This window comes from Dasypus novemcinctus, chromosome 6 (genome assembly GCF_030445035.2).
Source record: "Dasypus novemcinctus isolate mDasNov1 chromosome 6, mDasNov1.1.hap2, whole genome shotgun sequence".
NCBI classification, from domain to species: Eukaryota; Metazoa; Chordata; class Mammalia; order Cingulata; family Dasypodidae; genus Dasypus; species Dasypus novemcinctus.
The window spans coordinates 29238108-29814823 of NC_080678.1; the positions used below are offsets into that span (position 1 = coordinate 29238108).

General features: G+C 37.9%; 1 long non-coding RNA gene and 1 pseudogene across 2 annotated transcripts; both read left to right on the top strand.

Annotated features, from left to right (window-relative positions):
- The first annotated feature begins 32748 nt into the window (after positions 1-32748).
- LOC101410708 (olfactory receptor 9K2-like) lies at positions 32749-49447 on the top strand (annotated as a pseudogene).
- Positions 49448-62090: 12643 nt separating this feature from the next.
- LOC139439216 (uncharacterized) lies at positions 62091-360834 on the top strand. Of its 2 annotated transcripts, XR_011648997.1 has the most exons (6): positions 62091-62299; positions 112874-112926; positions 242601-242674; positions 247318-247380; positions 355348-355436; positions 356727-360834. It is a non-coding gene; the product is annotated as an uncharacterized lncRNA (long non-coding RNA). The 2 variants fall into 2 exon arrangements; XR_011648998.1 differs by lacking the exons at positions 62091-62299; positions 112874-112926; positions 242601-242674 and having other exon boundaries at positions 247271-247380.
- Positions 360835-576716: the final 215882 nt, after the last annotated feature.

Here is a 576716-nt window from a genome sequence, read left to right on the forward strand (position 1 = left end):
TTTATTTAAATAATGCTGATTTTCATTCTTGCAGAAAGCACATTTTCTGATGAATATGCTTAATCCTCTCAGGATTTGTTTTCAAACCTTGTTAATAAGGTTAAGTCTAGAATATCCCTTGTTCTGGTGCTAGAGCATTCTACCCTGTAGAAGTGGCATTTCTATTGTGTTCAGCTGAATGTTTGAGAAGTTAATCAAGATCATTCCTCTCTGTAGTCAGAAATCCTGTTTTCCACTATTCTGTAACCTCCAGTACCTCTGTTCAACTCACATCTCCCCAGCAGCTGCTCTTTGCCAGTACTCAGAACCTCACAGCTTAGCATATGGTCAAAGACCTAATAAGGCATCTCTCAATTTCTGGAGTTCCTTACTTCTGCAATTTGATTTTCTTTAGTGCATTATCCACAAATTCCAACCACCCCTGTAGCTCTGATCTCCACTTTTATCTTCTTTTCTCAACGAGACTGCCATGTTTTGCTTCAACTCTAATTCTTCTTGTCAGTCTTGAAAGTACCTCTAGGAAGTTCCTTCTCTCTCAGGGTAGTTCTGAGCAATCTTTAGTCAAGTATCTAAAATAGTTGCCTCATGTATTTTGCTTAGTTTTATGTTTATTTTTGTGATGAGAAGGCTAGTCCAGTACTAATTTCTCTATCATGGGCACAAGCAGAAGTCATTACAATTATACTTAATTGCTTCTACTAGCTGGTGGTTATTTTAACCTCCATGTTTTAATAATGTTAGCAGGGAGATTTAATCTTATATTGTTACCTGCATCTTACCTGCAACAGCAGTTTCTTACCCTATCCTTAAAAATTATCACCAGTATAATATATTAGATTATTGTTCCACCTATTATATTTTCTACAGAGCTTGTAAGACACTAATAAAGAGAAAATTCAATATTATTGGAGTTATAAAGTGAAAACTATTAATAAGGAGAGAGTTGATCGTACTCATTTTATGTGAATGGATTGGAAAGAGCAACAATATATTAGAGGAAAAAATTATGTTGTGAGACTAATCGATTTTTGTTTGCAGTTTTTCTCTTAAGAAATTAGTATAAATTATGATGACTACTTTTAAATACTGTGGTTATTAAAGGAAATAGAAAGTAGATGTGAAATATAATACAATTTATTCTTCACTTACAGAGGAAATATTGGGAATAGAATTCTGCAAACCATGTAGTTTGTTTATGATCCACTTTATAGATATTTTTATTATATAATAAATGCATTATCTCATTAGGACAGTGATGGAGAATGGAGCTAACAACAAACCCTCATGTCCACACACAGCATGTATGCCCCAACAAAACCATGAGAGGGAAAAGGTTAACCCAGCCAGGTGCAGCTTGGTAGTAGGGCCTCTGTGGGAGAGAAAACATAGCCACAGAAAAGGATGGTATTATCATTTTGATAGGGATTATTAAAAATAGAGTCACACTTAGAAATTTGTGTATGTGTTCCAGAAACAAGTATGTATTTCAAAATACCTCAAGGATGTGAATAAATAATAAAGGAAAAACTATATGAAACTTACTTTAACTCAGGCTAGATATGTGGCTGAACATTTCAAAGAAGGAAGAATTATGCTACTTTTTAGTTTTTCCCATTAGTACAATGAATAATACCAAACTCAGAAGGCTTACATGAGACTTAAATTAGCCCATATAAAAACATACCTTGCACATAGTTGTAAATCAGTAACTGTTAATGAAATGAACAATCACATGCAGTTATCATTATCTTCATGAAAATGTGGCTCAGAGAGGTTAAATAACTTCATAAAGTTCTCACATATATATTTAAATATTTGGAGATTTATCATAGGAATTGATTCACGTGACCTCAGGAATTGGCAAATCTGAATTCTGTAGGGCAGGCTGCAAGTTGGGAAATCCAATGAAGGTTTTGATGAATTCCCCAGAAGAAGCTGGGTGGCTAATGTAAAGATAGAAATTCTTCTTTCTAACTAAAGAAACCATCAGTTTCCCCCTTAAGATCTTCAAATGATTGAATGATTCTTCTCTAGTTGCTGGAGGCAATCTTCTTTGTTGATTGTAGATGTGGTAAGCCAAAGAGGCAATCAACTGACTGATAGTTATCCACAAAATACCCTCACAGTCAAGTGCCTGCTTGACCAAACAATTGGACACCATCCATAACTAGCTAAGTTGACACAAGAAGTTAACCATCACATTTATGAATTTCTGAGGGATGAGTGTGGACTCACATGAATGTTTTAAATCACAATTTTAGGGATCCTCCATAATTTTGTGACTTTTCTCTCCAGAAAGCCCATCAAGTTCTCACTGAGGGTCCAAGAAAGATAACTTCATGACTAAGGCAGGTGGAAGGGAAGAGTTACCTTTATGAAATCTACCCAAAACCTTCTGAATAACAAATTCCTGTTTCCCAGACAGAATCCAATCCCAGATGGGAGGAGGGAATTCTTCCCACTCAGACCCCTTCAAACTTCTTGTCTTACCTGAGGGGGGAAAACATAGTCAAAATAGTCCAGATCTTCAAGGAAATAAATTGGAAGAGCAGGCAGCTGGAAAAGGAGTAGGAGCCAAGGGAAAAGAGGTATAGTACTTTTGAAATGCCTGAGGAGGTTGAAATCCTGAAACCCTGGTCCAAAAAAAAAGACTGCAATTGAATTGGAAAATTATACAATGCTCCCTCCACCCACATCTTACCAGCACAACATCAAGAAGCCTTCAGAGTAATAACAGGAAGAGTTGCAAGGCACAGACTCTCTCTGAGGTGGAATATTTAAGAAAGTTCAAAGTCAAGAGAGTGACAACAATGAAGACACTGGAGGAATCTGAAGCCGTTAGCACCTATAGCTACACAAACTTTAAACATAGCCTAACTTCTGACCAGATTTAATATAAGTACTTATACTAAATATCTACTTACTTCAGTCCTATTAATCAATACAACATGTATGACTTTAAAGAAACAAACAAACAAAAAACCAAGAGATGACAAAAGTAAGGAAAACAAAGTCTGAAAAATACAAAGCAATCATCACAATCAGATTCAGATACGTCATGGTTATTGAAATTATCAAAGAATGAAACATAACTGATTAATATATTGGGGCATAAAATTAAGATTATATAAAAATGAAAAAATAAACAACATTCAAGAACAGATGAATAATGTGAACAGAGGCATAGAAACTAAAATATAATCAAAAGATTTATCTAATAGATAACTCTCTGTTTAAAGTAATGATAGAAACAAAATCCCAGAAAACGATTCTGTAGATAAGAACAAACTTCTAAAATATGTATTGAAAAAAAAAAGTACCTAGAATACCCAATGCAATCCTGAAGATGAAGAATCATCTTGGAGGACTATCACTTAGCCTATTTCAAGACTTACTATAAAGTTACAGTAATCAAGACAGCATGTGTTGGTGAAAAAAATTATGCATAGAGATGAATGAAATGGAGTAGAGTGCCCAGAAATAGACACACACAAATTCATCAACTGAATTTTAACAAAGGCTTAAAGGCCATTCATTGGAGAAAGGATAATCTTTTCACACATGGTATTGGAAAAATTGGATGTACATTATTCAAAGAGAAAAAAAACATAAGCCTACCCACAGACCTTTTGCATTATATAAAGATTAACTCAAAGTGGATCATAGGCCTAAATGTAAATGCAAAACTATGAAATTCTTGAACAGAATACAGGAAGAAATCCATTTGAGCTTGGATTTTGTGATGAGGTTTTAGATAAAAAAACAAAAGATTAATCTACAAAAGAATAAACAGGTAAGTTTGTGAAATTTAAATCCTCTGCTTTGTGACAAAATCACTAAGAGAATGAAAGTCCACAAAATTGGAAAGTGAACAAATCGATTATAATATGGGCCAAAGATCTGAACAGGCATTTCACCTAAGAAGATATACTGATGGCAAAACAAAACAAAACACCATATGAAAAGATGTGCAACATCCCTGTAATTAGGGGAATGCAAATTAAAACACTGAGAAGGCTAAATCCCCCATGTGAAAATTCCAGTTGCTCATGAAGAATACAGATCATCAGGAGCTCTGATTCAGGTGGATGGAAATGCAAAATAGTACAGCTACTTTGGAAAAACAGTTTGGCATTTTCTTAAAGTTAAATTTTTAAGTACAATTCAGCAATCATATAGTAAGCTTATTTGAAGACTTATTTCCACATAAATGTTTATAGCAGATATATTATTAATTGCCAAAAATTGGTAGTGACTAAGATGTCCTTAATTAGGTGAGTGTATAAACTGTTATACCCATACCATGGTATATTCTTCAATGATAAAAAAGAAAGAGTATGAAGCCATGCAACACATGGGTCAATCTTAATTCGTATTTCTGAGAGAAGCCATTCTGAAAAGACTACATACTGTATGATTTCATTTATATGAGGTTCTGAAAAAGGCAAACTATAGAGAGAGTATACAGATTAGTAGTTCTCAGGAGCTGGGAGGGGTGAGGTGGGGATTTAAGTAGGTGCACAGGGAATTTTTTAGGGCAGTGAAATTATTCTGCATGATACTCTAAAGGTGTATATATGGCAACATGTATTTATCAAGGAGAGTGTGGAGGAGAGTGTGGACTACACTGTGGACCACTGTCCACGTGCTGCAGTGGTTCTCCAGAATGTATTCGCCGAGTGCAGTGGATGTGCCACAATGATGGAAGAGTTTGTTGATGTGGGAGGGGTGGCATGGGTGGGGTGGGAGGTATATGGGGACCTCATATTTTTTTAATGTAACATTTAGAAGAAAATAAAGAAGAAGAAGGAAAAAGAAAGATCAAACCTTAATGGATGCAAACTTAAAAACTTTAGACAATTGGTGCTGGGATCCTAGAATGGAATAGAGAATGTGAAAAAAGAAAAATGTATTACAAGTATATGAAATTGCTTTCACTGAAGGGCATGGGGAAAATGATCTTGACTTAAGTGACTTTGGAAATCAGTGGAATTTTAATCTTAACGAAAAATGAACTGTACATATGCATAGTTAAAAATGTTTCCCACGATGCTATAGATTAACAATTCTGAAACAATTAGACATGTATACTGGAATTGAACAATTAATTAACTGTATGGTGGATGATGGGAGCCAGGATTCTCGCTGTTGGAGTTGAAGATTGAAGATTAACTAGAGTAGTAGGCTACAATAACCCGTGTCATAATGGATTGGATTTGGAGATATCAGTATGAACTCATATGTAACTTAGTATAGATACATGTGTACATATATAACATATGTATATGTGTAGTGTTTAAAAGAGAAAAACACAATGGTGAGAGTATACCAAAGGGACACAGGATATAGAAGCCACTGAAAGAGCTTCCAAAGGCTAAAACTGGAAGAATTTGAGCAAGAAAATACTGTTGAATTGTAAGTCAAAGTATAAAATGAATATTCATTATTCTATCCTGATATAAATAAATGATTTAATGAATTAATAAATGGGAGAGAATGGATAAAAAATTCCTATTCAGAAGAATTTCAAATAGTTTATGTAAATACTTTGTTCTCAGGGACCCCTCTCTCCTTAAGTGTGGTCTATAGGTAATGAATTTCTTCTAAAAAATATAGTATGAAAATGGGGAAAAAAGAAACTTTACAGTGGAGGAATCTGGAAAAAACTACCTCAGCCAAAGAATCAAGATTAACATCAACACGGGAAGAGGACTTGGCCCAATGGATAGGGCATCCGCTTACCACACAGGAGGTCTGCGGTTCAAACCCCGGGCCTCCTTGACCTGTGTGGAGCTGGCCCATGCACAGTGCTGATGTGCGCAAGGAGTGCCCCATCAGGCAGGGGTGTCCCCTCCCCAAGCGTAGGGGAACCCCACGCGCAAGGAGTGTACCCTGTAAGGAGAGTTGCCCAGCGCGAAAGAAAGTGCAGCCTGCCCAAGAATGGTGCCGCATACACGGAGAGCTGATGCAACAAGATGATGCAACAAAAAGAAACACAGATTCCTGGTGTCACTGATAAGGATAGAGGCGGCCACAGAAGAACACACAGCAAATGGAAACAGGGCAGATAACTGGGGGTGGGAGTGGGGATGAAGGGAGAGAAATAAAAAAAATAAATCTTTAAAAAAAAAGATTAACATCAACAGTGGCAATTCATATTAATAGTATGTATGCATGATATCATGTGATGATAATGGAATTTAACCTCTGTGGTCTTCCCCCCACCCCCAAAATATCCCCCTAACCCCAGTGTAACCATGAGAAAAGCATCAGATAAATCCTAATTCGTGAATATGCTACCAAAAAAGCCAAGCAGTAGCCTTCAAAAGTACCAAAGTCATAAAAAAGAAGGAAAATCTGAGAAACCATCACAGCTAATAGGAGCCTAAGTATACATGACAACTACTAATGCAGTACCCTGGATGGGATCCTGGAACAGAAGTAGTGCATTATGTAAAAACTCAGGAAATCTGAAGGAAATATGGACCTTAGTTAATATTTTTCCATATTAATTAATTAATTGTGATAAAAATACCACACTAAAATAAGATATTAATTAAATTGGTGACACTGAGTGTGGGATAGATGGAAACTCACTGTACTACCTTCACAACTTTTTCTATGAATTTGAAAATATTCTAAATAAAAAGCTTGTTAAAAAAAGGATGGTACATTTGTTATAACTGATGTACGAATATTGAAACATAGCTACCAACCATGGTCAATGGTTTACATTATGTTTTACATTTTAGACCATACACTTTTATAAATTTTTGATGAAATTTAACACGACCTGTGTCCATCATTGTATTATCATGCAGAATACATCCATTGCCCACCAATTACCCCCTCTATTCTATTCCTCTCTCTCCCTCCCCTTGGGGCCCACTGCAACCACCAGGCTTCACTCCTTGAAGGACAAGATTCTTAGATACTTGCAACAACACTGAGGGCTTGACACACTAGTTTGTCCTCTCCTATTAGGAACTACCCATGCTCCCAGAGACACCCTCTCCTCTGTTTAAGACCATATCGGTCCTCCCCAGTATGGGAGTCCAACTCCTCCCACTCATTATGTGGGTCTCCGTGCACAGATATAATACACTATGATAAAATGATCACTCTCACATTCTCTAGAAGACTGCCCCAGGTGCTCCCTGTCCCAAATACCCCTCCATCCAACATGCTAAACCAGTAACCCTTCCCTGACATACTGTCAAGAGAGTTTACTCTACATTGTAGTTTCAAACACGTACCCATCAATCTCTAGTGTTCACCTGCTCCCTCCCCCAGTTCCATGGACCGTCAACACATCCTCCCCACCCTACCCTCCTGTCAAGCTTGCCCTGCCCAACCCAGTAGTATCCCTACACCTCTGTCATATTCTTCAACTGCACAACTATTTACTTCCACCTTGCCATATGGGCATTGGCTCACAACCTTCTTCTTCCTTTCTATTTCCTATAAACTCATCTTCCAGACTCCAGCTCTAAATTGGCTCTATTTGTTTAATTCATATCTGAGAGGTGATATAATACTTGTCCTTCAATGCCTGGCTTGCTTCATGCAACATAAGGTCCTCAAGATTCATCCATGTTATCCTGTGTGTATTCCTTCTTACAGCTGAGTAATATTCCATTGCATATATATACCACATTTTGTTTATCCATTTATCTGTTGATGGGCATTTGGGTTGATTCTAACTTTTGGCAATAGTGAATAATGCTGGTATGAAATTGGTGTGCATATACCTGTTCGTGTTTTTGCTTTCAATCCTTCTGGGTATATACCCAGTAGTGGAAATATTCGGTCATATGGCAGATCTATTGTTAGTTTTTTGAGGAACCACCAAACTGTCCTTCACAATGGCTGAAGCATTCCACATTCCCACTAGCAGTGGATGAGGGTTCCTATACATCCACATCCTCTCCAATATTTGTAGTTCTCTGTTTTTTTAATGGCCATCAGACTAATGGGTGTAAGATGGTATCTCATTGTAGTTTTGATTGGCATTTCTCTAATAGTGATGTTGAGCATCTTTTCATGTGCTTTTTAGCCGTTTGTATTTCTTCTTTGGAGAAGTGTCTGTTCAAATCACTTGCCCATTTTTTAAATGGGCTATTTTTCTTTTTTCTTTTTTGAGATATAGAATTTCTTTATAAATCCTGGATATTAGGCTCCTATCAAATATATGGTTAACAAATATTTTCTCCCATTGGGTAGGTTGTCTTTTCACTTTCTTGACAAACTGTACCATCCACATGTAAAAAGATTATTAATAGGGAAGGGGAAAAGGGGGGGGTTGATGAGTATATGGGAGTCCCCTATATTTTGTATGTGACTTTACTGGTACCTAAAATGTCTCTGAAGACAAAATGAAAAAAAAGTAAGACGTTGGGGAAGATATGAAAGAAAATGCCACTGTACATACAGGACAACAGATACTACAATGATGAAAGGCGAACATCAAAAAATTTTTTAATATGTTTTTCAATTTTTAATACCCCTATTTTTTAACTTTTTTTGTTTTTCTAAATTATTATGTATTTTACTTCTTATGGTTAAACCTATCATTATTATTGCATTTTTCTATTAATTGAATTTGGCAATATTCTTGGCTTCATTTTTGAAGAAGTTTTATATCACAGAAGGGTTATAACTATGGCAGGGGAGGATCACTGGTGTGGAATGTCAGTGATGAGGGATACATAAGAGGAAGTTCATGTGGGCATACATATAAGGTATATGAATATGTTCAAATGTTCATAGGGCATTGCCACAGTGGGTAGAGATTCACACAAAAACCAAAAGATTATTGAATTCCCATCATGGGGAGCTCTGCCACATTTTCCAAAGGAACAGCAAGAACCCCCATGTACAGGGGGAATGACTAAGGAAGAAGGATGGTCCATTGATGGGCCCTTGATATTAACAACTATGCTTATGAGCTTTTTGTTCTTGAAATTGCAACTTTAGCCTAGTGTTGTAGGGTGCCTAACAGTTAATTCCTGAGAGCCTCCATGTTGCTCAAATGTGGCCTCTCCCTAAGGCAAACTCTGCATATAAATGCTTTACCTTCTTCCCAACATGGGACATGACTCCTGGGGATGAGTCTCCCTGGCACTGAGGGATTACTACCAAGCACTGACTGGTGATGCAACTGGAAAAAGACCTTGAATTCAAGGGGGCAAGGTAAAGACAAATGAATTTATACGGCTAAGAGATTTCAAAGTGAGTCAAGAGGTCACCAGAAAGGTAGCGCTTATGCATGTCTCAGCAGGATCTCATAGACGGCCAAAGTAGATACTACCCCAAATAGGCTCGTCAGGGCTCCAGAGACACCCAGGTCCTACAGTCATGGCAGATAGATCTGGAGTTTGGTGCCTTGCCAGTGGGTCGTACTTTGATGTTTGTGTTCCCAACTGTGACAGAGCTCGACTTAGATGTGACTTCTCTACACATGCCTCTTCTGAACCTTTTATCTGAACCTATAGGTGGTGCTGGAGTTGGTAGGTGTATGCCCAAGAAATTTGAATCTCTGGACTGTCCATGTGCCACATGGACCCTGAGCTTCAGCAGAGTTGCAACACCTACTGTCCAGTTCATTGGACACTCCCATGACAACTAACAAGGAGATGAGGATGGACAACAACCACACTAAGGAACCGAGAGATTCTGCAACTGCAAGCAAGAGAGTCCCATCCATTGGCCATATGAGATCGAGGCCCCCTCTCAATTAGAGGTGGAGTGGGCATCACCACCCCAGAATCCTCAGGACTGGGGAGTAAAATATGGACTAGAGTGGGCTCATTGGTATTCTACTATAGACTTATTGTGAATCTAGCAATGGAAGAAATTATATCATTGATGTGGAGACTGTGACCACTGGAGGTGTTTAAGTCAAGGAGAGGGTAAAAGGTGCAATATTGGGGCACTTTCAGGACTTGGAATTGTTTTGAATGATTTGCAATGACAAATATTGTCCATCATATATGCTGTCATAACCAACAGAATTGAGTGTGAGAGTACAATGTAGGTACAATGTAAAATATATGTAAACAATATGTAAACTATAATCCACGCTTAGTGGCAATGCTCCAAAATGTGTCCATCAGTTGCAATGACTGTACCATACTAATGAAAATAGTTGTTAATGTGGGGAGTGGGAGGTGTGGGCATATGGGAATCCCTCATATATATATATATATATGTAACACTTTATGTAATCTAAATATAATTTTAAAAGAAATAAGAAAATATTTTAAAAAAAGGAAACCCACTGAGAGGACAATCCATTTGTAAAATACATTCTGTCCCATCTAGGTAACATAAAGAAATCCTATGAATCAATTTTTTTAAAAAGACATAAAATTAGACACTTCATGAAAGAGGATTCCAAATGGCCAACAAACATAATATTTGTCTGAACTATGTAAGTCATCAGGAGAAATAAATTTGAATTGTAATGAAATTCTACTACATGGTCTTTAGAATGGCTAAAATGAAAAAATACCAAAGACTAACAATAACAAGTATTACAGAGGATGTGAAATCTCAGCACTTTTGGTGAAAATGTAAATTATTTATTTATTTATTTTCCAAATTCTACTCAATTTATTCATTTTTAAAAAAATATTACATTCAAAAAATATGAGGTCCCCATTCACCCCCACCGCCCCCACCCCACCACTCCCCCCACAGTAACACTCTTCCCCATCATCATGACACATCCATTGCATCTGGTGAGTACATTTCTGGGCATCGCTGCACCCCATGGCCTGTGGTCCACACCATAGCCAACACTCTCCCACGTTCCATCCAGTGGGCCATGGGAGAACATACAATGTCTGGCAGTTGTCCCTGGAGCACCACCCAGGACAACTCCAAGTCCTGAAAATGCCTCCACATCTCATCTCCTCCTCCCATTGCCTGCACCCAGCAGCCAGCATGGCCACTTTTTCCACACCAATGCCACATTTTCTCGATTATTAACCACAATAGTTCATGAATAGAATATCATTAAGTCCACTCTAATCCTTACTGTATTCCTCTTTCCTGTGGACCTTGACTTGGTTGTGTCCATTCCACATCTATGTCAAGAGGGGACTTAGATTCCACATGGATACTGGATGCAATCCTGCTTTCAGTTGTAGGCACTCTAGGCTCCATGGTGTGGTGGTTGACATTCTTCAACTCCATGTTAGCTGAGTGGGGTAAAGTCCAATAAATCAGAGTGTAGGAGCTGAAGTCTGTTGAGGCTCAGGGCCTGGCTATCATATTGTCAGTCCAGAGATTCAAATCCCATATCTTAAACCCATATCTTAAACCCCAGCACCAACTACAATTCCAGTAAAATAGCATGAAAGGCTTGTGAAAAGAGATCCCATCTGAGTCCAGCTCCATCACACAGAAACACCTGCTCCAAAGAAGGGCCAACTGACATGGCAGTGAAGCCCATCTGCCATGACCATAGAACCTGTGGGTCTCTTTAGCCCTCAAAAGGACCAATACCTGGGATTGTATCTACTTTATCTGTCTCTGAGACTCTGCTCAGATGTGCAGAAGGGCAATCCTTCTGACAACCTCCAGACTCTTTTTTAGAGACTCATAGCCATATAAACTAATTTGTCCATTCCATTTCCCCCTTACTTTAGGTCAAACAGCATTTTTAACTCGCGTTATTATATGTAGACAGGGATATTCTGCTGGTCCACGTTGAACCTTTAATTCAAGGTCATTTTCTAGTTACGTCATCAGCTGGTACTTGGTAGTGATGCCTCGGTGCCAGGGAGGCTCATCCCCGGGTGTCATGTCCCACACTGGGGGGAATGCATTGCATTTACATGCTGAGTTTGGCTTCGAGACTGGCCACATTTGAATAACACAGAGGCTGTCAGGAGGGAACTCTTAGGCACAGTGCTGCTCTAGGCCTTGTGCTTATTTCAGGTGTATAGGCTCACAAGCATAGTCATTAGTATCAGGGGCTCACTGTTGGACCCTCATTCCTTCCTGGTCTTACCGTTGCATCTGGGGGACTGCTGCTGCTCCCCTAGGGACCATGACAGAGCCCCCCCAGCCAGGAACCCAGTACCCCCCCCAGCTGTTGTTTTTAATTGTTTCAACTATGAGTATATCCAAACATTTCCATGCACCCTGGACACATGCCCTGTATAATTCCCTGTCAACCATACATCGCCTGTCAACAACATCCCATACCAGTATTCCTCCGCTGCCATTGTTGAACCACTCTATGATCCAAAACTTCCTGAAAAGTGAAGCTCAATATAATGTCAGCTTCCCTTACTAGTAAAATGGAATATAGCAATGAGTTTAAAGGTTAGAGCTAGAATACGTATTGATTTGGAAAAATTCTACATCCTATCTTTTTCTTTTCTTTTCTCCTAATTATTGAGCTTCTCTTCACAAGAGCCTTAGATCACAGTAATTCATATATACAATATACAGCACTCCCACACATCCACCATAAAACCTTTTCCCTTCCAGAGCGATAATCTTATAACTTATTCATATCATATTTACTTAAACTGATGTACAGACTCTAAGACAATAGCTTTCAAACAAGGTGACACCTGTGCTTACATTTTGGTCCATACTTTAGGATATACAGTTTTCTAAATTTTTTAGTTATCCTATGTTTTACATTATGGTTTACATTATAAGTCTGTCATTCTCTGTATGTTTTTGGTGTAATATTGCATGTTTTATATCCATCCTTGTGTAGTCTTGTGAAGCACTTCTTTTGCCCTCACATTTACTTTGGTTCCATCTATTCAATATCTTTTTCCCCCTCTCCTTGGGGCCCACAGTGAGAGTCAATCTTCATTTCTTGAGGAGCCATGTTCAGAGATACTTGCAACAGTGTTGAGGGCTTGACTTGCTCAACTGCCCTAATGCCCTGGGAGCCACTCTTTCTCTTGAGAGATACAGTTCCCTCTATTTGATGGCATTAGTCCTCCCCAGGATGTGGGTCTACCTTCACTCTCATTATATGGGTCTCTACCCAATGGTATAACCCACTCTGGCAAAATGAGCATTCAGATATTCCCTAGGAGTCTGCCCTGCATCATTTATCCCCTTTGAGTATCTTAAAACAGGTAACTTTCCTAATTATATTTTGAAAAGGTTTTCTCAGCATTATACTCTCAACCAAAACCTGACAATCTCCTATGTTCTTATGTTGCCCCACCCTCCCCCCAATTTCTTGGGCAATATTACCCATCTGCCCATTCCTAGCCCCCCTCACACCCACAAAGCCCCACCCAAAGGTGACCCTATGCCCCCATTTTATTTCTTCCTTGTGCACATACTTACCTCCAGCTTATCATAGATTTCACCCATGTAGATGTCAGCTTACATCCTTCCTCTACCCCCCGATTTCCTGTAAGCCTATCTTCCAGTCTCTAGCTCTCTGAGGCAGCTTGCTTATTTCATGTCATTGAGGTCATGTAGTATTTGTCCTTCAATGCCTGGGTTGCTTCATTCAACATAAGGTTCTCAAGATTCATCTATGTTATCACGTGTGTTTGTAGTGTATTTGTTCTTAAAGCCGAGTAGTATTCCATTGTATGTATATACCACATTTTATTGATCCACTCATCAGTTGATGGGCATTTAGGTTGATTCCAACTTTTGGCGATAGGGAACAATGCCACTATGACATTGGTGTACATATATCAGTTTGTGTCCTTGTTTTCAGTTCTGCTGGCTATACACTCAGCAGTGATATTGCTGGGTCATATGGCAAATCTATTGTTAGTTTTTTGAGAAACCGCCAAACTGTCCTCCAGAATGGTTGGATCCTTCTGCATTCCCACCAGCAGTGGATGAGTGTTCCCATTTCTTCACATCCTCTCCAGCATTTGTATTCTTCTGTTTTTTTCATAGCTGCCAATCTTATGGGAGTAAGATAGTGTCTCATTGTAGTTTTGATTTGCATTTCCCTGATAGCTAGAGATTTGGAGCATTTTTTCATGTGCTTTTTAGCCATTTGTATTTCTTCTTTAGAGAAGTGTCTGTTTAAATCTTTTTTCCATTTTTTAAATGGGTTGTTTATCTTTTTATTTTCAAGATATAGGAGTTCTTCATATATGCAAGTTATAAGTCTCTTATCAGATATATGGTTGCCAAATATTTTCTCCCATTGTGTGGGTTCCCTTTTTACTTTCTTGACATACTCCTTTGAGGTGCAGAAGGCTTTAATTTTGAGGAAGTCCCATTTATCTATTTGTTCTTTTGCTGCTCGTGCTTTTGGTGTGATGTTCATGAAGAAGACACTTCCTATTACAAGGTCTTGTAGATGTTTCCCTACATTGCTTTCCAAGGTCTTTATGGTCTTGGCTCTTATATTTAGGTCTTTGATCCATCTTGAGTTGATCTTTGTATAAGGTGTGAGATGGTAATCCTCTTTCATTCTTCTACATATGGCTATCCAGTTCTCCAGGCACTATTTGTTGAATAGACCATTCTCTCCCAGTTGAGAGGGTTTGGTGGCTTTATCGAATATTATATGGCTATATATATGAGGTTCTATATCAGAACTTTCAATTAGATTCCATTGGTCTGTGTGTCTCTCCTTATGCCAATACCATGCTGTTTTCACTACTGAAGCTTTGTCGTATGTTTTGAAGTCAGGAAGTGTGATTCCTCCAATTTCGTTTTTCTTTTTCAATATGTCTTTGGCTATTCGGGGCCTTTTTCCTTTCCAAATAAATTTCATAGTTAGTTTTTCTAGTTCCTTAAAGAAGGCTGTGTTGATTTTTATTGGGATTGCATTGAATGTGTAGATCAGTTTTGGTAGGATAGACATCTTAATAATATTTAGTCTTCCTATCCATGAACAGGGAATATTCTTCCATTTATTTAGGTCTTCTTTGATTTCCTTGAACAGTCTTGTATAGTTCTCAGTGTATAACTTTTTTACATCTTTAGTTAAGTTTATTCCTAAATATTTGATTTTTTAATTTACTATTGTAAATGGTATTTGTTTCTTGATTTCCTCCTGATCTTGCTTATTATTGGTGTACAGAAATGCTACTAATTTTTGCACATTGATCTTATAAACTGCAACTTTACTAAAATCATTTATGAGTTCTAGAAGCTTTCTTGTAGATCTCTCAGGGTTTTCTATGTATATGATCATGTCGTCTGCAAATAATGAAATACTGAATTCTTCCTTTCCAATTTGAATGCCTTTTATATCTGGTTCTTGCCTCAGTGCTTGAGCAAGTACTTCTAAGACAATGTTAAATAGAAGGGGAGACAGTGGGCATCTTTGTCTTGTTCCTGACTTTAGAGGGAAGGATTTTAGGGTTTCTCCATTTTAAATGATGTTGGCTGTGAATTTTTCATATATACTCTTTATCATGTTCAAAAAATTTCCTTGTATTCCGATCTTTTGGAGTGTTTTTATCAAGAAAGGGTGCTGTATTTTGTCAAATGCTTTTTCTGCATCTATAGATATAATCATGTGATTTTTTCCTTCAATCTGTTTATATAGTGTATTACATTGACTGATTTTCTTATGTTGAACCATCCTTGCATACCTGGAATGAATCCCACTTGGTTGTGGTGTATAATTCGTTTAATGTGTTGTTGAATACGAGTAGCAAGTATTTTGTTAAGTATTTTTGCGTCTAGGTTCATTACAGAAATTGGCCTGTAATTTTCCTTTCTTGTGGTGTCTTTGTTTGGCTTTGGTACTAGGGTAATATTGGCATCATAGAAGGAGTTAGGCAATGTTCCTTCTGTTTCGATTTTTTGGAAGAGTTTCAGCAGAATTGGTGTTAGTTCTTTCCAGAATGTTTTGTAGAATTCACCTGTGAAGCCATCTGGCCTTGGGCTCTTCTAGTTGGGAGGTTTTAAATGACTGATTCTATCTCTTTACTTGTGATTGGTTTGTTGAGATCTTCAATTTCTTCTTTCGTCAATATAGGCTGCTTATGTGTTTCCTCTGAATTGTCATTTTTGTTGGAATATAGTTTTTCAAAATATCCTCTTATGATAGTCTTTATTTCTGTGGGGTCAGTGGTGATATCTCCTTTCTCCTTTCTTATTTTGTGTATTTGCATCTTCTCTCTTTTTTTCTTTGTTAGTCTCACTAAAGGTTTGTCAGTTTTATTGATCTTCTCAAAAAACCAGCTCTTGGTCTTGTTTATCTTTTCAAGTGCTTTTTATTTTCTATTTCATTTAGTTCTGCTCTTATCATTGTTATTTCCTTCCTTCTTCTTCCTGTTGGATTACTTTGTTGTTTTTTTTATAATTTCTCCAAAAGTGCAGTTAGTTCTTCAATTTTTGCTCTTTCTTTTTTTTTGATGTATGAATTTTTGGCTATAAATTTCCCTCTCAGTACTACTTTTGCTGCACCCCATAAATTTTGGTATGTTGTGTTATCATTATCATTTGTTTCAAGATAGTCATTGATTTCTTTTGAGATTTCCTCTTTGACCCACTGTTTTTCTAAGAGTGTGCTGTTTAATTTCCAAATCGTGGTGTGAAATCTGGGCCTCTGTCCCTTGCAGATTTCCAGCTTCACTCCACTGTGGTCAGAGATATTATTTTTAGGATTTCGATCTTTCTGAATTCATTAAGCCCTTCTTTGTGGCCTAGCATATGGTCTATCTCGGAGAATGGTCCATGTGCACTTGAGAAAATTGTATATCCTGCTGTGTTTGGGTGTAATGATCTGTATATGTCTATTAGATCCAGCTCCTCTAATATACTGTTCAAATATTTCATTTCTTTAGTGATTCTCTTTTGAGATGTTCTGTCCAGAGTTGATAGTGGTGTATTAAAATCCCCCACTATAATTGTAGATGTATCTATTCTTTCATTTAGTTTTTCCAGCATTTGCCTCACGTATTTAGAGGCGCCCTTGTTAGGAGCATAAATATTTATGATTGTTCGTTCTTCTTGAGAGATTGTCTCTTTCACTAAAATGTAGTATCCTTCTTTGTCTCTCAGTTGTTTCGCATTTAAAGTCTATTTTGTCTGATATTAATATAGCTACTCCTGCCTGTAAATTATTTAAACCACAATGGACAGAATGGAATCTTTTTGCTAAAACCCTCTAAAGCTGAACATATTATATTACAATATGACCTTGCCAATCCAGTCATATATATACTTTATTGATATGTGTGTACTCACATGCACACACACACATAAATTTAACAAAAACTGTACAGGGGGAAATCTAGGAGGAATCATTGTATTAGAAAATCTATGTTTACAGAATGTGTTATAATGGGGTATAAAACCAATTAGTGAGTTTTCTGAGTCCCTATGTATAGTATGAGTCTATATATAATAAAGGAAGTTAAGACAAGTTTTAATGTTTTATGTTTGAAGCCAGATTTGAATTCATAGAAATATGATGTTTGAGTTTTTGTGTAAGGGTCATGGGACAGCCTAATATGAAGATAATACAAATTTAAAAAAAGATACTGATGTCCTACATTTTATTCTCTTCAAGAATGCTCTGAGACTAAAGCACACTTCCTTTAATACACACCTTCAGGACACATAACTAGGAAAATAAAACCCTTGAAAAGGTGTGTCAATGGCAGGAGGTAACCTAACAGCTGCAGCAGCAGAAGGGCAGGTTGAGTTCTGAAGAATACAAATGCTGCTTCCGTCATGGACTCCATGATATATCAAGGAAGATGTTGAACAACTGAGCATACCTAAAAAGGGAGTACCTATGGACATGCATGTTGATGGGTGAAATTTTCTCTGATATTTCAAAGAAGACCTAAAGAATGAATAGAAATTTCCTAGGCAAAGGGGGTTATGGGGATGAGAGCTCTAGTAGTAGGAAATGGTATACTCTAGGGTCCTGTGAAGGGAGCAAACATATTACATTGGAAGAACTTAAAGAAAGAAATCTAATATGTTTACATTGTATGGATTGAGTGGGCAAATAAGCCTGGACTATTGGCAAGGGCAGTTTTGCTGATGAACTAAGATAATACACACAGAGCACCATAAAAGACATAGCTAATTATGAAGGCTCAACTCTGTTAGCTATTATTTAGTATTTATTATAATTTCAATTTTGGGCTTAAAATACCATCTTTTTTTGCAATGGTATGGTAAATTAGGATATTTCTATCCCATTAAAAGTAAATTGCTTCGAAGAAGAGGCAGCAGAGTGGGATGATGCCAAGATTGGCCAGAGAAGACATTGTGGTGGACCCTCTTGTCATGTGCCTTCTGGTTGATTTTGGACCAATGATTTATTAATTCCTTAACACAATGAAGGCACTTGTACCAATTGCAACTTTCTAATTATTTCTGTCTAGAGAAAGATGCATCAGTTGGCTTTGTCTTTAAATGACAAAATGAGTTGTTTTGAACATTGTTATACAACTTTGGAAACAAAGCTTGTCTTTGGCTGATTTAAATGAATTGTGGCAAAAATTATGTGACATATGATCTGAAGTGTTTCCAAATACTGTTTTATTTTACAATTTCCCTTCTGGTCATGTCTTTCTCTTTAAAGCCCATATTTATTCATTATAGTCAGTTCTCTGGGATGGTTGTTGCCAAGTTCTCTGCAGGAAAAAACATTATTATGAACAGACAAAAAACCAGGAAGTATTAGATGCTTTTGTTATGTATACAGATATTTAGTTTTCTAAATAAGGCATTAGGATGTCACATCAAATGGTAGGAGAAAAGGAAATTTCATGTCTGTATTGGCAGAGTAAGGTAAAGAAGGGTTTGGGGAGGGGACATTTATAGTTCTATTATAATTTTGCCTCTTTAGGGGGACAACACTCTGACTGACCCATCATAGCAGTTTGGTTTGTCGTGTGCATGGAAATACATAGCTAAATTGTTCAGCAAATCCATCACTATTCAGATCTGGTAGGAGCACTCCTGAGTGAACAGAGAGCAGAATCATTGACTTGCACCTGTCAAGTTGACATAAAATGAGAGTCAGAAACTGTCTTTAAGTCAAATTCAACTGGATGGAAAACTTTGGGGGTTGATGTGGAGGGATTCAGAAGCAATTTGCAAACTTTGATCCAATACAGTTTTCCATTTATTGAACTATCCACCTCATGGATTCTTCCTGTCCTTACCTAAATTGCTTTATAACTACATTTCAGGTTTCATGATAACATTGCTCAAATGATAATTTTTTGAGAAAGTGAACTCTCGTCATCAGACAACTGTAGCAGTTCTTCTGGCCCTATCACTGTGCATACACTGGACCAGTGGGCCCAACTGGAATGTATACTGGGCGCTCTGTAAATTCAGATTGTGCTGTCCTACCTGGAGCCCCATGAGCAAACACAAGCAGCCTTCTCACGCTCCATTTGAATCCTACCTGTTCTTCAAGTCATACTTCCTCCATGTTGATGCCTTTTCCCACCTCAATCCACAGAGATCATTCCTGTCCTATTTGGTAAAGAATTAAGTAATTGTACTTTCATAAATATTTTAAATTGCTTTTATTTTATGACTATCAGAATCATATGTGGAATTTTTTGTATGAGTATTGAATTCTATACATTGTTTTACTTTTGTATATACTTGTGTTTCTATTTTAAGTACACTTTATATGTATTTTTCTATTTAACTTTTTCTATGAGTTATAGTGTCCCAATTAAATTATATCTTCCATGAAGATATTGGATCACGTGTCAAAAACAACTAATCTGCATAAAGTTTTAGAGTTCTAAAACAAAAATCTCATTTCATTTGTGTACCTGAAGAATCTCATGAGATAGGAATTAATACTTGCATTTAAAAAAATGAAGCAACTGAAACTCAAAGGGGGAATTTCTCCATGATTTTAAAGCCAATATAACTCAATACTTCTGTGCCTAATGGTTTAACTCCACTCCAGTTAGTGCTTTTTGTATTTTTAATTCCCAACTTTAGATCAAGCACAAGGGCTGTCTGGTACAGGTACTAAAAATGTTTTTGATTGTATAAATAAACATATGAGTACTATGGGCTTGATTGATATATGCCACTTGGGAGCAGTACTGATATGGTGCCTTCAGAATGTTTGTAGTCTAATGGAATCAGGTAAATAGACCAAATATAAAATGACTTGTTAAGAAAAATTAGGAGTTATTAGCAAAGTTCTGTAGGGGCACAGACCAGGATAGTGATCATTTATCTCCAAGAGAATAGGGGAAGTTTTTACCAAAAAGGGTAATATCTCTGGACCCTAAAAGATGAGTAGGTGTTTTCCAGGTGAATAAGCTGTTGTGGCCATTACATGAAGAGAGAACAATATGTGCAAAAAACATGAAGTCATAAAGAAGTAGGGGAAGAGTGAGAATTTTAGGGTGCCTAGAGCTTAGAGACAGGATGTGGAAGAACGACTTTAGCAGAGTCAGCTGTAGAGTACAGTCAACTTGTGAAATAATTTGTCTCAAGTCAGGAAATTAATCCCTACAATCCCCTTTATCAGAGGAGATATGGAATCCTTTTTTTAAAAGTAATTATAGAAAGAAACTATAAGAGCCACTACTTATTATGCCCCTCCTATATATCCAGGGCTTAGAGTAGGTGCTTTAGTGATGTAATAAAGTTAATGTACTAGAATAATTCTACAAAGTAGATAACATTATTCCCTTTTTATTGGCAATTATATTGGCAATGGATCTGAAACTGGGAGTGATAAGTAGCTTGCCTATGACCACAAATATGGTAGCCTATGCAGCCACAATTTTCCATAGATCTAGGTATAAAGCTTCCTATGAGTTTACTGGTAATAGAAGGAAGGAACACATGCACATACACTCAGATCCCATACAAATTGGAGGATGAGAGACATGTTTGGGAGATCATAGGCCAGTATACTAGACTAGTAAAGTTATTATGAAGGCCAGAACAAAGCCTTAATTAATGGAGCTGGTGAGAAAGATGGAATTTGAGAGGTATTTCTGGAGGGACTGGTGGCAGTAACTTTCTAACTTATCTCCTTACTTCCACTTTTGCCCTCCCAGTGCAGTTACCAAAAAGTTAATGTTCTTAAAAAAAATTCAAGAGTTCTGGGGATATGGCATTGGAGTAGGCAGACAGGGCTCAGAATTCTCACAGAAACAACAGAGAAAGGGCCAAAAGGTGTTCAATGGACTTGCTTTGGGAGTCAGCAGACCAGGACAGTGCTGCACAACCCCCAGGAGGGCAAGGCACAGAGAGACAAAAGAAGCAGAAATGACAAACATGAGTTACTAAACCCCAATGGTGGCCAGAAAGGGCTCTTATCTACCCCCCCCCCCCCGCCCCCCTGCCAAGGCATGAAGTCTGGATAAAACCCTGGCCCACTGCAGCCAAATGAGAAACAGATATCTTCTCCCTGGTATGAGGGAGGGTGCGACAGAGAGAGGAGAATGGTTTCTCCACAGTGAATTTGGCCAGCAGAGCATGCTTTGCATCTCAACTCTAGCCAGACCAGAAACATGGGTAAGTGGAGGTTGAAAGAAACACCTCTGGAGAAAGGATCATTGATGGGCACCACCTGCTGGCCGTCCAGGAAACTGCAAGGAGAAAAGATATTTTCTGGTCTCTCTGTTGTTTTTGATATTGTTGTTGTTATTGCTTTCAAAAAGCAACAACCTGCAATCCCTACTGTCTGGTTTGTTGGAATTACCCAGGTCAGCTAACAGGGAGGTGAAGATGATCAACTACCACACCAGGGAACCAAGGGTGCCTACAACTGCAAGCAGGAGAATTGCATCCATCAGCCATGTGGAATCTAAGACCCCTCTTGATATACAGGTGGAGTGGACATCACCATCCCAGGGTCCACAGAATGGAGGAATAAAATATGGATTACAGTGGATTTATTGATACTCTACTATAAAATTATTGTGATTAGTAATAGAAGAAATTGTATCATTGATGTGGAGAAAGTGGCCACAGCAGTTACTGAGAGCAGGGAGAGAGAAGAAGAGATGTGATGAGGGGGCATTTTTAGGACTTGGAGTTGTCCTAAATGATAGTGTAGGAACAGATGCTGGACATTATATATCCTGCCATAACCCACTGAACTACAGGGTAAACTATTATCCACATGGTGCAGCAGTGCTCCAAAATGTGTTTGCAGAGGGTGAAGACTGTGCCTCAATGATGGGGGAGGTTGTTGGTGTGGTAAGAGTGGGGTGGGGGGATGGGGTTATACGGGAACCTCTTATGTTTTTTACAATGTCACTTTTTTTGTGATGTATGTATCTTCAAAAAAATACAATTTACAAAAATGATGGGGGTGGAGGGGTGGGGAGTAGGTTATATGGGAACCTCATTTTTTTAAATGTAATTTCTATGTGATATATTAACTTTAATGAAATAAGTGTTAATAAAAATAATAAAAAATCAAAAACAAAAACAAACAAACAAAAAAAAGCAACAACCATAAAACTCCTAGAATAAAACTTAGAACACATCTTCAAGATCTTGGAGTAGGTGGTAGTTTCTTAACCTTACATCCAAAGCACAAGAAGCAAAAGAAAAATAGATAAATGGGACCTTCTCGAAATTAAACACTTTGTCAAAGGGGTGAAAAGACAGCTGACTCAAGGGGAGAAAATATTTGGCAACATAACCAATGAGGTTTAATATTCATGATATATAAAGAGATCATACGACTCAACAATGGAAAGACAAACTATCATATTTAAAAGTTGTAAAAACTTGAAAAGACAGTTGTCCAAGAAAGAAATACAAATGGCAAAGAAACACATGGAAAGGTGTTCAATATCACTAGCAATTAGGGAAATGTAAATCAAAACTACAATATGAGGGAAGCAGCTATGGCTCAAGCAATTGAGTTCCTGTTTGCCATATGGAAGACCTGGGTTCAATCCCGAGGACCTCCTGGTAAAAAAAAAGAAAAGAAAAAAGACATCCCAGACCTGCATGGTACTGAGAGTTACAGGCCCCCACATGGCACAGAGAGGCACAGGTTTCCACATGGTGAGGTGATGCAACAAAAAGATGATGACACAAACAGAGAGAGATAAAAAACTACAATGTGAAATTACTTCACACCCATTAGAATGGCCATTATTAAAAAGTCAGAAAACAGTAAATGTTGGAGAAGATGTGGAGAGATAAGAAAGATTATTCACTGTTGGTGGGAACATAGAATGGTACAGCCACTGTGGAGGACTGTTTGGCAGTTCCTAAGGAAGTTGAATATAGACTTGCCATGGGACCCAGTAATACTATTGCTAGGTATATACCCAGAAACTGAGAGCAGTAAAACGAATAGGTATCTACACACCAATGTTCATAGCAGTGTTAGTCACAATGACCAAACATTGGAAACAACCCAGATATCCATCAACTGGTGAATGGATAAACAAATTGTGGAGTATATATACACAATGGAATATTATGCATCAGTAAGAGGAAATGAAGTTGTGAAACATATGACAAAATGGATGAACCTGGAGGACACTATTTGAGTGAAGCAAGTCAGACACAAAAGGACAAATATTGTATGATTATGAACTAAATATATTGTGTGAAATTATAAATACATTATGTGAAATATGAATATAGGTAGAATTGCATATATAAGAATGCTTTTCTTTGAAGCTGAACAAATGTAAGTTAATAGCACACACACACAAAAAATGTTACTGTCAGACAAAAATAAAACACATTATACTAAGTGAAGGAGACCAGACACAGAGTATTGCATATTGTATGATTTTATTTATATAAAATATAAATGTAAATCAATTTATAAAGCTGAGAGGAGATTAGTAGTTATGTAAATCTGAGGAAGGAATGCTAAGGGGCATGGAGTCTTTCTTACTAGAGTAATGAAACTGTTCTAAAATTTTTGAGATAATGAATATAACAATGTAATTATACTAAAAGCCACTGATTATACATTTTGGATGGAATAGTCAGAAACAGCATCTATGTACAGTGGGGGAAACATAGAGGGATTGAGAGGTGAGGAATTTTCTTGTTTGATTGTCTGTTTTTTGTTTATTATTATTATTGAAATAATGAAAATGCTCTAATAATAATTGAAGTGATGAACTCACAACCAGTGATTATAGAAAATACCATTGATTATACACTTTTGATGAATGATATGCTTTATTAATATGTATTAATAAAATTGGTTTAAAAACATACTTCATATTTCCTATTTTATTATATAAAAATCAGTTTAACCTTTTATTGTAAAAATATAAACATTTTAAGAGGAGATTTATTATTATTTATACAAATACATGAGCAGTACAATTAACTGATAAAAGGCTCCGGGTTCCTTTAACTCACTGTTGGTAAAGATCTCACATGTTGCTGTGCAAGGATTCCACACACAAAAAAAATTCTAACCCCTATGAAAATAAAGACATCTATTCCTCCACTTAGAAACAGTTTTTTAAAACTCACAAACTCCATATTATTAACAGAACAGAGATAAGACATGGATTTCAGTCTTTTCTGCTTGACACTGTAGCCCCAGTGTCTCTGTGGGCCAACTAGACTCCTCTGCTTCCAACAGGAAACCTCACTGGTGTTGTCTATTTGTGAGAAACTGGGGAGGAAGGAAAGGAAGGGCTGAATTTGCATATATAATAATTATCTTCAAGATGCAATTTGCATTTCAAACAGCAGTTCATCTCTTACACATTTGTGCGATAAATTAAGCCAAGATTTAGAAGCATCATTGGGTTCTCAAATCCCAATGGACAAGGAGAAAATGAAAATTATGGCCAGAATGAGAATGCAGGGCACACCAGATGGATGATGGTTGGGAAGACTCCAAAATAAAAAAGACATACAAACCCAATGGGTATCTTTCCAGTCAAGGCACAAAAATGTTTCAGTCTCAAAATATCTCTTTTTGTAGAATTCAAGGGCTTCAGAGAAAAAAGTAAAGTAAAATGAGGTAGCCAGGCAAACACACACACACACACATAAAATTTATATATAGAATATATTCAGCAGAAAAACAAAAGGTACTAAAAAGACTGTGATTTCAAATTTCTCCAAAAAAAAAAGCTAAAAATGAAATGAGCATGGATACCAGAGTTTGGTAACTACTTCTGGGACTTGTCACACAAGTAGAAGCAGAGTGAAAAGGCCATGGTAGTGGGTTTGTTTTTTATAACTTCAAAATAAAAACCAGATCACAGAATTCAAGTGAAAGCAGACATTTTCCTCAACTCCCCAGGGTTAAAAGAACTAGTCACTGTCCCTCCCCACCCCCACCCCACTATCAGATGCATTGCAGGGACCTGAACCCCTGGAAAAAATTTGCACCCATTAATGAGTCCCTGACCTGATATTGATAACTTAAGCTGGGCAATTTTAAAGACTCAGAATAATTTGAACCTAAAATCAAAGAAAAGTGAGAAATTTACCATCAGAGTAAATTACTTAATATTTAGGCACTTACACATCAGCAGAAAATTACAAGCCATACTAGGAAAGAAGAAGAAGAGATGGCCAGGCCAAAGGAACAAACCAAATACCCTAATGAGATACAGGATTTAAGACAACTAATCAATGTTAATCACACAAAGCTCCTAAGTCAATTCAAAGAATTGAAGGAAAATATGACTAGAGAGATAAAGGATGTTAAGAAGACACTGGGAGTGCATATTGAACAATTTGAAAACCTGCAAAGGAAAGTAACAGAGCTTACATAAGACACAATACATAAGATTAAAAATATGAGGAGGAGAGGGTGTAGCTCAGTGGTTGAGTTCCTGTTTGCCATGTACGAGGTCTTGGGTTCAAGTTCCCATAGCTTCTAAAAAAATACATTAGAGGCACATAACAGCTGATTTGAATTGATGAAAGGCAGTGATATTGAGGACAGAATATCTGAACTTGAAAAGATAGAACAGAAACAAAAAGAATGGAAAATATGGAACAGGATCTCAGGGATCTGAATGACAATGCAAAACAGATAAACATATATAATATTGGTGTCCCAGAAGGGGAAAGGAAGGGGAAAATGGCAGAAAAAATACCTGAGGAAATAATAACTGAAAACATCCCAACCCTTATGAAAGACTTAAATATCAATATCCAAGAAAGACAATGCACCTCAAACAAAATAAATATGAATAGACCTACTCTTAGACACCTACTGTTCAGAGACAAATATCAGAAATAAAGAGAGGATTCTGAAAGTAGCAATAGAAAACCAAAACAGCACATTAAAGGGAACCTCAATAAGATTAAGTACCAACCTCTCATCAGAAACCATGGAGATGAGAAGACAGTGGTCTGATATATTTAAGGTAATGACAGAGAAAAGCTGCCAACCAAGAATTCTATATCTGGAAAAAGCTATCCTTCAAAAATGAAGGTAAGTTTAAAATCTTCACAGAAAAACAAATACTGAGAGTAGTTTGCCAAAAGTCCAAATTAGAAGAGATTGTAAAGGTAGTGATGCAGCCTGAAAGGAATAAACAAGGGCAAGAGACTTGGTAAAGAATGTAGGAATAGAGATTATTAGAGTAAATTAAAGGGTAAAAATACAAACAATAGAAAGACATGACAATGGAAAGCTGAAGGATAAAATGGATGAAGTAAGTAATGACTTTACAGTAATAAAATTGAATGTTAAGGGCTTGAACACCCAATCAAAAGGCATAGAGCAATAGAATGGATAAAAAAATATGTCATCTATATGCTGTCTACAAGAGACCCACCTCAGACATAAGGACAAAACCAGGTTGAAAATGAAAGATTAGAAATACACAAATAGTAAAAAAAAAAAAAAAAAGAGCTGAAGTACTGACACTAATATCGGACAAAATATATTTTCAATGCAAACCTGTTATAAGAGATGAAAAAGGTCATATATTAATAAAAGGGGCAATTCACCAAGGAGAAGTAACTATAATAATTATTTATGCACCTAACCTCGGGGCCTTAATGAGACAAACACTGGAACACTGGCAAAACTAAGAGAGAAATATATGTCTCTGTGATAATAGTTGGAAACTTCAATACACCACTCTCATCATTAGATAGAACATCTGAAAGGAGGAAAAATAAGGAAGCAGAGAGCATGAATAGTATAAGTGAACTATATCTAACAGACATCTATAGAGCAATGCACCCCCAAACAGTAGGATATACGTTCTTTTCAAGGGTTCATGGATCCTTCTCCAGGGTAGAGATATGTTGGGTCACAAGACAGGTCTCAATAAATTTAAAAAGATTGAAATTATAGAAAACACTTTCTCTGATCAGAACAGAATGAAGCTGATAATCAATAATGGATGGAAAAAGAGAAAATTCATAAATACATGGAGGTTAAAAAACCACAATCAGTGGGTCAAAGAAGAAATTGCAAGATAATTCAGTAAATATCTTAAGATGAATGAAAATGAGAACACAACATACCAAAACCTATGGGATACCACAAAGGCAATTGCTAAGAAGGAAATTTATAGCCCTCAATACTTATGTTAAAAAAGAAGGAATAGATAAAATCAAAGACCTAACTGCACACCAGGAGGAACTAGAAAAAAAGAGCAGCAAACTAATCCAAAACCAAGGAGAAGGAAATAAATAGTTAAGGTCAGAGCAGAAATAAGTGAAATTGAGAACAAAAAAACAAAAACCAAAAACAATAGAGAGAATCAACAAAACCAAAAGTTGGTTCTTTGAAAAGATCAACAAATTTGACAAACCCTTAGCTAGACTGACAAAGAAAAAAAGAAGTTGCAAATAAATAAAATCAGAAACGAGAGTAGGTACATTATCACTGACCCCATAGAACTAAGAGAAATCACAAAGAGATACTATGAACAACTATCTGCCAAAAAACTAGACAGCCTAGATGAAATGGACAAATTCCCAGGAAGACACAAACAACCTACATTGACCCTAGAAGAAATAGAATACCTCAACAAACCAATCACAATTAAGGGGATTGAAACTGTCGTCAAAAACTTCCCTAAGACCATTTAGTAGTAATATTTTGATGATGCTTTTGCATAGTTTGTAACAAATGTTTCACAACAATGCTAGGTGTTGGTGGTTGGTGATGCATGGGACCCTTCTATGATGTTATGCATGTTTATTTTGCAAGTTCACAACTTTTACTATAACTTATTGTTTATATATGTTCATGTGTGAGTGATATACTTCATTAAAATAAATAAAAAGTAAATAAAATCCTCCCAAAGATGAAAAGCACAGAACCAGATGGCTTCACAGGTGAATTCTACCATTCACTCAAAGACGATCTAATACCAATCTTGCTCAAGCTCTTTAAACAAATTGAACAGGAGAGAACAATACCGAACTCATTCTATGAAGTCAGCATCACCCTACTATCAAACCCAGACAAAGATAGTATGAAAAAAATTAAAGAACAATATCTCTAAAGAATATAAATACAAAATTCCTCAACAATATACTAGCAAACCAAAGCCAAAGAGCACATAAAAAGAATTATACACCTTGATCAAGTAGGTTTTATCCCAGGTATGCAAGGGTTTTTCAACATAAGAAAATCAATTAGTGTAATAAACTACTATTCAATTAATAAATTGAAGAAGAAAAAGCACATGATCCTCTCAATTGATGCAGAAAAGGTATTTGATAAAATGCAGCATCCTTACTTGATAAAACCATTCCAAAAGTTAGGAATAGAAGGAAGATTTCTCAACAGTGAAATTTTGGTAAAGGGTGAGAAAAAGCAAGTTCTTTAATGTTGGGAGAACTTAGAGCTGAAGTGAGGGGAGTGAAAGAACATTCCAGTAAGACAAAAGAGTGTGGAAATGATGCCAGAGTGAAATGAACTTGATACATTGAAAAACTAGCAGTGTTGCTGGATTATTGTGAGATCAATGGCCCTTGAGCCTTGACACCTGAGCTGGGAGGTATACTTCGTGCCATGGGGTATAGAAACTCAAAAGACCCTAACCTGTGAAGCATCACTTTTTCTTGAGGTAACTCAGAGTTCATCAGTAGGTCGTGGTCCCAGTAAAATTCACCACCAAACTAGTTATCATACCCCTATCCTGAAAATTTAAAGAAGTCTCCTGTAAAATCAGAACATGAAACAGTTCAAATAAAAATGTGTCTGAGGAAAAGGCCAGGGATGTGCTGATAAATCTTCCCACACTTCCCACATGAAAGAACATTTCAAGCTCTGATCTGTCAAATGTACCTGTTCACTTCAATATTGTTCTTGGAGGAAGGAAAGGCCTGTGGGGTTTGTGGAATTTTGCTCTTTCAATACATAATTTTTTGTGCCTCTTATAAAAATGTCACTGAGTTAATTCAGATATACTTTTATTGGCACCTGAATTGGTGAGTCTGCAAAGGACTCTGAACAAGCTGTTTCTTTAAAGCTCACCAGGACCCCTGAAGGAAAGATCAAATAAAATTCTCAGTTCTGAACCCTGAGACCATTCCTCTCAGAGTTCTTTGCAAACATTATTTTACAGCAAACTTGGGACAACTGTAATTGCCCTGGTCTGCCAGGAAAGAGTTTTCTTTTCCTTTCCTTTTTCTTTTTCTTTTCCTTCCTTTCCCCTCCCTTTCCTTCCCTTTCCCTCCCTTCTCTTCTTTTCCTTCTCTTCTCCTCTCTTCTCTTGTCTTACTCTCTCCTTTTCCTTCTCTTCTCTCTTCTCTTTTCATCTAACTTTTAAGATATCAATTTTAAGGACACTGCAGATTTTGCATTAGAACCATCTTTGCATTATGGTGACAAAGGCATCACCAACCTGAACCACTGAAGCAATCTATTTTTTAAATTATCTGAGATTAGGCATTAAAAGATTCCTTCATAAAATAATAAGAGCCCAGGTTTACACTTCCTAACTAGTTAAAGTGTGTGCTTATAGTTTAGAGACCCTGTTACTTCTTGGACAAAGGTAAATAAATCCCTGACCTGTTAACTTCATAGCTGACCTGTCAGGGTACTGTGGATCAGTCCCAATCACCCCTGCTGGGTCAAAGTTTTCTCCAGTGTTCCAGATGAAGTTACTTCAAAGCTAAATGCAGTTTGCTCTGTGGAGAAAGAGGACATGCTGAGCTATGCTACTGCAATGAGGATAGGAGCCCTGGTTTCGGAGGATGGTGTCAGAGGTCAGTGCCTGAAATCGGAGTCAGAGGTCAGTTCACAGCACTGCAGGTGCAGCACGTGCAGTTGTGGCAGCTGGTCTCATAGACAGCCAGTGCTCTCTGACCCTCACCCACATCCAGCACCCACACCATTCCCTTCCCAGGCAAACTCACTGAACAAATTCCAGGGACGGCACTTCACAGTTTGCTTTTGGGTTTCAAATCACCTTTTTTAAAACAAAACAAAAGAAAACAAACAAAACTACTATTTATGGAGCATCTTCTTTGTGTTGGGCTCTATGCTAAGCACCTTACATGAATAATTTTACTTAATAGTTTAAGCAACTCTAAATTATTATCTCTTCTATTTTACAAATGAGGAAATGAAGACTTAAAGATAATGTAGGCTAAAGCCAGTACTTGAAATCCATTTGGTATGCCCACAGAGCCTAAGCTTTGGAGGAACCCAATTGCTTGAGACACATCCATTCCCTGCTTATTGTGTCTCCTCATTGTGCCATCTCATTGTGTCATTTTGTTGTGACATTTTGTTGCATTACCCTGCCATGCCAGCCCTTCACATCAGCTCACTGTGTTGTTCATCTTTTTTAGGAGGCACCGGAAACCGAACCTGGGATCTCCCATGTGGGAGGCAGGTGTCCAACTGCTCGAGCCACCTCTGCTCCTTAAGCCTAAGCTTTTAACACACCCTTGGAGAGAATGCTGAAGAAAATAGAATGAGCACTGATTTTCAGTCAGGAAGACAGAGTATGAACTCTACTTCCCCCACTGACTCATGTGCTCATGGGTAATCTTTCTAAGGTGTGATCTCTCCCGATCCGTTAAAAGAAGATGATAATGAAACCTTGGTAAAAATAGAATAAGCCAAAATCAGTGAATCTGCCTGGAACATTGTATGGTAGCAGGTAGGTGACTTTACTTGCCTTTCAACTTTAGATTGTGGGAGAGTGTGAGCTATGATATGGACCATTGACCATGAGGTGCAGTGGTGCTCAGAGATGTATTCACCAAGTGCAATGAATGTCTCATGATGATGGAGGAGATTGTTGTTATGGGGGGAGGAGAGTGGGGTGAGGGGGGTGGAGGGTATATGGGGACCTTCTATTTTTTTAATGTAATATTAAAAAATAAAGAAAGAAAAAAAAAACTTAAAGGCAGACAACAAGACACTGTTTTAGCTCATTTGTAGGTATTTTGCTTCACTGGAAAGCAAGTGGCTGGCTATTCATATCACTGAAGTAATGAAATATTGCTGGTCATGAAGACACTGAAAAAGTTCATCTGTAGACCACTGGAGAAGTATCAGACCTATCCATCTATAATAACCATGCATACTAAGAAGGAATCCACAGAAGGCTCCAACTGATAGGTGGTGGTTTATATCTTAAACTGCATGGTATATATACAGATGTCCATTTTATGTGTTATTACTACAATATATGTGAACTATTCCAAAATAATTAATGAAAAATTACTGTTATCAGAGAAAGCCCATTTGATGTCTCTAGTTTTCAGATTGAACACTGTTTTATTAATATTTAGTGTTTCCTGGGTCTGTCTCTTCTAGGGTGCAGACACAGAGGCAGACACCCTCTCAGTCATGGGCTGTGATTGGTCTCAGACTGTTGTCAATACTATGTGGCTTATCATTCAATCACTCTCTAATTATGTCCTATGAGATTTTTATGTCTTCAGCTAGAATGCATGCCACAGAAGAGATACCATATCTCAACGTTTTTGGTTACTCATGACATAAAGCACATTTAAGAACAACTGCGATGGAAAGGAAAGAAGGAATATATTTGCATTTTGCTATTGGATCTTTAATGCCCAGGACAGCATAGGACACATAAGGAGTGCTCACTACATATTTGCACATTCGCTGGCTTAATTGGCTCTATGCACTAGGATTTTATAAGCCTTCATAATTAATGATGAGTTGCTCTTGTCAAGGATTGACAGTCCTCATGTTTCAGGTTTTAACACTGGTGCTATAAGCTTAGAAAACACCAGCAGATGTAAGGCATGGCTAGAGGCTAAAAGATAAGAACACCATAGTCAATAACAGCAATAACAATAAAAATTAACTCCATTTAATGAGTATTTACCATGTATCTGGTGCTATACTCAATGATTTATGAATTATTTCATTTAGTCTTAAGAAGCGGATATTTATTTTGATTTTCACTTATGGATGAGAAAAATGAGTCACAGAGATGATAAATGTCTTGCCTGAAATCATAAGTAATTGCCAAGATGGGCCTTGCTTGTATTGTTCTGCTTCCAAGTCCTACATTAAAACTTGTGTGAAAATCTTATTTTCTTCCCTCTGTCATTTTCTCCCGCTGTCATAAAATATTTATACATTCTACATCTTCTTCTCTTGGCACTATGGTGAGGTAGTGTGGAATAGTGGTTACAGCAGGGATGCTGCTGTCAGACCCCCTTGATTAAAAGTCCTTGCTATGCTGTTTAAATTATGTAACTGTTTAAATCAGTATCCTATTTTATAAAGTGGTAATGAATGGGCCTATATTCTAGAACTGTGTACTGATTGACAGAATACCTGCAAAATTCCTAGCACAATGCCTAATATATAAATGTAAGCTATCATTATTTTATCGTAATGATAATAACTGTGGTAGTTATTGGTCTCCTTATGTTTCCGTAATGGGTGAATATGGAACACTGGGTAAGATTTAGATACAGATGCTGGGTAGTTTAGAAGATTATGATGGAACATTAGATTTCCCTCACCTTTGTGTATTCCTTTCACAATGCCTATTGTCCATTCAAGATGATATATTTTTAATCACCCCATTTTCCAAACAAAAAGAATAGGATCATGTTCTGACAAAACATTTCTTAAAATGGATTTAGTTGTGCTTTTAATGAACCAGCCTGATTAAGAAAAATAAAGTTATTTCAGCATTACTGTCTTGGAAATCCAAGACGGATAACTACCATATGTATAAGGAGCAGTGTCTGTGAGGGTGGCACTCTCTCCATACGTGAAGATCTCAAAGATTTTCTTTGTATGAAACATATTATTCTTTCTTCCAAGCTCATAAATTCTGTCTTCCCCAACCACCTCTTCATTTTTAGTGAATGTTTCATTAACCAATAACACTCTAGCTTTGTTTACTTTCTAGATTGATTATTCCAAATCATTTCATTTTGTTAGCCCCTGGAGAATTTCCATGGAAATTCTTGCCCGACTCAGTCTTCCCCACTTTGAGTTACACTGCATGGTATTTTTGAAATCTTCCCCTTCCTCCCCTTCCCTTCTTACCTCTACTCTTCCCTTTGTGAACACCTAAGTCCTAAAGTCATTAGACTGAGCAGAACAGGACAGGCACCGCTACTGGAAGGGGCAGGGACCCTCAGTGCCCGGGGCAGGCATCAGAGCTTAAGCAGCAAAAGGAAGAAGTACATGTTGGGGGTCAGGTTGGAGTGGGCTGTTAGTGCTCAAGTGGGTGAGCATGGCGTCTGTGCAGGCCGTGAGTAGTGAGGAAGCCTGGGGTGGAGTGTAAGGTGATCAAAAGGGGTGAGGGGTGATTTTCCACTCAGCGGATGGTTCATTGCAGTGTATTGGATCCCCAGGTTGGGTAAGGTGGGAGCAGCAGAAGCAAGAGATTGGCTATGTACAGAGAGATCGATAGCAAAAAGAAAAGGATAAGGATAATGGGAGCCTGGTTTCTTCTTGTCAGAGAAGGAAGATACAAATCTCAAAAGGGGAAGAAACTAAATGAAATCCTGTGATGGTAGATTGGAATTGGAGGTATCAGTATGACTTCATGGTGGAGTATATGCGGTGGTATTGTAGATTCATCTGTTCTTTTCCTTTGTCCTTTGAGAGGGTCTGGGAGCTGTGATATACCAATAAAAACAAGCACACGTTGTGTTCATATCTTGGCTTGTATATATAGTCTCCTCTAAAAGGAACCAAAGATATGTTTTTGTGATAGAAAGAAGTACTCAAAGAATGATGGGGACATGTCAGAAGGACACAGTAGCTACTTAGGCAGGATTCTGTCTGCCAAACTGAGCATAATTTGAGTATCCAAATAATGTCAGTAATTGATTACAATCCATTGAATAAAATAGGAAACCATGAGTCCACATGGGTGTCCATAAGTAAATGAATACTTACATTTACTTACTAGGAACCTTTACATACTTTCAAAGTAACTCTTTGCTAACAAAGTACTTATAAAAAGGGAAATAAATAAGTAACATCACAGTGGAGAAGGCTGGCAGACACCATCACTCAATATCATCATTAATAATGATTATCAGTAATGGGACAAATTGCAATCATGCACCATATGATAAGACAGAAGGAGAAGGAACCAGTACCAAAGATAAAGAAGAATCTACTCTAATCCTGAGGAAATAGAGACAAACTCATAAGGGATGTAATTTTCAAAGGTATCAAAGCCATGGAAATCAAGGAAAGAATGGGGAATTGCTACAGACTGAAGCAGAGTAAAGAGTCATGTGAACTAAATGCCAGGCATATTTCTGAATGGGATCTTCTTGCTCTAAAGTCATTTTGGGGGCAGTTGACATATGGGTATTATACCCATGGGAAGGTACCAATGCTAAATTCTGCTTTTAATGGTAATCAATATATTGCAGTTACTTAGGAGAATGTCCTTGTTTTAGGAATGGCTCAAAAGTATCCGTGAGTGATAAAGCATCAGGACAGCAACTTACTCCCAAGTAGGTCAGGAAAATAAGGTTTCTGCACTATACTTGAAACTTTTCTGTAAGTTTATGATTGTTTTGAAATGCTGAAATATATATTTATATTTTTCAAATGGGCATTAAAATGAATTTGATCAGCAAATCTTAATTTTTTGTAATTGTTTTTATAGCAATGGAGATAGTTAGAAGTGGCCAGTGACTCTTTTATAATCTGTAGTACATTGGTAACGAGCTCTTTCTCTCTCTGGAACTTAGGCAGACAAACCTGGGTTTGGATTTTAGCTCTGCCACTTTTTTTAAAAAGAGAAGTTGTGGGTTTAAAGAACAATCATGCATAAACTTTTGAATTTCCATATACCACCCTATTATTGACACCTTTTTGCCTTGCTGCGCTTATGTTTGTTATAATTGATGGAAGCACATTTTTATAACTGTACTATTAACGATAGTCCATGGTTTAACTTAGGGTTCTGTGTTGTACAGTTCCATGGATTAAAAAAAAATTCTAGTAACATATACAAAACTTTGCTTTGCCACTTTAAAGCTGTGTAACTTGAGTAAGAATGTAATCCTTCCAAAGCTCAATATTTCTATCTGTAGTTTGAGGATGGTAATAGATACAAGGGCTCTGTATCATATCCGGCATATGCTAATCACTCAATAAGTTAGGTTTACCATTATCATTGTTCAAATATTTCTGTATCAAAATGAATCCTTTTCAATAAATTTTGTGATGTTCCATTGTTTTTCTATGCTCTCCATATGTCTATGTATATTACTAACATACATTTTTAAATTGTGGGAGTTTTGTTTTGTTTTGTTTTGTGAGGTAGTGGTGAATGAACCTGGGACCTCATACACGTGAAGCAGGTGCTCAGCAACTGAGCTATCACCGCTCTGCATGGGTTTTTTTGTTTGTTTTTTGATGAATGTTAGATTGTTTTCAAATGTGTTACTATTGTGTACCACATTGTAATGAATATCTCTGGGTTTATGTTCTTCTTTGTTTACTTTTCCACTTATTCCCTCAGGTTACATTCTTAGAATTGAAACTTCTGGATCAAAAAACGCTAGTTTATAGTATTTAAATCAGGGGTCAGCAAACTTTTTCTGTAAAGGGCAAGCTATGTTTATGTCGTTCAGTCTCTGTTGCAACAACTCGGCTGTGCCGCTGCAGAAAAAAGCAGCCATAAACAAGCAAGTGTGGCTGCATTGATTAAACCTTGATTTACGAACACAGGTGGCAGGCTGTATTTGTCCATTACTAAAGTCCACAAAGGAAAGGATGCTCTAGTATTTTCAGTTTCATAATATTGAAAATCAGGAGGAAATCAGCTCTCTCTCGTAATAACCTGGATATGGAAATTGTAGAGCTTGACAGGGGAAATGTCATGGTCACAGCTGGAAGCACGTTTGCTCTTGTCTGGCAGCTGTGACTCTTGGGCTGCCGAGCATGGCTCTCATCATCTGAGCTTCACCATCCAGCACCACTCCTGACCACATCGACTCTCAGGCAGAGAAGTGCTTGGGGAAAATTGCATTGGTACCCTACTCCCTAATGTAGAGGAATAATCAGCTCCTAATGGATGAGAAGCATCTTTTGGAAGTGGTGAAATTAGCATAGAGGACATGAAGAATTCTTGATGTGGTTCAAAACAACAACAAACAAAAAACAAAACCTGGGGGAATGCTCCTGGCTGCTTTCTGAAGTGGCAGGGTTTTAAGTCTAGTTTAAGATAAAGCTCACTACAAGTTTTTCTCTGACACTTTCCTGTCTATTTAAATTAGTCATTTGATGATTACCTGCTTCTGTTTTTCTTAGAATGCTTCGCCTTCCACCAGTTGCTCTCTGAGCAGTCTGGGAGTCTGAGTTCTGTCTGATCTATGGCCACTAGGTGGGGAAGGGGACCTAAGCATCCACAGGTCTCCTGCAGCTGGATCAGCAGCACTTGTGGCCAAGGGTTGCAGGCTGCTTAGGAAGGGACTTCCCAGGACAGGCTTTGTGGGGTTCATGGTCCCCTATTAACACAATGTGGTTGCTGTGGAAACTGGAGACTACAAGAATTCCAGGAAGAATTCATATTAGTGAAAGCTTTTTTCTTTTATTTCTTTTTAAAATAGAAGTCATGTTCAGAATAGCCATTCTGGAGCAAGGCTGAAGATGTCAGTGAGGTGGTTTCCCAATTAATTATAATATTAACTGTAAAAAAGCAAAAATCATCACTTATATAGGACTATTATTTGCCAATCATTGCTCCAAGCTCATTACTTATATTAGGACATTTAATCCCTCCAACAACCCTGTGGGATAGTTGCTTTCATAATACTCATTTGAGAGTTGCAGAACCTGAGGCAAAGAGAGGTTAAGTAACTTGCTCAGAGTCATCTAAACAGCCTGTTAAAAAAAAAAAAGGGAATTCTGGTATTGGAACCTGGCTGGTCTGGCCACCAGCATACTGGTCCTAAATTCCCACATGTTTCCAAAGTGCCACTCCCATCTCCTGCAAATAGGGTCCTGGTAGAGCTAATGACTAATGTGTAAATTTCTGATGTGATGTAATAGAGTTCACATTTTATGTTCCCAAATTCCCTGCAAGATAGTACTATTTTTATTCACATTTGACAGATGAAGGATCCAAAGCTCAGAGACAAAGTTTGTCATTCAATGTTTAAAGGCATGGAATATGTGTGTATCTGTAAATATTTTGGAGGAAGATAGCAACTGGCAATTATGGCATTACTAATCTCTCTGATGCAAAAAAGAGGCAAAATGTTGATAAAAGACATTTTATTTGAGTGTATTCCTAAAGGATCAGCCTTGGATGAGATCATTATTTTTATTTTACATCAATAATTGAATAATTGAACTCATTCCTGAGATTGAGGTTGATGAAGTGTTCCTTACACAAAAAGTTGAGCCAAGACATTCAACTCAATGGATATTTGAAAGGGATTCACTGTATTTAAAGTAATTTCCCCACATCCAAGTCAACAGATCCTCAACAAAGAGAAAGTCAGATATTATTTCTTGCTCAAGATTAAAAAGGAATAAACTTTTTGAGAGTAAACTCACTAGGTGACAGGGCCTTAAAGTAAATACACACACATACGCACACACAGACACAAGGATGCACAGAGTACATTTGTGGTAGGACTCAATTTACCTTATTGCTTCTCAAATTGTCTGTGTTGAGGGCCTCTGCTTCTCCAATCTGTAGCATACTAATCACATGTATTTATAGAACTAAAGGCACATGCACCATTGCCTAGAACCTTAGTAGATATTTAATAAACACTTGGTGAAAAATTGAATGAATGGTAAAGGCATTGCATTAAGTTTTTATTTGTGGCAACTTAAAGCATTTATTAATATTGCACCAAAGCAATATGTCAATATTTTGAGATATTAAAAATGTAGTTCATAGAAATGTTTCATTCTAAGGAGCATAAAGGGAAAAATAAGCTCGAATTTTCTGATTTTCATCAGAGTACTAAAATTATTCCCAATGACATATTCAATTTTAAATCCTATTTGAAAACAAAAGTCACCACAAAATCCTTTCAGAAAAGTCATTACTTTCTACTCCAGTGTTCAAGAACACTATGATGCCTCCTTATCCTGAAGTCATTTTACAAATATGCATTTGACAAAATTATGGTCAGAAAAAAAACCCTCTCAGTGATGCTTGTGTTCCAAAATTAGTAGATTTCAAAAATTTCTAAAGCTCTCCAGGTGGGAAATAATATGAAGTTGAATTATTCAAGGCACTGTAGTTTTATTAATAATGATAAAATAAAGGAGGCAGTTTCTTGAGAGAGATTCAAAATCAATCTTATTTCAGTGGCACCTACTCAGTAGCTTCTGTACAATAAACAAAAGTAGTTGTATTTTGAACCAATGGGAAGTACATAGCAAATCATTTGTTTTAGATTGATCCTAAAGTCAGACAACATATCTATCTAGTTGAAAACTAGTGGAAGAAAATATTCCTTTCATTTTTTATGATATAGTAATCTAGTTTCTCTTCAAAATTGTTAATATTTGTTGCACAAAGTTAATATTTGTGATTTCTCTATTCAGCAGCATGGATGAAAAATAAAATTATCTCACTTCAGAATCCAGTTATTTGCATTAGACAGCTGGTCATGCACATAAAAGATTTATATCTCATTTTAAGGCTGAGGGATTTTTATATTAAATATGTGGAAAAAGTTTACAAAAAGTAACAATTGTCCTTATGTTTTATAGTTACCAAACTATCAGTTTTCCTTGCTGGGTGAATCAAAATAAATTAAAAGACTCTGGTGTAGCATTCCTTTTGCATCATCTTGAATAACAATTGTTTCTTGAGTATGGACTATATTTAAGGAACTACATGGGCTAGGATGTGGAAAAAGATCGAAATGCTTCTTGGCTGGCAGAGCTTTGCAGAGACAATACCTCTGTCCTCTGCTTTGGGAAACTGGAGCTTGCCCACCCTGGCATTCTGGGCTCTTCTCAGGCACCAATTTAGAAGCATCCCACCAAAATTCTTGACAATGCCCCTTGTTCTTGAGTGTTTACTTTTATAATCCCTCTCAGAAGTATATTTAGGTATCCTGGGCTCTCCTCCAGTAGTCAGGAGTTTGCATTTTTACATCTGAGATCCTTAATGACTTATATAAGAAAGCTCACCTGCACTCTTAATCCATTTAAAATTGGATCCACAAAGTCTCTTAATAATGGTGGAAACTCCACCTAGAGAGGTGTGTTGGTTTAGACATGGAAACCTGATCCCTGTACCACCCCGCCCCACACAAGATGGTCCTCTTCCTTAAGGATCTCCCCTCCTCTCATTTCTGCTTCTGCCTGAGGAGTCTCCTTCCCTTTCCAGCCTTGAAGGCTGGGATTTAATTGTGTTGCAAATGGTTGCAGGATCCTTACTCTTTTGAATTTCTTTTAGAGAGGAGATCACTTGAACACTGACAAGACGAACCATAGAAAATAAAGAGAAACAGAGGGAAGGCATATTTTCACTCAGACAGAAGGTTTCTTCTTAATTAAACCCAATTAACAGCTCTCTTCTGGGAAAAAGAAAAATCACCTTAATGTCAAAGAGTAAGTTAAAGTTCCTTGTTGGTTAGGAATCCCTTTGGCTGCAAGGAACAGAAATCCTCATAGTTCCTGAAGTGCCTAAGACATATTTAGAAAGTTATTTTTCTCTAATAAAAGGTTTCCAGAAGCTGGCAGTCCAAAGCTGGTGCCGAGTTCTAGGTAATTTATCACATTCCAGGCTGTCATCATTGGTGTGTTGGCCTTTTATCATCATGGCTGGCACCCCATGGCCCCAATGGCTCTTGGGCTTTCAGGCCTCACATCTGCATCCCAGCAGGAAGGAAGGAGAAAAGGAAGAGGAGAAGAAAGTAAATTTCTATCTACATCTCATTGACCAGAACTATTTCACCTCTGCCCATACTTCCAGAAATCTACTAAGGAGGCTGGAAATGTGCATTTTTACATTTTTTAGTCACTGTTTTCAAGGTAGTAAGCAGAAAAGGGGTTAGGAAATGAAGAGAGGGCCAGCCACTCCAAAGTGTCTGCCACAGAAGGGGCTTCATGAATATTATTCAGCTCATTTTTTTGGCATTTGCTAACATAAGTCAGCACTAAGAGCTTTGATGAGTTCCATACAACTTGCAATTTGTCTCCCCTTTAAGATCTAATAACTACCCTTTGAAAATTTTGGTGTTTTTTTTTATTAAAAAAACTCAAATCCTCTCAAAATGATTCTCAGTGATCAAATCTTCTGCAAATACCTATGAAATTTCCCATATAAAAGGATTCCAAAGACCTGCCTTATCACAGTCCTTTTCTCTCCATATGCTCGTTTCTATGAATTTGCATCCAAATGTCAATTCAATCGATTTTGTAAAAAAAAAAAAACAACACACTGAACTGTCTGTGTTTTGTGCTCTGTATTTCTCTGATGGACTTTTTACTGCATCTTTGTCTCTAGGTCTCATTTGAGCATTCCAAAGTTCCCAGTGTCATCCTATGCATCCTCCCTGGATAGCAAAGCATTGATTGATTTGAGGTTGACTCAAGAGTCCACATGATTTAGGAAGGAGGGGAGCTCAATCTGTTCATTATATCTCTGCCCTGGATGGCTTTCTCTCAAACATTGAAGAAGTGGGGTATTTATAGTTGCCACCTTCACTGTGGCACAGTGTCAGGAATGTGTCCATTCGTTGATTTAACTGGAATATGCTCCTCCTCTTCTCCGTAGATGTCTCCTCTATTCCTGTCTGTTTCTGCTCTGGGTCTCGTCCACAGTCTCTGTGTTCTCTGCCCTGGTTGGGCCTTGACTGTGTGGTTTATTCCTCTTGGCTCTCTTCTCTCTTGAACTTGCATTAAGTATGCAGCAGCAGTAAGGTTTCTTGCACTGGTTTAGCTCTTTGTGGTTTCAGACTTCCCTTGTGTCCAAGAGACAAAAGGAAACAACATTATACCATTTAAAAACATGAAAAGCCACATGTTTTAAGAACCATGAAAAAAAAACCCCACAAAACTAATAACAACCCAGAATCTGTGAAGGCCTAAAGGATGGCCTTTATGTGAATTGAAACAATCAAAAGAGGTGAGCAAATATGCCTTCTAAGAAGGAGGCTTTTCTTATGAAAGGGCAGAATCATAGATAAAACCTGGGCAGGAGGCTGTTAGCTATAGAGCTAAGTGCATATTATACCTGCTGTGGATTACAGAAGAGTCGAATCAGTTAATCCAGGTAGAGGCAGAGTCAGCAGGTCTGGCCCCACTCCCAGATTGCTCCATCACCCCACTTCCTGCTCCAGCCCTAACTACCCTGCCCTCCTCATCCAAGGCTCCATCTACAGAGAGGCCTGTGAGAAAACCCTGTTGGTGGGGCAGCACTGGAATCAAGAGTTCACTTACAGTTATAGGCAGTCTGCTGAGTATACCTCCAAGAACCTAGAAAGTGAGTAAGAGAAACATTGTGAACAGCACAGGAGGCAGGTAACCAAAAGAGAGGCAGCAGGAGGTGGTGGGAAGAGCAGAGGGTTTGGCATTCAGATGACCAGGGTTCAAATCCTGACTCTACCACTGCCTGCTGTGGACTCTGGGCAAGTGACCTCAACCCCCTGACTCTCAGTTTCCTTGACTCCAGGACGGAGAAAGTAATAATTCCTATAGGCTTTTCAAGAAGCTCAAATGAGATAAGAAAATGTATACAAAAACTGCCTAGTGCAGGACCTGGCACACAGAACATGCTCATAAAGTACTTGGTATTGTTCTCAAATACCCAAACTATGAAAGGAGAAGCTGATTTGAAAGTATTGCATAAATAACAGGGTCAGATAGACAGGTGCGATTTTCATTTCTGTGTTTACCATGTTCTACACGAAAATTCCTCTGCACTGAGCAGGAGCATCAGTTGCTCGGTGAGCACACTCTGGAGATTCATCCTTATTCCTGCTGTGAAAAGTGACAGTCTGAAGACATTCTACAAATACCATCATTTTTGAAGTGTTTAATTAATTATTCATTAAGCAATATTTTCATTGATGAAGTATGCATCTTATTTCCTTTATCTTATTTTTGCCCGTAAAATTAATTGTTCGGCTTAATTATAATCACTTTGTAATTACTGTATTTTGACTTTGATTATATCACATTGAGACATTAACAATATTATTCAGCCTAAAACTAATCAAGTCATGAACATAAATAGTCTGGGGATTACCTGGAATAATCTGTTTCTTTCTCGCTTTTTTCTTTCTTTTTAATACATTGGAAAGGACTTAATGACTTAGTTGTTCAGTTCCGTTCTGCCTACAATACATAACACCCACAAGTGCCTTATGGAGCTTATGTCTTAGACACAGTCTTCTTCTCTCACTTCCCAACAGCCTGGGCTCATTATCCATTGGCTTTTCCAGCAGAAGGAGGTCCCATCATGTTACTTTGAGGCTTTCACTAGGACTGGCTTCTTACTACAAAATGTGACTCCTATGTTTGCTATTCCACATACAACTTTTTCTGAATCTGGATTTTTTTAAAAACAATTTCTTGTTTTCTGGGCCTGATTACTGACAGAAAAGCATTACATAGTAGAAAGGAGACCTGAGACCTAGTTCTAGCTCCAATGAACTGTGTGATGCCAGGGGAAAACCCTTTATCAACCTTGAGCCTTAGTTTCTAGATCTATAAATACAGGGTGCTGGATTGGATGCTGTTGACTTTTGGAACCTCTTGCAGTTAAATGCAACTATCCCTCAATCACTTAGAGACTAAAACTACCCTACTGCTAACCTTTCCCTCAATAGGGAAAAAAATATCCCTATTTTGTCTGCTAAAAATGTAATAAGCAATGAGTCTATGTTAATTATGAATTTGAATACACCCCTCCTCCCTCCCCATTTTTCAGCACAAATCCTGGACAACTGTGGGTGGTAAATTTAGAAAATCATATTTATCAATTAATATCTAAGAAAGGATTAGCAGCATCACAGAATAGGCATCAATATGAGTAAGGGAGGGAGAAAATATGTCAGAAGGATGGACAAGGATGCTGATGGGAGATGGAGCAAGACACCAAATTTGCTCTACAGCAGAGATGACAAGCAAGGTTCATTTGGTGTTACAACTCCAATTATGAATGGCTGAATGTCGTGTTGAGAAAGATTCTGGGGTTAAGCACAGGAGAGTATCCTGTGGATATTTAGTGATGTCTGCCACTGGTGGAGGAGGGAGCCGTGGTATGTATTTTCCATCCCTGGCCCAGAGTACCCAGAGCTCACTGTCCCATGTACCCTTTGGTGGACAAAACCTAAAGGCTTTCTCAGCAGAGGCAAATACCTAGCTTGATTTTGTGTAAGATATTCAGACAAGGAGAATATCTTTCTAACAGAGTGGATGCAGTATGTAGAAAAGCAGCTAAAAGGTTCTGGCACTTAACCTCATTTCAATTCCTAATTCATGACTGAGCTTACATTTAGGCAGTTCCTTACAGTCTTAGAAAGAATATCAAAGTTTTTTTGATTCTACTTGAGTAGTAAAGAATTCACCACCTCCGTCTTCAGACAGTCCCCATCATAAAGAAGTTCTTATTTAGGAAGAACTGAAACTTCCCCTCATTTTTCCCAATTCTACCTCTTTAGGACACACAGAATTAAATCAGATCCTTCATCTGCAGAACAACTCTTCAGGTCCTGGCAGCCGTCATATTTCCTCTCAAACTTCCTCTCTCCGAGTAAAGTCACTGTTCATCATGAGACTCGTTTCTCATATGGCATGACAGAGACCTCCCAATCTGACTCTTCTGGGATGTATTTATAAAACTCAGCTGCTCTTTAAGTGTGGCACTGAAATCATTATGCAGGTGTGGGCTGAAAAGCACCAAGTAATAGGACATGACATACTGCTTGTACTTCTTAGGACAGCATCAATGTTTTGAAGACCATCTCAAACTGAAAATGCATGTCTGAGCTTATTGTCAATGCCAGATGTCTGTCATGGGAAAACAGTCCCTGATTTTAAGAGAAGTGGCTGCCACCGAAGCCCGAAGTTAAATGCACCAGTATCACCTTCCTAGGTTGCGTATGGCATCAAACTAGGGTCTTCTTGTACCCTGAAATGTCTCCCTGACTTCTGTGGCATGGACTCAGAGCAAGCAACATTCTTTTGGGTTAGATAACAATTTAAAGATTTATGTGACAATTTTTATCAAAATCTTCTGTTTTACACTTTGTAGTTTTTTTCAAATCTGTTACAGAAGGTCTAAACTTTAGAAAAGCAATCCTAGGTTCTATGCAGATCTCATTTTCCCATCCATTTGGGTAGGTGAGTGTGTGTGTGTATGTTAAAAATCAAAATGCTTTAACAAAAAGCAGGAAGTCCTTCTCAATTTCTCTTTCCAAGGAAACCTCTTTCTAATTACTTCAGTTGTTTCCCTAGGTATTTGTATCTGTGTTTCTAAATAATATATTAATTTATTTATAAAACTCTTGAACCTTTCTTTTTTGTTTACATATTATCCTTTGATATACCCTAGTGGTAAATAAAGGATTTATTTTTATTTTTCACCTCCCCCATTTAGTTTCTCTCATTCTCCCAATAGATTTTTTACCAACATCCAACATTTTTGTTAAATATTCACTGTTTACATTATGATGATGGTATAAACTTTCATCATTGAAGAGTCATAATCATATTCTTTTCTCACAGAACGTTTTTGTTTTGATTTAATTAACGGCTATTATTTTGATCCATTCAGTAAATTTTAATATGCCTATCATAAATTAGTTCTGTTGTACCTATAAAGTGCCTATCAATAGATCCATCCACCCCCAAAGGCTCACATATCTAATCATCTGTCTTTTGTTTTGTTTTGTTTTAAACTTCTTGGCTGGCTCCCTTTCTCCAGGAGTCCCAGCTCACCTACTGCAATCTCAATTAGTCACTTTTTAGGCTTGCTTCTTAGCTGATGTTTCCTGCGTCCTATGTCCTTCTCTTTTCCATAGGTGTCCTTTATTTTGGTGGTGAGTGTCTCTTCAGGAGCTTCCTGAGAAACAATATATTCGAGAAAATTATTATGCCATTGTACATACAATATTTCTATTCTCACACTTGTTTGAGAGTTAAGCTGAATATGTCATTTAAGCTGAAATGATTTTCTTTCATATGATATATTAAATATTAGTGTAACTACTTACTATGCCTTCCATTGAGGGGGTCAGTATAAGTCCCCTTCCCTTAACTCTGGGCTGGCCTTTGTGACTCTCCTGCCTAGTAACATAGGGCAGAAATGTTTTGGGTCATTAAAATCCTCGCAGTTTATGGCTAGTTCTCTTGGAAACTTGTTCTAAAGAAGCAGTACTCTGAGGCCACCAGGTTATTAAGAATCCCAAGGTATCCAATGGAAGAAACGATAAGAAAAGAGTTTCTTCCCTATCTATTCCAGCCATCCCAGCCCAGGTGCAAGACATGTAAGAGAAGCAGCCATCTCAATCATTTTTGAGTCCAGTAGCTGTAACTAGAGAAAAACCAAAACAAATGCAAGGCAAGAACACACGCAAAGAACCCAAACTAGGACTTACAACTCCATCAAACTTTCCCAGCCATTTTCAGGCCTCTGAGCACCCCCAGCTGAAGCCATAGTCAACTTGAGTAGAGAAGAACCATCACCACTGTGCTCTGCCTGAATTCCTGACCCATATTATGGTAGGCATAATTAAATGGTTGCTGTTTTATGCCCTTAGGTTATGGGGTGGTTTGTTGCTCAGCAATAGCTTGAAAGCCTCACTCCATAGTCTTCTACTTCTTAATGCTGCTATTGAAAATACTGATGTCATTCAAAATCCCTACTCTATTAGCCTTTCTGAATTTCTCATTATCTTGGGAGTCTGAAGTTGCACAAAATGGCATCTTGGTCCATATCTCTTTCCATTCATTGTGCTGAGCACTCAATGAACTCTTCCAAGCTGGAAATAAGTGTTGGTCAGTTCAGGGAAACCCTCTGCCTAGCTTTTGTTGTGCATTACCACTGTAAAGCAGAAAAACGTGCTAAATTTTTCATTCCAATTGCACTCATTTGAAAAATAAAATGAATCAGGCCCATTTTTCCTTGTCTGATCCTCTGCAAATGCTGTTTTGCATGGTCTTGACTGTGGTCAAGTATCTATCGCCCTAGGCCAACCTCATACCATCTTCATGACCTTTAGCCCCATCCTCTCCCATTTTTCCCTCCCATTGATTCAACTCCTATTAGTCAAAAGGACCAGCTCAAGGAAGTTCTAGGAAGTCTTCTAACTACTTTACCTCTGCTTACCTTTCTCTTCTTTTCTGAATTTCTACATTTCATGTTTCCTACTTTATTACTTTTATATGCATGAAAGTAAACAGTTCCAGTCCAGCACTGCTCTGTAGAAATATAACCCAAGCCAAATAAGTCACTTAAATTTTCTAATAGCCACAATGCAAAAAGGAAACAGTGAACTTAATTTTAATCATATATTTTATTAAATCCAATTTATCTAAAATTTTATCATTTCAACCTGTGACCAATATAAAAATATCAATGAGATATTTGATGTTATTTTGCAGTACAAAGTTTTCAAAGAACTGTACATTTTATACTTACAACACATCTCATCATGCATTCTGGATAGTGATCCTTTGAGTTTTTCACTCTTTCTAAGCGTATTTGGATATGATGTGCTAGGAAGTTGCGTGATGAATTTTGTCTTGTTCTGATGTTTACATCTTTCTTCTCCTGATTCCTTTTTGCTAATTAATAGCAGGTCAGGACTGCAAGCTCTTGAGTTCAGATTGGCATATTTTACTTCATGCTTGTTACTTTTATCTTTCCAAATATTTTATAGATTCCTTGCTTCACCTGTATTCCCTTAGTACCTGTCCCTAGCACGATGTTGAGAAGATTTGGGGTATTTATAAATCTTGATTTTCTCTCTTTCTCTCTCTCTCATTACTTTTACTTTGTTAAAAACAAAACAAAACAAAGAAACATTTCAAATTGCCTAAACAACATTACATAAAATGATGTTGATGATATTGTAATTAAAGCAATAAGAAGGGGGAGTGGGTATAGCCTTTGGGATATTTGAAAATCCTTGATTTCCTTTCTCTCTCACTGCTTTCGCTTTATTCATAAAAACAAAAACAAAAGCAAAACATTTCAAATTGCCTAAACAACATCACATAAAATGATGTTAATGATATTGCAATTAAAGCAATAAGAATGTTTTAGAACTTTGATTTCATAAATAACATAATATTCATCAAAGTACTTCCACTGGAAATGCTTGATGGCCATTTTCTTGTCCAGTATAAAGAATACTTGTCACTTCAAATTTTTTCAATGGAACATTAGTAAACATTTCAAACTATTAGGAAGTTCTCTTTCTGACTTGTTTAAACAATAACAACAAAAGCATCAAATTATGCTCCCTCTCACATACGTTTCATGATTTTGATACATTTAGCTCCAATGAAAAGAGGTTTTCATCAATTTCAGTGTTCTCACTGAGCTGTAATCTTTGTTATTGTTCCCTCAGCACAATTTGACTGTAATTAAACATATCTAAATGTGCAGAAGACATTTCTTTCCATTGGGCTTTTTGAGCCAGATGAGAATTTGTGATTCTGTTCTATTTTTTCACCACATTTAATAAATGTACTTTTAAAAAATTTTCTCTAGTTTTAATGATTTTTTATGTGGTCACTTGTAACATATCAAGAAATTGTCTCTATTTTACTCTATTTTTAAAGTTTGTTACAGTAGCAGTAACTAAAAACATTGAAATAAAACAAGTTAAAAATATTTTTAAAGGTGTTTGATTCTGTCTTATAATGATTCAAAACCAACCATTAGTTCTCATAATTGCACAAATCACTATCATGGGGTTTACGTGTAAAATTTCTATTCTAGGTAAAGATAACCTTGTAACTATAATTATACTAAGATTAGAAATTCAGTTAAAAACAAGCAATCTTCTTGCTAAAATCCCTGAAAAAGCGTAACTTACGTGCAATAAACAAAGAACTTTTTTCAATCCTTAAGTTCATTGTTTACTAAAATTTAGGTTTCAGAAGTCCTGTGATAACTAATCTGAATATGTTTCTCCATGATATGAAAATTTTATTTGCAAGATTTACTTAACCTGTAAATAACCTATTTCAACATTTAAGAGAGTATTTATAACTCTAAATGAAAGCCAAGACATTATTTCCTTATTTTGCCTTGTGCTTTCAGCAGGTATTTGCCATTCAGAAGTAACTGACTTCATTCTTGTAGGTTTCAAGGTATGCCCAGAGCTCCACATTCTCCTTTTCCTGCTATTTCTGTTTGTATGTGCCATGGTCCTTCTAGGGAACATCAGGATGATGGCCATCATTTTGGCTCTGCTGAACATGCCAATGTATTTCTTCGTAAACAAATTGCTTTCAGTGATCTCTTCTATTCATCTGTTATTGCACCCAAGACTGTGATCAACTGCTGGTCTGAGAGGAAATCCATCTCCTTTGCAGGCTGTTTGACCCAGGTCTTTCTCTTTGCCCTCTTCACTGTGGCTGAGGGAGTTGTCCTGGCAGCCATGGCTTATGACCATTCCGTTGCTGTCTATGATCCTCCTCTACTCTGCTCAATGTCAACACATCTCTGCTCTCAGGAGGAGGTGGGATCCTTTCTCTGTGGCTCTGTCAGCTCAGTTCTTCAAACCAGCATGACGTCACTTTATCCTCTTGTGCTTCTCAAGCTATTGACTATTTCTACTGTGATGCCTGTCCACTTAGGATTTCATATTCTCTTCTGGGCTCTACATTCATAAGATGTTTTCCTGTGTCTTATGCAGCATTATCATTTTGCCTACCATATTTATCATTATGGTGTACTCTATGTGTATTGTGTCCACAGTTCTAAAGACATGCTCCACTGTGGAACATAAGAAAGCCTTCTCTACTTGCAACTCTTACCTGGGAGTTGTGAGTGTGCTGTACAGTGCCACCATTTTCATGTATTTTCTTCCTGACAGATTTTCTGTGCTCAGTAAAGTGGCTTCCTTGTGTTACACCCTCGTTACTCCCTGGATGAATCTTTTGATTTACGCTCTTATATTGTCTGATAATTTGTTGAGTTCTGTTTAAAGTGAAGCAGTAAAATTCCAATACTTTCCTTTTGCTATTGTTTTAGTTACAGCATAGAGGGTCCAAAAGAGTAAAGGAAGAGATCCCATTGTGGCTGGACCCCCAGCAAGGCCAGCTGCTTGGGTCAGGGCCAGTGGATAGGTGCTCTGCATACCCTGCTTCGTATAAGAGGTGAGAGACTGTAAGTGTACTTTTAAGCATAGCATTAAAATATTTCTCTACTAAGTATCTAAACCTTTTTAACTTTAAAATAATGCACATTCTATAAGTGTGTCCAAAATGCTCTTGGATAGGATTATTAAATGTTCCATTTACATAATTTTTAAGCTCATATAATTGCACTTTAATTTTATGGAGTTTTAGAGTATTAGGGTACATGATGTGATTGCAAATTGTCCAGGTTCCATTTCCACACACATTCTCAGAATATTTGTGCAAGTAAAAGGGAGTTTACAAAATGCACATTACTTGAATAAGCTTCCTAAGGAAGGGCCAGAGTTACACAGTGCTGAAGGCTAAGGAAGGGGGAAGTTGAATTATTCAAACACAGGTAATTGGGTATATGGGTTAGAAAGAGGAAGAAATTCTAATTTTGCCCAGCACATTGAACAATGTTTGCTAAGATAAAATATCAGCTTTCTAATATCCATATTATTGGCAAATTGTTCCTTCTAATGACTTCATTTTGAAGGATGAATAGTATATCACTACTCGAGGGGAATATTTTTCTGGGTATGAGAATAAAACGAAGCTTCAAATTTCTAGATTTATTTTCCCCAATGACAAAACTGAATTAATTCCCCTCAAAGACTATGGGCATCACTCAGAGGAATTTCAGGCCCCTCTGCCTCACATACCTCAAAAGGACATTATTCAATGTTCATTATGTCCCACCACAAAAGGCAACAGGAAAATTAACTACAAGAAAAGAAGTAACACAAGGGGATTGTCCTGGAATGAGTCATTGAACCTATATTAGTGCTAGAGCAAGTTCAGATAAACAGATTAATAATAACTAACACTTATAGAGCACTTAGTATGCACCAGATTGTGTTGTTAGGGCTTACATCTATTTCTTTTTCTTCCCTATGAGGTAGGTACTGCTATATTATTACACCAATTTTTTAAAATGAGTGAACTGAGGCACAGAGATGTTATGTGATTTAGACAAAACTACAGAACTTCACAGCTGGAAGGTTTGAACCCAGGCAATCTGATACCACAGTTTGAACTATTAACCTCCTATATTGTGGCCGGTTATGTGAAGGGCTGTAAGTAAATTATTACCGATTACAGTTATTAAAGTTTGCCAGTGATTTATACCTAGTTCAAAACTATCTCTAGATATCAATTTTACTGAATTTCATTCTGATACAGCTTTCTAATTATTACATGTATAATGAAGAGGAATAAAAGTTGAATCAACTTCTACTCATCAGAGAGGTCTCAGTTATCTAGAATAGTGTTTCAGACTTTCTTAGCAATAGGATCATCTAGAATCCTTATTAAAATGAGTGACTTGGGGCCTAACACCAGACGTTTTGATTTTAAAAGACTAGGTGAGAGTCTTATAGTCTGTATTTTTAAGGAGCAACCCAAAGACTTCAGATATGGTTACCCCTTGACAAAATCTGTTACTGGATACTCTTCTAGGCACCAAGACTGCTTAGGTAGCCCACATATTACCTTCAAAGAACCTCTCACTTAACCCATGAGAACACCTTCCACACCACATAGTCCTTTTCCGTTTGCTCAGCTTTCCTGAGGTCTTCAAGGATTGCATCACTCCATTCATGTATCTCCAAATATCTATCACTTCCCTTTGAAGTAATTGGTGCTTAATAGCTATGTGTTGGAAGAATGAATTCTAGAATGAGATGGTCTCAAAGCATGCAAATTGATGAGTCATTTTCAGAAAACTAGGTTTAGTATGCCTATCATCTCACTTAGTTTAATATGTATATACCAAAAGAAAAAACAATGCTAGGATTTCTCTCTGCTATTGCCCAAATTGAGCCCTTTTTAATTCATTTCCCAGAATTGTACTCCTCTTCACAAAGTTTCTTAGAACATGTTCATGCACTAAATTATGATTATAACTATTTTATAACATATAATATAATGTCATGTTACATTATTTTATTTTAAATCATTCTCACTCACAATGAATGCACTCTCTTTGGCAATTTATTTGGAAGCATCAAGGCTCTAGAATGTTATATTAGCATATTGTCCTTGGATAGGAGACCGAGCGGTGGACTTTGCATTATTGTCTTCTGCGCTAGCATAGACCTTGATCAATGATGGATGCACATCATTCATTTAACAAGCACTTAATGGTTTGTTTGCATGATGTTAAATACCAGAGAGGACAATTTAAGGTGTAGAGCATTTTTATATTTTTATAGCATTCTCCCACACATTATCCATTTTATTCTTGAAACAATCATTCAAGCTAGATGGAACACTTGGTATTATTCTTATATTTTCATAAACTCTAAGTCTCAGAAGTAGAGGGATTGCCCAAGGTTAAACAACTGCCTACAGACTTAGTTGAGACTAGACCCCATTTAATAAAATTTGAGTGGTAATGCAATCCAGATTCTCTTTCAAAGAACTTATTCAGTTCAATCAAGAAGCGTTTACGGAGCCAATACACAGTCATGGGTATTGAGGTAGGGACTGGTGACTCAAAGATGAATAAGGAATTCTACTTGCCCTCAGATAATTCATCAATTATTACAGGAACTAAACTTGTAGACACTTACATTAAAGTCAACATTGTAAGTGATTCTACAGCAGTCTGAAATAACTGAAGATTGTAGAGGAAAGAGCAAAACTTGCCCAGGGCAGAAAACTGATTTTCTTTCTTTCATTCTTTCTTTTGAAGTTCAGTTATGAGTATGAGATAATAATGCTAGATATGGGGATCGGGAGGGCTGGAATGGGGAGTGTGAGAGTTGAAATGCTTCCAGGCACAAAGACCAGCATGGCAGGGGGCAACATTGTGAAAGACCCTGCTTGTCTGGGTCGGGCAAGATCTTCAGTAAAATTAAGTGAGGGCCAGACAGGACAGAGGGTTTTGGGGAAGGCAAAAGTCTTGGTATTCCTTTAAACCAATATAAATTTTTTTTTCTTTCTTTAGAGGTTCATGGATCTTCTTTAGGGAAAATGGCTAAGATGACAGTTATGTACCTGATTGATATCTATTATGCTTAGCAGTTTGTCTTAGCCTAAATGTTTATTCTCTCAGCACAACGAAAGTTGTTTCAGTCAACCCTTTAGAAAGCAGTTTAGCCACAGTGTTTTATAACTCAGCTTGCCTTTGGAAAGTCTTACCCCACACTCCAAAGAATTTAGGAAAGTACTCTTTCCAGCCACATGTAATACTCCTTTTGCTTACGTTTGAATATATTTTGTGCACTTTGCAGATTTGTGTTCTGGAAGGTGCTTTGTTGGTGCATCAGGCGATTCTCCCAAGAAATGTAGTTGCAGAGAAGGATACAGGATCCTTAGATATTATTTATCTTCAGGGTGTACAAATCTCCTTTAAGTCGTAGATTTTTAAAAATTACTCTAGGGCAAATTCCCCAATTTATGAAGTACATGAAGTCCAACGGCTCTGGGTAAAGATTTAAGTTATTATTTCATACCCTCTATTTACTAAATGAGTGAAATTTGAAAGCCATTAAATTTCTTGATCTTCATATGTTTGTTTGTTTATTAGAGAAGTTGTAGGTTTACAGAAAGATCATTTGGGAAGTACAGGATTCCCATATACCTCTGCTTATCCCCCCTCTCCTGGTTTTCCCTCTTATTAGCACTTTACATTATTGTGATATTTTTGTTCCAATTGATGAAATGATATTATTATATTTACACTATTAACTGTAGTCTATAGTTTACATTAGAGTTAACTCTTTGTGTTATACGATCTATGGTTTAAAAAAAATAATTTGGTAACATATATACAAACTAAATTTGCCCATTTTAAATACTTGAAAGTCATGAAATTTCTTGGATTTTCATGTTTTTTTAATTTTTAAATGAGAATGATAAAACCTGCCTTGCCTACCTCATAGATCAAAGAAGGTAATTAACATAAAAATTATTTTATACTTGATAAAATATCATATCTGTCTATCTAGTTTTCTATCAATCAATCAATAGATAGAAGTTTGCTACATAAAAAGTTAGCACTAATGGTAGTACTTGATAAATATTCTTAAAATGAAGAGAAAATCTAGGTAGTGCATATTGAGATCATTTTCTATTCACTTTTTTATCCCTTCTTAACTTACCAAATGATCAGAACATTGCCTATCAGGACATATAATATTAGCTTTTATCAGTTATATCATATGATTATATTAATCATAAATGAATAACATAACAATGGCTATGGTCATACAGTGTGGATGACACTTTTTTTCCCTGTTGAAAAATTGGAAGTGACTGCTTGGAGGGCTGAACTGACAAGGATTTTGAGATTTCCTCATTCTCTAACAGGGAGGGGTTTTGTGCTAAATGAGAGAAGTAATTTACATAAGTGGCTATAGTTCTTTGTAGCTCCTTCATTCTAGAATCTAATTCTCCTATCCTGTAATCTGAACTGGTTTGTGACTTCATTTAGTCAGAATATAGTAAAAGCAATTTTGTATAAATTCTGAGCCTAGACTTGAAGAGTATTTTTTGCTTCTGTTCTTGCTCCAGGAACTTTCACCACCACTGTCATTTGGAGAATGAGAGACCATGTACCCATGTACGGGCAAAGACTACCTGTCCCACTTGAGCCATTTTAGTTTAGCCAATCCCAAGCCAAGTCTGCTGCTGACTGCAGATGTATGAGTGGGACAAGTGAGTCTAGGCAAGTCTACAGTAACTTCCCAACTCACCCAAAAATTGGAAAGTAATGCTTCAAACCATTGAGTTTTGGGGCGATTTGTTCCGTAGCATAATTTGTTACAATTAGTGGAGTTGTGATGTGTAGGAAATAAAATTGATGTGTATTTTCCATCGATGTCTTAAGTTATCTTTACTCCTTTGATTTTTTTACTCCATTTTCTCTTTCTCAAGTTCACAATTCTAGCTCCATATTGCTGGAATGCACACGATTTCTTAAGACAGTTTAGGCCAGCTATTCCAAAAATTGTATGGTGGGACTACAGACAAAAAAGCTTGGGCTTTCCCCATACATTATGTGTCTCTCTTTTCTGAGAATACTGTTTGGAATTCTGCCAGTTTTCCAGCCCATCAATGCTCTACTCTGTATGTTACACTTTCACCTTTATACTGTGTCATTATTAGGAAATCATCACACAATGAGGTTCTATTGGATGCATAAAACTTGGAGATTGAGAAATGTAATACAATATCATTGCAAATATCTCTTTCTTCTTTCTTTCCTTTTTTTTTTTTAAAGATTTATTTATTTATTTAATTCCCCCCCTCCCCTGGTTGTCTGTTCTCTGTGTCTATTTGCTGCATCTTGTTTCTTTTGCCCACTTCTGTTGTCGTCAGCAGCACTGGAAGTGTGTGGGGCGCCATTCCTGGGCAGGCCGCACTTTCTTTCGCGCTGGGGGGCTCTCCTTACGGGGCGCACTCCTTGTGCGTGGGGCTCCCCTACGCAGGGGACACCCCTGCGTGGCACGGCACTCCTTGCGCGCATCAGCACTGCGCATGGGCCAGCTGCACACGGGTCAAGGAGGCCCAGGGTTTGAACCGCGGACCTCCCATGTGGTAGACGGACGCCCTAACCACTGGGCCAAGTCCGTTTCCCCTCTCTTTCTTCTTTCTGGTGTATTTTGAATATGAATCCAAGTGTTCTCCTTGGAGAAACAGAGAACAGCTCAATAAATGATCAGTTTACTTAAACAAAGAAACAATCAAATAAACAGGACCATGGATGGAGCTCATCAAGAGACATGAATATATCTTCCTCTGTTGTTCTTCATCTGAATATTTTCAAGTCTTCATCATCTACTTGGCAAATAGCTAATGGTGTCATTAAGAGAAGGAACATTAGGAATAGACAAATCCACAGACCCCAACTGATTTGATGAGAAAATATACTCCTTGTGCCCTAGAGGTATCACCACATGCCCCTCTATATTGTCAAGGGTCTCTGAGTGCTTTGTATATGGACCACTGCCCATAGTAATGGCCCTACCCATGCCAAGGCGGACGTGGTAACTAAAGCAGCTCTCTTTCTAACTTTTGCCTTTAAAATTGTGATGCTTATGTAGGTTTGCCTTAAGTCTAGTTTTGGAATCCTTAGAAAATAGCCATTCTCATATCTGAAACAGGCTAAATGAGTAATTGGTGGAGATTTTGAAAACCACTTTCTGCAGGATGTTTTTTGTAGATTAATGAATGTATTGAACAATTCTAATGATAGATAAATTATTTTCACTATAATTTAAAGAACTAAAACTGCTCAGTTTTAAATTAAAGAGGTCTAAAATTTGTGGAGCTTTTCAAAGTGCATGAGCAATGAAGATGTACAAGTTTATAACCCATTATGGAGCGCATTAATTTCTTAACATTCATAATTTTTCTGCTTCATTACTGTTGGTGTGATCCTTGTGGGGATCAGTATTTTTGGAAAAATAAATAAAGATGAGTCAGAATATTGGCCTTTAATGAAGAATGCTGATTTCTCCACTTGGTTAGCATCTTATAAGTTAATTTTGTTTTTTCGGCATTGTCCTCTCTGTAGCCTTGTGTTCTAAGCTAGACGCATGATCCACTGTGTTTAGAAGTTAAATTCAGATTTGAACTAAGTCCAGTAAAAACTTTAGCCAGGACTGTAAAAATGGTGCACAAATCATCCAATAAAGATGGAAAAGTGATGAGGAAATGGCTATAGAAAGCTTGGAAAAAAATGACAATCCGAGTTATGTAAATGAAACCATCACCTGTGGTAACTTGGAAGATAAAATTTTGCATAGTAGACTCATGAACCTTGGAACAATAATTTCCATGGAGAGTTTTTAAGTTTTCATTGGCTTCATTTAGCTGCCTATGAAAAATTATGAGAAGAGTGAGATGAGTTAAAGAAGGAACTGCTTAGTTTCCAAGTAAAATTTAAAGGATATGGAAGGCGTAGGGTATCCATGTTTGGAAAACTGCTTCTCATCTTCAGTCTTCCCAGCAACTAAAATATTTTCCAAATAAAATGAGAATTGGACAAAAGTGCAAATTAAAGGTGAACCTCTAAGACCTTTGTTAAAGCCTTGGAAATATAAAAGTTGGTCTTCAGTAGACTCTCATTTAGATAAAGGGGCATTTACATATCCTAAGGGCATTTTTTCACAGAAGCCTGACCCAATCAAAGCAAGAGAAAATCTTATCTCTCAATCTTCCCAGCTTTCTCCCCGTTTTCTCTTATTGGCATTAATATCTCTGAACATGTTTTGCATTTTGGCATCTCTTTCACAGAGGACACCTATTATTTTAAGTTAAGCAGAAAGAGATAGTCCTTTCCAACAAGTTGCAATTAAAGATCTAGCATTGCGTGTGTCAGTGGAGCAGGTTGTGCTGACTTGGGTCATGTGACTAACCATAAATCACTGTGGCCAGAGGATGTGACATTCTCATTTTCCATTCTTCCCTCACCTTAACAACACACTAAGAGTAGTGGAGGGGTAGTTCATCAAGGAAAATGGAGGGCTAGGTATATAACCAGAAGGGGTAATGAATGGGGGCAGATAAAATATCAAAGGTTCACTATGTCTTCAACTTACTTTTCAGCCTCTTTGCCAAACTGGCTGCTTTTGAGCTGTCTTCTTCCCCCACCGTGCTGTTAGTCCCTAGATAATAAACACAGCCCTTTTACTTGGCTTCTCACTTCATTCCCCACCTGCCTTTGCCTGGCAAACATACATCTTTCTACAAACACTCCATTAGTTTTGATGAGTGTCTCAGTGTTCTGGCATGTTTGAGGCGTTTCTCTAAGGTCTGCTTACATACCCTGATTGCTTACTATGCACTTTTCCTGTTTTCCTCCTGGGCCATCATTCTTGGAAAGACATCTACTTCATCAATATTCCTTAACACTGTTTGAATTTGTGGATGTGCATTCAAGCAGGAAGACAGGCCTACCGAGGAAAGCAGAATCTTACTGCTATATTTCCTCAAGCATCAGGAAAATTTCATAGTGAACTGAGCAGCAGGCTTAGACATTGAGACTGCTCCTTTCATCATGGGATTAAAAGGACAAAGCTTGTAGTGGATGCAAGAGATGCAAAGTGAGAAGGAGGGACAAGGTGTCAAATGTGTCTAGCTTAGACTCATATTTTATCTCCCTGGCAGAACATCAAATCTTGAATATTTATCTGAGGTAAAGAAACTCGCCACCACTCTAGCCTGGGTCTCTGAAAAAGGTTGCATTCAGTGTCCATTCCAGAGCTTGCCAGAATCTCATTACAAATACTCTCAGATATCCTTGACTGATCCAGGCATTCCTGCCCAGATTCATATTACAGGAATGGCAAAATTCTATCTCAAAGATGCAGCTATAAATTAAGTTGTCCATGACTGGTACATAGTCCTGAGAGCACACTGTTGAATTTAAATTCCTGGAGAGCCCCAGGCTGTAGCTCAAGTCCTCAATGGTCATTTGATCATTATGTGTATTGTAAGGAAAAACATATGTAAATCAGAACAAACGTATCACCCTTTTGCTCTTCAAACTTCTATCATCTCCTTTTAACAGCTTTGGGTGATTTTACCTGTATTGTCTGCTGCATTCATGCTTACAAAATATTAATTTTCTTACTCTTTATTAGCTGGCATTCTCTTCTATGGCAGGGATTTCACTTAGAAATTTTTTTCAAATATTTCATTATGAAATATTTATATTGCCATTGATGTAGGTATCCCATGAGATATTTTTTAGGCTTCATAAATAATAGAGAACTTTGTGCTCTACAGGTCTGTGGCACATGTGTGCAGTTGAGTACTCCTCTTTCTTTGGACAGGGCAGAGAGCCAAACAGATTTGTCTACTCACTTTTTGGTCATTTCCCCCCTGTTTATCAGAACTGGCTTCATATGTATTCTTATGTAATACCTCTAATGAATTCATCTCTTAGAGAATTTGTCACAGTGTTTTGGGAGTAAGGTGGGTGGTTTCCAGAGTATTATGGTTCAAAGAGTACTGGATTACGAGTCTAGAATATTAGATGCTGTCAACCTACTCACTGACCTTCAATTCTCCTTCAAGAGTTACAAAATGAAGACGCTTAGCTTTCCTTCTTTTTATTCCTCAGATTTTCTGGTCCTTGAATTCTATGCCTCTACAATTTGCCATGAATATTTTTGATGGGTTTCAAAGGACTTTTTATAAAATCTTAACTATTTTCATATCAAAACCTATCTCTCAGTTTGCCTTGCCTCCAAAAAAAAATCCAAGGACAAGGCCTTCTTGTGCATGTAAGATCTGAAATCACCATCGTCATTATCACTATGGAAACCATCACCATAGTCACCACCATCACCAGCAGTATTATCGCCAACATTTATTTGATGTGTTTCAGGTGGTAGGAACTATGCTAAAGGCATTACATATTTTCTCATTTAATCTTTCAATAAGAATTATCCCTATTTCTAAGATGAGAAAAACTAAATTGAGAGGGAGTTTGTCCAAGGACACACAGCTAGAAAATGCTGGAGCATGTGCTCACTAATAGGTTGGTCTGATTTCAAAGTTTATCCCCTTCTGCACTATTCTGCATTCACTTCTGTAGGGACACACTAAGTAAATTACCAGACCCTTTATGAGGCCTGTTACCAAATTCAGCAATAGAATAAGGACATGTTTTTCCATTTTCTGACTCCCCTACACCTATATACACTCATAGTGTACATTAACAGCCATCTTCCATCCAATTAAAATAGGCTGTAAACCTGTCCATGATAAGGTTGCTAAAACCAGGGCTTCATCAAAATGCTTTCCTTGAAACTTCTTTGTTTTAAACCTTTCTTATTTAGAAACTCAGTACTCTGTTCTCATTTTCTATGCTAGAAATTTTTTTCATTAGTTCCCATGTGTTTCTAGGACTGTGAATATTCTAGTGACTCATTACATTTTGCAAATATTTGCTCACAGTAATAGACAAATAAAAGTTCCAAAATACAGGGGTACCTCTGTGCTGATGTTCTTAATTAGGAAACAAATGATGAAATAAGGAGTATTTACCTTTTCTTTTCTCCTACCAAACTTTTGACAATAGAAAGTAGTTGCTCTCATTTCTCAGTTTCATGTCTTTACCAAATGATGGAGTGTTCTTTTCTCTATAACATCACTAAGAAAGAAGGAAAGTTTTCCTTGTGTTGTCGAGAGGTCTCAGACATCCTTCCACTCCATTTCTCCATCCCAGCCTGCCCTTTGAGCTAACTTACACAGATTTCCATAGGCCAAAGCAGAGGGAGAACTGTTCAGAAGAATTTGCATATGTTTTTCTACTCGTACGTGTTTAATGTGCTTCCAAACATTTCCGTGTGACATTGCATTGTACATTCAAAAATTAAAACCTATATATATCCACTCCATTTGAAGAAGGGAACTTTGTAAATGAATATTTATGGTGGCAGTAATTTAACATGAAATTATAAGGAAAATGAGAAAAGTAGAATCTGAATGTAGAATTTGTTAGGCTTATAACCATGTTAAGTGCCTTTTGTAGTCTACGTTAGGCATTGAAAGCCCATGGTGAGAAGAACCAAAAGGAAGGAATGAAGTAAGGAAGGGAAGGAGGGAAGGAAGGAATAAGAAAGGTAAAAAGTAAAAGAAAGAACAAATTTGGGCTCTGTTTTGAAAGGGAAAAAAAAATATGCAGTTTATTTGATCTTAATTTTTCTCATAGTAGCCTTATAAGGGCAGATTAATTTTCCCTATATCGCAGATGACTATTCTAAATAGATATCATGTGTATAGTCCTCTAATATGCAGTCCCAGTATTTTGTGGGCATAGTCTGTGTAAGATGACTGGGGGATAGAGGCAGTATATTGGATTAGATGACTTCCTTCCAAGTGTTTATCCACCAATTGTGGAATCAAGATGAAACATGTGAAAGGTCAATAACAGATGGTAGCCTATAATTAAGCATAAAACTGGACCATTTGGACTGAAATAGCAGGGTAAAAGGACAGGGAGATTAGTAAAATGAGGTATTGTATACTTGAGCAAGGACAGTAATATAAGAAATTTAAGTAATTTAAGAAAAGGGTGATAATATTAAAAAAATGAATAAAGACAAAAAATTAAAAATTAAAAAAAAGAAAAGGGTGAGAAAAGAAAACTACCTACATCATGTATTTTCCCATTCCTTCCTCATTTGCTAAGAATCTTTCAATTTAATGACCAATCAGTAAAACTGAAAGTCATCTTTTTGTACCTCATGAAGAGGAACTCCCAAGTTTCCAAAGAAGCTGACAAAAAGGTAAAGTAGGAAAAGACTGATATTTATTATGAAACCTCTCGTGTAAGTGCTGTTCCACTTTGACAGATTTAGAGATAATAAAGAGGCAGATGCTGGGAAGAGAGGCATTTTCCCATACCAAAGTATCATTTCTTTTATTTCGCTGGCTGCTTTCAAGGGAGCTGCTGTCCTTTCCATTTTTTCATGTCTTTTCTCCTGCTGCCAATTAGTCAGTCAGTCAGTATGTCTTTCTGGCTCTTTTTACCTTCCCTTTCCTCTTATTTGAAGATAAAATTTCAAAGAGAAAAATCTCTAACCTTCAACTGAGCAAATGATCCAAAGGTGGGTGATTTTGCCAATTATTTTCTTAAAGGAATAAAATGCAAGTTTTATGTACCTCCTGAATACCACATTCCCTGGCTCTCTGGTCCTTATCTCACACTCAAAGAAGAAAGCAGAATGTTTCTGCTTTTACATGTTAAAGAAAGGTAGACTTTCCCCTTTGCCTCTGATAGTTGATGGGCATAACTTGTATCAGTAATGGGTGGAAGGGGATAAGGTGGAGTTTATTATGAGGATCATCCTTTATCATCCCTGACAGATCTAAAGCTCTGTGTAGACAGTAATGAAGTAAGGGGCTCAGGACATAGAAAACATATAAATAAGCTTTCTGCTAACTGCTTTTTATTACCACTAGCCTGGAGCTGAACTCAGCATGAATAGAGAAGCATTTTTATAAGGAGCTGCTTGGAAATCCTCACAGGAATTGGAGAAGAATGGGTGGAGGATGGGGGAGGAGGTTCCTGTTGATGGGTAAATCTGCCTTCATATTTCCTCAGAAATATGGAATATGGAAAGGATTTGTAAGGAGTCCACCACAGGCAGATGAATTTCCAAGAACAGTTGCAGAGAGTGGAATTACTCAAAGCGGTCTAGTAATTTGGAGGGGAGTAGTAGTGAAGCAATGACTGGATGGGAACAGATTTTCTGAAGGATTATTTGGGGGGCAGCTGATTGAAATACATATTTGCAAAGAAGGCATATAAAGAAATGGGTCATTTGCTTCTCCTGCTTCTCTCCATATTGCATAGAAGGAGAGAAAGAGAGGGAGGGAGAGGATAAAGTAAAAGAAAAGAATGAGTGAACTAGGGAGTAATGCTTTGAGAAATGCTCCAAAACTTTAACGTGCAGTGAATTACAAGAGGATCTTGTTAAAAAGCAGACTGTGATTTAGTAATTCTGCACTGGGGTTGGTATTCTGTGGTCTATCAATCTTCCAGTTAATTCTGATTCTGAGAACCAATTTAATAGAGCAAAGATAAAATAACAAGTGAAATTCAGGATGAAATGAACATCAACAAGTTTGAAGGAGAGAAGACGAGAATTTGTGGGAGTAATGTTCTCCAGTTTGGAAGAAAATAAAATGGTGGTAAGTGCATGGGCTTGACAGTCCATAGACTTTGATATGCTATCCACCTTTGGCATCAACAAGATTTGTAATGTCAAGTTTCTCATGCCCTATGAGTTTCAGTTTTCTCATCTGCAAAGTGTAATATTTATACTGTGTCTAGGCTTGTATGAATATTTAGTTAGATAGCACATATAAAATGCTTAGTAGAAGGCATGTAGTATGGTCCATGCTCAAGAAATCTTGAATTCTGCTTAAGATCCTATGTTCAGAACCTGGGGTCTTCCTCTCTCCAACTTCACTTTGCAACTGTTTATAAAATGTTATTCATTGTGCACTGGGGGATTCTTTGGTGGAATTATGCTGAGGGGAGTTAAGGTAGCAAGGTGAGATTAAAGAACTAGACAACAGTTTGGGAAACCAAAAAGAAAACAATATTCTATGTCATATTCATATTTATTTTAAATCCAAGAGATACCTTTGTCTTTAATATAAGCTTTCTACCCAATAGTTGAATTCACATATCCATGTATGTCTGGGTGGGGACTGGGAACACTTTGCATTGGTTTAGGTTTGGGCATTGAATAAGGTAAATTTATTTTACTGGCCATAGGCATGGTTGAGCAAGTGATATGCAGATGATTGTCTATCTAGGGGGAAGAGGATGAGGCAATTTGTTGCATTGCAAAGAATTTTGTACTGTGGAGACAGCTAGTCCTGATAGATCATTCCAATCTGGTTGTATACAAACTCTCTGCATTTGGCCCATTACCTAACCTCTCTGTGATTCATAAAGTGGAAATATTAATATACAATTTATAGTTGCTATAAGTGTCAGTCATAATATACAGTAAATAGCTGGCATATTGGAATTATTTAAAGAATATAGTCATGGAAAGCACATGGATTCATCTTATGCCCATACTTGAGTGTGACTGGAAAGATTGAACTGGTAGTGTGTTGGTTCAGAAAAGGAATATTAACTCAGTGCTAATCCTGCAAATCAGAAACTGTGGAAGTTGCATTGACATGCTATGTCTAAGGTTTGTGGAACACCTCTCTTTGGGGAGTGTGATTAAGATCTGAAGGCCATAAATGGTGAAAAAAGTAATGAATCTGGTTAAGAACCAGGCCAAGGCCACCAACTCAGTGGTTCTTTTAAAAGGCAAAGCAAGTGCTTAAAGCACTGGTTAAATTTGGCCTAAACAGGCTATGGTTCCCTCTGCTCAACTTCACTCTGACCAATCATGTTGACCAAGAATGTAGCCAGGCCTAAATAAGAGTGACTAGATCCTTAAAAAAAAAAAATCTCTTAAGAACAAGGATATGTTTCCTCTTCATCTTCTATCTATATGTTTCTCAGGAAATCTGACACTGTCTCTCTCTCTGCAATTTTCATTTGCTACTAAGACAAGATGGTGGTATAAAACGACTGCCTCTCAAACCTAAACTATACCTACTGTAACTTTTTCACAAAGTTTAGCTCTCAGAAAATCCTAAATCCAAACTATAGTTGTCTAGGAGAGAGAAGATACTTGGTTCAACTTGAATTAGGTGTCCACCTCTGGCCCACTCCAGGATAGCCGGAGAGTCAGGGCCAGCCAAAAGACTCAGGGACATCACTCCTGTCGAAGAAGGAAACATTTTGAACAGTTCAAAAGAATGAATGCATTATGGTTGCAACAGGCCTTTATTTCTCATAAATCAAAGGACTGTCAGTTAACTCCCAACAACTTTTGCTTCTTATCAGCTTTGTTTATTCAACACTGGGCCACTGGGCTATGCTCAGGAGAGTGAATTCTGTTCTAGATAGAGTCATAGGAAAGACATAATCCAGGATGGTTTTCTGCAGCTTCTTGGGAGGATAGAACAATAGAGACCCTTCTAACACTTATTCTATACTTTCTTTTCACACTTAAAAAATTTTCTATTTTTAATTTGGAGCCATTTGTTTTCTTGGAGGTCCCCAGTGAGAAAATTCTCCCCTTTTGCATTTTCTTCAAACTATAGATCATATTCTGAGGGCACTCCCCTATTTTTAGTTACCTCAGTATAAATTCTGCATTGATTCATTTTTCTTCCTCCTTGTAATTTCTGCCTTTTAAGCTAATTGACCTTCCCACACGTAAGAGACAAAATGCAGTGATATCTCTCCACATGCTAAAAGTAATTGTCAGCTGTCATTCTCTGTATTCTTCCTTCCCCCAGCAATTTGACAAGATAAATGCTGCTGTCATGTTTACAGTGCTACCTGCTTGAAACTGGATATTTTATTAATTGATTCTCATATTGACAAATTTCCAAAATGTGATAATTTTGTGTTCTTATAAATTTTATGCTGGAGTAATGAACAATAAGTATCCATGACAAGGAATGGGCTTAGCAGATGTTAAAAGGAATATCAGTCATTGTCATCGCCTTCGTACTTTAGCATCCTCCAACCGCTTAACTCCCTTCTTAAATTGCAGTTCAGAACAATGTCATTAAGTTGCATTTCCAGTAGAGTAATGGCAAAGAAGTTACCTCTCATGTGCTGACTTGGATCATTTAATAAATGGCCATGCAGAGTATGTATTAAAAAGGATCCAGAGGCCTTATATGAAACAATGCTGGGATTAAATAGTTCTGATCAAGATGAACACAGGGGAGCAGAGTGATAGCATAAGAGCCATAAAATTTCCTAACTAAATATTTAAAATTAGGTTATTTTAGTTCATGGCTGTTGAAACAAATACCATACAATGGATTGGCTTAAACAATGGGAATTTATTGAGTCATGGTTTTGAAGCTAGAAATCAAGAATGTAGGCATGAGCAAGGTGAGGCTTTTATCCTAAAGACTGTTGTCTTCTGGGGCCGGTTGTTGACAATTCTTGGACCTTGGCTTTTCTGTCACATGATGATATTTCTCTTGGCTTCTCTCTCATCTGATTTTCATTCTGCCTGTAAAGGACTACACTAATCCAGATTAAAGCCCGACCTGATTCTGCGGGGCCATATTTTAACTGAAGTAACGTATTGAAGAGATCCTATTTATAATGGGATCACACTCACCAGAATGTGGACCGAGACGGGGAACATGTCCAAACTGGATACAAAATTTAATCTGTCACACAGACCAGGGAGCACACACATTTTAAAACACACAGGAGAGATCAAATGTAATCGAGATTGGAATCTGAGAGTCTCAACTTCACATACTGGCATTAAATCAAGTGGAACACAGTTGAGAGATATTTTCATAGACCCCTTCAAATCCTTAGTCATGGAAATAAGCTCAATGTTTTCTAAATACGTATTATGTGTCAGGCATTATTCTAAACACATTCATGCACTCATTATCTCTTTCTCTCTCTCTGTCTGGCTGTCTCTCCCCGCACCCCCCAACAGCCCTAGCCCTTGGATAGGTGCTTTACGTATACTTGTCTATTTATTGTCCTCCCAAATCCTGTAGAGGAACAGTGATTAATCATAAAAGTCAACATTTGAGATCATTAATTGTCAAAATGGTGGATATTAGATCTATATATACCAAATTACTATATAGTGCCAAGTATATATGTGAGTGCTATACTTCAAAGTTTAGTTATTGGAAATCAGACAAGGGAAAAAAAAGTTATAGACTTTTTCAAGTTCTTTCTCATTACCCATGATTGGATCTTTAAATAAAAATGCAAAAAGAATAGATTGTATTATAGGAAATCTGTATGCAATGGAGGCCCCTCCATATGTTTCGTTATGCTCAGATACCACCAAACACCACATCACTGCAGATAAATAATATATGGAACTCATTTGTGTTTATAATTCAGTATGAATCTTATTTCTTTCCTCCCATCACTTACAACCTATTTTAAGGGCTAAATAAGTGCATGGAAAGTAAAATAATAGTTTTGGGGGTATTCTTCTCTCAGTCTCTTTTCTCTTCCACCAAGGAATATTATTTACAGAATGTGGGTCAAGTTGATTTATTTTGTTAAACTTTGCTTTGAAAGACTGCCTTCTTTATTATGACGTGATAAAATCATGATGTATCCTCTTCTAATCCATTTTTTGAAAACTCACATTCAAATAGTCAATGGTTCACATAAGTAGATTCAAGTAATTTAACAAATCTTCAAATTCAGACATTATTATGGCCATAGCATCTTGGAAATAAAACCAACATCTGAGCATTAGCCAGCGGCTTCTGCACATTTCCATATCAGTTGTGCTGAGAAAGGGAAGAATTTTGCGTCTAAGTTTCATTGGTGGACTCAGCCTATAGCTATACTGCTGTTTCATGTAAGGCATAGTGATACCCAGGAAAGAAACCTCAATTGAGAGAAAGCGGGGTTATTTTCAGTACCAATTGTGTTTTTTTCTAGGATTAAGAAGGTTTTCTATACCAGAAGTGGTGGTGAGGGAGGTAAGTCTGGGTTCTCAAATATCATGTACCTAAAATCTCTAGTTGTTAACTCTAACTGCAAACAGAGTACAAGATAAGGATATGACAAACTGATAGGAAAGAGCAAAGGCTCAGCCTCACCAAGAGCCACTCAAATCCTGTATCCATTCCTTTCAGCTGAGTGAGACCAGGCGGGGTACTTAATATCACTGGGACTGTTCCCACATTTTGAAATGGAGAATTAGGGAAATAAATATCCACAGCTGGTCTCATGAGGTGGGCTTGGTGCCAGTGTGCAGACAGGGCACTGAGAAGTTGGTTTGTATCATCTACATGTGAGTAAATGTTGACATATTAATGGACTGACTAATCATTTCTTCCGGCAGTAAAATGGGATGATGTAGAATCTGGACAAGAAGGAGTAGGCTTGCATTCAAGGATATTCATTTTTAATGTTAAATTTTAAGATTATTCCTGCATATTGAAATAGGCTTTTCTGATTCATAATGCACAAATCAGACCCCATCAGCTTTGAATTGTTTAATTAGAAGTGAACTGGCATAACTTATTACTATATTTGAAGTCTTAAAATTAGCATTTTTGAAATATGCTCTATCTTTTCTTGAGACCGAGTGTGGAGAGACAAAATGAAGGCATGAGGCTGTTTTTAGTGCTGATTCTACCATCTTTTAAGCATATCTTCTGGGAAAAGTTAACTAGCTTCTTCGTGCCTCAGGCGCTTGACCTAAAAATGGGAATAGCTACCGTTGTCCTGTCAACCCGATACTAATAGATTTTTGGAGGCTGTGAACATTTTGTGAAGTGATTTCTCCCTATTCTACAATTTCCTATCAGAGATATCCTTTTCTGTTTTCTTCACATTATGAGTCATATTCCACCACTCTTTCTTTTTGTCTCCTTTTCTTTGTTAGATTTTATAGTTCTTGAGGACAGGGTAATTCTTATTTGCTTTATTTCTAGCAGTGCTTGCCACATAGTAGTTGCTTAAAATTATGCCTGTAAGATAGGGAGAAAGGACGGTAAGGGTAACATACTTCTTGATTAAATCATTCATGCAAGTATTCATTCATTTCAGAAAGAGCCATGCAAGTGTTGATGTGTTGATGTTTAGGCAAAAAGATAGTGAGCTTCTGGCTGCAGCTGTTCTCACTGAAAACATTTTGTGTTCAAAACTAATATTCTTTTAACTCTTTCCCTGGGTGAGTAGCTTGTGAATATTTAGCCCATCAGTTTGCTTAGGATACATGTAATGATCTAAGGCACACAAGCCCATTTAATGATTGTCTGGATGGGATGATGAAAGGAAGGGCAAATGTCATTGTAGCATCCACTAGGCACACAGCTTGAGAAAAAGAAAACATTCATTAACATCTCTATGGAACTGCTCCTATATCTTTTACTACAGTTTTAAAGTTTTGTTTTTTGTTTTTAGTTTTTTTATAATTCTTTATTACAGACACTTAAAAACACATGATGCAGTTGAAAGATAATTAATTTTGAAATCAGCAGACATGGGACCAAATCAAAGTTCTCCCAGGGACAAATCTGTGACCTTGTACAAATCAATTAATATCCCTGAATCTCAGTGTCCTCTCTTTAAAAAAAAAAAAGTAAATATAATCTTACAGTATGATGGATTTTAAATGAAAAAAAATATGTCCATATGCTAGCCTGTTAAATAGTCAGTAAGCCACAAATATTCTTCTTCCATTACTCCTACTAGCTTATGTGATCCTATAGGGAGCATCCTGAAGAGGTGAATCTTTCTGTCCTCCAGAGCATCCAGAGAGTGATAAGCAAATACTTGGAACTCAAGGATGAATAGAGAAAGAATGAAGATCAAATATTCTCTAGGGAAAGTGACATAATCATGGACATTTTCAAGTAAATGGAAGTTTGGAGGTCAAGTTTGGGGATATCATTAAGTGTTTGTGAGTTGGAGATGGGGATGATGTAGAAACCGAGTTCAGGTTAGACCTGACTTCAGTTCTTTCTCTCACATATCCTCAGCTGTGGCTCTATCCTGCCTGTCTCTGTTCTCTGATGCACAGGTCCCTGCAGCTTCCTCCCTGCCAGAGGTGGGGTTCGGGCTGAGGCTAGAACTACAATCTGATCTGGATGAAAAGAAGCTGGTCCTCACCAGCACTGTGATTTTCAGTCCACCCTACTTCCCCTTTTGACAGGAGTGAAGTTAAGGTGGTAGCTCCCAGCCTCTTTCTCACTTGGACAGGCTCAAACTTGGACAGGCTGTTCTCAGGATTATACTTACACTTATGGCCTGGTATCTGTAAGCTCCTACCCCAAATAAATACCCTTTATAAAAACCAACCAATTTCTGGTATTTTGCATCAGCACCCCTTTGGCTGACTAATACAGAATTTGGTACTGAGGAGTGGTGAAGTGCTTTTGCAATTACTGCAGTGCTGGAATGGTTTTATAAATGAGTAAGGGATATTTTTTGGAGAAATTGTGAGCTGCTTGATGGGAAAGGCCTAGATCACTTTGAAGAGATGCTAAAGACACTTAATGATGCCTTAGAAGTAAATGATGAAACTATTGTTAGAAACTGGAGGAAAGGTGATCTTTGTTTTAAAGTTGCAGAGAACTTAGCAAGATTAACTTCTGGAGTTTTATGGAAGGCAAAATTTGAAAATGGCAAGCCTGGGCATTTAGCTGGAAAATTTCCAAAATAAACCCAGCGAATGCAGCTTGGCTTCTGCTTGAAGCTTATAGCAAAATGTTAGGTGAGAGAGATATGCTGAGGACTGAATTGTCAGACACAAAGAAAACAGAAATTGATTCTGGAAATTCCAAGTCTCTGGAAATCAAACTCCCTGATGAAAGTTTCCCACTGGAGGATTTAACTAAACCTGGAACTTGTAAATCAGGATTGAAGATGCAGTTATGTCAGAAAGACTTGTGGATAGTCTTATCGTCTGATGGCTTGGACCCCTGCTTTCTGCATGCTAAACCAATAGACTTTTTGAGAGAGCTGTGTAAACAAAACCACTGTCAACCTGGGATAAAAGGCACATGGAATGGAGAGATTGAAAGGGAAACGAATTCAAGAGGAAAACCATGGAAGTTGAGATCAGGAATTAAGACATCACCTTGGGCCAAGAGAGGAACCCCACCCATGTGTACAGAGAGGGTGAGTTTGCACCAGCATTTGAAGAGGGTGGATGTTTCCACCCAATGTTCTGGGAGAGTTTTGCTACCCCATGGTACAGAGAGGGTAGAGCACATTCCCCTAGGAGTAGGGCAGTTAAGATAAGCACCCCACAGGTCTGAGAGGGGTGGACCTATCTCCCACGGATTAGGGAAGGCCAGGTGGTCAACTCGTTGCTCCAAGTGGGTTCAGCCTATATGCCAAAGGTTAGAGGGAATGTTGTCTTCATATCACTATACTAGGGGGGTTAAGACTCTAACCCAAAGATTGGGTAAGGTGTGGCAATCACCCCCACACTCTTGGAGGGTGAGGTCTGGAGCTTGGTGGATACCCAGATGCTTGATGAGAGTGACACCAAGAAAATGGCCATTGGACAAGCCTGTGGACAGGATGGGTTCCCATGAGGCACCAAGGGGAAAAAAAACTGTCATCTTGAGAATGACTCTCAGATTGAAATGGAATGGAGGATGCCCTGCAGATTTACTGAACTATAGAGGTCCTGTGACTCATGTTTCCCTCCAAATCTCTCCTTATTGTAATGAAAATGTTTATCCTTTGTCTATTCGTGTATTGGAAACAGATAAATTGTTTTGTAAGTTTCAGAGGTCTATAGCAGACAGGAATTTGCCCCAAGACAAACTGTATTTCTTTAAAATGATTGTCATATGATTTAGTACTTGCATTGTTACTAATTTAAAGTTTTTGGTTTTTTTTTTTTTAATATTGTAATGTCTTTTTGGAATTCAGAGGGTGGAGTGTAGCAGTTGGATGTGGGTATGAATTCCAAAAATAGATGTTGGATTATGTTTGTAATCTGGTCTGTACCTGGGTGTGATTGTGTTATGATTAAGGCTTTGATTGGGTCATGTCATTAGGGCATTGAGTCCCTGCCTCTTGTTAGGTGTGGACTCACAGATGAAGGGCATGGCAAAGGACAGAGTAGAGGGTTCTTAATGTTGGAGTTTTGATGTTGGAGTTCGATGTTGAAGTCTTAAGGTGGAGTCCCAGGGAAAGAGACAGAGACATTCACCTGATAGTCTAGAGCTGAGCTTGTGGAGAAAACAGAGGAGCTGAGCCCAGAGGAACCCAGGAAGCCTGAACCCTCACAGACATTAGCACCATCTTGCTCCAACATGTGAAAATGGGCTTTGGTGAGGGAAGTAACTTATGCTTTATGGCCTGATATCTGTAAACTCCTACCCCAAATAAACACTCTTTATAAAAGCCAACCAAAATTTCTGGTATTTTGCATTAGCACCCTTTTGGCTGACTAATACAATATCCTAGCCTTTGATCATGGCCATGAGGATCACAGATACAAAGTCTGATCTGACATAGCTTTGACATGAAAAAAATCAATCTGAAGTATAATTACTTTAAGTCTGTGGAAAGCATGGATAATTTGGAAAATTAGTTTTATTTCATTTCATAGAGTAAAGTAATGGCGACATGACCAAGAGAATCAGCACAAAGGATTCAGAGATATGGAATTCGTATGGCAGGTCTCTGGCTTAAGGAAACCTGACATATGGAAAGCATTGTTTACAAAACTAATACATTAGTGGGTGATTATCAGGTTTCAAAAACATCTTCTAATCTACACTGGGGTTGAACTAAGAGGCCCTTTGCATGGCAACTTTCGTTGTTTTTTAAAGTGTTATAGCCCATTATCAAGAAGAGGATCTAAGAAAGATTTTCAAAAACATTGAGCTAAAATGAAACAAACTATTGCACACAGAACATAAACTTCAAGAAAAAAGCCATGATATTTTTGCAATTGATTTAAAAAATCAAAGTAGTTGAATACTTTTGACACATAACTCCTCAGCATATCAACTGAGACTTTTAATCGGTGACAAAAATGGCTTAAGCATGAAGAAACTGTTTTATTCATGGAATGGAAAATGAAAAAGTCTTTGGTTAGATTGTCTTCTGATATGACTTGATTCTGAAATTCAATGATTTCATCAGTCCACATTCTATCTCTGGACTCCACCTTCTCTGTGTGGTTGCATTCTCAAAAAGGTTTTCATCATGGTGTGGTGTGTGCTATCTCAATGGGGGTTAAATCCAGGAGAAAGGAAAGTCGTGTCTCTTTTCTGGTCAACCAAACAAGTTCTGAAATTAACTCTGATTGCCTATATTTGCATTTCATTACTAGCCCTGAAATAGATTTTGTTGATGAAGGCATAGACTCTACTGATTGACTTAGCCTTTGTTCACATGCCTGTCTCTGATGCTGGAGATGGTGTCACCTAAAACACAAGGTCTGAGAACCCAGTGGTGAAGCAAAACAACAAAAACAGAAAAATATCCATTTATCATCTTGATTTACTAATGTTCAACTTTTATAAAGTATAAGCCAGGAGGTAATGAGGTGAGATCCAGACCAACATCTAGGACAAATACTGATGGTTCCCTTCTACTAGAGGTGGGATAGCAAACTTGCCTTTCCTACAAGATGTAGTTAGAACACAGCCATGAGTTCAAATATCTCTTCCCACCTAAAAATAAAAAAGCTTCCAGTTGCCTGTGACCGATTCACCAAAAAGTTCTAGAACATTCCTTATCACTCCCATCTGGCTGTTGTCTCTCACCACACACTGGTGTCTAACAAAGTATTTCAACACCTAATGTAATCTCTGAGCCTGGATGAAGGATGATATCTACTTGGCTGAGGATCAGCAAGAAAAAGGATGAAATTTTTCTTTTTTTCTTTTTTCCTTCTTTCTTACCAGATGAAAAAAAAAAGAATACATGTTTAATTTTTAGTGAATTTTCAAAGTGATTTGGGATACAGTGTAAGAATTATTAAATGCTATAAAAAACCCTGAGAAAGAATGCAGTTCTATGTTTTAGATTAACTTAAAATGAATGAGACTGACAGTTCCCATTATTTCTACAATATTGTATGAAGCTAAGCTTTGTAGGATGTTTCTAACAAACACATAGATAACCGAAGAGGGTCCATCTGGTTTTCCAGAGTAGGGGTGTGGCCCCATAGGAAACAGATAGAAAGTCAAGTAAAAGCAGGCAAGTCTCTGACTTTCAACATATTTCAGTTTATTTTTTCTACTTTAATCCAACTTTTTACTTTGTACAGAATTTTCGCTGCTGTTTCAAAGTGCATGTCCTGTCTTGGCTCAGTTTGCTATCTCCTTCTGTGAAACTGATCTACATATTTTTCAGTCCAGGGTCTGACGTGAAATGAAGGAGACTGTGGACTAAATTCAGGTTTTTTTTTAAGGACATACATGCACTACAACTTGGATCCAGTAATCTCATTCAAACTAGGGTACCACAGTGAGGCCTTAAAACCTTGCATCTTAGATCATGCCATTCCTCTTTTTAGAAACAGAACAAAACTTAGTGAAGTTTAATCCTCAATTTTTCCATCCAATTCTTTGTCACCCTTATATACCAAAGTCATTACTACCTGTCATATTTCCTCAAGTTGTTCCTCTTCTTTGTAAAACCCTTTCTTCTCTCACCCATTCATCTAACTATAGTTTAAGTCCTATCTTAAAGTACACCTGAAGATCATTTGGGTTCATAATAGCCTCATTTTTCCTTGATAAGCTTTGGTACTTATCATCTAAATTACCCACTTTAATATACATGTGTGTGCATTTACATTTTATGTGCTTTGCATATCCAGACCTTAGTCCACAGCTCACTCCAAGATGCCCAGCTGATTTCTTTGAATTCCCCTGGTAGTCAGTGCTAGTCAGCATCTATTGCTTGAGTTAATTCAATTTTCTTATCACTTCAGTCATTTTTCAAGCCCTCATATATGTTCTACCATCAATTAATTAACCCAATTTTTCAGCACTTCTCAAATTTCATTGTAGGTCAGTATCACTTCAGATACTTGTTACAAAGGAAGATTCCTGAGCTCCAAATCAACAGACATAATTCAGAAGATTTGGGGTGAATTCAGAAATATATCTTTATAATTCTGAGGCAGGTGAGCCAAACACCAAACTCTAAGTAATATTTTCATAGATATTTCAATCTCTTATATTTATGCAATTTTTCTGTGTAGTAGTCATGTGGAAAGGGTGGCCATGGTAGCTACTGATGGTAGGGAGAAGGAAGAAGAGATATGGTGTGGGGGCATTTTCAGGGTTTGGAGTTGTCCTAGGTGGTGCTGCAGGGATGGATGCTGGACGTTGTGTGTCCTGTCATGGCCCACTGGGTGGACTGGGAGAGAATGTGGATTACAATGTGGACCATTGTCCATGTGGTGCAGTAGTGCTCCAGAATGTATTTGCCAGGTGCAGTTGATATACCGCAATGATGGAAGCGGTTGTTGTGGGAAGGGTGGGATAGGTCGGGTGGAGGGTATATGAGGACCTCAAATTTTTTGAATGTAACATTTAAAAGAAAATAAAGAAGAAGAACAAGAAAAAAAGAAAGTAGTTTAAAAAAATACCTACATCCCTGTCCCTCCTACCTGAATTTTCTGCTCTCACATAGCCCCCAAATACCAAGACATGAGGTAAAGAATGTCCAAAATGGAGGAAGAAGAGAGAAATGATAAAAATATGAAGTCTGTAGAAATTTGGCTATTTGAGCTTAGAGATAGTCGAATGGCCCAAATTTCTGGCACATGGAAATATTCCAGCTTGATGTTTCAGTTATGCCAAAACCACTCAGTGCACCCACTCAAGTGAACAATCATTCATACAAGGATATTCTTAGGATTTGAAAATAACATCACCAGCTAGTTACTGATTTACTAGCAGAGCATGACATTCCAACATCCTGATTTTTAGTTCCTTTAGAGTTGAGGTACTTCAGTCACAAAAGAATATGGCCAAGCAGGATCCAAACTGAACATATGACTTACATGCCACTCATACAGGTGTTTTTCCCATCCTTACGATTTGGGGTTTGGTTGGTTGGGGTAAGATCTAGAGGCAATTCAGTAGGACAACTAATTATGATTGTGCATCAGTCCTCATCAGTGGCTTTTGAGAAGCTTCAGGAACTGGGGATTAGGGAAATGCATGAAATAAAGAGGATACAGCAGTGTAATACAATAAGAGCAATGAGAGGGACCCCACACTAGATGTCCAAGGGCTTATGTTCTAGTGACCAGTCTATAAGAATGTCAGTGTCAAATATTTCAGTACTTGCTACATTACCATATTATCAGGAACTGTGCTATCATTCTTATTAATAATCTAATTTAATCTCCCCCAAAATGCTATCAAAACGGTTATCTCATCATCTTTATTTTATAGACAAGGATACCAAGTCTCGAAGATGTAAAAAATATTTTCCCATATTGACAGCTAGTAAGTGTCAAAATTGGGATTTTAAAACCAGGAAGTTTACTCTAGCAAATCTAATCTATTACCCTCCCCTGATCCTGTCCTGATAGGTGTTAAGACCTTAGATACAGCTTGACACACATCAAAAATACATATATATCATTGTTTCAGTTCTATTTATTTAATAGGATTGGCAAAATTTCAAGTTAAATAGCAGATATGAAAGTGTATGCTTATGTGATGCTATTCCAAGGGAGGTTTAGCAAAGTAACATGGCTGAAGACGAGTCTTGGTACTCGTAAACAAGAGGTGTGCACTAGTTATGTCAGTTTGGTAAGGCATAGGACGTCCTACACCCTCAATTGTCTCAACTATTGTCTCGATGCCCGTAAACCTACTTCTGTCCCCAAATCTAAGATCTCAGATGCTAGTAAGGAAACCCACAATATTGAAATTGAGTCATTTATAAGATTGTTGAGAAGGTGGAAAGATTTAGGTAAACATGATTTTGGGACTTGGGGGTTGGCAATTTGTGAGCAACACATTAATCTAGAGGGGTAAAACTTGGGGAAGAAGAACTGTGATTTCAAATATATGGATGGTATTAGAAACAAGGAAAGTTGTTTTGTTTTTTGTTTTCTGCATGACTTCAGGGGTTTGGATTTGCATCAGTGAGTAAGGGATACTTGAGACAATTTCTCTTGGGTAGTAGAAATCACGTCTCAAAGCTATACGTAGAACTAATTCAAGAGGCATTGAATTCACTGTTATTTAAGTATTCAAACAAAGGTTACAGAGGGACTTCGGCAATGAAATTTGGGATGAAGTGAATAAGAAGGTAGTTCCAAGTTTGACTGCCCATCAGAATACCTATACCAGGTCTTCAGGTACCAGCTTCTTTTTTTTTTTTTTTTTTTTTTCAGGTACCAGCTTCTGTAGCATCCTCTTCCTTGAAAAGAAAAACTGGCTGACACCTTACCACTGAGGACTGCAGAGGCGTTATGAGTAAATGAATAAATTAAATCATGGGGAAAGCTCAAGGGGAAGAGAAAGGAGGCAAAAAGAAAAGTGTTATTTTCTAAATGAATATTACTTATCTGATTGTTGCCCTCAGGTGCCTGCCCTCACTTAACGACACTGTCTTCAGTGTCACAGAGAACTCTAGTGAATAAGAAAAACAAAAACAAAAATAAAAACCTAATAATTCAAACACAGGCAAGATGGGCTCCTTCAGAAGGAAGTGGGAGCATTGCTCATGGTATTAAACATCGTAATTTTCAATATCTCCGTAGGTGCAGTAAGGCAGAGCAGGCTCTATGTAATAACCAGAGAGCTTTGTTCACTTCTTTAATTTATTCCTTCCTCCAGGAGAGGATAGTACAAAAGCAAAAGGGTTTTCCATTGATAAAAGAAGATGAAATTAAAATGGGCTACAGATTATAAAGGCTGGCCTGAACCTGACTCCTTTTATTTGTTCTAAACAAATCGATATCCAGTCTTTGTTGCTTTCTGCCCTTTAAGAAAGATGCATAAAGACACCATGAGAATGGGCCAGTGGTGGATATGTTTCAGAATTACAAATACACACACACGCAAAGATGCACACACACATGCATACATTGCCTAAATTACCATAAATATACTGCACATGGTTAAATATAAATTATTGACTTTAGAGATAATGATCTCTCTGGAAAGAACAAAGGGACCATTGTGTTGAACAATTCTGGTGACTTGACTGTTTTGGATCCTGTGGTCACAGGAGTGTTATCAAGAAGGAAGTAGAAGGCCTCTAAGACATGACGTGATATTTTCTTTACCAAAGTCTTGCATTATATTGATATACTCTTTATAGCAAAAAAAATCCCTGTAAACTCTTTAGATAGATTATTTAAATTCTTTCAATACATGTAATCCATAGGAGAAGAGAGAAAGGAGACAAGGAGACCAACTAGGTGATGGTTTCTATAAAGGTGTAGGAGTAGAAAGAAGTAGATGCCTGTGAAGCTCAATTCAAAGGTAGGGTTTGTGCCTGTCGGTATGTAAGACATATAGCAAACTCCCATAAATGTTCACTGAACTGAATTAAATCTGACAATTGATTGGGTAAGAGAGAATTTAAAGCTGATTTTACGTTCAAAGCCAATTTGTTTGTCACAGGGGACCTAGGAGGGGTGGAGATTTGGGGATAAGTGGAAGCTGGTAATTTTGGTTTTGACTGGTTGGCTTTGCCAACAGTTGCAAATGCTGCAAAGATTTTTTAAAAATTAAAAGATGGTAATAAGTGATAAAATGTGAAATGTCAGTATTGAAACAATAAGAGGGTCTCAGCATTTAAATAATATGGATTTTTAAATTTGCTTAGTCCTATGGTTGGCACTAAGGTACAAAAGAATGAAACTGGGAACCACCCTATCACAGTAGTATGTTTCCACAGGAGTCATTTTGCTTCTAACAATGTATTGTTTGATGCGCTAAGTTAACAAAGATGCTTATGTCCTAGAATATAAATACTTAATAAAGTTGAAAACTGCATGTATGCATCATGAAACCAGGAGTCAGTTTTCCTGTGAGCAGTGCTGTCTAGCAACAGTGTGAGCATTATATTCTATCAGGTCTCCAGTGGCATATTGCCCACTAACATAGTTATTCTTTAAAAAATAATCTCAAATTTCCCCAATATACAGTCCCCCAAAATTTTACCCAAGAATAAACTGACATAGTGATGGATAAAGTGTTCTGTTTCTCCTTTATTTAAAGTCCTTTCATCCCATGCATATCTTTTAATAACTTTAAAAACAAAATAGAGACAAATGAATATATCTGATCACCAAAACTTTAATGTCCCTTATTTTCCTTACAGTCTGCATCTTAAATCTTTATATCAGAGTTTTAAGCTGGAAAGCACAGTTATATGTCATTTTTACTTAATAATGTCTGTGAGCCACCATGTCTGTCACTGTCCCTCAGCCTGTTTTGGTTTCCAGCCTTTATCCCCCAGCCTAACAGAAACTGGAATTTTAGTCAGTCTATATTATGGATGGTGAAGGGGGAATTCAGCTGAGCTTCTTGTATTAACCTGGACGTGGCCTCATTGAAAAACCTGGCCTTTGGTACAGACAATAACATTAAAAAGTAAAGGATATTCAAGGACTTTTTGTAGAGGCAATTTGTGCCTCCTTTAAGTAATTTCACTATTATTTTTGAGTCTGATTAGCTTAGTCCTTTGAATGTATAAATAAAATGATTACCATTCCATGGTACATTGTACTGTGCCAAAAAGGAAATATTTCTGTTCCAGAGCCAATATAAATTTCATTCCTCAGTATCTAGTTAATTAATAGCTTTGCATTCACAGTTGAGTCATCTCTTTCCATGATTTTTCATGCTGTGCTCAAAAAGTGGTGCATGCTTTTCCGTTCTGGCCATGAAGAGTATTCTTCTTCAGAATCTGGTTGTCCAAATTCTTCCACTTTCCATATTGCACTAGGAGATCAATTTTGAACCCTGCTGTGTGCCATGTCTTAGGGAATAATCTCAATTTCAAGGATTTCTGTGTAAAGTGTCAGGAATGCTGCAGAAAAAGAAGTTCCCCCTAAAAGATGTTTTTTAAATTTTTTTTTTCTGGAGGTAAAATGTAATCTTTCCCAAAACACCTCCAAAGGCACCTGGAAGCATCCCACACCAATCTGGCTGTGTTTAGTTAACTAGCCAATGCATGCACACAGTTAACAATTATCTCATGGATTTTATGACCTTTAATTTAATGGCACAACATTCTGAGCAGGTGTTCTGCATTCCTATTATATAGCAGGTTTATCCTTGTGTGATGGAATATCTGTGTCTTCCAATGCCTGATTGGAACCCGGAACTTCTACCACTGGTAGACTTCACTATAACATATTACAAACTAAAGCACCACATGGAATGGTGAGCTGTTGGGATTTTATTGAAACTAACTTATAATTGGCTTTCTTTTCCTAAGTGGTTTCATCATTTCTACTAAAACAGTGTTTGGAATACAAATGAATTAGATATGCAATTTGTTCATGAATAAACAAGTAGAGCAATTTGGACTTTTATTTGTATATCACATTATTATAGTGTGTGGGATCATCAGAATAACCTAGAGTCAGGGATGAATATTCGTATAAAGAGCAATTCAACTCCCCCCTGCAGGAAGTGAAAGGTTTTGCAAGTTAAGCATTGTTTGTCAACTGTATCCTGTGGAATAAAGACAACAGAGGAAAGGGAACTGTTTGGAAGTGGTATAAGTCATTTAAGAAGGGAAGAAAAGAATGAAAATGATCTAGGATATGAGAGTCAAAATGTAAACCAACAGCAAAAATTTGGGTTTCACTCAAGTACTGTGTCAACAAAAAATTGCACTAGTTGCCAAATGATCCTGAACAATGAGTAAAGAAATGTCATATCTAGGTGCAAAGAGAAGCATTGATGAAAATGATCCATGGTGGGATATCCAATTTTGCTGAGAAGCTGGGAAAATTATATATTTCTCTCTATTAGTATGCATGTATGTGTTTGTATATTTGAGCCTCTCATGTGTACACTCTAGTTGATGATTAAATTCAGGATATTCTGAGAAAAAAATTACAGAAGAGGGAAACAAATCTCCTCTATAGTAGAAACTGAACTTAAAACTGAAGATATGCTGCAGGGTTAAATATCATATTTTTAATTCTGGATACAATGACCATTTTGGAGAGAGAAATATGGCAAACGAATGAGAGGTTTTTTGAAATTCTAGATTTGAAACATAGTGGTATGATTGGTATGCAGATTTGTAATTCTTGGAGAGGTAGAAACATTGGCAGATTCATCAGAAGGAGGCTGCAATCCTTCCATCATGATTTTGATGAGGGAATCATGTCATAGAAACCAAAATGTTGACTTCTCAGTGGCATTTTATTTCACAATAAATTATCAATTAGCACTTTTGAAGGAAAGTAGAATTCCTTGAGGGAGAATGAATTTGGAACTATACAGAGAGATCTGAATACAAATAAGCTGTTTTGGGGGTGAGCTGAGGTTTGGCTGGGTGACACTTATTTGGGTCCAGGATCCTGGTAGAAAGCCTGAGTTACTGGGTCTTCATATCAGTCAGAACTCAGCTGGAAAATTATTCCTTCCAACTACTGATGTGGAAGCCAAATAGAGTGAATAAACTTCACTGAGCCAAAAAATCTCCATCCCTGACAACATCCCCTCTATGACTATGCATTCTTTTCTCTGCTAAAGCTGGGCCCTGATATTTCCAAAATTCACAAAAGGAAACTCGTGTCCACTGGATGTTTGCAGTGGACTTGATGCTGGCACTAGAGAGTTAAAGATGAATGAGGCCCCGTCCCTATCCTTGAGATACACTTCTCTGATGGGAGACAATTAAACAAACTGTTTTCATGTCATTGGTAAGTGCTACTATAAAATGTTTGCCCAGTGTATTATGGGTACAAAGTTGAACCATAAGAATGAAGTAGAATGAAGCAAGTACAGTCAGAGAAGAGTCTTTGAGAATGTATAGTCTGGATATTCTTTGAAAAATGAATAAGGGCCTGCAAAATGAACAAAGGAGCAAAGAAGAATATTAATACAAATAACTAATACTTGAGCAGTGCTTATCAGGCATATATGACTGCATTTAACATCCTCAATTCCCCTATGTGTTAAGTGCTATTATTATCTTCATTTTACAAATAAAAAAGTAGAAGATCAGTGAGGATAAATGTTAGACATAGAGCATTCAAACTCATCCTCATTCCAGATCATCTGTTCTAAACCATGGCTTATGATTGAGCACAGAAGGGATGATAATTGAGGTAAAGGGCAACTTAAAATTGTTTTTCATAATTTTATAGTAGGAGTGTGGGAGAAAGTAGAGGAAAGTAAGAGAGTAACTATTATACTGAAGAGGTAGTAAGAGGCTAAATTAGGTATAACCATCTAAGCTGTACTACAGAGTATAGATTTTATCTGGAAAGCAATGAAGTATCATTGAATAGTTTTCAGCAGTGGAATGGGAAGGTCAGATGTGCATTTTAGACAACGTACTGTGGCAGAAATATGGATAAATGGATGGGCAGCAAGTGAAGATAGAGATAGGATGAGAAGTCAAGAGGCTGCTAAAGTAATTCAGGTAAGAAATAATGATGGAAAGGTAAGATTTTCAGACTGGCTGAGTAAGGATCTTGGCATACTCTCTTTCCAGAAAAATATAAATTTAATGGGTGAAAATTTTATATGAAAAAGTGGGGAAGCAGACTTGGCCCAGTGATTAGGGCATCTGTCTACCACATGGGAGGTCTGTGGTTCAAATCCCGGGCCTCCTTGACCCATGTGAAGCTGGCCCATGCACAGTGCTGATGGGCACAAGGAGTGCCCTGTCACATAGGGGTGTCCCCGCATAGGGGAGCCCCATGCGCAAGGAGTGCGCCCCGTAAGTAGAGCCGCCCAGTGCTAAAGAAAGCGCAGCCTGTCCAGAAATGGTGCCACACACACAGAGAGCTGACACAACACAGAGAGATGAAACAACAAGATGATGCAACAAAAAGAAACACAGATTCTCATGCCACTGACAACAACAGAAACAGATAAAGAAGAACCACGCAGCAAATAGACACAGACAACTGGGGCAGCAGGGAGAGAGGGGAGAAAAATAAATAAATAAATAAATCTTTAGGGGAAAAAAAAGAAAAAGTAAAAAAAAAATCCAGTCCAGATCAGTCTACCAGTCCAGCCATTAAAGGTTCATCCAGCCAGTAGGCACCTTGGGGGCAATAAGGGAATCTTACAACATGGTTCATTGCTGCAAGGAGCCACCATCAGGCAAGGCCTAAGCTGTGTTGTTCAATATTGTAACAGCAACTTATGGCTCTTTCAATTACTCAAAACTAAATAAAATTTAAAAATCAGCTCCTCAGTCTCACTAGCCACATTTCTAATGTTCAATAGACAAATGTGGCCAGTGGCTACCATCTTGGACAGCACACATATAAAACATTTCCATTATTACAAAGAGTTCTATTGGACAGTGTTTTTATGGAGTATTTTAGCTGCCCTGAGGCCTAACTAGCCCTCTCACCCTGCCATCCTGGTTTTAGGTTCTAGGCCTGAAGCTCAGAGAGCCTGTCATTGTTTTTAACAAGAGGCTTCTGCCCTCAGGCTGGCTCTGTCAGGTCCCCAACCTGAAACGTTTGGAAGGTCTCCTGGCTGAGTGCTCAGGGTGACCTTCTGCTTTGCTCTGACCTTCCGTCTTCAGGCTAGGCTCCCAGAATCCAGACTTTCTTTTGACTTGATGTTATCCCTCTTCCCAGCATCTACTTTCACATTCCTAGGCCTGACTCAGGAGTAATTCCTCACTTGTATAGTTTATAACCTAATGGGGGAACTCAACTTGTACAGTTTTTAACTTAATGGGGAGATTCAACTAATCAGTTCGTCGTGGTTTTAAATTGTTTTCTTATATATGTCATGAGTATGAAAAACAAGTTCATGGTATTATAAAAGCTGTAAGTGGGGATTTAACCTAGGAAGAGGGATAAGGGAAGGCTCACATTCTGTTCAAGAAGCTGGGACAGCTTCAAATGACCTAGCACAATGATCAACTGTGGTCCAGATTGACAGAAGAAAGCTATTACTAGGAGTATGGAGATACTGTCCTCTTTCCGTCAAGCAGCTGATGATAAAACATCTGCAGCAGGGAAGGGGGACAGGTTATCAGGGGGTGTCTTCAACCCGCTTTCAGCCCAGCAGCTTCTTGTACACAGTACACAGTACTACCTCTTCTTGTACACAGTATGAATTTATTGCATATTGTGATATACATATATTTTGCACCTTTTTTACAACAGGCTCCTACTTTTCCCTGCCTGCACTGACAGATATGGAATTTAGTATCACGGGAATGTCCCCAAGACCTAAGAGACTTGAGAATTAGCTGAAGAGTTGAAGGTCATGAAACAATAACATCAAGAGGTGTTATTAGAACTCTTCTAGTACTAAGGTTACTTTTTTTTCCTTTTAAATGAAACTTTTTTTTTCCTTTTAAATGAAACTTGTAGTAATTTTGTAGAAGAGGTGAACTATTTCTGTTGAAGTTCTAAAGATTTAGTTGCACGATTCCATAATAAAGATAAATAATGAAATATTTTACTCTTTTGCAGTTTTGTCTCGAAATATATTCATTTGTGTTTTAGGCAATAACCCCAAAATGACAATTTACTTGGGAATTTGTTTGTTTTCCATGTATATTATTCCTTCCTCCACTAGAAACAAAAAAATGTAAAAGACAATCACTAAATTACTCTAACAATGAATTTGTATGACTGCTTTAGAATTCCCCCACTAGAGTCCCTGGAGGCTTTTCTGGGCATTAGTAACCTTTCTTATGCTCATGGCTGTGATGGAGAACAGAGGTCCCTGAAAGGGTGTGGCTGAACAGTTGTTGGATAAGGAGATGGAGCCAAGAGAAAGTCAGGCTTATATATGTAATTATCCAGGAAGGATCTGCAGAAGGTCCTTTTGTCTAATGGATTGGACCCCTTGAATCACACAAAGCCAACAAGAGACAGAGATGGGAAGAGATGTCTGAAAGGGTCCAAAATGGGACAAAATGAAGAAATAATGACATCAAGGGCAGAATCATGAAAGAAGTCGAGATGGAAGAGATGGCCTTAGTCCAAGAAAGAGTGACCACCGCACCAGGATTTGGATTTAATAGGGCCACTGCTTGGGCATTTGAAGAGGGAGTGATCTATAGCCCAGTGTTTAGAGAGTGTGTGGCCACTTCCTCAGTGCTTGGAAAGGGTGCGACTGCCACTCCAGGAATCCTGGAGGACAATGACTCTCAGATATTGGAATTTAAGGGAGTTAGTGGGAAAGGTACAATGATCAATTATCCATTGAAGTGTTTTAAGTTGAAGAAAGGAAGATGATGTGACCAGATTTTCCTGTTAAAAAGATTTTTGTCTGTAATGTGGAAAATTGAATCAATGGATTATTTGCTTATGATTTGTGTACTTTTATATGTGCATAATCATAATATGCTTTAATAAAAACTTATATTAAATAAACAATCACAGATTGAAAACATACCAGGGTCTCAACTCCTTATTGGGCAAAAAGGCTTGGTATGCATGATTAGAGAAATGAAAAAAACAAGATTATTTAAACCTCTCTTTGAATCTTAATTTCACTTGGAGGAGTTACCAGTTTCCAAGAAACTCTATGGTGAAGAGCAGCTACTAGAAAAGAAAGACATGCCAATGATGACCTCATCTCAAAATCAGGATGGTCTGTTCAGAATAGTAAATTCTTATTTTAATAAGCACCTTAGAAATAATTTCCTTTGAAATATGGCCTTAATAGTACATAGGTGGATTTTTAAAATAAACAGTTCTGAGGCATTATGGTACTTAATTAATTTCAGATAGAGGCATTTAATTTAAGCCTGCAATTTCCAAGACTTCAGAACCTCAGCAACCATTTTATTGCCCTATGTGCTATTGTCCCAAAACACAGTGTAACAGGATATTAAAGCTGTTAGGACACAGGAACACCAAGATCATATGAACTGGATCACAATTAATCCTGTCAGCACATTTAGATAAGTGAAACCCTCTCTTGGTTATTATTTTTACATTTTTAACTTTTTATTTTGAAATAATTTTAGATATTTTAAAAAGTTATAAAACAAAGTTCCCATGTAACATTTACCCAGCTTTCCCTAACATTAAAATCTTATAGAACCATAGAAAAATTATCAAAGCAGGAAATTAACATTGATATAATACTAGTAAACTACAGAACTTATTCAAATTTCACCAGTTTTCTCATTATTTTCAAGTCCAAGTTCTCATCCAGGATCACACTTTGCATTTAGTTGGTATTTCTCTGTAGAGTCTTTCAATCTGTAACACTTCCTCAGTCTCTTCTTGAGACACTTTTGAAAAATACTGGCCATATATTTTGTAGATATTCCTCAATTTTGGTTTGATTCAATGTTACCTTGTAGTTATGTTGAGGTGATGCATTCTGGGCAGTAACAAAATAGCAATGATATTCTGCCCTTCTGAGTGCATCATTTCAGAGGGTACATGATGCTGCTTTGCCCTATTGTTGGTGATGTTAACTTTTATCAGTTGGCTAAAATGGTGATTGCTGGATTATTCACAGTAAGGCTACTGTTTCCTTCTTTGTAGTTAATAAATATCTTGGGTGAGATGCTTTGCAGAGAGTTTTTATAAAAATACATATTAGCAGGCTCCACGCTCAAAGATTCTGTTTGATTAGCTTTGGCAGAGGGTTTAGGCATCCATAGTAATTCTGATAGCAGTGAAGAGTGGGCCCCTGATTTGGATCATAACCCAAATCATTAGCCTGGAAACACAGTATCCTCTTCATGGAAGAAGAGAAAACCAATGAGAAACATCAAATTTTGACCATTTGTGCATAGTGATCTTTAACATTAGTGATCTAAAAGATTACTGTAAATTTGATAGCTTAAAATAACACATATTTATTACCTCAGTTCCTAAAGATCAGCTGGGTAGGCATGGCTTAACTGCAACCTTTGGTTCAGTCTTTCACAAGGCTTCAGTTGAGGTATTGGCTAGGGTAGTGGTCTCATCAGAGGTGTAGTGGAGAAGGATCCACTTCCAAGCTCACATGGATGTTGGCAGAATACAGTGAGTTATTGGACTAAGGACCTGGGTTTCTAACTGGCTGTTGGTCAGAAGCTGCCCAGTTTGTTGTATCATGGATCTCTGCAAAGTGCAGCTCACAACATGGTTTGTTCTAACAGGGTGAAATAGCCTGCTACCAATATGGAAGTTACAAGTTTATGTAACATCATCACAAAAGTGACATCCAATCACCTTTGCCATATTCTCCTGATTAAAAGCAAGTCACAGGTCCCAGCCACATTCAAGGAGAGGGAATTGCACAAGGGCATGACCACCAGGAAGAGGAGGTCATTGAGGGCCATCTTAAAGGTTTTCTTCCACACAAAGGAAACATTCTTTTGCATGTAGGGAGAAATGAGGAAAGTAATTATACTGTATATCATCTTATAATATTGTATATTGTATAAGTGTTGCTGGGCACCAGGGGAGCACAGATCCTGGGTGAAGCTGCTGGGAATTTAGCATTAAATAGACCTAATACATTCTGTTACCACAAATACATCCTGAGTGCTTACTATGAAGGCACTGTACTTGACACTGGAGATAACATAGCAAATAGTGAGACAGTGATAATTGCCAAGCAGCAAAAAATAAAGAGGCAAGAGGGATATGAAATGGGGGAAGAGGAACAGTTAAATTTTTGGGACAGTCAGTAGTCATGGAAGGCCTGGAAACTGATGTGTGCATTAAGACCTGCAGGAAATGAGAGAGTTGATATTGCATCTGTCTAGGAAAAAACATTGCAGGCAGAGGGAACAGCAAATGCAAAGACACTAAATTAGGGAATATGCCTGGGATGTTTCCAGCAAGGAAATTGTATTATCTATTGTTGGGTAACAAATTATCCCAAAACTTATTTTATAAAAGAAAAACAAACTTATCTAATAATGGCCATGGGTGGGGAAATTAAGGAAGGGCCATTGGAACCGCACTCCCCCTAACTGTGACTTCTTTTCTCTCACTCTGCCCTTCCCAAGTTATTGTCCACATAGCCATGGTCTGTCCAGTTCCCCCCAGCCCTAAGGAGAATCTGAGCTGCATGATACCTCCTCAAATTGGTGGGGCCTTCTGTGTTCTCAGACATCTATAAAAACTCGTTGCAGGGTGGCACAATCTTTCTTGCAATGAGCGTGCACCACTTGATCAAGAGGAACATGTGGTGACAGCTGTGTTGCTCCTGAAAAGGAGGTGCCTCAGAAAGGGCTGGAGTAGGTCAGTATCAAGTGTTTTTCCCCACCTAAAGCAGTAAAAACTCTGGGCCACCAGAAGATATGTGGGGCTTTGTAGGAAACAACTTTGAGCATGGACACCCCCAGGGAGAGACAGCTCAATGGTGACAGCTCCCTGACCTTTTTTGTTGCCGTTCTCCTATGAAACTTTCAGTTATGGTGGATTTGTTTCTAGCTAATGGACTGAACTCATATGCTTTAGACACTGAAGAAAGAAGCAACTTAAGATAATGAAAGAGCATGGAGGAATGGGAATCCCTTCAGACCACTGTTGGCCTGAGTCCCAGTCCTTGAATGGACCTCAGCATTTCTCAGAGGCTAGAGCAAACGTAGCATCAGGGTGCCTCTTGAAGAAGTCAGTTCCCAAAAAGTCAAGCACTAGTGTTGGAAAAATAGTATTTTAGAAAATGAGGATCCACAATAGTGTGAATTGGAACAACCATTTTGAAGTCACCCAATGATACCTAATAAAGTTACTGTCACCTCTTCCAGTCTTCAGTATTCACTGCAGTCAAACCCTAGGTCTTCATTCTGCTTTCGTTTTTGTAGCATAAGTGAATTTTGAGCCACATTTTATATATTTTATTTCATTTGCAATCATATTTTTGTAACATCCTCATAATGTAGACTGGGCAGATGTTAACTCAATTTTTCAGATTAAGATATACACACATTGTAATTTGCCTGGGGATTATGGTAGTCATTTGCAAATTGAGTTTAGAACCATGGAGCTTGGCTTCTAGACTCATGTTATCCTCTGCTCTCTAGACCTACTGCATAGTAGCATTTTCATAAATTAGGTAGTCCTACCCAGCAAGTTCAGAAAACTGTCAATCCACATAAAGAACTTTACTCCTGGAGTCTATGATTTATTTGAGCTAAAAGGAGCCTTGGGAATCATCGAGTTTGAGGTGTTCCACAGTGAACCCAAAGAGCATTTCATCTGGGGTGCTCTTAGTAATTGATGTTACTCAGAAAGAACCACATTCTGTTCTGTCAGACTTCTCAGAGCTTAGGGATATGAAAGATAATTCTCTCAGAGAACAGAGTATGCACTATTCCTCAAACACTTTTGACTATAGATTGCCTTAATATTTGTCATGCTGCAAGTTGAAAAACACATTTTGGGAAACACAAGTGTAATCCAACCCTGATTTTTCACAAATTAAAAATACTCATGTATCCAACCCCCAGATCAAGAAATTGAACATCACCAGCATGCCAGAAGCCCTCCTCATTGTTTCTTTAGCTCCCTAACCCATAGAAAGATAACTGTTATCCTAGCTTCTAGCAGCATAGCATATTTGCTTTGTGTCTGGTTTCTTTGGATCAGTAATGTGTAGTTGTAGACTTGTCATTCTTGTTGCTGTATAGTATTTCATGGGGAGACTATACTGCAAATTATTAATGTGTTCAAATATTGATTGTAGCCTACAGGGTTGTTTTTTTTTTTCCTGTTATGAATACTGTATTCCATATATTTTTGGTGAACATGCAATTTTTTTATTGGTATATACCCAGAAATAAGCTGCTAAGTCATATTCAGCTTCAAGAAATACTGCAAAAGAGTTATCCATTTCCACAATAATTTTATGTGGCATACAAAATTAGAATTTATTGCTTAAATGTATATGGTCAGCTAGGGTTCAGGCTAGGTGGTTCTATTCTCCTTGGATAGGCTGGGTCATAGCCCGGGGCGAGACTGATAAGCTATTGACTGATGTAGGCTGGCCTCAGCTGAGACGCGGGAAAAACAAATTTCTCCATGGGTCTTTTATTGTCCAGAAGCCTAGTCCAAGCATCTTCTTAATAAGAACAGAGATGCAAGGGCATAAGTGGGAATGCACAAGTGCTTTTACAAGATTCTGCTTGTGTAACGTTTGCTAATGCTTTCCAAAGCAGTCAGATATGTGTGCATAGAATTGAAAGGCAGGAGATTATACTTTGCTTTTTGATGGCAGAGGATGACACAGGGCAGAGTAAAGAAATGATGCCATCAATGCCACTGATCATTGATCTGTCACAGTTCTCCAAATTGGGTATGTCAACTTACACTCTTTCCAGCATTGTTTGAGAGTTCTAGTTATTCCACTATATAGCTTTAATAAAGCTACAAATTTATTAGCTTTATTGGACATTTTGTTTTTTGTTTTTTAAAGATTTATTTTATTATTTTCCCCCGCCATTGTCTGCTCTCTTGTGTCCATTTGCTTTGTGTTTTTCTGTGTCTGCTTGCATTTTCAGCGGCTCCAGAAATCTGTGTCTCTTTTTTTGTTACGTCATCTTGCTGTGTCAGCTCTGTGTGTGCATGGTGCCACTCCTGGGCAGGCTGAGTTTTTATCATGTGGGGCGGCTCTCCTTGCGGGGTGCACTCCTTGTGTGTGGGGCTCTCCTACATGGGGGACATCCCTGCATGGCATGGCACTCCTTAAGTGTGGCAGCACTGTGCAAGGGCCAGTTCATCACACAGGCCAGGAGGCCCTGGGTTTGAACCCTGGACCTCCTATATGGTAAGTGGATGCTCTATCAGTATAGCCACATCCGCTTCCCTATTGGCCATTTTTTAATGCATTTTTTGTCTTTATTTATTTTTTTAATATTATAATTAAAAAAATGAGGTCCCCATATACCCCCCATCCCTCTTACCCCACTCCTCCCCCATAACAACAATCTCCTCTATCATCATGAGACATTCATTGCATTTGGTGAATACATCTCTAAACATCACTGCACCTCATGGTCAATGGTCCACATCATAGCCCACACTCTCCCACATTCCACCCAGTGGGCCATGGTAGAACATACAATGTCTGGTAACTGTCCCTGCAGCACCACCCAAGACAACTCCAAGTCCTGAAAATGCCCCCACATCTCATCTCTTCCTCCCATTCCCTACCCCCAGCAGCTACCATGGCTACTTTCTCCACACCAAAGCCACATTTTCTTCGATTACTAATCACAATAGTTCATGAATAGAATATCAGTAAGTCCACTCTAATCCATACTCTATTCCTCCATCCTGTGTACCTTGGAATGGTTGTGTCCACTCCACATATCAAGAAGGGCCTTAGATTCCACACGGATGCTGGATGCAATCCTCCTGCTTTCAGCTGTAGGCACTCTTGGCTCCCTGGTGTGGTGGTTGACCTTCTTCAACTCCATGTTAGCTGAGTGGGTTAAGTCCAATAAACCAGAGTGTAGGCTGAAGTCTGTTGAGGCTCAGGGCCTGGCTATCACATGGTCAGTCCAGAGATTCAGGTCCCCTGGGTATATATTAAACCCTAGCACCAACTACAGTTCCAGTAAAAGTAACAGGAGAGGCTTGTGAACAAAGATCACATCTGAGTCCAGCTCCATCACACAGAAACACAAACTCCAAAGTAGGGCCGACTAAGTAGATACAATCCCGGGTATTGGTTCTTCTGAGGGCTACAGAGACCCACAGGTTCTATGGTCATGGCAGATGGAATTCAGTGCCATGTCAGTTGGCCCTATTGGCCATTTTGATACCTTCTTTCATGAAATGTCTGTAGGAGCACTGTTTTTCACTTATTTGGTTTTGTTTTACAGTTTCCCATTGTGTTGTCTCTCTAATTTGTAATTTTGAATGCAAGTTCTTTGATATATAAATATATAATATGGTATATGTTATTTCATTTCCTAGGCTGCTCAAACAAATGCCATGAAATGGGTTGGGTTAAAAATGAGAATTTATTTGCATACAGTTTGAGGCTGGGAATAATTTCAAATCAAGGTGTCATCAAAGTGATTCTTTCTTCCCCCAAATGGTGGCATACTGGGCTGCCTACTGACTTGATCCTTGGTCCTTAGCTTGACACATGGCATGACACATGGTGACATCTGATGGTCTCTCCCCTCTCCTTCAGGTTCCACTCATGTTCAACTTCTTGCTTCCTGTGGCTTTTTCTCTGTCTGTCTGAATTTTACTCTACTTTTAAAGGACTCCAGTAATAGGATTAAGATCTTCCTGATTGAGTTGGGCCATACCTTAACTAAAATATCCTCTTCAAAAGGTCTAATTACCCTGGGTTCACATGGACAGGAATGGATTAAATTTAAGAGCATGTTTTTCTGAGGTATGTACAACTTCAAACCACCAGAATATTTAAATATATATTTTTTATATATATTTATATAACATTTGTATAATGTATATAATATAGATGGGGAAAGAGGAAGTAGAAGTGTATGTTTGGTGGATACAGAGTATTTCTAAATAAAATTAATTTAACATATATAATGCAATAAAATACAATATAATAAAATAATGTAGGTGTATATATTTCCTCTCTGAGTTGACTTTTTTAATCGCATGTTTGATGAACAGAAGTGAATTACCTAACAAGATCATTCTGTAGTGTATCAAGCACAAGCTTTTAGTTTGCTTAGCTCTGTGCTCTGAGAGGTGGGTGGCCCTAAACAAAATAGAGCATCCTTTCTCCAAAAAGGGTTAGTGGTAGGTTAAGGGTCAAGCCTAACACTCCTGAGAGTAAATGGCCTATCAAATATAATTTTGAGCCACTGGTTAAGAAAGGTGTGTTAATTTGGAGTTCTGGTTTAGCTGTTTGACTTTGTACAATCGATGCATATCCTCTGAGTTTCAAATTCTTTGAAGAAGGCCCTTGTTCCTCCCTAGACCTTGGACCATGCCAAGCAAAGGGGATAATTTGCCTATAAAAGTTCTGTCTCAGCTTTAGGGAAAAACTTCCCATCTTTAAAAAAAATGCTAGAGTGAATTATCTACATTATTTCTAATAGTGCAGTAGTAACACAGATAAAGGTATCCAGAGCTAGACTGCATGTTTTCACATTCTATTACAATTTCCCAAGAACTGACACTTAATCTGCTAAAGTGCTCTGAGATTTTTATGAATATCTATAGATCTTTTTTCACATTGCAAAGCAGAAAGAGAAAGAACCCTAAGGGAATATTGTTACAAATATTACACAGTTTTACACAGGAAAGGCAAGTCTACATTAAGGAGAATGGAACCTGTGAAGAATTGTTGGAAGTTATTTCACAAAGTTGCTGTGCACAGAAGACAGAATTTGAAACCAAGAGCTTCTAGAAAGAGGTAAGTTCTAAACATATGCACAGTCATCTCATCTTCAGAATTTAAGTTTTTCTCCAAAGCCAGTTTTAAGTCTTATTGTAAATGAAAGTTTCATTCAATCTGTGATGCATTGGGGATTGCAATAGGTAGATCTCATTGAATGACATGTCTTCCTGAAATAACATGTAATTTATTTATTCATAATTCCTGAGCTAATTACAGGAAATTATCCATTGGGTTATATTATTAATTTAAAACTGTTCCAATTGCTTTGGTTTTGTTGTTGGTAGTAGCATGTTTTTAAGCAATCTAAGAGTTGGAATGAAAATATATTTGAAAAGGTATGTAAAGCTTTTAATATTGTTGAAACAGGGATTTCAGAGAAATTTGCCCCTTCCTGTCTATGGAAGGCTCAATAATGACTTCCCAAATATGTTCACATTGTAATCCCAGAACCTGTGATGTTACCTTATGTGATAAAAAGGACTTTGCTGATATGATTAAATTAAGGATCTTGATATTGGGAGAGTATCATGCACTATCCAGGTGGGATCAGTGTAGTCACAGGAATCCTTATAAGAGGGAGGAAGGCAGTCAGAGAGAGGACAAGCAATGTGCAGATGCAGGCAGAGGGTGGAATAATGCAACCATGAGCCAAGGATGCTAGCAGAGGCTAGAAGCTTCAAGAGACAGGGAGATCCTCTGGAACCTCAGGAAGGAATCAATTCTGCTGACACCTCGTTTTTAGCCTTTAGACTCATTTCCGACTTTTGGTCTCCAGAACTGTGAGAGTATAAAGATGCAATGTTTCAAGCCACTAAATTTGTGGTAACTTGTTATAGCAATAATAAGAAATTAATAAAAATGTAGCACATTTTAGGAATTTGATTAAGAACAGTCAGCCCTCTCATACAGTTATCAAAATCCTTAATTCTTCAACCAAATTCTCAATGAGAGACGCCAACTTAATCTGAGTGAAGTTTGAGCCACAGTTTTACCTGATCATTGCATAACGAAAGACAAAAGGGCTCCAACACCTATGTGAAAATCTACTCTGTGGCTGGTCATCTGGACAGGTCAGGGAACTCCAAGTTCCATAAGGTCCTTAAGTTATACCTCAAATAATAAATGAGGTTCAGTTTTGAATAGTATATGAGCTTGTTTCTGTTAAAGTATAAGCATGTGAACTTCTGGGTCTGGTGGTAGTGAAGTAATGGTTTTAAAATTTAACCTCCCACTATAAGTATGATGCTGGTCAAAATATATGAATATTTTCTTTCCAATGCTTTGAGGGCATTGGGAAAAAAAAAAAAAAAAAAACAAAAACATCCAGAGAGGTGATTCTTGAAAGGAGAGAGGCACAAATTGAGCTGCTTTTCCTTTCCTAAAGTTTTAAATCTCTGACTGCATTTCTTGACATACATACTTTCAGTTTCATGCAATCTGCCTAGTTTACTCCTTATTTCATTCTCTCTTTCCCAGGTTTTTGATGGAGCATCATGCTTAGTCTGTAGAAATGTCTTACTGTTTAGTACTCAAGGCATTTGGAAGATTTTCTAGTTATCTTTTCCCAATACTTTCCCATTAAAAATTCTAAAAATTAAAAAAAATAGTGAAATAAGTTTGTGGGAAATGCTCATATATTCACTACCAATATTCTGCAATTAATATTTTGCTTTACTTTGCACATATCTATCTCTCCATCTATCAATTTATCATTTTTTAAAAAGACTTATTTATTTATTTCTCTCCCCTTCCCCCCCACCCCGGTTGTCTGTTCTCTGTGTCTATTTGCTGCGTCTTCTTTGTCCGCTTCTGTTGTTGTCAGCAGCACGGGAATCTGTGTCTCTTTTTGTTGCATCATCTTGTGGTGTCAGCTCTCCGTGTGTGCGGCACCATTCCTGGGCTGGCTGCACTTTCTTTCGCGCTGGGTGGCTCTCCTTATGGGGCGCACTCCTTGCGCGTGGGGCTCCCCTACGCGGGGGACACCCCTGCATGGTACGGCACTCCTTGCGTGCATCAGCACTGCACATGGGCCAGCTCCACATGGGTCAAAGAGGCCCGGGGTTTGAACTGCAGACCTCCCATGTGGTAGATGGACACCCTAACCACTGGGCCAAGTCCGCCGCCCCAATTTATCATTTTTGATGGCATTTCAAGGTAAGTTGCAGATATTAGTGTACTCATACCCAAATATGTTAGGATGCACATTATGAACTAGAGATAATTATTTTTTGTGGTTCCTTATGTTTTTATGAGATAAAATTTACATTAAATAGTTTTCCCTGACATCAAGAAAGAGCAATCGTTAAGAGAAAGGGCAAGGGGAAAAATGTAATGGCAGAAGAAAAGAACAAAAACATATTCTTCCTTTCTACAAAAATCATGGCTCACATATACTCACACAAACACCCAAATGAAACTATTTGAAAGAATTGTTATAAAATAATTATAAATTAGAGTAATGGAATTGGGGGTGATTTTAATTGTTCAATTTATTTAAAGTGCTACTTTATATTTTATAGTCTGACTTGTGAAAGTTATTAACAAAAAATTAAAAATAAGAAGTATACTTTGCTAGTGACTCTCTTGAAGAAATCAATCACATATAACTTGGACAGACTGAATAGGAATTGCAGTAACAGGAAAAAGGGAATTGAAAAGAGACCTTAAAGGTCTGTGTTTGAAACTATAATGGTGAGAAAGTTTTTTTTTTTTTCAAATATGGCAGGGGAGGGTCACTTGTGTTGGGCGTTGGTGGTGGTGGAGTACATGGGAAAGGGTGCACTTGGGGCATGCTTTAATGGAATATGGATGTGTTCATTTTGGCACAGGGTGTTATCTCAGTGAGTGGAGACCCACACAATAAATAAGAAAATATTAAACTCCCATCCAATGGACCCAGTGGAGTCCTGCTCCATTCTCATATAGAGGGGCAAGAGCATCTTAAATACAGATGTAGCACCTAAGAAAAGCGAACAGACCATTATGTCAAGCCCTCAATATTAATGCATGTACCTGTGAACCTTATTCTTCAAAAACTGAAACTTAGTGGTTGACATAGATTTTCAAATGGAGGGGGAGGGAAGAATGGATAAAACATGGGGCATCTTTGGGGCATTGAAGTTATTCTGTGTGATCTTGCAATGAAAGATACAGGGTATTATACATTTTGTCAGAATCTATAAAAGTATATGGAGCAAAAGGTAAACCATAATGTAAACCATTGACCATGGTTAATAGCAATGTTTTCATATTTGTTAATTGATTGTCACAAATGTACCATGTAGGATGTTATTGTTAGGGGAGGATATGTGTGTGTGGGGGAGAGAGTAGGGTGTTTAGGAATCCCCTGTATTTTCAATGTGACTTTTCTGTAACCTAAAGCTTCTCAGAAAATAAAGTGAAAAGAAAAATAGGACATTGAGGGAACATACAGGAGAAAACATCAATATACATGAAAGATAACAGATCTTACAGTGACAAAAGGCACAAGACAAAAATATATATATTTTTTATTTTAAATTTTATCGTTTTGCTGTTTTTGGCTTTTGTTTTGGGTGAAGTTTTTGGGTTGGATAGGGGTTGCAGTTGTGGTAGGGAACGATCACTGATCACTGATCTGTTGGTGGTAGAAGGGTGTGTGTGTGGGGGCTGTACTTGGGGTATGCCTCTATGGAGTGTGAATATGTTCATGTGGTCATGGGGTATTGTCTTGGTGGGTGGAGACCCACAGAATAAACAAAGAAATATTGAATTCTCATCCTGGTGAGTCCTACATTCTCTCATAGAGTGGTGAGGTCTCTGGAGTACATGAGAAGTATCTAGCAAAGAAGGGTGGACCAATGCACCAGGCCCTTGATATTGATGCTTGTACTTATGAATTTTGTTCTTGTGAAATTGAAACTTAACTTAGTATATTATATATTGCCTAAGAGTTACCTTCTGAGGGCTTCCTTGTTGCTCAAATGGGGCCTCTCTTTAAACCACACTCAGTATTTAAATGTAGTACCATCCGCCTTGCATGGGACATGACTCCCATGGATGTGCCTCCCTGGCACCAAGGGAGTATTACCAAGTACAAACTAGCAATGCATTTGGAAAAAGACCTTGATCAAAAAGGGGAAATATTAAATGCAAATGAGTTTTTATGGCTAAGAGATTTCAAAGTGAGTCAGGAGGTCATGCACATCTCAGGAGGCAATGACTTACATAGTAAATACTGCCACAAACAGCATGGCTCCTCAGGGCTCTAGAGACATTTAGACACTACAGACAGGGCAGATAACCCCAGGAAGTTGGCACTCTGTCAGTGGGCCTTGCCTTGGAATATATAACACATCTTTCTCAATGTATAAGAGTTAGGCTAATTTATCTACATGTGGTTCTTCTGCCCCATTTATTTGAACCTATAATTAGCACTATACCAATTAAATATATGTCACAGAGACTTAAATATTCCAGCTATTCTTATGTTGGGTGAACCCTGAGTCTCAGCAATGTTACAACCAACACTTACTCTCCAGGTCATCAAACTCTCCCAGGACAACTAACAAAAGGATAATGATGGGCAATCATTTGCAACTGCAAACAAGACAGTTCCATTCATCTGCCTTATGAGATCTAAGACCCTCTCAACTGGAAGCAGAGTGGGTATCATCATCCTTCAGTCCTCAAGATGGAATGAACAAATATAGGGGGGTAATAAATCTGTGGACTAAAATAGATGTTATTATTCTAGTAATGGAAGAACTTGTAAACTTGATATAAAGACATTGGCCACCAGAAGTTCTGAGGGGAGGGAGAGGTGTAACATGGGACATTTTTGAGACATTTGAGACACGTTCTATGTGATATTGCAATGATGGATACAAGCCATTATACATTTTGTGAAAACCTATAAAATTGTGTGTTGTAAAATGTAAAACATAATGTAAATGATAGATCATGCTTAGTAGCAATGTTTCAATATGTGTTCATCAATTGTAACAAATGAACCATACTAATGAAAGATGTTGTTAATGTGGGAAAGTGTGTGAAAGAGTGGGAATGGGGTATATGGGAATCCCCCATATTTCTGATGTAATATTTATGTAATCTAAAGCTCCTTTAAAAATAAAAAAAAAATAAAGAAAAAACTTTAGAAAAATACAGAAATGAAGAAAAAAGATAGAGAGACATTGGGATGAGAGATACAGGATGGGAAAATGCTCTGCTCACAAATGCCAGGAAGTGGTGTTGATGACCATTTAATCCATGACAATGTTTATTTAACCTTATTCTATTTATTTTAGCATGGCATTTTGAATTTGGAGGGTGAAGTAGGGGAAATGGCATACCCAGCCTAAACACTACAATATGTAAGAGAAAGGTTTCTCTACATTTATAATAATGATACTACTACAACTAGTATTGTCACCACTAGAATCACTACTACTTTTATTTGCCAATATTTACTGAATCTTAAAATTTGCCAGGCTCTTTACAAAATAGTTCTATAGGTATTATCTCCTTTAATCTATACAATAACCCTATGGCTATGTACATTCTTATGAACATAATATGGGTGAGGAGAAGTTGTGTGTTTTTCCAAAGTTTTCATTAAGTGGCAGAGAATTGCTATAAATCTGACTCTAAAACCTGTGTTGCCAAACTCTATAAATACTATTTTATTAATAGATTGCTTAACTTGTGTTACGTTAACTCCTAAAGAATACTGTCTTACAAATAGCATGTGTAAGGTGTTCAAATATGGCAGGAGAGGAGCATTGGTGTGAGGTGTCATTGATGGGGGAAGTATGGGTGTGAGTTCGCCTGGGCATGCATTTAGAATATATAGATATGTTGGATGTTCGTTGGGTATTGCCACAGTATGTAGAGATTCACAAAACAACTGAGAGAGTGCTGAGTTCCCATCCTGGGGAGCTCTGCCACATTTTTCAATGAAACAGCAACAATCCCCCAAGTGCAGGGGCAAAGACCAGTGAAGAAGGATGGTTCATTGATAGGCCCTTGATACTGATGACTATGCTTATGAGCCTTTTGTGCTTGAAATTTCAACTTGGCCTAATGTTACAGGGTGCCTAAGAGTTACCTTCTCAGAGCCTCCATGTTGCTCAGATTGTGGCTACTCCCTAAGCCAAACTCAGCATATAAACATATTACCTTCCCCCCAGGGTGGGACCTGACTCCTGGGGATGAGCCTCCCTGGTGCCGAGGGATTACTACCAAGCATTGGCTGATGATGCAACTGGAAAAAGACCTTGAATAGGAGGGGGAAATGGTAAAGACAAATGAGTTTATATGGCCAAGAGACTTCAAAATGGGCCAGGAGGTCATCAGATGGGTGGCACTAATGTACATCTCAGCAAGATCTCATAGATGGCCAAAGTAAGTACTACCCCAGGTAGTGGTGCTCCTGAGGTCTATGGAGACACTCAGGTCCTACAGTTATGGCAGATAGTTCTGGGGTTCAGTGCCTTGCTAGTGGGCCCTACTTTGGAGTCTGTGCTCCTGAGTATGACAGAGATGGACTCAGATGTGACTTACTACACATGTCTCTTCTGACCCTTTTATTGAACCTGAGGTTGGTGCTGGGGTTAGTAGGTATATGTCCAGGAGACTTGAATTTCTGGGCTGTCCATGTGCCAGCTGGGCCCTAAACCTCAGTGGAGTTGCAATACCTACACTCCAGTTCATTGGACTCACCCAGATGGCTAACAAGGAGGTGAGGATGGACAACCACCATGCCAAGGAACCAAGAGAGCCTACAAATGTAAGCAGGAAAGTCCCATCTGGCAGCCATGTGGGATCGAAGCCCCCACTCAATTAAGAGATGGAATGGACATCACCATCCCATGCCTCAGGATTGTGGAATAAAATATAGACTAGGGTAGACTTACTGGTATTCTACTATAGAATTATCGTGATTCTAGCAATGAAAGAAATTATATCATTGATGTGAAGACAGTGGCCACCATAGTTACTGAAGGCAGGGAGAAGGAAAAAAAGGTGCAATATGGGGGCATTTTCGGGACTTGGATTGTCCTGAATGATATTGTAGGGACAGATGCAGGAAGTTATTTATCTGTACATAACCTACTGAAGGGACTGGGAGATAGTGTAAACTATAATCCATGCTGTGTAGCAGTGCTCCAAAATGTATTCATTTGCAATGAATATACCACACTAAGGAAAGAAGTTGTTGATGCTGAAAAAGCGGGGTATGTGGGGAGTGGGACACATGGGAATCGCTTTGTGTGATCTATGTATCTTTTTGTTTTGTGTGATCTATGTATCTTTGAAAAATAAATAAAAAATACATTTAAAAATAGCATTTATACTTTTAAAGCTCAACACATAAGGAGTTTAATTGTAAATCACTGACAAATCAAGTTGGCACAACTCAGGGATGAACTAGCTTGAGGTAAATTCATAAGAAACAAACAAGCAGACATGAATTCTCAAATTGTGAAGTGCCTTCCCACCTAATAGCAGAAGAGAGTTGGGAGGGGGGGAAGTAGAAAAGCTCCTCAGTTCTGAACATTGTGGCCTTTCCCTTGCACTGGTTTGCCTCCCAAATGTATCCTTTGAAATCCACATTTTCCTTCTTCCAGGAATGTCCTCCTAGTATGCCCAGGGTACTCTTAATAACTTTAGAGATAGGGTCATGGTAAATGCCTCCACTTTTGTAAAACTTGGGGGTTCTCCCACTTCCTTTTTTAATTAAGAAAGAGTGGTCAGTAGCAAACATTGCACAAGAAAAGCATGCTGGAGGGAAATATGCTGTCTTGTATTTTTAAAATAGCATTTATTACTTTAAAATGATTATGAAATAATCCATGTTTAGTTCACACAATTTGGAAACTGTATAAGAAAAGCACACAGAAGAAAATAAAAGCATTGTAACCCTTTTACACAAATATGAATGCCTTCTAGTGTAAATATTTCTGGTTCAGGACATGCCTACATCTAATAATGGATAATGATATGTAATAATATATAATAATACATTCTCCAGCTAGCTAACTTATTTGGTTACTTGGTTTTATGTAGAGTTTTTCCACAAAATGTAGGAAACATTTTTCTGTAACTTTAAATATTTATATAAATAATTGTAAAGATTTCTCTGAATTCCATTAAAAAAATAATTACCATAATTTGTATATAGACACACATACATTAGGGAAAAAAATCAGTATTCTCAATAAGATAATGCATTAACGAATTTTAGTGTTTAAATAAACATGTCTTAATATTAGTGAAAACTAGCATTTAATATATTTATATGCATCATATATATTGGATATTAATCTAATAAAATGTTTATTTTTATTGATAGGAAGAGCTCTTTATGTATCGAGAATAAATCCTTTCTCTCATATGATTCACATATTTTATCTATTTTTATAATCTTTTGTACTGGTAAGAGGTAGTGTTTCTATTAGTTTATGTATTTATTTTATAGGTGGAAAGTGATGGAACCATTCTTTTCAAAATCAATAACTGCAACATGAAAATTAAAAATTAAAAATCTGCTCAGGGAGTGAATGTAGCTCAGTGATTGAGCACCTACTTTCCATGTATGAGGTCCCTGGTACCTCCTAAAAAAATGCTCCTGCTCACATCCATTATCTTATTCCATGTCTTATTTTGCCAGAGCTGCTATGACAAACACACCCAGAGTGAGTTGGCTTAAACGATAAGAATTTATTGGCTCACAAAATCTCAAATCAAGGCATCAGCAAGGCCATGCTTTCTTCTGGATTGGTAGCATTCTGGTAATGATTCACTGCAATTTTTGAGATTCTTTGACTTGCATCTCTGCCTCTATCACAAGGTGATATCCTACTTTTCCTCCTGCCACTTCTTTTTTAGACCTCCAGTAATATGATCCACCCTCATTCAGTTTGGTTATACCTAAATAGGATCCTAGAAAATCCTATTCACAAATATGTCCACATCTTAACTGATAATATATCTTCAAAGGGTCTTATTTACCAGTATATTTATACCCATAGGAACACTTAAGATTAAGAACACGTCTTTTGTTGGGATACATGATTCAATCTGCCATATTATCAAAGGCATTTCCATAGAATAGAGCCGGTGTTATTTTTTTACACTGCAAGCAAGCATACCTATTTCACAATTTAAAGTTCTTTCTTCCCAACATTTAAAGAGGTTGATGTTCTTTCATGCCAAGCAGTAAATCTATAGGAAAGTGCCCATAAAGTCTCTTCCAAGGTACTTAGTGTAATAGGCTTTGGGGAAATAGAAAATTTGAGCTATATTGATTCTATGTCCTTTGAGAAATAGGCGGCTTGATTAATGAGCATTTCCCACCTTGTTTATGTCCCAAATCCCTGAAATTCACTTCTAAAAATTCTTATACATTGTTTCAAAGTAAATTATGTTGAATGCAGTCTTGGGTTGTGCTATGTCTTTGCCACCTATGGCTGAGTGCTTATTCTTGGCCATGCAGAAAACAGCTTGTTTCGGGAAGAATCAAAAGGAATAGAAATAAACAAAAGAAAGCAAAACAAACAACCTAAAATGAAAGATATACTATGAATCTTAGACCATAACTATCTTTAAAATTTTTCAGATTAATTTTCTTGTATCCCTGGCCTACCAAATGACTTCTATTTTTCATATTTATAATACAGTAACAGTATCAGTTTTAGTCAACAAGAGAGGACAGTGGGAATTTTGTGCCATTACTCTATGATTAAAATTGTGTGCTCTTTTTTCACAGTTTTACTCCAAATTCCCACAGATATCTAGAATTAAAGGATCTCAGAAATATAAGGGACCTTATAGATATGTTAAGGGAGTGTTTCTCACCCAACAAAATGAACTAGAATCACCTGGCAATATTTTTTTTCCCCAAAATACACATCAGACTTATAGCCTTGAACAGAGATAGGTATACTTTTTCTGTAAAGGTCCAGATAGTATGTATGCTAGGCTTTGTGGCCCATAGAGTCTCTGTCACAACCAGTCACCTCTGCTGTTCTTGCCCCAAAGCAGTCAAAGAGAACATGTAAACAAATGGGCATGACTGTGTTCTAATAAAACTTTATTTTAAAAAAATAGGTGATGGTCCAGATTTGGCCAACCTTTGGTTAAGTTACTTCATTTCAATGTAATTTGTATTATATGACCTACAAAACCAACCCATTGCACAGTGAATTAAGTAGCTGAGAGGAAAACAAATTTGTGGGTCTTCAGAAAATTGCAGAAATCAGTTTCTCTGACATATCACCCACAATATCTTGACTACAGAAGTACTAAATGTGAAAGAAAACAGAAAATATCACCCATAGCCAAGAAAAATATTATTCTATAGTAAAAGACTCAGAAATTACCCAGTTGCTAAAATTAGCAGATAGTGACCTTAAAATAACCATGATAGACAAATTAAAAATATATTAGAAATAACAGATGTATAGATGAAGAGGTTAAGAGTTTCCAGAGAGATAGAAACATTTAAAAGGAACAAAGTTTAATTAGGCCTAAAGTATACAATATTTGAAATCAACTATTTCTTGGATAGAATTAACAGACCATTTGACACAATCGATGAAAAATCATTAATAAACATGAAGACAAGACAATGGAAAACAGAAAAAGAAAGATAGGGAGAAAATCAATAAAATGAACAGAGCATCAGTGGCCTATGGGGCAGTATCAAACATTCAAACATTTTTACGTTTATGAATTTTGAATCCAAGATGGTTGGGGGAAAGGCAATGGGGCAAAAAATAAAGTGTTAATGTAATGGTTGCATTCTTCCCTGCCACCTCCACCCCCCACCCAGATTTCATTAAGAACAGCAACTCTCAGATCCAGGAAGTTCAGTAGAACCCAAGCAGGTTAACTACAAACAAACCAAACCAGGTACCTCATAGTCAACTGCTAAAATCTGAAGTTTAAGTGAAAATATTAATAACAGAAAATGAGAGAAAAAAAGTTAAATGCAGGAAAATACAAATAAGAATTCTAGCATCTTTTCATCTGAAACTGAGGGTCAAAAGATAAGAGAATAGCATAATGCACTGAGGACTAACAAAAACTAAATATTTCAATCTAGAATTTTACACTTTGAATGCTTTGTACAACTAAATCTATCTGAAAGGATCAGGAAGGATATACATTAAAGATGATGTTTGAGTTGAAATTTAAAAAGAATGAGAGAGTTTAAATAGATGTTGGGTAAAACGGAGGGAGGGTGTTTTCAGAAGAGGAGACAGTTTAGGTGAAGTCATAGAATCTAAAAGAAGTTCATATGATACAAATTACATAGAAGTGAAGTGACTTGCCCAAATCATGCAAGAATTAGGTGGGAGGGCTCGGGTTCGAGTTCAATGTTAGGTCTACATATACCCCCCAGTAGTAAATGTGCAGGCCCTGCCTAACTCACTGCTTTGAGCTTCTTAAATGGAAGGCTGCCTGATCAATTGTTCTCCAAAAGGATGCTCAGGGAAAATCATCATCTTCATTCTATATTTCCAATCACAGGTCATTCAAGGGAAGCTATCTATTCACACTGGCAAATTATAACAGTTATGATCATGGCAATAGCATCACTTGAATAATCAAATGTAATTGAAAAGAAAATGTGCCAATTTAGGTTGGATTTCAGCTACTCTAATGTGCATTTAGGTTTAATGCCCTTTATGTTTCCCTGTATACAGCAATGAACTAAGCCCTACAATTTAGCTTTATTGGCCAATTTTCTTCCCATCACCCCTATCCCCATACTTGAAAGGGAGGGAGAACAACGAACTTGATGTAAGTTGATTATAAACAAACTATACTAGTATTCAGGTAATGAAGAATGAACAATTATAATTGCATTTAAACTATTATGTTGGCAGGCTAAATTGGACTAGTGTGAATAGATGAGAAATTGCCTTTAAAAAGAAATTAACAAAGCAAATCTTTGTTAAGCTTTTTATACATTTCCTGGAGTCTTGTTGAATCCTATAATCTGTTGATTAGTGTGAATATTTCCATTCTGGCTGCTTCATAAGTTCCAAAAATCTTGGTTGAGGATAGCAGCTGCTAAAATTTTTAGATTTTTATACAGGAAGGGGATGATCTACTTGATAGATGAAGCTTCAAGGTTTGTATTGAAACTGTATTAGTGTATCAAAGATATTTGATTTTACCTACATTGTACAGTTACTTGGTATAGTTTGGGACTGGAGAATGAATTGTGGCTTGCACTAGTGAAAGCTCTTCCAGGTCACTCCTAGGTGCCAGCAGTTTCGGAGACCAGGTTTCCCTCCCTCCCACAGTAAGTGAACTGCAGGGGTAAACATACTCAAAATGATCAAACTAGGGATGGCACCTGGACTGCATGGTCCTGGCAGGGTGTTTTAGTTTCCTAGGTGCTAAAACAAATACCGTGTGATGAGTTGGCTTAAACAATGGGAATTTATGGCTCATAACCTTGAATTGAAGGTTCAATGCGGATCTAGCAGAATATCCCTGTCTACATATAATAACATGACTTTAAAATGCTGTTTGACCTAAAGTAAGGGGGAAATGGAAAGGAGAAATGTTTATATGGCTATGAGTCTCTAAAAAAGAGTCTGGAGGCTGTCAGAAGGATTACCCTTATGCACAACTGAGCAGAATCTAAGAGACAGATAAAGTAGATACAACCCCAGGTATTGGTTCCTTTGAGGGCTAAAGAGACCCACGGGCTCTATGGTCATGGCAGATGGGGTTCACTGCCATGTCAGATGGCCCTTCTTTGGAGCTGGTGTTTCTGCGTGATGAAACTGGAATCAGATGGAATCTCTTTTCATAAGACTTTCACGCTACTTTACTGGAATTGTAGTTGGTGTTGGGGCTTAAGATATATTTAGGGGATTTGAATCTCTGGACTGACAATATGATAGCCAGGCCCTGAGCCTCAACAGACTTCAGCTCCTACAATCTGATTTACTGGACTCACCTCACTCAGCTAAGATGGAGTTGAAGAAGGACAACCACCACACCATGGAGCCTAGAGTGCCTACAACTGAAAGCAGGAGGATTGCATCCAGCATCCACGTGGAATCTGAGCCTCCTCTTGACATAGAGATGCCACGGACATAACCAATCCAAGGTCCACAGAGAAAAGGTGGCATTGAAGTGGAGTGGGAAAAGTGGACATGGTGGCTGATATGGGTATGGAGAATGGCAGGAAGAGATGAGATGTGGAGGCGCCTTTGGGACTTAGAGTTGCCCTGGATGGTGCTGCAGGGGCAATCACCGGACATTGTAAATCCTCCCAGGGCCCACTGGATGGAATGTGGGAGAGTATGGGCCATGATGTGGACCATTGACCATGAGGTGCAGAGATTCCCAGAGATGTACTTACCAAATGCAATGGATGTATCATGATGATGGGAGTGAGTGTTGGTGGAGGGGGAGTGGTGGGGTGGGGGTGGTGGGGTTGAATGGGACCTCATATTGTTTTTTAATGTAATATTTTTACAAAATCAATTTAAAAAATTTTAATATTTTAAATAAAAAAAATGTAATATTTTTACAAAATCAATTAAAAAAAAAAAAAGAAGTCCAAAATGAAGGCATTAAGAAGGTAATGTTTTCTCCCAAGTGACTGGCATTCTGGGGCTGGCTGCCTGTGACCCTTGGTCCTTGGCTTTCCTGTCACATGACAATGCACATGTCAACTTCTTTTGGCTTCTCTGGGTTCCAGTGACTTCCTGCTGCTTCCTATAGCTTTCTCTCTGTGTGTCTTAATTTTATTCTGCTTACAAAGGACTCCATTACTAGGATTAAGACCATACTGATTCAGCTGGATCACACCTTCACAGAAGCAACCTCATCGAAAGGTTCTGTTTACAAAGTTTCACACCCACGAGGATGGATTTAGATTAAGAAAATGCTTTTTTGTACCCACCATGATGGGTAATCTTCACTAAAGAGTACTGATTATTATACATTTTCCTTTATGTATCTGTTATTATGTGCCAGTCACTGTATTCACCTGAGACATCTATTGCCAAAGGAATGGCCCATTTTAAAGTACAATCAGTTGATCCATTCCAGCCTGTGGCAGTTTCATATTATTTATGAATTCCAAAAATAAATAGAGATTATGTTTGTAAACTGGTCGGTTCCTCTGATGTAATAATCCTTTGATTGTGTTAGGTTCAGCTGAGATGTCTGAATAAATTATGTTAAGATTAGGGCTCTGATCCAACCAACCACATAATTGGAGTGTGATTCATCATCAAATCCCATCCCCTTTGGGGATAAAACAAATGCTCACCTGGAAGTAAACACGGAGAGAATTGAGTTTTTGATGCTGGAGCCCCAGGGAGAAAGCCAAGCCATTTGCCTAATAGTTCACAGCTGACCTTGAGGAGAGAACAGAGCCGCTGAGCCCAGAAAGGAAAGAACCCCAGGAAGAGAGATTAGCCTTATGCCACCCCATAGCTGAGATGGGAAGAAGCTGGGATCACAGAGCCTTAAGAAGAAGGAGGAAGGCTGAACCCTAGCAGATATCATCTGTCATCTTGTATCAACATGTAGCAACAGACTTTGGGTAAGAAAGTACCTCTTGTGGTACCTTGAGTTGGACTCTTTAGGACATTATGACTGTAATTTTCTACCCCAAATAAATAGTCTTTTTAAAAAGTAGCAGAATTCTGGTACTTTGCATCAGCACTCTTTTTGCTGACTAATACACAGCCCAAATTCCTGTTCTAGACTTTGGGCCTTCAGAGATATTAATTTTGTTGTGAAAATAATAAACAAAAAATATAGAAATGGTTATCAGTAGGTGACAAGACAATTGAAAGTATGATATGAATGGTAGTGACTGGTAAACTTGTTCCATTATAGTTTAGAAGTCTAGAGAACTCCTTCCTAGTGGTCAGATTCATTGCCATCAGTGCTAGTCAATTTGTTTGTTAGCTTCTGCCTCTGCTGTATACACCATGTAACCAATGTTAGAGCTTCCCTCCCACTCTAAAACATTATATATGTGTGTATTTTATCAATGTATACATATATGTATATATGAGGAGATAAAATACAGTTTTTGATCATAAGCCAATAGCATAACATATGGATAGAATGAATGGATTAAAGGGCCATTTTCTCAACATCTAGCCTGTTTTAATGACAATGACACTTCACTATTTCATAATATATTCCTATAGAAATAGGTACTTCTCTTTCATATTACGGATTTAGGTGACATTTTAATATATGATAAGGCAATGCAAATAAGCACTTACCAAATTTGCATATCAAATCTTCATTGCATGGGTTACAAGATATGTTTGGACAACCATTTATTTGTGAGTACTATTAAATACCAAGGGCATTGTAATTAAGACTCTTAGTCTATTCCCTTAATCATACTCTTCCTAATTAAACCTAGTCAAGTATCTCCTAAGGAAGTGGTTTGTTTGCTAGATCCACTATACTAATGAATCCAGACAAAACTCATTAGCATCTTCCTTTCATTTTTCATAGATGAAACCCAACATATCTTCATGATCCATCTCTCTAACTCTACCTCCTTCACAGTTTCTCCTGATACTGGTATTCAATTGCTTTTGATCTTTTTCTTCTCTGAGTCCCCCAGATCTTCAGTATCTTATTACACACAATTTATCTTTTATAGTATCACCTTTCCCTCATTGGACTACAAATTCTTTCCAGGAATACACCAAGTCTCTTTAATACCATCCTTCCCTGCAAAAGATAAACATAATCCATGCTTCTCAACCATGAGAAAATTTAGAGCTAAGATGATTTCAATCCTAATTGTATAAATGTATCAGCATAGCTAGAGAGAGCCATGGATGAATTCCAGTTAAGATATATAGTACCTATTTATTTTTATTTTATATTGTTAGAGAAGCAAGCCTTCATATTATTTTTCTTTTCCTTTTAAACAATTTATTGCTATCAAAAATAGTTTCCCTTCCATTGTATTAATTCCAATATAGAGATGAACTACAGAGGAGGTGATATATATCATATTTTAAAAAATTTTAATGTATATGATACAATAAAATAAAGAATCTGAGTCAATCAACCCATTAATCAATATTTACTGAAAACCTGAATCTCCTATACTAGTTTCTGGGGTGGATTAAAACTAATTACTAATGTAATTTTTCTGTGTGCTAGAAACCTTTTATTTTAACAACAATACTGTGTGATAGATATTAATTTTAGCCCAATTTAGCGATGAAAAAGGTGAAGTGCAGAGAAGTCATGTGATTTACACTTGTTTACACAACTTGCAGGAAATGGAGCGGGGATTTGAACTCCACTTCTGTTGTCAATTCTAAGTACTACAATGCATCCCCTCTCAAAATATAAGGGGAAAATGTTAGAGGCTAATTCCTCTTAAGCCATAAAGTAAAGAATGTAATAGAATTTTAAGGAAGAGAGCTGAATTATCTAATCTAGATTAATTGGAGGTGGCCTTACTTGGATTCATCTTTGTGAGAAAGGCAAAGAGGAAGGAGAAAAGGTTATTTGCAGCTGGGATTTGGGAAGAAAAAAGTGTTAGCAAAGGCAGGGATGGTCTTGAGAATCATGTCAAATGAAGAATAAAATCTAACTGGAGGGAGAAGGGACTAAGGCCAAGGTTTAGAGAGCTGAGCACCTACAGAAGAGAAGAGCCTGGACTTTACCTGTTTTATTTCACTTAACCCATGCTCTAAGGATTTAAACATCTTGCTTGAGGTTCCTTAAAAACTGAATGGCAGAACTTGAATAAAAACCAGGAGTCTAGGCAGTCTCTATCTTACTACATATTGTAATACTCTCGTCCTTCTCTATACAGTGCCATTATCTAATTTCTACTTGGGTTCAAGACCCAACTAAGTTTCCACCTGTTCTCTATCAATTTTTTATTCATCTCAATCCATTCTTATTTCTCCCTTTTATGAAAGTTCTGAGTTAGACCACAAGTAGCTTAAGGAAAGTACCTGGATCATGGTTACTGTTCTGGTGAGGCTGGGAGATGGCGAAATCTTCAGGAGCAGAATTTGAAACACATGCTGAACATTGAAGTGCTTTGCAAGCTTAACTCCATTTAAACACATTGAAATACCCCTGGAGGGGTGAGTTTTATTATATTTCCATAAAACCTTGCACAGGTATCTCTCTTACCTAAATGAGTTAATTCATTATTAATTCTATTCAACAATAATTTGTTGTTTAAAAGGATATTTTAGTCCTAATTTTTATAGGACTGTTTCAGAATATATCTCAATTTTATATTTTAATTGGCCTACAGAAATATGAGCATAGGTATTTATCTCTATGTGTGTGTGTGCATATGTGTAGGAAGCTTACTCATACAAACATTTTCTGCTACAGCTCCATTGTTACACTTAATTTTCTGAGAACCCCAAGGAATGGTGTTTCTATGGCCCATGCCAGAAAGAGACTGAGTAGATTTTATTTCTCTGAAAATATTGTAGCCATAGCCAATTGAACTCGTACTCTGAGTCATGCAAAGCATACACAGGGCATTGTACAATACACACATTATCACAATTTATTTTCAAAAAAATCCTGTGATATAGGCACTATCATGAGCCCTATTTTCCAGATGCAGAAAGCAGATTTATAGTTGCTATGTTTTCTTTTCTCACATTGGTTTTCAGAGGGTCAGGACATGACACATAACCGTCATCGGTTCACATAGCAGAGCCAGTTCTTTGGTCACGGCAGCGCGTCTGGGCTTGAACCAGGTAGGGAGCAGAACAAGTCCCGCTCATAGAAAGGAGCCTCATCTTGACAGTCCTTTCTTCCTGTCTCATCATGATTTTGTTTCCTCTCGGATTTTTAAAAATTTTATTACTGTCTTAATAACTGTGTTATTCACAAATAACATTGGAAATATTTGAAAAGAAACTAATTTGGGGAAATGTGCTAGGGGTAGGCAGGAGGCTGGTCCCTTAATATCTTCCAAGATGCCCCTGAAATAAATAGAGGTCCAGTGATAGATCACTTCTGAGAGTACCAAACAAACAATTATTCTAGTAGCAGCAGGCAATATAAATATGCTAAAATACCACCGCCCCAAGCTAATTAAAAATACAGACCAATTAGCAAATAACACAGCTACTCCCCCAAAATCTGTACTACATAGGGAATAGTAATAAGTACCACAGATTTTGGAGAGAGATGACCTAAGCCACACACACACACACACACACACACATACACACACACACAAATACGTCTCATAATCTTGTTTTATGCTTTAACATGGAAGCTACAGGGGAAGAAATTGGGAGAGAGAAATATTTTATAGCTTATTAAGTTCAAAGTGATTCTTATTCACCGAAAAGAGAGATAGGAAATCCAGAACTGTCAAAATTCTGGAGAACTAATAGGCAAATTTCCAATCTTAATAAGGCTCTTTTATTAAAAAGAAAACTAAAAGGAGTCAGATAAAAAATATAATTGAGTTTGTTGAGGCACAGTAGGGATACTGAACTTGCAAATTGGTCAGTTTCTAAGAGGAAATCATATGTGAAAGAAAAATCTGAAATATTACTTATTCAATAAGTCACAGAAGGAAATTTTGTACCTGTAATATCATTATGTTTATCCCACATACAATCTGAATACTGAATTATTCGATTTTATTCTTAAAAAATATCTTCTTGAGAGAACCAGCAAGATGGCAGCGGAGTACGGAGTTCCTTGAGTCAGCTCCTGCTGCAGGGCAGTTAGCAAACACCCAGAGCTCTCTGGAGCTAGCTGAAGCACCTGTTTGGGGGCTCCAGGAGGCCAGAAGAGCATCTTGCAATGTCCTTGGGGGTGCAGAAGGAGGAGACTGCCCTTCTTCAGAGAGGATCATAAGTAGAGCACTCCACACCACTGAGGCCGGTGCTCATCCTCCACTAGAGGCACAAGCCGCCTCGGGAACTATTCCATGGCTGGAATTGAAAGCTCCACTTCCCCAAAATGGGGGAGAAAGAGACGGTTGCGCACTAATTTCAGCTACTAATGAGGAAATTCAGTAGGCTACCGTATGATCCTGAGAACTGCTAAGGTTTGATTCTGTCCAGGTCAGAAAGAGGCTGGGAGCTGCCATCTTAAATCCATACCTGGCTCGAGGGGAAGTGGGGCGGACTGAAAATCCCAGTGCTGGGGGACTGGCTTCTTCCCATCCACATCATATTGCAGGTCTAGCCTAGGCCCCAGCCCCACCTCCAGCAGGGAGGAAGCTGCGGGGACCTGTCCCAGCCTCTCTGGGAAATTACCCGCCAAGCTGCAGAGAATGGTGATTGTCCTACTCTGGCAGCACAAGCCACCTCAGGAGCCATTCTGTGATGGGAATTGGAATCTCCATTTCCCAGAAACAGGGGAAGAGGAGACAGTTGGCTACCAATTTCAGCTACTGATAGGGAGACTTGGCTGGCTAAGAGATAACCTTGGGAAAAGCTGGAGTGAGAACCAGCCCAAGTCAGAAAGAGGCCAGTAGCTACCAGCCTGAGGGGAAGCTGGGTTGGCAGTTTCTTTCACGCATATCAGTCTGCACACCGCCTGGGCTTCAGCCCTGCCTCTGGCAGGAAGAAGACTGAGGAGCCCTGCACCAGCCTATACAGGTAACTGCAGGGAACTTTGGCTGGCATAGACTGAAAATTGGAAGTTACCAGGGCAACAGCAGTCATCTTAGGACCTCCTGCACTGCATAGATTGCTGCCCACACCTGCAGCAGCTTCATCTCTGCCCCAGGTAGGGGAGAAAGAGATGTGAAGCTTCATCAGTCTCTCTGGGCAACTACAGCAACTTGTAGGAATGTAGAACAGCTAATTTTGGACAAGCCAATTAAAGCGTAGAGAAGTTAGGAAATTCACAAAGGTCATACTGCAAGTAAATTGTAAGAACTAGGATTAAGTTAATCATTCACTCACTAATTATTTTGGATTACCATTTCATTATTAAAAGTAATCTCCAGCCTATAATTACACAGTTGTATATAAACAAGGTCTATAGAATTGCTTCTTAGCAATATGGCAGTACAGGCATCATCAGCCTCCACAGCTTACAATATCAACTATATCCTCACTCCTGCTACAAAACCAGTAAAGGAGAAAGGGCAAGAAAGCTCTAAACTAAAGAGAGAAACTTCACTCAGAATAGATACACCTAGCAAGCCAGATGCCAAGACACCAACAAAAAATTACAATCCATACTAAGAAACAGGAAGATGTGGCCCAGTCAAAGGAAGAAGGTAAGCCTGCAGGTAACATAAAGGAGTTGAGACAACTAATCATAGATCTGGCTCATTTCTATCTGCCTAGGCTGCTTAGAATCAAGGCAAATTTCTTCAGCTTCAGTGTGTATAACTAGTATGTTACACCTGTAAGCACTAGTAACCACAACTCCTTACATTATCAAAACACAACTTTATTTTTGTATTTCATCAATCCTTTAAAATGTATTGAGTTGGGTTTATCCTCCTCTGCCCTTGAATGAAAACTCCTCAGGCCAATGCCTTTCCTATTCACTTCTCGGCAATAGAATATCTACAACCACTTTAGTTCAGTCACATTTCAGAAATCAGAAAGTCCAGTACAAGATATTAATCAAAACTCTGAATATTAGTTAACATTAAAACCTCTCTTTCCCCAGTGAAAACCTGCTTTAAAGTGGCCATGTGATTGTAAAGGGGTCATGATCGGCTTCTTCTCTTATCCTTTATCTTTTGCTTTCCAGTGCTCATCCTACTCCAGTTGGACACTTCCTGACACCTACAGGATTGTGATAGTGTGAGTATAGAAATGACATCTTTTAATTCAGTGGTATGATGTTTTAGTTATGCTCTCTGGGCCTCAAAGATGTTAAAAGTCAGATTCTTTTTCAGGGTACTTTTAAGACTATCTTTATGCTACTACCATGCTGTTTTCACCAGTGTAGCTTGGTAATATGATTTAAAGTCCAGAAGTGAGAGTCCTTCAACTTCACTCTTCCTTTTCAAGATGTTTCTGGCTAATTGGAACCCCTTACTCTTCCAAATAAATGACAATTGTGTTTTCCATTAGCTTAAAACTGCTGGTGGAACTTTTATTGGGATTGCATTGAATCTGTATAAATTTGGATAGAATTGATATCTTAGTAATATTTAGTCTTCCAGTCCATGAGCATAGAATGTTCTTCCAATTATTTAGATCTTTTTAAAATTTCTTTTGGCAGTGCATTTTACTTTTCTGAATACAAGTGCTTTATATCCTTGGTTTAGTTTATTCCTAAATATTTGATTCTTTCAGTTGCTATTGTAAATGGAAATTTTCCTGACTTACTCCTCAAATTGTGCATTACAATTGTATAGAAACATCACTGATTTTTGCATATTGATCTTCTGTCCTGTCACTCTACTAAAGTCATTTATTAGCTCTAGCAGCTTTATTGTAGATTTTTCAGGACTTTCTATATATAGGATCATATCATCTGCCAATAGTGAAAGTTTTATTTCTTCCTTTCCAATTTGGATGCATTTTATTTCTTTTTCTTGCCTGATCGTGCTAGCAAGAACTTCTACCACTATATTGAACAACAGTGGTGACAGTGGGCATCCTTGTCTTGTCCCTGATCTCAGTGGGAAAGCTTTCAGTCTTTCACCATTAAGTACAATGGTAGCTGTGCATTTTTCATATATAGCCTTTATCATGTTGAGAAAGTTTCCTTAAATTCCTATCTTTTGTAGTATTTTTATCAAGAAAAGATGTTGTATTTTGTCAAATGCCTTTTCTGCATCAATCAATAGGATCATGTGAATTTTCTTTCATTTATTAATATTAATGTGGTGTTTTACATTGATTGATTTTTTTACGATGAACCATCATTGCATGCCTGGGATAAAACCCACTTGATCATGATGAATAATTCTTTTAATGTGCTGTTGGATTTGATTAGCAATTATTTTGTTGAGGATTTTTTGCATCTGTATTCATTAGTGAAATGGCTCTGGAATTTAGCTTTTTCATAATATCCTTATCTGGTTTGGTATTAGGGTGATATTGGCTTCATAGAATGAGTTTGTTAGTGTTTCTTCTTGTTCAATTTCTGGAAGAGTTTGAGTAAGATTGGTGTTAAATCTTCTTTGATTCCTTGATAGAATTCAACTATGAAACCATCTGTTCCAGGGCTTTTCATTTAGGGGAGTTGTTTAATGAAAATTTCAATTTCTTGTGATTGGTTGTTGAGGATTTCTATTTCTTCTAGGGTCAGTGTAGGTTGTTTGTGTATTCCTAGGAATTTTTTCCATTTCACCTACATTGTCTAGTTTGTTGGTGTACAGTTGTTTATAGTATTCTTTTTCTCTGGGCTCAACAGTAATGTCCCCATTTTCATTTTTTATTTCATTATTTGCATCTTCTCCTTTTTTTCTCTCTGTCAGTCTAGCTAAGTGCTTGTGGATTTTTGTACAATCATCTTGAAGAAACAACTTTGGGTTTGTTAATTCTCTCTATTGTTTTTGTTCTCAATTTCATTTATTTCTACTCTGATTTAATTCCTTCTCTGGGCTTTGGGAATCATTTGCTGCTATTTTACTAGTTCTTCCAATGTGTAATTAGGTGATTGATTTTAGCTCTTTCATCTTTTTGAATGTATGCATTGAGGGATATAAATTTCCTTCTCAGTACTGCTTTTGCTCCATCCTATAAGTTCTGATATGTTATATTCTTGTTTTCCTTTGTCTTGCGCTATTAATATTTATTGATTTCTCATGCAATTTGTTCTTTAAACCACTGATTATTCAAGAATGTGTTATTTAATCTCATATATTCATGGATTTTTCCAGTTGTTGTTGATTTCCAACTTTATTATATTATGATTAGAGAGTGTGCTTTGTATAATATTGATCTTCTTGAATTTATTAAGATCTGCTTCATGACCCAACATATTGTCTCTCCTGGAGAAAGATCCACGGGCACTTGAAAAGAATGTATATCATGCTGTTTTGGGGTACAATGTTCTGTATATGTTCATTAGGGTTAGCTCATTTATCATATTATTCAAGCTCTCTACTGCTTTATTGATCCTCTGCCCAGATGTTCTCTCCAATGATAAGACTGGTGTGTTGAATTCACCAGCTATTATTGTAGGGACATCTGTATCTCCCTTCAGTTTTGCCAGTGTTTGTCTCATGTAAATTGGGCTCTCCTGATTAGGTGCATATACATTTATGATTGTTATTTCTTTCTGGTGAATTGCCTTATTATTAATATATAATGTCCTTCCTTGTATCTAAGAAGAATTTTGTTTTTAAAGCTTGTTTTAGCCAATATAAATATGGCAACTCCAGCTTTTTTTGGTTACTACATGCATGGAATATCTTTCACAGCCTTTCATTTTCAATCTATTGGTAACCTTGGGTCTAAGCTGAGTCTCTTTTAGACAGCATGTAAGTGGCTCATATTTTCCTATCCATTCCACCAATCTGTATCTTTTGACTGGGGAGTTTAAACCATTTAATATTCAATGTTATTACTGTAAAGGCAATTCTTACTTCACCCACTTTGACTTTTGGGTTTTGCTTCTCATATTTTATTTTTGCCACTCTTTTTACACTTTTAGTTACTTTTACAGATATACTTTTTATTTCTAGACACTTTTCCAAGCCTCTCTCTCCTGTCTTTTCTTTTCAGCCTGTAGCATTCCCTTTAGTGTTTCCTGCAGAACTGGTCTTTTTTTTACAAACTTTTTCATTTCTGTTTATGTGTGAATATTCTAAACTCATCTCATTTTGAAAGGCAATCTTACCAGCCATAACATTCTTGGCTGGCAGTTTTTCTCTTGCAGTGTCTTAAATATACCACACCACTGCCTTCTTGCTTCCATGGTTTCCAATGAGAAATTGACACTTAATCTTTTGGGTATCCCTTATATGTTATGCATTGCTTTCCTCTTGCTCTCAGAATTTCCTTTGCCTTTGGCATTTGACATTCTGATTAGTAAGTGTCTCAGAGTTGGTCTATTCAGATTTTTTTTTTTTGGTTGAGAGTATGTTGTGTTTCTTGGATACAGATATCTGTGTCCTTTAACATGGTTGAGAAACTTTTAACCATTGTTCCTTCAAATATTCCTTCTTCCCCTTTTCCCTTCTCTTCTCCTTCTGGGACACCCATGACATGTATGTTTGCACATATTATGCCATCGTTTAGTTCCCTGAGACCCTGTTCAATATTTTCCATTTTTTCATTATCTATTCTTTTGTTTGTTCACTTTTAGAGGCCATGTCTTCAAACTCAATGATCCTTTCTTCTGAATCCTCAAATCTGCTATTATATGCTTCCAGTGTATTTTTAATTTCATTTATTGTACCTTTCATTCCTATAAGATCTGCTGTTTTCCTATGTATGCTTTCAAATTCTTCTTTATGCTCACCCAGGGTCTTCTTAATATTTTTAATCTCTTTAGCCATATCATTGACTTTATTAAGGAGATTTGTTTGAACATCGTGATTAGTTGTCTCAACTCCTTTATGTTATCTGTAGGCTTATCTTCTTCCTTTGACTGGGCCACATCTTCCTGTTTCTTAGTATGGATTATAATTTTTTGTTGGTGTCTTGGCATCTGGCTTACTAGATGTATCTATTCTGAGTGTAGTTTCTCTCTTTAGTTTAGCGCTTTCTTGCCCTTTCTCCTTTACCAGTTTTGTAGTAGGAGTGAGGATGTAGTTGATATTGCATCCTGTGGAGGCTGATGCTGCCTGCATTGCCATAGGAACTCATGAAGTTTCTCCCACCTTTCTCCTGCCAGGGGTAGGGATGGGACCACAGTCATATGTTAGAATTCAAACTGTGCAGGCCAAGACTATCTGTAATTGCCTGGAGGGACATCACATCCCTTCCTCCCCTGCATGAAGTAGGAATGGAGTTGCAGGTGTGGGCAGCAAAATAAGCCATGTTTGTAAAAATTGACCACATTTGCCCAAATAGACTGGATGCCAGCTTCCCTCCTCCCCTGCCAGGGGTGGGGTTGGCTCCTCCGGAGTGCCAAACAATCTAATCTGTGTGGTGTGAAAGCACCTGCAGTTGTCCTGAAAGTCTGAGACAATCGTGTCCCTTCTGCTCTTTAAGGGGTGGAGGTGGAGCCACAAGCACCCAAGAGTCCAGTCTGTGCAGGTCAAAAGTGCCTGCAGTTGCTTTGAGAGTCTGAGGAAGTACCATCGCCCTCCTATCCTATTGCAGAGCAGGGAAGGAGACACAGGTATCCAACTATTCAGTCTGTGTGTGCCAAAAGCACCTGCAGTTGCCTAGAGAGGCTGAGAAAACACAACTCCTCTCCTATTCTTTTCTAAAAGGTACTTTAGATTACATAAATGGTATATAAGAAATATAGGGAATTCCCATATGCCCCACTCCCTAAACCTCCCTCACTTTCCCATATAAACAATATCCTTCATTAGTGTGGTACATTTGTTACAATTGATGAATACATATTGAAACATTACCACTGACCATGGATTATAGCTTGCATTATAGTTTACACTCTGTCCCACACAATTTTGTAAGTTATGACCAAAAAATACACAGTGGTCTTTATCTGTCATTGCAACATCATGCAGGACAATTCCGATGTCCCAAAAATGCCCTCATATTACACCTATTTTTCCTTCTCCATCCCCTCAGGTGGCCACTGCTTCCACATCAATGAAAAAAGTTCTTCCATTGCTAGAATAACAATAAATTGACAGTAGAAGTCTACTTTACTCCATTGTTCATTCCCCAATCTTAAGGTTTGGGGATGGTGATGCCCACTCTGCCTCTGCCCCATGGGATCTAGGTCCCCTCTAATTCCCTCCTAGTCTATTGGAGATGAAGATGGAGCCCCAGGTGTCCAATTATCCAGTCTGTGCTGACCAAAAGCACCTGCAGTTGTCTGAAGGGGCTGGTGCAGGGTCCTCCAGCTTTCTTTCTGCTGGAGGTGGGACTGGAGCCTAGGCTAGACCTGCAATCTGATATGGGTGGAAAGAAGCCAGTCCCTACCATCTCTGTGATTTTCAATCAACTCTGCTTCCCCTCATGTGGGGACTGAGTTAAAATGGCAGCTACTGGCCTCTTTCTTACTTGGACATGTTCAAACTTTAGCTATTCTTAGGATTATACTTTAGCCAGCCTAATTTACTAATCAGTAGCTGAACTTGGTGCCTGACTATTTCTTCCTGCCCCATTTTTGAAAAATGGAGCTTTCAACCTCAGCCATGGAATAGCTCCCCAAATGGCTTGTACAGCAAACAAAGAATGGACACCAGTGTCTACGGCAAGGAGAGTCTACTCATGAGTCTTCACTGCTGATAGGCAGTCTCCTCCCTCCACTCTTTCAAGGATGTTACAGGATGCTCTTATGGTCTCCTGTGTTTTAACTAGCTCTGAGTGATTACTGCCCTGTAGGACAAGCTGACTCTTGGAGCTCCTTACTCCACCACCATCTTGCCCCACCCTCCCTTTCCTACAAGTTTTAAGTTGTCTTTTTCTTGATTTAGCATTCACTTGTTTCATATAAATCTTTGATTATTTTCCAGAGGTCTTTCAATGTTGATTTTCACATTTTTTTTTCATTATTTCAGTGTTTCTATGGCGGGATAGACCCTTGGGACTACCTACTTCACCATTTTCCACAATGTCACTTCTATTCTGTTACAATTTCACCAATGAAATCTATTAAGGAAACTTAGTGGTCCAACAGATTAAAAAGACCTAGAATTGAACTAGTTCCCTTGCTACATGATTAGCAAAGGATGTTGATTTGGAGAATTTATGATATTTTCACTTTTGCTTATTGACAGAGGTCAATAGAGTGTAGAGATGTATAAAATAAAATGTCATGATATATTTAAAATCTGAAGCCAGTTTAATTTACCTTTCTTCAAATGGATAACTAATATGCTTTTCTGATCTCAGATGACATAAAATTTATCTCAAACACTTTCTCTTTAAGAGATTTTTTTTGTCAGTATAATTGGAAGCTGGGAGGACTGACCTTTATGGGGGGAAAAATCAGCTGTATTAACCTCAAATTTCTGCAAGAAATGTTTCATTTTAGAAAAACAATTTTGGTTTATGCAAGTCAGTAAATTATCTAAGTACACTTAGATAAACATGTTCATTCCAAATCAGCTTTGTCAGCCTTTGATTTCTTCTTTTCCTTCTTGTCCTATATTTGGATTTTAATTTTTGTTTTCAGTCTTATATTTGGGTGCAAATCTATTTGGATTTTGACTTTTGATATGGCTTTCTTTTTTATTTCATTTTCCTACCTTATTATAGAAATAAGGTTTAGAGAATAGTCATGCATAAAATATAGAATTCCCATATACCACCCCAACACCAAAGCCTTGCATTGGTATGGAATATTTGTTACAACTGATGATAGCAAATTTTTATAATTATACCTTTAAATAAGATCCATGCATTAACTTAGGGTTCACTGTTTGTGTAGTGCAGTTCCATGAAGTTTAGAAAAATTTTTATTCTGTCACCATATATACAATCTAACCTTTCCCTTTTTAATCATATGCAGATATATATTTCAGTGCTTTTAATTGCATTTATAATGTTGTGCTACCATCACACACAAATGGCCTTCTGATCCTAAGAGATTTCCCACTCACTTTTTCAGACTGTGAAAGCACAACATGCAGAGAAATTCTGAAGCAAATGAGCCTGCAAATCTCTGAAAACCATTCAGAAAGGAGAGGGAAATGGCTGTTCTGGGCTTCCACAAAGAGCCTTTTGTGAATCATGATGAAGGGAAGAGGATAGGATCACTGTTTCCTCTCCATCTGGCCAGCGACCTTAGCTAGTCAGGTGACTGGGTTCTAAAGCAAGTGTTGTAAGCGAACCAGGCAGAACACATTCTATCTTTTATCACCTAAATTTGACTTCATTTCTGCCATCACCACAAGCCTGCCCACATTCAAGGGAATGGAATGTCAACCTTTCTTCTTCCAGTGTCAAAATTATATGATAGAAAAAGTGGGTGGGGTGGGAGAAATTATTGTTGCCTTTTTAAAAGAAAACAAACAAATTTCTCTTAGACACCACCTAAAATGTTTTAATGTTTGAAGAAGAACAACTATTCTGCTATCTTCAAGGTGTTCCTTTTGTAGATGCAGACATTGAGATTATCACACACACATTATGAAAAGCAAAATTATATTAGAAACTGGAATGAGTATTATTTTATTGTAATTGCTATTTGTATTTTTGCATCATTCTTTCATTGAATAAATGGAAATGTACTAGGATTGTGAGAATTGCAAAGGAATTAGAAGGTCTTTCAGTTCACTACAAGCAATCACATACAGACACACAGACACATTTGGATCTTTGTAATTTTCTAAGCCCATTAACATAACATATGCCATACATCTCTAACTGAACAGCAGAGGAGCTAGCAGAACAGAGAGTGTGAGCACACAGAATGTTACATTCAGAAAGGTCCTGTAATCAACTCCTTTATGATAAACTTCCAGAGGTGGTAACTTACCCAGGGTACAACAACAAATTAGAACTAGAATTGAGGTTTGCTGACCAGTTGGCAGGGCTTATCTCAAGACATTCCAAGGCAGGTATTGCTAGAATCTTTGCTGGTGGGGAAGGTGAGGAGAGCTACTACATATGGAACTACATTTCCTCCCCTGTATTTGTTTAACACATTTAGCACATAATTATATATAACAGACTTGGAAAAATATTTAATTAATGACTGGGTTATCTCTTACTGGGTATTAGACCCTGTACTGAAAATATATCATGGTGAATGACAAAAAAAAAAAACAAAAAAAAAAACCCACAAAAGTTGCTTAAAGCTCATAGTTTCTGTCTTTTTGTTTCATAAAGTTTGTAGTCTTTGGGGGAAGCCTTGATGTTCACTCACAAAAGAGAGCATGATCTGTAAGAAAGCACTCATAAATGGGAGAGTGCCTGAGAGGTTGGGCTTAGGCAGAATGAGTGCTTTAGGCTTTCAGGAAAGGAACAGATTATAGTGACTAAAGAAAAACGAAAAATCACTTAAGAGGAAGCACAGGCCTGCACACACTCCCACCCCCACACCCAGGATCTCATAGAAACTCACCCAACACATAAGCACACACACCCACCCTGCTGCTCTCTTTTGTTTCTGAATCTCCCACAGGCCAGACACCCAGACAGTAAGTGCTCTCGGTGAGATCAAGAAGTCAATTCACAAAGATCAAGAAGGAAAAGAGAGACCCCTCCTCCGATCTCCACTTCCCACCCACCCACATCGATGACATTGGGAAAGTTCCTGAAGCCTTGCAGGCAGGGCAATATGTGGGCTCCTGATGCGGGCAGCAAAGGGAGAAGAGGTGGGGTGAGATGGAGAACCGGGTCGCAGCGCAGGCAAACCAAGAGGAGGGGCGGCGGGCGAGCTGCTTCGCCTGCAATCGGCGGCCAGACCGGGTCCCCACAGCGCAGATTGGAAAGACGCGGTGCAGGGAATCCCCGCAGCTCCCTGGCCCGCTAGCCCGCACCCCTCTGCCTTCCCTTCTGCGACTTCTGTCCTGCTCCAGCTCCGCGTGGTGGTGGCTCGTCCCTGCAAGCAGTCGCCTCTTGCCCCAGAACTGTCCTCACTGATCACCAGCTTAGATGAAGGAGAGGATCTAAGGGCCTTCCTGCCACAGTAACCCAGCGGAGATCCCTGCGGTGTCGCTCAATTCTGGGACCTCTCTCTGCTCCACGTTAGGAAAAGCCGGGCAAGTTGCTGGACCTCCGCACCCTCTGCAGCCTGGCTGTGGGCGCTCCTGTCAGTTCCTCTGGGCGCCAGCTCCTCTGCGCGGGGGAGTAGGCGGCAACTCTTGTTATCCTTGCCACACTGGGGCTTAGAGCTGCTCTGGGTCGAACTCTTCAGGGGTGAGGTGGGCTACCGACTAGGGGCCGTGAGGCAGGGCTGCATCCAGCCCCTACCTCGCCCAGGGAGCCCTGTATTTGGGGGGCGAGGGGAGAGCAGGATCCCTGGGGGAGTGCCCTGTGCACAGAGCAAGGCCCTGACAGAGCCGCTAGCTTCCCGATGCAGAAGCTGAGGCTGACCGGGAGCAGGTTTGTTCCATCAAAACAACATCACAGAAACAAGCCATGGTCTACTGGCTGGTAAAAATGCAGAGTGAGTAGAGAAATGGTGATGGGTCTGGGGGCAAAGACAGGGAGGGTGGAAAGGGTTAAAAAGTCAGGGGAGGATCAAAGGGAGAATGCCAGTGGATGAGCTCTTCTGGATCTGGGAAATGCTCTAACTAAAGCTTTCACCCACATTCCTTGGCAATACTACTACTTGTTGAAAGGACCATCTCTCATCCGGATCGTCTTCAAAACCTCCAAATTTCCAGAAAACCTTTAATTAAGCAGACATATTTAGTTCCTATCTAGTTCCTGGAAAATGCACAGATTATCAACCTGGTATCTTTCACTATCCTTTCAATAGATCTCAGAGAAGTGCCTGTCACTTATTAGCTAGTTGTACTCATCTTCAGCTTTTTAACAGAAGTTGTGCACATTTTAAAACAATAGTCTGCTCACTTTCATTCCCTTGATAAGTAAATAGATTTATTATATTAAGGCAAATCATGATAGCAGAATTTAATATGAGATCATACACTGGGTTTGCCCAACAATTCAGACTTTATGTCAGAGGCTATAGTTTTATATGGTTCCCAGGAATAGTTTAATCAAATAATTAAATTTAAAAAATCTTTCCATTTAGGTTTGAGAATTTTTTTCCATCATTCCCTAACATAATCATTGTATCTTTCATATCATAACTACTAAAATTAATCCTCCAGTTTGAACTTGAATCTTCTTATACTAATTTAATAACTTTCTTGCACTTTAAGTAATTAATCAAAGCTTTGCATTTAAGCAGAAGATTTAAATCCTTGAAACACATAGGGCTTGTTGAACCAAGATTCAAAGACCTTTAGACTTTAATTAGTTATGCCTTTTAATGCTATCCAAGTCAGAAAACATCCTTTACCCCTATGACCTCTATCTTTGTTCCTCTCTTAAAAGAAAGATCTTAAAAAGACTGAGGAGAAGGAGATTGATATACTGAGATTCCTGGGATAAATAGTAAATAATAGTGGGTGGTATTTTAAAAAAATATTTGAACATCCAAAGTATGTTTACTAGGGCAATCTCTTTTCACCAAGGCCTAATATTCAATAATAGTGCACCCACCTCTACCCACCCCCCTCCCCACAGATGTGACTTTTTTCAATATGTATGCACTTGTTGGGAAGGAAGAGCTTATTTTGTTCCTAGGAAATATAATGTAAAATATTTTTCTACGTTTTTTGTGAATCTTGGTTGCTGTCATTTCCTTAGCGAAAACATTTAGTTACTAGTCTGACCATTAACTGAACTGCATATCTTATTCAGATTTCGCCTGCTTTTACAATTAATGTCGTTTTTCTCCTTTAGGATCCAATCCAGGATCTCACATTGCCATTAGATGTCATGTCTCCTCAGTCTTCTCCAACCTGTGACAGTTTTGTCAGTTTTTCCTCATTTTCATGACCTTGGCACTTTTGAAGCATACTGGTTAGCTGTTTTGTAGCATGTCCCTCAACTGAGATTTAGCTGATATTTTCTCAAAGTATGGTTATGGATTTTTAAAAATAATTTTTTATTTTAGATTTACAGAAAAATTGAGCAGATAGAGAGGGTCCCCATATATGCCACATCTAGTTTTCCCTGTTATTAATATTAACATCTTACATTGATATGGTACATTTTTTACAATTGATGAACCAATATAGATACATTATTATTAATTGAAGGGTATTCAGATTTCCTTAGGTTTTTTTAAAAAGAGTTATTTATTTATTTTTATCCCCTTTCCCCCCACCCCGGTTGTCTGTTCTCTGTGTCTATTTGCTGTGTCTTCTTCTTTGTCCACTTCTGTTGTTGTCAGTGGCACGGAAATCTGTGTTTCTTTTTGTTGCATCATCTTGTTGTGTCAGCTGTCTGTGTGTGTGGCACCATTCTTAGGCAGGCTACACTTTGTTTCATGCTGGGCGGCTTTCCTTATAGGGCGCACTCCTTGCACGTGGGGGTCCCCTACATGGGGGACACCCCTGTGTGGCAGGGCACTCCTTAAGTGCATCAGCACTGTGCATGGGCCAGCTCCACATGGGTCAAGGAGGCCCGGGGTTTGAACCATGGACCTCTCGTGGTAGACGGACACTGGGCCAAGTCCGCTCCCCAAGATTTCCTTAGTTTTTTACAAATTGCACTTTCTTTTTCTGTTCCAGAATCTCATCCTGGATATCACATTACATTAAGTAGACATTTCTTCTTAGAGATAAATTGCCATTTTGTCACATCATATCAAAGTTACTATTTATCACTGTTAATGTTAATCTTGATCACCTGGCAGAAGCAGTGTTTGACAGGTTTCTTCACTGTAAAGTTAATTTTTTTGTTTCCTATTCTACATTGTATTCTTTAGAAGGAAGTATTTATATACAACCCACACTTAAGGAGTGAGGAGTTATGATGGATCAGGGCTGTGGAAATTTGGAAAGAGTATCACAGTGTTGAAGTGCCCTTCTCATCACATCATGGATACATGATCATCAAGACTTACCATGAGTGATGTTAATCTTGGTCATTTGTCTAAGGTGGTTAAGGTATCACTGTAATATTACCATTTTTCTGTAATTCCAGCTCAGACTCTATTATATATCAAGATCTGGGCACTTCATGTACTTGATGCCACTGTGAGTTATTGCTTCCAGATCCTCTCTGCAGGCAGAGAGAGAAAATAAATGTATGTATAGTACCTCATATACACATACACAAGTATATTTTTATGTATGTATCTTGTGTGCATACCACACACATACAGACATGGGTTTGTACTGATACCACTGACTGTCATCCAGCTCAGAGGGTTCTTTCAAACATTCCTTCCTTGCTTATGTAACTTCTTTCTCAGATAGTATAAAACTGGCTCTCATTATCTACCATTTATTTACATATTGGTTTCATCCTAGTATATAGGTAAGATGTTTCAGAATTGCTAACCTATGTCCCTGTGATAAACAAAATTACCAATCAGAATCTATTGTTTTCATAGTTTATTCTGTCTTTAGATTATTGTAGTATGGATGCACTACAATATGTTTATTCATTAACCTGTTCAAGGACATCTTGGTTGCTTCCAGTTTTTGTTAATTGTGAATAAGCCTGCTATAAATTTTCTCTGGGTGGGGGGGGGGTGGTTGTTACAGAGATGATTAACACTTGTTTTGGGTCTAGATGGTTGAGTTGCAGCTCACGAAGTAGAAACTTTTTAACGAAAGGCTTGGAGGTTGTAAAATCAATGAAGAAAAGGAAAAGTAAACCCAAGTTCCAGCTCAAACTCTATGACCCAGTCTTGGGAAGGGCTTTCTGAGCCTCGGTTTCTTCAAATGTCCAGGCCTATTGCAGGAATCTTGGAAGAGGTTGCACATGAAACATTCTACATGTGGTAAAATGCTGTGCAGTGTTGCCCAGCATCAGAAGAGCACCTGTGCTCATCCAGTACTTTTGGGTCACACCCAGAGTGCCAAGCACTGTACTGATAGTGGTAGAAATAATAGAAGACTCAATTCCTTTCTCCAAGTTCAGTATTATGTGGGAGTAGAATCTAAAAAGGAAGAAACTTAGAAGGTGGTGTAGGTACTAAGCACAGAGATGTTATCATGTGGTGCAAGCCAGGGGATGGAAGTGGGTGAAGCAAATATAAATGCCAGTTTTTAGAGCAGTGGAAAAAGCATGAACTTTAGGAACAAAGAGAATATGTTCAAGCTTATTATTCTTGTGGCTATTAAAACAATAAATAGTTTTGGGCAAGTCACAGTGCCTCTCTGAGTGATAAGTCTTTGTATTTAGTAATCAATGTATAAAAGATATTTAACATATTCATTCATTTTTTTCAATCAATATTCACAATAGATATACCAGGCTCTTGCTTATATATCAACTGGAGAAAGATACAAATAAATGAAACATACCTTTAGACTATGAGGAATCATGTAAAGATAATAATAAGATAGGGTGATGTGGGAGGGGATGACCATGGGGGGGATATTTTAGGTTAGGTGGTTGAGGAAATAGTTTCTAAGGAAGGGATATTTTAGCTGAAATGTGAATAATAAAAAGCTATGCTCAATGGACTGTTAGAAACTGCAGATGATCATGAAAAATAGGTATCAAATCATTAGATCAGGAAGGGGCTTGAGAGATAGTCTTGACCTATGATTATTATATCACTAAACTGAGTCACAGTTATCTAGGGACTTTGATAAAATGCAGATTCCAGGGCTCCAACTCCCAGACCAACAGAGTCCAGGTCTAATTTCAAAGCCTGCAAAGCTTCCTTTATAGGCTCCTTATCACCTTTTGATTCCAAACAACCAAAAGATACTTTGTGGCCTAGGGTTCACAGCTTAGTTAAAGTGAAAGCTGAATATCCCTAAGGGCATAGAGAGAAGAAACCTAAGGAATCTGAATGCCTGAACATGGACCAACATTGACTGGAATCAGGTCATTTCTCGCTGGTCAGTCTCTCTGCTTCCTGTAAAGACTCTAATTCTTTTTTAGTCTGGGTGTTTAGGAAAACATGATCAAGGGCCAGCTGGGTGGAATGCCTGTTGTTAGAAAGTTGAAAATAATCCCATCTGCTGGACCCTGCCTTGGATCAGTCATCCCCCTGTTACAGTCATCAATTTTATCATTACATATTCTAATGTGCTGTTCTAAAAGATTTGGTTGATTAACATTTACCACAGCAATGACTTAGTGTACCAGTATCCCCCAATCATGTTCAATTGTTTCTTTTAATCATTTTATTTTTTTTTAGTTTGAAAAAAACTGATTTTTTTTTCATTCTTTTATTTTCTAGCTAATCTCATTTTTTCCCCCTCTCCAAGTAGTGTGACAAACCTTGAGGTACTATTCCAATTGTCTTCTCTTGGGTCCATTTCTACCCTTTCTTCTGCTAAGTAACCAGGTTATAGAATTCTATCTGCAACACAGTGACATGGAAAAGTGAATGTCACTGTATTCCCATGTGAAGCTGAATTCCATAGGGGCAATTGGAAATGTAAACATGGTTCTTTTATTGGGGACTTTTTCCTGAGCTGTGAGAGGGGCTGTTCCTAAGGAAATGCACAGTGGGACCCCTCTCTCCTTTTCTCTTCTTACCTCCATAATTATGGGAGGCATTGTTCACACCAATATTAAGAATAGTGTCAAAAAGTAAAATGCAGTGTTCATAGCAGCATTGTTCACTATTGCCAAAAGTTGGAATCAACCCAAATGCCCATCACCAGATGAATGGATAAATAAAATGTGGTATATACATACAATGTAATACTACTCAGCTTTAAGAACAAATATACTACAAACACACGTGATAACATGGATGAATCTTGAGAACCTTATGTTGAGTGAAGCAGCCCAGGCATTGAAGGACAAATACTACATGACCTCAATGATATGAAATAAGTAAACCAAGCTGCCTCAGAGAGCTAGAGACTGGATAATAGGCTTACAGGAAATCGGGGGTAGAGGAAAGATGTAAGCTGACACCTACATGGGTGAAATCTATGATAAGCTGGAGGTAAGTATTTGTACAAGGAAGGAATAAAATGGGGGCATAGGGTTACCTTTGGGTGGGGCTTTGTGGGCTTGACGGGCACTAGGGATGGGAGGATGGGTAATATTGCCCAAGAAATTGGGGGGAGGGTGGGGCAACATATGAACATAGGAGACTGTCAGGTATTTGGTTAAGAGTATAATGCTGAGAAAACCTTTTCAAAAATATAATAAGGAAAGTTACATGTTTAAGATGCTTAAAGGGGATAATCTGACACAGGACAGGCTCCTCGGGAATATGTGAATGCTCATTTTGCCATAGTGGGTTATATCATTGGATAGAGACCCATATAATGAGAGTGAAGGTATACCCACATCCTGGGGAGGATGGATGCCCTCAAATAGAGGGAATTGTATCTCTCAAGAGAAATAGTGGCTCCCAGTGCATTAGAGCAGTTGAGCATGTGAAGTCCTCAACACTGTTACAAGTATCTCTGAACATGGTCCTTCAAGCAATGAAGACTGAATGTCACTGTGGCCCTAAGGGGAGGGGGAAAGAGGTATTGAATAGATAGAACCAATGTAACTGTGTGGGCAATAGAAGTATTTCAAAGGGTATGCAAGAAAGGATATAAGATATGTAAAATTACACCAAAAATATATAGGGGCTGATAGGCTAAAATGTAAATGTAAAACATAAGATAACTTTAGAAAAGTGTATAGTCTAAAATATAAACCACAATGTAAACACAAATGTTACCTTGTTTGAAAGCTATTGTCTCAATAGCTGTATATCAGTAAATATAGTATGAATATGTAAAAAGATTATTGCTGTGAAGGGGAAAAGGTTTTATGTTGGATATGTGGGAGTACTGTATATTGTATATATGAATTACTGTGATCTAAAACTCTTGTGAAGATAAGTTTAATAATTAGAAAAAAGAAAAGAAAAAGATAGGGCATGGACACTGAGGAAAAGACGGAAGTAGTTGCCTTGCCAATTTGCATACAGGGCAACACTTATTGCAGTGATGGAAGGCAAAACATCAAAAACAAAACTTTTGAATTTTTTGATACCCCAATTTATTTTTACCGTAATTTTCCCAAATTAATATGTATTCTATATCTAACCTTTAAACTCATCGCTATATTCCATTTTACTATTAAGGGAACCTGGCAATATATTGGGCTTCACTTTTCAGGAAGTTTTGGATCACAGAGAGGTTCAACAATGGCAGGGGAGGAATACTGGTGTGGGATGTTATTGACAGGGGACACATGGTTGGCAGGGAGTTCTCCAGGGCATATATCCAGGGTACATAAAATGTTTGGATATTTTCATAGTGGTTACAATTAAAAACAACAACTGTGAGGGAGTGCTGAGTTCCTAGCCAGGGGGGCTCTATCACAGTTCCTAAAGGAACAGCAACAATCCCCAAGTGCAACGGCAATGACTAAAAAAGAGTGAAGGTCCAATAATGAGCCCTTCATACTAATGACTATGCTTGTGAGCCTGTACACTTGAAATAAGAAAAAGGCCCAGAGCTGCAGGGCACCTAAGAGTTACCTCCTGAGAGCCTCCATATTGCTCAAATGTGGCCAGTCTTGAAGCCAAACTCAGCATGTAAATGCCTTGCCTTCCCCCCAGCATGGGACATGACTCCTGGGGATGAGCCTCCCTGGCACTGAGGGATTACTACCAAGTACCAGCTGATGATGTAACTAGAAAATGACCTTGAATTAAAGGGTTAACTCGGACCAGCAGAATATCTCAGTCTACACATAATACCAGGAGTTAAAAGTGCTTTTTGACTTGAATCAAGGGGGAGATGGAAAGGACAAATGAGTTTATATGGCTATGAGTCTCCAAAAAGAGCTGGGAGGTTATCAGAGGGGTTGCCCTTATGCACACCTCAGCAAAGTCCCAGAGACAGATAAAGTAGATACAACCCCAGGTATTGGTTCTTCTGAGGGCTACAGAGACCCACAGGTTCTATGGTCATGGTAGATGGAGTTCAGTGCCATGTCAGTTGGCCCTACTTTGGAGTTTGTGTTTCTGTGTGATGGAGTAGGACTCAGATGTGATCTTTGTCCACAAGCCTCTCCTGTTACTTTTACCAGAACTGTAGTTGGTGCTAGGGTTTAATATATACCCAAGGGATCTGAATCTCTGGACTGACCAATATGATAGCCAGGCCCTGAGCCTCAACAGACTTCAGCTCCTACACTCTGGTTTGTTGGACTTACCCCATTCAGCTAACATGGAGTTGAAGAAGGTCAACCACCACACCATGGAGCCAAGAGTGCCTACAACTGAAAGCAGGAGGATTGCATCCAGCTTCCATGTGGAATCTAAGCCCCCTCTTGATATAGATGTGGAGTGGACACAAACAATCTAAGGTCCACAGGATGGAGGAATGGAATATGGATTAGAGTGGACTTACTGATATTCTATTCATGAACTATTGTGATTAGTAATCGAAGAAAATGTGGCTTTGGTGTGGAGAAAGTGGCCATGGTGGCTGCTGAGTGTGGGGAATGGGAGGAAGAGATAAGATGTGGAGGCATTTTTGGGACTTGGAGTTGTCCTGGGTGATGCTGCAGGGACAGTTACCAGACATTGTATGTCCTCCCATGCTCACAGGATGGAATGTGGGAGAGTGTGGGCTATGATGTGGACCATTGACCATGAGGTGCATTGGTGCTCAGAGATGTATTCACCAAATGCAATGAATGTCTCATGATGATGGAGGAGATTGTTGCTATGGGGGGAGGAGTGGGGTGAAGGGGGTGGGGGATATATGGGGACCTAATATTTTTTAAATGTAATATTAAAAAAAATAAAGACAAATAATATATAATGCAAAAATTAAAAAAAGAAAAAAGAAAAAAAAAACTGACAGTCTTTCTTTAAAAAAAATAAAATAAAATGCCCCCTCTGAGAGCTTTCAACTGATGTAGCCTTGGGGGAATGAGGGAAACCCAACCTCTCCCTTTCGCCTTGGGTTAATGTGTCTTCACAAGTGATGTGTTAGTATATAAGCCTTGGAATTATCGAAGAGAAAAAGAAAGAGATGAAAGAGAAAGACCCAAGGGAAATGGGGAGAGGGGGCTAAAGAGAGAAAGAAAGGAAATGGAAATAAAACAAGTTTTTATTAAGTTTAAAATTTCAAAAAGAGTATACTCAAATGTATAAACTAAAAAGTACTTACTTACTCCTCTAGCCCTAATTCCAGAAAAAAAATCTAGTGCTAAGATTGGTATGTTTATTTTACTATTTATATGCAATGGTAATATTTAATTTTTAAGAATATTTTTATTTTATTTACAAAATAAAATATTGCTATTGTATATAATGTAATATAAAATAACATATTGGATACTAGTGTATCCACTCTGTAACTGGGACTCTTCTAGTCCTGTCCCTCATTTTTAAATTCTCTTTGCAAGGAAAAGACAATTCTGCAGGTACAGTGTTTGTAATTGTTGGCAAAATTTGTGTTTGAGGCTAAATTTTCCCTTCCCAGTTTTTGGCAAAGCCTGATTCTTCTTTATTCATTTCTTCAACATTTATTTATTGAGCACCTGCTATGTGCCAGACACTATGCTAGAATGAAGGAGGGTTGGTGAGCAAAATACTTTGGTGTCTTTTATCATGGAGCTGGAGGTCTGGTGGTAAAATAGATGAAAGCTCACAGCTGGGATATAATACAGACAAGCCCATACCCCCTGCTTCTCTCTCTGGTTTTCCTGGTCTCCTTTCTACTTCCACCTCTGGCTTTCCTCAGTGCCCTCCTTCCACTTTCTGGTCTCCACATGAGAAAGGGCAGTTGGGATCCTTGGTACTCGAATCTATGGGAAAATGGCATGATGTGTCACCTTGTGCAGTTCTTAGAGAAAATCTAACTCTCTGCAAAGAAGGTAAAATGAAATTGCCTGTGAGTGAAATTGCACAGTCAAAGAAAGGATGATTGAGCTAAGACTCCAGACTGGGAAGATAGATGCTAGGGGGACAGGGGGATTGGGTACTAGTTTCACCTACGTGAAATCACAAATCATATATACATATATTTATTTATATAAATAAAGGCCTATTTTTATATCCAGAACTCTTTACTGAAGAAATGGAATGCAAGTAGTACAAACTGTCCCCTGGATATAGTGAGCATTAGATTCATGCGCTGAGCCTGTAGAAATTCACGGACAAGTTCCCAAATGGGTCACTACACAAAGAATGTTTGGGGTCATGAAAGATTTTTAAACTGATGTAACAGAGCAAATCGTTTTTCCTCAAACCACCTCTTGAGCCATTATGGGAGATGACCCTTTTGACTGAAAGTGTCTTGTAAGGGTCCTGGAAGGGAGAGGGTGGAGATTGCACATTGCTAATGCTTGAGGGTGGGGATTAAGAAATGCTTTCTGACTAGGGCAAGCTAGTAAATATTTTAGGTTTTATGAGCCTTGTGGTCACTGTCACAGCTATTCGATTCTTCTGTTGCAGCTCCGAAGCAGCTATACACTGGGTAGGGCTGTGTGTTAATAAAACTTTAAAAACATAGGTTGTAGGCCACATTTTGCTTAGTGGGAAAGCACAAGCCTGGGAGGCAGGAGATCTAGGTGAAACTCTAGTTTTGCCACTAACTCTGTGAGTAGCCGTGGGCGAGTCACATTTTCTCTGCATGCTGTCTTTTCAAAGGAAAGTAAAGAATTATATGAGATCACAGCTGTGGAAATCCTTTGGGGAGAAACTCTGAAAGCTGTATGTAATCCTAAAGTGATGATATTTTATTGCTGGACTCTGGAATAAAGAGCAAGACTTGATATTGAATGGAAATGACTACTCACTACCTTCAGAACCCTCCTATGGTCAGAGGCACATTTCCTTTCCTCCTGCTTTGTTCCCTTCTTCACTTTCTTTCTGGTCCCTAATGTCACAGGCCTAGCTCTGCCTTATCCCCAGTCATCATGGAAACATCCTGTGGCCTCATCAAGGGAGAATTGCCATTTGTGGCCTGTGTAGCACTCATACTCTCCTGCCTTCCCTCCTGAGGCCATCTTTCCTGTTGACTGGATTGGCCATTTCATACACTTTGATTGAAGCTGTTAGTGTTGAATGGGGTTAAGCTGTGTTTAGAAAATGGTAAAATAATAGCTGACAAGGAAATGTTTTAAAGCTCATATGTAGGCTGTATTTAATGTTTCTCCTGCTCCTAGGAAGATGACAGAGGTCCATTATGCCTTGGAGGCAAGGCTGGAAGCAACTTCTCCCACTGCCTCAGTATGTATTTTCACTTTAACATGGAAGCATACTCTTTTTGGGAGGCATGTGGCTGTGCTAGAGGGCTGCCTTTAGAAGGCTCAGTTCCTCCTTGCTCTGTCACTGTACTCTTCAGGCCTTCTTTAGGGGAGGAGAAGTTGACCATATCGTTAGGACACCGATTTGGTCTTAAGCAAGCCTCTTACTTGCTCAGGTCTCAGTTTCCTCTTGCTTAAAAAAGGAGAGGTTTGTATCTGTGAGATTGCTTCCAACTCTTCATTTTCCTGTCACTCTTATTCTGACCTTGGTGGGGAAAGAGCTAAGACTACATCTTTGCCTCCTACTGAGCTTCCATCCTAGTTCAAGCCTCCTGTGTGTGGATGAAAAGGACAATTTAAGTGTCAAATCACCAATACAATGCAAGCTTCTGATTGCATGACCTTGTTCAGTCTTCAGCTTTTGGCCTGGAGGAATGGGTAGAAAAAGGAGTTATCAGTGGCAATAAGACTCTTGAGATGGTCCAGGGAACCATGGGATGGGCCTGAGCCAGATGGGGAAAATCAAGCTTTCAGACCAGCACCTACCCCACAGTGAGTGTTGGATAAATATATGCTGATGGAAAAATGAATGCCCCCTCACCTCTCCTTCCACAACATGGGGGAAGACCAAACTGCACGACATAAAGTCCCCCAGAGGCATGTTTGCTGGTCTTTGACATCCTGGTCAGGGAATGCAGCATAGACCCAAGACTGGTGGAGCCCAGGCCTCCAGGCTGACATTCACAGCCAGCTACACGTAATTCATGTATTCCTTCCTTCATGTATTCCTTTGTTCAGTATTCACTGAAGATTTATTGTTTCAGTGCTGATGATACAGTAATGCACATGACAGTTATAGCCTTGCCTTCATGGGATTTACAGTCTAGCTGGATGGTGCAACCTAGCTGGGTTCTCCAAATTTTGTGACCCTCATAATGCCTCTCCAGGCTAGCCCACGTGAAGGTGTTTCTGTTTGCAATGAGAGGTTCCCATTGCTTTTATCACTGTGGGTAACACAGCAAGTGACATTACTTACCTATAAAAGAGGCAGAATAATACTGAGTCCACTTAACCCACCAAATTAATGTGGGGAAAATTCCATTTAATAAAGTCTAGGTTTGCACTTTACAGGTCAAAAAGTATCTGCAGCAAATGACACACCACCTTGTGGTGTGTTGATGGAGGGGTTGTTTGGGAATTCTGCACGTGTGCATGATTGTTTTATAAGTTTATCACTTCTGTCATAAAAAATGTATTTAAAAAATAATAAGAGGGTGGGTTGCAGGCAAAACACACCAAGTGTAAGATAAGAACTATGATTAGTAGTAAGATTTTGACATTGCTCTTTCATAGTTTGTAACAAACATCGCATGGCAATGCAAGGTGTTGGTGGAGGGTTGATGTATGGGACCCCTGCGTGACATTATGCACGTTTGCTTTATAAGTTCACAACTTTTACTATATACTTAATTGTTTACTTATGTTCATATATAAATGGTATAAAGATAATAACAATCAGATTGCATAGGGGAAAACTACTTTGTTTAGTAGTAATATTTTGACAATGTTCTTTAATCATTAATTTAAAAAGTTTAAAAACAATGCAAGTTATTGTAAAAACAATGCAAGTTATTGGTGGTAGGGTGAGATGTTATATATGTTTGTTTGATGTTATATATGTTTGTTTTATAAGTTCACAACTATGTTTATGTATGTTTATGTATGGGTGATATATTTCAATAAGTTAAAAAAGTCTGCTGCATATGGAAAGTAATGCTGTGATCCTTCCTATTTGTATTTAATATATTTACTGTTCTTCGTTTCAAATGAAGATCACCCCCCATACACCCCCCATTCCTCACACTCCCCTGACGCAAGATTTTAAAACCCCCTGAAAGGCAATGCCTGTTCCTCGTTCTCCTTTTGTGTTCTCCCAGCAAATAAGGAAGGCTGGGCACATGATAAGAGATTGGAAACACTGCCAGGAGGAAGAGGAGAGGCTGCCCTGCCCAGGTCCTGCCTGGGCGGGGCTCTCCCTGCTGGTGGAGGCTGCCCCGGGTCCCTCTCACAGCTCCTGCCCTCCCGTTTGTCTCTCAGTTATTTTTCACTGGGCTCCATATATGTTTGTTGTTGTTTTTTTTTGTCTTCATTTGTTTTTTTAATGTTACATTAAAAAAATATGAGGTCCCCATATTGCCCCTCTCACCCCACTCCTCCCCCCATAACAACAACCTCCTCCATCATCATGAGACATTCATTGCACTTGGTGAATACATCTCTGAGCACCAATGCACCTCATGGTCAATGGTTCACACCAGAGCCCACACTCTCCCACAGTCCACCTGGCCACTTTCTCCACACCAATGCTACATTTTCTTCGATTACTACTAATCACAATAGTTCATGAATAGAATATCAGTAACTCCACTCTAATCCATACTTTCTTCCTCCATCCTGTGGACCTTAGAATGTTTGTGTCCACTCCACATCTATATCAAGAGGGGGCTTAGATTCCACATGGATACTGGATGCAATTCTACTGCTTTCAGTTGTAGGCACTCTTGGCTCCCTTTTGTGGTGGTTGACCTTCTTTACCTCAATGTTAGATGAGTGGGGTAAGTCCAATAAATCAGAGTGTAAGTCTGTTGAGGCTTAGGGCCTGCCTCTCACATGGTCAGTCCAGAGATTCAGGTCCCCTGGGTATACATTAAATGCCAGCACCAACTACAGTTCTGGTAAAAATAACAGGAGAGGCTTGTGGACAAATATCCATATATGTTTGTGTTTTCTTCCGGACCTTTGATTGATTTAATGCCTGCTCTCACTTTTGGTTTAGCTGTCTCTCTTACTTCTCTCACTACAGCCACTGCTACATGAGCATTAGGACATTGGCCAGCAGAGGCCCCTCTTCCATGTAAATAGAGAGAGGATGCCCAGGGCCCAGGGAGTCAGGTTCAACTATAAAAATCCACGTGCTCATGAGCTACTTTCCTTTTGATGGTACCTAACTTATCAATCAATGCATCCCTTAACAAAAAATGTTATTGAAGTGTAGTACTGTTTTTTAGCTTTTATTTTCAATTATCAAAATTTCATGGTCATTTTATGAGATCAATACATCATACTTTATGAGATTTTTAGTGCTTCATTAATTTGTTATATCAAAGTGAATATTCTACTCTTGGGCAGGCAGATTTATTTATTATTTTAAGTAAAGCTGCAATGAGAAATTTTAGTTATATTATTGGCTCTTGCTTCATTTTTTTCTTAGGATAAAATGATGAAATTTAAATTACTATATTTTAATAGAGTAAAGTCCCTAGTGAGTAAGTACCTAAACTAGAATCCAAATTTAAGTCTGTCTGTTACTATGGTTTATATTTAAGTAATAAACTATATTACTTTTTTGTAGTTTAAGATTGTTTAGATTGATCATGAGCACAATGTTACTGGATTTAAGAAGCTTACTCTGATTGAGCCAGAATATATTACATTAATTTTACCTGTTACGTTCTGCTCTAGAAATGGTATTGCCTAAGAAAATGAACAATTCCCAATGCATTTTCAAAGAGGATATGGTCATATACAGAGGATAAAATGTGCACGTGTAACTTAAAAGTGAGGCAAATTTTTAAACACCATAAGAAAGAAAAGTCACTGAAATTACACAGTTGTGTTTTTAGGGCTTGAACATTATGAGTGGAAATACACATGTGTGTATTGTTCCTACAGAGATTCCATTTACAGCCAAATGGCCTGGGTTTATAATACATTTGCAGGAAAACATTTATGGGTCATGCTTTAGTTTGCTAAAGGCTGCTGGGAACAGTGTACCAGAAGAGTGTTAGCTTTTATAATAGATATTTATTAGGTTAAAATCCTACAGTTCTGAGACCCTGGAGGTGTCCAAATCAAGGCAGTGACAAAGATGCTGTCTCACTAAAGGTCGGCTGCTGGTGATCCTGGACTCCTTCTATATGGCAAGGCACATGGAGGCATCTGCTTGTCTGCCTTCTCCAAGCTTACTTCCTCCCTGAGCTCAGCTGTGGGCAATCAGGCATATGGCTCATCTCTCCCCTCTCCTTCAGGCCTCGTCTCTTTCAGCCTCTCAGGAACCTCTTTCCGTGCCTCTGTGCTCTGCTGATTCCAGCCTCTGGCCTCCGGGACCTTTCTCTCAGGCTCTCAGGGTTTCTTTGCTTCTGCCACTTTTTTTTCAGTGTGTCTCTATGCATTTAGTTGTCCATTTATAAATAACTCCAGCAAACGGATGAAGACCCACCCTGGGTCATGCCTTACGAAAGCAATCCAGTCAGCTGAGTTCAATCCCGTTAAAGGGTTCCACATCCATAGGAATGGATTAGCTCCAAAGCATGGTCTTTTCTGGGATCCACAAAAAGCTTTAAACTATCACAAGTCATGATGAAGAATCCTGGGTCCGGAGTCTGTATCAAATTGTTCCTTTTTAAAGAATGCCTAAAATTGTGTTCCTTACAGAGACATTGGATTGTGTGAGGATTTTTGCATTGATTGTGTTGAAAACACCACCTTAAAATTTCCTTTAGTGATCATTTCTGAGCCCAGCTCATTTCCTCCTTGAGATGGTCTGCCCAGCTGGTCTGCTTTTATTTTGGTTTTTCGCTCCCTTGAGCCAGCAGATGATAGTAGTGAGAAATCTCCTTTGGAAAATATAGTTTGAATATTCAGATGAGAATGTATTTTGTGTTGCCCATCAGTCGGCAGGTCATGAAGACTGGAATTGATATTACTGAGCCTGTGGAGAGTTTAAGAACCCATCTACAGTTTATAGATTTTGAGTTACCTAGGGACTGACAAATCCGTGATCAGAAAAGGTGAGAGGTAGGGTAGGGAAGGGTGTAAGGAGATGGGAAAGGACACAATTTCAGAGCTTCTGTATCCCCATGACTTCTCTCTTCCTTTTCTTAAACTGTTTGTACAACTGGTATTGGGGGCAAGAGTGAAGTCACACAAAAACATTCCCTGAAATAAACAGGCCAGTTGGCTGTTTTAACTTTTTTTTTTGTAATCCTTCTAAGTCTTAGGAAATGGTATTTATGTTCCTTCAAACAATATGGATTTATTCCATGTTATAATTCTAGATTTTATGTTTTGTCTTTCTGTGGTTAAATTCATATGCTCTGTCAGGTTCTTGTTAAGTGAGAGCTGTATGATTGCTTACTCATTCCTGATTTATACCTTGCCTGTTCAGAGAGAAAGAAAAGATAATAATCTCAAACAATTTTGATGGGTATCACTTTGAATTGTGAGTGAAAATATCAATAATATTAGATAATTTCTCCTAGGAAAATACCAAATATCTATTCAGAAACTTGTCTACAGTACAATCTAATGGGGAGAAGAGGAATGTACACTAGAGTGGGTTCCAAAGATGTTAATAATAGATTCTGTAAATAAATTATAAATAAATACATTTGAGAAACACTGGATTAAAAATTGTTGTTGTTATACTTTTCTGAAGGCTTACTAAAATCTTTAAGAAGATATGTGAATTTAAAATTACTATGTTTGCTTGTTTGTTTCCAGGCCACCTTGCAGGCCCATTGTTGTATGGAAACCACTGGAAATAGCTTCCTTAGATGGCTTTTTCTCTTGTTTTCAAATTCTTGAGTAAGTTGAGCACCTGATCCTCACAGTTTGAAAATGGCATCAAATTTTTTCTCAATGACTCTGTAAGAGATAATCTTGAAATGAATCAAAGGTAGTTGTCTATGCAATAATCATTCATTGCCCCTTTCCCCATTTTCCTTGCTAATATACTTTGAATTATTTTTATGGAAGATGCTTAAAATTCTGTTATCTTTTGCCAGTTATTTACTTTCCAAACCCCTTTACCAGTAGCATGACCCAAGTGACACAACTCTGAACAAAGAGGAAAAAGGAGGAGATGTCTATTAAGAGAGTACTTGGGTTATACTGTGCATTTAATAGAAGACTTATTTGAATGGAGAGTTCTTAGATGTCATCTCTTTCCCCTTTTTCTTGCCTTCAATGTTTTTGCCACTTGACAAGCCTAGGGAAAGCCAACAAGAAGACTGAGCTCTTGATTATGTCATTGAGACACTGCTCTAACCCTGGGACCATCCTTCTCCAGAGGAACTGTTACATGAACCATGACTGTTCTTGTGGATTAAGCAGCTGTTCATCAGGTTTCCTGTAACTTGCAGCTGAAAACACTCAAAACTTTCTAATGCATATTATATTTCTTCTGTTATTCATGTGTGTGAATGCACCATAACTTATTTCTCCATCTTATTATATTCCTCAGATTGAAAGAACCTCAAATGAACAAGTTTCTTTGAGTATTTTCAAAAGTGTCTGAATTTCCCTTTTTTTTTTTTTGATTGCCTTTTCTTTTATTCTTGTGGACTGGTCAAATAGGAGGAGAAAGGAAGGGTTTTTCTAAGAATATCCTCTATATTCCTCAAGATGTTTGAGGTAGGGTTTTATTCTGCCCTGTAATAAAAAAATGGGCAAAAAATAATAATAATACATGATGGTCTATACTATTCATATAGCTAATAAACTAGAGCCAATATTCTCTTTACAAATGTAAATACTGCTGGATTAAGTTGTGGGCATCCCTCATGCACTTCAAGTGTATTTTAGCAGCAAAGAATATGCTTGCCCAGGGCCTTTGGAGAACAAATCCAAAGACTTGACTGAGGTCTGTCCTGTATTCTCCTTTCTGCTATGCTGTTATGTTTCCTAATAGCTGAGCAGCTTTGCTGGTAAGAAGATTTTAAGGAGCTAGGCTTCAGGTACCCCAGGGTTTAAGAGAATAACTGCATAATGATGATGTGTAATTCAGGACCCAGGGGATGCAAAATTGAGATACTCTGGGAAGCAAATGTAAACTATTTAGAATCTTAATTTATGGAATTATTAAGCATAGTGATTATCCTGATAACCCCTACTAAAATTAGCAAACACTCAGATACCCAGTCCTCAGCCTTGTTAAAGGTAGCCCTTTGCCATTCAGTACACCATGAAGGAACTTAGAGAGACTATGTCTGCAGATTGGGAGTTTAAGAAACTGGGCTAAGAGAAGCAGCCATGGAAAAATTTCATCTTCTCATTTGCCTACTACCCAATAATATACTATCTACTCAATAATGTATATTTTTGACATGAGAGTGGAACCATTTTTTAATAATTTCTTCTTCTATATGACACAGTTATTTTAATAATGATAATTAAATTAGGGAAGCAGATGTGGCTCAACTGATAGAGTGTCTCTACCATATAGGAGGCCCAGGGTTCAAACCCAGGGTCTCCTGGCCCATGTGGTGAGCTGGCCCACACACAGTGCTGCCACATGCAAGGAGTGTCATGCCACACAGGCATGTCCTTGTGTAGGGAAGCCCCATGTGCAAGGAGTGTGCCCTGCAAGGAGAGCTGCTCTGTGTGGGGGGAAAAAAGTATAGCCCACCCAGGACTGGCACTGCACACATGGAGAGCTGACGCAGCAATATGACACAACAGAAAATAGACACAGATTCCTGGTGCTGCCAAGAATGCAAGTGGCCACAGAACACACAGCAAATGGACACAAGAGAGCAGACAATGAGGGAAGGGAGAGAAATACATAAAATAATAAATCTTTAATAAAAAATAAATGAAATGAGCAATAAAACTACTAATAAAAGAAGTGCAGATGGAATTATTTCTTTTATTGAATTTCATATATATATAGATATATGTATGCTTATAACATGAGAGTAAAATTAAATAAAATATTTATGTTATATAAAGGGAAAGAACAATGAATTAATACTTTCCAATTATATTAGATTATTTTTGAAAAATAACTCAAATTGTATCTACTTATGGATCTTAATCCTGAAGAAAAAAACTAGTTTTTTTCAAGCTTTGATTTCTGCAAATTTGTCAATGATAGTGTATAAATTATTTTCTTTGCAACATTCTTGTTCAGTAGACTAATCAAATTTGGAGATCTATCTTTGCTCAAATCAGAGTAAACATTTTTATTTTAATTTCTAAAAGTTTCTTCCACATGAACCAACTGGTATTCAAATAGGAAAATTCTTCAACATGAGGATAAGTTTCTCATTGATTGATACAAATTCTAAATCTCTTACAGACACAGACATACACATACAATCCAGAAAGTGCATGTCTTTCTTTCTTTGGGGTTGAGTCTAGATGCTTTCCAATGTCTTAGCCATTAAAATGTTGCTACTAAAATATCCTTAACAGAAAACCCAACGTTCCTATTTATATTTGGCAATTTTTGAAATTGTTCTTCCTTCAAGATATCATAAGAAGTGGCTAAATGATAGAGAGCATTGACACTATTTGGTCCATTTCTTTAGAACAATTGTCCAGTTCTGTGTGTAATTAGTCAAAACATTCAAACATTACCCATTTGAATTACTACTATAAGTAGTAATTTTCTTATTAGCACCTTATAAATCATTTCCAAGGTAAATCCTGGCACTGGGTTTCTTTCATCTCCACGTCTTGAAATCTTCACTGTTTCTTTTCAAAGCTAATTTTCAGAGTAAGTCGCAGCCTATCCCTTTCTTTTTTCTTTATTTTCTTTTAGATGTTACACTCAAAAAATATGAGATCCCCATATACCCTCCACCCATGCCACCCCTCCCACATCAACAAACTCTTCCATTATTGTGGCACATTCACTGCACCTGGCGAATACATTCTGGAGAACCACTGCAGCACATGGACAGTGGTCCACATTGTAGTCCACACTCTCCCCCAGTCCACCCAGTGGGCCATGACAGGCCACACAACATCCAGCATCCATCCCTGCAGTACCAGCCAGGACAACTCCAAATCCTGAAAATGCTCCCACATCATATCTCTTCTTCCGTCTCCCTGCCATCAGCAGCCACCGTGGCCACCCTCTCCATATCACTACTACAATTTCTTCCCTTACAAATCACAATACTTCCCCAACAGAACACCAGTAACCTATTCTTTTTTTGATTGTAGGTAGCCACAAGTGGAAAGTCACATAGGGGAGGGACTTATGTAGTGCAAGAAATATGACTGTGGGTCAAATAAAAAGCTGTTGAACACACCATAGAAAAATCAGTTTAACAGTTTGTGTTATTAATTTTCAATGGTGACCTGATTTAAAGGACTAATTATTGTATGAACTTCCTAAACTTTGGGTTTATTCATAGTAAACTTATTTATTTATGTATGTTTGTTTCATTTTCTTCTTAAAGGTTAGGCATAGATTTGATTTTATCGGAATATGGGCACCTACGCTGATTACTACCCCTCCCTGCCCCCATGACTGGGGTCTATCACTATAAGTTAGAAGTCAAAGAAATACTGCAAAGTGACTGGATTTATATAATAAAACATGTAAACAATTTCCTCCTATTACACATTGTGGAGTTGAGAGATGAGAGAAGGAAGAATCCTTGTTTCCCATAGTGGTAAGAAAAAATATTTTGATCTCTTTATTGATAAATTTGTTGTAGACCAGGGTAGCAGAATTTCTTTGGGCTCAGTGGCCCAACTAACGGTCTGGTGAACAAGTTTGTCTTTACATTGTCAAGTAGGCTTTTTGTCAAGCAATTCTAGAGGGAGATAAAGCAGCATGATATTCTAAAAACAGTAAGAGATGAGGGAAAAGTAGTCCTGAGTTCTTGTTCTGGTTCCACAGAAAACCAGTTGATTCAACATTAAATGAGAGACTTGCTGTCCTAAAAAATCCCCAAGCAAGGCAGAGTCATGCCATGATATTAAACACATTTTGGAAGTGGGTAGTTTGTCTGGTTGGATGACAGCTTAGTGTGTGTGTGTGTGTGTGTATGAAAGAGAGAGAAAGAGAAAGAGAGAGACAGAGAGACAGAGACAGAGACAGAGATTGAGAGATTGAGATATTTTATTTTTCTGTTCCCTTGGAATGAATTTCAGTAAATGGGCTGATAAACATACACTTATATCCTCTACCTTCATTCTCCTCATGCTTTTCCATTACTCTTTTGTACCAAGAAATGTTCCCCTGATAACTCTACTAATTCTACAAAGCTTGCCTTTGACTCCGTGCTTCCTTGGTTTGGGAGAGAGCCTCTGAGTTGCAGATTCAGGTCAGATGGGTCATTAAAGAGTCATAGTTTCCATTATCCTACAAGTACCTTAGTGTGTTTCTCAGAGCTCAGTGTAGTAGTAAGCTCTGTGGTGAAGAAAGTATAGGAACCGGTTTCCCACTTTTCTAGACAAGAGTCTATCTGACCTGATTTCGTGCTTATGCTTGGCAGAGTCCAAATGCTTAGTAATTCATAGAGCACCCTAAGTGTGAGAGGTGGAGGCGGGGGAAGGAGCAGATGCCGCCCAGGGGTTAAGCATCTGCAGTTTTATTTCTTTTCTTCTCATCTTTTGGCTCCTATCTCTCTCTTCTCTTAAGATCCTTGTCCTCCAAGGTCATCAGTTTTGTTCCCTTTGCTGTCCTTCCTCTTTTAATTACATTGTCAGAATGCTCTAAAACATGCATGTAAATTTTTATGTAGTCCTTGTTTTATTATACTAATAAATCCTCTTTTGGTTTGCCAAATGCCTGCAGTGGATGAGAAAAGTTTATATGTAAATTTAAGAAGCACTTCAACTTAATTACACAGAGGTGTATATAAAGCAAACAAGTGCTCCCTGAAAGAGAAGGTGGGCTGAGTGGGGAATTTCTCCTTGGTTGAATTTGCAGGTATATCTGGAGACTGTGGTGTCACAGGCTCTCCCCAGCAGAAAAGGGAGTGTCAGTCCTTTTCTACTTGAAATACATTATTAAAATAGTCTTTTAAAAAAATACACCATATGGTATTATAAAATAAAGTCATATACAGTTGAAGCACATGCAGGCTTTTCATGAAAAATTTCTGGAACCTGGCCTTTTGGCTGGTGCAGTGATTCTTAAACTAGATTGCATATTAGAATCACTTGGGGGCATTTAAAAATTACTGATGTCTGGGTTTCACCCCATAAAAATTATAATAATTAAAAATTCCATGTGGATTAAAAGTCCCAGGAATAAGAACTTTTAAAGGATCTAGTGTGGTAGTTTCAATTATATCGTTCAACAAACACATGCTCTTAATCTTAACACACTGCCCTGTGGGTATGAACCTGTTATAAATAGGACCTCTTGAAGATGTTACTTTTAGTTAAGATGTGGTCCAACTGAGTATGGGAGGGTTTTTATCTGGATTACTGGAGGCTTTATGAAGAGAACCTGGAAGTCACTGAAGCAAGAAAGGAGAGGACATAGCCATGTGATGGGAAGCAGAAAGATAAAAGTTAAGGAACCCTCAGAATTGCTGGCAAGCTTGCACCAGAATTCTATAGACCCTGGCAGAAAACTTGGTCTTGCTGATGCTTTAATTTTGGACTTCTGGTTTCTGAAATCATGAGCCAATAAATTCCTATTGTAAAGTCAAAACCAGTTTGTGGTATTTGTGATAACAGCTCTGGCAGACTAAGTCTGATCATCAGCATTTTTTTTTCAAAATGTTCCCAGTTCACTCTGTACCACTGACCTTGTTTGTGATGGATCTCTTTAATAATAGACAGAAGAAGTTAGAAGCATTTCTTGAACAAATGGAAGTTTCTTAATCCCTTCCTTTGTTACTCAAATATTGAGACACATACATTTGGTTCAAAGATAGTTTTACTGACATAGATACCCTCATGCATATCACGGACATAGACATGCAAACATGCTCAGAGATATACTTATACAGCCCCAGAGATATGTTCAGAAATATAGCCATTTTCCAGGATGTACCCTGACACCCATACCAGATGCATACCTTCACAACAGAGGTACAGAGACATGTAGTACAGACACATGTATTCACATAGTTACAGGCATACAGAGATACACAACACATACGCAAAGACACATAGATACACATAACAAGATTTACTCATGTAGACATCAACTTAGGCACATAGACTTCAAAAGTTTATATACACAAATGGTAAGCAACTCTGGAACCATTTGGGTTACTGTCCAAATGGGCCCAGAGTTTACATCCTCTGATTAAACAATAATTAAACCCAAACTCAATGACAGCTGTCTTAGGTGTCAAGGGAGAGGTCAATCAGTGGGGAGTACAAAGGTCAGGGGAAGTCTCACAAAGGAAGTGGAAGCTGAGCTATCAGGTAGGAAATCAGGGTTTAGATAAGGGGACGGGTGGATGCAGGGTACTTAGGTGCAGGATTCCAGAGAAGAGGTAGAGAAAAGTGAATATGAATTAAATTCCAGATGGTTTGGAGTAGTTATTTACAATGATGAAAACTGATGATTGTATCAATAATTTACAAAAAAATTCCTACAGTTCAATCTGAAAAAGGCAAGTAGACAAATGGGTGCAACACACGAAAATGCCATTCAGAAAAGAGAAAACTGAAATGGCCAATGAAGACATGAGAGCACGTTCACCTCTCAAATGATCAGGGATATATAAATTAAAATAATGAAATATAATTCTCTTATCATGTTTGCACAATCTCAAGCAGTTGGCTAGACTGTGAAAAAATGGAAAGTCTTTCAGACTGCCTATGGGAGTATGAATTGGTAAAATCCTTTTGGTTGCAATTTGGTAACATTTCTTAAAGCTAAATTTCATTATATACCTTTAAATAAGCAATTTCCTATAGATAGAAAGCTAGCTAGCTAGATAGACAGACACCAGAGAAATTACTTCATATTTGCACTAGGAGAAAAATTTACTCTGTAGTATATTGCATATAAAACCCAAAATAATCAAAATTAAGGTTCCTCAGCAGAACAGTGGATAAATAATTTTAGGTTATAATTCAAGGGAAAAACTATACAGTGGTGAAAATTAATGAGCTAATATAACATTTTGCAACTTTATCAAAACCTAAGGTTAAGAGGAAAAATAAAGTTAGATTGTGATACCATGTTTACCAAGTATGAAAACATACAAAACACAAAAACCAAGCAATAAATGTCTGAATGGATAAAATCTATCAGGGAGGGGCCATTTTGGACTAGGAATAGATAGTGGAAAGGAAAGGCTGGCCTGATCTGAAGATTTAGGAATCTCTGGGGTGCAGCTCTCTGAAATACAGGCTCTGTTTTGGAGCTTAGAGACTCACTCTCCTTTCATTATCTGATCAAGCAGCCACTGCCACTCTTTTCAAAGCCATTACTTAGGGCAAAATAGCTGTTTTTTTAATTTATGTGGAAAACATGATTTCTGTGTGGTTACAAAGCATTATCTGAAAAACCTGAGAGTCTTTACATAATAGTCCCCTTTGAGAGATTAAGGAAAGAGTCACAAAGCATTTTTCACTCGTCATTTGCTGTGAAGTATCATGGGGGGGTGTGGGGGGTGCAGAATTAAATTCACATATCATTCCCTCAATCAAGTAAACATTACCCCTTGCTTTTTCAAACCTTACCTTCTGTTTGGATATTTTCAGTGGCCTCCTAAACCACTCTCTCCACCCTCTGTCCCTGCCCACAGCCCCTGCCTCCTTCATGCCAGAGGAATCTCCTAACTGTACAGCTCAGTCAATTCACACCCGGTTCTTTCTTGTCTTTTGAACAAAGCCCATGTTCTGCACCCTCCAGCATCTGGCTCCAGCTTCTCTGGCTAGTCTTAGTGTCAGCTGCTCAGGGCACACATGTTTGTGAGGGCCTGTGTGTGCAGGCTTCGTTGCAGGTTTTGGGCTTTGGAGCAGAACAAGATGGCTAAACACTTTCCTCAGGGTGCTCTTATCCCATGGGGAAGACAGACTGCTAACGATGAAACCACAAACAAGGTAATCACAAATGGCATAAGTGCATGAATTCAATAAAACAAGTGTGTGACTGTGAGTGTCTGCGGTTAAGAACCTTTGAGGAGGTGACAGTGGAGCTTAGTTCAGAGAGATGAGAAGGCATCAGCTATGTAACCACTGATGGGAGGGATGCTTCCTTCTCTTCTATGCTCTGGGCCAACTGATCCACTTGTCCTGTATATACCCTTTTCTTCCTACATTTTTGCCCATGCCATTCGCTCTGCCTGGAGCTGTCCCCTGCCATCTCCACCTGTGGGACCTCCATGCCTCTTTAATGCCACCTCTCCATGAAGGCTTAGTTGATCTGCCCTCTCCCTGCCTCAGTCAAATATCAACACTTCAGTGTTTTTACTGGGATGCTCTACATTTTTGTCAGGACTTTCCTGATTAGTTGTGACAGAAGCTTAGTTAGAATAAGCATAAGCACACAACGGAGAAATTTATTAAGTTTAGGTAACCACAGGGTAGGCAGGAATAGAATTGGTCCTTGGAATGGCTCTGTGTTGGGATCTGCCAAAGGGGGAGGTGCTCTCTGTCTGCTTATAGTTCCTAAAAGCATCATCCCAGAAATGCCTCCTTACCCCAGCAACGACAGTTCCTTCCTATAGCAGCAGCTGAATCCAGTGTGCAGTTTTCCCAACACAGGTGCAGCTTCAAAACCTGCATCCCAGGTTCATAGGACCCCTTCTCTTAACTCAGTGGTATGAACAGAGTAGCTAGCAGCCCTTCCCCAGAGGTCTGGATCCTTGCCCTATAATGTTCCTCTCTCAAGAGGGCATGTCTAGGTTTTAAAAATCTTAACCTCTTCCCTCTGTTCCCTCATTCCTAGAGGTGAAAGTGCTTTTTGCATTCACTACCTCCATTATACCTACAGGTCATTTTTCTTTCAACACATTCTGCTACCTAGTTAACAACTTGTATATTAAATTCTCTCTGCTGAAATAGCAGGTGTGGTTTCTGTCTCCTGACTTGTGTTCACATAGCTGAAGGAGCATTTCTCAAGTCTTCAGAACTAGAATATGTCATATCAAATCAAAACACACTATGAAATCTTCTAAAGTTCCTACAAAGTTCTGACACCATCCATTTTACATATTATATACTGTGAAACTCATTCATTCTGATGATGCATTGTGTATCTGGGAATGAGAATTAAGACCACTCTAGAGGCAGTACTGTATCTTCCAATCTGAGTCTCACTCTCAACAGATTTTTGTCCTTACGTTCAACCTCTCCATTAGCTTACTTTAATCTGTGTAAATGTAGTGTGCTTTGAAATTACAAAACTTTGTCATCTTTAGGGAAGCCCCCTTCATCCTCTCTATTTTCTTTTGACTGATACAAATGTTTAACCTTATACCTTTCACCCCATTCCCAAACCAAACCAACACTGGTTGCCTCAACACTGCCACAGCACAAAGCACTTTTCCGTATCTCTTTTGGTATGTATTATACCTAGCAGTCTGTTAGTTGTGACAGGGTTAAAGAAAATATTAATTCATAAATGTTTGTAATCTTTCCCCTTTCCTGCTGACTTTTATGGACGAGCAACTCTGTGTCAACCTCTGAGTCTTTCCTTATGATGTAGAATCCAAGTGAAGAGGCTAAGGAAAATCAAAAGAAGCCACAGGCTTAAGTTGATGTGAAGGACAAATAACTAAGCCAGACATGGCAGGGGTGTGGGGATAACATAAGAGTCTGTTTGGGGTTAAGGTTGAGTTAGAAAAAGGTATATATATATATATATATATATATATATATATATATATAGAGAGAGAGAGAGAGAGAGAGAGAGAGAGAGATTTTGGAGTGGAACAAAGGAGAGGCAGATTTTGAAGGCATTCTGCCATGAATGAGTGAAGGAAGCTGAGTATGAGAGAATTTAAGGTTTGCTGCATGTTATGAATGTGATATCCATTTGATAGAGAAAAAGAGGCCTCAGAGAAGATAAAAACATTCAATTTTATTTATTTATGGTTGTCTCTGAGGGTTCTTAAAATTTGACACCTTGCCAAAATTTTACCATAGACTGCTTGGTTTGTTAGGTTTTACATTGTTACTTTGTAGTTTTTTCTAGTTTCACATCCCCATACCCAATACATGATATATATCTGGAAGGCAGAGGCTTAGCGTCTCCTACAGAGATTATGTCCACACCCTGCCCATTTTGCTTGTTTTTTCAATTGTTGAAAATTATTATTATTATTATTATTTACTAATGTGTATTAATCAATTATTGTCTGTTATCTCCTATACCAAGATTTATACAAGTCTGGCTTCATTCTATTTTCACAAGCAGCATGATTAACATTTCCACTTAACAAAGAGAAAACAGAGGCTCCTAGGATTAAGTATCTGGGCCCAAAGTCATGAATCTTAAAAATATTTTTAGCAGAAACAGCCAAGAAATTTTCAGTAAGTATGCTGACATTTCATTCATCAGAGCATCTTTACAAAGTACACCTTGCTAAGAGATATTTTACTAATCTGTTCTTCCCTACCGATCAAATAGGAGAAATCAGTGGTGACCAGGATGGACTTTTGGCAGGTGAAACTGTGGTCCTCTCCTGGGCTATTTCAGCCCTTCAGGTTAGAGAAATTAGAACCCCCTCCCTTTTCCTTATTTCTCATCAGGTCCTAGTCCATGCCCACCTCAACCTGCATTCCCCAAACTGCTGAATGATGGCCCAGAAAAAAAATCACTTTTCTGCCTTATTGTTTTATGGGAGGAAAGAAGACAGAAGTTTCTAGGAGGAATGACTGCTACAGTGATTGGAGAGTCCATACACTCATCAAGGAAAGAAGCACTCTCTCTCTCCTGACGTTGCCTTCTTTTCTCTTTAGCTGCCATGGGATTTGCTTTTGTGAAGTATGGGAAAGACGAGTCTGTGAACTGGTGTGGAGAAGGTGTTCTCGGTGAAGGAGGGCGCTTTGTGCTGACTTAAGTGGCTGAAGTAAGAAGCAGCCTCTCGGGGGGATGGAATGACGCACCTTGGTGGCTGGGAAGGTGACGCAGGCATGGGGTCAGGATTCCTGATGAGGTGCTAGCCCAGGGCATTTGCTCTCTTCCCTAGCTCCCCTCCCCTGGCTGTCCCTAGCTCAGAGATTCAGCTTCACTTGCTCCTTTGGCAAAGGAAGGGGCATCTGGCGATGTTTGGTTCTTAGCTCCTGGAACATAGCAAACCCTTGATAAATTTTAATTGAACTATGAATAAATAATCCAGGAATAAATGCACAGAAAATGGAATAGTTGGACCAGAGGAGGAATATCCTCAACAATACCTCAACATTACCACCATGATTACAATTTATTAAAATATACCAGGGGCCAGACCCTATGCCAACTGCTCTTCCATTTCCTAATTAAACCATTGCAGTAGCAATTAAATAGGTAATATTGCTCTATTTGTCTTACTAATGAAGATATGGAAATCTAAGGAGGCTAACAATTTTGCTGAAGTTTGATAGGGTGGTAAGTAGTAGGTCTGAGGTTTGAACTCAGATCTGCCTGCCTTTTCTAAACTGACAGACATGGTAGAAACCTAGTGAAGATCTTATTGTTATTATTTTTTAAAATATTTATTTATTTATTTTCCCCCCTTTCCCTTTTCCTGCCCTGCTGTTTTTGCTGTGTTGTCTTCTCTTCTCATTTTCTCTCCTGTAGGATTCAGTGGGATTCAATCCTGGAGACCTCTGATGGGGAGAGAGGTTCCCTGTCAATTGTGCCACCTCAGTTTCTGGTTTCTGCTGTGCTTCAGCTTGACTCTCCCCTTGTCTCTCTTTTTGATGTGTCATCATCTTGCTGTGTGACTCACTTGCACAGGGCACTGGCTTACCATGCAGGCACACTTTCTCTCTATCTTTTTCATGAGGAGGCCCTAGGGATCGAACCCAGGTCCTCCCATATGGTAGGCGGAAACTCTATCACTTGAGCCACATCTACTTCCCTGTAACTCATTATTTCTACTGTACAAGTGAGCATACTGAGGCTCAGAGAGATTGAATATCTTTCTCATCACAGATGCAGACTTCGGTGCTGAGTTCGGCTCACAGATCTACTTTTAGGATTTGAATGATCTTGGGCATTTATTTAATATCTTGGGGACTCACTCATTATCCTCTTTATATGGAGAAAATTTAGTACCTAACTCAAGTGGATTTTGAAAGAATTAAAATGAGCTAATGCATGAAAACTCTTTAACATAGTATCTGGTAATCAGAAAACTTAATAAATGTTTCCACTTTCTGTTTCTTAATGTAGTTAAACATCCAAAGACATACACACACAAGCACGGAAAGAGAAAAGGGGACTGTCAAAGTTGTTAATGGTTGTAGACCAAGGACTGAAGAGAGGTAGCTGATGCACTGGCAGTTTAATTTCTGAAAATTACTTGAGAATGGAGACTTTATCATCTCTCTCACCATCCAGCTATCTAACACGATCCTGAGTGTGGCAGCAGGAGCTCAATAAATTCATGTTGAGTTGAGTGGAATTTGGATAAAAAAATCAAGTCAGATAAAATGAAAACAAAATAAATTCCAGATAAAGTCTAGGGAGACTTTAAATTCTTACCATGAGATGTTGTACGTTCTACTGCAGAAGGAACCTTGAGAGGCATGGTCACATTTTGTTTCTGTTGATATCTGGAAAAAGCTGGATCAATTTAAGTTTTTTTTTTAAATTAGAGAAGTTGTAAGTTTATAGAAAAATAATGTAGATAATAGAGAGTTCCCATATACTGCCCACCCCATTATTAACATCTTGTGTTAGTGTGGTACTTTTGTTATAATTGATGAAAATTAAATAATATTATTATAACTGTATTGTTAACTATAGTCTATGGTTTCCATTAAGGCTCACTGTGTTGTATACTCCTATATTTTGTTTCGTTTAAATTTTTATTCTAATAACTTATATACCACCTAAAATTTGAGCCCCTTTCTGGCTTTCAAATTACTGATGCTTTCATAAAAGAAGTGGTCAGAAGAACTGACTTCTTGAAATGGATACCATATGCTTCTGTGTCCTCTGCATTAAGAGACACTATACATTTAATTTGTTTCTTGCATAACAAACAATCCATCATGTGGACTTAAAACAGTAACGGTCTTTTTTTGCTCACAATGTGAGTTGCCTGGGCTCAGTTGGCTCAGGGTTTCTCTTTAGGTTCCAGGGCTCTCTTTAAAGGCCTCTTCTCTAACATATATGGTGCTTGTGTTAGAAAGACTCCAATGGCTGGAGGTTAGCCTCACACTCCTCTCCTTTATGTCTTATTATGTAAGCACTTCTCTAGTTGGGCCGCCTGTAAATCTGCAGTGCAACAACTTCTCTAATTACTGAGTTTCTCTAGAGCCCTCTTATTTATCTGAGTATATCTGAGAGGGCTCCACCATGATCCTTTGAATGCCTTTGTTGTGTGAGAGATCGATGAGGAGGTGCTTTAGATCTTTTTGAAGTCCTAGGAAAAGATTTTATAGTCCCAATCTGGATCTGAATTTTGATCTGATGCCCTCTCTAACCTTAAGACTCATCTCTTTAAGTGCCTAGGTAGGAGAAACAGTATCGTTTTGGGACCCAGCAATCCCTGACTCCTTTGTATTTACTCTAAATTTTTATTTTAAAATGAAACTTACCTTATTTAACCCATCTCTCTTGATACGTATCTTAGGTAGTTAAAAGAAATGAATTGTCACTTTCAACATTCCACCTTGAAATCCCATTAGCTAAATAACAGTGTCATTGTGATTTTCTATTTTCCTCATCAAAGCAGGCAACAGTGCTTTGCTTATCTTTTTGCCATTACTTAATAGTCTTCTTATATCAGTTTACTTTAATCCCTCTGTATTAGTCTGCCAAAGGAAAGGGGTTCTGAGGGAAAGTACCAGAAATCTGTTGGCTGTTATAAAGAGTATTTATAAAGAGTATTACAAGGCCAAAAGAATCCAACTCAAGGCTGTTTTCTTACCAAAGTCTGTTCACATGTTGGAGCAAGATGGCAGATACTCTCTGCCTGGTTTCTTCTTACTTCTTCCTCTAGTCTTAAGGTTCCATGGGCCCAGCTTCTTCACAGCTGTAGGCTGATATAGAAGGTTTCTTTCCAGGCTCAGCTGCTCAACCAGAGTCATACCCTATTGACATGGCCAAATCAAAGACCTAATCTTAACATAATTTAATCAAAGGCATCTCAGCTGAATCTAATGTAATCAAAGTGGCAGAGGTTCATATCCAGAGGAAAAGACTGGCTTACAAACATAATCCTTCCTTTTTATTTTGGAATTTTTAGAATTCATAAATAATATCAAACTGCTACACCCTCCTTGCCAGCTTCTGGTAGGGGCATCTGCCTTTCATTAACAGTCTTTTCAAGACTGTTAAAAAAGATGTATTTTATTTATTTATTTCTCCCCACTCCTTCGTTGTTTGCACTTCCTGTGTCTATTTGTTTTTCTTGTTTCTTTAGGAGACACCAGGAACTGAACCTGGGACCTCTGATGTGGGAGGGAGGCACGCAATTACTTGAGCCACCTCCATTCCCTGTTTTGTTGTGTCTCTCATGTTTTTTTTCTTATGTCTCTTGTGTCATTGCAATACCTGCTTGTTGCATCAGCTTGATGTCTTATTCATCTTCTTTAGGAGGCACTGGGAACCTCTGCTCCCTGCTTTGTTGTGTCTCTTATTATGTTTTTCTATTTGTTGCATCATCTGGTGTCAACTTTCTGCACCTACCCATCACACCAGCATGCTGTCTTCTTTAGGAGGCACCAGGAACCAAACCAGGGACCTATATGGTAGGTGGGAGCTCAATTGCTTGAGGCACATCTGCTTCCCTCAAGGCCCCTTTCAATTCTGCCTATCACCCAATCCCATGCTTACTACTAGATTTAATTTTTTTTTTTTGATTAGAGAAGTTGTAAGCTTACAGAAAAATCATGTAAAAACTGTTCCCATATACCTCCATACTACCTATGTTACAATTGATGAAAGAATATTGTGATTGTACTGTTAATGGCCAGTTTATATTAGGGTGTATTTTTCCCCATATATCACTGTAGCAATTTAGTATTATTTATGAATTAAAAAAATAGATATTGGATTATGTTTGTGACTTGGTCTGTTCCTTTGGGCATATTAGATTGTATTAAATTCAGAGATTTGGGAAGCGAACTTGGCCCAGTGGTTAGGGCATCCGTCTACCACATGAAAGGTCCGCGGTTCAAACCCCGGGCCTCCTTGACCCATGTGGAGCTGGCCCACGCGCAGTGCTGATCTGCGCAAGAAGTGCCGTGCCACACAGGGGTGTCCCCTGTAGGGGAGCCCCACACGCAAGGAGTGCACCCCATAAGGAGAGACACCCAGTGCAAAAGAAAGTGCAGCCTGCCTAGGAAAGGCACTGCCCACACGGAGAGCTGACACAACAAGATGATGCAACAAAAAGAGACACAGATTCCCATGTTGCTGACAACAACAGAAGCAGACAAAAAGAACACTCAGCAAATGGACACAGAGAACAGACAACTGGGGCAGGGGGAAGGGGGAAGGGAAGAGAAACAAATGAAAAAATAAATCTTAAGTAGCAGAGATTTTACTTGATTAAATTATGATTAAGGTTTTGATTGGGCCAAGTCAGTAGGACTCACAGAGAAAACTAAACGGCAGAGAAGGGAGGTTGGAATTCAATGCCGGAGCCCTGGGAAGTAAATACACAGAGAAGCAGATGCTTGAGGAAAGTGAGAAGTCTCCATTACACCAGTATGCACATATCCGTTTGAGTTCCTGTTTTCAATTCTTTTGGGTATATACCTAACAGAGGAATTGCTGGGTCATATGGTCCTTCTATACTTAGCTTTCTCAGGAACTGTCAAACTGGTTTCCTGTGCCTGTACCATTTTACATTCCAACCAACAATGAATGAGTGTTCCTATTTCTCCACATCCTTTCCAACATTTGCAATTTTCTGTTTTGTTTTTTATTTTAATAGTAGCCATTCTAGTGAAAGTGAAGTGGTATCTCATTATAGTTTTGATTTGCATTTCCGTAATAGCTAATGATGTTGTGCATCTTTTCATTTTTATATCCTCTATGGAGAAATGTTTATTCAAGACTTTTGACCATTTTTTAATTGGGTTATTTGTCATTTTATTGTTTAGTTGTAGGATTTCTTTATCTATTTTGGATATTAAACCCTTATTGGATATATGGTTCCCAAATATTTTCTCCCATTGTATAGGTTGTCTTTTCACTTTAATGATAAATTCCTTTTTATGCAAAAAGTTTTTAATTTTGATGAGATTCTATTTATTTTTCTTTTGTTACTTGTGCTTTGGGTATCACTACTAGATATTTTAGGTTTTGTGCATTCCTACCCAGCTTCTAGTTACAAAACATTTTTTATTTAAGAACCAAATCACTACAAAAAGATGCATTAAAACATTCATAATCATTAATTTGTCCATGAATCTGAGGATGTACTGTGTTGGATGGGCAGGACTCACTGGGATTGGAGACAGGTGGTAGTGGAGGTTGGTTGCTCCCCAAGGCTTTTCACTCATATGTTTGGCACTTGAGCTGGAACTCAAACAGTGAGGAGCTAGAATAGTTGAGTTTCCTTTGGTCTCTCTTTCTCTTTTTCTGTCCCTCCCTCCTTTTTTTTTGTCCATGTGGTCTTTCTACAAGACAGCCTTGGGGTAGCTTGACTCCTTACATGGCAGCTGAAGACTCCAAGAGCAGACATCACTAGAGAAACTGGGAGCAGCTTCTTGATACCTAACCAGCCTTAGAAGTTATTGACATAACTTCCAACACATCCTGTTGATCAAGACAATCACAAAGTTTCATCCAACTTAAGGAGAAGGGGCATAGGCTCCACCTCTTTTTTTTCTTCATTTTTGTAACACATCAATTTTATTGATACATATTAATAAAGCATACAATTCAACCAAAGTGTACAATCAGTGGTATTTGGTATAATCACAAAGTTGTGCATTCATCACTTCAATCATTATTAAAACATTTTCATTATCTCAATAATAATAATAAACAAAAAACAGACAAGCAAACAAGAAAATTCCTGCCTCTCAATCTCTCTGTTTCTCCTGCGGTACGTAGCTGCTATTTCTGGCTATTCTTGCACAATTAACTTATATGTTTGTTAAACGGTTTTATTGAGATATATGCACATACCATATGATTTATCCAAGTATATAATCTGTGGGTGAAACAAAAGACTCACTCCTCAATGGCGCTGAAGTGCTCAAGTAAACAACAACTGAGCCCGCCTAAACTGTCCCTTCCCTCAGTAACAAGACCGCTGGAGCCAATCAGCCTTATCAAGTTAACATAAGCAATCTAGTTCTTACACATCATTCAATCTCCCCTCACTCACCCATATATACCACTGCACTTTTTCAATAAACCAGACCTGAGCCACGAGCCTGCGTCTCCAGGGCGGTTACTGTGTGTTTTCTGGCTGTGTGTTTCCAAAGCCCTGTTCATCCTTACCTCGCCGGAGGGGAGCAGCAACATAATCAATGGCTTTTTTTAGCTGTTAAAAAATCCTTTATTTTAAAATTATAAAATAAATAGAAATTAGATTTAAAGAAATTATATATTTTAAAAGAGTACAAGGCCAGGTTAGATTTAATGTAATCAATTATAGAAAATAGCATAGCACCAAATATTTCTAAATATAAATAAACACTTTTTAAAACATTTGAAAAGCCACTGGTCTGGGAAACTTGGTTATCTTTGTTGAGCTAAACATTGGATTTAACTTGGACTAAACATTGGAATTATCTGGTGAGCTTAGTTTTATACATGAAAGAACTGAGATCAGGAGAGTTTACATGAGTTTCCACCTCTTAATGGGAAAAATGTGAACGAATTTTGGAACAAGTAAAATCATCACAATCCTCCAAGAGTGGTTGTGGCTTGTTTTTCACGTGAAGAAATGGAAGCTATTTGAAGTTAACCACTCTGATATAATGCATAAAAGTAAAACCTAGGAAACAACATAATTGTTTTACAGTATGAGAATCATTAAATACATGATGGTACATAAGTATAACAGGTCATTATAAAGTCACTAGAAATTGTGGTTTGAAGAGTCTTTAATGATATGTAAATATATCTGTCATATAATATGATATGAAATAAATAAGGATCATCCCTTTTGGGGTGGAGGATATTAATACGATGTGTGTAGAATAAAAACTAGAAGGGAATATGTGAAAATGAATAGTCATGTCTAGGTGTGACGTTATAAGCCATTTAAAATGTGTTTGTATTGACTTCATGTATTTCCAAATCCTCTACAAAGTGCTTTGTATTATCATTCAGAATGGAAATTATATTAAAATATGAGGCTCATAGATATTAAGTAACTTTCACAAGTTCATATAGGAATAAGTGAGGTTTTTAGTTGTGATTTCAGTCCAGGTGTTACTTCACAACCCCTTATATTTCCTTCGATGCTGTACTGTCTTCCTATGAGACGAACTGGGATTACACGTGCCTTAGCTAACAGCACTTTCTCTCTCTATGTTTCCTTCCCTTTCTGATTTTAAATATTTAAATCTGCTCTCTCTTGTCCACACATATTCACTAAGCAGGACCTACAGAAAGCCTGGAGTGGAATGTGGCTGTGAATGTTCTTGTTCCGCATCCATGGGTCTTTGGTGAGCACAGGGCTCACTGTCCTTTCGATTTTAGATTTTACCTTTTGGACTCAATACATATTTTTGAATGGTATGTCTAACTGACCTCCCTGCACCCAGGGTTTGTTTTTTTTTTAATATCCCCCCTACCTCATGACTTTTTGCACGCTATCTGCTCTCTGTGTCCATTCACTGTGTGTTCTTCTGTGTCTGTATTTATTTATTTTATTTCCCCTTCCCCCTTGTGCCTTGCTTGCTCTCTGCTCTCTGTGTTCATTCACTGTGTGCTCTTCTGTGTTTTTTTTTTTTGCTTGTCTCCCTTTTTTGTTGGCTTAGCTTGCTGAGTCTGCTCTCTGCGGCATCTGTGGGCCAGGCTCCGCTCCACGGCGCTTGCGGGTCAGGCAGCGCTCCGCAGTATGCAGGCGAGCCTGCCTTCACAAGGAGGCCCCGAGACTCGAACCCAGGGCCTCCTATATGGTAGATGGGAGCCCAACTGATTAAGCCTCAGTTGCTTCCCCACTCAGGGTTTTTTTGTTTGTAGTTGTTGTCAGTCACTGCAATGTCCATCAGCCTCCTCTTGCCAGCATTGCTTTCCCAAGTTGCTGTCTTTTCTTGTTTGTCTGGCCTTGCCACAACCCTCAGCAGCCTGATACATCCACCTCAGAACTGAACCAGAATTCACCTTTTCCTGTGCATGCTTCTAGTATTCTTTATATATATATATATATATATATATATATACATTTGTCTTTATTTTTTTAATGTTACATTAAAAAAATATGAGGTCCCCATATACCCCCCACCCCCCTCACCCCACTCCTCCCTCCATAACAACAACCTTCTCCATCATCATGAAACATTCATTGCATTTGGTGAATATATCTCTGAGCACCACTGTACCTCATGGTCAGTGGTCCTCATCATAGCCCACACTCTCCCACAGTCCACCCAGTGGGCCATGGGAGGACATACAATGTCCGGTAACTGTCCCTGCAGCACCACCCAGGACAACTCCAAGTCCCGAAAATGCCCCCACATCTCTTCTCTTCCTCCCACTCCCTACCCCCAGCAGCTACCATGGCCACTTTCTCCACACCAATGCCACATTTTCTTCAATTATTAATCACAATAGTTCATGAATAGAATATCAGTAAGTCCACTCTAATCCATCCATACTCTATTCCTCCATCCTGTGGCCTTTAGAATGGTTACCCAACTCTCTTCCTTTTTGGATGTTTTAAACTGCTCAGCTTTGCTAGGTCAAAATTTAATTGAAAAGTTAATCAGTACTCAAACCAGAAGTGAAATGTCAGCAGGTTGTTTTCCTTGAAAAAGTATTTAGCTATTGAACCTCTGTTAACAACTTTATTGTTAGGTGCTAATAGATTTGGCTAGGGGGCAGTTTTCCATTAGTTTAAATGAATAAAGAGGGGGTTTACTATTATAATCACTGTCTTTTGGATATATTCACTCATTCCTTCTTCAGGTATTTAGGGTGTGTCCAACTATTAGAGAGTAGGGATATGACAGTAAACAAAGTGGACAAAAACCCATTATGTACTTTCTAATAAATTGTTGATTTTTTTTAAAAAAAAGAACATGCTTTGTCTGAGAATTTATAAGAAATCGTAATCACCTCTAGGGTATTTAAAATATGTGGGTTTTTCATTCTTTCTGTTTTGTTTTTGTTTTTTTAACCTACACTTTATTTGTAACACAGAAGATTGATATGTAAACCACAGACCCCGCCTCAGGACTGGGTAAATTGGAACTCAGCCTTCATCACAGAGCAGAGATCAGTCCTGTCTTGGTTAAACTGCCTTGATTCCCTGGACAAGTGCTAGTTTGAGAAAGTGACATTTGTTTGTGATGAATGAAGCAATCAAAAGCCAAAACTACAGCCCAAGTTTGTAGTGCATCATATTATCTCTGCAAGTGGCTCTGGGAAAAAGCTGTCATGCTGGTGTTCACACCATTCCTTTTCTTCCTTCCCCACATCCTCCCCTGATTCCCTGCTGGGGAATTTTCAGTCTTTGAAAGTGACATGTTAGCCCAATGCCTGGTTTTATCTTCTTGATTAATTTCAGTTAAATATCCACAAATTTAAAAAGAAACTATTATTCTGGATTGCGATAGCTCCTTATGCTGTGTACATACCATGTTCCAGGCACACTGTGTGCATCAGAATCATGTAGGCAGAGTAGAAAGATGGGCATAGCATTGCCCTTTTAAGATTTGGGGTTTTGGGGTCAGACTGCTTGGGTTGGAATTCTGGCTCTGCCATTTTACATAATTATGTTGTCAGGGCCTCACAAAAACCTCTGAGAAGGTAATATTATCCCCAGTTTCCAGATGAGGAAACTGAGGCTTAGAAAGATGATGTCATTGGCCACATTTGCACAGCCAGCAAAGATCAGTGATGGGATTGAACCCAGCCTCTTAGCCATCATACTGTACAAATGATGACTGATGCTCAATTCTTGGTGTCTATCATCTGTGTGCATTCCTCCTTCTCACTAAAATTATAATATTGATCACCTAAAACAAGTTCTAGTAAGCACAATTGTGAATTACAAAGACTCCTAAAAGGGATTTCAATACACTGCTGAATATTGAGTTTACGGAGTTTCTATTTCTTAAAGATGACTTTAAAAAACAACCCAAACCTCACATCACCAAATCTTTCCAATAATTAATATAAACTCATTTCTTTGGATTTTTATAAAAGTAACTAACATTTAATGCAATTTTACAAAAACAATTTAAACTTAACATATACTTTGTCTTTTTGTTTTTGCTTTTTTGTTTTTGTTATTGTGTTTTTTTTCACTTTGTTCTTCTTTTTTATTTTTTGTTATGTTAAACTGAACATAAATAACCTGATTGTTGTTACTGTGGTTATTTAATTATCTCTAGAATCTCATCACATTTCAACTTTTCACAGGTCTATAATGTCCTTCAAATGTCATTCCTTCTTGTGGTACAAATTGGATATGTTCTGAAATGGATCTTCCTTATATAATATGCCTTTGTTTATAGAACAAGCCAGTTTTCTTAATAATATATATATTTAAAAATTAAAGCTAATCATACCTCAATGAGAACTTGGTTGTGCTTTTAAGTTTTTACACCAACATGAAGGCTTAATTCACTTTCAAATTATTGAATACTGTACTCTGTTCTTACAAATTAGATGCTAGTTAACATTCTTGTATTTGTTCATTTATTTGGAGTCTTCCTTTTTTCATGCCAGGAACTATGAAGAAGTGTACATTTCATGAATGATTTTAAAACAAAGTAGTATTGTTGAAAATTATAGCTGCTTAACACCATTTTTTGGACAATGATGCAATATCCTGGCGGTATTATTAACTTGACAGTATTTTAAAACTATAAGATTACTTCAGATAAAGATGCATTATGAATTTAATAAAATTCTAAATTGAGATAAATTCTTTTAAAGGTTCTTTTCAACCTTGAGATTCTATGAAATCACAATTAGAAGAACAAGAGAATTGATACATCTTTTTTAAACATAAAGATTGGATAACATTTTAAAAGCTGAAATTTTTGGGAAAAATTGTTGATAACCTTCTATGTGCCAATTACTTTGTTTTATCTTTTTATCATTCCCAACGGGTAGCATTTTATTCCCATTTTATAGGTGAGAGAATAGAGTTTAGAGTGGTTAATAATCATCCAAGGTGGCTTGAGGGGAGAACTGCTGGCAGAGGAGCCAGCTAGTATGACGACGGGAACTCCAGAGGGAGATGGCTGGAGGGGGGAAAGCATGGGAGAGTTAAGGCTGGGGGACAGGCAGGGCTGGAACATGGAGGGATTTCCATGAAATTCTAAGGATTTGGGTTTTCAACCCTTGTGTCCTGGAAAGAGTGCCCTTGCCACAGTGAGAAAAATAGATTGGAGGGAGCAAGAGAAAGAGCCGGCTCAGAAGCTATTGAAGTAGCCAAAGAGATATGACGACAGAGTTTGGGAGCTGGAAGTAGAGTCTATGGTTTGGGGGGAGATTGTACAGGTAAACTGATGGGGCTAATTAATGGTTGAATGGAGGTGGTGTGGAATGTGGACGTTGAATGTGTTGAACATGATTCCTAGGTAACAGGCGTGAAATACTGAGAGGCATTTTCAGCATTTGTTGAGACTGGGAAAGGACTAAATTTCAGGGAATGATTGTCAGTGTTGTGCTTTCAGTTGTTGTTGTTGTTGTTGTTGTTTTTTTAAATAACATGCTGATATTTGTGTCTTTGAGACATACAGAATAGGTAGATGTATAGACCTGGAGTTCAGAGGAGTTGTTTGGAAGGAGGTTTAAGAAAGAGGAAGTAAAAGTACCCATTATTTAAATGCATTGATTTTCAACAAGAACCCTGTGCAATCTCAAACAGAAGCCTCCACATATCTATCCTTAATTTGATGTTTTGTACATCTTATTGTATTTCAGAATCACCTGGGTATAATGCAGTGGAGAAAATGTGGGTTTTGGAGACAGACTGCCTTGGTTTAAATCCCATCTATACCATCTTCTAGTGTAACTTTTGATAATTAATTTAACCTTTCTCTGCCTCAGTTGCCTCATCTGTAAAACTGTATTATTAATAGCTAACTTTTAATGTTTCTATGCCAGGAAAAGAAGGCAATTCATTCATTTGCTCCTAGAACAGTGTTTAACACCTGCACAACAAATGTTAGCTAAAGTTATTATCTGAAGAGTTTGTCAAAATGAATATTCCTGGGAAGTAGATGTGGCTCAAGCAATTCAGCTCCTGCCTACCACATGGGGGCTCCAGTTCAGTTCCTGGTACCTTCTAAAGAAGATGAGCAAGACAGCAAGCTGACACCATGGGCTGACCAGCAAGGTGACACAACAAGAGACACGTGGAGGAAAAACATAATGAGAGATACAACAAAGCAGGGAGTAGAGGTGGCTCCAGTGATTAGGCACCACCCTCCCATATGGGAGGTCCCACGTTCAGTTCCCAGTGCCTCTTAAAAAAAAGAAGACCAGCACACAATAAAGGACACAGCAAATGTAAACAATGATGGGGCTGGAAGAAATAAATAAAAAATAAATCTTAAGAAAAAATAATTTCCTGGAGCCCTGTCTTAGTTTGCCAGGGATGCTAATACGAATACCACACAATGGAATTTATTGTCAAAATTTTTGGAGGCTAGAAGTCCAACATCCAGCTCTTGGCCAGTCTTGCTTTCACCAGGAGTCCATAGCAAATTGGTACTGCCTTGTGGCAATCCGTGGGGTTCCATGGCCTGCATCTATGCCTCTGTCGCATGGCTTCTTCCGGCTTCTTCTCCTGTTCACTCAACTGTATCTCTGTCTAGATTTCCTTTCCTTTTGAGGACTTCAGCCATATGGACTAAGGACCACCCTAATTCAATTTGCCCTTGTCTGCCATCGAATATCCTGTTCACAAATAAGTGCACAACTTAACTAATAAGAACGTTTTCCAAGGTCCTATTTACAAATAAGTTTACACCCCACAGGAAGGTAGATTAAGACTTGAACATGTCTTTTGTGGGGGACATGATTCAATCCTCAGTAAACCCAGGCTAGGACTTAAATATGCACAAAGTTTGAGAACCATAGAGTTACAAGAGAGATATCTGTTTAGGAGGAAGTCTGGCTGTGCTCCTGCCTAGAGGTAGAAGATGGATTTGAATTATGTGGCTCTGGGCAAGCAACATCAGGGTGATCTGAAGGAACTCTTTTTTTTTTTTAAGATTTATTTATTTATTTATTTATTTATTTATTTATTTATTTATCTCCCCTTCTCCCCCACCCCGGTTGTCTGTTTTCTGTGTCTATTTGCTGCATCTTCTTTGTCCACTTCTGTTGTTGTCAGTGGCATGGGAATCTGTGTTTCTTTTTGTCGCGTCATCTTGTGTCAGTTCTCTGTGTGGGCGGCACCATTCCTGGGTAGGCTGCACTGTCTTTCACGCTGGTGGCTCTCCTTATGGGGTGCGATTCTTGTGCGTGGGGCTCCCCTACATAGGGGACACCCTGCGTGGCAGGGCACTCCCTGCGCGCATCAGCAATGTGCATGGGCCAGCTGTACCCGGGTCAAGGAGGCCCGGGGTTTGAACCGCAGACCTCCCATATGGTAGACGGACACCCTAACCACTGGGCCAAGTCCGCTGCCCTGAAGGAGCTTTAAAATCACCATTCCAGAGACCTACGAAGCACTTACTAAATCATCATCAAAAGTCGTAGGAATATGCATTTTATTTTATTTTATTTTATTTTTAAAGATTTATTTATTTCTTTAATTCCCCCATCCCCACCATCCCCCGGTTGTCTGTTCTCGGTGTCTATTTGCTGCGTCTTGTTTCTTTGTCCGCTTCTGTTGTCGTCAGTGGCACGGGAAGTGTGTGCGTCGCTGTTCCTGGGCAGGCTGCACTTTCTTTCGCGCTGGGCGGCTCTCCTTACGGGGTGCACTCCTTGCGCGTGGGGCTCCCCTACGCGGGGGACACCCCTGCGTGGCAGGGCACTCCTTGCGCGCATCAGCACTGCTTGTCAAGGAGTCAAGGAGGCCCTGGGCTTGAACCGTGGACCTCCCATGTGGTAGACAGACGCCCTAACCACTGGGCCAAGTCCGTTTCCCGGAATATGCATTTTAAAAATAAACTCCTTAGGTACTAATGATGCTGACCCAGAGCCTAACTTGTAAACAAGTTCCTTAAATTCAATAACTTCTTGGGATTTTCTTTGTGTTTTATATGTCTAGATGGGCCAACAAAATTTGTCTTCTCCCTTTCACAGTAGAGAATTTTTGCTAGGAATGAGGTATCCAGGCACCAAACACATTTCCCATGCCCCTTGTTTCTAGGTGTGGCTATCTGACTCATTCTTGCCATTAAAATGTGAGTGGAAGTAATGCTTATAATTTCTGGGTCAAAACTTTGAAGGGATGGCTGTGTGCTTGCCACAGTTTCTTTCCTATCTGACCACAGAGGACAAAGAGGCCCTAGAAGGTATTGGGACCAAGGATGGAAGGAATGTGGGTTCTTGAATAATCATGTTCAGAAAGAATGCCCACTTTGATAGTTAGGCTAATGTGTCAACTCAGCCAGGTAATTGTGACCAGTTGTTTGGTCAAGCAAGCACTGGGCTAATGGTAATACAAGGGCATTTATGGACTGTAGCCACCATTGACTTTATTGCAGTGGTAGATCATAGATAGCTGACTACAGTTACATCAATCAGGGAGATTGCCACTGGCAATGAGTGACGTTTTATCCAATCAGTTGAATGCCTTAAAAAGTGAAGTGATTCCAGCATTGAGTGAGAATTTCCCAGCTAGTCTTTGGACAACCAAAATCTCCCAGAACTCGCCAAAAACCTTCATTGGACTTTCACTGGAGCCCCTGGTTGCCACCTGCCTGCGGAACCTGGACTTGTACATCCCCATTGTCACATGAGAGACTCTAATAAAACTGCATACTGTTGACAGATATCTCTTGTTGATTCTGCTTCCTTAGAGAGCCCTGACTAATACACCCACTCATTTGCAATACCACCTGGGCAAATAAACTTCTAGTTTGTTAAATCAGGGAAATGTTGGTGTATACTTGTTCCAGAAGCTTTTGCTGTCCTTGACACTTTAACATGAGGCTTTTATCCCCTCTAAGTCTATATTCTTAGAAGAAGCATGATGAAATGTATGTATCATCATATACATGCATTGTAGATCATGCACTATGGGTGGGTATTGTGCTAGACCCTGAGGATGGAAAGAATAAGATCATCATTTGTTTGAGGCTTAGGATAGAACCTTGTTCTGAATAAATTCCAATATTTCAATTATTGTTGGTTTTATAATTTATATTGGTCAAATATGTAGTCATTTTAAAAATGCTCATTTGGAAAACCTACTTTAATATTGCAAAATACCTTTTTAACATCGGTGTCTTTATGCTTAGGCACTCTTCTTTTGAGCTTAAAGAAGCAGTAGTCATAATTTTCTTTAAATAAGAGATGGATATCTGTTCTGTAGCTCCATGTACAGCCAATTACAAGGTTTCCTAAAATGAATATACAATTCTAAATATAAGAATCTTCATAGACAAACTGTATAAATATAAATACCCATAAATCATTATTTTAATTATCTTGGCTAAATTTACATGTAGATGGAAATTGAAATTTATGAAGTGATATATTATGTTCAGGCTTAATGTCACTTATATTTTATGTCTCAGGGTCCCCATGTTTCTCCACCTAAGAACATGTATTACTTATTCTGATGCAGATTCCACCAGGTGAAATTGCAAACTTGTTTCAAGATGGCAGGGAGCAATGTGTTGGAGAGGAACTGGGGATTGAAAATTAGAACTATGTGAAGCCATTCATTTGACTTGTGAAACTTCTAATCAATCTGCCACTTCTCAAAAGAGAGGTTAAAAATGGAAGTTTTAATTATTGATGCTGCATGTCTCGTGCTTCAGCTGTTATTTACTTGGAAAAGATAATCTCCTTTGCCTAGAAGTCTCTCTCTCTCTCTCTCTCTCTCTCTCTCTCTCTCTCTCTCTCCCTCCCCCCCCCCTCCCTGCCTCCCTCCCTCCCTCTCTCTCTCTCTCTCTCTCTCTCTCACACACACACACACACATCTTTAGGCAAGATTCTTTCAGACAAGGCCTGATTGTAAATAGATATGAAACCAGACTCTCCTATTTTAGATTCACTTTTTATTTCCTTTCATTTGTGATTAGGTAACAGAAACTACCATTTTCATTTATTTTTTTTCAAAGGTATGCTATTTCTCACATTCAGCTCATTGGCAAGCATTGATCCATCAAGGAATAATGATCTATTACTATCTATATTTGGTTCCACTCAACCTGAAACATGACCAAATCACAATAACTGATCCATGCCATTTTACCCTTCTTGCCTTCCTTACCACATCTTTTTGGCCAATCACTTAAACTTTCTGAACATTAGTTTCTTCAGTTAAAAGAAGGACTGTAATACCAATCTTCACATAAATCCTCTGGTGATTAAGTGCAATGATAATTGTCCTGTATCTCTGACCATGTCTGCTTTGTTTGTCATAACTAGTACTTGGAAAGGTCCAGGTGGGAGCAATTTAACATCACAGACTAGACTAAGAGTAAATTTAGGAAGGGTGAGGTATGGAAGCATGTACTCAATAGAAAAAAAAAAATAGTCCTCTATTAAAAAGTTATGTGCATGATATTAACAAATCATTCAGAGTGTTAATCATTTCAGTACGTCTCAGAATGTGGATTCCAGCCCATCAGAAGACACACCTTAAGTTTCACATTGATATTCCTGGTTTTTTCCCTAGACCTACTATTCAGATCCTCAAGGGCTAGGCCTGGGAACTTCTGTTGTTAACAAGCTCCCAGGTTTATCCAGAGGAAACAGGATTTTTGAACCACTGATCTAGCTTGTGCTCAACATTGTGGTAGTTTTGTAGGGGATAAAAAAATGCAGTAACTCAGCTTCTACTTGTTATTAGTGTTTACTTGTGAAATAGTGATTGATAATTGTCATCCCCATTCTGTCCCTCACTACCCTATACTGACAGGTATATGTGGTATGTGGGTGGATGAACAGAATTGTCTCTAGCTTCCCCCAAAGACCTGGGATATTATAAAACAGCCCTGGTACTAAAGCAAGTACGATTTAAACTACTTCAAATCTTTCTGGCAAATAAGACATTACTTACAAACAAATAAACTTGATAAATAATAAAACCAAAATGTGTTCTAGAAGCCTCAGGCCTTCAGCTCTCAGATCCAAGGACATCAGGAAGTTCAGCATCCTCCAAAATGTTGCCAGCTCCACAAATCAGGTGAAAAATGAAACTTCTATATGTGGATAATACATACCTTTGCTACTTCCAAGTAAATAGCCAGGTCTGAAGCACCATAATAACTATTCACAGTTATATATATGTTTGAACACCTGCAAGATGTGTTTCTTTTACACTACTTGAGCCCCATCAATCAGTGTTGCATTATTGATTTTTTTCTCCTTTGGATAAGAATTATGCAACAAATGCATCCATAGATCCTTTCCAAACTCCTCATAGCTGGGAGTGACATTTTGCAAAACTGAAAGGAGAAATAGTTTCTCATTTGCTGATGATTCTAGTGTTGAGCAGAGGCTGCAGGAAAGGCAGAGAAACAAGACTCATTTTCACATTTACTCAACATGTGCTTTTACAGATACAGATTTACACTCATGCATACACACACATACATACATACACTCACATCCTTCCTGCATGGCACCTGATGTTCTACTGTGGAATATTAAAATTTATGACTGACCTATCTGATTCCTGGTTCTATAAAATAATCTAAATACTGGTGTTTTTTCTCAAAAAATGTTTTTTCTTCCCTCAACTCTCCTTCCTTCCTCCCTCCCTCCCTCCTTCCTTCCCTCCTTCCCTTTCTTTCTTCTTACAAGCAAAGCCAAAGAACTAAGAGATGTTTTGGGGAAAGGTCTAAAGCAATGGGTATTGTCTAAGGAAAATACTGTAGGGGCATAGTTTGGTTGACAATTTCTCTCTCTCTTTTTCCTGTTTCTCTAATTCTAAAATACAGTGCTTCCTGAATATTTACCATGTATCAGGCCTGGACAAAGTGCTTTATATATATATTTCCTTTCATCTCCCAACAGCCCAGTGAGAAATATGAATGTACATATGCTGAATGTATTGCCCTATTCACCCAGCTAGTAAAGGGAAGCGAGTTCATTTATTTAGTCATCTCCCAGATATTTATGAGCACTTATTATATGCCATTATTCTAGGTATTGGAGATATAGCAGTAGACAAAACAGAAACAGACCCCATCTTTCTGGAGCATACATTCTAGTGGGGAAGTCAATAGAAAAAGATATGCAGATATAAATGTGATGGATAGAAAGAATAACAAAAGGATAAAAGGCTAGGGAATGGTGGAGTGGGCATGCTACTTTAGATATAGTGGTCAGGGAAGGCATCTCTGTGCAGGTGACTTTTGAGCAAAGGTTAGAATGAAGTGAGGGAGTGAGTAATGGGGGCATCCAGGGGTAAGATTCATTGACACAATCTCTAAGGTCCTGTAGGAGTTGGCTCTTGCCTACCTCATGGTGCCCTACCCTTCCACTCTCCCCATACTCTCTAACCTTGCCTGGGATTCTCTTGTGCTTCGTTGAGCTCTGTGCTGTCCTCGTTCAGGGTTTTCATCCACCCTGTTGCCACTTGACTCTACTAGAATAAATCTCTACCGAATCCTCTGCGTTAAGTCAACCTGTGATGCCCTCATATTGCTGGGCATGTCTTTCAGTATCTATCACAGTCAGAACAATCCAAAAAGATTGAAAGGAGCCCTCTTCTCTCCTGCAGTGAGAAGCTGATTACATATTTACAACAATCCTATATTAGAGGAAGGAATTTACTCCTTGTCTTTTTTTACTTCTAAATCTAGAACAGACTCTGTCAGACTATGGTTTACTCATCTCCATGTTTATGTTTTATCTTTGTTTTGTTTATTTTTCTTTCTCTTGTCAACTGTGATTTATGGAAACACATATTTGTCTTCATTAAAATGGTATAAATTCAATAAAATCCCACTTATTTGCAGTTTCTCTTAATCTGTATGGATCAATTGCTCTCTTGTTTATTATTGTTTATTATTCTGCTCTGACACCTATTAGACTGATATTTCTCTTGGTAAGGCAGTTTTCTCACCTTCCCTTTGTCCTAAACCTCTTTTGCTCTAGTGACTGGTGTCTTGGGAGCATCCCTTTCAGTACAGTGAGCAGCAGAGGGCACTAGAGTGTGACTCAGGAGACCTGGCTTCTCTCCCAATTACTATGTCTCCAACTTGCCGTGCAACTTTGAGAGAGTGCCACCATTTATTTATCTGACTGACAGGATGATAAACCTGACCTACCTAATGCAGTGAATTCTTGAGTTACTTTTTTTAAAAAGATTTATTTTATTTATTTCTCTCCCCTTCCCCGCATCTTCTCTCTTGTGTCCATTCGCTGTGTGTTCTTCTGTGTCCATTTGCATTCTCGGTGGCACGGGGGAACTGTGTCTCTTTTTGTTGCGTCATCTTGCTGCATCAGCTCTCTGTGTGTGCGGTGCCACACCTGGGTGGGCTGCATTTTTTCACATGGGGTGGCTCTCCTTGTGGGGTGCACTCTTTGTGCATGGGGCTCCCCTGTGTGGACAGCACTTCTTGAACATGGCAGCACTGTGTGTGGGCCAGCTTACCACATAGGTCAAGAGACCCTGGGTATCGATCCCTGGACCCTCCATATGGTAGGCAGATGCTCTATCAGTTGAGCCACATCTGCTTCCCTGTGATACTTTTTAATAGATGAATAATTTTGAAAGATGGTTACAGTGCTTAATATACTTCCCTGACATTCCAGGACGACTTTATCCTCTTGGTCTGTAGCCATATATATGTTTATCAAGGGCATCAGTGTTGTTATCATCATCATTATCACTAAAGTAATGCATGCACATTAAAACCAAATCCAGCAGTAAAGTCCATGATGAAAAGCAATGCTTTCCTCTCCCCATACCCTGAGACCCATCTGTACTCTTACCCAGGATGTAGCCAATTTTAATCATTTTTCTTTTACTAATTTTTTGATGTTACCTCATAATATTTCAGTAATACTCCTATCCTTCTGTCTTGATTGATTCACTTTAATCATCCACTCTTTATACTTTGTATTTTCATATTTCATATTTCTAGTTTCTAAATCCTTTTATTCTGCTACACTGAACATAAAGAAAGACACTGAGATGGCAGAAAATAGGGCCATTTTCCTCTTTCCTATGACCAGGGATCCTGTCCATGAAGAGGGTACTCTGAGGCCAGAGAGTAGTCTCCTGCTCTCAGTAACTCTGGGCTCCTTAAGGAATGCTTTCAGTGGGTGTCGTTTATTTTATTTTATTTTATTTTTTATTGTGGGACAAGATATGGAAAACCATTTAGAATTCTCTGCTTGACAGTTCACATCCCAAAATCATGCAAGGAATTTGCTACTCTGTTCAGAAACAGTTTGATGATCTTTCACCTTCATTGAGTCTTTGGATATGAAAAGTTTTTCCTTTTACCACCTTTATTTTTCAGTATTAATGTGCACAACCATACTCAAAATCCTGCAACTGTCAGAATAAATGATGTAAAACATGAATTTTGTTACTTTTTCCTTTTGTCTTCTGAATTTGTTTTGCAAACCAATTATTCAGAAAATGTGACATTTCACTTTTTCCCCTCTGTCCTGTGGATAAATATTTAGTATAAATCAATGTCTCATTCTCACCTGGAATTAAATAGGAAAAAGATCCCTGTATGACTGGAGCTTTTTAGAGAAAAAAAAAATGAAGAGAAATGGAAAGGACTTCTTAGATTACAGAAGAAAAGATTCAGGGGCAATCAATGGCCAGTGAGGAGTGAGAAAAAATAAGATGCCCCTGTTTACTGAAACATACAAAACATAAAGAGATGTATATTTCACCTAGATATGATTTAAAAATATCTGACGCAGAATTTCATTCACAAGAATTCTGTTACAGAAGAATGGTTAGCAAAAACAGCCTTGTCAATTTTTTTAAAAGTTAGTTTGAGATAAAATGAAGGACAAATTGTTAGTTTAAAATTTGCTTCCCTAGTTAGCTGTTTAAAAATTTCTCTTGTGATAGAGAATTAATTTTCTCTGATTTTATAAAGACTATAAGTTTTTAATCAGTAGGAAGCATATAATATGGAAAACAATATTATCTTTTATTTGGATAATGTTTTTCTTTTTTTCCCCCAAGCACTGTGGTGTTTTCTTACCAATTTGAAACTCATAAGGTCTCCATGTAATGGTGAGGCATTTATTAGCATTCATATTTTGTAGATGAGTAAATTGGGGATCACAGACTAAAGAGCTTATCCAAAGTCACAAATAAATCAGAAGCTGAGCCTAGACTAGATCCACTTCTCTAACCTCTATAACACTTTTATGAGAAATAAAATTCTGGCTGAAACTGGGAAAACATAGTACCACTTTCTCATGTCCTATTAGTCAATCCTTTATTCTTCATTAAATTCACTTAAAATTTCCTTTCTCTCACAACTTGTTTATAATTTCTCTTACCCATTATAGAATCTCCTGTTCTGTGCACTCCAATAATTGACAAAAAGATTCCAGAACACCCTTACCTATTTCTACATTATCCTGTATGTATTATTTAGTTTTGTGTTTAATCATCATCATCATAGTCCTTAACTCCATCATCATCGTTGTCATCATCTTCCCTGTAGGTTGTAAACACCACCAAATAAGGAACAGGGAAGGCACTGTAACTTAGGTGATTAGAGCTAGGGTATGCAATTTAATCAGGCATAGAATAAATCCCATTGTTCTAATTTATGTGAATAAATTTCAGTAATTTACTAAACTTCTAAGCTTTAGAGTCCTCATCTCTAAAGTAATACTTATATCTGTTTTTCAGTTGATTTTTTTTGTATGTTCTCTTCATTATTCAATACTCATGGGGTTGTCAACCATGTCAATCATGGTTTTGTACTTTAGGATTGTTCATGTAACCTGGCTTGGCCAATAAGGGTCCTTCATTTTCTGGCTATGGCAAATAACTAAAGGATATGTGACCCAAGAAGGATGCTTTCTTGGGACTTCCTTGCTGGAGAAGTAGGAATGATTCTCCTTAGTTGCAACAGGTACTCATCTTCCCTGTCACATGAAGGATGCCTCTTCTTAGAATAAAAGAATGAGTCTAAAACCCAAAAAATGGGGTGTGGGGGAGGATAGACTGGGGAGGTTCTAGATTAATACCCAATCCAGATTCACCAACATTTTCCAGTACCTTGAGATGCTAAAAGATCCTTATTGTCATTTTTCTTATTTTTATCTCATTTAATATGTCTAGAGTTGGGTTTCTTTCAATTGCCTTTAGAAGAATCCTGATGACTACACTATGTTGTAAGGTTGTGGTAAGCCTCAATGATGTAATACACGTAAAGTATTTATTTTAATGCCTGGCACATGATAAGCACACAATTGATATTAGCTGAGAGTATACTGTAAAAGTGTTGATAATACTGTTAACAATGCTTTACTCTTTATTTTAATTTCTGCAAAGCTTTCAGGACAACACCATGTATGTAGGAGTTGTCTATTCAATGATATTTGAATGACTTATTTCCTCTCCTTTGTAGATAATGAAGGAAAATGAGTTAGAATTGGAAAAGAACTTTGAATCACTTGAGTATATATATATATATATATATATATATATAATTTTGTCAAATCTATCTCCAATTACTTCCATTTTCATTCATTCTTACCATGGACACTTTAGATTGAAATATTGACTCAGGCTCCAACTGGCAAGGAAGTACTTCAGTCCCTGCTTGGATTTTTTCTTTTTAGAGAAATGAAAACATTTGTTATATGGTGGGTGGTGTAACTGAATTATACAGAGTACTTTGGGAGCCATTCACATAAATTTAAAGTTCTGGCTCATGTTGAACCCTCAAGAATTTCTACCATGTGCTGTTCATGACCTCACAGACATTTCTGGTAGGAATATTTTTTAGAACATTCAGTGCATATTCAATGGCAATGGCATGACTAATGACTGTCTCTATTATTAGGGTGATGCACTTATGAGTAAAATTTTAGTAAAAAGGTTTGAAATAACATGTTAGGAAGATGAGATATTTTCATAGGAAGTGTGGTAAATATTTAGTTCTGATTATTAATTTGTTCAAAAATATAAATTTTCAATGAATAGTATTATGGATAACTTATGAAACTTGGATTGTGGAATGCATTTGCAGTATACCAGTAGATTTGCATTTTATATTCAGAAGCTGGGCTTACTCAAGGAAGTTTTATATAAGCACTAAAAATCAAGACTTTCTCTGTATATAAATAAATGGAGAAATCACCCTTGAGAAGCAAATAGTGAAGGGAAAATGCTTGGCTGTGCTGACCATTCTCTCTAGAAATTGGGGACTTGGCTTTGGGGTTACCTTTTCCCCATTAGCCAATCTTGGTGATAGTAACAAACAAATAGTTCTCACTCACTGAATATCCTTTATGGACCAAGCACTTCATATTTGTTCCTATTATCACTTGACCTTAACATCAGTCAGAAATGCATTTGACTGCAGAAAACAGAAAACTCAAAAAATAACCCAAGTGCCTTAAACAAATAAGAGACTTATTTAACTTATGCAAGTCTCAGGGTGGGCCAGACTGATTAAAATGGCAGCTCAACTATGTCCCCAGAGACCCAAATTATTTCTATAATTCTTCTAATAACCTTAGTTGTGGTTTTATTTTTAAGGTTGCAATGTGGATGCTACTCCTTGAAGCATGATATCTATGTTCCAGATAGGAAGAATTTGGCAAAAGGTCAAAGAACCTACAAGCAAAGCCTATCTGAAACATTTTCTAAGCAGCCTCATGCCAGGCCATCCACATAAAATACCTTAGCAAAAATTGAATCACGTAATCATTTGGAACTACAAGGGAATCTGGGCAGGTGAGTATTTAAGTTCCCTGCTGATGTAGCAGAGAAAAATGCAGAGAAGGAATGTGTGAATGATTTTTAGGTAACGACTAAAGGAAACCATGAGAATTATGTCTGAGCAAATAGATGATATCAATAAAGAGACACAAATAAGAAAAACGAACAAAATAGAAGTTTAGGAGCTTAAAAATAAAATAGCTGAAATGAAAAAAATTACTAGAGATTTTCAACAACAGATATAGTCAAGGAGAAGAAAGAATCAACAAACTTGAAGATAAGTCAATCGAAATGTTACAGTCTAAGGAGTGGAAAAAAGAAGATTGGTGAAAATGAGTGATATGTGTACACAATCAAGCATATCAGAATGCACACTATTGGTATCCCAGAAGGAGAGGAGAGAGAGAAAGAAAAAAAGAATATTTGGTGGAATAACCTCCCAAAATTTGCCATATTTGACAAAAGACATGAATCTAATTATTCAAAAAGGTCAATAAATTTCAAGAAGGGTAAATGCAAAGAGATTGACATTGAGACACACTAAAGTCAAACTATTAAAGACAAAGAGAAAATCTTGAAAGCAGCAAAAGGTAAGTGAATTGTCACATACAATGGATTCTCAGTATGATTAATAGAGTCAATTTCCCATCAGAAACCATGGAGAACAGAAGGCAGAGGGTTATTTAAAGTGCTGAAAGAAACAAACTATGAAACAAGAAGTCTATACCTGGCAAAATTATCCTTCAGAAATGAAGGTGATATTAAGACATTCTCAAATAAACATAAGCTAAGGGACATTTTTTTGTGAGTAAATATTCCCTATAAGAAATTCCAAGCAAGTCCCTGAAATGAAAGAGAATTGGATAGTAATTTGAAGCCATATGAACACCAGTAAAAGTAACTACAAAGGTAGATATAAAAGCCAGTATTATTGTGTTTTGGTTTTGTAACTCATCTTTTTGTTCACTTTACGATTTAAAAGACAAATGTATCAGACAATAATTACGAAACTATGTTAATGGGCTTACAATGTATAAAGATGCAATGTGTGAAAAGAACAGCATGAAGAGGTGGCAGAACTGTATAGGAACAGAATTTTGCATGCTATTGAAATCAAGTTGATATCAGTTAAGACTACATTGTTATAATTTTACAATAATAATTTTAATTTCCAGGGTAGCCACTAAAAATAACTTTAAAAATGACAGAAAAGAAATGAGGAGAGAATCAAAACAGTATACTCAAAAAATAAATAAATAAATAAACACCAAACACCAAAGAAATAAGCAATGGAGGAAATGAGGAACATAAAAAAGATATAAGAAATGGGAAAAGCAAATGGGAGAAATAAATCCGGCCTTATCAGTAATTCCTTTAAATGTAAATGGATTAAACGCTGCAGTTAAAAGGCAGAGAATGGCAGAAAGGATAAACAAATTAAATATATAAAGCTAAAACCATAAATATGTGGTGAACAAGATAATGAGTAATGTGGCACAACATTGTGAATGCACTAAATGTCAATATGGTTAATTTTATGTTATGTATATTTTACCACAATAAAAACATTTCAAAAGAGAAAAAATAGGAATAAGATATCAAGCAATGAAAATTAACCATGTACACTACTTCAAATCCATTAGGATCATTTATGTGCCTATTTCTAAATAAAATAAGCCAGTCTGAAAAGGCTACATATTGCATGATTTTAATTATCTGAGATTCTAGAAAAGGCTAAACCAGAGACAGTGAAAATGTCAATAGTTGACCTTCCTTGGTTAAGGTGGCAGAATGAGATGTTTTAAGGTTCTGTTTCCCCAACAGAAGCTTTGAACAACTGGCAGGAAGTGGCAAATACATCTTTCTCAGAGCTCCAGAAAACAGTTAAAGGACTATAGGAAAAAGGCAAGTCCAAGAACATGAAAAAAGCTACTTAAAAGTGGTAGGTTCTCAAGAGTTCCAGGAAGATGGAGGATTAGAGTGGCAGAGGGATCACTTCTCTCCCAGAAAAAAATACCTAGAGGACAGGTGGAGACTGTCTAGAGGGCTCCTCTGGGGCTCAGGACACAAAGGGAAGGCATGACACATCCCAGAATTGAGAAAGGCAAAGGAAAAGAGTCTCAGCTGGCTGAAAAATCCACGAGTAAAGCTGCAAAAGCAGCAGCAGGTGCCCATACCCACATCTTCAGAGCAAATAGCAGTCTGTGGAATGTTGGCTGTAGACTGCAGTGGCTGCAGACTGAGGGGGTAGCAGGGGTCCTCTTCCCTGAGGAAGAGGAGAGGGAGGAACAAAGCCTGCAGGTTTTGACCAGCAAACTTGGTCTGCTGCATTGAAAGGGTGGCACACTTCACATGGGATGGGGTTGCTGCTTTGTTTGCCCTGAGAGCCCACAGGGAGCTAAAAATATTTTGCCTTCTCAAACACCTTCCCCAAAGCCCAGAGGGAGGGAGGTGGGGCCAGCTGAATGTGGCAAACAGTTTGTGAGAAAGTTTGTGAAGCCCTGAGGACATTGCTTCAGTACCATCCACCCAGCTGCACCTGGAATACACTGAATGCAGACCTGGGGTCTGAGCTGAGAGTTCTACTAAAGAGCATTATCTGCTGGCCAGACAAGAAAAGTACATGAAAAGGGGAAAAAAATAAATAAAAGAGGCAAGTAGATGCCTTTACTGCCCTCTCTCCAAGGCCCTTGGAAACTGGCTTGCATCCCTTTACTGGGTCCTTAGCACTGATCGGAGCAGTTAAACAAGAACAATTCTAAATATCTAGAATGAGTTGAACCAAGAGTCCAAGAACAGTGGTAGCACACAGCTATTTGACAGTAAATCCCTAGGCAGGAGAGAGAAACTTAACATCAGAGTTAATTCAGCATCAGAATCAGATGCCTAGAATCAACAAAAATTTACAAATGAGTGGTGGTCTGAGGGACCTTCCATCCCAGAACCTGCCATGTGTGTAGAAGGCAGCTCAGAGCACTCCTGTAGAGTGCTGTAGCAGAGTTGTCAAATGGATGCCTGGGACAAGGGATTGCTGGTTGTAGGACATACATGCAGTTCCTGGGACCATTAGGTAACTGTTTCCAAGGGTAGAATGGACATTCAGAACCATGTAAATGGGACAATAGTTAGGATTGCATGTGCATGCACAAGACAAGATGCATGTATGGAAAGGATCAGCCCACATATATCAATAAGAATTAAATCTAAAATAAATAATATAATATATAATAATAATTAAATCTAAAATATAAATAATTCTCAGTATACAACAAAAACAAAAATTCCAAGGAGACGTGGCCAAAGACATGATGAACAGACATTTCACCAAAGAGGAGATATTGATGGCATAAAGCTGATGTAAAGATAGCCACATCATTAACAATTAGGGAAATGCAGAGTGAGAGATAGCTCTCTCTCATGCATTTCTTATGTGTTTAAAAAATTTTACGACTTCTGTGGAAAATAGTTTGGTAGTTTCATATAAAACTAAACGTACACTTACTGCTTGGCCCAGAAACTATGCTCATAGGCATTTATCACAGAGAATTGAAAACTTATTTCTATCCATAAACTGAAATAGATGCAGAATATAGACATTCAACTTTCTGCAAGGACCATTTCCAACACCAAATTCAGCGGGAATATGAAAAGTTTGTTTTGTATGGATTCTTTTTTATTTGGCTCCAACATACTTTAGTTCCAATAAAAGATGTAGAAGAAGTTTTTCACTGGAATATTCACAATTTTAGAATTTGGGATGGTTGTTAGAAGTCATGAAATCCAGCTACCCATCCCATGTAAAATCTCCTATGCAGCTTTCCTGAAGGATGCACTTCTTGCGTTTGATAGAAAGTTTCTAAAGATGGGGCAAAAAGTACATTGACCTTTTTATGGATCGCCATAGAGCATGTCCAGATTTCTTATCAAGCTGACCATTTTAAGTTTCATTAAATTTAAAATTCTTTAAGATGCGTCAAGCCATAACTCCTCTCAAAAGTTCTGTTAATAGCCAAGAAGTAGTTCTCACACTTATAAGAGGGATGGGAACTTATTTAAAGTTCCATTTGAGGGATGGCTGCCAGGGATGCATATTTCAGCATGCTTAGCTGTTCTGTTTTATGTAACAGAAAAAGAATGCAACATTTATATATAGAGAGAGTGATTATGAAATCTGTTCTGCCTCAAACAAAGTTGTTAAGTGGAATGTTTTAGTCAGTAATAAAAATTATTTTACTGAGGAGGAAGCAATACCATGGTTAGTTAATAAGAAAATAAATTGAATTATTGTATTTCAGAAAACTGCATAAATTATTAAACTCTTATAGGAAAACATAAAATGACTGCAAAAAAAAAATTGCATTCTTAGAATCACAAGAGCCCAGTTGGAGTCCAATCCTGTAGAACCAAGGGACCAATTCATACTGAATATGGCATGTGTCCTCCTCTGTACCTCTAATGGACCACCTGTCCCTGATTACAGTATCATGAAAATGAAAGGTACAAGAAATGTTTGGATTATGATTATGGTTGAAAGAGTTGAACTAAGCACATAGGCTATGGGGCTTCTAGAGTGTTGAAGAACTGACTGTAGTACATAAATTTCCTGTTTCAGAAATACCTCCCATTTCAATATTTCAGTTTGATGACATTGTTATATGGAAGAAAATCTGTGAGGGAGCAGCCTTTTTAATATGAAGACCTATCATTAGAAGAGATAGCTAATTTTTGTGTAAGAACACTACATCTTGAATTTGAATACTCGTAGGAAGCAATACCCTGTATTGTAATTTAGGCCAGAAGAGATTTTGGAGAGCAAAAATTCTCCTCACTCGTGAAAATAGCGTTTGAAATATATTCTTACCTATTTTTCTGATTATAATCAGAATCATTGATTTATTGTAAAAAGTATAGAAAATTCAGAAAACAATAAAAAGAAAAAATTATGTATGTGTGTGTATACCTTATTGAAGCAAATCACCGATAATTGTTTTTTTTTCTGTAAACCCTTACATTGTTTTTTCTATGCATAGGCAAAAGTATGCTTTATATAGAGTTGTATTTGATAAAATTAGTGTTCTACCATGTCCGCTTTTTAATAACCTGGTCTCTCCCTTAATATCCAATGCATATTTTTATGTTATTAAATATTATTGTAGATCTTGATTTTTAAAGCTGCAATCCTTTCTGTATACTGTAGCTTATTTAGTCAATAGCCTCTTTGCCCAGGTTTTTTGTTTTTTTTTTAATCTATTGCAAGTGGGAAGCAAACTTGGCCCAGTGGTTAGGGAGTTCATCTACCACATGGGAGGTCTGCGGTTCAAACCCTGGGCCTCCTTGACCCTTGTGGAGCTGGCCCATGTGCCAGTGCTGATGCATGCAAGGAGTGCCCTGCCACACAGGAGTGTATCCCACGAAGGGGAGCCCCACGCGCAAGGAGTGCACCCCATAAGGAGAGCCGCCCAGCGCGAAAGAAAGTGCAGCCTGCCTGAGAATGGCGCTGCCCACACGGAGAGCTGACACAACAAGATGATGCAACAAAAAGAAACACAGATTCCCATGCCACTGACAACAACAGAAGCAGACAAAGAAGAAGATGCAGTGAATAGACACAGAGAACAGATAACTCGGGGGGGGGGGGGAATAAATAAATAAATCTTTTAAAAAATCTATTACAAGTATTCCATTTTCATAAATATTTGTTGTATTTATAATATTTCTTCAGGATAAATTCTAATATGTGGGCATATCAGGATAAATGGCATGAGTTTTATGAGGCTTTTAATACATATCATGGTAAAGACTAGGAATAAATGATAAATGCTTAATACCTTCAGCCTTCACCATGTAATAAGGTGGCCAGAAGTTGAATATAGTGTTGACCTGGCCACCTGATCATTTGCACTCTTCTCACTCTCTCCCACAATTGTGGGATTATGTATTTAGACATAAGTTAAATGGGCAACCTAAAAATAACCAAACGGCATTCTTTATACTCTCTCCCACAATTCCAAAAGCCCAAAATAAACAGGGTGCTTCAGCTCATTCCAGGTAGGTATTTGGCTAGAGAGGGAGACTGCATCATAACTGAATAATTCTCTGCCTGCTTGCTATAGCCAACCTCTTCTGCCAGCTCATATATTTTCATGAATGCTGAAGTTCCCAATGTGATATTTACCTCACTGTTTTTTAACAAAGGACTGGGTGCTGAGAAATTAGGCAGAAATAAAATAAAAAGAACATTTAATTTCTCATGTAAATGGATTCCTATCTCTGGACCAGAAACCCTATCAAGCCGTAGACAAATGTCATGTGACCCAAAAAGTGAAATGGCTGAATATAAACAACTGATCATTCCTTCACAGCTGTAAAGTGTAACTACCCCTCACTGGAGGGAGGGAGCATTCACTCTCTCTAGCTGAATTGGGGGAATTCAGGGCAGTGATTCCAAGAAGGAAGCAGTGAATCCATAGCTTTGCTTTTTAAAAATTTTGTGAGGGCAGTAGAAAAGATCAAAGGAAGGACTTAGAATTATTCAAATCCTGGGTGAATCCTGGCTATAGCAATAAATATTTGGGTAGCTTAGTTCTGTTATTTCAGAGTCTGTGCCTGAATTTCTTCATCAGTACAATATGCTTAATACGTCTTGTCATAAGGTTGTTGTGAGGATTAACTGAAATGATGCATATATAGCCAGTGTCTGATACCTTATAAGAGCTTACTAAAGTAAGAATAAATCTTCAGATTTGACTGCAGCTGTCTCTATTCTTCCTCTTCTTTTATTTTCCTTTTTGAAATATATTATCTCATGTTCAACCCATCCATAAAAGAGTCAATTTATTCTATGCCATTTGTAATTTCAAAGAATGTATAGGATCCATTGAAAGAAACATGACTTCATACTGTGTAAAGGCTTCTTCTATGCTTTCTTGTTCATTTGATATTTACTTTTTTTTTTCTTCTCGTTTTTAAATAATAGTTATCCTAGTGGCTGTGAAGTGGTACCTCATTGTAGTGTTTTTTTTTTAATATAACAAACTTTTTATTTTTAAAGAGGTTTTAGATTACAGAAAAGTTGGTGGGTGTGGCTCAAATGATTGGGCTCCTTTCTACCATATAGGAGGCCGAGGGTTCAATTCTCAGGGCCTCCTGGTGAAGGTAAGCTGGCCTGTGCAGTGAGCTGGCCTGAGTGGAGAGCTAGCCCACATGGAGTGCTGGCCCATGCAGGAGTGCTGGTGCAGCAAGATGACGCAACAAAAAGAGACACAGAGGAGAGACAATAAGAGATGCAGCAGATCAGCGAGCTGAGGTGGTACAAGAGATTGAATGCCTCTCTTCTGCTCTGGCAGGTCCCAGGATTGGTTCCTGGTGCTGCCTAAAGAGAAGACAAGCAGACACAGAAAAACACACAGTGAATGGATACAGAAAGCAGACAGCGAGCCCAGAAACAATGGTGGGGGGAGGAGGACGAGAAATAAATAAATCTTTAAAAAAAAGAAAGTATGAGGGATTCCCATGTAGTTCCCTCCCTTTCCCATATCATCTCCTAATTTTTAAAAATGTAACAGTACAATTAATTATGATGTATCTGTAAAAACCACTCATTAAAAAATGTACATTTAAAAAATGACTCACATGATAAGGACTAACCTTCCTATAGCAATAATCTAAAAAATAAAACCATCGTTGTGACATTTATCAGTACTTCACACATCTAACCAATACTGAAAGAGGCAACTACCATTGTTATAACTTCTTTAAAGCCAAAAACTTAAGCACAAATCAGAATTAAGAGAAACTTCAGAATGTTCACATTTGAATGTATTTTTGGCTGAACTTTCAAAGAGTCCACATATAATAAAACCACAACTTTGAATAAAAATGAATATTAAAAACCTGTAAGCCTTGAGACAAACTTACTCTACAGAAGCAAGGAAAATAGAGTGAATGGTAAAAACAGTATACTTCTAGGAAAGAAAGCAATCACTTATTTCCTTTATCATAAAACAAAAGGTAATGAGGTCAACATTTTGGTAACACTGATGGAAATTATTTGCTATTTAAAAATTTGCTTTTCAAGTTATGTCTTTAAAATGTATCTGTCCATATATGTGGCTTAAATTAAACTTATACATCAAAACCATTTTTCTCAGAATTCTAATCCTAGATATAAACTATAACTTTTCAAAACATACTACAAACACTATTCATTAATGCTAATCATATAGATTTATATGTTTCATTTGAAAAACTCATCTTAAAAACATGAGTTTTACCCTGTTTCTGCAGAATAAATGTCCCTATGTCTAAAACTTTAAATGATAATCAAAAAAGACAGATTCAAATAATTCATACTATACATTTTCTTCATCGGGCTTTGATAACAAACAGAGCCATCTGGTGTTGGAGCACCATCTTCCTTCTCAGTTAGTCTCTAAAATCCATTTTTTTATTTGGTGAAGCTATCTTCTGTTTCTCAGCAATAGCTGCATGAACAGCAACAATCTCATCACTTTCAAAGTCATAGTCAGGAATTGACTTTGGTGAGAAATCTGTTATGTCTGCAGATTATTCACTCCTTTTAGTCCTCTGTACCATTTTCTGCTGGAGTGTTCTTGCCCAAGAAAATCTTCTTTCCATATTTCAGGGTTCATTGGATAGATGTGAAGGGTTGCTTGAAAACTTTGGATTGCTTCATCCATTTTGTCCTTCAGTTCTCTGTTGTAATATTTTTCTTTTGTCTGTCTTCTTATCCTTTAGGTTACCCTTCCTCTTCTCCAAATCTCTCACCCCTGTTTTTTTTTTCCTTTCAGGCTGTAGCACCCCCTTTAGTATCTCTTGCAAATCTGGTCTTTTGGTAACATATTTTATCAATTTTTTGTTTGTCTGTGAAGACTTTGAACTCACCCTCATTTTTGAAGGACAGCTTTGCTGAATACAGAATTCTTGGCTGGCAGTTTTTCTCTTTCAGCACCATACACACATCATCCACTTTCTTCTCTACTCCATGATTTCTGATGTGAGGTTGGCACTTAATCTTATTGAGTTTTCCTCGTATATGATGCTTTGCTTTTTTCTTGCTGCTTTTGGAATCCTCTCTTTACCTCTGATATTTGTCATTCTGAATAGTAGGTGTCTTGGGTTAGGTCTATTGAGATTTATTCTGTTTGGAGTGTGTTGTACTTCTTGGTTACTGATATTTATGTCCTTCACAATGGTTGGGAAATTTTTGGTCATTATTTCCTCAGATATTCTTTCTGGCCCTTTCCCATTTTCTTTTCCTTCTGGGACACCAATAATGAATATGTTCTTGTGTTTTACATTGCCATCCAGTTTCTGAGTCTCTGTTTTTTCCATTCTCTTCTCTTTCTGTTCTCCTGTTTTTTCCAGTTCAGATGTACTGTTTTGAAATCACTAATTCTGTCTTCAAGCAAATCATATCTGCTCTTATGTGCCTCTAATGTATTAATATTTTAAAAATCTCATCCATCATGTCTCCATTCCCATAAGGTCTGTTACTTTTCTTTTCAGGCTTTTAAATTGTTCTTTATGCTTTCCCAGTGTCCTTTTAATTTCCTTTATTTCTTTAGTCATATTTTCTTTAATTCTTTGAAGTGATTTAGGAGAGTTGTGTGACCATCACTGATCAATTGTATTAAATTTTATTAAATCCTATATCTCTTCAGAACACTTGGCCTGTTCTTTTGGCTGGGCTATCTCTTCCTGCTTCCCCAGCAAGGCCTGCAAGCCTTTGCTGACATCCAGGCATCTGAACACTGTGGCACATTCACTCCAATAGCCAATTTCTCTCTTCTGTCCATTTTTTTCTTTTTTTTAAATTGAAGTATATCATTCATACATGAACACACATAAACGATAAGTGTATATTAAAGATTGTGAACTTACAAAATAAACATACACAACATTTCACAGGGGTCTCATACATCACCCCTCCACCAACTCTTTGCATTGGTGTGAAACATTTGTTACAAATTATACTACCAACTATATTCCTTACCTTACATTTAGTGTACTTTTCCCCCAACCCATACAATTTTTTTAATGTATTTATGTTACAGATACTGTGAACTTGCAAAACAATCATACAGATGTGTAGATATCCCATACAACTCCACACCCTGGTGGACGTTTGTTACAGATTATGAGATAATATCGTCAGATTATTACCACCAATCATGGTCCATAGCATACATTTGGCACACTTTTCCCATACACCTGCATTATCAACACAGTATAGCTTGGCATTAATGCAAGAATATTATACTATTGCTGTTAACCACAGTCTATAGGTCACAACAATTGTAGTTTTCCCATGTTTCTCCATATTCCTATCACCTGTAATAGTGATGTACATCTGCTCTAGCTCACAGGACTCTCTTGCATTTGTACCCTTAACCACAGTCTCAACTGCCTCTGGGTTCACTATGTTATTCAGTCCCTAGATTATTCTTTAGCTTTCTTTCTATTGACATTTACTTCCCCAGACTTCCTTTTTCAGTAACAATCCCATTTATAAACCAGTTGTTATTCACTATAATGTGTTACTATCAACTATTTCCATCTCCACACTTTTACAGTCAAGTTCATTAAAACTTCTACATACATTAAGCATCCATATTTCTTCTCAACCCTCCTCTTATCTCCTTATAACCTATATGCTAGGTTCTAATTCCATGTGTTTATTATTTGTATTTAGTTCATATTAATGAGACCATGCAATATTTGTCCTTCTGTGTCTGGCTTACTTTGCTTAGTATGATGTCTTCAAGACTCATCCATGTTATCACTTATGTCCCAATTTCATTTCTTCTTATTGCAGCATAGTATTCCATCTTCTGTATATACCACATTTTGTTTATAAATTCATTGGTGGATGGACACTTGGGTTGTTTCCATCTTTTGGCAATTGTGAACAATGCCACTATGAACATTGGTGTGCAGTTATCTGTTTGTGTCATAGTTTTTAGTTCTTCTAGATATATTCCTAGTAGAGGAATTGCTGGATCATATGGAAGTTCTATATTTAGCTTCCTGAGGAACCACCAAACTGTCTTTCACAGAGGCTGCACCATTTTACACTACCACCAAACAGTGAAGGAATGTTCCTGTTTCTCCACATCCTCTCCAGTACCTTTTGTTGTCTGTTTTTTTTTTAATAATGGCCATTCTATGTGGTGCTAGATGATATCTCATTGTTGTTTTAATTTGCATTTCCTTAATAGCTAGTGATATGGAACATTTTTTCATGTGTTTTTTTGGCCATTTGTATTTCCTCTTTGGAGAAATGCTTATTTAAAACTTTTGCCCATTTTTAAATTGGATTGCTTGCTCTTTTATTGTTGAGTTGTATGATCTCCTTACATAGAATGGAAATCAAACCTTTACCAGATAAGTGGTTTCCAAATATTTTCTCCCATTGACTGGGCTGCCTTTTCACCTTGATAAAATCCTTTGAATCACAGAAATGTATAAGTCTGAGGAGGTCCCATTTATCCACGTTTTCTTTTGTTGCTTGTGCTTTTGGTATAAGGTTTAAGAATCCACCACCTACCACCAAGTCTTGAAGAAGTTTCCCTACATTTTCTTCTAGGAGCTTTATTGCACTTCCTTTTATATTTAGGTCTTTGATCCATTTTGAGTTAATTTTTGTATAAGGTATGAGGTAGGGGTATTCTTTCTTTCTTTGGCTATAGATATCCTGTTCTCCCAACCATTTGTTGAATAAACTGTTCTGCTCCAACTGGGAGAGTTTGACAGGCTTGTCAAAAATGACTTGCTGTAGATGTGAGGGTCTGTTTCTGAACCATCATTTTGGCTCCATTGGTCTATGTGTCTATCTTCATGCCAATACCATGCTGTTTTTACCACTGTAGCTAGGTAATATGATTTAAAGTCTGGAAGTGAGAGTCCTCCAACTTCACTTTTCCTTTTTCAGATGTTTCTGGCTATTTGGGGCCTCTTTCCCTTCCAGATAAATTTGATAATTAAGTTTCCCATTTACTTAAAAAATGCTGGTGGAATTTTTATTGGGATTGTATTGAATCTGTATATCAATTTGGGTAGAATTGATATCTTAATGATATTTAGTCTTCCAATCCATGTGCATGGAATGTTCTTCCAATTATTCCTTTCAGCAATGCATTATAATTTTCTGAATACAAGTACTTTGCATCCTTGGTCAAGTTTATTCCTAAATATTTGATTCTTTTAGTTGCTATTGTAAATGGAATTTTTTTCCTGACTTCCTCCTCAGATTGTGCATTATTAGTGTATAGAAACACCACTGATTTTTGCATATTGATCTTGTATCCTGACACTCTACTGAAATCATTTATTAGTTCTAGCAGCTTTGTTGTAGATTTCTCAGGATTTTCTAGCTATACAATCATCATCTGCAAATAGTGAAAGTTTTAATTCTTCCTTTCCTATTTGGATGCCTTTTATTTCTTTTTCTTGTCTGATTGCTCTAGCTAGAACCTCTAGCACTATATTGAGCAACAGTGGTGACAGTGGGCATCCATGTCTTGTCCCTGATCTCATTGTGAAAGCTTTTAGTTTTTCACCATTGAGTACAATGTTAGCTGTGGATTTTTCATATATGGACTTTATCATGTTGAGAAAATTTCCTTCAATTCCTATTTTTTTGTAGTTTTTTATCAAGGAAGAATGCTGTATTTTGTCAAATGCCTTTTCTGCATCAATTGATAAGATCATGTGATTTTTCTTCTTTGATTTATTAATGTGGTGTGTTATGTTGATTGATTTTCTTGTGTTGAACCAGCCTTGCATGTCTGGCATAAAACCCACTTGATCGTGATGGATAATTCTTTTAATCTGTTCTTGGATTCAATTAGCAAGTATTTTATTTAGGATTTTTGCATCTGTTTTCATCAGAGAAATGGGTCTGTAATTTTCTTTTTTTTGTAATATCTTTATCTGGTTTTGGTACTAGGGTGATATTGGCTTCATAGAATGTGTTTGGTAGTGTTTCTTCTTGTTGAATTTTTTGTAAGAGCTTGAGTAAGATTGGCATTAAATCTTCTTTGAATGCTTGGTAGAAGTGACCTGTGAAACCATCTGGCCCTGGACTTTTCATTTTGGGGAGCTGTTTGGTGACTGTTTCAATCTCTTTACTTTTTACTTGTGGTTGGTTTGTTGAGGTCTTCTCTTTCTTCTAGTGTCAGTATAGGTTGTACATTCATAGGAAGTTTTCCATTTCATCTACATTGTCTATTTTTTTAACATAAAGTTGTTCATAGTATCCTCTTATGATCTCTCTTATTTCTGTGGGGTCAGTAGTAAGATTCCCTTTTTCATTTATTTGCATCTTCTCTCTTTTTTTTTTAGTCAGTCAAGCTAATGGTTTGTTGATTTTGTTAATCTTTTCGAAGAATAAACTTTTGGTTTTGTTAATTTTCTCTTTTTTTTTTTGTTCTCAATTTCATATATTTCTGCTCTGATCTTTTTTATTTCATTCCTTCTACTTGCTTTAGGATTAGTTTGCTCTTCTTTTTATAATTCCTCCAGCTGTGTATTCAGGTCATTGATTTTAGCTCTTCTTTTTTAATGTAAGCATTAAGGGCTATAAATTTTTCTCTCAATACTGCCTTTGCAGCACCCCATAGGTTCTGATATGTTGTATTCTCATTGTCATTCACCTCAAGATATTTATTGATTTCTCTTGAAATTTCTTCTTTGACCCACTGATTATGTAAGAGTGTGTTGTTTAATCTCCATATATATGTGAATTTTCCCTTTATTTGCTACTTGTTGATTTCCAACATTACTCCATTATGATGAGAGAAAGTGCTTTGTATAAATTCAATTTAGTTGAATTTATTGAGATCTGCTTTATGTTCCAATATATGGTCTATCCTGGAGAAAGATCCATGAGCACTTGAAAAGAATGTATATCCTGCTGTTTTGGGGTGCAGTGTTCTGAATATGTCTATTAGGCTTAGTCCATTTATCATATTATTCAAGCTCTCTGTTTCTTTATTAATCTTCTGTCCAAATGTTCTATCCAATGCTGAGAGTGGTGTATTGAAGTCTCCAACTATCATTGTAGAGATGTCTATTTCTTCCTTCAGTTTTGCCAGTGTTTGCTTCATGTATGTTGGGGCATCCTGGTTAGGTGTATATATATTTATTGTTGTTATTTCTTCCTGGTGAATCATCCCTTTTATTAATATGTAATGTCCTTCCTTGTCTCTAATAACAGTTTTGCTTTTAAACTCTGTGTCATCTGATATAAGTATAGCTACCCCAGCTTTTTTTGGTTACTGCATGCATGGAATATCTTTTTCTAACCTTTCACTTTCAATTTACTGGTATCCTTGGGTCTAAGATGGGTCTCTTGCAGACAACATATAGATGGCTTATATTTTCTTATCCGTTTTGCCAGTCTGTGTCTTTTGGTTGGGGAGTTTAATCCATTAACATTCAATATTATTACTGTAAAGGCAGTCCTTATTTCATCCATTTTGATCTTTGTGTTTTGTCTGTCAGTTTATATTTGACACTTTTAGTTACTGTTACTGATACAGTTGTTATTTCTAGACTCTCTTCCAGTCCTCTTTCTCCTGCCTTTTCTTTTCAGGTTGTAGCATTCCCTTTAGTATTTCTTGCAAAGTTGGTCTTTTTGTTATAAACTTTCTCAGTTTCTGTTTTTCTGTAAATATCCTGATCTCACCCTCATTTTTAAAAGATAATCTTGCTGGGTGTAAAATCCTTGGCTGGCAGTTTTTCTACTGCAGTATCTTAAATATATCATACCACTGCCCTCTTGCCTCCATAGTTTCTGATGAGAAATCAGCACTTAATCTTATTGGGTATCCCTTATATGTTATGCATTGCTTCTCTCTTGCTGCTCTCAGAATTCTCTTTGTCTCTGATATTTGACATTCTGATTAGTATGTGTCTCGGAGTTGGTCTATTTGGATTTATTTGGATGGGAGTATTCTGTGCTTCTTGGACATGGATATCTATGTCCTTCACTAGGGTTGGGAAATTTTCTACCATTATTTCTTCAAATATTCTTTCCACCCCCTTTTCCTTCTCGTCTCCTTCTGGGACACCCATGATATGCATGTTTTCATGTCTATTGATATCATTTAGTTCCCTGAGATCCTGTTCAATTTTTTCCATTCTTTTCTTCATCTGTTCTTTTGTTTGTTCCCTTTCGGAGGCCATGTCTTCGAGCTCACTGATCCTTTCTTCTGCTTCCTCAAATCTGCTGTTATATGCCTCCAGTGTATTTTTAATTTCATTTATTGTACCTTTCATTCCCATAAGGTCTGCTATTTTCATATGTATGCTTTCAAATTCTTTTTTGTGCTCATTCGATCGTCTTAATATCCTTAATCTCTTTAGCCATCACATTGAATTTATTAAGGAGATTTGTTTGAACATCTTAAATTAGTTTTCTCAACTCCTTTATGTCATCTGCAGATTTATCTTGTTCCTTTAACTGGGTCATCTCTTCCTGTTTCTTGGTATGGATTGTAATTTTTTGTTGGTGTTTCTGCATCTGGCTTGCTAGATGTATTTATTCTGCATGCAGTTTCTCCCTTTAGTTTAGGGATTTCTTAATCTTTTCTCCCTTGCTGGTTGTGTAGTAGGAGCCAAGAATGTAGCTGGTGCTGTAAGCAATGGAGGCTAAAACTGCCCACATTGCCCCAGGAATTGATGAAGTTTCTCCCACCTTTCTCCTTGTTGTCCAGAGAGGCTGTGGAGATACTAAAACCCTCCTATCCTATTGTGGTTAGAGGTAGATTCATAGGCATCCAGTAGTCCAGTCCATGCAGGCAGTATGTCTGCTGTTGCCTAAAAAGGCTATGGAAAGATCAGCTCCCTTCTTTCCTATTGGGAGCTGAGGGTACATACACAAGTACTCACCAGACCAGGCTGTATGGGCCAAAAGTATCTGCAGTTACCCAAAGAGGTTGGGCAAACACAGTCCATTCTCTTGTCTATTGTGGATGGAAAAGGAGCCACAGGTGCCCAACAGTCAGACTTGTACAGCCCAAAATTGTTGCCCTGAGAGGTTGAGGCAACACCAGCCCCCTCCTATCCTGTGTGGGGGGGGAGGGGACAGAGGTAGAGATGGGCTCAAAGACACTCAACAAATCTGTGTGGACTGAAATCTCCTGCATTGCCCAGAGAGGCTGAGAATACCTAGCTCCTCTCCTATTCTCTTGGGGTGTGGGGATGCAGCCCCAGGTGTCTGACTATTCAGCTTCTGCCAGTAGAGAGCACTTGCAGTTGCTTAAAGAACCTAGTGCAGGTCCCACCAGCTACCTCTCTGCTGGAGGTGGGGCTGGAGCCTAGGTTAAGGTTGCAGTCTGATCTTGGTAGAAAAAAGCCTGTTTCTAACTTCACTGGATTTCAGTCAGCCAAGCTCCCGCTCATGCTGGGGGCAGAGTCAAGATGGCAGCTACCTGACTCTTTCCCACTTGGACAGGCTCAGACCCTAGTTGGCTCTAGGATTATACTTTAGCCAGCTGAGTCCACTAATCAGTAGCTGAGTTCACTGGACATCTGTCTCTTCCTCCACTATATGCAGGAAATGGAGCTTCCAGCTCCAGCCACAGAATAGCTCCTGAGGCGGTTTGCACCCCTAGTGTAGGATGGGCACCAGCCTCTGCAGTGTGGCTTACAGCTTCTCAGAGAGGTGGTGCAGGTCCCCACAGCTTTGTCCCTGCCGGAAGGGGGCCTGGGGTTTAGGCTAGACCTGCAATCCACCCTGGATGGAAGGAAGCTGGGCCTTACAAGCACTGATTTTCAGTCAGCACCACTTCCCCTCCTGCCTGGGGTGGAGTCAGAATGGCGGCCAGTGGCTTCCCTCTGACCTGTACAGGCTCAAGGTTTAGTTGTTCCTATATACTTCAGCCTACCGAATTCACTAATCAGTAGCTGAAGTCGGTGCCACACCGTGTTTTCCTCCCGTTTTCATTGGGGGAGATGGAACTTCCAACCCCAACCACAGAACAACTCCCAAGGCGGCTTACATGTCACAGGCACTGACCTCCGTGGTGTGGAGTGCTCTACTCATGATTCCTCTGTGCAGATGGATAGTCTTCTCCTTCCACACCATCAAGGATGTTGCAGGATACTCCTCTGGTCTCCTGGGTCCTCCAAAAGATGCTTTAGGTAGCTCTGGGTGACCACCAACTGCCCTGTTTCAGGAGCTGACTCCAGGAGTTCCTTACTCTGATGCCATTTTGGCTCCACACCTGCCCATTGTTTTTTCTTTTTTCTTTCACAAGTCTGCCCTGATGTCTGGCCCAGCTTATTCTCAGCCTTCAAAACTATCCACCTTGAGTTTTCAAAATCAGGTCAGGGATTCACAAGTGGAGCACAGATTTTCTCCCAAGGGCTGAGTATAGAGAGTGTAGTTTTTTGTCCATGAAGTTTTCAGGTCAGCCAGCAGATGGCACTAGTCAGCACACCTTTCCATGGAGGTGTTTCAGTCTAGGCTTTCCTGGTTCCTGTGTTGAATCTCCAGAACAGAGAATCAAAGCAGGCTCTCCTGGCTGAATTCATCAAAGAAACACACCCAACCTCCCTTTTCCCTTGATACAGCTGACAGGAAGAAGAGTTCTGTTCTCCTCTCAGTCAGTTGCAGTGAGCCAGGTGTTTTACCCCAGCTTAAAACTTTGGGGGTGGGAGAGGGAAGCCCTTCCCAGCCACCATAGGGACATGGTACTCATGTTTGTTGTTCAGCTTCTACCTCTCTCTGTCCTTCATCCTCCTGGGAGTTGTGTAGTACTGTCCTGGTCTGCTGACCCCAAAGCAGGTCCCTCAGACAGCTTTTGGCTCTTTTTCTGTTGTTTTTATGAGAGCATTCAGCTCTGCCTGTTAGTCCACTATCATCTTCCCATAATCCGATATTTACGTTTTAAAACTCAGTAGAGCTGAGACAGCTTACTTGGATACTATTTACAACCTTTATGAGGGTTTTATTTTGTCCAAACAATTTTTATTCAAATATGTTTGAAGACAAGCAGTACAGTGTTGCTATGTTTTAACTGCACTCCATTCTGTATGTTCTCTTTTCACATCCTGAAATATGCTTCAGGCTTCCTCTTTCATTGCCTTTGTTTGTATTTCATGCAACCATACATCTGTGATTGCTGCTTTAACCTCAGTAGGAACAAACATGGTTTTTAAAAACTCTGTTTCAGATTTGGGATCATTGTATGTTATGAATTCATAAATCAATAGCTCTTTCCTCTGGAGTAGAAATAGAGGTGCTGGTGAAACTCTCATTAGAACAAGGCCTTCTTGCCAGGCATTGACGTAGATGGAACTTGTCAGTTGATGGGAAGGGAAGTGATTAGAAGACAGAGGAAACAAAATGATGAAAAAAACAGAGGGGAGTGATTTTTGTTTGAAGAAGTTAACACTTGATGGCTTAGAAAGTATGACAATGGAAAAACTTAGAAAGGATGACAGTGGAAAACCAGAGACAATGAGCTCCCTGCTCATCTATAGGGGGAGCAAAAGAGCAGGAAAGAATTGTTGAGTGAGTTTGTAGAAGAGTAGAAAACTTAGTCATGGTATATTAGAATTTTTCTCTAATGATACAATATTATTTGGAGCAGAATTCATGCCACAGTAAGTTCACCTTGCATCAAAGAGACATAGATGATAGTATATAGAGCACAATATAGACTCGGGGTTACCAATCTACCCCTGGAGTCAGTAAATCTTGAATGCAAATACCAGTTCTTTTGTTTTCTCCCTCTGTGACATTTAGGCAAGTTGCCTCTGAGAGTCTTGGTTTCCTTACTGAATATTGGGAACAATCTTAGATTGTTACATAGAAGAGATAGTGTTGGTAAATCACTTAGCACATGGCTTGAAATGTAGTAACTGAATTAAATTTTTGCCATTGAAATTCATTCATTGATTCATTCTACCCTAGATACCTTGCCAGGACTTTTCATACATGATTTCTTTTAATACTCAAAACTGTATGATGATGTTATTACTCCCATTTTGCAAATGAAGATACTGGAGGCTGAAAAACATTAAGCAACGTATTTGTTTGACTCCAAAGTTTTTGATGTGTAGGTCTTTTTCACCATATGCAGGGGTGTGCTGAATATATAATGGCTCAAATATGCATTCCATAATTATAATTCTTCCTATTTTATGAATACCAGCTTCTCATCACTAAATGAGAAATAGAAAGAAAAGAGGAAGAACAAGGGAGGCAGGCTGTGAGGGTTGGATGCCAGAAAGTACCATATTGACTCCAGGGAGATAAAATATCCAAACTCTTTTATCTCTAAAGAGTCCAGTGTTCTGTTCCTATTTAATTGCCTTCCCCTTATTACAAAAGAGAAAGAAGGATCTGGGGAGGTTATCTATTTCAGCTTTGCATTTAGACAGATGCCCATCTAAGGCATTCGAAACAATTGGTTATCTCAACCTGTGAACACTTCTAGTGATGAAAACAGCAGTCAAGATTATAAGAGAAGCTCTGATCCTTTTAGGATGTACAAAGTTACACGAGATTTAACAACAAGAACATGCAGGATAAGCATCAAAAGCATAGATTTTTAAAAACACATCAGAGACCAGGATGCAAAGGAAACTAAATGAAAGCTGTTTTAGAACAGGAAGATACCTATGGCTACTTTCATCCCAGAGTCACAGCGTGAGGCAGCATGATTCCAACATACAAGCTCTTAAGGAGAATCTGCCCAAACATTCAATGATATTTTTTTTGCTTTTAAATATTGTAAAAATAATCTTTAAAATTGATAATAGTTTAAGATTTTCTAAAAATGTGCAAAGATAGTACAGAGATTTCCCATGTTTGCCCTATTGTTATGGTGTGTGTTTGTCACAGCTAAGGAGCCACTTTCATTTGAACTCTATAGTTTTTCCTTATTTTCTTTTCCTCTTCTATGGTGTTGCCCAAGATAATACATAACATTTTATTTTGAAGTTTTCTTAGGTTCCTCTTCACTTTGTCTTTTGCTCTGACTTTCCTTGTTTTTTGATGACCTTGACAGTTTTCAGGAGTGCTGGTCAAATATTTTGTAGAATGCCCCTTAATCTGTATTTGTCTGATGTTTTGTCATGGTGTGTTTGTGTGTGTGTGTGTTGGGGATGAGGGATTAAGCTCTACCCACTAGAGAGAGGAGTATTTATATAAATTATTTCGAATTCTTCTCTATGGGATTTATGTCTCTTCTCTCCCATTTAATTATTGAATCATTAATTTATATGCTTTTATTTTATACTTTGGCTTATAACTTATTACTGCAGCAGTTATTTTGGTGCTTAAAGTGTTCTCCTTTAGGCTATTTGAAGCTCTTTCAGGTTGAGTCCTGTAATTTTTACATGCCCCCCATCCTTTTTTATGACAATTTCCTTATTCCTGGCATTCCAAGTGTTTTAAATTTTTATTTTGAAATTTTTTGGACCTAAAGAAGTTTGCAAAGATAATGTGGAGTTCCCTTATACCTTTAACCTAGCTTCCCCCTTTGATAACATCTTTCATAATCTAGATATGTTTATCAAAACTAAGACACTGACATTGGTACAATACTATTAACTAAACTACAGGCCTTATTTATTTTTATTCTAGGTGCCTGTGGGTGGTTGTGCATGAACAGCTTTATGCTATGTGGCAATAACTTTGAGAAGGTGTCTCCCCACAAATGAATTCCTAATATCTCATCTAAATGTGGATCTTCTAAGTCTCCGCTATAGTTTCTGCCCATTTATTTAAACATCATAATAGTAAAAACTGAATAAAGTACATAAATATAACGATCATAAAAGCCCATGATAGTGAACAGTCTTGAAGCAAAGAACAAAGCCATTTGGAATTAATAGTAAGCTTTGGCATCCAGGTATCAGTGAGGTCCTGTATCACCACAGCAATTAATTTCATTCAGAGCCCCCACTGGGTAGAATTTTCAAAACACAGGTTCCAAATTATAATAAAATTTCAGGTAGCAAATTGAAGTTAATAGATTATTTTATGTTTGCTGTTTAATGGTTAGGTGCAAATAAATTTTTTCATCAGTTCTGACATTGTGTATTTGCCTGTTTTGAAAACCAGCCCAATAGAAGTCCCTTATTTGGCATTTTCTGCTTGTTTTGTGCAGTATATTCCCTGCGTGGATTGAGCCCTGGTCATCCCTGCAGTACTGGAAGGGTATCAGTATCCTTTCCATTGTGAACGCTCTCTTTTCAGAGGCTTCTTTTCCTTTGTCTCTTCTGAGAGTATAAATCCTTTTCAGTATGAAATGGCCTGGGTTTAGCTAGCACGGAGATAAAGGTGGCGCCTGATTGTCCCATCACCTGTTTAAGTGTGTTATGCTTGGCTAAGCTTCCAATTATGCGACTCTATTCAATATTATGATGAGGGACCTGAAATGGCATGGCGTTAGAGGTCTCACTTGCTTCCAAGAAGAAGTTCTAATCTTAGAATAAATAACAAAGGGAATCTTTTATAGCGTTTGAGCACTGAAGTTTCTGAATTTTGACAAAGAATTGTGGACTTTTGAAAAACTCAGTCTCCAAACCTCAATTACATGTGCTGAATCATTAAGAATTTAACTTTGTGTAAAAATGCAGCAAAGTGGTATAAAATAGTTTAATGCCTTTACATTTTTCCTTTTTTTTTCCTTCTTTTTCTCTTTTCACTATTTCTTGTGGCTCAAGTCTGATTGGTCTGTTTCCTGGGGAGCACACTTTTGAGAAGCAGTACAGAGTACAGATTAAGTGTGTAGACTGTGGAGCCGGGTGACCTGGGCTCAAATCTCACTTCTACCACCATGTAGCTGTGTAGCTTTAGATAGGCTCTTAAGCTCTCAGTACGTAAATGTCTTCATTTGTAAAGAAGGGAGAATTAAGTTTGTTTTGAAGGTTAAATTAGTTACTATTGGTAAGTCTTAAAGACCTGGCACAATGTGTTTTATATATATAGCTATTATTATGTAAGTATTTGCAGGTTTTATACTGCTCCAGTAATGTGTAATGGATAGCTGATATTTTCATCTACACAGCATCCCTTCCTCCAAGTATTTCTAACAACATTTTGCTCTTTTAAAAAAGTCCCTTTTGAGCCTCCTCTCTTCCAATGTGTGTGTCTTAGACTGGTAGTCCAGCACCCTGTCCTTCCCTAGCCAAGGTATTTATAAAAGTGATCATCTAAGGTCTCCTAAATCTTCCCTAGGAATCTGAATCTCGGGCAGAATGACTCCAAAACAGTTACCATTGATGCCTGTCAAAGACAGTGCCCTAAAGTCACTGTCTTGTCTGTGCTTACAATATCCACACAGCTGTCCTGTCCCTGTCCTTGGCCTGTCTTCAGATGCTACTTCTACCTCCATTCCCATATAACTCCCCCAGAACGCTGTTAAGGAACATCTGCTGCTGCTTGAGCATGCCTCCCGGGAGTCTCAAGTCCTCCCACATTTATCTGAGTGGTTCTTCCAACTATATGCAGTCTTTCTTTGAGAGGAAGACTTTTTTCATTCATCTTGTTGTATTTCAAAAGACATTTTAATACCCGAGGGCTAAGTTAGAGCTCTTTATATGTAGGCACAATAGGAACTTGCCTGACTTTTCTATCATACAGATCCAAACCCCATCCAGTCTCATTTACCCTTCTCCTTTGATTTAAAGCTTTTTACTTCTCAATCTCCCACACTTAAAAACATTTTCTGACCTGAGTTCAATGAGTGTTAGGGTACTGATATTATTTCCCCAGTAACTGTAAGCAGAAGGAAATGAAGACAGTGGCTAATAAAGATCTTCACTATGTTTTATTATCTATGACTTAATTTAATTTAATTTTTTTAAGATTTATTTTTTTTAATTTATTTCTCTCCCCTCCCCCCCCAGTTGTCTGCTTTCTGTGTCCAGTCGCTGTGTGTTCTTCTGTGTCCACTTGCATTCTTGTCAGCGACACCAGGAATCTGTGTCTCTTTTTGTTGCGTCATCTTGCTGCATCAGCTCTCTGTGTGTGCAGTGTTATTCCTGGGCAGGCTGCGCTTTTTTTCGCGCAGGGTAGCTCTCCTTACAGGGTGCACATCCTTACTTGTGGGACTCCCCTATGCGGGGGACATCCCTGCGTGACAGGGTACTCCTTGCACTCATCAGCACTGCGTATGGGCCAGCTCACCACATGGGCAAGGAGGCCATGGATTTGAGCCCTGGACCTCGCATATGGTAGGCGGATGCTCCATCAGTCTATCAGTTGAACCAAATCCGCTTCCCTGACTTAATCTCATAGATGAGAAGAATCAATCTTTGCTGAATTATATACAAATGTGTGTGTGATTGATTTAATATTTAGAATATTATGTATTTGATTAAGCTTTATTGAGTGCTTCTTATGTGTTAAGCACTGTGTTTGGCTTGGTGATATAATCCCTTTTATCAAGGAATTTAATCTCCTTGGAGAGATAATTATCTGGTATGCTGGCCCTTACTAGTTTTTGTGCTAGATATTGATCCTCTTTTTCCTTTCCTTAAAAGTCCTTAAAAATCTCCTGATTTTCTTTTTTTCTCCCTAGAAATATTTGTTTAATGGAACTGTAAGCTTTTATCCCAAATAATTCACCTTTATAAAAGTCAACCTATTTCTGGTACTTTGCATTGGCAGCCCTTCGGCAAACTAAAATACCACGTATTTCCAATAACTTTCTCCCTTGGACTATAATACTAATTCATAAACAAATTGATATATCCAGGTGGTTTATAATCAGAATATTAGAATACAGCTACTTAAAATAAGAAGTCCTGCTGGTGCAAGATGTCATTTAAAATACTCAGGAAGAAAAACTCTAATTTTTAATGCCCATGCCCATGGCCATATTTCCTCCTTATCCTCATGCTTTCTCTTGTGTCTGCTGTAGTGCTGTGATTAGAAGGCTCTGTCACCTTGCACAGATTGTGGTGCTCACTTGGGTGAGAGAAGGTGGTCACATGAAATCCAAAGGAGTCCATGGAACCAAGGGGCAGGTTCAGGAAGTAGCAGAAGCAACTTTCAAATGATAACAAAATCATAATCACAAAAGAGGATTTCACCATAGCTGATATTTGTGGATAGTTACTAGAAGACAATGCATTACAACCTGATATTTTTCTGTAGTATTTTCTGAATTTTCATTTTCCCCATGATGTAATGAGGAAAGCTGGGGTATTTTGATATGTTTTATTCTAGTGATTTCTATTATTGAATAACATTACCTCTTGAAGAAGTGGTTTAAAATATGACACATATAAGCCCATTTTCTGCTCAAGGAAAGTGGTCTTTTTCATGTTTTTCTACAACTGAAAATTAGAGGAGAGATGCAGTTCCCTATAATTCAAGGATATCTTTAGCACTATTGAAATTGCTCAAACAACACATTACCCAGTTTCCTTATTCTCTACTTTCTTTAATTCATTCCTTTGTAATAATGGTTACTCTACAAAAGTTGAGGTTCCAGAAAGAGTTATACAACCTCAGGTAACCTCAGTAACCTCTTGTTATCACCTAGAAACTGTGGGTCAATTTCCCTCTTTGTTCAGTGTGTGTGTGTGTGTGTGTGTATATATATATATAACCTCTTATTTCCATCTTCAAAGGAAGATGAATGTGTTGGATGATTAGTTATTACTGCTATTGGGAAATAGGTTTTCAAGCTAAAAATAATGGGGAAAGTAAGTAAAACCTGTGCCTATTTCAAATGAGACTGGAGAAAGGCCTGTAGACAGTGCTAGAGGTAACAATACGGTATTGTCACTAGGGCTGGATCAGCTGACCTTTCTGTAATGGATCTTTTTTCTTCTGCATTCACTTTTAGCATCCTTTTATGATGGAAATAGGCTTGGCAGGTGCGCTCCCATTACATCCAGACTTTAGAAGTCATTTCATAATTGTGTTTAATCTTGTCATTTAAAAATATCTTGAGATAATTTCCTCCATCTAATTAGCTTATAGAATTTGCAATTATTAAAAGAAAGGGGCTATTTTGTACGTATTTCCCCTTATCCCATGAAACCACGCAATCCTGCCTATCTTGGGAGTATAAGTTTTAGTCTTCAGGTTTCCATAATTAAAAATAAGTTTTTCTCTCTCATGCTGAGGAAAAAAATCTCATCAACAAGCAGTTATTTATGGTTTGAGGTCAAATGTGAAATTATATGCTTAGAAAATGTTGGAGCAGTTTAATAAGGGAATAATGGATTTCCTTTTTATGTATGTGAGAAACATCAATAGCAGCTAGTTGATGCACTCAGCATAAAGAATAGACATCCCCACTAATGAAATTCTGAAATCTAGTTCTGCATGTAAATTTGTGAAAAAGGTAGAAAATGAAGGGCTTATGACTCAAAGGCACCTGAAATTATTTTTCAATGAGACATCAGTGTCTCGACTTCGGATTCCCATGAAAAAAATCTCTTCCTTTTGTCGTGGCAATAACTTCTGCAAATTTTTCTCTGAGTTATTACTTATAAGTTATTTCTATAACATCAGAGGGGTTAAAAAATCAACAAGCAGGGTAATGGGTATAGCTCAGTAGTTTGAGCACCTGTTTCCCATATATGAGAGGTCCTGGGTTCATTCCCTAGTACCTCCTGAAAAAAAAAATCAATGAGTAAAGGCCACTGTATACTTAGCTAAACTTTAAAAAAATTAGCAGTTTTATTTAAATATAACTCTTATTCTGTAAATCTCACTGTTTTAAAATGCATTTTCAGTGGTTTTTGTATATTCACAGAGTTGTACAACTATCACCACTATCTAGTTGCAGAACATTATCCTCACACTCCAAAGAAACCTCTTAACTATTAAAGTCATTTCCCACTATCCCTTTCTCCAATCCCTGATAATCACTCTGTCTCTCTGCATTTATCTATTATGGACATTTCTAAAATACAGAATCAAAATATGTGGTCCTTTGTCACTAGGTGTTTCATGTATTTTCAAGTTTCATCCATATTGTATGCAACATGTATCAGAACCCCATTCCTATTTATGACTGAATAATGGTTCCATTTTAGGGATACACCACATTTTGTTTGTCCATTCATCAGGTTATTTCCTCTTGTTTTTGTTTTTGCTTTTATTATGAGTGAGGCTGCTATGAAAATTTGTGTACAGGTATTTATAAGACTGCATGTTTTCATTTTTTCTACCTATAAGTAGAATTGTTAGTCATATTGTAACTATGTTTAACATTTGAGGTACTGGCAAACTATTTTCCAAAGTGATGGTACCATTTACAGTCATACTCATAAAGTACGATATTTTTTATTTCTTTAAATCCTTGCCAAGAGTTTTTTTTTAAAGATTTACTTATTTACCTTTTTAAAAAATTTATCACCTCCTTCACCCCAATCTGGCTACTTGTTGTTTGCTCACCTTCTCTAGGAGGCACCAGGAACTGAACCCATGGGACCTTATGGGAGGCAAGTGCCCAAGGTTCTGAGCCACATTCACTCCCTGTGGGCTGCAGCATCTGCTGACTTGTTTCATTTGCTTGTTGTGGTGGGTGTGGCATTTAGCTTGTTGCTGTGGGTGAGGTGTCTGCCAATCTTCATTAGGAGGCATGAGGACATGAATCCGGGACCTCCCATGTGGTAGGTGGACACCCAATTTGTTGAGCCACATCCACTTTCCCAAACAGTTTTTATTGTTCATTTTTTTTGTTTTAGTCATCCTACTGGGATGAAGTGGTATCATATGGTTTTGAGTTGTGTTTCCCTAAAGACTAGTGATGATGAACACCTTTTCACATGCTTACTGATCATTTGTACAACTTCTTTGGAGAAATGTCTGTTAAAATCTTTTACCCTTTTTCACTCAAATTATCTGTCTATTTACATTTGAGTTGGAAGAATTTTTTATTTATTCTGTATGTAATACCCTTATCAAATATATGATTATAAATATTTTATCCTATTCTGTGGGTTGATTTTTTATTTTCTTTATATCCTTTGAAGCACAAAACTTTTTAATTTTGATTATATCAAATGTATCTATTGTTGCTTTTGCCACTTGTGCTCTCTTAGAAGATATTGCCTAGCTAATTGTCACTAAGATTTACACCTATTTTTTCCTCAGAGTTTTGTTTTACCTTTTACATTTAGGTCTATGACCCTTTTTGACTTATTGTTTGTGTATGATGTGAGTAAGGGGTCTAACTTCACTCTTCTGCATATGGCTATACAATTGTCCCAGCAATATTTAATGAAATCATGACTTTTCCCCATTAGATTTTCTTGCACCATTGTCAAATATCAATTGAAAATAAATGCATTATCTTCCATTGATCTATATGTCTATACTTATGCCAATACCACCACACTGTCTTCATTAATGTATGTTGCAGTAATTTCTGAAATTGAGATATTTGAGTCCTCCAACTGACATATTGCTGTTGTTTAAATTATGAACACCTCTTTACTTATCCTAGGTTTATTCATGGTTTGTGTTTTTTCTTGATCCAGATTTGATAGTTTGTCTTTTTTCAATCTGTCCACCTCATCCAGGGTATCTAATTTGTTGGCTATAATTGCTTATACTATTCCACTTTAATCTTCATTTTTGTAAGGTAAGCATTGATGTCCTATATTTAATCCATACTTTTAGTAAGTCGAGACTTCTATCTTTATCTCTTGGTAAGTCAGTCTCAAAAATGATCTTTATTGTATTTTTTAAAGTTTAATTATTGCTTTTATTCTTATTTCATTTGCTTCAAATTTATTCTTTATTATTGCATTCCTTCTACAGTTATTGGTTTATTTGTTCTCCTTTTCCTAGTTCCTTTAGTTAGAAGACTAACCTATCTGAGAGCTTCTTTTACAATAGGGGTGTTTATAGTTATATATTTCTCTGTAAATGCTGCTTTATTGGTATCACATAAGTTTTGTTATGTTGTTTTCATTTTCATGAATTTCAAATTATTTGCAACTTTCTCTGTGGCTTCTTTTTGTCATATGATAACTCAGAAATGTGATATTTAATACATGTGTATGATTTTATGAATTTATTTTTGTTATTGATTTGTAATTTGACACCATTGCATTCAGATAACATACTTGGTTTGATTTCAAAGCTTTTAAATTCACTGGACTTTATGGCCTTATGTATGGTCTGTTCTTTAGAATATTCCATGTGCATTTGAGAAGAATGTGTATTCTGTTGTTGTTATTGAAGTATTGTATAGATGTCTGTTAGATCTAGCTGATTATTGTATTAGTTTTGTATTGCAACTGTACCAAATTACCACAAACTCAGTAAAAGAAGCATCTTGCAGATATGGAGATATGTAGATTAGAGTCTGACTGGGTTAAAATCAAGGTTTTGCAGATTTGCTCTCCTTTCTGGTGTGTCTAAGGGAGAACCCATTTATTTGTTTTTCCTGGCTCATGGAGGCTGCTCACATTCCTTGTTCATGGCTACCATCCTCCTTTTTCAAAGTCAGTAAAGACAGGTGGAGTCCTTCTCACATCACATCACTCTGGCATTTTCTTCTGAATCCCTCTTCCAATTTTAGTGGTCAGCTAATGATTGGACATGGCTTTCCTTAAATGTTTTTAAGTAAGTCTCCCCTCTTTTGCCAAAGGGCTCTTGTTGTTTTAAGATATGCCTTCAATATCCTAGCAGTTTACAACTCTGTCTTAGGCTTCACTTCTTGCCTGTGCAGAACTTAAAGTTAGCTAGAGGTGAGAGGTTTGGACCTCAAGTCTTTCCCAAGCTTATGCATAGACCATTGCATATATTAATATTTGGCATTTGAAATTCCCAAGTATGTATCAGAGTCTTTCAAAGAACTATGGACACCTCATTTCCCAGGTCTTAATTTTAATTTTTCAGAGAAAATTCTTGCCTGCCACAACTTGTCTCATCACCTTAAGCAGTTATGGTGTTAAACAATTACCACTGATTTTTTTCTGACAAATGCCCTATATAGAGAGTTGTTACTACTGTGTGAGTCAGGTCAAATAATGACAAGCCCTGTGAATGGGGTTTTGCTCTGCGAGTTGTCAGACAAGGCAGTTAGTGACAGTACTTGGGTGATGGGATTCTTTGAAAATCTCCTAATCTGATATATCCCCTTCAGTTACTTTTTAATTTTTAAGATTACCACAGACATAAGAGGGTGAATGTGAATTAGGTAATTTGAAATAGCACAAAATTCATTGTTCTTACATTTATTCTGTTTTGTTTCTTGAATAATTGCTCCTTAGATTTTCTTGCATGCATTTGTCTAATTTACAGAGTTCTGAAAAGAAATGATCTTTTATATTTTTGCCCATGTTCTCATTGTTTTTACAGAGCAGTATACTTACCTTGTACTTCCCAGGTACTTACTTGACTACTTCAGGAGTCCTGTTTGGTCTAAAAGGCTACTAATTTTAGAGTTGTAATATTATTTGATGGTCTAGGTAACCATGTCAAAACCCAGGGACCCAGAAATTTGTTAGTTTACTTAATGAGTTTTCTGTGGTTCTCAGGGAAGTAGACAGCCAAAGGGGTGCTGATGCAAAATACCAGAAATTGGTTGGTTTTTGTAAAGGGTATTTATTTGGGGTAGGAGCTTATGGATACCAGGTCATAAAGCATAAGTTACTTCTCGCACCAAAGTCTATTTTCACATGTTGGAGCAAGATGGCTGCCAACATCTGTGAGGGTTCAGGCTTCCTGGGTTCCTCCCTTCCTGGGGCTTGCTTCTCTTTCCTCTGTGTGTATACTTCCTGGAGCTCCAGCTTAAGGCTTCAGCATCAAACTCCAACATCCAAACTTCAACATAAAAATCCCTCCAACTCTGTCCTATGCCATGTCTTTTATCTGTCAGTTCCCACCCACCAAGGGGTGGGAACTCAACACCCTACTGGCTTAAGAGGTTTACCTGATCACTTAATCAAGTAAACCTCTGAATCCAATATAATCTAATATGTCCAGAGGAAAAGATCAGTTTACAAACATAATCCAATATTTCTTTTTGGAATTCATCAATAATATCAAACTGCTACAAGACTAATTTCTGTCTCTTAGTTAACCATGGTAGCATCACAAATAGCTCTAAGTCTTGAAATATCCCTACCACTGTCCTTCTGTGAGCACATTTATTACATTAGAACAGTGCTTGCTAATGGGTTTTTTTTTGATAAATAATTCTTAATTATAAAAGCATCCTACTCTTAATTAAAAAATCATCAAGGTCCAGGCTCCTGTCCTGGTAATTAAACCCTAATACCCACAATCCATTATGGTAACAGTCCCTTCATTACTTCTGCTTATGAGTCTGTGATATTTCTTGATACCCAGGGATTGGCTCCTGGTTAATTACTGTGCACTCACATTAACAAACCATATTATATCCCAAGTTATATATGGCAAAAACTTAAGACCCATAATTTATCATGAATAGCTACACCTGTTAAGTGAGATGCAGCCCGAGATGATAAATGCTGGGATTTTCATTTTACCCAAGAACTTGGTTTGAATGATCAGTTGGTGCACAAATAAAGAAGAAGCAGTGAAATCATCATTATTGAGAAAAGATACACGTGTGTCTGATTCAAGTTATTTTTAGTAACTATCTTTGAAAATCTTTACAACTCTAAGTAAAATAATAAAAAAATAAAACAAAGTTTCAAATAGAGCATAGAGGGAATTAAGTAGCTTCCTTACATATTTAATTTATAATGATTAATTTTAGCAGCTAAATTGATATAATTTGCATAGCATACAATTTACTATTTAAAATGTGCAAGTGAATTGTTTTTAGCTTATTCGAAGAAATGTGTAACCATCATCTCAGTGAGTTTTAAACATTTCACCAGTTAAAAAAGAAACTCTTATCTATCATCTGCCATGTCCCATCCTGCTACAACCCTAACAAACACTAATCTACCTTCAATCACTATGAATTTGCCTATTCTAGACATTTCATAATAAAATGAAATTGTATAATATGTGGTCTTTTATGACTGACTTTTCACTTTGCATACTGTTTCAAGATTCATCCATGTTGCAGCATGTATCAGTAATTCATTCTCTTTATGATGGAATAATATACAATTACATGGACATACCACATTTATCCATGAAAAGTTAATGGACATTTGTATTGTTTTCCACATTTTCATTATTATGAATAATGTTTCCATAAACATTTGTGTACAAGTTTTTGTATGGACATAAGTTTCATTTTTCTTAGGTAGAAGTAGAATTCCTGGGTGATATGCTAACTGTGTTTAATTATTTGAAGAAATGCCAGGCTGTTTTCTAAAGTGGCTACACTATTTAACATTCCCATTGGCAGTATATGAGAGTTCCAGTTTCTCCACATCTTCACTAACACTTGTTTTTACCTGACTTTTTAAATTTTAATCACCATAGTGGATGTGAAAGACATCTCATTGAGGTCTTGATTTGAATTTTCCTGATAATTAATGATGCTAAGCATCCTTTCATCTAATCACTGGCCATTTCCATGTCTTTCTTGGAGAAATGTCTATTTAGATACATTTTCCCATTTTTAATTGGATAATTTGTCTTTTCTATGATTGAGTAGTAAGAGTTCTTCATATATTCTTGATCTAAGTTTCTAATCAGGTATATTGTTTGCATATATTTATCTCTTTCTGCATTGTCTTTTCACTTTTTTCATTGTGTCCTCTAAAGCACCAACATTTTAAATTTTGATGGAGTTCAATTTATCTATTTCTTATTATGCTGCTTATTCTTTTGGTGTCATATCTAGGAATCTTTTGCCAAATCTGAGGTCATGAAGATTTACTTCCAGGATATCTTTTAAGAGTTTTATATTTTTAGCTCTTACATTCTAAAATTTAGGTCTTTTATTCATTTTGGTTTGATATTTTTTATAAAATTTTATTGAAGTATATCATACAAACACATGCACATACATAAACACTAAGGGTATAGTAGAAACTGTGAACTTACAGAACAAACATGCTTATCATCATATAGGTCTTCCATGCACCACCCCACTGCCAACACCTTGCATTGTTGTGAAACATTCGTGACAAACTCTGCACTAACTATATAGCCCATATCTTAGGTTTGGTGTATTTTCACCCAACCTACCCAGTGATTAACAGCCTATATTAGTATTATTATGTATTTGTTATAGTTCATGAGAGAATGTTCTCATATTTGTTCTGTTAATCACAGTCCTTCTTCCACCCCTAGATTTCCTGTGTTATACAGCCCCATTCTTTGTACAATCCATTCAAAATATATACTCAGTGGCTCTCATTTTCATCACAGAGTTATACTGTCATCACCTCAGTCAATTTTAGAATGTTTTCAAAAGTAAAAATCCCATACCCCCTTATCCCCCTGTAGCAGTTTAAAACTATTTTATGAATCCCAAAAAGAGCAAGGTTAGGTTTGTAGGCTGGTGCACTCCTGTAGGTGTGAGACCTTCTTCAACTGGACTACCTCAGTGAGGCATGGCTCAGTTTCAGTCTGCGCCCTCTTTCTGGGTCTGGAAAAAAACAACAGTGACACAATGGAAAAGAGAGCTCTACCAATTTTTGATCCTTCAGTGTGAAAAAAAGGAGAGGCTTAAAGAGCTGAGGCCCCAGTGAGAGCAGAGCTGAATGCCTGATAATTTACAGCTGAAATGGGTAAGGAAGTGGAGCAACTGAGCATTAGAGGAGAAGCCTGGTAAGAGGCAAGCCCTATGTCAGTTGCCTACAGCTGAGCTCTGGGAGATTGTGCAGCCTGGAGGGGAAGGCAGAGACCAGGTAGAGATCACCTACTCTCTTGTTTTAAGATGTAGCAGCTGATTTGGGTGAGAAAGCACCCCTTGAGTTGGACTTTTCATGGCCTTGGAATGGTAAACTTTTATCCCAAATAAATACCCTTTATAAAAGCCAACAGATTGCTGGTACTTTACATCGGCACTCTTTTGGCAAACTAAAACACCCCCTATTTTTCACCCCTTAGAATTAATATAATATATTCTTTGCTATTGCTGAAAAAATATTACACTATTACTATTATATCCATAAACTACAGTAGTTGTAATTTTCACATGTATCACCATACTCTTTACACTTTGTAAAAGAAGAACATTCTTATTTTTATATTATTAATTATAATCTTCATCCACCACTGAAATCATTTTTATACATTCCATAGATTATTCTCTAGCTTCCTTTCAATTGACATTTCCATCTAGACTACACTTCTTAGTCACAATCACGTTTATAAATCAGTAGTTTTAGTTAAAATCACTATAATGTGTTACCATCAACTCTATTCATTTTTACATTTTCACAATAAACCTTTTTAAAAATCTACATACATTAAGCATCAGCTCCCATTCTCAACCCAAATTCTATCTCCTAGTAACTTATGCTCTAGAGTTTACCTCCATGAGTTTACTCATTGTATTTAGATTATATTTGTAAGACCATACAATATTTGTCCTTTTGTGCCTGGCTTATTTCACTCAACATAATGTCCGCAAGTTTCATCTATGTTGTTATATGCATCCCAACTTCATTTCTTCTTACAGCTGAATAGTATTTCATTGAATGCATATACCAAATTTTGTTTATCCATTCATTGGTTGATGGATACTTGGGCTGGTTCCATAGTTTGGTAATTGAGAATAATGCTGTTATGAATATTGGTGTACAGATGTCAGTCTGAGTCCTTGTTTTCAGTTCTTCTGAATATATTCCTAGTAAAGAAGGGATTACTGGATCATACAGCAGTTCGATATTCAGCTTCTTAAGGTATTGCCAAACTGTCTTCCACAGAGGCTGTACATTCTGCATTCCCCCAAACAGAAAAGGGATGTTCCTCTTTCTCCACATCCTTTTCAGCACTTGCAGTTTTCTGATTTTTTAATAATTGTTATTCTGTAAGGTATGAAATGCTATCTCAGTATAGTTTTGATCTGCATTTCCCTAAAAGCTCATGATGTTGAGTATTTTTTCATGTGCTTTTTTGGCCATTTGTATTTCCTCTTTGGAAAAATGTCTATTCAAATCTTTTGTCCATTTATACTTAGGTTGCTTGTTTGTGTTTGCTGAGTTGTGTGAGCTCATTATATAACATGGGTATCAAACCCTTACTGAATATGTGGTTTCCAAATATTTTCTCCCATTGAGTAGACTGCCTCCACCCCCCAGATGGCTCCCTTGTCTGTCTTGCTCATTGTGCTCACTGTGTCTGCTCGTTTTGTTCACTTGTTATGTCTGCTTGCTGTGTCCACTCATTTTCTTTAGGATCCACCAGGCACTGAACCCAGGACCTCCCATGTGGGAGGTAGGTGCCCAACTGCTTGAGCCACATCTGCTCCCTGCTTGTTGTGTCTACTCATTGCGTCAGCTTATTGTGTCTGCTTGTCTTCTTTAGGAAGCACAGGGAACTGAATCTGTAACCTCCCATGTGGGAGACAAGAGCCCAACTGCTTGAGCTACATCTGCTTACCCTAGACTGCATTTTTACTTTCTTGGCAAAGTCTTTTGAAGAATAAAAGTTTAATTTTGAGATCTCATTTATCTATATTTTCTTTCATTGTTTGTGCTTTGGGGGTAAGGTTTAAGAAATTACTGCCTATCACAAGATATTGAAGATGTTTCCCTACATTTTTTAAAAGGAGTTTTATGGTTGTAGGTTTTATATTTAGGTTCTTGATCTATTTTGAGTTAATTTTTTTAACAAGGAGTGAGGTGGAGGTCCTTTTTCTTTCATTTGGATATGAATATCCAGTTCTCCCAGCACTGTTTGTTGAATAGACTGTTCTGGCCCAGCTGGGTGGGTTGATAGCCTTATCAAAAATCACTTGACTATAAATGTGAGGATCTATTTAAGAGTTCTTGATTCAGTTTCATTGGTCAGTATGTCTATCATTATGCCAGTCCCATGCTGTTTTTATCACTATAGCTAAGAAACATGCCTTAAAGACTAGAAGTGAGGGTCCTCCAACTTCATTCTTTTTTAAGGACATTTTTAGCTATTCAAGGTCCCTTATACCTCCAAATAAATTTGATGATTGACTTTTCCATTTCTGCAAAAAAGGCTTTTGGGATTTTTTATTGGGTTTGCATTGAATATGTAAATCAGTTTGGGTAGAATTGACATCTTAATGACATTTAGTCTTCCAATCCATGAAGGTCCTACCATTTATTTAGGTCTTCTTTGGTTTCTTTAATAATACCAATAATTAGTCATTTTTTGACTACAGGTTCTTTATGTCCTTGGTTAAATTTATTTCTAAATATTTCATTCTTTTAGTCACTATTATAAATGGAATTTTTTTCTGACTTCTTCTTCAGATTGTTCATCAGTAGTGTATAGAAATACTATTGATATTTGCATATTAAGCTTGTATCCTGACACAAGCTTGCTGAACTTGTCTGTTAGTTTTAGTAATTTCCGTGTGAATTTTTTAGGGTTTTCTAAATATACGATCATATCAGCAACAAACAGCAAAACTTTTACTTCCTTTCCTATTTGGGTGCCTTTTTGGTTGTTGTTGACTACTTGCTCCAACTAGAACTCTAGCACAATATTGAATAACACTGATGACAGTGGGTAAATGTGTCTTATTCCTGATTTCAGCAGAAAGCTTTGTCTTTCACCATTGAGTACAATGCTACCTGTGGGTTTTTCATATGTACCCTTTCCATGTTGAGAAAGCTTCCTTCTATTCCTGTCTTTTGGAGTGTTTTTATCAAGAAAGGATATTGTATTTCATCAAATGCTTTTTCTGCATCAATCAAGAGGATCATGTGATTTTTCTTGTTCAGTTTACCAATGCGGTTTATTACATTGATTGATTTTCTTGTGTTGACCCACCCTTGCATAGCTGGGATAAAACCCAGTTGATGGTGATGTATAATTCTTTTAAAGTGCTTTTGAATTTAATTTGCATCTATATTCATTAGAGATATTGGTTTATAATTTTCTTTTTTAATAGTATCTTTATCTAGTGTTGGTATTGGGGTGAGGTTGGCTTCATAGAATGGGTTTGGTAGCAATTTTTGGAAGTGGTTGAGCAACATTGGTATTAGATAATCTTTGAATGACCTGTGAAGCCATCTTGTCCTTTTCATATTTGTGAGGTTTGTGATGGCTGTTTCAATCTCTTTACTTGTGATTGTTTCTTTTTTTTTTTTTTTTGAGATCTATTTCCTCTAGGGCCAGTGTACATTGCTCATATATTCCTAGGAATATTTTCCATTTTGTCTACACTGTCTAGCTTTTTGGCATACATTTGTTCATAGCATCTTCTTATGATTTCTCTTATTTCTGTTCTGTCAGTGGTAATCTCCCCCCACTCATTTCTGATTTTATTTGTGTCTTCTCCTTGTTTTCATTGTCAGTCTAGCTAGGGGTTTGTCGATTTTGTTGACCTTCTCAAAGAATCAACTTTTGATTTTGTTGATTCTATTGTTTTGTTGTTGTTGTTGTTCTAAATGTAATCTATTTCTACTCTGATCTATGTTATTTCTTTTTTTCAGCATGGTTTGGGATTTGTTTGCTGTTCTTTTTCTAATTCCTCTAGGTGTGCAGTTAGGTCTTCAATTTTTGCTCACTCTTCTTTTTAAATGTAAGCATCAAGGCCTATACTTTTCTCTCTCAGCACTGCCTTTGCTGTATCCCATAATTTTGATATGTTGTGTTCTCATTTTCATTTGTCTCAAGATATTTACTGATTTCTCTTGACCCACTGTTTATTCAAGAGTGTACTGTTTAATATCTATATATTTTTATTAATTTTTCCTTTTTCTATCTGTTACTGTTTTCCAGCTTCATTGCATTATTATCAGAATAGGTGTTTTGTATAATTTAAATCTTTTTAAATTTATTAAGACATATTTTGAGACCCAACATATGGTCCATCCTGGAGAAGGATCCATGAGCACTTGAAAAGAATGTATAGCCTGCTGTTTTGGGGGTAATACTCTATAAATGTCTGTTAGATGTTCTATCCAATGCTGAGAGTGGTATATTGAATTCTCCAACTATTATTATAGAGAAGCCTATTTCTTCCTTCAGTTTTGTCAATGCATGCCTCATGTATCCTGGTGCAACCAGGTTAGATGAATAAATATTTATCATTGTTATTTATTCTTGGTGAATTGCCCCTATTATTAATATATAACAACTTCCTTCATCTCTTATAAAAGTTTTGCCTTTGAAGTCTAATTGTCCAATGTCAGTATTGTTACTCCAGATCATTTTTGACTACTATTTATTTGTGTGGAATATCTTTTTCTATCCTTTCAAACCTGATTGTGTCCTTTCGTCTGTGGCGAGTCTCTTGTAGACAGCATATACATGGCATATACATAGGTCTATTTAGATTTATTCTGTTTTGGGTGCATTGTTCTTTCCTGAATATTGAAATTTATGTTTTGAATAAGGGTAGGAAAATATTCAGTCATTATTTCCTCAAATCTTCTTTCTAGACCTTTTCCGTTTTTCTTCTCCTTCTAGGATACTGATAAGGTATATGTGTATTTTGTGTTGTCATTCAATTCCCTATTCTGTTCTTTCCATTGTTTCCTCTTTCTGTTCTTTTGTCTTTTCAAGTTCAGTTGCTTGTTCCTCCAACTCACTAATTCTGTTCTGAGCCAATTCAAATGTGCTGTTATGTGCCTCAGATGTATTTTTAATTTCCCATAAGCTATGTTACTTTTCATTGCATGCTTTCAAACAGTTTTTTATGCACACCTAGAGCCTTCTTAATATTCTTTATTTTTTTAGTCATATTTTCCTTCAACTCCTTGAATTGTTTTAGGAGGTCTTTGTAATTATCATTGATTAGTTGCTTTGACTCCTGTGTCTTACCAGAATTTTTAGTTTGTTTCTTTGACTGGGCCATCTCTTCCTGTTTCTTTTTAATTTTTGGCTGATGTCTAGGCATCTGAATATGTTGGTGCATTTTCTCTGATGGTGAATTTCTCCCTCTTGCATGGTGTTTATTTTCATAGCTCTTCTTTGATTTTTGGTTCAACTTTTTTTAAGTCTTCAAAATTGCCCAGCTTAAGTTAGCAATATAGGGCAAAGGACTTACTAATGGGGCACAGATTCTCTCCAAGTGGACAGGGATGAGAGACTCTTAAAAGCAATTTTTCTCCTTACTGTTTTCTGGCAAGCCAGCAGATGACACTCATAGGTGAATCTTGCCATAGAGGCATCTCTTTGAACCTCCACTTCTTTGTAATTCTGGTCTGGCCAGAGCTGAGATTCAAAGCAGGCTCTGCTGGTTTAGTTCACTGAAGAGAAACTACTCTCCACCCTCCTCCACACCCTCCTTCTTTCCAGGGAGAAAGACATATGTTTCTCTTAGTTGGCTGCAGTGAGCCATGGATTTTATCAAGGCTGTTCACCTTGAGGGTGGGGAATGGGTGTTCTTCCCTACTGTGGGTGTTAGCAACTCCGGGTTTTTTGTTTTAGATTCTTTACCTCTCTCTCTCCTGGAGGCTGCACAGCCCTCTTCTGGTGTGCAGATCCTCAAAGCAGCTCCCTCAGGCAGCTTTTTGCTCTTCCTCTTGTTTTTGTGAGTAGTCGAGCCCTGCGTACCTACTCTGACACCATCTTCCTAGAAGTCTGAGAGGTCTCCTGATTTTGAATGTATTTTGGATAAGATTTTTGTATTCGTATTTATTGAAGATACTTATCTTAGGTTTTCTCTTTTTGTGGTGTTATTGTCTGGCTTTAATATGGCAGTGATACACATCTCATAGAAAGAATTGAAAAGTTTTCCCTCCTCTTCTGTATTTCGGAGGGTTTGTGCAGAAACAGCAATTCATTATTCTTTTAATTTTGGTAGAATTCACCAAGGTAGCCATCTGGGCTTAGGTTTTACTTTGTGGATTGATTTTTTATTGCTGATTCTGTACCTTCACTTGTTATAGGTACATTTCTTTTAGAATCAGTTTTGGTAGTTTGTGTTTTTCTAGGTTGTCCATTTTATTCAAGTTATCTAATTTATTGGCAGATAATTATTTATAGTATTCTTTTATAATCTTTTATATTTCCCAAGGGTGAGTAGTAATGTTCTATTTTTCATTTTTGACCCTAATAATTTGAGTTTTCTCTGTTTTTCTTGGTCAATCTAGATTCAGGTTTATCAATTTTGGTTTAGTTTCTTTGATTTTACTTATTATTCTATTCCCCGTTTCATTAATATCTGCTCTCATATTAAGATTTCCTTCTTTTTGCTTGATTTAGGTTTCATTTGCTCATGTTTTCCAGGTCCTTAAGGTTAAAGGTTAGGATATTGTATTGAGATTATCTTTTCTTAGTATAGACATGTACAGCTTTATAGCTCCCTCTCTGCACTGGTTTAGCTGTATCCCATAAGGATTCTTATGTCTATTTCCATTTTAATTCATCTCAAAATATTTTTTAATTTCCATTTTGTTATTTTTCTTTGATCCATTGATCATTTAAGAGTATGTTTTTAAATTTCCACATATTTGTGAGATTTCCAAAATTCTCTTATTGGTTTCTAATTTTATTCCATTGAGGTTAAGAACAGTCTTTGCATTATTTCTATCATTTAAAATTTTAAAGTTTGTATTATCATTCAGCAGATGGTCTATTCTGAAGAACGTTCCAAGTGTACTTGAGAGAAATATATAGTTTGCCATTGTTGGGAGGAGCATAGTAGAGATGTCTGCCGGCCTAATGTATTTATAGTGTTGCTCAGATCTTCTAGTTTTTTGTCATCTTCTCCCTAGTTGTTCTATCTATCACAGAAAGTGGGGTATGATATCTCCAACTATTATTGTTGAATTGTCTGTTTAATCTTTTTTTTTGAAGATTTATTTATTTATTTATTTCTCTCCCCTTCCCTCCACCATCCCAGTTGTCTGTTCTCTGTGTCTATTTGCTGCATCTTCTTTGTCCGCTTCTGTTGTTGTCAGCGGCATGGGAATCTGTGTTTCTTTTTGTTGCTTCATCTTGTTGTGTCAGCTCTCCATGTGTACAGCACCATTCCTGGGTAGGCTGAACTTTCTTTTGTGCTGGGCAGCTCTCCCCACAGGGTGCACTCCTTGTGTGTGGGGCTCCCCTATGCGGGGGAAACCCCCTACATGGGGGACACCCCTGTGTGGCAGGGCACTCCTTGTGTGCATCAGCACTGCTCAGGGGCCAGCTCCACACAGGTCAAGGAAGCCCGGGGTTGAACTGTGGACCTCCCATGTGGTAGATGGACACCCTAACCACTGGGCCAAGTCTGCTACCTGTCTGTTTAATCTTAGTCTTTGTCAATGTTTCCTCATGTATTTTGATGCTCTTTTATTAGATGCATAGATGTATATTATAACTATGTATTTGTGATAGATGGGGTCTTTTATAATTATAAAATGTCCTTCCTTAGCTCTAGTAACTTTTAAAAGTTTATTGTATCTAATATTTATATTTTTCATCCTTTCACACTCAATATATTTGTATCTTTAAGTCTAAATTCTCCTTGCAATCAGTTGAACGTTATCTGCCAAAAATTTATGTCCATCTGGAACCTCAGAATATGGCCTTTTTTGGAAATAGGTTCTTTGTAGATGTAATTAGTTAAGAATCTTGAGGTGAAATAATCCTGGATTAAGAATGGGCCCTAAATCCAATGATTATAAGAGAAAGAAGAAGATTTGGACAGAGATGCATGGAGAATAAGCCCATGTGAAAAATGAGGTTGGAGAAGTTGGATTTAGGTTGACAAGAACACCAGAAGCCATTAGAAGCTACAATGTACAAGGGAGAATTCACCCCTAGAGACTTTGGAGGGAGAATGGCTCTACTTGATTTTGGATTTCTGGCCTAAAGATATATGAGATAATAAATTCATGTTGTGTTAAGCCACTGAATTTGTGATAATTTGCTTCAGCAACACTACTCTAGGAAACTAATACATTCCTGTAGACAGCATAGAACTGGAATTTTTAAAAAGCATCCATTCTGACCATCTCTGCATTGTGATTGACTGTTTAATCCATTCATATTTAATGTTTTTAATATTTGCTTTTAGTCTGCCATTTTTCTTTTTTGTTTTTCACGTGTCTTGGTCTTTTTGCTTCCTCTAGTCCTCCTTTAATTCTTTCTTTTACATTAAATAAATACTTTTTAATGTAGAAGCTTAATTTTTAAAATCTTTTTGCTACTGTATTCTCTTTGAGTTATTTCTAAGACTCACCCTTGTATACTTTGTTTATGAGGATCAGCTTCAGATTTATAGAAAATTTGTTCCACTGAGAGAGAAAAATGTAGGTGCTGTATAGTTCTATTTCCTTATGGTCCTTTTGGGTAGTAATATCATTATACATATTCTATCAGTAAATATTACAAACCCAAAAGTGCATTGTTGTAATTATTACTTTATAAAATTGTATTTTTGAAGAATCTGAGAGAAGAAAGAACTATGTATTTATGACTTCCAATATATTAACCTTATTTATTATCTCTGAATCTCTTCTTTTAATTTTGTGGCTTCAAGTTACTATCTGGGGTCATTTCTTTAGCCCAGTACAACTTTGCTCCTCTCCCCACATTTTATCTTTTATTGGCAAATATATCTGTCACATTTATATATTTTATATGTCCAACAATATATTATAAACATATTTCATAATATTTTTAAAATTAGTTAAGAGAAGAAAGGACTTGAAATATCCTCTCAGACTGCTTATCTTCAGCCTGAATGACCTCATTTACTATTTATTGCATGGCAGGTCTGCTAGTCTTCTAGCAACAAATTCTGTTTCCTTGTTTTTTAAAATCTAGAATATCTTCATTTCACCTTTTTTTTTTTTTTTGAAAAATAGCTTTGCTGGTTATAGGATTGTTGAGTCAATAGTTGAGTTGAAATAATTTTTTAAACTTCTAATATATTATGCCAATGCCTTCTAGCCTCCATCATCTTGTTCTTCATTTAATTATAAGTTTCCCTTCTGAGTGATGAGTTGTTTTTCTCTTGTGGCTTTCAAGATTTTCCCATGAAGTTTAACTTTCAGTATGTCCACTATGATATGTCTGTTGATCTCTTTGCTTTTATTCTACCTGTGTTTGTTGAACTTCTTGGATATGTAAATTATTGTTTTTCATTAAATTCAGAAAGTTTTCAACCATTATTTCTTTGAGTATTTTTTTCTACTTCTCTCTCTGCTCTCCTTCTTGGACCCCCATTATGCATATATTGGTGCATTTAATAGGTTCCACATTTCTCTGAATTTCTGCTTATTGTTTTCATTCTGTTTTCTGTTCGTTCTTTTGCTTTGATTCAAGTAGCCTCTAACTGGAATAAAAAGGAAAATTAAAAGGAAAGTTTACTATATACTAAAGTTTATTACATACTGATGAGTATTTTGATATATTCATGTTTTGATACTCTCGATAAGGTCTAATTTCCCCTAACAAATTCCAATCCATGGCATCTGTGATGTTTTGAATCCTGAGAGGTTTCTATCACTCTTAGATTCCCCTCAGTTACTTTCATGACCTAGGGATTCAAATTTAATGTTTTCAGTTGTAGGCTTTCCTCAGAGCCTTTAAGAAGATTTAATAAATTTTAACATTAGAAAGGAAATAGTTATCTTATTAAATCAAAACATAGAACAGTATTTCTCATAGTGTAGTAACCAGATTTTCATCTGCAAATGAATCACTTTCAGGTGAATGAGATACACATCAAAATTCAGAAACACTCTCCCAGATACAACAGGGGTTAGTAACAGAAGGGCAGAATCCAGATGGGGAAACGCAGCCAAATGGAATAGTTCAGTTGCTTTTGTCTTTACCCCTCTTTGGCATTTTCCTACTTTGTTTCCAGTGCTCCCTTCTCCACTCTTCTTAAGGCTTTGGCCCATGTATGGCCAGAAACTTCTACCCTTAGTCCCCCAAGACTTACAGTTTTGTGGAAGATTCAGAAATATAAATAGTGCACTGTAGAAGATATGATGGAGGGAGTAGGATGCTTTGGGATTGCATAGGAGAGCCATCTAACTAGCATTTGACAGATGGAAGACTTCTTAGAAGAAGGGTGATCTAAGTTGACACATGTATGATGAGTTGCTGGAAATGGGGAAGGAGAAGGTACTGGACAGAAGGGACAGAATCTATAAATCTTCATCCAATTGCTTTTCATAAAAAATTCCACTGTGTTTGAGAGCACCCTTGGACTTGAACTTCTTCACACATATGTATTATATATAAGGTCATTTCCTTTGAAAAGGTATTAGGAGCTATGAATTATATAGCCTGTTTTACCATACAGTCAAAAATCTCTGATCCTGGCCTCTGGAGCTGGGGATGCGAAATAGAGCATACTTCTGAGTTACGGCCCCACTTGAGGAGCTGAGCATTCAGTGGTGAGGGCAGTAGCCTCAAGTATTCTTGGCTTATCTTTCTCAACAGGAAACTACTGCCTTACCAGCAAGATAAGGAGATCAGGGTACTAGTATTCTCAGTGGCACTATACAAAATGTAGACCCTTTGTCCCATGATTGAGGGCTGGGCAGAAGGAGAGAGATCCTACCTCTAGACTGCACCTGCCCAGAACATAGTCTCAACAATAGGTAACTCAGGACAGGATGAATAATGTTGATCTCCTACTCCTTCGAATATACCTCCATATAGTCTTCTGACTGAGAGCTAGGGTAGCAAGAGCCCTGTAAACTTGGTTGCACTAATGTGAAGTGGAGTGTTCATCTTGCTAAGCAGTGAGGAAGTGTGGTCTTAATTCAAATATACAGACTCTCACCATTCTTACCAAGCTTTATTGGATTTTCTTGAATATAGGTATCTTTACTTGCTATATGTCCTTAGAATCACATCCAGAGATTTTAAATGTTGTTGTTGTTGTTGTTTTTAATACTTTTTCTCCAGTTGAGCTGGGTCATAGAGTTCCTCTCAATGGCATGTCATATGTTTCTCCTCTAATGACTTCTTCAGAACTTGCCAGGAGTTTCTTTTGCTTGCTTTGTAAATGTCCTTTTTTTTTTTTAACCTATATGTTAAGCTCCACAAGAAGACTGTAACTCTATTAAAGGATAGCTCTGTGTTCTTTAGCATTTGAATTTATTCAGAGTAATCACAATATCATACAGGTGAAAAACTTGCTCCTTTGCTAACTAGAACTTTAAGAAAATGATCACATGAAAATAGTTTTGACAATTGAGATAATTAGAAAGAAGTATATGTGTGTATATTTACATGTGTGTATATATATATGTATGTATAGCACCCCCACTATAAATAACAGGGAAGAGTCTGAGTGATAGAAGGGAATAAAATTTAGAGAAAGTGAAAATATATGGTGGCTTACTGTTACACTCCCTCCCACGCAAATACAAATTGTTGACTGTTGATACACAAAAGAGCATAATCTACTTTAGTCAATGCAACTTTCAAAGACTGCATCCATTTGCCTTACACATCCCTTGATTTAACTGGATTCTACAATCCACAGCAGTGCAATTAAGTAAAATAAATGTGATTCAGTACATACATTGCTAGCTCTTACTTGGTTCCAAACAGGGTCTTTTTATTGAATAGAAGTGGATATCCTGCCATTTTTTAAAATCTTTTTTTTCAAAGATTTATTTATTTATTTATTTCTCTTCCCTACCCTCCCCCCACCCCCCATTGTCTGTTCTCTGTGTCTATTTGCTGCGTCTTCTTTTTTGTCCGCTTCTGTTGTTGTAAACAGCATGGTAATCTGTGTTTCTTTTTGTTGCATCATCTTGCTGTGTCACCTCTCTGTGTGTGCGGCACCATTCCTGGGCAGGCTGCACTTTCTTTCGCCCTGGGCAGGGCACTCCTTGCGCACATCAGCACTGCATGTGGGCCAGCTGCACACGGGTCAAGGAGGCCCGGCGTTTGAACCGCAGACCTCCCATGTCGTAGACAGATGCCCTAACCACTGGGCCAAGTCCGCCATCCTTTCCTGCCATTTTAATGCACAGTCTGACTCCATGTTTGCTGTGTAACTGCTGACAACTTTCAATACCCCTCATCCCCCACTTTTCCCCTCTGCTCCATATTGAGGCAATCTAATAAGAATGCCTGAGCTCTCCATCTTTTGGCACGGGTAGAACATTCAAACTATGTAAGTCCTGACACCATGAGGTAATCCTCAGCCACTAGCCACAGTAACAGCCAGGTCCATCTCCCTTTCCTGCTCTCTTTAGCCATTTACAGACCTGCTTGGGAGCATGAACTGTTCTCCCCAGAAAACTGCATTATATGGTTAGTAAACCATTTTATCCTTTGGTGCAGGTGTATCATCATTAACTCTTAACATTCAAACCAAATTTTGAGTGGGGTTTTATCCTGCCTTTGTAGAGTATCCTTAAACATTGGTGCTGTAGAAAGAACATCTAGATGATCCACCATCACCATCAAGATCTTTCTTCTCTTGCTATATTCTGCCAAACACTTGTACTTTGAGCTGAAGCTTGATGGCTGTTATGCTCTTTGAGTTATGTTGTTGCCTACTGGCAAGCTTATATTTTGTGTTGTCCTGCTTTGAGCTGCTTTGTGCTGCATTTATGTCTTACTGAGACTCATAATAGATTTAACTGACCTAAGCTGAAAATTTTGATAATTGACATTTAGGGACAGGAGTATGGGGTTGGAGTCCTTTTTGTATCTGTAGATCATGTGTCTTGGCCTGAACTTGTGTGCCTTAGATTAAGTCATGCATAATCTGTGACTAAAGTTAGGTTCAGGATAACCACTTTTACATTGTGACTTTTGGTTGTGAATTTCTCATCTTACAAATGGTATAGAAATTAAGATCACACATGTCTCTGGATATATTAAAACCACAATTCAAGACTTCATCAAGTTATTCTTTATCCTTATTGGCATTTCATGGTTTAACCAGATAATTATTGATAATGACCAGAAGACTCAAGTCACATATCAGATTTCACAATATTCTTCACCACAGCAGTCAGTGGAGCTTCTACCTCTCTTATCAGTCTTCTGCTGCAGGCCTCAAAAGAACCATAATGGGTAACTTAAACAGGCTCACATTCAAGAAAATGAAGCATTGCCTATTTTAATCACTAGTCAAACATCAGGGGTGAATTTTAATAAAGTGCCTGACTCCATTTTTTATATATCACTTGGCAGCTTTAAATGCCCACCACTCCCCTTCTGTCCTACATTTGGCGCAGTAATAAGAAAATCTGGGTGCTCCATTCTTCATTGCTGGTGGTGAGCTCAAACCATGCAAGACCAGCCCTTCAGAGGGGTTCTTCATAACCAGCCTCATCCTCTAACTACAATAACAGGCAAATGAATCTCCCCTTACTTATGTATCATATCAATTTCAGTCCTGCCTGGGAACCTGTCCTTATCTCCCACCAAAAGCATCATTATGTATAAATAAACCTTTTTATACCCTCTTGTGTATATGTGGCATCGGCAGTCTTATCAGCTCAACTGAATTTTGATGGGGGAATCCATTCTCCTTCTGTAGGGTGGCAGAAACACCTGTATTTCTCTTTTAATATAAAAACATAAGGTAATATGTCTTTGTATTATAAGTTTTAAAACAATATTAAAAGTAAAGTTCCTATGAAGCTAAGATGCAATGGGAGAGCGGGCTTCAGTAAATGTAGTGCTCCTTAAGTTTTCATTTTTACTAATATCTTATATACCTGAGAGACCCAAAGGAAGAGATTTACAATCTAATCAGTACCTTTTGGATGTGGTGACCTGAGGATGAGTATGTTTTTGCTAGACTGAAGATGAGAACAAAAGAAATCATAGACTTTCAGATCCTTTAAGATTATGGTATAAATTGATGAAGAGAGCATACGTTTGCATTTATGTTTCTAATTGTCAGCATTGAATCTAAGACAGGCATGTTAGAACAGGGAAATTTTACTTTCATCATTTTCTTTCACATTTATATCTGAACTTCCATCTTTACATAACCCTCCTAAATGATCTCACCACCTCTCATTTTCTTCCTTATTTGAACTTCTATCCTGTAAACAGATCAATTTCTCTAAAGGAAGGGTCTGACCACATCACTCCCTTGAGCAACATTACCTGCCTATTGAAGACAAATTTTGAGTTTTAAATTGAAAACACACCTTGCATGTATAATTTAATTTTATGATAACTGTATCATTATCTTAAATTTGCAGATGTGGAAATTGCGGTTTAGAAACACTAGGTGGTTTCCCAAAGTCACAGAGCTAGTAGGTGACAGAGATTCCCCTACACTCTCCTAAGATATCACTATACTCTCTTAAAGGAAGAGACAAAGAGGCTGACATTTACAGGAGAAAAAAATAAACTATTAATATATTTATCAGGAATCTGTTCATGATTATACTGTGAAATATAACTAAAATTTGTAGCCAAAAAATACATCACCTTGTATTTTTCCTCCTTTGTCTTTTTTTATATCATGAAAATGTTCCAAATCCTGGAGTTCAAATCCATTATCTTTCACTAGTCTCCCTCATTTCAACAAAGACAAAAGAATCTGGTTAAAACTAACAAACTAAGATCAGGGAGAGTAAGCAATGTAAATGAAAATATATCTCATGAATTATCAACAGATTCATTGTTCTCCTGCTTGCTCTTCCTATTAACTTTATTTCAATTCATTTTATTCAAGGAGATTTCTAGTATATTAGGCTGTCTCTTTTCTCAGAGATGTATTTTATGGTCAAAGTGAAAAGATTTAAACTTTCCTACTATTACCCTTAGTTCATTGTAACTTTGATATGTGAAACTTAGAAGAAACAGGGAACTTTTAAGAGAGCTGTCTATTCGGATGAACCTATACTGTGTAAATATGACAGTCACAAAATTAATCTCCAAAGAAGCAAAATGAATCACTCTGTCATAGTGAAGCATCTCCAATAAGAGTCAGAGGTTTCTTTTGTTGTAAATAACAAGAGAAATGAAAATGAATAAAACCAGCTGAAAAGAGAAAAATCTAAAAGAAAGCAACATCATAGCTTTTGAAAATGGATCTATCCTTTCTAACCAGAGACAATAAAAAGTTCAAGTCAGAAAAGGACTCAAGAATAGAAATGAGACCTTGCTCATTAGAGAGGGGCAAGATAACCTGTGCGCTCTCAGATTATGGCATTTTCTTCTTCTGTTATAAAGAGAAAGGTCAGACTTTGAGACTTGATGGAGAGATAATTGTGCAATATAGGTATTTTTGAAAGGGAATAGGTTATTGGGTTTAATTCTGGGCATTTTGCATTGAGTGGGTGGGTTTAGAGTGCCTGAGCAATGAAAAGGTGCAGAAAAAGAGAATGAATTTCCAGTATCAGTCACAAATGGCTTGAGTCCCCAACAGAGAAGGCATTATAAAAGTGTACGTGTATTCTACTACTAGACTCATCATCACCATTGTGGAATTTGAAAGAATTAAAATGGGGAGAATATAATGCCAAAGAATAGAAAATAGTATTGTGCTGACCTTCTCCCAGGGATTGCTGGGGATGGGACTAGCAATCAGACTCTTGAGATAATTTTTCTTTGTCTCCTGCAGTCATGCATCCCAAGGGGGTGTCCTGTCTCCATGGATGGCTGTTACAATTTCTTGGAGTCTGTATAAAAGGGCAAGGCTGATTGAAGGAACTGAGTATTGAGGATAAAAGTGGTGGTAGAGTTTTTCTTCTTTTCTCACAGATATTACATAGAGAATTCTAATATGATAGTTGTACTAGCATTTAGTCCAACCCCCAGCTCTCTGAATTATCAATGCTGAGCTTATGTTTGAATGCTTCCAAATAAAAAAAAAAAACTCATGATCTCCTGGAGTAATCTGATTCTTTGTCCTAGATAATTTTGATAACTGAAAGTAAAATTGATATTAAATCAAATATATCTTCCCATGACTCCTGATCATTGGCATAGCTCTAGTATTTGGAGTAACAAAGGATAAGTCTAAACCCTCTGCCATATTGGTTTATATAGAGCCCATATTTCCTTTTCTTGATTTGCCACTAATCTTCCATTCTGTAGCCTAAAATACCTACTTTCATCAATCATATATTTATACCATGTCATTCACTTTCATCACCAGGTTAGTTTTAATCATCTGAATCTATTCTGAGATGTCCATTCTTCTTCCAATATGGCCATATGACTTATATTTTATGCCATTTCAAGTTCTATATCTTTCATGAAGTTTTTTTGTAATGATCTTTCAGGTTCCCTTTGTAATTTCTCTTCCTCTGAACCCCAAAGTACAAGTGTAAGTCCTACATGATATAATTTGGCCTTATAATTTCTAAATAGAGTAATTATTGCTAGCTTTCATAAAAAGTACAACAACAAACAAATTTCAGTAGGTATACATGATACGAGTCTTTTCTTCTTTCAAAGTCCAGTGTAGGAGTTGCTGATTGGATGTTTCTTCTTGGAATTATATCTCCATTTGATGACACAGGGATCCAGGATTCTTTCATTCAGAGTTGCTGCCATCCTTTCCATGGGCTTCCAAGGTCACAGTAGAAGAGGAATAAACAGGACAATAAAACATGGAAGAAATTGTACAAGCCAAGCTTGAAAAAAGTATGTATGACTTCCACCCTCATTCCACTGATCAAAATTAGTCCGATATTGCCCCATTTAGTTAAAAAGGGGCAGGTATGTAGTCTTCATTTGTGTTAAGGAGGTAAATTGTAGGATCTGATAAACAGTTAGTATTGCCTTTGCCACACATTGCTCCTTCTCTCCAAACAGGTAAGACTTAGTTGGGGGAGGCAAGGTGAACCCAGGAAATGTGAATGAACAATAAAGAATGCTAACATCTAAGAAGGTTTTCTGGAGGAAGTAGAATTTGAGGTGGACGCTCAAAATGAGAAGGCTTTAGACAGGCAGAGGGAAATGGGGAGAGTATTCCAGGTGAGGTGTTAGCATAGGCAAATATGCAGAAGATTGGAAGCATAGGTCTTTCCTTGTTGGATAGTTGAGGGTTTCTAGGGACCTTTGCACTCAACACAGATCTAGCACTGAGCATAGCACATGCTCATCCTCCCTACTTAGCAGTTGACAAATGACACCCATTTCAGAGGCCCCTTCAGAATTAGAATGAAGGCATATTGATGACTGGGAGTTGGGGTTGTATTTAGTGTAACTGTTTACTATTCTAGTATCTAGCTTTCATGAAAATGCACTATCTACACATGCATAAACTTTAGATAAGATGACTTTACCTATCCGTATTCCTAGAGTTTTAACAGGTAACCCTCCTCCAAATACTTCAGCCTTTCGTGTCTTATTGAACCCTCTTCTGAATCCAGATTGTTTCACACAGCTTAAATTGATCTTTTTTTTCAAATCTGCATTTTAAAAATCTTTTTATCTAGTTTTTATACTCTTTAAAAACAGAGATCTGGATATACTAATGTCCTAAACATAGTGTAGGAGACAATAATTTTTACAGTGATTTAATAGTGTATTTTGTCTATAAATGTTTCTATCCATTTCATCTTTGCTGCTTTTCCAGTTCTGGTATACAGAATCCATCTTCTGAAATATGGTATTGAACTGGACATTGGTTAACTATTGATGCATCCTGCTTGCCTTTTTCATATGATACCAGCAACCCACAAGCTAAAAGTTTAACAACTTTATTCTTATTGTTCTGCCACATTTGATATCTTTGATTGGCTCCAAGTTCTACTGACATCTCTCTTTCAAGGCTCAAGTATCTGGGGAAGTGTGATTGCTACCCAGGTTCTTGTGTGCCAAGAATGGATCTTCAATAAGGAGAAGGAAAGTGAGAAAATAAAAAACAAAAATATCACCTGAAAGCTACTTCATGTCCAAATAGGGTGTTTCCAGGAAGTGCAGTTTAATAAAAAAATTTCAATTCTATATTAAATTATCACTTAAATTGAAATATGATGGAGAGAACCAGATCAAACTGACTTGGGAAATAAATCAAACTGATGTTTACTCTAACCTGAAATGTGCTTTCTCTGAGGTTCAGATGACTTCAGTTTGCTTCCCATTCATTCTCACAGAATTACATCAATAGGTATCTTGTGAAAAGGGGAAAAATGTCAAAGGACTTGCTTTTCTTTTCTGAGTCACTTAGGTTCCTCACTGGAAGTGCCTACCTTGACATCTGGAGTCAGATTGTAAAAAGTTGTTGTGTGGAGTTGGGGGTCTATTTTGTCCTGCCCTAATGAAGTAGATAAAGTGGTCAAAAGAGCAGCCATGCCAATACAAAGAACTGATATTGTTCCAGACCAGAGCTTCCTAATCAGGGGTCTATGAACTTGAATTGAAATTCAAAAAAACATTGTTCTTGTGGGGACATGTTGGTGTGGGTGTGATATATTTATTAAATAATACACAGTATAGTGTGAACTTAGTAAGGTATCCATGGTTTTCACCTGACTGGCAAAGGGGTCTGTGGAACAAAAAAAGGTTAAGAAACCCTGTTCTAGACAGATGGAATTAATGAGAATCCTGTAAAGTTAGGGGCTCTTATGGGAGTAGAATTCCTTAAAGAGCTAAGCTCTCTCTGGAAAACAAAGGCTATTGTCTGCTAAAAGTGTTTGGGGAAAGTCTTCCCTTGAAATGCTCCAAGAGTTTACCTGCAATTCTTACCTCACCTCACACAGAGCAGACACAAATTTGCGTAGTCAAGGCACATGAACTCATTCCTTGAAGCTCTGTGACTTTTTTTTGTATTTTACCCATATTTTTTCTTATGTTCTTTTATTATCTTTTTTTTTTTTTAATTTTAAGGAAGCTTTAGATAGCATAAATATTGCATAAGGGAAGCAGATGTGGCTCAAGTGATTGGGCTTCTGCCTACCATATGGGAGAACCCAGGTTTGATCCCTAGTGCATCCTGGTAAAAAGTGCACCCACACAGTGAGCCAGTACCCATGCGGCGAGCCTAGCACAGTGCAAGTGCCCACGCAGCAAGTCAAGTGCCCATGCAAGTGCCCATTCAGTAAGCCTGTGCCTGTGTGGTGAGTCAAGTGACCCCACCACGAGCCAAGTGCCCATGTGGTGAGCCAGTGCCCATGGAAATGAGTCATGCAGCAAGATGATGATGCAACAAAAGAGAAATGAAGGGGAGAATCAAGGTGCAGTGCAACAGAAACCAGGAACTGAGATGGTACAGGTGACAGGAAACTCTCTCCATATCAGAGGTCCCCAGGATCGAATTCCAATGAATCCTAGAGGAGAAAAACAAAAAGAGAAGACAAAAAGAAATAGATACAGAAGATCACGCAGTGAATGGACATAGACAGCAAAAACAAACAAACAAACTAACAAACAAACAAAAAAACCCCAGCATGGCTGGGGGAGGGAGAGGGGGAAGAGAAAATACAGGGTTTCCCATATGCCCTACCCCTTTCCCTCCCACACTTTCCCACATTAATGATATAATTAGTGTGGTACATTTGTTATGATTGATTAACACATATTGAAGCATTACTACTAACTGTGGACCATTGTCTACATTATAGTTTACACTCTGTCCTGCACAATTTTGTAGGTTGTGACAAAATATATAATGGCCTGTATCCATCATTGCAATGCCATGAAGGACAATTCCAATATCCTGAAAATGCCCCAATATAACACCTATTCTTCCCTCTCCTTCCCCTCTAGTGACCACTTCCTTTATATCAATGAAAAATTTTTTCCATTGCTAGAATAATAAGTCTATAATAGAATAATAATGTCTACTTTACTCCATTGTTCATTCCCCAATCTTGAGGATTTGGGGATGGTGATGACCACTCAGTTTCTAATTGAGAAGGGGCTTAGATGGACAGGACTGTCTTGCTTGCAGTTGCAGACACTCTCTGTTCCGGGATGGGCATTGTCCATCATCATTTTGTTAGTTTTCCTAAGTGAGTCCAGTGAACTGAAGAGTAGGTGTTGCATCTCGGTTGAGATTCAGGGCTCAACTGGCACAAGGATGGACCAAAAATTTAAGTCTCTGGGACATATATTTAACAAGTATAGTATTAATTATAGGTTCAAATTAAAGGGGCAGTAGTTTCCCTACATATGGCTCTTCTGCCCCTTTAATTTGAACCTATAATTAATACTATACTTGTTAAATATATGTCCCAGAGACTTAAATTTTTGGTCCATCCTTGTGCCAGTTGAGCCCTGAATCTCAACCGAGATGCAACACCTACTCTGGGAAGCATAAATTCCAAAGTAAGGCCCACTGACAGGGTGCCAAAATCCTGAGCTTGTCTGCCCTGCTTATAGTGTCTGGATATCTCTAGAGCTTTCAGGAGCCCCACTGTTTGAGTCAATGTTTACTGTGACTGTCAATGAGATCCTGCTGAGACATGCATAAGTATAACCTCTGGAATGACCTCCCTACACACTTTGAAATCTCTTAGTCATAAAAACTCTGTGACTTCTTAAAATTCATTCTTTATTTGCTTGATCTCAATACCTCCTTCATTCACTCAGTTAACTAGAGATTTTTAAAAAGTGAGTGTTGCTTCCATGAGTCCTTGTTACTACCACTTTTGGCAGGCACTCCAGGGAGCTGACAATTTATTAATTTCATTGGTGGAATTGATTCTTTTAAGAGTTAAACTTCTCTTTGGGCACATTTTTGCTCAACAATGAAATGACAATCTCCAAAGTCAAGGTCAGGAAAAACAAAGGAATGATAAATTGAGGAACTTAGAGGAAGGAGTAAGTACTTTCCCAGAAGTGATAAATCTAGTCAAGAATTTGAGCATTTTAAGAAAGTGTAATAGCCTGAACCTTAGGTGTAAAGAAGCTTCAAGCATTATAGACCTAGAAAGCAGATGTGGCTCAAGTGATAAGGTCTCCACCTACCATATCGTAGGACCTGGCTTTAAAAACTGGGGGCTCCTAGTGAAAAAGAAGAGAAGACATGCCTGCATGATGAGCCAGTATCCACATGGTGAGTTGAGTGCATGTGCGGTGAGCCGAGTGCCCGTGTGGTCATCCGAGTGTCCATATTGGTGCCTGAGTGGCAAGCCAAGTGCCCATGTGGTGAGCGGAGTGCCCACACAAGTGCCCTTGTGGTGAGCCAAGTGCTTGTGTGGCAAACTGAGTGCCTATGTGAATGCCCATATGGTGAGCCAGTGCCCATGTGGCAAGCTGAATGCCTGTGCAGCAAGCCAAGTGCCCACACAGTGAGCCAGCACCTGCACAAATGAGTCACACAGCAAGATGATGACGCAACAAAAGAGAGACAAAGAGGAAGGTCAAGATGAAGCACAGCAGAGACAAGGAACTGAGGTGGCGCAATTGACAGGGAAACTCTCTCCACATCAGAGATCCCCAGGATCGAATCCCAGGAAATCCTAGAGGAGAAAGACAAGAAAGAAGACAAAAAGAGAAATAGATACAGAAGATCACACAGCAAATGGACACGGACAGCAAAAACAGCAGGATGGGGGAGGGGAGAGGAAGAAAAAAAATTATAGACCTATCAGTAATTGAATTTTAAAAAACATTCTAGCTAAGGAAATGATGATAACAACAACAATAGTAAGAGAAATGATTGATTTTGGTCGAACAGTTAATCTAGAAAATGCATACTTTTATATGGTTTTACATAAATTATCTAATTTAATCCTCACAATAAACTTGTGAGTTGCATGCTATTAACATATCTATTTGACAAATGAAGAAACTTCAGGGAGGTGGAAGTAACTTGCCTGTGGTGACCCAAGTAACAAACTAGGACAGAGCTGGGCTTTATTATTGCTAGTGCAGTTATTAAGAAGGTAAAATGTGAGACCAGCATATCTCCTGGCCTGATGTTACCTCCCTGCTCCTACTTCATTTCTGTCCTGTTCTAAGGGGTGGAGGTTAGAATACAATTCAGGAAGATAAAGCCTACATTTTAAACTTAGGCCTTCATGCTAGTAGCCACCGACATGTTATCTAGAGATGTTGGCTTCACAGATATATTTCTCTTATTCTCTTTCTTGCTCTAATTTCCTTTATTTCCTCCATATGTGAAAACTCACCTAGTCCACAGACTGTTCTCTAACTTATTCTCATAATCATTGTCTCATGTTTGTAGGATCCATTTTTGCTGTGCAATTCTGTTTTTTTCTTCATAAAATTTTCCATCTTCCATTCCTTTTTCTGATTAACACTAATGTCAGATTACATTTCTTTTAACAAAAGCATATTATGACACATATAAAAGAGAAAATAATGTTTCAAAGATGGAGATTTTGAATATTTTAAAATACAAATATATGCAACTACTTATGAAAATTTTCAAAAAAGGAATTAAAAAATAATACACCACATGTTGATGTAAATTTAAGATCTAAAATGAATTTAACACATCATATGTTATAATTTTTCCTTCAACCATCAGACATAATTTAGTAACTCAAGAGCAATAGAGTCTCTTGTATTCACCCAGATTTTTTCTTAATATGTTTTTTCTGATATTGTAATATTCCCTCTTTACTGTTACCTTTTTGCTTAGATAACTTCTTTTAGCCATCCTTTTATGGTACATTGGCTTATGACAAATTCATTTACATCCCTGCATATAAGGAATGCCTTTTGATTTCCTTTTAATTATTGGAGCATATTTTCACTGGATATAGAATTCTAGGTTGATAGTTCTTTTCTTTTAGCACTTGAAAACTGATGTGCCATATTTTCTCTCCTTCAGTCTTTTGATGAGAGATACGCTGCATTTAAGTTGTTTTTCCCTTTCAGAAGTTTGTCTGAGATGTGTTGTGGTGCAGAGTTCTATGGATTCATCCTGTTAGTGGTTTGCTCAGGTTCTTGAATCTATAGGTTTTTGTCCTGGGCCAAATTTGGGAAGTTTACAGCCATTATTTCTTTGAGCTCTTTTTTGCCCAACTCTTTTCCTCCTCTCCTCCATGATTCTGATGATACAAATATTAGATCATTTTTTTATATAGTTCCAGAGTCCCCTGAGGCTCTGTGCAATTTTTTCAAGTCTATTTTCTCTCTGTTGCACAGACTGGGTAATTTCTACTTTTCTATCTTCCACTTCACTGATTCTTTCCTCTGCCTCCTCCCTTGCCCTATTGAGCCCATTCACTAAGCTTTATATGTGATTTATTATATTCTCATTTCTAAAATTTTCATTTGATTCTGCTTCATATCTTCTATTTCTCTGCTGAGAGTTTCTGTTTATTTTCTGAGGCTTTCTGTTTTTAATTTTCTTTTAATGTGTTTGTGATTGCTTGTAGAAGAATTTTAATCAAGACTGATTTAAAAACTTTGTCAGATAATTCTAAAATCTTTGTCATTTCAGTGTTGATAAAGATTGATTGTCTCCCTTCATTTTGTTTGTTATCTTCCTGGGTCTTTGTGTGACCAGTGATTTTTTTTTTTTTTTAATTGAAGGCTGACTGTTTTGTGCATTATATTAAGAGACCTTAGATCTTGTTAAAGCATTTTGTTTAGCTTGTTTCCTGTGGAACTACTCTAGTAAGAGGAGGGATACTGCCTTATCATGCCAGATAAAAGGAAAGTCTGGGTTCCCCATTTTGTGTCTCTGTTGACACCTGAGTAGGGGAAGTAAACTCATTACTTCTGGGCAAAGGTGGAAGTTCCAGCTCCTTTATAGGGCTTTGCTGTTTCCTCTCTGGTTGGGAGAGAGAGAGTGCCTTGTTACTATTCTACATGTGATCTCCACTGACACCATGGTTGGGGAGGGTGTACTTATTACTGTTGGGCAGTGTTGAAAGTCCTGACTCTTCACTCAGTTTCCATTGACATCACCCCAGTGGGGATCAGAAGAAGTGACTGTCACTTCTGGGTAGGGGTAGAATTCCAGGCTCTTCATTCAATCTCTATCTACCAGGCCTAGCGGTGAAGATAGGGTCTCCATTCCATCTGGCAATGATGAAATCAGAGCTCTCTATTTCACCATCTCTGCCATTATTCTGTAGGGCATCTGGGGTGCCTTGCTACAACTTGGTAAAGATCAAAGTCTAGGATCCCTGCACAGCTTTTGATGGTGTGGGTTAAGTTAGGGTCATAGTCTTTTTTTTTTTTTTTCCTTCAGTATTTGCTTTCAGTAGAATAGTTATTTCTTAAAGTTTTCTGTGTGTATAGAATGTTTTTCTCCTGGTTCTTTGGCTAGAGAGATAAAGGTTTTTGGGTGAATTTTTTCTTTTCTTTGCTCAATGACATTTGCTGGCTTGCCTGTCTGGGTTATATAAGGTAACAAGGAAACCCAAGTTCACTAGCTAGTTGTCTTTCTTCTCTTCACCTTTAAATGTCTTCTAATTTTTGTTTTTTACATAATATCCAGAATTGCTAGTTGTACTTGTCAGAAGGAATAGGGGGAAATTCATCTATTCTATTTTCCTAGAAATGGAAATCCCATCAAATACCTTAGAAATCATATAAATTATCACTCTTCTTTTCCTTTTATTTGCTTACTCCTGGGGAAAAGTATTTTGGGTCATTGGTTTTATCTTCTAATGGCAAGCTTAAGACCTTGGTATGATTATAAATTACACACCTAATGTTAAATCTTACAATAATTGTGACATACAATAAATATGATGAGAAGTGATGTGCATCTCTTATGTATCTGCATTGTAAATTTTGTTCTTTATTTAAAGAAATAAGTTGGTCTTTCTGATATCAGAATTGGAAGAGCTCAAGCTTTACATATTAACAAATAGCTAAATAAATAGTCATTATAATTGATCTTATTCACGAGGGTTAGAATACCTTGTGTACTGCACTTAAGAAAATAAGTATGTTTAATAGACTGACGATATGGTTGCTTTGGCTAATGGGCATTGCCAATGTGATACAATAGACACTTGGAAAGAACTATCACAATTATCTACCTTTTGGGGTGCACTGGGAACCCTAAGGCCATAACTTTATAAAGTCAGAGCCATTCTGCTGGAGGATAAGAGACTTCAAGAAAGGAAACCTAAACTCACCATTCTACATACAGGCCACCTCCAGACATGATAAGGATGCCATGTTAGACCTTTTGGCTTCCAGCCTACATGCCAGTTGACCCCAAAATTATCAGAGACCCCAATGGAAAGAATTAAGCTCAGCAATAATAGATGAACCTGCCAGATAACACATGGTATTCTGAGCTAAGAAAGGAATGCTCTTTAAGCCACTAGGAATTGTGGTGGAACACTCTACTGCAATAAAAATGAAGAGTTCTGGTTCATGCAACATTATATATGAATTGTATAAATATACTATTGTGCAAAAAGACACCAAACAAAAAGAAACATATAATGTATGAATCTAGTTGAATAAAGCTTAAAATCAGGACCGATGAATGGTACTAAAAAAGAGAATGCCATTAATAGAGGAAGAAGTGGGCACTGATAGGTAGAGTAGAACAAAGGGGACTTCTATTCTGTTGGAAATGTTTATTTAGTGACCTGGGTGGTGGGTGCACTAATTTGTTTGCTATTTTTTATCCTATTATTTCTGAATTTTATTTATATATGTTATACTTTGATAAAAATGTTTTAAAATTTGATATACTCTTATTAAGGAAGAAGGAGAATATGGACATTGTGTAAACAGTGAGTAAGCTTTTTCACAGTAACCATAACACTATGTTGAATAGAGTTTATGTTCCTAACTTCAATACTGCAAAGGGCTATCCTCCTTCTTGAGAGGGGAGGCAGAGCTGGAGTCAGCAGTGAGGGCTTTTCCCTCCACACTAAATTGATTGCTTGTATCCATAAAGAGATAGACTTTGTTTCCTATTATGCCTCTGTGAGCCTGCTTGATTTAAAATTTGGCCTATTTTGTATAATTTTTGATACTGAGATCAAAGAAGTTAAAATATGCATCTAATACCAGCATCCCAGAGTAAAAACTAAACTCCTCCCAGAACTCTCAGATGTGAAATAAGTTCCACTTTAATCTCAGAGCCTTTGGTGCCAGAGATAATTCTAGCTACAGGGAGAAAAACAAACCAAACCAAAACACACGAAAATGAAAATTTATTCTGGATTTGGGCCAGAGGAACATAGAGATGGAGGGCAGTGCTCATGGGAAAGTCTGCTTTGGTGGCCTGCTGGTCAATTTCCCAAGAAAGTCTCTTAGCCCATGACTATCTAGGCATATAGGGAGCTCACTCTTTCCAAATGTTTAGAAGTCACCCTGGCCAGATAAGCAGTCAGTTCATGAAGAGTGTGTCGAACATAGCATGAACTCACAGTTTTGTTCTTTGTGGCAAGAAGATACTCATTGCAGCAATTTAAGCTGAGATTTGATTTAAAAATTTAACCCTGGCTATTGAGTAGAAAATAGATTGTAGTCAACAAGAGTAAAAGAAGAGAGAGCAGAAGGGAGGTCATGGCAGTCATTTCTGGATCTATTCCTGACCACTGTAGAGGGCGAGAGTTTGTAGTCTGAAATAGTCATCCCAGGTGACCTGCCAGGCTCTGTTCAATGCTTAGTTCCCTGTCTGCAGTACCTGAGCACTCCTTTTCAAAATTTCCTGAAGGAAAAAAATAAACAGAGGGAGGGATCTCTAAAAATTATTGTGAAAAACAAATTAAAATTTAGCAATAAAAAAATTCCCAAAATCAAAGGTATGTAAATGCCAGGTGGCTCTTATAAATACGTTTTAGATCATGAATGTCATACTAAAAATGAAATTAGAGTTGGATGAAGTTTCCCAAGGAAGGCTAGAGTAATTTTCAGCCACGGAAAGTTATTTTCTCTCATGAGCTCTGGGCAACCATCACTGTAATCTGTGATCTGTTCTCTACTATATTATATGTGAGGAGTGTTAGTCAGGTCAGCAACTTAGTGAAATAAATTTTAGGAGAAGCTGTCTCCTATTCCTGATACATGTCTTTTGTTAGCAATATTATGCTGGAATAGTTTAATAGCCCTTATGATGGAGATAATTCTGCATCTCCATTCTGGTTGCTAGAAAATTGGTTCCTGCCACCTTGGGAAAACTATTTTCTCATATAATTTTGTTCTTCATCCCTGCTATTGGGCTTTTAAACTGTTTTTTTTTTTAAAGTTTATTTGCAGCTACATTCATCATAGGATATGAAAGGTATACATTTTAGAGTTACTTCACCCCTCTTCTCCTGGGTTCATCATTCTTTAATGTAATTCTTTGGGTTTTATTTGATATGTAAAATAAGCAATTAAACAGCTTATAATAATCTATTTGGTGTTTTAATGGGGAAAAATATTACCCATATTTTCTCCTTAAATATCATCTCCAAGGCCCAGACAAGTAATATTTGAACATTAATTAATTATTGCAAATCTTCTATGTGCCAGACATGGTGCTAGGTTCAAGACACATAGTAGGGTACATAACCGACTTACTTTTAAATCTCTGCATCTTTTATTTCCTAATTCTGCTTTCAATCTCAAAGGACATTTTCAATATTTCACCATTGGCTGTAATACTTAAAGTAGATTCTGTAGTTACTTTTATCACATGAAGAAATTTTCCTTTAAGTATGCTGAGCATTTTTATAAAAGTAGGTGCTGAATTTCATCAAATTATTTTTCTGTATTTATTGTGATGATTATATATTTACCCTTTATTTTGTCAATGCAGTTGATTAAACTGACAGTTTTCTAATGAGAAAACAAACTTGAATACTTGTAATAAAAACCCCTTAATCATATTGAAGTATTATATGCTATTATTGATTTATACTGTTTAATTCAGCATTTTTGCTTCTATAATTATCAGAGATACCACTTATATATTATCATTATCATGACATCATTAGATATGGTAATGAGTAATATGCTGACCTCATAAAATCAGTTGGGACTAGTTCTTTTATTCCCTCTTCTGGAAAGAGTAAGTGGAACAAATGGTATTATTTCTTCTTTAAATTTAGGTAAAATTTCCTCTGTCATCCATCTGATCCAGAAATTTTTGTTGTTGTTTTGTTTAAAGTTTTTTAGTTATGTATTTAATTTCTTTGATAGGCATAAGGCTATGCCATTTAAAAAATTTCTTCATTTGTCAATTTTGACAAGTTGTGTTTCTCAATGATTTGACCATTTTATATAGTGTCAATTTTATTGGCACAAAGCTGTTTATAATATTCTTTGAGTATATTTTCATTAGTAGTGTACCCTGTACCTTAATTTGTTCCACATGTTTTTTCCACTCTATCTTTTATACACAATTTTTCTTTATGTGCTTCAGTTGGGAAAGTTTCTGTTGTTCTAAATTCACATTTACTGATCCTATCTTCTCTTGGTCTTTCCTATTCAATTTATTCATTGAGTTTTATTTTTTCAATATTTTGTTTGTTCAGTTCTAAAATACCCATTTAATTCTTCTTTAGATTATGGAGAACAGTTCTCTATTGAAATTTTCAATATTTTACCCATTTGGTCCAACTATCCTCTATTTTCTTCTACATATTAGTCATGGTTATCTTAGATTCCTTATATGCTAAGTCCACCTATGTAAGCCATCTGTGTGTCTTTTTATGTGTGTATTTTGTTCCCTTCTTTTCAAGCACTATTTTCATTGGAATCCAGTCATTGTGTGTAGGAGAACTGTGGAGGCTCCAAATTTTATCTTCCCCAGGGGTAATGCTTCCTCTATATTTCAAGGCCAAAAATTTAAATGTGCTGCTTTGGCATCTTTGAGCCTCATAGTACCCCCAAAACCTACCCCAAATTTTCCCTGCTCTTGTCAGGTATGCCTGCCACCCAGTGAGAGAGGCTTCTACCTGGCTAGTTTTCCTATTTAGCCGAGCCTGTTGCTCTCCAACCAATCTTCAACCTAATGAGTTTCAGTTCCCTGCCAGCTTGCAAAATGATTCAAACAAACCAATCCCATCCTCCTGCAGACATTAGTGTGAACCTCCCCTCTTTTAATATAAAATCTGCCTCCCGTGGCCTCTGCTTGTTCACTATCCTCTTGAGTGCCACTCCCCTATGGCCCTGTGTGGAGTATGGTGCCCTCCTCCCCTCTCCTGTGAGTGTATGTGACTGTAAACTTCTGTCATTCTTAGCTGTCCTGTGTTGGGTTTCATGTGTTCACCCATCCCAAGATCACTAGGGAAGAAGTCCTTCTCTTACCAGTGGGATAAAAAGGAGGTGGACATAGCAATTGGCATCAGGATAGCCCAATCATGATGGGGACACTTGGGCAGCTTTAATTCACTGCTTTGTTGCTAATTAATTGCTCCCTTAGAGTAGCAAGGACTGTCTGGGATGGAACTGCCTATTGCTGGCCAGTTTACCCTCTAACTTGCCCCACATTCTGTCTCTTGCCATCTCTTCCCACCCTAAAGTGGGAACCCCCCTTTTCTGACTTTTGACCCCCAAGGCCAGAGCAACTATTACTTGACTATTTTCTATAATGTGCAGTCTGTTCAGACTGTGTCTAGCAGGTAGTCTCTGGGACTCCTTCCAAATAGTCTGAGGTAGTGAGACCATTGACAAGTCTGTGCAGGGAGTGAAGGGGGGGCGACTGGCTGATAGAAGTTGGGGACAATGATAACCCAGATTCGGAACCAGCCAGCATTTTAGTCCTACTTGCTGGAGGTCTGGCTAGAGCTTTTGAAGATAAAGATCACAGTGTACTGCATCTAGCCTGGTGATTAGAAATTGATACATAAGAGCGATCTCCTGGACATAACTCTTTTTTTTTTTAATTTTTTAAAATTGATTTTGTAAAAATATTCCATTACAAAAAAATATATGAGGACCCCTTCAACCCCACCACCCCTACCCCACCACTCCCCCCTCAGCAACACTCATTCCCATCATCATGACACATCCATTGCATTTGGTAAGTACGTCTCTGGGCACCTCTGCACCTCATGGTCAATGGTCCACATCATGGCCCATACTCTCCCCCATTCCATCCAGTGGGCCCTGTGAGGATTTATAATGTCCGGTGATTACCCCTGAAGCACCATCCAGGGCAGCTCCAAGTCCCAGTTGCAGAAAGATAGAGACCCGGATTCAGCAAGGGAAGCGTTAAGAACAGCTCTTGTTCAAAATGGCTTATTCAGCCCTTGTGCTGCTGCTTCTCTTGCTGCTATTGACCACTATTCCTCCTCAGAGGAAGAGAAAGCCCAGAGAGGAGTGAAACCAGGCAGAGATCACCCACACTATCTTGCTTCAACATGTGGCAGCTGATGTTGGTGAGAAAGTTCCTCTTGTGGTACCTTGAACTGTACTTTTCATGGCCTTGGGACTGTAAGCTTTTACCCCAGATAAATACCCCAAATAAATATCTTCATAAAAGCCAACAGATTTCTCATACTTGCATCGGCACCCCTTTGGCACACTATTACAGTGGGGGAGGAGGCCAAGGAGGATTTGGTAGTTAATTGTTCTCCTAATACAAAATCCCTAGCCAGTGCTTTGCAGCAATGCTGTTTACCAGTATACCAAAGGGCTTATTTTGTGATCACTAGGGCTTGATAACCCAACCAGGACATGGAAAAATGGCCTTACTGGATGTGGTCCCCAATCCTGGGGAGATTGACTAATGTTCCCTTGAGGAAAAGGACAACTGCCTAGCTTAGTAGCTTAGTAGACATTCACTTTTCCCAGAAGATTCGCACTATGAATGATCAGTTTGTGATAGAAACTGATATCCTCAAATTTATATTGCTAGAAACTGAAAACAGAAAGAAAAAAAAAAAGGTTGGGGGAAGCCCGAATGATGGGAAAATGCTGGGCTAAAGCAGACAAAGATATCAATCCTCAGGTTTCTAACTTTGTAGGCCTGTTTTATTTCAACAAAGAGCCTTAGCCTCAAGGTTATTAAAGCCCAGTAAAACAGAAAACAGAAAACACCATGGTACCCCAGTCCCTGAGCACAGAGAAGGAAATAATTCAACCCCAACCTGAAGCCCGAGGTCCTTAAACCCTATTAAGTAACCATTGCCTTAGGGGAGGCCCATAACCTTTACAATACTGATGTGAGGTTATATGAAGGAAGAAATTTATAAACATGAGCAGGGTATGAGGACCCCATGAAGTATATCCAGTGACCAACAAAAAGGTGGGGGGTGGGGAGGAAGAAAGAAAGGAAAGAAAGAACCTGGACATAGGGAAAGGAAACAAAAAAACAAAACTGAAACAAAGGTCACAGCTTGACACACTTGAAAATCAAAATTTACTGAAACAATTTATGCAACCAAAATCTAAAAGGATGTTGATTGGTTATTGCTCTGGACAGCAAATGTTCTGAATTAGCTTCAGCATCTGCTGAAATACACCAACTGGCAAGCCATCTTGGGCTTAATAAATTCTGTGGATCAAACTGCAGTTATTCTAGGGATCCCACTAAATTTAAACATGGTATCCCCTAGAATCTCAGGGGAGTAACCAAATATAAAATAGAAAGTAAATAGATATGTCTCACCTTAACTATCACTTTCCTAAATTTCCTGTAATCATAGCATCCATTGCCCAAAAATATCCCATCTTGGGTATGGATGCTATGACCTGATGAATAATAAAATAAACTTACACTAAGCCTCCGACAATTACAAATTGGCTTGACAAAAAGGAACCCCAGAGACCCCCCAAGGTAAAATAGTTAATATGACACAATGTAAATTAAAACAGGTTCTTCAAGGATTAAAATTTATTATATAAGCCTCATTAGTAAAGGGGTTATGATCCCTACTGCTTCTCCACTTGACGCCTCATTTTGCCTGTTCTCAAACCTCATTTCAGGTTAAGAACAGGCAAAATGGTACTTCATGGTGGATTATATCAACCTTTGTACTGAGGGCTCTTCTAGTAAGACCCTCAACCCAATCCCCAATATTATTGAAATTGCTGACTCTATCCTATCAAGTAAATATTTTGCTATTATAAGTTTGACTAATATGTTATTCAGTGCCTATTTCAACAGCCTTTCAGCTGTAGTTTGCCTTCACCTCTGGAGGGACACAATACGTGGTTCCCAGACTTGCTAGACTTGCCATCACATATCTTTACATGGAGGGTCTTGACTGCAGCCATCTTTCTCCAGGAGCACAGGTGTAGGTTTATATTGCAGACATGCTCCTCCAAGGAGATTCATTTGACACACTCTTTATGACCTGCAGATACTTACAAAGGAACTCACAAATAAGGCTTAAAAAATATCCCAAACCATGGGGCACAGGGTTTGCACTGTAAATGTTTTGATTACCCTTACTGTGAGTTGTCAGTTTTTGGAAGAAACTTAGATCATTTGCCCTATAAAGTCTCCTACAGTCTGAATTTTGCTGAATGCATCACCATGGTGTTGTTCAACATGTTGCTCTCTTTCCTTTTATTTTTCGTAAAATGGTATTAGATATAGAGGCTTGTTCATTTTCACGATGACTTTTCTTGGCAAGAAATATGTTCTGGATGTTTTTATGTACTTCTAACAGGAGAGACATAATTTCCAATTGTCTCTATTTTTGGAAGCACAATATCTATTAATTCATTATTACTATTACCATTATGACTTTAATAATAGTTTCCCTGAATTAAACTGAAATTCAACCTGCACTTGAAAGAGTCCTGTTATTACTTAAAACTATAATCCAAGTGACTAGCATAGTATCAGGCACAAAGAGTATTTTCAAAGCATATTTAATGGAATGAATAAATGAGTATGTATCCTGGAGTTTGCATTATGTATTTGGGTTTCCAAATTGATCCTGGTAGGCTGCATTAAAAAGCCTTTGGCTGTCCTTCCTTGACCAGGCTAACAATTATGTCACAGTCTGAACTGATATATTTAAACCTAAGATTTCATGTGCCATAGAGACCCATGAGCTGATAGAGTAATCTAAGGCTTATATACTCGTATTTATAAACATAAATTTAAGGCTTCCTGGAAGCTGATTTGGAGGTACGCTCAGTATGCTTTCAGCTATACCATTTTCTGCCTGTTCACCAAAACCTTATATTTACCTCTGCTTAATGCTAAGCTGACTGATCCAAGCAAACTGTGGCCCCTTTGAACTAGGTTTATGAATTGAGAAGCTACAGTTTGGTTGAGAGTTTAAGCTCAGTTAACTCTAATGCTATTTTTCCTTTGATTCAGCAGACACAGATAACTTACATAAATGCAGATCCAAGTAAAGTTTATGTATCTTTATTGCTTTACTTTATTTTCTGTTATTTGAGCCATATACTATCAGATTACACCAACCTAACTCTTTCCTAACCTCTAATTGGAAATAATTTATAACTTTTACCTTTATTCCCTCAGCCTGCAATACAAAGTCCAAATGCAAACCAGGCCTAGTATCATGCAATTGTAGGGCAGTTCCATGTTTAGGTGATAAATCATGCAGGCAGAACTAATTTATCAAAAAATACTTTTACTTAAATCAAAGTTGTTCTGTGGGCAGGGGTGCTTAGGTGGTTAACCAATTCTTACCAAATAATTTATCGAACCCTGGTTGTTCGAAATGCAAAAAAAGAAGACACCCATGGTAAAATTAAAGCCCCTTTTTCTGGGAATGTTACATTGGAGGAAATGAGATTATAGCTCAGTGAAATATCATAAATGCTGAATTCAGTAGTCAAATGTTGCCAGGTGTGTTTTAAAATGGATGTAATAAACAGAGTTTAGTAAATATTTTGTTATAACTATTGATTTTACAATGTTTGGCATTCTCCCCTACTGCTAACAACTCCTCTCATGGTCTTTCTTGCTGCTGCTGAATAGAAAACAATAATAATCTCATATGATGGAGATAGAGTCTGGTTTTGACCTGAGTTTGTGACTGTACTCCAATACCTGAAGCAACACTTCTTGTCACCTGTCTCTACAATGCTTCAGTATTCAAAGGAAAATCCGTTTCCTCTGACTCAAGAATTACAGGGTTAATATTCAAGAACCCAGGTGTGTTCAGATTTGCAAAAATAGATAAGAATAGTAACAGTGCTGCACTGGGGGATATGGGCTGGCTTAGTTCTATCCCCAGCAAATGGCACCCCAAGGAGTAGATATGGGCATTCATATTCACAGTGGTTAGATGATCAGGTTCTAGAGTTGCACTGCTCTGCCTTATTATATATTTGTCCACTCACCTCCCAGCTGAGTGAAATTGGACCAGGAAATAATCCTTTGATACCTCAGTTTCCAAATTGTACATTAGAGATTTTGAAAATTTGACCAATTTGTAGTCTTACCATCAACATCAATGTGAATTTTGAATACTGTCATTCTTACCTTGGATTTTACCTTATAGATTCAATTTTTAGGGGTTTGATCAACCAATTCCCTCAATTCTCAATTCTTTCTTGTAACATTCAGAAATAGAAGATTTATGATCTTTTGTTTCATTTAATTGGATACAATCAATATCCCTCTTTTCTTCTGAGATTATTGATTTTCTTTATTTTAACATCTTTGGCCATTTGTTCTCATTAGTCTACTTCTATATGAATTATTTTGTTTTCTTCTCATGAAGTTCTGATTTTTGTTCGTAATTCTCAATGTACTTAGCCATTGTTATATGTTAGGGTTCTCCAGACGGAACACACATACACATGCTCAGACATATATGTAACTATTAAGAGATTTATTATAGAAATTGGTTCATGTCATTGGGGGTTGGCAAGTCCAAATTCCTTAAGATAGGCCAAAAGTTGGAAGCTTCAATGAAGGTTAGGTTGAAATCCCAAGGTGAAGCTGGCTGGCTTAAATAGAGGTAGGAACTGACTCAGTTGTAGTCCTTATGACCTTCAACTGAGTGGTTGAGGAGACTCCTCTCATTGCGGTGGGAAATCTGCTTTGTTGGTTGTAGATGCCATCAGCCTTAGATGCAATAAATTCATGCAAATCCCAGTGTTTACTTGACCAAACAACTGACCATCATAACATAGTCAAGTTGACACATGAAATTAACCATCACAATGTGATTCTTGGTCATTTGATCACATTCAGAGCAGTCTTCTTTTTTGGTTTCCCTGGTTGCTTTTCTGATTTCTTCTGTTGCTGTATTTCAGATATTCTTTATTTCTGATCTACAAATGTAACTTATTAGTTTCTAGAACATTGTTACTGCTTTGCTTCCTGGAAGTACCATGAGATTTTGGGAGATGGGTAACACACCAAGGCTCAGTCTGTCATTTCTAGTCAATCTCTTCTACTCACTGATTTTCTTACTTGTTTTGAAAGAGTATGGAATGTATCCCATGAGAATGTGAGAAATTCAAGATATAAGACATTCAGGCCATTAAAGACTATGAATTAAACAAAAGAGGAAGAAGCCCCAAAGGATTATGAAAAAACAATGGGTCAAGCTCTAGATGTGAAAACAAGTAACTAAGAAAATGAGCAAGCACAGTCAAGGGGAATAGGTACAATTGTAATACAATGTTGAGGTCACTAGATGTAGGCTTCCTTACCTGTATCTGACTCTTAGGCATCACTGCAGTGCCATGAATGCTTAAGCCAGCTGTTCATAAGGATGAGTAACAGCAGACAATAGCCACTGAGACCTGCCTGTTGTCCCAAATGCATTCAGAAAATAAAACATTGTCATCATTTTCTCTTCTCCTCCCAGATCCTAGAGTTGCTCTCATCAGAGATGTTCCGTATTGCTGATCTGAAGTGTGGACTCTTCCAGAGGGCAAACAGGTATTTGTAGAGCAGATCTTCTATGGGGAATACTGATAACTTTTGTCTTTTCCAACGTGGAAAGAGAATGAAGACTTTCTGTTATTCCTAGAAATTGACTGGGGTTTGTTGTCCTCAGAAGCTTTTTCAGGGTGTTCACTGAAGACCATTTGAAGAGGTCAAGGATTTTCAGAGATTTAAGACTAGCCAAAATAAAGCCTTCATTAGGTATAAAATAATAATTTCATGAATAGGATGATTCATAAAATAATCTATGTGAAGAACAAAGACCACTTTGTGGTGAGTTCTCAAAATTTTCCTCTTTTTATTTTAAGCTTTATGACTTTTGTTATTTGGTTTGAATATTCAAGTGACTCACTGTCTTCCTTGCATGATAATTGGCAATTTCTAGGGCAAGTATTTAAATTCAAATACATCTCTATGGTGAAGTGGCTGTGATTGTTTATGAGGCAAAATAGCTGCATGACACTTTTCTTTAGAATTTTTTGGTGGAGATAAAATTATTACTCTCAAATGACTGTCTTCAATTTCAGGATAGTTAAAGTACAGGATATTTGAAATCATATTCTAATCATTGAAATAAGTAATGTGATCTTCATATAATCCTTTGTCACTTCTAGTATTCAATACATGTGAGAAATTAATTTTCCTAGAAATGAAAATTAAAGTGTTTAAGAAAATCTCCTAGCTAAAGTGAAATCAGGAGACCACCCTTAAAGTTTATGACAGATCTGAAATTTGTCAATCTGATGGCATGATTCAGTTAAGTACGTTATTTGTTTCAATTTTTTTGGCTTCACAGACACCATTTCATTTTTTTTTTTTTTGGGGCACATACCTCCATTTCTGTTAACTTGTATTAACAAAGATCGAGACACTAAGAAAAAAATTCTTTAAAAATCTATTCTTGAAAAGGCATTGACACTGACTCTCTCTCTCTTTATATAGATATATATACTTTGTCAGGAACTTTTTTGCTGGCTGTTCTAAAATAGTGAAAGCATCTTTAAGGAGAAAAAAAGATTCATTCTCTTTAAAATATATGGTTTAAATTAATTTTTAACATTGCCTTTAACTTCATTATTTCTTTTTTTATTTGTATTTTCTTTTTTTTCTTTCTTATTAAATTGTCTTTTTAAAAAAAAGATACATAGATCACAAAAAGATGTTACACTAAAAAATTTAAGAGGTTCCCACATGGCCCACACCCTACCTCACCCACTCCTCCCACATCAACAACCTCTTTCCTTATTGTGGCACATTCATTGCATTTGGTGAATATTTTGGAGCACTGCTGCACCACATGGATAATAGTTTACATTGTAGTTTACACTCTTCCCCAGTACATTCAGTGGGTTATGGCAGGATATATAATGTCCAGCATCTGTCCCTGAAATATCATTTAGGACAACTCCAAATCCCGAAAATGCCCCCACATCTCATTTCTTCTTCTGTCTCTCTGCCTTCGGCAACTACCATGGCCACTTTCTCCACATCAATGCTACAGTTTCTTCCATTACTAGTCACAATAGTTCTACAGTAGAATACCAGTAACTTCACTCTAATCCATATTTTATTCCTCCATACTATGGACCCTGAGTTGGTGATGTCCACTCCACCTCTACATTGAGAGGGGCTTAGATCCCACATGACTGATGAATGCACTTCTCCTGCTTAGAGTTGTAGGCACTCTTGGTTCTCTGGTGTGGTGGTTGACCATCTTTACCTCCCTGTTAGCTGACCTGTGTAAGTCCAGCAAACTGGAGTAACTTCATTATTTCTTACTGAAATAAAAGGAGATGTGTCCATAGAGTGACTTCCTGATGCCTTCCAACTGTAGGAAAGAAATCCCCACTGTGATGTGGACACATGTACTCATATTGTCTTTCTTTCCCTTTGTTTCCCTCCTGGTTAAGTTGGCTGACAATTTCACAGGCATCTTCTGCCCTTGCATTTCAAACATTTGAATCTTCCTTTCAGGACCTACTGAGAGAAGTGTTGTTCAAATATGGTAATATAAGGAATCAGTGATCCATATTAAACTCAATTTTAAAATTACATTGAATCATATTATATCTGAATAGATAATGCATTTACATTGTTCAAGATTAATAGGTGCAAAAGATAGGAAGTGAAAATTCTACCTCTCACTTCTTACCTCAAATTCCAGTTATCCAGTTTTCTTCCCTAGAGGAAATCAATGTTGTTTGTTTGTTTGTTTTTGTATTCTTTAGCAGATATCAATTTCACCCACTTTCAGAGAAATACATAGTTACTGTATGTCAGTTAACAATGTATTTTAGAGATAATTCCATATGGAACAATTCCTCATTAAAAAATCAAAACTCTGCATGGGATTCTGTTGTATCATTGTGTAATAATTTATCTAACCCTACTAATGGACATTTATATCTTTTCTAAGTTTTGTTATTATGAAGGATAGGAGAAGAAGGAAAGATTAACCTAGAGAGGTAGCACAGGGCCAAATCATAAAGAGACTTGGTTGAAGGTTTTGGAGGTAGACATTAACCATGTTTGGTTAGGGAAGGGAAGTAACATAATTAAGACTCTGTTTTGTGAAAATCAGTTCAGTGACAAAATTTAGAATATGGAAAGGAAAATCAAGGAACTGTACATGTGCTTGCTCAGAAATCTGTCATTATCTCTTCTGAAATGATATAAGGAAGGCATTGGCCCTATATTAAAGAGGTTTCTTGTCATGTATGTGAGTGTGTGAGTATGTGTGCATGTGTGTGTTTGACAATGAAAATTGACCAGGTCCCTCCTCAGTACCTTGAACAAACAAGACTCATCTAACCTTGGCATACTGAAGTACCTGCAAAGTACCCAAAGCTGGTAAGTTTGTTATGCGCTTAATTTGATTTTATATGTCATATTGCTAGCTAGGCAATATTATGCCAAAGACCATGGTATTTCTTCCACCTTGATAGGCAGTGTTGTCAGAGGGAGGCTGTTGAGGTGACCTCCACCGTCAGTATTAACTCATGAACATGCTGGGGGATTGGAGGGAAAGGCAATAACAAGGTTTTCAATAAAAGTCATGGAGTGCACGACTGGATACCTGGGATATTTGCCTAACTTATTCCTTGCGGAAAATCCTGGAAAATATGTAGTCGTGAATACATTTTAAAAATCTATAATGGTAATTCAATTTACTAAAACTATTATGAATATGTGATCTAAATAAAATTCTAATCAATTTTGAATTGGAATATTAATTATGATGGACAGGAAGAGAAGGTAGAAGGTGCATGGAATACTTTTGACATCCTATCCAGAACACGCACATCTTCCTCCTTTGCTACACCACAGGCTGAAATTTATAAGTGAGCTTCCTTACCCATGAATGCAGGGGTAAGCATTGATCGCAAATGCCTTTGGATGCTCTGATTCTTTATATTCATAATTGACATTTAAATTTAGCAACTGAATATTCATAGTCATATTTTTCACTTGCCACAGATGAATTGTCCTTCCTGTGGAAATGGGGTATGCATTACCAGAGCCATTTCATTTATAGTTGCCAACTCTCTCACAGCCAGTTGAACAAAGGGGGTACAATTTACAGTTTGTCAATTTGTCTATAGTTTATAATTTTAGATTTGCCAATATGTAAATAAAGATGAAAGAAATGGAGGGACTTTCCCTTTTGGTGTGATGGAGTAAGCTCTTATTGGACTAACCTTCTTGAAAACAATTGTAAATTCTGGACAATGTGTACATACACACACACAGATACACATGCACACACATATGCATATGTTTTGGGGGATAACCTTAGCTCATAGCCACTGGAAAGTGGGGGAAAATTCTTAGAGGTGGAGAGTCAGAGGAAGAAGAGGAAGAACAAAGCTATATTTATAAACTGTGCTTAAATTTCTGCTCCTGAAAGGTACAAATGTATAGTACACTACAGATAGTCCAGTTAAGGATAAAATAACTGGTCTGAGATTTAAGTTGCTTACAAGACAGCTTGAGTTCATAGATGTAGTATGTATGAAATTGTAGAAGAAGGGATGGGAAATGACCTATATGGTTACAATGTTTATACATTTTAGTTGAAGGGGTATAATATTAACTGTAAGAAAATCGTGAAGAATCTTTTAAAATATTGTATGCTCTAGAGAAATTATTTTCTAAAATAGTGCAAATGGGCATGGATAAAAACAAATTAAATTAAATTTTAACAATTATTCAAATAAAGCAAAAGGTAAGAGAGTGAAACAGATAAGAAAAAACAGAGGTGTGTGTTGGAAACTGAAGCACAGTGATCTCTCAAGGAGAGATTTGCAGTTTCCATGGCTACGCTTGCAACCTAAGGAATGCGGTAATTAAGAGTTTCCGCCAAAGAGAATAAAGCTGTGAAAGGCTGAAAGAAAAGATGAGCAGATAACATTTGTGTAGTAAATAGAACCCTTAAACTTTGTACCTTGAGATAGGATTTTTTAAATTCCTTAGACTATGAGTAATGTTGATGGTTAACTGCATGCTGCTGCTTCTACCACATGGACTGGGGTATATATATAGAGCCCCTTGTGAGCAATAAAGTTGTCTGATGAGTCTCTACTTGCAGGTCCCCTAATCCCAGCTTGCTCTCTCTTCCTTTCCTTCCCCTCCCCCAGGAAAGGACTCCTACGAGGGTCGTGAATGACGTCCAAAGCAGTGTGACTCTAGTCTTCTTTTTGGTAAGTAACATTTCCCCGAAGTCATCAGGGTAATGGATAATCAAACCGGACTTGTGGAAGAATATTTGCAAGTGTTAAAAACTTTCTTGAAAGTTAATGGGGTGCCTGTAAAAAGCTATCAATTACTAGAATTGTTTGCTTTAATACAAAAGCATTGTTGCTTGCTCCAGCCTCAGGGGCATAATATCTTAATTTTGAAACAGTAGAAGCGAGTAATGAAAGCTTTAAGGACAGCATTTCAAAGAGGGGAATCCATTCCTTTTATTTGTGTGAGCTCTGTGCCAGCAAATTGCTGCCACCTTAGATCCTTTACAATCAGAGGAAGATGACTAAGAAGAAATTAATATGTTTTCAAAACCCATAGACAAACAGAAAGTGGAGGGCCATTTGAAAGAACTACATTCTGAACCAAAAAGCAGAGGAGAGTCTCCTGGCTTTATGCCTAATCCTAGTACTAATCCTTTTATAGATAAGAAAATAACTGTCTGCTCTAATGAAATATCCAATCTCTATATATCATCATCCAGGCGCTTATCCTAGCTTATATCCAGTTCAACCTACTGCACCTGGTGAGCCGCCTATAGCTGCCCCAACCTCAGCACCTGGAATTTTTTTCAGATATGGCAGATGCTTTACCCTATGTTAAAAAGATATCACAACCAACCCCATCAGATGCTAATAATCCTCAGGGAGGTGCTGAGTTCCATCATGAACCAATACCTTTTAAACTACTGAAAGATTTAAAACAGGCAAAAATACTAAATAAAGTCCTTGTTAGTGAAATCAGGCTTGTAAGAAAAGTCTCTGTTAAAGTGTTAACTAAGATAAGGAAATTATTCTGGCAGGAACTCTGTCCCTGCTGTCTACATAATAATGTAGCTGTGGGCTGGTGGGAGTTAATAGAATTAAACTGCTGGAAAAGGAGAAAAACATGGCAACACTGGTGTTCTGTTTTGTTTCCCTAATTCTGATTGGGCCTATTTAACCAAGATAATAAAACTAGTACAAAATTTTTATCAAGGTGTTAAAAGGAATTTTCGGTTTTAAATCAATAGTTTACTCCTGAACTTCAAATCTCAGTATAGTCTTACGGAGTAGTAATCCAAAAATGTGTGTTAACAGTCTGTCTAAACTGCTAAATAAGAGCTTAATTACATTTACGCTGCTCAAGTTATCTTAACTGATTGCTGATAACTAATAAAAGTGTTTCCAAGCACAAGCTTGCATGTTACAGACAACATGGATTCCAGAAAAAATCTTAAAAGCAGTAAGATCTAAGATGTGATATGATGGAGAACTTAAAAACAGCTATACCAAAAAAGTAAGAAAGTAAGAATTACGAGTCAATTGTAAACTGTACGTTTCTGTTAATGTGCTATAATTGTTTTGTGTTTGGCTCTTTGTTCAATGTCAGTGTATATTTTGATACCTCTGGACAGATTCCCATATCCCTAACAACAACAGAAGCAGACAAAGAAGACGCAGCAAATAGATACAGAGAACAGACAACTGGGGTGGGGGGGGGGAGGGAAGAGAAATAAATAAATAAACAAATCTTTTAAAAAAGTAATATAAATTAATAAATAAAAATTTCTAAAAGAACTCTATTCAAATGGCCAAAAATTAAATAAGCACTTATATTAATGCTTCAGTTTAAATGTTAATGGAATCTCTACAGTGATAAAAATTGTAAGTCTTAATTAATGAAATTACTATGTCTCTTCATAAAAAAATGGTTCTTGCCTAAATTGAAATGAGTAGTTTATTTTTCTTCATGAAATAAAGGACATAAAACTTGAATAAATATTTTGAAAGGTAAAATTTTGTAGAAGTGCTAACTAAAAGTTGATAAATAAATTTGTTTTAAAAAGTGTATTTTGTCCTAAAATAAGACAGCTGGTCTTCATAAAATCAGAAAGAACATATGCAGAACGGAACTTGAATGCATGTGGTAAGTTATAGAGGGTATTGTAACTATGGGTAAGGGAATGTGTTCTGTGAAGGTAAAATTTTGTCTTAAAAATAATATAGTCTACATGCTTATAAATAATTATAAGAAGTTTAATGGGCATTGTTTAAATTAAGGTATTTAAGTGTCTAATTCCAAAAAATCATTATTAAGCAAAAACTGAATTGATAATAATAATAATAAAAGGTAATTTTATAACAGGAAAATTTGTCAGCATCCAGCCTCCCTTGCCAACTTGCTTCTAAAAGACTGTTTCTAGTATTGCATGCTACTAAGTATTTAAAGGGAAGAAAAGTTCATTATTTTAAAAAGTTTGTTTAGTGTTGATGGTAATTATATGTTAGAAGAAGTTTGCCTGAAAATAGTTTCCAAAATTGTTTCAGTAACTTATGTATGTGAGATGTATGGAATGTGTTTTTATTATTAAGAAAACAGAAAATAATTTTGTCCTAAAATAAAATAATTGGTTACTAAGAAAAGGTAAAATGCGGGACTAAACCTGAATAAATACAGAAAGTGTAAAAGGTTCATGAAAAAGGAATTTTTATAGGTTAAAGTTAAATAAAATTTGATAGGTCTATCTAAAAAATTTTAAAAGCTTTAGTATCAAGTAGTATACTAATGCAAAGTTAAACATTTTGTTCTTTCTCAAAGTCTTTCAAGTTGTTAGTCTGTTTTGGTAAATGTCTATGAAAAATTTCTATCCTGAATAATCAGTATACAAAGAAAGTCTGTTATCAAAATAGCTTCTTGTGCTTTAACCTCATCATTTCCTCAGTGTTTGACAAAGAAAAGGTCTTATTTCTTTGAAAGGAACATAATGTTCAAACCTGCTTTCTAAAAATCAAATCCTGAAAAGTAGCTTTTTATTTCAAACTAATTACAAGAGATTTGTTCTTTTACCATGAAAGAAAATTTAAAGTAATACTTGAATGTTCATCTAATATGTTATAAGTGAAAGGTGTGTAAAAGTGTTATAAAATTAACAGGATTTTTTAACCCTCTGTTAATTAAAGTTGTATGAGTAAAAGGTTCATATTAATACTTAAGAGTGTATAAATTTACCAATATTTCAGCATAATATTACACAGAAGTACAATGTAGTTAATTATGATTTAATTTATTATAAAAAGAAACAACCTCTTATCATAAATTAAAGTAACAACACTGTAGTATGCAGCAGTCCCAAATACTGCTAGTTTCTTGCAAAATAGTATCCAACTATGTCACTATCACTTTGTTTTAAAACATGCTAAGCCTGTATTCTCCTACCTGTAGGAAAGTCAACAATAGACTTTTGCAGTGCTTCCCCAAGGCTGTGTGCATAGCCCAACCATCTGTCCTGGCATGGTGATAATAATCTGTCTGTGTAGAAGAAATCTGTGGCTAAAACCCTACTGATGACATTACGTTGACCAGTAATCCTTTTTTCAAAATTAAAATAAACAGCAGAAACAATGGTATCTTATCTTGAGAGCCTGGGGTGGGCAGACAGTTGGGACAGGCTGGGCTGTGGGGTCCCTGCTGCTCTAACAAATTCTTCAATGTTGTTCAGTTGGGTAAAACAAAACTATAACCTCTGCTGTAATTGATAAAGCACAATGTTTTTAGTTTGTAATACTGGTGGAATACTGAAAATCTTTCATCCCTCACTTAGCTCAAATATTAAAACCATTGTATGTATTAATTGGGAAAAGTCCTTCATAGAAGTAGGAAAACCTCCAGCAAGCTGCTTTAAATAATAATAAAAGGAAGGTAAATTGTGGACATTAACTTAGCCTATGAATTGGATGTAGCAAGCCACCAATATTGGCTTTGGGTGGAGTTTGTGGCAAAAGCAAGATTCTAAACAAGTACCCCTTGGGTTTTAATCACAATTCTGAAAAAAAAGGCCAAAAGCAAAATATAAAAAAGCAATTGTGTGCAGCATGGAAGGCCCTGCTAAAAGAGAAAGACTTAACCCAATAGTGTCTGGTCACTCTAAAGACTGCCATCTCTATCCAGGGGTGGATTGCAAATACTAAAAGCAAGACAGAAATGATGGACTGTTATAAATCACCCTCAGATTATGACAAAACATCCAGGATACCTGCTAGTAGTAACAGGTGACTGTCATGTCCCTGCCCACTCCTCTAACATCCCTTTTAGGACTGTTGATGCAGATGCCTTTGTGAAGATCTAGGGCCCTACCACTGAAACCTGAGAAGAGTCAAAGTGGCTCCACTGAAAAGGCAAACATCAATGAAGAACAATAGGGATAGTGATGCCCAGAAGAAGAAAAGGCATCTGGATACTGGTGAGAATGACGTGGATTTGGCAGTCGTCTCCTGAAAGTCAATTATTGCTACATAAGAATTCTTGAAACAGACTAAACACTTTATTGGACTGCTTATTGTAAGCATTTTGGGACTGATTGGAATAATTACAGCTGCTGCTACTGCTGCAGTAGCTTTACATGAAAGTACAAACACAATTATATGTACATAATTGGCATAAAAATGCTAGAGATTTGTGGCATAGTCAAGAGCATATAGATGAGCAGTTAAATAATCGAGTTAATGATTTGGAATCAGCTGTGTTATATATTGGAGATCAATTGCATAATTTAAATTTGTTAAAATTTAACACAATTAATTGGTGGAAATCACAGCATTTCCTGTCAGCTTTAGGAATAGGGCTAATCATATTTTTTTCTGTTGCTCATGATTCTCACCTGTGCCAGACAGTGCTTTCGAAGCAAAGCGTAACAGCCATGGGACATGTGAATAATCTGGTGCTAGCAAAAGCACTTCAATAACTTCCCAGTAGTCAATGATGGGTATGACTCAGAGGAGGGCAACCTAAGACAGGCAGGTCACCTTGACTAAAACAAATGGGGAAATGTTGGAAACTGAAGCACAGTGCTCTCTCAAAGAGAGATTTGCTGTTTCCATGGCTACCCTTGCAACCTAAGGAATGCGGTAGTTAAGAGTTCTGGCAAACAGGATAAAGCTGTGAAAGGCTGAAAGAAAAGATGAGCAGAAAACACTTGTGTACTAAATAGAACCCTTAAACTTTGTACCTTGAGATAAGATTTTCTGAATTCCTTAGACTGAGTAATTTTGATGGTTAACTGCATGTTGCTGCTTCTACCCACGTGGACTGGGGTATATATAGAGCCGCTTGTGAGCAATAAAGTTGTCTGATGAGTCTCTACTCACAGACCCCCTGATCCCAGCTCTCTCTTGTTCTTTCTTTCTTTTTCTTTCTTTCACTCTCCTTTTTCTCTTTCTTTCATTCTTGATACTCTTCAGGCCCAAATCTCCAACAGTATAAAGAGAAATGCATAGTAAATGGAAACAGTAGTCATACATTCAAACATTTATACCATTATTAGTAATGGTATAAAAACTCTAGTTGAATAGCAAACATAATTAGAATGATGGAAGTTAAGAGACAACTTTGTACTGTCTACGCGTGATATACATTAAATATAAAGGTAGAGATATGCTAATGGCCAATGGATAGAAAGTTATAGCATGCAAATTGTAAACAAAATAACTGAACAATATATATTAAAAACAAAATAGGTTTCAAATTAAAGAGCACTATCAGATTAAAAAGAATATTTAATGATAAAAGCATGGCTTCACCAGGTAGAAAGTCAAATGTGTATGTGTGTAATAGCAGAGATTCAATTACATAAGGCAATGACTGACATATTTAAAGGATAAGTAAATATTTAGAATCATAAATTTTTTTTTAAGGGATACTATAGGCTTTATTTATTTTTATTTTTTATTTTTTTTATTTATTGACTTTGTAATAATATTACATTAAAAATATATATGTGAAGTCCCATTCAACCCCACCCCCCCACCCCTCCTCTCCCCCCCCCCCCCCAGCAACACTCATTCCCATCATCATGACACATCCATTGGATTTGGTAAGTACATCTTTGGGCACCTCTGCACCTCATAGTCAATGGTCCACATCATGGCCCATAGTCTCCTCCATTCCATCCAGTGGGCCCTGTGAGGATTTACAATGTCCGGTGATTGCCTCTGAAGCACCATCCAGGGCAACTCCATATCCCAAAGATGCCTCCACCTCTCATCTCTTCCTGCCTTTCCCCATACCCATCAGCCACCATGTCCACTTTTCCCAATCCAATGCCACCTCTTCTATGTGGACATTGGATTGGTTGTGTCCATTGCACCTCTATGTCAAGAGGAGGCTCAGATAGAATCATAAATTGATATGTTAAACTATCCCTCAATTATTTATAGAATAGCTGGAAACACGGGGAAATAAATACATGGATGCTATGATTAACATTGCCAAATACCTTGAACTAATTGATGTTTATGGAATGCAATACTTAATATCAAATAGAATGAATTTATTGTTTCACATATTATAATCTTCAGTTAGTGGCTTATCATTGTAAGAGTTATTAGATATGTTTAATGTGCAGTTCATTAATAGCCTATTTTCCTTTAAACACTTGAACTTATTAATGATACCTGTCTTAAATTTCTTATCTGTTAATTCCAACATCTATATCATCCCTGGGTATATTTCTCTTGACTGTTACTTCTCATGGCAATGTGTCACACTTTTTTGCTTTTTCTTATTTTTCATATTTTTATTTTATGTTTGAAATTGTGGATGCTACATTGTTGAGATTCTGTTTGCTGTTTTCCTTTAAAAAGTATTGTTTTGTTTTGTTTTTTTCTTTCTTGCAGTTGTTTAAGTTACTTACAGAGCAGCTTGATCCTGTCAAAGCTGTATCTTAGGCTTTGTTATGTTGGGGCTAAGTGGCACTTCTCTTAACATTTTTGGATTCTAAATGACAGACTGGAGTGGGCAGTGAGATTGATCTACTCAGAACACCAGCATTTCCCAACACCTCTACTGACTCACAGTCCCAGTAGCTGTTTTCTGCCAGGCCTCACAAGTTTTTACTCTTCACTTATGCAGTTAAATGTTAGGCCAATATTTCAAAGAGAGTTATGGTAGATTGAATCATGTTCCCCAGAAGACATATTCAAATTCTAATCCCAGTCTTGTGAGTATGGATTTATTTATAAAAGGGATCATCATAGAGCCTTTAGATGAAGCCAAACTGAATCAGAGTAGGCCTTAATCCATATGACTGGGGTCATTACAAGCAGAGGAAAATCAAATGCAGTCAATGAGTTGGAACCACAGGAAGTGGTTCTGCTCATACAAATTTTGCAAAAGGCTTGTTGGCTTTGTTCAAACAAATGCCTACCATTAGACAATAGAACTTTCTACAGGTTCTTCCTGGATAACTGTATTTCCAGTTCTCACTTCTACTTTTAAATGGCTAACTGGATCCATGTTTAGCCACACTCTTTAGGCCTCATCCTAAGCATCTTTCATGTCCATATTTTTACTGACTGTCTCTTCAAAGCAATCTAAACTTTTTCTATCAAGTACCTACATTTCTTTCATCCTCAATCCATTACTCAATTCTAAAGCCCTTTTAGATATTTGTCATAGCAGCACCCCATTTTCCAATACCAGCAACTATTTTAGTTTCCCAGCTGCTAAAATAAATTCCATACAATGGGGTTGTTTAAATACTGGGAATTTATTTGCTCATGGCTTGAAGCTAGGAAAAATCCAAAAAATGAGACATCTGCAAGACATTGCTTCCTGCAGAAGTCTGATGTTCTGGGGCTGGCTATCAGTGATCCTTGGTCCTCAACTTTTCTTCACATGTTAAAGCACATGGTAATGTCTTCTCCTTTCTTCTCTGGGTTCTCCTGACTTCTGATTTCTTGCTCTTCTAGGAGCTTCTCTCTCTGTGGCCTTCTCTATATGATGACCTCATATGGAGGCATTGTTTTTCAAAGTTCGACTATTTATATATTTTAAAATTTTATAAATATTTTTCAAAATCACGTACACTCTATTCTTTATTCAGCAATCTGACATAAAGTATTTCCCTGGCCAAATGCTGTGTATACAAGACTATTTACTGCAGTGTTGTTGGCAACACCAAAAGACTGAAAATAACCCATATGTTCATTAATAGGATCTGGCTAAGTAAATTAGTGTTCATACAAATGTAATATTGCACCCCTATTAAAAGTAATAGTAATAGTATTAACGGGAATAATAATATATAATAATAAAAACTAGCAAAATTCTTTATGTACTGAAAAAAAATCTCCAAGGTGTATCATTAAATGGAAGAATAAAGTACAGGCTATTGTGTAGCATGTCGTCTTTTATGAAGTGGAAAATGACTACTTGTATTCATATATGTTTATGTTTATATAAAGAAATTCCAAAATAGTTCATAGAAAATAGTAGCAGTGATTGAACTACAGGAGAAAAACAAACTGGGTAGATAAAAGAAGATATGGCAGCCAGACATTTTGCTCTATCTATTTTTTTTAACAATCAGAATGTACTGATTTGTCAAATATTATATGTAAAAGTTCTAGTGAGTAGGACACATCAAGCAAGGACTTGAAGTGTTTATGAGGTCAGGCTCTGATCCACAGATCAACACGAAATCTCAGAAGGAAGAAGCTGAGGACAATATATCCATACCCACATCCCTCTGCTTATAGACATTAAACCTTTCAAATCCCTATAGGAGAATCTTGTTTATTTTCTGCTCCTCACTATCAGGGAAACCTGATTGTTCTCCTGCAGCAAACTTTATACCTCCAGTGAGGATTTGACAGCAGTGAAATGGGATGTGTTTACTTAATAAAGTGTCATGATCACAATAGCTCTTTCCTATGCCCAGCCCTCCTGATTCAGGAAGAAGAGAAGTCAATGCCATGCAGTACCTAGCAGGGCTTAGTGGGCACCTGCATGAAACATCAAATAATTTTCCCTACATCATGCTCTAGTGACAATGAATAGGGGAAGTAATCATCGTTTAGCACTAATATTAATAATTAATAGATCACCTCTTAGTCCACCCTATGTAGACAACTTGATATCTATTTACCTTTTATTACTCTCACTGTCTCACTTAGGAAGTGTGTATGTATGTGTACTTATGTTTATGAAGAAATATATATCATGATGGTCATTGAGTTTAAAGAATATGGGAGTTTGGATTAGATAAATATGTGCTGAAATCCCAATTTGACATGAACTAGCAGAATGGCTTTGGGAAATTTATCTTTCTAAACCTCATTTCCTCACTTACAAAAATGGTAATGATGTCTAATTCACAGAGGTTGTAAATATAAATTAAATGAGTTAATGTCAAGAAGGCATCATCCCTTTTCCTGGATTAGCTCTCCTTCATATAGTTCTTGGCCTAGATTACAGGTTTTATATGTGCAAGTTAAATAGGAAAATGTAAGCCTTGGTTTATGCATTTAGGTATGGATCACATTATAAGAACTTGTCATATCCGTGTGACTATATTTTATTGGACACATGTTTAAAAGTGGAAAAAATATTTATTCAGATTGGGATGAGATGGTATGTGTTTTTAAATGAGTGAGCAGTCATTTTTTGGTCTAAGCCCTTATTTTAAGGTCACTAATCCTGGACAAAGAAGGACACTATCATGATTCCACGGAAAATAGGACACTTCCCCCATCACCCATTATTGCAACTGAACTAAACACTTTAATAAGGGCTGCCCAGTACTTTTCCAATCAAAATCATCCAAGTTATATTAAAATTTGTAGACTCTATTAAGCATTTACTACTATATTCTCTATTTTACAGAGGAGGAAATTGAGACTCATTTGCCCATGATTACCCATCTAGTAATGGTCGATCTGGGAATCAGTACCAGCTAGTATGATTACAGAGCCCATACTCTTAACCACTGTGTTTCCCTATTGCTTCTAGTGAAAGGCTGATATTCTGGGGGACTCCAGTAATACTGTATATATACCACATGGTTGGCTCTTGCCTGCTTGAAGAGTCCTGGTTCTGCAGACCTGGAATAATGAGGAAGCTTTTATGGGGTGAAATGTTAGGAGTCCCTGATTTACATAGTTTCACTCCTACTCCTGATACACATGGGAGCATTACCCCTCCCATTCCTACCTTACGTTAAGCTTAAAAAGTTAGGTTAGCAACTTTTAATGTCAAGTGCATTCAGATTATTCTCTTCAATGCTGGCTGTGCAGAAGTTGGATGGGGGCAGTTTATTTGTTACAGTCTGATAAGGAGGTAATAGAGGAGATTTGAGATAACGTGAGGCTTTATTGTTATTTCATTTACTTTTTAAAGATCCATTTTGGGCTGTCAATTTCAGATGATGCAATAGCTTTATACTTAATGAGAAGTAGAGGAACTAGAACCCATAAAAGCTCTGGATTAATTCCCTATTTTCCACCACACCTTCCCACCCCAAGTGGCAGGAAAATACAAGAATGCCTACTGGTATTATTATTTCTGTGCCCTGAAATAAACCTATAATACACCACAAAGCCAGCATCTTCTATTCCTCATATGTTAGGTCTCAGAGCTTTCCCAAGGGCTCAGATTAAGTAGAAAAATCATCTATGTAAATTTATCCTTTACTTCATCCTAAGGATTTCAGTATCTATAGTAGGAGATGCTACAGCATTGCTTACTTTGTGTTCTGGGAACAAAGAATCACTTGGGGCATTCATTTTAAAAGTTTTCTATTAATTCCATACCCCAAGATTTCAATTCTAATTCAAGTAAAGTCCAGGGATTTTTATTTTTAAAATAAGTTTGCCAGGTTTTTCTTGTCAGGTGTTTTGGGCCAAACCTTGAGAAATTTCTTTAAATACAGATATACTTATCATAGATTATTTTCTCTGTTGTGTGTATATGTCTGTGAGTGTGTATGCACCACAAAAAGTTACTCAGAGAGAATATTAATGTGGACAGCATAAATTATCAAAATAAATGACATAATTGTTCTTTTCTTATATTGGAAATATTTTCCCTTCTAGTTGTAGTCTTGTACCTTACATGTTCTAGATCATGTTATCCTCTCAAAACATTTTTATGTCTGATTTATCCTTTGTTTTCCATGAGACTCAAATCAGTGTGTAAGTCCTTTACCCATTTTAAAGTTGAAATTAAAGACCCAACAATTTAGAATTGCTTGTCTGAGTGAATTAGGGGTGATGCTTCTTGTGTTTGCCACAGGACAGAGCTTCAAAGCTTAGACAGTTAGATGGTATCTAGAGAGCATCCCTCTCTCTCCTCCCCCTCCCCACACATACTTGCAACAGAACACATCCTGGTCTTGGAGGTCTACAGTCAAATCTAAGCCAACCAATTTGGGGGAAGACTTTTGTAAGTCTCCCTATCATTTTTTTCTAGAATTAAAGGCTCTCTTAAGGGAAACTGAAACCTTCCAAGCAGGCAGGTCTAATTTCTACCCCTTTGTTGGGTATGTGCTATACTGCCTATTTGGGCAGAATGTGAGGACCTCATTGCTTGAAGAGACCTCAGAGATTTTCTGAGGACCCAGAGACAAAGAATACCCTGCCCATAGTCACTCCAATGGCCAGTTAGGAACAGAGCAAGGCCAGGATGCACATCTCTTGTGCCACTGGATGGGATGGAAAAAACCCAGAAATGGGAATCAAGCAGAACTGGCTTTGAACTCTGCATCTGCAAATTAATGGCATCTGTCACTTAATCTTCTGAGCTTCAGGTTTTTCATCTGTGAAATGGGGATAATAACAGCTCATGGGGCAGTTGATTAAATTTAAGACAGCATTTGTAAACAGTGGGTCCTTTGTGTATGCTAATTCTTTTTCCCATCCAGGACAACTAAGATGATGATTGATAATACTCATGCCAAGGAACAGAGAGTGTCTGCAACTACAAGAAAGATGGCTACACCCATCTGCCTCTCTCAATTAGAACCAGAGTGGGCATCACCATCCTAAAATCCTCAAGATTGAGGAATAAACAATGGACTAAAATAGACTTATTATTATTCGACTATAGACCTATTATTATTCTGGCAATGGAAGAACTTTTATCACTGATGTGAAGGCAGTAGTCACTAAAGGTTCTGAGGGATGGAAGAGGGAAGAATAGGTATAATATGGGGGCATTTTTGGGATGTTGGATTTGTCCTGCATGATATTGCAGTGACAGATATAGGCTATTTCCAGATGCTTTTTTGGATCAAGGCTATTCTCTCATTTTGTCTGATAGCAGTGATTCTGCTCATAACTACAATAATACATTGTGTTTTTTTTTAGGTCCTGTGAGATTTTTATAGTAAATTCCTATTGATTCTAAATGTAGTTCTAAGCATGCCAAAAGTATAGATATTATGGCCAACTAATGCCAACTGACCTTCTCAGCCTGTAGTTCCAATGACCCAGGTCTTTGCCCTCTGAGATCTGGGACCTGGGAGGAGATTCTGCTTCATTTCTCTGGTGATGGATGTCAGCCAAAACCAATTCCAGTCTGGGCCTGAGTCTTACTTCTTTCTCCAAGGAGCTACCCTTTACACTTGAAAGACCCTTGGGCCTGATTGGTGGAATTCAAGAAGATGAAGATAGTCATGGTTTGAAACAATATGTACCCCAGAAAAGTGTGTTCATAAGGTTAATCCATTCCTGTGGGTTTGGACCTATTATGAATAGGTTCTTTTGGTGAGTAGGATCTTAAGATAAGAGCTACTTCATTCAGGGTGGGTCTTAATCTTCTTACTAGAGTCCTTTATAAGGAATGAAATTTAGTCAGAGAGAAAAAGCCATGTAAAACAAGAAGGTGGAAGCAAGGAAACCTGAAAGAGAAGGGAAAGACCACTGTTAGTGGTAAACCTCAGGGCTGGAGAAAGTGGTAAAAGTAACCTCGTCTCTCCCAGAATTTAGACATAACTGAAAACAGTTCAAGGAAGGGTGAGGCCAGTGTGAAATGTGTTGTAGAAAGAAAATGGAAGGGGACTGCAATCCTCTGCTCTCTGAATATGTCTTTATTTCCTGAGTTGGACTTTTCAGTTCAGTAAGAGAAAATGCATAGTCATACATGCAGCACTGACACCCGTCATAGGGAGAAATCCCAAGAAAAGGGTTCGTGATCCTGCATATTCATGAATGCAAATCAAGCCCCATGGCTATAGCATTGGGCTCAGAGATTTCAAATCTGGGTATTAACAGGGATTCCTACAAGTTTCTATGAATATTAACTAGGAAAGGATGGCAAATAGGCAGTGAGTGCATGTAGAAATATTTAGTCCAGCCTGTTTGGAAAATGAATGCTTCTGTTGAGAAGAGACCCCCTCCTCCTATCCAGACCTTTTGCCTTCTGACAAAGTGTGGGACATCAGCACTGAAAAAGGACATCAGCACTGAAAAAGGGAGCCCTGGACCTTGGGCTTCTGCAGGGGCACCTGCACCCCTGAAATGTAAGTGTCTTGAAGACAGGGACTGTGGCTATTACTTCTGTATCCCCATCTGTTAGTATGGGGCCTAGCTCTCTGCATTAGTTATCTATTGCTGCATAACAAATTTCTCAAAGTATTAGTGACTTAAAACATTAATCACCTTATAGTTTTTTGATTGGTTGGGAATCTAGGCATGACTTAGCTGGGTCTCTGGCTCTGGGTCTCTCACAAGACCGTAGTTACATCAATCCTTAACTGGAAAGGAATGATTTCCTTGCTCACATACATAGTTCTTGGCAGGATTCCATTTCCAGTGAGCTGTTCGACAGAAGTCATATGGGTCTCTCCATAGAGCATTTCACAACATGGTGACTTACAGTGTTCTAGTAAGAGAACCAGTGCTAGCAAAATGAAACACACCATCTTTTCTAAACCAAAGTCCCCCCATTTTTTACTGTATTCTATTCATTAGAAGCAAGTGATGAGATTGCACTCACACTCAGCTAGTCTCTAGTCTTCAGTTATTTAACCAAACACTGATCAAAGTGTTGCTGAGAAAGTATTATGTGAAAGAGTGATTACAGTCCATAATTGGTTGACTCTGAGTAAGGGAGATTATTCTAGATCATCTGGTTGGGAAGGAGTCAATCAGTTGAAAGTTAAGAGTAAAACTGAGGCTTCCCCAATGGCAGAAATTCTGCCTGTATGCAGCAACTTCAGCCTATACTCAAGAGATCCAGGTTTCCTTTAATGTCAGCCTGCCCTATGGAATTCAGAATTACCTCGATATCCTAATTATTGCATAAACAAATTCCTTGCAATTAATATCTTAGTATGTATTTCCTACTTGTTCTGTTTCTCTTGTTGAACCCTAACTGATACAGATGTGAATTACAGAAGGTGGGGATCATTAGGAGTCTTTTAGAAGGCTGCATATACTCCCCATTCCCATACCCTATGCAGGCCTGCCTATCTCAGGAAGTGTTGCATCCTGCAGACATTTTCTTTTATTGGAAATGTAACATGTGTCTATTTTTTTTCTATTTTGTTCACTAATTTCATTGATTGGCTAAAATAAGCCAGATGCTCTCCTAAGATCTTTTTTATTATGGATTGTCCTAATTAATTCTCACAATAACTCTATCAGGTATGTTCTACTAATTTTTAAAATTTGAGGTATTAGAACTGAAGAATAGGGAAACATAATATCATCTTGGTCAAGGTGACAAAAATAAGACCCATCCCAGAGCTTGTGTATATCATTTGTTCTATTATTCTCCTGTTTAATTTGAGTCAAAGTTCTAAATATGGAAGATGGCTTAATGGTAGAAAAATGATATAATACCAAATGTAAACTGGGACCCATGTGAGAGTGGAATGAGACACCTTTATTGATTATATGACAACAGGAATCTTAAATTGATACCATCCAAAGCACAGCGGGAACTGTCGTTCACTCCATTTAATAAATATCTATTTTAAAAATACCTTACATTACTATAAGGCTCTACTAGCTTGAGACAGTTCATATATATTACAGTCTTTCATAGAATTTTCACTCCAGCACTTTGAGAAAGGAAGAATACTACGGGCCATGGATTTTCATCTAAGTGTTCTGTCAGATAACTAAGCTTTCTTTCAATGGCACTACATCATCCCTTCCAATATCATGTTGGCAGTTTAATTGGTGACTTGCCTTAAAAAAAAAGTAACAATATTTAAACTAAAGATTGCAGTTTAGGAAGATGGAGATATTGGGGCAAAGTGAGTATCAGTGTTTTCTTTCTGTCTTACAATCTAGGCCTCCTGTCTAGTTTAGCTAAAACCAAACTTCTCTTTAACTCAAGTTATCCTAACACAAGATTGGGTTCAATCAGCAACATTAGCAAACTTAGTCCAGCATTATTTTTAAAAATGTAATAAATCATAACCAAATAAGATTTATCAAAGAAATACAAATAACCATAATAAAAAGTAGAAAAATGTCTTCTCTATAAATGCAAAAAGGCAATTTGTAGAAATCAAGCACATTAAGTATAAAAATTCACATTAAAGTAGGAATAGAAAGAAACTTTCTCAGTTTAATAAAAAGCATCTAAAAACCAAGCTGTTACTAATACTCTTAAAAGATAAATGAACAAACAAAATAAATACTTCCTGTTTTGCATGATCCTGCAATGATGGATATAGGCCATTTTAAATATAACCAAAATTTATGAAAGTGTATAGTCTATAATATAAACCATAATGTAAATCATGACATAAGCAAAAATTTATAAAAGTGTGCAGTCTAAAAAGTAAACCATAGTGTAAACCATAATGGAACCATGGTTGGTAGCTATGTTTCAATATCTGTACATCAGTTGCAGCAAATATAGCATTCACATGTAAAAAGATCATTGTTGGGAGAAGGGGGAAAAGGATTTGATGTTGGGTATATGGGAGTTCTCTATATGATATATGTGACTTTACTGTGGCCTAAAACTTTTTTGAAGACATAATAATAATAATAATAATAAGAAGAAGAAGAAGAAGAAGAGGTTATAGACACTGAGGAAGAAATGGAAGAGATTGCCTTCCACTGTACATATAGGGCAACATCTACTATAGTGATGAAAGACAAAATGTCAAAAAGAACTTTTTATGGTATTTTTCATTTTTAATGCCCCAATTTATTTTTCATTTTATTTTAGCTTTTCTAAATTATTATGTATTCTTTTTCTAATCTTTAAACCTATTACTATTTCATTTTCCTATTAATTGAATTTGGCAATATATCAAACTTCAATTTTGAAGAAATTTTGGATCACAGAGGGATTCAACTATGGCAGGGGAGGAGCATTGATGTGGGGTGTCATTGGTGGGCAATGCATGGTGGGAGGGAGTTCTCCAGGGTATGGACATAGGTTATATAGATATATTCGGGTGTTTGTTGGGTATTGACATAGAGGGTAGAGTATCACATGACAACTGAGGAAGTGCTGAGTTCCCATTTTGGGAAACTCTGTCACATTCCCCAATGGAGCAAAACTAATTCCCCAAGTACAAGGACAAAGACCAGGGGAGAAGGATGGTCCAATGATGGGCTCTTGATACTGATGACTATGCTTCTGAGCCTGTGTGCTTGAAATTTCAACTCAGCTAGAGCTGCAGGGCGCCTAAGAGTTACCTCCTGAGAACCTCCATGTTACTCAAATGTGGCCACTCTCTAAGTCAAACTCAGCATGTAAATGCATAATGACCTTCCCCCCTGCATGGGACATGACTCCCAGGGATGAGCCTCCCTGGTGCTGAGGGATTACCTCCAAACACCAGCTGGTGGTGCAACTAGAAAAAAGACCTTGAATAAAAGGGGAAAGTGGTAAAGACAAATGAGTTTATATGGCTTAGAGACTTCAAAAGGAGTTGGGAGATCATCAGAAGGGCTGAGCTTATGTATACCTCAGCAGGCAGAGAAAGCCAAAGTAGATACAACCCAAGGTAGTGGTGCTCTTGAGGGCTACAGAGACACCCAGGCCCTGCAGTCATGACAGATGGCTCTGGAGTTCAGTGCCTTGCCAGTGGGCCCTACTTTGGAATTTGTGCTCCTGAATGTGAGGGAGTTGGACTCAGATGTCACCTCTCTAGCATGCCTTTTCCGTCACTTCTACTGAAGCTGTGGTTGGTGTGGAGTTGGTGTATGCTCAGGAGACTTGAATCTCTGGACTGTCTATGTCCAGCTGGGCCCTGAGCTCAGCAGATTTGCAAAACCTACTCTCCGGTTCATTGGACTTACTTACTCAGGTCAGCTAATAGGAAGGTGATGATGGTCAACTACCACACCAGGAAACCAAGAGTTTCTACAACTGCAAGCAGGAGAATTCCATCCATCAGCCATGTGGGGTCTAAAAGCCCTCTCAATTTAGAAGTGGAGTGGACATCGCCATCCCAGGGTCCTGAGGATGGAGGAATAAAATATGGATTAGAGTGGACTTACTGGTATTCTATAGAATTATTGTGACTCTAGCAATGGAAGAAATTATATCATTGGTATGGAGTCAGCAGCTGCAGGAGTTGCTGACAGCAGGGAGAGGGAAAAAGAAGTGTGATATTGGGGCATTTTCAGGACTTGGAATTGTCCTGAACAATATTGCAGGGACAGATGAAGGACATTATATGTTCTGCCATAACCCACTGAATGGACTGGGAGAAAGTGTAAACTACAGCATAAACTATTATCCATGTGGTATAGCAGTGCTCCAAAATGTACTCATCAAATGCAGTGAATGTACCACACTAATGAAAGAAGTCATCAATGTGGGAGGAGTGGTGGGCATGGGGAGTGTGGTATATGGGAACCTCTTTTATTTTTTATTGTAACATTTTGTGTTATTTATGTATCTTTTTTTTTTAAGTCAAAAATAAATAAATACTTTCCCCTAAGATGGGAAAAAAGGCAAAGGGGAGTTTACTCACCATTTCTTTTTTTTTTTTTAATTTATTTTTTTTAAAGATTTATTTTATTTATTTCTCTCCCCTTCCCCCCCCCCACACACCCCCAATTGTCTGCTCTCTGTGTCCATTCTCTGTGTGTTCTTCTGTGACCGCTTCTATCCTTATGAGTGGTACTGGGAATCTGTTTTCTTTTTGTTGCGTCATCTTGCTGTTCAGCTCTCGTGTATGCGGCACCATTCTTGGGCAGGCTGCACTTTCTTTCGCACTGGGCAGCTCTCTTTATAGGGCGCACTCCTTGCACGTGGGGCTCCACTATCAGCAGTATCAGCACTGCGCTTGGGCCAGCACCACACGGGTCAAGGAGGCCCAGGGTTTGAACCGTGGACCTCCCATGTAGTAGGTGGGTGCCCTATCCATTGTGCCAAGTCTGCTTCAAGGCCTGACCAATTTCCTAGTTTCATTTCCTTGTTCCATCCACTAAAAATGCCTAGAAACAAACTCAGTACTATATGCATTCCTAGTAAATAGATTTTTGATCTTGAAATAGCATTTCTTACTAAAAGAAACTAAGACTTCTGGGAGAAATAGTTCACTACCTGTCTAGGAAAGGGATGCAAAAGATAATCCCGTAGAATCTTGGCACACCTGATTTCAAGGGAACTGTTAAATATGGGATAAGATCGTGTCAAAAGGACTCAGAGCCAAATTGACAAGCCTCTCATTGGTCAAAGACAGTATAATTTGAATTTCAACAATGATAACTGTAATGTATTTAAACCCATCAAATATGTAAAATGATGAGAACATACTTATATAAAAATATCTTATATATACATAATATATATTATATGCAGTGTAGATATAGCGATATATAGATTTAAAGAGAGAGATCTGGAAGAGAATAGAAAGCCTGTTCATTAACTTGAAAATTAGTTCATAAAAACAGTAAGAATCAAGAACTTAATTCTATATTATCCATATGGTTTGTAGCATTTAATAACCTAATAATAGGTATTTATCTACAATAGTATTCCAATGAATAAACAACAAAAAATAAAGGATAGAATTAAACTATCACCATTTTGCCAACTCCAATTAATTCGTAGTTATAAGCATTTAGCTAATTGCTAAGATTGTGAAAACAGAGCCAAACACCATCTATAATCTTGCCAAAGGATTTGAACTGGGGTCAACTGGTGAGTAAATGAGAAGAGAGGGGAATGTGCTGCACTGCACTGTAATATGAAGCAATCAGCAAATTCCAAACTGAGAATGACTCTCAGGATCTGAGGGTGTTCAATTAAAAAATTGAAAGGAAAGTTTCAAAAAATTGAAAGGAAAATTGAAAGGCACCTACAGATAAAACAAGACTTATGTGGATCATATATTTTTTAAATGACGGGACTATAGTGCTAAAAACTGTTAAAAACCTCAAGGGAATGACTATCCTAACGTTTATGATAATGGGGTCTTGTGGGGGAAGAGGAAGGAGGCTGTAACTGGAACAGGGCACAGCATCTGGGGTGTGTGGCAGTGCTATAGTTCTTGACCTATTTGATGGTTATAAGGATGTTCATCTTTGTTATTTGTTATGTCATACATTAGGTTTTTGTGGTTTATACTCTCTGATGTGAATTTTACACAAAAAGATTAAAAACAGAAAATCATAGGAGAGCAAGGGAGAGAGTGAGTGTGAGAACAGTTTTTAATGGGAGCCTGTTAACCAGTGGAGAGGTCACACCTCCTTCTTGTGTGGGTCCCCATGGGGTGGAACTCTAACCATGTTCACTTCCCAGTATCTTCTACCTATATAGGTGACCATACATTGCAGTTTACCTGGCACAGTTCTAGTTCATGCCTGTGGTACCAGAATAATTATTAAAAATACTTCCTTCCACTCTCAAAAATATCTTTGTTTATATGGTAAATTATGTACTTATTGTACTTAAACCACAGCAGCAAAGCTGGGAACAGATTCCCTGAATTAGGTTGATGGCCACTCTGAACTTGGGGCCAGAGAACCTCTTTTGGGATAAACTGTGGGCATCCCACTCTGACAATACTCAGGGTCTATAATGGGGAGAGGAGCTGCTGCTAAAAGCAGCTGCCTATTGATGTTAAGAAGAAATCACAGCTGTTGCAGCCTGGAGCCACACATGAGGATATGCAGTCAGTGTTTAATGATGTCATTTAACTGCTTTAGGGTCCTTTGCTGTGACCTCCCCCTGGAATTATGCTTGTAAGTACACAGCAAGGACTAAGCTGTTCAGCTGCTGATGTTCTCTGCCAGGACACACATATGATTGAGACCCAGCATCTCCCTCTCTTTTAAGATGCATGCTCACACATACACATGCCACTACCACCAAAAACCAAGAGGTCTGCTTTTGCTTTAGGGTCACTCCTAGATGTGACTGCTACTCCTTTCAGGTTCACATCCTTCTTGTCCCTGGATTGTCAATGTAGTTCAGAGAAAAAGGTCAGGGTCTGGATAAGAAAGTTTCTGTGCTCAGGGAAGACATTCTCCAGCCTGCCTTCTCTGATCATTGGAGAAAAGAGGTGCCTTTAGAAGTTTCTTTTTTTTTCTTTTCTTTTCTTTATTATTTTTAATAATAATAGTCATTTAATATTATCAATAATACTTCTTCCAATGATTCTAAGGAAAGGACTGCAATTATTAATAATTTGCATATGGGGAAAACTAGGTTCAAAGGTGTTAATTAACTTACCCAAGTTTCCTCACCTCTTCAAGCTGAGACACAAACCAGTTTTTCTATCTCTGAAAAACTTAACCACTGTGCTAGACTGCTTCTTACTTGGGAAGTTTAAAAAAGAATGATCCTGCAGGCACATTTGGCACTCTTCTCTATATCCTATTTCACTAGTGTACAGGAAGAGCTGACTCAGCAGGGTTAGGCTGATTGGAATATGAATACCTTATAAAGGGTATATGAATGGAACCAGATTATTCTGCAATCTGGCAACTGAAAACCTTCAATGAACTGTAACTATTTTCCCCCCAGGGTGAATTCTGGATTCAAGGTAGAGGTTAGGAGGAAAAGAGGTTCTTTAGCAAAACAACATTACAACAGTAGAGAAAATAAAATCTAAACACACCAAAACAAGACAAAAACCCTGCTAAATTCCTATATATTTTTTTCAGGAGCCTAATTTGTAATCAGAATTACCCCATTAACTGTCCACATGGGACTAACAAACTGATAGCTCAGAAAACATAGAAGAGTAGCTTTTGAGATGACACATTTAGGTAAATGGTGACATGTTCAGCATTCATACAGTGCTTCATTTGCAGAGTGTGCACTGATTATTCATTCATACATGCATGGCCATCTTGTTGGACATTTTGTATTTTGCCATTTGTCATGCTTACCTGTATTTGCTGTATTTAAATGTTGTAATATTAAGCAAATCTAATGCTTGTGAAAGCCTGCAAACTCCCTAACTGCATGGTCTGATGCATTGTTTATTTGTACAGCATTTGCCTCTCCTGCCGAGGATCCTAAATCCAAGCCTCACCCACCACCAAAAGTGTAGATGAACTGTTTGATTTTAGATACTCTAGACTCAATTTCTTTTTTTCTTTTTTTGGTATTTTTAAAAAATTTATTGAGTATACATCACTCATATATGATATATCTGAACAATAAGTGTATAGTAACAGTTGCAAACTTATAAAACAAACATACATAACACCATACAGGGCTCTCATACCTCACCCTACCACCAATAACTTGCATATTTGTTAAACATTTTTAACTAATGATTAAAGAGCATCCTCAAAATATTATTCCTAGCCAAAGCATTTTCCCCCAACCCACACTATTATTATTATTTTTGTATCATTTAAACATGAATATACATAAACAAGTCATATTACCTAGCTACAGTGGTTACAGCATGGTACTGGCATAGAGACAGATATAGAGACCAATGAAACTGCATTTGTGGTTCAGAAACAAACACTCATGTGTATGATCAAGTGATTTTTGACTAGCCTATCAAACCCACCTAGCTTGGGCAGAACAGCCCATCAACAAATGGTGCTTAGAGAATTTGATATCCATAGCCAAAAGAAGGAAAGATGGCCCCTATTTCACACTTTACACAAAAGCTAACTCAAAATGAATCAAAAACCTAAATATAGAAGTATGGACCCATAAAGCTTCTAGAAGAAAATGTAGGAAAATATCTTCAAGCCCTGGTGGTAGGTGGTGGATTCTTAAAGGAGATAAGAGGAGGACTGAGATGGACTACTGATGTTTAACATATGCAGAAGTTTTAATTAGCTTTACTGTAAAAGTGTGGAAATGATAGTCCTCCAACTTGCTTTTCCTTATTAAGATGTTTCTGGCTATGCTGGACAAGACCCCTTACCCTTCAAAATGAATTTGATAATCATGTTTTCCATTTATTTAAAAAATGCTGGTAGAAATTTCATCAGGATTGCATTGAATATTGTATCAATTTGAGTATAATTGACATCCTAATGATACATAGTCTTCCAATCTGTGAGCATGGAATGTCCTTCCAATTATTTAGGACTTTTTAAGTTTTTTTTAACAACAAGTTAAAGTTTTCTGAATACAAGTGCTTTATATCGTTGGTTAAGTTTATTCCTGAATATTTGAGTTTTATCTGTCATATTTAAGTTTCACCACTCTTCTGACACTTTTCATTACTTTTATTGATATAATCTTCATTTCTAAACTCTCTTCCAGGCCTCTCTCTCCTGTCTTTCCTTTTCAGGTTGTATGATACCCTTTAGTATTTCCTACAAAGCCAATCTCTTGGTTACAAACTCTCTTAGTTTCTGTTTATCTGTGAATATTCTAAAATCACCCTCATTTTTGAAAGACATTCTTGCCAGATATAAGATTCTTGGCTGGCAGTTTTTCTCTTGCAATGTCTTAAATGTATCATACCACTATCTTCTTGCCTCCATGGTTTCTGGTGAGAAATCAGCACTTAATCTTATTGGTTATTTCTTATACATTATGCATTGCTTTTCTCTCGTTGCTCTCAGAATTCTCTTTTTGTTTTTGGCATTTGACATTCTGATTAGTATGTGTCTCAGAGTTGGTCTATTAGCATTTTTTTCAGATGGGAGTACATTGTGGTTCTTGGACATGGATGTCAATGTCCTTCAATAGGGTTGGGAAATTTTCTACCATTATTTCTTCAAATATTCCTTCTGGCCCTTTTCCCTTCTCTTCTCCTACTGGGACACCCAGAAAAGTATGTTTGCACATCATTTGCTGTCATTTAATTCCCTGAGACCTTGTTCAATTTTTTCCATTCTTTTCTTCATTTGTTCTTTTGTATGTTCACTTTCAGAGGCCACGTTTTCAAGCTTACCAATCCTTTCTTCTGCCTCCTCAAATCTATGATATGATTCCAGGGTACTTTTAATTTCATTTATTGCAACTTTCATCCCATGAGATCTGTTATTTTTCTAGGTATGCTTTCAATTCTTTGTGCTTATCCAATGTTTTCTTAATATCCTTAATTTCTTTAGCCATCTCACTGAGTTTATTAAGAAGGTTTGTTTGAACATCTATGATTAGTTGTCCCAGCACCTTTATGTCATATGGAGGCTTATTTTGTTCCTTTAACTGGGCCATATCTTCCTGTTTTTTGGTGTGGATTATAATTTTTGTCGGTGTCTTGGCATCTGATTTACTAGAGTGTTTATTCTGGGTTTTAAACTAAACTAAAGTTTTCCTCTTTAATTTAGGGTGTCTTGCCCTTTCTTCCTTGCTGGTTGTGTAGTAGCAGCCAAGGATATATTTGTTGCTATATACTGTGGAGGCTCAAGCTGCCCACATTGCCCCAGGGACTGATGAAGTGTCTCCCAACTTTTCCTTTGCCAGGGTTTGGGACAGAACCACAGCTGTGTGGAATAATCCATGTGCAGGCCTAGGCTGTAGTTGCCCAGAGAGACTGATGAAGCTTCACGCCCCTTTCTCCCCTGCTTTGGGCAGAGATGGAGCTGCAGATGATGGCAGCAATCTATGCTATGTGGCATAAATAATCAGTAGCTGAAATCAGTGGCCAACTCTCTTTTCTTTCCCTGTTTTGGGGAAATGGAGCTTCCAACTCCAGTCACTGAATAGCTCCCCAGGTGGCTTGTGCCTTGGGAGGGCACTGACCTCTGGGGTGTGGAGTGCTCTACTCACAAATCTTCTCTCTGGATAGGCAGTTTCCTCCTTCCATTCTTTCAAGGATGTTGCAGGATGCTCTCCTGGTTGCCTGGAGCCCCCAAACAGGTGCTTTAAATAACTCTGGGTGATTACTAACTGCCCTGTAGCAGGAGCTGACTCTAGGAGCTCCTTACTCTGCTGTCAACTTGCAGGTTGTCTCTCAACTTATTTTTGTGAGTAGAAAGGATTTCTGCTTATCTTTGGATCACTGAGGGGGATTCTATTTGGATATGCTCCTAAAAAGAGAGGAGGATATGAAATATCTGTTTCTGGCTGTAAATATTTTTTCCACCTTTATTTTCAAAACCTAGCTTTGACTTTTATTAGGCTTAGTCTTTTTTTTCTTTTCTTGGTCACAAAATTCCATTAATTTGACTCTTGCCTCTTGGCTGAGGTTTAGCTGAGGTAATTAAAGGATATAGGTTTGAAAAGGCACTTTTGCTGTACTTTCCAATATATGGCCGTTTATGATAACTCTAGTTAGGTCCAATTGAAGAAATCATTATTATTATCATAATTATTACTATTGATGTTAAAAATTTAATTTAATACTAACTCTATGATTTAGGATTTAATAATTAAATTTTCACAGTGTTATTAAAACTCTCACCACAATCCTATGAGGAGGCCTCTATTATGTATCTGTTTTAAAGATTAAGAAGCCAGGACTTAGAGAGGCTTAGTGACTTCCCAGTGCACAGTGCTAGCCAGTGTTACATCTGTTTGGAATCATAGAGAATATGATTCCAAAGCACAGAAGTTTAGCCACATTTGTGTTGTCATGGTCTTTTGAGTCTAGCAGGAATCTGAAAACAGATTCTCTAGCATGATCTTTTGTGTGCAAGAATCTGAAAACAGAAACATACATGGGCTCTTTACAAAACCTCAGTGCACTCAGATTGCCTTACTGCTCAGAGGTAAAATCCAAGGATTGCCCTTAGGACTGGATGCTTATTTTTCCTCTTCCCATTTATTTGTCTTCCTTCCTCTAATTTTTTCCCCTGCCAAGAACGATGGCCAGAACTTTTATAAATTTCCTTCAGTTTGGAATTTGGAGTTTTCTTTATCTTATGTTATAGGTCCTGCTACCCCATACCTAATAGCATTGCAATGGGCTTTGCAGTATTTTTTCTCAATACACATTAGAGGGACTCAGCATGGCAAACTTTTTCCTTCTTGAGGTGTATTACATTTTCGGTGACTTGTAGAATTCTAAAAAATTTAGCAGTTTGTGTCTAGAAATTTCTACCTCATTTTTAATGTACCTTTTCTTCTGTTCCTTCATCAATGTTATCCCCAGATTCCCCAGAAACCTTCTCCTATGCAGGAAAGAGACCGAGTGTACAGAATACAGATTCACATGGAGATGTTGCTAACATAAGGTATTTCCCATTTAATATGTACTTACTTAGTGCCAGGTATTACACGAATATCTTCCCATATTATGTTGTTTTTTCCTTAACTTGGCCTTACTTAGTAGGCATTTTCACCCCATTTTAATAATAAACTTTGGGTCAGAGAGAGTTCATACATTGTCCATTCTGGTTCAAAGTCAGGTCTCTTTAGCTCTATAGATTCCAGGTAACCACAGTCCTTTACCTGGTAGAGGTCCTGAGATTGTTAGCTGGAGCCTAGTCCTGACGAGAGTATTAGCTGAGAGTCTCCCCTCTCTTCCTGGGAGATAACATTTCCCTCCCTTTTGAGGTGGGGATGTATGAGTGTTGAATGTGCACAGGGATGATAGTGACCCCTGGATTTCACTCTCACTGAAAGTTCAGGTTTCTATCAGATTCTGAGAATACTCAGACCTTGTTCTTCTTTGGGAAGAATCAATCTCCTCCCTTCTGCCACACTCAGTAGGCACCTCTCAGGAAGAGCACCAAGATGCCCTACATGAGGAGGAAGGGAGCTTCATTCATTTTGCAGAGAACTTTGTGCCAGGTGATTTTCTAGACTCTTCTGGATGTATCTAACAGGAAGCTTACTCCTATTTTCCTTACTTGGGGTTTCTTGCCTAGGTACTTACTTTTTATTTATTATTTATTATTTATTTTTAAAAAGCTACTTAGATTATGTAAATGTTACATAAAAAGTGGAGGGGATTCCCATATGCCCCACTCCCTACCCACATTTTCCCACATTAACAATATCCTTCTTCATGTGGTACATTTGTTACAATTGATGAACACATATTGGAGCATTGCCACTAAGCGTGGATTATAGTTTACATTACAGTTTAAGCTCTCTCTCACACACATTTTTTAAGTTATGACAATGTATATAATGGCCTGTATCTGTTACTGCAACATCATTCAGGCCAATTCCAATGTCCTGAAAATGCCTCCATATTACACCTATTTATATTTTTAAAGATACTTAGGTTACATAAATGTTACAGAAAAAATATAAGGGGTTCCCATATGCCCTGCTCCCCACACCTGCCATATTTTCCCACATTAAGAACATCCTTTGTTAGGGTGGTACATTCATTGCAATTGATGAACATATTTTGGAGCATGACCACTAGGCACAGATTAAAGTTTATATTGTAGTTTATATTCTCTCCCACCCAATTCTGTAGGTTATGGCAAGATATATAATGGCCTGTATCTGTCATTGCAATGTTATTCAGGACAATTCCTAAGTTCCAAAATGCCCCTGCATTATGCCTGTTGTTCCCTCTCCTTGCCCACAGAACCTCCAGTGGCCACTGCCTCTACATCAATAATATAATTTCTTTCATTGCTAAAATCACAATGAGGCTATAGTAGAATACCAGTAAGTCTACTTTAGTCCATAATTCATTTCCCAATTCTGAGAATTCTGGGATGGTGATGTCCACTCCACCTCTAATTGAGAAGGGGCTGCGATCCTTTAGGACCAGTGGATGGAACTCTCTTGCTTGCAGTTGTAGACTTTCGGTTCCTTGATATAGTAGTTGTCCATTATCAAGTCCTTGGTAGTAGTTTTCCTGAGTGAGACCAATGAACTGTAGAGTAGGTGTTGCAACTCCATTGAGATTCGAGGTTCAGCTGACACATGGATAGCCCAAAGATTTAAGTCTCTTGGACGTACACCTACCAACTCTAGTACTAATTATAGATTCAGATAGAAAAACAGAAAAGTCATGTGTAGGGAAACCACTACTGAATCCAACTCTGTCACTCTAGGGAGCATACATTCCAAAGTAGGGCCCACTGGAAAGGCACCAAACACCTGAGCTATCTGCCCTGCCTATAGTGTCTGGATGTCTCCAGAGCCCTCAGGAGCCCCGCTATTTGGCTATTTGGGGCAGTCAATGAGATCCTGCTGAGACATGCATAAATGTAACCTCTGGAATGGCCTGACTCACTTTGAAGTCTCTTAGCCATATAAACTCATTCATCTTTACGTTTTTCCCCTTTTGGTCAAGGCCTTTTTCCATTTGCATTGCCAGTTGGTCCTTGGTAATAATCCCTTGGTGCCAGGGAGGCTTATCCCCAGTGGGGATGCACTGGGGGGAAGGTAATGTATTTATAGGCTGAGTTTGGCTTAGAGAGAGACCACATTTGAGCAACAAGGAGGCTCCCAGGAGGCAACTCTTAGGCACCTTATAATACTAGGCTCAGTTTCCATTTCAAGAATAAAGATTCATAAGCACAGTCATCAATATCAAGGGCCTTTCAATGGACCATCCTCCTTCATTACTCATTGCCCCTGTACTTGGGGGATTTTTGGAGCTCCATTAGAGAGTATGGCAGAGCTCCCCAGGATAGGAATTTGATATTCCATACTTATTGTGTGAATTCCCACCCACTGTGACAATGCTCCATGAACATTTAAACACATTTATATGCCTAGGCACTTTTTAAATAGTTGAGGTAGAGGGAGAAAATGAATAAGAAAAATGAAAATAATATATTTTAATAACAATTTAGTGGAACATTAAAATTTGCGTCTTATTCATGGCTGTCAATATTAAATTGAAGCTCTTCTTGAACTTGATAATGTTGAAACTTTTAAACAGATTTGGGTTCTGCCAACCCTGGAAATACAAGTATTTCCTCTGCTTTGTGTCTTGGATGATATTTTAAATCAATTCTCATTGTTTACTCAAAGCATTCAATTTACATGTTCTCTTGCTTTGAAGTTGAGGATCCTAAGGTTCTGAGCTCTTTGATTTCTGGTCTTGCTGAAAAGTGTAAAAAGAACATTGTACAACTAAGCAGTTTTCATCATGTTCTGGGGTTTGAGTCACTCCTCAATTTTATAGGTTAGACCTATCAAAGGGAGCAGGAACTAAAAATGATGCTTCCCTTTCTCTATTTCTAATTTGGATTATTAATTATATCAGGCTTTCTGTTCTCTGCAGAAAATACTGCTTTTAGGTCCTTGTCACACTTAGAGCTGTAACAAACCAGGGCCTCAGACTGCAGCCATCTGTAGTATCAAGTCAGATTGTCAGATTGAATACATTCCTCTCTGACAATTTAAAGCCATCGAGCCCTGGGGAAAGATCTGAAGGACCTTAAGATTAACAAATTTTTTGGTCTTCAGAGGAAACTGAGCATTTCAGCAGGAGTTTGGACTGTTATAACCCATATATTTCTAAGCAAAACTTATACTCCATATTCATAAAATTAGACAAGCAGTTTTTTTCCTATTTAATGGCATTTTGCATTATTCACTCTGAACTACATATGTATCAGCTGTTTCTTGGTTGGTGGCCGATCATTTGGAAGTCAGGGATGTGTTTTCTTTCCATGTCAATCTGCTGCTGATTTGGAGGCTAAGGAGCATTTGTCCAGGTATCAGTTTAAAAAACTAATCCATCAGAGGTAACCGCAAACCATTTTCCATTATAAACAATGAAATGGACTTGGTTCTTTTGACAGCTCACTAAACTTCCTTGATTTTTCTAACTAGTTCAAAACATTTTTTCATTATTTAAAAATGCCAGCTATTCTACCAGTTATGTAACCTTCTCTAAGGGTAAACAATGCTGGTTTCTGCTTCCTTAAATGAATCTATGCTGTTTTCCTGAAATAAGTAAACTCAAATATAAATTACTCACAATGACTACCACTTGCTAAGTAACTCATATGCAGGTTCACCACCCACGATTGCTTAGGTTGTATCCTATTGAAGAGTACAGAGCTGAGTGGTGAACAGGGCCTGAAATCCAGCCTATACTCATGTGCCAAGTTGACTAACAAGAGAAAAGCACTGCCCATTTCAACTTCATGCAAATGTATTATGAGAAATAATGGCAGTAATTGTACTAGGAAGTACATAAATCTAATATGTTTAGTCTACTCCAAACCCATGCTAGTTGGATGTTACTATCCCATTTCATAGATGCAGAAACTGGAGCTCAGAGAAATGAACTAGCTTGCCCACAAGAACACATTAAGTGAAGGAGCCAGATTTCAAACCTTGTGTCCTGGGTTACACAACTGCTGCTTATTTCCCCTGAGACATGGGGTCTCTACTGCATCTGAGATGACTTAGAAAAGGTTCTGTGTCTTCCCTAAGCTGGACTAGATTAAAAATGGCTTCTTCTTGATTGTCTCACATATTGTGCATTATTTTCCTTATGTTTTTAAAAAAATTTTTATTTTTGCATAGCATCAGCAACTGTGAAGTGGAACTTTAGGAAAAGAAAGCTGATGTTTAGCTGGCTTCTCCAGCTATTTCACTTCAAAATGAGCTTAGGATTTTTCTTTTATTTAGGACTATTTCTAAGGTAAAGAAGACACACAAGCTTAAATAAAAGGGGTGGAGGGAATGGGTCATTTTATGGCTACAGAGAGTTTGCAGGAGTATCTGAGAAAAGCTGAACACTAACCATACTAGCAAGATCAATAAGCAAATATCTAGAAGGACAGTTTTGCAATGTGGCTACTTGTCTCATCAGGGTAGAACCTCTGCACATATGCTCCTTTTGCTCTATTTATCCTCATCCACCTCTTCCTGAATTCTATTCCTTTATAACTATGCATATAGCTGAAAATGGCAGCCCTAAACTCAAAATCACAGGACTTTGATATTCCATCATCTAAAATTGCCATGTACGTTTTCTGGTTCAAATTCACAACCTAAGGGTCTCACTCCCTTTATTCATTTCTCTAAACCAAGGAATAGTCAGTCCATGGACAGGTCACACTTTCTCAGGTATCTAACCCTGGATTAATTAACATGGTAGGCATGGGTAGAGTAGAGTTACAGGATAAATCAGGCTCTCTGCAGGAGCTGTAGGTTGGGGGAGCCCCAGTTAGGTGAGTAGGTAAGTACCTAAAATCCATCTCATATAGTTTCCAGCAACACTGGCATCACTAAGCAAGGGGGCACTGATAGACCCAAAACATGTTCAGGTTCCCAATAGCCACAGTCATCTTCCTCATAATTCATTAAAAAAACAATAAAAAAATTGAACCAAACAGTAAGAGGAAGGGAATAGAGTGCCTGTTAGAATTCTGAAAAATCACAACATTTGGCTGTCCTCTACCTTCTTTGGTGTCCACACTATTGCCATCCTTTTAAGAATGGTTTTAACTGTGTTGATGATTGAGTCAATCCACTCTTCTCTTATCCTCTCCAAACAGAAAATATTTAATTTAAAGAAAGGTCATCAAAGCTAAATCAAAGTAATCTTTGATGGGGGATAAAGAGACCCACGGGTTCTATGGTCATGGCAGAAGGGGTTCACTGCCATGACAGATGGCCCTTCTTTGGAGCTGGTGTTTCTGCGTGATGGAAATGGACTCAGAGGGGATCTCTTTTCACAAGACTTGCATGCTACTTTATTGGAATTGTAGTTGGTGCTGGGTTTAAGATATATGTAGGGGATTTGAATCTCTGGACTGATAATATGACACCCAGGCCCAAAGCCTCAACAGACTTCAGCTCCTACACTTTGACTTATTGGACTTACTCCACTCAGCTAACATGGAGTTGAAGAAGGTCAACCACCACAACATGGAGCCTAGAGTGTCTACAACTAGAAGCGGGAAGAGTGCATCCAGTACCCATGTGGAATCTAAGCCCTCACTTGACATAGGTGTGCAATGGACACAACCAATCCAATGTCCACAGAGAAAATGTGGAATGGGTGTGGGAACGGTAGCCATGGGGGCTGCTGGGTGTGGGGAACGGGAGGAAGAGATGAGATGTGGAGGCATTTTCGGGACGTAGAGTTGTCCTGGATAGTGCTTCACGGACAATTACGGGACACTGTAGATCCCCCCAGGGCCCACTGGATGGAACGTGAGAGAGTCTGGGCTATGATGTGGACCATTGACTATGGGGTGCAGTGATGCTCAGAGATGAACTTACCAGGTGCAATGGATGTATCACGATGATGGGAGAGAGTGTTGCTGTGGGGGGAGTGGGGGGCGGGGGCGGTGGGGTTGAATGGGACCTCATATATATATTTTTTAATGTAATTAAAAAAAATAATAAATAAATATTAAAAAAAAAAAAAGAAAACACTCAAAAAAAAAACAAAAAAAAACAAAAAAAAACAAAGTAATCTTTGGTCCATGCAGAAACATGGGAAAGTTCTTGCACAAATGAATTTAGATATCCTCAAACACTGCCTCATTTGGCAGATGTTTCCTCATCACGTGTCGACTCAATTTGGTATATTAGTGAGCAGGTGGTGAGAGCCATGGGTTTCAGATTCAGATAAACCTGGGTTTAATTTCCGGCACCTTATATTACCTGCTATGTAGGCAAATTGCTTTACCATTCTGAGCCTCAGCTTCCTTATCCAGAAATGTGGAATGAAAATAATAACCACCTGTCAAGGTTGTTAAGAGAATTAAATAGGATGTAGGACCTAGCACACTGCCTGATATGTAGGAAGGCACCCAAATTTTAGTTTTTAATAGCTTTGTTGTTATCATTAGCTGTAATTGGTCGATACTGAGCAGAAATGTTTGAAAGTTTTTGTCTATCCAGGACTCCCATGTAACCCCTATCTTTCTGACCATTTTGTAGAAGCCAAAAAATTCATCTTATGTTTGAAATTTCCCCAGTGGCTTCTTTAATAATTCAGTCTGACAACAGGGGATTGTTGATTATATTAGGCTGGAACCTAGATCAGCAAGTGCAAATCTGATCATGGGCTAACTCAGGAAACCTGTTCCTGTAGAGACACCACCTGCCTGAATTCTGACGAGAGGGCCTATGTTGTTTTATTTAAGAGAAAGATAATTCATAATTGATAAGATCCAAGAACATGTCTGTGGTGGTTTGAAGTTGTATGTACTCCACAAAAATTTGTTCTTAAATTTAATCCAATGATGTAAACCCATTGTAAGTAGGACCTTTTGATGAAGATACTTCAGATCAGTTGTGACCCACATCAATCGGAATGGGTCTTAATCCTATTATAAGATAATTAAATTCAGACAGAGAGAGAAAACCCTGGAAGCAAGCAGCTGAAATCAGTGAAACCTGGAAGGGTAGGGAGAGAAGAGTGGATGCCACCATGTGTCTTGCCATGTGACAGAGGAGCTCAGGGTTACTGGCAGACTGTCTTTGGGTAGATAGCATCATCTTGATGATGCCTTGATTCAGACATTTTCCCACCCTCAAAACCATGAACAAATACATTCCTATTATTTAACCCAACCCATTTCATGGTATTTGCTTTGGGCAGTCTAGGAGAATAAGACAATGCCCACCAATCACTATCCTAATTTAACAAAATATCTTGTTCATTCATTAAAATGGTAGTGTCTGAAATGGCTTTTGTTTCCCAACTTCCAATGTGGGCCAAAATAGTCATGGAGGAGGGTCCTGACAAAAATAATATAAATTCCCAAGTATTTCCTATCCAAGTTCATTCAAAGTTTGGTGCCTCAGTCAGTCAAAGTAGCTGTGCTTTGACCTATAATGCACTAGCAAACCTAGAAAAGACTCCTAGGGAAACCTCTGCAAAGGGATAAGGAAGCAGCTTCCAAAGCCTGTGGCCCCTTCATGAAACCCACATGTGTTTATCCTCTGTAGACTATTAATGTGTGTAGTTGGACATTAATAGGGAGGTACAAAGTTCATCTACCTGCTTTTTAGAATTTACTAGAGTGCTGATAAGCTTGGGAAAAGCAAACCATTTTTGCTTTAATGAACATTTATCCAGGAAATCTAGGATCAGACTCATATAAACACAGGATTTCAAGACCTTTAATGTCTTCTGTACTTTTGCTCTCTAGTTACATAAAGCAAAGTGACTTCTTTTTCTCTTTTCCTATAGGGAGCTAATTTATGCTTTCCTATGCTATCTCTGCTACATCCTTTCTCAATCTTCATTCACCAAGAGGCTTTGGTTGTTTGTTTTACAGCAAAAATAAACATTTTCCCCCTTAAAGCAGAGGGGTGCTTTCTCTCTCCTCTAATTCTTACTTTGAAGCAGAAATCCCTTAACTTCTTCATTTCAGAGAAAGTGGTTAGAGCTTTATCTTCTCTGCCATTCATGAGACTACCCCTGTACGAAGAGTCTCTCTTAGGCCCTTGATAAAGAAATGCTACCTCTGGGAAGCTCCTCTTCTTCCTGTTTTCCAGTCAGGTATTTGTTCCTTCTGTCCAGCTCCTAGAAACTGTCACTTTCCCTTTTATTGAAAAATTAATTTTATTCTGTCATAAATAAGTTGCTGTTTACATTTTTATTACTCTCACTGTTATGAGAGGAGGGAGCACAAAGAAATAATTCTCTTAAGATTGATTCTCAGTTCCAGAGTCATTGGTTCAAGGATATCAATATTTTAAGGCATTTTAAAGAATTCTTTGTTACTTATCAACTTTTTATAGCAACATTCTTTTCAAAAAGCTAGACATGAGTATTGATACTTGTCTTTGACCACATGCATATATAAATAACATTTGCTAATTGTATTAAGCCACATATATCATCACAAATATGGCCAAATGAATATTTTGGGTTGAAATAGGGGCTATTGTGCATGGTCACGCTTTAATGCACTGCCCAAATATGCATGGTCAAAGGTGCAAGTGAAGGCAAATTCTCCAGTGCCCATCTGGCCAAGGCATGGAAAAAAACTGTGTCTTCCAAGAAGGGATCATTTTGATAATTCATATAAAGACACCCTTTCCTCTCCAAACTAAGTTCCACCTGTAGAGGGCAGCTTTGATTAGCATAGAAGCCACTGATTGGTTTCTTCAGGCCAAGAAGGCTGCGATCTGAACCCTCTGTTCCTCTGAAAACATAAATCTTGAAAGAGCAGGCATCAATCTGTGGAGTCTAGTTTGTAGATGGGCCAAGGACATAAAGGTTTCCGGTTACAAAGACTGAGTGCCAAGAACATCTGAAGACTTTTTAGCATGGGCAGTGAAGTCCTCACAATTTAACTCTAGCCTTTTATTTCACTGTGGTCCATTTGAGTCCTTTGTTCTGGCCACGCGATGCCCACATTTGTCTCTATGACCTTCCTCACTCTACAGTCTCATCAACTCTTTCCCCATATGACCCCTCCCACCCCTTGAGACACAGTTCACTATTGATCTCTGCTCTGCTACTTTCTCTAGTATCCCTAGTGCAGAACCATCAATGACCTTTTACCTCCTCTAAATTTACAGTCGTTTTTAACACATATACTGTATGGTAATTAAGTGGGTAAGCTTTGCAACCAGCTGGTCCAAGACAGAAACCTGACAATGTCACTTACTAGTAGGAGGCCTTGGGAAAGTTCCCTAATCTTTGTACCTCAGATGCATTATATGTGAAATAGGGATAATACTACCTATCTCACATCATCATGATGAGACTTGGAGAGTTAATATTGTATTCACAGCAGTAGCTAGTAAATAGTGATTTTACTTGAATGAGGATGTACTTCTAACAAATGGACTACACTTCATTTGAGGGCAGGAATTATATCTTACCTGTTGTATTCTCAGAAATCTTTGAATTTGGTAGACACTAAAATAAGTATGTATTGCTCTAATTCATTCATAGGAATGGGCTCTCAGTGGTATTAATGAGCTATGAGTTAGCTTTTGTCTTTTTTTTTTCCTTTAACAAATCAATATTTTTGAGCACTTAGTATATTTCAGGACCTGTAGATACACAGATGGTCACAGCCCTGCCCTCAAGAAACAATATTAATAGATCCACGGATTGATGGTTGGAATACGAGGAGAATAGTGCTGTGACATAGCTAAACCGAGGGGCCATGGGAGCACAGAAGGGGCAGCCTTCCCAAAGGAATCCAGGGCAGGCTGACACACAAGTAGAGATGGCAATTGCTTTGGCACCTCCAAGGAGGTTGTTTTCTATCCAGTACTAAAATCTAGATGGGTGGTTAAATAGGATGACCCAAGAGTTACTCTGATCTTTAGGGGAAAACAAAGCCCCTTTCAGGAAAGGATTGAGTCAGAATTAATGGTGTTTGCTGTGATGCAATGCAAGAGGGGTTTATGCTTACCCAATTCATTGCTGTGTTATTTTCCTTTGTAAACACTCATCAAAATAGGGGAAAGAGAGAAAAAACAAACCCTCATTTATATATTTGGGATTCCTACATACCTCCACCTTGCTCAAAAGTTTGAGGGTACAACTGCAAGCAAGAGAGTCCCATAATCAGCCTTATGGGATGGTGGCCCCTTCTCAATTAGAGGTGGAGTAGGCATCACCATCCCAGAATCCTCAGGATTGAGGAATAAAATATGGACTAAAGTGGACGTACTGGTATTCTACTATAGATTTACTGGTATTCCAGCAATAGAAGAAATTATATCATTGATGTAGAGACAGTGGCCATTGGAGGTAATGAAGGCAGAGAGAGGGAAAAAGTGGTATAATATGGGACATTTTCAGGACTGGGAATTGGCCTGAAGGATCTTGTAATGACAGATACAGACCACTATATATGTCCTGCCATAACCTACAGAATTGAGTGGGAGAGAGTATAAACTACAGTGCAAACTATAATCCATGCTTAATGCTAATATTCCAAATGTTTTCATCAATTGCAATGAATGTACCACACTAATGAAAGAAATTGTTAATGTGGGGAAGTGTGGGGGTGTGGGGAATGGGGCATGTAGGAATCCCTTATAATTTTTTGTGTAACATTTTGTGTAATCTAAGTATCTTTTAAAAAATAAAAAATTAAATTAAAAAAACACAATAAAAACCCAGACTGATTTTGGGAGAAATACATCAAATGTAAGATATTGACTATTTTAGTAGTAAAGTTTTGATGATGCTCTTTCATAATTTTCAACAAGTGTTTTTCAACAATGAAAGGTGTGGGTGATGGGGTAATGTATGAGAGTCCTGTACAATGAGATGCATTTTTGTTTCATAAGTTCATAATTTTAATATACACTTACCATTTATTGAATTTTATGTATGAATGATAAACTTCAATTTAAAAGTTTAAAAGGCAAAAAAAAAAAAAAGGTTGAGGGTACAGTCAGAATTATTTTGACTGAGTAAAATAGTTTTATTTGGTCGGCCAGTTCAAAAAAGAAGCAGGCAGCAAACCACACATGACTTAATAATTACTGGCTATATTAAAACAAAGCAATTTAATTGCAATTGTTGCTATAATAATTTATTCATAAAATTCTAGTGTACGCATTTGTAGCTGTCAATACATTTACTTTTAGCCTGGTACTGTGTGTGCCCCATTAAATTGTAAAGTACAAGGTCATTAACCTTCAATTCCATTTGTGATCATATTATTAAATTGCAACCTGTTCCCTTTCTGGTTGAAACAGAATTGTTAGATCACTTATCTATAACTTTTTAATTTCCCTGTGATCTTCCAAATTATCTCCTTACTGCAAATTAAGCAGGTGTGACCTATGCTGAAAGCAGTTGGCACTCCTTGAACATCTGGCTGGGATCCAAAATTGGGTCAGACCACTTTAGCACTCTCATTTTCCTCTTATTTGCCTTTGGTCATTAGTGATTCTGGCAGCTCAATACATGTTTTCATATTCTGGATCATTAGAGTTCTTGGGACTTTACAGATAGTAATTGGCACATAAACAAAATGCATAACGGATAGACTCTGCAAGCAAAACACCCCATCTGCTTCTGAAGCCAAGATAACACTTAGCATGGGGTGATCAAGGCAATTTAGCTCAGTGTTATAGGCAATTCTGGGACTTTCCAGGTAGGTTCCTTCTAACAGATTAAACCTTTATTTCATGAGCACAGAGCATATGACCCCCAGTCCAGACCAGCCATCTTACACAGGGCACTGGTAACCATCTTTGTTAGAAACTAACATCTGTGTATTTTGTATTCCTGTGCCTTTTTTTAATGATATGTTTCACACTTTTTCCCCCCCCTCACATCCAGATGCTCTTTACTTAGCTTTTTGACTATAGAGGTACTTTTTAATCTAATGTCAAGGCTAGAGTAAAGTGGAGAATCAGATGCCCAAATGTAAAAAAAAGTTTCATTAATTTAAACATTAAATATTCAAGGCTTGAGGGTTTTGCCTTTGACTCAGCAAATCCATTTTCATGAATTTAATTTGTAGCATTTGTTCCAGGTATCCTTAAGACTGATTTTGTGGTTTCAGGTGTTTTGTTTTGTCTCCCCTGTAGAGAACCACCCAGGAGTCAAGCAGTAACCCCAATCCCCACTCCCATGATGCTAGTCCTCCGAGGACACTGTAGTGACAGTTGGACTCTTCTTTGTAAATATGAAGACTTTTTGTTGTTGGCCTTTCCAAAAACCTCTTCCCAATAGCATGTCCACAAACTTTCCCCATTAATTTCCTACTGTGTTCCTTAAGTAAATAAATATTAAAAGCTATTTTTCCTAAACTCAATGTTATTGGGGGAAGTATAAAATCATCAGTTTGTGGAGATGAGGAAGTCTGCAAAAGAAATGGAATGTGGTATGTTGCAGGTGACGCTGGTTGCAGTCTTCACTTCCAATTTAGAAGCCTGGCCCACAGTAGAAAAGTTTATGACAATGTGTTAAATATTGAGTCCTGTTTCCAGAGGCTCAATATAGGATTTAAAGATGAATGTGTACACAATTTCAGTTTCCCATCTTACCCACAATGAGTCTCTTTAGGTCATGTCCATAAATACTGTCAGCAGTTTTGTTTGTTTTGCTAAACATTATCATAAATTAAGCAGATCAATATTTGATAGTTTTTCAGTAAAATCCCATACCTCAAGCCAAAGGTAATCCAGGAGATAGGGACCTGGCAGAAAAACTCTGGGACTGGTTCATTTGGAAGCAAGTTATCTATAAAGGTTATACAGTGGGGAAACTTTTTTTTTTTTATTTTTTGAATCAGGGTGCCTGTGTTCAAGTCTAATATTAACTAGTGGACAAGCACTTTATTTTTCAATGTCTTGGTTCCAGGACCAGGATTAGGTCGAGGCATATGAGGTGCCTAGAATTTGAGGGACCCTTACTTTCACTGTCATGGAAATGAAGGTTGGCCATGAGGATGGGTGCCTCCTTAAATTTTGTACCCTAATCTAGGTCCTGCTCAGTTCCTTTTCTTCTCATTGAGAGTTTGGGGCTCAATCAATGGTTTCCAAATTGGAACACAAAGTACAAAAGCCCACTGACTGCTTTAGAAAATGGGGCTCTGTAAGGAGATGCGTTTGGAGAATGTTGTACAGTACATCCCCATCTTGGAGAATTGCTCTGTATCTTATTATAGAATTTGCTCTGGTCTGAAATACCCTGCAAAAAATATAACTTTTAACTTAATTTAATGCACTGTTTCTAAACCCATTGATTATTAAAAGTTAACACTTCTTCCTCTTTAGTAACAAAAGAAAGGCATCATTTTGGAGAAACTATGTATCAGGAACTCTACATACAATTTCTAAATTAATCATTGCAACAGCTCTAAGCAATTACTATACATGTTCCATAAAGGAAGAAATAAACTTAGAGATTAAATAAAATCATTTGAGGAAGAATTTATGCTTTACCCCCATAACTCCATGTTATAGTGTTGTTGGCATTCATACTGAAGTTTCCTTGTGCTCCTTATTTCTTTACAAATTAGCATAACAGTTTATTTTCCAAATAATGAAAATTCATTTTTGCATAAATGAACTAGTTGCTTTGGTCTATGGTTTTATGTTTTCCTCTTCCTGTATTAATTGACTTATGCTGAAGCTTTCACTTACTTTTGGGAGCTCTCAGCCTGTCATGCATTCCTGTTGTGCTTTCTCAGCATCAATTTGTTGAGCAGAGTTTCCAGGAACTCCAGAGCAATGTAAATTTCAACCCAAGAGTAGTGTAGTTTGATAAGAGATGCCCAGATTTATCACCAAGATAGAGAGATTAGTAAAATGGTGCATTAAGCAGCAATTTGTTTAAGTTTGGCTGCCAAGAGTCTGAAGAAGAGGGAAGCAGGCAACAGAGTGAACTGCTGTCTCCATAAGACCCCTTTGCAAGGAAAAATCTCTTCCATGGAGTGTCACGATGTGCATCGGAGGGTCATTTTTGGGCACCAATGATGTATCAGGGACTGTAATCTATCTCAGGCAAGTAATGGTGGGAAAGACATGCTTGGTCTGTTTTTTTTATGTTTTATGATCTAGTAGTTCCTTGTTCTACACAGATATCCAACTGAAGGTAAGGAATACATTTTGAATTCAGGAATTCACTTCTAATACTCTACTATATAATACTTTTCTCCACTGTCCCTGCTGATTGGCAAAACACATCAAGTAAAGGGACTGAAATGCTTCAGCTACATTTATAGGGAGCTATTATATTTATATTTAGAAACACATTCCCTCAACAACTCCTTTAGTCCCTGAGCATGTGTAGCTGTGCATCCAACTACAATTTCCAGAAGTCTGCATTCAATGAGTTTGAATACATTCTTTGACTTCAGTGTCAGTGATATCTAAAATCTCCTTAGGACCCCAAATGACTATCAGCCTGCTTGGGGAAAATAAATGTTCTTCTTGCTGGCTACACTTGATATAGATCCCCTTTCTCTGGGACCAACAGAAAATTTTGCTGATTTATTCCTAGTGAGTAAGTAAATTGGTCTCAATACATATACATATAGGCTACCTTATCTTTAGAGGGCCATAGTCAGGTCAACATTTTATCACATTCTGAATTCTTATGGTGGGTAACTTTTGTTTTGTTTATACTACCCACTTGATAATGTCCTTAGGTTTCATTGGCCTTGTGGTCAGCTGAAGAGCTTACTGATTGCTGTTGGGCAAATAATTACTGAGCATTAGACTTTCAGGAGTATTAGGCAAAGGGATCATTGTGCTAATAGTAGGCTTTATTCTTTTTTTTTTGAGGTACTGTGGTAGGAGATTGAACTCCAGACCTCTCATGTGGGAAGCCAGAGCTCAACCACTTGAGCCACATCCACTCCCTGGCTTTATTCTTAGATAACCTTTCATGAGAAAGAACTATAAATATTATCTAATCAAACACTATCTTCTACTGGCTTCTACAAAAGATTTAAGTTTTTTTCTGTTTTGGACAAGGTAAGTCATCCATCTCAGCAATGAAAAGGGAAATGTAGCTCTCATGATATTATTTCAGTGTCTGAATTAAGGTGTGACTGAAGATCTATCTCCGGCCTTTCCTTGGACTTCCCAACTTTGTTGGCCATTAAATAAATTCTCTTTTTGCCATTTGTTTCACTTGTTTAATAAGCTATTGTGGGTTGAGTTTTTGTTATTTAAAATTCTGATAAATATAACACATTTTGAATCCATGATTTTTCCCCAAACCATCCAATAAAATGGATGTTTCAACTCAGACTAAGAGCACGTTTTCCTTAACATCCCAGCCTTGGATTGACATAAATCTTTCCGAATTTGAATTATCTAGTTGCAATTGGGCTCTGGGTTAATTAAATTCTTACTCATTCTTGTTCATATCAAACATCTTGAAGTTTTCCCTGTATGATGATTACACTGAGCTCATTACTGCAATGAGACCTAAGGCATCTGTAGATTTTTATAACTGAATTCTGCAGTACCAAGAATTATACCAAGACTTAGACTTTGTCTCATTAATTATTTGGACAACTTCTTCACTGATGGTGCCTGAAGATTCAGCATCTTCTGGCTCTTGTTATTGAAAAATAAATCCATGAGTCTATTTGAAAGTTTTCTGATGTGTTCATCTATTCTCATTTATTTGTCTTCTAGATGCTTTCTGCAATTGTTGGCCTAAGTCTTTCTACCCTGATGAATTAAATTGTATATTCTTATTGTGGAGTATAAGGCTAGATTAAATAAGAATATGAAGTGACCTAAAACACTTAAGTTTGAAGCAACATTTTAAACACCCTTTTATTACTTTTGTAATATTGCTGAGCCCAATTTTTTTTTCTTTACCTCTCTTCAGCAGATTTGGTATGTTTTCATGATTAATTGTATTAGCTATGTTTCATGATTCAGTGAAATTGTAATAACATTTTAGATGCACAGTCATTTATCACCCAAGCAGAGAGGCATCTCTTTTTTTCTCTAGGTTGCACTTTATCAATTTAATATAAAAGTTAACCAGATATTCCTTCAATTTGAGTATCTCAGGATAAGAAGCTGAGCTTGCATCATCTAATCTCCTGAGTATTGGGATCATATTATCCACAGTAAAAATTAGAATACTCGGTTTGATAAATGATCATTTTAATGATTGGCAAATGAGTTTATATAAAATGTTTTAACTTTGTGGTAATGAATGAATTTAAAGCAAAATGAGAACTACACCATCACTTGATTATTAATTTAATTTGACTTAGATGCTCACAATTCTTTTCCAGTCTTTTTTTCCTACATATTTATTGCAATTACAGTCATTAAAGACCATAGTGAAATAGACTAGTTTAATATACATGAAAAAATTAGAGAAAATTCAAGATAATTATATAACATTTAAGCATGATTTTCTTAAATTAAGTACCAAGTGTGTGGCACAAACACCATTTGCATTGAATCTTGATCTACAATCTAAATTGTAAGGTTCTCAACCTGACGTTAGGTTGACGTCTTAAAAAAATTATATGTGTGCATGTACAATTATATATACAAACTTTATCCTAGTGATTTTTTGTAACTTTATTCTTCTGATTCTCAATTGGTGTCCTTGGCATATAACATTTAAGTTCTATTGACATAATAGTTTTTCCATTGGTAAAATTGAAGACAATGGGTTTTATTTTCCCTATAGTATATTCCACTTCTAAAATTCTGATCATTCATCTTGTATTTATGAAAACAATCCTTTTTTTTCCTTCCTCCTTCCTTTCTAATTTCTTCCCTCCCTCCCTCCCTCCCTCCTTTCTTTCTTTCTTCCTTTCTTTTGATAATCTAGTTAAAACTTCTCATTGTATAGATGAAAATATGATCCACTGGGAGACAGAAACTTCAAGAATTGTATGGCTTGTCCCTCCCTTGTTTGGAAGCTAGATATTAGGGTGTTGTCGCATCAGGTCTTACTAAAAGAATATTTTATATAAAACTATTGGGATGGAATAGTAAGGATGACAACACACAGACAAAAGAGGGTCACCAGTGCAGAGTTGAGATGGGCAAAGTATTCACCAAGCTAGAGAGGAGTTTGGCTTTTTAATGAAGTAAAGGTCTAGAAGCAATTATAGTGAGCTAAGGAATGGAGTTAGAGACTGCAAAGTAATAGAAATGATGAAAGACTAGTGGGTCAAAGGCAGATAAATGGGCAAGGAAGTTCCTTGGAAAAGTTAGTGTTACAAATAGGCCCTGTTAAGTTACATGCGAGAGCCAGTTGCATATATTGAGCAAAGCAACAAATCCAAATCTTCTCTGCTATCACCCTACTACATTGTTTCTCATGTCCCAGCTTCTCTCTCTAAAGAAACAAATTAAAAATCTTTGAAAGAGTTTTGGAATAAATTGGATGAACTAAAGAGAAACTTTTTAAGAACATAAAGAAGGGCAGTTTGGGGGTTGTGATGAAGTCACTGAAGATATGGAGAAGAAGATGAAAATGCAATTCTAGAAAGGAGTGCACATTGAGTTCACTGAGCATCGGATCAAAGCCTGGCACCTCCTCTCCCCAGAAGAGAAAGCCGGCATATGTCTGAGTGGTCTGGTCTCTGCTCCTCTGTGAGGTGTTTCCATCATGCAAGGGATGGCATATAGAAAGTAAGAGCTGCTTGCTGATTGGATGCCTGCCATACTGAGAGGCAAGGTCTCTGCATGTTTGATTGGGGAAATTCCCACCACCAAGTTTTAGATAGGTAGTCTAAGGTCATTAAGTAAAGGGATGATGTTGGAAAAAGGGCATGGTTCAAGAAACGCACATCTATCATCTCAGTATCTCCATGATTAGCCACAGTTTCCTCATATGAAGAAATGCACTCATTGGTTTGGGTTCAGAATTTAATTAGATGATGGATGTGGCAGAACTTGGTAAAACTTTTCAAAGGTTAGGTTATTTATTTAAAGGATGAATTCATGTCCTAGGATAGGCCCAGAGAGTGCCTAGAGTTTAGGCTTGCAGACAGGAAGCAGATCAATGCTCGAATGAGGCACAATGGGAAGCTCTCCCTTATCCACTTATGCCTATAGAGCAGCTAGAGGCAGCCAAGTGTGAGAGCCAGCTCCCCATGTGAGGCCACCAGAACTTCTGCCAAAGTTAACTCTTTACCTGTGGGGGAGATTTTCCAATGAAATGGTCCTGCTGTGGTTTTTTGGAGCAGCAGGGATTGAGAGCAAAAGGGAGAAAAGGCTAAGTTTCTAGATGTGTCAACTGCTCCTGGGACTGGGGTCTGATTAAACGTTTGACCTCACATCCACTTATGCTGAGTGGAGAAGAAAATTTAATTTCCTCAGGAAATAAAAAATTACTAATGCCTCAATAATGGAGTTTCCTCTTTTCACATCTCTGAGTACCATAATGTGGTGAGTAGAGCTCTAGATTTGGAAGCAGAGTGTCTGGTTTCTAGGCTGGCCCCTCTGTCATCTTGGGCTTGCTGCTTTCCCATTTGCAAAATTAGGATATTAAAATCTGTTCTGGGAAGCAGAGTTGGCTCAACGGATAGGGCATCTGCCTACCACATGGGATGTCCAAGGTTCAAACCCAGGACCTCCTGACCTATGTGATGAGCTGGCTCATGTGCAGTGTTGATGCACGCAAGGAGTGCTGTGCCACGCAGGGGCATCCCCCATGTAGGGAGAGTGGGGAAGGGGAGAGAAATTTTAAAAAATTCTGTCCTATTTTCCTCAAAGACTATTAATGAAATTTATGTAAAAAGTTGTTCAAAATATGCAATATTGGAGAGAGTGGCATGTTTTTAGTCCCTATTTGTTTATATTGTGGGAGAAATCCAACTGTTTTCATTTATGAGACACTAGATTATACCTACTTCTGATCCAAAAAACCAGCATTGCAGTAGGCAGGGTTCCTAAAGTAGTGCCTTGAAGGTGAAATCTAGGAGTTGAGAGCTTGAAATGGCAGTAGGCACACTTGGGTTTAAATCTCTGCTTCATTATTTACTTGCTAAGTTATTTTGAACTATTTCCTTACACTGTATGGATGACAGTTGCTTCATCTGTGAAATGGTCCTAAGGATGCCTTATTCATAGAATTGTGTAAGATGGAGAATATTTGACAGATCTTTACATAGTATCTGGACGACAGTAGATTCTCATTCGCCTACTCCCTTGCAATATAAACTTGAGTGAGAGTAGGCTACTCTATACCAGGCACCTGGCTGCTTTTGCTCTTCTCAGAATTTTGTCCTGAACAAAGTATATAAAAGTAATTTTACCTCAACAGTTTAAGAAATTTAAAAAAGCATAAAAGGACATTAAAGTAAACATTAATATGTTCCAATGAGAAAGGAGCGATTTCCTTGTAAGGATTTATTCCCCCGGGGTTTAGGAAAAAATTAAAATGAATTGAATTTCGTAACAAGTACATCTCCAACAGAAGATGTAAAAGGAAAATGAAATGAAGATATATTTTTGTTTGTGTAAGGCTAACTTCAGCAGATATGTATTTGCCTTGGGTCTCAATTTCCTTCTTCATAAAGTGACATAGTTCCATATAAGGCCCTTCTCACCACTGGCATTTTCTAGGTCTATGACCCTCTGCCCATATCTCTGAATCCTTGTCATGGATGAGCTTAGCTCTAAAAGAAGAAGCTTGGAATCAATCCCTGGGAGCAGTCAGATGTCCAGGTGGCAAAACGAATGGATGACTACTTCTACAGCCTCAGTCCTGCCTCTCTAAAAGTGGTCCTGCTAGTGGCCACCTCTTCAGGATGCTGCTCAATGAGCATCTGCAGCAGCGAATTACACTGCAGGCCAACCAAATGATAACCCCCCACAGGCCTGTGTCTCCTTCAGGAAGAGCCTTTTTTGTTTCTCTCTTTCTGTTGGCATAGAGTTGAATCTCATTACAATCCTAGTGCTGGAGAACAGTGAAAACACCACTTTTTATCAACCAGAGCATTAGAGTGAATTTAATCTGATGCATCATATTAATTCTATAGGGCACAGGCTTTAAATGGATGAAAATAATGGAGGCTTTTTATTCATAAAAGTATTTTCCACTATGTGTGGCAGCTCATGTGTGGGTAGAATGTGGGTTACTTTTCAACTGAACAGAACAACTAGGTTGTGGAAGACTTGTCCACTGCTCAAGGCAAGGTGACTTCTAGAACCACCTATTTACTGCCTAACTAGTTTTCCCACTCACTTTTTTCTCCTTTCTTTGGGATACCTGCTCCCTTAAGTCATATTATTTTGGTGGAGCTCTAATTGAGTGGCCTGGACACCCCACTTTGGGATGAGACTGGACTGCAACCCATCTTGGATCTACTATAGAGGCATCTCCTGTCCACCCATCCTCAGAGACAGTGATTGCTTCTGTGATGATCACATGGCTCAAGACCTTTCTGCTAGAGTTAGTGGGGAAGGCATTTGCCTTGTGAACTGTAGAGGTGCAGGTTTGGGGTTTCCAGCAATCATAATCTCCACTATGTGGAGAGAGCCTGTCTACAACAGGAAATGATAGGGCAAATTAGGTCCCAGAGAAAGAGGTAGGGAGATAGATAATGATTGTAGATAGATGGATGATAGATAGATCTATCTATAGATAGATAGATGATTGATAGATACAGAGAGACAGAGACAGAGCAAGCTACTGCTTGTAATAAAATCTGAGTCTCTACATCAAACTGTGCCTGCTGCCAGATACATCCTTGGATTTTTAATATAATAACCTAATCAATTCTTTTATTAGCACAGACTTTTAAAATTGACATTTATGTTACTTGCAACAAAAAGTTCCCTTGGCTAATATAACCACACATCAGGATGTGCCATTGGTTAGAATTAGTCCTCAGACAAATATTTATTCTGCCCCTACTATGGGTCATGATATGAAAGTGAGTATTTAACATAAATTGAGACAGTAGAAGAATTAGGATCCAGAAATTAGGGCTTTATCCCCTGCTTCATCACTTGGAATCCATCAACTTTTAAAATGTGCAACTTTCAGCAATTTTTCTTGCAGACATTTTTATACATGTGCACAGAGATGTATAGATGGATGTCTATTACAGTTTACATGTAAGTTACTTCATTTATTCCTCTCAATAGAGCTGTAAAGTAAGTAGTCAATGTTTCCACTTAAGTTGAGAATGAAAGAGTTTAAATAACTTATCTGTGGTCACACAGCTATAGGTGACAAAGTCAGCATTTATACCCAAGTCTGTCTTACTCAGAAGTCCATGCTTGTAATTACTAAATGGGTTGAAAATATTGGTAGACACTAAAGTTTGTAATCCTAGAGCTAAGAAACAGAATTATTTTCCTGCCCCAAATTCCACACTAGCCAGAGGTACATGAGAGAGAGAGGGCCACATAGTTTCATGATCCTTAAAGATGCAAAGAGCTCTCTACTCTGCTCTTCCATGTCAGAGATGACCAGAAACTTCTTGAACATCCAAAGATGTAGCCCAAAGCCAGAGAAATATTTTACCATTCTCCCCAGGGTAGAGGTGACTTGTCTTCCAGAAGGGTTGAGTCCCAGTCCCTTAGAAGCACAAGGCCTACACAGCAACAGGATGTAGCTCTCCTCCCATATCAGCTGCCAGGCACCAGGTGATTAAGGGCCTAGAATCAGAAAGAGCAGCTCCTAAACTTGCACATGTTGTTTGTTTTCTTACTTTAACAGCCCTAATTGCATATTTAATACTTGTGTCTAGATTTTGGCATTATGTAGATGACAACATGCATCAGGTTTAATGTTTTCTGTGTGTGTGCTTGGGTCTGTAAATTTTTGGTGAATAGTGCCAAGTGGAGACAAAACTGTGAAAAGCAGGAGTGAGGAGCTATAGATGTGAAGTCAAAACATCTCTTGAATGAACCTCCTGATAACCAGGAAGTCATGGATGTCTAGGCCTCCCATTACACTTCATGAAATATGTTTTGGTACTGTTTTATTGACATTAAATAAAGTAACTAAAGGTAGTGTTCAACATAAGAATTCTAATGAGCTACAAACACAATGCAATAATCTCTTTCTACCCTTATTATTAAAGGAGTTCATTGGACCTGGACTGTCACCCCCTAAAATTATTGATTTATGCAAATGGTGAATATAATTTCCTTCATAAACAATCCTCTGCAAGAATAATGCAGACACAATGATGGGAAAGGAAGGATTCTGGGGCAAAATTTCAAAAAATCGATTTGGATCCAATTTTCTGCTCTTTCTAGATAGATGGCAAAAAAATCCACTATTATGTTTTTAAATGAAAATATGAGTGTATGTTCATTTCCTTTCCAATTGAAACAGGTCAATAAATTTTTTAAAAATTGGCAGCGCAGACAAGCCCAGCAAAAATCAATAGAGTTAGGCTTCCCCTATTTCTAGCTATCTCTATGAACTACAGCAATTAATACAGAAAAGATTTGTTTTGGCCCTTGCAATTTTTATTTTATTGGCATGTCAGAGTAATTCTCTCTTTAAACAGCAAAACTAAGTTGTAATTTATATACCATAAAATTCACTTATTTTAATTGTAAGGTTTGGTGAGTTTTAGTAAATTTAAAGTTGTATAAGCATTATCAAAATCTTGTTTCAAAATATTTCTACCTTTCCCAGAAAGCTGATTATTTTTATAAAACAAAACAAAACAGCAAAAAATCTAGAATGAGCCCTTTATTATTCAGATCCCACTGATGTAGAATTGCTGGCAATTCAGAAAAGTAGCCAGTTCTACACGTGAATAAACTAGAGTGTATTGAATTCTGCTCTCATTCTACTACTCACTGGCTTTGTGACCTTGTGCAAGTCATAAAACATCTTTAAGTTTCACTTTATTCACATAGGGAAGTGGTTAATAATTTCTGCTTTACTTCAGTAATAAGGCCATACAAGGTTTAAATAAGAATATACTTATACTACTTTGAAAAAAGTGTAGAAACTTTACTTTCATTTGGGCCCCTTTACTCTCCCCAGGTTGAAATATAAACAAGTCTATGTATTCTCTCTTCCAATATTGCACACCACATCAGATGATTTTATAATTTTAGCTTCAACCATTCCATATGATCTCAGACTCTCATGAGAAGTAGGTGACACTATTTCATTTACCCCTACATTTATCCTTTCAGAACTTCTTTCCTTTTTGAAGTTCCATGCCTTTTTCTGTTAAGGGTAATTTTGCTAGCAACACATTCTTTGAGAATTTCTTTACTTTCCCTTCATTTCAGAAGGATATTTTTATGGGATATAGAACCTCCATTGATTGTTCTTTTCTTTCAGTACCTGAAAAATAATTTGTTACTTTCTTCTGGTCTCCTTGGTTTCAGATGAGAAATTCACTGTCATTGGACTGATTCTTCCTGTAAGTAATGTCTTGTTTTTCTCTGACCACTTTCAAGATTTTGTCCTTGTCTTTAGTTTTCAGAAGTTTAATTATAATATTTGGATTTATTCTATTTAGGATTCATTCAGCTTCTTGTGGGTTTATATCTTTCACCATATTTGGAAGTTTTCAACTGTTATTTCTTCTAATATGTCTTCAGTCCCACACTCACACTCCTCTTGTGCTGAGAGTCCAGAGATATGAATATGGTAACTTATTTTACTGTCCTACCGGTCACTTCGACTCTGTTAATTCTTTTTCAGTCTATTTTTTCTATTGATCAGATTGAGAGAATTCTATCAATCTGGCCTCAAGTTCACTAATTTTACCCTCTATCATTGTCACTCTACTGTTTCACCCATCCACCAATTAATTTTTTTCTTATTTTGGTTATTGTATTTTTCAGTTCAAAAATTTCCATTTGATTTTATAATTTCTATTTCTTTGCTGAGATTTCCTATTTATTCATTTGTTTCAAGATAATTGGCAATTTTGTGACACCTCAGTGGCAAAAGTAAGGCACCAAGATCAGTCCCACACTAGGTCCAGCTGACACCCGGGAGAAGGGGAAGAGAGGACTGACTCAGCACTTTTTTTGCTTCAACTTGGGGACTGAAATTGGGCTCCCCATTGAACCTCACTGGTGCTGGATGAGGGGAGAGGGGCAAATGAAGTGTCAACTAGCCCTACCTCCACCCACTTGAATGCCAACTATACTACCCTGGTTGGAGAGCCAGAGTGTTTCCTGTTTCTAATAGGAAAGGAATGGAAGATAAGTTCCCCACTCTACTCCAGTGACACTACTACAGCATGGGAATTAAAACATTGCCTGCTTCCCATGAGTGGGGGTTTGAAGGTCAGCTCCCAACCAGTACCACAGATACCACCAGAGAGAGGATTCAGAGCACCACTGCCTTCATCCAGGGAGAACTGATGTGGAGGTGAGTAGAAGAGCAGGCCCTCACTTGGACCCATCAAAACTCTGGAAGTGCTGTGTGTGTATGGTTGTTCTCCTGGTGGTTGACAGGAATAGGTTGGTGTATTAGTCAACCAATGGGATGCTGATGCAAAGTACCAGAAATCTGTTGGCTTTTATGAATGGTATTTATTTGGGATAGATGCTTACAGTTACCAGGCCAATACGTATAAGTTACTTACCTCACCAGTCTGTTGCCACATGTTGGAGCAAGATGGCTGCTGATGTCTGCAAGAGTGCAGCCTTTCTCTTCCTCTTAAGGCTTCAAGTCCCAGCTTCTTCCAATATCAGCTGTAGGCTGGGATAACTCTAGTCTCTCTCCTGTTTCTCATTTCTCTCCAGGCTTAGTGGCTCTGCTCTCTCCACAAGGTCAGCTGTAGACTATCAGGTGAATGGCTTGTCTCTCTTCCCTGGGCCTCTGCCATGTCTAATGGAGTCTTCTCTCTTTCCTCATGTATCAGCTTCTCTGTGTGTTTACTTCCCAGAGTTCCGGCATCCAAAACTCCAACCTCCCTTCTCTGCAGTGCAGTTTCTCTGTGAGTCCCCACCCACCAATGGGGTCGGCACTCAATGTCCAACTAACATGACCCAATCAAAGCCTTAATCATTATTTAATCAAGTAAAAGTAAAACCTCTGATTTCAATGCAATCTAATATGCCCAGAGGAACAGACTAGTTTGCAAACAATCCAATATCTATTTTTGAAATCCATAAACAATATCAAACTGCTACAGCTGGATATTGTCAAAAATAGTTTTCCCCTTAGGCCACCCATATTTTGGTCTGTTGATTGAGGAAACAAGATTTTCTTAGAGTTCTTTTCTTCTGTTTTTCTTCTTTCTTTTTCTGCGCCTGCTGGTGGTTCTGGGTTTGGAGGCTTTTGTGGCTCCCTGTTGAGGATATATGGGAGAAAGTAAGGAAGCTAAGGGACTCACTACCCTGTTGTTCCTCAAGTTCCAAGTTTCCTAGGCAGTCCATTTCCTTTCCACCTCATAGAGTCTTCCTATGCTTGCCTGGTGTCCTGGATTTTTAGCTGGGTGAATGAAGAGGACCACTCCAACTTGGTTGCTCTGGAAGACCTTTGAGAATTTGCATTTAAATTTTCAAGTCCTACACAAATGTGAGAAAGTATTGTCAAGATTAAATGCCAGAAATGATGATTTAGACAAGTATAAAGCTGATAATTTATATTACTTAAACAATCAAGATCTTTTTAGTCACACTGGAAATATTGTTTTTATCCTAACAATAAATATGGTAATGACAAGTCTTCACAATTAGTTAACTAAAGAAGGCTCCTTCTAGGGACTCTTTTCTGGTAGGCTTTTGTAATGCAGATTGAAGTTGCTGTACCTTTTAAAAATATCTTAAAATTTTTACTTTTCAGAAATTAAACATGTTCATGACTTCACTTAATGAATTTCTATGCTAATCGTTTTCAATGCCTAAGTCAACAACTCTCAGCAATGTAAATCTGTGTTGAAGCAAGATCTTCCTTCGTCCTTTAAAAAAATTCTCTCTCCAAATCATCTGAACTTCATTTTCTTGTATAAAATTCTTTAACTATGGAAGAGGAGGGATGGGATTATCGTGTTTGTAATCTAAACTTTATGATAGTACAGTACTTTATGGTGACAAAGCACTGTCCTTAAAATTACAAATACTACATTTTTCCATCTTTAACCTCGATATAATTCCTTAGCATATCATTCAGCACCTGGGACCCCATGTGCCTCTCATAAAAGTCAATACACTTGCTACTCAGCCATTGTGCTTGCTATGGGGTTATTCAATGTTCCTTTGTGTGAAATGCTTTTACAACATTGTGCTATGTGATTAAGGGATGGGAGAAAGATAATTGTTAATTATAAATGTGATTACTACTAATAATTATTATAGAAATACTGAAGAAGCTTGGAATTTAGTGAAGAAAATGATCTGTTTGTACAATCCTCCTCACATCCTACAAAACTATAACCTGAACTCATAAGAAACTCGGGCATAAATTTTGCTGCACTGTTGCAACAGTCTGGAGGTTGATGAAGTCAACTTTTGTTCATCCACGTCAGTCAGTATTTGTCTGTAGGCCTCCTTGTTGACAAAGCATTACCTCACAGACAAGAGTTTTGTTGAGGACAATTCTTAGGATTAGGGGAATGCTGTGAGACATTAGCAGTCAACATTCTCAGGAATTGTGGGATAGGTGTTCCTTTTCTGTTGAAAGGATCTGAGCAGGTGCCAACAGTGTCTACTAAAGGACAAAATCCAAATTTAGCTCATGACTCTCTTCCCTGAGGTTTTGAGACAGAGTATGGAAAAAGAACATGAGATGTTTCTCTCTCTGGAAGGCAGCTGTAGGCTTTAAAACTTGGGAGTGCTTGTCATGTTTATGTTTTGTACCTGTGCTAGTCTCTGGTGGGAGAGATGAATGAATGAGAGAAGTAGACACAAGAAGGAATGATGGAGCTATTCTAACTACTGCTTTTTCTGAGGCTGTTTTAGATGACCCTTTAGTATATATCTATAAAATTATCCTTTATGTTTAATATAGATTTCCACATGCACAGACACATATGTGTGCACATTCACATACACCTGTGTGAGTATATTAATTTATAATTCAGCAATTTAGCAATTGAGTTTGGAATTTAATCTATTGGTCCAAGGGCCTGTACTAGTTTTTAAGTATCTTTGTTTCAATTGTTTAAAAGTCACTCTCTTGCCAGCTTAAGTACTTGTGGACACAGGATTGGGTGAAAGGAGTGTGGACTGAATTTTAACTCCAATCACCTTCCTCACAGAAAACCTGGATGCCTTGGTGCTAAATACCACTTTTGTTTAATTCTTCTCTATTTCTCAAATGCCTTCTCTCTGTTTTTGAGTACCTAAAGGCTCATGATATTAACCATGAAAATAGATCACTCCTGTTGAGCTTATTAATCAGCCAATGGATGTCTTGTTTCCCCCTTTCTGATGATCTCTGTAATAATCTACAAATGGGAAGGGGAATGGGGAGTGGTGAAATGTGTGCTAGGAGGAACAAGTGGCTTGTTAGCCTTGGTCTGGTGATTTTTATCTTATGAAGAGGAAATCATAAGTTCCCAAATAATAATTATTTTTACTATTGTATTATGTTTGGATGCCATATAATATCTCCTGGTAAGCTGGAAATGGATATGTATGCTTTTTTTTTTTTTTTCCTGTGAGTAAAGTCATAATGCAAACATAATGATATTAGTAGGAAAAGCTATGCTTGGAGAGGGCTGGTCTAGCTCCAAGGACTACGTATGCTCTCTGAGGAAGGTGCCTTCCCCAAGGCCAGAAGAGCATTAGAAAACAACAGACAAGGCAATTTAACTCTCAGTCACAGAAGCTAGAACATTACTCCAAATAGATGATTTTCACTGAGGCTTGGGAAGATGCCAGGTAGGTGAAGAAGATCTTCAGCATAAAAAATTGCTATAGTTTTGCAAACACTTCAATAAGTAGAAAAATTATAATTGAGGAAGTCACATCAGCGAGGATTGCATTTTATTTAAGAGGGTGGTATCTAGTAGGTAAGACACGTTATATATTTAGTCAGTGAGTTTACATGAGACATACTCTTTCTACAGACTCAGATTTTTCCAGGTCTACTCAGATTTAAAGATCTACAAAGTACTCTAACTGGGGGTTTGGCAGCTTGAGATTTATGAAATATATTAATCAACCAACTTGTATTTATGAATTGGGCAAGTAGAAAGTACAATTTAACACACAAGTACTAATGTGTTTTTTCCTATACCCTGAGCCCTTGGTAGGCTCTTCATTTTCTCTTATCTTAATTATCTACGTTGACTTTAAAGCTTCTGGACGTTTATATTGTTTCTGAGTTCTGCAGCCAGGTATTTATTTTTAAAGATTTATTTATGTACTTTAATTTATTTACTCTTCCCCCACTGCCCCCACTCCCTGTCCCCAGCCCCCTTGTTGTTTGCACTCATGGCACGCACTGTCAGCTCTCCACGGCGGTGTGGGCCAGCTTACCTTCATCAGGAGGCCTTGGGAATCGAACCCAGGGCCTCTCATATGGTAGATGGGAGCCCAATCATCTGAGCCACATCTGCCTCCCCAGGTATTTATTTATTTCTCCACCACAGGTGTGAAGGGCAATAGATAGGCAGCTGTTAAGAACTTGGGCTCTGTAGTCAGACTGTCTGGGTTTAAATCCTGGATCTGTCACTTCTTGCAGTATGACCTTGTTAAGCTGTTTTTTAATCTTCCTATACTTCTTTTTCCCCATTTGTGAAATAGGGTAATAATAAAATATCCCTCTCAAGGGGACATTATGCTGACAAAGGGAATACTATAAGCAAAATCATTTAAATGAAGCTATTCATTTTGTAAATGCTTAAAAAATATTAGCTATTTCCGTGATATCCCTTCCCACCCGTTAACAAAAACAAACAACAAAAAAATAACCATCCACGTTTTTCAGCATGGCATTCAAGGTCCTTCAAAAATCTGGTTCTAACCTCTGTTACTCTGACCTGCCCAATCCCTTCTTTTTGCTCTCATCTCAACTTTCCACTGTCAAAACTCACCCACTCTCCTCTTCTGTAATCTTGGCAGTTTGTTCATTTTCCTGAATCCTGCCCATGCTATTCCCTTTGGGTTTAACTTTTATCTAGGCAAGCCCTATTCTTCTATCTTCAGCAATTATACATTTTGGGATTTATTTATTATGGTAATTGGTCTGCCTTAACTGATGTAGCATGGTGTTATGCTTCCTCATTAGGGCTGCCCATTGGGCTCTGCAAAGTGCAAAAATAAATTTCTCAAGAAGTAATACATGTGTTCCTAAATATTATGTGCTTTTTGACTAAATTCACTCCTTAAACCAATTTTCATAACTTTTGTCCTAAAAATGGTTTAAATTTAATCTGTGGTCTTTTCAATGCCTGATTCTATCCCCCACCACAATAATTGTGACTGGACTCTTCTAGTATTTTAAGAGAGTCTCTTAAATTATCCCTGCATTCTTGTCCACCTACCACTGTACTATGAATTCTCTAATCCTGCTTCAAACTGTGCCTCCTCCTCCAAGAAGCCTTACCTGATGCTCTGTGTCCTCTCTGATCCCCTATAGAAGGCAAGGCTTATCCACTTAATTTTAATATTATTTAATTGTTAATTTATGTGTTTAACACACTGAATCACCTTCCTACTCTCACCAGGAACTGTGCTGCACTCTAAGTCTACAGAGATGTATGAGATATATTCTCAGCATTCAAGCATCTTTGAGTCTATGGAAGAAACAGACCGGTATTCAATGATTACTATCCAGTTCAATAATACCATGATAAGGGTATATAAAGGGTGCTATGGAAACATAGTGAAAAGAGTGAACATGTCTGAATTTGTCCTGGGGTATCAGGAAAGGCTTTAGGCTTTCCAAAGGGAAAAAAAAAAAAGTTGAAATATGTGTTAGTTCATATTTACAGGTACATCTATTAAGGAAGTTACCATGTGCTAAGAAGTGTAAAGCGCATTGTATAGTTATCTCATTTAATCTAGTTAATGATCCTGTAGTGTATCAAGTACATTTTATGGGTGAGATGATACAGTGCTGCTTTTTTCAGATACTCTGCATTAGACACTTTTGTTCCTCTTTTACCCTCTCTTTAGTGACAGACTCACCTTTACCTAGGTATGGGCTTCTTTTAACAAATCTCCGTTGAGGGATTAGAAAGAAGGATGATATGAAGAATTGGTTTGGGGGGAAGGGGTTGGAGTGATTCAGACTTCTGTCATCTTGTTTTGATTTTGTCATTGTCATTGTTGCTGCTGATAAACCTTTGAGTACTTTGCTATTTGCATAAATTACCATCACTTAGAAAATAATAAAATTCACAAACATTACAAAAATGATAAATAAGGAAAAAGGTAACTGTTCAAGGAAGAGCCTGACATTCCTATAATAATTCTGGGAGAGAGATTTTCAGATGAAAACATCTGGGTCAAGCCTGTGGTCTCAGGGAATGCTGATCACTTTGAGATTTTACTCTTGAATCCTGGTGTGCTTCTGGCTACATGAAACAGTTCATGGCTGCTAACCTGACCTTGACTACTTAATAGGAAATATAATGATCAAACTAGTTCCGCCTCACTCCCTAATGTATTTTTCATCAAACTTTTACCCCCTTTCTGTCACACAAGTGTCATCTGGGAATGGAATAAATTTCACATAATCTGAAATAAAATCTAATTTGGAAAGTAAATTTGCTTTAGATAAGGAAACTCCAAACTACAAATAGACAATGCTATGATTTAGCTGGTCCCTAATCTCTGTGTGATTCCCACCAAATAATCTTAATCAAATCTGGAGTCAGTAAATCAATAATCCTATCTATGACTTGAGAAAAATAAGACTGGTTTTCTTAAAAAGGGTAGTGTTCAGTTGCATAAAACCATTAGAATTACTTGGGAATGTTTTGTCAGCCCCTTCCTACATCCAAAATACAGTGTGTGTGTATATTCTGAGAACACAATATATAGTCAGTTCTGCAATGCTTGTTTTGAACATGCAAGTTTGGTTTTAATATGATTGATATATTAAGAAACAATTTGAATATAACACAATTTTTGTGTTTGCTTATGAACACCTTTGTCTATTGAAAACACTAGATGAACTCAGAAAACTCTACCCAGCTGAACAGAGCCACATAGGAATATACAAAACATACACACTCATATACCTCAAACATCTACCAGTTTCCTGGGTTCACCACCTGTGCTATGAGCCATATCCATCCATATATGTTGTTATAACTTTAAGTCTGATTTCAGGTAACCCTCCTTTCACCACTTTACACCACCAGGCTGTGACCCTTCAAATGTCTACCTTCAAAAGCTAACTTCAGGACTTTTTAAGGTAAAGTGCTATATTTATTAGAGCATTATATATTTACTTATGGTTTAATATATGGAAAACAGTGCTACCTTTTTCATGTGTATGGTATTTTGCTGATGAGGTCTTTAAGTGCTATGCCCCTAACATTATTTTCTCTCCTCACAAATCCTATAGTTTTTATTTAGTGGTTTTATTTTGCATAGCATGATGATTTTTAGGAACACAAATGAGGACAAAGTGAGATGGCCCATTTAGAAAAATAATCTGGACATATTATTATTTTGGAGGAGAGCAGGAGTGGTGTTAGCCAACAGTGGGAGATTGTTGTGTGTTGTTCAGATCATGAAAGTGATAAGCCATTCGACAGTCCATCTCCATATCATTCATTATTTTAATTCAAGGAAGACAACTAACTCTGTAGAAGGTGCACTTTCACCCCCCATAAATCATCTCTGACAGAGCATGATACTCTCATGAAGACAACAAACCAGAACTGTGACTTAGAAGCCACAGAGAAGATGGGTCAAACAGAGATTAGAAGTGGACAAGGACTGGAAATGGAAATATATTCATTTTGAAGTATTCTAGTACCCAGTGCTTAAGAAATGATAATCAGCTGCTTCACTACCACCACCATCACTACACAAAGGCATCTGTGAAGAGTTACATTTGGAAAATATGCCATTGTCCATTTGTTGAGTGGAAGTGGGGCTTTTTATTGGAGTTTTTTATTGGATATGCCAGGAGTTTTTTATTGGATATGCCAGGTAATATATTCAGCATTTTACATTTATTTTCACAATAAGCCTGTGAAAAAGTGTTTTGTATGTCCTTTTTATAATGAGGAACAGGAAACTAGAGAATTTAAATAAATTGCCTAAAGACACACAACTAACCTGTGACAGGTTGAGATTCAAATCCCATTGTCTCCATAATTCTTACATTCTCCAAAGAACCAATCTAGAAAAAGAAGAAAGAAAAAAATAAAGGAGAATAAGGTATCTGTTTGCAAAATCTTTGTGTCTTCGGCAAGCTTCTGTTCTTTTGCCTGTCTCTCTGTCTCAGTCTCTTATTGTTTTTTCCTTTGTCCCTATCATCTTTCCCTCTATGGACATTTGCTGCAGATAGATTAATATGGACCAATTTGAGAGACAAATGTTGGACAATTCATGATAATTAGAACACTTCAAAACATCTGGGGGGACAAAAAAAAGGCCTTGGGAATGTAACTTGATTTGCCTTCTGACGAATTCAAAGGTAGTTTTTAAGATTGGCTTTCTTATACTCTCTACCAATATGGAACCTAATATTATGTGTGATTTGGCACTAAAAGTAAGCACCCAAAACTACACTGGATTGTGCCTTCTCAGTGAAGGCTGGTGGTTTCTGAAAAGCTCTGTATCTGGAGGATATGATAAACTTAAAAGTGGCCTGCAGGCCTTTCAATTAGTCAGGTAGAACAATTTCTCTCTCTTTTTTCTCTCTGTCTTATAGTCCCAACCTTGGGCACACTTTGACAGTGCATTTATTAGATCATTGCAAACAGGCAGAGGGCACTTGAATGATAGAGGGCAAAGCTGGACAGAACTGAGTCAAGTGGGCTGCAACTGTTGAGAAACCACAATATGTAATCATCAAATTACTTTTCCGGGAAAACGCTGTCACCAGGAAAATACAATATTAGGATATGAATATTTGAAAAATGAGTGCAATATAAGAATAAGAAAAGTCAAAATAAAATTTAGGTATTATGGAAAATTAGTGAGAGGAATAAATGTTGCTGGGGAGCACAGAATGGTATCTATTCCAAGATTGTGCTATCAATCTTGTTATGTTAAACAGAAGTGTAAATACTGAAAAATTCATGAAGTAGAGTGGAATCTGAGTTTGTAATAAGTTCTAGGTTATTATATCCATTATTCTGATGGAAAGATCCTCTTAGTTTTGTGGTGGACCTCAGTGATTGAGGGAATTGAAAGGGCTTGTGGTTGACAGCTGAAGTTAACCCAAAACACAGATTCAATGCTGGATGATATTGATTTTTTATGCTTGTGTGATAGCCAGGTTACTCTGCAATATTCTTAGACTTTATTGTCATGATGGTAATGAAAGGAGATTAGATAGTTTAGTTTCAAAAGATGTACATAGAATGCTACTAAGGAGAGTCTTGTACAAGTCAAAACAGTATTGAAAATTGAGCTTCTTTGTTTATCAAGAGTGTAATGACCCTCTGCCTTCTGCCTTCTACTAACATTAAGCTAAGGATATTTGGCCTTCTCCTATCCTTAAAAGAAATATATATATTTTAAGAAAGAGGACAGAGAAGGCAACAATATTATAGGAGATAATGAATTTACTTATAAAATTTCAAAGGAAAGCCAGTCAACAATACTCTTGAATGATTTGCTTATAGATTTATATAATGATGAAAGGCAATAAATAATAATTATACTTGTGCATATTTGTTGTTTAGAAAAGTAAAATGCTACCCGACTGTTCTCTTAATAAAGATATAGAAGCACCATGAGCTGATGTCCACCAGTTATACTTTACATTTCATTTAGGATTTGGCAATTTGAGTAATGTTCCATAAATTTTAAGTTAAGGATAAATACCCAGTTCATCATTAGCCAGGCCTTTCAAAATGTGTTGTAAATAAATATGAAACCCAAGTTAATATGTATATAGAAGGGAGGAAAATACAGTATACTGATAAATTGAGTGAGAGAAGAATATTAAATAAGTTGACAAATTAGGAAACTGGTTAGACTGTATTACGAAAGTTAATTTAATTATATAATATTTTTGAGTTAACAATATAAGTAGAAACTAATTGGGTACCTGCTGTGAAACATTAAAATGTATGAAATTAATATAGAACTGTGTAAACACAAAACCCCTTTTAAATTAATAATGGTCAATTATGACTTTAATTAAGCAGACTATCTCACTGATATTAAATGTTTGACCTTGTATTTGCTCATTATTTTCCTCTGTTCCAGACTTTAGTCATCAGTGTCTGGCTGTGACAAACATTAGTGATGCATTTGTCACAGGCTTGGTGTTTTAGAATGCTGATGCTGATGGAACTTTTCTTTGTGTGCGCAACTGTAACTACAAAATCTAGTAGATGTTCAATTGTTCTTTGCTTACTATTCTCATTTGTTTGTCCTTCAATCTGTGGTCAGAGCTGCTGCTTTAGTGCCTGCCATTATAGTTTACTCAACTTTTGAATTTCTAAGTGGTCTAAAGCTCTTATTCAATCTCAACTGCCCCCATATCTTTTCCATTCTTGTAACACAGACCTGATGATTGCTATGCCTTTCCACCTATGTTCAATTAGATATAACTCTCAGTTGACAAGTTGACATGTAAACATCAGGCTACCTTTAAGGTATTCCATATACTTTAGGGGAGATTGCCCGGCCCTCTCTGGAAGTGGCTTTAAAGCTGAGCTCTGTTCTGAGAGTGTGATTTAGGGCAGACTGGAGATGGAAGGTAGTTTGGCATGGGGCCCCAAATCATCAGACTAACCCACGTGGCACTTAAAAAGACTTATTAAATTCTACCATACAAATTTTAATCTGAAATTCACTGGCCCAGAGAAACCCAGCTTCTAATTTACTAGAGGTCAATGACTCATTTTGTTGCAGGAGACCACTGTACCTAGCCAAAAACTGTTTCAAGGGCCTTCCTGGCCAGCATGAAATTCATGCAAAGCCGCATTCCTTTATTTTCCAGCTACCTTTCTCCTCCCTTCAACTTACTGGCTGTGCTGTGAAACAGCCTCACTTCGTACAACAGGCCAGTTGCTCCTTCCACATCCCTGCTTTAAATTATGTATCATTGCTATGTCAAAGAAAACAACTGATTTAAAAAGCTGTCACCACTCATTATTTCTCTTTGCTCTGGCTGGCCAACAGCAGAAAGTCCTGCAGGATTCTCTGACTCAATGTGTCCCACAGCAAGTGTCTTTAAAGATCTTCTTCTTTCTGATCCATCATCTCAGAAAGTGCCATCATTATTTCCTTGACCATTCAAGCCGGAGACCTTCTTTCCTGTCTTCCTCTTTCTATCGATTGGTTGCTGTCGATTATACATTCATTTAATTTCACAACTCGCCACTGCTCCCCTGCTGTTGAGAGGTTTCCTGCGACGGTTTGCTCGGTCGGTAGAGGTGGGGTCTGGCTGCGAACAAGGGGTCAGTCCAGCTCAGGACGAGGGGTCGGTCCCGCTTGGGACGAGGGATCGGTCCCGCTTGGGACGAGGGGTCGGTCTGGCAGCAGACGAGGGGTCGGTCTCACAGGGGTTGCGCGGTTCGGCTGACGGGGTCGCCCGGCGAAGCCGGCGACGAAGGGGTCGCCCGGAGAAGCAGGCGACGAACTGGGGACAAGGGAGGCCAGGCCCTTGTCGGGGGCTCTCAGGACTGGAGGGCGCACGGCAGAAGAACTACCGCGGAGACAAAATACATCTTTTTGCAAAACTTATTACATTTCCGTTAGCATTTTTACAAACTTTTAACCTTTTTAATATTCATATAAGTTTTACATTCTTTATATTATCCTGTGAAGAAAAATAAGTTATTCATTTTAATCTAGGCAAGAACAACTTTTTATGAAGACGTACAGTTAATTTTGTTAATTAAGACTTACAATTTTTTTTAAAAATTGTAGATATCTTATTAACATTTAAACTTATGTATTAATATAATAAACTTAAGTATTAATATAAGTGCTTATTTAATTTTTGGCCATTTGAATAGAGCTCTTTTAAAGATTTCTAGTAATTTATATTTACCATCCGGAGGTATCACAATATATGTTGACATTGAACGAACAGACAGACAAACACAGAACAATTACAACACATTAACAGAAATATATAATTTATTTACAGTTGACTCATAATTCTTACTTTCTTGGTATAGCTGCTTTTAAATCCTTTTTTATATAGCATAGATTATACCCTTCAAGATTTCTTCTGGACTTCATGTTGCCTGTAATAAGCCAGGAGGGAATCTTTTACCTTCCTGCTCCACAGCAAAAGTGACCCTATCTATAAGGCGAGTACAGGTGTCCGGGTCCCAAAGCTGACACGTGGTAAGCCACGGATTAAAGGGGAGAAGAAGGTCCCAATATACTTGGAGCTGTTTCAAAGAGATCTTACACCGGTGAGTGTCTAGGAGACCGGCGAGGGCCCGAACTTGTGGGGCTTGCTTAGCAGATAGGATGTTACCCATTGCTAATGGCCTTTTGGAGCCGATAAGAAAAGGGGCCCTTACCTTGAGAGCGTGGCGATGGGAGCCGAGGTGCGCGGTGAGATGAGGGGTCGGAGCCGGTGGGGCTCCGACGGTGGTCGCGGGCCAAGAGAAGGCCCCGACGAGGGGAGGGTGGAACGACGAGCAGTGGAGCAAGGCAAAGGGGAGCAAGCACGGAGGGGAGGAGGCAGAGGTGAAGGCAGGGGTGGAGGTGCTCAGGCACGCCCTCCTGAGTTTTTTATTGGCACCTCTTAATCATAGCGGGTCGGTATAAGCCCCCGACATGAAAGGAGAAAGCCATCCAGCGATTCTCCCAGACCGCCGTGGATCGTATGAGGTCACCAAGGTTCAGGAGCAGCAATGCAGAGCGAAAAGATAGGGGTGAGAAGAGAGGAGGGCGTAGGGCTGTGGGAGGGTTACTTCAGACTTGCAAGCGCGTGCTCCCGAGAAATCCAAGGCTCCTCTTAATCATAGCGGGTCGGTATAAGCCCCCGACATGGAAGGAGAAAGCCATCCAGCAATTCTCCCAGACCGCCGTGGATCATATGAGGTAGCCAAGGCTCAGGTAGCAGCAATGTTTCACGAGAGAAGCCCCACGGTGAGAAGAGAGGAGGGGGGGGGCGCCAGGTTATGGAGTGAGGCTGTGGTGGGGTTGCACTGCCCCACGTTGGGCACCAGCTGTGGCGGCTTCCTCGTCGGTCTCACAGGGGTTGTGCGGTTCGGCTGACGGGGTCGTCCGGCGAAGCCGGAGACAAAGGGGTCACCCGGAGAAGCAGGTGACGAACTGGGGACAAGGGAGGCCAGGCCCTTGTCGGGGGCTCTCAGGACTGGAGGGCGCACGGCAGAAAAACTACCGCGGAGACAAGGTAAACACGCAAGTCCACTTTATTGAGGGAGAGGCAACAGTTTTATAGGGGCCGGGAAAGGCTGATTGGTCGAAGCCACACCCTGTTCTGATTGGTTGCCGGAGAAAGGTCAGTGGGTGGTACTGGATGGGGGAGGGGTGGTGATTAGGGATTGGCTGTTGCTGTTGCTGGGGGAAGTGGCAGGGTTTAGTGATTGGTGGCTGCTGTTGCTGGGGTAGAGGGCAGACTGGAGTTTCCCGCCCACGCCTGGCTGTTGCTGCTGTCCGGGGGAGGGAAAAGGGCAGACTAGATTTTTCCACCCACGCCTGGCTGTTGCTGCTGTCAGGGGAGGGGAAAAGGGCAGACTGGAATTTTCCGCCCTGCGCCTGCGCAGGGAGAAAGAAGAAGAAGGGTGCCGCCCCACAGGCATCGTGTGGCGCCATCCGGGAGGTGGGGCGGCCGCGGAAGCATGGCTGCCGAGAAGGGGAGACCCGAGGGCACTCTGCGCCCATGCCGAGCTTCCCTCAGGGGTGGCGGTGGGCCCAACCAACCACCCTATTATGGGGGCAGCGGAATTAGGCCTACCGCGGCCGCTCCCCTCACCAGGCCAGCAAACCACACTTCAGCCCGAGGGGTGACCGCAGTTTCCCACCCTTTTTAGTCTTTGTGTGGGGTTACAACAGCCTCCAACCTTCTATCTCTCTGCTTCCACAAGGCCATTTGGGCCACCTGTGAGCCCACTAAACATACCCTCAGGGAACCTCTCCTGCTGTAATATATCTTCTGGGGCCTGGGAAGAGAATAGCACAGGTCTCCAGTAATCCTGTCTATGATCCTGGAGCCTTGCTGGGGTTAGGAAGTAGGACTTGGCTGCAGGTCTGCTGGAGACTTCAGCTCACTCACCCCAGACACGTTTTCTGTTTCTAGTGACCCAGATCCTTGCTACATCAAAGTATTGGCTACTAAAAGGGAGAGAGGTGAGTCCTGGATTATCAGGATCATGATAGCCACCAGGGCCACTCTAATGCAGGTCAACAATGAAATCAGAAATAGAGAATGTGCTCGGAGGGGGAGAAAGCAGGGAAATGATTATTCCTGGACAAGGCAAGTCCTTAACTCCAGTTCCATGTAAGGGCTATTAGGAAGCTCTTCTCCAATTATTTCCTCACTTACCAATCCTTGGTCCCTGAAATTATACATAAATATACATTTTGATGGACTATTATACTGTCCTTGGGAAAAACAGATTTTTTTTTTTCTGTGAAAGGCAACTTTTTCAGAAAGTATTTACCATTATCCTTCTCTCTTCCCTCTTTACCCTCGCCCCCTTCCTTCTTTCCTTCTTTCCAGGCTTCCCACCTTCCTTTTCTTTGTCTCTCTCTTTCCTATTTCTTCAGTTGTCTATTAATTGGGCACTTACTCTATATCTCAAATGGTGTTGAACCAGCTGAACAGGAGGCTTTACTGGAGAGGGAGCTAGAGTGGTTTCATTTTAGAGATACTTAGTATTAAAATCTGATGCCCAGATGTGCAAAGGAGCTTGTTGAGAATTGGAGGCACATCCATGAGTGGGTTCAAGGCATTGATGTTGTTGTTCTTTTTCCACTACAGTAAAGAATAAAACAGCTTAGTTTAGTTCTCTCAATTAGACATTACCTTTACAATATTTACCTTATCCATGTTCCATCTGGAATAAACACATGCACACACACAAATATATAATCCCTGGGTGTACAGAGAAGATGACTATAAAAATAAATACAATGAAAAGAAAGAATGCCATTAAAATTTAGGTCAACTTAATTGCTCCAAACTGAGACTTTGTTTTTATTTAGACAGAAGAATGGAAATAATCATAAATGACTCAATTTTCTCCTTTAAATAATTCAGTTTAGAGCAATAGTTCTCAATCCCAGTTGCTCATTATTGTAACCTAGGGAGTCTTTTAAAAAATTAACATGTACCTGGATCCTCCAGAAGGTTTTCTATAATTGATCAAGAGAATATTCCTGGCATTAACAGTTTTTCAAAGTTGCCCTCTCATGATAAGTTGTGGTCAGGAGAGGGAACAGGTAGTTTAGTGGTTTAAAGCTCAGATTCTAGAATCAGAACATATGAGTTCCAATCTTGGCTCTACCGTTGTGTGATCTTGGTCTTTCACATCCGTAAGCCTCAGCTTTCTCATCTATGAAATGGAGATTAAAATAGTGCCCAGCTCATCTGTCTTTTTTGAGAATTAAATGAGTAATAAAGAGGAATCCCTTAGAGCCTTATCTGGCATGTGATAAATGTAGAATAGATGTTTGTTCTCCTTACTGTTTTTATTAGTGTTTGGGTCCTTGTAGCATTAAATTGAATGCACAGAGATAAAATCTCCATGCTTTGCAGTAAGCCTATCTTAGCTGAGGGATTGTCTCCAGAATAATAACTAGTTAATAGTACAATTATAAAAAAGTTTTTTCCTCAATAGCAACAGATGTTCCACAGTAATGCAAGGTGTAAATAATAGGGGGTATATGGGAATGCTGTATTATATGCATGATTTTCCTGTAAACCTGCACCTTCTCCAGTAAAAAGAAAAGGTTTATAAAAAAAGACATGGAGTAAATAAACTGTGACAGGGTGATAGGAAAGGCACTGTCCGAGGAGGCAGGCCTGAATGTCCATAGTGTTATATTTCAGATAGCATAAAAGAAATACGCTCTGGAATTTAAGAGGTGACACCAGGAGGGAGATGGCAATGGAAGTAATAATAGGTGAGAATGAAAGAAAAAATTCCTCCTCCATTTCTCTTGCACTGAGGGCTAAAGCTAGAAGGAAAAATGAAGAAGGTGGCTGTTGCCACTGCATAAATGCATACAACAGTTACCTGCCTGCCTGTGCTGCCTCGCTTTCCCCTGCCTTTCTTTTTCTTCGTCCTTTCTTCCCACTTTCCCTCCCTTCCTTCCTCAGAATTAGCTACTTTCTCCAGCTAGGTCATAGACCCAGAAAGTGGTTCCAAGAAGCAAAGCATATAGACCACTCTGATACACATCAGGATACCTCTGTTTCCCCATTGTCATTCCTTTGCTGGAGGTCCAGTCAGTATTTATTTGGAGAAACCATGTGGTGTGTTGGCCATACCTTCTCTGTGGCAGACTTTGGAGCAAGATGATCTCAGATGCACCAGACAGTGTATGAGGAAATACTTTTGAGGTTCATATGTGCATGATGTCATACAATATCTTGGGTTCCCATTATTGGTTCTATTAACATTTTAGGAATTTTTAATAATAGCTTTATTGAGATATAATTCACATACCATAAAATTATCCCTTTTAAAGTGTTCAATTCAGTGATTTTTAGTATATTCGAAGAATGGTACAACTATCACCACTATCTAATTTTAGAACATTTCATCACCCCAAACTGAAACCCCAGAGTAATTAGCAATCACTTTCCACCCAACCCCACAGCTCTTTTCTGTCACTGAATTTTTCTATTATGGGCATTTCATATCAGTGGAATAATACAATATCAGGTGTCTTTCACTTAGGACAGTGTTTTCACAGTTCACTCAGGTTATAAAATGTATCAATACTTCATTCCTTTTTATGGCAGAATTATATATAATTGCATAGATATCACATTTTGTTTATCCATTCTTTAGTTGACCGGCATTGGGCTATTTCCAGTTTGGCCTATTATGAATAATACTGCTATGAATATTCACATACTTGTTTTTGTTGGACATTTGTTTTCACTTGTTTTGGATATAAACCTAAGAATGCAGTTGCTGGGTCAATATTTTGAGGAAATGCCAATTTTTTTTATATTGCATTGCACTATTTTACAATCCTACTAACAGTGTACATGGGCTTCAGTTTCTCCACATACTTGCCAACAGTTTTATTGTATTTTGATTATAGCCATTATAGCGAGTGTGAAGTATCTCCCGTTATTTGTGATTGATCATAACTTTGGTTCTAGGATCAAAATTATCTTTTTTTCTGATTCTGCTACAATCAGGGTAACTCAAATAATATTCCATTTCCCTTTGGTAAGTTTATGGTGATTCTCATAGAAGAGAATATCTAACCCCTATTGATCACTTGCCATGGGCCAGACCCTGTTCTAAGCATATATTACCCTATTAAATCCCCACAACGGCCCTGATCATCATTACCAGAAAATGATTGTAATCTATTATTCTGAAAAGTTACTGAACAAAGCACAACTATTTAAAAATCCATTTGTAAAATGTCAAGGCCCCCAACTCTTATTTTTCCCAATATGTTGTTCCATTTCTCCCATGAGTATTCCTCAAATATATCCTATTGCAAAGGGAATTATTTCTCTAGCTGCCATAGCACATTGCATAAACATGATCAATTTATTAAAACAACAAAACCAACTCCAGGGGTAAAGCAAAGGAGAAAGGAGGAGATTTTAGGACACTAACTTTCAGATAGTAAGCTCTTTCCAAATAGCCCCTTATCAGTGGATTGCTCAATAAAGAGTGAAAAAGGAGCAATTATGGTAAGGAATAAAGGAGAGAGTATTTGACTTAAATAGTTTGAAGTCTACGCTGCCCCCATATTAAAGAAAATCTCACCAACTGAGTAGGGGGAGGACTCACTCACTCTTTTAATGAAGCCTTATTATTTTTGCTTCTGAAAGTTACACACAAGGGAATAATTATCTAAAAAGCCTTTCACATTGAATACTTTTTCCCCTGTAAATGTTGAAAAGCCAATATATGCAAAGCCATTTAGCAAAAGACCACCATGGGGTTCATAGTTTGTAATTTTATAAAACAACAATCAAGGGCTGCTGCAACACATAAGTTATGCAGTAAGGGGTTTTAAATATGATTGAAAAACAGGAGTAAAATTTATGCTCCTAGCAGGCAAACTGTTACTTGACATTTTTTAATAATAATGAAACATAAGAGTTAAGTGAGGCAAAACTAAACTAAAACATATTTGCATGTTAACGTATAGTCTTCATTTAATTTGCTTTGGTTTTTTTGTTGTTTTCTGTTTCTTAGGGAGTAACTTAAAAGTTTCGAAAAATATAATGATTAAATGGTTGAGAGGAGACATGAAACAGATAGCTGACTTTTTAACAAGACTTTGGAAGGTGAGAAATCTGAATGCAAGAAGCAACTTCTCCTCTTTGTGTCTTTTTTCATTTTTTTTTTTTTGGTCTTTATTTTTTTAATATTACATTCCAAAACTATGAGGTCCCCATATACCCCCCACCCACCTCACCCCACTCCTCCCCCCAAAGCAACAATCTTGTCCATCATGAGACATTTGATATCTTTTTTATTAAAGATACATATGTCACACAAAATGATACATTAAAAAATATAAGAGGTTCCCATATACCCCACTTCCCACACCTCCCACTCCTCCCACATCAACAACTTCTTTCATTAGTGTGGTATATTCATTTCATTTGATAAGTACGTTTTGGAGTATTGCTACACGGCATGGATTATAATTCACATTGTAGCTTACACTCTCCACCAGTCCATTCAGTGGATTATGGCAAGATATATAATGTCCTGCATGTATCTCGCATTATCATTGAGGACAACTCGAAGTCCCCAGAATGCCCCAATATCACACCTCCTTTTCCCTCTCCCTGCCTTCGGCACCTCCAATGGCCGCTGTCTCCACATCAGTGATATAATTTCTTCCATTGTTAGAGTCACAACAATTCTAGTAGAATATCAGTAAGTCTACTCTAATCATATTTTATTCTTTGTCTTGCTTCATAAAATGAGACAAAAAGAAAAGCAAAGTATCGGTCAGCCTACATTTATATAATACATATTCTCCTGACTGTGCATGAATATATGGGCTTATGCTTTTTTGTGTCCAAAAGGGTAAGGTTTATTTAATTGTCATACTTCTGGACTTCTCTCAGGAGAAATACTGTGAAAACATCCCCTGAAGTTTAATACTAGATGGCTTATTTGGTTTATTCACCCATTATTGTTCACTCTTTTCCTTAAGAAAGAGTAGAGGTCAGGGCTATGTTGTCTAGTGAAAACAGATTTCATAGGTTCAGACTTAGAGTTGAAGTAACACAAAATTATGTGAACCTCAATTGTACTTGAAAGGCTGTAAGTATATTTAAAAAACAACAACACCACAGAAATCTTTCTATTAAAAAAAAGTCATTGTTTTTTTTTTTTTATGGTAGTTTCCCTCACCCTCACTTAGTAAGTTAAAAAGTACTTTTTAATGATTGGCAAATTTATTTTAAGGAACAAAATCAAATGTATTCCACAGATTTTCAGTTTTTATAGTAATGCCATAATTCTTTCTTGGCTGAGAAATGACTGTGGAGACTAACTGATGCTTAAAACATCATCAACTTAGCAAGAAACTATCTTGGGTTTTATGGCTAAATGACTCAATTGGCAGTAACAATGTGTGGAAGAGAAAACTGAGTTTTCTAAGAGCTTTTATTTACAGACAAATATTTTCAAAGATGTGGGTTTTGTTGGACTGGCCTTTCCTGTGCAGAAGAGATGTTTAAATGAATTCTATTTGGGGACATGTGGGCTATGATGTAAGTTTGATTCAGGTCTCTGTGTTTGTCTGCAACAACTCTCTACTGTCCCTGCTGACTACTGTCCCAACTAACTACTGTCCCTGCTGAGATGAGATATCTTCCAGGGCAGGGACAGAATATGATGCTATATTTATTTCTGTGGCCCAAATGTCTGATCTTTATTAAGAATTCAGATATTTGAAAGAGTAAACAAGTGCATGAATGAATGGATTAGTTGACGTTATGATTAAATCTGATTTCTTAGAAGCACAGTGTTGAAATGCCTTATTGTAACATTGACAAAGATTTATGCAGTTGGATACTCATGGATAGTGGGCCCTGGGATATGGAACAAGACCTCATTTATATAAGTTGACTGACCCATGAGTAAATCCATTTTAAATCGGGGCGCAGGTATTCTTTCCTTTCTGCAAAGTTTGGTGGAATCATTCTTCATCTCTTTTGTGCTCTTTCCTACCAGCCTCCTTTACTCATGAGCCTCCACTGTGCCATTTTTATAGTACCGTGTCCCCACTCTAGCTGGGGTTTCAACCCTGGCTCTTCTCTCCATTGCTATGTTATTCTGGCTAAATTCATCTTCCCATGTAAATTTCCTTATTTATGAGAGAGCGTATAAGCTGTGTTCAAAGACTGTAGTGTAATAATATATATCTATTGAGCACAGAAAAGCCTGTCAGCAGCAGCACCGCCACTAAAACCACCAAGTAGTAGGAATGTGCCTTGCTCCTTCAAGGGAAGGTATAGGCTAATATGATAAACTAAACTAACTCAGTGTGTTTTCTGGCCTTTCAGAAGATAAAATACCTTGAATCAGGTATAATTATTTATCTACTTAAAAATATTTTGAGTGAAGGGAACTATAAATTTTGGCAAAACCTATCTCAAGTTTTTAACTGTTTCTCATGTATTAAAATTGTAGGGGATGGGAAGAGCATATAGCTCAATGGATAGAGCTTCTGCCTACCATATAGGAGGTCCAGGGTTCCATACCCAGGAGTCATGTCCCACACTGCAGGGAAGGTAATGCATCTATATGCTGAGTTTGACTTAGAGAGTGGCCATATTTGAGCAAAAGGGAGGCTCTCAGGAGGTAACTCTTAGGCACCACACAACTATAGGCCTAGTTCATATTTCAGGCACACAGGCTTATGATCAGAGCCATCAGTGTCAAGGGCTCATCGTTGGACCATCCTTCTTTATTGGTCTGTGCCATTGTACTTGGGGGGATTGTTGTTGTTCCACTGGGGAATGTGATAGAGCTCCCCTGGTCAGGAATTCAGCACTCTCTCATCTGTCATTTCCAAATGAAACCATAATGAAAATATACACACCTTTCTATGTACCCTCTATACATGCCCTGGAGAACTCCCTCCTAACCATGTGCATCCCACCAATGACATCCCACACAAGTGCTCCTCCCCCGCCATAGTTGAACTGCTCTGTAGTCCAAAACTTCTTCAAAAAGGAAGCCCAATATATTGCCAGGTTCCCTTAATAGAAAAAGGAAAATAGTGATGGGTTTAAAGGTTAGATATAGAATACATAGAAATTTAGAAAAATTAAATACAGGAAAAATAAATTGGGGTATCAAAGAGATGGAAAAATGAAAAAGCTTTGTTTTTGACATTTTGCCTTTCATCACTGCAACAGGTGTTGTCCTGTATGTACAGTGACAAGGCAATTTCTTCCATTTCTTCCTCAGTGTCTACCTCCTTTCTTTCTCCACCCCGCCCCCCTGATTATTAAGTTTCTCTTGACATAAGTTTTAGGTCACAGTAATTCACATATACAATATATGGTACTCCCACATATCCAACATCAAACTCTTTGTCCCTTCCCCAATAGTGATCTTTTTACATGTTCATATTATATTTGCTGCAGCTAATGTCCAGATATTGAAGTGATAGCTTTCAAACATGGTTCCATTTAGGTTTACATTATGGTTTATTTTTAGACTATATAATTTTCTAAATTTTTAGTTATCTTATGTTTTACATTATGGTTTACATTTTAGCCTATAGACTTTTATACATTTTTGGTGTAATTTAACATGACCTATATACATCATGGCATGATCTTGTGGAATACTTCCATTGCCCCACAGTTACCCTGATTCCATGTATTCAACACCTCTTTCCCCCTCCACTCAGGGTCCACCATGACAATCGATCTTCATAACTTGAGGGACGATATTCAGAGATACTTGCAAAAATGTTGAGGGCTTGACATACTTGACTGCCCTAACCCATTGGGAGCCACTGATTCCCTCAAGAGTTACAATTCCCTCTATTTGAGAACATCATTCCTTCCCAGGATGTGGGTATACCTTCACTCTCATTTTATGAGTCTCCACCCAATGATATAATCCACTATGACAAAATGAGCACTTACACACTCCCCAGAAACTTGCCCTGTGTCAGATGTCCCCCCCCCCCAACTTAAGCATCCCAAACAGGCAACGTTCCATATTACATTCTCTAAAGAGTTTTCTCTTCACCACAATTTCAACCACATACCTGATAATCTCCCATGATCAAATGTTCCCCTCACCCTCTCCCCAATTTCTTGGGCAATCTGACCCATTCTCCCATCCCCAGGGCTCTAAAGCCCGTGCAGCCCCACCCTAAGTTATCCCTAAGCCCCCATTTTATACCTTCCCTGTACAAATACTTACCTTCTGCTTATCGTAGATTTCATCCAAGTAGCTGTCAGCTCACAACCTTCCTCTACCCCCCAACTACCTTAAAGTTTATCATCCAGTCTCTAGCTCTCTGAGACAGCTTGATTTACTTATTTCATATCAGAGAGGTCATGTAGTATTTGTCCTTCAATGCTTGTTATCACATGTGATTTGTCCTTCATCCATGTTATCACGTGTTTGCACTGTATTTGTTCTTATAGCTGAGTAGTATTCCATTGTATGTATATACCACATTTTATTTATCCATTCATCTATTGATGGGCATTTGGGTTGATTCCAACTTTTGGCAATAGTGAATAGTGCAGCCATGAACATTGGTGTGCATATATCAGTTTGTGTCCTTGTTTTCAAATCTTCTGGGTATATACCTAGCAGTGGAATTGCTGGGTCATATAGCAAATCTATAGCTAGTTTTTTGAGAAACTGCCAAACTGTCCTCCAGAATGGCTGGATCCTTCTGCATTCCCATCAGCAGTGGATGAGTGTTCCCATTCCTCCACATCCTCTCCAACAATTGTAGTCTTCTGGTTTTTTTGATAACTGCCAGTCTTATGAGAGTAAGATGGTATCTCATTGTTGTTTTGATTTGCATTTCCCTACTAGTTAGGGATTTTGAGCATTTTTCATGTGTTTTTTAGCCATTTGTATATCATCTTTGGAGAAGTGTCTGTTCAAATCTTTTTCCCATTTTTAAATGGGCTGTTTGTCTTTTTATTTTCAAGATATAGGAGTACTTTATATATGCAAGATATAAGGCTCCTATCAGATTTATGGTTACCAAATATTTTCTCCCATTGTGTAGGCTCTTTTTTTGCTTTCCTGACAAACTCCTTTGAGGTGCGGAAGGCTTTAATTTTGAGGAAATCCCATTTATCTATTTGTTCTTTTGCTGCTCGTGCTTTTGGTGTGAAGTTCATGAAGCAGTTTCCTATTACAAGGTCCTGTAGATGCTTCCCTACTTTGCTTGACAAGGTCTTTATGGTCTTGGCGCTTATATTTAGGTCTTTGATCCATCTTGACTTGATGTTTGTATAAGGTGTAAGTTGGTAATCCTCTTTCATTCTTTTACATATGGATATCCAATTCTCCAGGCACCATTTGTCGAAGAGGCCATTCTCTCCCAGTTGAGAGGGTTTGGTGGCCTTGTCAAATACCATATGACTGTATATATGAGGATCTATATCAGAACTCTCAATTTGGTTCCATTAGTCAGTGTGTCTATCCTGTGCCAATACCATACTGTTTTCACTACTGTAGCTTTGTAGTATGTTTTGAAGTCAGGTAGTGTGATTCCTCCAATTTCATTTTCGTTTTTCAATATGTCTTTGGATATTCGGGGCCTCTTTCCTTTCCAAATAAATTTCATAGTTAGTTTCTCTAGTTCATTAAAGAATGATGTATTGAGTTTTATTGGGATTGCATTGAATGTGTAGATCAGTTTTGGTAGGATAGACATCTTGATAATATTTAGTCTTCCTATCCATAAACAGGGAATATTCTTCCATTTATTTAGGTCTTCTTTGATTTCCTTAAACAGTGTTATGTAGCTTTCTGTGTATAAGTCTTTTACCTCTTTAGTTAAATTTATTCATAGGTATTTGATTTTTTTATTTACTATTGTGAATGGTGTTTGATTCCTGATTTCCTCCTCAGATTGCTCATTATTGGTGTACAGAAATGCTACTGATTTTTGTGCATTTATCTTGTAACCTGCGACTTTACTGAACTCATTTATAAGTTCTAGAAGCTTTATTGTAGACTTCTCAGGGTTTTCTGTATATAGGATCATATCATCTGCACATAGTGAAATTTTGACTTCATCCTTTCCAATTTGGATGCCTTTTATGTCTGGTTCTTGCCTCAGTGCTTGAGCAAGTACTTCTAAGGCTATGTTAAATAGGAGGGGTGATAGTGGGCATCCTTGTCTTGTTCCTGATCTTAGAGGGAAAGATTTTAGGATTTCACCATTGTAAATGATGTTAGCTGTGGGTTTTTCATATATACTCTTTATCATGTTTAGCAAGTATTTTGTTGAGGATTTTTGCATCAAGTTTCATTAGAGAGATTGGTCTGTAATTTTCCTTTCTTGTGGTGCCTTTGTTTGGCTTTGGTACTAGAGTAATGTTGGCATCATAGAATGAGTTAGGCAATGTTCCTTCTCTTTCAATTTTTTGGAAGAGTTTAAGCAAGACTGGTGTTAGTTCTTTCTGGAAAGTTTTGTAGAATTCACCTGTGAAGTTGTCTGGCCCATGGCTCTTTTTAGTTGGGAGGTTTTTAATGACTGATCCTATCTCTTTACTTGTGATTGGCTTGTTGAGATCATCAACTTCTTCTTTTGTCAATGTAGGCTGCTTGTGTGTTTCTAGGAATTTGTCCATTTCCTCTAAATTGTTGTTTTTGTTGGAATATAGTTTTTCAAAGTATCCTCTTATGATAGTCTTTATTTCTGTGGGATCAGTGGTGATATTTCCTTTCTCATTTCTTATTTTGTGTATTTGCATCTTCTCTCTTTTTTTCTTTGTTAGTCTAGCTAAGGGTTTGTCAATTTTATTGATTTTCTCAAAGAACCAGCTCTTGGTTTTATTTTTTCAAGTGCTTTCTTATTTTCTATTTCATTTAGTTCTGCTCTGATCTTTGTTATTTCTTTCTTTCTTCTTCCTTTGGGGATAATTCGTTGTTTTTAACTAATTCCTCCCAGTGTGCATTTAGTTCTTCAACTTTAGCTCTTTCTTCTTTTTGATGTATGAATTTATGGCTATGAATTTCCCTCTCAGTACTGCTTTTGCTGCATCCCATAAGTTTGGATATGTTGTGTTATCATTTTCATTAGTTTCAAGGTAGTTATTAATTTCTTTTGAGATTTCCTCCTTGACACACTGTTTTTCTAAGAGTGTGTTGTTTAACTTCCAAATCTTGGTGCCAAATCTGGATCTCTGGCCCTTGCAGATTTCCTGCTTCATTCCACTGTGGTCAGAGAAATTATTTTGTTTGATTTCTATCTTTCTAAATTCACTGAGACTTTTTCTGTGGCCTAGCATGTGGTCTATCTTGGATAATGATCCATGTGCATCTGAGAAGAATGTATATCCTGCTGTATTTGGGTGTGATGTTCTGTATATGTTGATTAGGCCTAACTCCTCTAATATATTGTTCAAAGTCTTTGTTTCTTTATTGATTCTCTTTTGAGATGTTCTGTTCAAAGTTGATAGTGGTGTATTAAAGTCCCCCACTGTAATTGTAGAGGCCTCTATTCCTTCACTTAGTTTTTCCAGTGTTTGCCTCATGTATTTGGAGGCATCCTTGTTAGGATCATAAATGTTTATGATTGTTCTTTCTTCTTGAAAGATTATCCCTTTCACTAATATGTAGTGTCCATCTTTGTCTCTCACAATTGTTTTGCATTTAAAGTCTATTTTGTCTGATATTAATATAGTTATGCCTGCCCTTTTTTGGTTATTGTTTGCTTGTAAGATTGTTTTCCAGTCATTCACTTTCAACCTCTTTGAATCCCTGGGTCTAAGATGTGTTTCTTGCAGAGAGCATATAGATGGGCCATATTTCCTTATCCAGTCTTCCAGTATGAGTCTTTTGACAGGTGAGTTTAATCCATTGACATTCAGTGTTATTACTTTCAAGGAATTACTTATATTAACCATGTTTTCTTTGGATTTGTGTTTGTCATATTCGATTTGATTTTCTTTTTCTGTTTTTGTCTTTTTAGTTGCTCTTACATCTCCTCCAACTCTGTCTCCCTTGTTTTTTCTTTCTTCCTGCAGAACTCCCTTTAGTATTTCTTGAAGGGCAGGATTCTTGTTGGCATACTCTCTTAGTTTCTGTTTATCTGTGAATATTTTGAACTCTCCATCATTTTTGACTTTGCTCAAAAATGATGACTTTGCTGAATAGAGTATTCTCAGTTGGAAATTTTTTTCTTTTAGTACCTTGACTATGTCATACCACTGTCTTCTTGCCTCCATAATTTCAAGTGAGAAATCATCACTTAATCTTATGGAGCCTCCTTTGTATGTGATGGTTCTCTTTTCTCTTGCTGCTTTTAGTATTTTCTCTTTGTCTTGAGCATTGGATAACTTGACAAGTATATGTCTTGGGGCAGGCCTGTTGGGATTTATGCCGTTTGGGGTGTGTTGTGCTTCCTGGACATGGACATCATCTCGCTCAATAGGTTTGGGAAGTTTTCAGCCATTAGTTCCTCCAATACCCCTTCTGTTCCCTTTCTCTTCTCTTTTCCTTCTGGCATGCCTATAATATGTATGTTTGCACATTTTGCATTGTCATTCAGGTCCCTAAGCCCCTGCTGGGTTTTTTCTATCTTTTTATCCACCACTTCTACTATCTGTTTGATTTCAGATGTACTGTCTTCCGCATCACTTAAATCTTTCCTCTGCCTCTTCAAGTTTGCTGTTATTTGCCAAGAGTGTATTTTTGATTTCTTGAATTGTGCTGTTCATCACCATCATATCCATTATATTTTTGTGTATGATGGCAATTTCTTCTGTATTCTCTCCAATTGTTTTCTTCATATTCTTAATCTCTTCCTTCACCTCATCAAATTGGTCCCTAATATATGTTTTGAGAAATTTAATTACTTGTTCAATGTTCTGCTTCTCTTCTTGGTTTTTAGTTTGTTCATTGGATTGGGGCATGTTTTCCTGATTATTGGTTTGGTTTGTAGTTTTTTGTTGCTGTCTGGTCATCATTTTATCTTGACAGGTTTAGTCAGTAGCTTAGCTTCTTTGTCTAGTTTGGATTTTAATTAGTTGTTGTTTTTGCATGCATGTTAAGTCCTTGTCACTTTGTTCTTCTTATTCTATTGCCTTGTTGTTAGCTAAGTTCACTTGAAGGAAAATATTAGGGCCAGGGAAAGCAAAAGGAGTAAGAAAAGAAAATGAATAATGGTAGTATTGATAGTAAATATTAACAGAGGAACCATGCGAGATATTGGAGAATGGATATTAGACTTATGTAAGGTATATAGAGTTATAATAGTAAGAAAAGTAGAGTATGTAAAAATCTGAATATGGGGAGGAATATAGTGTGAATTAAAAGGCCTGTGTGTTCAGGAGAGAGGGAAAGAGAAAAGAGAGGACAATAATATAAAGAGTGAATATAAGGCAGAAAACAGAACAAAGGTAGTAGTGATAAAAAGTAAAAAAAAATAGGTGGGCAAACAAAGAGAGGTGTAATGTAAGAGAAACAGTCAATGATGGAGGATAGAAAGATGTAGAGGAAAAGGAATAGTGTTGGTGGCCAAAATCAATACACACAGGAAAGAGCAAATGGAGGATAAGGAAATACAGCAAACATGGAGCGCTCCCTGCAGCACCCAATGTTAGAAGAATAAGAAAGCAGAGAAAGAAAGAGAAAAAAAAAAAGGACAAAAGGGAGTGGGGAAGTAAGCAGGAAAAAGAAAAAGAGAAAGAAAGAAAAAAGGGCCTTGGGGAGATAAAGACAAAGGAAAGACAAGGAAAAGCCAACCAAATACTAGGCAAAGTTTCAAGCAAGGAATCCTGTTTGTAGTTAAATAAAATGCTTAGGGATCTGATGTCCTCCCTTTCCTCCCTTCCTCACTTACCTCTCTCCCAGGCAGCCGGAAAGCTGAGAGGTCCAATAGGAGATTCAATTGGGTCTTTGTTGAATCAGCTCCACACAGAAAACAATTACTCTTAATTTCCAGAGAGAGAGCACTCACACCTCACCAGGAACCCCAAGTATGCTATTGGAGGCTTGGAAAGCACTCCGACAGTCTCCATCCTTTAGGTATGCTATGAGAGGTCTAGTTGACTTTCTGACTCCACCTTCTCCCAGGCCAAGTTTCCTATCCCAGGGTATTTAGGTGAATCAGGCTTTCTCAGCAGATTCGCCACTCCTCTCTTCCCAGACTCTCCCCAAGTTAGCCGGTATTCTCCTCCAAACGCAAAAAAAAAAAAAAAAAGAAAGAAAGAAAAAAAGTGTGTGGGGGGAACACCAGAAAATCGAACCCACACTAGCCAGGCCCCCCTACCTCACCCCCCACCGAATCCCTCCCACCCATGGAGTCAGTCCAAAACCAGAGGGCTAAGCAATCCTGGACCTCTGGGAGCACTGTACTTGGGAAAGGGAAGTCCGGGACTCTGCAGACCCAGGGCATGTAGGTCCATGGAACACGGGCTATGGGGACTCAGGGGACACGGACCTGGGGACCACTCATCCAGGGACCACGGGGCCCAGGAATGCCACCCCACAACTGACAGATCTCAGGAAATACCCCGGCTGCCACCCCCAGGGGGAAGGATCCCGCCAGTCCACAGCTTCCAACCTCTGTACTTGTAAGCCGCAATTCTACCTTTAGCAAGCACCACCTCTGCCACTCTCTCTCCAAATCGATGTCCACACACCCTCTGCCCTGCAAGCCCTCAAGGCAGTCCACTCCAGCAAGACTCCAACCCTACTCGGCTGCCTCTTCGCAGGAGAGGGCATCACTCAGATGCCATCTTGCCCCACCTTCAAATTATGTCTTTTTTGCTTATAACATGTTAATGAAATGACTGGAAATTTAATGATTTATTTATAAACCATATCAAAACGTCATCATGAGAGAATAATTATAAGAAAGTCACAAAACTACAAGTGAGAGAGGGAAAATCTTGGGAAAGTTTAGCAGGACTGAATGGAGAAAGGCAGTGTCCCTGGCCATAAAAAGGGTAAAATAACCAAAGGGAGGAGAGGTAGACATGGCAATCACTAGCAAAAAATTCCCTGCCAACTCTGGGTATATTGAAGAGACTACTGGAAGCTGGATTCCCTTGGTGGCGGGGAGACAGTAAATTACCTAGTATGTCATTTGGCTTTTCCAAAGAAAGAAGTAAAAATATTGAAGCCACATTAACATGTGATACAGCCATACCAAAGAGAAGAAGAACTTCTCAGGAGTTATTTATTCTGTTGCCCTGCACTCTTTAGTAGCTCTTTTGGAGTTTCTGGGAAATTAGGAGACCTCCAATTCTCAAAAAATAAGCTCCCCCGCAGAAGGGATAAAAGATCAATTTTTGTGGCTTTAGTGAATATGCATTGCTGACTGATACATCAAAAGAAGAATTCTCAAAGTATACACATATCTTCTGAAATTAATATAAAATCTTTGTATTTGTTCTTCAGAGTTATATGTTTGTTAAACCTATTATAACAGTGATCGCATATTTTAGATACCCTTGGTGGTGATCATATCAAGAAATATGCCAGTCATAAATATTGCCATAAAATTAATTTCCATGGGGATTCGTGATATAATCAAAGATACAGGAACTAAACTTTACAACATGACCATAAACTCTATGAAGACAAGCCCTATGACTGTACTTTATGTACTACTAATTCAAGTAGTCATGGAAAGTAAGTTATTTGTAAGGGAACACTTTCATCTGCGTCATGAGATAAGGATAATATCTGCAATTTTTTTTTTTTGCCTATCTCCAGGGCCTGGCACATAATAAATGATTAAAGCATTCCTGCTGAACAAATGAATGCATGGATGAATGAATGCAGCTTGCATTGAAATGGGAATTTTTAGCCTGCCAAAGGGAAGCCTGAAGGAATCATGACAGCTGAATGATTTGGCCTTTGGGTGATTGTCAGACCAATTACCTCAAGAGCTTAATTCAGGAATAGTGAGTGAGAGTTACAGGCAAAGATAATTCAGTTTAAAACAAGGATGAATTCTATTGTAATTGCGGGTTTAGTGGCCTGTCCTGCCTTTCTGTAGGCTTTCTGAATGTAAATCAATGTGTGTCTGGAGGAAATGGACTTGGCCCAATGGATAGGGCATCCTCCTACCACATGGGAGGTCTGTGGTTCAAACCCTGGGCCTCCTTGACCCGTGTGGAGCTGGCCATGTGCAGTGCTGATGTGTGCAAGGAGTGCCATGCCACGCAGGGGTGTCTCCTGTGTAGGGGAGCCCCACGTGCAAGGAGTGCGCCCTGTAAGGAGAGCCACCCAGCACAAAAGAAAGTGCAGCCTGCCCAGGAGTGGCGCTGCACACACGGAGAGCTGACACAACAAGATGATGCAACAAAAAGAAACACAGATTCCTGGTGCCGCTGATAAGGATAGATGCAGTCACAGAAGAACACACAGTGAATGGACACAGAGAGCAGACAACTGGGGTGGTGGTGGGGGGGTTGAGGGAAAAGAAATAAAAAAATAATAATAAATCTTAAAAAAAAAATGTGTCTGGTTTGGTTTGTTGTCCAGCAGAATGTCTGCTTAAATGTACCTTTTAATAAATGTTTACATAAATGCCTAAATGAATAATGATTAGAGCTATCCAGTCAGATGAAAGTTGTGAACTCTGTGTCATAGTAGGTGTTCTAGCATTCCCCAAGTGATTACACAGTTAGAGTATTATAGTGAGGACTAAAGCAGCAATTAGGGATTGGACTATATAACATGCAATTTCTATCTGCCTTCTCTCACCTGTCTCTTCTATGACTTCATTGAATAAGAACTTTCATTTTTTTCTGTGTGTGGTTATTTTAGTTTTCTAGGGCTGGTTGCTGATGTTCCATGGTCCTTGGCTCCTCTGTCTCATGGCAATGTACATGACCTCTGTTCTCTTCTGAGTTCCATTGAATCCCAGCTTCTCGCTTCCTGTGACTTTCTCTGTGTGAATTTCATTCTGCTTATAAAGGACTCCAGTAACTGGATTAAGATCCATTCTGATTGAGGTGGGCCACATTTTAACTTTAACTGAAGTAACTTCATCAGAAAGCCCTACTTACAATGAGTCAAATCCCATAGGAACAGATTAAGTTTAAGAACATGTTTTTCTGGGGTATATACAGCTCCAAATCACATAGGGATGTACCTCTTTATTCAGTTTTTAGAGAAGTCTTCCTCCCCTACTCTCAAGGCATATCTCCAGGAAGAAGTCACAATTCCTTGGTCAATGATGAGGAGGGAGAATGGTGTGCAATTTTTGTGGCCATAGGGTGGGGGGAGGACAAAAAACAAACAAGAAAAATCTATTGTTATGTTTGGACAAACCAAAGGCCCTCTCCTTTATTTTCTCTAAATCACCTTCGTTTTGACTGTACTGCTCTTTCTTGTATTTAAGAAGATGCAGACTTCTCAGGCCAAAAGTGGGAAGCCTCATTTGGGAGGGAAACTTAATAAAAGTTTCATCTTTTTTTTTCTTCTTTTTTTTAAAGACACTTAAAACACTTTTTAATGCTCTTTAAAACATCTTAATGTACTCTATTTTTAAATTTTATTTATTTAAAAATAAATTGTCTTTTTAAAGTTTCTTCTTAAATGATGCTAGATTATGAGGCTTCTTCAAGGAATTCGCTATGGAAGAAGGGCAATAGTCAACAGAAATCATGTTATTAAATGTTCCTTAACCCTTACTCTTAAATACTATCTGGAAACTAAGTGTTGCTTTGATGTGTGTGTATGTGCTGTCACTGTGGACAAATCAGCAAAGCCAGGAGAGAGCAATAACAACTGTGTCCTTGGTGCCTGCCATCCTTCCAGGAGAGCTTCTTATTTATGTGACAAAGTAACACTAGTTGAATTTTTTCTTGGGTGGAACTATTTTGAAATTGGAAGGCATTTTTAGAGCAAGTACATAACACTCCCTGTCGCCTTAGAAGAGCTGAACTGATTTAAGAATAGTCCCTACTGAAGTTCCTTAATCTGCCTGGAAATGATTGTGTGTCACCTGGACAATTACAGGTTTCACTTCAATTTCTCTCCAGACAACAATGCGAAGGAATGCAATATTAACTCTTTTCATTTCTTCTTAACCTAAGTTTCATTGGCTTTGGGGAACAAACTAAAACATAATGTACAGAAAGCAATGAGTAGAAAATACTAAAAGATCTGCAGAGAGAACTATTTAAAGCATCAAAGCTGAATCTCTAAATAGTATAAGCAAAATGGAGTTTCTGCAAAATAACACCATGAAACAGTGAAAAATATTTTAGGAACTTGGCCATTGGGTTAGGCAGGTAAGGCTCAGCTCTCACTAAAATGATGGAGGAAGAGCCAAAGACTGCTTTGGGATCTGCTTTGGGGTACACTGCTTCATAACACCCAGGAGAGTGAGGGACAGAGAGTTGAAGAAGCCAAAACAGCAAAGACTGAGTTATTAAACCTCCCGACCCTGCCCCAGCCCTGGAGATAATTAAGTGAGGGTAAAACTGGTGAATTCATTCAACTAAGAGGAGAGCAGATGTCTTCCTTCCCACCAGCTGCTTTGTATAAAAATCGAAGGGGAAGGTGCTCTGAGCCATCTAGAAAGGTACTGGAAAGATAAAGAAGGGAAAGAAAAACGGTGAATTGCTTGCTTCTGTGGCTGGAAGCAACACATATACCCTGCCCTCAAGGCAAATGGCCTAGGTGGAGCCACTGACTCCCTGCTCCAGGGGTGTGAGGGCTGATTCCCTGGGAGGACGAGGAGTCTGGGCAGGTGAAGAGTGATTTCTTCATGGTGAGTTTGGCCAGCTGAGTCCTCCTTGAATATCAGAAGGGACCCTGATTCAATGGGGAGAGGGGAGAGGGATCTCCTCAGGCAGGCTGTCATGCCCAGCCACCCAGAGGAATTTGATTAGAGAGGAGGCACCGACAGGTACCTAACCAGCAGGACTCTGGCAAAGTGTAAGGAATCTAACTTGCCTGAGGGAAAGGTTAACTCAGTGGAAGAATTCCTGCCTTACATATTCGGGTCCCTGGTTCAATTCCCAGTTTTTCTTCAAGAAGTGGTCCACGAGACTATCAGTTTTCCAAATGAAACTTTATGACAGGGAACATATAGAGAATCTCTTTATATTAGTTTTTCTTGGATCCCCTTTTTTTTCCCAAAGGTTCCTTTTAAAAATTTTCCTGATTTTACTCACTGAAACCTCGTTCAAAACCTGGAGAGGGCAAGTGGCAGGGTGATTGATTAATGAACATCAGCAGCCTGAGAAGATCCATAGGTAAGAGGGAAGGGTATTTTCCGTGTTTATTTATTGATTTGTTCTTGTTCTTTCTTTTGCCTTTTAAAAATTTAGTTGCTTCTGTATTGTTTCTTGTTTGTTGCGCTTTCCCTTCCTTTTTTTCCGTTTGTTTTTTTCATTTACTGATTTTTTTCGACCTACACTATTTATTTTCTCTCCTCCATCTTTCTATCTTCTGCTTTCCATTGTTCTTTCACTCCACCTCTTTTTGTTTGGTCTTTAATTTTTCATGTTTGTACATCCCCCCTCTCCTTTTTTCTCTTCTTTCTTTTTTTTTAACCTTTTTCTAATTCCCTTTCTTTATTCTTTTCCTCTCTTCCCATCATTCCAGTCTTTTAATTCATTTCATTTTTTTTTCTCTTTTGTTTCTTGTTTTATTGTTTCTGTCTCACTTTTTAAATCTTATTACTCTGTACTTCTTACTCTGGTTAATTACTCATTTTCTTAGGTCTTGTACAGTTCCTTTCCTACCTTTCACTATTATTATTACTAATATTCTTTTTCTCTTCCTATCTCTTTCCTTTTCTCTCATCCTAATTCATTTTTTCAAGGGATCATAGACAACAGCAAGGAAATAGAACGAGAGCAAAAAAGTATCAAAGTGAAACCTTACCACACACAAAAAAACTACAACAAAATAAAACCCTAGAGTAGGAAAAGAAGCTAATCAACTGAATAAACCCATCAAGAAAAACAGATGCCTAGACACCAACAAAAAATTACAAGCCATACTAAGAAACAGGGAAACATGGCTCAGTTCAGCAAACTAAAAACCAGGAGGAGATGCAGAACATGGAACAACTTGTCAAAGATGTCCAAACAAATATCATGAATCAATTTAAGGAAGTGAAGGAAGAGATTAAGAATAAGAAGAAACTAGTAGAAAATACTGAAGAAATTGTAAACATACATAAAAAGATAACAGATATGATGGTGATGAATAGCACAATCCAAGAAAGTAAAATACACTGGAAGTACATAACAGCAGATTTGAACAGGCAGAGGAAAGAATCAGCAATGGAAGACAGCATATCTGAATTTAAACAGCTAGTAGAATAAATAGATAAAAAGATTAAAAAATCTAGCAGGGACTTAGAGATTTGAATGACAACATGAAATACACAAACATACACATTATAGGCATATCAAGGGAGAAGAGAAAAAGTGGACAGGAGGTATGTTAGAGGAAATAATGGCTGAAAATTTCCCAACCCTATTGAGGAAGATGGACATACATGTCCAGGAAGCTTGTTGGAGATTTGGACCCGAAGGGTGTCAGGAATGAAAGAAAGAGAAAAAGGGGAGTGAAATAAAGAGAAAGAAAGAAAGAACGAGCAAGCTGGGATCAGGGGGTCTGCGAGTAGAGACTCATCAGACAACTTTATTATTTACAAGGGGCTCTCTATATACCCCAGTCTACATGACAACAAGCAGCAACATGCAGTTAACTATCAGCATTACCCGTAGTCTAAGGAATTTTAAAAAATCTTATCTCAAGGTACAAAATCTAAGTGTTCTATTCTCTACAAAAGATATGTGCTCATCTTTTCTTTCAGCCTTTAAAAGCTTCATCCCATTTGCCGGTAACTCTTAATTACCACATTCCTTAGAGTACAAGCGTAGTCATGGAGACAGCACATCTCTCCTTGTGAGGCCACTGTGCCTCAGTTTCCAACAGAAGCTCAGTGCATCCCAAACAGTATAAATCCTAACAAGCCTACTCCAAGTCATATACTAGTCAAATTGTGCAATGCTAAAGACAAAGAGAGAATACTGGAAACAGCAAGAGAAAAGAGATCCACCACATACAAGGGAAGCTCGATAAGATTAAGCACTGATTTCTCATCTGAAACCATGGAGACAAGAAGGCAGTGGTATGACATAGTTAAGATGCTAAAAGAAAAAACTGCCATCCAAGAATTCTGTATCCAGCAAAGCTGACTTTTGAAAATAAGGGAGAGTTCAAAATATTCACATTTAAACAGAAATTAGGATTTTGTCAATAAGAAACCAGCCCTTCAAGAATTACTAAAAGGAGTTCTGAAGGATGAAAGGGAAAAAGCAGAAGAGAGAGAGTTGGAGGAGTGTGTAATAATAACTAAAATGAGAAAAATAAAAATAATATATGACATACATAAACCTAAAGAAAATGTGGCTAATGTAAGTAATTCATTGACAATAATAACATTGAATGTTAATGGATTAACTCAACAGTCAAGAGACACAGACTGGCAGAATGGATAAGGAAATATGACTCATCTGTATGCTGTCTACAAGAAACCCACCTTAGACCCAGGGATGTAAGGAGGTTGAAAGTTACTGGTTGGGAGAAAAATTTACAAGCAAACAATAACCAAAAAAGGGCAGGAGTAGCTATATTAATTTTGGACAAAATAGACTTTAACTGCAAAACTATTGTAAGAGACAAAGAATAACACTATATATTAATAAAAAGGACAGTGAAGAAGTAAGAACAATTATAAACATTTATGCACTTAACCAGGGTGCCTCAAAATACATGAGACAAACACTGGAAAAACTTAAGTGGAGAAGTAGATGACTCTACAATTATAGTGGGAGACTTTAACACATGTTTATCACCACTAGACAGAACACCTCAACAGAGAATCAATAATGAAACGGAAACCTTGAATAATACATTAGAGGCTCTGGACCTAATAGACATATGCAGACCATTACACTCAAATACAGAGGGATACACATTATTCTCAAGTGCAGATGGATCATTCTCCAGGATAGACCACATGCTAGGCCACAGAAGAAGTCTCAAAGAATTCAGGAAGATTGGCATTATACAAAGTAATTTTCTCTGACCACAACGGAATGAAGCTGGAAATCAGTAAAGGCCAGAGAATCACATTAGGCACAAAGATATGGAAGTTAAACAACACACTTTTAGACAACCAGTGGGTCAAGGAGGAAATTAAAAAAGAAGTCAGTAACTACTTTGAAATGAATGAAAATGAACACACAACATATCAAAACCTATGATACAGCAGAAGCTGTACTGAGAGAGAAATTCATAGCCATAAACACATATATCAAAAAAGAAGAAAGAACTCAAATTAAAGACTTAACTGCACACCTAGAGGAATTAGAAAAAGAACAATGAACTAACCCCAAAGGAAGTAGAAAGAAGGAAATAACAAAGATTAGAGCAGAGCTAAGTGAAATTGAAAATAAGAAAACACTAGAAAAAACAAAACAAAACCAAAAGCTGGTTCTTCAAGATCAATAAAATTGACAAACCCTTAGCTAGACTAGCAAAGAAAAATAGAGAGGTGTACATACATAAAATAAGAAATGCAGAAGGAGATGTGTCCACTGACCCCACAGAAATAGAGTATTAAAAGAGGATATTTTGAAAAATTGTATGCCAACAAGAAAGGCAACTTAGAGGAAATAAAAAAAATTACTAGAGACACAAAACCACCCTACACTGATGAAAGAAAAAATTGATGAACTCAAGAGACCAATCAAAAGTAACAAGATAGAATTAGTTATCAAAAACTTCCCAACTAATAAGAACCCAGGACCAGACAGCTTTATGGGTGAATTCTACCAAACATTCCATAAAGAACTAACACCTTTCCTGCTTAAACTCTTCCAGAAAAAAGAAGTAGAGGGCACATTGCCTAACTCATTCTATGATGCCAGCATCACCCTAATACCAAAGCCACACAAAGATGCCATGAGAATGGAAAACTATAGACCAATATCTCTAGATGCTAAAATCCTCATCAAAATACTTGCTAATCATATACAACAATACATCGAATGAATTATGCACCATTACTAGGTGGATTTCATCCCGAGTATGTAAGGATGGTTCAACATAAGAAAATCAATGTAATACTCCACATAAACTGATCTAAGGAAAAAAAATCACATGATCATCTCTATAGATGCAGAAAGGCATTTGATAAAATACAGCACTATTTTCTAATAAGAACACTTCAAAAGCTAGGAATAGAAGGAAACTTCCCAACACAATAAAGGGTATATATAAAAAACCCACAGCTAACATAATATTCAATGGTGAAATCCTGAAAAGTTTCCATCTAAGATCAGAAACAAGACAAGATGCCCACTTTCACTGCTCTTATTTAGTGTTATAAGTACTTGCTTGAGCACTTAGGCAAGAAAAAATATTAAAATTATCCAAATTGGAAAGGAAGATGTACAAATTTCACTAATTGCAGATGACATGATCCTATACATAGAAAGCCCTGAGAAATCTACAACAGTATGTAGAGCTTATTAATGAGTACCATAAAGTGCAGGTTATAAGATCAATGTGAAAAAATCAGTAGCATTTCTGTACACCAATAATGAGCAATCTGAGGAGGAAATCAAGAAAAAAATCCCATTTACAATAGCAACTAAAAGGATCAAATACCTATGAATAAATTTAACCAAAGATATAAATGACTTATATGCAGATAACTACACAAAATTGTTAAAAGAAATCAAAGAAGACTTAAATAAATGGAAGAATATTCCCTGTTCATGGATAGGAAGACTAAACATCATTAAAATGTCTGTCCTACCCAAACCAATTTACAGATTTAACATACACCCAATAAAAAATACCACAGCATTTTTTTACTGAATTGTAAAAGCCAACTATGAAATTTATTTGAAAGGGCAAGTGGCCCTGAAGACCTAAAGATATACTGAAAAAGGAAAATGAAATAAGAGGAATCACACTACCTGACTTTAAAACAGACCACAAGGCTACAGTGGTCAAAACTGCATGGTATTGGCACCAGTATAGACATACTTACCAATGGAACTGAATTGAGAGCGCTGATATAGATCCCCACATAAGCAGTCACCTGAGATTCAGCAAAGCTAAAAAGCCCATTCATCTGGGAGAGAATGGCCTCTTCAACAAATGGTGCTTGGAGAACTGGATATCCATATTCAAAAGATGCTTAACATCAATAGTTATTAGGGAAATGCTAATCAAATAAGATATCATCTTACACACATTAGACTGGTGGCTATTAAAAAATCAGAGGACTAAAGTGTTAGTGAGGATTTGGAAGAAAAGGAGCCTTTATCCACCAGAGGTGGATGTGTAGAATGTAGAATGGTGCTGTCCTTGTGAAGGACAGTTTGGATTTTCCTCAGGAAGCTAACTATAGAACTTCCATATGATCCAGCAATCCCACTGCTGGGTATATACACAGAAGAACTGACACGAATAGATATATGCACACCAATGTTCATAGCGGCATTATTCATTATTGCTAAAAGTTGTAAACAACCCAAATGTCCATCAGCAGATGAATGGATAAACAAATTGTGGTACATACATACAATGGAATGTTACTCAGATGTAAGAAGAATGCAATATTAACTCATGGGATAACATGAATGAATCTTGAAGACCTTATATTGAGTGAAGCAGCCTGGTGCTGAAGGACAAATATTACATGACCTCACTGTTATGAATTAAGCAAATCAAGCTGGCTTACTGAGATAGCATCTGGAAGATGGGTTTACAGGAGACAGAAAGAGAGAAAGTCTTGAGTCAATTTTGCCCCATATGGGCAAAATCTATAAGGTGGAATGGTGTAGTTGTGCAGTGGATGGGCATAACAGTGGTGCAGTGATGCTATTGAGCTAAGCAGTGCTGGTCTGTAGGCGGGGTAGGGGGGTTTAAAGTGTCCATGGAATTGGGAGGGGGGAATTGGGGAAGGGAGCATATGAACTGTAGGGATTTGTGGGTATGTGATTGAAACTACAATGTTGGGAATGTTCTTTTGGTAAATATGGCAGGGGATGGTTACTGATTTAAAATGTTGGATGTAGGGGGCCCACAGGATAGGTTGTATCTGGGGCAGGCTTCTAGGGAGTGTGTAGCATTCATATTGTCACAGTGTGTTGCATCTGGGAATGGATACTCATATAATGAGTGGGAAGGTGTTATACTCCCATCATGGGGAGTCCTGCTATGATCTCAGATAGAGGGGTGGTGGTCTCTTGAGAGCATAGGCACTGCCTAATAGGGGAGGACAGGCCAGTATGTCAAGCCCTCAATATTGTTGCAAGTTACTATGAATCTGGTCCTTCAATGTGTTAATCTTGGTGGTTACTGTGGTTCCCAAGGAGAAAGGGAGGGAGGAATAGAAGAGATGGAACATAGGACAATTTTGGGGTGATGGAATTGTTTTACATGATCTTGCAAGGATGAGTACAGACCACATCAAACTTCATCAAAATCTATAAAAGTGTATGCTCCAAACTGTAAACCACAGTGTAAATCATTGGCCAAGGTTAGGAGCAATGTTTCAATATTTGTTCATCAATTATAAAAAATGTGCCTCCACATGTAAAATGTTATTAATAGGGGGAAAAGAAAAGGGGAAAAGGTAGAGGATGTTGGGTATATGGGAATCACCTCTATTCTATCTGTGACTTTTCTGTAGCATAAATCTTCTTTAAACAAAATGAAAAAAATTAGACTCTGGGTGAATAAATGGAAACATATATCATTGTATATGCAAGACAAGAGATCTTATAGTGATGAAAGACAATGTGAAAATTTTAAATTTTATATATATATAGTTTTTCATTTCAAACTTAAAAGAATTTTGTATTTTATTTTTAAAACCAACATTTTTATATCATTTTCCTATTAATTGAAATCAGTTAATTTGTTGGCTTCAATTTTGAAGAAGTTTTGGATCACCATAGGGTTAATAGGGTTACAACTGTGAAAGAGGAGGGCCATTGGTGCAGGGTGTCAGAGAGGGGAATGCATGGGAGGAGGTTCACCTGGGGCATACTTATAAGGCATATGAATGTGCTCAAGTGTTCATGGGGCATTATCAGCATGGGTGGAAATCCACACAATAACCAAATAAATATAGAATTCTCATCCTTGGGAATCTCTGCCACATTCTCTAATGAGACAGCAAAGATCCTCTGCATACAGTGGCAGAGACTAGTGAAGGAGGATGGACCATTGATGGGCCCTTGATTGTGATGACTGTGCTCATGGATCTTTATTTCTGAAATTGAAACTTAGCATAGTATTATAGGGTGCCTAAGTGTCATCTCCTGAGAACCTCCTTTTTGCTCAAATGTGGCCATTCTCTAAGCCAAAACTCAGCATTAAATGCATTACCTTCCCCCCAGCATGGGACATGACTCCTGGGAATAAGTCTCTCTGCCACTGAGAGATTACTACCAAGCACCAACTATCAATGCAACTGGAAAAAGACCTTGACCAAAAGGGTGAAAGAGTAAAGACAAAAGAGTTTACATGACTAAGAGACTCCAAAGTGAGTTGGGAGGTCATTTCAGAGATTATCCTTATGTATGTTTCAGCAGGAACTCATAGACTGACAAAGTAAATATTACATCAAATAGCAGAGCTCCTGGGGGTTCTGGAGACATCCAGACATTATAGGCAGGGCAGATAGCTCAGAAGTTTGGTGCCCTGCCAGTGGGCCCTACTTTGGAATTTATGCTCCCCAGTGTGATAGAGTTATACTCAGTTGTGTTTTCTCTACACATGACTCTACTGCCCCTGTATTTGAATGTAAAGTTAATACTAGAATTGATAGTTGTATGTCCAAGAGATTTAAATCACTGGGTCTTCCATGTTCCAGTTGGGCCCTGAATCTCAACCAACTTGCAATTCTTACTCTCCAGTTCATTGACTCACCCAGGACAGCTAACAAGGAGAAGATGAAAAACAATGACCATCTCAAGGAACAGAGAGAGTCTGCAACTGCGAAGAAGAGATCCTATCTACCCCATGGGACCTAAGCCCCCTCTCAATTAAAGATGGAGTGGGCATCACAATCACAGAATCATCAGGATTGGAGAATGGACAATGGGCTAGAGTAGACTTACAGTTGTTCTACTGTAGACTTGTTGTGATCCTAGCAATGGAAGAAATTTTATCATGGATGTAGAGGCAAATGGCAACAGGAGGTTCTGAGGGGAGACAGAGGGAAAAATAGGTGCAATTTGGGGGCATTTTTGGGGACTTGGGAATTATCCTGAATGACATTTCAATGACAGTTACAGGCCATTGTATATTATGTGATAATTTGCAAAAATGTATAGGAGAGCGCATAAACTACAGTGTAAACTATAATCATCTCTTAGTGATAATGCCCCAAGTTGTGTTCATCAATTGTGACAAATTTACCACACTAATGAAGGATGTTGCTAATGTGGGAAAATGTGGGAAGGCTAGGGAGTGAGGTATATGGGAATCACCTATATTTTTTGTGTAACATTTATGTAATCTAAGTTTCTTTTTAAAAATTAAAAAAGTATATTAAAAATTTTTTTATACACTCTCTCTTTTGGGAAATGAAACAAGGAGAAATAGTAACTCTTAGGTCTACATAGCACTTAATGTCATATAATCATCATCTCTTTAAAGGTGTATCTCACCTTATCTCTCATATCTAGTGTTTTACTATAAGCTACAAGAGGAAACCAAGCCACATTCTCCAAATTTACTTTGGAAAGCTCTTCAGCCAAATGCCCAACCTTGTCATTTTCAAATTCTGCCTTCCATACAACATCAGGAGTCAATCTTGATAAGTTCTCTGTGACTTTAAAACTTAGATTGGCTTCTCTCCAGTTTCCAATAATATTTTCATAATTTCCTTCTAAGGTCTTATCAGCGATAACTTTAGGCTCCATAATCCTACCAACAGTCTCTTCAATGCAGTCTAGGCCTTTTCCATTAAGCATCTGACAATTTCTCCAAAGAATACCCCTTAACCTTTTATAAACCCATTCCAGCATTTTGGTATTCACCAAAGCTCCACCCCACTCTCCTGGTACCAAATTCTGTATTAGTCAGCCAAAAGGTATGCTGATGCCAAGTACCATAAATCTGTTCACTTTTATAAAGGATATTTATTTATTTATTTGAGGTAAAAGTTTACAGTTACAAGTCCCTAAATAGTCCAACTCAAGGTACCATAAGAGGTCATTTTTTCATCAAAGTCATTTGCCACGCATTGAAGCAAAATGGATGCCATTCTCTGCAAGGGTTCAGTCTTCCTCTTCCTCTTAAGGATCTGTGGGCCCAGCTTCTTCCCATGTCAGCTGTAGGCTCAAGGACTGTTTCTTTCTGGGCCTTCTCAGCTGCTCAGGACTTTAGCCTCTTCAGCTTCAAACCATCAGGCAAATGGCTCAACTCTCTCTGGGGCTTTAGCTGTTTGAGTCTTCTCCTTTCTGTCACATGGCAGGACCAAAATGACCAAGTTCTCTTCTCTCCTGTGTCTATGGAGCTCTCTTTCTTCTTGTGCCTTCTTCATTGAATGTTCATTTATATAGCCCGAGGGGGCGGGATCTCAACCCTGAGCCATGCCCTACTGACATGATCAAATCAAAGGCCATGAATTGATTTAAGTAAACTTAAAATCTTTGAATTTAAATCAATCAAAAGGTATCATACCAAAGACCAGTTTACAGACATAATCTATTTCTCTCTTTGGAATTCATAAATAATTTCATACTGCCACACAGGTATTATGTTATTTCCATTTGAGAAAATAACCACGTGATTTTCCCAGGGTCATCCAGTAAGTTTATGACTGAAACTAAAATAGTAATCTTCAAGCTGTTTGTATTCTAGAGCCAGAAAAATATGCCCATTTGATTTTAAAAGATTGTAATTGATTTTCAGGGATTTTGAGACCCTTGATGCCCATAATTTGACTCCTTGTTAAAGAGACATTTCTTACCTAAGGGTCATTTCCAAAATGTCTGACTTCCCCTCCAGATTCAAGGGGTAGTAGTTTCTTGATCCAAGGAATGCAATGTTAACATTCTAGTGTAGGAAAAAATAATTTTGAAAAAAAGCGTAGTGTTTTAGAAGATTAAAATCCAGTTATGGTTTTGAGGCCATTTGAAAATAAGTGGTGACCAGCATCCTGAAAACAACATGCATAGCTATGCTCTTGGTCTAGAATTTTTGAATGAGATTTTCTAATATATTAGGTTTAGTGTTCCTGAATACAGGTCTGTGTACTGGCTCAGGTCATTGGCAAAGCTTTCACAAATAAGTACTACAAATTTGTTTTTCATAAAGCTAATTTCAGGGATGATCTGTATTCTGAAACTGTGTCCTTCCCAATTTTTGATGGTGGTTTCTCCACTGGCAACCCTCAGTACAATATAAGCATTTACAATAATCAAGAACAGGCTCATTTTTTTTTTTCAGGCAGTGTGACCTAAATGATAAACTATATGACTTGAGTATTTGCAATCTGTTAACCTCAATTTTCTTATCTGAAACTGAGGATGACAATAATAATACCTTCTTCTTAAGGCCATTGTATGGCTGAAATGACATGCTAATTTGTAAAAAGCACTTAGCCTACCCTTGGCTAACAGGAGGGTCACAAAAAGAGGTTATTATTTTTATTAGCTTGTCCAGGGTTTTTCCAACACATGATATTTCATGGCATTTGGATTGATTTAGTTAACTTTTTTCAAAATAGCTTTATTATTTTATGTGTCACTTTGTGGATATTCCTTCTCCTAACTACAAAGTAGGGACAGTTAAGTTTGGTTATGGTGTGGCTGGGGAGAATTGAGGAGGCTGGTTTGAAACCAGCATCTACAAGTTCAATCTTTGGACAATCAGCTAAGTTCTTTGAACCAGAGATGCTTTGTATAAAGTGTATAACTAGAGCTGTTTCACAGGGTTGTCAGGAAGACTTAATGAGATAACATTCTGAAAGTTCCTAGCACATTTCCCATCACATAGTAGATGCTGAGTAAATATTAGACTGAGTAAAGAATGGAATATGTATTCCATATGTCATGTCCTATTAAACATTTAGTAATAGGGACAGCTCCGAATGTTTTGACTTGTTTGTTTCTTACATGGCTTTAGCTGTCTGCAAGCTGCTTCTGCCTACAGGGCAAGTTTTGGTAAGGCTAGAAAATGGGTTTCCTATTTCAGTCTTTCAGGCTGCCACCCAATAAGTTGGCACCAACATACTAGCACCCTGGTATGAACCACTGCACTCCTTCTAGAACAGGGCCAGGGACCCACAATGGGAGCACAGTCTGGTTCCATACCACACTGGCAAGGAGGTTGGGTAGGGGCCAGAAGGCCACCAGGAGTCTCTCTTGTCATTTTCACTCTTTTGGTTATCCTTTCTGCTACCCTTACCTTCTAAACTTCTCAAGCCTCTCCCTCCTGTATTTTTCTTTCAAGCTATTAAGTTCCCTTTAATTCTTCCTGCAAAAGTGGGTTCTTTGTTTACAAACTTTCTTAGTTTCTATTTAGTTGTGAATGTTTTACTCTCACCTTCATAGGTGAAGTACAGTCTTACTGATTAAAGAATCCTCAGCTGGCATTTTTTATCTTTCAGTATCCTAATTGTATCATTTCACTGTCTTCTCACCTCCAAGGTTTCTGATGAGAAATCCGCAGTAGGTCCTACTGGGTGTAGCAGTTTGATATTATTGATAAATTCCAAAAAGAAATATTGCATTATGTTTGTAAACTGATCTTTTCCTCTGGGCATATTAGATTATATCGGATTCATAGGTTTATTTGATTAATTATGAAAACTTCTTGTGCCAGTAAGACATTTGGTGGGTGGGGACTCACAGATAAAAGGCATGGCAAAGGACAGAGTTGGAGGGTTTTCAATGTTGGAGTTCTGATGTTGGAGTTTGATGCTGAAGCCTTAAGCTGAAGCCCCAGAAAAAGAGGAACCCTGAACCCAGAGAGAAGCAAGACCCTGGAAGGAAGGAACCCAGGAAGCCTGAACCCTTGCAGATGTTGGCAGCCATCTTGCTCCAACATGTGAAAATAGACTTTGGTGAGGAAGTAACTTATGCTTTATGGCCTGGTATCTGTAAGCTCCTAACCAAATAAATACCCTTTATAAAAACCAATTTCTGGTATTTTGCATCAGCACCCTTTGGCTGATTGAGTGTCCATGGTGTGTGATGGTTTGCTTCTCCCTTGCTCCTCTAAGAATTTTTCCCTTTATCTTTAGAATTTGGTATTCTGAGTAGTATGTGTCTTGGAGTAGGTCTATTCAGATTTATTATGATTGGAGTATGCTGTGCTTCTTGGACATGTAAATTCATTTCTTCTGTGAGAGTTGGGAAATTTTCACCCAATATTTCCTCAAATACTCTTTCTGCCCCTTTTCCCTTCTCTTCTCCTGGAACTCCCATGACACATATGCTGTTGCATTTCTTGTTCTCATTCAACTCTCTGAGCCCCTGCTAGATTTTTCCCCCCATTCTTTTCTCTCTCTGTTCTTTTCTCTTCAATTTCAGCTGTTATGTCTTTTGCAACACGTATTCTTCCTTCTATCATTTTGAGTCTGCTGTTGTATGCTTCTAATGTGTTGGTGTTCTATTTTTTTTTTTTTTTCCTGAGGTACCAAGGCTGGGGATTGAACTTCAGACCTCATATGTGGGAAGCCAGACCTTGTACATGGGAAGCCAGCATTAAGCCATGTCAGCTCCCCTTTAATGTGTTTTTTATTTCACCTCTTGTGTCTTTCCCATAAGCTCTGTTATTTTTCTCTTCAGGGTTTCAAATTCTTTTTGCTCACCCAGTGTCTTATTTTTTTTTTAAATCAATTTTATTGATACATGTTCATAAAGCATTCAATTCATCCCAAGGGTACAATCAGTGGTATTTGTTATGACTACATAGTTGTGCATTCATCACTTTAATCATTATTAGAGCATATTCATTATTTCAATAATAATAATAAACAACAATAAAAACAAACAAACAAGAAAATTCCTCACTTTTCAATCTCTCTATGCTTCTCCACTCTATATAGTTGGTGTTTCTGGCTATTTGATCCAAAGTGTATAATCAATGGTTTTTAGTATAATCACAATGTTGTACATTCATCATCTCGAAAATTTTAGAACAATTTCATTACTCCAAAAAGAAAGACTCCACATCCCTTAGTATTCCTTCCTCAGATCTACATAACAAGTATTCTCATTTCATCTTCATAAATTGATTTATATTTACATTTCACATAAATGGAATCAAATAATATGTAGTAATCTGTGTCTGGGCTCCTTCACTTAGTATGTTTTGTTTTGTTTTTTATTTTTGTCTGATATTAACATTTTGTAGTATTAACTTACATTTGTTCAGCTTCAAAGAAAAACCATCTCATTGTGCAATTCTACCTATATTCATATTTCACATCATATATTTATATTTCACATAATTATTTAGTTCATAATAGGAAAACCATACAGTATTATTCCTTTTGTGTCAGGCTTGCTTCACCCAGCATAAAGTCCTCCAGGTTCATCCATGTTGTTATATGTTTCTGACTTCATTTCTTCTCCCACTGCATAATATTCCATCGTGTGCATATTGCACAACTTGTTTATCCATTCATCAGTTGATGGACACCTGGGTTGTTTCCAGCTTTTGACAATTGTGAATAATGCTGCATCATTGTGCAGTTATCTATTCACATTACTACTTTCAGTTCTTCTGCATATATACCTAGCAATGGTATTGCTTGGTCCCAAGGCAAGTTTATATTCAACTTCCTTAGGAACTGTCAAACAATCCCCACAGTGAATACATTCTCACCAACAGTGAATAAGTGTTCCTATCTCTCCAAATACTCTCCAACATTTACAGTTTTTTGACTTTTAATAGTGTCCAGTATAATAGGTGGGAAATGACATCTCATTGTAATTTTGATTTGTATTTCCCTACTCTCTAGTGATATTAAACATTTTTTCATGTGTTTCTTCACCACTTGTATTTTTCTTTGGACACTTAACTTTTCAAGTCTTTTGCCCATTTTCTAATTGGATACTTTGTCTTTTTATTGTTCAGTTGTATGATCTCCTTATATAAGATTGATATTAAACCCTTATTAGATACGTGATTGCCAAATATTTTCTCCCATTGAATCAGCTGCCTTTTCACCCTTTTAACAAAGTCCTTTGAAGTGCAAAAGTGTTGAATTTTTAGGAGGTATTACTTATCTATTTTTTCCTTTTGCTTTTGGTGTAAGGTTTAAGAAATTACCATCTACCACAAGATCTTGAAGATGTTTTCCTACATTTTCTTCTAGGAATTTTATGGTTGTACTTTTTATATTTAAGTCCTTGATCCATTTTGAGGTAATTTTTGTAAAAGGTGTGAGATAGGGGTCTTCTTTCTTTCTTTTGGATATGGCTAGCCTGTTCTCTTAACACCATTTGTTAAATAGACTCTCCTGGCCCAGCTGGGTGGGCTTAATAGCCTTGTCAAAAATAACTTCACTGTCAATGTAAGGGACAATTTCTGAGTTCTCAGTTTGGTTCCACTGGTCAGTCTGTCCTTATGCCAGTGCCATGTTGTTTTTACTGCTGTAGTTAAGTAATATGCTTTAAAGTCAGAAAGTGTGATAGTCCTCCAACTTTGTTATTTTCTAAGACATTTTTGGCTATTTGGGGACCCTTACCCTTCCAAATAAATTTGATTACTGGCTTTTCTATTTTTGCCAAAAAGGCTGTTGGGATTTTTGTTGGGATTGTGTTGAATCTGTAAATCAGTTTGGGTAGAATTGACATCTTAATGATATTTAGTCTTCCAAATCATGAACATGGAATGTCCTTCCATTTATTTACGTCTTCTTCAGTTTCATTTAGCAATGTTTTGTAGTTTTCTGAATATAGGTCCTGGATGCCCTTAGTTGAGTTTATTCCTAAATATTTGATTGTTTTAGTGGCTATTATAAATGGAATTTTTTTTTCTGATTTCCTCTTCAGATTGTGTACATCAGGAGTGCATAGAAATGTTATTGATATTTGGGTATTAACCTTTTATCCCACTGCTTTGCTCAACTTTTCCATTGATTCTAGTAGCTTTGTTGTGAAATTTTCAGGATTTTCTAGATATAGGATCATGTCATCAATGAATAATGAAAGTTTTACTTCTTCCTTTCCTATTTGGGTGCCTTTTATTTCTTTGCCTAGCCTAATTGATCTAGCTAGAACTTCTAGGACAATATTGAATAATAATGGTGGCAATGGGCATCCTTTGTCTTGTTCCTGATCTCAGCGGGAAAGCTTTCAGTTGTTCACCATTGAGTAGAATGCTAGCTGTAGATTTTTCGTGTATGCGCTTTACATACTGAAAAGCTTCCTTCTATTTTATCTTTTTTTTAAACCAAGAAAGGGTGCTGTATTTTGTCAAATGCCTTTGCAGCATCAATCAAGAGGATCACATGATTTTTCTTCAATTTATCAATGTGGTTTATTACATTAATTTATTTTTAATAAAAATAATTTTTATAAATATTTTGTTGAGGATTTTTGCATCTGTAGTCATTAGAGATATTGGTCCATAATTTTCTTTTTTTCATAACCTCTTTATCTAGTTTTAGCATTAGGGTGATGTTGGCATCATAGAATGAGTTTGGTACATTTTCCTGTTTAATTTTTTGGAAGAGCTTGAGCAAGACAGGTTTTAGTTGATCTTTGAATCTTTGATTGAATTCACCTGTGAAGCCATCTGGTCCTGGGCTTTTCATCTTTGGGAGGTTTTTGATGACTGTTTCAATCTCTTCACTCATGATTGGTTTGTTGAGGTCTTCTGTTTCTTCTAAAGTCATTATAGGTAAGTTCATGTGTTTACAGGAATTTTCCATCTCATCTACATTTTCTAGTTTTTGGCACACAGTTTTTCATAGTATCCTCTTATGAGCTGTCTTATTTCTGTGGGGTCAGTGGTTATGTCCTCCCTCTTATTTCTGATTTTATTCATTTGTGTATTCTCACTCTATTTTTTTTTCTTTCAAACCCTTTTGACAAAAGGGTTTGTTAATTTTGTTGAGCTTCTCAAAGAGCCAAGTTTTGGTTTTATTGATTCTCTCTATTTATTTTTCTCTATTCCATTTATTTCTCCTTTGATCTTAATTATTTCTTTCTTTCAGGTTGGTTTGGAATTAATTTTGCTGTTTTTTTTTTCTTGTTCTTCCAAGACTGTAGTTAAATCTTCAATTTTAGTTCTTTCTTTTTATTTAATGTAAGCATCGATGGCTATAACTTTCCCTCTTCAGCACTGCCTTTGTGGTATCCCATAGGATTTGATATGTTTTGTTCTTATTTTCATTCATCTCAATAAATTTTTTGAATTTTCTTGTAATTTCTTCTTTATCTACTGAATACTTGAGTGTTTTGATTAATCTCCATATATTTATGAATTTTACCTTTACTGTCCATTACATTATTTATTTCTAGCTTCATTCCATTATAATGAGAGAAAGTGTTTTGTATAATTTCAATCTTTTTACATTTATTGAAACTTGTCTTGTGACCCAACATATGGTCTACTTTGGAGACAGGTCCATGAGCACTTGAAAAGACTGTATATCCTGCTGTTTCAGGGTACATTGCTCTATATATGTCTGTTAGGTTTAGTTCATTAATCATATTATTCACACTCTTTCTTTATTTAGCTTCTGTCCAGATGTTTTATCCAATACTGAAAGTGTGTATTGAAGTCTCCAACTATTGTAGAGACATCTATTTCTCCCTCCAGCTTTGCCAGTGTATGCCTCATCAATCTTGGGACACTGATCTTGGTGCACAAATATTTAGAATAGCTATTTCTTCTTGTTGAATTATCCTTTTCATTAATATATAGTGACCCTCTTCAGCTCTTATAAGAGTTTTGCATTTAAAATTTATTTTGTCCAAAATTAGTAGTGCTACTTCAGTTTTGTTTGTTTTTTTTTTGTTATGATTTGTGTGAAATATCTTTTACCAAAATTTCTCTTTTAACCTGGTTGTGTCCTTATATCTGAGGTGACTCTCTTATAGAAAACATGTAAATGGATCATATTTTTTAATCCCTTCTATCAGTCTGTGCGGTCGCCCCTCGGGCTGAAGTGTGGTTTGCTGACCTGGCGGGGGGCGGCGGCCGCGGTAGGCCTATTCCAAACCGCTGCCCCTGTAATAGGGTGGTTGGTCGGGCCCACCGCCACCCCTGAAGGAAGCTCGGCATGGGCGCAGAGTGCCCTCGGGTCTCTCCTTCTCGGCAGCCATGCTTCCGTGGCCGCCCCTCCTCCCAGATAGTGCCACATGATGCCTTCTTCTTTCTCCCTGCGCAGGCGCAGGGCGGAAAATTCCAGTCTGCCCTTCCCGCCCCCCCCCCCCCCCCCCCGACAGCAGCAACAGCCAGGCGTGGGCGGGAAACTCGAGTCTGCCCTCCACCCCAGCAACAGCAGCCACCAATCCCTAAACCCTGCCACTTCCCCCAGCAACAGCAACAGCCAATCCCTAATCACCACCCCTCCCCCATCCAGTACCTCCCACTGACCTTTCTCCGGCAACCAATCAGAACAGGGTGTGGCTTCGACCAATCAGCCTTCCCCAGCCCCTATAAAACTGTTGCCTCTCCCTCAATAAAGTTGGACTTGCGTGTTTACCTTGTCTCCGCGGTAGTTCTTCTGCCATGTGCCCTCCAGTCCTGAGAGCCCCCGACAAGGGCCTGGCCTCCCTTGTCCCCAGTTCGTCGCCTGCTTCTCCGGGCGACCCCCTCGTCGCCGGCTTCACTGGGCGACCCCATCAGCCGAACTGTGCAACCCCTGTGAGACCGACCCCTCGTCTGCTGCCGGACCGACCCCTTGTCCCAAGTGGGACCGACCCCTCGTCCCAAGTTGGACCGACCCCTCGTCCGCAGCCAGACCCCACCTCTACCGAACGAGCAAACTGTCGCAAGTCTGCCTCTTTTGATTGGGAAGTTCAAGCCATTAACATTCAATATTATGCCTGCAAAGGCATTACTTACTTCATCCATTTTGACCTTTGACTTTTTGTTGTCATATCATACTATAGTCTATCTTTTTCACCCTTTCTAATGATCTTTATTTCTACACTCTTCTCCAAGTTTCTCACCCTTATTTTTTTCCTTTTAGGCTGGTCTTTAGGTAACATATTCTATCAGTTTTTGTTTGTCTGTGAAGACTTTGAACTCCCCTTCACTTCTGAAGTACAGCTTTGCTGGTTACAGAATGCTTGGCTGGAAGTTTTTCTCTGTCAGTACCTTAAATGCATCATGTTATGTTCTTCTCTCCTACATTTTTTCTGATGAGAGGTTGGCACTTAATCTTATCAAGTTCTCCTTTTATGTGATGTTTTGCTTTTGCTGCTTTCAAAATCTCTTTATCTCTGATATTTGTCATTCTGCATACTGGGTGTTTCAGAGCAGGTCTATTCATGTTTATTCTGTTTGGGGTGCATCATCTTTCTTGGCTATTGATATTTATGTCTTTCACAAGGGTAGGGAAGGTTTCAGTCATTATTTCCTCAAATATTCTTTCTGCCCCTTTTCCATTTTCTTCTCTTTCTGGGACACCAATAAAGCATATGATTTTGCATTCCACATTGTCATTCAATTCCCTGAGACCCAGTTCCACTTTTTCTATTCTATTCTCTTTCTGTTTCCTTGATTTTCCTAGTTCAGATGTTCTGTCTATGAAATAATTAATTCTGTCTTCAAGCAGTTCAAATATGCTCTTATGTTCCTCTATTTTTAATCTCGTCCATTGTGTCTTTCATTCCCATAATATCTGTTAATTTTCTTTATAGACTTTCATATTGTTCTTTATGGTGGTGTCTTCTAAATATTCTTTATTTCTTTAGTCATATTTCCTTTAAATTCTTTGAAGTGATTTAGGAGAATTGTATGATTAACATTGGCTAATTATTTTAAATCAAGTCTCTTCAGGATATTTGGTTTGGTCCTTTGGCTGGGCCACCTCTTCCTATGTCCTAATGTGGCTTGTAATTTTTTTGCTGATGTCTAGGTATCTGATATGTTGGTGAATTTAGTTTGATGGCCGATTTCTCTCTCTTGGCTATTGTTATTTTTTTCATAGCTCTTGTTTGATATTTGACTCAACTTATCCTAAGTCTTTAAAACTGCTTAGCTTAAGCTATCAAAGTCATGCCAGGACTCACTAATGGGGGCAGACTTTTTCCCCTGGGGTGGGGTAAAGAGAATTCTAAAATCAGTTTTTGTCCATGTAATTGCCAGTTTGGCCAGCGGATGGTGCTCATTGGTGCACCTTTCCACAGTGCTATATCTCTCTCTGTTTTCCCTTGTTTTAGTCTGGCCAGAGTTGAGATTCAATGCCAAAATTCAAAGTCTGGCAGAATTCACTGAAGAAAAGCCCTCTGACTTCCCCTCACTTTTCCCTTTATTAGCTGACAGGGAGGAAGACATCTGCTCCCTTTTCAGATACCTGAAATGAGCCAGGGATTTTACCCCTCATAAGTATCTTGGGGGTGAGGAGGGAAGCCCTTCCTGGCAGCTGGAAGGCTTAGTAACTCACCATTTCTTATTCGGCTTCCTCCTCTCTCTGTCTCTCACCCTCCTGGGAATTGAGAAGCGCTGTCCTGGTCTGCTGACCCTCAAAGCAGGCCCCTCAGGCAGCTTTTCACTCTTCTTCATTTTTTTTTTTTTTTTTGGTGAGAGATCTCAGTATTATCTGCCTAATCTGAAGCCATCTTCCCACAATTCCCCCATTGTCTTCTTGATGTCCTTTATTTCTTTTGCCACATTGTCTTTCAACTCGTTGATTTGATTTAGGAGATTTGTATGAACTTCATTCATTAGTTTTCTCCAATCCTGTGTTTCATCTGGGGAATTAGTATATTCCTTTTCTTGGGACATTTCTTCTATGTTCTGAGTATGGCTTGTAATTTTTTGTTGATGGTTGGGCCTCTGATTATGATGATGAGTTTACTCTGTTGCTCAGTTTCTCTCTTTTGCATAGGATTTAGTGGTTACTGCCATTCTTTGATTATTGGTTCAAATTTAGGATTGCCCCTGATTAGTTGCTCAAATCTGGGCCATGAACCCAGTAATGGGTTGCAGACCTGCCTCCAAGGCCCTTGGGGAAGGAGGCCAAAGGGTAGGAAAATCGTTACTTTTTAAAATTTCCAAACATGTACTTCCTTAGTTTGCCAGCAGAGGCTCTCTTCAGCAGCCCTCTCAGTTCAAATCCTGGTCAGAGTGTGTTTGCTGCAACACTGACCACAACAGTGTAGCAGAGGATCCTGCCTTTTCCCAGGTACGAAATAGTTCCATTATCCTTATTTTATCTGTGGATGAAAACATTTCAATTGCTAACCATTGGAGCACTCTGTCCCAGCACCTTTGCTTTCATGTATTTTGAGATGTGTGACATAATGGATTTGAATTCAGACACTGGAGAATTCTAACCTCTGTTCCTCCATTTACTAGTTTGACAATTTGGGGGAAGTTATTAACTTCACTATAGCTCAGTTTCTTTATTTGCTAAAATGGGAACAATAACATCTCAAGAACTTACTGTATGCTCTCCAGTTTACAAGTGTGTTACACTAAGTAAGGCAACTTATTTATATACCTAGACCATCCCTTGTTTTCCAAAAATGCTAATTAATTTTCCTCCTTGAAGCTGCCCTGGCTTTCTCTCTAGTATATAGTTCCCTAGGTTAATGCAGTGATGAGAACTAGAAGCCAGAGCAGTGGTCTCCCAAGCTCTTAATCCTAAATTTACCTGCTGGCTCTTAATTATGGTCTGGCTCCAAACTTTCCTTGAGAAGCAGATTTTGTTCACAATTCTGATCTAGAATGGCAAAATTCTAATGCTGACTTAGTCCAGTTCCCAGAGAAGCTTATGCTGTCTAGCCTTTGTCTTTCCTTTCTAATCAATAGGACTTATGTGTCTTTTAACAGAAAAATAACATTTAATAATTCCAACCACAAAGAGCAAAGTTTGGTTTCTCTGTCTTATTAGTCACTTATTTTGCAAGTATCTAGACCAGTGATTCTCAATCTATGATTTCGTCATCCAGGGGACATTTGACAATATCTGGAGACATTTTTGGTTGTCCTACCTGGGTGAGAAGGGTATTGCTACTGGCATACATAAAGGCCAAGGATACTGCTAAACATTTTCCAATGCACAGGACAGTCCCCCACAACACGAAATTATCTGGCCCCAAATTTCTATAGTGCTTAATGTTGATGTTGAGAAACCCTGATCTAGACTGACCTGGATATTTCAGCTGGCCCCTTTAGACTCACTGCAAGTAACCATGTGTTACTCTCTCTACCAATAAGAGGAGAGTAGATAGCTTTCCATTGTCATAGTCATGATATATTTATTATGTACCTACCATGGGCTGAGCACACTATGATCTATAGATTACCCCCAAGACAAGACCTTGAGTAGTTACAGCATATGAGATAAGAGGCCATAGATTAGAGTCAGAAAGATTTTTGTTTGGTTTAGTTCTGTAACTTAAAAGCTATAGTCCCATGAACAAGAACCTTAAAGTTTCATAAAATTAGCAACCCTTAACAGGGTGGATTTGATGGTATAAAGAAATTATGTATATGATATTCTTAGCATAGTGCCTGGAATATAGAAAACACTCAACAAACTAAAGATGTTACCATTGTTGACATCTTAATTATCATCATCATCACTATCATCATCATCAGAATCATCACATCTCATCTTCACCCTGGTTTATAGCTAGCTCTCTGATACAACCTAAGCTATGCATGTAGGAAATGTTGCACTTAATGAAAACCATCTGTGTCAATTATCTCACGTGTAACACAGTGGGAGGAAGCAACTTTAGGGGAGTACAGGAAATCAAGTAGTTGGGGTAAATGGCATTTCATCAACTTGGCCTCACTTTCTATTTCCTTTTAAATCAATTTTCATGGAAATAAATATATGATGTGAGCTGACTATGGAGGAAAATATCAATCCCTGAATATGCTCATTCTTGACAACACTACAAATGTCTTCTTTTGCAGAGTGTTTTACTTCTTTCTCCTCGAAGAGAATTTTACCCATTTGTTCCTGAACACTCAGTGTTTCCCCAGATTCATGCATTTGTTCATTGTATCAATGTGAACCATTAAATTAGAGGTCTTTTTACTGGCCCAACTACCAAAAAGTCCAGAAGCTTTAAGAAGGGATTGATCTAAGACTCAAATTACATCCTCAGCACCCAGCATCTCTCTGTCCACCTCCTGATGCTGATTTCACATGAGTTTTATTCTCAGATTCCATGAGGTTGCTTTCCAGCAGCTCTGGATATTATATCTTCTCTGGTTGAAATCCAATGATGTCTGTTTTCCAGTCACTTAAGAACCTTAAGGACTACATCTAAATCCTAGTTGTTTTCGAACCCCTGCAGGAAGTAGTACAGCTGGTTAGTAGCAGAGTATAGGAACACTGTTTACTTGCAAATGATCAGCATGAAATGTGAGGAGAGGTCTGCTGGGGGGCTCTGGGAAAAAGAGACACAGTTTCTTTTTATCTTAAATGATTAGAGGCAGCCTCATGTTTAGCACAATGTTGTTTATTAGGCCATAACAGATGGAACTTCAGCAGATACTGTGTGACCATGGAAGTGAAAGATTGATGGACAACAAACAGGAGAAATCTGGACTGTGATGATGTCACTAAGCTGTTGACTTAATAACTCAGGCATTACCACCTCTGCAGTTCTTCTTATGCAAGACAATAAATGTATTTTTATTTGCCATTTAAACCAGTGTGATAGAGTTTCTGTCCTTGAAACCAAAAGCATCCTTCCTGGTACCCACAGAGTCTGTCATTGAATATGGTTGTTTTGACTCCAGCTCAGGGCTTTTACAAGAGATCAATTCACTTATGAAAAATAAGGCTTTTAGCATGGAACAGGAAAGCTGTTCAGGTTTGAAAAGGGAAAAGGGAATGTGGGAAAGAGTTTAAAATGGTATCACCAAATTCATTTTTATTCAGAAAACATTACCCTAGTTATTGCTTTGAATTACTGGTGGGTCTCATCTCTAAAATTGGCAGTGACTTTTACTTAGACTTCTTAGTTTTTGCATGAATAAATTAGGGCCATATCTTCAATCACAGAGCAGAAACTGTTCCATGCAATTCCTTCCAATTTACCATCTTAACATAGTGGTGAATTTTTAAATCTGAAAGAAGGTAAAGGACTTGGGAGAGAGATATGTTTGGATGAATATAACACTTTTGTGTGTGTGTGAGAGTTTGGGTTCCTTAGTACTTTCATACATTTCTTATATAAAACATGATACAGAATTGGCAATTCCAGTCTTTAGGTCTTAAATTCTTATCTGTTGTAGTTTATTTTCTATGTGTTATAAATGATACTCAAAAGTAAAATTAATTCTGACCTCTAATAGAGATGGGTCAATTAGATTGAAAGTGTTTAATTTCTACAGTGTACTTATACTGTGTTGTATTTCCTGGAAATAATATGAATCTGAGGTTTTCTACAGCATTTATGAAAATTAGTAAAAAACATTTTAAATGACATGAATTAAATGTGTCCTATCTTTTGGTGTGCTCTTATTGGGAAGGGGTTAAGCAAATTACTTTTTTATGTATTTATTGAACTCTTACTAGTTGTTTAATTGTATACTGAATGAAGGATGAGTTATCTCTCTTCTTAAAAAGTAGATGGTCCAGTAAAGTAATGTATGCATTTATTTATAATATATTATAAAAACTAAGTGACAAGAGCTGCATAGAGGAGAAGGAAGGTGGTTCATATCCAGCTGAGGGCACTAGAAAATTTTTCCTGAATGATACAGTTGAGCAGTTCTTTGTTAATGAGTTGGAACTCTGTAATAATAGATGATACTTACTGATTACTTTGTGGTCAGGTACTATTCTGAATGCTTAATGATTCCTTTAACCTTCATAGTCATTTTATGATGTAGGTACTATTATTATTCCCATTTTACAAAAGGCATGGGGTGGGATAAGCAACTTGCCCAGGTATACATAGCTTGTAAGACTGACAGAACCAGGATTTTAAGCCTTGCAGTCTGACTCTGGAGCCAGAGTTCCTAACCATCCTGCTGTAGAGAATCAAAGAATTCCAGGTCAGGTCATAGCATAAGATGGTGTAAATTTAAGAGCAGGGTCAGGGAAATGTGGATGGATGGGGTTCTTCAGGAGACTCATCAATAATGTAGAGTTCACTGAGAAGCTTGGTAGGACAGGATATTAGACTTGAAGACCAGGACAGAAAGACAGAGGAGTAATAGGTTAAGAGCTATGGTTTCTGAAGATTAGATTCACCATAGAGTACAGAATGTCATAGACTCACGGAGAATCCGCTATGTGGTTTGGTTATACTCATTTGCTGAGGAAAAAAAGTGAGACTCAGGGAAACTAAGATAAAGTCTCCCAAATAGTAAATAAATATGAGAAGAGACTGTGCATTAGGACCCAGGTTTCTATGTCTCCAAAACCTCTGCTTCTTTTTGTAAGAAGAGACTTGTAGGCAGACATTAGGCAACTCCTGCACGACACAGGAAGAGGTAATGAAGACCTGCAGTCATGAATGCCAGGGGCTTAGGATGCAGAATCATCTTATTTGCACTGTTGATAGGTCTGAGTGACTTGGCAAAAAAGGAAGCCAAGCACAATTCTGTTGTTTCAGATAACTAGGTAGATATTGAAGCTGTTATATAAAACTGGGATAGGGCATAAGGAATGTGTTTAGGAATGAAGGTGATGAGTTTGGTTTTGGATCTGGTGAGTTCTAGATGCCGGAAGTCACCCAGATAGAGACACTCACCAAAAGTGCAGGCATGTTGGAAGAAGATCAGAAATAGAGATGTATGTTTGGAAACCAACATTCTCAGAAAAATGACATACATTCCTACTCTCTTTGTAAATCAGTTGAAGGCTGTCCTATTTTCTGGGTATTCATAATTATTTTATTTTTATCATTTCTTGAGATATGTGCAAACATTTTTTATATATGTAAAGATGGCTAGATGATAGAAAGATAGGTAGGCAAATATTACCATGTGGTTCTTATTAAAAACAGAGGCTTTTAACCTTTTTATTTTCTCTAGAATTAATGTAATTCTGGAACCTCAATTTTATTCTGCCTCCATTTATTGAATGAAGAAACTATAGAAGAAAAGAAAATGCAGCAAGACAGGTTAGTAAAACCTCATTTCTGGATTTTGGTATGTCAGGGAATGAGAAATTGGGCAGGGGACTGAGATTACATTGAACTTCTTCGTGAGCTAAGCAGGACAACATGTATTTTGAGTCACAGGATACAGTGGTCTGAGATCTGCTGGGAGAGGCAAGGGAAGATGCTAGACCCAAGTTAAACTTTCAGAAACAAGATAAACTTCAGTTTTTAGTTACTGAGGATAGCCACCAGATTTAAGGAAAATGAATTGTAAATTTGGGGCACAGATATAAGGAAAGTTGTGTTACCATTTCTAGCTATGAGGCTCTCAGTTGATAGAGATTTTAACAGAAGGAATGACTCATGCTGTCCCTGACTTTTTAAATTTGAGTTCATTTCATGAAGGAAGAGCAAGGTCAGTCCATGTGGCAAATGCAAAAGTAGCTGCAATTCTTTTAAGATCTTCCCAAGTAGTACAGTCTGTATTTTCACCCTTTAATCTAGGATAGTCTTGCAACTGACTTTGGCCAGTGTAGCAGAACAACTCTATACAAGTTCCAAGCCTAGGCTTTAAGAAGAATTGTTCCATATCCGTCATTCTCTTAGAATCTCTGTACATCTACCACATGAACAAGCCTAGGCTAGCTTGCTGGAGGTGGAGAAGGCATGTGGCATAGAGATGCGCAAACTCAATTGAGCCATCCTCCATTAGGTAACTCCCAGCCAACCCCACAGCTGATCATAGACACCTCAGGAACCCAGCCAAGGTCAGTCAATTCTGGCCTAATCAAACTAACCACTCAGAAGAGTCAGCCCAAATATCTGACCCCTCAAATCACAAAATCATGAGCCAAATAAATGTTTATCATTTTAAGCCTTTAATTTGTGAGGTTTTTATTTGTTTGTTTGTTTTCAAACATAGCAAAAGTTAAATGGCATAGTCCAAAAAGTTGGCCGGATGTGAAATGATGGATTAATCAAGTAGTTGGAGCTGTGGGCTCACAAACCCTCAGGGGATTCTCACAGAAATCCTAAAGATCACTTCACCCGGAGTAGTTGGGGCAAGCAGAGAGTGTGTGGGCTCTACAACCCTCTTCACTGAAGATGACTAGACACAGAAATTGTCTAAATAAAAGTGCTTTATAATTCCTTTTTGTTTTGTTTTGTAAATGAATGCTTAAAGATAAAGGGGGAAAAAGTTTAAAATTACATTGAACCCTGCAGGAATGTGGATTTTTCTTATTATATCAGGGAGGTAAGTGGAAGTTCTCTTGTTAAATGTTTTTTGTTTGTTTATTTACTCTTCCATAGCTGACATAACAAGAGGGAACAGGAGAATCACAAAAGAACTTCACACAGTTATCTACATTGAAAGGAAAATAGTGATAAAGGGAACAGGTGCTTCTATTATTGTGTGAATTACAGAAGACTCTGCCCTAGAAGTGAGTTTGGATGTGCAAGCATAAGAAGAAAAGAGACTGGAGAGAAAAGAGAAGAAACTCAGATTTGGAAAAGGAAATTAATCCCTCACTCACAAATGTATGACTCTTTTTCTTTCTGAGAAAACAATGACTTCTAAGAGTTAATGTAAGAATGTCTGCCACTGAGTCAGTAGCTAATATGTGGAGGAAAAATGAGAAAACTCTATGTACAATTCTGTATGTATCCTCCCCCTAGGTTTTGGAAACACTCTCAAAAAACCCTAGGAATATCAAAGTCACCTAATTAACCAACAATATAGGCCTGTAGCTGTTCAGCTATTAAAAACCATGATGGCAGTCTATAGCCACTGACATGGAAATATGCTCATTCTGTTTCATTAACTGAGAACACAAGTCACAAGATTATACAATAACATTTTGCTTTCATGAAAAAAGAAACTGAATGTGGAAAGTTATAGCAGAGTATATGCTCAAAGATGGTCAACCCAATATATCCATACATCCCATTTCACAGTCTGTGGCATTATAACCCATTCTCCCTCCCCCCAAATCTAAGTGGAGCTGTGACTATGACTAAATTGACACTATAACTTCCAAGGTTAAGTCCTAAGAGGCAACATAGCACACCACAGTAATAATTGCTGCAGGCAAGAGTCCCAATGAATGTTAAATTTGCTGAGCTAAAGATTAAGGAGAAATAGTATATTTGCATAGCTTCAAAGTATGTTTCCTAAAATATATGTTAATTGCAAAGAGAAAAAGAGCAACATTACAGTGGAGAAATCTGGCAGACACCACCTTAACCAAGTGATCAATATTAACATCACCAATAAAAAAGACATCAACATTATGAAGCCCTCCAAAAGTGTCAATTTTAGTTTGCTGAAAGCTGCCAATGTAATAGACCAGAAATGGGTTGGCTTTTATAATAGGAATGTATTAGGGTAAAAGCTTAAAGTTCCGAGGCTGTGAAAATGTCCAAGTCAAGGCATTATCAGCGATGCTGTCTCACCAAATTGCAGCTGAGGGCATTCAGGCACTTGGAACCAACATCTAAGATGCTTTCTCTTGGAGCTCAGCTGTGGGTGATTAAGCACATGACAAGGCATAACAGTGGCCTGCTTGTCTCTGCTCCAGGCCTGTCTCTTTCAGCTTCGAGCTGATCCGCAGGTCTAGCCTCTTTGGAGCCTTGTTGCTTCAGCTTCAGTTGCTCCGCTGATTGTAGCCTCCTGCCTCTCTCAGCCTCTTGGTGTTTCTCTGTCTTTCTGCAGCTACTGGAGATCCTGGGGTCCTCTCTTACATAGCAGGGTAAAATGGCAGTTCTTTTTCTCTGAGTTACATTTATATGACTCCATAAAAAGGATGGCGACCCACCTGGGGTCCTGCAATCTAACCAAGGGCCTTAACCAAAGCAATCTAATGAAAAGTGATGAAAAGTGATGAAAAGTGATCTAATGAAAAGACCCCTAGCCTGAATCTAACCCAAAGGTCCCACATACAATAAGTTCACCTGCACAGGAATGGGTTAGCTTAGGAACATAGTTTTCTGCAATTCACAAAAGACTCAAACCAGGACAGATGCACTTAGAGGAGCACATCAGCTCTGTGTGATCCTTAACCAAAAATATAGCAACTCAGTATCATCATGAAAAAAACTTAGACCCACTTGGAGGGACATTCTAAAATACACCGTTCTCTTCAAACATGTCGACATCATAAAAATCAAAGAAAAACCAAGAAACTATCAAAGGTCCTTAATCTTAGTAGATATGACAAATCAAGTTGATATGGAACCCTGGATTGGATCCTGGAACAGGGAAAATTACATTGGTTGAAAAACTGGTATACTCTGAGTAAAGTTGGATATTTAGTTACCATTATTGTGTCAATGTTAATTTCTCAATTATGATCATTGTACCATGATTATATAAGATATTAATACTGGGGGAAGCTGGGGGAAGGGTATATATAGAGTATTAACTTTGCAACTGTTCTCTAGGTCTAAAATTATTTCCAAAGATAAAAGGTTTAATAAAAAATGACAGTATAGATTCTGCCTGATCTTACTGATATACTTTTCCTTGGAACATATCTACTATGATGCAAAAAACCAAAAAGCTGCCTAGAAAGTACTTATGTGCTGTTTCTAGCCACAGCCCATCTGATATCAGGCAGTGTTAACTATCAGACCTGGGAACAAGTGAGCCTTTTTTTTTTAAATTTTTTATTTAATTCATTTTTAAAAAATATTACATTAAAAAACATGAGGTCCCATTCAACCCCACCGCCCCCACCCCCCACTCCCCCCACAGCAACACTCTCTCACGTCATTATGACACATCCATTGCACCTAGTAAGTACATCTCTGGGCATCGCTGCACCCCATAGTCAATGGTTCACATCATAGCCCACACTCTCCCACGTTCCATCCAGTGGGCCCTGGGGGGATCTACAATGTCCCATAGTTGTGCGTGAAGCACCACCCAGGACAACTCCAAGTCCCGAAAACGCCTCCCCATCTCATCTCTTCCTCCCATTCCCCGCATCCAGCAGCCACCATGGCCACCCTTCCCACACCAATGCCACATTTTCTCTGTGGACATTGGATTGGTTGTGTCCTTTGCACATCTATGTCAAGTGGGGGCTTAGATTCCACACGGATACTGGATGCACTCCTCCTGCTTTCAGTTGTAGGCACTCTAGGCTCCATGGTGTGGTGGTTGACCTTCTTCAACTCCATGTTAGCTGAGTGGGGTAAGTCCAATAAATCAGAGTGTAGGAGCTGAAGTCTGTTGAGGCTCAGGGCCTGGCTATCATATTGTCAGTCCAGAGTGAGTCTTCAGATGATCCAGCCCCCAGCATTCAAACCACTCCAGCTGATGCTAGTGGAGCAAAGAGGAGATGAACCACCAAGCCCCACCCAAATGGCTGATTTGTGAACAAAATTCATGTTGTCGTTGTTCTCAGTGAACAGGTTTAGGGTAGTTTATTTTAAAGCAATAAGTGACTGGAACAGACATATGACAGATTGCTAGGGGTAGTTATAGCTACCCCTCGCTGTGACTTCTATCTTTTTCCTTATTTATATTTTCTATTATTATTATAGTGAACATGAATTACTTATGTAATTAATGAGTGAAACATGTAGAAGAAGATACATTTAAAAATGCAGTTTTTCATTGGTATTCTTCCTCCAAAATATTGCAGTTTTTCCTTAAGGACTGGTTGCTTAAGGCAAAAAAATTGGTTTCAGCAACAGGAGAGCGTTAACAAGACAGTTCGAAAAAATTGAAATGAATCTTTGCTACTTTCCCTGAACTGATGTATGCTATTTTATTGAGGGATACGTAACAATGTTGAGAAGAAATATGATACTATTATAGTTAATTCATTCTAATGACTTTTTTGACTATTTAAACACTCTTCACTGAATTTGATCTACAGAAATGTTAAATTAATGATTTAATCCACATGAAACACATCTTTCTATCATCTATCTATCTATAATCTATCTATCTATATCTCATCTATCTATTCTCCTTTTAAATCACAACCATGATAATGGATTATTGTTCCACTTATTATGGAAAACATATCTATCACCAATAAGATAAAACTTAATAGTATAAGTTAAAAAAGAAAACAATGGAAATGAGGATGACAGTTCATTATACCCATTAGATTTGATTGTATTGGAAAGAGCAACAGCGTGTTGGCTGAAATTATATTACAAAGTTGATCAGTTTCAATATGGCACTTTTGTTGGGGAATAATTAGTACAAATAATGCTGACTTTGTTATGAATATTCTAAATACTGACAAAAATAGTGGAATCAATGATGGGAAGCAGATGGATCATTTATTTCTCAATTACAACTGACATATTGGTTACAGAAATTTTCATGTCATCTATTTTTTATGGTCCATTTTACAGCTGTGTTTATTATTGTAATAAATAAATACATTATATCCTTTCATTAGGACTGTGATGGAGAATTATTGTAGCAGAACACTCAGAGACTCATGACACAAATACTCCAAATGGTACACCAATGGAGGAGAATGCTTACCCAACCAAAGAGCAGGGCCTCTGTGTGGTAGAAGCAAAAGATCCCAAAAGGCGGTCATAATGAAAGATGACAGTTTGGGCATTTTGGGCAGGGAATCATAATTGTTGAGAAAATTTCCATCTCACACAGTCCTCCTACTAATACAGACATATTTATAAGTGGTGTGTGTGTGTGTGTGTGTTTCCAGGCAACAAATGAATATTGCAAACTACCCTCTGGGTCAGACAGATAATAAAGTTACTACCTCTTTCCATATCTAGCAGTGCCACACAGACTGAAAGGAAATACCCACTGCAGCTTACTAATGGGAGGGGAAAGGTGGAATAGACATTGAATGAATAATCATGTAGCATATGCTTATTGTATACCTGCAATTTCTCTAGTACTGTGGTAGGGACTTATTTGATCTACTATTGTCCTACATCGACAGGGATTTATAGAGAGAGCAGTGCAATTTGGAAAACATACACCTTGGTTATTTGACTACATTATTCCAACTTATAACTGTATGGACATTCTGGTTATTTATTATTTTCTTTGGTTATTGTATCATTGATTGACCATCTACATAGGTTTCCTTTTTTCTATGACTTTGTCCTTGAAAAGTTCTGGATAAACTAAATTTTATAAACTATTAAGGACTTGAACTGGATTCAGAGATATAAATTCAAATCCTGGCTCTTCCATAGGATAGGTATGTGACTTTGGGCATCTTACCTAAACTTTCATGCCTCAGTTTCTTCATGCAGAGTTTGACACCATAATCAAATCTGTCTTATAGGATTGTGAGATTAGCTGAGATAATTACTGCAAAGAATTTTACGAAGTGCTAGGTGCATAATGTGATGATTAATTTTATATGGCATCTTGGTTGGACTATGATGTCAGGTTGCTTGGTGAAGCACTGGCCTAGTTGTTACAGTGAAGGTGTTTCCTAGATGGGATGGGCTTCTGCAATCAGTTGACTTTTAGTAAAGAAGACTGCACTCCAAAATGTGAGTGAGCCTCATCCAATCAACTGAAGGACTTAATTGCAAGAAATGTGGGTTTCAGGGATCAGAAGGAATTATGCCTCAGGACCACACCCTCCACTCCTTACTGAGTACCTACACTAAGGAATTCTGACTCAAGAATTCAGTCATTCTTACCAGAATTTCTAGCCTTCTGTCTGCTCTATAAATTCAGTTTCCTGTCCCCACAAACACATAAACCAATTCCTTATAATAAACACACATGTCCTGTTAAGTTCTGTTTTTCTGGAGAACACTAACTGATAGAACATAGTAAGTGCTTTATTACTACTATGCATTTGTAATAATACAGAGTACTATACTAATATAATAAAGTGTAGTCACCTCTAATGGAGGTGGTTTCTTAGATAATACCTGATGAGAAAGGACTTACACCATTTTTTAAACTACGTGATTTTAGGCAAATTGTTTAAGCTCTATGAACCTCAGTTTCTCTTTTCTGTAAAACAGATAGCATCAAACCATGGGGCTGTTGTGGGAATTTTTTGTGGGTAACTGGCTTACCTGTTTCTTTTTGTAAATGTTACACCTGTTCTATTGTAGATGTTGAAGTTGTTAGATGTTGCAGTTGTTCTCTATTTAGATGATGTTGTGGTTCTAATAGCAAACAGCTGCTCAATAATTTCCCAATAAATGCGATGTGGAAACTAGGGTCGAGGCTCTCAGTTCCAGAAGCTGTGAGCCCGCTGGTCCCATCTTTATCTCTGTCCTTTATTTTGTAAAGTTCTGCGTTGCCTTCCCTTTGAGTCAACCTATTGTGAGCTGATTGCAGCAAGAATTAAATTAGCCAATGCATAACTGTGCATGTGGTAAACACCCAATAAATTGACTGAATGAAAGGCTGCCTGCAGATTATACTACTATGTTCTCTTTAGAGTTCAGCAAAATGAAAGAGAGAGGTGAATTTCCCAAAGGCCTCAGGACCAGTTAGTGACAGAGCTGAAATTCAAACCCAGGTATTCTGCTTAAAAAGCTCTCCAGCTTCATAACCTGCCTTCCTGACTTGGATTTTCAACAAATCATGGTAGCACTATATTTATTCCTATACTGTTATAAGTCAAGTCTGAGAAGTAAGTAATTCAAGGCAAGTAGAGAACCTTTGAAGTTGTCAATGCTCACTAATAGTATTCCTATGATGGACTTAAAATATTGAGTCTATTCAAAAAAGTCCTGTAAATAAAAATGATTTTATTTTCATATAAGTGAGTTGGTTTAAAGAGGGAGAGAATGAGTAGTTTGAAGCTATGATAGAGTAGCCTGGGAGCCTTCTCAGTGAGATTTTCTTTAGCTGTACATCATTCTGATACAATATTTTACTAATTCTAGACAACTATATGGCTCTAGCACTAGGTAGACCTTTCTATTCAGCTGTGTGCAGAAAAGGGTAGACCAGTTGGCCTTGTCTTAAAATAAAAAATTAGTTGTTTCCAAAAATTCATATCTAGCATCCCTGGCTCTCTGGGCAACAAGGTTTGTTAAATTCTATTTTGTTGGACTAAATTAAGACAATTAACACATAAATTTGTCATAAATTATCAGCATTATTTCCACTTGGGTTTTATTTTGCTATTTTTCTTGTGGACATCACTATAGCCTGTGGAATCAACATAAAGTGTAAGAATTTGCCAAAAGTGGAAGGGGAGGCATGTTGTTGTGAAGAGTTAAGAGTCAGGGGCTGATTTAGGGTACACTCCAGCTCTCCATTTTTGTAACCATTAGCTCTTTTGTCCTCCACCATTCTCTGGCCATATTTTAGACTGTATAACGACATTCGTCAATTATCATGTTATGAAGTGGAATGTTCTGTCATTTCACACCTGTAGCTGTCTTTCTCTTACTGACATTTCATACAAATTGGACAAGCACACACCTTTTGAGACTGTATATTGGGTGCATTGGAAATTTACATTGTGTTGCAGAACTTGGAGCCCCATGAATACATAGATAGTTTTCTCTCTCTGTATTTGAATCTTACCTTTTCTTCTAGTCATATCTCCTCCATGCAGACTCCCCTGATACCTCAATTCACACATATTATTCCTTTCGTACCTGTTAAAAACAAAGCAAAACATACTAATGGCTCCACTCTTTGGCACATCTTTGGCAATAAACCCTGGTTATTGAACAATTATTTAAGGTAAAGTTAGGAAATCCATAAAAAATCATCATGTCTAAAGATGAAAACAACTACTAATTCATAGCTACAAATTCATTTGTATTTTTTAAAGAAAACTGTTGTTTTGATTATTGTAACTTTGTTATAAATTTTTAAACAATTAATTTTACTGATACGTGTTAATAAAGCATACAATTCATTCAAAGTGTATTTTAAATCAGAAAGTATGAATCCTCCAACATGGTTGTTCTGTTTCAAGATGGTTTTGAATATTTGTGGCCCCTTACCCTTCTACAGAAATTTGATGATTGGCTTTTCCATTTTTGCAAAGAAAGTTTTTAGAATTTTGATTGTGTTAAATTTGTAAATTCTTTTTGGACAGAATAGATATTTTATCAATATTTAGTCTTCTATTCTGTAGACGTAAAATATACTTCCATTTATTTAGGTGTTCTTTATATTTCTTAGCAATGTTTTGTAACCTTTACAACCTTGGTTAGGTTTATTCCTAGATAACTGATTCTTTTACTTGCTGTTATAAATGGATTTTTTTTTCTTGATTTTCTCTTCAGATGGTCATTACAAGTACATAGAAACAGTACCGATTTTTGCATGTGGATGATTGTGTACCCTGCTATTATGTTGAATTTGTTTAATAGGTCTAATAACTTTGTTGCAGATTTTTTCAGAAAAGACTATATTGTATTTAATGACTAAGGACAAAATACTGTCACTAAGATCAGAAATAAGGCAAAGATGTCTTTTCTCATCACTTCTATTCAACAATTTTACTTGTTGTCCTACTGTGTTAATGCAAGAAAATAGAATGAAAGGTCTATTGATTGGCAAGGGGGAAAATTAAACAAAAAAAAACCACAACTCTACAAGACTACTATAAAAAAATCAATTTTATTTCTATATACAAGCAAGAAACACTTCAAATAACGTCAAAGAATTAGAAATATTTAGAGTTAACATTTTATCATGTTCTTTGATGTGAAAACTCAGTACTAAGATATCAATTTCATTCATATTAAAGTACATATTCATTGCAATCTTAATAAAAACTCCGGTAGGCTTTTTAAAAAAATAGGAACTGACAAAACAATTTAAAACTATGTAAAAATGGAATAAACTAGTAAAAACCTAAACAATGAGGAAAAGCATCAAGTGGAGAAGGGACTGTAGATAACATGGAGTAAAGTAGTGCAAAAGCTTTCCAGGAAAAGTGTTTAACCAAAGATTCCGAAAGGCAAATGAACTTGGTCCTTTCTAGATGTAAGAAAACATAAAATACCAGTATAACTAGTATAAACATAGAAAGACAGCCAGGGAGGCCAGTCTAGTTTGGGAAGTAGGCAAGAGCTTGAGGAGGAGATGAAACTTGAGCCTTGCTGCTAACATTAGGGGCCAACCCTCCCCCTGCCCCAGGAAGTGCAGGCATCACTGCCCCAGGAAGAGAGAGAGCCCAGAGCTCTGAGTTCAGCAGTGGCTGGTGATCCCTGAAAATTTCATCAGGAAACATGTAACTTTCACCCATTTGGTTGAAAACGTCAAATAAGTCTCTTGCTAAAGCAGAATATAAAAGATCAAATCAGGATATATCTGTGGAGGTCAGGTAGGTGCTTATAAATTTTTCTATACTTCCTACATGAGAGAAAATTTCAAACCATTACCCTTCAAATACTCTTGTTCACTTCAATACTCTGCTTGACCAAAAGAAATTCTGGGACTTGTGGAAATTGACTTTCACAATATCCAGTGTTTCAGGAGCCACACAAAAATATCAGTGAATTCATTCCAACTTGCTATTTCTGAGCACTTGGACTGACACATCCTCAAAGGACTTTACATGTGCTAATTTATTATTGATGAGGAGGCCTCCCTGCAGGCAAACCCAAATAGGAATCTCAGGTTTTGTATCTGTAAGGATAGGCCCTGTGGAGAAAGAAGGACTTTTGTGCAAAGGTGTAGCCAGGACAGGAATATTGGTCCTTTATTCTTTAATTTCATAAAGCAAGGCTGCAGGGCAGACACAGTTATAATTCTGTCAACCCAGTTCCACGCAGGTAGCCAGCACCATCTGACATTTACCCATAACCAGTATCCACTTACTTTACCTCCCAGGATATTTACCCAGAAAATTTAAAAGTATAGTTTGCTTTTAGGCTCTCAGATCATCTTCCCAAAAGAAAGAACAGAAAATATCATTATGTATGTGACAGGCACTAAATCATTAACAAATGATTTTATATATAATATTAAATATTAATATTTAGAAAGCTCTTAACATAGTTATCAAAGTTCTATTTTGCAATTCAGAAATCAAGACCTAAAGAGTTCAAGTAATTTGCCCAGAGTCACACAGGTAATATATGTTAAAACAAGTATTTAAAACCCATTCAGGGATAATCACAGAGTCTAAGCTTTTATCACATCCCTGAAAAATGTCAGGGTTGTAACAGAGACACAGCAACTCTGAACTTTAGAATTATTAACAAAGGCCAGAAAACAGGCTGACTTTTTACCTATATGAGGCTATATTGCAGCAACAGAAGGTTTGTTTATTCATATCATACAGGTACGTAGGTAATCCAGTTTATGGCATTATAAAAAGTATCCATTTCTAGCACATTGAGTAGGTGGTCAGACCCAGAGATCTGTAAAAATCACATCAAGTAGCAAGGAAAGTGTCATAGAGGGCTTCAGCTGAATTGATGATACAAAGCTTGTAGGCAAGTATACAGTATATTTTTCTGTATCTGAAAGAACTCATTAAATAAAAGTATAATTAGAATAGTAAATTAAAGTAGTTCTCAAAATGAACATCATTATAGTTAATATATATTTGCTTGCTTCCTCTTTCTGGATTCCTCCCAGAGGTACTCTATTCATCTTGAATTCTGAGTGCTGAATGTTGTATTTAAAGTCAATACTTTGTATATTATCCCAAGTCCATTCTCTGTTTCATGTGTGATTATTTTGTCTTCCTCTGAAATATAAGTCACAGAAAACAGGTCTTGTGTCTCACTGTCTTTTAATTCCCTCCTGGTATGAAGTATACCACATCCTGCAGGACACAGAATGTTCACGAGAGAGTGGAACTTATTTTTATTTCACCTATGCAGCTCCAATACATGGGGCAGTATTTCCTATATAGGTATTTAATTTGTGGTGGACCAGCTGGCTTAATTGATTTGAAGGTCTCACTTTTTCAAACACACATAATGAGGGAAGAGTTGCTCCTTGTGAAGGATTGTCATTCTTCAAGTTTTAAGTTTAAATACTATTTTATTTGAGTTCATATAAAGGGGAAAATATAGGTCCCACCCTGGAAGGGCAAGCATAGGTTTGCTTTCTTTCCTCTGACTTTTGTTCCTGTGTATATTTATAAATTTATAAAATTCACGTCTTGTTCTCTTAGAAGCGTGATGAACAGGGAATCTGGAGTCAAACAAACTAAGGAGAGATTCTTTGATGAACCTAATCCTTGTATTTATTTGTGCAAGTTATTTAACTTCTCCAAAGTTTCTGCTTTAAAAAGTGAATCTATGCATTGTCTAAAATGACATGAAAACTTCCTGACAAAATGTCTGCAAACAGCTTAGCCCAGAGTCCTGCAATGAGAAAGAAAGCTTTCAATCCATAGAAATTGTTATGGTGGTTATTGTTAGTATCATTATCATCAACATTATTACAATTATCAACAGGAGATTCTTGGATTTCCTATATAGGGTACATATGAAGCATTGACATTAGCTATAGATGCTGGATAATTTACAAACAATAGAATATACCCATATTTGTTTAATCTTCCTAATAAAAGGCCTAATTATGTGATTATGGTTCCCAAGCAAAAAATAGATCATTTGATTTGACAAAGGATTTCTTTGTTTAAATAAAATGGGAACTCTCTTGAAAAATCCAATTATGTGCAGTGGCCATATCTACACTGTTTTTAATTGCAGGGAGACATCAGTCTCTGTAATCAGTGAGCGGAATATTCCACTCTCTCTCTTTCTCATATACTTTTTTCCCCTAAATTCCTCCATTGTGTGTTTAGTACCTGTATCATCAACCAAGGGCATTGTTCCCTTTCTTATCTTTCTAGAGCAGTATTTCTGTAGTGTCTTTCTCTTAGCAGCCTTTAGGCAATTTTCATGATAGGGCCATATTGTCCCATCATCATTTCCCAACTTTGAATCATTCTTTGGTGGCTTAAAATTGTGATTCTTTAAAAACCAACTTTGATCAGCAATTCTTGACTTATTGAAGCTGTTGTAGTTGTTTTTACATCAAAGAAGAGTAGTCTGAAGATCCAGGGACTCTTTTATCATCTGTGGTGTAAAACTGTAATTGATAGCTCATATGTGGAGTTGAGCAGACCTGGGTTCAAACTGGTTCCACTGAATTTAAGCTCTATGATCATGAGCAAGTCATAATCCTTACTACATATGAATATTTTTATGTGTAAAATAAAGATAGTGTTACATACTTTATAGTCCACCATAATATATGCTCATGTTATTACTCCAAGAAGTTATCATGAATATATTTCTGTGTAAAACTAAATAGATCTATTGTGGTAGATTGAATGATGTACCCCCTCAAAAATTCTTAATCTTAATCTGCATTCTTGTGTTATCATTTTTGTACAGGCAATATATTCCATTGTATGGAGATATTTATTTTTCATATTCATGTTTAGCTTGCATTGCTATGTTAATATGGAAAATATTGCAATATAAATATTTATGCACATATGTATTTGTGTCTGTTTGTGTAGAATTATTCTTAGAACTTGAACTTTTTGCTTAAAGAGGATTCATTTTTTTTCACCATCTTCCAAAAAGCATTACCAGGAGATGATGTGGCTCAAGCAGTTTTACTCCTACCTCCCACATGGGAGGTCCTGGGTTCAGTTCCCAGTGCCTCCTGAAAAATCAAAAACGAACAACAAGCCAAACAAACAAAAAAATCAACTAGAGGAGGCAATGTGTCTCAGTGTTTGAGTGACAACTTCCCACATATGAGGTCCAGTGTTCAATCCCTGGCCCCTGGTGCCTAAGGAAAAAAAACAAAACAAAACGAAACAAAAAAAATTACTTAAGTTTAGGAAGAAAAGATTCTCTGACCTGCTTTAGTTTAAAAAATTTAAACTATGGAAGAAGTTGGCTAATACTTCAAATTGACCAGGGTATGGATCTTCTGGAGGATGGCAGAGAATGCTGATTGATGTGGCTGCCTGCATATTAGTTCAAACGTGGTAGCAGTGCTTTCCTTTGTGCTGCAAAGCCTGACACTGGCCACACAAGTTTCCCTATCCAGCACCATTCCTGACCATTCTGTCCCAAAGCCAGGGTAGAACTTGGGGAAAAATCACACTGGGTAGTGTTCCACTCCCCCAGCATGAAGTGTATAATCAGGTTAAAATGTATGTTAAGCATAGATTTAAATGGATGAAAAGGAGAAAGTGGGAAAAGAATAACTAATAGAATTTATTAAATAAAGCTACAAGAATTCTCTAGTATTCTTGTACTAAAATACCTGTACCTGCATCTCCATGAAAGAGGCAGGTATTTAATATCTCTAGATTCTTCAGAGTCAAAATTATTACAACGTCCTCTGATATTTTCTTGTCTTTTAGAATGAACCACCACCTAGTAAAAACCTTTGTTTTCTCATTCTCTTGGCCTTAGGATCTTTTGCATTTCTTTGAGTCAATATAAACATTCTCTGGGATTCTGGATATTTGTCTGATCTGAGGCTGCTGGACATGGAAGAGCAATCTAAAGCACTATTAAGTCTAGTACAGTCTAGCACCCTAGACTCATGGCCAAGGGTCACACAGTGTGTTAGGGCTCAAGGGACTTCTGAGAAAGGCATCTTTGGAGTTAATATGTCCCATATAAACAATGAAGTTTGTCATGGGGAACTGAGAGTCCTAGAATTAAAAGGGGCTAAAAAGGGTTATAACAGTAAATGGAGAGTTTCCTTTTTCTTTTTCTTTTGGCTTTTTTTTTGAAAGCCATGTTCAGACTGTTCATTCTGGAAGTAGGCTGGAGATGTCCAAAAACCTCCTGCTCTTCTTTTCCACTTCAAACATATGTACATTATCCTCCCAATGTATTGCTGGAATCACAAGGTTTAAGACAAAACAAATATACTATTTAATCAGAGGCAGTTTCTTAATCTGAGGATTTTTTCTGTTTTTATTAACTATGGCAGATACTGCTAGTTTATAAACCCTCCTTTTTTAACAGAGATCATTCCATGGAATAGTTAAAAATGCCAGAAAATATTGTTGTTTTCTTAGCCTTTTTTGAGGTTAAGGCTATAAGCATGTAACTCAGTCCAGGCCAGTGGGACTCAGGGAGAAGACTACAAAGGGTTTCTGATAAAAATAGGCATGAGGAGATATTTTCCTTACTGTCTGTGGACATAGTTGCATGAGAACATGATAGCTAGAGTAGTGTCACAATTGTATATTTTTTTATGGGCACAAGGGACCAAGTCTGACTGTGATGATCAATTTACTGAAGAGGCTAAGTAGAGAGATGGAAGGTAACTGGGTCATTGGTGATGTAACTGAGCTGTTTGTTTTACCAATCCTGGAACTTTCTGCATCTTGTTATGTGAATAACAATGCACAATTAACAACGTGCAAAAAATTACTTTATTTGTAGTTTTTTTTCTAATTTGAACTAAGTTGTTCCAGGTATGACACTGAAGTCCAAAATATTCTTTGCAGAGTTTTTACCCCCTTGGCCTAACTTACACATTTTAGTTCATAATCAAGACAATTAGGGGTTTAGTTTTTCTGTACTGTCTAAAATCACAGTAAAATATAAATATGAATTAAGACAGACAGAATGGAGAACATCTGGAGCAGTGGGAGAGGATGGATAGGAAATTTCAGTGCTCTAGAGTTAGAAGACAAAAGCATACCATCACAAAACAATGTTTAAAGGATCAAAACTAAATAATCATGTTCTGTTTTCACCTTGCCAATGAGTCAGGCATGAAATCCATACAGGATTGTACTCCAGATATGGTATGGGTAATAGAGACACAAATAAGCCCAGGAAGAAACACTTGTTTCCTCTGGTAATCTTCATGAAAACCTAAAGATATAGGGAACATTATTTGAATGGTATTAACTATATATTTAAACTGTGGATATAATTTTGATTTATTCAACTTTTTGTTCATCTTTTGAAAAATTTAATTGTAATTCTCAATATTGATCTGGAGTATGGTTGTTGTTTTCCCTCATTTCAGAGTCCTAAACACTGCAACTTGATTATCCTGATGCTTCAATTAACACTGTGATCACAAGATACCTTCATCCAAATAATTACATGCATGGTCCCAGGTGTCATTGGGAAATATATGAATGCATAAATGGTATAGCATCTATAGTTTCATAATATTAGCTATTGTTTAATGGGATAGTATATTTTTCCAGAACTTGCTTCTCAGCCTTATATTTCTGTTATATACTTTCTGTAATCCCCTCGAGCAACTACAACTTACAATTCGTGATATCTTTAGAGCAATAGACAATTTTCCTTAGTAAATAAATTATTATTATTTTTCTTAGAAATGACCTAATGAAATCCATAGCAGTAGAATTTTGTCACAGAATTGTTTTCTGGAGACGACACTCAATATTATTGGCTGGATTGTTGTTTTAAGTGGCAATCCATATTGCCCAATTATCTTCTTTATCCATTAGAAAAAACAAACATTTTGTTTCAATTTTTTTTATTTTATGTATAATAAACAGACTAATTTTCTTTATACCTTAATCTTTTTTTTTAAAGATTTATTTATTTCTCTCCCCTTCCCCCCCACCTGTTGTCTGTTCTCTGTGTCTATTTGCTGAGTCTTCTTTGTTTGCTTCTGTTGCTGTCAGCGGCATGGGAATCTGTGTTTCTCTTTGTTGCGTCATCTTGTTGCGTCAGCTCTCCCTGTGTGCAGCACCATTCCCAAGCAGGCTGCACTTTCTTTTGCACTGGGCAGCTCTCCTTACGGGGCACACTCCTTGCGCCTGGGGCTCCCTTATGTGGGGGACACCCCTGTGCAGCATGGCACCCCTTGCGCGCCATCAGCATTGCACATGGGCCAGCTCCACAAGGGTTAAGTAGGTCCAGGGTTTGAACCGTGGACCCGCACGTCCTAACCATTGGGCCAAGTCCGCCACCTTTATACTTTAATCTCACTTCACACTATACATACAATTTTAAGAATAAAAATGTTTTAAAGGTATAAGGAGAATTGTGTATCTTTGTACAAATTTTGAAATAAAACATGAGACATTTATTTTATTGCAAATCTGGGTTGTTAAAAAATGTACTCTTTTTCAAATTGAGATATTCTTACCTTTCTATTAATGATCTAACAGGAAATAAAATCTAGATGCTCAAATTATTCGAATTGTTTCACTGCTTCCTCCCATGAATAATTTTGAAGATTTGTGCGATAAATGTGTATACAAATAAATTACAGAAAAGTTGTGTTTTTTATAGTGGCATATTTTATAGAGTTATTAGTGATAAGGTAATCCATGAATATTGATTCCTAAGGGGTTACTAAAGATATTGAATCTCCAAAAATGTGATCCAAGGCATTCAATTCAAGGAATATTTATTAGGAATTTACTGTGGTTAAAGAAATGCCCCTTCCCCTTTCCAACAGATCAATACTAGAGCCTAGTTAAGATAACATTTCTTTCTAAAAAACTACTTTTTAAAAATTGAAGTACCATTATGTGACACCTATCAAATGTTTTTATGACAACCTTAATAAGTAACTCATATTACCTCATTTTACTGCTGTAAAAAGTAAGACTAGAAAAGTTCAGTAACTTGCTGAAGATCAAAGTCTAAAAGTGATAGCACCAAGATTATACACAAATGTGTCTTATTTCACACCAATAGTCCCAATTACCTTGTGCTGCCCAGCATACACTCACATGCGTACACACACAAGGGTGCACACATGTATGGAACCATACCATAAGGGGCAGAATTAAGCAATGCTAAAACTAGAGGTAATGGAGCAGACAAGGGAGAGACCCAGTCTTAGTAGAGGCATTAATGAGAACAGACATCAAAGTTTCAATATCCTTCTCCAGTCAAATCCTGGAATGTGCCATTTGACTCTCACAAAAGACTATTTTAACTCAGGTTAGGTGGGCTTGATATTATAAAGCATAATTGTAATGTTAGATAAATGTTCAGTAACTGAATGGAGATGTATTCAGGAACAAATTATATAAACCTAAGAAGGAAGAACACAGAATGTTGATCCTACTCATATTTGGTTAAATAATAGCCAATTAGTTAGAAACTATGAGCAAAAACATTACACATACACTGTGCAATATTAGGGTCATATTTTTTAATTTAAAATAGAGTAATGCTTCAAATATTCTATGCCCAACAGAATCATCTAAAACAGCGCAATTTTATTTTTTTATTTTTATAGGATCAATTAAAAGTACCATCCCTTTGCTTGGGGATAGGGAAAACTATAATTGGATTGAAAAGGACACTAGTAAAAGTAGATATAATTACAGAATTAATGGAACTTATAATGCTCCTTAGCACATAGTAGGTACTTAATAAATGGTTAATGAAAGATTGAATGGATGATTATCACAGTACATTATGTTTTTTTTTGTGTGATAAGCGGAATATTTACTAAGATTAAAAGTCCATTGAGTATTGGGAAAAATATCCACTTCATGAGATTTTATTTAAAAATGTGTTTTTTAAGCGTGTTTCATTCGGTAGGTATGAAGAATAGAAAAATAAATTGTATGCTTCAGTTATTCAATTTGGCAAACAATGCTGGAATTATCCTAATACATGTTCTAATTTAGGTTGTTTGTGAGCAAAAATAACCACAAAAATTCCTCAAGAACAGTTGTTATTTTCTGTTTCCTCAAGGAATTATATGAGGAGTATAATTCTTTTCTCTTCTTAACTTCCTTTTATAATACTTATTTGAAAAAAATTAAAAGCTATTGTATACAAAATTTTTCTCTTTTCCTCCAGAAGTCACTAAGATTTTATGTTTATATAGCACTCTGTGTGGAGAAACATCTTAAATTGAATTTTACCAAGACATTGTGGTTTTATTGCCACTGATAAAAATCAAAATCAAAGGAGGGGCTGTTTGAGAGAGATTCAGTAGCAACCTTATTTTAGAATCAACTTCTCAGTGACTTAGGGAAAAAAATTAATCTTGTTTTGGAACAACAATAACTATATACTAATAAATAAGTTTTTGATTCTGAAGTATGATAGCAAAGCTACCTAGCTGGCAAATATCAGAAGAAAATGTTCAGCTCAGTTTTGTTATATTATTAATCTGCTTCCTTTTTACAAAATTGTCCATATTTGTGGCAGAAAGGGAACATTATAATCTGACTTCTCTAGTCAGCAACTGAATGTAATTTAAGTTGCCTGGAGTGCAAATAGGTTTTACTTCTCATTTCAAGCTTGAATATTTTTATATAAAATATATATTTTAAAACTTTATTTTATATAAAACTTTTATATAAAATATATATTTTTATATAAAATATATATTTTAAAACTCTATTTTGTGTATTTCCCAAATCATCAATTAAATTTTTTTTCTAGGTAAGTCAAAATAAGTTGCAGAAGCTACAGTCTATTCTATCTGTACAAACTTTAAAAGTATTTCTTTGTTGAGTATCAATGACATATAAGGCCTCATATAGACTAGAAATTGGAGTACAAAGAAAGTTGTCTTTGAGTAACTTGTAAACTAGCCAAGAAAGAGGGATACATGCAGTAAACACATGATTTTTATGTAAGAAGTTTTCTAGAATTTGCAAAAAATACTGTTAGAGCTAATAAACAATGTTGGCAAAATTGCATACACACACACACAAATACATGGAAGTGCCATTCAGTGAGCACTGAGAGCCAAAGGAGAGGTGACATCATCCACCAGGTCTAGCAGAAATCACTGATCTCCCCTCTGGAATTGAAGCTTGTCCACTCTGACAGGATGTGGGTCCTTCTCAGTTTCCGAATCAAGGGCTCTCACCCAAATTATTTTTTATCATATTAACAATACTGCCTCTTGTACTTGCAGATTGCTATTTTATACTATAATTATATTTCAAACTTTATTTTTGGCACATTCTAAGAATTCAATATTTATTCCAGAGATCTTTGGCTCTTCTCTCTGCAGTATACGTAAATGCAAATTTGGATTATAATCCAAATGAGATTAGCATATTTCTTTGACTTCTGAATGTGATTAAGAATGAGAATATATTAGAAGGACCCTTGAAGGACCAATTAAACAATAAAAAAATGAGAATTATGCATGCATGTGCTTCCCTATATAAGATACTAGCAACTCTCAAAAATAAGTAATAAGATATCAAAAATATTTGAACCACACAAAATGAACCAAAGGGATTAAAATGCCAATTTTGTTTAATATTAATATGAGTCAATGCAATAGTCCATCCAAAGCTTGCTTAACGAGAGTACAAGGGGCCCACATGTTTTCCTAACTAAAACAAAGATAAGTAATGTACAGAGAGGATTGAACATTTAGTTAGATTCCTGCTCCACTAGTTCCACATTATCTTTGGGAAATCTTTGTAATCCTTGAGTCCCACTCTATGAGGATGCTTCTTCATTTTCTTGCCTTTAAAGATTAGTAGTTGATTATACTGAGGGAGATGATAGGATTCTATCATTTTATTGTGTGTATGTATTAATAGGAAGGTATAGTACAACATTCATGAGCATGTCAATCCAGGAGAAAATAGGGAGAGCAAGTAGAAGATTAATTTCCCTTACAGTATTTGGGGGAGATGGAAATTTCTTATAAAAGAAATTACTTTCAAAATTCCTAAAGAAAGAAATGCAGACACATACATACACATGATATAGATATTGATATAGATATAGATATAGATATAGGTATATATAGAGAGAAATAATTTCTAATGGCAAGGGACTATCAATTATCTTGAACATCGTGGGTTTGGGATGATATAGCTGCTCAGTGATGCTTTCAGGCACAATTTTTCTGTTTCTTCCCTGTCATCCTTCCAAACAAACAACCAAATTAGGCAGATTTTTATTATTAAATTCAACTCCTCTGCAAAATGATACCTACTTTGATCTTTTCTGTGCTTCTCTTATGACATCTTCCAAGTAAAAGAATACAAAAGACCTTACTCTTGTCAAAATATCTTTTTTTCTCAAGCTGGCTGTTTTTGTGATTACAAATTCAAAGATCAGCTCTGGCCATTCGAGAGAAATAATTGCAACTAACTGTTAGCAATTTTATGTTTTATCTATTTAGCGGATGGGCTTTCTGCTCTTTGCTTTTATTGATAATTTCCAGGTGTATGTCCCTAAGGTTCTGGTGATGTTACACAAGTCCATGAAATTAGGAAACACTTATGTACATATGATCTATCCTGTTCAGTGAATTGAGGTTGAATCAAAGGGCTGGATCATGCAAGCAGAGAAATTCACTCTTGCTCATTAGATTTTATTCCTGAAACAGATCTTTCTTGACATTGAAGCTAGGGGATGTTTATAGTTAGCAGGCAAGCTTCTCACTGTGGTGCAGTGCCAGGAATTAATTCAGCCTCCTACTTGACTGATTGTGGATGACATTAAAGCTGAATCTGGCATTGGTATGGAGAAAGTGGCCATGGGGGCTGCTGGGGGTAGGGAGTGGGAGGAAGAGATGTGACGTGGGGGCATTTTTGGGACTTGGAGTTGTCCTGGGTGGTGCTGCAGGGACAGTTACCAGACATTGTATGTCCTCCCATGGCCCACTGGGTGGACTGTGGGAGAGTGTGGGCTATGATGTAGACCATTAACCATGAGGTGCAGCGGTGCTCAGAGATGTATTCACCAAATGCAATGAATGTCTCATGATGATGGAGGAGGTTGTTGTTATGGGGGGGAGGAATGGGGTGAGGGGGATGGGGGGTATATGGGGACCTCATTTTTTTTAATGTAACATTAAAAAAATAAAATATATATATATATAAAAGCTGAGTCAGTGAATAAAGACACAAAATCAGCTATTCGTTTTGCCAGCCACAAGCTTTCCCAACATCACATCACCACTGCCACCCCCACCTCCATGGAATCTCCCTTCACCAAGGTTTACTATATCAGGAACCAGTGTTTTAGGGGGACCTGTTTATGACTTTGCATTGGAGCCAACCTGTTACTTAAAGATATGGGAAGTAGCTATGTTTGACTCAGAGAATGTAGAACCCGAAAAGCTCTTATAAATAGCAGAGGTGGAAGGTAGCTATAAGGGAAGCAGTGGGAGGTGGTGAAAGAGCAAATGCTTTGGCATCAGGATAATAGGTTCAAATCCTGACTCTACCACTTTCTGCTATGGGCCTTTGGGCAGTTACTTCTTCTCTGTGAGCCTCCATTTTCTATCTCTGGAATGGGAATATTATATAATTTTATTTGTGGGGATTAAATTATTTAATGTTTATGAAGTGCCTAGTGGAGTATGTGGCACAAATGCATCATTTATTTATCATCTATCTCTGTCATTCATCCATCCATCCATCCATTGATCCATCCATCCTTTCATCCCTTCACCCATCTGTCTGTCTCAGAACTGTGCCCACAGTAAGCTCAAGATTCAGGGTCATTGAAAAAAAACTGTATCAGAAGGACTGGTGTGATTTTAATTTCTCTGTTTACTTGTTTTTAACTTTGAAATGAGGAGAAAAATCACCCACTTAATGGCTGCACACTATAGTCTAATCTTTCTTCCTGTCATGAAAGGTGACAGTGCGTAGATTTTCTAAGAAGCTCATCATTTTTAGGTTTTGATTAATTATTCAGTAAACAGCATTTTCATGACTGAATTATGCATCTTATTTTCTTCATCTCCTTTTTGCCCATGAAGTTCATTCTTAGAGTTGATTATAATTACTTTATAATTGCTGTATTATGGCATTAATTGATATCATATCAAGCCATTTACAAAATTATTCTGCATGTAACTCAAGTCTCAATGCTCACAAATAGTCCATGGCAGGCCTATGGTTGCCCATGTCTCTTCTCTGGCTATTATTTTTCTTTTTTTCCTAACAGACTTGAAAGGACTTTTTAATAGCCTAGATATCCTTAAATTGTTTCTCTTTTTTTTTGGTCTTTATTTATTTTTTTATTATTACATTAAAAAAATATGAGGTCCCCATATACCCCCCATCCCCCTCACCCCACTCCTCTCCCCATAACAACAACCTCCTCCATCATCATGAGACATTCATTGCATTTGGTAAATACATCTCTGAGCACTGCTGCACCTTATGGTCAATGGTCCACATCATAGTCCACACTCTACCACAGTCCACCCAGTGGGCCATGGGAGGACATACAATGTCTGGTAACTGCCTCTACAGCATTACCCAGGACAACTCCAAGTCCTGAAAACTCCACATCTCATCTCTTCCTCCCACTCCCTACCCCCAGCAGCCACCATGGCCACTTTCTCCACACCAATGCCACATTTTCTTCGATTACTAATTGCAATCGTTCATGAATAGATTATCAGTAAGTCCCCTTTAATCCATACTCTATTCCTCCATCCTGTGGACCTTGGAATGGTTGTGTCCACTCCACATCTGTAACATGAGGGGACTTAGATTCCACATGGATGCTGGATGCAATCCTTCTGCTTTCAGTTGTAGGCACTCTTGGCTCCATGGTGTGGTGGTTGACCTTCTTCAATAAACATCACCTATTATTGTTCTATGGAGCTCACTTTATGGTCCACAGCCTTTGCCCCTCAAAGGACATTCATAACCCTGCTCTTCCACACCAATAACCTACTCAGAGGTCATCAACCTGCTGTCCATGGGCCCGATCTGGCCAATGACCTCTCTCTTTTTAATTTTTTTAAATTCTTTTTTGATTGTCTTTTTTTAAAAGATACATAGATCACACAAAATGATACATTAAAAAATATAAGAGGTTCCCATATACCCCACTCCCTACCCACCCCCACTCCTCCCATATCATCAACTTCTTTCATCATTGTGGCACGTTCATTGCATTGGGCAAATACATTTTGGAGCACTGCTGCACTGCATGGATTTTAGTTTACATTGTAGTTTACACTATCCCCAAGTCCATTCAGTGAGTTATGGCAGGATATATAATGCCCTGCATCTGTCCCTGCAATATCATTCAGGACAATTCCAAGTTCCGAAAATGCCCCCTTATCACACCTCTTCTTTCTTCTCCCTGCTCTCAACAATTCCTGTGGCCACTGTCTCCACATCAATAATACAATTTTATCCATTGTTAGAATCACAATAATTCTATAGTAGAATACCAGTAAATCCACTCTAATCCATATTTTATTCCTCCATCCTGAGGACCCTGGGATGGCAATATGCACTCCACCTCTATACTGAGAGGGAGCTCAATATAGAGCTGATGGATGGGATTCTCCTGCTTGCAGTTGTAGACTCTCTTTGTTCCCTGGTGTGGTGGTTGATCATCATCACCTCCCTGTTAGCGGACCTTGATAAGTCCAACGAACTGGAGAGTAGGTGTTGCAACTCTGCTGAGGCTCAGCACCCAGCTGGACATGGCCAGTCCAGAGATTAAAGTCTCCTGAGCATACACCAACCCCAGCACCAACCATGTGTTCAGTAAAAGTGCCAGAAGAGACATGTGTAGAGGGTTCACATCTGATTCCAACTCCATCACATTCAGAAGCACAAATTCCAAAGTAGGGCCCACTGGCAAGGCACTGAACTCCAGAGCCATCTGCCATGACCATAGGACCTGAGTGTCGCCATAGCCCTCAGAAGCACCAGTATCTGGGGTTGTATCTACTTTGGCTGTCTCTGGGATCCTCCTGAGATGTGCGTGTGACCCCTCTGATGTCCCCCTGACTCATTTTGAAGTCTCTTAGCCATAGAAACTCATTTGTCTTAATCATTTCCCTCTTTTATTCAAGGTCTTTTTCTAGTTGCATCACCAGCTGGTGCTTGGTAGTAATTCCTCAGTGCCAGGGAGGCTTATTCCCAGGAGTCATGTCCCATGCTGGGGGGAAGGTAATGCATTTACATGCTGAGTTTGCCTTAGAGAGTGGCCACATTTGAGCAACATGGAGGCTCTCAGGAGGTAACTCTTAGGTACCGGCAGTTCTAGGCCAATGGCCTCTTTTTGTATGGCCTGAGAGCTAAAAATGATTTTTTACTTTTTATATTATTTATGTTTATACAAACATTCCATATCAAACAATTATTTTTTCATGTTTTTAAAGGGGTTTTAAATGGAAGAAGGAGAAGGAAGAGGAGGAGGAGAAAGAGGAGAGACTGAGGAGCATATGTGGCCATCAAAGTATAAAATATTTATTATTTTCTGTTCCATTATAGAAAATGTTTGCCAACTGCTGGTCTAGATTCATTACTTATTAGCTTTTCCATTTAAAGAAAGTCAGGAAGGTAGTAGAAATTACAGAACCATAGTTCTTTGAAGTCTCTTGCCATAAACTTTTAATCTCCATGTATGCCATTCCATTATATCATTTTGCTATATGCATCTAGATGTCTTTATTTCCTTTTTTGGGTGGGGAGTGAGGTGGGGGTTCAGATCCCTGTTTTTGAGCAATAAGAAGGAGAAAAGATATAGGACTGTATTCAAGGAGACCTAATTTCTTGCTCTATCTCCATTCACCCACATGACCCTGCTCCTGTCTTTTTACCAACTCTAAACTTTAGTTTCACTATCTGTAAAATGGAGCAGTTTGAATGGATGATGTTAAAAGTACCTTACATCTCCAACAGAATATCATTAATTAAAATGCAAGAATATTTTAAGCACTTACAGTCTAAAACAATTCTATAATTGTACTGGACAAGAACTTAGAATTTTGTGGCTCTTTTTGAAGAACTCAAGACCCAGACATCACATACATTTATCTTCATACCATTTTAATCACAGAAAATCTCTTTTTTCTATAGGACTTAGATTACCCTTTCTGTAACTTCCACCTCTGTGTCCCAGTTCTAACCCCTTGGGACAAATGCAATTAGGTAAAACATTTTCCCATTGGGATAGACCTGCAGATAGTAGCACCTACCCAACAGATTTCAACAGATCTTTCTTCTATTGGTGAAGCAGTCTTGATTCTTTTAACCATTGGACAAATGGGTGATCTAGAGACATTTCCATCACTCTGCTCCAAATACACTATGGTGTATCTCAGTCTCCTTGAAAAGGGACCCTGAAATCAATGTCCCACGTGAGATCCATACAGACCAGGGAGTATAAGACAAGCATTCAAAAACAGTTGAAATCCCAGTAGACAAATTCTGTCAAACTTACTTTCTCTAATATATTCTTCTACCAAGAATGCCTGAAATATATTCCCTATTGGCCTGTCATGGCACTACAGGCAATTGAGTCCTCCCAATAGTGCTATTCTTTATGTTAGTTAACAAATTGTCAATTTTATGACTTTTAATACAATGGGACAAAACAAAGGAAACTGCAATATCATTTTATCTAGTACTAGAGAGGTAGTAGTGTAATTTTTTAACGTAGATTTCCAAGATCATCAACTTCATATGTCTGTCACTTTTTCACTAAAGAAAAAAAAAATAAATAAAATACTTAAATATAAAGCTAAAAATAAAATACTAAAATACAGCTAAAAAATGGAATAGCTCCTGTCTACCATGTTGAATTCTTTAGTTAGGCTGTTCAGAAGAAACCTGTGTTTATTTATTGATAGATAATTTTCTTGTCATTCTTAAATATTTATAATATTATTTCTGACTTTCTTGGTTTATCCACTTATACATTATTTGTTGATATCTTGTTATGGTGGATAGGGATATAGCCTCGCTACCAGTTCCCTTTAACCTATTTTCCCAATGGAGTAAATAAAAAATTATTTAACTAACTAGCCAATATTTATATTATTATGACTCTGCATATATTGTTCTGATATTCTAGCCTTTATCTAATCCTTTCTTTCTCTTCTTTCCTGACTTACTATAGAAGTTCTTCACACTTGATCATCAGTTTACACATGACAGTTAGAATCAACACTATAAGATTTTTGGCAGCACCGTAAGTTTAAGAACCCTTTGAGTTCTTAATAGCTTGTTCACTCTAAGCACTTTTTTTTTTTTCTGTTTTCTTTTTTTTTTATTTTTTATTTTATTTTTTTATTGACTTTGTAATAATATTACATTAAAAATATATATGTGAGGTCCCATTCAACCCCACCCCCCCACCCCACCTCTCCCCCCCCCAGCAACACTCGTTCCCATCATCATGACACATCCATTGGATTTGGTAAGTACTTTTATATGAATATTATAGGGTGTATGCTGAGTCATGCAGTATTTTGATATTTAAGTTCTTGTTTTCTTATTAAAGGCAACTCAGAAACTACAAGCTCTTGTGGACATAATGTCACTAATTTTATTTTTGTTAGTTTTATCTTCAAAGCAGCATAATGAAATGCTTGTTTTTGTAGCCCCATAGAGCATTTTACATGTTTTGAGACCATTTTACATATTTTGGAAACCTCTTATATCCCTTCTCATTTTTTTCACCTTATTTAGAAAGAATTTCAGATAGTTTAAAAAGCATAGATAATATTGACAGTGATATGTTAATAAAGACCACAATACTCAAATATTTTAATTTAACAAAAATATTGTTTTCAGAGCATTTTTACTTGAATTTACCTTTAGCCATTTCATTAAAAAAAAATAATTGCCCTTGCTTCAACCTCTTACAGAGGGAGAAAGTAGATGGATTTTAAATACTTTTAAAAAGGCAAATTAGATAACTAAACTCATATTTGCATATGGTGACTTTAATCAATTTATGCTGCAATAAAAAGGGGGATGTTAAAATTTTAAGGGTTTATATCTAGTTAAAAGCTTTGATATGGTTTCTCCAGCAAAATAAAATGATCAAAATATATGTCTATGTACAGAGAAGGCATTTAATTCATTTTTGGGGTTAGGAGGGCAGATAAGACTTGATAAGTGACTGTTTTTTCATTTAAAGATATTTTCATTTTCTGTGTTTTAAAATCAGCCTTTTTGAAGTTAATTCACATACAATAGAATTCACCAACTTTAAGGGCACACTTCAGTGCATTTTAACAAATATATACAATCATGTAACTATTGCCACGATAAAGGTAGAGTATTTCCATCACTGCAAGGAGTTCCCCCAGCCCATATGCAGTCTATTTTTCCCTCCATCTCTTGCCTCTGGAAATTACTCCACTTTCTTTTCTGTCAGTATACTTTCACCTTTTTAGAAGTTCATATAAATGGAATTAGACTATATGTAGTCTTTTGTGTCGTTTTTTTTTTTTATCACTTAGTATGATGCTTCTGAGATTCATCTATGTCATTTGAATATACCGGCAGTTTTTATGCCACTGTATACTTTATCACATTCTGGTTAGCCTTTCTCTCCTTGAGGTCCATTTGGGTCCTTTCCAGTTTTGGACTATTATAAATAAATCTATTATGGCCACTCATATACAAGTTTCTGTGCAAACATAGATTTTTTTCCACATGTATTTACCAAGAAGTGCAAGTAGAATTCCTAAGTCTTATAATAAGATTATGTTGGACTTTAGAAGAAATCGCATGTGGAAGATTGAATTATGTACCTCAGTTTAGACATGTACTTAATCTTAATTCACATTCCTGTGTGTGTGAACCCATAGTAAATTGGATCTCTTAAAGGTATTTTTAGTTAAGGTGTGATGCAACTGAATGAGGATGGACCTTTATTCAATTACCTGAAGCTTTATAAGGAGAAGAAAATCACACAGAGTGAGAAAGCCAAGGGGAAGAGCCAGAAGCCGGAAGTTGATGGAACACAGAAGAGAAAGGAAAGAACATCACCCTGTGACTGAAGGTAAGGATACAAGCCGGGAAACCGCAAGTATCTCCAGCAGTCAGCACCAGCATGGTACAGACTTGGAAAGCGCTGCCTGGCTGATGCCTCAATTGTGGACTTCTCTGAGCCAATAAATTTCCATTTTTTAAGCCAACATCTTGTGTGGTTTTTGCTACAGCTGCTTGGCAAACTAAGAAACTGCAAAATCATTTTCCAAAATGATTCCAAAATCATTCCTGTCAACAATATATGAGAGTTTCAGTAGCTCTGCATATCCACCACCACTTGATATTTGTCAGTCTTCTGAATTTTAGCAGTTTTAGTGGGGCTATAGCGGAATCTCATTGTAATGATTTTCATTTGAGTCCCTTAATGACTAATGGTATTGTGCATTTTATACGCATATTGTCTATTTGAATTTATTCTTTGGTGAAGTGTCTGTTTAAATACTCTGCCAACTTTAGCTTGAAATGAATTATAGACCTAAGCATAAAAAATGAAATGACTAAACTTTTAGAAAATAATATAGGAGAAAATATTTGTGAATTGTGTTAGGTCAGGAACTCTTAGATGGGACACAAGAAGTACAAATCATTAAAAAAAAGACAAGACTTTATCACAATTAAAAACTTTGGTTTTTACAAATATGCTCTTATGAAAATGAAAAGGTAAGTCACAGTCTGGGAGAAAATAGTTGCAAAATATATATATGATAACAAATTTTCAACTCTTAGGATTCATTGAGAAGATACACAATCTGTTAAAATATGTGATTGAGGGCACTTTTAATTATAGCTTTAAAAATTCTTCTCACTAACTAAAGTGGTTAAATTTCTATAAATCAATAACCTATTTTAAACATTTAAAATGTTTTTAGTCAGAGTATTTAAATATTCTACTTGCATTTAAAAAGTTATTTCCTTGCACTGTAATTTTATGAAATTCTAGAGTAGTGGGGTATGTGGTAAGATTAAAATTTCCCAAACCCCATTTACAGTCATGATATCAGAAGAATCCATGACATAACAGGCAGTTTCCAAGAGCAGAAGCCTTCAAAAAGGTACCTGATGATGAGCTGGGAGCTACACTTCATCATTTATAAGTGAGGAAGGGGTATGGGGGGTGAGGAGACTCGGCATTTAATTTCACACATTGTGTCGTTAGATTAATGATCTGCTGAGATTAAATGACAATTGCTTAATTTTCATATTCTTGGCAAATCCTCCCTTCCAATAACTTCATTTCAAAGGATATGGGGAGTGTGCCATTTCAGAGAGAGGGGAATAATTATATGAGATATAAAAATGAAATATCACATTTATAGAGGCATATTTTCCTAAGGACAAATTGAATTGCCTTACTCTTTCCATTAGAAAGACATAATGACAAAAATGTGGAAGACTTGAGTTTTGGAGCAAGATTTAATTTGGTATGCCCAATGGCACAGTAAGAATTAAAAACTGGTTGTCTGTCTCTATGGACACCGGGACTAATTATTATAATACCTTTGAAATTAAGAAGAATTTCATTGGGTGATGAGGTATTGATTCTTGAGGGTGTCCTTCTAATGAGTTTTTTAAATGTAATAAACTTTATTCTTAAAGAATTTTTAGATTACAGAAAAGTTACATCAAAAGTATAGAGAATTCCCATATATCTCACCCCCACCCCCTCCGACATTTTTCCTTATTAATAGCTTACAATAGTGTGGTACATTGGTTACAATTAATGAACACATATTGAAACATTGCTACTAACCAAGGACTATAGTTTACATTATAGTTTAACTTTGCACTGTACAATTTTATAGGTTTTGAACAAAATGTAAAATGGCTTGTATCTGTCATTGCAATATCATGGAGAACAATTCCAATAACCTAAAAATACCCTATGCCCCACCTATTCTTCGCTTCCCCCTCCCTCAGAACCTCTGGTAACCCCTATCTTTATATCAATGTTACAAGTTCTTCTGTCACTACAGTAATAATGTCTACTTTAGTCCACATTTGCATTCCCCCCTTAAGTTTGTTCATTCTTTAATCTTGATGATTTTGGGATGGTGATGCCTGCTCCGCTTCAGATTGAGAGAGGGCTTAGATCTTATGGGGCAGATGGAAGGAACTGTTTTGCTTGCAGTTATAGACATTCTTTGTTTTTTAGGATGGGGGTTATCCATCATCATCATTTTGTTAGTTGCTGTGGGCGCAAGTCAAATGAACTGGTCACAACATAATGTGTATGTTTGTGCATTTTGTGTTGTCATTAAATTCCCTGAGTCCCTGCTGATTTTTTTCCATCTCTTGTCTATCTGTTCTACTATCTGTGCAATTTTGGATGTCCTATCTTCAACATCACTAATTATTTTCTCTGTCTATTCAATCTGCTGTTTTTTAAAAAAGTATTTATTTATTCATTTATTTCTCTCCCCCTTCTCCTACACCCTGGTTGTCTGTTCTCTGTATCTATTTGCTGCGTCTTCTTTATCTGCTTCTGTTTTTGTCAGCGGCACCTGGGAATCTGTGTTTCTTTTTGCTGTGTCATCTTGTGTGTCAGCTCTCCGTGTGTGCGGCACCATTCTTGGGCAGGCTGCACTTTCTTTTGCACTGGGCGGCTCTCCTTACGGGGCACACTCCTTGCGCATGGGGTTCCCTTACATGGGGGAACACCCCTGCGTGGCAGGGCACTCCTTGTGCGCATCAGCACTGCGCATGGGCCAGCTCCACACAGGTCAGGAGGCCCAGGGTTTGAACCATGGACCTCTTATGTGGTAGACGGACGCCCTAACCACTGGGCCAAGTTCGCCGCCTCAAATCTGCTGTTATGTGCTTTGAGTGTATTTGCTTTCAATTTCTTGCATTGTGCTTTCATCACCCTAAGGTCTGTTATATTTTTAGGTATGCTTATCTTTTCTTCTGTATGTTCCCTCACTATTTTCTTGATATCCTTAACATCTTTTTTCATTTCACTGAATTGATTAAGGATATTTGTTTGGACATCATGACTAGCTGTTCCACATTGTGCATTTCTTCCTGCTTTTTTTTGTTCATTAGACTGGGCCATGACTTTCTGTTTCTTGATATGGCTTGTAATTTTTGCTGAGGTCTAGGCATTTGTTTATCTTGATGGGCTTCTTCAGTTGGTTAGTTTATCTTTCTAGTTTAGGCTTGTATTTTTGTTTGGATTTGTGTTTAGAGTCTTCTTTAACATTTGGTTCCACTTATCCTATATCTTTGTAGTTGTCCATGCTCAACTGAAAAAAACATTAAATCCACAAAAAGGAAAGAAAGAAGTGAAAAGAATAAAGAAAAAATAAAAAAGAAGGAAGGAAAAAGAATAAAAAAGAGACAAAATATATACATCAAGAGGGGAAAATAGTAAACAGTAATACAATTTTAAAAGGTGAAAAAAAAGAAACAGGAAAAAATAAAATACCAGAAGAATAAGAAGAAAAGAAAGACAAAACAGGGAAAGGGAGAAAGAAAGGGAAAAAAGAAGAGGAAAAAAAAAGAAAGAAAGTAAAAAAAGAAAGTAAAACTAGAAAGAAAAAGAAAAATAGGGTAAAATAATAATCATAAAAGATAAAACAAGAGGGAAAAAGGAGAAAAAAGACAAGAGAAATTGGAAGAGAAGAAAGAAGAGAAGAAAAACAGAAGAAGGAAAGAATATAAAGAAGAGGAGAAAAAAAAACAAACTAATAAAACAAATATCTGGGTCTCCCTCTCAGACCACCTGAACCAGCTGAGCTCTTCCTCTCAGGCTGCCTATATAGGCCAATCAGTCACCCCACAGTACACTACTCTGCAGGTATCTGGATTGACGAGAAAGAGGGAAAGAGGGGGAGAGAGAGAGAAACAGGTCTCCCTCTCAGGCCACCTTCGACCTACTAGTCTATTCCAGTCTACACCTCTCTAGGTGCTTGCAACCACCAATCAATCACACCACGTCTGGTCTCTCTACCAGTACCCAGATGAAAATTTAAAAAATTTAAAAAAAAAAATTAGTGGGAAAAGGAAATATATATTTTAAAAAAGAGTAAAAAAACTCTGGCTACATTCCCTAGCCCTCCCTGTGACCATGACCCATTACTCCTCACTACCCTAAGCAGGCTGGGATCACACCTCAGCAGCACCCCTCTTCCCCAGGACTGGCTTGGTGGCTCCCCTTTTCCCTGATGTCCAGATGTCCACCACCTCCAGCTGCCTTCTCCTCTTGCCCCTGTGACACCCCAGTTTCCCTTATGCCTGGCAAGCCTGCCTAACTTCCCACTTTTTCTAGAGGAAGAGTGCAGCCTGCCATTCCCTACTCTGCCATCTTAGATCTCTGAGTATTTATTTTTAATATTTATAAAGAATATCCCTTTTTTTTCTTCATGAGGAAGATGTCTCTGAGTTAGTCTTTACAATTGCTCCTCACAAAAGATTTCGTTTTTAATTTTGATATTCTGATTTATGAACCAGAGCTTTTAGCAAAGACCAGAAATTCCTTAAGTTGAAAGTAACAGTTCAGTATGCTTCATGCCGGGAAAGAGGAACTATTAATGGGCTAAAAATGATGGCATTTCCTGCAGGGGTCAATCACAGTCACAGGGTATAGAGGGTATGGAGAACAATTAACAACTGGAGTGTAGTGCTGTGCTATGATCCCAGGCCTCCATGATCATTATGTAAGAGATATTTATTGAGAAACTCTGCTGTGTCAAACAATGTAAGTGCTGAAAACACATAGCAGATAAACTAGGAAACTAACACAGATTGAGGTCCTATTATGTATAGGGTATATAATACACATTTTTACATCTTTGAGTTAAATCTTATTATCCCAGTAGATGAAGACTCCAAGTGTTTGCAAGAGTAAATAAATTGTTGGAAATTGCATAGGTGGATAATAGTAGATCCAGGATTCAATTGCAAAATAATTATTTATAAATCTAGGCCCTTTTATACTTTACTGTGTGGTTTCTAAAAAGTCTTATAGTCTAGTTAGAAAAACAATATATACAGAAATATTACTGAAGTACAGGCAGTTGAATATATTGCAGCTCCTTTTAGAGTAAGCAAGATATTGATTTAGCAGCTATACCTGACACTAAAACATGAAGAGTGGGAAAATAACAGTCTGTTTTGCTGCTAGGAGGTAGGGTAGAGACAGATAAATATGCATGTTGGAGAAAGAAAATGAAAAGTGGGGAGTGCAGCAAGATGGAGTAAACCCTTAGTCTGACTTTACTTTCTCCCTACTCTCTCTATAATACACAAATCTTAGACCTATTAGTTCTCAAATCTTTGACATCCAGGCAACATTCATTAAAAAAATAATAATAAGGTCTCACAAAAGGTGATAAGCCTGAATGCCATATGTAGCCCTTGAGATGGAGGAATCAAGCCCCCTGACTTGTGAGGATCATGGGGCAGGGATGGTGTAAGGATTGGCAAGTGCTGTGTCTAGCTCTTTAAGGAATGGAATGATTGGGGTGGGAGGTGGGGAAGGGTAGCTCTGGCTGGTGTTTGGATTATATAAAAATGGATGGCTTCCACACTCTGAAACTCAAAGTGAGTGCATCTGAGAGGTTCAGACCACTTACGCTCAGGGCTCTGAGAGGTAAATGCCATCACTATCTGCTGGGTTGGGAGAAGACTTCCTAGAGGATATGGTCCTTAATTAGGGACTTGAAGAAAAGGTAGGAAGATTTCATATAAACAAGGCAGAGTAAGCACACCTCTAGAAAATGCTGGAAATACAGTATTTCCAGTTCTGCATTAGTCAAGAATCTTTAGGTTACAAGTGACAAGAAACTAGGTAAGATTTGATTAAACTGAAAAAGATGTTTTGGGTTCATGTTAGAGGCATAACTACAAACAATGTCATCAGAAGATTTTCTTTCTCTGTCTCTGACTTGCTTTCTTAATGCTGATTTGATCCTTGGACAAATTCTTTGTACATAGAGAAGAAATCATCACCAGGGTATGGTGCCAAATAAGCCTTGTTTGTAGATTGGGACATATAGTTTAAAGCTTTGGAGTGGATGCCCCATTATAATCCAAATCAAGAGAGGACTATCTAATCTAAAGATATGCCTTAGTGTCATTTTTAATTTTATCTTTCTCTGCTGATGTTGCTGCTTTTAGTCTTTCCTTTTACATATGTTTGCCATTTTCTTTCCATGTCTGAGAGTGTCTCAGAGAATTCTAAGGTATTGAACTATTGCTATGCCATTTAGGAACTATGTGCTTCTTGACTATGATTGACTATGAATGCCAACCTTTTGGGATTTCCTTAGAAGAGTCAAAGTTTCATAGAACAGTCTTTACCAATTACCCTTGTTAGTCAGGAGATGTGGACCTGTAATTGAAAACTCTGAACTGTGCATTTATAACCTTGATATATTACAGATTCATTTCATTGGATATAACAAATATTCCCATATACCAAAATGGTATGTATTGCTAGACAACAACAATTTAGTTGGATATGAAGGACAGTCTTAGCAATGGCATAAGTATGAGCAAAGGTGTTAATGAGCATTCATGGCAAAGGCACAGAACTGTAAAGTCCTATGCATTCAGGGGCACAGGGAGACCTCAGAGCAAACAGGAGCAGGGCTGTACCTAGCCAGGAAGTTGGTAGGTGTCTGAGCGGGCTCGTAACTAAGAGCTCTTGTAAGATGGCGCTGTTTTTGTTGGCTTTTTTATCTATCTATCTGTGTTTATAAATATTTATAAAGGACTGGTCTATCACCAATAGGAGTAATGATCAAATAAGTGACTCCTGGGGAACTCTTGCATCTTTATTATTTATTTTATTTTCCTGAGCAGTTCATATCTAAGCCAAAATTCTCTCTCAGAAGAATAAAGGCCCTTCACTCAACTGGTCACACCCTCATTGGGAGGCCATCTGTTGTAATTCAGACTTGCTTTTATAAGTCAAACTCCAGGCCCCAAGTAGCCTACCAAAATACTCTTCCCAATCAAGACAGTATTTTCCCTGGAAAGGGATCTAATGAGGACAAAATTCTCCTTCATTTTATATTTGAACAATAGTTTTCAGATTGGTGCCCTGGACAGCTGCCCAGTTGGCCACCCCTTCGGGCAGGAACATAGAGGACATGGAGAGGAAGGGCAGAAAATAAGGCTTCAGTGGTAATGGATGAAAGATGATAATCAGCATTGTATGCCAAAGTACAATGTTTTTACTAAACCTGCATGCCTGAGGGGTCCTTTGTTTAGGAAAATACATCTGGAGAGGTAGCTGCTGGACTAATTAGATGGACTAGAGGACAGAGTGGGTTGAAGTTGGGAGACCAGAGGAAAGATTGTTATGAGAGTGAAAGAGAACACAGGAGCCTTATTTAGGAAAGTGACAGTAACTAAGCATGAAGCACCAAAATTCAGGAGACTCGTCATACCACCAACAGAATTCACTGACTGATCCTTAGTGAGTGTGTGGACGGGTAAGTGGAGTAAAAAGTTGAATTTCAGGGAAAATCCAAGAATTCTTATGGAAATTAGAAAGCTATTAATGGCATAAATTGTGACAAAGGATTCATAAAACAGTGTTAACTTTGCCATAGATGGGAATGTTAGTGGTGGGGAGAAAAAGCTGCTGTGAAAATAATAATATTAGGTTCTGTTAAGGTAGGTAAGTGATTTATCCAGTAGACAGTGATAAATGGTGGTAAATTGGTTCTGGATTCAGCCTCAGGTGGTGAAGTTGATATTTTGTAATTGTCACTTGTGCAAATTTCATTCTAGAAACTTTCAATAAAGTCCCACAAAAAAGGAAAAATGATTAAAGATGCCTTTTCTTTATTTTTAGGGTGGCAATATATATACAGTAAGGAAAGGCAATATTGAAGTATAAAAGCTACATCATTATTTTAACTAGACTCTATTTACAACATTTATTTAAGAATGAGCTAAATAAAAATGTGTAAAGGGAGCTACAAAGAAGAAGTTGGTGGTGATCAAGTAGTCAGTGATAAATGACTCAGCTGAAGATGATTGTTGTTTGATGCTGTATACTGCTGAAGTTCATTTCCTAGAATTTATTTTTGTGAGTTGAGTGAATACCAATGGAATTGGTTATTGCTCTTGATGCCCTATGACAATTTTAAGATGTGTCCTATTAAGTTGCCTCAAGCATTCCTAATGGAAGTTTACTGTTTTAGAAAACTATCCAGTCTATTTTAAGACTTTTGAAATTATTACTTTTTCTTTGTACTGAGACAAAATTCTCCTCTCAGTATCATTGTACCTTTTTCAGATTCCCAGAGCAATATCAATTTATTACATCCTTATGATAGACTCTGTGTCTAATAAATATAATCACTCATTATACTCTCTGCACATCATTCTTTTCCTTAAGGGATTACTTGATTTTATTAAGAGTCTTTGAATATGTTCTGTACACGAACCAGTTTTCCAATATCTTCCCTAAGGTTGTTGGAGACGGCCAGAACGTGGTTCCTTGATGAACTTGGGTGACATTCTGGTACGCCATTATGGGCATGTAATATGGCATCAGGCAAACCTGTATTTGAATCCTGCTGCAAAATGGGGGCAACAGTATTCATCTCATAACATTGCTGTGAGGATAAAAAAAGTTATGTAAAGGACCCAGCATTGGGCCAACTACAGAGAAGTCATATTATAATAATTAATGGTAACTAAGTGTGATGAAACAGAAGATGTCAAAATCTAAAATTATTACTAATTTTCTTGCTAATTTTCTGGTTGGACTATAATCTCATTAGAAGCCAGAGGTCAATTAACCTTTCATGAATTTCCATAAAATGAATTGCTCTGAAGCTGTCGCTCCTCTAGCTTGGACTTATGAATTAGTTTTTATTTTTTACTTTAAATTCCAAAACTTTCTATTTACCAATGGTAAACTTCTTGTTTATTTTTAAGTGTTGCTATTCACTGTCCCCGTTAACTGGATGTCATCTGCGTGATTGCGAGTGTTGATATTTGCTCTCCCTCTCAGCTGTGTACCATCTATTTATTGTTAAATATGCCATCTGTGCCTTCACCCATGAAAATAACAAGTTGTTGAATAAAGTCCTGTAATTCAGCACTGGACTTCTAATTAAATTGACATTGGACCTTGAGTGTCAAGTGAAAGAACTACTTATCTTTAATTACTCTGTAACATTTGAGAATGATACAGCCAGAAAATGCCCAATGAACCTACTCTTGTCACTCTTTTTGCCTTAAGTGTAGTGAAGTTTATTTTCTTAGCACCATTCTTCATCTTTAGAACCACTTCAGGTATTCCTAACTAATTCCCACAGTCTCTTCATTCTGAATCTAGGATTCTTGTTAAAATACTACAATGATTCCACAAATATTTTGTATTTTGGAAACGTAAGATCATTACATAATAAATATATAAAAAGTCAAAATATTGTGATGTCCCAAACACTTCTCCTGAGTCCCAATGTCACAAATGTTGTAAAGATTTCATGAGATAATACAAGAAAACTCCCAAGTGCAATGGAAGACATACAACAGGTGTCATATTTAAATGAAGTCTTAGGAAATTATTCTAGGCATGGGTCTATATCATCATACCTCTGCTTCCATTGTGACAAGACAAGAGGATCTAAGTAATTCACCATAGAAAGACCATTGCACAATACACCTTGGTCACTCCTCCATTGATTTAATGATGCTTTATTTATTTTTCCTTCTGGAATATTTTTCTTCCTTTAAGGACAATAATTTTAGCTATTTTGTTCTATCATAGAATCTGGGCTCACAGTTTCTGGATGAAACTGTTTCCAAGACTAGAGGGAAACTAAGTAACTTTGAATACAGGTGCTTTCTGAAATCTTTTGTTTATTGTGTCACTGCCAATGCAACATATTAATGATGCAAAATTGTTCCTGCAGATTTAGTGAAGCCTGATAATTCCTTGCTGTCCACCAGCATTTGTAGCCATTTCACTTAAGACAGCTTAAAAAATCAAATATTGTTTTAGTTTTTTAAAAAAAAGGGCCTGGAGAATCAAGAACTATTCCTCTCTCTCTCAATGGGCTATCATTATGTCATTTTCAGTTTGCTCTGCTCTTGGAGTTTTGAGATATTGTTAATGCTGAAGGCAGAACTGATAGTTTGAAACCTTCAGAAAAGTTAGGATGACTCTTTCTAGATTAGCCACAAAATCTTTAGGTGCTATTTTTGGAAGAGACTTATAAATGATTTATTCTCATAGTCTTTAGACTTCCTTTCATTAGCTAACCTTTAAATCATTAATCTAATGTAGATTTCCTAATATGTAAAATTAATGAGAACCAACTACTCTGGTTGGAGTTCTAACTTTTCATCATAGATGCTAAAAATAAGAAATTGAGGTTGTTCTCTGATTCCCTAATTTTACTTCTTAGAATGGGAATAATTATACCTTCAAAACGATACCTTATAGAATTGTAATAAATATCATAAATGGTAATCATGGGAAAGTTTAAAAAAAAATGTATCCCCCCCTTGCAGCTTGTTTGCTGTCTACTCTCTGTGTCCATTTGCTATGCATTCTTTCTGTGTCTGCTTGTCTCCCTTTGTTGCGTCATCTTGCTGTGCCAGCTCTCCACAGGTTTGGGCCAGTTTGCCTTCAAAAGGAGGTCCCGGGACACGAACCTAGGTCCTCCCATATGGTAGATGGGAGCCCAATTGATTGAGCCGCAGCTGCTTCCCAGGAAAGTATTTTTAGAAACCATAAAATACAGTATTTGTATTAGTCAGCAAAAGGGGTGCTGATATTAAATATCAGAAATCTGTTGGCTTTTATGAAGGGCGTTTATATGCGGTAGAAGCCTACAGTTACCAGGCCATAAAGCATCAGTTACTTCCCTCACCAAAGTCTACTGCCATGTATTGGAGCAAGATGGCTGCTGTAGCAGTTTAATATTGTTTATGAACTCCAAAATAGATATTGGATTATGTTTGTGAACAGTTCTGTACCTCTGGACATATTAGATTGAATTGGATTCAGAGGTTTCACTTTCACTTGACTAAGTAATGACTAAGGCTTTGGGCCACATCAGTAAGATGTGGAGTCCCCAGCCCCTTGGTGTGCGGGGACTCACAGAGAAAATGACATGGCAGAGGGGAAAGTTAGAGTTTTGATCCTGGAGCCCAGGAAGTAAGCACACAAAGAAGAAAATATGTGAGGAAAGAGAGAAGGCTCCATTAGACACAGCAGAGGCCTGGGTAGAGAGATGAGCTGTTTGCCTGATAGTTTAGAGCTGGCCTTGTGTTGAGAGCAGAGCTGCTGATCCCAGAGAGAAATGAGCCCCGAGAGAGATAAGACTCGTCCCAACCTGTGGCTGAGATTGGAAGAAGCTGAAACCACAGAGCCTTGGGAGGAAGAGTAAGACTGAACGCTTGCTGACATTGCCTGCCATCTTGTGTCAACAGGTGGCAACAGACTCTGGGTGAGAAAGTGCCACTTAAGGTACTTTGAATTGGACTATTTAGGGCCTTATGACTGTAAGCTTCTACCCCAAATAAATACCCTTTATAAAAACCAACCAATTTTTGGTACTTTGCATTAGGACCCTTTTGCCTGACTAATATAGCTGCCAATCTATGCAAGGGTTCAGCCTTCCTCTTCCTCTTAAGGCTCCCTAGTCTCAGCTTCTTCCAATATCAGTAGACTGGGATAAGTCTCATCTTCTCTCTGCACTCAGCTGCTCTGCTCTCTCCATAGACCAGCTGTAGATCATCATGCTCTCTGGGGCCTGTGCCGTGTTGACAGAGCTGTCTTTATTCCTGTTTTTTTCTCCTGTGCATTTACTTCTTGGGGCTCCAGCATCAAAAAACTCCAACTAACTTCTCTGCCTTGTCATTTGTTTTCTCTTGCTATCCCTTGGTGGGGAGGGACTCAACATCCTATGGACATGGCCCAATCAAATCCTTAATCATAATTTAATCAAGTAAAAGTGAAACCTTTGAATAATATGGTTTTGAATAATATGGTTCAAATATGAATAATATGGTCTAAAATTCCAAGAAGAACAGACCAGTTTACAGACATAATCCATTATCTATTTTTGGAATTCATAAACAATACCAAGCTGCTACAGTATTCATCAAAGATAATCTTAGTACATGAAAAAATAAACTGTCAAGTTAGTATATCACAGAGTAAGAAATGGGATTTAGACAATAGGTATTCTACAAGTAGAAGGAAAAATTCTAGCTCCGTAGTTCATGCAATAACCATGTTTCTGGCCGTTTACAATTCTCCAGTGGATGAAGGTATATTGTTTTTAAGGTGTTTGAGGTAATACTGATTTTGGTCATTGATCCTCAGAGATGACAGGTAAGATTGTTCTTGAAAATTGTACTCACCTGAAGAGTTTCCTTGATAACAATTTTGTGGCTTTCTTTTTTTTTTTTTAAAGATCTATTTATTTATTTGCCCCCCCCCTCCCCTCCATTGTCTGCTCTCTATGGCCATTTGCTGTGTGTTCTACTGTGTCTGCTTGTGTTCTCATTAGGTGGCTCTGGGAACCAATCCTGATGCCTTCCAGAGTGGGAAAGAGAGGATCATTGTCTTATGCCACCTCAGCTTCCTGGTCTGCTGCCTCTCTTTTTATTTCTCCTGTGTCTCTTTCTGTTGTGTCATCTTGCTGCACCAGCTCTCTGCGTGGGCCAGCACTCCTGCATGGGGCAGCACTCCTATGTGGGCCAGCACTCCTGCACATACTCCACACAGGCCAGCACTCCATGTGGGCCAGCTTGCCACACAGGTCAGCTTGCCTTCACAAGGAGGCCCTGGACATCAAACCCTGGACCTCCTGTGTGGTAGATGGGAGCCCAAATGCTTGAGCCACATCCACTTCCCTTTGTGGCTTTCTCAATATTCAGAAGGAGAGAGTTTTATAGTTGGTGATGTTTGCCATGTGTGGGTGATGGGAATGATGAATTTTGTGCCCTGTATTTTCCATCCATGTCATAAAAACCTAACTCCCTTTGAATTCCTCTCTTCTTTTCTCTTTATCATGTCCTTGGTGTTGGAACTCACACCATTTCTTAAAACATTGGGGGCCATCCATTACCAAAAGTGTTAGTTCATGGAAGTCACATGTTTTCCAGCTTTTCATACACAATATGTTTTTATCTTCTGGGCCTCAGTGCTTTAAATTTTGACCAGTCTTCTAACTTTTAAGAGTCCTTTACTCTGTGGTACACTATTTTCTTTAGATTGCAGCACTCTCACAAAACGACCTCAGATGAGGAAGTTCCATGGGATTCCATTACATTAGGAATTGGCAAATTTATTAATATTATATTTTATATGCCACTTCCCTTCTTTGGCACATTTTGAATATGTATCCAAGTGTTCATTTTAGGAGACAGAATGAGTATACTGGGTTTTGTCTATTAGGGCCTAATATTTCCCCTGGTGAATGTTGATCTACTGATTTCAAACATGGCCTGACAGCTTGGCAAATGATTGTGCCTGGGAGTCAATGGGCAAGAGGTGAATCAATCATTTCAACAGGCTCCCCACGGGCTTGCTGAGGAAGCCAATATGCACTAGTCAAAGCATTGCTGACTCCTGATATCAGGCTTCCCTTTCCCTCTGAAAGGAAAAGGGACTATTATGTATCTGTAAACATTCCACTAACTGTTACAATATCCTTCATCATGAGACTCTATCTGTAAATCCTGTGCTTCAGCTGTAGTGGCTCCTGGAGATATTGGCCTTACGGCTATCTTTGAAATCAGCAGAAAACAGCTGTTTATCTTTATGGAACAAGCACAAAGACAGATAGGAGTATATATAAAAATCATTTTCTGCTTTATGATGCATGGAATAATGAAAGTATCAAACCATTCTAAAAATATATAAGATAAAACTATTCTATTGTAAATTAAAAATTTCTAAAACTTCAAAAGTTCATCATAAATGTATGAAGAGAAAAGAGGTTTAAATTTATAACCCATTATTGAGTACTTTAATATCTCAACATTTATTATGCTTCTGCTTTATTACTATTGGTGTGCTCCAAAAAAATATTGTGGGAATCACTACATTATATTTCTAAAAAGAAAATAAGAATATCAGGCTAGTAATACTCATAAGGAGTAATTTTTTTCTTAATTTATTAACATGCTGCATTATAAATATTATTTCATTGACATTGTTGCCTGTGTAGTCATAGTACTGTGTCCTCAGCTTGAATGGCATGGTTTACTATGACATAATATTAAATTTGGATTTAAACTAAATTGTTAGACTGCAGGTCCAAGGAATATAGTTCCTGAAAAGTTACAGTAGTAACGTATACTCCCTTAAATGGTGAGATTTGATGGAGTTTCAAAGAAAGAGTCAGGATAGGTTATAATAGAGATTAAGATTCTAAAAGAGTGGGTGAAATAATGTTGGTATCAGATACCTATTTTTCATAATTTTACATCCTCCTCTCTCCATGTCTTTTACTAGTAACTGCTGCAATGATGTTTCTCATAATCTTGGACTTGCTTCATGCAGGTGAGAACTGACAGAGCTTTATCTCCAGCACCCCTAAACAACTGTATCAGCTTTGATCTATGAGGGGTATATTAGGAGTGTTCTCTAGGGAAACAAAATCAATAGGACATATCTGTAAATAGTATGAGATTTTATAAAATTCTCTCACTTGACTGAGACACAAGTCCCGATTCTGCAGGCAGGTTGCAAACCAGGGGCTCCAATGAAAGTCCAATGAAGGTCCTTAAGAGTTCCTGGGAGACACTGGCTGTGCTAAGACAAGCTGGGAAATTCTCTCTGAATGCTGAAATCACTTCCCTTTTTAAGGCATTCAACTGATTGGATAAATGTCACTCACTGCAGATGGCAATCTCCCTGGTTAATTGTAGATATAATCAGCCATCTATGCAGTAAACTCACTGATGACTTAAGTCTATAAATGTCCTTGTATTATAATTAGTCCAGTGCTTGCTTGACCAAACAACTGGGCACAGTTACCTGGCTGAGTTGACACATTAGCCTAACTATCAAAGTCCACCCCTTGTCAACTTGGCAACCTTAAACGATATTTAGTTTCTAAGTAAAAACAATAGCAGACATGCATATATACATTTCCGCCTAAGAATATTCAACTGTCCTGCATATAACTGGAAATGCATTAATTCCCTACAGAATAGGGTGCAAGTCCTTAGTTAATATTCAGTCTTAAACTTGATGTCCTCAAATATTATGACATGAAACTAATATAGTTTGTCATATGATAAGGGAAAGGGTTAGGGAAGAAAACAAAGATACTCACTTTATGTACTTATACAATCATACTCACAACAAAACAAGGAAGAAAGATTCAAGACTATCACAGTGCTCATTTCTGTAACTGGTCACATGGCCAAAGTTCATATTTATCACTACCTTCTTCCACTACCTATTGCATGTTCCTGTTACCCTTGGCAATCACCTCAGCTGGCCATGGTTCTTTGCCTGGTAGGGTGATCCAAACTTTCATTCCTGAAGATTCTGAGCCATTGTTAATCCTGTTAGAATTGTGTTGTTGCAATTTTCCATTAACTTTAATCACAGGGCATGGCAGTACTAAGAGACACCCTAGAGGATCTCCTGTATGACAGGCAAATTCTTACCCCTATTATATAGAGGCAGTCCTATTTCCCATTGATAGTCAGGATCATTCACCCCAGCCAGTACAGTAATTCCCATCTTTGCCTGTTGATTCAGAGGTAAGAGGAGCTGGAAATAGCCAGGGGGCAGTCTTAACTTCCAGTTCAATGGAATCATTCTGTTCCCTGGTGACAACACTCCTCCTTTTGGGACTAAGACCTGGAGACCAGCAGAGCTTAAGGTTGCAGGGACAAAAGCAAAAATTTTCCTAGTGGCTCGCCAGGGATAACAGTGAGTGGTGCCACTCCATTTCCTCCCTTTAATTCCTGGACTCATGAATCCTGGCTATGGGAAAAACAGCACCATAGAGTGGATGCTGATTTAGAGCATACATAGCCTCCTAGAGAACATTGCCCCAAACCTGCAAAGTCCTGCCACCTTGTTTGTGCCATAATTGAGTCTTCAAAAGGTAATTCCACCATTGTGTCAATCCATCTGCTTCAGGATGATGGGAAACATGGTAAGACCAGTGAATTCCATGGACATGTGGCCATTCCTGCACATCATTTACTGTGAAATGGGTTCCTTGATCAGAAGCAATTCTGTGTGGCAGTGAATAAGACATTTGATAAGTCCACAGGTGGTAGTTTTGGAAGAAGCATTGCATTCAAGGAACGTAAACCCATATCCAGAGTATGTGTCTACTCCAGTTTAAAAAAAAATTGCTGCTCTTTTCTGTGATGGAAGTGGTCCAATATAATTAACCTTTCACCAGGTGGCAGGCTGACCACTTTGGGGAATGGCATTTTAGCAAGGGCTGAGTGTGAGTCTCTGCTGCTGGCATATTGGGCACTCAGCAGTGGCTTTAGTCAAGTCAGCCTTGGTAAGGGGAAGTCCATGTTGCTGAGCCCATGCATAATCTCCATTGCAACCTCCATGGTCACTGCATTCATGAGCCCCTTGGGCAATGACAGGAGTGACTGGGGAAAGAGACTGAGCATTAGCCACAGAATAGTCATCTTATACACTTGATTATTAAAATCTTTCTCTGCTGAAGTCACCCTCTAGTGAGCATTTGCATGGGACACAAAATTTTCATGATTTTTGCCCATTCACACAAGGCTATTCACATAGCTCTTCCCCAGACCTCTTTGTCACCAATTTTCCAATCATGTTTCTTCCAATTCCCTGGCCATCCAGCCAAACCATTGGCAACAGCTCATGAAATAGTGTACAGATGCACCTCTGCATATTTCCTCTTCCAAGCAAAATGAACAGCCAGATGGATTGCTCAAAGTTCTGACCATTGGGAGAATTTGCCCTCTCCACTGTCCTTCAGGGATATCTCAGGAAGGGACTGCAGCACAGCAGCTGTCCACTTTTGGGTGGTACCTGCGCATTATGCAGAACCATCTGTAAACCAAGTCCAAGTTTTCTATTCCTCAGTCAAGTGATTGTAAGAAACTTCCCAATACTAAAATTGTGGGCTGGGAAAGAGAAAGTAATGTGGCAGGGGTGGTGACCATGGTCATTTGGGCTACTTCCTCATGTAACTTACTTGTGATTTCAGGATCTGCTTGAGCCCTACCTTGTATATACCACTTCCACTGTATTATGCTGTTCACACCCAAATTTATGCTTTGGTGAGTGAGACAATACCCAGCTCATGATAGGTAACTCAGCAATCATGGTAATTTGATGGGCCATGATTAAATGTTCAGTCTCTACAAAGGCCCAGTAGCAGGTCAAAAGCTGTTTCTCAAAAGGAGAGTAGTTATCTGCAGAGGATAGCAGGGCTTTGCTCCAAAATCCTCAGGGTCTACATTGTGATTCCCCATAGGGGCTTTCCAAAGGCTCCAGACAGCATCTCTATTTCCCACTGAATCTTCTTGCACCATTGAATCTGCTGGATCATATGGCCCAAGTTGTAGTGCAGCTTGCACAGCAGCCTGGACCTGTTGCAGAGCCTCCTCTTGTTCCAGTCCCCAATCAAAACTAGCATCTTTTTTGGTCACAGAGTAAATGAAGAATGTGTTGTCTCCAAAATCCATAGAGACCAACTAAGCATTGTGCCTTTTTTTTTTGGTTGTAGGAGGGACCAGATTCAACAGCTAATCCTTCACTTTAGAAGGCATATCTCCACATGTCCCACACCACTGGACACCTAGAATTTTCACTGAGGTCTAAGGCCTCTGTATTTTCGTTGGATTTATCTTCCATCGTCTCTCAATCAAGTGCCTTACCAATAAGTCTAGAGTCTCTGCTACTTTTTGCCTGCAAGGTCTTATTAACTTGATATCATCAAAACAATGGACCAGTGTAATGTCTTGTAGGAGGAAGAGATGATCAAGTTCCCTGCAGACAAAATTATAATGTAGGGCTGGAGAGTTGATATACCCCTGAGGCAGGATAGTGAAGGTATATTGCTCTCCTTGCCACCTGAAACAGACTGTTTCTGGTAGTCCTTTCTAATGCCAATTGAGAAAAAAGCATTTGCCAAATCAACAGCTGCATACCAAGTACCAGGGGATATGTTGATTTGCTCAAACAATGATACCACATCTAGGGCAGCAGCAGCAATTGGAGTCACCACCTGGCTAAGTTTATGATAATCTATTGTCATCCTCCAAGATCCATCTCTTTTCTGCACAGGCTAAGTCAGAGAGTTGAATGGGGATGTGGTAGGAATCATCACCCCTACTTCCTTCTCAGATCCTTGATGGTGGCACTAATTTCTGCAACCCCTCCAGGAAACAAGTTTTGCTTTTGATGTACTATTTTGCTTAGCAGGGGCAATTCTTGTGGCTTCCACTTGGTCTGTCTTACTGTAATAGCCCTTACTCTACAAGTCAGGGATCCAATGTAGGAATTCTCCCAGTTACTGAGTATGTCTATTCCAATTATGCATTCTAGAACTGGGGAAATAACCACAGAATGGATCCAGGGATCCACTTAATCCACTGTAAGATGGAACTGAGGTAAAACTCCATCCCACCTCATCTCCATAAACCCCTACTCTGACTGGTGGACCACAGTCACATATTGGATCTCTTGAAATTAATGTCAGTTCTGAGCCAGTGTCTAATAATCCCTGAAATGTCTGATCATTTCCTTTCCTCCAATGCACAATTACTCTGGTAAAAGGCCATAGTCCTCCTTGGGGAAAGCAGACAGGAAGATTAACAGTAAAAATGTTTGGCAGTTCAACAGGATCCTTCTCCAAGGGAACCTGACCTTCTCCTCATTTAAGGGGTTCTGGTTCTGTAAACTATCTCTAGTTTGGGAATTGTTCAAGGGGCTGTGATTCTCTGTGTCTGTAATTCAAGTTAGGATTTTGTTCACTCAACCTAGAACTCTTCTGCTTATACAGATCCAGAAGGAATATAGTAGACTGCCTATCTATTTCACTTCTAGGTACCCCATGATCTATTAGCCAGTGCCATAACTCTTTGTGACTCAGACTCTTTTGATTGTTGTTTGAGTCTGCCTTTCATTGCGGTAGCCATGCCCACCTTGTCTTTGGTGTTTAACTGCTGATACCTGACTTTCACTGGCCTGAGATCTATCATCTCCATAATGTTTAAGGATTCTAATTCCATTACAGCCCTCCCTACAGACAAGAGCAACCAGGGAAGATGGAGTTAGTCTTTCAAATTTATTCCTCACAGTCCTGGCTAAAGGTATCTCCTCTGGACATTTCTGGGGTGGGTGGGCAGGTCTTAAATGGTCTCTTTAAGCTGTTGAATTCCCTCTTCTACTATATTCCAGGGTAAATCGGGCATCTCAACCTCAATAGGCTAGGCCATCTTTTGGTCCACGTTTTAGTCAGCCACCCAAACAAACAAATAGAGCCCTTTCTAACCCCTAAAGCTACAGTGAAGAATCCAGAATTTCTGCTTAGTGGGCTCATATCAATAAATTTAACCTGATCCAACTTTATATCCCTTCCACCATTATCCTATACCCTTAGTATCCATTTCCACACACATTCCCTTGATTTCTGTCTATGTAAATTGGAAAATTCATGCAGTTCTTTTAGAATATATCATGCTTTCTTATGGGTCACACTTTGTATTTTACCTTTGGGGGCTTACTGTGATTTTAGTCTAGAAGTAGGTCTGGAGAAGAGCAGTGGTGGGAGTGGGTAAGGAGAAGGATTACAAATGCCTTATAAACTACTAACCTCAGGGCATTCCTTTGCATTGTCATCTGATAAAAAGTTTAATCTCTTCAGGCAGGAGTTGGAAGGCAGATTCTTCAGGGCAAGGTGGAGGTTGGGCTATGTATGCTTGTGTTTGACTGGTACCTGCCTCAGGGCTGGGAGGAGGTCCAGACTCCCTGGGGCAGGCCAGAGGCTGGGCATTGCAGGCTTCAGTTTGGCTGGTACTGACCTCAGGACAAGAAGGAGGTCCAGACTGCCAGGGCAGGCTGGAGGCTGGGTGATACAAGGTTGACAAGGTGTGGTCTCACAGGGCAGACCATCTCTGGTTCATCTGACAAAGTCTCAGTAGAATTTTGGGTTCCATTGTCCCCACTGATATTATCATCCCATATGTCTCCATCCAGATCCTCAGGGTTCTACTCCTTTCCAATCAATGCCTTCACTTTAACCCTGAAAGGTTGAGATTTTGGTTTCCTTTGTAACTGTGTTACTTGTACAATGAAAGTCCAAGTCTGGTTTTCAGATATCTCAAGTCTGTGGCTGCAGAAAACAAGATTTCCTTTCAGAGCACACATAGAAACTTGCACATCATTCACACAGCATTTAAGTTGCAAATTTGGAAGACTTTAGCTCATCTCTTTCTTTTGTAACTGTATCCGGAATATCTAGGAGGAGCCAGCCAACATCATTGTACCATCTCACGCCACAGAACCCTGTTAAGGTGTTGAAAACTCTTTCACCCAGATTCTTGCCTCTTATAAGCATGAAAGTAAGGGGGATCCAGCGATGATATTTTGCATGTGTCCATTGCCAACTCATTCTATGGACTGCTATAGGCCTCTTCATTATTGGAAAGGGAGTCATTAGTATCCTTAAATCCAATTAAAGTCATTAGTATCCTTAAATCCAATTGCAAAACTCCCAGAGTCACTTCAGACATCCCATGTTTAAGATTCTGTTCCTTAAGAACCACTCCTAGTAACCAAGCTGTATTAGTCAGCGTTCGCTAGGGAAACAGAATCAAGAAGAGATATCTATAAATAGTATGAGATTTTATAAAATGATCTCACTTAACTGTCAGATGCACAAGTCCATATTTCACAGGCAGGTTGCAAACCAGGGGCTCCAATGAAAGTCCAATGAAGGTCTTTTATGAGAACCTGGGAGACATTGGCAGTTCAGAGATAAGCTGGGAAATTCTCTCTGAATGCTGAAATCACTTCCCCTTTTAAGGCATTCAACTGACTGGATGAAACGTCACTCATTGCTATTGGCAATCTCCTGGTTGATTGTAGATTTAATCAGCCATCTATGCAGTAAATTCACTAATGACTAAAGTCCGTAAATGTCCTTGTGTTACAATAACTGGTCACAATTACCTGGCTGAGTTGATACATTAGTCTAACCATCACAAAACATGAGAAAAATGTAGTAAAATCTTTTCCTTTTATTCTTTCAGTTGAAAAGTTCCAAAATGTATTTCATTAGACCCTTCAGATAGTTCCTTGGCATCAAGCATAAGTATCCCATAGCAATAGCAAACTCAAGGATGTCTCTTTGTATTAGCTTTCCCTCCTTCTCTCTTCTTTCCCTTGTACATTCCTCCTCTAATATCCCATTCCCAAATAAATGACCTAAATAAAAGTCTTTGCTTTATATTCTTCTTATTTTTGTACCCAATAAAATATAATATTCCTCCTACCCTTTGCCTGTGACAATGATTGCAAGACACCTATATTGATACTATCCATTCTTTATCTAACATTAATTAATCCTTGGCACTGGGGCAAGGCATGGCCTCAGAATCTGTCTCAAAACGAGGTCATAAGGAAATATTACAGATGGATATGAGTCAGCCTGTTTGCCAATAGTCCTCTGTCTTTACTCCAAGAATGATCACAGCTCATTTTGTATCTCTGACTCTCATTTTGGAATAACTTGCTTTCTAAAAACACATGAAGAACTAAGGTTGTACACATTTACAATAAAGTGATTTATACTTGTTGCAATTTGGATACTGGTTAGAAGTCTAGATTAAGTTTATTTTCTCTCTCATACACCAGTCATGTCCCATTTTGGACTTAATTTTTTGCCTCAGAAAATGTTATAATAATTATTGGGTTTTCATAGTCAGCTGAGAACAGTGAAAACCTTGGATTTTGACTGAAATATATATATAATAAAAATTCTTATATAATATGGCAATATCCCATTAAGACAACAAATTTACTGTTTATGATGATTGTCGCTCTGAGTAATAGAAAAAAACATACAAACAAGCAAAAACATTTCTTGAGAACAAAATTGGCCATGACCTACAATAAGTCTTACATATTGAGTTCTGGGTATATGCATGTGTTGAACACCTTGAATTTTTTGTTTGATTGGGTTTTCTTTGTTTTTTCTATTTTTTAAATTTTTGTCTTTTCTCTCTCTATTTTTTTTTGCTACTTTCTTTTTCTTTTCTTTTTTTCATCTAGCTAATTGATATTATAATCTCCTCAACCTGTCCTTGGGCCAAAGTGGACCTCTAAGTCTCTAATTCGAGTCTGCTTCTTGATTCTAAACTATTGTCTTATTCCTTTCCTAAACATTTGGAGTGTTTGACTTGAACTCAGAGATCTAGTGGATGTCTTTCAGAAGTAGGACTTGGTAAATTGAAGTACATTATAGACAGAGGAAGGCACCTATATGCATGAGTTCAGGAAGATGACCACCGGGTAATTCAGTAGAACCAGTGGCCCACTCTAAACCAGACCTTGGCAAGGACTTCATTTCTTTCCTAAGGGATGATAGGTATGGTAATGATTTAGGTACAGGGTAACAATGTCAATCAAACCTAATACCCTGGAATATCTGAGTATTCCTGCATACTTATGGTTAGTCACTAGAATAAATACCTGAGGGTTTCTTTGTGGAAGGACTGGGGGAATCATTACCTACTATAGTATTGCAGGATTCTTCCTCTTGGAGGTCTGGCCACCTCTTGAGTCAAAGAGTTCCAGGTCTGAAAACTGGATAAGGAATTCTGATTCTTTACTGGTGTGACCAATCTCATAATCCTTGACTTCATCTTCTGGTAAAAGTTGAATAGTTTCCTTGTCATCTACCATTTTATTTTGCCCTAGGAATGCCATGTTCAATTAACCATTTCCATAACTCTCTATGGGTCAGTTTCCATTGGCTTCCAATCCAATTTTGCTGCTCAGGATGGTAATGGTGGCATTCTGCATTCTGGTGGTTAAATGCCACTACCTGACTTCTATTGTTTTAGGGTTTTATTATCCCCATTGCCATCAGAGAGTCAACTGCTGTAATAGCCTCTATTATTGTCAGTCTTGGTCTAAAGAGGAGAGCCTCCCTGTACATTTCAATGATGCTAGGGCCCCTTTTGCCATCACATTTCTTATGTTCTTGGTAAATAGTGTGCACTCAGAGTTTTACTATAGAACATAATTATCTGATAGGTCTTTCAGTCATAGTTTATCCATATCAGCATACCCACTTCCCTGAACCTTTTAATCCCTGCCTCCTCTTATTGCCACTGAAATTGCAATATTTCACCTTTACTCAGCCTGGGATGTCACTTTTTTCTATCATTCTAGAAACCATCGTATCAGAAATGTTGCATGATCTCCTGGAGGCCTTGCCAGAGTATGAAGTTCTGAATCTAGGGACAGCATTCCAAATTCAGTAAACTCTTCTTGAACTACATTTACATTTCAGCCTCTTTGATCAAGCCTACTAAAGAATCAGATGCAGTATACTCCTCTGCCATTCAATTACCAGGTTGTACATATCCCCAACTGGATAATGCCGTGACTTAAGTTCATGCTGTCTATATATCTCTACAGGATCCTCTTGAGCAATCTGGTTACCCAGACACAGTGGGTGTCCCAGGAGTACCTGTAAGTAAGGGGATGCTGGCCTGGAGTACCAGCACATTGGGGCATTGGTCAGAATAGGATCAGGCTGATCCTGCACCTCATTTTGACCCTTGACCCTGGCCATGATCCTTGCCATGTTTTAGGCCTAGTGGCCAAGGTTGGCAGGGGACGTGGGAGGAGTGTGGAAGTGTTTCCTGAGTGAGACTTAGATTGTCTTGCAGGAGAAACAACTCTGTGTTGTATTCCAGATTAGAGGGATGCTATCTTTTAAAAGGGATGAATGGGGCCATTTCTTCAGGCTTAATATATTCAGAGGAGTCTGGGGAATCAAACTTTGGGGAGTAATCTATCAATATGTCCCCATACTATGTATCAGAGTCTCAGGTTTTCCTAACCAAGGTCATGAATATGGAATACCTGACTTACCTTGGTTAGGTTTTTAACTGTCATTGAAGTTTAGCCTCTTTATTAGACTCCAGTCTTGGTCCACTTCTTTCTTTGCTCACTTCATTACAGGGCATGAGAGCTTCTTTGAATGCAACCATAAAGGCTCTCTGGCTTCCCATTGCAGATTACTTTACCTTATCTGTTCATTGTCTTTCTGTAGACCATCAGAAGTGTTAGCAATTGTCATCCAAACTCATTCTATGAGATGTATGGAGATACACCTCAAGTGCCTGACGCATTGAACCACTGGTACAATCCCTTCCTTCAGTAAAAGTAAGTTAGTTCAGCACATCAATTCACTGATAAAAGTTTTAACAATTATACCTCTACTTTGTCCCAGTAGCTCTCTGAGCTCCACCTTCCACAAGTGATGGTGTCTTTATTGCTAGTGTAGTGATTAATCCATCATAAAAAAACATTTTATTGCCTGTTATTTTTTCTGGAAATAAATCAAATTCGTAATTATTGAAGGTAGCAACTATTGCAGATTGTGTTTTCCAGAAGCAGATGAGATGAAGTTCAGGTGTTTAAGGGTGCAAGATATTTATTAGGGTTCAACACCTGTGGAAGGAAAGGGTAGAAAGCAGGATTAGGAGGAGGTATAAACTGAGGTTCAGTGCCTCTTTTTCAGACACTATTCTCAGTGAATAGTGCCCATCAGATTTGGCCCATATTTGGTCAACTGTCTTGGCCTTTATTCATCTGCCTTGCTCAGTCATATGATGTGGGCAGCCATGAAGTGGTTGTGTCTTCATTTAAAGTGATTCCGTAGTTGAGGTAGAGCCTTTCTGAAGGAACTGAAAGGTTGTAAGCTATTTGCTGACTATGTTCCTTGCGCAGTATTTTTATTTTATTTTATGGAGACAAAAAGGGGGGGGGGAGCTGTTTTACCTTTCCTTATCTCCAATATTTTTTTGTCTCTTCCCCCAGATCATGAGTTCCTTAAGTGTGGGGACTGCCTCATTCTCCTTTATGTGCAAAGGCTGGAATGGTGGTTTCAAATAATGCCAAATAGAAGACTTTATCAAGCAATGAATGGGCAGATATGTTGATGGTGTTGTTGTTGTGATGATGATGATGACGACTATATTGATGATTAGTCTGTTTATTGAACATGTACTATGTGCTCTAGTATGCAGACTAGTTTCTGAAAAATAATGTGTTCAATAAACATTTTGAATAAATTAAAGAATGAACAAATGTATCAGAGCCTGTGACAAACATTTCACAAATATTGTATTTAATTCTTTCAAAATTAACATTATTTTCTTATTTTACAAATGAGACTAGTAGAGGTAAAACCATTATCTGTGGTTCTATAGCAAAAAGTTGAAGAGTCAGAATTTGAATGCAGCTCTTTCTGACTCCAGAGATTCTGCTATTATCCACTGTGCTTTACTGGGCAGTTATTTGCTATAAGCAGATCAGGAGCGGAGTTGATAGAAAAAACTCCAAAGGAACTAGAGTTTAGGAGTGGGACTTCAGTCCATGGCAGAATGACAACCTATATTGTCAAGCAAGAACTCAGTTACAGGGACCAGAGAATGCAGCAATGTGTTGGTCACAGGAAACAAGCAAAAAGGCAGTATTATAACCAGAAAGTCTAGAGAAATTTCGAAAGGCTCATAAACCTTGCATAATCAGGCAGAGGTTTGATTGGGTCATGAGAATGATCTATATTAAATCTGTGGGAAAGAGCTGCATGCCCCCTAGACCCTAGCATTTAAAGAATACCAGTAAGGGTAGTTTAATTTACCAGCATGAAGCCAGTCTTTCCAGCTTTTCTTCCCCATGAGGAACCATGTAAAATATGTGAGCTGGGAACACATCAAGTCTTTTTGCTTTGTTTTAGTTTGTTTTTTGAGCCTTTTTAATTGTAATTTTTTGAAGATACATAGATCACAAAAAAATGTTACATTAAAAAATATAAAAGGTTCCTACATACCCCTCTCTTCTCACCCCACTCCTCCCACATCAACAACCTCTTTCATCACTGTAGCACATTCATTGCATTTGGAGAATGCATTTTGGAGCACTGATATACCACGTGGATTACAGTTTACATTGTAGTTGACACTCTCCCCCAATCCATTCAGTGGGTTATGTCAGGTTATATAATGTCCAGAATCTGTCCCTGCATTATCTTTTACCCTCTCCCTGCCCTCAGCAACTACTGTGGCCACTCTCTCCACATCAATGCTACAGTTTTTTCCATTACTAGTCACAATAGTTCTATAGTAGAATACCAGTAAGTCCAGTCTATTCCATATTTTAGTCTTCCATCCTGTGGACCCTGGGATGGTGATGTCCACTACACCTCTATATTGAGAGGGGGCTTAGACCCACATGGTTAATGGATGCAATTATCCTGCTTAGAGTTGTAGGCACTCCCAGTTCCTTGGTGTAGTGATTGACCATCTTCACCTCCTTGTTAGCTGACCTGGGTAAGTCCAATGCATTGGAGAGTAGGAGTTGCAACTCTGTTGAGACTCAGGGCCCAGCCGGCACATGGCCAGTCCACAGATTCAAGTCTCCTGGTTATACACTAACCCCAGAACCAACCACAGTTTCAGTAAAGGTGTCAGAAGAGGCATGTGTAGAAAGGTGACATCTGAGTCCACTCCATCTCACTCAGGAACATAAAATCCAAAGTAGGGCCACTGACAAGACACTGAACTCCAGAACCAACTGCCATGACTGTAGAACCTCTGTGTCTCTCTAGCCCTCAGGAGTACCAGTACCTGGTGCTGTATCTACTCTGGCTGTCTCTGGGATCCTGCTTAGGTGTGCATAAGCACAACCCCTCTGATGCCCTCCCGACTCTTTTTGAAGACTCTTAGCCATATAAACTCATTTGTCTTTACCATTTCCCCTTTTTATTCAAGGTCTTTTTCTAGTTGCATCACCAGTTAGTGATTGTAATAATTTCTCGGTGCCAGGGCGGCTCACCCCCAGGAGTCATGTCTCATGCTGGGGGGAAGGCAATGCATTTACATGCTGAGTTTGGCTTAGAGAGTGGCCACATTTAAGCAACATGGGGTTTCTCAGGAGATAACTCTTAGGCATCCTGCAGCTCTAGGCCTAGTACAAATTTCAGGCACACAGACTTATAAGCATAGTCATCAGTATCAAGGGCTCCTGATTGGGCCATCCTTCTTCAATGGTCTTTGCCCTTGCTCTTGGGGGATTGCTGCTGTTCCATTGGGGAATGTGACAGAGCTCCCCTGGCTAAGAACTCAGCACTCCCTCAGTTGTCATATGTACCTGTAACTACTATGAAAACCCAATGAATATACGTATGTATATATTCTATTTCTAAACTTTAAACTTGTCATTTCTAGTTCATTTTCCTATTAATTGAATTTGGCAATATATTAAGCTTCATTTTTTAAGAAATTTTGAACCACAGAGAGGTTCAGCTATGGTAGGGGAGGAATACTAGTGTAGAGGGTTATTGATGGGAGGCACATGGTTGGAAGGGAGTTCTCCAGGGAAGGTATATAGGGTATATAAAAATGTTCACATCAAGTCTTATTGCCTTTCGCTTGGAATGTGCCTTTCTGAAGCACGAGTAAAATAACTTTCAGCTTGAATGCTTGGTATACCTATTATAGGAAACATACTTTATTTAAAGTCTTTTAAAAATTCTGTTAAATTAAAATTTTGTTTATGGCAATTGAACCATCTTCCAGAGGAAGAACCTCCAGAAATATAAACAAGAATCTGTCTGGCTTACATTGCTGTTAATGTGAAGTTCTTACTTGGTCTTCTCTGTTGGGAAGGGTGAGTCACTTGTTCCACCTGAGCAAGGTTCTTATCTGTATTCTAGAAAGGCAGCAGTGCATTCTGTGAGTAAAGAAATTGGAGATTAAGGATCTTGAATTTAGCAGAGGTCAGCTTCCATTCTGCAGGTTATCAAGTTTATTTTAGAGGAATACGCAAACCTCAGTTATTGAGAATTAGTCAAAGATCAAATATTCAATTCATTAAGTCAAGGCATAGAATTTGGGAACAATAAATCTAATCCAGAGAGGAGGCTGATGGGGGTCAGAGACATTTACAGATTCTGGGAAAAGATGATAAGGATGTAGGCTGCAGGTATCCTGGCAAATGAAGTAAATACTTTCAGGTAGTTGAGAGAGGTTTGTTTTTTCTTTCTTTTTTCCCCTGACCTCATACCAGATGGAAAACGTTGTATTCTTTAGAGAAATGCTGCCCACTTAAGAACCTGGTGGGAAAAGCATTCTCCCAGTGTTCAGCCTCTGATGGGAAAGAAATACCATAAATACTTCTTAGTAGTTTGAATTCATTTAGTTACAAATGACAGAAATTTAATGCAAACTAGTTTAAGTAAAGAGTAAATTTACTGAGTCATCTAAAAAAAATGGATTCAAAGTTTTAAATAATATCGTGATTAAAACAGCAAGAGACACCTTTTATCCCCCCAATGATTCTAATAAAGTTCTGTGAATTAAGTCTCTTTGACTCTGTTTTCTTGACCTAGGCTACATGTACACCCTTCAACCAATCAGATGTGATGCTCTGATTGACTGTTTCTGAATCTCACATTAATCCCTCGACTGAAGAGGGGCTAACACCTCTCTAGCTCAACAACAGGATTTGAGACTGGGACATCAGTTGTTAACAAAGGAAAACTGGGGAGGTATGACCAGGTGAATGCTAGGCAGACAAGAACAGTTGCACAGTTGATACTCTAACACTCTGCTTTACTTTTCAGAACCTTTTCCAGAAAGGAAGATTTTGAATTTGTGCTCTTCTTTTCCCAGCCTTTTCCTGGAAACCCCATGCAGAGCCCTCCTGCTTGGTTTCACACCTCATTTGCTGCTTTCCCCAGCAATACACATCTCTACAAACATTCCATTAGTTTTGATGTTTGCCTCAGAGCTAGATGTGTTTGAAGGGTTTTTTAAGGTTCACAGATATCTCCCCTGGGTGTTCTCTGTGGGCTTTTTTTTCCATTTCCCCCAGGCTCATTACTTCTGGCATGCCAAGTCTTCATCCATCTTTCAACACTGCTTGCCGTTGTGTATGAGTGTGTATTAGATGCTGAGGGAGACCCACTGAGGGCATCACAACCCTGCTGATACGCTGTGTCAAGTACTAGGGGCATTTGTAATAAACAGAGAGGCAGGCGGTGACATTCTGACTGCACACTTTATCACGGAGCTAACAGGAATGGAGGGGTGGGGTGATGCTGGATTTACTGAGGCAAGAGAGCAGAGAGGGATTTTGAATATGTCCAGTATAGTCTATTAATTTTTAATTAGGGAAAATTTCAGATATACACAAAAGAAGGGGAAGAATACTCCAATGAACTCCAAGTATCCAGCATCCTGCCACACCAAGCATTAACTCATGGCCACCCTTGTGTATCCTCACCCATTCTCCCAGGAAAAACTACACTTTCCACCCTGAGATTATTATGAAGCAAATCATAGACATTACAGCATTTCATCTATTTATATTTTAGTATGCCACTCTAAAAAGGTAAGAACTTTTGTTTTTAACATATCTAATAATACCTAAAAAAAAAAGTTAGCAGTGATTCTTGAATGTCATCCAATGTTGAATCAAATTTCCAAACTTAAATAAAATAGTTGGCTTGTTCTATTCAAGAGGCAAATAAGGTCCCAACTTTGTATTTGGTTGATATGTCTCTTAAAACTCTGTTAATCTGTAAATTCTCCTTTGCTTTTTCTTTTCCATCTAATATAATGTTGATGAAAATGGATTTTTTTGTCCTATTGAAATTTCCACGTTACGAGTTTTGCAGATTATATCTCCAAGATATCATTTAATATATTTTCTGTTATTATATTTCTGGTAAACTGTTAGAGCTAAAGGTTTGATTTTAGTCAATTTATTTTCATGCTAAGAATACTTCATAGGTGATTGTGTGGACTTTAATCAGGGGACATAATATATCTGGTTGTATCGTTTTTTTTTTTTTATGCTAGCAGCTGTTGATTGGCATAACTTAGATATCTTACTTCTTTAGGAGTTATCCTTCTCCCATTTGGTTTTTGTTTTGTTTCATTGTTTTTCCTGGTGTTGATTTATTGATGAGACCTGGCCAGACATTTTGGAGGCTATCCCGTGTCCTGGATTTGTCTAATTATTTCATTATGTCTTTTACTTTGTTCCTTTCTTTTAACCTGAAAGTTCCTGTAAACTGGATGTTAAAGCTTAAATCTCAGTTAGATTCAGGTTTCTTTTCATAGGTGATAGCATGTGTTTCATGTTGCTTCGTATTTATTTCGAAGGCTTCCTCTAAAACATGTCAGTATTACTCAAAGTAAAACCACATTCCATATTAAATGATAAAATAATTATATATATACACTCATCATGAGTACATATGGCTGTAACTTTTTTAAAAGTTTTAAAAAATAATTTAATAGTTTTAAGTTCTCTTAAGAATAAATTATTCATTTTGTTTCTGAAATTAAATATATATATATATCATTATTTGTGATAGTTTATAATTGACTAGCTAATATTGTATTTTTGTAAACTTTTATTTTTCTTTTTATTAAGAAGAATTTTTAACATATACAAAAATAGGCAGAAAAGTATAACAAACCCCTGTATGTTCATCACCCAGCTTCAGCAACAATCAATTTATGGTCAGTTTGTTTCATCTATTTCCCCATCCACTCTTCTCTTCCCACCCAAATTATTTTTTCTTTAACTATTATTTATACACTATAAACTTGACCCTTTTAAAGTGTACGTTTCTTTGGTTTTAACTAGATTCACAAAGTTGTGCAACCATCACCGCTATCAATGTCGAGAACATTTTCATCACCCCCGAAAAGAAACCCAGTACCCATCACTTCTAATCACCCTCACCCCCTAGTCCCTGGCAACCATCAATCTACTTTCTGTTTTTATAGACTGGCCTCTTCTGGACATTTTATATAAATGAACTCATACAATATGAGGCCTTTAATATCTGGCTTCTTTCACTTAGCATAATGTTTTTAAGGTCCATCCATATTTTAGCCTGTATCAGTACTTCATTCCTTTTTATTGCCAAATAATATTCTATTGTATGGACATATCACATTTTATTTATTCATCAGTTGATGGACATTTGGGATGTTTCCACTTTGGGTCTATTAAGAACAATGCTGGGACCATTGACCATGTGGGGCAGCAGTGTTCAGAGATGTATTCGCCAAGTGCAATGAATGTCCCATGCTGATGGAGGAAGTTGTTATGGGAGGAGTGGGGTGAAGGGGGCATGGGGGTATATGGGGACCTCATTTTTTTTTAATGTAACATTAAAAAAAAAAAGAACAATGCTCCTATGAACATTGCTGTGTAAGCTTTTTAGTGGACCGATGTTTCCATTATTCTTGGTTATATACCTAGGGTGAAAGTGCTGGGTCTCTTCTTCTTAATATTATTTTATTTTTATTATGTATAGAATAGTCCATTACATTTTATCTGAGTGGTAGATGTTGAGTCTTAGAAATTGAACTACTCTGGAACTTCTTCAGTTCTTCTCCCTTGAGTCTTAGGGAAAGAACACATAGGGGCTCCACCCTGCAACTCATCAGCTGCACAGGGGTATTCCTCTCCAAACCCTTGACTGGACCAGGCACTGCACTGACTCACAGCACAGCAAAGGCAAAACTGTGTCTCAGATATACTATTAGAGATTAATGCCTGGTTCAGTGGTGTCTACAATGATGTGTTAAATTTCCATGTGACCTAGTTAATTTTACACTGTTCCCTTGCTTTGGGCTGCAGATTAAATACTCACTGGTAATTTTTCAGGTGGGGTGACTTTGTCATGATGGGGATAGAGGAAACCAGTATACTTGACTCAATGTGAAGGGATCTCCCCTGTGGGAAGGGTTCTCAGAATGCAAGTTTATTGATGATGGGTCAGTATAATAATTTTCAAATATAAGGCATATACAGCAGCTAGAAGAGGAAATGTGCATGGGTGGATATCCTATAAAGAGGACCACATCTCTCCCATATAAATAGCTCTAGAAAAAAAAATTATTCTATGTTAAAGAACTTTTAATGATGTGGGCTGTTTTTCAATTTTTGCCAATTTTTACATCTAAAGTCAGTATCTTCATCCTTCATTTAGGGAAAACAAAAGTACAACCTTTGCTGTGAAGCCTGGATATGGCCCCCTTGGGAGAATTATGCCAATTTCTGTGGTCATCACAATCCTAAGGATTTGTTTTGGTCACATTTGCACTTTTAGAAGCCCCTTCTGGGCTGCAAAAAGGCCTTTGCAGGGCATGAAACTGAAACATATATGCGGCCAAGGAATGTGACTCACAAGCCAAGGCCTATATATAGCAGGCACTCAACACTGGTAAGAAAAATAGAATTTCTCTTATCACGATGTTTACTTCCTGGTGATAAAGAGACAAAATTAAGCAATATGAATAAGTAAAATATATAGTATGTTAGTGAACAAATGCTTTTAAGAAAAATCAAGAAGGAGAAGGTGAAAGGGGATAAGGGTAGGTTTTGGATTTAAGAGGATGATCAGAGAAGGCTCTTTGAGCAAAGAATTGAAGGAGGGCATGAGGGAGGGAGCTCTGCCCACCTCTGGGAGAACATTTACTCAGAGGGAAGAGGAAATGTAAGAGATCTGAGGCAGGGACATGCCCAGTGTGTTTTCGAGAAAGTGGTCTTTGTGGCTTAAGAGCAGAGAACAGAGTATCTGAGGTAATCATTGCTTTCCCATCCCAGATCTCCTTGATAAAATAGAATGTATCTGAATCTCCTCTCAGCCCTGCAAATGTATGTGGCATGTGTTTTTTTTCATCATTCCCCAGAGACAGAGACTTTCAAACCTGTGCTCTGGGAAGGTGAACTAGCCATTTTGCATTCAGTTATTATTCCTTTTTAATCTGTTTAATCCAGAAGAGATTCATCACTTTTCTTTTTTCATTCACAACAAAGGAATTTTTAAAAGTAAAGGTCAAATATCTTGTAATATCTTGTAGAACAGTCTTCAATCTTGGTTGTCTGATTGTTTACCCATTTTTAGATCCAGGCAAAAATCTTGGCAAGATTATACTATAGGAGTGATACTCTCTGCTCCCCAATGCTTCCCAGCAAGAGACACAGCCACACACCTATGATTAGTGATGCCACACTGGTCATTCAGTTCAGAAAGTCCCCTGGATTTATGCAATGTAAAGGTGCTTTTCATGCTTTGTCATTAATTAGTAGTCCCAAAGATCCTGTAACTATTCTATTCCCCAACTACTTTCACTTTGTGTTTTAAACAATAATCTATGATCCTTTTCCAAAGCAATTATTACATTGGTGGGTTTTCATAAAGTGATTTTTCCCTATTTTATCATTTCTTCTCTCTATATTAGATGCTAGTCTTCTGTAAAGAAGAGTTGTCCCATGGTATGAATTTGAGAGAAGGGAGGATGAAACATTCTAAAATTTTCATATCACTATTGCTGTAGAAAATATTCAGTAGGGGATCTGTCATGGTTCAGAGATACACTAAGCTAAACTTAAAAGAAAATTATGGCTGTAGAAATTCAGAAGAATGTTTACAGCGTAATGCTTCCATCATACTAGGAGATGGTCCATAATACAGGACTCCTTATTGCTGTTTCTCTACTAGGCTGGTCTATGTTCTCACTTCTTTTTCTGTCACCTCTGTCGTGGTTCTCATGGATATTTTGTGACAGAGTTAAGGAATTAAGGTAGATGTGGAGACTTTTAGTAAGATGCAATTCAAAGCACTGGACTGGGGAACTAGAATCATGGATGCTAGTCTAGACTCAGCTACTGATCCATTCTGTGACCCTCGGTTTCAACAGTTGTAAAATGAAGATGCTAGGTTTAAATTCTTTCAGTTTTAATAGTGGTATGTAACTACTATATACCTTTAAATGAACTTTCATGAAATGTGGATTCCTGAGCATTTTAGTTCTCCTTAATTATTCCTAGATCTTAAAGACTATTTGTGAAATGTGTATTTCCCTAAAAAGATTTCTTATGGGCAGAGGCCACCATACAGCTGTGATATCTGACACTGTCTTTACCACCACCCTTCACTGAGGACTTACCGTGTGCCACAGGCTGTGACAAATGCTCTACATTTATTTTTATTTAATCTAATTAATCCTCTATTAATCCCATATGAGAGATGCTATTATCTCAAATTTAGAGATGAAAAAACTGAAGCTTAAAAAGAGCTTTCCCAAGATCATTTAGAAAGTGCTAGACTCAAGTTTCTCAAACTTAAGTTTGTCTCCATTCAAAGTCCATAAATTATATTGCTCTTCCACATTTGCTCCCTTTGGGTCCAATAGGAGCGATGAATTACTGGAAGCTTTTGAATGACTTTTACAAAATCACTTTGCAGGAGATATGGATTTTCATTCTCAGGCACTCCACCCAAATACTCCCTAATTTATGCCTTCAGTGTTTATTACAACCCATGTCTACTGAGAACAGCCTCAGATACCTGTCAGTGGTAAGAATTCCATTTCAATGATTTCGCCTTCAGAATGATTCCCTTTAATGTTTTATATCTTTGCTTTAAAAGAAGCTATTGGTTGTCTTCTCAATTTTATTCTATTCTAGAAAAGTTTGTATTTTTGTTACACTGAATTCCAAGTTTTTTTTCAGGACTTTAAAGTAAATTACTCATAAAAGCATTAAAATACTGATCTTCTGTAATCTATAAATAAAAAGTGCAAGCTCAGGATAGCCCCTCTGCTAATATGTTTAGCTTGAAAATTAACAGTGCAAGAAGACAAATTAGCTTTCCTTTTCCTCTTACTAAAAATTTGACAATGGAAAATGTCAGTCTTGTTCCTTGATTGCATTTCTTGACCAAAATGTGGAGTTGCCATATATCCCTAGTACCACTCAAGCAGAAAGGAAAATTGTCTCTCAGACAGTTTTCTGAGCATCCTAGACTCCCTGTCACACCATTTCCTCTCCTCAAACCCCTACTTTTTGCTGAAGTACAGATTTCAGAGGGATGTCTGCTAGCAAAAATTTGCATGTGCTCTACATCTTGCATATGCTTATTTAATATGCTTCCAGGTGCTGCTCTGTGGACTTGAGTTATACAGTCTAAATAAACAAATAAAACCTTTTCATCTCCACTCAGTTTAAGAAAGGAAATTCAATGCCGAAAGGGTATATTTATGTTGGCAGTCATCTTACCTAACATGTAATCTCAAGGAAAATGGCAAAATAAACAGAAACTCAGTGTGTGACTTGGACAGTGGTCATATGTACCTCTTTGAGCCCCTGCTATGGCCACCTCAGGCATTAGAAGCCTTAGAGTGATAAAGAAAAAAAAAGAAAAGAAAGACTGAACAGATACAAGCTCTGTCCTGAGGAAATCTGTGTATGTGTGTGCATGTGCATGTTTAAATTGCAGACCTACTCTAGATAAGCCCTTGTAGATGTGGCTTTCATTAGTCCTCCAACCAGCTAGACTAGACACTGAAAAAATGCTTCCCATCCTTATGTGTCAATTTATTACTGTGTGCAGTATGTACCACCTGCGAAGACTGTGTGGGTGATGTCAGCAGTGTGTGGGTTCAAATATAGACTTGTTGAGAAACAAAGGAGAACTCACATGAAGTGTTGGTAAGTGACATGAGATAGTCGATCAATGAGTATGAAGCTGGGTGATGTAGACTCACATGAGAGGTTAAGTGGGGCTGGAGGTACCTAGTAGGGTATAGACAGGTTTATAGGCAAAGCAACAGCATAAGAAAGGGCTTTAATGTGAGGTAAACCCTTGACCACAGGGTAAATTTTCCTGTTAGTGGTAGGTATCATTTATCAATGTTAGGAGGATGGGATTGAAACGAAAGCAGAGATTGCAGGAAAATGTAGTCATTTCTGGAGATTAAGAAGGATATTTCTTAAGTGGAATAATAAATCCCAAAAGCCATTCAGGGCTGAAGATCGTGAGGATGATCTTGCTTTTGAAATCCCCAGCAGAGCAAGAGTCAGAGGCAGACAGAGAAGTTGAATGATGTTTTAAAATTTCTGCCTCTAGATGCCTCCTTTAAATTTATTTTATTTAAAGTTTAAGGTAATTTCAGTTAGACTTTTGTTTTGTCACTGGTAACCAAAATATGTCTCATATAGAACAGAAGAATGGAAAGGACAAAAAATGATTGAAGGGCAGGACCTCCGCAGCAGCGAGGCTGAGGAAATTATTGAGGAAGAATGCCCCTTATTTTCTCAATTTTTAGAGGACATTTTTTACCCTTTCAGGAAAATATTTTGTTTTCATTTCCAAGACCCTGCAAATGCCTAACCTAGTGGAGCAAGTTTTGAGATCTCCAGGTAATAGATAGAGCAAGAGAAAGCCAATCTTTTATTATTTAATGCCCAAACCAGTATTGTTTCACTTTGTTTTATTCTAAAATATTAAGTTTGGTAGATATCGGGAAAAATGCATTTTTTAATAACCAAGCATCATTTTTTAACTTAGGCTAGAAACAATATGACTTAATTTATAAGTCATTTCACAAACTGCTGTTTCAGAATACATGCTGCCCCTCTTGTCAATATCCCTCATCTCTTCTGGTCCTTCTTTGGTCAGTCCATCAGTCTGTATCTCTCTCTTACTTGAGTTCTCATTTTCTATTTCAGAGAGAGAGAGAGCAAAAGTATTCTAAACATGAACTGGCAAATGACTGACCCATAGATGCCTGAAAATCACTTACTTAAGGGAATCTTATAATATTTGTCGTGTATCCACTAAGGGACACACTGTCTATGCTTCACCCCCGACACAAACGGAAAGAAGGCAATGATTTGCTTGACTTTGCATCTAAATGAAAATAACTTTTTCTGTGTAACTGCGGTTTCTGATGGTCATATCTTAATCTCATAAAGGTTATGTAATGGGTGGAAGGGAGGTAAATTTGGGTTTATAATGAGGACAATCTTATGTCATTCCTGACATATCTTGTGCTCTGAGTAGGCAGGAATAAAATAAGGGCTTCAGGACTCATAAAACCATAATAAAGCTTTCTAGTAAAAGGTCTTTATTGTAACTATGCTGGGATTAACCCCACAATGCCCGTGTGGGTTTCTTGTTTGAGAACTCCTATGGAAATGACTCAGGTTAGGAGTGGGGGAGAGAGAGGAAGAACATCTTGTTTCTGGCCTCAAGTATCTTCAGAAATGTGGAACAGGTTTGAAGGGAGCTACTGACACTGTTAAAACATGTGTAGATGGCAAGAAGGGCTGCAGGCTGGGATGCTTTGGACTAAGAATCTGAGGGAGTGGCTAGGAAGATGACACCAAGTTAAGGACTGTTACAGCAGATAACTGAGTGAGCAGTAGACTTTAAAGAGCAAGAGCTTAGGGAAGGGCACTTTTAGCCACATGCTAAAGGGAATTAGGAGCTGGCATTCTCTTCATAATTCCTTTTCTTTTCCCTGCTTGCACAAATAATTTTTTTTGTTCGCTTTGAGAGAGGTATTTCATGAATCTGAATATATTAGTACTCATGATAAAGAAAGGACTCAGAAGGTGCTGAAGGGAATGTCAGTCATTTTTGTTTCTCTTCACGGCCACCTTCACTCCTCCTGTCTCCGATTCAACTCCTTCTTTAAGTTGTGATTCAGAACAATGGCATCAGAATGAGTTTCCATGAAAGTGGCATTAAAAGGGGCACTCTCATCCATTTATGTGTTGAGCAGAATGCTGAGGCCTGCCCTGGGCCCAGAAGGAAAGCTAGGCCTGAATAGTGAAGACTGCCGTGGCCATGATGCAGAAGAGTGACGCTGTGTGCCATACACTTCCCAACTCCTCCTCTTTAAGAGTACATCTAGAGTAAAACAGGATTGTAAAACCAATTAGCTTGTATCATTAATCCTGGTGCTGGGAATCTGAAACTTCTAATCATACTGGCATTAAAGCACATGGATGATAGTTTATTCATGACATTCCTGAAGGAATCTGTTCGGGTACCTTTGCAAATGCTCATTCTTGGTGACAGTGCTCATAAAGTTTTAGGCATTTACTACATATCAGACACTCTTCTAAGTTCTTAATATGCATACTCGTTCTTCAAATTCAGGAGAGCCTTACAAACTAGGTGATTTTATTACCAGCATTATGAGCTAGGTGCTTTAATTCCAACTCATACTGAGGAGGAAACAGGCAAAGAGAAGTGAAGAAATTGTTCCTGGTTGCAGACACGGTTATGTCCTTTGCTGTTAGGTAATAACATCAATGGAAATACAGTTGCAAGATAAGCAAAGAGGTATAGTCTCTTGCTCAGAAATGGCTTCTTCATACCAGCTTCAGTACCAATATGACCCCAAATTTTGGCTAGCTACCTTCCACTCACTTGTATCATTTAATTTCCGTAATGATCCTATGAGTAACTGTTAATATTTCCAATGACCAGTAGGGTCAATAGCAAATAGTTAAAACCGAATTTATGCAAAACAAGAAATGGTTGTAGTCTTAGTTGCATTTCATGACTGCATTTAGAGAACGACCATTGTTAGAACAGAGAAATAGGTGGGCAAAGGTATTGGACATCAATGTTCATTCCTGATGATAGAAATGATTCAGTAAAATTGCACTAATGGTTAACATAGAGGAGATCTGGAGGTAATGGTGTGCTATATTTATTTTTCTTTATTCTCAGATAACATCAAACACTTCAATGCACATTCATATTTTATAAATCTCATTTGTGTTTGTAACTCATTTTATATCTTATTTCTTTTCAGATGTTTATGGTTTATATAAAGACCAGAAAGCAGCAATGGAAGTTAAAATATTAGCAGAGGTAAAGAGGAAGACCTTATTCCATCAGCCATGTCTTATGCTTAAAAATTGTGTCTAGATAATCTAATTCAAGTTGGTTCATTTTCATTAGAACTTTAAAACACATTTTCTGATTATGATCATTGACATCAAATCATGTTATGTTCTCAGTCCATTTCATAGGAAATTCACATGTAGACAGTCAGTAATTCACAAAAAGGGGCAGCAGACCAAATGCATAATCCTTCAAATTCAGACACTGTTATTCATAGGGTTATGGCTGGCTGCTTCTCCTGTTTCTCACATGTGTCCTCTTTGGAAAAGCAGGAATGAGGCTCCCTAATTCCTGTAACTATTCTGTTGCTTCATCAGAACAGATTGATGAGAATTTTGGGGAGAAACCTCTTTTGGCAAAAATGTAATCATTTTTTGTATTTCTAGGGACTAGATGTCAACTAAGAAGTGCAGAAAAGAAGATAAAGCCAAGGCAAAATATGGAAAGCACTAAAAGTAAGTAGGTATAACTGTAACTATAAATCAAATAGAAGACAAGGAAAACAAGCACCATGCTATAGTGAATGGAGAACGGGCTTTGGACACCTACAGCTTCAAATCCTGGGGCCACATACAACCAGCTAGGTGATATATAGACAGTTTACATAGTATTGCTGAGACTGTTTCTTCATCTGAGAAATGAGATAGAGGCAATTCAGCATTGTAGTAATCACTCAATAAGATGAAGCCCACAAAGTATCTGGCTCAATGTCTCACCATCTTTGTTCAATAAAGACTAGTTCTCTGCTTGGTAATGCCCACCCCCTCAAAAAGAAGTACAGGATTTAATTTGAGCTCTAAACCAACCACCTCAGGAAAGATCCCCCTTTTTTATTAAAATAACAATAACAAAACAAAAACCAAACAACAACAACAAAAACTACTGCTCTGTGTATGAGAAAGGCCCCATTTATTTTTGTTGAATATTGTGCACTTAGGGTAAAGTAGAGGAGTAGAGGAGTTGTCTGATTATTGCAAGGTCGCTGACCATCAATTTTTCTTGTATCCTCGAATTCTTTGTATCCTTTGTATCCTCTAATTCTTTGGCTTGCCTCTTGCCATGGTAACAGAAAATAAATGTCTTCTTATAACCTCCCCCCCCGCCCCACATGCACACACACAGTGTCCTCTCTATCCTAATGTTTAAGAAGAGTTGGATTCCAGTTTTTCGTCTAGGATTAGACATATATCCCAAGCTTAACTAATGAAAATTTTCAAGAATATCTTATCAGAGATGATCAGCCAGGAGTACCACGTGGAGGCCTTTCATTGTAGGAGTCTGAAGAGAAACAAAAGGTGTAGCATGCACATGTATACACACAGTTGCTCTAGGAGCACACTTAGTTCAGGAATTTTAGAAGCCTTCCAGGAGAGAAGGTCTGAGGGACTTAGCTGGAAAAAGAATACAGATCAAATGTGCCATTGAAAAGGAAAAAAGACTGGGCATAGATGTTGTGGTATGAAAGAAATGTGAGATTTTGGAGACAAAAGGAAATTAAGAAATGTTAGAGCCATGGATTGCAAGCAAGGCAGGCATATGATTCAGATTGAAAGGCCTCACATATTTTACTTACATTGCTTTTCAAATCCACATCCCTTAATTGCAAGTGTGAGATGTGATGTTAACTACAAATAAGTAGTACAGCTAAAAAGTGCTTTAATTCTGATGAAGGAAAGGTGGAATCTTTGAATAATATACCAATATAAGGAAAAATAATAAGATAAAATTATAAAGTGGGTAGAAGCAAAGAGAATCGATTGCAAGCCAGATGAGCCCAAATTTTTAGTAGGTGCAGAGAGACATATATTCTGACCTATATAATTTTGCGGGTATGCATAAAATATCCCTCCCTCTTCTATTCTGTATCTTTACACTCCTTTAAATTCTTTGAGGTGAAGTCTTCCAAAGAGCTATGAATATGTTCTTCCTACCCCTGCCTGACCTGCCATTATGCTTCATTTGTTCCACACGTGGTTTTGTGCACATGAAGAAATCTCCCTAGGTGAAAGAATCTCTAAGATTTTGGGAATTCTGGTAGGAAATCCTTCGGGCCAGTCTAGCCTATGGCTCCAGGAATGCATGATTTCAGTTAGCTACCTCTACACTGTCAGAGTTCCATCTCTACATTCCAAGGCTTCCCCCCACCATCACAACTTTTCTGTGTCTTTCCATTTAACTACGCATTCCTTAGATGCTCTTTTTTCACTATTCCTCCAACATCCCATTACTTTTCTTTACCTTCCAAGAAATCATTTCTCATTATTTAGTTTCTGATTTGTGTATGCCTAAACCTTTGAATCACTGAAGGCCATGATCAAATTACATTCTTTCACAAAGTCTTCCTTGAACCAACCTCCATCCTCCTGCTATGACCACTGTAATCTTTACTCAACAAAAACCTATTAATTCTCAATTTTATTATAAGTCCTGTATTAGGAAGAGGAATACAGTTTCAAAGACAGCATTTGGATAATTTTTACTCTGATCTCTCTGCCCTTAAATAAGTTATTTACTTTTTCCCTTGTATTGCAGTTATTTTGATAAATGTTGTTGTAAAATCACATGGATTTTGAAGACAGCCAGCCCTTGGTTCAAACTGGAGATTTATTATGATAAGTCTGTGAACTTTAAACATTTATTAAACCTCTCCAAATCTGTTTCTTTATTTTTAAAACTAGAATAATAATACTCATATCACAGTAGATGTTGAATGAAATAAGGCACGTTAAACTCCCTCCTCTGTTGTATAAAACTGAGCCAAAACCATTGCTTTTAACTTCCTCTACTAACCTGTATATTTCATGATGGTAGCATCCTTTTGTGGAGTGACTATATATATATATATATATATATATATATATATACATACATACATATATATATATATATTAGTATAATATATTTCATAACTCCCAGCTGTTTGTGAAGCAACTAGTCTGAGGATTCAATAAAAAGTGAAAGAAAGAATAGTAAAGAATGTACTTTTGGGAGGAGTCACAGTCATGGACATCTTCAAATTATGAAAGAGCTGAGAGCAGGTGGGGACGAGGAGAGCGCATCGCTCTGTGTTTGTTTGTGTCTCCCTGTGTGCCTGTGTGCACACTTGTATGTGTGAGATGGGTGCTGAGACTGAAATGGCAACTTAAACCAAACTTTGCTGTTTTGCCAAAGTTTAGTTCTATCCGTCTTCATAATCCAAAGTGAGAGTCTAGACGGTCTTCTTTCGTTTTTGGTGCTAGGAGGGCCAGGGTCGTAATCCTTTCAGAACCAAGACCAATACTTAACGTGACAGTAACACTTCTTTCCATAGTTTATGCTATTCTCAGCTGGATCGTACAGCCACAATGGAGAGTATTTGATCTGCCATGCAAATAGGAAGTCTTGTGTTGATCTTCAAATTGGGGACATGTCCCAGAGAACTGGGTTCTGTCCTGAGGTGCCCTAAACACTCAATATCCAATATTGCTAGAATTGAGAGCAGATGCCCCTGACGCTACAATTAAATTCTTCCTGTGGTCATGGAAATTATATGGTACAGTAACTAATTATAGGTTATACAAATAAAATGGAATTAGGGAAGTAGCCTTACAGTTAGTAGGGAACAGACAGAGTCAGGGGTGGGCCTAAGCTAATTGGCTTCCTGGGAGAATTCTCCAGGGTCTCAGGAAGCCTTTTAATGTAATGAGTGTTTGCCAAGATTAGAGGCTTCCGGAAGCAATCCTCCCCATCCCCATCCCCCTTCAGCTGAATAGCTGAAGAGAATAAACTTTGTAACAGGTTTCTGGACAGGATGTCATTTAAGAAGGTAAAATGTAGTTTAGTTTTAATTATTTTACTTGCTCAGTTTCTCCTAGAAATTGGGACAAGTGGTCTTATTTGTATTTTATGGGTAATATGAAACTGAGGTTCCAGGAGATTTCAAGCAATTCCTATATTAAAAACTCAAGCCTCTAGTGCCCAAACTTGAGACTCTACCTATGATTTTTCCAGCCAGGTCATTAATAAATGGTTATTGTTTTAATTCCTTATGGAGCTTACGTTCTATTCCAATCTCTCCTTGTTCAAATCAATTTTCTCTAATCTCTTCAGACAAACAATTAAACAAAGATGTTTAAAGCAGTGGTCTTAGCCTTGAAGACATTCTTATTCACTAGGGCCTGATAATAATGTGCATCTGAAAAGATACCTAACAATATGTTCTGTGTTAAATGAATTGTAGAAAACAGGTGTACAGAAATGAGTATAGATTGTTACTCTAAGGCAGGGGTTCTTAACATTTTTTGTTCCATGGACCCCTTTGCCAATCAGGTGTAAACCACAGACCCCTTACTAAGTCCACACTCTAATGTGTATTATTTAATAAATATGTCATACCTGCACCAACACATCCCCACAAAAATAATATTTTTTTCTGAATTTCAATTTAAGCTCACGGACGTCTTGCTAAGAACCCCTGCTCTAAGGGAATGTTTCTCAGAAGATATGGTATTTAAGGAAAATCTATTATATAAGTGTGACTTAACTGATTAGAAAACTGAGATAAGAGCCTCCAGTCCTGGAAATTATCTCTACTGATGTCGTGTCTTGAATGCTGGATTGGGAGGGATAAGTTCGGTGGCATCAGAGGCTTCATCCTGGGAAGATGAGGAACGTAAGAGTGGTAGCATGATTCTTGAGAACTAAGAAGGCTTTGATCTGGGGCTCAGGCTGTCAGATTTTCACCCTTAATTGAAGTGGAGTCATCGCCAATAGGGGTAACATCTTTAGAAGGTAATTTAGACCTAGTGTGCTGGTGATTAATTAAAAGGAAGGGAACAGGGAAGCAGCTGTGGCTCAATTGATTGGGCTCCCGTCTACCATATGGGAGGCCCTGGGTTCTTGTCCCAGGGCCTCCTTGTGAAGGCAAGCTGGCCTGCACCTGCAGAGAACTAACAGTCCATGCCCACGGAGACATGATGCGGCAAGATGATGCAACTAAGGGAGACAAGCAGACACAGAACACACAGCAAATGGACACAAACAGCAGACAGCAAGCAAGCCACAAGGGGGCGGGAGGAGAAAATAAATAAATAAATAAATGGCAACAAAGCCGGGACTGCAAATGATATGAAGACTCTGAGTTGACAGGTGGCACAGTGAAGATCAACATAAAGGGAGAATGGGAGTAGAGATAAGGAGAGGGATTTTAGATGTGTTCTAAAGGACAATCTCTCTGTGACTGCCCTCTCTTCAGGGGTTCCTATCTTTTTCTTATTTACTTTCTCCATGGGGCCTTATGCATGCTGGGTACCAGGTGAGTACTCAACTAATATTTGTGAAACACAGAAAGAGGGAGATTGGCTTAGAGAAAAGAGCATTGGATTAAGTCCAAAGGACTTGGTTCTTTTTTTTTTTTTTTTTTGATTTATCATTTATTGGCTATGTAACTAAGAGAAAATATACTACTACTCTGTGACTATTTTTGCCCTATGGAGATGACCTCATAGGATTTCTGTTGGCATTTTCCCCTGGCTTTACAACCCCCACCCCGTCCTGGGCAATTGTATTCATATTCTTGGCATTTTTAACAACTAAATACAAATGTCTACAAGTTGAAGGCAAACATATTAATGCATTTGCTTCTCTTCAGAACTCATACTTATGTCCCAAAACTTCTATGAAATGCTTATTAATTAAAAATGTCTGCTTATGATTCTTTACCAGATTATATGAATGAACTAAAGTGGTATACAATGTTGTCATTTTTTAATAAAAAATTTAAAAAAGAAAAAGGTAATGGCAATTTTCATCTGTACTGAACAATGCACTTTGAAAAGGTTAAACTTCAGAAATTACTTAAAGATAAATGGGAATGGAAGCCATAAAGAATACTATTTATAAAATAAACAGTTACAGAGGCTACTAAAAAAGACTGAACTTTGGATTTTAACCAAACTCTGTCTTTAATCCAGATTTTTCTCCAAAATTCAAAACCAGAATATCTTCCTGTTTACCTCTCATCTCCAGCAGAATGACCACAGACATCTCAAAGCCAACAGGTCAAAAATAAAGAAAAAAGTAGTTTAATTATTCTACCCATCACCACCAAGAAAATACCTCTCCTTTTTTTCTCTTTATCCTACTAAAGTATAACTTTTTTACTTCAAACTTTTTATTTCTCAGAGAGATATGCACCTGGAAAAAAGAATTTTTATCAGAAATTTAAATCTAGTTAAACCTAATAAGTTTAATTCTTCCATACACGGCTTTTCTACTTTTGAAAATCATAACAATAAAACTTTAACTTATATAGCCCTATGGCACCTACAAAATTTGTTTTTAAATATCTGTAATTTAAAGACAAGAGAATCTATTTTAATGCTGAAATTTAAGAGGAAATTTGGGCATAGTAATAATAGAAGCCCCAAGGTACTTGGTACAAGCCTGAATGCAAAGAAGCTAGAAGTCAGAGAAGGCACAGGAGGAGAGAATAAGAACATGGTCATGTGAAACAAGCAGAGATGCAAGTTACTGGATCTCCAGAATGCCGCAGACCTGAAGAGAAAGTATGGCCTTAATGATGCTTTGGTTTGAGATTTGTAGCCTCCACAAACACTGAACCAATCGCAGTGACTCTGGCAAACTAAGATACTGCTTAACTTTAAAATCTTATATTTTCATGTTACAAGCCTTGTTTTTTGTCTTACACAATTTACATTTTGGTGAGGAGATGGAAAAATATATAGAAAAAAGTGAGGATCCTTTTATAGCAACTCAGACAAGTAAAAATTTGATCCTCCTCTTCCTTGATCCCACCCCCAATTAACTTTGGTCTTCACTTGTCAAGGAAAGGAGTGATTAAGACAGGAAAAAGGAAAATTCCAATTATTTGTAAGAGAATGGGAAGGAAACAGGCAACTGAGACTATCTGTGAGGATGTATTTGGCAAGAATATTTGGATGAAATAAAAGGTTGCATTTCAGAGAGGTTAAATTAATTCTTTATGACCTCAAGTGTACAATTTTATCAGTGGGTGGAATGTACTGGGCACAGCATTATCAAAGCTGCTTATTACGGACAAGCCTGCTCTAAGAGGTGGTGAGGTCCCTTTAGTTAGAGAAATTAAATGATGGTTAAAGGAATGCGTTGTGCAGATGTTCAAAGATGGATTTTAGCATTATACATAGAAAAGAAGGGACAGATTATGAGAAGGTAGAGAAGATCCTTAGATTTTTCTGAGTCCACCGGAGTCCCCTCCAAGTCTGAGTGCCCATGAGAATAATATAATAAACACAGGTATCTTATTCACTAAGATCTGGGGACTTGGTTGAACCTGAAAACGTGCATGTATTTTTTGGCAAGCAATCCCAGGTGATTCTGTTGATTCTGCCATATCCATTTTTTTGTAGACTCTTTGGGCCACATTGTTATTAAAGCCTTTGCTAGCCCTAATAGTCTCTTAGAATATTGCATTGAGCACATATTGCATTTCCATCACTGACTATTTCTTTGGATTAATTATATTATGTTACCTTTGTCCCATACCTCTGGAACATGTGAAAATTTACAGATGAGTAAAATGAGGCTCTGAGTTGTTATCTCAGAAAACTTTTGTTTTCAACAATTTTGACTTCAAAGGCTCATGATCACAACATGTATGGCATATGTTATCTTTTTTTTTTTAGGATTTATTTTCTTTATTTATTTCCCTCCCCTTCCCCCCCTCCCTCCTAGTTGTCTGCTCTCTGTGTCCATTCGCTGTGTGTTCTTCTGCGTCTGCTTGCATTAATGGCGGCACTGGGAAAATGCGTCTCTTTTTTGTTGAGTCATTTTGCTGCATCAGTTCTCCGTGTGTGCAGCACCACTCCTGAGCAGGCTGTGCCTTTTTTTTTCCACACAGAGTGACTCTCCTTATGGGTGCAATCCTTGCATATGGGGCACCCCTATGCAGGGGCACCCCTGAGTGGCAGGGTACTCCTTGCATGCTGCAGCACTGCGTGTGGGTCAGCTTACCACACAGGTCAGGGGGCCCTGAGGATTGAACACTAGACCTTCCATATGGTAGACAGATGCTCTATCAATTGAGCCATGTCCACTTTCCTACACTATCTTTTATTGATCCTAAAAGCATAGGGTGCTCCTAGAGACCAGATGAAGTATGCCCCAGGGAAAGAATAACCTGTGACAGGTCTGTCACACTCATTTGAGATTGCCTGGTTCCCAGCCAGTCTTGAGATTTCAGCTGGCTGCTGTGAATATGAATAAAATTAATTTACAGAGCAGAGACAAGGGGCAAGTGTGAGGGAGCAAAAGAAAACCTGAGAAAAAAAATTATTTTCAAAATAGAATATTTATCTGATTAATGCCCTAGGCTGCCTGCCCCTGTATAATGCAACTCTGCTTTCAAAGCAATGTAGAGATTTCCCAAAATGAGCTGGCTGGGTGGAAATGTGATGAACATGTAAAACCAACCAATAACACAGATCCAGTCAGGGTGACCTGTTTCCGAGGAGGGGGCAGTGCCTGCAGTGTAGTAAATTTCAATTTCCTGTGCCTCCACATCAAACTAAGGCAGAAAGGCCCTTTGTGATGAACAGACAGCTCTATTCACTTCTTTATTTCTTCCCCTAGAATAGGAAAATGGAAATAAGAAAACCACATCTTTTTATGTTGTTGCTGTTTTTTAATTTCAGTGCAACTGAATTTTTCTGAATTAAATTGGCCCCTGGATAAATAAAGGTCAGTCCAGCCTTGGCACTTTCTCCATTAACAGCAAATCAACATCTAGCTGTCATTGTTTCTAACTCACCAAATCTATGCTTGAAGATAACAATAGTACAGGCGGGCAAAATATGTAATATATTACCAGCATTGTCAATAGCAGAGGAAAGAGACAATTATTATTTAGTAGAGTATATTTATTTTTATGTAAAAATACTCTAAATAATATCATTAGGTTTAATGTCATGCTAAAGATGATTCCTTTTCTGCAGAAAACAAAGAGACAATTGTAATGTACAGTTCTGCTTACTCTGAGGTTTTGAGTCCTGCAGATAGAGAAGTGTTAGAAGTCAGACAGCCACTACAACATGCTATAGTACTTCTCTCTTTACCCAGGTCTTTGGTTATACTGATATCCTTTTTATGGCCCCAAATGTGTAAGCTCTCTAGAAAGGTTGAATAGCTTTCTGTTAATAAATATAGTCTAAAGTGAAAGAGAAGAAAGATATTAGTAGAACAATTAGGGGCAATTACAATGGAGCAGGGAAAAATGGAACGGTGAAACCTTCTTTAGAAGGAGGATTTGTGCCTGGCCTTATGTCAAGGATATGGTAGGGACTGATTAAAATAGAATGAGGAAGAAGTCGATTCTGAAACTTATATGAGTGTAATATTTAGGGAAGGAGACAGAAAGAAAAGTTGGTGAGTCCGTAAATTTAATTTATATTGGAGTACAGTAATCAGCACAATTAAATGTTAAGTATGATTTGCATTGAGTTCATCCATGAATTTATAAGAATTAAGAGATATTTCAGGGCCACCATACACACAATTTTCCAATTAAAACTTATTTTGAGATCACTGTAGATTCTCAGCAGTTGTGAAAAATAATGCAGAGGGATCCTGCATACCCTGTTTTCCAAAGAGGCACTAATGTCTTGCCAAAGCATAGTACACCATCGAAACCAGAATATTGACACTGATGCAGTTTCAATATAGAACAACTCCATCACCAAAAAAAAAATCCTTCATTTTGCTCTTTTTATAACCACAACCAACTTCCTTCCCACTGCACCCTCTGCCTCCCCCTGCCCCGCCCCCCTTTCCTCACCCTGACAACAACTGATCTGTTCTCTATTTCTGACATTTTATTAGTTCCCTAATATTGTATACCTGAAATTAAACAAAATGTAACCTTCAAGAGAGGCTTTTCTATTTCAGTCAGTCTGATTTCCTTGAGATTCATCCAAATTATTTCCTGTATCATTAGTATGTCCTTTTTCTTGCTGGCTAGTGTTCTATGAAGTGGTTTAACTATTCCTCTTAGAAGGGATCTAGGTTGTTTCTAGCTTTTGGATATTAAATTTGAATAATGATGCTATGAACATTTGTGTACATATTTTTGCGTGAACACACATTTTTCATTTTTCAGTACTATGTGTCCCAGAGTGAATTTACTAGGTTGCATGGTACTTTTATGTTTAGTTTTATAAGAAACTGCCCAACTGTTTTCTAGTATGGTTGGACCACTTTACATTTCCATCAGTTATGTATGAGTAAACCATTTTCTCTACATCCTGGCCAGTATTTGGTGTTTACACTTTCATTATATTTTATATGTATATGGTGAGATCCCATTTTGGTTTTAATCTGCATTTCCCTGATGGCTAATATTATAGAACGTCTTTTCATCCATTCATTTGCCACCTGTATTGAAACATCTTCTTTGGTGAAATGTGTGTTCATGTATTCTGCCTTATTATAGTTGGATTGTTTTTTTAATGTTGTTTTGAAAGTTCTTTATATATTTTAGATAATAGTCCTTTGTTAATTATGTGATTTACAAATATCTTTTTTCAACTTGTAACATGGCCTGTTATCCTCTTCAAAGGGCTTTTTGCAGAGCAAAAGTTTAAATTTTTTTTTCACTTAAACTTTTTTTAAGGAATGGTTTTAAATTTATAGAAAAACTTCGAAGATAGTTCCCATAATCTATGCAATGCATTTAAAAAATTTTTTTCTACTTAATTAGAGAAGTTATGAGCTTATAAAACGGTCATGAATAACATGCAGAATTCCCATTCATCACCTGTCCACCAAAACCTTACATTGTTATGAAACATTTGTTACATATTATGAAAGAACATGATCAGACTATTGCCACTGATTTTCTCCTGTTATTAACATCTCCTTTTGGAATTTTGTATTTGTTATAATTAATGAACCAGTATAGATACATCAGTATTCATTAAAGTTTGTACGTTATCCGGATCTCCTTTGTTTTATGTGATACTATTTTTCAGTTCCAGGATTCCATCCAGGATATGCCATTACATTTAGCAGTTGTCTCCTTAGGCTCTTCTTGGTTGTGGCACATTCTCAGAATTTCCTTGTTTTTTCATAAACTTGACTAGCTTGAGGCACACCGATCAGGAGTTTTGTAGAAAATTCCTTAATTGGGATTTGTTAATGTTTTCTTCATGTTTGGATAGAATGATGAGTTTTTATGAGGAAGACCACAGAGATAAGCTGCCATTTTCATCACATCATATGCGAATTTTGATCACATGGTTGAAGTAGTGTTTATCTAGTTTTTTCCAGCCATCCCCACCCCCACCTTTCCATACTGTTCTCCTTGGAGGGAATTCAAGTAGATTTTCTTCTATGTTGTTTTCTAAAAGTGTTATAGAATACATTTAAGTCTGTGATCCAGCTTGAATTACTTTTGTATAAGGTATGAGCTTTAAGTCGGTTCGTTTTCTGGCCTATGGATTGATTATTCAGCATCATTTTGCTTCAACACCATTTGTTGAAATGACTCTCCTTCATCTACTGGATTTCTTTTGCACTTTTTAAAAAACCAGTTTCCACATTTACATGGGTCATTTCTGTGTTCTCTATTCTGTTCCATTGATCTATGTGTCTCTAAATCCACCAGTACGTTCTTGATTACTATAGCTACATACTAGTCATTACTATTGGGTAGAGTGATTCTTCCCACTTTATTTTCTTTTCCAAGATTAAATTAGCTAGCCACAAGCCTGTGACTTTCCATATAAACTTTAGAATAAGCTTATCTATGTCTATTTAAAATTGCTGGGATTTTCATAGGAATTTCATTAAACTATTCTGGGGGGAGAATTGACATCTATTGTATGTTGAATCCTCCTGTCCATGAATATGCTGTGATTCTCATTTACTTTTGTATTATTTGATTTATTTCTTCTGATGAACAATTCTGTACATGTTTTGTTAAGTTTATGTCTATTTATTCCACTTTTGGAGTTATTGTAAATAGTGTTTTTAAATTTAATTTCCACAGGTTTATTTTTAGTGTATAGAAATGCCATTGATTTCTGTGTGATATTATATTCTGTTACATTGCTAGACTCAATCGTTGTAGTTTTTAACTTCTTTGTTCTTTTTTTGCGTATTTCTTGGGAACTTTTTTTTTACATAGACAAACATGTCATTGGCAATAGAGACAAATTTTTAAAATTTTTCTCTAAACTGTATACTTGTATATCCTTTCTTGCCTTAGTGCGATAGCTAGACCTTCCAGTATCAGTGTCAAAAGGGATGAAAGAATAGCTTCTTGCTTGGACATGACACTCATGGCGGAGTTAGAGCATCATTTATACCAGTTAGTGAATGGAAGATCAGCTCATATCTAGTTCCTACCAATGATGGGAAATTGCAGCACCATCTATTTCCCTGGAGCAGGTGGGTGGGATAGAAGGTCAATTCCTGTGTGGCCCTGCAGGTAAGCTTTTCCACAGCTCTTTGGCTAAGTAGGCAGGTATTATAAGGGCTTCTCTTGCTGGGTCCCCTTTTTACCTGTTCACTGGCTTGAGGGAACAAAGCAGGCTTTTCTTGGAGATTTTGTTGTTCGTGCCTTTTGGCAGTTCTGGGTAGGAGATTTCTGCAGAGCCCCAGTTAAGATATAAAGAGGTGAAACGAAAACTAAGGACTACACCACTTTGCCATTCCTCAAATCCTGAGATTCCTAGGGAGTGTGCCTTCTTATTTCTATCTTTTCTCAGTTTTGCTGTGCATGATGTTATGTTATGTCCAGAGATTTTTAGTTATGAGAGGGAGCACCTGGAAGGAATGATGTTACATTTTGGCAGAACCAGAAATCCATCCACTTTTAGAAATAAAACTGTGAGGTAATAGAAACTTACCAAGATTACCTTATAACAACTTTTTCTTTTTTTTTTTTTTAGTTTTTTTTCTCTCCTCTTCTCCCCCCGCCCCCCAGTTGTCTGTTCTCTGTGTTTTTTTTGCTGGGTGTTCTTCTTTGTCCATTTCTGTTGTTGTCAGCAGCATGGGAATCTGTGTTTCTTTTTGTTGCATCATCTTGTCGTGTCAGCTCTCCGTGTGTGTGGCGCCATTCCTGGGCAGGCTGCACTTATTTTTCGAGCTGGGCGGCTCTCCTTATGGGCACACTCCTTGTGTGCGGGGCTCCCCTGCATGGGGGACACCCCTGCATGGTACAGTGCTCCTTGCGTGCATCAGCACTGAGCATGGGCCAGCTCCACATGGGTCAAGGAAGCCTGGGATTTGAACTGTGGACCTCCCATATGGTAGACGGAAGCCCTAACCACTGGGCCAAGTCTGCTTCCCAACTTTTTCATTCTTAAAAGCATTCCTCACATATAATTAAATGGTGTACTAGAACCCACATACAGCAAGTCATCCAATTTTTATATCCATGAACTAAAGAGTAGAGAAATTTTCCATTTCTCACCTGGATATCTCATTGATTTTTAATTCAAGGATCATCAAATAGGTGTTTGTGCATGCAAAAGTATTACCTAGGGCAATGGGACTCCCCCTTCTTTCCCACTTCCACTGGAATATGTAAAAGGGGAGCTATTAAGGAATTTCACATAGGCTTCAGGGTCAAGGAAGTCTCACAGTCATCTTAGATATTTGAAGAGCCAGCCTGATGACAGTCTGTGGCCATGAATATAAAGAAGAAAGCCTTTTGCTATGAGGCATCATCCTCCTTTGCCAGCTGATGAGGAAACCATGCAGGAGGGAAGGTGTGACATGTGACATGGGGCACACCTATAAATAACTTCTAGGTAGAAGCTTATCTTCTTGAATAGCTGTTGTAGGGGAAAAAATTATTCAATGTTTTTATAGTAAGGCATTTATTATCCCACATATAAAATTTTCATAAATTGCTTTACTCCTCCTACAAGGATGAATATGGAACACAGTATTTTGGGCATATTTTTTGAGACACCTCGGTAGTTGCATGATTGGAATGTGATAACATAATATATCAGACATTGTTAAATGTCTCATGCTATTAAGTTTACTATATATTTTTTCAAAGTGGCCTTGTGAAGAATGTGACCTAATATGGGTAGAAATCTGATATTTATGGCAGCAAAATTCCAAAATAATAATAAAGGAAAACCTAAATTTTTTTTCTGTTTTAAGGTTTGCTCTACACATAAATATGGATCCCATTATTTGTTAATAATCTGTGAATAACAATTTTCCAAAAGAAGTGTCTTCTTTTGTCATCCTTTTGTTCTTTCTGGTCTTTTTTTTTTTGGTCTAACCTTTTGTTCCACCAGAAGCAAATAATATAAAAGTGAATGAGCCTAAAAACTTACTTGTTTAGTTAATTCTTAGTCTACCACTCTTGTCTCAGATATATTTCCTTGGTATGAGCATCTTCCCATCCTTGTAGCTAGGAACAGGTTATTTCTATTGATGTGTTATTTCTATTGATCGCTCTCAGGCCATGAGATATAAATAGTGTGCTAATTGGCTCCATTTCTCTCCATCTTTACCCATAAATAATCTACAATAATAGTTTTCCTATATGAAATATTTATCATGATATCAATAGAGATGACAACTGAAAATAATCACATTTCAGGATGAAACATGGTGGCCACAAAATGAAACATCACTATTTAAACAAAGAGTCTCATGAATATTAATGAGCAAAATTGATCTGAGAGAAAACCATAGACTTCCCTCCTCCAATATGAAAATCTGAACTTGCACAATCAATTCAATAAGATTTTGAGAACCATTATTCACAGGACCGAAGGATTCTTTGAGTTTCCACGGAATTCACTGCAGGCTTCCTTCAAATATTGAGTTACCTTAGTACATTTTAAATGTAATTCAGTTTGAAAAATCTAAATCACCCCCAACTTTGCAGAAACGCAGCTACTATTCTCATGTAAAGCAACACCCAAATGACATTAAAGTCTGTGGCCCAGTAGGGTTGCATTTGTAAGCGAAGTCCCAAAATTCCAAGTATTATTTTTAATTACAGGCTATTCTAGTATAAATTTAATATATAGTCCCAGAAAGATTCTCTCAGATCATTTCCCTAGTATTCAGACTTTTAGAGCTAGCTGCCCTTCCTTCCTGTTCTTGATGGCTTGAGACAGAGGGAACATGCTGGAAGAGAGCAATTGAATTCAGTGGTGATAATGGGGCAAGGCAAGGGTTTGTTTCTTATCCCCTCCCCTTCCCCAGCACTGTGCTGTTTGAGGCTACTTGGGCTTTATTTCTCTTTGTTCATTTGTCAGTGCATTTGTCTTAGGCTGTCTTTGCCTGAAAATGATAACAGCCACTGATCATCAGAGACTGTATCATTAAAATAGGGTTGTTAGACCTGAGGAAAGGCATCTTGATAGCTGTTGACTTACTCATATTTGAATAAATGAGTAAGGCACTTTTCCCATTCAGCCTGCCACAGTTTTCAAAGGGTTAAACTATGAATTCAAGCATATGACACTTCATATTTAAACTTATTTACTTAAATAAGCTTATGCATCTGTGTTGTAGAAGTACTACTATTATGTGGATATGTGTCGATTTTAATCTGTTAAATAAGCAAGTTACAAAATATTACTGTACAGTACAAGGCATTTTTTATAAGAAAATATGTATATAGATGGGGAAAATTGGAGGAATCATATACACCAAAATGTCTACAGGGCAAGGTTTTAGGTGGAGAGATTATGAATTGTTTTTATGTTCATTTTCACTTGGCCTTTACGTTCAGATTTTTCTCCCAACAAATTCATAGTAAGTACTCAGAAAAGCCAACTTAAAGCAGAAAAATATCTTTCTGAATTTTGTCTCTTTATGACAACATTTGTTTTCCTGAATTGAATTTTTCTGAAATTAGTTATTAATATTAAGAATTCATATGTGAAAGTTAGGATTTTAGTTTAGTTTTTGTTTTTTTTTTTTCCTCCTTTTTACCACTGAGAACCATGTAGCCTAATTAATAACTGGCTCTTAGAAAATGTGATTCTCTGGAGAAACGTAAACATTCTCATGGGCACCTTCCCACTAGGGTCATCTACCCATTGCAAGCTGGCAAATGGAGGGAAAACAGACTATGTTCTTTTAGAAGGAGCTATAGCAGCACATTTTTTCCTCATCCTCTGAACCTCCCTCTTGTCTCTCTCCTGCCAATAGCAAAGTCTTGTGCTTATTGCAGAAACTGTTCACCTGTCAAATGTGGCCTGGTCACATGGAGTCAATATGAAATCCTGAAAACCTGTCTCCCCAGAGAAAAATCTCCTGTCCTTGGAGAAAATAGTCCAGCTTTAGGGCACAGAAGTCAAGTGTTAGTTGCTTCCCTTCTCCTGTCTGTGTGTGTGAGAGTGAAGGCTTTGCTCTGAGTTGTAACCTCAATCAAACCACATCAAGGGATCTAAGCCTATTCAATCGTTATCACACGCATAGACTGACCTGGACTGAAGTCAGTCTGTAAAGACAAAGGCTGGGACCTTTAGGCTCCCGAGGTTCTTACCCCCAATCTTCTTTTCTTCCCACTGCATCCCTAGTCTTCTGCATTCAGATTGTACCATATGTTGCCCTCTTCTACACCTGATCTCAGCCATTCCTTCTACTTAGAGTGCTCTTCCCACCCCTTTTGCCTGGCAAAATATCTTCTTAATTCAAATGTTGCCTCTTCAGGAAGGTTTGCTTAGAATGAAGGTTGGCTTCATCACCTCATTTGCCTCTACACCTTGAAAGCAAGATTGGCAGCCTTTTGTGCTGTTAAAGCAATGGATATATGGTGGATCCTCAATACGAATAAATTGTTGGATGGAACCAATGAACAATCTTACACTTCATGGTGTATATATCTCATAAGGCTTTTTACTTCATATCATTTTGTCCCAATGACAGAGTTTTCCCCTCCTATTTGACTATAAGCTCTTTGAGGCCAAGGGCTGTGTAAAGGACACCTTTATACTCTTCTCCACCAGCACCTAGCAGAGTTTCTTTCATTGAGTAAATGAAAAAGTATATCAATTAATAAATTAACTCTTATAGCACATCTTTCACTCATATGACTATCATCCCAAATTGCATTGTGTCTTTTGCCAGTCTTTTTCCTCTACACCTACAATGTATATGAACTACAACTGCATCTAACCCTACACTGACAATGCAAGTATAAATATCACTGCTTCTTCACATTTCCCTTCAAAATATTACACAAACTTTTCTTATGAAAAATATAACCCAGAACTTACAGGAAAGGGAATTATGGGAAATGTGCTTCCTGTTTAGTTAAATCGACACAGGGCAAAGCCACCATAGAGGCTGTGTTAAAGTATTTGGGTATTATGATGGAAATGTATGATAGATACTCCTTTCATTTTGTTTTGTCTTTCCCATATAAACATTGGTAATTGAGACCACATTATTAAATGAATTAGTAACCATTATGCAAGCCAAAAACAAAACAATCTCTTACTTTTATTTGTTTGGGCTGGTGGAAATGGCATTATCATGGTCTATATTTTAGAATCAGTTTTCCAATAAAAAATGGAAAAAAAAGAATATTTAAAAGAAAACTTAATATGATGTAGGAACTGTCTCCCCCATAATTGAATGAATTTACACATCCCCCTCATTTCTCTTGGTAATGTTGGGGCCTACAGAATGCCTTTTATTGACCTCAGAACTGTGATTGAAGATGCCGTGATCAGGTTAGCCTGAGATTCTCTGTCTGCCACCTGCCTAGTAAGCCAATGGAGAAGTACAGCCATCAGAGAAGGCACAACTCTTCCATTGCACCAGACTTTCTGAGGCCACCATAGTTGATTCAATCACAGAAGCTAGTGAACATCTGAGAGCATGTTGGCCTTTTTTTCCCTCTCTTTCACTCTTTTCCTTTTCCCTGGCTTTTCCTCCTCATTCTTTATCTAGTTAGGATTTTCTTCATTTTTCAGTCTTCTCTGTTCTTCTCTATTTCTCCTCATTCTCCTCAGCATTTCCTGTCTTCATAATCAATGCATGCTCCTGTGCAGCAGGGTGTATGATTCAGACCTCTGTTCTCTTGTAGTTTTACCTACTCCCCACCTTAATACACCTTCAGCCCTTGTCTCTTGTTTCAAAATCTCTGTCCAACCTTTCAAACGCAGCTCAGCTTTCCTTTCTCAGAAATCTTCCTCAGAGTTCTGCAGTCAGCAAAGACCTTTCCTTCTAGAAAAGTCTCTGACTCTGAATCTGTACCTATTCCTGAAGTATTTCACAAAATGTGAACCTTATTAAGGTTGCTACTTGGTATCATGGTAAAGCATACATTCTGGAAATACAAGTTGTTCAATTAAAACTTGATGATAAATCAATGAAAGATGCATACTCTTCTTATTAGGCTCCCTTTTATGGTCTCTCTCCTATTTCTTTCTTTCTTTTCTTTTTTCTTGGCAGTTCTGCTTTCTGTAGTACGAAATTGTGAGGCCTGTTCAGGTAGAAGAAGAAAGACCCAGATTTTATTCATTATCTAAGGGCAGGGAGCTAGACATGAACAAATGTGTGGCTGTACAGTGATGGGAATATTATATAATAACAGTGCAGAGCACATGCTCACAGTGAGTTATTGTTATGTAAATGTTCATTACAAAAGACATAATTTGTTAGAGCTTGCTAGTTATTAAAACCCACTTGGGCCTTTCTAGGGTTTGTCCCCATGCAATTTTACTGGAAAGGCTCTGGAAAGATTGCAATTTACTGCTGGGAAGAGCAGAGGAACAAATCTCTTTTGGAGAACTCCAAGCATCGCCAAAACTCATGATTCTCTTCAGACTTGCTGGCAAATGACAAATTTCCCAGTGATCTTCAGAAGTGTGATGTTCCACAACATTGTCATTTTGCCTGTTCTTATGCTCCAACTTCCTGTTATTCTTAGTCATGTGCTCCCCCTTCCATTTCTCCACCTTTTTTGGAGAAGCTCTGTGGGTGGTATTGTGAACAGCTTCCCACCTTCACCCTCTTGCTCTCTCAATTCCTTTCACCCACTTTCATCTTTACAGTTCCTCTTCTGCTCACCCATCCTTTGAATGGCATGAGTTTTATCAGGACAGTGAGTAAAAATGAAAGCACTCATAGTTCAGATCATGAAGGTCAAATATTGCATGGAGAAAATGTTTACAGCTGAGTGATAAATGAGGGGTATTGTTAAGGAGTTGACAGGCTGGTAACTCAAACAGGGCAGGAAATGTTGACATAAGCATTGCTGAAAGTAGGAATGTAAAGGTATAATAATTACTACAATAAAAATAAGTATGCAAATAGAACTCCAGATTGAGAGCTATTGTTGTAAATTTGTGGGTAGTGTTAGGATAAAATTTGGCAGGTAGGAAAGACTCTCACCCTGCCTTGAAACAGGACCATCAGGTGAGTCAGGTATTAGGAGTCTAGGCAAGCAGTCAGCAAAAAGTGGGTCTAACAGCTGGACTCTGAAGCAGTAATGGCAACAGCTTGGAAAATGGAGAGCTCCTGCTCTTTCTAAAACTATCACATTCTGGTTTTTTTTTTTAAGATTTATTTATTTATCTATTTTAAAAATTTATTTCTCTCCCCTTCCCCTCCACCCCCGTTGTCTGTACTCTGTGTCAATTTGCTGTGCGTTCTTGCTCTTGTCTGCTTCTATTGTCGTCAGTGGCATGGGAATCTGTGTTTCTCTTTATTGCATCATCCTGCTGCGTCAGCTCTCGGTGTGTGCAGCGCCATTCCTGGGCAGGCTGCACTTTCTTTCGCGTTGGGTGGCTCTCCTTACAGGGCACATTCCTTGTGCGTGGCACGGCACTCCTTGCACACATCAGCACTGCATGTGGACCAGCTCCACACAGGTCAAGGAGGCCTCATCCACTGGTTTGAACTGCGGAACTCCCATGTGGTAGACGGACGCCCCATCCACTGGGCCAAGTCCGCTTCCCCACATTCTGTTTTGATGTTCTCTGTCCAATATAAATAATGGACTGGTTAGTAGGCCAAAGTATAGAGTTTGATCCCAGGAACTAGAAAGAAGCCAGGTACAATGGAATGAGGTCTATGGCAATGAAAGGATAGTCATTCAAAAACAATCTTTCTTTTATGACACTTAAATAACATTCTTGCAACTCATGTGCTTTTAAGTACAGTCCTGTGACTGAGTTCTGGCCAATGGAATGTAGATGAAAAAAATAAATACCAACTTCAGCCTCCATACATAAAACCCCTTCCCATGGCTGATCCTCCATCATTTGTTACCATCTGTGACTGATAGGAGAGGACTCTTCAGATATTGTGGATAGTATAGCTAATATGGAAATGTCCTGAGACCTAGAGCTACCACTGGAAGGAGAGTCTCTAAATCAAAACAAAACAAAACAAAAAACAAACAAACTACCCATCCAGGAACACCTGCCTCAGAAGGTCGAGTTAGAAAGAAATATATTTAATTCTGATAAGAAAATTACTTTTGGTAGCAATAGAGGAGTTTTACCCATAATAGTTATCCTACTATTCAAACACAAGGTTGATTGTAGTGAGTTGTGTGTATTTGCTCAGTTTTGCCACATTCCATTCTTCTGAAAAGAATACCCCAATATTCCTAGGAAACAACTCCCTTAGTTTGTGTGGTTCTAGTAGGTTGGTTTCATCTCCCTCACCTCCCTCAATATTCAAACATTAAGTGGTGAGTTTAGGATCCAGGATTCATAAGAATTTTTATTTCTTCTTTAGGAAACCTCAGTTTTTGCTTTTAAAATTTTCAACCAATTGCATGAAGCCTATACACATTATAAAGTTGCCAGATTGTAGATGTTAAGCACATCTACAAAATATCTTTAACAGCGACACCTAGATTGGTGTTTGGTTAAATAACTAGGTACTATAGCCTAGCCAAGTTGACACATAACCATGACAGTGAAAAACCTTTCCTTGTCTCTTCCCACATCTAGAGGATACCTACATTCTTTGGTTTATGGCCTCTACATACATCTTCAAAGTCAACAGTGTAGCACTGTTTCTCCTTCCTGACCTCTGCTTCCATCCTTTTATCTTCTCCCTCTGACTCTGATTCTCCTATTCCTTCTCTTAAAGACACTTGTGATTACATTAGGTTTACCCAAGTAATTCAGAATAATCTCCCCATCTCAAGACCCTTAATTTAAGAACACTTTCAAAGTCCCTTTTACTATGTAAAGTAACATATTAGGTTAAGGAAGGATAGGAAATGGACATCTTTGAAGGGAAATTATTCATACCAAAGTCAATGTAATTTGATTTTCTATCAATTAAATCCTGAAAAATTGTTCTGAACTCTTTATTCTGAGCTCTTTAAATCATGCAGAAACTGCATCTGCAGGTTGTGGAAATAGTTCAAGATGAGAGAGGAAGAAGGAAGAAAATATGCATGGGGCAGGAAATAAGGAGGCCATTATGCAAAGGAATTTAAAACAAAGAGCATGGTTCACAGAGAATACCCAAAAATATTTTTGAAAGGTAAGGTGCATCGTGTCTGTGATGTAAATGACTATCCTTAGGATGTTGTCTGTAGATATTGGATGGTTACTTTTTAATGTCCTTGTTCTGCAATCCTTTCATTTTTCCTGTAACCTTAAACAGAAAGATTCTATTTAATTAGGATAATGTTATAATTTACCAACCAAACAAGAATATTTCTGAAAGGGAAAGAAGGATCCTTTAATAATTAATCCAGAATAACAGGAATAAATTTGGACTCTCCTGGGAAAGCCAGGCTATGGGTTTACACTATTCATAACAAGACTTTGTCATGTTATCTAAACCAACTTATTCATGCCCCAGGAGAGATGCCCTTAAACGCATTTCTGTTCTTCAGAAAACAAATGATACAAGGAAGTACAAATGTATAAAGAAGTTACATATTAGTTTTAAATGAGTTTTTTCCACTGAGAATGAAAATAAACTTAATTGAGACTGTTTTTTAATGAAGTCTATAATGATGCAAAAACTTTCAATATTGTGGGATTCCTCTAGATGATATACAATTATTAAATAAAATCAACCAGTCATTCATTTATTCCTTTGTCCACTCACACAATTAATATTATTGTATACTTAATATCCACAAGCCACAGTGCTAAGATGCATACTATTTGTGGCCATGACAGAAGTATATGGAAAATGCTGGGAAGAAAAGGAGAAAGAATCAGGAAAGACCTCTCTTAAATGATAGGGAAGTACCTGATGAATTATAAGAAGAGGGAAAAGTTCGTTGTTTATTTTGGCTTAAACATTAGTTAGAGATGTTTGGGAGATGTTTGGAGGAGGATAGGTTGGGTCCAGATCTTGAAAGATCGAGGATCTGAGATTTGGGTCTCTCTCAGCAGGGGGATCTTCAAACTTTGAGTGATATGATCAGATTTGCCTTTTAGTAAAACAGTTCTGAAGGCTACATGGTTCAGGGAAATCAGGGGAAGAATTCAAAATGGGGATAGCAATCATGAGGCATATGCTGTTAAAAGTGTTTTTCATAGTTTACAACCATGTAAATGTCACCAAAAATTCTTAAATTAGTGATAATTACCAAACCATTTTGCAAAGAAGGACACCAAAGCAGCAAGACATTAGGTAATTATTTAAGGCCATATAGCTAGCAAATAATATTGCCAGCATTCAAACTTAGTCTCTCTGACTTCATCTCTGAAGCATGAGCCATTCCTTTCTACTGTCTCCCTGAATGACTAACACCTGAGTTAAGGAAATTATTGAGGGGGTGGAGAGAAGAGAAAAATTTAGAAGATATCTCTCTTGTCTTAGAGTTTGTTTTTTTGTTTATTTTTAATTTATTTCCCTGCCTTCCCCTCATTGTCTGCTCTGTGTCCATTTGTTGCATATTCTTCTGTGTCTGCTTGTATTCTCATTAAGTGGCTCCGGGAACTGATATGGGGACTCTCCAGAGTGAGAGAGAGGCAATTACTTTCTTGCATCACCCCAGCTCCCCTGCTATGTCTTCTTATTTTCTCTCTGTGTCTCTTGTTGCATCATCCTGCTGTGCCAGCTGTCCACATTGGCTGGCACTCACGTGTGAGGCAGCATTCCCACGCAGAATGGCTCTCCTGTGCAGGGCCGCATTCCTGCATGGGCCGGCACTTGGCGTGGGCCAGCTTGCCCTCACCAGGAGGCCCTGGGCATCGAACCCTGGACCTCCTATATGGTAGACAGGAACCCAATTGGTTAAGCCACATCTGTTTCCCTGTCTTAGAGTTTTGATATACCTATTTTCTGACCAATTGTTTGCAGAATCCAGGTTGAAAAAAAATGTTAGGACTGATTTTTTTTTTTTTTTTTTTTTTTTTGAGGAGGTGCCAGAGATTGAACCCAGGACCTCATACATGGGAAGCAGGTACTCAACCACTGATCTACATCTGCTCCCCAATGAGAGTTGGTTTTTTGTTTGTTTGTTTTTAGGATTTACCAGGGCTCAAACCTGTACCTCATACATGTGAAGCAGGTGCTCAGTCACTTGCGCTACATCTGCTCTGCAGGACTGATTTTATCATCTATAATTTATCATCATCAGATGGCCAGTGATGACAATTGAAAGCAAAACTATAGTCAGGGTCCATATTTCAGAGAAAAGACAATATGCTCAGGTTGTGGGATGTTGAGCTTGAGCTTTCTTCATAACTTGGTAATAGAAATATGTGGGCAGAGGTAGTATGAATGGCAAGGGATAGAGACATATGAGCACTAGTCATCACTTTTTGCAACCAAAGATATGAAGACAAATGTATATTAGTTGCCTAGTAGTCCTTCAAAACCCAACTCAAACATAACCCTGAATTCAGTTCATGGAACATCTTGGGCATTCAATAATAGTAGCTACTTGACTGAATGACTAGCCTACTAAACAAAAGAATGACTTTCTGCAAGAAATTCTCCAGGCAATTCTACCCCACAAGTCCTCTCAATTCCTAGAGTACTTACCACCCGGGCCACCCATTAGGTGCCCATATGTACCTAGTTCTATTAGATCTCAATTTCTGCACATGCTCTATCTTACCAGCTAGCTTGGAAGCTACTTAGAGAAAAGGCCATTTTGTAAACATCTTTGTAGTCTCCAAGTTTCTAGCAAAATCTCTTGCCAATGAGCAACACTAAAGAAAACTCTTCAGATTGACACAAGACGGCAGAAGCTTGCCTTAAAGTCCCTGTGTGTGTCTTTGGGCTGCAAAAGGAAAGACATAATAGTGAAGACAATTTATTTGAACACTTTCCAAGAGTTAAACACTGCATTAATCTCTTTACCCATTACATCATTTAATTCTTGAAACCCAGAGATATTGGCATTGTTTTCTTCCTTGAACAGGTAAGGGAATGGAGACTATTATATAATATTATTATATAATAGACGTATTATTATATAATATACTAAAGATACAAAGCTAGACAATGTAGAGCAGACCCCAAGTCCATGCTAAATCCTGTAATCCATTGTCTCCCTAAGTGGACTCTGTTTGCTTTATCTTAGGCCTTTACTTCCCTTTCAGAACAGCACAACTCTCCTTGTCATTTTTCTGGAGTGTGGAGGTCCTGGTGCCTGCAGGTATGTGAAAAGTCACCTTTGCTTCATTTTCTGCAAGGTGGATATTCCAGACCACACTGCTGAACAAGCCTCTAAAGTTCCAGACCACATTGCTGAACAAGTCCAGCTAAAGTCAAAGGAAAGGGCAACAGAGTTTGCTCTAAGAATTTGGTTACCTCAGCCCCTCACAGGAAGAAGCTACAGTAGCTGCTCTACTTCCAAGGATGAAAGGGTCAGGAAGATGAGGCAGATTTAGGAGCTCTGGCAAGAGGAACACAGGGGGTTGGCCTAGCCCATGCAGGGCCAGGATGGTGCCATTACAAGTGTCTGTGTTTTAAGTCTTGTTAAGCCTTTCATCACTAAAGGGAGATTTTCCATCTCAGGCTATAGGTTTTACTCCAGCCTTCACACCTTCCCTTAGATAGGAGGGTTTCATGCTTTGTACAGGAGTGATTAATTAGTCTCACAAAGACACTTACTTACCTTGAGTCCCTTTGGCAAGTCATACCATACCCTAGCAATTATTTTTGTGCATTTTAAAATAATTTAAAAATTGCTGTAATGTATATTACTTGCTTATAGTAATCAATTATGGCATATATTAAAATGATTTGAGAAGAGTTCAGTTTTAAGCAATTCCCTCATATTTGCTGTGCCACTGTGAAAAGCAGATTTTATATCCTTATATATCAGATTAGAAGACTGAGGTGCAGGGACTATAAATTATTTGCATAATATCAAATTGTAGTAAGTGGCATTGCTGGGACTTAAATTCAAATTCAAAACCATTATACCAAAGCTGATGTTCTATAATGATGTTTAGCATTTTATTGCTTTAGAGCTATTAAATCTATTCCATATACATCACTTAAATTTTATCCTGGCAAACGGGGAAGACAGGCCATTTTCCTGTTTAGTGATGAAGAAACTGAGGCCCAAAGCAGTCAAACTGTATGCCTGAGGGAACATGGCAGGTTAGTTGCTGAGCTGTTCTCCAGGTCGTTCTAGCAGGCTCTTTCTGCTGCATCATGATATGGACCTTACAAATGGAAAGCCCACATAGTAAGTGCTTCTCTTCCCTCAAAGCAGTGAGGCTTTCTAGCTGAATCTTTCAATAAACCTATCATCAACCAACAAGACAAATTAGAGGCCTTTAAAGCTATGAGGGTAACAGAGAAAGTGGCAGCAGTGGCAACTCTGGGTACCAGGAGCCCAGGTTAAATGGAGCAGCATATGCCTAACTACCACTCCATACTGCTTTCCAGAGCTAGATTGGTTCTGGGATCTCTTGCCCAAAGCAGGTATGAAGTAATGTTGTTTACTCATTGTTAACAATAATGACTGCTGATGATGTTTACTGGTGAGATTCTATGGGGGGAAACTGTTCTTGCCTCATGATCTTAGTGAGTATCTGTTTTACTTTTTAAATTACTATTTGTTTGAAAGAGAACTTTTAATTTAGGAAAGAAGTAGCAATAACTAAGTGTAGAATCTACTCATGTCAGTTTAATATCTGGTATGTTTTTTGTTTCTTAATATAGAATGTTAAGCACAGTTTAGATTTTGTTATACCTACAGTGAAAGGGACAAAAATCATAAGACACTTAAAGTAACTAGAAGTCAGATTTCAGCCATTAATTTGTTCATCTATTTAAAATGCATCCTTTTGAACTTTTTATCACCTGCAGAATCTGAAAACTCCTTTCTTCCGTTATAAAACCTTGCTCCTTGCCAACGTGCAGATACTTAAGGAGCCTCAGTAGAATTTCATTTTCCATTGCAGTTCCCTTCTAACCATAAATGGCCAGCTGGTAGCTTTCCTCAGAGCAGAACTAAATGTTATATTTCTTATCCATAGTATATTTGCAACTTGTCCTTTTATTTCTTAAGCAGCAGGCAAGATAGCTCAACCTTAAAGGGAGTGTGAAAGAAAAAGAGAGAAATAAGGTAGACTATTTTGTTTAGGATAAAATATACTTTCAGAATGTGTGGCATTCCCTCCCCCCACCCTAAATGAGTATTTCATACTCACTCTGAAGCATTGGTGTTCTGGACCCATAGGCCCAGGTAAGTTCTCTTTTGCTTTTTTGTTTTGTTTTGTTCATATTTTTAATTTAAAAGAGAAATAAAAACAAATTACACTTTCTCAGCATCTTTTGATTTGGAAGGTTAAAGCTCTTTCTTGCTAGTAATTAATTAAGCTTTGACAGGAACCTAGAAGACAGATCCTTGGAAACTAGCTTTTATAACTTTTCGTATGCTTTTCATAACAGATGTGCCTTACCATAGGTCACGTATCAAGGACAAACCATAGTAACCAAATCCTTGACTCCTTCAGCTAGCAAGGTCCATCTTCGATACAAAACACAGTCAAGTTTGGGGCAAATGGGGTTATGTCCCCATGATCCTCAAAATGTATAGTCTTCTCCAGAGTTCTCAAAACTTTGTGGTCTTAGACTAATCTTTTAGATTAGACCTGCATACACTCCACGATTCAGATATCAAAGGTGTGGGTTGTACTTCAGAGGCTATGGCTGTAAAAGATTTCCAGGTGTATTTGATGATTAATCAGAGTTGGAGACCACCAGGTGTATTTGATGATTAATAAGGTTTGGAGACCCTTGACTGAAGCCATGTGCAGGTCAGCACTCTCTAACTTCCTAAAGGAGCCTCTCCAGTGAATAAATAGACCAGAGAGGGGGTAGGAAGTCACCTTTCTAGCTCTATTATTTTGTGAAAAGAAGGCAGTTTGAAATGAAGAGATATTGGTATCTTGACCAATTCTATGTCCTGCTTCCTGTGGCCATCTTTGCAATCCAGAAAGCAAGGCCCAGCACCACCCCCAATCTCTGTCTGCAGTGGAGGGGTGCCAAAGTTGAGGAAGGACACACAATCAAGAGAAGTAAATGTCATTTTTAACAGACTCCCTCTCTATGTTAATGTTACAGAAGGCAAGTCACTTTTATAGTGGGAGAAGAAAATGTACTGGAATTATAGCAATAAAAGAGAATTTGAAGAGCTAAGAGGGTCTGTGCAATTTTTTTTTGAAAAGCTAACTATGAAATTTATTCAGACGTGCTAGGGACCTCAAATACCCAAAGCATATTGAAAAAGTAAAATGAAGTTGGAGTAATAATACTACCTGACTTGAAAACATACTACAAAACATCAATGGTCAAAATTTCATGGTATTGGCACAAGGGTAGACATAGTAATCAATGGAATATAACAGAGTTCTGATAGAGTCTTACCTATATGGTCAACTGATATGTGACAAGGCCACTAAGCCCAAAAAACTGGGGCTTTTCACAAAAGGTAAGTGTCCTGTGAAACAACTCGGAGAACTCTTAGATTTTGACCCATTTTCTATTTCTAATCTCTTGTGGTCTTTATGAGAGAATTAGAGCTGTGTGCTAAAAGCAATAGAACCTGGAAAAGGGGATCTATAAAACAGGAGGAAAAAAGGAGAGATGAAAGTTTTGTTTTGTTTTCTTTCCAAGCATGAATACAAGTTAGATACAGGGTATTGGTGGTGGGGTCAGGAGTATTATTTCCTTAAAGAAGCATTTCTTCAAACCTCTTCCATGGACCACAAGCTTAATTCTCTGTAGACGCTCCTAGAAAAAGACTTTTTGTGTGTGTTTGGTTTTTTGGCAGAGAGAGTTGGAGAATTCTCTGGGGCCCATTAGAAGATTAAAGCTACTGTTAATTCCAGCAATTAAAACAAAATAAACACATGCTAGGCTTAATCAAAAGACGCTCATTTCTCTCCATAAAACTTATCAATTACCTACAGAACTGAGGAAAGAGGGTACCACTTAGAATTGTTTGAGTTGTACATTGCACAATGCAAAATTCTATGGTTTGTACTTTACCTTGTTATCACCATAAATATGTGCAGCTATTAGGCTACACATAGTTATTTTAATTTTTAGGGGGGGTGTATTAGTCAGCCAAAGGGGTGTTGATGTAAAATACCAGAAATGGGTTGGATTTTTATAAAGGGTATTTATTTGGAGTAGGAGCTTACAGGTACCAGGCCATAAAGTATAAGTTACTCCCCTCACCGAAGTCTATTTCCATGTGTTGGAGCAAGATGGCTGCCGGTGGTTGTGAGGGTTCAGGCTTCCTGGGTTCCTCCTTTCCAGTGTCTTGCATCTCTCTGGGTTCAAAGTTCCTTTCTTCCCAGGGCTTGCTTCTTCCTGACGCTGGCTTCTCTTTCCTCTGTGAGCTTACTTCCTGGGACTCCAGCTTAAGGCTTCATCATCAAACTCCAACATCAAAAAACCCTCTACTCTGTCCTTTGCCATGCCTTTTATCTGTGAGCACCCACCCACCAAGGGGTGGGGACTCAACACCCTAATGATGTGGCCCAATCAAAGCCCTAATCATAACTTAATCATGCCCAGGTACAGATAAGATTACAAACATAATCCTGTATCTATTTTTGGAATTCATAACCATATCAAACTGCTACGGGGTGGGGGGTAATGGCAACAAAGTACCTTGAGGAAGGGATAATTTTTTCCCCCCTCAGTCACAGAAATTCACTTCATAAGAGAGTGGCAAGGTTAGAAAACTGCTATTTTAAAAAGCTTGGAGTCCAGGCACTTAGAGGGGCCAGTGTTCTGGGGGACTCTGGGGAAGCTACAGAGTCCTAGAGATTTTCTTTTAAGGTGCTAAACTGAGCTGTTTACTCTAGGGTTTTGAAAGGTATATACCTGGGGTTTCAAAGAAGGGTTTCAAAGAACATTACAATCAATTATCCTTAGAAATCCCATCACTTCAGCTGGAGATATTTCTATTTCTTTCTTTTTATGAATTTAGTAAAACTCAGCAAACAAGTTGCTCTCATCTTTGATTTGGAACAATAAGCATTCGAAACATTCAGCAGCTTTCATGAGATCAACTAGCTGTGGGAGTACATTTGGCTGTTGGGTTTTTATGTTGTGGTTACTAGAGCAATGTTTCTATGTTCTAGTCCTGACTCCATGATCCATATAACCTTGGATATACAAATACCATTCCTCATGGAAAGTGGATGTGTTCATATCTGCTATGTGTAAATCAAATTAGTAAATGCCATATACATACAAACCAAACACACTAGACAAAAATACACTAATCTCTCAATGACTAGTTAGACAATGATGCTGGTTATTATGCCATCACCTGGAACTTCATACCCACCCTTATACTCCTATTCTGTGGTGTTGGAACTGGGAATTACATTGCTTTTCTGCTTTGCCAGCTGCTCCCTGATAATTGTACAATTAAGACACACTGATGGCAGACTAGAAAACTGCAAGAAGAAAAAGAGACTTGTTCTTTCTCTTTGCTTCCTGTTACCATTTTGCTTTTTGCTCTTTTCAGCTTCCTATGCCTCTCAGCAATACCGTAGTGACATTTTTTCACCCTCAAAATAGCACTTAATCACACCACTGGCAATTGACTCCAGTCTAGCTTACAGTTTCCCCAACAATCACAGACCCAGCCTCATTGTGCCCCAGAGAGACTCCAGCACCCACCTTCTGGTACCACTTCTTCAGAATTCTGAGTGCCAGCTTGATGGGCCTCTTCTTCTAAGCTCAGAGATACCAGCATCTGCCAAGAAGCAACTCCTTTATACGGATCTGTGTTTCATCTCTGTGAAGCCCCTTTTCCAAGTTTCAAGGTTTAAATAATTCCAGTCTCTTCCCGTTTCCCATCCATCAGTTTGGTAGCTGCTTTCTGCAGTATTGTCAGTATCTTCAAGATACCTTAAAGTTCTCTTTCCACCATTTCAATTATTTTATACTGTTTTAGCTTCCTGGTTGCCAAAGCAGCTACCTTGAAATGTGTTGGCTTGGAAAATGGGAATTTTTTTGGCTCATGGTTTTGAAGCTAGAAGTCAAAATCAAAGGAATCATTAAGGTAATGCTTTCTCCCAGTGGCTCTTGGTGTTCTTTGGTCCTTGGTTTTTCTGTCACATGGCAATGCACACGGTGGCCTCTCCTATATTCTTGGTTCTCTTCACTTCCAGCTTCTGGCTACTCCCAGCGAGCCTTTCTGTGTCTGAATTTTATTCTTCCTATAAAGGACTCCAGCAATAGGATTAAAACCCACCTCGACTGAGTCAGGTCACAACTTTACTAAAGTAACCTCATCAAAACGTCCTATTTACCATAGGTTCACACCTATATGAATGGATTAAGTTTAAGAACATGTTTATCTGGGCTATTTAGCTTCAAGCCACTATGTATGCCTAAGTAAAAAGCTAGTATATATAAAAGACATGATATTTTTTCTTTCTCTTGGATCATTACTGACACATAAGTTAAAGAAACAGGATTTCCACCCACTCACCCAAATACACACACACATACACACATATTCACACTTGGTTTGCATAACTAAACACATAAGCATAGTCTTTACTTCTACAGAAAAGCATGGCCTCTTCTTTATTCATTTATTCATTCATCCATTCATGGCTAAGCATATTCTCTTAGTCTAGTCTCTTAGTCTTGATCTTCCTACTTCTGCTAGAGACATAGGTTTGATAAATATTTTCCTTTGCTTTTAAAACTCCTCAGTATTTAAGTGAAATTCAATATAAAAGGACAACTGTCTCTTGGGTTGAGAAGTAATGGTGAGTAGTAGGGACTGTGCAAACTGGAGAATTCACTCTAAAGAAGGAGACATTTTCTCAGCTACAGCTGACAATTAACATGAGCGAAATTCTTTCCCGTTCATTGGTATACAACTTTACATGAGTAGTTCAAGGTCTATATTTAGAAGGAAATGTCAACTATATGTATTACAAAGGTATTTTTCTAATCCTCAATTCCTAAAATCTCTCAACAGTTTTTATAGTGGTATACTTTTCTAAATTGTTCCTGAAATAGAGAGCACTTACTCAGCAACAGATCTTTTTGAAATCATGATTATGTGATCAATTGCTTCTATTAATAACTGAGATTTTCCTCTTGATTAGAGGGTGTTTTTCTCCTTCTGTTGCTAACATGATTACCACAGAGTGTGAGGATGTGCATGCAATCTAGACATCCAGTCACAAATCTTGAATTCTATAAATCAGTGGTTGCCAAGTGATGGTCAGGGGACTAATCTGGTTCACAGGTAAAATGTGTATGTCCTGCACAGAGATAGCTTGCTTAATGAAAAGGGGAAGGGGGCAATATTTACAAATCAGGAGGTTCAAATGAAAATTTATATCTCTAGCTCTTGGTTTAAAAATAAAGAAATAAAGATCCTGAACAGATCTTTGGGTCAGTGTCTCCACACCTCTTTGGACATCTTCCCTCTGACCTCTATCAAATATAATCAATAGCACAACTTTTGTAGTATTGACGTATACCCATGCTGAAGAGCAATAGGCCCCTGTAGTTTACAACATTTTATAACTTACAACATGCTTGTATTAAATCAGTTAAAATATGGAAAGCATATAGAGAGGGTTCAGCACATAGTTTGTGCTATATATCCATTAATTACTCTAATACTAGCATCACTATTACTCTTCTTTTATAATTCTAATAATAATAAGCATCTATTTTATGCTGTTATATGGGTTATAGCCTCATTTTCCACAGTAAAGATCTGATCACATTTTTATTTAAGTATGATATCTAGGTTTTTCAATTGTTTCTAATATGGCCAAGTTCTTATAACTTTCACTGGAATTTTGTGTATACACTCTAGTTTCTCTTTCTTAAAATGGAAATCCTAGATCTGACAACATTACTCTCAATATTTTCTAAACAAGTACACACAATTTGGCCTTTATTTCCCAAAGGTTTGGTTCCCAAACCAAAATAATGTCTTATTCTTATTTAATTCTGTAAAGCTCTTTAACCTGACAGTTTAATCCTATGGCATGGAGCCATCTCCACATTAACTTTGTCCTGCCATGTTTTAATGTGTTTCATGGTCTTAATTCTGCTTTCCTATTCTGACAGGTTTGTGCTTTACCTCCAAATTATTCAAGAATTTATGCATCTTTAAATTTTTCATTCATTTTTCCTCCTATTCAATGGAAGTCTCAACATTATTACCATGGTGAGGACATCAACTTTCCTCCTTGACTGTGATTAGAATCTGGCTTCCAGCTCCTATGGGCAAACCTTATTTCATATAGAGAGACATCCTCTCTTGACTGTCCCCCACACCCCTGCTATGTAAGAACAGCCCTGTTTTTGAGTAGGTCTTAGATATCTATCAACTAGGTACTTAGGCACGGTGCTGAATTCTTTTCATAGATTATTGCATTTAATCTTCACAATAGCCTATGAGTAAAATCCTAATTTGACAGAGGGAGCCTAACTGGCCTGAGGCCATATTGCTAGTTAATGGTAATGCCAGAATTCAGATCCAGGAAAGCTAATAATGCAAAATGCTATCCTTGTACTTTACTGAACCACACACTAACAACTGTAGTTATATTCACGCTAGTATCTAATTGTATAAATATGCATTTTGCTTTCTTTTCTTCATTAACACAAGTTTTCATCTTTCATTGTTAGTCTAAGCACCCCAAGGATTGGGATGGATCTTATCTTTTCTGTTTATTGCCACCAGGATCTAGCATAAGACAAGCACCTCATAAGTGCTCTCAAAATTCCATTCAATGAGTAATACTGAAGAGAAATGAACATTTGGGGAAGTAGAGAAAATGCAGACCAGCCAGACTGCCCCATAGCAACACGTAATAGCAGAACTAAGGAAGAAAGTCCGTACTGATTCTAAGCTCTGGTCCTAAGCACTAAATCATCATGTGTCTCTAATGATTTATGTGTGAAATGCCTCTGGTTATAAGGGGAGGTCACACTCAGACATTCAAACAGCTATCGTCGTGGAATAATGCATGTTCTGTATTCATGAGAATACATACCCCAGAAATTTGCTTTGAAATGGTCTAGTTCCACATTTTCAGGACACCATTTCCTTCAACCTCTTCTTAAAGAAGAGACTATTTTGGAAGGACAGCACTTTTTATTGTCCCACTAATATATATAATATATCTCACAAATATATATACATACTTGAAAACAGCTGATCATCACTCCAGAGCCATCAAAAATCAGTAGTATCCTGCCACCCTTCACACCTAAACTATTCCATAATTGTACACTTAAATTGCCTAAAGAGCAATGTCAAGGAATTTTGTATAGTTTCATGAAATGGGCACCTTAGATGTTTTCTATAAAACTAGCTGCCGTTTTGTGGTTAGAGGAGAAATAATTCTTATCATCTTGATTGTACTCTGTGAAATCACATTTAGGGAATATAAATGGACCTGAAGGAAGTAATCTTTATTTTTGATAACATAATTATTATACTCTGTCAGATTTTTGGGCTTATTCATAAAATTCACTTAATATTTCATGCATATATTGCTCTTGCCATCAAATTTCATTTAGTGACATTAGTTAATAATTTAGAAACTGTAATAGTAAAATGGCTAATTTGATTAATTCATGAGATACCATAACCAGATAGTTTACCCAAAATTAAAGCAAGCAGATATAAATGTTAGTCCCAAAGTATGGCATTAGAAAGAACAGGGAGATGGCCTAATTAAGTGATACCTATCAAGATTCAGAAGCCAGAGTGAAAAGTAAACTGGAAATATTTAGGAGGGCATTGTAATTTTTATTTTTAATGAGAAAATTTCCTTTTACCAATAGTCCTAGTTACTTATGATATACTATTGACAGCTTTCTTGATGTATCATTGTCACAAAATATATGCCACATATTTATACAGTTTAATAATTTTGACATATGTATAAACCTGTGAAACTGTCATCCCCATCAAGATAATGAACACATTCATCACTCCTGATTTGTGCTCATTTGTAATTCAGCTCTCTTGACCCTCCCTGAGCCCTCGCCTTCCTTCCCAGGCAGCCACTAATATGTTATGTCACAACATATTAGTTTACATTCACTGGCATTTCATATATATGAAATCTCCCAGTGTGTGCTGTTTCTGCTTGGGCTTCCTTCACTCGGCAGAATTATTTTGAGATTCATCCATGTTGTTGTATGCATCTATGGTTTGTTCAAAGTAGTGAGAGTAGGCATCTTTGACTTGTTCTATCTCAGAAGAAAAATCTTCAGTCTTTCAACATAATTGTGCTGTTAACTGTAGATTTATTGTAGATGTTCTCAATCTGGTTGAGGAAATACCCTTCTATTCTGAGTTTTTTGAAAGGTTTTATTGGGAATAAAATTGGACTTTGTCACATATATTTTATGCATCAATTGAAATCATGTCATTTTTATCTTTTATTGTGAATTTCAATGATTGATTTTTGAATGTTAAACTATCCTTCTGTTTGTGAACTAAAACCCATTTAGTGGTGACATATTACTTTCTTGTGTATTTTTTAAATTACTTAATTATTTTATTAGAATTAGCCTGCAAAATCATTTGGATATAGAGTTTTCTTTGTGTCAAGGATCTTAACTATAAATTCTACTTCTTTAATGCATATAGGACTATTTGTCTTATCTATTTTTACAGAGTTTTGATATTATTTTTCAAGAATTTATCTAGATAAAATATACTGACATTGTTTTTTATAACTTTTTTTTGTATTTTTAATATATTCAGGGTCTAGAGTGATCTTGCATATCTTTTGCTTGATATTGGTAAATGATATCTTCTTCTTTTATGTCCTAGAACATGGCTACCTTGCTAAATGTCCTGTGTGCACTTGGAAAGAATATGTATTTTACTTGTTGAGCGAGCATCCTGTAAATGTCAATTAGGCCAAATCAGTTGATAGTATTTTTCAAGTCTTCTGTATCGTTACCAATCTTTTAACTACTTATTCTAACAATTTTTTAAAACCTCTTGTTGTGAAACAATTCAGTTCTCATTTTAACCACTTTCAAGTATACAATTCAGCGGTATTAATTACATTCATGATATTGTCACCAAACTTTTTCATCACCTCAACTAGAAACTCTGTACCCAATTAAGCAATGATTCCTCCTTCTCTAGCACACCTCCCATCCCGACCCTGGGCCCATGTAATCTGTAATCTATTACCTGTCTCTATGAAATTTGCTTACTTTAGGTGTTCCATATAAACAATTTTTGAGGCAGGGGTGTTAATCTCCAATGATAATTGTACATTTGTCTATTTTTCCTTGCTATTGTGTCAGTCTTTCCTTCTTATATTTTAATGGTCTATTATTAGGTACAGAGCATTTGTGAGTCTTTGTTTTAAAAAAATTGACCGCTTTACCTTTATGAAATATCTGCTGCATTCACAGAACCTTTTGTAGTTAGTCTTATTGGGTTCTGGTAGTGAGTCTTCAAGGAATTGAGATTAGATAATGAAATATATTATAAATAGATTTTTTGCCCCTAATCTTGGTTTATCTCCATGTGTGGGCATTAAGGGTAGTAAAACAATTTATAATGACCAAAACACAATTGCATGGAGTTGACAAACAGAGTAAAATTGTATATATTATTGCATTAACCTCTCCACAGTAGATTAAATTTTTGTTTCTGGATAAAGGTGAAAATAAATTTTAATGGGACTTTCTTTACATCAATGCCTTATTGTGATCAATGTAGAATTGAAAGCAACTATTTTCAGCAAAAATGTCTACAGGAAGAATTTACTAGTATTATTAAAGATTTTAAAAAATTAATTAGGTCTTCCATTTTCATCTTTCATTCTTAATATATAACAGCTTTTTTTGAGATATTTGCCTACCATTTAGTTTAAACATTTACTATATATAATCTGATCACTTTTGGTATATCACCACAATCAGTTTTAGAACATTTTCGTCATCCCAAAATGAAACACCATATCCATTAGCAGTCACTACTCATTTCTTCCCAGCTCCACCAGAACCAAGCAACCATGAACTTATATTAGTCTATGTATTTGCCTATTATGGATAATTCATTGACCTTAAGTCAAACTATGTATGGTATTTTGTGACTGGTTCCTGTTATTTCGTATAATATTTTAATGTTCATTATCATGTAACATGTACCATTATATTTCATTTCATTTTTATTTCTGCTGAATATTCCAATTTATGGATCTTTTTTTTTTTAAGATTTATTTATTTCTCCACCCTCCCCGCCCCGCCCGCCGCAGTTGTCTGTTCTCTGTGTCTGTTTGCTGCATGTTCTTTGTCCTCTTCTGTTGTTGTCAGCGGCACAGGAATCTGTGTTTCTTTTTTGTTGTTGTTGCATCATCTTGTTGTGCCAGCTTTCCTTGTGTGCAGCACCATTCCTGGGCAGGCTGAGCTTTCTTTTTGCACTGGGCAGCTCTCTTTACGGGGTGCACTCCTTGCGTGCATCAGCGCTGCGCATGGGCCAGCTCCACAAGGGTCAAGGAAGCCCGGGGCTTGAACTGAGGACCTCCCATGTAGTAGACGGATGTCCTAACCACTGGGCCAAGTCCGCTTCCCCTGACATTTTTTTTTTATCCATTCATAAGTTAATGGACATTTGGATTGTTTTCACTTTTTGGCTATTACTAATAATGCAGCTATAAATGCTTCTGTAAAAATGTTGGTGTGGAGCTGTGTATTCACTTATCTTGTGTATATATCTAGGAGTGTAAAACTGGGTCAGTATTGTGATTCAATATTTAAACTTTGAAAAAACTCCTAAATTGTTTTCCAAAGAGACTGTAGCATTCTCAATAGCAATGTACAAGGGTTCCAGTTTTCCCACATCATTTCCAACACTTGCTTTCATCTATCATTTAGATTGAGATATTGTGAAGTGATATCTCATTGTGGCTTTAATTTGCATTTCTCTGTTGGAAATAGGCATTGGGTATATTTCCATGTATTGGACATTTTCATATCTTCCTTGGAGCTCCTCTGCCCTTTTTTAAAGTATTATTAACAAGTTATAAGAATTCTTTATATATTCCAGATAAAATTCCCCTATCAGATACTTGATTTGCAAATGTTTTCTCCCACTATGTGGGTTGTCATTTCTTGATGATATCCTTTGAAGCACAAATGTTTTTAATTTTAATATATGTACACACACATACATGGAATCTGCTTTGAAGTTTTCTTTCATTTTTCTTGTCTTTTTGTTTTGTTTTGTTTCCTGTGAGTGGGTCCTCTTTCCTATTTCTTTATTTTTTTATATGTTTCTTCTTCCACCCTTGGGAACTTTATAGAAAATATATTATAGCAACTCTGGATATTAAGTCTCTCCTCCTCCACAGTGGTTGGCTGCAGGTTTTTTGTTGTTTGATTGTTTGTTTGTTTCATGATATGGCTACCTTATTTTAACGATGGTCTATTTACCCTGAGATGTGAAGACTCTGATGTCAATGCTCAGATGACATTGCCTTGGAAATGTATATAGTCAACCTGAAATGAGAATGATTTTAGCTGATCTCTCATTGACTGTTTCTGTGATCTCTCTGTTTATCAGCCTGCCTCTGTTGGTATCAAACCCAGCTTTCAGGCCCCAAAAGTTGCTGCCTGATTGCTCTATTATATTTTACAATGATCTAATGATATGAGTAATAAATTACTGCCTACTTGATCCAATTAAAAGCAGGTCCATTCACAGAGGTGCTTTTTTGAGGCCAGTCTTTCAGATTTTATTCTGGTCCCAGTAAGACTTATCTTAGCTGACTCTTTCCCTGGTTCTCTCTCATAAACTAGCTGGACTGTTTTTTAGTTTGTTCCTCTCAGGAAGGTACTGGCCACTCTTAATTGCTTACAATGAAAATATCTGTTGTTTTCAAAAGCACACATAGACTTGAACTTACCCACACTCCATTCCAATTATAGTCAGTTTCCTTCAGAACTTTGGAGATATCTATTGTTATCATGTGACTCTACCCCTTTGTAAAATCTCTGAGCCACTACTCTGGATTTGAGGGTGTAGAGACTAACCCACTTCTCACAATGACACTCCTTCTTTTGAGCAAAGCATTGGGTAGAGGAACTAGCTTCTGGTCTCCTTGGCTTTTCTCTCCCAGTGTGAATATCTGCCTTCTGATCAATCTTGGGTCAGGGTGATCATTATTCCAGACTTGCTGAAATTGGGTAGTGCCTCAGCCTTACAAGTGGTATCTGGGTGTAAGAGATTCCCCTACATCCCTACTGTACTTACTGGAAACTTAGCCTCTGCAACATGGTGCTGGGGGTAATTAGAAATGCTAGCTGTCTACCTCTCCTGTTGAGAAGCAGTAGCCCTGGACTGGGAGCTGGGTGAGGGAGAGCTGTGTCTTCTTGGCCATATTCTCTTGGAGTGGAGCTGTACCTTCAACTGAGCTGGAGGTACAGAGTATCATGGCTCTTGCTCTTAGTGAGATTCAGTAGATTTTCAAGAATAAATGATCTTCATTAGTTCTATGTCCTTAGGATGATTTCCAGATACTTTAAATGTTTATTTCTTAAAATAATTTTCACCAGTTATAGTTGTTTTATTGTGGAGCACGTCCATGTATTGCCTCATGTTCCCATTCAAGAATTTATCTGTCAACACATTTCAGTTAAAGAAAATAGCCTTGTAGCATTTTAGTATTATTTTTTAATTAGAAAAGTTGTGAGTTTTACAAAGCAATTATGCAAACCATACAGGATTCCCATACATCACCGCACCACTAACACCTTGCGTTTTTTTGGAATATTTGTTACAAATGATGAAAGAACATCATCAAAATGTTACTGCTAACTATAGTCTATAGCTTCCATTTAGTTTATTTTTCCCATAAACCACCAGGTTGTTAACACCATGTATTAGTATTATGTGGTTGCTATAGTTCACGAGAGAATTTTCTTATATATGTACTTTTAGCTGCAGTTCATTACCCCCCCTGAGGTTCACTGTCCTTTAAGTTCCCATACCCTGTACAGTCTATCCAAAGTATACACTCAGTGGCTTTCAGTTTCCTACAGAATTTGGTTTTTATCACCTCAGTCAATTTTAGAACATTTTCATTACTTGTAAAAGAAAAGTCCCATATCCCCTTATACCTCATATTGTTGACCCTTAGCATTGATATAGTATCTTCTTTGCCATTGATGCAAAAATACAATATTACCGTTAATTACAGTCCATACATTACATTGGTTGTTTATTTTCCATTTGTCACCATATTCTTAACACTTTGCAATAGTGACATGCGTTTGTTTTTGTTCATAGAAGAACATTCTTGTATTTGTACTATTAACAACAATCCTCATCCACCACAGACTTCAACTAGATCATCCTCTAGCTTTCTTTCAATTGACGTTTATGGTCCTAGACTATCCCTTTTAGGCATAATCACATTTATAAATCAGCAGAGTTAGCAGTGTTACTGTCAACTCTATCCATATCCACACATTTACAATCAAGCTTATTAAAAATTCTACATTCATTAAGCATCAGCTCCCCTTCTCAACCTTCATTCCATGTCCTAGGAACCTACACTCTAGAATTTAACTCCATGATTTTACTCATTGAATTTAGTTCATATTTGTGAGATCATAAATTATTTGTCCTTCTGTGTTTGGTTTAATTCATTCAACATAATGCCCTCAAGGTTTATCCTTGTTATATGAGTCCAGACTTCCTTTCTTCTTACAGCTGAATAGTAGTCCATTATATGTATATATGATATTTTGTAGGAAATACTAGTAGCAATCTCAGTACCAAATCAGAATGGAATATTCTTGGCAGTAAATACTTACTTAAATATTCACCTAACATGAACTTTTCTTTGAAGTGTGGCCTGGACACTTCAAAGCCCAGTTTGTTTTATCAAGCTGTGTTCCTGTGCATTACATATTTAATAAATTTCAGTTATGGGGCATTAAACTGAAACTTACAGTTACTCAGATCTTAGAATCTCAGCAGCCAAATTATTGCCCTGTGGTGCTATTATTTCACAGCACAATGGAACAGGATATTAAGCTTGTCAAGACACAGTGAAACGAGAACATATGAAACACATCACAAGCCATCCTGTTAAAACAGATTACATTTAGAAAAATGCAGCCCTTTATTTTCCATTAAAGACAACTTTCAAATATGGTGGAAGCTGTATTTAAAATGAAAGAACTCTTAAAATTTGAGGGGTAAGGAGGAAAAAGTATATATTTTGGATACTTAACCTCAGTAGCATTAAATAATGAAACAACAGTAGAGAAAAAGGAATCCATCAAACAATGGTAGTCCCAAGTCCTGATCTTGAACACAGTTTCTTAGGGTCTTTGAGATACAGCACCTTGTGCAAGCTTGGCAGCAAGCAATAGCTTCTTGTAGTAGTTAGTGCCCAAAGGGCTAAGAGGTAGGTTGGAAAACTACAGTTTTATAAAATGAGAATCCATAAGACTATAAATTGTACAACCATTTGGGAGAGCTGTTTGTAAAACCTTAATAAAATTGAAAATATGCACAGACTATGACACAGCAATTTTACTTCTAAATATATGCCCAAGAGCAACCTGTTTGTGTTGTATACTCAGAGACTTGTAAAAAGTTTTTCATAGCAGCATTACAGTAATACTGAAAACTGGAAATAACCTAAATTTCTATCACCATTATAAAGGAGAAACACATTTTTATGGTATATTTATAAAAAGGAATACTGAAAATAAGTGGAAATGAATGAACTAAAATGCCATGAATCAAGGGAGCAGGTGTAGCTCAGTGATTGAGTGCCTGCTTCCTATGTACGAGGTCCCAGGTTAACGCCCCCCCCCAAAAAAAAAACCATGATTCGACATGAATTTATTTCACAAACTTACGTATGGGTTTAAAAGCAAGTTGCAGAGACTTGAATGGAATATTTTGTGAAGTTTAAAAACATGCAAGAGCAATGTTGTATATTACATAGGGATCTATATGTGAGTTGGACAGATAGAGATGATTTGGAATGATAAACATCAAGTTCACTATTTTTTTGAAATGTTTTAATTTAATTGCCTTTTTAAAAAAAAAGATACATAGATCACAAAAAATGTTACATTAAAAAAATAAGAGGGGGAAACGGACTTTGGCCCAGTGGTTAGTGCGTCCGTCTACCACATGGGAGGTCCGCGGTTCAAACCCCGGGCCTCCTTGACCCGTGTGGAGCTGGCCGTGCGCAGCGCTGATGCGCGCAGGGAGTGCCGTGCCACGCAAGGGTGTCCCCTGCGTAGGGGAGCCCCACGCACAAGGAGTGCACCCATGGGGAGAGCCGCCCAGCGTGAAAAGAGGGAGCAGCCTGCCGAGGAATGGCACCGCCCACACTTCCCGTGCCGCTGACGACAACAGAAGTGGACAAAGAAACAAGACGCAGCGAATGGACACCAGGAACAGACAACCGGGGGAGGGGGGGGAAATTAAATAAATAAATAAATCTTTAAAAAAAAAAAAAAAATAAGAGGTTCCCAAATACCCCAATCCCCACCCTACCCCGCTCCTCCCACATCAACAACCTCTTTCATCATTGTGGCACATTAATTGCATTTGGTGAACACATTTTGGAACGCTGCTGCACTGCATGGATAGTAGTTTACATTGTAGTTTACACTCTTCCCCAGTCCTTCAGTGGGTTATGGCAGAATATATAATGTCCAGCATCTGTCCCTGCAATATCATTTAGGACAATTCCAAGTTCCAAAAATGCCCCCACATCACATCTCACCTTTCCTCTCCCTGCCCTCAACAACTACCATGGCCACTGTCTCTACATCAAGATACAATTTCTTCAATTGCTAGAGTCACAATACTTCTATAGTTGAATACTAGTAAGTCTACTCTAATCCACATTTTATTCATCTGTTCTGTGGACCCTGGGATGGTGATGTCCACTCCACCTCTCAATCAAAAGAGGGCTTAGATCTTACATGGTTGATGGATGTGATTCTCCTGCTTGGAGTTGTAGGCACTCTTGGTTCCCTGGTGTAGTGGCTAACCATCTTCACCTCCCTGTTAGCTGACCTGGGTAAGACCAACAAATGGAAGAGTAGGTGTTGCAACACTGCTGAGGCTCAGGGCCCAACTGGCACATGGCCAGTCCATTTGTCAAGGTCAGTATGGCAGTTACTCTGGTTGGGGGAAGCAAATGTGAATGGGGAGAGTGCCCAGGTAGCCACTATGTAGGAAGGGGGGATGTGAAGAGGGATATTTCAAAAGAAAGTTAAAAAATGTGTGAAAACAGATCAATTTCAACTTTATTCTTTCATTTTGCCTATATGTTCATTCATTCAGTCTCTATTTGTAGAGTTTTTCCTTCGGGCAAGGGTCTCAACTAGGGCTTGAGAAAGAAACCAGATAATTTAATTATAAGTTCAGTTGGCAGGATGAAATCAACAAATCAGTTTAGACACTCAATAACTAAATTATTCAAACATTATTTAATAATGGAATTAAATATGTCTAAAATAGTGTTAGGCAGTAGCACATACAGAGCCTGACTGTCAGGAACATAGCTAACAGTGAGGGAGATCTAGGGAGTAAAGCAAAATTAACACAACCAACATAAACCTCCTTATTAGATTCCTTGTTTTTCTTTCCAGCATGTGGTGAAATTCATTAAGTTGGTGTGTACTCCCATTCAAACCTGTATTATTTCAAACATTTCAGAGAATGAGTGAAGTGCTGCCAAAGGGTGATTTTTTATTCTGTATTGTATCTGCTTTTTTATTTTGTATGTTTCTATTGATTATATTTTTCAGAGAATAAATTAAATCACCAAGTTATTCCATTTTTCCTAATGTCACCACAGGCCAATTCCAAGCCTGAGTTTGAGCCATAGACTTTAGAGAGATTTCCAGTTTGATGTTCCTATCCCATGTTCTTTCTTCCTTGCTACTTAGACCAAAACTGTGAAATGGCCTTTTTTTCTCTCTCTCACTCCCCCTCTCTCCCTCTCATCTCCGCCTCTCATCTGCTTCTCTCCCCGCTCTTCTCCTTCTCTGCCCCTCTCTCATCTCCCTCTCTGCCCTTCTCTCATCTCCCATCACATCCCCTTTTCTCTTATCCCCCCTCTATTCTTATCCCCCCTCATCTACTCCCTCATCTCCCCCCTCCGCTCTTAGCTCTCATCCCCCTCTTCTCCTTCCTCTACTCTCTCATCCCTCCGCTTCCCCCTCCTCTTTCATCCCCCTCTTCTCCCCCCACTCTCATTCCCCCTCACCGCCCCCTCATTGCCCCCCTCATTGACCCCATTCCCACCCCATCCCTTATCACCTCCCACTCTCATCACCCCCCTGCTTTCATCCCCCCACTATCAGCTCTCATCTGCCCCTTCTCCCCCATCTCCCCTCTCATCTCCCAGTACTGTCATCTCCCCCCATCTCCCCTATCACTCCCCTCATCCCCTCCCTCCCCTCCATCTCCCTCCCTCATTTTTGCCCCCTTCTTCTCTCACTTTTTCTCTTAGACTAGTCTATTACCAATTTACTAATGGGGATTTAGAATTTTGATTTTAAATTCTTAATTTCTACAGTGAAACTTCATCATAATTTAATCCATATAAAATCTTAAGAGACTTAGCATACATCTAGTTTGAAGTTTCCCTAGATGACCACAAAGACCAATATCTCTGAAGAGCTTTATTAATTGCTTTTACTCAGAAATATGGAGTTTTATGAATAGACATCTCTGGGATATACTGGGTTAATTAGAATGAAGGAGGTTTCTGTTTCATGAGATTCTCAGAGTCTTTGGAATATTATGGCCCAACTCTTAGAGCAGATGGAGTTGGCAGTATTTCCTAAACATTTTTATCCACAAAATCCTTTTGGTCATGCTGCTTTTTTGCAAGAAAATAATTATATTTTGGGAAATACAGGTCTCATCCAAATGTATACTTTTACTGAAGGGAAAATTAAGGTGAAGAGAGGTTCAATGATTTATCAAAGGTGACACATCTGATCAGGGCTTGATATCAGACACTGAGCAGGGAAGGAAGCTGGGGGAGCTCACTGAATATAATTTTACCCAAAGAGGTGTGAGTAACATGTTACAATATTTCATATTCCACATAGTGGAAATAACAGAAGTGTACTAGACAATGAAACAAAATGAGAAGTGATATATGTATCTATCATTTGTTTCATACTTTTAAAGATGTCCCTCATTACACAGCATACAGAAAGCTCAGAAGTTGTTTATGACAATAAAGATATGGTTTTTGCTTTAAATTTCTATTTGACATCTAGAATAAAACAAAAAAGAAAGCAAAACAGTAGTTTAACATTACTTAGACTTTGATCTGTATGCATACAAATGCTTTAAAATATGTGCATATGTCTCAAATTTTATTTAATTGGGTCCCAGCATTTTAAAGGAGACAAACTTATTAAGCAAAAGTTCTCAGCTTTTCAGACAAGGAAATGAAATTGAGGCCCATCTTGATTAAACAGCAAGGTCTCATGATTTGTTTGTGGCAGATCTGGGACAGGAACCAGGTTCTCTTTCTTCATATAGCATATGACTTCTCATCTTGCAAGATTATCCATTGCAATGTCAATTTATTGTCAATGAGTACAATATATTCTCATTTAAACTTCTCTTTATTCTTGTAAGATAGGGCACAATTCTGAAACAAACAACTTATCATTTCCTTGTTCTGGTTCTACTATTATAGAAAATTTCTACTATATGCCTAACTCCCCCTAATTCAGCTGGTCTACTTGTCATAAACCACTATTGACCAAAGCCATTCTGTTCGCATCCAATAATTAGTTTGAACAACACTGTGTTAGAAGAAAGGATTGATCCTGAAGCATAATAAATATCTTCTTGGCCTACAGATATAATACAGATGGTGAAATCATCTTAAGTCCAAATGTGTCTTTGAAGCCACAATCTAACGGAAAGAACATTAGAAAGACCTGCTTTAAAATCTGTTTCCCCGATATACTAGGTGATTAATTTTGTAAAATTCATTTTATAATAATAAAATTTTTCCTAGAAGACCATTTGTCATTTCTCAGACTACAACAAAATTAAACAAAGGGTACAACTTTGTAAACAAAGGAGAACAGAATTGCCTGATTGTTTTGTCCCAACTTCGGTGGGGAAAAAAATCTCAGTGATAAGAAAAACAAATAAAATGCTAGAGTAAAAGGATATTTTTTCTTAAATATTTCAGAAACAATAAAAACTGCAAAGCTGTCTGTCTATACATGTTTTTACTTTTTATTACAACTTCCTAACAATTGTTGGGAAATCTTGATTTTTCCATTAAACATCTACAGGTCTATTGGTTAGTGAGTTCAGTAGAAGAGCGCTTAACCACTGGGGTAGGAGGATGGTGAAGATATTTGCATCATGGCAACCTGCCAGGAAAAGCCAATCCACATTAAGAGGAATAGTTGAAAGCCACTTATGTCACTTAAAAAGTAAGTTTCTATGTGCATATGGTAAGTCGAATTATGTACCCCAGTTTAGACATGTTCTTGGTCTTGATCCACACGCCTCTGGGTCTGAACCCATTACAAAGAGGATCTCGGGAAGATGTTGTCTTAGTTATGGTGTTGCCCAACTAAACGAGGTTGGCCCTTAATCGAGATTGCTCAAATCCTTTATAAGCAGAAGCAATTCAGAGAGAGAGAACTCCATGGGGTGGAGCTGGAAGCCAGAGTCAACAGAACTCAGAAGAGAAAAGAGAGAATATCACTATGTGATAGGAAAGCCATGCAAACCTTCTCTCTTCTAAAACCATGAGCCAATAAATTCCTATTGCTTAAGCCAAAACAGTATGTAGTGTTTGTGATAGCTACCTAGCAAAACTAAACTAAGTGCAGAATAGAAATATTTGAAACTCAAGAAGTCACAGAAAGTGGAATGAGCTAAATATTCACAGCTGTCTTTGCTTCAGGGTTTAGGTTTTACTCCAGAGCCAGTTTCAGAGGCTTGTTTCAATGGAAAGATTTACCTGATCTATGAAGCAGTAAGATTCCAACAGTTAGAAATCATTGAGGGGAATTGCTTTTTGCGATGATGTGTGATTTATTCATTCACATCTCTGGGCTATTTAGAGGAAATTATCCATGGGATTGTATCATTAGTTTAAAAGCTGCAGCAGTTGTTTTCTATCAGTATAATTTTAAGCCATATAAGATTATTATTTGGAAAAACATTTAAGTAGGTGTACGATTATTTTCATATATTTTTAAATGAGGATCTCAGGGACTGATTGCCTCTTAATTTGTTACATGAATGAAAACAGTCAGCCCTTGCCTGTGGGTGTGAAAAGCTATAATTGTCCTTCCCAAATCCTCCATGAGAGAATTGCTTGAGAAGTTAAAGCAGACCCTCAGTTAAAACTTCCTCTGACCCTTTCTTTTCTCTAATCCCAAGCTTCTGGATGCTCAAAAAAATGTACCTCAGCCAATGGCATAGTCCGAGGACACTATTCCCCTATTAGAATAATCAAATGTATTTGGGAAGAAAAAATGTCCTCCGTTGTGAGAAGCAGGGTCTTTCTCTTCAGAAGATGTGCTAGTAGAAGAGCTAGTAGAGTTTCTGAAACTGGACAGAAATCTTCAATTATATTTTTTTTGTGTGGGAAGGCCTGGAGAACTTTTTGGTTGACAGTGAGACATATATCCCTAAAGAAAGTGCTTACAGACAGTGGTGAGGGGACCCAGGGACAACTCTGCTTTCCCCTGGGCCTGGACTCTGTGAAGACTGACAATGACATGGGTCTTTTCTGGCAATCTTCCTGCCTTTTGCCTTGTTGCCTGGGTAAGGGCAGTGGAAAAAGCACTTTATCCTTTTGTCAAGTGGGAGGAACTGCGGTGTCTTGCTCTTGGGAGTCTCAACTAATGTATTAAGCTTGGCTGGGTGGCTGGTTGCTCTCATGTGAGGCCATCAATCCTGCATCCCCTTCCTGATGTATTCCTGCTTTGGGTCTCCTGGAGTCTTCTACCTCACTACAGGTGGGGTTACATTTAACTGGCGGAAGTTTTCCAGCTCCGTGGCTCTTAGGCTTTTTAATGTCCTTTGTTTTTTTGTTGAGTTGTTGTTTGTTTTTGAGAAAAGTGGGTTTTTCAGCCTTAATACTCTCCCCACTTTCTTTGGCCCCTGAAAGAATTCTTATCTTCAACTCCCACATCTTGTACTCAGGGATTTAGCTTCTCTCCTCTCTTCATCTAACCCGCTGCACAAGGACGCCAGGTCCAGTTTTTGACTCATTCAGGACACTTGCTCCCATTTACATGACTGAAATAAAATGTAAAATCCAAAAGAATCATACATTGAATCATTTACATAACTCATGTTCAGATCAGAGGCAAATTAGCCAGCAGTTTTAGAGTTCTCTTTCTTCACAATTTGCCATTGCTCGGCTCTAAAGAAAGAGCTGCAGGATCTCTTAATATTGTGGTAATTAATACTCTGTGCATGGCATCTCATTGTATTCAATTTATGCTTAGTGTGCCCTGCCAAAATGCAATAAAAAGAAAGTTTTAAAAGCCAGGAAGGCATGAATTATTAACAAGATTATTTTTATTTTTTCCGAAGCATGATTTTAAGTAACATTCAGCTAGTGCAACATCATCCAGAGCATTTGGAGGTTGCAGCTTTTGTTGTTAATAAATAGTTTGGCTGAGGCAGTGCAATTTAGGTGTATCTTAGAGTGCGATTAATGGATGTGTGTATGTCCATCGTCTCTTACCATTTTAACCCAAGGGAGAGAGTGGTTGAACTGCTGGGAAAGTGTCTGAAGAGTCACGAATGTGAGGAGCAGGAGCAACATCTGCTGGGAAAGTGTCTGAAGAGTCATCTGCCCTCAAACTCAAAGAGACTTAGCCCAGTGTGGATGCCCTGTAGATGGCTCCCAGGGAGGAGAACCACTAGTCTCAAGTCTCTACCTTTTACCTCTCTCTATCTCCTAGGAGGGTGTCATGACTAAAATGTGAATCAAGTCCCCATTCCTAGAACCTTCCTTGCCATTCTGTATTCTAGTACAAAGCCTAGTTTGTGGTGAGAGAAACAACAGAGCAGAAAATTCTGGTGTGACAACAGATAAGGACAGTAAGAGGAGAGGTATACATTTTCAAGATTTTGGAGATGAAGAAAGAAGGTTTGGACAATGCTAGAAGCAAAAAGTCACTAGTATCAGGGAAGGACAAAGATTCTTTTCCTATAGTAGGACTGGAAGGCATGTAGAGTGAGGGCATACAACTGTGACCTCAACTTAATGAAGCCTGGGAGATTCTAAAGCTAAAGATAGAATTTACGCTTCTGCACAGAGGAGGGCAGTTGACATGATAAGAGACATAAGTGGGGTTGGATTGGTAATTGTTTCAGAAAAAATGGGCATATTTCTTTACCATGTGAGAAAGAGAACTTCTGGGCCATTATCTCTGTCTTCCACAATTCCTCTGTGCTTTCATATTGGGTTAAAGACAATCACATGAAAGATAGTCCCTGATATGCCATTTTGATCTGACAAATCATTGGGTACTGATTTCTTTTTGTTTACTTTTCTTCTGTTTCCCCTCATGCTATATAAGCAGACCTGAGATGAAGACTTCTGAGAAGCAAAGGTAAACATAAAGATATGACATTTTCCCCATAAGGAAGTGTAAATGGTGCATCCTTGGTTCTTTTTGTTCCTGATATTTAGCAGTTTTCCCATCCTTGAATTACCTGAGACAGTACTATAATCTCATGATGTCTCCCTTTCTGTTATGATAGTTTGAATCGACTTTATTGTAATCAAAATTGTACTACTGGTACTTTTCATATACAATTAAATTTAATTCTAGAAATAGTCCTATATAAAAGGCATTATTGAACTAATTTTATAGATAAGGAACCTGAGACTCAGAAGTCTAAGTGACTTATCAAAGTTTATATAAATAGGAAGAAGAGCATTGGACATTTTCTTTAGATTACTAATGTGTACAAAATCAAGTGGAGGAGTGTCATTCATAATGATTTATTTAATTTGCTTTTCAAAACACCCTAATAGAACATGGGGGCTTAATGCTAATGTTACTGAAATATAGGGTATGTAGGACATGTTAACTTGCACACAAGAGAATATGCCAAAAAGGGACTGAGGAGTAATAATCAATGAGCACAGTTCTTTGACCACTATTACCCCATCATTTTATTGTACTTGGAATCCAGTGGGAACTTAGAAAAGGTATTGTTCTCCAGACTTTTTGAGCCATTGGTGATCATTTGGGTGGTTTTCCCAGTCTAGTAGGTTAAAACTGAGCATCTTTGACAGAGAGAGAAGGTTTTTGGAGAAAATAAAGACACTGGCCACTGGCATGATAGAAAAGCAGAAGGACTGCATTCTTTTAGTGTTTATTAAAATTTTCAGCCTTCCCTTTTGAGTTCCTATCAGCCTCACCTAGCATCTCTCTCAACCATAGATTCTGTGACTTCAACTAACTTACCACCTATAGACTGGCCTCCAATAGCATGAATCATCTCAATTTTTGCTTCTTTAAAATGAAAAATATGTTTCTTCTCTTCCTATGTCTAATCATTTTATGGTGTATTGCATCCTACCCTAGCCTCCTATTTAAAGACCTTGTTTCCTTGATTATATCTCAATCTTTCCTATAGCTTCAAAAATTTCTTATCAACAACAGTAAATTTTTAAACAATAAGCCTCTTTGAGTCTTATATCCTCTTCAAGAGCCTGCCATGTTTCTCACTTCCTTTCATTAAGAAAATTTTTAAGAAAATGACATGTACTTGCAGTCCCCATTTCATTTTCTAATACTTTTTCTTGTCTCATTACTTCATCCCATGGTCACAAAGATTTAAAATATGATCCCTTATTTAAAATAGGTCCCCCTATTTTTAAACTCCAAAAGGCTTTTTAAAATCCTTATCCTCCTCAATCTCTGGACAACATTTACTAAAAGTGAACACTTTTTCTTTCTTGAAACACCTCCTTAGTTATTCTTTTAACTCTATACCTACTCCCTACACTTCTATAAAGGAATTTCTTTATTATTGATTTTCTAGGATTCTAACTAATCATCTGTTTTGTTCTTTTGCTGTGTTTTCTCTGTACATCATCCCTTGAACTGTATATATTCCGATGGCTTCTGTGGCTGTTTATATTCCAATGATTCCAGATTCCATGTCTCTAATCCAGACTTGTCTTCTGATCTACATATTCAATTATCCCCCTTTATAGGTATGACATCACAACTGAAATCATCATCTTCTCCCACAACACCATCAACAAATTTGTCAGAAAATGTTAAAAACATCCTTGATAACCCTCTCTTTCATTTTCCAAGATAACCCCATAGTTCAACCCTCTAAATATCTCCCTAACCTCTCACCAGCCTCCTACCATAGGTTGGTGCATGATCTAGGTCCCTTCTTCAGAACATAGGCACTCATTCCTGTAGTTTTCAGAAGTGTTGACTGATGTTAGTACACCTATGAATCTCTTCCCCACACTTGCTCTCAGCTGAGGGATGCTTCCTCACCAAGTGCAAATTCCTTTCCCATGTATGGTCCATATTGTATGGCTGATCAAAGTCAAGTACAAACACCCTACACCCTCATCACAGTTTAAAATTTCTCAGATAGACCATTTCCAACTTCAGAGCTCCTTGTAGAACTGGTTGGGACCTTTATTGAAACAGCATTACCATACAACTTCTCCCTCTGTCGAAGACTGCTTCCCTCACCCAAGTTCTCCAATAAACTACCTATACGTAATTCTTTCTCTCACAATCTCTTTCCCAGTGAGACCAAACTTATGTTATACATGTTTATGCTATCACCTCCCTCTTGTCTCCTGACTCCACTCTTGTTCTTCCAGTTCATTCTCCACACTGCAGCTAAAGCAATCCTAACAGATTGATCTTATCAAATTCTTGTTAAATCTATGCCATAGATTCCCATCACAGTTAGGGTAAATTGTGTTGCTTTACACTTTAAATTATAAACAATGTGAGGTCAAGGGTATGTTTATCTTATAAATTACCTAGTGGATTCCTAGTATTTTTTGAAATACAAATAAATGATCATTTATCCTTTTCCTTTATCAATAAAGATTTGCAAATGAATATAACTAGTAGACTCTAGAAATTCTAGTTTCCACCTTATCTTCAATTAACTGCATGATCTGAACAACTCTGGAAAAATTTTGTAACCAATAGGATGAAGGAGATTCTCAAACAGCTGGTTTCAAAGAAATCCACAAATCTGACATTCTGTAGAGCTGTGTATCTGCCATCTGCCAACTTATGGATCATCTTGTGTCAGTGCTCACAGATGAGAAATTGAAAATAAGAAAAATGTTTAAACTGATTAATAAATATAACTTATGCAAATACAATTTAAAATTGTATTTAATTTAAAAATAAATTTGAAAAATTAAAAAATATATATTGACATGTTAAAAAATCAGAGAATGCTTTCTCAGTTCCAACATCTGTTCCCATCACTCCTGTGTGATGTATTGAATTGGGAATTGACTATGCCAATTACATAGGATTCTAGGCCTTGCTAATGAATGTTTCCCTAATAAAGCAAAGATAACCACTAAATATTATGAGTTTGCTTGTAAACACTGAGATATAGTTTATTGTTTTTCTGTGGGGGATTACGATGATCAGTCTGTATATTGTCATGTAAAATAATTATTTTTGCTAAGTCAGACAAATATAAATGTTAAAGTGTTAGAGGAAATATGTATGTGTTTCATGCTAAAGAAGTGTCAGTTAGACTTACATACATAATTTCACAAAAGAAGAGAGACACTCTCCTACCAGAACAATCTTTGAGGACCATCTGTTATGCACTAAGTGTTGAATAGCTAAATCTTTTGCCATTTGAAATTTTAAAAAATCTTCCCAGTTAAAAGTTCAGTAACCATGCAACAAGGAAAAGCAACCTCCTACAGTCAAGACAATTCTCTTTTCCTAATTTAGTTAATCTTTAACACAATATACAATCTTAGATAATAGTTTATTTTTAAGCTTAGTAATGAAATTCTATTAACACAAAAATAGCCATGTCATTCCAGAGTATGTCGTAATACCTCTGGGTCCTTTGGGAACAAATATATTAAAATATTATGATGAATGGCTTAAGAATTGTTAATGATCAGAATAAATGCTTATTACTATGCAAAAACAGATGTTAATCTGCATACATAGGAGTAACGAAATGGTGATTGCTGCTGTGAAAAATAAATATAATCATAGAAGCTGGAGGTGTTAATCTTATAATGTGATCTTTCTCATCTACTTATAAAAGGAGTTGGATACCACTGGGGAAATGTGGAGAAAAAGTGACACTCAGCATTGCCCCAATTCTTTCAGTCTTTACCTCTGCAAGAAATGTAAGTAAGGTTTGTAAATGACTTAATAGCATTGTGTGAATGTTAAACTCTTGGTTTTAGTAATTGTACTTTGGTTATATAAAATGTTAAAACTTTTGAGGAAGCTGGTTGAAGAGTAAGCAAGTACTCTGTCTAAAATGTAGTCTGCAGAATTCAGTTCTGCTCTCATAAAGCAGGGCAAGGAAGGATGAGTTTGGAACTGGAAGGCAAAAAATGAATAACTGGCCAAGGTACTTTAAGGAGGCATTGCTCTGTCACTAGACTTCATTCCTTTCATCTAGGAGACCCTGCTCCATTAGAGCTGAGCAAGCAATGGCTTTGAAATGGAGGTAGTTTACCCTTTCTAAGGTCTCCTGCAATAGCTTTAGCAAGCCTAACTGCTTGTTATTAAGGTGTCATCTCTGTAAATGGTAGACTTACATTCTTCCAAAACCTAAGCATTGCCATTACTGCCCAGAGAACAGGAACAGAGGGGATTTACTACTTGGAAAGTATCTCAATAAATCATTAGCCTCAGCAGAAATGTGATTCCCAAATTTATGGTAGCGATTAGTCACTAGAAAATGCATTCTTCCTATTAAAGTGGGTCGTTGGCCTCCTGCCATCCCCTCATGGTAAAATAAAGGGTCTAGGTCAATGGCACTTGGAGTTCTATTGATGACTCAGAGGCAGGCCTTTAAAATCGGGGGTTCAGGAAAGTAGGAGACTGTGTGAGTACTCTGTGTGCAATGTGAGAGGAGAAGAGGTTTATATTTCATGGGGTATTGCTTAGAGAAGGAAGTAAGGATGGTTAGTGAGTCCTGTTCCTGAGGCCTTGTATTCATCTGCAAAGTTGGGACATTTTATTTTTCTTTTTTTTTTTTAATTAAAATTATTTATTTTTACGAATTACATTCAAAAAACACGAGGTCCCAATCAACCCCACCGCCCCCACCCCCCACTCCCCCCACAGCAACACTCTCTCCCATCATTGTGAGACATCCTTTGCACCCAGTAAGTACATCTCTGAACATCACTGCACCCCGTAGACGGGTGCCCAGGAGTCTGTGGGACACACGGGAGCCTTTGCCTATCAGGCTCTGTTTGGCAGAACAAGGAAAAAAGAGTTAGAAGGAGACTGAAGAAAAATTCATGTCAGATAGGAAAGGTAGGATGAATATTAAAAGCAAAAATGAACAGTATCTTAAAAAGGAAACAAAAGGGAAGCTACAAGAAGTTGAAATATGGAATCATACCTTTTTGTAGTTGCTCAGTAGTCTACTACTCCGGCCCAAATCTAATGTCATTCTTATTTTTAAATTGTTTGGGTGCTCTCAGAAATGCATCCTGGGCATCATGACAGCTTGACAGGCATCCTTCTGTGACATTCTGGCCTGCGCTCCCTCTGATTGTTCTGACCACACAGAGGCAGCTTTGCGGTATCAGCTTATCTGGCCCACAGGTCTTATTAGCCAGTTTCCTGGCCTCCAGAGAGAAGGACTGGGTCTAAAATGAGCAACTGGGAAATATTCCTCCCTGATTCTGCCCAAAGGTATTACTTTACAAGTTCTCTCTAGGCTGAGTTCTAAATTACCTCTTCCTACCAGAGGTCATTATTTCATCGGGAGTCTCAAAAAGACACCCTCTCAGAGGAGTGTTGAATTCATACATACCATGATATGTGTTTCTAATTCCAGGCTTTTGTGATGCTAATGGTGCTCCCTCTTTGCAGTACACCATTCCTCTCTTGTACACACCTATCAAAGTCTGATGCTTAGTGCTAACTCTGAAACTTTGAGTCAGGCTATCATTCCTGTGGACTGTACTCACATCACCCAGTGAAAGTGCATTTTGAATGGATAAACAATTTTGGGTGTATTCATATAGTAGAATGTTAATCAGTAATAAAAGTATAATGAGTTGCTGATAAAATCAGCAGCAAAGATGAATCCCACAAATATATTATGTTGTATGAAAGTAGCTAGACACAAAAAATAAGTGATTACATTTATATGAAATTCAAAAATAGGAAAATTTTATCTATGGTGGTAGAATTCAAAAGAACAGTAACCTTTTAGAGAACAGGGATTAATTGCAAAAGAATATTAAGGGACTTCCTTGGGTGATTAAAACATCCTATGTGCCATCTTTTATGATGAACATACACATGTACATGTTCATATATAAATACGTACATATATTCATATAGATTAATATATGTGCAAACATATACCCATACCCACAGATGTGCATGTATATGTACATGCATTTATCAAAATTTATTGGGCTGTATACTTAAAATTAGTTCATTGTATTATAGGTACATTATGCCTCAATAAAAAAATATGGGATCAGGGGACTTATGCTAGGCAGACCATAACGACTGCCTAAGTGCCAACAACAAACTTGGTCCAGGGCTTGGGCATTAGATATTATAGTCATAACCATTAATATATACATTGAAAATGTTGCTATAATATACAAGTGTGTGGCTGTTCTGGTAACATTGTGTAAAGACAGGGGTAGGGAAGGTGTTTCTGGGAAATAACAATAGCAACATTTTACATTTACTGAGTACTTGATATATTCCCAGGACCACAGTATACCTCTTACATGGATTATCTCATATCCTCATTTGAACAGTTGAGAAAACAAAACCTAGAGAGAGGTAAAGAAAATTTCTCAAGGTCAAAGCTCTAGTAGGAAGTGGAGAACATATATGAACCCAGGAGTTCTGTCTCCAGAACATACATGCTTCACCATTCCTGCTTGGTTGCCCTAAGCATCATGAAATGAACATGGAAGAAATGAGTAGAAATTATGTATTTGAAGAAGAGGAGAAGGTTGGTCTGAGCAGGGCCACATGACGTCTTTTGTGATCCCTAGATAATTTTGCCTTTGTGGGCCCTCTCCTTCATCTGCCTATAAATTAATGGAAGGAAGGGTAGGGAAGGGGAAAAGGAAAGGAAAAGAGGGAGGGAGGAAGATATTTTATGACTGTATTATTATAAAGACAGATATACTAATATGTGTTAAACCATTTTCTTTGACTGATGTAAATGTTCATTTTTTTTCTTCTGATTTTAAGATGAAATTCTTGTGTTCCTAAAATATTGTGGATCCTAGGCACTGTACAGACTGCACCTATTGGATAAGTCAGTCCTGGTGCTAGGTTAATAGAATGGAATGAACTGAAGCCCAGTGATTAGGTGTGTTGAGAAACCGTTATAGTGTGGTTGGAGCCTAATGAGCCCAAGTGAATATACTGATACAACTCTTCAAAAGAAGGCAAGAGTAGAAAATTTAGGACATCGCAAGTCATAGAACGGAGTATGGACTTTATACTTTGTAAATCGGGGAGCCATCAAAAAGTTTAGAGATATGTGCAAGATGTCATCAAAGCTAAGAATAGGAAGAAAGTAACTACATATACAAAAGCTAAATACGATCTCTGTTTTTAAAGAATATTTTGACTTCTCTTTCAATAGCATGGAGGAAAGGAATCATATGGTTTATTCATGGAACTGTGGGAGTTTTACTGAAGCTCAGATAAGGTGATATTTGTAGTAGGAAGAGTCATCAAAATTGAGGCTACAGAGTTTGCCAGCAGGAGCCTGCTAGATGAGGGTTCAGAACTGCCTTAGCCAGGGTGGTGCTGGGTAGCAGTAGTGTTGCTGCCAATAAATGCCAGGGCCAGGGTTGGGTATGGGAGTCATGGAGTCAAGAGACAGAAACAGAAGGGCATGGCTGCTTTAGGTTGAGTAAAATAACACATCTTTGGGGAGGTGCATTCTCTGCTTCAATTTGCAGGGCCCTCCGTTTCAGGCTAGTCATACACTCATGCCAAGATATTTTGAGAAGTAATGACATCTTTTTTTTTTTATGTACTTTTATATTGGATTCTCTGTATTATGGTCACAAAAAAAAACCAGCATTGTTAGCTGGCTTTGTGATGTCTTTCTGAATTATGTAACTACAGGACTTTTTCTGTTCTAATTTAAATTGTAGCAAATGATCAGAAAAAATAGAGGAAAGGAAGATACCCATAACTCAGATGTTACTTTGATGTTACTTTTATCTGTTTGCATGGATTACAGCTGAATGGAAAATCCTTTCATAAAGGAAGATTGGAACAGCCAACTTCCATGGCTGGCCCAGGAAGCCTGTAGGAAAATGGCACTAGATTAAGCAACATAGGCCAGGAAACAGTCAGCTGGCAACAATTATTAGGACTCCTTACAATGCTTTGTATTATTCTTATTTAATAATAGAACACTACTTTCATGAGGCTATGGCTTGAGACTTGTGTATCCTACTGAATTCTGTATTGATACTGAGTTGGCCCTGTTAAGGTTCAAAAAAGCAAAACAGACAAATACATCTTGCTGATATATTACCCTATGCTAGGTACTACAGTACTGTTTTAATTTTGGAGAAATAAAGATGACAACGATACAATTTATGCACCTATTTATACATGTAGCCTTAAATTTACCTCTGAAAGTAATTGGGTAAAATTTAAGTTAAGTTGTTATAGGGAATTAAAATTGTTGTGCCATGAGATCCCTTTACTAGAAACCTCTTTAAGGACACTGACCAAGTTCTTCTCAGCTCTGTGCTTCTGCAAATACCTGGTTTTCACAGACTCTTAGTAGTTATTTTAAGACTCATCTTGCTGGGAAGACAATACAAATGTATATTAAAAAGTTAAATGTTACAAGACATGTATAAATGTTACAAGATACATGTATATGTATCATTAATAGAGCAATGCAAAAGGGATCACAAGGTAATTTATGTTCAAGAGATTTTTTAAAAAATTACATTCACTTTTTTTTTTTTTAAGTACCAGGACCTGGGGAATGAACCTGGGACCTCATATGTGGGAAGCTTGCGCTCAACCACTGAGTCATGTTGGCTCCCATGAATTGTTTTCTTTGAGGAGACACAGAACCCAAGCCTCGGACCTCCATGTGGGAGGCAGATGCTCAACTGCTGGAGCTGCATCTGCTCCCCTAATTATTCTAAATTTTCTGGGGCAAGTCAAGAAACAGAATGCCTAGTTATTTTATCACAGATCTCCCAAATGCCTGGAGAAAGTAGGAAACAGCCCAGACAGGATTTTAAATTATTATAAAAGAAATGTGCAAACACATGAGGAAAATAAGTGTGTGAATATTCTAGGAAGGGCCAGGGATGCAGATTGCTCTTTAAACTAAGAGTTTACCAGAGTATAAATTATTATTTCATAAGTTAGTGAGTATTTAGTAATTTTATATCATTTGATAATTTTGAATCATTTGGTAAATTGATATTTATTATGTAAGTCCCTTAGATAAAGGTGAGTGTGGGCAAATGAAGGGATGAGGTGGGATGGGGATTGGGTTTCAGATTGTCAAAATCCAGGAATCAAGTGGTTTACAATAGGCACGTATTTTGAAATTACAGCCACTGTTTTTGACAGGTTGAAAAGTTGGGAAAATATTCTTCTCCTGGCATTAATAATCACAGCCTCTCACTAGGCACTCAGGATGTTATTTGTTCTTGCCTCATCTCCTCATTTAAGATTGATGATTTTAAATTCCATTTTAATCTCTTGGTGCCTGCAGTGGTTTTACATATGTTGGCAGCTCTTTTTATCAACTTTATCTTTGAAAAAGAAATTGACCAATTAAACAGACAAAAATAACTGCTGGTTTAGTTTTTGCTGGCCGCTAGGTGAAAAGACCAGTAATTTAGTAAGTATATTCTGCTTTTCTTCTCATTTAAAATATCTCGTTAATCTTGACTGATAATCTGTTTATTCTTCTGCTTTTTTTATACTTGTATATCTAATTTTTCTACCTAACCCTCTTCCCCAAAGAGTAGGTTCCAATGATAGTACCTTGCTTTATGATACTAGCATGACATTAATCCTCTACGACCTACCCAAAGAATGCTAACCTCTGAACTTCTAATTCTCTCTAATTTTAAAATAAGAAAAATACCCTCTAAAAAGTTGAGGACTCTGCCATCTAATATTCTCTTTATGTCTTTATGTCCTTTCTCAGAACACTGGGTAGAATTAAGGGCCTTAGAGTTGTTAGAGAAAGAAGGTAAGAAGGCTCGCTCACTGCAGCTGATATGAGTTTTATTTTTTTTATGGGAATAGCATTGTTTTAGTTTGCTGAAGGCTTCAAACAGTATACCATAAATGGATTAGTTTTTTCCAATGAGGATTTATTAACTTACAGGCTTACAGTTCTGATGCTATGAAGATGTCCAAATCAAGGCCTCATCAGGAGATGCTTTCTCCCCTAGGTGCAGCTATGGGTGATCAGGCATGTGCCGGCGTCTACTCATTCTCTCCCCTCTCCTCCAGGCCTCCTTACTTTCAGCTTCTGGCTAAAGTGGATTCCTCTCAGCTTCTATGCTGTGCTGATTTCAGCTTCTGGCTCCTGTAGCCTTCTCTCTAGGCTTCTGGGTATCTCTCTGTCTCTGTCTCTGCAGCTTTTTATTTCTTCATTTATAAAGGACTCCAGGAAGAGGATTAAGACCCACCTGGGGTCATGCCTCACTGGAGTAATCTAACCAAAAGGACTCAAATCAAAAGGCCTCATCTACAATAGATTTTACACCCACAGGAAGGTGATTAGTCCAAGAACATAATTTTCTGGGGTCCACAAAAGATTCAAACCATGGCAAGCATGGAATAATGGTATACTATGGTCTATTCATGGAACTGTAGGAATTTTACTGAGGCTGGAATAAACAAAACTCAGTCTTTTATATCTTTTGTAAGTTGTTTGTAAGTGACTTTGTATGAATCTTTAGCTTTGAGCTGAGGGACATGCACTGGCGCAACAGGTGGAGATGGCATAGTGGTCTGCTCCTATAACTCAATGGGACCTCAGGCCCTGATTCTGCATAGTATTAGATATACCACTTCCATCTTACTATAGGTTGCTGCTGAGTCTGCCCTACATCATAATTTGGCAGATGTGACATAGTCAAGTGATTGGTAGTTTTGACCACACAATCACTTGATTACCAATGATCTTCCATCACCAACTGTATGTCTCTAACAGACCCCAGTAGTAAGCAAGGAAATGCTTTTCAAAAGATAAGTAGTCCTCCATTGAGGATATTATGCTTTTGTCCCAGTACCCCAGGCCTCTATGCTGTGATTCAGTTATTGATGTCCAGATTTTCCCCAATGTGTTATACTGTGTCTTAACCCAGGTTTTTGGACTGGTGGCCACTACACTGTTTTGAGGTAGATACCAAAAATGTGATGAGTATTGCTTTGTAAGGCAGATGAATCTGCACTGTTTTCTAGCAAGGGGGTAAAAAGAGGGCTAGCCTTTAAAAGAATAAATGATTTATTCTACAAGCCAGAAGGTTTAGGATAAGTTAGAGATTCATGATTTGTAAGGGCCATCAACCCAGATGTTTTCATGCCCAGTCTCAAAGTTCCATTTAGCTTTACCTTCCTTCTTGGTAGAGAAGATGAGAATCTCTTTGCATAAACTCACAATTAGAATGTCTCCTTTTTTCAAATAGCATTTAAGTGATAATTAATCATGCTTTGTCTTCCAATGTCTTTATTTTTCCAGCACATCAATTGCTCTTAAACCATCCTATTCCATTGTCCTTAAAATTTCTATTTTCCTCAAATCTTGTAAAGGCCTGAGTTACATCGGTACATTCTCATTCATCTGTATTCCATCCCATTTCACCATTGTTGAAAGTTTTACCAGTTTCACCACCACCACCACCACTTTGTTGAATGCCTGGATGGAATCTTTTTGCCAAAGACCATCAGGAGATTCAGTTCCAAAATCTAAGTTTAGAATTTGATTCCTAGGATCACCTCCTGAACCAATTGTTGCAGGTTGGTTCCCCAGGAAAAAGACTCTAAGGCAGATATTTGTGAGTACGACGTTGATCAGAGAGTGCTGTCATGAGAAACAACTTTGAGAGGACAAGTGAAGCAGGATTAGGTAGCAGACAAAATTAAACTGCAATACAGTTGTAACAGCATCTTTAGGTGATCCCATGGAGGAGTTTGAAACAGGGATGACCCTTCAGACTTATCCTGACCGGAGGCAAGGGCTGGGCTGTTGTAGCCCTACTTCCTTCAGTCATTAGTTGCATCACTGAGAGAATATTATTGCCAAGGCAATGCCTATACTCCAAGCATCTGAGAAAATCTATGTCTCAGTCATAGCGCTCTGAGAGAGACATTGTTTCATCCTCTGTAGTTACTCAAAACAACAAGGCCTTAAGTGCCTTGTGAGTGAAACTGACAGAGTGGGTCCACACAAGAGAGAAGAGATCACAAGGGTTTGCTGGGGCAGGGAGGGGGTGGTCTGGGGGTAGGGGAATGAAAGAGAATATTATTTAGGAAGCAAGGTATAATTCAATTCACCCTGCCTACATAGACCCAGTCTGAGCCCTCTCTCCATTTCTAGTCACTTCCTCTTGTGCCTATTGGGTCTTGAACTGGGTAGTTCACTTTAGGCCACTGTGGTTTCATCTATTGCCAATATTCATGTTCCAACTCAGAGTATTTAGAAAATGTTGTAAACATAAGCTTCTCTTCCTGATTCTACTTCCTTGTATCTTTACCTGTCTAACCTAAGTCTCTGTGGGAAACTCATCACCAACTTAATACAATAATGACAATTTTAGTCCTGCTCACGTCTTTTCCAAGCCCCTATATCTTCCTTTCAGTACATTATTGCAATTCATTCATTTTCATTCCCCCTAATAGTTATACTCCACTCCCCTAACAGTGCCTCAGGAACAGTCTCCTTTCTCTCAAAAGCAGTCACATTGTTCACCTGGTACAGTGACATCTACAAGAACTATGTTCTCTATTCACCAGCTCCATTTAACACATCTTTGGATGATACAGCCTCAGAATGATCGATGACTTCTGCCTACCTATGCAATACCAAGAAATCTCTTCATTCTTCTAATCCAAAAGTAAACTTGAATTTAAATACCACAGTTAAAAACCTACTATGTAAGGGAAAATATAATTTGAGAACTTCTTAATTTGCTATGGTTGCATTTTTTTTCAGTTGCTTAATAATGTTTTTTTTTTAATTTTTAAATAAAATTGTATTGAGCTATTTCATACATATATGCACATACATAAATAGTAAGTATATAGTAAAAGTTATGAACTTACAAAACAAACACGCATAGCATCATACAGGGCTCCCATACATCACCCCACCACAATGACCACCACCTCGCATTGTTGAATTCTTAAGTATTACTGTTAACAGTATTAAACAGTACACTGGTCCATGTGAAAGAAATTTAAACAATGATTCATGTCTCTGCTCAGTGGGTTTATACTTTGAATAGGTATATGTGCATTTCCAGATAAAGTTATACATGCATACATATATATGTATGTACCCATTTTTGTTTACATACACACAACTCAGGGAAAGCATAAGGGCAATATGGATAGAATGCCCTGGAAAAGAGTAATTATTAGATTATTAGATAGGAATGTGTTATGTGCATGGAGGGGTGAGCATTTCTAAGTGGGTGGTTAAACAAAACTCAACACATTAGAAGTTACTTGTGAGACTGTTGATTTGAAAGTGCAATAAATTAGGTTTCACTTGGAAACATTTTTTAAAAAAATTCTTATTGAAGCATGTTGGGGATAATCATTCTAACAGTTTAGAAAAGGTACCCCACATCTCTGCCTTTGAGCAATTTCCATTTAGCTGTTCCAAATGTCTCATGCCTGATTATGGTGGGACTATTTCTAGCAACATTCACAGTCATTTATCCAACAAAAAAGTGGAATATAGCTCTATGTGCCAAGCACGGTTCTAGCACAACAGGGCAGAAAACAGACAAGGTTCCTGTTCTCTTGTGGTTTACATTCTAGTTGGGAATACATATATCCTTGTGTGAATATATGTTTAATTATGCATACTATGAAAGTGAAGGGCAGGGACTGTGGGGTGCTTATGACAAGGTAACTCCCCTTGTATGGGGATGATGATCAATGGAAAGCTTCCTGGAAAATGAAACAATTTAAAAGAATCCAGAAAGTGAATAAGGGTTAATTAGGGAACTAACTAGAAGAGGGCAGGGTAGTGAACCATAAAGATTAAACTGCAAGGGTTAAAACAGAGTAGTAACGGGCAAGGATTAAAATATACGAAGGCTCTTGAAACATGCAGAACACATGCACACACATAGATACATATGAGAATAGAGGTGGTGGCCAGCATGGGCAGAATGCAGGAAAGGCTGGCCAGAGGGGAGGCTGGAGGGACACACAAAGGCCAGACCATGTTTGTTCTGCTGGATCATGTTAAGGATTTTGTATATTATCCTAAGAGTGACGTAAGTCCTTGAAGGGTGCTAAACAGTGCATGACAGGACAAGATCTTGCTTATTGGTCAAGTAAGTGTGGCAATATATGTACAAAATCAAGTTTGAGAGCGAATCAATTATAGCCACTCTTGGGTGACATGAAGGAAGTGATGCATTGGCATCTCTCCTCTCTTGGAATCCATTTCCCAAAGGGCCCTACAAATTATAGTCTTCCAGAATCTCTGCTCTTGGCCACTTTGGCATGCAGGGTGGAAAAATCTAGTTCCCTTCTGGCTCGTGACTATCTGACCTTGTATTATTCAAGGATTTCCAGAGAAAGAGAGAACCAACATGTACTTACACACATACACACATACAACGGCAAAGAGATTTACTAATTGATCATAAGGAATTGGCTCACATAGTTGCAGGGACTGGCAAGTCAGAATTCCATATGGTGAATAGGAGGATAGAAAGGTGAATAGGAGGATAGAAATTCCGGGAGCAGTGGTGTTGAAATCTTTAGTCCAAGTCTGTAGGCAAGGCCAGGCAGGAGCAGAAGGTGTAGTCTGGAAGCAGAACGACTGCTGAGTCTTGAAATCCTTAGTGGTTGCTTTGAATTCCTTCTACTGATTGGATGAAGCCCATCCACACTGCTGAGAGTAATCTCACTGATTATAGATGCTAATCCCATCTATGACATATCTCCAAGGAACAGCTAGGCAGTGTTTGACCAACTAGCCAAGTTGACATGAAACTGACCATCACTAACCCCTTCAGTTAGTTTCTGAAATCCACTGCTCTGAGGAGGTGGGGTTCTGGGGAAAGCAACAGCTGTGTTAAAAGGCGGAGGAGCATCAAACTGCTTTTCTCTCTCACCCACTAAAACTGCCCTCCCACCTGACTTTTGTTCAAACTTGAGTTAAACATGTTAACATGGATAGCAATGAATTTTTAAATGGATTAAATAGCAAATTGAAGTCAACAACCTGAGAATTGAAGAAATCTAGAGAGATTACTGAAATCAATGCTCCGAGGCACATTTCAATTTAGAGAGAGTCCAGAATAAGAAAAGAAATTTGCTATTGATTCAGGACTACTGCTGCCTTCTCAGATCTATTCTTATTCATAATCATGGTGACTTTTTTCTCCTATAGTCCTATTTCTTCTTTCTTTCCTTTATTTATTTATTTTTAAAGGATATTCTGCCCTGCGTACACCTAAACTTTTCTCCCAGATAAGGAGACTTCTACCTCCCACTAAATTTCTTTTTTTCCCCCTTCCTCTTTTTTTTCATTGATTCTTTTATGTGGTAAAATCAAGCAAAGAAAAATTTATATACAGAAACGAAACAAGGAAATACTGTAACAAGAAGAACTTCGAAACAGTCAGTTTCCTCTTATAGAAAAATGAGTTCCTAGGAGAAATTGTATGACATTGATTGCCTGAGTTATTTCAAACTTAACTGGGCAAAGTTATCCAGGATGGACTGTCAGAAATTCCCCGGCTTCAGCTAAATGAGGATGAAGAAACTGACTATAAAACAAAAACAACAAAAAACTTTTCTTCCTCCCCATTTCAAGTTTTTCTCTAGGCTAAATTTTTTTAAGTCCTACAGAAATCAGCTTTATCTATAGTCAGCAAGATTCAGTGGTCTTCCGTGGCAAGATTCATTGGAAGGTACTAAAATGAAGGGAAGGGGATATTAAGGAAGCCATTCTTCCAATGCAAAAAATTCCCTGCTTGGTCCCATGGATGAAGATCTGAATTGAGTATGGTGGGATCTGGGCTTTTTTCTTGGTTTGCTCCGTATTCTGAGATCGAAAGGAAAATCCTCTAGGAACAAGGAAGTTAGTCTGTAAGTCTTGCTAACATTTCATGGCAAAGTTGCGTGCTTATAGATCACATCCTGAAGTTTCTAAGTATTGCTTTTTTTTGGCCAAAAAGCAAAGCTTCCACTTCCGTAAAACAACTTGATTTTTCATTATGTACATGGCAGTTTTCTAATGTGGTTCCTTGTTTGCAGAGCAGTAGACTTGCAGAGTAGTACCAAAAAAAAAAAAAAAGGTGCCTAACCTAAAAATTGCAAAACAAAAACATTGCTACATTGGAGGTAGTACTGTAGATTTCACAGAAAGTTATAAAGGCTGTCTTTACTGACATCAGCAGAAAGATAAAGTTCTCCAAAATTTTAACAGAAACAGCATATGCAGTATGATTTAAAAAAACCCATACATACTAGGTATTTAAAATTATACTTTATGCAACACTTTTTCAAATATCTTATCCTTTAATTTTCAATTTGGGTATTATTAACTATATTTTACAAAGACACTGTACCTCAGAAAAGGGATATAAATCGACCTCTGTCACACACAGCAAGTGGGAGGAGCTGGGATGAAAATCTAGATCTGTTGATTACAAAGCACTACACTCTTTTCATTCTACTACCCTGCCTCTCTAACTGCCCTACCCCCCTTTTTTTAGCAGTTCAGACACTAGTAACATCCTGATGATGAGCTGTATGCTAAGGACTCACTCTCCTTCCTACTTTTACTGCACTCTGCCTCTCTATGTGACAAGCCAGTAAGAATAGACTGATGCACACAACTTTGTCTGTTTACTTTCCAAACATTAATTTGTTTCAGTTATAGGGAAATCACTATGCAAATTTCTTTGAACTTTCCCCCTCTAGGTTGAAGTAATTAACCCTTCATCTGATCACTCAGGATCTTGTCCATTTTGCCTACTCATTTTTCAGTGTCCTGTAATCCCAGTTTTTACCAGCTTCATCTACTTCTCCTTCTGGTCCAGGGCACTCTAGGATATACATGTGCTCTGCAAAAGCAAAATGCAGGGTTGAAACAACTCTTTATTAGATTTAGGAGGAAGAACCAACAAGACGACACAAGTAAGGTTATCATTAAACACCACAAAATCCTGACAATGAGGATACCAAGGTGTAACATACAAATAAGTGAGTTAATATTCTGAATTGTGTGAATACAGCACAGGAGAAAATCAGATGCTTTTAAAAAGATCTTCATTGGAGCCGGACTTGGCCCAGTGTTTTGGGAGTCCGTTTACGACATGGGAGATCCACAGTTCAAACGCCGGGCCTCCTTGACCCATGTGCAGCTGACCCATGTGGAGCTGGCCCATGTGCAGTGCTGATGCATGCAAGGAGTGCCGTGCCACGCAGGGGTGTCCCCTGCATAGGGGAGCCCCATGCACAGGGAGCGCGCACCGTAGGGAGAGCTGCCCAGCACAAAAGAGGGTGCAGCCTTCTCAGGAATTGCACTGTACACACGGAGAGCTGACACAACAAGATGACACAACAAAAAGAAACACAGATTCCCGTGCCGCTGACAACAACAGAAGCGGACAAAGAAGACACAGCAAATAGACACAGAGAAGAGACAACCAGGGTGGAGGTGGGGGGAGGGGAGAGAAATAAATAAATAAATAAATCTTTAAAAAAAACAAATAAAAACTTCATTCGTTCCTGTCTCAGTAGCCCTTCAAGGCTGAGGTGCTCTGTGTTTACTCCATGCGCTATTCTGAAAGGCCCAATTCAGTCTTTGCTACCTGCCAAGCTTTTCATTTGTGGGTAGCTTCTGTGCTCCTAGGCTACTTTGTGATATCTGCTCAGTCATGTATTGGTTGTCTATCTTATCAGCCCCACTTTCTGTCTGTCTTATCACCCCCACTTTCTGAACTGCAGGTCTCTGTTTCAAAAGTTCAGCTCAGAAGAAAAATTCCAAAGACTTTTTCTCATTGTTTTGAACGTGGTGATCTTGAGAGGAGGAGTGTTGAGGGTTAGTTTAATCACTCTGCTCCAGTTCTAAGAGTAATAATTGAAATAATAAATTGAGTAATGAATATTAGTAGTAGTAATACCAATTTTATTGATTTTGGATATTCTTTTATTATTTCCTATATCTGGACTATAATAATATAAACATTAGCCCATTTGTTCATTTCTTTCTCATATCCACTCAATCAGGCAGGTACTGATATCATCTTTTTTTTTTTTTTTTTTAATATGACCAATCTGATAATTGAAGGAGTTAGGTACCTTTCTGAAAATGACTCTCACACACTTAAATATAATATAAAACACCATCCATGGCAACAAGGCAAAGCTGGCTTGTATAGTTGGTGTTTTGTGTGTGTGTGTCTTGTGTGTTTGATTCCCTCCCATTTCCACCACCTCTAAGGACAAGGCCTAGAAATAAAATAAAATGGATGGAGCTCATGGTCAAGTTGAGGAGAGGAAAATTAAAACAGGTAAACATCTCATCAGAGTCATCAGTCCACAGGGGTGAGGCAGAGAGAATGAGTCTGTATACAAAGCCAGTTTTGTGGTGAGTGGCATAGTTTTGAGTAATCCATGTAGTTGAATACCATCATGCACCATGTTACAGTATTCCTATATTGAGAGCATGATGTCAGAGCTTTAGAACACAGCATGGACTGGGGATGGGATGGTGCTTTCCCCAACATGGAGAGTGGGTCAGTGGTGACATACAAGAAGATTTCAGTTGGTGTTTATACATATGAAAAATTATGTATTTATATTTTTTGTATTTATAGATATTTTTAAATATAAAAATGCCTGACTCATTTCCCAAATAAAATACTGGTAAATTTTAGATGGGGGATATTTTAAGTCAACAGACAAATAATATTGAGGTGTAAATTGACATACCAAATAATATAAGTGGTAAATGGATATGCCAGAAATTATGAATTAGGCTGACAGTCTTAGAAGTCTTCCTAAGAAGATAGAAGCTGTTTCTTTCATTCAACTTACTGATATTTCCTGAAATTCCATCATATACTCACTGAAGTTCTAGGTTTTAAACTAGAGACAATTGAAAAATTAAAAGTAAAATTTCTCTTTCTTTTATACAATGTTTTAGATTGCTAAGTGCTGCCAAACAATACACCTGAAATGGGTTGGCTTTTACAGTGGGGATTTATTAGATTAAAAGCTTATAGTTCTGAAGCTATTAAAGTGTACAAAGCAAGGCATCAGGAGATCTTTTCTTCCTGAGCTGCAGCTGTGGGTGATCAGGCACATGGTGGGGTCCACTCATCTCTCCCCTCTTCTCTGGGCCTCATTGTCTTCAGCTTTGGGTTGCTCCATCTGTGACTTTTCTCTCTCTCATTGATTTCAGCTTCCAGAGGCTTCTGTCTGTCTCTGTGGCTTTTTATTCTTCTCTTTATAAAGGACTCCAGTAAGAGGATTAAGACCCACCCTGGGTCATGTTCTTGTTGAAATGATCTAATCAAAGGGAAGGTCCCTTAACTGAATCTAAGCAAAAGGCTCCATCTACAATATGTTTACACCCACAGGAATGCAATAGCTTTAAGAATAGGATTTTCTGGGGTCCACAAAACCTTCAAACTGTCACATACCAGAAATTTGCCATCTACTTTGAGAAAGAAAACAAAGCACATACAAATTAAAGAAAAATAACTGTGTGTACCTGGGGGTATTTAAGGATTTATTCAGACTTGAGGTATCAGTGGAGCCAGGAGGAATCAGAGAAAGCTTCTTGGAGGAGAGACTTGATCTGAAACTTGAATAAGTTATATTTTTCATAGAGATGAAGAGAATGGAATTGTCCAGGATGAACAGAAAAAAGAAAACCCCTCAGCAGAGATGAGCAGATGGATTCTGTGCAAGAAGAATGGGGGCATTAAATGGATTAGCTAAAGAAAGGTGTTTAATTGATATAAGAATAAGGAATTTCTTATTCTCATGTGCCTATTTAAAAACAATTATTTTTCTTGAATCACCCAAGTATTACAAAAAAATATTCTAAAAATTACTTTGTACAATATGTGATTTAAATGTGTGTCTATGTCTAATTAAATACATTACATTAAATAGTGTAGGTAGTAGCCATTAGATTATTTGGTCCCCACCCACAAGTTTAATAGTTTGTATGTTAAAATTGTTTAAAATAAAACTTTGTTTTGATATCATCATTGAAAAACTTGGAGAAATCCTTATGTTCAGTTGGCATATTTGTGTACTTATTTTTTTTTCTTTTTTTTTCTTTTTTTTTTTTTTTATTGACTTTGTAATAATATTACATCAAAAATATATATGTGAGGTCCCATTCAACCCCGCTACCCCACCCCCCCTCTCCCCCCCCAACAACACTCGTTCCCATCATCATGACACATCCATTGGATTTGGTAAGTACATCTTTGGGCACCTCCGCACCTCATAGTCAATGGTCCACATCATGGCCCATACTCTCCTCCATTCCATCCAGTGGGCCCTGTGAGGATTTACAATGTCTGGTGATTGCCTCTGAAGCACCATCCAGGGCAGCTCCATGTCCCAAAGACACCTCCACCTCTCATCTCTTCCTGCCTTTCCCCATACCCATCGTCCACCAGGTCCACTTTTCTCAATCCAATACCACCTCTTCTATGTGGACATTGGATTGGTTGTGTCCATTGCACCTCTATGTCAAGAGGAGGCTCAAATTCCACATGGATGCTGGATGCAATCCTCCCATTTTCAGTTGTAATCACTCTAGGCTCCATGGTGTGGTGATTGTCCTTCTTCAACTCCATCTTAGCTGAGTGTGGTAAGTCCAATAAATCAGATTGTAGGTGCTGGAGTCTGTTGAGGCTCAGGACCTAGCTATCACATTGTCAGTCCAGAGATTCAAATCCTCTAAATATATCTTAAATCCCAACGTTAACTGCACCTCCAGCACATTAGCATGAAAGTCTTATGAAGGGAGATCCCATCTGAGTCCAGATTCATCACACATAAACACCATTTCCAAAGAGGGGCCATCTGCCCTGGTAGTTAACCCCATCGGCCATGGCCATAACTCTCATGGGTCTCTTTAGCCTTCAAAGGAACCAATATCTGGGGGTTATATCTGCTTTATCTGTCTCTCTGACTCTGCTCAGTTGTGCATGAGGGCAATCCTTCTGCCAGCCTCCAGACTCTTTTTAGAAACTCGTAGCCATATAAACTCATTTCTCCTTTCCATTTCCCCCTTACTTTAGGTCAAACAGCATTTTAAAGTCATGTTATTTTATGTAGACATGGATATTCTGCTGATCCGCATTGAACCTTCCATATAAGGTCCTTTTCCAGTTGCATCATCAGTTGTTATTTGATAGTGGTCCCTCGTTGCCAGGGAGGCTCGTCCCCGGGTGTCATGTCCCACGCTGGAGGGAAGGCATTGCATTTACATGCTGAGTTTGGCTTCGAGACTGGCCACATTTGAGTAACATGAAGGCTGACAGGAGGAAATTCCCAGGCGCAATGTTGCTCTAGGCCTTGTTCTTATTTTAGGTTTATCAGCTCACAAGCATAGTCATTAGCATCAGGGGCTCACTGTTGAACCCTCACTCCCTCCAGGTCCCCGCCGCTGTACCTGGGAGACTGTCGCTGCTCCCCTAGGGACCGCGGCAGAGCACCACTGGCCAGGAACCCAGTACCCCCCCTGCTGTGGTTTTTAATTGTTGCCACTATGAGTATATCCAATCATTACCATGCCCCCTGGACATATGTTCTGTACAGCTCCCTGTCAGCCATATATCACCTGTCATTGGTATCCCATACCAGTATCCCTGCATTGCCATTGTTGAACCACTCTGTGGTCCAGAACTCCCCGAAATTTGAAGCCCAATATAATGTCATGGTCCCTTACTAGGGAATGGTATATAGCGATGGGTTTAAAGGATGGATAAAGAACTTGGATAAAGTTAGATAAAGAACTTAGATAAAGAATGTTGACTTGAAAAAATTCCACATCCTATCCTTTTTTTTCTTTTTTCCCCCCCCCCCCCCCTAATTATTCAGCATTTCTTCACAGGAGTCCTAGACCACAGCAATGCATATATATAATATACAGCACTCCCATACATCCACCACAAAACCTTTTTCCTTCCACAGCGATACTCTTACACCCTTTTCACATCATATTTACTTAAGGTGATGTACAGAGTCTGAGATATTAGCTTTCTAACAAGGTAATATCTGTGCTTACATTATGGTGCATACTTTAGGATACACAGTTCTTTACATTTTTAGTTATCCTATGTTTTACATTATGGTTTACATTATCAGTCTGTCATCTCCTATATGTTATGGTGTAATATTACATGTTTTATATCCATCCTTGTGTACTCTCAAAAAACTCCTCTCTTGCCCCCCTTTTACTTTGGTTCCACACATTTAACGTCCATTTTCCCTTCCACCTTGGTGCCCACAGTGACAGCCAACCTTCGTTTCCTGAGGAGCCACTTCCAGAAATAGATGGAATAGTGTTCAGGGCCTAACTTGCTCAACTGCCCCAATGCCCTGGGAGCCACCCTTTCTCTCGAGGGATACAGTTCCCTCTATTTGGTGGCATTAGTCCTCCCCAGGATGTGGGTCCACCCCCACTCTCACTACTTGGGATTTTACCCCATGGTGTCACCCACTCTGGCAGAATGAGCATTTAGGCATTCCCCAGGAGCCCGTCCTGCGTCAGACCCTCCCCTCCGAGCATTCTAAACAGGTAACCCTCTTTATTATATTTTGATATGATTTTCTCGGCATTTTACTCTCCACCACCTCCTGACCCTCTCCTGTGTTCGTATGCTCCCCCTCCCTCCCCCCACTTTTGGGCAACGTTACCCAACCATCCCTCCCCAGCCACCCTCAAACCCGTAAAGCCCCAACCAAAGGCAACCCCTTGCCCCCATTTTATCTCTTCTTTGTGTTCATACTTACCACCATCTCGTCTTAAATTCCCCCCCTGCAGACATCGGCTCATATCCTTCCTCCACCCTCCGATTTCCTGTAAGCCTATCGTTCAGTCTCTTGCTATCTATGGCAGCTTGTTTATTTCATATCATTGAGGTCATGAAGTATTTGTCCTTCAATGTCTGGGTTGCTTCACTCAACATAAGGTTCTCAAGATTCATCCATGTTATCACATGTGTTTGTAGTGTGTTTGTTCTTACAGCCGAGTAGTATTCCATTGTGTGTATATACCACATTTTATTGATCCACTCATCTGTTGATGGGCATTTGGGTTGATTCCAACTTTTGGCAATAGTGAACAATGCTGCTATGAACATTGGTGTACATATATCGGTTTGTGTCCTTGTTTTCAGTTCTGCTGGGTATATACCCAGCAGTGGTATTGCTGGGTCATATGGCAAATCTATGGCTAGTTTTTTGAGAAACAGCCATACTGTCCTCCAGAATGGTTGGATCCTTCCGCATTCCCACCAGCAGTGGATGAGTGTTCCCCTTCCTTCACATCCTCTCCAGCACTTGTATTCTTCTGTTTTTTTCATAGCTGCCAATCTTATGGGAGTAAGATGGTATCTCATTGTAGTTTTGATTTGCATTTCCCTGATAGCTAGAGATTTGGAACATTTTTTCATGTGCTTTCTTGCCATTTGTATTTCTTCTTCGGAGAAGTGTCTGTTTAAGTCTTTTTCCCATTTTTTAAATGGGTTGTTTATCTTTTTATTTTCAAGATATAGGAGTTCTTTATATATGCAAGTTATAAGTTTCTTATCAGCTTCCACATCACTAATTCTCTGCTCTGTCTCTTCTAGTCTGCTGATATTTGCTGCAAGTGTATTTTTGATTTCTTGAACTGTGGTGTTCATTCCCATCATATCTGTTATGTTTTTGCGTATGTCTGCAATTTCCCCTCCAAGTGATGTCTTCATGTTGTTAACCTCTTTCATTACTGCATCAAATTTGTCGGTGATAAATGTTCTGAGTTCTTTCATTGCTTGTGCCAAGTTTTGCTCCCCTTCGTGATTATTGGTTTGTTGATTGGATTCAGTCATGTTTTCCTGATTATTGGTTTGGTTTGTAGATTTTTGTTGCTTTCTGGTCATCTCTTTATTTTGACGAATTTAATCAGTTCCTTAGCTTCTTTGTCTGCTTTTGGAGGTTAATTAGTTGTTACTTTTGCATAGGTGTTATATCTTCTCTTTGTCACTTTTTTCTTCTTATTCAAGTTACTTGTTGTTGGTTAAGTTCACTTTAGAAGAGAGTATTAGTGTTGGGGAAAGGCAATTGTGTCAGCAAGGGAAAAGTGTAAAGTAGTATTAGTAATGTATGTTAACAAAGCAAGAATATGAGATCTGGGAGGATGGAGGTTAGATTCATGTAGATTGTACAGAGTTATAGCTGTAGGTAGAGTACCTTTTATGAAGTAGATGACTGAATATGGGCGGAATATGGTATGAACTACAAAGCTATTGTTTTCATGAGAGAGGGAAAAAGAAAAGAAAGGTAATAGTTTCAAGAGTGGATAACAGACAGAAAACAGAACAAAGGTATTAGAAATTAAGAGTTAGACACTTTGTGGATCAAAGAATGGGAGGTGGGGGTTGGAATATAGTAGAGACAGTAGATGATAGTGGATATCAAGATGCAGGGGAAGGGGAATAGTGTAGGTAACCTAAATCAGTTCACACAGAAATGAGGCAGTGGAGGATGGGAAAACCCAGCAAATGTGAGGTGTTCCCTGTAGCACCTATTGTGTACTTGAATTAAAATAAAATAAGTGGAAAATGAGGGACAAGAGGGAAAGAGAAAACCGAAAAAAAAAACTAATTATAATAAAGAAAAAAAGAAAGACAAGAAGAAAGGAAGAAAGAAAAAGAGGATAAGCAAACGGTGGGGAACAGATAGGGGGAAGAGTGATACAGGTATACACGTGTCACAATTGCAACACTATCTAAAACAACAACCAAAAAAACCCCTAAATAACTGTATATAAAAAAAAGGGACTTTGGGGGACACGCTAGGAGAAAAGACTAGGGGATAATGCAATATTAGCAATCAGGGCGTCAAAAAGAGTAAAAAATAAGATAAAGTGAAAATAAAAACAAAACAATATAAACCAATATAGATAAAACACAAACGTTAAGGTCCAAAGCACTCAAGGATCCCAGGTAGACCCCAGAGCGTGATGGATTCAGGGGTGGAAAGTCTGAGACACTGAAGACTCAAGAGGTGTGAGTCTGGGGTGTGGACCGCCAGAGTCCAGGGGACCCAGACCTGGGAACCTCAAATCTGGTCCACGGAAAGCTTAGGAGCCCCGCAGTGCAACACAGCCCTCAGGGATCCCCGTAGCTGGGTGCCAGCCCCGTGGGGGAAGCCAGATCCGCGAATTCTATATTGAATGTCTAATCCCTGAAATTCACCTACTCCTCAGGGTATCAGCCTTTGGACAACCCGCTCCCTGTGCTCCCACGCAACGGCCACTTGAGGGCGCCTCTACACCACGGCCAGTTCAATGACCCAGATCCCAAGCCCCACCGGGTGGGGTGGGCTTCAGCTGGAAACGCGGAAAACAGACTCTAAGATCCGAAATCCCAAACTTCGCAAAATATTCCCCAATCAGCTTCCAGACGTGTCCTCCTCCCTCACTGCACCCTACAACAGTCTCCCAATTGTGTCCCCTTATTGCTCAAAATCCAATTCCGTTGCAGATCGGCAGCGGGACCTGTGGGGATGGGGCTCCAGGCGGAAGCGCTTCTCCCCCTGTCCGGCGACTAAAACGTCCCCCGCTTCACAAGAAAACACCGTCTGTCTCCCCAAATCAATCCGCCAAGGACTCTTGTCCAAACAATCCCCCACCAGCCAGCACAGTATCCGCGAATTTCTCAGCACCGCAAAGCCTCCAGAAAAAGGAAAAAAAAACAAAAACCCTGGCCGCCGCGGCTCCGGAGCTGCAAGAGCACCCGCTACCGCGGCTCCGCCCGCCCAAGGAGGGAACTTCCCGCGCCCAGCTGGGATCTCCGTTTATATATTATAGACGTATCCTCTGTTACCTTCCCACTGAATTGACGTCCAGACACCTTCCAACCAGCAAAAATCCCCGAAACAGCGCGGTCCTAAAGAGCCTTCAACGCTGCCTAGCCGCCCCCTGCAGAGACACTACCAGGCAAGCTCACGCAGCCACCATCTTGCCTATTTGTGTACTTATGGTATTCATACTTTCTATAAAAGAAGATTTGATAGGGTCTCTTTTCTACCCTGCAATATGCAGTTCCTCAACTGGGCAAAGATGTGGGCCAAGCAGTGTAAAAATGCACTGGCCTCAGGGGCCAGCCAAGACCTCAGTCCTTCCATAGCCTAGTGTATGCTGAGAGAAACCCACCCTCTTTTCATGGATTCAGGTGTTTGCATTGGAGATTGATACCTGATGCATGTATTAGCCAAAGGGCTGTTGATGCAAAATACCAGAAATCTGTTGGCTTTTAGAAACGGTATTAATTTGAGGTAGAAGCTTACAGTTACCACACCATCAAGCATAACTTGCTTCCTTCACCAAAGTCTATTGCCACGTGTTAGGGTGTGATGGCTGCTGACATCTGCCAAGAGTTCAGGCTTCCTGGGTTCCTCTCTTCCCAGGGATCATTTCTCTCTGGGCTCAGTTGCTGTGCTCTCTCCACAAGGTCAACTGTAGACTGTCAGGCAAATGGCTCTGTCTCTCCCCCCTGGGCTTCTGCCAAGTCTAAGGAGCTGTCTCTATTCCTCTGTGTTTTTTCCATGTGTTCGCTTCCCAGGCTCCAGCTTAAAACTCCAGCATCAAAACTCTAACCTTCCTTCTCTACAGTGTGGTTTCTCTGTGAGTCCCCACACACCAAGGAGATGGGGTTATAAAGTCCTACTGGCATGGCTCAATCGAAGTCTTAATCATTATTTAATCAAGTAAAAGTAAAACTTCTGAATCCAATACACTCTAATATGCTCAGAGGAAAAGTCCAGTTTACAGACATAATCCAATATTTCTTTTTGGAATTCATCAATAATATCAAACTGCTACAACCAAAAGCAACCCTCACTGTTTGGGCAGGGTGAGGTCACTTGTCTCAGATGGCTTGCATAGACCTGCCATCTCTTCTGAATCCTCCCCGCACATTTAACACCAATGGGGGTCACAGTCGTAGCTTCAATCTTCTCCCAGAAAGGAGATAACTGAGCCTCTGTATTCTTCTCATAATAAAAAGAAATGTAGGCAGGGCATCAGGAAGCATTGGTGCTTTGCAGTTTGTAACAGAGTGCCTCCATAAGTCAACTCTCCTAAATGAGAAAGTCTTACACAGGGCTCTAAGAATGTGAGATATTTACCACAAAAGTGTACCTTCTTATCAAGGCTACTGCTTTCTCATGTGTTGTCAGATCCTGCTTTCATTTTTCTGTGTTTTTAAAAAAATCAATTTTATTGATACATGTTCATAAAGCATACAATCCAACCAATATGGGCAATCAATGGTATTTGGTATAACCACATAGTTGTGTATTCATCCCTTCAATCATTATTAGAGCATTTTCATTACTTCACAAATGATAATAACAAAAAACAGACCCCAAAACCCCCCTCTACCCCTATCACCTGTCAATCTCTCTAGCCTTCCTCTGATGTACATGGCTGCTATTCTGTTTCTTTCTTTCTAATTTATTCGTATTTATGTTTTGTGTTGATGGAGTCAAACAATATGTAATATCTCTTCTCTAGTTTCTTTCACTGACTATATTTCCTTTTTTAACCCTTCCTGGCATGCTTCGCTGTTTTCTGATATGCTTCCTGACTAAGATGAAAGAGAAATCTATAAGCTATTCATCTAATGCTAACTCTCTGTTTCTGGGGTTCAACTGATTTCTCCATACTCAGGGTTCTGGCTGTCTTGTTGCTGGCATCTGTTACATCCTTGTTTTATTTTTCTCATGTGGGGAGGGAAAGCCAGAAATGCTGCCCGCAGCTGCCTGTTGTCCTCTGGATCAACGGGTGCTCTCCTTGTCTCTACATTCTGGACCTGCTGGTAATTAGAGGAAAACTGGAGGAGCTGCAAGAGGCCAGGACTTGGAACGAAATGACCTTGAGCTCATTTCCTCTTATTGTGTGGCCTTGAGCAGGGCACTGCCTACTATTCTGGAAGACAATTTCTTCATCTTTAGAAGGAAGCCATTAAATCAGATTTTTAGGAGACCTTGAGATGATTTTGCAGTTGTATTATTATAGAAATTTCAGTCATCTTAATTGTTTCTAGCAGAAGTTTTGCCAGGGGAAGCACTTAGTATCTCATAATATACACCTCTTCAGAATGAGCTATGTTCCTTGCTAGTGCTGCTACAGAAATTGTCTTTAATGGTTTTGTTGTTACATGCACTAATTGACTTAAGTGTATAAAATCAGATCAGTAAATCTCAAGCACCACAGTGCAATGGGAGAACACAAGCTTGAATGACAGAAAGTCAGGGGTCAAATCTAAGCTCTGTTGTGGGATAGCTGAGTGGCCTTAAGTGGCTTTACCACTGTGAACCTCAGGTTCACATCATAAAAGGAGACAATAATCTCTCCCTCACAAATGTAGCTTTTATAACTTTGAGCCATTGCCTTCCTCTCTTGTTTTTCACTTATTCCATCAGTATATTCAGTTGATCCAAATAATCTCTACCATGACTTCACCTCCAAATAGCTTGTGATTCTAATATTTTAAATGTTTGGCTATCTATTTTGTCTTGGGTCTATAGATTTTCACATGATATAAATGAATTGTGTGAAGGGTCCCTCTGGTAAGGTTTTATTTCCCCTGTAAACATCCTTTGATAAAGAGGTCAAGGAAGAGTCAGACAGGAGAAAAGAAGAAAAGAAAAAGTGATTGTGTGGATTTGGAAAGTTCCTAATCACCCTGTTGACCTGAGAGCAAGTACAGAGAAGTTCTTGAGCTCCACCAAGAAATTCTTGAACTCCAGTAGCCATCAAAGCTAGTCAAGATGCTGGCAAAGTTAAATATAAGTTAAGATAGAGCAAACACTTCTTTCAAAAGCCAAAGATATCTTCAGTAACTGGAGTACGGTTGTCAGCTACAGTTCCTCCTTTCTAATAGATGCAGCCAAGTCTCCCGGTGTTATTTAAAGGCTCAGCGTGTTTTGTTTTGTTTTTTTCTTGGTGTTTTACTTTGCTCTGACTTACTTTTCCGCTTGTGAACGAGGGCAGCCCATGAGACATGGAGTTAATATACTAATTCATGAAGTTGGGGATGCATTTTGCTTAAAAAAAAATGTAACTTGACATTAAAAATGTATTTATTTCAAGAGAACATGAAGGTGATATTAATTCACAGAGATATCTATAAAAGAAACCAAGTTGTCAAAGAGCACCTGGAGTAAAGACCTTTCTTCGTTATCTATTATTCATATAGAAACTGTAAGTTCCTGACAGCAAGTAAGAAGTAACCACCAAATTATTTCCTGCATTCAGACTCTCCTCTCTATTTGACCCTCTAAACAATTTGTCCATAGAAACCCATGAAAGATCTTACCCTTTCCAAATGTCCATGTAAGTAGAATATGCAAGTATACCAAACGGAAAGAAAGGACCAAATTTGGTCACCTTAAACAGTGGAAAAATATCATTTTTATATTCAGCATTAATTGATTTTTATTATGGTAAAATATTAGCTTGAATTTCTTCTGTGGGATCATCCCTTTCCTGCTATTAGCCTATGGACTTTGAATAGAAAGAGCTGACCTTATTCACAGGATAGGTCTTCTACAGTCTAAGCCTATAGTTCTTCATGCTGGATATAAACTAGAATCATCTGAAAAGTTTAAATGGATGTCTAAGTCCTTCTCCCATATATCCCATATATCCTTACCTACTTGTAAGTCCCAACAATGAACATTTTTTAAAGATTCCTAAATGATTCTAATGTATAGCCAGGGTGGAGATCAACTGATATAACTTCATCAGTATACCTGGAAATAGTGATTGTTCCAAGGACAAGAATTTAATTTAATGCAAGTCAATGAGAGCCTGGACATTTACCAGATGCCTGGGGTGAAGCCAAAATGATATAAGATTGGGAGATTCAGTTTTCTTTTTTTGGTCATGAGAAACAAGCCTGTATGAAAATACAGTCAGCACATGAATTAGAGCAGGAATGAGCTCAGTCATGGTAGGAAGTGCATCTTGGTGATGGTGTTCAAACCACACAAATATTACCCCAGTATTAATCCTGGACTTTACAATTACAGGAGCTGGTACATTACCTTCTGGACTTAAATAGTTTTTGTTTGTTTTTCATCAGAAAATGTCCTGATATACTTTCCATTGAGACAGTAAGATAATTCATTTCCATGAATATGGAACACTTAAATTATACCTTACACTGTATATAAATGCAGGTGTAGTTTTATAACATTCATAAAACTATATAAGTTTGATACACCAAAAAAGAAAAAATCCTGTTCAGTAAGGTGGAGAAATGCTTCAAAATAGATTCTCGTTCTCTCCTGCTGCCCTGGACCAAGGACATTTACTTAATCCCCTGAAAAATGTTTACAAGAAAGGAAAGAATGTCCAGGTTTCTTTAACCCATGGTTTTCCAAGCCTTTTTGACCTTAGAATTGCCTGCTATTAAAAAAGACCATTAAAAGCTCTCTGAACTAGTGTTTTAGAGAAAGGATCAGGAACTACTAGTGAGATCCGAGAGGTGATATATGTCATCATTTATATCTACTGTTTAGATTCATGTTCCTCAGTGAGATTTTAGGATATATTAATATTCATTAGAGGAGAAAAAGAGTGAATACTGAAGAGTGATACAGGACAGAGAAGTATAGGTTGTACTCTTATAGAATGGAAAAGTTTGAGGAATAAACTTTAAGTTTTTTTCAATGCTTGAGTTTCAGGAATGTATTCCATATACCACCAGAATAAGGAGAAACCTCTTCTGACATCCTGCTTTAAGCACCAGATTTCATCCCTTTCTCTGTCCCCATGTTCCTGCAACACAATATCCTACCCCCACAAGCAAGTGTAGTGTTTCTTCTTTCTAAATGTGCTTTTATTAATATTCATTCGCTTGCTCATTTTTATGAAAAAATATTTATTAATTGCCTACTATGTGCCAAATTCTATTCTTAGCTGTGCCAGCTAAATAATCCAGTCATCATCTCTTCCCTCAGGAAGCTTTTACCCACAAAAGAAAAGAGTTGTCTTTCTGTTTACATCTGTATTCTTACAAAATATATCTACAAAAAAATGACAGAAACCAACCTCTAGAAAGGAGACATTTTTCTAAGTAGTTGGTTAATCTATTTTGTGATAATCCTTGGGCAATCCTTAGGAGAGCAGTGCTAAGACTGGTTCTGTTATCTGTTTGTGTATTGAGAATTTCATCCTTTTTTTTCCTTCTTTTTTTTAAAAAAGGATTTATTTATTTATTTCTCTCCCTTTCCCCCCTACCCCGGTTGTCTGTTCTCTGTGTCTATTTGCTGTGTTGTCCTCTTTATCTGCTTCTGTTGTTGTCAGCGGCACGGGAATCTGTGTTTCTTTTTGTTGCATCATCTTGTTGATGTCAGCTCTCCATGTGTGCGGCGCCATTCCTGGGCAGACTGCACTTTCTTTCACGCTGGGCGGCTCTCCTTACGGGGCGTACTCCTTGCCCATGGGGCTCCCCTATGCCGGGGACACCCCTGCGTGGCAGGGCACTCCTTTGTGCACATCAGCACTGCGCATGGGCCAGCTCCACATGGGTCAAGAAGGCCCAGGTTTTGAACCGGAGACCTGCCATGTGCCAGACAGACGCCCTGACCACTAGGCCAAGTCCGACTCCCTTTTTTTCCTTCTTGATAGCATCTCCTTTGCTTGTCTTTACCTGTGTATTCAGGTGGACCATGGTGGAGATTAAGATTTCCCCAAGGGCAGTTGGGATTGGGATTGGGATTGGGATTGGGATGTTAATAAGAGTTGTAGGGTATCTGGTGCTGGGGCTTCAGAAGCAGGGCTTCCTCTCCTGCCCCTCCTCCTAACCTAACCCATTTTCTTTGCTTTTCCTGATATCTTATGTTCTCTTGGGCTATTATGAAGGAACCAGTGAGATGTAACCCTTTGTCTTTGTTCATATATTTTATAAGAGTAGAGAAAAGGCCAGAAAACAACAGAACTGCTTTCCCTTGATAGATGTGGTGAGCGAGGACAGAGCAGCGCACCTGAAGCCTCCAGGGAAAGGCAGGGCTGAACTTTTTCAAGATAGGAGGGAAGTCTGGATTTCAGTTACATAAAAATTAGGCTTGTAGTGAATAAATAATGCAAATTTATTTTTTAAAGTATATTTTGATTTAAAGCATTTTACTCACCTGCCTAATCTTTCCAAACCCTATATCTTACTTATAAAAACACATATGGTCACACTCTTCCTTATTCAGCTGAGGATAAGATGATCTTCATGGTCAGCTAGCTGAATTATGACTCCTCAGGACATAGATTTTTAATAAGCAGCACATAGATTCATTCACATAAATTTAATAAACAACCATGTGGATTTTCACTTAGATTTTTTGTCTACTTGGGAGATTATAACTTATGACTTTTGTACAGTATCTTAGAGTTGACATAAATCTTTCATACATATCATTTCATTAGAGACTTAGATAATAATTCCGTGGGATGGAGGCAAAGAAACCATTGCACTTCTTTTACTTATTTATTGAGTATCTACTATGTACAGTGTACTACTGTACATTTCATATGTAAATTGGAGCTAACATGCTTTTTATATTCAATAAAGTTAAACTTCGGACATTCAGGCATGTGGGCGGATAATTAAATTAAAATCTTATGTGTGGATTGTGCAGATGTATGACAACACTCAGTCATTTTCAGCAGTATTTTTTATAGAGGGAATGTGTCTTGTCCAAGATGACGCAGCTGTTCTGTGGTAGACCCTGGGTTCATGTTCAGTTTTCTTTCCATAGCATTCCTTCTGTCTAGTTGCAAATACCTGTCACACTGCTTTGAGCTCTTTAAATAAAGTGGCACCAAACAATTGCCCCTTCCTCAAATAGAGGCTCAGAACAAATCATCTTTGATATTCTTGATTTGGAGCCCGATTTCTTTGGGAGAGAAATGCCTCTTCACTGGAAAATTTCAATAGCTGACATTGTGGAATTAACATCACAATAATAATCAGATACAATTGAAACTAAAGTATACCAATTATGATGGGTTTTAACTATTGTGTTGAGCATTTAAGTTTAATGAACTTTATGACTCACTAGAAGCCATGCTAGACTGCCCTCTAAAATTTGCTTTTGTTTGACAATATCTGCCCTCATCTCCAAATTTAAAAGGAAAAAGTTGCTGTAATCTGATCATATGCAAAATAAGCCAGGGATGAAATAATAAGGAAAAGTCGATTTATAATCAAACTACTATCTTTGATGAGTCCCATTTGAATGTCTATCAATTTATGAATGAATAAACTTTGAGCAATAGTTACCTCATCAGCTCAGAACTTTTATCACATTTCTGAGGCTGGCAAGTGGGTACAGTCACTTATTAATGGATATTTTGGATACTCTGATCATTTTTATAATTGCAGTTGGAAACAGTGAGCATCACTGATTTTCTTTACAGAAAAAGAGGCGATCTGGTTGGAAATGGGGTCTGGAAAACTTGTTTTCAATCTACATTATTTTTCCTTAGATAATAGATTTGGTGCAGGTGATTTTGGAGGGGTAGAGACTGATGGCAGGTACAGTTGGGGCTCCCCGAGTTCTTCCCTTGGCACTACAGGTATGATATCAGGTTTCTGTCTTACCCATTGTTATTAGATTCAGCTAACCTAGTGAAAGATTGCTTATAATAATTGTACACATCCTGCCAATGATCAAATGAGAGACAACGCTCATTGATTCTATGACATCACAGCAGCACACTTGGACTTACCCTCTCTCTTCCTAGTTTCTCACTCTCTGCCTTTCTAGAGAAAACAGAGAATTCTCCAGCTGTTGTCTTTTCACTCAAGCCTCATCGGACATTTACAAAATGGAAAGCCTACTGTAGTAACTGATTACTGAATCAACCATTTGACCCAGCAAAGAAATACTACCTAATACTAGATTGACAAGTTTGCAAACTAGAGCTACTGAATTTCTTTATAAACCTTGGTTATGGTACTGAGGTAGTCTTGGCTATAGCAATTTAAGTCTCAAGAAAGTCTAGACCAATGGCATGTTCTTTGACTAAATCTAACAATCTCTGTAGGAAGCAGAGGACTTTTCCAGTTTCCATACATTCTTGATATAAGAGTGAAACTACTGATTTTGCATTATCTTCAGATGTGTATTTAGAAACTCCAATCTAGTTAATCTTGGCAAAGATATCCCCTCCCTGTTAATCAAGCTAAATGAAATCATCATTGGGATTAAATTATTGGGAAATCTTGTTTATTTTTTTATCTGCCTGCAATCTGGAATCAAAGAAACCCTAGTTCATAGACCAGTTGAGGATTAGACTGCAATGTAATCAAGAGGGATTAAAAATCAATTCTGGTCCCTTATAGACAAAATGTTCATCAATATTATTGCTTTATTATAGATGGAGATATTGTAACTTACAAATGTTTAGTAGCTTTCCCAAAAATATATTCTCTAAGAATTTGGTGGAGTTGGGAGTAGAAACCACAATTAAACTTCCCAGAAATGTAGAGTCTGGTTCCAGTTCAAGAACTTGAAATTCATTTAAAATTCATTTAGATGTAATTAAAAAAAAAACAAAAAACTCTCCACTCTAGTTAGGGCATTTGACAAGCACTGAGGTATATAAAACCATGAAAAAGGTACATCTATGTTCCTGGAGGGCTTCACATTGGATTACTAAGTACTCATTTAAATAATAGATTATTAAATATAATTACAAAACCCATCTGTCATTCACACTTCCAGATGAATCAATTTAATCAGATGTTTTTCTCTAATCCTTAAGCTTATTTAACTGATTTACATGGAGATATAAACAACTGAGAAAGCACTCTTATGGATAGACATTCTGTTTGGCAATAGCTGGAGAGAGACAGTTTTGGCCCAAAGAACATCAGAATTTGAGCCTACAAAGAGAGAAAGCGGACCACAAGAGGTTGTGTAAAGTGGACACCAACAGTTAAGGAAAAACTTAGAAATGGAGGGGGAAGAACCTCAATACTGAATTTGGCTGCTAGGTCATTTAACCAGAAGTCAACTGGGCAAATAATTTTGGCTGAGAATGCAAGTGCAAATGGCAGAGCTCAGTTGTTTTTGACATGCTGCCATCACTGTATTTTGGGAATCCCATTGGTTGAAGAGATATGTAAAGTTCTGAATCTTCGAAGTCACCTCCTTGAGGTGTCTCAGGCTTCTGAAATAAGAAGGGAACCATAATGCCGTCCCCAAAAAATCTCTCAGTGGTGCAGATTTGAGGCATGATGACTTGAGTGAGTGACCACTAGTATTGATAGGTCACCTTGCTCCTTTATGATAAGACTACCTCACCAGCAGGCTACTTGATGTTATCCTAGGGCACTGTTCATGGGTCTGTCCCCACTTTTCTACCTCAATGCTCCAACTCTAACTCAGCAAAATCAAGACCATTTGTGGTCCTGAAACTCTTCTAAGTTTCCCAATTAAAGAATTTCAAGGCAGGATAGAGCCAAAGACTTTGTTTTCTCCTCACTTGCTCAAGGTATTTAAACATTATCTGTTACTTTAACTGCTCTGATGACTTGTCCTCCAGTAGCTTGCTCTCATCTGTAGCAGCCAATCTAAAATTAAGGACATTTAAACAAATAAAAATAATCTGTAGAAATTGAGAATGATAGTGTTGCCAATAAGAGAAATGAGGAGCAACTTTATTTTAGCTACCATAAGAAATAGGACATCAGCTATGATGACTGGTGAAGTTTGAGGTTAATAAAATATGTTGGAAAATTTTAATACTTAAATTTCTTCAGACAATATTACAGGAAAAACCTGGGGCATAACTTCTTGGTAATCTGTTCTGTCTCATTCACTGTTTCCAGTTTTCCAATGTTGGCTGAAATATGCTGACTTATTTACTACGCTGAAAACAAAATCCAAAATGGTATTTCCTTTTCTCCTAAGTGACCCCTCACTCAGCCCCTTTTTCCTCTGACCATTATCAGCTTATACAGCTCTTAATAGTGATGCTTTAGCCATGCCATTCTCATTAACGAGGCTTAGGATTTCTATACCCAGATATTTCTCAGTTGTGAATCTGCCAAGCACATTGTGGGCAAGGGGTTTGGCAGTATTGGAACAGGCAAAAAAGAGATGTCACATTCTGAGTTGCACATAGAGGAAGGGATTACAACTTTGGAATTAATTGCAGAGAAATAGTTCATTCAACCCAGCAGGCATGACCAGTCTTGCAGGCACAAAACTGGACATATTACATTTTGAAAAGGAAAGCCAAAAATTTGAAAAGTAAAGCAAGTTGTACTCAAAGAAGTTAGAAGATGGTTGATGGTAAGGTTTCATGGTGAGGATGGGATAATTTGGAGGCTGGCATGCGAAAGCATAAAGTAAAGTAATGAGAATAATGAAAGTACCATGGATTATTATTGCAATTTCTTCGAATATATCTAGATGCCCTTTAGACAAGAATGGACAATTCTATAAAGACATTAGCATTTAGAACTATGATTGATGGAAAGGCTTTTTTTTCACTAGATGTAAACTTAAGAACTTTACATAATATGCAAGCACTAATACATAATACGAAGTGTTACATTTCCATTTTACAGATGACACATTTCATAAGATAAATGCATAAAGTCTGGTATATATTTTTAAAAACTCAATAATTCAACTTCATTATTCTGCAGGCACATTTGAGATGTGAGGTGTTTTCAGAACACTAATAAAACATAATATCAGCTACTACAAATGAGCATATAATAAAACCACAAATAAGCATTAAATGAAAGTGTTAACATGGTATATGATGAGTGTATAACATTAGCACTTGAGCCCTTTACCAGGCTTGCTTTGGGGAAAAAAGTAGTTTGGATTTCAGGATGATATTAACTGTCTTTGTGAGTTTATGTCTAGGGCAGTGCCTCTGCATACTCTCCTAGCTGTCCTAAGCATAACCACTGCTGTGGGAACTGAGGTTGGCAGTTTATACCCAAACCCAGCAGGTCTACCACAATCTCTCTCTTGAGTCAACAAACAGCATAAAAGAACTCAAGGAAGAATGCTGTTTTCCATCAACTTCAGGAGGATGCAGCCTCTCAAGTCATCTGGCCTCTCTCACTCTAGTGTTCCAGTATGTCATGGCTGGCCTCCTTTTTGGGCCCACCTACCACCATCTTCTTTATCCTTTTAGTAGGACCATGTATCTTCAAAATTCTAATTAATTTTATTTCTTACAGAATCAACACCTTATTAGTCATGTGGGGATTTCATTCAGTTCCAACTATGGTGTCGGTCTTTCCTCAACCTCAATAGGATAGCCAGAGAAGTTTACACCTTATCACACAGGGACTACTGCCGTAACCAGCAGGAAGTAACTACAGAAGAATGACCATTGCCCCTCAGCACCAACTTAAGAATAAGGGCGTGACCTCTCTGAGTGGGGAGTTGAGGCAGGTTAGTACAGGGAAACAAGAAGACAAGCCTCAACATGGCCGACAGACAACATGATGTGAAACACGTGGCCTTGAAACCCCACCTGAAAATCCTCTGAGGGAAAGACCACCACCAAGGAGACTTCCGTAAGGATCCCATAAGAACCCTATTTGGAATGATATCTCATTCAGCATCAAGGGGAAGCCCCATACATCCTCAAGGGGCCTCAACTTGGGCCCCCTGGGGAACTGAAGGGTGGGGTAATTAATCAGAACCACAAACAACTGGGGCCCCTCCCCAAAACATTAGCAAGTGGAGGAATTATTAATAGCTTATAAGGTAGCCACACAAGCCATATCTGGCTCTCTCTGCCTGGAGGCACCCTCATCAAATCTTGGTGTGTATTTCTGTCCTTTTCTCCCACTTCTCAGTAAGCTCCGTTATTTTCCCCCATTTTCCAATAAATTATTTTTACTGGCTTAACTAAAAAAAAAATTCCATATTTCTCAATGACAAAAAGTCACCCCATTTCCCTGGGTAGCAAGATTCTCTTGTCTCCAGAGGCCTTATGGCACTTCTCCATGTATCTGAGTTCATGTATCTTTTCACCATTAAGTTGTGAAATCCTGGAAGGGAGAGTATGTTGTTTATCTCTCATCATTCCACAAAACGTTCTGCATAGCACCTCCCCTTATAATAAGAATTCAATAAAAGCTTGTGAACTGGGACAAAGCACAAACATTTCTCTCAAGTTTCTATCTGCTTTCTTTCTCAATCTCTCTCTCTCATTCTCTGTCTCTCTACCTTTCCTCCTATTTTGGCCAGAGGGGCCTCTTTATATAAAGAAAAATTGACCTTGTGCTCTGTTTCTGTAGCAGAATATTTTAGAAAAACAGAAGCATGAAACAATAAAAAGTATCTATGTGTGTATGTTGATGTGATGTTTTCAAGGGATAATTACCTCAATGAGTCAGATAAATTAAGATTTGTTCAATGTTTATTTATCCAGTGGTAGACTGTCACTCACTGCCCTGCTAAATTTGGGGCAGCTGAAAGCAGTTCTGTATGGATTGTTTCTGTAGAGGTGAGTCCCAAGAGAAAAAAGTATGTGAGAGTAGTTAGCAGCCATGTTTCATGAAGTCTTCCAGATCTAGCATTAAGACCATCCAAGATCCAGCTGTGGTTTCAGAAGATACACGTGTGTCCTTCTAAAACATTCTCCTCCCTTGCTTAGTTTATTTTTAATGTTAACTGTTACTTTCAAGTAAAGGAGACTGGAGAAAAGACATATGCTAAATCGCATAGTTCAGACCATGACTGAAAATGGAATTCCAGAGGAACAATCTAAAAAGGCCGATGCAGACCACTTCAGAGAAGTGGAGCTTGCGTTGGGCCTTAAGGACAGGAATACTCAGCCAGAAGAAAGAAAGCATTGTAGGTAGTGTGAGAAGCACAATCAAGGGAAAGAGACCACGAGGCCAACCTGGCTTTAAACAGAGTCTTATGATATAAATTCCATTACTTATGTATCTGGAAACTCAGAAATGTCCCTGTTGGTGGACACTGTGATTGTTGAAAGTTGTCATGTTGACCTAAAACATCAGGGTTATAACAGTTGGATTCCTAAGCATTTAATCTGACCCATCTTGCAAAATATCACAACAAAACAAAAGTCTGGAGTAAACAAAGCACATAACATTGAGGAAACCTAGACTGACACATGAGTTGTATGATAAACTAACCTTTCTCAGGTGCAGTGCGCCCATCTGTAAACTAGAGAAAATAAAGGATACTGCATTGATTTAATGTGAAAAGTAAATGAAACTCTAAATGTGTAATCCCTTAAAGTCTTTAGATAAAAGTAGGTTTCTTTCCCATTTGGATGCTGAACATCTAATTGACTATTATTTAGAGTAGAAACAGCACTGATCTGTCGTCACCATTATCATAGATAAAGAAAAAAAAAAAGAAAATGTAATTTAAGATAATAGTGATTCTTACTGCCAGTTAAACAAAAACAACAAAAAGAAAAACCTGTATCAAGACCATTATGCTTAATGCTCTACATGTATTATGTTATTTAATCCTAGCAACAACTCTGAGAAGGAGAAATTTAGGACAGATTTTCGATGTGGTTACTCTGGGATTATGGCCAGTTTGCTTAGAGTTTGGACTAGCAAGCGCATCTCTGTTGTGAAATGGAGTTAAATTCTGTCATGAAAACAAATGCTGTTCCTCACACCAAATGAGAGTGATGCCTTTAATGAACATCACATTTGTGAGTTCTGAAGAACTGTGTTTGTTTTCTGGAGAGGTGGTGAATGTGTATGTAGTGTGGGCTACAGAAAACATTGATTGGCTGTCATGACTTAGTGATAAGAGGAGAAAGAATGCTTGCATTGGTTAAAAATCAATGATTTTGTAAACTCACAGCTTCTCAAAAAATAGATTCAATATTGTTGCTTTTTAAAAAATGTGTAATAATTGTATAATGATCATGTTTTTAAAAAGGAGTCCCAATCTTTTAGCAATATATGCAGATATATTTACAGGTGATTTGGATTTGTTTAAAAAAATCACCCCAGAAAAATTAGGTATAGACCTGACCTGTGATTGTTCTTACATTGATAACTGTTGAAGTTGGGTGATGCTTACATGGAGGTTCATCATATTATTCTCTCTACTTTTGTATATTTGAAATTTTACAACATAAAACTTAAATTTGCAATAAAAAGCAATATGAACCAGGACACTTGCTCTACTAGCTAGATTTTACAGATGGAATCACTTGGCACCTGTAGCTCTGAGTTCTTCACTTGTAATAGTTAACGAGTTTTCTTACCTGTGTAACACAAGGTATGCAGGTAAGAAATCACTAAATTAGTGATTCTCAAACCCAGCTTAACATTACAATCACTTGCTACATGTTAAGAAAAAGTGATACATGGGTCCTAGAAAAACTTAATCAAAATACTTATGACCAAGATGGTACTTGTCATAAATATTCAGGCTTCAGAACTAGTGAAAAGGAAAATTCTGAGAGTCTAGGACTGATTTTTGGTGTAAGATACTAGATAGGAGAAGGTGAAGAAGAGGCCAGCATGCCTTTCTAAATGTGAAAGACCAGCGAAAATGATGTGGTTTAAATGAAAGTTATGACAGCTGAGTTATTCTGGAAAACTAACAGAGTGATATCAACCTGGTGAAACATTGTTTCAGTCTGGGTAGAATATCTGGAATTCCTAATTACCTAAAGATGGCTCTGCTGAGAGAATTTTTGGAACCAATTCTTAAAATAAATATTTTTTGAACATGTAACAAGTGCAGGTCCCTGCTCAGCATGTAGTGTAAACAGAAATAATTTATTATAATCCTTCCTGCAGGAAATTTGTAATCTGTTGGTGGCAATTAGCTATGAGAATAAGAGTGATGTTTTATAGTGAGATCCTAATTTCTTTCCTGGAGCACCAGGAAATGTTTCGTAAAGGAGATAATTTTTGAGTTGGGTCTTAAGTATTGCTGGGAACCAAAACTGCTTCTGGAATTCAGGATTGGAGTGGGTGTGTTCCTCCAATAAGGCTGAGTAACAAACTGATACTTTTACCTGATTATAATGTATTCTTTTTCAAAAAGGAGAATAACTCAATTTCAAGGAAACATTCAGTAAAACTAGAATACTGTGCTTTTGAGTTCCTCAAGGGAGAATTTGAATCTGAGACCAAAATTTAAAAGTAGTAAAAACCTGTCCCAAAGTTCAAGATTGAGTCAAGCTTATATTAAGAATACTATTAGAACAGCTATTTTATTTGGTCTATAATTTTCCATTCTCTGTTTAATTTTAAGGCTATAAATAATCCCAAGGCTATATTTTTTCATATGATATTATTGTACACACAAAAAATCATTTTGGGGCTTGCATATCTTTTAATGATAAAAGATCTTAGAAAAATTAAGGGAACTCTTCGGGTACAAAATCCTTGAATGGGAATATTAGATGATGTCTAGTCAAAACTTCTAACCCATGGTGGACCCTGCAGGATCCATTCCTGATGGGGTCTCTTCTGCCTTTCTCTTACCCTCCCAACCCCGTGGTGGTCCTTGCCCACTACAACCAGTCTGTTTTTGGATGTCTCTATTTTCCCCACAAAATACACCGTGGAGGACAACAAATAAAATGCAAAGATATAAAACTGTAATGTCCATTTTAAACTGGTGGCATTATTTTCAAAGATTGGAATCTGTAAATATTAAGAAAAGGAAGGGAAAAAATACTGATTAGTAGATGGCTAATGTCCAAGGAAATGTCCATAAAGCCCTATGTTTGGATGTCTTTTGGGTCCTTTACTGGAGCCATAGAATGACAGAGTATTAGAACTGCAAAGACTTTAGGAATCACCACACCTAATTTTTCTTATACTACAGAAAATAGAGGTCTTGTTGTACATGATAGTTTCTTTACTTGCAAAGCTTTCTGCTTTTCTTGGAATTGACCCAAATTTAATAAGGTGAACTTCCTATCTGGCAGAATATATTTATTATAATTACATAGTCATTTAGAGGAACTTTGAATTTGCTATTATTGCCACGGATAAAAATCATGTCACCCTAAACTTTAAATATGAGGTTTACAACTCACCCTTCACTGCCTTGCCAGTTGAAGAAGGCAACTAGATATTACTAGCTGAGACCAAACAATGACAATTTGAAACTTCTCCACATTTTCACTTCAATTCTGCCACAGACAGGAAGAGAAACTAGTGTTTATCGAGTATATCCTTGTGAAAACACTGAACAAAGTAAATTTAGAGGAATTTTTTTTCAGTCTCACAACCATCTTGAAACATAAATATTTTATCATTGTCTTTTTTTTTTTGACTATTACATTTGTTTCTACAACAGAAAAAATAATTAATTGCATGGTTCTTCATCTCTACCTCATACCATCAATGCAAACCAATCCAATTCAGTAAGTTATGGGAAGAATACTGTGGTAAACATGGAGGAAGATTCAAGATTAAAATAAAGTATTATCTGCCTCCATGTTTTTATAATTGAAAGAGGGCCAAGTTTCCAGACATGACACAAGATCATTTAACCGTCCTTGATTTAGGCCCATTTTAGTGTATGTCTCTGAATACCACAGAATTGGATCATAGATCCATTAGATTCCGGACTTCCATAAACCAGTATATAAGGCAACTGTATATCTCAATGAAAATGACACATAATAGGTATTAGTAGAGAGCCAATAGTCAAAATAATATGAACTAATTCTATTGTGATGATATGGTGAGCTTCTTGGAAAATGTGCCTTTGATATTTTTCTTGAAAGGACAGAGATGGAAGAGAGAAGCAAAAGCACGGCATTCTAGGAGTAGGAAGAGTATGAACAAAGGTATAATAACATTATGATACAGGGTCATATCAAGAAGAGGTGAATGTTTTGATACATAGGTTACACTGAAGTTTAAGGATGGAAATGAATGGGGGTTTGGTGTCAGAAGATAAGGAGAAAGCACCAAAGGTTTTGAATAACATGTAGAGGATGTTGCAGCCTTTTCTGTATGGAATAAGAAAAATATTAGTCTAACGTTCAGTCTAAGCTATTATAACAGATGCCAATATATGGGTGGCTTAAAAGGTAGGCCTTTATTCTCTCATGCATAATAAATAGAGGGTAAGTAATTCAGCATTAGCAGGATGATTCTGTCATCCTTAATTTGTTGGTTCATCATGTAGATCCAAGGGGGCTTTTCCAGTTCTTGTAATTTCCCAGAGAACTTCAAGAAAGTACTAGGAGGATATATGCCCAGTCCTTGTAATTGAAAGCTCAGGAATTGCTACAAATAAATTCTACTCATATTCATTGATAAGGATACAGTCACATTACCATTCTCATGTTCAAGGAAGGATGGAACGTATAGTATTCGATTGTGAAACACTGTGTAAGAGTAAAACTATGCAATAAAGCAAGAGTGGACAATTGGAGTTGCAATGAACAATTTCACACAGTGAACCAGCAAAGATTCTTATGCAAAGAAATAAAGTGATTACATCTATATTTTAGGGAAAAAAGCCATAACTGTATGTGACACTTCAAAATGTTCCAAAACCGGCTCAAAGGTAGAAACAGGCTACATTATTCCAAAACAGGCTCAAAAGTAGAAACAAAATGGTATAAATTGTTAATTTTAGTATCATAAAGAGAAAGTAAGTCATTCAGATAATAAATCTTTTGTGCAATCAGGAATCAATGAGACTTCATGGAGTAGGTGAGGCTGGAACCTGAACAGTGGGCAGAATTTGAAGAGGCAGAATAGCATAATAGGCCCTGTTGGTGAGAAGCAGTCTACTTTTCCTTCTGTTCGTAATACAGGAAAACCCTAAATATGGCTATGTAACATATTCATTCCAGTTATAATATATTCTGGCTTAGTATTTGCAAAGGTCAGTTTCTTCTGAGTTTTGGGTGGAAGATGAATATCCATCAAAAAGGATTCTTCAGTGGGGGGATTCTTGCTTGGTACTGTAGAACAGGGAAGATAAAGAGTATTTGAACTGAATTACGTCTAAGGATCCATTCTAACTGATATATGCATTTATCCATCTCATGGAGAGAGTAAATTAATATGAATCTTTGAGTAGATGATTAGTAAAGAAGATATGATTTTCTCCAAGGCTGAAATAAGACTTTGACATGGACTCTTTACCCATGTGAAAGCCTCTTTCCTCCTCTAATATGTGTTATTTATTGAGAGTCTATTATTCATATACACTGTTATGTTTAGTTTTGAGAATCTTAGTCTCGAGAGTTATTTAGCAGTAAGCACTGTATCCATTTAATTTCATAAAAACCCTGATGCTCAGGCATGTAATCATCACCATTTTACAGGTGAGAAAACTGAGGCCCAGAAAAGCTAAGAGAATTGTCTTCAGTCACACTTTGGTGATTAGTTTAAATACAAGTCTCAGCTCTAACCTCTGCCTCCCAATATGGAAAAAGGAGGAGACAGTTCTTTGCTTAGTTACTTTATCAGGAACTGCTATGATCAACTACATTCTGCTTATCTTCTTGAGCACAGTACTACATTTTAAGGCCTCCCTTTCAGTTCGATATGTCACCTGACAGAGTTCTCGCCAGTGGGATGTGAGCAAAGTAAAGTCAAAGACTTTCGGGCACAGACCCTAAAATAGCCTCTGAAGCAAATACATAATATTCTTCTCACCCTGTGACTGATAGGAATCCAGACAACCATGAAGCAAATGTTGAAAGCTACATTTTGAAGATGGTGGAGTTTCTATCATCTTTGGATCTTGAATGATTGTATGGAGGAGGTTCAGACTGTTTACCTATTTAGCTTCCCAATACTTCTATGTAAGCATGAAATAAAAACTGATAGTTTTCCAGTTATCATATATTTGGATGTCTATATTTTTGTACCATATATGCTATTCTTTTTTTTTTAAAGATTTTTAAAATTTATTTATTTAATAACCCCCCCCCTTCTGTTGTCTGTTCTCTGTGTCTATTTTGCTGCGTCTTGTTGTCTTGTTTCTCTGTCCGCTTCTGTTGTCGTCAGTGGCACAGGAAGTGTGGGCGGCGCCATTCCTGGGCAGGCTGCACTTTCTTTCACGCTGGGCGGCTCTCCTTACGGGGTGCACTCCTTGCGCGTGGGGCTCCCCTACGCGGGGGACACCCCTGCGTGGCACGGCACTCCTTGCGCGCATCAGCACTGCGCATGGGCCAGCTCCACACGGGTCAAGGAGGCCCGGGGTTTGAACCGCGAACCTCCCATGTGGTAGACGGTTGCCCTAACCACTGGGCCAAGTCCGTTTCCCCCATATATGCTATTCTAATAATAGTTTCCCTGTTTAGGATTTGAGCTGTGACAGTTCACTGACCTCATCTATCAAGACCTCATTTGCCTGGCTGGGGTGCATGTGATGTTCTATGATGGTCTTTAGAAACTGATGAGTGACTCAGGCTTATGTCCTTAGAGTACCTCACAATGTCATAGCATAGCCCAATGAGGGCCACATGCCAGCAAAGTCCTCAACTCCTCTGAGTAGCTGAAGTGAAAAACTGTTGGGTGTTTAGGCTGTTAGGTGGCCATGTTTCAGTGAATGTGACCTGGCATTTTTATCCATGCTGATTATTTATTTATTAATTTTAACAGTGACAGGAAGATGATAATTGCCACATACCAGATGCATTCCGTAAAGTGTGTGGGGAATGAGTACAAATATCCCTGCCTGGAAGACACAGTCCCTCGGTGGCATCAGAATACTTGAAGCATTCTCTTGTCATAAGCAGCCAGTGGTCACTTGTGCGAATGAGGATAACTCTGGCCTAAGGAAGTCATCGTTAACCCTTGACTCCATCCTCTCTCCCTTTACAGACTTTGTGCTTTTTGCAGGATACTTTTGGTAGCATTTCCTAGAGTGTCAATGGAGACTAGTAATAGTGAGATAGTAACTATCAACTGTGTATTTATAATAAGAATTGAGAATTTATTATGTGTGGGGAGTGGGACTAAGTGTCTAAGAGGGATGCACTGGTGATCTCCTTCAATTCCTCCCACAAACCCAATGAAATCTTTTTATAAATAGAAGGAAACAGACACAATGAAGTTAGGTGCATACAGTGAGTAAGAGGAGAGAACCCTGGGTTGGGATGATGGGTTCTTTCTTTTAAGGTACTTTTCTGCCATCTGTCAAGGATGGAATGAATAGTCAACCACTGGGGAAAGTAAGTCCATCCCTCATACATCTTCATGTTTACATAGAATATGGTGCTTGTCACACAGCCCAAAATATGAATGTGACTCCCCACTCTTTTGCAGTTATTGATTCTGCTTACTTTGGGGAAATACACTTAAATTGGTTCTTACAGACTGAGAGATGCTGTTAAGAGGGCTTTGAAACAACCTGGATTTTATCTCCCTTAAAGCTCCTTCCAGGAATAGAGAAGTACTCATTTTAACTGTGGTGTCAGGAGATAAGAAAAGTCTTTGTGTTACAGTGTGTCTGAGTAATTTCTCTTTGGACCACAGAATAAAGAACAAAATCTTTATCTTGGCTTTCAGGATTCTCAATCGTCCAGCCTTCTCTAAACTCTCCAGTCTAATGGTCAACAACCACTTTCATATACTACATACTGCAATCTTATCTAGATCACCATAAGGCCAGGAGATCCCAAATGACATTCTGATGAAAGAGGTACGGTGGGGAGCTAAAGAGCCTATTAGAGAGAGTGCGAACTACCATTATTTGTTGAATTTTATTTATTTATTTGTTTGATCTAAGTCTTTCACAATGTATTATCCTATTTAAAAACAAAATAGTCTTTTATTATTAGCTAAAACAAAAACTATTTCTTTTTTTGCTTTAGTTGCGAATGTTTATCTGCATTTTTATGGTAATCGGGGAGCCAGGGATTTAGGCAATTCAAATGTCAGGGGAAATACTTAGTCATGATACTATTGTATGCCAGATAGACTTAGCTATGGACTGAAAGTACACATATTTATTTAGTGCTTCCAAAAGTTACTTAGCTGTATACAAAATCATATATGTGTAATCATTGTAAAATTGTTAAGCTTTAAAATATTTGCAATGATACAATATCTAAGACAGATGACATAATAATACAGTTTAGTAAATTACGGATACAAAGATTCAAATTGATGCTTTCAAGTGATCATATCAGTACAAACAAATAATTCTTTAACAATAGTCCTTTACTGGAGATTTTTATATTTATTCTGAAACGTGTTGATTTCTATACCCCTTTTAGAAGGGAGAGATAAGTCTAGGCTGTAACACTTTCCAATAGCCATTCAAACACATTCTGTCTTCTGGCTGTATCATTTAGCTTCAAATAACGAATATTCCTTGCTGTTCCTCACAGAATATGGCTACCCCACAAAAGATATTTCTAAGACACTATTTGCTAAATGAATAAAATATTTTCTAAGGTGAAATTCACAAAGTTCTAAGCAACTCTTCTACTGTCTTGTGTCTCAGTGAAAGGGCTAGCTATACTGATAAATTTTTTGTTTCTGGGAAATAAGTGTATGGTCATAGACAGCTTAAATTGGGACATATCGGGTACCTTTCTTTTATCGATTACTGAAACTGTTTTTAATTACTTTTATGCTTTATTCATTTGCTCATTAAATCAGATTGCCTCTGCTAATTCTTTTTATTCTATAATTCCACAAATATTCATTTTTTCCTCTCTTTCTCTTTCTCACAATATCCATAGTTATTAAATTGAATTACTATGAATTATGAAAATTCCTAATTGTATTCTACATTTTGTATTAGGAATTAGAAATAGAATGTTGATGAGGCAAAAAGGAAAAAAAATATTTTCTCTTACCAGGGCATTTATGATATCGTATTAGTGACAGCTCTTAGTAAAATCATCAAGCAAAATCAACAGATAATTATTGAATACCATGGCATACAGCCATGGTTGGTTAACTTTTTCAGTAAAATACCAGGATAGTAAATATTGTAGGCTTTGTAGCCATACAATCTTTGTCATAACTACTTAACTCTGTCATTGTAGTATGAAAACATTCATAGAAAATAGATACATCAATGAATATGGCTATGTTCCAATAAAGCTTTATATGCAACAGCTGGCCAGATTGGACCCAGGTTATAGTTTGCTGCTCCTCTGTTAAAAAGAAAAAAAAATGGCTGTATGATCAATGGTAAAAGGAGGGAAAAGTGAGTAGATGGTAATGACAAATTCTATTTTGTTGATCACTTTATGCCAATCACAGCTAAATTGACACATCTTATCTTAAAGAAATGACCACTGCATATGAGCTCCCAGTAGATACTCTGCTGCCCGACCTTATGTATTGGCCCTCAGATCCTTAGACATATTACCTTTGCTGTACAAATAATGGGAATCAAATGAGGGAGACAATGATTTCATTAAGTGACTAGACATTTGAGAATTTGGTGTCTATTGTGGTGGTTAGTTCACATATTCAGGGAGAGTGCAAATTTCAGGAGTTCTCCTGGTGGTCGGTTCCATTGCAATCTGGGCTTATCAGTTCCACGCTGTATAGATCCCAATTAGGATCCTTAACCCAGAGTCATTCTCATTCCTGAAAATACTTGGAATATGCAATTTATTGATTATAGGCAATAATATTCCTTTTTAAAGAAATAAAAGTCTGCTTCCTCTCAGGAGTGTTTTGATGGCACTGACACATCACTTGTGCACTGAACTCATACTTTGTGTTATAAGACTATGTGATGTAGGCAGGAGCTTTATATATAAGAATCAGATATGACAATATTAATCATCATTGCATGAATTACAAGGTTAATGTTTTAACTACTATTTATAGGTACACCCTAAGTACCCAAAGCATTCTAATAAGTCCAGAAGTCTATTACTCTTATTTTATACATGCCCAACTAAACTGAGGAAGGGATCTAATTTTTTTTTTCCAGATACACTTTGCTTTTGAATCCAAATACAATGCATTAGTTTTCTATCTTCATCTCTTGGAACTGAAACTAACCCATTTTTTATGTTAATTTTTTAAAATCTTTCCATCAATACCTACCCCATTGAGATTTTCCCGGTTATTGTCTCTCAAGTGACTGTGACTTTTTTCTTCTTCTATGCATCCCCCAAATCTTATATTCAGTATTTTTGTCACGTTTTGATTTCTATGACAACCTCCCACCCCTGTAGACTGTATGTACCTGAAGGGAAGGAAGCGCTCTTGCTCTTTCATCTCCTACTCCCTTGGTGTGTGTGTGTGTGTGTGTGTGTGTGTACCTGAGCATGTGATCGTTCATTCAGTTTTTTTGCTGCTGCCTCTCTAGAGTCTCCCCCAGGTGAGAACACCACCCGAGCTTGGGTTCTGAGAATCAAGTCAAGGTGTCCAATAACTGAGACTAAGATGACAGAGCATCTGTCCTCCCCCTCCCAGGCACTGTGACGGCTCTGGGAGCCCTGAGAGGTGCGTGTGGGCTCCAGGCAGGGTCCAGAGGGCACCGGGTCTCTGGAGGCAGCAGAAAGTGGGCGTTGGAGGCGGGTTGGGTTCCCGCAGCTGCGGTGGGCGGTGCGTTTCCCGCACGGCCCTTTTTCCCGTCACCGCTCCAGTCTGCCGGCTTCCATCCTCCGGCCCCGGGTGGCCACTGCTCTAGTGTCCAAACCTGTGCTCGGCACCCTATGACCACCACCTGTCCAGCGCTGCCTCTGCCAGCCTCTGCCGCGGCCCAGTTTGGATGGAATTGGGGTCCTGGACAGCTGCCCCCCACAGCTGGTCACAGGAAAACCCTGCACCGCCACCTCGACTCGGAGCCCTCTCCTCTCCTCTCCGCTCTCACGATGGTAAAAGTAGGCAGAGGCGACTGCCCCCGCCCCCCAGCCAGCCCGAGCGCACTTCTCACTAGCGCCGGGCACTTAGTCCTCTGCACCCATGGCACCTGGGTGTCCCCTGCCGTACCCGGACTGGTCCTGCCCTGGGATCTGAGCACAGAGGGCTCCCCTCACCAGGGAGTGGCAAGGCAGTGCTCCTGCCACACCCCTGCTACCTGCTGAGCACAAAGTTGTTCTCTGGTGTTACCTGCCCCAGCCAGGGTGGGCTAAAACGGGCAGAGCAGGGAAGGGTGGGTGGGCGAGGGCTTGAACAGCAGCACCCCGAGAGGCCTTTTGAGGTTGGGCAGCAGGATCCTGGGCTCCAGCAAGAGACGTGGACGAGGCTGTCTGCTTCAGGAGCTGAGGCGACCTCACATACAAGCCACTGTCCCCTGGTCTGGCCAGCACAGCAGAAAGGGTTGTAAGATTTGACGGGGCAGGGGGCAAAGGAAAAGATCTAAAGCTGACTGGGTAATCTGTTAGAGAAAGGGACCAGTCAAGTTTCTGAACTTGAGAGGTCTGCAAACTTTCACCATCTTCTTCTGGGAGATCTAGCTTCATGTAGCGTATGTGCTCCATGACTAGACTCCAAACAAATCCCTATTCCCTGATTTTGGTGACAATGTGTGGAGCTGAATACCAGGTCAAAGTGGGAGAGGGGGCAAGTTATAAAGTGTCTGGGATGTCCTGGTGAAATGGTTTAAAATTAAGGTAATCTCCAATAGGTGCTTTTAGGCTATTCCTTGTTTGGGTGGGTGGGGACCTGGGAGTGCATGTTTCAGGATAGCGCACTCCAGCATCTTCTAAAAGACTGCATGCGTGCACTCCAAGAGCTGCAACTTTCCATCCCGTGAATGAGCCATGACCAGTTCTAGGAAGATCAGCTATATCTCAGTGACAGCAACCTGCACTCGCCCATTGCCTGATGCCTCTAGTGAAGACCCCAAATAAAGACTTGGCCTTCCATTTTTGGAGAGAGGAAAGGGATTGCTGGATTACAGGAGGCTGGCACTGGGGTTTGAGGATAGGCTTCTGCTAGAAACAGAGCAGTTAGTTAAAGGTGAAAGTCAGTGGTCTTGACTATAGCTAAGGAGGTCTTAGAATTTTCAGAAAAGACTGCATGTCTAGAATCTGAGGGATCTGTCCTAGTTTTAGCTGAACGTGAAAACTATCTTGCCCAAAGAATAAGGAGAAAGCTTGGATCAAAATAGCGCATGACCATTTAAAAAATGCAAAAAGATCTCCAAACTGTTATAAAGCAGGCAAGAAACCATGGAAACCACGGATGTCTAGAAAGAAAATAAAATAAAAATTGGAAATTCAATTATGAAATTGAGATTTTTATTGTTTGGCCTATGCAATGATTATACAGCCTAGTAACTTTCACAATGTGTTCACATGTAATTTAATTGCCAGAAACCTTCCCAGAGAGGTACACATTAGTTGGTTGTACTTATTTCTGTATTTTCAATAAATGAAAGTCATGGACATTTAAAAATAATTATCTGCACATTATGAAATCCTGTGGTACACAGATATAGATTACACTAAGGCAAATCATGATAATGCATTTATTGATGTACATACTATGAGAATATCCCCAGGATTTTCCCTGTCATTCAGCACTCATTACATGGGCTATGATTTTATAGTGTTTTTCAACACTGATTTAATCAAATAAATAACGCAAAAATTCTTTTTTCACAACTAATAAATCCCCCTTGTAAAAGCCAACCCATTTCTGGTATACTGCTTTTGGCAACCCAGTGGACTAAATAGCTGCCCATGAGTTTTCTCAGGAATTCTGGTTGGCAGTCTTGCCTCTTTCCCTTTTCCACCCTACCCTTCACAGGTGGACATACTACAGTTGTCAAATTATGCAGATGTGCATTGTGACTCTCCTCCATTATGTCCTTATTTGACCTAATGGGGACTAGTGCTAGAGGTAAGAGAACATGTGTGGAATTTTTTGGCCTGGAACACACTCATGAGCAAAACTGTATTGCTCCTGCCCCACTCAGCCACAATGGTGTGCACCCTGATTTAATTTTATGCAGTAATACATAATGTGCTAGTTGCTATGTGTGTGTATATATAGTATATCCTTACTTCCTAGGAGTTCTTAAGTAGTATACCATCCATAGCTCATTAATCCTTTCAAAATCCTTGTTAGGCAGATGACAATGATTAGTATCTCTTATTATGCCTTCTTTTATGCTGTAGTTAATTTAAATGGTTCTCACTAGCATTGCATTTATAAGAAATAGAACCCATAGGGAGTCATCTCTAATCTTTTCCCTGACTCCTGTTTATGTTATTATATGCAAAGTGCTATATTTATGATAAACTATAAGTGACTCAGTCTTTCTAGTACCCCCTTGAGTTTCTATGTATCAATTCAATCCAACCAATTAAACTGAGAGCCCAACCTGGGCCAAGTTGTTTTGTTTTAATTTCCTTATTTTTATTTTTTAGCTGTTCCATGTATGTAATCCATTTTAAATTTTCAGCCATCCTATGGCATAGGCATTATAAGTCTTTTACATGGAAGAAAGAGCGGAGGCTCAGAAGGGCTCATGGACTCAACTAATGTGCTATAGGAAGTAGAGAGTAAAACAGTGACAGCAACTCCAACCAGTCTGTAACCAAGGTTTAGAGAATGTCTCAACTTTAAGGTTTTAATGCAGGATGTGGTAAATTTGTATTTTAAGTAATTCAGTCCTGGGTAGATTTCAGTGGATGGTGGGAGCAGGGCACGTCTGTGGTTTGGAAACTTGCCATATGGAAATCATCCTGTAGATGGAAAGAAGTGATTTAGATGTTTTCTCATCCATACACCTCTCCACTTTTAGTGAGTCATGGAATCTGCATCTGATGTTTCATTGATCATGAGTAACCCATAATCATCCAGATTATTCAACACAGCATAGCTCATTCAACAGATCTGCTATTCTTCCATGTTTGAGCCATCCTCTGAATTAACAAGGAAATCTGATTCTGTTGGGAAATTGGATATGAACACTTGACTTGCTGATGTATTTTGATAAAATCTTTTCATCTGAATTTTTAATCTAAAAAGATAGGAAATTTAACTTCATTAACAATCTCATATGCTTTATTTTGTCTTTTCTGATTAGAGTTCTTACAATATTAATACTTAAAATGGACTGTTTCAATGAAAGCAGGGTTCATAGTGGATAAAGCATAAGATGTGGTAGCAGACAGACCTAGTTTTGAATCTCACATTTCCTGCTTGCTACGTATGTCATGTTCAGCAAGTCACTCAATTTATTTCATCATTTGAAATAAATTATAGTGCCAAGCTGCCTTCTTAAAATTTTAAGAAAGTATGAGATATGTGTATATAGTTTTGGAACATAGTTGATACTTTTTATTTTTATTAGAATAAAGAGACTCTTACTGACGTACAGGAGCCTTAAGTTCTAGTTCTGGCTCTATGTACATATTAGTCACGTAATCATATCACATCAGTGTTTCTTGGCCTCAGCTTCATTCTCTCTAATATGAATATGGATAGGCTAGAAACTTACCTGAAGTGCCATCCAGGTCTGAATAAATCCATTTTTTAGTCCCCAGATATTGAGCATCTGCTACATCCAAGTCAAGTGCACTCGGTGTACTAGAGATACTAAGAAGACTGCTATATAGAGCTATACCTTAATGCAGAAGTGATAAAATGGTATATTTCACACATGCAGTTGTACTTCACCATTGTTCCTGTATGTACATTTTCATAGGAATTTCTGAAATTTAAAGTTCAGCGTGACATTCATTTAAACTCAAGGGAAAACACACTATGCACATTTGAAAACAACCCATGAAGTTGTCCATGGATATCATGGAATTATATGCAGCAATATCTAGAAATATATTTATTGATTTGGAATAAGCACACTCTGATACCTATCTAAAATTATATAAAATAATAATTCATGTTGCATGAGGACAAGAACCTGAATCTGACATTGTTTATCAATGCATTCAGGGATTTAAATAAAAGTGTATCTGGCATATTGTAAGGGATATGTGTGAAAAAATATATATGTGTGAAAAATATATGTATGTGTGAAAAATATATATATGTGTGAAATATATACATATTTCTGCAAAGTAGCAAGATCATTTGCGTTTTATCTTCTAGCAATGCCACGAGGATAAATTTCTAGGCCTTGGTTCAGCAACTGCTTCGTTGCTTAGAGATATCTGGGAGTAAATGTATCAATCTGTCCTCATTTATGTTATATAGGATCAGAAATTCAAAAAAAAATTGTATGTGTGTGTGTGTGTAACAGTCTGGAGCTCAATCTTGAACTATTTTTTCTATTATGTGTATATATGTAAATATAAATATATATATATACACATGTGTAGATATAAGTATAAATTTTTAAGTACAATTAATTCATTAATTTATAATAGAATTTGATTATTGAAGCAGTGACGTGTTTTCTCTACAATTATTCAATATATTTCTGCTTTTAAGGAAAGGCAACACAAGTGTTTCCATAATTTTTGGTCAAGTAGCCCAATGAATGCACACAGTGGAGTGCATCATGCCAGGTTGGTTGGTAACCACTTTTATTATGTTATTGGTTTTCTGTATAGTGTTTCCATCAGTCAACTAGTTTAACATTCAAATAAGAGAGAGTGGTTGTATAAGCTAAATCATTGACTATCTCTCAACATTTTCATCTTCACAGAGCTTTTCATTTCCATTATGAATATGATTATGGCATTATTCATTAGAGTAATTTGAGAGAAATAGAAATGATTGCTTGAACCTGCTCAGGGAGAAAGAGTGAATCTCTGAGTCATGCCTGACAAGCAGCTTGATGCTGTCACCTTCTAGCTTGGTAGAAATTTGAGATCATATATAATCAGAATTACTCGCCCTTTTTAACTTGCAATGATGGAAAAAAATGAACACTGGTTCAGTGTTCCACATTTTCATTTCATGAATACCTCCCTCTGATAGTATCTAAAAGGAAAGGAATATTTCTTATTATCAGATTACTAAATTCATTTCTCACTACAATGGATAGATTTGACAAAAATACCTGTTTAGGCTGATCTACATTATGAGATAGTTTATAAAAGTGCAGGCTTAGGAATCAGACAGCCTGGGTTCAAATCCTGACTCTTACTAACAATGTAACCTGTACAAGTTCCTCCTTATTGCTAAGCCTCAAGTCTCTGCTCTGTAAAATGGGGCAATACTATATCTGCATCTAGGATGGTAGGGGGCATTAAATGGAACATCCAAATAAAGCATTTAGCATCAAATCACCTGGGATATAGTGAACAATAATAAACTGTTAGATCTTTTTGTTAATATCCACTTTAAAATTCTGTCAGTGGTACTCAATATGCAATAGCAACTTAGTGGCACATGAGCTTGTTCCTGGTTGGCATTAAATGCATATTGTACATAAAATGTGGGGAAGCTGAGACTGTAGGAGGTGCTTAAATTTTTCAGTATCCCGTGTACCTCATTGTAGGACACCTCAAGGGCAATGCAACTCTGGATGAGTAAATACCTTCCATGAAAGGCTGTGGACCATGCACTATCTTTCTACTGAAGACTGGTCTTGCTGCTGTGGTGTTGCCTGGTGAAGCAGCAACTCTGAGTCGCTGGGTTCAGTAAATGGGAATTTTCAAAATTCATTGGTTCAAACATCCTTGGTGGGAAACAAAAGATCTAATTCACTATGCAGACATCCTTAGCAAAGTACATATGACAATTTTTTTTCCTGACAGAAATCACTAAATCAAATCATTTTCAGGCTTCTTAGTATAATGATGAGAACTGAGCTTGCCTGAAATTCCTTATCTGTAAAGTTGAGGGAATTTGGTGTTCACATGAGATGGTGGCTTCCATCCTAGTGGCCCAGGTGTTCCAAAGTCAAAAAAGTTGGTAATGGGAAGCAAAAGGTAATTTTAATAATCCAAATGCTCAATGAATATTTTATATTTCATTGTGGTTGTTTGTTTCTTCCATTTTTCACACTTATAGGTGGAGTTCCTGGTCTGTCCAGTGTTACTCTCAGACTTGTTAGCATGGTTTCAGGTGAAGTAGGAAGGACTGAAAAGTTGCAGGCAAGCAAGCTTTTAATTAACATTTCCCAAGTAACCTATATGTTTATCACTCTTGGGTTTTTTACCTGAGTGTGGCTGACATTATTGCCACAACAAGTTAGAGATCTCATATTTTCCTTTTGGTCTTTTCTGCTGATGACAATTTTATTAGAATGCAATCGGTTAAAACTTAAGCATGGTACTTCCAGGTGTGACAAATAAGAGCTTTCCCCATTGGGTAGAGACAGAATTGGAGTCAGAAAGTTCACTTGGATATTTAATTCAGGAATGAGTTAATGATGGCCATATTGGGCATGTATAGAGACTAAAGTGAAGATGATTGATTAAGTTTTAGAAGATATTACTAAGTAGTATTGGTAAAAGTGGGAGGAAAAGTGTGAATGAGAGGAGTCTAAAAGGTCAACACCCAGCTTCCTGGCTTGGAGAATTGGATGGAGAATGAAAACAAGAGCAAATGAGCAGGACTTAGAGAAGGCAGTGGAAAGGAAGAAAATGGGGCTTGATTTCCCTCCATATTTACTAGATTATCACAAAGACAGAGACCTCAGATTACAAAGGTTGTATGTATGTTTATGTGCATGTGTGAGCATATATGTAATTTTGACTCTTCCTTCCAAATGATTGCATTCTCTGCCAATCCATGGTCCCTCTGCAAAGTCTTATCAATACAGATTATAGAGCAGTTTTGTCCAATAGAATTTACCACAACAATGGAAATATTCCTTTGCTTTTCAAATAGATTAGCTTATTAACATGTAGTTATTGATCATTTGCAATGCGGGTAGTACAACAGAAGAACTGATTATTAGGTTTCATTTAATTTTAATTTAAATAAAATATAAATATTCTATGTGTCTAGTGGTTACCATATTGGATAGTGCAATTATATAATATCAGATATCGATTGCTTTCATCTGATAGCCATATACAAACAAGATAGTTTGTGCACATCCTTACTGAATGAGCCTAAAGCCTGATGTACTGATCTCTTCCTGAGGAAGAAGTGACAAGTCTAGTCATGCAATGAGGAAGGCCATACAAAAATTTGGTATCTTCTCAAGATATACCAGCTGAGAGAGCTTCAAGCTGCTTATCAACTCTTGCACCATCTGGTTCTCTCTTTAAAGCCTTTGGACACAGTGTTGTCTTAGCCAGATTCCCAAGAATGTCTTTCAGCTCAGAGCAGTCATTCTGCCTTGTTGAGTTCATTGGGCTGGATTTATATTGAAATGTCAATGTCTGAGAATTTAGATCCAGGAAGTCCTTTAGAAATCACGAATCTTAATGTTTTCCAAGTGTAGTAAATGTAATGCCATGGTATATGAGACAATTTTGGGTGATATGATGATGTACTTTGATTTAACATTTTATTTTAATTTCATTAGTAAAACTTATTTTTTATATGTTCTTTTTAAAAATTTTTTGTCTTTATTTGTGTTTTTAATGTTACATTCAAAAAATATGAGGTCCCCATATACCCCCCACCCCCCTCACTCCACTCCTCCTCCCATAACAACAACCTGTCCATCATCATGAGACATTCATTGCATTTGGTGAATACATCTCTGAGCACCACTGTACCTCATGGTCAATGGTCCACCCCATAGCCCACACTCTCCCACAGTCCACCCAGTGGGCCATGGGAGGACATACAGTGTACGACATACGACATACAGTGTCCCTGCAGCACCACCCAGGACAACTCCAACCCCCGAAAATGCCTCCACATCACATCTCTGATATATGAAGCCCTGAGAGACAAGCCCTATGCCAGCCTACAGCTGAGATTGGGAAGAAGGTGCACTGACAGAGTCTCAAGAAGAAGCAGAAACCTAGAGGGGAAGGTTGAAACCTAGCAGAGATTGCCTGCCATCTTGCTTCAACAAGTGGCAGCTGACTTCGAAGAGAAAACTTCTCTTATGGTACTTTGAGTTGGACTTTTCATGGCCTTGGGACTGTAAGCTTTTCCCCAAAATAAATAAACTTTATAAATGCTAACACTTTTCTGGTACTTTGCATTGGCACCCCTTTGGTGAACTATTTTCTGAACTTGTTTTTCAGAAACTCAGTATTTTCCAAACCATTAATTTCTGGTTTCTTTGTGCCCAGGAGTTCAATTCTCAGCTTATCCCTTTCCTCTCACATTTTACTATAGGTTGAAAGGAGAAACCAGGTTGTACTTTCCATACTTAACTTGGAAATCTCAGTTAAATATCCAAGCTCATTGCTCTAAAATTTTGCCTTCCCTCTGACATCAGAACTTAATTTTGCCAAGTTCTCTGCCAATTTAAAACAAGTTCTTTTCCAGTTTCCAATAACACATTTGTCATTTTCTTCTAAGACTTCATTGGAAGTACCTTTAGCATTCATACTTCTACAGTCTTTTCCAGAGCAATCTATACCTTTTCTATCAAGCACTGCACAACTCATCCAGCCCCCTCCCATGACCCAAGTCCAAAGTCATTTCCACATTTTTGGTATTTGTAATAATAGCACTACACTTTCCCAGCACCAAAATATGTTTTCGTTTCTTAGACTACTTAAAGCAGATACCATGAAATGTGTTGGCTTAAACACATTTTGAGGCTGTGAAAATTTATAGTTTGAGGCTGTGAAAATGTCCAAATCAAGGCATCATCACGGTGATGCTTTCTTCCTTAAAAACAGCTGTCAACTCTCCTTGGCCCCTCTGCTACATGGCAAGGCACACAGTTGTGTCTGTTGGTCTCTCCTTTCTCTTCTGGGTTTCACTGCTTTCAGCTTCTTCCTTCCATGGCGCTCTTGTGCTCATTCTCTGCTCCCTTACTCACTCGTTCTCTCTCTCTTTCTCTCTCTCCATTCTGTTTATAAAGGACTCCATTAAGATTAAAACCCATCCTGAAGGAGTTGGATCATACCTTAACTGAAGTATCCTCATCAAAAGGCCCTACATATCATGGGTTCACACCCATGGGAATGGATTAGATTTAATAACATGCTTCAAACCACCTCTAAATGCATATCTACTTTGATAGTTCCATTATTTTAATAAATATAGTCAATTACAGTTAGTGTAATATACATACATATAAACAGATTTATATCTACTATCTTATGTTTATTTTTTAATTTGGCCCAACAATTTAAATTTTCTCCTTTCTTGATGTCTTTTAGATTAATCAAGTATCTTTTGGATTAATCAAGTGTCTGTTGAGTTTGTAAATTAACAAAATTTTCTAGCCCCACCTCAGCTCTATCCAGTTTTTGTTGCTTCATTTCATTGTTGCTTACTTCAAAAACCTCAAGCATCTGTCTTTCAAGAACCTATACTGAGGTACTACTATGTAGAGATAACACCCTAATTATATTCAGCAAGTAGCTAAATGGGTTTTCCCTCTTCTTTTCTGAGGTCATGGCATGTATTAATAGCTGTCTAATCTTAATGCCTTCAATTTGGCAATCTTGAAAATGGCAGCCTTTCATGTATGCTGGTCCAGTGAGGCTTGAAGTCCCCATTACCATCATATTAAAGAACATCTACCACATGATGTGTGGGAAAGTCCATTACATGGCTGGAGATAACAAGAGCAGCCAGGCTTGTAGTTAGCATCCCAGAGGAGGGGATTATTTCTAAAAGAACTTTACATGTGCTGAGGGACTTCTAAACCTGAACATCCTTGAACAACACAAAAAGAGGGACACTGGTCCATTTGCCCAGTTAGTAAGAGATGTAATTAGATTAGCATGGGGCTCAATTCTCCTCCACCCAAACCCAGTGCATTTGACTTGCATTCTGCGGGTATTGTTAACATTACACTTACCCAACTGTGATGTGTATTGTCAGAGACAGAATGCTTTAAAGTCTCTCTCTCTGTGCTGTGTTCAAGCAGTTTATTTTTTTTAACCATCATTAGTATTCTTAGTCATGGAGTGGGGGGTCTTTGAAACATTGGGTGGGGCAATAAAAATGTGATAATATAGTTCTCTTTCATCAGTACTACTCTTTGAATATAGGTGAGTTATTTTTTAAAATGATATAAGAAACAAAATGTGTCCCTGGCCTCATTTAGATTGAATTCCAGCCAACTGAAGTAAACCAAAATCCCATGATTATTGTGTCTGCTTTAATTCCAGTCATCACTATCAGTAGGTATATAATTGATATCCAAAGCTTCTGCAAAGCAGTAGAAGATCACTGTGTATTTTCAAAATGCACTAGGTTTCTTTCCCTGGTTTTACTCAGACCGTGCATTTCCTAGCCAGATATTTCCTAAGAAAGTCACACTTAATTAAGAAATCTTAAACCAAGGAGGGAGAAAGGAAGAAATTACATTTCTTCTTTGATAGAATATGTATTTTTTCTCTAGTAGAGAATTTGTGGGTTTATGAAAAATCAGGCATAAAATATAGGGTTCCCATGTACCACCCTATTGTTAACACATTGCAGCGTGGTACATTTGTTACAACTGATGAAAGTACAGTTTTATAATTGGTTCACTTGCTGTAAAATTTCATGAAATTTTTTAAAAAATGTATTCTAGTAACATATATGCAACCTAAAATTTCTCCTTTTAACCACATTCAAATATATTTTTTCGTGCTGTTAATTACATTCACAATATGTTGTGCTACCATTGCTACCATCCATTATTAAAACATTCCCATCATCCCAAATAGAAACCCTGTGGGATTTAAGGACTAATTTCCCATTCCCTACACTTACCCCATCCCCTGGTAGCCTATATCCTAGGTTTTTATTCAATGAGTTTGCTTATTTAATTTTAGATTTTTTTATTTACTTATTTACTTATTTACTCTTAGAATCCAAGTTTAGAGGAAGTAAATTTCAGTCTGGGCACTTGCCTGGATGTATGTTATATTTAGCTTTTGTGCTTGTTGTGCCATGTACTGGGGTAGAGGAGAGTGTCTTGGAAACAAAAGGGAACCTTCCCTGGGTCCCAGGACAAGACTGTGAAGTCTCTCAACCCATTTATCTTCTTAAGATGCTACCATATGTGCACAGTGATATTGTCTTTGAAATAACGTGAGGAAAGTAGAGTATGTGATAGTACTTTTTAACATTTGGAAATTGTATTCTTGCATGAAAATATCTGCAACTCACTTCCTTTGCACCATATTATCATTCTATATCTAGCTATTATTTATCTATCTATTATTTGTGCAAGTGGACAAATAATTCCCAAATTTCCTATCTAGTGACCTGGAAAAACAACTGAATACATCTAATGGAGTTAGGAATGAAAGAAAGAACTGAAGGCTTTGACTGGAACCTGAGACTTCCAGAGAGACAAGTGGCACTGCCTTGCAATTCAGACTTCTTTGTTCCTAGTTCCCATGGACATCTAGTTCAATTTTGTTTTGTTTTGCTTTTAAAGTTGTTCCTACAATTGTGTTTTGAGCAAATGATGTGATTGAGGCATATATTGATGAAGATCAAAAGAAATATAAGTTTGCATTCTTGCCCTTAAGCTCATCTGGGGAGATAAGTTGGCTGAATTTTTGGACAGTAAAAGAGTAAGAATAGTTGAATTAATTAAGTTTAATCACATTAGCTAGGCTATTCTCTGAGGTCCTGTTCCTAGATGAGATGAACCACATAGATGAAGTCACTCAATATGAGAAAATGAACTGGGCTGCTGTAAATCCCTATCACTGTGTTGAATTCCACAGATGTGTCTCCATTCCCATGAGAGACTAACATAAATGTTTATTCCCTAGCAGGCAGTTGTTACATGTTAAATAAAGCAGTGTCACAGGAACCATTTCACACTCTTCTACTTCAGTCTCTCAACTTCCAGTCTGTTCTCCACTTCTACAGCTGTCCTGGGTCCTTGTGATATGAAGGATTCATTTGCTCAACTTTGACTAACTAAATGAAAGAGCAAGACTAGATGACTGACCTTTATTTTCTCTTACATCTTGCTTTTTCACAGTCGTCCTTCATGGCAAGATCTTGGAGGAGAACCTAGCAGTGGGGATGGATCTATGAAAGTCTGTGAGAGGGTGCAGGACAGGTGTATAGCTCAGAAGGGAAGAGGGAGCACGTGACTGATTGTGGATGCTTTGACAGATGGCCCAGAGCAATGCCTTTTAATGCCCCACTCCCCACTGAAATTAGGACTGTGACTAATACAGAACCTAGTTAAGAACCGAGTTTCACTGATTATGTGAAAACTTCAACTTAGTCACTAAATTAATGGATGGACTCCTAGTAATAGTAATTGTGTACAAATAAAAATTTAAGAGTCAATTAGGAAATTGAATACACTTTTTTTCATAACTGAATTATATCAAAATACCAGAAATTGGCCTTTCTGTTACAGGGAGTATGGGTACAGGCTCCTGAGCAAGGACGAAATCGTGTCCATGGGGTCTCTGCCCAGTAAATCCTCTCCTACACAAAATCGGTAGTTAGGTTATATAGTTCCTGTTTATTTTGGAGAAAAAAGGAGTTTTTTTATTTCACTCTGTCTTGAAGCTAAAGGTGCTATCTGATGGTTTTAGGGATAACTTCTTCCATGAAAATAATTACCAATTGAAGCCAAAGAGTATGTATATCAGAGCTTACTGAGTTCATTTCTACAACACTTGGCTACCCCTTGAAGCTTACAGTTCATTTCATGTTTTTAAACAGTCTTATTTTAACTTAAAAACACTTTTCCCTTTTTGGAAAGGGTTGGCAGAACCACTGTGATCCAAACTGTGCATTTTGGGGTCCCTCTGCACCTACAGCCTACAGAAGGCAAGGTAGGGGCAAAACTTGGTTGTCACTCGGCTTTCTTAGGCAGAGGATTAATATTGTAAAATGAGTTTGTAGAAATCGGTAAAAATCTATGAAAGGAAGTAAAGTAGCTCATTACTGTGGAGTCAGGCTTATTCAGTTTATGTGGCCTTGGTAATTAATTATTAAAGGGTAAGACATTTACAGAAATTATAAAAGCATTCTGTTAAGGTCATGGTGGTTAAGATCCGAGTTTAAACAGCATTAATTTTGTCTATTCTAGAACTTCAATTCCATGATGAAGGATGAGGGATAAGGTGTTGGGTTATTTCTGTGTAGAATCTAAATCAGATTCTAAAATCTTCTCTACTCTTCTTTCAAACCCATTGTCCTAATTATAGACTCTACCTTCTGAGCGGTCTTCAGTCAGATCCTCTTGATGGCATATGTTGCTCAGATTCTGATGTACAGTTTGAAAGGGCTAGTCTTCAAGCAAGAGTCAGGAGATCTGGCCTAAGACCCTGTCTCTGTTGTTTACCAGCTCTGCAAACTTGAGTCACTTAATATCTCTGGGCTTCTCTCTTGCCATCTGTAAAAATGGTGAGAATAGTACCCACTTTCTTGTGTGTTTGTGAGGGTACAAGAAGAGATAAGAGCAACTGGCATGGACATGTAGCCCACACTGAATACACACACAGTGATTATAAATTCAATCACTGTGTAGTTTTTTTCTCAAAGGAGTACTTTCAGGCAGTGTCCCTAAGCAAGGAGCTCTAATGCTTACCAAATAGGTAATTTCAACCTGTCTTGGACTGATGTATGTAGAACTTTAGAAGAGCTTCAACATTTTGTCTCTTCCTGGTATTGAAGGAATGTTGGACCAGACACAGGAGATTAGAGATTCATCCTGACTCTGCTCCTTATTGTGGTATAATTTTAACAAATCAGATAACACTTTTTTATGTATCTATTCCTTGTTCAGAGAATAAAGCTAAAACCTTTAGTGTAATATGGTTGAACTCTGAGTGAGATTGAGTTTGATTCTTAGCCCTGCTCTATGCTATGTAACCTTTTATAACAAGGGATACAAGCTAAGTGTGTCTCTGTTTCCTTTTCTATAACTTGAACATAATAATCCTACCTACTTTATAGGGTTCTTGTGAAGAAGACATGACTCACTAAAACACTTAGCAGAGTGTATGGCACATAGGGAACTCAATCATAACAAAATATTAGTGGATATACTTTTTGTTGTTGTGGCTCAAATTAGATTAGCCAAGGGAAAATATTTGGTATGCTGTAACATACTACGAGGTCACATCTAGGACAACTCTCTTTTTACTAGGTTCCCTTTTAGAAGATTTAGGGAAATCTGTCTCATGACCAGTGTATAGTTTCTCTGATAACGTTTTATAAATAATTATATGCAGAGGATGAATTGCTATGAAGGAAAAAAAAGAAAGGAGTAAGAGGTAGTAAAGGTGAGGAGAATGAGGAGGAGGAGATGAGGAGGGACAGGAGAAGAAGAAAAAGGAAGAAGAGTGAGGGGAAGAAGAAGAAGAAAGGAAGAGAGGAAGAGAGGAAGAGAGGAAGAGGAAGAGAAAAAGGAGGCAGCAGCAGCCACTATCCCCTGGTCTGCTAATGTGGCCCTGCCTTTTTCCTTTGGGGGGGGGGGGTTGTGCATAAATGTTGCACACATGTCTTCAAGGTCCACATAGCCATGTGTTTGTAGTCTTTTTCCCAACTGGAACTAAAGGCAGGCAGTTTTTCCTGCACTGGGCTTCTTTTCTAGTTCATGGAATGCATACTTTTATAATTTGGAGTGAAAGAGCAAATCTTTTCCCTCTCTGGGTCAACTTCAAATCTCTCAGGCTCAGCCAGACCAAGGCAAGTTTATTGAACTGAGACAACCATCCAGGGGCTGAGACCTTAGTATCGGGATGTGGCTTCAGCAATGTCTTCTCCCTGAGGATCTATTGTGTGGAGAGAACCTGAAGATATTCTTTTGGAAAGAAGAAATCTGACATAGAAGCTGAGGGCCCAATGGAATTTTCTGCCAGTGCTCCCTGTCTGCCCTTCCATACTGAGCTAATGCCTCCTCCCTTAATCTTTGTTGGGATTTATTTTATGGACCTCCTGGCTTGGAACATGAAGTCCTTTACTCTAAGACTAATAGGTGGTCATTGAGCTGGCAGCTGACAAGGCCAACTGGGACTAGCCTTGGTTTTACCACTAACCCTGTGATTGACTTCAAGTCACTTGAGCCTCAGTTTCCTCCTATGATGGAAGTAGTCATGCCCATCCTATAGTTGATAGTGTTGTTAGGAGTGTCTTATGAGTGTTATTGCATGGAATCTTAGATTTAGGAGCTTAGGAGGTCATTTAGAGGTCATCTAGTTCAGCCCTGATTGATGTAGGAGCCCATGCTCTTGTTAACATCTTAAATGAATGAATCTAGCACTTCTGACTGAGCACATCATGACTAGGGAACTCATCCAGCAAGCAGCTGATCTTGTATCTGGGGATCTTTGGTAAGTAGGCTGGGCACTTGGTTAAATTTCTAAGAAAAAAAAATTTCTGAAGATTTAATCTTGGAATAGCTCTCAGCAACCAGTAACCAAGATCACCCTAAACCCAGGCACACCTGTGCTCTACCTGTGCATTCTCTCCAGTGCAGGTAGACATTTGTCCTATTGTTCCTGTTGCAGCAATCCTCTACATACACATTTCTCATGCTTTTCTCATGACATAGGAGCAGCATCTATGAATAATGAAATTAGCTGTGTTAATTACACACCTTGTGTGTCCTATATAAAAGATAGACATCTACACTCTGTTGGTTTCTAATCATAACCTGTCCCCTGTGTATTAGGCCTAAAAAGAGGCCATATCTGGTAAACATGAGTTTGTGGTGGTTAACTGTGGTAAAGAGCCATTAAACCTGTTTCTCCCTTATACTTTCATATATTTTAAAAATCTGAAAATTCTGATGTTTGTATCCCTAACTTTGGTTCCAATACAGACCACAATGATAGAGATTAATCCTCTTACAGAGCAAGAGCTTAAAGAAAAGACATGAGGTGGTAGGTGTGTTTTGGGTGTGGGGGGGGGAATTCTCAGTTCTCCATACCATTCTCATGTTTTAAATTCAGAGGTTCAGCTAAACCAATTTAGAGTAATAGGTCCCATGAGGGTTAGAGTGTCTTTTCTTCCCTTTGATGGGCCATGATCTAGTGAAGGTTCTTCTCCCCATATATTACAGGGTTCTTAAACTTTGCAAGTAGGTGTGGTCAGTGGTGAAGTGCAGTCAAACAGGTGCCTATAGATAGCTCCACTGAGGCATGTATAGAAAAAAGAGTATCACGTGATTTTTAGAAAAAGCCAAATGGACATTTGGGCCCCTGGCACTGTACCAAAGAGAATGTCTTACTGTTTTTCATTAAACATAAGGAACTGAAAAGCAGAGTCCTACATTATATGCCAATTCTCCCACAGCCAAGAAGAGACAGTACTGGTAATGATCACATGGCGGAAGTAAAGACCTTCCCAAAGCCTAGGACCAGAAGCCAAACCTTGACTGCTTTTACATTGGGATGTGTGTGTCCAAGTGTCCAGAGTGACAGGTGAGGCCTGGACACAAGGACTGGAGGCAGGCTTGAGGGATCAGGCAGGTGCTCATGACTAGATGAGAGTCAGCCAGGGGCATGATTGCAGAACACACACATAGCACAGGCCAGAAAAGCTGGCACCCAAATTACACAGACAGGGGCCTTATGGACACTAATTCCAAATTGCAGAATAAAGCAGGTGGTCAGAAATTCTAGCAAAATCAAATGACTTGCAAGAGCTACAGGAGCAGAGTCCAGTAAACCGCTAGTTACTATTAGAAAAAGAAATCTCTGATCATGTGAGAAAGCCACTTGCTTTATGTCAGTATCTGTGCACCTCTTAAGATAGATATTTGTGTGTGGGGGGGTATATGGGGACCTCATATTTTTTTAATGTAATATTAAAAAAATAAAGACAAAAAAAAAAAAGCCCCTGCAGATGAGGTATAATGGGGAGCTCTCCCATTTACCTTTTCTTACATAACTGTGACATGGGTCCTCTCAGCTGGGGGCTCTTCTAGTTTATCCAGCTCACTGATGGTGGCTGAGCAAGGTCAGGTATCTCCCTGGCATCTTAGCTTCTTGATGCTTGTAGTCTCAACCAGGATGCTTTTCACAGTGTGTTGCCTGAGATGGCCTTTCAGCAAAAGTGCCATGATGAGTGCTGGGTCTGTGCTTTGTCCATCTGCAGAATCAATGGCCCAACAGTTAGCACCTCTCCTGAGACTCTAGACTTCTTCTATGGATCCTACGTTTTTTTTTTTTAGATGTGTCAGGGATTGGACCTAGGACCTTGTACATGGGAAGCAGGTGCTCAACTACAGAGCTACTTCCATTCCCCAATGAGAATTGTTTTTTTCATTTTTTAAAAAATATATTTATTTTTTAGGGAAGCGGCTATGGCTCAATCATTTGGGCTCCCTTCTACCATATGGGAGGCCCTGGGTTCGCATCCAGGGGCCTGCTTGTGAAGGCAGGCTCGCCTGCCTGCCCCAGAGAGCTGCTGACCTGCAAGCACTGCGGAGTGCCAACTGGCCTGCAAGTGCCGCAGAGAGCCGACTCAACAAGGTGACACAACAAAAAAAGGGACACAAGTAAAAACACAGAAGAGTGTGCAGTGAATGGACACAGAGCAAACAACAAGCAAGCCTTAAAGGGGGGGGATAAATAAAAAATATATCTATTTATTTATTTTTTTATTTAAATATTTTAAAAAGATACATACATTACATAAAATGTTACATTAGGAGTTACCGGGGATCAAACTTGGGACCTCGTATATGGGAAGCAGGCGCTCAGCTACTTTAGCTACACCTGATCCCCTACTCTTCCTTTCTTAATGCCTACCCTTTTATTGCTGTTGTTGTTGTTGTTGTTGTTTCCAGACCTTAAAATTAACCCCAAAAACTGACTTAATATTTTTTTAATTTGAGATGTTGCATACTATATAGGATTTCCATACACCACCCCACCTCCAACACCTTACATTATTGTAACACATTTGTTACAAATGACTAAAAAGCGTCATTATAATATTACTGATATCCAGAGTCTATAGCTTATATTTGGCATATATTTTTCACAAACCATCTTATTATTAATACCTTGTATTAGTGTTGTATAGTTGTTGTAGTTCATAAGGGAACATTCTCATATTTGTACTGTTAACCATAGTCAATCATTTGCCATGGGGTTCACAGTGTCATATGCTCCCCTGCCCTGTACCATCCATCCAAAGTGTACATTCATTGTTGAGAATGACCTGAAAGTAAATTGCTGCACCAGAGGCAGGCATGTCATGGAGCTGAGAAGTCAGTTAGGGAAGGTCCCCTCTGCAGAAGCCAATGATGGCAAAGCAATTGGTCCTCTCACATGATCAAATTCCAGGTGCCAGTGCAATACTCAAGAAATCTTTATTGTCGTGAGAATATATCATTGGTTAATAAAAATGTCAAAGGAGTGTGTCCTCCCTGTTGTCTCTTTTCCACAGAACTCTCTCTCTGTTTGTCAGACAAGCTGTTTCCAGGGCTGGGGATGGGAGTTCTAGAGTACCTGCAACTGTTGGGGCCTCCTGAGGAAGTTTCAGTACTAGCGGGTTTTTTGGGAAGAAGGCCCACTTGGTGAGCTCTCCAAAATCCCTGCACTATGGTTCGATTTATTCTAACTTCTTTTTTTTTCATTATAAAAAAGTAATTCTTGGTGACTATAGTTAACCATATATTTTTTTGTGGTGATGGTTAGCTGAAGTTATTCATGTGTAAAAATTCAAAGTACTGCCCACCAAAAAATGTAAATTTTAAAATGTGATAATTTTAGAAATAAATTTTTAAGAGTAGAACATGATATGCTTGATAAACCATGGACAAATTATAATGTACAAACTTCTGAAGAACTATCATATATCTGATATGTATCCTTCCTGATTATTTTTTTCTATTTATCATGAAACGTATTGGATGTACATATATATACACACATATATACATATACATATACACATATATATTTAATATATGCATATATATTTAATATATATATTTAAATTACACATATCTATTTTTTTAAGATTTATTTTTTATTTATTTCTCTCCCCTTCCCCTGCCCCCCACCCACCCAGTTGTCTGCTCTCTGTCCATTTGCTGTGTGTTCTTCTGTGACTGCTTCTATCCTTATCAGTGGCACTGGGAATCTGTGTTTCTCTTCATTGCATCATCTTGTTGTGTCAGCTCTCTGTGTGTGTGGTGCCATTCTTGGGCAGGCAGCACTTTCTTTCACACTGGACGGTTCTCCTTATGGGGCGCACTCCTTGCACGTGGGGCTCCCCTATGCAGGGGACACCCCTGCGTGGCACGGCACTCCTTGCACACATCAACACTGCACATGGGCCAGCTTCACACGGGTCAAGGAGGCCCGGGGTTTGAACCACGGACCTCCCATGTGGTAGGCAGATGCCCTATCCATTGGGCTAAGTTCGGTTCCCTACACATATCTATATGATTATACAAATTGGAACATAATATATATATATATTTGTGCAACCTGATTTTTCACTTGTTAGTATTTCTTAGCCACTTTTCCACATCAGTACATATCGATCTATACAATTTTTTTAATGATTATATACAATTACATTACATAAACTTATTTCTTCTCATTAAATCTGAAACTATGTGTTTAACTTGAATTACTTTAAAACATGAATAAGCCAAGATTTACCTATAGTCATTCACCCAAGTGTGGTTGTCCATGCCTATTAACTTGCTCCAACTGGAGGATCAGCAAGTCAAATGACCAGCATGGGATAAACTAATTTTTAAACAGTATGTTAGATTTTCAGCTACTATGCTTAATATGTTTTCCTTAAATCTTTCCCTTTCAGGTAACATATTTCAATATATAAATGAACAGGTCTAATTTCTAATCTGAAGAATACTAGAAAAATCTTAGAGCGTCCAATATGTCTAGAAACAAAAGGAAAATAGCATATTTATGTACTGCAGGTCACATGTATTTATCATCCAGAACTAAAATAGTGTAATGGAAGCAAAGTTAATTATCTTAATACTATGAGTCTAATCTAACATAAGTACTTAAAAATAATTTAGCCAAGATTATTTTTCTTTCCTCTTTCCTAGGATACCTGATTCCAAATTGTTGTGTAGGTAGAAGGAAGGTTCAGAGCAGTAATCAGTTGTATTTGTAACCAGAGCAGGGAAGAAGGTAAGTGATGCTTCAAACTTGCAGTATATATTTTGATTCAATAGAGATCAATTGTTAGATGCCTTAGATTTATATTTCTAATATGTTCCATAAGAGTGGACTCATAGGTTTCTCTTTGAATGATTAGAGACACAGCAATGATGTTATTCATCTGTCACCCCTCTACAATTCTAGGAACCTCTTCTTTGGGACTCAGCAGTTGTCTCTTCTATGATTTCATTTCTCAGGAAAGGAAAACTTTGAATTATAGACTGTAACTCAAGTGTGACGACAATTCCAATGTTTGCTCACTAGGCTGTTAAGCCTGTCATTTCCCAAGGCAGCTTTCAGAACAAAGTTTGATTTAATTGGCCAAGTTCAATATACAAAAGTTTCCACATGCCCAGTGCTTCCTGCTTGGACCTGACTTGGCTTGGGATTTAAGTTCAAGAAAAATAAAATAAGCAACATGACCCCACAAAGACTGAACTTTGCAAAAGCACAGAGGAGAGACTGGGTGAGAAAAATAAGGCTCAGAAAAATAGTCTTTCTCACTTTTGTAAAAAAGGCATAATTTGTTTGATGGAAAAAGTAGGCATTAGGCTTGAGTTAGAGACTCACCTCAAGGGAGGGCTAGAGCTTTTATTATTTGATTTGCTTTCTTTATTTTTTGTGAAACTTTGTGTCCAGTGAAGTGAGTTTTTACAAAGGGGTTCATATATAGGGATACATTCTGTCAACATCTCAATTACTGACTTATGGGGAGCTATTTCTTCCTGTGCTAAAACCTCCCATCCATGAAATATGTGTTAATGAGAGAATCTTCCCAACCCTTCGGTATTGCTTCTCCAATGAAAGGGACAGGATGTTTGTTTGATTGTTTAAATGAGAAATTTCTTAGTTTTTAATATTAGCAACTGATCAATATTTTTTAAAAACTGGGTAGTTTAATAATATAAACCCTGACCTCAGTTTGGTCCACAGGCTTCTGCTTATGACCTCTTAGATTCCAAGCTTCTTGAGGAGGCACATGAGTATCTTCCCCTCCTCAAGTTCTGTTACACATGATGCTGAGTGAATGTTCTTCAAATGAGTGGATAATTATCAAGAAATAAGCACAGTAACAACTAAAGTGATCAGTGGTGATCTCTAATACATAGTCGTTCTCATCACTAATTTTTATCTTTGAAGGATTTACTGCCATAATGTATCTTGTCTTAGAGCACAGGAATGCACTTTCAGGCCAGAATGTCCTGTGTTTTGACTGCAGTACTGGTCTCTAACCAGCAGTACTTTTTAGAGTTGGAATGGAGTGTATGTATCATCCAGGCAACCTCTTCATGATGGAGATAAAACTGAGATCAGGAATGAAGACATAGTCCAATATCATGCTGATTCCTAGTCTCCTAGCTTTGAATCCAAGACTCTTCCCAATTTTAGAGCCTTTCCAGTTCTAAAATTCCCTAGACTGTCCTGCAACAGGAAACCATCTATTCCTACTTTTCATTCCAAATTCTTCCACTTGAGCCTGATTAAAGTCTCATGTAATTAATGTCTTTCTTGATTGCTCCAGTTGAGGCTCCTTGCTCTAAATTTCCTTAGCACTTACTTTCCTTTTGAATCTTAATCAACCATTCCATTTTATGATCAGGTAATTTTTTCAAGTCTCCCCAACCAGAATAGTAGCTCCTTGGGAGCCAAGGCAAGGTATCTCCCAGGGTCAGAAATAAAGGAGATAATCAAGAAATATTTATTGATAAACTAGGTTAAAAAAATTCCTAACATATATATAAAATAGTGATTAAATTATACAGAACTGAACATGAGCCCCAACAATTATTAGCATGTGATGATCTTGGGCAAATTGCCTAAATTCTCTGAAATCTAATTCCTTAATTTGTAAACTATAGATAAGACCAGCAGCTCTCTCAGAGGAATTCTGTAAGGATTAAGTAAAATGAAGTGCTGAGCATTAGCGGTGACCTGTTTGGGTAGGGCAGGTTGGGCTAGTTGGGAGGACCCTCTTGCTTATGCCAGGCATCAGAAAGACAAAAGCTTCCATATTTGAACTTCCTTTCACAGATGCAGGTGCCATTTGAAAGGATGAAAAATGGCCTCCAGAGGCCCCTGATGCTGAACTAGGTTAGTGTTTAATTTAGCATCCCATATAGATCCTGGGTCAGCCAGGAAGAGTTTTAATACTGCCATTATAGTCACTCACTATATTTTGTATTTTATGTTCCTTCAGGGTTTCCTGAAGTTCCCCAGAGGCAAGTTCACATCTTGCTCAGATTCTTAATCTCATAAAGTCCTGAAAAGAGTTGGGGAAAATGAGTTTAATCCTAGGCACTACTTATTTTACTGGAAGCTTACAAGAAATATAGGAAAAATTGTGTGGTTGCTCCATAGTTAAAATTTGATTTGTGAAAAAAGAACAGCATCCCTGAGCTTGAATCCCAGTCTTGGTTACAAATGCCCTTCAAAAGTAATTGTAGATCCCCCCAGGGCCCACTGGATGGAACGTGGGAGAGTGTGGGCTATGATGTGGACCATTGACCATAAGGTGCAGCGATGCCTGGAGATGTACTTACCAAGTGCAATGGATGTGTCATGATGATGGAAAAGAGTGTTGCTGTAGGGGGAGTGGGGGGTGGGGGCGGTGGGGTTGAATGGGACTTCATATTTTTTGAACGTAATATTTTTTTAAAAATGAATAAAAAATATATATATAAATAATAAAAAAATAAAAATAAAAAATAAAAGTTAATGTGCGCACACACACACACACTTTAAAGGACCAAGCTCTTGTACACAGAGGTGGGCAAATTTTTTCTGTAAAGGGTTAGAGAATACATATTTTAACCTTTGCAGGCCATACATAGTGAGAAATTCCATGGCAAGAACTTTGAAGGGGGAAGTTGATCATGTAATCTAATCCACACCAGTCTCGTGCTCTTTCCCTTCCCTAAGTCCTACTCCTGTGTTTGTGCCTCTTTTCCTCGGCCTCTTCTTCCCATAAGCTCCTTCTAACCCAAGTCTGTGGATACAAGAAAGAGTCCATGGCCTTCCACATGGTGCAGGTTCCTCTAGTCCTGTGCAGATTCCCTAGTCTAGGAAGTCGTGATGCTGTGTGTGCAGCAGGCACACAGTAGTCTGAGTGTTGTCCTTATCCAACCCTGTAGAAAGGAAGGACAGTAAAGGCAGTGCCACTAAGAGAGCCTGGTAGGGCATGTGGGGTTGTGGATGGTGGGCAGAGGTGAATGGTTGAGTGGTGATGGAGATGAGAAGCCAGAAGTTCTCTGGCCTTGCTTATTAGTAACAACAGAGAGTAATGCAATTGCTGGAGAACACAAAGGTAAAAACCTTGGTCTCTGAACCCACTCCCAGGATTTTCAGATTTGGACCTGGCATTACGCACTGTGTAACCTTTGGAAAGTAGTTAACATCTCGTTACCTCAAGCTCCCTATCTGTAAAGTAGGAAGAATATTGCTCACCTGTGAAGTAACATATATAAAATGCTCTGAAAAATATCTAACATGGAATTAGTGTCAAATTATAAAGTGCTTTCTGAAGCACTTTAATAATCATCTTGCATCCTTGTTGCAATCCTAAGGTTGGTAGAATGGGGGCTTGCATGACCATTCTACAGGTGGAATGATTGAGACAGAAACTGGGGAGTTCAAAAATTAGTAGTTAGAATGTCAGCACTATGTTTCAAATTTCTTAATTACGGTTAGTTTTCTCTCCAGAACCCTATATCTCTCTTACTTTATCCCTGGGAGTTCGGAGAAGTATGAAACGTGTACTCTTGTATAACCACTTAAAACTACTTACAGTTATACTTAGACAGGTCTCTACCAGAGTACATGTTTCTGTCCAAGAGATTTTTCAATAAAGGGATGAGGCCAGGGAGATACCTAGAAAAACTTCAAGAGCAGACCCTAGAGTTAACACAGTTATCAGTGTCCTCTGTAAATGACAAAGGACATTACAAAGGAGTCAGGCAGGATAATTTCTAGCAAACCCCCACACTGCTGAGTACAGCCTGCTTCTTTAGACTTCATCTGTATACCCTGTGAGCAGGTGGCAATGATTTTTCCTTGGGAAGAATCTAGAAGATGAATCTTCCAATAAAGTGAGTTGACTTACAAACTGTCAACCACTGGACAGAAAATAAGTTAGACCTGGGAAAGACTCATTTGTTCCTTCCTTCATCATTGATAGTGAATCCAGACACATGAATTCCACTCAGTTGCTGGGGTAGTAGGGATCATACAGTCATTGTTCTCAGGCCAGAGCTTAGGCTTACTGGAAGTAAACATTAATTTAAGGATATATGGCTATGCCAACTCTGAGAGATGCCATCTGCTTGGTGTGGGGGAAATAGGAAGTTCAATGTGCAGGTTCCTCCTCTCACAGGACTTGCGCTCTGGTAGAGACCTGTCTAAATATAACTATAACTAGTTTTAAGTGGTACAAGCAATTGGCTTCTACTAAACCTTCGCTAGGGTCTCTCTGTTTGGGTTCCAGTGCTCTGTCCCATAATCACATCCTTTATACATGGCTCAGACTGCCCTGGGCTGCCTTGCAAGTCCATTTTGTTAAGGGAACAATCTACCTCTAGACTTTGCATACTTCTCATCAGGCTAGAAGAATCCTATCATCTTGCTACCTGGGTTTTCATCTTAATGAAACACCCTCACCTCTTTTACCAGTTGCTTCCAGACTCTGCTTTGCTTTCCTAGTTCTTTCCCTGAGTTTTTGAAATTCTTAAGTCATGTAAGCCTGATACAGACACATTTCTGCATGGAGGAGGAAAAGGCTAAGAGTTACCTTTCATTTTATACATGCTGCAAATACCTCCCTAAAATACCTTCCTTTCTTTCTCTCCCTCCCTCCCTCCCTCCCTTTCTACCCCCCTTCCTTCCTTCCCTTTCCCCCTTCCTTCCTTCTTTAAATAAAGGCTCTCTGATGCTCTTCCAAGAGTATGTTATGTCAACTGACTCCTGAAATATTTGCCCTCTCCAAATATTGTTAAAAGTTTACAGTCCTGGGTACTTTAATTGGGTAAGTGTGTTGAAGCTCAACATGAGTTAGATACAAAGTCCTGCATTCAGCCCCCAAGTGGGTAAAAAAATTGCTTTGTTCCACAGTCAGTCAACAACTTTTTGAGCTTGGTGTCTGGACTTCTTTTCCTACTCCCCAATTGCTGTAATCTAGAACCTGTTCCCCTTGTACACCACCACCCAAAGGCACAGCATCACATCAGACTTCAGAATCAAGCCCTCCCTAGATAAAGGGAATTTGGAGGGCTCCAAATGATTACTGAACTGATAGGGCATCCCCTGGTGAAGGGATCATGGGCCTTGGAATCATATAGACTTTCTCCAAATCTATGGATCTCTCATTTATCAGCTGTGTTCATTTCCGCAAGTTTTTTGGCTTTTCTCAACTTCAGTAGCTTCATTTCTTAAAAGGAGTTTGAGTGGTTTAAATATTGCCTAGTAGTAATATTATGAAAGTAAAATCAATAAATTATGAGAAGTGCTTTGTACATAATAGATGCTTAGCAAGTGTTAGCTCTTTTTCCCTTATGGTCTCCCTTCCTAAAGTTCTACACCTGAGGCCAGCCGCAGCTGCCAAACTTTGATGCCAGTTGTCTTCCTGAATTTCCATTTTTCTCACTCTCAGATAACACAAGCCCATGCCCATCCCACCTGGTGAGACATCACCCTTTTGGCCATACTTCATGACGGTGACTCCCAATCTGGACCATCATTCTCACCCCACTTTCTAACACCGCTATTCTGTTACCACATTTTTGTGTTGCTGTCCACTCTAATGAGAATGTTTTATTTCAGATACTTAGTCTTGCCAGTTCACTCTCTGCTATGGTCTCCTCTTCTCTCCATGGGGAGTTGTGAAAGACAATTTGTTCTATAGCACTGATCACTATTGAACTAGGCAAGGAAGAGTGTGGATGAGTTAGTACTGTTATTACCCATTGCCATCCCTGGGAAACTGTTTCAAAAAGTATCTCATAAGGACACTGACACCTGCATCATCTTCATGTAACAAATAAAATAGCATTGATTGCTGATAATTATGGCCATCTGGGTCCATGGTGATCCCTGTAAAAACTGGCATCTAGGTTTCTATAAATTGTGTGTGTATAGCAGAATAATAATCAACATTTATTGAGCACTTCCTATATGCAATCCCCACCATACCATGCTACATATTTATCATTCCACTTAGATCTCCATACAACCTTATGAAGTGGAAGCCATTAATAGCTCACTTTTTAATATAAAGAAACTGGAACTCAGAGAAATTGACTTGCCAGTTCCAGGTACTATGATTGGTTAACACAGTGAGGTCACACAGTGAGCAGATATGAGAGCTAGGATATGACCACAACCATTTGAACCTGGATATGGTACTCTTCTTCTTTGGGTTCTGCTGCCCCTCCCAGGAAAGACCATCTTTGGGTGACCAGCTGCCATTTGCAGACCCAGACAAATCCCCAATTGTCTGGATTTGATGGGAAGGCTTGTAGAGTTGGGTGGTTGCACCATTAGTAGTAGTGTTATGAAGGAAACTGTAATGAGCAAAATTTTCTTATAGAACTCAACAGACTCTTTAGTCTTGTGCTTGGGGACATGGAACACCCTTATTAAAATGACGCATTGTTCCAAGTGTCTGTTAGTAGGAGGCCCTAAAGGTGGAATCCTAGGGTAAAATCTTCGGATACTAGTGGATGAAATAATACATGGATGTAAAGTGAACAGGAGGTTTGCACTCTGCTATCTTCTCCCACCTTCTGGAATGTGGTATCAGACCTTATGCTAATTGGAAGAAATGTTCCCTGTTGTCTTGTGAAGATAAGGTTAATTAATTAAAATATAATTCTTTGCAGTTATAAAAATAACTTTCTAAGACATATCTCGTGAGGCAGAGCTGCCACATAGTTATTTATATTCTTGAAATTCAATATGCAACATTTCTATATTATTTGAAGCTATGTCTCTTTTGGCATATTTTAAGATGCTTTCATTTGCTCTCTCTTCAGAAAACTTCATGCTTTCATTAGAACCTTAGTTTATGAGGTTTTGTCTTCTATATTGATTTCTTGACTGTATGAAACATTGCTAGCAAACTGCTTTGTTGAGTACCCACTGGTACAAGTAGTAGAGTGGGGAAAGATAGGAAAGAAATGTGGTCTCATAGTTGAAAACTGAAATTCATTGGGATAGATTTGTGATCACATGATACAAGTCTCAGAATTTTGCCAGTATGTTTCTTATTTGCTTGTAAAGAAACCTACTCTTTCTTTGAGGGAAGATATTAGGGGGCTTATTTACTAGAAAAATATTCATGGCCATGGAAGTAGGGCAGTCACTTAGTTTGTACCTGTTTTCTGTCACTGAGCTGAATTGTTTATTCAGACATTCTCTGCATCTTAGCATCTCCTGTTGAAGATTCAAGGCCTGGGAGAAGGATCCAGCTGTCCTATCTTGAGTGACTAGCTCCCTGCCAGGAGAAGAAGTAGGCAGTTCTCTTTGTGGCAACTGCTTTTACTCCCATCTAAGGAAGAATACAGTAGGAGGCAGGGGCTGGAAATTCTGCTTTTGTTAAGAACTTATCCATTGGGGAATTCTCCCAAATAAGAGGAAGTACAAACAGGAATGGGTTTAGAGGTTGTTGTGGTTTGAAGGTGCATGTACCCCAGAAAAAACATGTTCTTAAATCTAATGCACTCCCATGGGTGTGGACCTGTTTTAAGTAGGACCTTTTGATAAGACTGCTTCAGTTAAGGTGTGGCCTACCTCATTTAATATGGGCCTTGATCCTATTAGTTGAATTCTTTTTAAAGGGAATGAATAGGAAGTGGACTTGGCCCAGTGGTTAGGGCATCCATCTACTACATGGGAGGCCCGTGGCTCAAATCCCGGGCCTCCTTGACCCGTGTGGAGCTGGCCCACGTGCAGTGCTGATGTGTGCAAGGAGTGCTGTGCCACGCAGGGGTATCCCTGCGTAGGGGAGCCCCACGCACAAGGAGTGCGCCCCATAAGGAGAGCCGCCCAGCACAAAAGAAAGTGCAGCCTGCCTAGGAATGGCACCACCCACATGGAGAGCTGACACAACAAGATGATGCAACAAAAAAAGAAACACAGATTCCCATGCCGCTGACAAAGAAGCAGACAAAGAAGAAGACGCAACAAATAGACACAGAGAACAGACAACCAGGATGTAGGGAAGGGGAGAGAAATAAATAAATAAATAAATCTTAAAAAAAATCTCAGGGGGAAAAAAAAACAAAAAAAGAAATTAAAAAAAAAAAGGGAATGGATACTCCACACACACACAAACACACAAAGAACGACAAACAGAGAGAGAGAGAGAGACACAGAAGCAAGATGCTGATGTCAGTGAAAGTCAGAAGAAAGGGAAAGAGTCCAGTAGATGCAACCAAGTGCCTTCCCATGTAACAAAGGAGCCAAGGATTGCTGGCAATCAGTCTTTGGGAAGAAAGTATCACCTTAATGATGTCTTGATTTAGACGTTTTCCTGGGTTGTAATCATAAATAAATAAATTTCCATTGTTTAAGCCAAATCATGTCATGGTATTTGCTTAGAGCAGCCTAAGAAACTAAAAGAGATTTTGATACTAGGAGAATGGGGTGAAGCTATTGCAAATACCAAAAATTAGAAACAGCTTTGGAAATGGATAATGGATAGAGATTGGAAGAATTGTGTGGTACCTGATAGAAAGTACCTAGATTATTTTTAAGAGACTGTTGGTAAAAATATGAATGCTAAAGGTACTTCTGATGAGGCCTTAGAAGAAAATGGCAAATGTGTTATTGGAAACTGGAGGAAAAGTGATCTTTGTTTTAAAATGGTGGAGAACTTGGCAAAATTGACTTCTGATGTTGGAGCAAAGGCAGAATTTGAGAGAAATGAACTTGGATATTTAGCTTAGGAGATTTCCAAGCTAAATGTGGAAAGTTCAGTGTGGGTTCTATTCATAGCTTATAGTAAAATGTGAGAGGAAAGTAATAAGCTGAGAACTGAACTCCTGGGCACAAAGAAACCTGCAATTGATGGTTTGGAAAATTCTGAGCTCCAGAAAGTGAGTCCCCAGAGAATAGTGCTCCATATGAAGATTTAACTGACCATGGAACCCGTCAACCACTTCAGGGGAAGTCAGGATTGGAAATGCAGTTATTCAGGAAGGATCTGTGGAAAGTCTTACTGTTTGATGTTCTGGATTCCTTATACTACATGAGAAATGAACAAGGTTTTTGTAAAATCTGTATGAACAGAATCACTGCCAGCTTAAACTAAATGAGACAGAAAAGGGGAAAATTGAAGGAAAAATTACTTCAAGGGCAGAATACTGGAAGCTAAGGTCTTGACTGAAGTCATCTTCTGAGGCCCAGAGAGTGTGAGAAAAGGTTGAGTATGCCCCAGCACTTAGACAGGGCAGGCCTTCCTCTCCCTTGTTTAGGAAGCGTGCTGCCACCCCAGTATTCTCAGAGGTTGGGGCCTTGCCCCAGAGATTGTGAAGATTCTGGCCACCAGCCCAATACTTGACAAGGGTAGAACCTGCACCCTGGCATACCAGGAGAGCTGGTTGCCATCTTGAAGCAGGAGAGCCTTATCTCTAGAGTTTGAGGAGTACACGGCTGCTGTGCAAGCACTTGAAGATGGGGCTGCTGTCTCATCAGGCCTCAAGTACAAAACACTGTTCCATAGATGACTCTCAGAGCTTGAAATCTAACAGAGTATGCCCTGTAGGGTTTTGGAATTGTCTGGGAACTGTGACTCCTGTTTTCCTTCCAGTTTTTCCCTTCTAGAATGCAAATATTTATCTTATGCTTGTCCTTCCTTTGTATATTGGAAACAATAACTTGTTCTCTAGATTTCACAGGAATTATGCCCCAGGACTGATCACACCTGTAAATGATTTTGAAAAGACTTTATATTAAGCATTGTTTCTGAAATTTCCTAAGGCTTTTAGGATATTGTGATGGAATGAATATATTTTGCCTATGGATGGGACATGTCTTTGTGGGGTACAGAGGAGGGAGTATTGTGGATTGAAGGTATATATATGTACCTAAGAAATATATGTCCTTAAATCTAGTCTCTTCCTATGGATCTTTTGATGAGGCTATGTCAGTTAAGGTATGATCCACCTTAATCAGAATTGATCTTAATCCTTTTACTGGAGTCCTTTATAAATGGAATGAATACGTAGTGAAAGAGAGAGAAACAGAGAAAGAGAAAAAGAGAGAATGAGAACAAGAATGCCATGGAAGCAAGAAGCTGAAATCAATACAACTGGGAAGAGAAGGGAGAGATCAGTTAATGTGCCTTGCCATGTGGCAGAGGAGCCAAGGATTGCTGGCAGCTAGTTTTCATGAAGAAAGCATCTCCTTGATGATGCTTGATTTGGTTCTTTTCATGGCCTCTAACTGTAAGTGAATAAATTCCCATTGTTTAAACAACTATTTGACAGTATTTTCTTGAAGCAGTCTAGGAAAGTAAAACTGTATTCAATTCTGCATAGCCAAAAATTGTATCCTAACAAAACACAAGCAAAACTCTATCAATTGCAGAGTGATCTCTATGTATACTTTCTTTATATAATATATAGGATTCAAAGAGTTATATACACATATAATCACATTTCTGTTGCACAAGGGAAACTGCCCATTCAAAGGAGCTAAGTTACATCATTTCACATGCATATATATATATATATATAAAAAAGTCTCAAACTAACCTTGTTTAAAAGATCAAATTGTCCAATCATAGCTTCTTTTTTCTTTTCTAGGGAATAAATTTCTGAATACATGAGACCGTCTCTTTGAATAGATCTTGATAAAAGAGCCATTATAGATTTCATTCCTTCATCAGACAATCATACCCTCTGAGTTCTGTTTCACTGGTTGCTCCTTCAGGGCAAGAAAAGAGTGCATGTGATTTTTCTTTTAAGATTTCTCCATCCAGTAATCATGGCCAGATGCTACATACAAGAGAGAATCACAACCTATCACAAAAGTTATTTTTGCAATCGCAGATGCTATTTGGCCTCCTGGAAAGACTTCCTCTGTATCTCTTTCAGAGAATTTATATGGTTAATATCTCTCCCTCTCTCCCTCTTACTACAGCTATTTCCCACCTGTATATAATCCAGTCATTATTGAATTATTTCATTAAGAGAAGAAATTGTTGCTCCTACTTCTTCTTTCAAAAACAAACACCTCTCCCTCTTGTAAGTTTAAGCCATCTACCACCAACCCCTCATAGTTTACTCATGATTCCCTCTTTCATTATTACCTTATAACTCTTACCCTTTACTGGGTCTCCCTTCCCTCACTTTCTACAGTTATTCTTAGCATTTGACTGTCCAATAAAAGCAGTTCCTTTCCAAGTCCTTTTACTAAAATATAAGTTATTGCGTATCTTTTAGATGCCAGGCTCTGTGCAAGATGTTAGGAATAGAACAATGACTGCAATGGGCATGGTCCCTGCTGTTCCTGAGCTCATGATCAAGCAGGACCTGGTATTCTCTTAGGTTTCTTTCTTCTCAGTATCGTTCCTCTGTTCTCTTGCACATTTTTTATAGAAGCTCAGGCACTCTTATTTTCTCCTGTTCATTTCTTTTTCTCTCTGTAATCCACGGCTCTATGCTTTCTACCTCATTGTGCTACCAACACCATTCTTTAGAAGACGACTAGCTCCCTCTTTGTAGTATGACTATGTATCTCCTTTACCATCTGTCACTTGGGCATTATAATTAAGAGCACTTGGTTTCAGTTTCACAAGTGCCTGGTATGGATAATAACCTATAGTATCACCTACTGTTTAGTCACCAATGACAGAGGCCCTTGTTCAGTCCTCATTCTCACAACCCTTTTGTCATATTTGACACAGTGGAGAATATGTATGTAGAATATACCTTTCAGTGACAGAATGATGCAAGTTTAAATCCCACCTCTCTCACTTATTAACTGTATGACCTCAGGAAAGTTACTTACCACTCTGTGAATAATTTTTCCTTCTGTACCAAAGCAAATGGTGATAGTATCTACCTTAAGGGGTGGAAGAATGAGCTGAAAAGTAAGTTTCTAAGGTAATTGACATGGTGCCTAGAACAGAGTGGTGCACCGTAAGAGGAAACAGTTCATCTCTTGCTTCTGGAGCAAGGCCCTTATTCCTTGGCTCTGATTCTATACTACTTTGTTGCTGTTGATGTTATTTTTTCTTTTCTTTCTTTCTTTTTTTTTTTTTTGAGATGCATAGAGGAACACATTTCTGCTGTAATCAGTGTGGAAGAGCCTTCAATTATCATTCACACTTCAAGCAACCTAAGGGAATTCACAGTGGGAAGAAACCAAATCAATGTTATCTATTTGAGAAAGCCTTAAATTTGTGCTCTAACCTTAGACAACTTGAGCAAATTCACAATGGAAAGAGACATTTCAATCTGATGAATGTGTGGCCCCACAGCAAGGCTGGGCCAGGGTTCTGGGGCAATAAAGACTTTGGTACCAGCAAAAAAAATTAATGACTGTGGCCAATATTTCAGTGAAGAGCAATCTTATAAATGTAATGAATCGGGAAACTCTTTAACCGGAGAAAGAATTTAACTCACATAAGAGGGAATTCTGTGTATGGGATCACTGTGTGAGGGTGTGAGGACCTTCAGTCTTCTCCCTTTAAAGTAATAGGTACATTAACATTGGAGGTAACTGAAAACATCTTATGAATATAATCTATGTGGGAACACTTTTTTTTTTAACAAATAATTTTATTGATACATATTAATAAGGCATACATTCATTCAAAGGGTAAGTCAATGGTATTCAGTATAATCACATAATTGTACATTCATCACATTCGTCACTTTTAGAGCATTTTCATTATTCCAGTAATGATAATAATAAACTAACAAAACTCATCACCTCTCAATCTCTCTACACATCCCCTACCAAAAATAGCTCCTAACCTGTAGCTGTCTCTCTAGTTTATTTCTATTTCTATTTTGTAAAAACAGTCTTATATATGCAATAACCCATATTCATATTTTATATGAAATTTTACTATTTTATACAGTCCCATGTTACATTTTTTAGCTTTCCTTCTAATAATATGTACATGACCTTAAACTTACCTTTCAACCACTGTTATACCCATATAATAACTCTGCTAGTTACAAACACTATGATATACTTTCAACATTTCTATTCATTTCCAAAGATTTATAAACAAACTTTTTTTTTACCAATTCTGCACAGATTAACCCTCAGCTTTCCATTCTCTATACTCATTCTGTTTTCTGGTGAACTATATTAATTATTAACTCCATGAATTTTTATAATACATTTAGTTCATAATAGCACAATCATATAGATTTTGTCCTTTTGTGTCTGGCTTACTTAACTCAACACAATGTCTTCAGGTTCATCAATGATGTCATATGATTCATGACTTCATTTCTTCCTACTACTGTATAATATTCCATTGTGTATATACACCACATTTTTTTTAATCCATTCATCAGTTGATGGACATCTGGGTAGAGATGTCTATTCATGTCCATGTCACTGCTCTCAGTTCTTCTGGGTATAAACCTAGTAATGGTATTGTCAGGTCATATGGCAAGTCTATCTTCAACTTCCTTAGGGACTGCCAAACAGTGCTCCACAGTGGTTGTACCATTCTACATTCCTACCAACAGTGAATAAGCATTCCTATCTCTCCACATCCTCTCCAATATTTAGTTTTTCAACTTTTTAATAGTGACCAGTCTAATAAGTGTGAAATGATTTCTCATGGTAGTTTTGTTTTACATTTCCCTAATCATCATTGGTATTGAACTTTTTTTTTTCATGTGTTTCTTTGCCATTTTTATTTTTATTTTTTTTTTGACAATTGTCTATTCAAGTCTTTTGCCCATTTTTAAATTGGGCCATTAGTCTTTTTATTGTTGAGTTGTATGATCTCTTTGTATATCAGGGATATTAACCCTTTATTGGACATGTGATGACCAAATATTTTCTCCCATTGAGTCAACTGCCTTTTGACAAAGTCCTTTGTGGTGCAAAAGTTCAGACTTCTGAGGAAACTCATTTGTCTATTTTTTCTTTTGCTGCTCCTGCTTCGGGTGTAAGGTTTAACTAATGACTGTGTGCCACAAGATCTTTTAAATATTTTCCTATATTTTCTTCTAGGAATTTTATGGTTGTTGCTTATATATTTAGGTCTTTAATACATTTGTGTTAGTTTTTGTATGAGATGTGATAGGAGTCCTCTTATTTTCTGTTGGATGTAGCTATCCAGTTCTCTCAGAACCATTTTTTTTTTCATTTTTTAAAATAAAGATTTATTTATTTATTCCCCCCCTCATTGTTTGCTGCCCCTGTCTGCTCTCTGTGTTCATTTGCTGTGTGTTCTTCTGGTGTCTGCTTCTCTTCTCTTTAGGAGACACTGGGAACCAATCCTGGGACCTTCCAGAGTGGGAGAGAGGTGGTCAATCTCTTGTACCACCTCAGTTCACTTGTCTGCTGCATCACTTATTGTCTCTTTTCTGTGTCTCTTGCTGCTCCAGCTTTCTGCATGGGCCAGCACTCTGTGCGGGCCAGCACTCCACTCAGGCCAGCTCACTGCACGGCCCAACTTGCCTTCACCAGGAGGCCCCAGGAGTCAAATCCTGGGACTCCCATATGGTAGAGGGGAGCCCAAACACTTGAGCCACATCTGCTTGCCAGAACCATTTGTTAAATAGACTGTTCTGGTCCAGCTAGGAGGGCTTGGAAGCCTGGTAAAAAATCACTTGAATATAGATGTGAGGGCCTATTTCTGAGCTCTCAATTTGGTTCTATTGGTCAATCTGTGTGTCTATGCCAGTATATGCTGTTTTTACCACTGTAGCTAAGTAATATGCTATAAAGTCAGGAAGTGAGAGTCTTTCAACTTTGTTCTTTTTAAAGACATTTTTGGCACTTTGGGGCTGCTTATCCTTCCAAATAAATTTAGTAATTTGCTTTTCTATTTCTGCAAAAAAATGCTATTGGAATATTTAGAGGGATTGCGTTGAATCTGTAAATCAGTTTGGGTAGAATTGACATTTTAACAATATTTAGTCTTCCAAACCATGAGCACAGAATGTCCTTCCATTTATTTAGGTCTTCTTTAGTTTCTTTTAACAATGTTTTATAATTTTCTGAGTAGAGGTCCTTTTATGTCATTGGTTAAGTTTATTCCTAAATAAATAAGTCTATTTATTTATGCATGTTTTAGTTCTTCCTTTCCTATTTGAGTGCATTTTATTTCTTTATATAGCCTAATTGCTCTAGCTAGAAATTCTAACACAATATTGAATAACAGTGGTGAAAGTGGGCATCCTTATCTTGTTCCTGATCCCAGCAGTAAAGCTTTCAGTCTTTCACCATTGAGTACAATGATGTTTTTCATATATGAGCATTACCATATTGAAAAAGCTTCCTTCTATTCCTTGTCTTTTCCAGTGTTTTTATAGAGAAAGGATGTTGTATTTTGTCAACTGCATTTCTGCATCAATTGAGAGGATCATATCATTTTTCTTCTTCAATTTATCAATGTGGTTTATTATACTAATTGATTTTCTTGTGTTGAACCACCCTTGCATACCTGGGATAAAATACACTTGATTGTGATGTATAATTCTTTTCATGTGCTTTTGGATTTGGTTTGCAAGTATTTTGTTGAGGATTTTTGCATCTATATTCATTTGGGATAATGGTCTGTAATATTCTCTTTTTTCTTATAGTATCAGTCTGGTTTTGGTATAAGGGTGATGTTGGCTTCATAGTATCAGTTTGGTAGCATACCTTCTTGTTCAAATTTTTAGAAGAGCTTGAGCAAGATTAGTATTAGATCATTTTTGTGAATGATTGGTAAAATTCACCTGTGAAGCCATCTGGTCCTGGGCTTTTCATCTTTGGGTGTCCCCCCCCCCCCCCCCCCCAGAATATATGCTTTAAAAATTATTTTTTGTCTTTTAATTTTTTTATTTTTTAAAAGATATGTAGTTTACATAAATGTTACATAGCATATATAGGCAATCTCATTTTTTAAAAAGATATGTAGTTTACATAAATGTTACATACCGCATATAGGCAATCCCATATGCCATACTCCCTACGCCTCCCACATTTTCCCACATTAGCAACATCTTTCATTAGTGTGGTATATTCATTGCATTGATAGACACATTTTGGAGCATTGCCACTAAGCATGAATTTATAGTTTATATTGCAGTTTACACTCTCTCTCACTCAATTCTGTGGGCTATGACAAGATATATAATGGCCTGTATCTGTCATTGTAATGTCATTCAGGATGATTTTCATGTCCTGAAAATGCCCCTGCATTATACCTCTTTCACTCCCTCTCTCTACCCTCAGAACCTCCAGTGGCTACTGCCTCCACACCAATGATAGTTCTTCCATTGCTAGAATCATAATAAGTCTATAGTAGAATACTAGTAAGTCTACTTTAATCCATAGTTCATTCCCCAATCCTGAGGATTCTGACATAGTGATACCCCACCCCCCTTTAATTGAGGGAGGGCTTTGATCCCATGTGGCCAATTGATGGGACTCTTGCTTGCAGTTATAGGCACTCTCGGTTCCTTGGTGTGTTAGTTGTCCATCATCTCCTCCTTGTTAGTTGTCCTGGGTCAGTCCAATGAACTGGAGAGTAGGTGTTGCAATTCCATTGAGATTCAGGGCCCAGCTGGCACATGGACAGCTTTGGTTTATTTTTGATGACTGTTTTATTCTTTTCACTTGTGATTGGTTTGTTGAGGTCTTCTATTTTTTCTTGGGTTAGTGTAGGTGGTTTGCATGTTTCTAGGAATTCGTCCATCTCATCTACATTGTTTAGTTTTTTTTTCTTTTTAATATTAAGTTCTTCATAGTATCCTCTTACGACCGCTCTTATTTCTGTGAGATCAGTGGTAATGTCCCCCCTCTCATTTCTGATTTTTTTGCACCTTCTCTTTTTCTCTTTTTCAATCTAGTTCATAATTTGTTGATTATGTTGATGTTCTCAAAGAACCAACTTTTAGTTTTGTTGATTCTCTCTATTGTTTTTGGTTCTTGATTTCATTTATTTCTTCTCTGATCTTTACTATTTCTTTCCTTCAGCTTAGTTTGGTATTAGTTTGCTGTTCTTTTTCTAGTTCCTTCAAGTCTGCAGTTAGGTCTTCAATTTTAACTCTTTCTTCTTTTTTAATGTAAGCACTGAGAGCTATAAATTTCCCTCTAAGTGCTGCCTTTATAGTGTCCCATAGGGTCATAGGGTTAGATATATTATGTTTTCATTTTCATTCATCTCAAGATATTTGCTGAATTCTCTTGCAATTTCTTCTTTGACCCACTGATTATTTAAGACTGTGTTGTTTAATCTCCACATATTTATGGATTTTCTCTTTTTCCATCCATTATAGATTTCTACTTCATTCCAATATGATCAGAGAAAGTGTTTTGTATAATTTCAATCTTTTAAAATTTATTAAGTCATGTCTTGTGACCCAACATATGGTCTATCCTGGAGAAGTATCCATGAGAATTTGAAAAGAATGTATAATCTGATGTTTTAGGATGTAATGCTCTGTAAATGTCTGTTAGGTCTAGTTCATTTATCATATTATTCAAACTCTCTTTTTCTTATTCTCTGTCCAGATGTACTTTTCAATGCTGAGAATGGTGCATTAAAGTCTCCAAGTACTACTGTAGGTATATCCATTTCTCCCTTCAGTTTTGCTAGTGCATGTGCCTCATATATCTTGGGGCACTCATGTTAGGTACATAAATATAGACTATAGTTATTTCTTCTTGGTACATTACCCCTTTTATTATTATATAATGACCTTATTCATTCATTATAATAGTTTTGCATTTAAAATATATTTTGCCAAATATTACTATCACTACTCAGCTCTTTTTCTGTTACTCTGTGTATGGAATATCTTTTTCCAACCTTTCACTTTTAACGTGGTTGTGTCTTCACATCTGAAGTAAGTCTTTTGTAGATAGCGTATCGATGGCCCCAATTTTTTTTCATCTGTTCTATCATTCTGTATCTTTTTTGGGGGGGAATTCAAGCACTAACATTCACTCTTGTTATTGTAAAGGCATTACTTATTTCATCATTTTGTCCTTTGGTTTTCTGTGGTTATTTTGTACTATTATCTTCATTTCTTCACTCTTCTCCAAGTCTCTTGCCCTAAATTTTTCCTTTCAGGCTGCAGCATTCTCTTTAGTATCTCCTCTATGGTTTCTGATGAGATGTCAGTGCTTAAATTTATCAAGGTTCCCTTGTATGTGAGGCTTTGTTTTTCTCTACCTGCTTTCAGAATCCTCTCTTTGTCTTTGATATTTGTCATTCTGTATACTAGGTGTCTCAGGGTATGTCTATTCAGATTTATTCTATTTGGGGTATGTTGTCCTTCTTGGATATTGGTATTTATGGTTTTCATAAAAGTTGGGAAGTTTTTGGTCATTATTTCCTCAACTGTTTCTTATGCCCCTTTTACATTCTCTTCTTCTTCTGGGACACCAGTAATGCGAATGTTCGTGCATTTCACATCGTCATTCAATTCTCTGAAACTGTTCCACTTTTTCCATCGTATTCTTTCTCTTCTGTTTTTCCAGGTCACTTGTTCTGTCTTTGAAATCACTAATTCTGTCTTCAAGCAATTAAAATCTGTTCTTATGTGCCTCTAATGTATTTTTAATCTTATCCATTGTGACTTTCAATCCCATAACGTCTGTTACATTTCTTGGTAGGCTTTCAAATTGTTCTTTATGCTCACCCAGTGTGTTCTTAACAAACTTTATCTCTTTAATCATATTTCCTTTCCATTCTTTGAATTAATTTAGGAGAATTGTGTGATTATCATTAATTAATTGTCTTAAATCTTGCATCTCTTCAGGATATTTGCTTTGTTCCTTTGGCTGGGCCATCTCTTCCTGTTTCCTAGTATGGCTTGTAACTTTTTGCTGATGTCTAGGCATCTGAATATGTTGGTGGATTTGCTCTGATAGCCTATTTCTCTCTCTTACCTATTGTTGTTGTTTTTTTCTACAGCTTTTCATTGATATTTGGATCAGTTTATTCTAAGTCTTTAAAATTGCCCATCTTGATTGATCAAAATCAGGCCAGGGATGCACTAACAAGGTGCATATTTTCTCCCATGAGTTTGGATTAAAGAGACTAAAAACAGTTTTTTAACATGCATTTTCCAGACCAGTCAGTAGATGGCACATGTCAACACACCTTTCCACCAAGGTGTTTCATTTAATCTCTGCTTTACTGTATTTTCGTCTGGCCAGAGCCAAGATTCAAAGCATACCCTGCTGTTAGACTTCACTGAAGAGAAGACACCTGACTTCTCCTCCTTTTCCCCTAGTAATAGTTGACAGAGAGGAAGATATCTGTTCCCTTCTCAGTTGGCAGCAGTCAGCCAGGGGTTTTATCCCAGCTTCATATCTTGGGGATGGGGGAGGGAAACCCTTCCCAACCACAATTGGGGTTTGGTAACTCAGGTTTGTTGTTTCAAGTTCTTTGTTTCTCTGTTCCTTACCCTCCTGGGAATTGTGTAGTACTGTCCTGGTCTTCTGTCCCCCAAAGCAGGTCCCTCAGACCACTTTTGCCCCTATCTCCATCATTTATGTGAGAGAGTTGATCCCTATCTGCCTACTCTGATACCATCTTCCTGGAACTTCCTGTTATTGATTTTGTTATTACTGTCATCATCATCATCATGATTATCATCACCATATTCTGAAACTAAGTCTCCTCATAATAAGAATAGTGAGTACTCCCAGGAATGCTGGGTCAATTTATTGGATTATCTTCTGGAAATTTTGGATGCATTTAGTCACTAAATAAATAAAAGATTGAAAGATTTCTGTAGTAATTTATAACTGGGGTGAATTACAAATTATTATAATCAATGTTATCAATTACATAATTACATAGTTATATCTATTCACAGATGGTATGATTGTATATCTAGAAATTCCCAAAAAATCTACAACAAAGCTGCTAGAGCAAATAAATGATTTCAATAGAATGTCAGGACACAAGACCAAAACACAAAAATCAGTGGTATTTCTATACACTAATAATGCACTAACTGAGGAGGAAGTCAGGAAAAAAATTCCACTTACAATAGCAGCTAAAAGAATCAAATATTTAAGAATAAACTTAGCGAAGGATGCAAAGTACTTGTATTTGATTTGTACTTTTCTAAAATAAATAAATAATTGGAAGAATATTTCATGCTCATGGATTGGCAGACTAAAAATCATTAAGATGTCAATTCTACCCAAATTTATATATGGATTCACTGCAATCCCAATAAAAATTCCACCAGCATTTTTTTAAGCAAATGGAAAACACAATTATCAAATTTATCTGGAAGAGGAAGAGGGCCTGAATAGCCAGAAACTTCTTAAAAAGGAAAAGTGAAGTTGGAGGACTCTCGCTTCCAGACTTTAAATCATATTACCAGAGGTGGGGCAAGATGACATCTAAGCGAGCACACCTCACAGTCTCTCCTGCAAAAAAGCAGCCAAATGGGGTTGGAGTTTTGCTGGAGTGGGCTGTTTCAGGGGCTTGCAAGGCAGGAGGTATATGGACATTAATTTGCAGACACTGTGACAGAAGTAGTGCTTGCTAAAGGTAGAATTGCTAGTTACATGCACAGAGGTCAAGGAAGGTGGGACCCTTCTCCCTAGGGCTGGTGAACACAGTGTTCCCTGAGAACTGTCAGTTGTGTGGTGGCATTCCAGAGCCCCATGATCCCCAGATGTGTGGTCCCCATGTCCATGTCCCCTAAGCCCCCATAGCCTGTGTTCCACAGACCTACATACACTGATTCCGCAGTGTCCCAGACTTTCCTTTCCTGAATCCAGTGCTCCCAGGGGTCTGGGATTGCCCTAGCCCTCTGGATTTGGACTGACTCCATGAATGGGAGAAATTAGGTGGGAGGTGCAGCAGAGGGGCCAGGTGAGTGTGGGTTCAATTTTCTGGACCCCCCTCTTTGTTTTGTTTTGCCCTTGGAGGAACATATCAGCTGGCTTAGGGAGAGCCTGGGAAGAAAGAAGTAGAGAATCTGCTGAGAAAGTTCAATTAACCTAAATACCCTGGGATAGGAAACTTGGTCTGGGAGAAGGTGGAGTCAGAAAGGAGAGGGACTGTAGGAGGTGTTTTCCAAGCTTCCAGTAGCATACTTGGAGTTCCTGGTGAGGTGTGGGTGCTATCTTTCTGGAAATTAAGAGTCATTGTTTTCTGTGCAGAGCTGGTTCAACAAGGACCCACTTGAATCTCTTACTGGACCTCCCAGGCAGGTTTTCTGCTGTCCTGGGTGAGAAGGAAGTGAGGAAGGGAGAAAGGGGGAATGTCAGATTCCTAAGCATTTTATTTAACTGCAAAGAGGATTCCTTGCATGAAACTTTTTCTGGTATTTTGTTGTTTTATCTTCTTGTTTATCCTTCTCTTTATCCCCCCCAAGGCCCTTTTTCCTTTCTTTTTCTTGCTTGCTTCCCCCTTCCCTCCTTTCTTTTTCTTCTTTTTTATTTATTTTTTATATTAGGTGCTGCAGGGAACACTTCACATTTGCTGTATTTCCTCATCCTCCATTTCCTCTTTTCTGTGTGTATTGATTTTAGCCACCAACACTATCCTCTTCCCTCTACATCTTTCTATCATCCATCATTTATTGTTTCTCTTATATTACACTTCTCTTTGTTTACTCCTCTATTTTTCTGACTTTTTATTTCTAAAACCTTTGTTCTATTTTCTGTCTTTTAGTCACTCTTTATATTATTGTCTTTTCTCTTTCCCTCTCTCCTGAAAACACTGGCCTTTTAATTCACACTATATTCCTCCCTATATTCAGATTATTGTCTCATTATATATGCTCTACTTTTCTTACTGTTATAAATCTGCATACCTTACATGAGCCTATTATCCATTCTCCAAGATCTCACATGATTCCTCTATTAATATTTACTATCAATACTATTATTATTCATTTTCTTTTCTTACTTCTTTTGCTTTCCCTGGCCATAATATTTTCCTTCAAATGAACAGAGCCAACAACAAGGAAATAGAATAAGAAGAACAAAGTGACAAAGAGAAGACTTAACATGCATGCCAAAACAACAACTAATTAAGCCCCAAACTAGACAAAGAAGCTAAGCAACTGACTAAACCCATCAAGATAAAATGATGACCAGACAGCAACAACAAAAAAAATACAAACCAAACCAATAATCAGGAAAACATGCCCCAATCCAATGAACAAACTAAAAACCAGGAAGAGGACCAGAACATCTAACAAGTAATTAAAGCTCTCAAAACATATATTAAGAACCAATCTGATGAAGTGAAGGAAGAGATGTAAAATATGAAGAAAACACTTGCAGAGAACACAGAAGGAATTGCAATCATACACAAAAAGATAACGGATATGATGGTGATGAGCAACACAATTCAAGAAATCAAAAATACACTCTCATCAAATAACAGCAGACTCGAAGAGGCAGAGGAAATTATTAGTGATGTGGAAGACAGTACATCTGAAATAAAACAGATAATAGAACTGATCAATAAAAAGATAGAAAAAATGCAGCAAGGACTTAGGGACCAAAATGACAATGCAAAACACACAAACATACACATTATAGGCATGCCAGAAGGAGAAGAGAAGGGAAAGGGGACTGAAGGGGTGTTGGAGGAAATAATGGCTGAAAACTTTCCAAACCTATTGAACGAGATGGATGTACATATCCAGGAAGCACAACGCACCCCCAAACAGCAAAAATCCCAACAGGACTAACCAAGACATATACTTGTCAAATTATCCAATGCTGAAGACAAAGAAAAAATACTAAAGGCAGCAAGAGAAAAGAGAACCATCACATACAAAGGAGGCTCCATAAGAATAAGTGCAGATTTCTCACCTGAAACCATGGAGGTAAGAAGGCAGTGGTATGACATAGTCAAGGTACTAAAAGAAAAGAATTTCCAACCAAGAATACTCTATCCAGCAAAGTTAGCATTGAAAAATGATGGAGAGTTCAAAATATTCACAGATAAACAGAAACTAAGAGTATTCCAACAAGAATCCTGCACTTTGAGAAATACTAAAGGGAGTTCTGCAGGAGGAAAGAAAAAAACAAGAGAGATAGAGTTGGAGGAGAGTGAAAGAGCAATAAAAACACAAAAAGAGAAAAAAACAAACAAAATATGACAAACACAAATCCAAAGAAAATATGGCTAATATAAGTAATTCCTTGAAAGTAATACACTGTCACTGGATTAAACTCACCTGTCGAGAGACTCAGATTGGAAGATTGGAAAAGGAAATATGACCTGTCTATATGCTGTCTACACAAAATACATCTTAGACCCAGGAATTCAATGGGGTTGAAAGTGAATGACTGGAAAACAATCTTACAAGTAAACAATAACCAAAAAAGGGCAGAAGTAGCTATATTAATATCAGACAAAATAGACTTTAAATGCAAAACAATTGTGAGAGACAAAGACGAACACTACATATTAGTGAAACGGATAATCGTTCAAGAAGAATGAACAATCATAAACATTTATGATTCTAACAAGGGTGCCTCCAAATACATGAGGCAAACACTGGAAAACTAAGTGAAGGAATTGAGGCCTCTACAATTATAGTGGGGGACTTTAATACACCACTATCAACTTTAGACAGAACATCTCAAAAGAGAATCAGTAAAGAAACAAAGATTTTGAACAATATATTAGAGGAGCTGGACCTAATGGACATATACAGAAAATTACACCCAAATACAGCAGGATATACATTCCTCTCAAGTGCACATGGATCATTCTCCAAGATAGATCACATTCTAGGCCACAGAAAAATTCTCAATGAATCCAGAAAGCTTGAAATCATACAAAATAATTTCTCTGACAACAGTGAAATAAAACTGGAAATCTGCAAGGCCCAGAGACCCAGATTTGGCACCAAGATTTGGAATTTAAACAACACACTCTTAGAAAAACAGTGGTGCGGCAGCTTGCTTGGTCGGTAGAGGTGGGGTCTGGCTGCGGATGAGGGGTCGGTCCAGCTCTGGACGAGAGGTCGGTCCCGCTTGGGACGAGGGGTCGGTCCCACTTGGGACGAGGGGTCGGTCCGGCAGCAGACGAGGGATCGGTCTCACAGGGGTTGCGCGGTTCGGCTGACGGGGTCGCCCGGCGAAGCCGGCGACAAAGGGGTCGCCCGGCGAAGCAGGCGACGAAGGGGTCGCCTGGAGAAGCAGACGACGAACTGGGGACAAGGGAGGCCAGGCCCTTGTCGGGGGCTCTCAGGACTGGAGGGCGCACGGCAGAAGAACTATCGCGGAGACAAGGTAAACACGCAAGTCCACTTTATTGAGGGAGAGGCAACAGTTTTATAGGGGCTGGAGAAGGCTGATTGGTCGAAGCCACGCCCTGTTCTGATTGGTTGCCGGCGAAAGGTCAGTGGGCAGTACTGGACGGGGGAGGGGTGGTGGTTAGGGATTGGCTGTCGCTGTTGCTGGGGGAAGGGGCAGGGTTTAGGGATTGGTGGCTGCTGTTGCTGGGGTGGAGGGCAGACTTGAGTTTCCCACCCACGCCTGGCTGTTGCTGCTGTCGGGGGAAGGGAAAAGGGCAGACTGGATTTTTCCGCCCACACCTGGCTGTTGCTGCTGTCGGGGGAGGGGAAAAGGGCAGACTGGATTTCTCCGCCCACGCCTGGCTGTTGCTGCTGTCGGGGGAGGGGAAAAGGGCAGACTGGAATTTTCTGCCCTGCGCCTGCGCAGGGAGAAGGAAGAAGAAGGGTGCGGCCCTATAAGGCATCGTGTGGCGCTATCCGGGAGGAGGGCGGCCGCGGAAGCATGGCTGCCGAGAAGGGGAGACCCGAGGGCACTCTGCGCCCATGCCGAGCTTCCTTCAGGGGTGGCAGTGAGTCCGACCAGCCACCCTATTATGGGGGCAGCGGCTTGGCCTGCCGCGGCTGCTCCCCCGCCAGGCCAGCAAACCACACTTCAGCCCGAGGGGTGACCGCACAGTGGGTCAAGGAGGAAATCTCAAAAGAAATTAATAACTACCTTGAAATTAATGAAAATGATAACACAATATATCCAAACTTATGGGATGTGACAAAAGCAGTACTGAGAGGAAAAATTATAGCCATAAATTCATACATGAAAAGAGACTGAAGAGCTAAAATTGATGAACTAACTGCACACTTGGAGGAATTAGTAAAAAAACAAAAAAACTAAACCCAAAGGAAGAAGAAAGAAAGAAATAACAAAGACAAGAGCAGAACTAAATGAAATAGAAAATAAGAAAGCACTTGAAAAAATAAACAAAACTAAGAGCTTTGAGAATATCAATAAATTGACATACCCTTAGCTAGACTAAGAAAGAAAAAAAGAGAGAAGATGCAAATGCACAAAATAATAAATGAGAAAGGAAATATCACCACTGACCCCACAGAAATAAGACTATCATAAGGAGATATTTTGAAAAACTATATTCCAACAAGAAGGACAATTTAGAGGAAATGGACAAATTCCTAGAAACACATAAGCAGCCTACATTGAAAAGAAAAAAATTAATGATCTAAACCAACCAATCACAAGTAAAGAGATAGATCTTTGCCTAATTCATTCTATGATGCCAACATTACCCTAATACCAAAGCCAAACAAAGATACCACAAGAAAGGAAAATTACAGAACAATCTCTCTAATGTAGCTAGATGCAAAAATCCTCAACAAAACCTTGCTAACCATATTCAACAACACATTAAATGAATTATACACCATGATCAAGTGGGATTCATTCCTGATATGCAAGGATGGTTCAACATAAGAAAACCAATTAATGTAATACCCATATAAACAGATTGAAGGAAAAAATTGCATGATCACATCTATAGATGCAGAAAAAGCATTTGACAAAAACACTGCAAAAGTTCAGGATAGAAGGAAACTTTCTGAACATGATAAAGAGTATATATGAAAAACCCACAGCTAACATCATTTACAATGGTGAAATCCTAAAAGCTTTTCCTCTAAGATCAGGAACAAGACATGGATGCCCACTATCACCCCTTCTATTTAACATACTCTTAGAAGTACTTGCTCAAGTACTGAGGCAAGAAACAGAAATAAAAGGCATCAAGATTGGAAAGGAAGAAGTCAAATTTAAATATTTGCAGATGATATGATCCTATACATTGAAATCCCAGAGAAGTCTACCACATAGCTTCTAGAACTTACAAATGAGTTCAGTAAATCACAGGTTACAAGATCAATGCCCAAAAATCAGTAGCATTTCTGTATACCAATAATGAGCAATCTCAGGAGGAAATCAAGAAACAAATACCATTTACAGTAGTAAATAAAAAATCAAATACCTAGGAATAAATTTAACTAAAGATGTAAAAGACTTATATACAGAAAACTACACAACACTATTCAAGGAAATCAAAGACCAAATAAATGGAAGAATATTCTGTGTTCATGGATAGGAAGACTGAATATTATTAAGATGTCTATCCTACCAAAACTGATCTACAGATTCAATGCAATACCAATAAAAATCAACACAGCATTCTTTAATGAACAAGAGAATTTATGAAATTTATTTAGAATGGAAAGAGACCCCATATAGCCAAAGACATATTGAAAAGGAAAAATGAAATTGGAGAAATAACACTACCTGACCTCAAAACATACTACAAAGGTACAGTAGTGAAAACAGCATGGTATTGGCACAAGGATAGACACACTGACCAATGGAACCAAATTGAGAGTTCTGCTATAGATCCTCATATATACAGCTATGTGGCATTTGACAAGGCCACCAACCCCTCTTAACTGGGAGAGAATGGCCTCTGCAACAAATGGAGAACTGGATACCCATATATTAAAGAGTGAAAGAAGATTACCAACTCACACCTTATACAAAAATCAACTCAAGATGGATCAAAGACCTAAATATAAGAGCCAAGACCATAAAGACCTTAGAAAGCAGTGTAGGGAAGCATCTACAGGACCTTGTAATAGAAAATGGCTTCATGAACTTCACATCCAAAGCATGAGCAGCAAAAGAACAAATTGATAAATGAGACTTCCTCAAAATTAAAGCCTTCTGCACCTCACAGGAGTTTGTCAAGAAAGTGAAAAGAGAGCCTACACAATGGGAGAAAATATTTGGTAGCCCTATGTCTGATAGGAGACTTATATTCTGCATATATAAAGAACGCCGGTATCTCAAAAATAAAAGGACAAAAGGGCCATTTAAAAAATGGGAAAAAGATTTGAGCAGACACTTCTCCAAAGAAGATATACAAGTGGCTAAAATACAAATGAAAAAATGCTCAAAATCACTAGCTATTAGGGAAATGCAAATCAAAACAATAATGAGATACCATCTTACTCCCATAAGACTGGAAGCTATCAAAAAATCAGATGACTACAAGTGCTGCAGGGGATGTGGAGGAATGGGAACACTCATCCACTGTTGGTGGGAATGCAAAAGGATCCAGCCATTCTGGAGGACAGTTTGGTGGTTTCTCAAAAAACTAGCTATAGATTTGCCATATGACCCAGCAATTCCACTGCTGGGTATATACCCAGTAGAAATGAAAACAAGGACAAAAAATGATATATGAACACCAATGTTCATAACAGCACTATTCAATATTGCCAAAAATTGGAATCAATCCAAATGTCCATCAACAGATTAATGGATAAATAAAATGTGGTATATACATACAATGGAATACTACTCAGCTTTAAGAACAAATATACTACAAACACACGTGATAACATGGATGAATCTTGAGAACCTTATGTTGAATGAAGCAACCCAGGTATTGAAGGGCAAATACTACATGACCTCTTTGATATGAAATAAGTAAACCAAGCTGTCTCAGAGAACTTGAGACTGGATGATAGGCTTAAAGGAATTTGGGGGTAGAGGAAGGTTGTGAGCTGACACCTACATAGGTGAAATCTATGATAAGCTGGAAGTAAGTTTTTGTACAGGGAAGGGATAAAATGGGGCCATAGGGATACCTTTAGGTGGGGCTATGTGGGCTTGAGGGGGACTAGGGATGGGAGGATGGGTCAAATGGACCAAGAAATTGGGAGGAGAATGGGGGGAACATTGGAACATAGGAGATTGTCATGTATGTGGTTGAAATTATAATGCAGAGAAGACTCTTTAGAAAATATAATATGGAAGGTTACCTGTTTAAGATGCTTAAGGAGGGACATCTGACACAAGGCAAGCTTCTAGGGAGTGTGTGCATGCTCATTTTTTCATAGTGGAGTATATCATTGGGTGGAGACCCATACAATGAGAGTGACGGTATATGCATATCCTGGGGAGGACTGATGTTCTCAAACAGAGGGAATTGTATCTCTGGAGATAATTGGTGGCTCCCAATGGGTTAGGGCAGTCGAGTATGTCAAGCCCTCAACATTGTTGCAAGTATCTCTGAATATATTCCTTCAAGTAATGAAGATTGATTGTCACAGTGGGCCTTGAGGGGAGGGGGAAAGAAGTCTTGAATAGATGGACTTAGTGTAACTGTGTGGGGCAATGTTCCACAAGATCATGCAATGATGGATAGAGGACATGTTAAATTACACCAAAAATGTGTAAAACTCTATAGGCTAAAATGTAAACCATAATGTAAAACACAAGATAACTAAAAATTTAGAAAATTGTACAGTCTAAAATATAAACCATAATGTAAACCCAAATGGAACCATGTTTGAAAACTATTGTTTCAATATCTGTACATCAGCTGCAGCAAATATAATATGAACATGTAAAAAGGTCATTGTTTGGGAAGGGACAAAGGGTTTGATATTGGATATGTGAGAATACCATATATTGTATATGTGAATTACTGTGATCTAAAACTTATGTGAAGACAAACTTAACAATTAGAGGGAAAAAAAGAAAGGATGTAACACTGAGGAAGAAATGGAGGAAATTGCCTTGCCACTGTACACACAGGCAACACCTATAGCAGTGATGAAAGGCAAAATGTCAAAAACAAAGCTTTTTCATTTTTTTCTGTTTTTGATACCCCAATTTATTTTTCTTTACTTAATTTTTCTAAATTAGTATGTATTTTATATCTAACCTTTAAACCCATCACTGTATTTCATTTTACTATTGATGGAACCTGGCAATATATTAGGCTTCATTTTTAAAGAAGTTTTGGACTATGGAGAAGTTTAACAACAGCAGGGAGGAACACTGGGGTGGGGTGTTATTGATAGGGGGCGCATGGTTGGTAGGGAGTTCTCGAGGGCATGTATACAGGGTACATAAAAATGTTTGGATATTTTCATAGTGGTTTCAGTTAAAAACAACAGCTGAGGGAGTGCTGAGTTTCTAGCCAGGGGAGCTCTATTACATTCCCCAATGGAACTCCAACAATCCCCAAGTGCAATGGCAAAGACTAATAAAGACAGATGGTCTAACAATGAGCCCTTGATACTGATGGCTACAATTATGAGCCTGTTTGCCTGAAATATGAACTAGGCCTAGAGCTGCAGGTTACCTAAAGAGTTACCTCCTGAGAGCCTCCATCTTGCTCAAATGCCTAAGCCAAACTCAGCATGTAAATGCATTACCTTCCCCCCCCCCCCCCAGTGTGGGACTTGACTCCCAGGAATGAGCCTCCCTGGTGCTGAGGGATTAATACCAAGCATCAGTTGATGATGTAGCTAGAAAAAAAGACCCTGAATAAAAGGGTAAACTCAGACCAGCAGAATATCTCAGCCTACATTAATATCAGGTGTTTGCTTTTTGACTTTGGATAAAAGGGGGAAATGGAAAGGACAAATGAGTTTATATGGCTATGAGTCTCCCAAAAAGAGTCGGGAGGTCATCAGAGGCGTAACACTTTCACATGCCTCAGCAGGGTATCAGCCAAAGTATTTGGAAACCCAGATACTTGTTCTCCTGAGGGCTACAGAGACCCCAGAGACCCACAGGTTCTATGGTCATGGCAGATGACTTTGGAGTTCAGTGCCATGTCAGTTGGTCCTACTTTGCAGTTTGTGTTCCTGAGTGTGATGGAGTTGGACTCAGATGTGATCTTTCTACACATGCCTCTTCTGTTACTTTTACTGGACCTGTGGTTGGCACTGGGGTTGGTGTATACTCAGGAGACCTGAGTCTCTGGACTGTCCATGTGACAGCCAGGCCCTGAGCCTCAGCAGACTTGCAACTCCTACTCTCTGGTTTATTGGACTTACCCAAGCCAGCTAACAGGGAGGTGAAGAAGGTCAACCACCACACCAGGGAGCCAAGAGTAACTGCAACTGCAATCCATGTGGAATCATCCATCCATGTGGAATCTAAGCTCCCTCTTGATGTGGAGGGGGACTGGACATAAACATCCCAGGGTCCACAGGATGGAGGAATAGAGTATGGATTACAGTGGAGTTAGTGATATTCTGCTGTGAAACTATTGTGATTAGTAATGGAAGAAATTGTAGTATTCATGCAGATAAAGTGGCCATGGTAGCTGCTGATGGTAGGAAGAGGGAAGAAGAGATATGATGTGGGAGCATTTTCAGGATTTGGAGACATCCTGGGTGGTGCTGCAGGGACAGATGCTGGACATTGTATGTCCTGCCATGGCCCACTGGGTGGACTGGGGGAGAGTGTAGACTACAATATATACCACTGTCCATGTGGTGCAGCAGTGCTCCAAAATGTATTCACCAGGTGCAGTGAGTGTGCCACAATGATGGAAGAGGTGTTGATGTGGGAGGAGAGGGGTGAGGGGGTGGGGGATATATAGGAACCTCATATTTCTTTAATGTAACATTTAAAAGAAAATAAAGAAGAAAAAAAATAAACTAAAGAAAAAAATGCTGAAAAAAAATTAATCATATTACCTAGCCCCAGTGGTAAAAACAGCATGGTTTTGGCATAAAGATAGACACATAGACCAATGGAACTGAATTGATGGTTCAGAAACACTCTCACATCTATGGCCAAGTGATTTCTGACAAGCCTGTTAAGCTCTCTCAGTTGGGGCAGAACAGTTTATTCAATGAATGGTGTTGGGAGAACAGGGTATACATAGCCAAAAGAAAGAGGACCCCTACCTCACACCATAAACAAAAATTAACTCAAAATGGATCAAAGACCTAAAAATAAAAGGAAGTACAATAAAGCTACTAGAAGAAAATGTAGGGAAACATCTTCAAGACCTGGTGGTAGGTGGTGGATTCTTAAAACTTACACCAAAAGTATGAGCAACAAAAGAAAACATGGATAAATGAGACCTCCTCCAACTTAAATATTTCTGTGATTTAAAGGATTTCATCGAGAAGGTGAAAAGGCAGCCCAGTTGATGGGAGAAAGTATTTGGAAACCACTTATCCGATAAGGATTTTATTTCCATTCTATATAAGGAGATCATACAACTCAACAATAAAAGAGCAAGCAATCCAATTAAAAAATGGGAAAAAGATTTAAATAGGCATTTCTCCAAAGAGGAAATACAAATGGCCAAAAAGCACATGAAAAAAGTGTTCCATATCACTAGCTATTGAGGAAATGCAAATAAAACAATGAGATATCATCTAATACCACATAGAATGGCCATTATTTAAAAAGCAGAAAACAGTAAGTGCTGGAGAGGATGTGAAGAAATAGGAACACTCCTTCACTCTTGGTTGGAGTTTAAAATGGTTCAGTCTCTGTGGAAGACAATTTGGTGGTTCCTCAGGAAGCTAAATATAGAACTTCCGTATGATCCAGCAATTCCTCTTCTAGGAATATACCCAGAAGAACTAAAAACTATGACACGGACAGACACCTGCACACCAATATTCATAGCAGCATTGTTCACAATTGCCAAAAGATTGAAACAACCCAAGTGTCTATCCACCAATGAATGGATAAACAAAATGTGGTTTATGCATATGATGGAATACTATGCTGCAATAAGAATAAATGAAATTGGGACATATGTGATAACATGAAAGAGTCTTGAAGACATTATATTAAGTGAAGTAAGCCAGACAAAAAAGGACAAATATTGCATGGTCTCATTAATATGAACTAAATACAAATAGTAAACATATGGAATTAAAACCTAGAGTATAGGTTACAAGGAGATAAGAAGAGGGTTAAAAAGAACTATGGATGCTTAATGTATGTAGAAGTTTTAATTAACTTGACTGTAAAAGTGTGGACACGAATAGAGTTGATAGTAACACATTATAGTGAGCAACAAGTGGTTTATAAATGTGATTGTGACTGAAAAAGTTTGTCTGGGGAAGTAAATGTCATTAGAAAGAAAGCTAAAGAATAATCTAGGGACTGCATAACACAGTGAACACAGCGGTGATTGAGGATTGTTGTTAAGGGTACAAATGCAAGAGAGTCCTTCTGTGAGCTAGAGCAGATGTACATCACTACTGCAGGGTGATGGGAATATGGAGAAACATGGGAAAACTACAATTGGTGTGACCTATAGACTGTGGTTAACAGCAATACTATAATATTCTCGTATTAATGCCAAGCTATACTGTGTTGATAATTGAGGTGTATGGAAAAAGTGTGCCAAATATATGCTATGGACCATGATTGGTGGTAATAATCTGATGATATTATCTCATAATCTGTAACAAATATTCCATCAGGTTGTGGGAAATCTACACACCTGTGTGATTGTTTTGCAAGTTCACAATATCTGTAACAAAAATACATTTTTTAAAAATAGTATGGTTTTGGGGAAAAATACAGCAAATATAAGGTAAGGACTACAGTTGGTAGAAATATTTTGACAATGCTCTTGCATAGTTCGTAACAAATATTTCACACCAATGCAAAAAGTTGGTGGAGGGGTGATGTATGAGACCCCTGTGTGATGTTATGTATGTTTATTTTGTAAGTTCACAATCTTTACTATACACTTATTGTTTATGTGTGTTCATGTATGAATGATATACTTCAATTTAAATAAAACACCAAAAAAAAAAATCCTATCTGTGCTTAAGAATCAAAACAAAAATAAAATACAGGAAGATATTATGATGAATTTTATGCAGGGTAACCACAAAGGAATGTAATTTTTATTCAGCTTTTTGGCCCCTGGGAAAAGTCAGTCCCTGGAAATGGGGATTTATCTGAAAAGACATTCCCAATGGTAAAAATATGACTGGGATTATTTTTCCAGTTCTCATTCTCCCCTAAAGCATGCAGCCCAGGCAGCCTATGTGGGCCCTTGTGTTCCTATCCCCAGTTTTAAATTTTTAAATTCATGACATAGATCATTTTCAAGAAAAACTAAGTAATTGTAGATACAATGCTTAAAATTGCTGAAAAATAGGTTAGTTGGCTGATTTTCCCCCAATCTCTGATAGTTCCTGATTCCTTGTAACTTATCTCATCATGCAAAAGGTATATCTGTCAGGCCCTGATTAGGGACTAAGGAGATGGGGTGAACATAGTTGAGTCCTGCCTTCCTGGAACTGTTTGAAGATACTGATTCTGGATGTCTCTGCCCATCCCCTTTTATTCCCTTTCTTTCCATGCTCCTTTCCATGTTGCCCCCTGACTACTCTGAATTCCCTCTTCCCAATAAGGGGAGGCTAATAGGACCCTATAAATAAAATGTGTCTGTGGAAAAATATTATGTAACTACTTGTGAAGCTGTGTTAAAAGGTGTGTTTGATTTCCTGCAAAGGTGAGAAAATAGGGCTTCCCAAGGAAAATACTAGTAGTGTGGTCATACTCTTGGATAAGAGGGATAAATGAAAAAGAAATAAAAAATTGTATAACTTGCATATATGTAGTTTCTCAATACATGTTAGTTGAATGAAGCAATTGGTCACTGCACAGATAGTATGTGAAAGATATGATAGATTTGAAATTGATGTCACCAAGCAAATTTGTGATGTCACAAAGAATACCTTGATGCTGCCATCAAAGATGGACCTCTGGACTGAAATGGGTGTGGCACTGGCCCTGGCTGACTTTATTATGCTCCAGTTAAAAAGTACTGACTGGGAGTCAAGAGGTCTGGAGTCAATCCCAGGTTTGCTACCAATTCAGTGAGTGATGGTGGTCAAGTCCCAGCACATCCCTGTCCACTGTCTCTCTCCTTACAAAGGGACCCTCTGCCCAATTCTGCTTTCTAACCATCCCTTTCACAGGTTTTGATCCCTAAAAATAGTCTTCAAATCCATTTCCGTTTCAGCACCTGCTTACAAGAGAACCCAACTTCAACACCCTCAGCCACTATTAAATATTTCCTGCAAATAATAAGTTTGTAGTCTTACACACCATGCATAGCCCATCTACAGCCGTCCCTCAATGTGTTTCTCTCTTGGTTACCTTAAAGGGCATTTTCCAGGCTTTGATTATGACTGTTAGAATGAATGATTTAATCCTCATTTTACCAAGAAATTGATCATCATCATTTACTCTCTGTATTTAGGAGTAGATGGTAAAATTAAAGTTGACAATTAATTTTTAAAGGATCACATATTCT